At 43.4% G+C, this 576,716-nt stretch overlaps 2 protein-coding genes and 1 non-coding gene across 6 annotated transcripts; all 3 read left to right on the top strand.

Moving 5' to 3' along the window:
- The first annotated feature begins 21,878 nt into the window (after nucleotides 1-21,878).
- On the top strand, nucleotides 21,879-55,682 carry TSNAX (translin associated factor X). 3 transcript variants are annotated; one of them, XR_009005611.1, is made up of 7 exons: nucleotides 21,879-22,037; nucleotides 22,474-22,578; nucleotides 25,214-25,328; nucleotides 30,323-30,453; nucleotides 49,223-49,350; nucleotides 52,081-52,245; nucleotides 53,162-53,288. XR_009005611.1 is itself a non-coding variant. In XM_007173770.2 (6 exons), exons 1-6 carry the CDS (start codon nucleotides 22,022-22,024, stop codon nucleotides 53,537-53,539), a joined length of 873 nt encoding a protein of 290 aa, XP_007173832.1. In that variant the 5' UTR covers nucleotides 21,879-22,021; the 3' UTR covers nucleotides 53,540-55,682. The 3 variants fall into 3 exon arrangements, 2 of the variants coding, with proteins under 2 accessions (XP_007173832.1, XP_007173833.1); XM_007173770.2 differs by lacking the exon at nucleotides 52,081-52,245 and having other exon boundaries at nucleotides 53,162-55,682; XM_007173771.3 differs by lacking the exons at nucleotides 21,879-22,037; nucleotides 52,081-52,245 and adding an exon at nucleotides 22,116-22,262 and having other exon boundaries at nucleotides 53,162-55,682.
- Nucleotides 55,683-116,251: 60,569 nt separating this feature from the next.
- On the top strand, nucleotides 116,252-480,166 carry DISC1 (DISC1 scaffold protein). 2 transcript variants are annotated; one of them, XM_057530626.1, is made up of 14 exons: nucleotides 116,252-116,381; nucleotides 169,271-170,253; nucleotides 179,952-180,021; nucleotides 223,247-223,394; nucleotides 236,894-237,023; nucleotides 245,438-245,664; nucleotides 264,960-265,014; nucleotides 269,931-270,033; nucleotides 283,700-283,888; nucleotides 404,231-404,291; nucleotides 446,869-447,145; nucleotides 465,130-465,247; nucleotides 475,027-475,191; nucleotides 477,806-480,166. In XM_057530626.1, exons 1-13 carry the CDS (start codon nucleotides 116,324-116,326, stop codon nucleotides 475,164-475,166), a joined length of 2,559 nt encoding a protein of 852 aa, XP_057386609.1. In that variant the 5' UTR covers nucleotides 116,252-116,323; the 3' UTR covers nucleotides 475,167-475,191; nucleotides 477,806-480,166. The 2 variants fall into 2 exon arrangements, with proteins under 2 accessions (XP_057386609.1, XP_057386608.1); XM_057530625.1 differs by lacking the exons at nucleotides 404,231-404,291; nucleotides 446,869-447,145; nucleotides 465,130-465,247; nucleotides 475,027-475,191; nucleotides 477,806-480,166 and adding an exon at nucleotides 285,229-285,340.
- LOC114236687 (small nucleolar RNA SNORA25) lies at nucleotides 420,728-420,854 on the top strand. The gene has a single exon (XR_003622557.1). It is a non-coding gene; the product is annotated as a small nucleolar RNA SNORA25 (small nucleolar RNA).
- Nucleotides 480,167-576,716: the final 96,550 nt, after the last annotated feature.

Consider the following 576,716-nt stretch of genomic DNA (forward strand, 5'->3'; position numbering starts at 1 on the left):
AAAGGGGAAATAATCGGGCATTTATTCTGCCTTTCCTATACACACTCTGCTACTGAGTAACTAAACAGTAGATGACAGAAAGTTATTTTTTAGAGAAGTATTTCAGATAATAAGCAAAGAGGAAATAATTGAATTGGATATAATTCATTTGCAATAAATTAATGGATCTTACCATTGATTATCAATGGCTGCTAACATTACACACAAAAAAACAATCAAACGTCATGTGCCTCTTGATGGAAGAACACAAAACAATCTTTGAAAAAATCTTGCCAAAAAATTAAGCCTGACTCTCAGAAATTACCAACACAGAGTATATGAGGAAAGAGGAACGCGTTGAACCACGCCACAGACGTGTAATCAGCAAAATCCAGACTATAGAAAACTCCACTGCACGAATAATCCAGTTTTTCAACAAATAAATGATCCCACGCTGTGTTCTGTGGTTAAAAATAAATCAATAAAGATTTGCAAATAAATAAAAATTCTTGGGGCTTCCCTGGTGGCGCAGTTGTTGAGAGTCTGCCTGCCAATGCAGGGGACACGGGTTCGAGCCCTGGTCTGGGAAGATCCCACATGCCGCGGAGCGACTGGGCCCGTGAGCCACAACTACTGAGCCTGCGCGTCTGGAGCCTGTGCTCCGCAACAAGAGAGGCCGCGATAGTGAGAGGACCGCGCACTGCGATGAAGAGTGGCCCCCGCTTGCCGCAACTAGAGAAAGCCCTTGCACAGAAACGAAGAGCCAACACAGCCAAAAATAAATATATAAATTAATTACTTAAAAAGAAATATGTACTTAAAAAAAAATTAAAAAAAAAAACTTCTTATAGCTCTTAAAATACAACCAATAGAGATGTTTCTGCTTGACTAGTTTTATTTACTGTATGTAATTTGAAGGCAATTTTAAGTAACAAGAAATAAGCAATACATATGAAAAATAGCTCTTCACAGTTTGAGAGCGTGTTTTCCCTGCCTCCTTTTCCTAAAAGCCTGTTATCAGCATAAATCAGTGGCTCACAGAGGGACTGGTAAAGAAACATGCTTGTTATTCTATTTCTCTATTATCTGTTCCAAAAGACCAAAACAAAATAAAAGGACTCTAAAAATATTTGTTGATAAACATAACAAAGAGCCACAATTAGATTGACTGACAACCAGACTGAAGGAGTGCAAGCCAGAACACAATGGAATGATATTTTTAAACAGCCGAAAGAAAATAACTACCAACTTAGAAAATATCCTTCAACTAATAAAGAGAAAAGAGAAAATATTTTTAGACCAAGAAAAATTGAGAGAATTGACCATGAATAGACCTGCGCTGAAGGACATACTAAATGGTGTTACTCAGGCAGATGAAACTATACTCCCAGGTGGAAGACCAGAGATGCAAGAAGCAATAAAGAACAATGAAAATGGTAAACACTGGAGTTAATCCAATCAGTATTCATTACCTAAACTAATAATAATAATACCTTGTGGAATTTAAAATAATAGAAAAATTTACAACACGACAACAATGCACATAAATCAAAAGGAGGAAAATGGTATTTCTGTTGTTCAGGAGGTGGGTAAAAGTACCGAATAACATTAGGTTTTAAGTCTAGGATGCATGTTGCAAACTTTAGGACACCACTAATAAAGTAGCTAAAAGAGGATATAATACAAGGCTGAGAAATGGAAGAACGGCTGAGGGAAAGGGACTGTAAAACACTAAGTCAATCCAAAAGAATGCAAGCAAGGAGGGAAGGAGGGACACAGGGGAGATGAAACAAATAAAAAGCAAATAGAGAGGTGGTAGATTTAAACTGAATGCACCAGTGATTACATTAAATGTAATTAGACGAGCTGGTTCAATTAAAATACAAGGATATGGAAAAGGACACTACGCTAACTCTAACCCAAAGAAAGCTGATTGCTTCTATATTAATATACGTACAAAAAGTTGATTTTTAAAGCAAAAACTCTTAAGATAAAGAGGTTCACTTCTTAAAGAAAAATAGCAAATGTTAAACCAAGATTTCAACTTAACAGGAATACACACACACACACACACACACAATTTGCATGTAAAACATATAATTTGTGAAGAACTAATAATTAGGTGGAATATAATGGTATAGCACTATATATACATTGTTTTACTGCTCACTGGGTGGTCAGGCTATGCCACAGGATGGAATGTTATGTTATTAGAAGTGCGGTCAAGGTTAAAAGGGGGATAAGTGCCAACCAAGGAAGAAACCAGTGCATGATTCAAGGTCGCTGAGAACAGAAGACAGAAACACCAGGCTCAAGTAGTCCAGTGTTTACTTATAGCAAGAAGAAAGAGTGATAAAATGTGCACAAGATCCAGCCTCTTGCGATGCACTGGTCCCCCATGACCAGCGGTCCAACCAGGGGACCACATCATCTCACTTCAAGCTGCAGTGGAAGGACCCCAACTCCTCCCACTCAGGGTCTAAATACAGAAAGCCGGGGGCGTGCCTGATGGCCACTGACACACAAGCTTAAGCAGAACAAAGGAGTACATATACATCAAACCCAGAACAGGAAGAGGTATTCTCTCACAAGGCCAAGAGCCCAGCACAGGCGGCTGTGTTGGCTTTTTATGTCCTAGTAAGGAAGTGTTCCAGGACCACGGCCCATTCTTATGCAGCTGAGCAGGGGCTGGCAGACTGTGTGTACATGACTGCCTTTCCCGACACACACACACACACACACACACACACACACACACGCACACATATAAATTGACAGAATTATAAGGAGAAATAGGCAAATCCACAATATTAGATTTTCATACACTTTTATCAGTAACTGATAGAATAAGCAGATTTTTTAAAAAATCAGTAAGGATATGGTCTATTTTGAACAACACAATGAACAAACTTGACCTAATTTATGTGTATATACCATTGCACTTAGCAATTATAGAACACAGTTTCTTTTCAAAAACGCAAAATGAAGTAAAAATTTGAATAATCCTGCAATTATTAAAGAAATTCGATACAAAATTTAAAACCTTCGCACACACACATACAAACACACAACTCATGGACTATTTCAGTGTAAATTCCAATATTTAAGGAATAAATGATGCCAATATTACATGAATTCTTTCAGAGAAATAGAACAGGAAAAGAAGAACCACTCCCTAAGTTTGTTTTATGAACCCAGCATCATCTTGATACCAAAATCCAACAAGGAAATCATAAGGAAAAAAGTTAAAGGACAATCTTTCTCATAAAGATAGATGCAAAAAATCCTAAACAAAATAATAGCAAAGCAAATTCAGCTTTGTCTAAAAAGATAATGGATTCCAATAAATTTGTATTTATTTTTGTAGTGAAAGCTTGATTTAACATTTACTGTACTGAATATTAAGACTTCATAGATAGTTATGATAATTTAGACAGTGTAGTATGTGGATACATGATTTATGACAAAGGTGACACTACAGAGCAGTAGGGACAACGAATTTTTAACAAATTGTACTTAATTGGATATCTAAATTGGAAGAAAATGAAATTTGGCTCTTACACTATACTCAGTAATCAATTCTAAGTGGATTGTAGCTTTCAGTATGAAAGGCAAAATAATAAAGCTTCTAGTAGTTGATATAGGAAAATATCATCATTACTTTGGGATAGGGAAACACTTCTTAAAGGTGAAACAAAAATCCTAGCCTTAAAAAAATTGATTTTAAAAGTAAAGACTTCTATTCTTCAAAAGACACAATCGAGAGAGTGAAAATTCAGTCCAAAGAGTTGAAGAAAGTACTTCAGTATATATAACTGGCAAAGAACTTGTGTGCAGAATATACCAAAAAAAAAAAAAAAAAAATTCTACAGAGTAATAAAAAAAAATAGAAAATCCAATTTTAAAATGGGCAACAGGCCCTTCATGTGAGAAGATACCCAAATGACCACTGAACATATGAAGACTTATTTCATCATTAGTGACTAGAAAATGCAGATTTAAATCACAATGGAATATCATTACACACTTTGCAGAATGATAAAAATGTAAATAACAATACCAAGGGGTCTGTAAGGATGTGAAGCAACTGGAACTCTCATGCACTGCTGGTAGGTATATGAATTGACCCAAGAATCTGTTAAACATTTTGGCATTTTCTTTGGAGGTTGAACCTATGCATACTTTATTACTCAGCACTTTTACACTTGGTACATTCATGCACCAAGAGGTTGAGATAAGAATGTTCATAGCAGCATTACTTGTAGTAACCAAAGATTGAAAAGGACTCAAATTTCCATGAACAGTAGAATGGATAAGCAAATTTTCAGCAATGAAAATGAACAAGCTACAGCTACATTCATCAATGTGGCTGAATTTCACAACTATAATGTTGAACAAAAGAAGCCATACATAAAAGAATAAATATTCTTTTTTTTTAAATTAATTTATTTATTTTTGGCTGCGTTGGGTCTTCGTTGCTGTGCGCGGGCTTTCTCTAGTTGCGGCGAGCGGGAGCTAGTCTTCATTATGGTGTGCAGGCTTCTCATTGCGGTGGCTTCTCTTGTTGCAGAGCATGGGCTCTAGGCGCTCAGGCTTCAGTAGTTGTGGCATGTGGGCTCAGTAGTTGTGGCTCTCAGGCTCTAGAGCACAGGCTCAGTAGTTGTGGCTCACGGGCTTAGTTGCTCTGCGGCATGTGGGATCTTCCCGGACCAGGGCTCGAACCCATGTACCCTGCATTGGCAGGCAGATTCTCAACCACTGCGCCACCAGGGAAGTCCCAGATTTGGAAATTTAAAAGTACATTTAAAATAAATAACTAACAGGCCTAAGAAGAAATCACACTGGAAATTTAAACTGCATCAACAGAAAGAAATGAAAAATTACACATGAAATTTTGGGGGTTGCAACTAAAGTGATGCTTAGTAGGATACTTGTGTCATTGAATTCAAACGTAAAAGAAGTACGACTGAATTTTTGTGAGCTAAGCAGGTGGTTTCTTTGAAGAAACAGGGTCACTTGCTAAAAGAGGTTTGATCTTCAGGCCCTGCACTGTCACTTTCCTGCTGTGAGTCACAACAGCTTCTTAGAGCATCCGAGCTAACTCAGTTCTTTGAGGAGCATTAGACCTGCTGAGGCAAAAGGCCCAACTACCAGAACTGTGTGTATTGTAGTCTGGACTAGCTAGAGAACCTCTTTGCTCTGAGCATAAATCAAACCTGGCAGCTTTCTCAGTCACTTGGCAAATGTACTGGAGCAGGAAAAAAGGAAATTATAAATGCCCCCTCCAGAATAAAAAGAGGCCCAGCAAATATTGTACCACCTTCCCTGTGGTTATTAGTGAAAGATAGAATATCTTTCTGCGACATGAGTGAAAATACCTTGACACATTCTAACCTACTAAAGGCATAACTTTTGTAATGTGACGGGATCTTGTATTTTCATGGATTTTTTATTTTCGAATGCTGTAAATTTGAGTCATGCAGGACATCTCGGGTGCCTGCTATTTTCAGCTCTCTGGATCCTATTGGCATGCCATCATCAATGTAGTGAATTCATGTGCAGCCCTGAAGAATAATAAGGCAGTCAGTCAGTCACATGTGGCAAAGAACAAGAGCTAATATCTTGAGCCAGGATAGTAGATGTGTACTGCTATCCCTATCAAATGCAAGCAAATGCTTCTACTGTTTTTTTTTTTTTCGTTTTAAGTTATTTACAACCATTAAAAACAATCAGGGACTTCCCTGGTGGTCCAGTGGCTAAGACTCCACGCTCCCAATGCAGGGGGCACGGGTTCAACCCCTGCTCGGGGATCTAGATCCCACATGCTGCAACTAAGAGTTGGCACGCCACAACTAAAGGTCTTGCATGCTGCAACTAAAAGATCCCACACGTGGCAACGAAGATCCCACGTGCTGCAACTAAGACCTGGCGCAGCCAAATAAATAAATACATATTTTTTAAAAACCCCAAACAAACATACCATCCTTCATGATTCCCACTTCTACATTCCCTTTAAATTGGCTCATTGCAGTACCTACCTGGTACCCTAGAACTTCACTCTCAGAGGGTACACAGTCCCAGATGGCCACAAGTAATAACATTTTGCCATTTTGTACTATGAGCTGCTACCTTCCCATCATGGAATGTAAAATATGATTCTCTTTCGCTTCATCTTATCCTTACAACCAATACTGTACTCCCCACAGTCCCCTGCAATCCAGGCTGTGGTTATGATTTTTGAATCAGTTAAAGTTCTTATGTGGCAAGCAATACAAACTGACTCTAATTAAAAAAATATGAAAGAATTTATCTGAGATTCTGGAGAACAGCCAGCATCAAAATAAAAGATGAACAATGGGTCCTTGGGGAGGGTAGGAATCAGGGCAGTTTCAGGGATCGTATTCTTGGGAAACTGTGGACCTGCAAATGACTCAGCTAAAATCACCTTTCCTCCCAGGGTGTGTCTGTTTGAAAGTCAAATTCTGGGAGAGAGAATAGATTTATTTAGGATTATATGGCATAGAGAAGAACAAATGCCTAAAGGAGGTGATATTGGGCAGGGCAAAAACAACACATTATATGATACGATAATATAATAACATAATAATACATTCAAATCCAAGCCCATTTTTGGAAATATGAAAAACGTAGAAAATGGCAGCATGGGAACCTACCATGTTTCAGTAACCAGAGATATTCACTGTTATCATTTTTCTAACTATTATTTTCCTTAATAGAGTAGGAAAAACTCTACGGATAATTTGAAATAATTCAAGGTATACGACACATTAAAATTGCCAATAAACCTGCAGATACAAACAATCTTACATTTTGGTGGTATTCATGCTTTCATTAAAAATTTTAAAGTTAAAAGGTTATTTTTGATTACAAACCTAATACATGCTGGTTACATTGCAGAAATTATGCAAGGTGAAGCAAATGTTTCTTATAATTCTGACTCCCTGAGATAATCACTGTTAAATGTTTGAGATTTATCCCCCTCATTTCTACATGTGCATATATGTTATTAATTTAGTGAAAATTGAATTCTTTTGTTCTTTCACTAAATCTTGTTAAATATTTCATTAAATGCCACTTAACTCGGTATCTTGGCAAGTATTTCCATGTTAGTACGTTTACTCTGACCTGATTCTTTTCAACAGCCCTATATTATTCTATTGAATGGATATGCCATAATTTATTGAACTAATCCCATTGATAGACATTTAAGTCATTTCAGATTTTTTACTATTACCAACAGTGCTTCCCTGAAAAATCCTTGACCTATGCTGACTTAGGTCTCTGAGTCAGTCTTTCTATAGAAGTACACATATTTAATAGATTGACCTCATAGTTTATGTAAATTTATATCTTGCTTTATTAGTTAGCATATCACAGACTTTTAAAATAGTATCAAAATGTGAGTTAAATGTAATCTTTATATAATATTCCATTTTATACAGGTGTCATAATTTAATTAATGTAATGGTTCCTACATTTGAGGGTTTTAAGTTGTTTCCAAGTTTGGTTAATAAAAATAATTCTGCATTGAACATTTTTGTTTCTAAAGCTTTAGTTGCATTTCTGAATAATTTTAGGGGATATTCCTTGAAGTGAAATCCTTGGCACAAATAATAGGAACATTATTTAAGGCTCTTGATGTATACTGACAAATTATTTTTCAAAAAGGTTGTGGAATTTACATTTACATCAGCAATATGAGTGCCTTTATTGCTGGACCCTTACCATTGATTATATTGTTAATAACTTTTTCTGTGCATAGTTACATTGTATCATTTATTCACTTAATATAAAAAACTTGCCGAGGCATTTCAAGCTCTTCATAAGTTTCTTTTCATGGTATAAGTGAAACATGATTTGGTTCATGCCCTTGTTGTTGGATACTTAGCCAATTTCTTGACTTACTCTTTTTTTTTTAATTGGAGTATGATTGCTTTACAATGTCATGTTAGTTTCTACTGTACCATGAAGTGAATCAGCTATTTGTATACATATATCTCCTCCCTCTTGGACCTCCCTCCCCCCCCACCCGCAACCCACCCATCACAGAGCACCAAGCTGAGCTCCCTGTGCTTTAAAGCAGGTTCCCCCTAACTAAATGATGGAGCTCTGAACATCTGAAAACATTTAAAAATGTTATTTAGGTCCTGTTGGCATGATGATTATCTCAATGCATAGACCAGAGCCAGGTCCTACGTGAGACAGTGAGATGAGCAAGATCTCTGCAGACTGGATTCTTGCACAGACACAACCCTGAGGTAAGAAAGTGAGTGTTCTGGTGTCCCTGTGAAGCGAAAGTAAATAGATCAATGGCTATGATTTCAGATGCTGGGGGAGGCTTTGATTTGCGTTAGAAAAGAGACCATATTTGAAATAGCAGCAGCAGTTTGAGTCACCACCTGATTACACTTATGATAATCCACTCTACCCAAGACTCATTTTGCACTGGCAAAAGAGGGAAGTGAAACAGGATTGTGCTAAGAATAATCAAGTCTCTGATGGTGATACAAGTCTCTGATTTCCCTAGAAATGCGGTATTGCACTGGCTTTGCCTTTTGGCAGGAAAAGCTTCAAAGACTTCCATTTGGCCCTTCCTACAGTTCTAGTATATATTTCACAGATCACAAGGTCAATGTGAAAATTCTGCCAGTGTTGAGTACTTGTGTTCCAACTATCCATTTGTTTATTCAAGAAACAACTATGGAATGGACTAGGAGCCCCCTTGAACCCACCATGAGGCTGACTCAGATAAAAACTCTTTAATCACCTAGTCCCAATAAAGCCCCACACTTACCAGTAGACCATAGTCTTCTGGATCCCAGCTAGTCTTTGCCATAATTATCCTGGTACGTGAACACAAGTCCCTTAAGGGAAGAGTAGGGGGATAATTTACAGAATGTGCTGGTGATGTTATTGCTGGAGTCTTCTTCAAGAGTATCTTACCTCCCCTTTCCTTCAAGAGACTCTAAGTCAATAAACTTACTCAGGATGGGAATTAGGTGAGGGGCAGTGCTATTCGATCATGGATACTTAAGTGAAGCCCCTATTTGCTAGGAAATTAGTGGGCAGTTTGGTCCTAGGGTCTATGTGATCTACAGCCAGTCTGATTATTGTTCCTACCGTGCTGTCTATTTTAGTAATCATGCCCACTTTGATTTTTAAGTGTTTCTTCTGGCCACTGCCTAGGATTCCATTAACCCTGTTGAAATTAAAAAGCCCATTTCAATGGCAGAATTACCTACCTGCATCCCCAGATTACAGAAAACAGTTACTAGAGCGCTTTGAAAAGTCTGATGTATCCCTCACCATTGTACTTCTGAAGCTGTAATGAAGAGAGTGTATTCAGAGTGCTCTTACTGGACATAAGTGAAGGATGAGTGAGTAGATACATTTGGTAAATCCATTCTGGCATTCCTATCTCCCCTCCTCTGTTTTATAAAAAGGGATTTCTTGTAACTTTATTGCATTTAGCACTGGCCACCATTGAGTTCAGGTTTTAGACAACTGTAAGCAAACTATTAGAATCACTCCCATCTGCTTGAGCACCTGTCAATAAATGCATTTCAATCTGAAAGTATTCCTTTTTCCCTAGTCTAAGACTCACTGAATTCATTGTCATTGACATTCTTCAGGTTTTTGCCATATAAATGAACCAAAGTCTTTTGTCGTGTGAGGCTTCTCTATTACGGTTTGACTTTGTAACTGGCTTCCGGGTGCCTGCTGGGATCTGACCCTATTTGTAGACACAGAGGCAAATGAGAAGTGATAGAAAGGAAGAATGAGGCAACTTGGCCACCACTGACAAGGTGACTGTCTGAGGCAAGGTCGTTATAAGATCTCCAAGCAAAGCAGGAGCATCTCCCTCAGATGTGTGGGGTGGGAGACTCCACTTCTGCTTGGAAGGAATGCTCAGTGGAGGGCGGAGTAGCCTAAGTCACCCCAGTACTCCCCTATTTTCCTGTTTCAGTTATGGGGTCTTCCATTCTGTCTCAGTTAATGCCCTAATATTGCATGAGGTCTGCTAATGCTGTAAATGCAACTGAACTTTGCAATTTTGCAATCCACAGGATCGTTTTATTTTTTTAATGTATTTTTTATGTTTCTGGTGTACAGCAGTGATTCAGTTATATATTTTATATATATATATATATATATATATATACACGTATTTGTATATATCTATATCTATCTAACATCTATCTATATACTGTGCTATACAGTAGGACCCTGTTGCTTATCACAGGATCAAATTTTGATTCTGATTTTATGCAACCTGGGTTCTGAGGCTAATAACCTAAAAGTTCTCATAGCACAAAGACAGCTCCCGGTTCTCTACTCTTAGCCAAGAATTTGATCTTAAGCCTGTCATTATCTTTCTTTTATGTTCTTCAGCATTTAAAGAAGGGGCTTGTTGCCCAAAGCCTTCCTTTAACAGACACTTCATAGGTTATCATTTAAGTAACTCTTTTGCCTCTGCATGCCTTAGTCTACCTGGGAAATACTCACTGAATCCTCAGTGGTTTCAGATCCAGGTAGCCCAATAGCTATTTCCCTGAGGATCTGTGACCTACAACTATTCATCAGAACAATGTCTGTATCAATCAGAGTTTTTATTTGCGACTGTACAATTCATTCTAACTAGTTTATCAGAAAAGGAAGTTGTTAAGGGATTCTGGACTGGTCTCCAGAATTGAAGGAGTAGTTTGTATAAGAGGAAGATAGTTTTTACTCAGGCACAACCCTTGAAATCTGCGTGATTTCATGCTTAGAGATTACCCTGAAAATGCAGCTGTTAGCTCCTTCCCCTCCCCCCAAACATTGCAAAACACATTTATTAAGTAAAGTCTATTCTTCATTAACAATTTTCTGAAAGTGTAAAATACTCCTACCTGATTTGGGCTTTATTAACATTAACTTTTTTCTGTGAAACTTATCAATGAGATTCTTAACTCTCTTTGCCTATCTACCTGCAGATACTATTTTTTTGTCTTCTATTCTTTTTTTTTTTTTTTGCTTTCTTTTCTGCAGTGAAAGCGTGGAGTCCTAACCACTGGACCGCCAGGGAATTCCCTGTCTTCTGTTCTATCCAAAGTTTGTGATTTCTATTCTTAGGCACCTAGAGAGATGCAATTTCTCAGGAAATTCTTATTTTGAATTTAGTTTTTGTGCCACTTGATAGGACCAGGAATAAAAAATATCTCACGTGACACTGTGGGCCACTGTTCCCTGAGTCCAGGATCCTCTTAGTTCATTTCCACCATAGTTCATGGTCAATACCTTCTCCATACTTGTGGAGAAACAATAAATGTAACAACCAGCATTACACCGTAGATGCAATAGCATGGGTAAAGGAAAGGAAAGAAAAATTTTTATATAAGATACAGCAAGCCAAGAGATAGAGGTAGAGCCTACAGTTCTTGCTTCAGCTGGTCTTGCCATTTTCCTCCCCTGCCACCGATTCCATATTTTGGCTTTCTTTGACTAACACTGTAGTTGGCTAAAGTTCTCTGCCAGATGGGGCAACCTACACCTTTATTTCTGTGGGGCTTAAATCCTTAAATCCTTAGTGGTCCTGCCTGTAAATTTAGTCTGCTGATAATTTTGACCCTTGCACACAGTATACAACAAAGGACCTCTGGGGATCTCCTGTGTTCCAGCTGTACTTTCCCAGCATCTATTGTGAAACAGCAGCCCTATTTCCTTTTGATAGTCAAGGTCAGTTAGTAGAACTGTGCCCCTCCCCCATCGCCCTGCACCCGTTCGCTTAGTGCTGGGTTTCTCAACCTCTGTACCATTGACATCTTGGACTGGATAATTCTTTGTTGTGAGGAGTTGTGTTCTGTGCATTGTAAAATATTTAGCAGTATCCCTGGCTTCTACCCACTAGATGCCAGTAGCAACTCTACTCCCACCCCCCAACTGTGACCACCAGAAAGGTCTCCATACATTGCCAAATGCTCCCTGGGAGGAAAATCATCTTTTTGTTGAGAACCATTGGTTCAGTGGCTTGAAGAGCCCCCAAGGGACAGGTGAGAGTCTCAGCCTTAGCGATGCCAAGAGTCTCCCTTCGTGAGTGCTCTTCTCTCGTTACTATCACTGCTTGACCAGCAAAACCTATGCTTGGAATGTGGAAGATCCTCCAAATAGCAGCCACACCGCAAGTGTTGGAGGGCAATTTACCACTGGAGTGTGAAGGGGTAATGCATGCAAGGGACGCTGGGCAGAACAAAGGAATACAAGTTCATTGCATCCATTTTACATTAAGCAATGTACTTGTTATAGTAAATTTGAAATATACGGAGAGAAGGGGAAAAAACCTCCATACACCAACATTTGAAGACAAATACTATTAATACTTTAAAAAATAACATGTTCTCCCTTATTATAAATATATGTATATTTGCCATAAACAGTTTGGAAGATGAAAATGAAACTTCCCGTAATCATATCATTCAGAAAAAAATCCCACATTTAACACTGAGATATACTTGCTTCAGTCTTTTTTTTTCTTTTTTAATTTTTAAAATTTATTTATTTTTGGTTGCATTGGGTCTTCGTTGTTGTGCGCGGGCTTTCTCTAGTTGCAGCGAGTCGGGGCTACTCTTGGTTGTGGTGTGCGGGCTTCTCATTGCGGTGGCTTCTCTTGTTGCGGAGCACAGGCTCTCGGCGCACGGGCTTCAGTACTTGTGGCTCGTGGGTTCAGTAGTTGTGGCTCGTGGGCTCTAGAGTGCAGGCTCAGTAGTTGTGGCACACAGGCTTAATTGCTCCGCAGCATGTGGGATCTTCCCACACCAGGGCTCAAACCCGTGTCCCCTGCATTGACAGACGGATTCCTAACCCCTGCGCCACCAGGGAAGTCCCTGTATTTTCTTTTATATTACAAAGTCATACTTGGTTAATGTAATGAACATCCAAGCATTAGAGGAATTTATACTTTAGAAAGTGAAAATTCTCCATATTTCTGACTCCAGATATAACCGCTGTTAACATCTGGTGTATTCTTTCTCATATTTTTTCCTATATATAACCCAAATTACATTTTTTTAAATTATGAAATAAGATCTCACTCTAAGTAGTGTTTTGCAACTTGCCTTTTTCTCCTGATGATATATCTTGAATATCTGTTAATGTAAATACGTAAGTCTATCTCATTCTTTTTAAAAGTCGATATACTATTCCATTGTATGAGTGCATCCAAATTTAGTTAACTAACGAACTGGTGGACAATAAAATAATTTCCAATTAAAAAAATTTTTTTTATTGAAGTATAGTTGATGTATTGATATAATATATAAGTTATAGATGTACAACAACACAGTGATTCACAATTTTTAAAGGTTATACTCCATTTATAGTTATTATAAAATATTGGCTATATTCGCTGTGTTGTACAATATATCCTTGTAGCTTATTTTATACATAATACATGTAGTTTGTACTGCTTAATCTCCTGCCCCTATATTACCCCTCTCCCCTTCTCTTCCAATTTTTAAATATAAACAGTGAGGCCAGGAGCATCTTGCATGTATGTATATGTATGTATACATGCATGCACACAAACACATATATTTGCACAGATCCTGGTGCTTCTTAACTAGTCTTTATAAACATACAAACATATATTACATCAGTTGTCTATTTTCCAGGGTTGTGTTTGCAGTGAGTAAACTTGAGAGATGACATAACATCTCTAAGAAAAACGCAAGCTTGCTTACTGCTTGCTATAAAAGCAGTGGGGTCTCCAGTTCAGTGTTCCTCAGCTGTGATAAAAATCTGCTATGTGCCCAGAATCCATCTGGGCTCCTCTGTGTTTCTCCTATGTAACTTGGGGAGCAAGGGAAACCAATGTGACACGATACGTTGCTTGTTGTAATTCGGTTCTTTATCTCTGACCCACGAGACTTACCTTCGCTGCCAGCATCCATGAAATAGTAAAAGGCTAACATTAGCTTGTAAGTAAGGTAAAATTTCAGGCCCTGACAAAAATAGTATATTGTAACTGTGTGAGAAAAACACTAAAGTATTTTTGTCAACTGTGTTTATAATGGTTACATAATTACCCTTCAGATGGATGCATCATAATTTATACAACTTAACCTTGCCTATTCTTATACAGAAAATTGTTTCCAAATTTTGCTAATCTCTAGTATGTTGAATTCATATCTAAGTCTTTGTCTACATTTCTGAATAGCTGCCTAGGATAAATTTCAAAAAGTAGAATTGCTAGGTCAACTGGTATAAACATTTTTGTCTTTTTTTTTTAATTGAGGTATAGTTGATTTACAATATTATATTAGTTTCAGGTGTACAACATAGTGATTCAATATTTTTATGGATAATACTCCATTTAAAGTTATTACAAAATAATGGTGGGCTTCCCTGGTGGTGCAGTGGTTAAGAATCCACCTGCCAATGCAGGGGACATGGGTTCGAGCCCTGGTCTAGGAAGATCCCACATGCCGTGGAGCAACTAAGCCCGTGCACCACAACTACTGAAGCCCACGTGCCTAGAGCCCATGCTCCACAACAAGAGAAGCCACCGCAATGAGAAGCCCACGCACCGCAACGAAGAGTAGCCCCCACTTACAAGCCCACGTGCAGCAATGAAGACCCATCACAGCCAAGAATAAATAAATAAAATAAATAAAAATTTTTAAATGTTAAAAAAACACACAAACGGGCCCTAATCAAACTTAAAACAAACAAAAAACAAAATAATAGCTATATTTCCCTGTGCTGTACAATATGTCCTTGTAGCTTATTTATTTTATACATAGTAGTTTGTACCTCTTAATCCCCTTCCCCTATTTGCCCCTCCCTCCAACTCTCTCTCCACTGGTAACCACTAGTTTTTTTTTTTTTTTTAATTGAGGTATAGTTAATTTACAATGTTGTGTTAGCTTCAAGTGTACAGCAAAGTGATTCAGTTAAATATTTTGTTCTTTATATCTGTGAGTCTGTTTCTGTTTTGTTATATTCATTTCTTTTTTAGATTCCACCTATGTGACAACATACAGTATTTGTCTTTCTCTGCTTGACTTATTTCACTGTCTGACTTATTTCACATCATGCCCTCCAAGTCCATCCATGTTGTTGCAAATGGCAAAATTCATTCTTTTTATGGCTGAGTAATATTCCATTATATCATATCTTCTTTATCCATTCATCTGTATTCTGTGTTGATGGACATTTGGGTTGCTTCCATATCTTGGCTATTGTAGATAATGCTGCTATGAACATTGGGGTGCATGTATCTTTTTGAATTAGTGTTTTCATTTTCTTTGGACATATACCCAGGAATTAGATTGCTGGGTATATGTCATATGGTCATTAAATTTTCAGTTTTTTGAGGACCCTCCATACTGTTTTCCATATTGGCTGCACCAATTTACATTTCCATCAACAGTGTATAAGGGCTTCTTTTCTCCATATCATTTTTAAAAGTCTTAGTACAAATTGCCAACGTGCTTTCTAGAAGACTTCCTCCAAAATATATTCCCATTAACTTTATTGTCTCCAACTCAATACATACATGTGAGCAACATACATTAACGTTTTTCTGTGTATTTTTTAATACCTAGTTGTGATCAAACTAAATTCAACTTTTTTCCACTTAACTAATCATACACTTCTCTGTGTTACAATATCTTAATGCCATTTCCAAATACCCACTTTAGTCATTCATTTATTGTTAGACACTCATTTTTTCCCTCTGTTGTAATGTAGCTATAAACATCTTAAACATCTTAAAAGTGTATCTTTGTGCATAATACTACCCTTGATATTGCACAAGATAACTACACAGACTTAGTATTCAGGCTTTGTTGGCTCAAAATAATATCTATCTACTAGTTAGATAACCAATTTAATACATAAAAAATAGAGATCCCACTCATAGTACTTACAAAAACTGTTAAGTTCACAGCATAAAGCTAGTAAAAACTATAATGAACCTAGGAATAAATCTAATGAAAGTTAAGCGAAACTCTATTTATGAAGGACTTAAAAAAAGGAATAAATCAGGAGAGATTCCCACAGTTTACAGAGCTAATAGAAAACTCATTGCCATAAATTCTCCCCCAATTACTCTATATATTCAGTGCATTTTAATGAATAGATTGACAGGGTTTTTCATAGACCTTGGAAAGCCAATTCCAAAATACGTAGGAACCAAACGACCTAGCAGTTCTGCTCCTAGGTATATACTGAAGAGAACTGAAAGTTTATGTTCACACACAGACTTGTAGGCAGATGTTCATAGCAGTATTACTCAGAATAGCCAAAAAGTGGAAACCACCCAAATGTCTATTAACTGATGAATGGATAAACAAAACATATATCTTTACAAGGGAATGTTATTCAGCCATGAAAAGGAATGGAGTACTGATATATGCTATGAGGTAGATGAATTAGTAAACATTATGCTGTGTGAAAGAAGCTAGACATAAAAGGCCACATATTATATGATTCCATTTGTATGAAATATCCAGAATAGGCAAGTCTGCAGAGACAGAAAATAGATTAGTGGTTGACAGGGGCTGAGGAGGGAGGATGGGATATGACTGCAAATGGGGTTGGGTTTCTTTTTGGGGTAGAGAAAATGTTTTGGAATTAAATAGATGATGGACAACCTTGTGAATATACTAAAAATCACTGAATTTCACACTTTAAAAGGGTGAATTTTATAGTATATGAATTACATCTCGATTTTAAAAACTGTTAAAACTGATATGAAAGAGTAAAGGCCACTTGCAAAAACTGTGAAGAATATTGTAGGGAGAGGAGGCTAGGGGAACTTGGCCTTCCTGAGATCCAGCCATAATACAAAGCTATAGGCTTCCCTGGTGGCACAGTGGTTAAGAATCCGCCTGTCAATGCAGGGGACACGGGTTCGAGCCCTGGTCCGGGAAGATCCCACATGCCACGGAGCAACTAATCCTGTGTGCTCACAACTACTGAACCTGCACTCTAGAGCCTGCGAGCCACAACTACTAAGTCCATGTGCCACAACTACTGAAGCCCATGCACCTAGAGCCGGTGCTCCGCAAAGAGAAGCCACCGCCATGAGAAGCCCGCACACCGCAAAGAAGAGTAGCCACCACTCACCGCAACCAGAGAAAAGCCTGTGCGCAGCAACGAAGACCCAACACAGCCAAAAAAAACAACAACAACAACAACAAAGCTATAGTGATTAAGAGAATGTGCTATAGGTATATAAACAAATAGACCAGTGGAACAAAACAAGAAACCTAGAGACAGACCCAGGCATATATGGAATCTTGATATGTGACCACTGTGGTGTTCTAAATCAGTGGAGAAGTGATAAAAGAGTCAATACGTGGTTGTGAGATAATCATTTATCAATATATACATTGATTCCAGGTAGATTAAAAACCTAAATGGGAAATGCAAGTTTTATACTTTTACAAGAGAGTATATGGCGATATTTTTATAACCTAATGTAGGAAAGGCTTTATTGAACAAGGCATCAAATACACAAATCCGAAGGAAAAAGTTGATAAATTTGACTCTACTAAAAATTTAGGGGACTCCCCTGGTGCTCCAGCAGGTAAGACTCTGCGCTCCCAATGCAGGGGGCCTCGGTTCGATCCCTGGTCAGAGAACTAGATCCCGCATGCATGCTGCAACTAACAAGTCCGCGTGCCACAACTAGGAGTCCTCGTGCCGCAACTAAGAGCTTGCGTGCCGCAACTAAGACCGAGAGCAGCCTAAATAAATAAATAAATAAATAAAAATAAAAAAAAAAAAGATGAAAAAGAAGCTACATGAGCTTAAGAATCTTTAAAAAAAATATTTAAAAGTTCCTTTCAACCAGGTACTATAACAAAAATAAAAGGTGATCTACAGATGGGGGTAAAGTATTTGCATATCATTTGCTCAATCATTCAACAAATATTGAACATGCATCATGTGCCAGATGCTATATGACAGCAAGTTTGTATGGTGACGGGAATGATGCAGAAGGAAACAAACAAATAAAAAATGTATGTAGGAGAGAACGGGGAGAATTACTGGCACACAGGGCAGGGCACATTCCCCAGATATTTGCGTGGCCCACTTGTTCCTCCTTCAGATCTGTGGTCACATGTCTGCTTCCCAGCAAGGCCTTTTCTGACCATCCTCTCTCAATTGCAACTCTTACCCTCACCGCAGGAAACCTCACCCTTCATCTCTTTTTCTTTCCTTCACTTTATTTTTCTTTACAGCAATGATCACTTTCTAAATGCCAAATACTTTACTTATTTATTTTGTTCTTCATCTGTCTCCTCTCACTAGGAAATAAACTTCATAAGATTAGGGATCGCCAATACTTAGAACAGCACCTACAACATGGTAGGTACTCAATAAATATTCGTTGAATAAATAAGAAAATAGTTGTGTCCTTAATGGCACAAATCAAATTGCCAGGCATAAACTGTTCACAGAAATATTTGTTGAAGATTATGTAATCTGTAAAGGAAAAATACTTTATATATATTTTATTACAGATTATTAAAAATTAAGGTATTTTGCTTAATGCTTTTCCCTAATAACATTGAAGTATGTCTATATATCTACATGTATATATTTACTGGATTTGAAAAGATTGTTTCCCATCACACTTTAACATTTTTTAACAGCTTTATTCACCTATTTACAGTTCATCCAATTCAATAGTTTTTACCATGTTCACAGATATGTGCAACCATCATCAGTCAATTTTAGAACATTTTCATCACCTCAAAAAGAAATGTAATACCTTTAGCTATCACCCTTCTATCCCCTGTGCCCCATTGCTCTCAGCCCTAAGCAATGAATCTTTCTGTCTCTATGGATTTGTCTAGTCTAAACATTACAAATAAATGGAATCATATATGTGGTCTTTTGTGAGTGACATCTCTCACTTAGTATAATGTATCCATATTGTAGTATGGATAGTATTTCTTTTCTTTTTGTTGCCAAGTAATATTCCGTTGCATGGAGATACCATATTTTGTTTACCCAACCATCTGCTGATGGACATTTGGGTTGTTTCTACCTTTTCGTTATTGTGAATGGTGCTGCTATGAACATCTGTGTACAAGGTATACATCTAGAAGTAGAATTATTGGGTCGTATGGCAATTCCATGTTTAACTTTTTGAGACTGCCAAACCATCTTCTACAGTGACTGCACCATTTTACATTCCTACCAGCAATATATGAGCGTTCCAATTTCTCCGTATCCCCACTAACACTTGTTATTTTTGATTATGGCCATCCTAGTGGGATGTGAAGTCGTATCTCATTGTGGTTTTGCCCATCCCTTTTTACTTCCTCAAATACCAGCTTCCTTCTCCAGTAAAGATCTGGAACATCAATTTTCTCCTACTACGTCCCAGCATTGCTTAAAAAATAAATCTGTGAAATGGTATGTGTACGCTTCACAATACCACTTCAGACCCCAGGTATCTTTTAAATATTATGGTTATCATTTTAGAAATGGTCACTCAAGGTTCTGGCAATTTCTCATGATTCCCTGTACCCGCCCAGCTCCCTGACACCCCGCCCCCAGTTTATCTAATAAGTACATAATTAAGTAAATGCTGAAGCAGAAAATCTCTTGAGGGCCTATATTTCTTCTCCTACTTGATTATATGCTTTTTAAAAGAACCAGAACCAGTTTCGGTATGTGATTTTTTTTCCTGTAAAGGTGACAAATGTGAGGATATTTATAGACTGAATAAAAACAGGTGCTGTTGGAAGGCGTAGAGCTTTAGTCAAGAGTCAAATGTGGGCAATCAGAATGCAACATGAGGAAGAAAAAACACCATCCCAGAAGCGGAATCTTACTGAAAACCTTTACCTTCCTCTCCCCACCTCAGGGTGGTAGCTTTCCCTTACAAACAAAAGAAAATATGTTCCACCAAATACCAAAACTTACGTGTATGCATTTGAAGCAATACCACAAGGAGAGAGGGTGGAGATGCATTCTGAAGGTTGCCACACAGGCTGAAAGGCATTTCTTGACAAAGGAGTAGCTACCGTTGGGACACCTGGGTAACTGCATATGCAAATGAGTGCTGGCAAGGTATTCGTGGGTCTCACCTCCATTAAGTGTTGATACTTTGCGGAGTCATTACAGGTTATGAAACTTAGTGTTCTAGACCTTATACTTATGGGAAAGCAGTAAAAAGCAGTTCAAGAAACACAGCTGTAGCTGAAGTTGAACAGGAGTGGTGGTTACTGAAGGAAAATAATGACGGATCCACGTTTTGGAAAGTTGAGGTCTTGAGAGCTGCTATACCAGTAGAGTGAGGGAAAATACCCTTTTCCCAGACTACAGTTAGAGTAAGCATTAACTCTAAGAATGTTCATAACTTACTGGCTTCCTTGGGTGTAGAAGGAGTCATATTACAATGATTACAATTATATGAAAGCTGTCTTTTTTTTTTTTTTTTTTCTCCCCATGGTCAAATCACCTCTAATCAAAGAGTAGAAGACCACTGGTGGATAAGGGGTGAGCAGGGTCAGACCTGCCACAAACTCAGAATTTTATGCCCAACGTCAGCAAAACAAGAATTCAGCCCGGGTCCTCAGGAGCCTGTTTTATCCACAAGGAATCCGGCTAATCAATACATGTATTCAAAGAGCTGCATAGATATAATGGGTGGTGCTTCGCAAGCTTCTTGCTCCAGAGTTGGAAAAGACCCTAAGGATAACCTAGAGCAAACTACCTTCCTACGACACAGGCCTGTCAGGGGCTTGAAATCACTGCCATATTCTAGCCAAGTTGTTTCATTTACTGTGCCTTTGTTCCTAAATTTACAAGGAGGAAAGATTGCGTGTATAAGTGCCTACAATATGAAGGCTATTTAGGGAAAACGCAATAAGATATAGTATTTGTGTTTTCCCAACCAGCCCTAGGCCACCCAACTAACGAAGCCTCTGCCTGAGTTTTTATCTCGAGGATGCTGGCGCGCCACTTAGCTGCCCATCTTGAGCATGTGCTTTTTGGAGAGCGACGGTGGGAGAAGGGTATCATAGCTAGTATTTAACTGAGCCTTTACTATACCAAAGACTCTTCTATGCGCCTTAGTGGTAACTCATTTGGTGGTCCAATAATCCTACGAGGCGGGTCCTCCTTTGCCTCTATTTTACAGATGAAGAAATTGAGCTAGGGGTGAATTACTTTCTCAGGGTCACACAAGCACTCAGCGGCGGAGACCACCGTGAAGGCAGGCAGTCTGGCTACGGCGAGGCGGGAGAGGAGCCCAGCGGAGGACGCAGGAGGAGGGAGGGAAAGTGGGACAGGGAGGAGCGGGGTGGGGGGGGGACACAGGGGAGAAAGTACCAGCAACGCCTTCCACTGACTGATTTGCACATTTCCATCACCTAAGCTGCTGGCGTCACCGCCAGGAATGGCAAACTAAAGACTCCTAACTCTGTAAGGTTCCGCCTTGATCCCAAGAAGACCATCCCACAGGACACGCGGGGCTTGTCGCTTCCTCACCTGCCGGCCCCCGGCGCCGCAGGGCCGGCTCCAGCGGTGAACTACAACCCCCACTATGCACCGCGCGGGAGGCGGGGGCCACGCTGAGGGAACGCGAGGGTGTTCCAAAGGTGCCTTGAGAAAAAAAAAAAAAATCACGTACATCTTTCGTCGCTTTCCCGCCTTCACACTGCTCTCACCCTCAGGGGGATGCATCGTCTTTTTTAATGGACGGCTCATGTAGAGAAGCGTGTAAAGTCGCTTCTGCCTTCAGGCACAGCAGAGGGCAGGCGCGACAACGGCGCGAGGGCGCGAGGTCCCCCGGGCCACGCGCGGGGCGGAGCCAGCGGAGGCGGGGCTGGGACGCGACCGGAAGTGTACGAGAGAAAAGGGAGACGCTTGAGTGGCTGCGGGCGTGTGCTTCCGGCCGGGGCGTCGACGTCGGCCGGCTGCGCAGGGTACCGCTTTGGGTTCTTCGGCTGCCGCTGTACGCATCGTGCACGCCCCGAGGCGCTGAGTGTCGTGTCTTCTCGCCGTAGGCCGTGACGACATGAGCAGCAAAGAAGGTGGCGTCCTCGACGGCTTTGGGCGTTATTTATTTATTTCATCCAGCCTTCTGGTCGCGTTTTCCACTTCCCACCCCTTAAAGATGCCCTCTCCCCGCGCAAGCTCCGGGAGGGGCGGCGGCCCTGGTGATTTCCAGGCCACATTGGCCCTGTTTGCGCCTTTTTTTAATCCTCGAGCCGTTTTTATCTTAGTTCGGTAATTGCCCCACCTTGTGCTAGATCAAGGTACTCGTTGGGGGAAGCCTGGATGAGCGTAAGGTTTGGGGGGGGGAGAAGGCAGGGTTGCTTTTCTGTCGTCTGTTGAGGAAGCCTCTGTGGCGAGGGCCTTGGGGATGCCTGGTTTTAAAGGAAGGAAGGGGTTTGCCTGTGTCATGTTTTGTCAGCTCCTTGGCGATGGAAGAGCCTTGTCCAACCTTTTTCTCCTTCTCTACGTAAGGATCAGGAGGGTTCAGGAAAAGGAAGCATGACAATTTCCCACATAACCAGAGAAGAGAAGGGAAGGATGTTAATTCCTCTTCACCTGTGATGTTGGCCTTCAAATGTAAGTTCTCTTGTCATGTAAGCTGGCGAGGGGAAGAGAACTAAAGACTTTGTAAGAAGGATCAGTTAGCCATGTTATGCACGTGAAAACAGCCTCTGAGAATTTTCCCGGGGGTTTTGCCATAGTGCTGGGTCTACCCTCAGAGTTGAGATTACAGACGTCTTGACTCTTTTTCCCATTACAGTTTCACAGGTAAACGTTAGTTAATTAACATAAGACGAGCCACGTAACTAAAAATTACTGTGGACCTGATAAATATATATACTCACCCCCCCGCCCCCCAGGGGGGTGTGTGTGTGTGTGTATCAGGTATATATGTGTATTTCCATTAGGTGTATGTTTCCAGTGTATATGTATGTGTATATGTATCAGCTATGTGTGTGTATATATGTATATGTATATCAGCTGTATATATACGTATATTTAATTTTTCAATTTTTAACGTGTATTGGTTTTGTTTTCCCAGCTAGACTTTTGAAGACAGGGCCTGTATTTTTGTTTTGACTGTAGCACTTTGCAGAGAGTGGGAGTCTATGTACATGTAAATCATACATGTACACGTATTCACAGCTCCCCTTTTCTCAGTATATTAACTTGGGCAAGCTGTTCCTCATTGCAAAACCCAACATAAAACAAAATTCACCTAACTCTTCTGCCCAGCATCCTATTTTTTTTTTTTTCTGGCCATGCCGCATGGCATGCGGGATCTTATTTCCCTGACCAGGGATTGAACCCATGCCCCCTGCGTGGAAGCGTGGAGTCCTAACCACTGGACCGCCAGGGAATTACTCCAGCACCCTGTTCTTTATAGTTTCTGTAGTTCAGGAATCCGAGAGGGGGCTTAGTTAGCTGTTGGTTCTAACTTGCAGCCATCTGAAGGCTTGAATTGGGTTGAAGGATCCACAGCTATCGGCAAGTTAGGCCTTCTGCCAACAGCCAGCTCTGGGTTCCTCTCCACGTGGACCCCTCCATAGTACTGCTTGAGTGTCCTCGTGTTGTGGCATCTGGCTTCCCCTAGACTGAGGGAGAGAAAGAGACCACAATTCTCTTATGTGCTAATCTTGGACATCATAACACTGTCACTTTTGCTACAGTTTTTTTGTTACAAATGAGGTGGTTTTAAAACTCTGCCTCATATTTAAGAGGAAGGGAATTAGGTTCCTCTGTTTGAAGGGAGGAGTGATTTGTGGACATATTTTAGAACTGCCACAGCACACACAGTGATCTTCAGGGGTGTAAGACAACTAGTTGTAATTGAGTAGAGAGCATATTGATAGAGCTGTATACCCAGTGGAAAAACTATCGATACACTGGGGCAAGTATTGGGTTGGCCAGAAAGTTCGTTCGGTTTTAAGTAGCTATAAAAGGCATTTTTCATTTTCACCAAGAACTTTATCGAGCAACGTATTCATTAACCGAACGAACGTTTTGGCCAAGCCAATATTCCCCACCGGTATGTTCTCACTCACCCCGTACTGAGCTGCTTGTTTCCAAGCATATCTTGCTGTCCTATGTTTCTGCCTGCCTTTGTGCGCATAGTTCTTTAAGCTTGGAATTGCTTCGCACTTGGTGCCCCCATTGCCCACCTGGTGTACCGTAGTTTTCTTCAAGACCCAGCTCACGTAGCTTCTTCCCTTTGGAGCCTTTCGGATTTTCCTCCCAAGCAAACTTGGTGACAAACATTGCATTCGTTGAACATCCATCCATTCAGTCAGGGGATATTTATTGAGCATCTATGTTCTGGCATGTGTTGATAGTGAACAAGAAAAATGTAGTTCCTGCTTTACTGAACCTTTTCTATATATTTATTACAGCATGATTACATTTAATTCTTTGTTTACATCTCTGTCTCATACTGGACTGAGCTCATTGAGGGTAGAAATTGCCTTAACTTCGTATTTATAATATCTGATTCACAGTGGTCATTAATGTAGTCAAAATAAATAGTGAATACACTATTTGATTGTCTTGAAATATTAGGTAAAATCCTAGCCTAATTATTATCTCAATAATAAAAGACCAGATGTATTTAGGTCTTTGTCAACTACTAATTTGGTTAATAGTTAAGTCCGGTTCTGAATAAACTTCTGTATTCAAAATTCCTCTGTGGATTGCTCCCTATAGGACAGGCAACTTGCTAGGTCTTTGGAGTGACAGTGCTTCTAAAATAAAGGGGTTGTTAAGATAAGTAAGTGGTTTATGGGTATTGCAACAACTAGGGCTTGAGAATTCAGAAAGTTGATGTTATATTAAGGGTTATAAACTTAATTTTAAAATTCCAGTTTATTTTTTGTAGATATTTTTATTGTGTAGGGTAAGGTAATTAAAAATAACTTTACATAACCTAGCGAGGTAGTTGAAAGTAGTTTTTGTAGGTAGTTATATGTGATAATTTTGTGGTAACAATCTCATGTTTATTAGAACAGATATTTGTTACAAAATGTATGTCTCATTGTGAGGCTCTGAGTGGTAAAATCCAGCTAAGGCATACCTCTAGTTAAAGAATATCTCGGTTAGTAGCAGAGTCTTTGATTTCCAAGTACTTTAAGAGTAAATAAGGTGGTTTCTCCAGTATTGTTTGATAGGCTTCAAGTGTAGAATAAGCATGCTTATGTTCATAATAATGTGTTCTTAGCATTTCAGCAGGAACTTGATGCAAGACATGACAAATACGAGAGACTTGTGAAACTTAGTCGGGATATAACTGTTGAAAGTAAAAGGACAATTTTTCTCCTCCACAGGATCACAAGGTGAGTAAATATCTTTAAAATTTGTCACAGTTGGACACAGTTTTATACGTATTTTATATGTATCGCATTTAATATATATCGTAAGTCAGTGGGCAGTAACTAGCTGGCCTTTTTTGACCACTGGGCTCAGAGGATGTTAGTAGCAGCTAGATTTTAAGAATGAACGTGTTAATAAAAATAGGGACCAATTCTTACTTTCAGAACAGCTAGGGATTTATGTTCTGTTAAGGTCGTTCACCAAGGTAGAGCTACTGTTTGTGAAAATATTAAATTTTTAATGGTTTACTAGCACCTATTACATTAAAGCTTTCCTTGGATGATGTGTGCAGAAATTTTAATATTAGATAAATGTTATATTCTGCTTAACTTACCTTCCCATTCATTTTTCAGTTCATTGCAGTTTGGCTTTCTGCCTCACAGAATTGAAATTGAAATTGCCCTTGTTACTTTCATATTGCTGAATCTAGTACACACTCTTCTGCTTTTTTCTTTTTTTTTTTTTTTTTTTAATTTTATTTATTTATTTTTGGCTGTGTTGGGTCTTCGTTTTTTTTTGTGCGAGGGCTTTCTCTAGTTGCGGCGAGTGGGGGCCATTCTTCATCGCGGTGCGCAGGCCTCTCACTATCGCGGCCTCTCTTGTTGCGGAGCACAGGCTCCAGACGCGCAGGCTCAGTAGTTGTGGCTCACGGGCCCAGTTGCTCCGTGGCATGTAGGATCTTCCCAGACTAGGGTTCGAACCCATGTCCCCTGCATTGGCAGGCAGATTCTCAACCACTGCGCCACCAGGGAAGCCCCACTTCTGCTTTTTTCTGACTTACGTATTTGCAGCATGTGATAGTGTTGACTGCTTAATTCTTTGAAAGTTCCTCTACCTTCAGCTCTGTGACGTTCATTCTCTAGGACTTTAATATTTTTCTTGGTAGGCTCTGTATATTTAATAGATTTCTTTGTTGCAAGTAAAAGAAGCCAGCTTAAACTAGCCTAAATTAAGAGGAAGGGAGTGAATTAGAAAGAAGATTCAGGAATATTTTATGAATGCAGTTGGGTATCTCCATCTCTCATCTTTGTTTGCTTCATATTTCATTTGACTAGCTTTCTTTGCTTCTCTGTTCTACATGGGGGTAGAAATCACCCACCCTGCAACTCCCAAAGAGAGATTCTTGTTACATTACCAATTCCAAATGCCTTTAGAAGGATAGCAATGATTGGCTTCCCACCATGTGTCTTTTAAGTATTTAAGAAAGACCAAATATAATTTATGAGCTTTTTATTATTAAAATATTATTGAAGTATTCTATTCACTTACAACTTTTAAGGTAATTCTGAAATGCTTTAATTTTTATTCCACTAAGTGGAAGCAAATTTGCCATATATAGGTTTATTGGAATGTGGCACTGTTAACATTTTCTTTTTCATACTTGACTCTAAAATTAGTTTTTGCTTGTTTTTTGAACCAGTTTTCACATAGCTTGTGCACACTTGAACTTGTATTATGGAAAGAAGCAACACTGATCTGGTTAGTTATGAACACTCTTTTTCAATAGAAATTGCAGTTTTAAAACAATTGCTGTAAATATTCAGCAGTTTAAAGAAATAGTAGAGCTGTGACAAGAGAACTTAATATTTTAGAACAAGCCTTGTTATTGTGTACAGTCATCTTGTAAATATTTGTCCACCAAAAAATAATAAATATGCATTATGGTAAACTTAGAAAATAGTAATCTTTAGAAAAATACAAAATGACAGAAAAGTAAAGATACTGAGTGAAAGAAGTCAGTCAGTGACAATACACTAGGATAGCCACTATCAATGAGCAGATTTCATATTTTATACTTTTTTATCATAATTGTGTCCATATTATACGTATATTTTGATTAGTAAACTGAGAAAATAGTAAACTTCAGAAAAATTATAAACTACAGAAAGTAAAAATACTTTATGAAAGAAATCAGCCAGAGTACGTAAAGATAACTACTGTTAATGAGCAGATTTCATATTTTAACTGTACTTTATTTTCTTTAATAGATGTAGGTAGCTATCTCTGCTAGTGAACTTTGGTAGTTTGGTCTTCTAAGGAATTTTTCCATTTCATCTCATAATGTTCTTTTATTATCCTTTAATTTCTGTAGAATCTGTTGTAATGTTCTCTCTCTCATTCCTGAAGTTGGTAATTTGTATCCTCTCTTTTTCCTGATCTGTCTGGCTAGAGGTTGATCAATTCTATTGATCTTAAAGGACTACTGTTGATTTCATTGATATTCTGTATGTTTTGGTTTTCTGACACATTGATTTCTGTTATTTCCTTCTTTCTGCTTACTTTGCATTCATTTGCTCCTTTTCTAAAGAGTTTCTTAAGACGGAAGCTGAGATCAAAGAAGAAACTAAGATCATTTCTTCTTTTCTAATATAGGCATTTAGTGCTATAAATTTCCCTTTTATGGCTCTAAGTACACTTTAGCTGCATTCCACGAATTCTGGTATGTTGTTTTTTCATTTTCATTCAGTTCAAAATACTTTCTAATTTTCATTTTGATTACATCTTTGACCCATTGGTTGTTTAGATGTTATTTTGTTGCCAAATATTTAGGAATTTGCCAAGCATACTTTTTACGATTTGAATTCTTTTAAATTTACTGAAGCTTGGTTTTGGCTCAGAATATGGTCTATCTGGACCTTGTACACTTGAAAAGTATACATATTCTGCTATTGTTGGGTGTAGTGTCCTATAAATGTCAATTAAGTTGGTTGATGATGTTCAATCACCTGTGTCATTACTGATTTTCTGTATACTTGTATCAATTATTGAGAGAGGTTCAAATCTCTTGATGGTAATTGTGGATTTGTCTATTTCTTTTTTCCCTACTATCAGTTTTTGCTTGATGTACTTAAGCTCTTTTATTTGATGTGTTAATGTTTAGGATTGTTCTGTTCACTTGATGAATTGACCCTTTATTTTTATGATAGTATCCCTGGAAATATTCTTTGTTTTGAATTCTACTTTGTTAATACAGCTACTCTAGTTTTCTTTTGATTAGTGTTAACAGGGTATATCTTTATTTGTCCTTTTATTTTTAATCTATTTGTGTCTATATTTAAAGAGGATTTCTTGTCTTTCTTGCTTTTTTATCCATTTATCCATTTTATCCAGTCTCTGCCTTTTATGGAGGTGTTTAGACTTTACATTTAATGTGATTATTGATATGGTTGGAATTAAATTTATGATCCATTTTCCATTTTTTTGCCTTATTTTGGGTTGAATATTGTTTTTTTCTTTAATTGGGATATCATTGCTTTACAATGTTGTGAAGACTGAGTATTTTTTATAATTCCATTTTATCTTATTTGTTGGTTTAGTAGCTGTACCTTTTTGTTTTGTTTTTATGGTGGTGGTTTTATGGTTTATAATATATGACTTGTCACAGTCTGCTGTCCTTACTTTGCACAATACTGTGTTAATTGAAACTTGTGCATCTCAGAATCATGTCTGTCCTTTGCATGGTTCTGTGGTAACAGTTACTTTGCAAATTGAGGTCACTATGTTGATATGCACAGTTTTCAGTTAATATGATACTGTACAAGGTAAGGACAGCTTGCATATCACTTTACCTATAGTATATGAACCCTGTAATAGTATACTTCCTTTTCCATTTCACCTCTACAAGCTTGGCCTTTATGCTACTTTGAAATATATGCTACTTCTATATTATTTATAATCCCCATAATACATTATTATGTTTACTTAAACAATATGATTTTTTAAAAATTAAAAAATTATATTTTTATATATATTTCCCATTTCTGGTGTCCTTTATTCCTTTATGTATAGATCCAGATTTTCATCTGGTATCATTTTCCTTTTGCCTAGAGAACTTCCTTTAATACTTTTTGTAGTGTCAGTCTGCCAGTGATGAACCAACAATTTCTGGTTTTGTGTGAGCTCTGGATATTGTTTTGCGTGCTCACTTAGGATGGTTCATTTTTCAGCCTTGGGTAGTTTCCTCACAAGTCTGCACTGATCAGAGTTCAGCTGAAGACTTGAGTGGGTCCCCTGTGTAGATCTCTGAAAGCTCTGTGTGTAGTTTTCTCCTTTGTTACTCTGCCTTGCAAGTTTTAGCTATCTTTACCAACCTGAACTCCCACTTCCTCCCCCTCTACTCAGGGAGACTCCCAGGGTCCACCTAAGTTTCTCATCCCTGCACTGCAGGCAGTCAGATGGGACGGTCATAGGGCACGTGTCCTTTTTTTCACCCTTCTCTCAGGGACCACTGTCCCATGCTGCCTGTCGCCCAATGTCTGAAAACCATTTTTCTTATATGTATGTATTTCTCTTTAGTTGTTAGTTGTTTAGTTTTATGGTGGGATGATAAATCCTGTCCATGTTACTCCATCCTGACTAAAAGTAGACATCTCCAGATGTCATATTTTTATGAACATAATTTTTCTTGTAGTTATGGTCATATTATAAATACAACTTTTTTTTTTTTTTTTTTAATTTATTTATTTATTTATGGCTGTGTTGGGTCTTCGGTTCGTGCGAGGGCTTTCTCCAGTTGCGGCAAGCGGGGGCCACTCTTCATCGCGGTGCGCGGGCCTTTCTCTATCGCGGCCCCTCCCGTTGCGGGGCACAGGCTCCAGACGTGCAGGCTCAGCAATTGTGGCCCACGGGCCCAGCCGCTCCGTGGCATGTGGGATCTTCCCAGACCAGGGCTCGAACCCGTGTCCCCTGCATTAGCAGGCAGATTCTCAACCACTGCGCCACCAGGGAAGCCCTATAAATACAACTTTTTATACTTCCCTTTTCACTTAATATTATAGTGTTTTTCCATGTTTTTAACCTATTTTTAGTAAACTGTAGTTGTAGTTTTGAGTTAGAAGTTTCCAGATACATAGGATATTTATTTAGCCCTATGTTAATTGATATGTAGATTATTTCAGTTTTTCACTATCAAAACATCTGACTGATGTTTTAAAAGTCCCCAATATCTTGATTATAGTGCTCCTGATATGGAAGAAATACTGACTGAATCAGAAATTAAATTGGATGGTGTCAGACAAAAGATATTGCAGGTAGCCCAAGAGCTCTCAGGAGAAGACATGCATCAGTTCCACAGAGCCATTACTACAGGTGAGTCTAGGTTCATGGTAGTGGTAACATTTTTTAAAAAAATAGTTTGTTACATGATTTATGTGCATTGCCTGAATTTTAATTGATACTTGGTGAAATATCACTGGCTTTAAAAAATTGGAACTTCTGAATAGTAATGTAAAGGTAATCTAAAAATGCTTAATGGGCTTTATTTTTCTGTGTAGTGACAGTCATTGATAGATCTTAATAAAGTAATTGAGGACACAGACTTAATAGATGAACTTTATTCTTGAGTGAGTAGGGTGTATTCAGACAGGGCGTAACTCATTTCCCACTATGGATATATCTCACTTGTGGCTCTAAGTTTCAGTCATAGTAAGTTTATGAAAGAGAATGTATCACTTAGCCAGGTGGACCAGAACATCGCGTAGTGTGATTCCATACTGGGAAGTTAGGATAGTACTGGGTTTTATATATTCATTTAAAAGTTTCATGGAGTACTGGATCTTGGTGATTATCACCATTTGCAAATTAGTTGGCACAAATGTTCAAGGTACTTGATCTGATCCTCTTCATCCTTTTCTTATTGTGAGTTCACTGTGAGGAGAGATAACTGTATAATTCAGACATACCCTGAAATTTGCAGAAAGACAAAATCAAAGGTTGATGCATATTTATAGAAGTAAATGGCAGTTCTGTATTCCTTTCTATCAAATAGCTGATTCCACTGAGCTCAGGTAAGTTCAGTAGTAGGAAATGAGTTCATTTGGCACCTGGTCAATATATGTTCAGTTTTAGTCTGGTTATCATTTCCGCACTTGTTTTTCAGAAATGTCAACCTGTGGTTGTTGAAACGTCTTGATATTAGTAAGAGAAGGTGCCTGCGTGTATCAGTTAAAGCTGGAGGCGTGTTATTATAAACTAAAGTGATAACACATTTCCATGAGGAGTCATTATAGTATATTCTGAAAGGGGGTACATTCCCATCCTCATCATTTATTATTTACTATCGGATTTATTTGATATTCAAAATAATAGCACATATAATAAAAAAGATTTCATGAATTCAGCTTATGTTGCCACATGCAAGCACAGCCTTGCACGTGACAGATTTGGCAGGGTTGGGAGAGAAGATCAGAGGTAATGGGAGAAAGAAGGGTGAAGTGAAAGCTAAAACAAACCTCTAGAAGAAAACATACGAGAGTATCTTCGTGACCTTGTGGTAGGAAAGATTTTTTTTTTAATGACACAAAAAAGCATTAACTGCTAAAGGAAAATCGGATCAACTGAATTTCATTAAAATTAAGACACTCTTTTTATCAAAAGACATCATTAAGGAAGCAAAAAGGCAAATCGAAGTCTGAGAGAAGACATTTAAATACATACATTGGATAGAGAAGTCATATGCAGAGTATATGGGCAATTCCTACAGATCAACAAGAAGAGAAACAATTTTAAAATGGACCAGAAGGGCTTCCCTGGTGGCGCAGTGGTTAAGAATCCGCCTGCCAATGCAGTGGACACGGGTTCGAGCCCTGGTCTGGGAAGATCCCACATGCCGCGGAGCATCTAAGCCTGTGTGCCACAACTACTGAGTCTCCGCTCTGGAGCCTGCGAGCCGCAACTACTGAGCCCACATGCCACAACTACTGAAGCCCGCGCGCCTAGAGCCTGTGCTCCGCAACGAGAGAAGCCACCGCAATGAGAAGACTGCGCACTGCAACAAAGAGCAGCCCCCGCTCGCCTCAACTAGAGAAAACCCCGCACGCAGCAACGAAGACCCAACACAGCCAAAAATAAATAAATTATAAAAAAAAAAAAAAGGACCAAAAAAGTTGAATAGGGGCCTCAAAAATATGAATATTCAGATGACTGTGCATATTCACTAAACGGTGCTCAGCATCATTATTCACTAGAGTAATGTAAAGTGAAACCACAGTGAGATACCATTCACTCGCCAGCATGACTAAATCATAAATAACTGCCCGTACCATTTTAAAAAACTTTGGCAGTATCTAGCTGGGAACGTGTCTACTGTATGATTACTTCTGGGTATATATCCAAGAGGAGTGAGGCTTATGTCACCAAAAGACAGGTGCAAGAAACCTCATAACAGCTGTAATCATAATATCCTAAAAGTAAAAGATGACCCAGATGTCTATCAACAGGAAAATGGGTACATTGTGGCGTAGTTGTGCAATGTAGTACTACATAGCAGTAAAAAATGATAACCATATGTGACAGCAAATATGAATTTCACATTCTGTTGGGCAAAATAAGCAGACACAAAAGAGTATCTAACTGTATAATTCCATTTATGTGAAGTTCAAAAAGCACAGTTAATCTAGGGACACTGTAGATTTGCTTTATTTGGCCCAGTAATTTATTTTGTAGGTCCTTCATGGATCAATGAGTAAAGTATAAGGAAAGGCTTTAAATAAGAGCAAGGACCATATGGATAATGACACGGAAAGAAACCTAGGAAGTCATACTTGGCTTTTAGAACAAAACAGAAATGGAGAAAAAAAGGCAAAGGGGACATTTCATTGAATCAGTAGAGTGTTTCTTAAATCAGGAAGGAAGCACTACATTCTTGGAAAAAGTTTAGATAGGACGTTAGTAAAATGGGAGCAGTCTTTCTTCAGATATTCCCAGTTCACTATCATTGAGGATTATTGTAAGCACCATATTCTGATTAAGGCCTTTGTTTATGATTTGTAAGTTTTCTTTGAGATTACCTACCCATGAATTAAAAATTTAAGGATTCTGTGTGTCTCACTTTTCTGTAGGAAGTCTTTAAAGTGAGGTTCTTTAAATTGAAACAATAAAGATTTTTTTTCTTAAAGTTAAGGAATAAAGCAGTCAAATAAAGAGGTGTCTGGGACTTAAAAATTTGCTGACAGATATTTTATTTGATAAAATAAGGTTATTTATAATTAGAGTAGCATGAACAATGTGATGCTTATGAATAGCTTGCTGCTTGTAATTGTTAAATGCTTGTTTTGGTGTTACTCCAAATAGTTGTTCTTTTGACTTGAAGATAAAACAATTCTGGCATTGAACTAAAGGAGTTCTGTGCTTTTCCTCATTAAGAATAGTGCTAATGGCACGCAGAGCATGTCCCTAAGGGATACTTGTGTGAGCTCAAACATTGAGTGTCCTACTAATAATTGAACAACAACAAAAAGTTAGGTCTGTTTTCTACACATTTCTTATCAGAGTGGGTTACAGATTGTCCCAAGGGATGGTTAAACAAATGACAAATAATTACTTACTTGAAATAAGTCACTTAAAACTTTTTCTCATGCCCTGTCGTGTTTTCAGTTTTTTTTTTATTTGTTGAAAAATTAACGGTTGGGGGAAATGTCCTCCATCTCAAAGACAAAAATATTTCTTCTTTATTTTGGTTTAGTTTATATCACTGTGATAATACTAAAAATTGTCATTTAATTTTGAGACATTCTGGTGCACAAAACTCAGTTCATACCTTAACTAATATTTTAATTCTCTCATCCGAGAATGTGAATGATGGGTTAAGTGAGTGTTTTAGGCCAGTTACAGATACTTTTTTTAAGCCATTGTTCTTTATATATTAAATATTTATATTTATATAACCTTTGCAGTATCCCTAAGTCATAAATATTATTTTTACCACTTCATAAGTGGGGAAATTGAGACTCACAGGAGTTAAGCAACTTGTCCAAGGTCATAAGCTAGTAAGTGGTACCATTGCTTTCTTATTAGATGGATTTAATTTACCTGTAGACTTCAGAACCTAATCCCGAGTAAAGGCTTTATCTTGCTTAAATTTCTCTTTGCTTAAATATGAAGGTTTTTCTTAAAAACCCAGCACACATTATAGCTCTTGTGTTGCTGTTTTCTTTTTCCATAGCACTTAAGGCGTTCTGACTTACTCTGTAATCTCCATATTTATTATGTTTCTTTATTATTTCTTTCTCCTCTACTAGAACGTGGACTCGACAAGTCTACAAAAGTTTTTTACTATTAACTGATGTATCCCAGACACTTAATAGCTGTTTGATAAATGTTGACAGAATGAAGAGCAAAAGTATTTTAAAAGGGCTTTTTTTGTCGTTCAATCAAATCTTTTATTTGATGATTTGCTTTTGCGAATTTTTGTTTGACTATTTTTTGTTCCTTCCAAAAGGAAACATGTTTCCAGGGGCTGTTACTTAGACATAAGAGCAGAAATAGGATCAATGTTAATATTTAGGGGCGTTCTAAAGCTCATTATATCAGTACAGAGAAATTTGATATCATTTCAGCATATTAGCAAAATTGAGAAGGCTCACTGAAAAAATGAACTAGGACATGAAGATCTGTAAGCCTTTGGAATAAATAATGGAAGAATTTAGTGAAGGGAGAGATATAGCTAAACACTGAATTTTTCTGTTTGTAAGCGAGATTAAGTCGTCAGCAGAAATGTTAGTTCAGGTAAAGCTAAGTACTGAAATAAATGAATAAACCTGTGACATTTTGGTGGCTTAACAAAATAGAAATCGTTTCTTTCTCATTTAAAGTCCTGGCTTTGTGATAGTGGCTTGAGTGTGCTCTTCGCACTTAGTCATTCAGAGACCCAGCATCTTGGGGCTCTGCTACTATCAGTACGTGGTTTCCAAGATCAGCCAGGACATCAACGTACACCTGGCAGGTTGTGGAAAAGAGGAGTGCAGGGTCATGCCTGAGGTTTCTATGGGCCAGCCCTCCAAGTGGCATCGACCACTTGTGTCCACATTTTATTGGCCAGTCACATGTCCACACCTGATTTCAAGGGAGAATGGGGAATATGGTCTCTGTGCCAAAGACAATGAAATAGGTTTGACGAATAGTTAGTTTTTCTCTGCCCAGTACGGTAGTTTGGGGTCCGTTTGGTTTAGTGGGAAATCCAGGCATATGCATATTGATGGATTTCAGTTTTTTTCTGAATGTATTTTAATTTGGTTTGAAAGCATTCGTTTGCCTAATTTGAAAATAATTTTAAAACTGAAAGAGTGGTTGGAGCACATCTTGTTCCACCACCTCATTTTGTAAATGAGCTTAGGGATGGTATTGGAATTGGAATCTGACTTGTTTTACCTGCTGTGATGATAAAGTTTCTGCTAGACCATCTCTTCTCTGCTAGCTAGTATTTGGTACTTCATACTGTAATTGTTTTCTACAAAGCCAGAGGCTTTTACTTGAAGATCTCAGATCCTATATCTGGTTAAAGACTCTCACTTCCTTTTGTGAGATTTTTAAATAAATTTTTAATAATTAATAAATAAATAATAAAATAAACTATTTATTAAAATTATTATTAATTAAAATAAATAATAAATAATAAATTTTTATTAATTTATTTAATAAAATATTTTAAAATAAAGTATTTTAATTACATAGGTAATTAAAATAGATATAGCTTAAATTTGCATTTAAACGAGATGATTTAGTAAACGTTTCTTATGACTGTTTTAATCACAATTTATTAAGTGTTTATATCGTACTACAAACTTCTGTGGTGAATCCTGTGACCGTGAGAAAATCTCTCACAGGCGTTCTGTGGGTCACAAAGACTCAGTCTGTGAACATTCTTTTTGGATAAATGTTGGGTATGCAGTACTTAGACTGTCCAAGTGTATGAAGGTCTTTCAACCCAGTTTCTCTTTTCATCTCTGAACATTCTTACTGCTTTTCTGAAATCTTGTTTCAGAAAGTTACTCTTGAGCTGAGGTCTGTCAGTTGATGAGGATGGTGGGGCTTTGTAGGGATCATGGACAAGAGAGCTTCCTACTCAGTTTGGACATATGCACCAAGTCAAAGAGGTCCTTATTCCAGCAGTAGTGTCCCTTAAAATAATTTACTATTACTTCTTAGTATCATAGTGCATGTTGAGTTAAGGTAACATTTTGGAAGAATAATGGCCTCTTTTAACTGTGAGCTAATACATTGGAAAGAAGACATAAAAGATCCAAAACACCATTGTTTTCTTTAAAAAAGTTTTAAGTATTATCTAACAAAAATTAATACCCATCATTCTTATTTTAATAATTCCCACCTCAGTTTAATTCAGTAGTTACAGAGGACCCTTGTGCCAGACACTGACATATTATTTTATATAAATCCTACAATGTAGGTAGATGTTTGTACTTTACAAATGAGGAGATTGAAGTGCAGTAACTTAATAAACTTACTGGTTTGGCCAGCTGGTTGAATGCAGATGTTATTTGTTAAGGGAAGAAATGGAAGACAGAATGGGTTTTGGGTGTGATTGATGTGGCATCCAAGCAGCTTCCTAATAGGCAGTTGAATATAGTGGTTTCGAGAACTCAGGGTACAGTTATAGCCTTGAAGGCTTCAGCTTGTAAGCTATAGTTGAATTTATAGACATGGATAAAATGGTCCAAAGAGAGTGTAGAGTGAGAAGAAAGCCGAAGACTGGGTCCTCCGGACCTAAACCAAAGGAAATAGAATGGAATCTTTGATGGAATAGGATCCCTGAGGAATCAAGAGAGGGTGGGTTCTGTAGCGTAGGGAAATTGACAAGCCTTGTATGAGATGAAGGCCACCTCTTTTGAGATGGGCGTTTCAGGAGGGGTGTAGAGGCTGGCAGGGGAGGACATTCTTGCTCAGAAACCTCTCTCTTCCAGTCACGTGCTGAGAACGGGCAGGAGGTGGAACAGTGGTTTGGAATTGATGGGGGCCTGGAGATACAGGAATGACTCCAAGGGAATGGGGGTGGGAACTTAACCAGCAACATTTAATAGTTATTACGAATCATTTTGGAAAGTTTACCGGATCGATAAATGTGATAGGAATGAATGAGGTGGGAAGTTAGATTCATTCCTGGCTGGGATTTTGCTAGTTAGTTGTAGCGTGATAACATTGGGAGAAGTCGGGCAAGATACTCAGCTTGATACACTATTATGATCATTTTGGTTGTTAAAACAAAGCATACTTTTGTGTAATATAAACATACTTTTGTGTCTGTTGATAAGTAGTATGTTATTAACTGTGATTAGTCAAATTAATTAATAATACAGATTTCAGCATATCTGATTTATCTCAAAAGCCAAACATACACTGTGATTCCAAGATGCTATATTAGTTTGCTAGAGCTGCCACAGACTGGGTGGCTTAAGCAACAGAAGTTTATTTTCTCACAGTTCTGGAGGTTTGAGGTCCAAGATCACGGTGTCAGCAGGGTTGGTTTTTTCTGAGACCTCTCTCTTTGGCTTAAAGGTGGCCGCCCTCAGTGTCCTCACATGGTCTTTCCTCTGTGCATCCCTGGTGTCTGGGGTGTCCTAATCTCTTCTTATCCAGACACCAGTCAGGTTGGATTAAGGCCCACCCTAATGTTCTTTTAACTTAATCACCTTTAGAGGCCCTATCTCCAAATATAGTCACATTCTGAGGCACTAGGGGTTAGGACTTCGGGCTTCAACGTATGGCTTTTAGGAGGGCATAGTTCAGCCCATGACAGGTACTTCTTGGTTTGTGCACTGCAGCTAGGGGCCAGGCTGCAGATAATACATTATTTTGGGTGGGGAGACTGGGGAGTTGCTTGAAGTCAAGTCCAGGAGTGGAGTGGGGTGGGTTTGTGCGGTGCAGCTGAGCCGTGCCCCCAGATAAGTGCCCTGTGGGGAGAAGCAAACAGTATTTGGGAGGTCTCCTGGGACCAGGGCTGTAAACAAGTCTTCACGCGAGCGCGTTCCCTCAGGTTGCAGTTAACAGGCTTTGAGGTGGGTTCAGGGAGCTCTGCTTTGTTTGAGACACCCCCCTTGGAGGAGGGGGTAGCGACTGTCTCTGCACGTAGGGAAAGGGGTCTGGGGAGGGCACTCTGCCCTGGGTCTTGCTGAACGACCAAAGGACAGCACACACGCCCAACAAGTGACATCACGAACCTCCTTTTCTCTTGTCTTTCTACGCTCTTTATCCCCCCGTGGTTAGAGGAGAGAGGCTGATGAGAACAGAACAGAGGTTTGTTGAACGGTGGGGAGAGTTGGAAGCTGAAGTGGAGGCAGGCCTGTGAATCCCCACGTGGCAGGATCCTCAGTCACCTAGTGACCGTCGTTTTAATGGAAGAAATCATGGGAAGTTTGATGATGTTCCCAGTATCAAATCATGGCTCAGTCAGGGGCATCGTTTAGCTGGGGAAAGACAAATCAAACGAAAGATACTTCCAGCAACATCTAAAAATCAAGAAATGATGTGAGAATTATCAGAATGATTTGATGGATAATTTATGCTGTATCTTAAATCACTTGGGAAGCAGGTTTCATAATAAATGTAGTTTGATATCATAAGGGAATAGAAGAATATATTTAAAATGCTAGATTTATGTTGATTTATGTAATAATTTATATTCCTGTTAAAATATTTTGAATATCACTCCAAGGGACAGGGAAGTTGACAGCGCTGACCAGAGAGTGTGACCCTCTTCCCAAGATCCCAGAGGCAGCTCTGGGGGAGTTAGAAGATCCCCAGATGGCTATTAAGTTTTCTACTCATTCAGGTTTGCTTTTAACAGATAAAATTTACTCAGTGAGGTGAAGCAGAAGAGACTTCGCTGCCGTACAGACCTGGGCTTCTGTGTTTGCTGTGATGTTCCTTAGATCTGTAACCTTGGAACATGCAGCCTCTTTCAGTTTCAGCTTTCTCAGCCTGTAATGCGGGAGCAGGAACAGCTGCCTCGTGGACTGCTTTGAAAATTCAATGGAATCTGTTCGTGGAAAGCATTTCGTAGTCTGGGACGTAACTGTTAACAAAAGTTTGTTCTCTTCCCTCTGGAATTTAGCAGAATGAATCTGTAAGAGTATGCTAAATTCAAAAATTTGTTTTCATGTTATATAAAAACTCAGGAATACTGATTTGCCCAACATACACTCTTCGGTGCTAAAGTAAAAGCCTTGCTCAGACAAAGTCCAAATTAGACAAAATCCAAAGTAGTGGAATTGCATTTGTTTTACTATTGGTAGTGTAATTGCACACATTTATTTTCTATGTACAAGTTATGTGTTTGAGGGTACATTTTTTAGCAGAGTTGGCTGTGAGTCAAACCTAGACATGATTATACTTTTACATTTCAGTGATGTGGTAAAGCTCACTTTTGCAAAAATTCAGGTGGTGTTCTTACAGATAGTTATAAATGCAGTTTTAAAAATTGAAATATAATTTACATGTCATAAAATTAACCCTTTTAAATTGTGGTTGCTAATATAACCACAAGGTTGTACGGCTGTCATCACTGGATAATTCCAGAATATTTTCATCACCCCAACCAGAAACCCCTTACCAATTAGCAGTCACTCCCCAGCTCCCTTCCCCCACCCCAAGGCAACTACTGAGCTGCTTTCTGTCTCCATGGATTTGCCTGTTCTAGACATCTCATAGAAACAGGAGCATGCAATGTGTGGCCTATTGTGACTGGATTCTTTCACTTTGCATCATGTTTCAAGGTTAATCTGTGTCATAGCATCTATCAGCACTTTATTCCTTTTTATGGCTGAATAATATTTTATTGTACATATGTACCATTTTGTTTTTGCATTCATCAGTTGATGGACATTTGGGTTGTTTCTACTTGGCTAAAAATAACACTGCTGTGAACGTTCGTACAAGTCTGTGTGTGGACATACGCTTTCAGTTCTCTTGGGTATATACCTAGGAGTGGAATTGCTGGCTCAAATGTCAGATAGTATTCTAAAACACTAGAAGCCTGGGAAGAAAGTTGAGACTTGTAGATCGAGTTTATGATGAAACCTCTGTATGGTTTTCTATGGAGTTTTGGATGGGCTATATATTACTTAAATATTATAAGAATAAGTAAAAATAATCAGAAGCCTTTAATTGGGTTTCCTTGTATATGTTTTAATAGGAGAAGGAGGAGAAAAATAACAAATTACATAAAACCAACCTACAAACTTCTCTCTTACTGGCAGCTGATTTTGTAAATAATTATAATTGGATTTCATCCAAGCAGAAGCAGAAGCAGAAGGGGAAGCCATTGTTTGATGGAATATGGCAGTAGATTGAAAATTTTCACCTTGGGGATTATTCACTGAAAATAGCGGATGTCCTTTTCATCAAGTTGAAACATAACTTGTTTAAACATCCTTTTACCTAGATGTGACCAAAAATGCTCTCAGTGTTTGGGGCCAGACGTCGTTGAACTTCCTCTATGGGATATACTGAAACCTAATTGCTGTGGAGTAGAACTGGCACCCCGTGTCTGGGGTGACTTAATCACACACATCCCAAGGGCAACTTAAATAATGACTTTAGATATACTTGAAAACGTAATCTTTGACAGCCACCCACCTTAGTAGAGATCGATACAAACAGATGGAATTTTGAGGGCTCTTTTCCGCATCTTCTTTTTGTCCCCTATAAAAAATAAATCAGATAACCAACCGTGAGACCTCTGATTCTGAGCTTCATCAGTTTGAACTCTCATCTTGTAAAAATATGCCTTTCTTAGTGGACTTAAATCCAAAGTACTATAAATAAAGGACAATTAGATAGTTCTGAACATTTGAATACCAAATTTTAGAATATTTTTGGCAAAGCACTTAGAGTTTCATAAAGCTAATGAGGAGGAACAGGGAGAGATGATTATAAGCAATTTGCTAAGCATTTGAATCTCTTCTGTATATGAAGTGCTGTCTTTGGGAATGGAGGAAGGAGCAAAGTTGTAACAAAAGGATGATTCTTGCCTTCACAGTTCCAGGGTGCAACATGGGTGATCATACAGCTTTTATAATACAAAGGTTACTGAAACATTTAATTGAAGTATAAGCTTTATGTAGTGGGTTTGAAGAAATGAGTGCTGCCTTGATTGGAGTGTATCAAAACGTTTAAACATTTTTTACAGGTAGAAAAAGATTTGAGAGAGGGCAACATAGGCACAGACTAGCACAGAATCATGAAAGAATACAGTATCAGAGACTAGAGAATAAGGTGAACGAAGCATGGAGAAAAGCCGACCTAGGGATTTAGTGGGGAAAAAAGTAAGAAAAAGTGAATATGTTTTATATAGAGTTGAATGTAAAGAAGCAGGTAAGGTGGGAAGGGCTTGAGCTTTTGAATTATAGAAATGTTTTTTCACCACTCCTTATGTGACCTGGGTGAATTTCTGAATTTCTTAGAGCCCCAATTTGTTCATCCATAAAGGAAGGATAGTATAACCTTGGCTACATAAGGTTATAATGAGCTTTAAAAAGATGGATGTAGGGGCTTCCCTGGTGGCGCAGTCATTGAGAATCTGCCTGCCAATGCAGGGAACACAGGTTCGAGCCCTGGTCTGGGAAGATCCCACATGCTGCGGAGCAACTAGGCCTGTGAGCCACAACTACTGAGCCTGCGCATCTGGAGCCTGTGCTCCGCAACAAGAGAGGCCGCGACAGTGAAAGGCCTGCGCACTGTGATGAAGAGTGGCCCCCACTTGCCACAACTAGAGAAAGCCCTCGCACAGAAACGAAGACCCAGCACAGCCATAAATAGATAGGTAGATAGCTAGATGGATGGATGGATGTGAAGTCCCAGATATATTGTCTTACATATAATTGACACTCAAGACTTAGTCAGGTACTACCAATATTTTATTTATATATTTTAAAATATCTTGCTGGAGGCTGCTGAGTATACACCCAAAAGAATTGAAAGCAGGGACTCGAGCAGATATTTGCACACCCATGTTCATAGCAGCATTAGTCACCATACCCAAAAAGTAGAAGCAACCCAAGTGTCCATCAGCGGATGAATGGATAAACCCAATGTGGTCTATTCATGAAGTGGAGTATTATTTAGCCTTATAAAGGAAGGGAATTCTGACACATGCTGCAACATGGATAAATGCTCAGTGAAATAAGCCAGTCACAAAGGGACAAATACCATATGATTCCATTTATATGAGGTACCCAGAGGAGTTGAATCCATAGAGACAAAGTAGAATGCTGGCTGTTAGAGGCTGAGGGGGAGGGAATGAGAAGTTATTTAATGGGAATAGAGATTCAGTTCTTTTGTTTTTTTTTTTTTTGTTTGTGTCTTTTGGGGCCACACCACGCGGCTTGTGGGATCTTAGTTCCCTGACCAGGGATCGAACCCGCGCCCTCAGCAGTGAAAGCACGGAGTCCTAACCACTGGACTGCCAGGGAATTCCCGAGATTCAGTTTTGTAAGATAAAAAGAGTTCTGGAGATAGATGGTGGTTTTGGTTGCACAACAGTGTTAATGAACCTAATGCGACACATCTATACACTTAAAAAATAACTAAAATGGTAAATTTTATGTTCTTTACCCTATTTGGTGAGTTTAATATTTTTTCATGTGCATTTATTCATGAGACTGCAGACCTTTTAGCAACATCATTCAGGAGTGCTTTGTTGCAGAAGCAAATGGCATTCCTGTTTGCCATATAATTTAGTTTCACTAAGATGGATTTTTTTTGACATTTCAATAGGAAGAATAGTTCATACCAATCTAAATCTGAAAAGTACCACAGAGATCGTGGTGTCTAGTACTTTTGTTTTATAGTTGACGCACAGTCCTGGAAGTTGGTTGTACTTAGTTGATTTTATTAACTACAAATCATTTTTTAAAATATATTCATTAAAATAATTTTCCATGTTTTGAATTGGCTCATGTGGATAAAACGATTCTACAACTAATGAATTCAGCCAGATACCTTTTTCCATTCACAAAGAAGTGATGTTTCACCAGTATGTTCTCCTGCAGTTAGCACCTTTGTTAAATAAAGTTCATTCAGAATCAGGAATAGTATTAAAAATACTGTCTTGCTTTTTCACTGCTTGTTTTCTTTTCTTTTTAAAAATTCTTTCTCCTCTTCCATTGCTGAACTTTGAAACTTGAAATTATTTCTTTTTAATTGTGCAGGGCCATTTCAACTCTGTGGTCCCTGCCCTAAGCTGAGCTCCATTTCTCCCCTTGCACATCAAACACTCCTTAAAGGACTCTGTTAAGCAAAGGTACATCTACTCTGGGATACTTTTCTTAAGCATTGTGGGATAGGTCCTGGATTTTAAGTCTTTCCGTGAATGGAATCAAATTCTTAGACATAATTTTTCCCCAGTGATCTCTGTAAGCAGAAAAGCACAGTATAACGGTATTCCCACTAGAATAGTTTAAACCAGCTTGCTTAGAGAGCTGAGGTGATAAGAATCCTTTTGATGTTGTTTTAAGTCGCAACTTTTTCCTGTTTCCTACTGTCTGTATTTATAATCATAGTGTATATGTTGTGTTTTAATTTTTACTTATTTCTTTATTGTATTTTGGTTTTTTTCCAAAATGGTCATTTTCCTATTTATTAAATGTCCCTATGAAACATAATTTAAAATTACTAAATAGTTTTTCAAAAATGGATCTGCCTTATTTAATTATGTTTTTGTGCCTGTTACCTTAGGCACAAGGGATAAGCAGTGAGCAAGGTAGTCATCATATTGCCCTCCTAGCAAGGGATAGAATGGATGGTAGATAAGGAATTCTACATTAATTTTTTAATACTTTTTAATATTTTATTTTATTTATTTCGGCCACACTGGGTCTTAGTTTCGGCATGCGGGCTCTTAGTTTCGACTTGTGGGATCTAGTTCCCTGAACCTGGGCCCCCTGCATTGGGAGCGCAGAGTCTTAACCACTGGACCATCAGGGAAGTCCTGGAGTTTTACATTATTTAAATGCAACTTTGACCTAAATGTCCATCGACAGATGAATGGGTAAAGAAGATGTGGCACATGTATACAATGGAATATTACTCGGCCATAAAAAGAAATGAAATTGAGTTATTTGTAGTAAGTCAGAAAAACAAATACCATATGCTAACGTATATATATGGAATCTAAAAAAAAAACTGGTACTGATGAACCTAGGGGCAGGGCAGGAGTAAAGATGTAGACATAGAGAATGGACTTGAGGACACGGGGAGAGGGAAGGGTAAGCTGGGACGAAGTGAGAGAGTGGCATGGACATATATACACTACCAAATGTAAAATAGATAGCTAGTGGGAAGCAGCTGCATAGCACAGGGAGATCAGCTCGGTGCTTTGTGACCACCTAGAGGTGTGGGATAGGGAGGGTGGGAGGGAGACGCAAGAGGGAGGGGATATGGGGATATATGTATGCATATGGCTGATTCACTTTGTTGTACAGCAGAAATTAACACAGTATTGTGAAGCAATTATACTCCAATAAAGATGTATTTAAAATAAATAAATAAATACAACTTTGATTAGTGCCACAAAGTAAAGGCACATGGTACTAGGAAAACATATAATGGCTTGACTTAGAATGGGGTGGTGTCAGACAGTTTCTTCAAAGGTGCTGTTTGATGGAACGTGAAAGGATTAGTAGTAATTAATCAGGTGAAAGAGGGAGGAGGGCATGGAGGGAAGGCTGAGGGCCAGCAAACAGAACCCCTTGAAATCAGAGAAGGCGCAGTGTGGGTGTGGAATGAAAAAGGGAGAGCACAGAGAGTCAAGGAGAGGAGACAGGTGTGTGCGTTGTATGCGCACTTAAGTTACCTGAGCACCCTGCCTCACCAGACATGCCGTTCCACTGTTTGACGGCAGGATTCTCCAGAGAAGCAGAACCAACAGGAGTCATGGGGGGTGGGGGAGGGAGTGGGGTAGGTAGGCAGTAGTTTACTTTGAGGAACTGGCTCACGTGATCTGGGGGCTAGCAGGTATGAAGTCTGTGGAGCAGGCCAGCGGGCTGGAATTTCTCGGAAGAGTTGGTGTTGCGTCTTGAGTCTGAAGTCTGCAGACTGGAGCCTCAGGCAGGGCGTCTCTGTGGCAGTTTTCCCAACCAGTTGCTTGGCTGGGACGCCTCATTCTTTGTTCTTAAGGCCTTCAGCGGATGGGATGAGTGTCCCCCCCCACCCCACCCCACCCCGTTATGGAGCGTCCTCTGCTTTGCTCAGAGTCTGTTGATTTAAGTGTTAATCACATCTAGAAAATACTTCCACAGCCACATTCAGACAGGTGTTTGACAGAACAGCTGGGCACCATGGCTAGCCAAATGGACCATCACACATAGTGTTACCGTGAGAGAGAATAGATGAGAGAGACGGGTTCAGTTTAAGTGATACCCTCACTTCTGACTGATGTCTTCTGCCTTGAACTGCACACTGGAATTTGCACCTTGTCTGTCAAATCAGCTTGAGATTATAGGTATATAGATATGGCCATCCTCCATCTATGGGTACACTGGCTTATACCCATTAATCTTGATAATTAATGTTCACTAGATGAAATCATCGAGCCTCACCATGAAGCCCCGGGAAAGCTTGTGTGCACCACCTTCAACTGATAGAATCTTAGTTTTTATGCTCTCTCCCCCCATCAATTACCACATGTATGACAAGAACCTTGATACTTGTATTTGATTCCAGCGTTTAAAACACTACTATTTTTGCTCAACATGGCCATGAATTGTAAGCCAACTGTACGAATTTGGGGGCAGGATTATGCCTAGAAATATTGAAGAAGTAGTGTTTTATATTAACTGTAGGAAAGTTCATATTATAGAGTACATACAAGCCTTGTACTGTTGTTAATTTAAAGGATATTTATATGGGTTTACATACCCATCTTTGAAATGTATAACTATGTGAGTTATAACTTGACCATAGCGTGAGTTGAGGCTGATGATGGTTGGTGGAGGGTGAAATTAAGCAGGTGTTTATAAACCATGTTAATGGTTTTGCTCTGTATTCTGAGAGCCATGGAAAGCTATTTAGGCTTTAAGTGGGGGAGTGATGTGGTCATAGTTATTAAAGAGGCAAACAGTCTGTGGTGTGAGAATGGGTAAGAAGAGGGGAAAAAATGGATGGAAGGAAGGGCAGGAGGCTCCTAGAATTGGCAAAACAAAGAGGACTAGGCTTGGAAGGAAGATTGTGAATGCGTCGTTGGACATGTTGATTTTGAGGTCCCTCTGATGGGCTTGTCAAATACGCATTTGGATACATGTGACTCGAAGCCAGAGATGTCAAGTTGAGGGATTGAAGCCAAGTATAGGTAAATTTGAGAGCCTAGGATTAATTGAGGCAGAGACTAAGAAGACATGGCCAGAGAGTTAGAAAAAAGAACTAGGAGATGATGCCATCGAAGGAACCAAAGGGAAACTTGTTTAAAGAAGGGAAAAAGTGGTCAAAATGCTGAACGCTGCTACGGTTAAGACTGAAAAAATGTCCATTAGACTCATTAACTATGATAACTTTAAGTGAAAGCTGTTTTGGTGTAGAGATGCGCTCAAGCTAGAAGGAGGTAGGCTGAGAAGTGTGAGATGAGCTTACTGAAATTTAACTGAAGGTGGGGAAGAGAGAGTTGGGGCAGGAGTTGTGAGGAAGGTAGGGCCAGTGGATGGAAGGGGTCTGAGAGTGTCGATGGTGATAGCATCCAGTGGAGGACATCAGGTGGAAAGCCTCGCACGTGGAAGGGAGAATCCACGTTAAGGTTCCTGCTGGGATTGCATCTTGATTCTGAGGCTAGGCTTGGTGGCTGGCCTCAGAAGACGGAGCGCCTCGCCCATGGTGATAGGGGTGAAGGAGATGCAGTACCATTATTTATTGTCCTAAGTCCCTGTTGTATTCATCAGTGTCCTGCCTGGTAATTTGAACAGGGAAAGTTTAATATAACGAATTAACTGTGTAGGGGACTGCCTTGTACGAGGAAACATGAACTCTGAAGAGTGCAGGAGTATCAGACAGAGGAGGCATCCCCCACCCCGGGGCAGAGGCAGAGCACCCAAGGGAGGAACACATCTCGAGGAGTCGCCCCTCCCTCCCCCCTGAAGTCGTGGGCCATTGGATGGCTGAGATGTCGTGCGGATGGCATCCCTGGGAGGCTGTCCGTGGGGAGGTGCCGGGCCGTGAGGCTCCTTGCCCAGGGAGGTGGTTCCCTGGGAGATGCTGTCTGGGTCACAGAGGGAACCTGCCCCCAGAGAGAGGCCTCGTGCTGCTGCCCACCTGGAGCTGCCGCTTCCGCACGCTTAGAAGGCTGCCGGAGACGGGCACACCGGAACCCGGAGAGAGCTTTCCCTGCTTTGCGGCCCTTCCAGGGCCCTCTACCAGCAAAGCTCAGTAACGTGCCAGCTGGCAGAAGAGAGCGTGTTAGGGTCCACCTCCATTATCTGCACTAATGGAGCTGAGGGACAGTAAGTCGGCGAGTGGCACTTCTATCGTTGATCTTTCAAGTGTTTTCAGTTTTTGCTGTTGTAGTGATTGTGACGATGAGTATCCTTGTCCATAAATCTTTCTGCATATCTTCGTCTTTAGCTCTCATTCGTAAGCGCCGATCACGTTAGAGCATATTTAGAGATGTGACGAGTGGTTCTTAAGTGTTGCTGTGTGCTTTTGTATGCCTGAAGTGCTTCTGGAAGGAAATGAGAAATGTAGATTGTCGTTAGGGAAGGGAACTGGGTTTTATGAACCTATTCATAAAACTAAAATTTTACAAAAATTTAATTGTAAACGTTAAGAGACGTTATCTGTTTTGTTAAACTCAACTTTATTGTTTCATTTCTCAGCATGTTATGGTTTATTAAACAAAGTGTCCTATCATCTCTTACTCTGTCAGCAGGAGACACCTATTTTCTAACCTTACTTTAGCATCATTTGCTGCTCAGAATGAGTCGGGATATTTTCATTTAGTTGTTTCCTATTATTGCTATAAAAACCAGGTCATGCATTTCCTTTTGTGTCTTTGACCCTAGTGTGGCATTTGTGACAGTACCACAGTGGTCAGCCTTCTCAACACTGTTGCTGCCAGGCCTGATTTTGAGTGTCAGCTGCTGGGAGGCTCTGTGAGTGCAGGACTCTGTCAGGAGAAGCGTTAGAGAGAGAACTTGAACTTGAATACCGATGACCCTACCAAGTTCTGAGTCTTCTTTCCGAATTTGTTCCCCTCTTCCTGTTTTCACAATAACGCCTTTAAAAAGAAGACTGAGTTTCTTAACCTGACAATAATGATAATCATTTTAAGAAATACTTTTTCCCTGTAAGTATCACCTTATAGATTAAGACATAATAAAGTAATGCTGAAAATTGTGACGATAGAATTTGGTTGTTTTAAAACACTTGAAAAAGTATTTATAGTACTATTTTCGACCTTTACCAAGATGTATTTTTAATTCAGTGAGGACTCTGTAGAATTTACATCTGGTACATCTGGTATTACTCATTAGCTTTTTTTTTTTTTTAAACGTAAACTACTGAAGCAGAAAGGATTGATTTTGAAGTATGAGGAAAGCAGTATTCTGAATTTTGACACTTTAGTCTGCATTATTTACTGTTTTTTTTACCTATTAAAATTTTAGGAAAGAGCCAAATGATCTTTAATTTTATGTCTCATTTGATTGAATCATTGTCTGTTTTGCTGCTGAAGAGATCAAAAGATAATCTGTATAGTTTCTGTTAAAAGCCTGTCAGAATTTTTGTAATAGTCCTTTCTTAAATTCTTTAAAAAATATTTCTCTGAAAATCTTTGCCATTTCTCTGTCGGAAAGAGTAGATTTTTAAGACAAATGGGCTCCTGAAGCACGAAGAAGAAATTGAACACCTTTGTACTTGAGCTGTCTCAAGTTCAGCCACAGGGATGTTTGCACGTTCAATGTTGTCCCCACCATCTATCCCCAGGCGGTCCCTCGTGTTCTAAGACCCAAATCTAGGTCTAATATTCATAGTAGGTACCCGTTAAGCTTCTGTTGAGCTAGGTGATGATTAGTTTGAAGTTCTTTATTATGACGTTCTTATTAATTCAGTGGTTGTTCCTTAGTAATTTTCTCGGTTGGTTTTTCAGGACTGCAGGAATATGTGGAGGCTGTCTCTTTTCAACACTTCATCAAAACACGATCACTTATCAGTATGGATGAAATTAATAAACAATTGATTTTTTCAACAGAAGACAATGGGAAGGAAAATAAGACTGTAAGAATTTAAAATCATATTTCACATTTATTACATAATTTACATAACAGTATAATGATTGTAGGCCACTTATTGGCTTATGATGCTAAGAATATTGAGATGGGAAGGTTCTTTCTAAAGTGTGATTTCATAGATTCCCAACTAGGGAAATGGTCCTTTTAAATATTTTAGTTAGTGGCTCAAACAACCGTGGGTGTGTTGGGGGGAGACATTACTCTTTACGTAAAGCATTATTGAGTAATTACATAAGTCCACTTTTGGTTTTACTGTGTATTTTACTATGTGCCCTTTATAAGCACTATCTCATTTAATCCTTTTTTTAACCTTACGCGGTAAGAATTATTACCCTCATTTTTCAAAAAAGGCCTTTAGGGAGCTTAAGTAACTTACCAAAACCTAGTCAACTAGTAAGCGTGACAGCTGACTCTGAAACCAGGTGTCTTGAATCCAGAGCCATGTGTGTCCTTGTCCACTCTGCCGGTGTTTGTCACCATGTGCCCCAGGGACCCCTGTGCCAGGCATCTACCTCAAAGGAGTGTTTTAAAGGATTTGATTTAAAGGTTTTAAATTCGGTAGTATGCAGCACATGCCACATAAGTGCTCAGTAGTTAGTTGTCATTATCAGTGTCAGTATCAAGTTGTTATTATATAATGAGAGATGTTAATTACTGAGTTCATAATGCTTTTATCTGAAATATTACATAGCTTCTCTAAATTAAGAAAAGAGAAACTTTGGTAGTTCAGCTTTTAAATAAATACCGTTTTTTCCCCCTGGGTTTTGAAATACAGTATTCAGGCCATGAAGTAAAATTCTGAATATTTGGTAACCTCCTGAGATATCAGTACACATAACGATACAATTAAACAGTCTTTTTCCTTTCTTTATTTTTCATCAGTTTTTCTTTTAATTATTTTTAAAAAATCACTCAAAGAGTTAGGATAGGTAGGCAGAAAGTGGAAGAAGCTATAAAATCATCTTTTCTTGAATGTTAATAAAACGTTAATTTTGAAAAGTGAGACTTAATTTGGCATGACAGATATAAATTACTTCAAGGAAACCATGTATTTTCTCAATTTTAAAAATCATGTGAAGTTTATTAAGGAGGAAATTCATCTTGAGAAGTAAAATTCCTTCATATTTTTTATTCATTTAGTAAAGATTGAATTACAGAAAGAAGTAAGGTAAGCCTGTTTGACCCTGCTTCTTAAATATATCAGGCAAATTACCATGCCTTCCTTTCAAAGTTCTCTCTAATTCAGAATGGAAATATAAAGGCAAAAAGGTAAAGAGAAACTGAGAGTTAAAACACTATTCTGAGGATTTAGGTAGTAAATTATTGTAAGATTAGGGTGTCATAATATTCATATACATACAGTTCTCAAAATGTTAAGACCACATTCATAAATAATTTTTCCTTTTAGTGCTAAAGATTCTTCTTGGTGCTGAAAATTCTGGGAATTCAGTAGGGGAAGGTATTTTGCTCTGACATTACTATTTAGAGTAGTGTCAAACCATTTAATTCTTTTTAACTTTTTATTATGAACAATTTCAAATACACAAAAACGTGGAGAGAATAGTAGCACATGGACATCCATATACCCACTACCTGGATTCAGTAATTAACATTTTGCCATATTTGCTTCATCTAAATGTTTTTTGCTAAACTACTTTAAGTTATGGATGTCACGATATTTTACCCCTAAATACTTCAGGTCCATCTTGAAAAACTGCTTTTTAAGTAATTTCCTTTTCCTAGTTTCTAATATGTATTATCGGTAAAGCAGAATTTATTTCCTTGACAATTAGTTGAAATTTGTTCGTTTTTTAACACACTTTTTTCTTCAAAATCAACTTCTTAGTTTATAATCAGGGAACTCCTTCTGTCTGATGAGAGAAACAAAGAATATTAATGTTTTCTTAAGCAAAAGTTACTTTTATAAATGACTTCTGAAAATGCCGGCTGCCTCCCCACCTCCTCTACCCTCACCACCCACAGTCTGTCCTTTCCAAAAAGATGCCAGTTCTGTTAACAGTTACTGGAAACAACACATAGCAGGTCAGGATAATTGGGAAGCTGACTTTGGATACTTACCCAGTTCTACCATTAACTAGTTATATTACCTACAGTGTTTCTTGGACCTCATTCTTATACTCTACATTGAGACGGTTGGAGCAGATGGTCTCTGAAGAGTCCAACAGTGTTAGGATTCATGTACTGGATACAAAGCAACCAGAGTCATCTTAATAAAACCTAAATTTGACTCTGTCATTTCCTTGCTTAATTCTCAACGACTCTGTTACCTATAGGTAAAGTTCTAATTTCTTAATGTGACTTTGTCCCCTCGCTCTATCTTTCTAGACTCATCCTGTACTACTTCTTACTTTAAATTTTACTCCAAAGAAATACCTCACTAGTTCCTCAGATATACAGCTCGATTCTCACCTGCACGCCTTTGCAGTTCCCTCTGCCTAAAATGTCCTCCAATATAATTGCACCCCACCTAGCTAAGTCTCATACAGACTTTTAATAACAATTTAGACATTGCCTCTTTTAGACAGAATGCAATAGAGAGAGAAATGGGTGTGGAGAGAGGAGACTGACATGGTGATGGTGATAGCAGCTAACATTTATTGAGTATTTACTTTGTGTTGGGCATTATGCCAAGAACTTGGTAAATGGTATCCTTAAAATAAACCTCTGAGGTAGGTACTGTTATCCCATTTTACAGATGAGGAAACTGAGGTTTAGAGAGATGAAATAACTTGCCCAAGGGCATACACCTTATGAAGCAAGGTCCTGGAAGAGGTGGGAGGAGATGGGTCAAGGTCATTTGGAAGAGTTAACCTCAAACAAGAGGAGGGACCACTCATCATCTGAGACTGGAGGATAGAAGGTAAAGATGGATGTGGACATAAATAAGCTTTTTTGTTTTTTTTTTAGGGATAAGGTAATTGAGAGAGCTTGTGCCAGGTGGTCTGGCAGATAACCAGGCCAGTGAAAGTAGGCAAGATTGTTTACTGAGAGTGAAGAGGTTTGGGATTGAGTAAGGGCTGAGGAGGAGAGTGGTGAAGGTTTGGAGTAGTGTTTGAAGAGACTGGAGACAACCATCTAAGAAATAAGCAGAAGGACTGGTGAGTAATTTGTAGTGGTACAAACGCTATACAGTTGTGAGTGTGACTATTTTTAAGCCCAGTGGTACTCAGCCACTTGAATAAAGCACTATCAAGAGCAGATTTTTAATACTGATTTAGGGTTGTGTTTTTGCTGGGCAGGTGCAGTAGAAAAATAGGAGCCTAAAGGAACTGAGGCGGGTGTAGCGAGAGAGTAATAAGTCCTGATGGTTAGTGCCGAGTGGGGATAGAAGAGAGGCCAGAAAGGGACTAAGTGATTGAGGAAAACATGACTGGATCCTAAACCTGGAGGGCTTTATGATTTGTCATTTAAATAAGTAAGTCGTTGTCATGCAGTAAAGTCAGTAGGCCTTGTTTAAGAATGTTTTGATTTTATCTCTTATGTCAAGTGAAGTTGGAAATGGTTGATTTTATAATGATACAATATTAGATGTCAAAATTATCTTGAAATCATAAGTTCAACTCCCTACTGAGGGCATGAATTCGTCTTGTAACGTCTCGAATGGTCATTTAACAAAACGGATCATTTTATTTAGAGAGGATTAGTATGATTGACCTGCTGTTGATTTTGTTCCTTATATGTGATACATGCATAGTCACTCTTTTTCACAGTGTAATTTCTTTGTGTGTGTGTGTTCTTTTGTTTGGTGTTTTTTTTTTTTTTTTTTTTTTTACCAGCCCTCTTCTGATGCACAGGATAAGCAATGCGGTACCTGGAGACTGAAAATCACGCCTGTTGATTACCTTCTGGGAGTGGCTGATTTAACTGGAGAGTTGATGCGAATGTGTATTAACAGTGTCGGGAATGGGGACATTGACACCCCCTTTGAAGTGAGCCAGTTTTTACGTCAGGTTTATGATGGGTTTTCATTCATTGGCAATACTGGACCTTATGAGGTTTCTAAGAAGCTGTATACCTTGAAACAAAGTCTGGCCAAAGTGGAGAATGCTTGTTATGCCTTGAAAGTCAGAGGTTCAGAAATTCCAAAACATATGCTGGCAGATGTCTTTTCAGTTAAAACAGAAATGATTGATCAAGAAGAGGGCATTTCTTAGAGTAACATTACTCAGTTTTCTTTCTCTTAAGAACTCCTAAGAGAGACCAATTTGTAAGACTGTTATTTAGTATATCATTTGACTTTATTGTGGCTTTAGAAATGGTTTTAGTTGTACTTGTTTTAAATTGTATACAGGCTGTACATAAAATTACCGAAACGAATCATTTCTTATATCTTACTCGTGAAAATTTGCATACAGATGTTTGCTTATATGCCTGTTTGACTTCTTGCTGGCTAAACCTCATCATTTATCTTTGTAAATGTGAACATGCTTCAGAGTGCACTTTCTGCCGTACCTGTTTTAATTTAGTGTGTGTGAATTTTGGAGTGGTAATATTTAGTGGAAGACATTTATAGTTTAAGTTGGTGATTTTTTAAAAATACATATTTAGACATCTGGACTTGAGCTTCCTGTTTAAATTTCTTGATAATATTGTGCCAAGCCTCCAAAATAGGCTTAATCCGTAGACCAAGAATTTAAAATCACATTACCAGTATACTTTATGAGGTATTATAATGAGAATTCATGTTATATTCTGGCTAATTTTAGGTCATTTTGAATCCATATGAAACAGCCTTCCAGAAAAATTGACAGGTACCCAGATGTTAGTTTCTACATTTAATTTTTGTCCTTTATCACAGAAAGTCTGATAGAGAATTGGCACTAACATTGTAATATTTTCACTGATGTTTGAGTTGAATTGTATACTTGCACATACAACTGAAAAAGTAGTGATTATTTAGCAGTTTTTGTTGTTGTTGTCATTATATTTCATTAGGCATGTTTGGAGGCTTTCCTGTTCTAACGTCTATCAGAAATTACATCTGAATAATTATAATGAAGTTTTGAAAATTCTGAAATATTAAGTTAATCCAAATCTTTATAGTTGTCCAGTTGTGTTAATGCATAGTATGAAAAGTTGCCAAAGAAGATTTATCACGTACAATTCAGCAATAAGGCAGTTGTCAACACAGTTGGGAATAGCAAGTAGTATAGCAAGTAGTAGAAGTAGTCTCACTAGTAATATTTAGAATTGGAATTTGCCTACTGAAATTAGTTATTTTAGGAATATTAGGAATTAGTTATATTAGGAATTTGCCTACTGAAGATAGTTGTACCATTCACTGTGGCGTGAAACTGACTTGAGCATGGCACTGTTGGCTGACAACTAGACATTTCCATTTGGTTTTGTGAGTTTTGAGAATCTAGATACTGGATTTTATTTTTGGAAAGATTAGCAGCTCTGTTTGCAAGGGCTTATTCTTGGAAAGGGTAATTTTCCAAAAATGATCACCTAAAGGAAAATAAAATATATACATGCCTAATAGATTAGGTTTGTTTGTTTGTTTTGGTGGCAGTAAGTTTTTTCGGTTTCCCTACTCAAAGATATACAGCTGAAATATAGTTTTATTACATATTTTTGTTTCCTCTGCCACTTGAAGTTAAATTTATAATGTTAAAAGTAAAGTAATAATGGATTGATGAATGTCTTACAGATGTTTAAAACTGAACTCTTTGAATAAAATATTAAAATATAAAAGTTAAGCTTATTTTTTGGTCAATTGAGAAATACTTAATCAAACTGTTACAGACTTTTTAGCCTAAACAGGAAACTTGATACAGACTCGCTTAATGTGTAGATTTATGATTTCTTAAAATGGGTCCAGAAGTAGGGAGAGTTTCAGGAAAGACATCTTTTCAGATCTCATTGACCTAGACTGGGTAACTTTCCAATCCCTCAAAACCAGCTAGTGGAAAGGAGGATGAGATCACCTCGATAGATCAAGGTGCCCTTTATCTGAGAGAAGAGTGAACACAAGAAACCGAATTAAGGTGTTGCCATCTTAGGGGAAGGGGAAATGGCCTTTAGGTCCACAGTCAGCAGTATCTGCTACAGGTGGATTGGTTCTGGGCCTATTGATACATTTCTACATTGCATGTTATACTAATACAGTGGGTGTTAGACCAGGATGGTAGAGGATCTCTTAAATATATCTTGAATGTCTCAGGTTTAAAATGGTTGCTCTGATATCATCACCTGTGGTGATGTTTTTCATCTTTATTAAAAAGAAACTGGTTCTAGGTAACATGGCAAGTTCCTGAGAAATTCTAAAATAAAATTGGGTTATTTCCTTCATAAGTAATTGCTGCATATATGAAATCAGTGTTTTTTCCACCATACACATTGCAGAGCCCTAGGGCTTTTTGAAGGTGCTCAAAGAAAGGTGTTATTTAAATGAGGGATTGGTGGAATGGATTTAAAAACTTAATCCAAACTCTTTGCTGTCTGCAAAAGACTCACTTTAGATTCAGAGACACAAATAGATTAAAAGAATGGGAAAAGACATTCCATGCAAACAGTGACCAAGAGAGCTAAACAAATAGACATCAAGACCTCTTTTTCTTTTGGCTGGAGACAAAGAACATGTAATGGTAAAAGGCTCAATCCATTGAGAAATGCATAGCAATTACAAATATATGTATATTGATATATAAAACAACAGAGCCCCAAAATACATGAAGCAAAATCTGAGATAACTGAAGGGAGAAATAGACAATTCAGTAGTAATAGTTGGATAATTTAATACCCGACATCCTATAATGGATGGAAGAACAAGACAGATCAGCAAGGAAATAGAGGACTTGAACAACACTATCAACCAATTAGACCTAGCACCCATGTACAGAAAACTCATCCCAACAAGAGAAGATATATTTTTCTCAAGTGTGTGTGGAACATTATCCACACGATGTCAGGCCACAGAACAAGTCTCAATGCAATTAAAAAGATTGAAGTTATACAAAGTATGTTCTCTGACCACAATGGAATGAAGCTAGAAATTAATACTAGAAGTAATTTGGGAAGATAAATGAAGCAACATACCCCTAAATAAACAGTGGGTCAAAGATGAAATCACAGGGAAATTAGAAAATATTTTGAGAAGAATGAAAAAGACACAGTATACAACTTATGGTGTTCAGCCAAAGCAGTGCTCAGAGGGAACTTTATAGCTTTAAATCCCTGCATTTAAAAAGAATGGTATCAAATCAATAACCTAAACTTCTGTCTTAAGAAGCTAGAAAAAGAATAGCAAACCAAACCACAAAGCAAGCAGAAGAAAGGAAATAAAGATTAGAGCAGACATAAATGAAACAGAGAATAGAAAAATAATAGAGACTATCAGACAGTGGAGAATATCAGTTGGTTCTTTGAAAAGGTGAACAAGATTAACAAAACCTTTGGCTAAACTGATCAAGGAAAAGATGACTCAAATTACTGAGATCCGGAGTTAAAGAGGATACATTACCACTAACCTTACAGAAACAAAGTTTATAAGGGAACACTATGAACAATTGTATTCTAAAATTACATAACCTAGGTAAATGGACAAATTCCTAGGAACTCACAAAACTGACTCAGGAAGACACTGAAAATCTAAATAGAACTATAGCAAAGAGAGAAAGTTACTAATAAAACTCCCAGTGAAGAAAAGCCCAGGACCAAATGGCTTCACTGTTAAATTCTACCAAACATAAATATTAACACCAGTCCTCAAGTTCTTTCCAAAAAAGTAGGGAACAGTTTCTCATTTTATGAGACCAGTATCATTGTCATACCAAAGCCAGACAGAACTACAGACCAGTGTCCTTCATGAATATAGATGCAAAAATCCTCAACAATATACTAGGAAACCAAATTCAGTCACAAATAAAAAATGATTGTACACCATGACCAACACCATGGAATTTCATCTCAGGAATGCAAGGTTGGTTCAACATGAAAATCAAATGTAATACACCATATTAATAGCATGAAGAGGAAAAAACCATGGTTTATCTCAATAGAAACAGAAAAGTCATTTGACAAAATCCAACACCCTTTCGGGACCTAAACACTCAAACTCAGAGTAGAAGCGAAATTTCTCATCCTGGTAAAGGGCATTCGAAAAGCACACAACATTGTACTTAATGGTGAAAGAACAGAACGCTTTCCCTCTAAGATCAGGAACAAGACAAGGATGTCCAACATTGTACTGGAGGTTCCAGCTAAGGCAATTAAGCAAGAAAAAGAAACAGAGGGCCTCCAGATTGGAAAGAAAGATATAAAACTGTCTCTATTTGGAGATAACATGATCTTATATGTAGAAAACCTCTATAAAGAACCCTCAAAACCCCCCAAACTATTAGTACTAATTAATGAATTAAGCAAGGTTGCAGGATACAAGATCAATACATAAAAATCAGTTGTGTTTCTCTACACTAGCAATTAAAAATCAAAATCAAGGCAATAATTGCATTTACAATAGCATTACAAAGAATGAAATACACAGAAATAAACTTACCCTAAGAAGTGCAAATTGTACACTGAAAGCTATAAAATGTTGCAGAAGAAAAAGGCATCCTGTGTTCATGGAGTCATAGATTTAATATTGTTAAGAGAGCAATACTCTGCAAATTGATCTGTAGGCTCAGTGCAATCCTTATCAAAATTGCAACTTCACTTTGTAGAAATGAAGACTGATCCTAAAATTCATTTGAAAATTCAAAGGGCACAGAATAGACAACACAATCTTTGAAACGAAGAACAAGGTTGAAGGACTCACATTTTTTTATTTTAAATCTTATGACAAAGATACAGTAATCAAGATAGTGTACTGCCATAAGAATAGATATGTAGATCAATGCAATAAAATTCAAATTCTAGAAAGAAACCCATAGGTCTATGGTGAGTTGACTTTTTTTAAGTTAAAGATTTTATTTTTCTAGAGCAGTTTTAACTTCACAGTAAAATTAAGAGGAAGGTACAGATACTTTCCTTACATCCCCTGCTCCACACGCACATCTTCTATTATTAACATTCCCCACCAGAGTGGTGCATTTGTTACAATGGATGAAACTACATTGACATGTCATAATTGCCCAAAGTCCATAGTTTACATTACAGTTCACTTTTGGTGCTGTACATTCTGTGGGTTTGGACAGGTCAATTGATTTTTGACAAAGGTGCCAAGACCATTCAATGGGGAAAGAATAGTCTTGAACAAATGGTGCTGGGACAGCTGAGTGTCCACATGAAAAGAATGAAGTTAGACCCTTTAGATCATATACAAAAATTAATTTAGAATGGAGCGAAGACAAATATGAGCTAAAACTATAAAATCCTTAGAAACAGATGTACATTTTCTTGACCATAGATTAGGCAGTGATTTCTTAGGTATGACATCAAAAGCACATGCATCCAAAGAAAAAAATAAAATTGAAACTTCCATCAAAATTAAACACTTTCGTTTATCAAAGGACACTATCAAGAAAGTGAAAAGGCAACCCACTGAATAGGAGAAAATATTTGCAGATCATAATCTGATAATGATACAATGATAATAGATATATGTATCTAAGATATAAAAGGAACTCTTCTTATAACTTAACAGTAAAGAGACAACCCAATTTAACAGTAGGCAAAGGATTTGAATAGACAGTTTTGTAAAAATGACATGCAAATGAACAATAAGCACACGAAAAGATGTTAAACATCATTAGCCATTAGGGAAATGCAAATCAAAATCACGAAGTACCACTCTACACCCACTATATATATAAATTTTATATCTATATCTTTTATATAATAAAAGAGAGAAAGAAGGGAAGGAAGGAAGAAGAGGGAGGGAGGGAGAGAAAAAGAAAAACAGAAGGAGAGGGAGACTCGTGCATGAATGTTTCCAACAACATTATTTATAATAGCCAAAAAGTGGAAACAACGCAAATGTCCATCAGCGGATGAATGGATAAACAAGGTGTGTTATACCCCTGCAATGAAATATTATTCGGCCATAAAAAATTAAATGCTGGTACTTGCATCATGGATGAGCCTAGAAAACTATGCTAAGTGAAAGAAACTAGATACAGAAGGCCGCATATTGTATTATGTATTGATATGAAATATTGGTGGCATTGGGGTGCTTGAGGGGTTTGGAGTGACAATGTGGGGTTTCTTGATGAGGTGATGGAAATGTTCTGGAATTAGTGGGACTGTGCAACCTTGTGAATATACTAAAACCCACTGAATTTTGCACTTTAAGATGGTGAACTTCATGTTATGTGAATTGTATCTCTATAATAATACTTTAATGTTTTTTAAAAAGTGGATTTATTGTTTCCTTGAAATTTTGCTTGAAATTGCCTGGTATTTTGCTTATGGGAAGACTTTTTTAAATTATTCAGTTTCTTGAACTGTGTAGGGCTATACAAGTTTTTCATCATTTCTTAATGGCAAATTTTGATAAATTACATTTTTCACAGGATTAGTCCATTTTGTCTTCATTTTCAATTTGTTTTGATACAGAGTGTTGTTAATATTATTTTATTATATTTATATCCTGGCTATATATGTATTCATAGTATATATTTGTGTTGTCTATATAGATGTTTTTAGTCATTTTTGCCAGATGTGTCTCCATTATGTTAGTTTTTTTTTTTTTCCTCACTCGGTTTTTTTAAATTATTTTTTTAAATTATTATTTATTTATTTATTTTTGGCTGCGTCAGGTCTTCGTTGCTGCGCGCGGGCTTTCTCCAGTTTCGGCGAGCAGGGGCTACTCTTCTTTGCGGTGCGCGGGCTTCTCACTGCAGTGGCTTCTTTTGCTGAAGAGCACGGGCTCTAGGCATGTGGGTTTCAGTAGTTGTGGCACAGGGGCTTAGTTGCTCCACGGCATGTGGGACCTTCCTGCACCAGGGCTCGAACCCGTGTTCCCTACATTGGCAGGCGGATTCTTAAGCACTGCACCACCAGGGAAGCCCTAGTTTTTTTTTTTTTAAAGCTTTCTCTAATTTTTTTTTACATTTATTTATTTATTTTATGGCTGTGCTGGGTCTTTGTTTCTGTGCGAGGGCTTTCTCTAGTTGCGGCAAGTGGGGGCCACTCTTCATCGCGGTGCATGGGCCTCTCACTATCGCGTCCTCTCTTGTTGCGGAGCAGAGGCTCCAGACGCGCAGTCTCAGTAATTGTGGCTCATGGGCCTAGTTGCTCCGTGGCATGTGGGATCTTCCCAGACCAGGGCTCGAACCCGCGTCCCCTGCATCGGCAGGCAGATTCTCAACCACTGCGCCACCAGGGAAGCCCCCTATGTTAGTATTTTTAAAGAATTAATTCTTGCTTTATTGGCTTTGGCTTCTGCTAGTCTGTTTTTTATCTCATTGATTTATACTCTGATTTATTATTTCGTTATATACTTTTTGGGGGTTTATGTTCTAATATTTTTATAATACATTATATTTTTTACATTTTTGCTTATTTTTAGACTTTTTCCACTGGGTCTTGAACTTTGGTTTTATAATTAATTTCAATAAATGTGGAGTACTTTTATTAGTAAGATATTGTGCTGACTAGTCTACTTTCTATATAATCCTGTACTGATCCACCTTGATTTCTTACTTTTAGGGGACTAAGGGATCCCGCCCCCTCCTCGCAAATCTGGGAATTAGTAGGTACTTGATTAGCTTCTATTAGCTGACTTTTACTCTTTTCCTCCCCAATTTAGCTGTTAATTCTATGGTTTCTATTGGTGTCACCTTTCTATCTTTTGACAGTTTCAAAGAAATCTATTCAAAAAATACCATTGAATTCTTGTGGAAGTTCTGCAGTTTATTATTTAAAAAAAATTTTTTTTAAGGTATTTTTATTTATTTATTATTATTATTATTTTTGGCTGCATTGGGTCTTTGTTGCTGTGCACGGGCTTTCTCTAGTTGTGGTGAGCGGGGGCTACTCTTCGTTGCAGTGTGCAGGCTGCTCATCGCGGTGGCTTCTCTTGTTGCGGAGCATGGGCTCTAGGCACTTGGGCTTCAGTAGTTGTGGTGCATGGGCTCAGTAGTTGTGGCTCACGGGCTCTAGAGCGCAGGCTCAGTAGTTGTGGCACATGGCTTAGTTGCTTCGCAGCATGTAGGATCTTCCCGGGCCAGGGGTTGAATCCGTGTCCCCTGCGTTGGCAGGTGGATTCTTAACCACTGCGCCACCAGGGAAGTCCCCCTGCAGTTTATTTTTGAAGAAATACTTTGAGTCTGTCTTTCTTTGAGTGCACAGTTTGTTGCATCCAGAATTGCGAATGTGGTAACTTGCAGCCTAGAGCAGTATAGCATTGCAGCCAAATCAATCATCTGTCTGTCTTCCAGATGATCTTGCCAAAGGAGCCCCTGTCAGTTCCTGCTTCAGAGTGGCTCTCCAAACAATAGATCAGGTCCTGATTTCCATCAGGGTTGGTGAGGTCTTCAGTATCCCTGTTCAGCACACTCTCATTTTGGGCTGTGTCGATCCCCGGAGGGGTTATGGGCAGGACCAGTGTCCTCGGACCCTCTATACTTAGAGCCACCCAGAAGTCTAGAAAGTACCTCATGGTCAACAATTTTTTCAGGTTGATGGGTGTCACATTTGCAACTCATAATTTTTTTTTTAAGTTGAGACTTGAAAGTTTTTAGATGATTTATACATTAAATTATAACCCACAGGTTAATGATAGGACTTCTTACCTTTTGTCTAAAAGTGCATTTATGTAAATTCAGCTGATTCTTAGAGCTCTGAGGTAGGCAGGGAATGGTAATATCCCGTTCCACTGCCCCCTTTATATGTAAATAATGTAACTGAGACCTAGAGAGGTTAAGTAACACGCTCAAGGTTACCTACCACACTAGACAAAGATTTGGGATTAGAAACCACTTCTAATGAAACTTAGATGACAGCCTTTCTGCAATGACACACCACTTTTTGTGGTTCTTAATATTATATGTGACTTTGAACAGGTTTACCTTAAGCCTTATTCTTTCTGCACCTTAGTTTTATCATCTGTTAAATAATATGTGCCTCACTTTTCTCAGGTGTTTTTATGATTGAACCGTATAATCTGTGTGAAAAAGCATTTCAGGGCACGAAGAACCCAGGAATATAACTTACTGAATAGACTCTACCTGCAAAATTTTGCATGTAATTTAAGGAGATGCATGGACCTTCAGAAATCCATCTATGGATGCTCTAAAACTAAGTCCCTGGGACCCAGATTAAGAGACCTGGTTATTGGAGGAGTCCAAAAATGTCTTTCACATTGTACACTTGCATAAGCATGCAGTTTCCATGGTGATACTCTGAAAGGGGCAGATACTCAATTTTGTTATAGTTGTGTGAGTGAAATGCTGATATTATGTTAGAGAATTTCTCTAGTGAGAAATGCCCACGACTTTCATGTCATTCTCAAATGGGTCTTTGACCTTAAAAAACCGAGAATCACCGGTCTAGATGATTTCTTAAGGTCCCATGCACCATCAAAGACTTTATAAGGGACTTCCCAGGTGGTCCAGAGGTTAAGACTCTGCGCTCCCAATGCAGGGGGCCTGGGTTCGATCCCTGGTCAGGGAATTAGATCCTACATGCATGCTGCAGCTAAGACCTGGCACAGCCAAATAAATAACTAAATAAATATTTTAAAGATAATGATAAAAAAAAGTCTTTATAAATCCAAGGATCCTAACTAGGTGAAGCAATTTCTAGGATTTATGAAGTAGTGGGCTTTTCTTCGGTTCCTTTGTTTTTTAAACAATGAATGAAGTTCTGTTGAGTGCATGTTCCACCGTTGTCCCTTCCCTTGTCCGCTAATGAAAGTTCTCATTTTGTAGAAGCACACTGATATTTTAATTCAGAGACTACCTACTGCGATTGTTCCTTATGCATCTATAATTGGTGTGTTTCAAGAGAGAAGGTTTTTGCCTTGTGGAATAAACTGTACATAGTTAATTTTCAGTCATACCGTTTTCAAATTTTAGGGTAAAAGTGGTTCTTTCTCTTTTTTTAACCTTTATTCAGTATTTTTCCAGCTTAATTGTGATATACTTGACACATGACATTGTGTAAGTTTAAGATGTAGAATGTGTTGATTTGATACATTTATAAATTACAAAATTATTACCAGCCATCATACTATTAGCTGCTGCCTCCCTTGATCCCCATCCCATCACATAGTTACCATTTCTTTTCTTTCTTTCCTTTTTTTTTGTTACTTCCGTCACTGTATATAGAGACAAGCCATTTCTTTTTGGTGGTGAGAACATTTAAGATCTACTCTTTCAGCAACATTCAAGTATATGGTACAGTATTATTAGTTGTAATCACCATGCTATGGATTAGATCCCCACACTTGATAATTTTATCCCTGGGAGGGTGTACTCTTTGAACAGTATCTCCCCGTTTCCTCTACTTCGCAACCCCTGGCAACCACTACTCTATTCTCTGTTCCTCTGAGTTTGTCCTTTTCAGATTCCACCTATAAGTGACATCATACAGTGTTTGTCTTTGTCTGCCTTATTTCACTTAGTACAATGCCGTCAAGTTCCTTCCAGATTGTTGCAAATGACAGGATTTCCTTCTTTCTCACTGCTGAATAATATTCCATTGTATACAGTCAGCCCTTTGTATCCTCAGGTTCTGCATCTGTGGATTCAACCAACTGCAGATCAAAAATATCAGGGAAAAAAATTGCAGAGAGTTCCAAAAACCAAACTTGAATTTGCTGTATACTGGCAACTATTTACATTATATCTATAACTATTTACATAACATTTACATTGTATTAGGTATTATAAGTAATTGAGAGGTGATTTTAAGTATGTGGGAAGAGATGTATGGGATATGTGCAAATACTGCATTTTTTATATAAGGGACTTGAGTATCCATGGATTTTGGTATCTGCAGGGGTGGTCCTGGAACCAACTGTCCTTGGGTACTGAGGATGACTATATATACCACATCTTTATCCGCTTATCCATTGATGGACACTTAGGTTGTTTCCATACCTTGGCTATTGTGAATAATGCTGGCGTAAACATGGGAGTACAGACATCTTTTTGATATCCTGTTCTTATTTCCTTTGGATGTATACTCAGAAGTGGGATTGCTGGATCATACGATAGTTCTGTGTTTAATTTTTTGAGGAAACTCCATACCGTTTTCTATAGTGGCTGCACCGTATTACATTCCCACCAACACTGCACTAGGGTTCCCTTCCTCCACACCCTTGCCAACACTTGTTATCCTGTCTTTTTGATAATAGCATTTCTAACAGGAGTGAGGTAGTATCTCATCGTGGTTTTGATTTGCATTTCCCCGAAGAGTAGCGATATTGAGCATCCTTTCAAGTACCTGTTGCCATTTGTTTGTCTTCTTTGGAAAACTGTCCAATTCCTCAGCTCATTTTTTAATCAGGTTGTTAGTTTTCTTGCTACTCCTTATATATTTTGAATATTGACCCCTTTTCAGTTATATGACTTGCAGATATTTTCTCCCATTCAGTAGATTGCCTTTTCATTTTGTTGATTGTTTCTTTTGCTAAGCAGAAGCTTCTTAGTTTGCTGTAGTCCCGCTTATTTGTTTTTGCTTTTGTCGCTGTGCTTTTGCCATCAAAATGTTTATTTTTTACTGGTCTACCTTTTGGGGGAAAAATCCTATTTGTAACCCATCTCAATGATCTTTTGAATAGTATAAGCAAATACATATGCCAAATCCCAAGTCTTGCTTTAAGAAACATGACAGAACAGCATCTAGGAAATACAAGAACACAGGACTCAAAGTCCAGAACTTTTTTCCATGTCATAATGTAAATAAAAGCCTCCAAAACTCTTTCTCTACCTAACAGAACCCACACGTACACATGCGAGCCTGCGTGCACACACACACCCACAGTAGTTTTTCTGGATACCTCTTAGCACTTCCCTGCGTGGAGGGAGAATGGATAGAAGGCTTTGGCAACGTCGAAGAGGCAGAATCCTAATGGTACTGATCCTTTAGCAATCATGATTTGAGCCACGCACCAGGTAAATCATCTCAATTAACTGAGGTTTTGACCGAAGGCACAGGGAACATAGAATAAATAGTAAAAGAAGAAAATTATAAATATCAACTGTCACCTTGGGAGCAGTTGCAGAAACAAGGACTTTAGTGACAATGCATATTTTCTCATTGCTTTGTAATGTATATATTTTGTATCTTAATCAGTTGTGCCTTTTTTCTTCCTCCCCTTTTCCTCTGTTATTTCATATAGGGCATGTTTTTGTTGAGTAAACTTTTAATCTAGTCTTCAAGTTACAGGATGGCAAAGGCAAGTTGTATTGAACCAGAAGAGGAATGAAGATCAGAGGTGGGTAGTGACTGATAGGGCTTCATCTCTCCCCTCTTAGGAAGAAAGTGAACAGCCTTGGTTGTGGGAGGGATCGATGCATCGTATTAGGCGGAAGCATGAAGTCGCCTGGAGGTCTAAACCTAGCTGGAAAGCTGTGAGTGCCGCCTAGCCAGAGGAGTAGACCGTGCCGGGCACTGCCTGCTGATACTTGGTACTAGACCTGCCTTCTAAACTCTCACTCTGCATTGTAGGAACTGGAAGCCTAGAAACCACACTTCCTTGATTCCCTTGCTAAGAGGGTTTATTTGCAGTCTCCCAGTGAGAGGCACATGTAATATTTGAAAAACAGAAGAGAAACAAAAGCCTTGATTGCTCCTTCAGCATCTGAGGCAGGGCCAGGCTTGCTCAGAGAGCATACGTGAGGTTTTGCAGGAGCTTCCACACTCTACTGATACCTGCTTCAGGGCTGCCGGCAGCTGAGATCATCAGCCGTGGTTTCCTGCAATTCCTGTGACTTCTGGATTTCCTGAATTCACTGGCAGCTTTCCCTGACCTTCCTTTCACCCAACCCTTCCAAGGTTTTGGAAGCACCTGTGTTAAATCCTTTCCTGTATGCTTTCTGTTACCTCGAGTGCTTTCTGTTTTCCTGACTGAATGCTGACTTCAGGGAACAAGTGGTTCTTAAGCCTGAGAAGAGGTGCCCGATCTCTTTCGTGAAAGAAATGCAAGTTAAAACTACAAGTTGACCCTTTTCACTTACCAGATGGGTTAAGAGTTGAAGACTGGTAACACTATGTTGATGTGAGGGAAACGGGGACTCACGCTGCTGTGAAAAGTAGAAATTGATATTGATCTATGAAATTGACATTGATCTCTACGAGGGGTGTTTTGGTAGCATCTATCAGGTTTATTCATACATTTGTGAAATTACATGTTCGAAATATACTCATTATAGCAGTGTTTTGAATATTAAAAAGTCTGAAATGTGAGTGTCCTTCCAAGAAGGACAAATTAAATCAACTATGGTGCAGCCATAAAATTAGGTGCTGTAAAGCCATTAAAAAGAATGAGACAGGGCTTCCCTGGTGGCGCAGTGGTTGAGAATCTGCCTGCTAATGCAGGGCACACGGGTTCGAGCCCTGGTCTGGGAAGATCCCACATGCCGCGGAGCGGCTGGGCCCGTGGGCCACGATTGCTGAGCCTGCGCGTCTGGAGCCTGTGCTCCGCAACGGGAGAGGCCGCGATGGTGAGAGGCCCGCGCACCGCGATGAGGAGTGGCCCCCGCTTGCCACAACTGGAGAAAGCCCTCGCACAGAAATGAAGACCCAACACAGCCATAAATAAATAAATAAAAATAATTTAAAAAAAAAAAAAAAAAAAAAAAAGGAATGAGACAGCTCTGCATGTCCTGTTATGGAAAGATATCCATGTTATTTTAACTGAAAATAGCAAAATGTAGATATGCCACTACTGTGGAAAAGGTTAAAATAATATGTCCGTATGCTTTGTTAATGCGCAGACTATTTCTAGAAAAATACACACAAAATGACAAGAGTGCTTCCTGGTGCCCTCCTTCCGCTCGTGAATCAGTGAGCAAGGGTACAAAATAGGTGGCACATTTGTAGGCTTTCTGTGCTGTAAAGCAGGGGTCCTCAACCCCCGGGCCGTGGACCGGTACCACGGCCTGTTAGGAACTGGGCCCCACGGCAGGAGGCGGGCAGCAGGTGAGCGAGCCAGCGAAGCTTCATCCGGCGCTCCCCATCGCTCCCCATCTCTTGCATTACCGCCTGATCCATCCCCCCGACCGCCCCCGTCTGTGGAAAAATCGTCTCCCACGAAACCAGTCCCTGGTACCAAAAAGGTTGGGGACCGCTGATAAAGAGCTCGAAACCAAGGATAATATTGGTATTATTACTGGGGTTTTTTGTTTGTTTTTTACAAGGTCTGTTTCGTCTACTTTTTGGCTCTTTTTTTCTCCAGATATCTGTACTCTATTTCCCTCATCACTTTTAAGTTTGTGCTAATAGGCTACCTTCCAAATGAGGCCTGCCTTGATTTAATTTAAATCTCCATTTGCCACTTATTCCCAACACACTTTCAGAGAGTGGCATCTATAGAGAATATACTATGAATGGTCTCCCTGACGCTATGGAAAGTACCACTCCCTGCTTACATTAGTAACATGGAACGAACTCAAGTATTATGCTTGCTAGTTGTCTCCCATAACTAATGCGTAAGCTCTCCAGGGGGAGGAATGTCTGTATTCCCTGGTGTATCCCGACACATTGACCAACCCATGGCACATAATGGGTGCGGAGTGAATACTTGTGGAACGAGTAGACAGGTGGATGGTTTTCAGTTCTTTGATGTTACACATAACATGGTAGTGAGTGCCTGTGATGATTAACTTCACGTGTCAAGCTGACCGGCCCACGGAATGCCCTGGCATTTGATCAAACATTATTCTGGGTATGTCTGGTGAGGGTGTTTTTCGATGAAATTCACATTTGAATTGGTAGACTGGGTAGAGCAAATGGCCCTCCCTAATGTGGGTGGACCTCATCCAATCGACTGAGGATGTGAATAGAACAAAAAAGACTGAGTTGGGGGGAATTTCTCCTGCCTGACTGCTTAAGACATTGGTCTTGTCTGGCCTTTGGACTCAGACCAAAACATCAGCTTTGATTGGTTATTGAGCCTGCTGGATTTTGAATTAGAACTTACACCATTGTAAGTTGGTGTAATTGGCTCTCCTGGGCCTTTCAGCTTGCCAACTGCAGTTCTGGGACGTGTCAGTCTCCATAACTGCATGAGCCAATTCCTTATCTCTCTGTCTCTCTCTGTCTCTCTCTGTGTGTATATATATATATATATATATATATATATATATATATATATATATATACACACACACATACATATTATGTGTATGTGTGTGTATCTGTATCTTTCTATAGATAGCTAGTTGTAGATACACATGCGTGCGCACACGCACACTCACACACGTACGTATACCCTATTGGCTCTGTTTCTCTGTAAAACCCTGACTAATACAATATTCTTAGCTTATCTCCTTGTGAGCATGTGTAAGAATTTATCTAGGTAGATTATATGGGAGTGAAATTGTCTGGTCTTAGAATATAGACTTGTTAAATTTTACTAGCTATTGCCAAAGTGCTGTACCAATCTATATTTCCTTCTGCAACTGTATAAGAGTTTGTGTTTCCACATCATTTTGCCAAACCTAATGACCAACCTAATGGTTTTTAAATGGTGTCTTTTAAAATGATTTTGTCCCTTACTGCTACTAGTTTTACCTATATGAAATTGCATTTTTTGTGTGAGCCAAAAACTATTGAATATTGACAGTTTAATGTGGTCTAATCTAACAGTGACTATCTCTACAATTAAAACTCTTTGCCATTCATATTTCTTCTTTCATAAATTACTTATTCATATAATTTTGACATTTTTCTGTTAGATCATTTCCCGCAAACCCCTCGTGGCCTCTCCCCTAATTTTGTAGTTCTTCTTTATATAAATACCTTCTCCTGATGTGTAGTTGGGAGTGCATTTTCTTTTCTCATGAAGAAATGTGTTATTTTAATGCCATCAAATTTACCAGTCTTGTATGCTTTGTGTTTTTATTGTCTTATTTAAGAATGTCAGCCATACCCTGGGGTCATAAATAGCCTATATTTTTGTCAATAAGGTTTTAGAAATTTGAAAGTTTTGCTTTTTTCCATTAGGTTTGGAATCAATCTGGAAATTTTTTTGGTATTCCAGAATATGGTGTGTAGTATGAAGAAGGTGTCTTATTTTTCAACGTGGATTGAAAACTTTTTCAATCATCAGTTTCTCATAAGAAATATGGGTTTCTTTCTAGGCTCTCTGTTTTCTATCCCACTGGTCTATTTGCCTACCCTTGTACCAATAACATGCTTGTTAATTACTATGAGTTTACAATGAGTTTTGATAAATGAGAGGGCAACTACTCCCATCTCATTTTTCTTCAAAATTTTCTTAATCTTGTATTATTTTTTCTTTCTGTATTTGATAGAATTCTGCATTGTGTTTTAAAGTGAATCTGCTAGTCACTTTATTTTTGCTTGAAATACACCTTTTCATAAGGAGAAAAATATCTTTAGCTCTATTACATTGGTATGGTTGAGTTAATCAGAGCGAGCTATGTGGATTCATAGTGAATTATCATCAAAGTTGGCAGGGGGGCTTCCCTGGTGGCACAGTGGTTGAGAATCTGCCTGCCAATGCAGGGGACACGGGTTCGAGCCCTGGCCTGGGAAGATCCCACATGCCGCGGAGCAGCTGGGCCCGTGAGCCACAACTACTGAGCCTGCGCATCTGGAGCCTGTGCTCCGCAACAAGAGAGGCCACGATTGTGAGAGACCCGCGCACCGCGATGAGGAGTGGCCCCCGCTTGCCGCAACTAGAGAAAGCCCTCACACAGAAACGAAGACCCAACACAGCCAAAAATAAATAAATAAAATTAAAATCAAGAAAAACAAAGACAGCTGCAATTCAACATGCAATGTTAATTCAAACGTGGCAAAGTTCCCAGTCATTTAAAATTAAGGAAAAATAAGATCCAAAAAAAAAAAAAACTCGTTCCCTAGGATTAAAATACATTATAAAAAAAAAAAAAAGTTGGCAGGGAAAAATCAACTGCTCATGACAAAAAAAAGGTTATGAGAATAAGTGATCCATTTTCTACAGCAAACATGGCAACTTTCCTATAACTAGCATATTCCAGTAGCAGAGTTACAAATCAACAGTCCCTGGAACAATTTAAATAAAAATTAATATTACAGGAAAACATGATGACTTTATGATGTCAAGGTACAGAGTAAGTATAGATTTAACTTTTATAATCACAGGCCTGTATTAGCCTTTTCTTTATCTACCTAACAAGATGTCAGGGTTTGGGAACAGACTTCCCAGCTCTCCCCTCCCCCTTCTCCAAGTTCATTATTAGCAATTGCTAAGTATTCCTGGCAGCCTCTGAGTCAAATGAGCCTTGCTATCCAGGGGTAAAACAATGTATTTAGGACTTACACATGTTTCTTTCCTTTATTTTCCTTGTCTTGTGCAGGATAGAACCTCCATGATAGAAGCATAATGCATAAGGATCTTATTTCTGATTAAGTGGGACACTTCTAAAATTTTACGTTTACAGTGATGTTTGTGTAGGTTTTTGATACACTTTTTTTATATATAAATTTATTTATTTTTGGCTGCGTTGTGTCTTCGTTGCTGCACGCGGGCTTTCTCTAGTTGCGGTCAGCGGGAGCTACTCTGTTGCAGTGAGCGGGCTTCTCATTGCGGTGGCTTCTCTTGTTGCAGAGCACGGACTCTAGGTGCGTGGTTCTCAGTGGTTGTGGCACACGGGCTCAGTAGTTGTAGCTCAAGGGCTCTAGAGCGCAGGCTTAGTAGTTGTGGCGCACGGGCTTAGTTGCTCTGCAGCATGTGGGATCTTCCCGGAACAGGGCTCAAACCCTTGTCTCGTGCACTGGTAGGCGGATTCTTAACCACTGCGCCACCAGGGAAGTCCCTGATACACTCTTTAAAGAAGTTCTCTTCTCTTTCTAGTTTGCCAAGACCTTTTTCTTTTTAAAATCATGATTGTGCCAATTCAATCAAATCTTTTTCTTGCATCTGCTAAGAAGATCTTATAGTTTCTGTACTTTAATCTGTTATATGGTAGATTATGTTAATGGATTTCCTAATGTTAAACTATTTGTGTATTCCTGCAGTAATGCAAGGACGTTTTCCTTTCTTTTTAAAAATACACACTTCTGATTTGGTTTTGCTAATATCTTATTTAGGATTTTTGAATCCATGTTTACAAATGAGATTGACCTGTAATTTTTCCTTCTTGTGCCATCCTTCTCTGGTTTTGTTAGCAAGTTTATTCTAGACCTGGTCTGTAGCATGGGAAGCTTTTCTATGATTATTTATAATAATTTGGGGGGTGGGGTTGTGCCTCTGAGTCTTCTTTGTCTGGCATTAATTTAACTATAGCACCTTATTGTGTTTGCTGTTAGATTTGGATTTTTTTCCTCTTCTTACTTTATGTTTCATATCTACCAAGTCTTCTCTTGTAGTTGTTCATTATGTTGTTCCTTCTTTCCTGTCTTCTTCTTTTTTAAAAAAATATTTATTTATTTATTTTTGGCTGTGTTGGGTCTTCGTTGCTGCACGCAGGCTTTCTCTAGTTGCAGTGAGCAGGTGCTACTCTTCGTTGAGGTGTGCAGGCTTCTCATTGCGGTGGCTTCTCTTGTTGTGGAGCACGGGCTCTAGTCGTGCAGGCTTCAGTAGTTGTGGCACGCGGGTTCAGTAGTTGTGGCTCGCGGGCTCTAGAGCACAGGCTCAGTAGTTGAGTTGTGGCGCACGGGCTTAGTTGCTCCGTGGCATGTGGGATCTTCCCGGACCAGGGCTCAAACCCATGTTCCCTGCATTGACAGGCAGATTCTTAACCACTGCACCACCAGGGAAGCCTTTTCCTGTCTTCTTCAAGTCTAAGGTTAATTAGTGTTTCTACCCTCCTTCGGAATGATACAAGCCCCTAGGATGCTGTAACCCTAGCAGTCCCTCATTTTATATGTTGTTACTGTTGTCCAGTCTTTTAGTTGCGCTTTGTTCCCTCCCATCCCCTAGATGTTGTTGTTTAGTTACAGTTGGTGCTCATTTAGGTTTACACACAGGTGACCAGATTCTTTGTTTATCATTGCTTCTTGCTCCCATTTCTTTCTTCTAGGGTTGATTAGTTTCCTACTAAGTTCTGTAGATGTTAAATTGTTTCAGTCTCTTTGTCTTTAAACCTTTTGATTTTGTTCTTACTCTGGAATAACAGTTTACCTGAGGAGAGAATTTTAATTTGATAGTAATTTTCTGGAAGCACTTTGAAAATAATATTCCATTATCTTCTGGCCTCTACTGTGCTACTTATATTTTTCCTTTGTAGAAATTCTTTTCTTCCCCCCCAGTTATTTTTAAGATTTTTTTTCTTGGCATCCTGCAATGTCATTAAAATGGGTTTAGAAATGTATTTATTTGTTTATTTTTTGATGTGGACCATTTTTTAAAGTCTTTATTGAATTTGTTACAATATTGTTTCTGTTTTATGTTTTGGTTTTTCGGCCTGTGGGATCTTAGCTCCCTGACCAGGGATCAAACCCACACCCTCTGCATTGGAAGGCAAAGTCTTAACCACTGGACCTCCAGGGAAGTCCCTCTTTTTGTTTATACTTCTTTGGACTCATTGGGACTCCATGGATACCTGGATTCGTGCCTTTCATCAATTCAGGAAACCTCTGAGCCTGTTCTCTTAAAATACTGCTTTTACCCCATCATCTATATTCTTTCCTTTCCCTTTGTGTATGTATCTTGGACCTTTTTATTTTATCCACTATATCTCTTAGCCTCTTTTTCACATTTTCTATTATCATTTTGGACTCTTTCTGGTTAATTTTCTCAATGCTGTCTTGCAGATCTCCCGTAATCTCTTCATTGGAACTTAATTTACTATTTAATCCATCTTTTAAACTTGTTAGGAGGAGAGAATCTATATTTTTTTGTTTCAATAACTATTTTTAATTTCTGTAAGTTTTATCTATTTTTCAAATCTTCCTGTTCTTTTTTTGTAGTGTCTTATTCTTTCCCCATAGTTTGTATTCCTTTCTTTTTAAAATCTCTCTAATAATTTTAAACATGCTTATTTCATAATCCCCTTCAGACTGTTCTTGAGGGGCTAATCCTGCTGCATGAATGGGGGTCATTTGTTCAGGTATATTATGTATTTTTAAAATTTGTGGTGGACCACTTAACCTAAAGTTTCATCTCCTGTCCTTGTGTGTTGTTAAAATCCAAGCTCCTGGTGTTTAGTAACTACTGCTGGGTCCCATCTCTGTGGTGCCTTCAACCATGAGCATGGTCAATTCATGTGCATCTCAGTCTGGGTTTCAGATTTCTCTCTATTTCTGAGGGACTTGTTTTCTTTTTCTATCTTCCTTGTATGTGTTATTTCTCTGGGTTGGTAGTACGTGGCATTCTACTTTAGGTCAGTCTTCCATGTTGTCAGATCTGGTAGTCAAATTTTAGAAAGAAAAAGAATTTTTTTTTTTTTTTTTTAAACTGGGAAATTTGAGTCTCAGATTTTTTTTTTTAAATTTTATTTATTTATTTATTTATTTATTTATTTATTTATTTTTGGCTGTGCTGGGTCTTTGGTTCGTGCGAGGGCTTTCTCCAGTTGCGGCAAGTGGGGGCCACTCTTCATCGCGGTGCGGGGACCGCTCTTCATCGCGGTGCGCGGGCCTTTCACTATCGCGGCCCCTCCCGTCGCGGGGCACAGGCTCCAGAAGCGCAGGCTCAGCAGCCGTGGCTCACGGGCCCAGCCGCTCCGCGGCATGTGGGATCCTCCCAGACCAGGGCTCGAACCCGTGTCTCCTGCATTAGCAGGCAGATTCTCAACCACTGAGCCACCAGGGAAGCCCAGAAAAAGAATTTTTTACGTAAGTTCTATATGTACATTATAGAAAAATCTAGAGGCAAAAAAATTATTCTACTTGAAGAGATAATTACTATTAGCATTATATTAACTCTATATCTTTCTAACCTTGTTTCTCTGTGCATATGTGTGTGTGTGTGCAGGTGTATATACACTAATATAGTTAAGTTAAAGAGGAATTATCCTCACTGTACTATTTTATAACATGATTTTTTTTTACTAAAGATAATGTCAAAACATTTACATATTCATCAATATATTCCCACCAGGTGCTTTTTAAAGGCTACAAATTATTCCATCATGATGCTATAATGTAATTTTTTTTTTTTTATTGATTAATTGATTGATTGATTGATTGCTATGTTGGGTCTTCGTTTCTGTGCTAGGGCTTTCTCTAGTTGTGGCAAGTGGGGGCCACTCTTCATCGCGGTGCGCGGGCCTCTCACCATCGCGGCCCCTCTTGTTGCGGAGCACAGGCTCCAGACGCGCAGGCTCAGTAATTGTGGCTCACGGGCCCAGCCGCTCTGCGGCATGTGGGATCTTCCCAGACCAGGGCTCGAACCCGTGTCCCCTGCATTAGCAGGCAGACTCTCAACCACTGCGCCACCAGGGAAGCCCCTATAATGTAATTTATTCAACCAACTGTGTTGTTGAACATTTTAAAAATGTTTGTGGTTATAAACACGACTGACACAAATGACCTTAGAAGTGTATCTTTGTCTGCATCTATGTTTATTTATTTAGGATAAGTTGCTGAAAGCAGAATAGCTGGGTAATATGAATGTTTTTGTTATTTACTGACAAATTGAATTGTTTTCTTCTGGAACAATTATCAGCCAGACTCCCTTTCTAAATTCTTGTTTTCCAGATATCAGAGATCTAAATGACATGAACATATATTTGTATGTATCTCTTCCCAGAGCTATAGGCGTAACACTAGCATTTTCTCCCAAGGTTACTAGGAGGTGGTGTCTGGCATGTCTTTCCTACCTAACTCCACCCTGCCATAGTTAATAGGAATTCCACGTGTCACACGTGCTCTGAAGCATCAGTACGTGCGCTGAAGGAGAAAGGGTTCTCTATGATTACTTTTCAACGTGACGAAAAGTGTACATGCCTCACATTTATGTGCTCCATTTACTAGCATGCAGCCCCATCCTGCCTCAATGAACTTAATGAGAGTAACAGCTGCTGTTTTTTTAATCTTCATTAGAGCCCTGTCAGGTAACAGCACCGTTCTGGGGTTACTAGAACTGAAGCATAGAACAGCGATGAGATGGACTGAAATTTAGGGGAGAATATTCCTCAGGTCTTCCAATTACAATCCAGCTATACTTTTCTCTAAAGCCATTTATATAACGGAATGCTATATCGGAAACCTCCCAACTGCAAGTGGCTTATTATTCAAGTATTTTTTTGGTTAAATTGTAGGTTATGTAAAATCTTGCCATTTTTCTTGCTTAAAAACATTGAAAAGAGACATGATATGATTCTAAGAAGTTATCATTAATTTTGTTAAGTTTCATAATAGCATTATGTCGTAGAAGTATAGGCACATATATTTTAGACAGCATATCAAAGCACACGAAGTCTGGGATTTGCCTTAAAATTCAATGGCTTGGGAGGGAGGGAAGGAGAGAGGAATGGGTAGATAACTGAAGCAAATATGGCAAAACTTGACTGGGGCCCATTACAGTATATTCTCACTTTGTGAACATTTGACATTTTTCATAATGTAGTAAAAAGGTGGCTTCTTTAACCTAGGGCAAGAGAGAGGAGAGGAGAGAGATTGAGAGAGATCAATTGAGAATCCTGTTGAATCTCTGAGGTCAAAAGTCAAGGGAAACCTGTCTGACACAGGGAGAAACCCGACTGAAGCCAGCTTTGTCACGAATTAGCCTCCTGCTGCCATCTAAGGGCACAGACAGGTATGGCTGTGTCTGTGTCACTACATAGCCCACTTCCCTCCCTGCCCCCATACACATACATAATTCCCACTGCTCTAAACCTGTGCTGTAAGAATTCAATTAGTTTACTTTCTTTGGTTAGGATTTAATAGTGGAAGGAATATTAAAGACCATGTAGTCTACCCTTTCCCTGGATTAAATGAAGAAATCAAGTAAAACACATATATTCTCCTGCGCGAGCATCTTTTAAAATCTCGTCTCATTTACCCTCACCACAGTTTTGAAAGATAAACAATGGAGATGTTGCTCTGTTTTTAAATTTTATTTATTTATTTATGGCTGTGTTGGGTCTTCGTTTCTGTGCGAGGGCTTTCTCTAGTTGTGGCAAGCGGGGGCCACTCTTCATTGCGGTGCGCGGGCCTCTCACAATCGCGGCCTCTCTTGTTGCGGAGCACAGGCTCCAGACGCGCAGGCTCAGTAATCGTGGCTCACGGGCCCAGTTGCTCCGTGGCATGTGGGATCTTCCCAGACCAGGGCTCGAACCCGTGTCCCCTGCATTGGCAGGCAGATTCTCAACCACTGTGCCACCAGGGAAGCCCTGTTGCTCTGTTTTTAGACATGACAGTGAGGCCTTGTGTGTGTGTATGGCAGGCGCGGGATGGGTGGGGGATGAGTGGCTTTGCCACTTAGAAAAGTCTAGATTGAAATGACCTATTTCCCTGAATCTAGGCCTTTGGACATCCATCCCAGAACTGCTCCTGTTGTGCTTTAGGACTAACGAGCGCTTAAAACAGAAGTAAAAAAGTTATTAATATTGCTGATACGTGAGTAGGGAAACTTCTGATGCCATCTCATTTTAAAAATTTAAGGCCTAAATTTTTATTCCGATATCATAAATTCCATTCAGTGGCTATAAAACTGAGAATGTTAAAGTTCAAAATTCAGTAGTGAAATGGTCAAAGCCGGGTTCAGCAATTATGTTATGCTCTGGATAAAAGAAATGAGATTTTATTTATAAGACAGTCATAGCGTGGTGCCTTATATACAGAATTACAGAAATAATGTCATAATTCAAAATACATTTTCCCAAACCTACAATACTCATCTCTGACATCTCTAATACTACCTCTGCCTGTTCCCCTGACCCCCTGAAGGTTCTAAAGCTCATGTCAGTTTCCCAAGTGCTTTTAGTGTTTTTCTGTCTTCTGTTTTTCCTAATGCTCTTTCCTTTTCTTTGAATGTCTTCTCTTTAAGGCTGAGCTTGGATTCTACCTCCTCTGTTTTCTATGAAATCTTCCTTAGTAGCCTGACGCAAGAACTCTCCCTGTTTCCTAGGGCCACTCTAACGAAGTAACATGAACCGAGAGGCTCCAGTGATGGAAATTTGCCGCACAGTTCTGAGCGCAGGATGGGCTCTTTCTGAGGCCATGAGGAGGGTTCTGCTGCAGGCCTCTCCCCTCGTTTCTTGCGGTTTGCTGGCCATCTTTGTTGTTCTCTGTCTGTGGAGGCGTCACCCCGAGTCTCTGCCTTCACCTTCACATGGCACTCTCCCTGTGTGCGTGTCTGTCTCCAAATTCCCCCTTTGTTAAGGACACCAGGCGCATTGGATTAGGCCACCCTAGTCCAGTACGACCTCATCTTAAATAACAACACCTGCAACAGCCCCATTTCTAAATATGGTCACATTCCGAGGTGAGAGGGGTAAGAACTTCAACACATGGATTTTGCTGGAGACCATGAGTCAACCCATAAAATTCCTTCTTCTGAATTTTTTCCCCTACTTCACTTATATTTTGTTCATGGAACGTATCACATTCTATGTGGCTGTGTTGCCTCTCCTTCTAAACTGCAAGTTCTCTGAAGTCTGGTTCATCTTCATATAACCTGAAGCGCCAAGCAGAGAGGACAGATAAATGTTTGTCGGGGGCCTTACATATTTTTCGCTGTGGCTATCATCTCTGGTACCCAGGTTAGGCTATACCTCCAAATGGCAAGAGGCAGGATTTTATTAAAATGGAGGCAGTACAGACTTTTTCTCTGTACCTGTCTGCATGCAGTTACGTTTGTGTACCCTTGTTGAAGGCAGGGCAAAGTGATTGGGGTTTGAAAGTCAGGCAGACGACCCAGGCTATGATGGTCCACTTCATGGCATCAGCCAGGAATGAGGAAGGGAAGAGAGAGACACAGAGAGACAGAGAGAGAGAGAAGGAAACAAGTATGCCTTTCAGAGGTCCTGCAGGGTATGAAGGGAGGGAGTGAGCATGAAAACAAAACCAGTTACCAGTAACCAGGATACATGGTAAAGGGGCGAAATATCTGTGCCAGGGTCTATGCCAGCCCAAGGGTCTCGGCACCACAAGCACAGGTGCCAGAAGCAAGAAGCGAATTTGATGATGAGCCAGGCCGTTGCCTTTTTCCAGAAAGCCTGCATCACTGTGAAGGAAGTCCAGCCAGTCTGGGCCCCTCAGAGGGAGGAGGGGAAGCACGTGGCTGGAGCAGGGAAGGTGGGCTCATCTTGCCCCCCGCCAGCCTCAGCAGCCGGTGCCTGGCTCACAGAGGGGTGGCCTTCATTTGCTGTTCATTCAAAGTACTGAACTAGACAACTAGAAAAAAAGAATTAAGTCATGGTCCCTTCACTCAAGAGGCTTACAGATTTACGGGGAATAAAACACAGTCAAGAAAAAGTAGACAACCATCCAGTGGTTGCCTGCTAAGTACTAGGAAGTTCCAAAGTTAGTGGGAAAGGGGGCCTCTCTGGTGAGGGAGAGTCTGTCTCAAAGTGTGGTCCTTGGACGGTGGCATCAGTGTCACCGGGAGCTTGTTAGAAATGCAGATTTTCAGGCTGCACTCCAGACTTCCTAAATCGGGGTCTCTGGAGATGGGACCAAGGAATCTGCATTTAACCAGTGGGGGGGGGGATGGATTCTTAAGCATATTGAAGTTTAGGAGGCACTGCACTTAGGAGTGGTGGGGAGGATGGGAATCGAACCAGGAGGCAGGAAGGGAAAGGGGGAGATGCAGATAAAGAGTGAGTGATGTAGGAGAGTGATGCAGGGGTCTGATGGCGAACTTACAACTTTCAAAGCCTTTGGTTAGGAACTAGGAGTCTGCAGGAGTGGAGAACAGGGTGAGGAGGAGAGCAGCACGCATCTCTGGAATGCCAGAACTTGGCTTTATCATTTCGATTAGCATTTCCCAGAACCCTGTTCCTCAGAGATTCTCCATGAAGAAATGATTCCAAGAGCAGATACGTTTGGGAAACACTGGATTCTATTCATGCCTCTTGGAGATTTAAAAAAAGGGCTTCCCTGGTGGCGCAGTGGTTAAGAATCTGCCGGCCAATGCAGGGGACATGGGTTCGAGCCCTGGTCCGGGAAGATCCCACATGCCACGGAGCAACGAAGCCCGTGCACCACAACTACTGAGCCTGCGCTCTGGAGCCCACGAGCCACAACTACTGAGCCCATGCGCCACAACTACAGAAGTCTGCGTGCCTAGAGCCCGTGCTCCACAACAAGAGAAGCCACCGCAATGAGAAGCCCGCGCACCGCAACGAAGAGTAGCCCCTGCTCATCGCAACTAGAGAAAGCCCGTGTGTAGCAACGAAGATCCAATGCAGCCAAAAATAAAATTAAAAAAAAAAAGATATCTATTTAACAAGTTTTGATCCTTTGCTCACTCAGCATGTGGTCTGCAGACCAGAAGCCTCAGCACCACCGGCGAGCTTGGTAGAAAATGCAGAATCTCAGGCTCCACTCCAGAATCAGAATCTTCATTTCACAAGGTCCCAAGGTGACTGATACACCGATTCAAGTTTGAAAAGTGCTGCTTTAACCCGTGGAACCTCTTTTCATGGAATAAAACCCAGTTGTTCTGTGGAATTCACTTTGGAAGTGCCGCTTTAGGCAACGAGAAGCCAATGATTTTGAGCAGGAAAGCACCAGGGTGAGGGCAGCCTTGTCCTACACAAAGCATGCTCTCAGAACCCCCTGGAGGAGTCTTCCCCTGTCTCCTCTTCATGCTCGCTCCTGGTGAGAGCTTCCTGTCTTCCTCCTCCACTGCAGGAGATCTCGTTTAGGAACAAAGCTCAACAGAGACTCTTCTGGGTAGAGCCACGGTGGCGACCTGTAAACCACTGATCATGAGCTGCTTGGTCTCACGAAACTCAAACGCATTTCACTGACCTGCCAGCCCAGCCATCCAAGCGTTCAAAGCATCTTTGGATCCCTGTCATTTAATGGTCTATATTTCTGTGCAGCTTTTAGATAAGATCTACCACAGTAGCCTTGTTTTCAAACATGGTTGTTTCATTACACTTTTATTTTTTATTGTATCTATTTATTTTTTTAAGTGTTTTATTTTGTTTAGATTTTTTTTCTTGATGTGGACCATTTTGTAAAGTCTTTATTGAATTTGTTACCATATTGCTTCTGTTTTATGTTTTGCTTTTTCGGCCCCAAGGCATGTGGGATCTTAGCTCCCCGACCAGGGATCAGACCCACACACCCTGCATTGGAAGGCGAAGTCTTAACCACTGGACCGCCAGGGAAGTCCCTACACTTTTATTTTTTTAAATAACTTTAAAAATTATTGTCCTAAAATGTCATCCTGAATTATTCGCTAGTTGTGTGTGCTTAGTCTTTCTGAAAGCAAGAAATCGTGCTAGCCCCACTTTGAATCCCCCAACGAGAAGTTAGGGGTTTACTGAGTAACAGCAAACGGCGGGGAGGCATAGGATTTCCTGGAGCCGTATGAGGTGGAGATCTGGTGGTGGCACTCAGAAGAAGCCTGATTGTTCATCACATTCCAAAGGTATGAGCGAAGCAAAACCTCATTTTAAATGGGGTTAGCTGAGAAAGTACCTCGTCATAAAAATACATTTGGTTTTTAGGGTGTCATATTGTTAGAATCAGATAACTTACACTGAGTAAACGAATGCATTTTACTGGTAACAAATGTCATCACATTTCCCAGTTTTAACACCGGTGGATACAGAACTTGCATTCTCTAGTCATTCCAGGTGGATCTCTGAGTTTTCTATTCAAACTTTTAATACAGTTTTTGAGTTTCGTGTGGCTTGAATTTTTCATCTTTCTGTAAAATACGCACCTTAATTACATGTGTATCTTTTCTTCAGATACCAGATTTGATATAAGTGTTGTAACATAGGCGTGTAGATAGTCGCCTGGATGAAACTGGCTTCTTTATGGAGAATATAATTCTGCATGAGGACTTAATGGGTCCAAACCTGTGTCATGCCTGTGTGCATACCCAATTAAACCCTGGAAATAAAAACTGTTTTGGTGAAATAAATAAATAAATAAATAAATAAGTAAGTAAGTTAGCTGAGAAGGTGACAGTGGAAAGATATTGCGAGGACGGAAATTGTGGGCACATAGGACGGAAATTGTGGGCACGTAGGACGGAAATTGTGGGCACGTAGGACGGAAATAGTGGGCACGTAGGACGGAAATTGTGGGCACGTAGGAGAGACTCGGGGAGGGGGCACATCCAGGGCTAGGGACACTGCAGGTGGGACTCAAACAAACGAGCTAGGGTCAGGGCAAGAGACCCGAGAACACAGGGGGTTGTCGGAGGAGCGCTGGCAAAGCCATGCGGAGTCAACCTGAAGTCAGGAAGTGGAAGACCTCAGGACGTCCCCGCCGACATCTGCCAGCTACGCCTGCCTTTGTGTGAAAAGGAGGCCGGAACGGGGAGCAAGCTAAAGAATGGGGACCAGTTTCCTCTCTTTGTGCCCCAGTTCCCCCTCCTTTGTATACACCCTCCATCCTGAATAAACTCTGGTTCTCAGAGCTAAAATGCACAGCGTTCATCCTGTGGAGAAACAAACACCGCCCAGAAGGGCAGAGCGTTAAGGATACCCGGAGTCAAGAGGTGAGAATCCCCAGGAATCGAGTCTCTAGAAAAGAACCTATTGGCCTAATGAGGCCAGCACGGAATTAAAGAAAGTTGTGGGTTCTTTCTCTCCCTCTCTCCTCCTCTCTCTCTCTTTGCTTCTTTCTCTCTCCCTTTCCTTCCTCCCTCCCTTCTTTCTTCTCCATCCTTCCTTCCCTCCCTCCCTTTCTTCCTCTTCTCTCCTTTTCGTTCATCATGAGGCAGAACGTTGAGAGAAGAGCGACTCAGTGACACGGTTTTAGACACTGCAGCCGAGGCGGCCAGAGTCGGGCGGGAGCGGTCCCCTCCTCGGGCGTCCTGGGACGTGAGGCTGTGACTGCAGGGATTTCCTGGGCGCGTCTGCCATCTAGCGCCTCGCAGGAGGGGTCACCACGCCTGTTTACCCTGGCTTCCTTGGTAAATGTATGCATATTGACTCAGCGTGAGAACATTCTAAAATCAGCCGGATGGAGCCGAGCACCGCAGATTCACGGCAAATTCTGTAACGATCGATGAAAGAGGATCTGGGAGGATACAGTCAAGTGGACCCCAAAGCGTGTGCCCACCAGCTCTTCTCGTTTCCCGGCCCGGCCTTCGCCTCCCTAGGGGTGCCCCTTGGGGAATGGGCTTAGGTAAGAAATTCCAGTACGAGAAGGCAAATCACCGCAAGAAAGGAGAAAGGGGAACCAACGGGAGCCGAGGACCGCACCAGCCCCGCGGCGCTCGCACCCGGCTCCCCTCCTCCCGCCGCGGCTCGGCGCTCGCAGGCCGCCCTTCCGCGCACGCGCACTGTCAGCTCGCCGCGGAGGGGTGAGACCCGCGACCCCAGGCGGCCGCGGGATGCTCGGGGCGCGGCCGCGGGGCCGCCCGCACGTGCGCGCTGCCCCAGCGCCCTGGCTGCAGCGGGAATCCTCCTCCACATCTGGCAGCTCTGTGACCGGAGGTCAAGCAGAAAATAACCTGTTTAGATTACAGATCCATTCAGTTATTTTTAAATACAGAAAAGTTAAAAAGAAGAAAACAAAAATGTCTCATAATCCTTGCGAACAGCTTTTCTGGACTTTAAGGAAAGACAGACACGGGCTTAAAACACGCAAAACAGCATAGAAAGGTTCAAAATGAAAAGTAAATAGCCCTCCTTCCCAGCAATCCCTCTTTCCAAAGGTAACCAATATTATGTTCCCCCCAAATATATACATATATTTATATATGTATGTATTCTCACCTTTCTAATAGTTATACAATATGGATTTTTACTGTTCATTCTTCTGCTCTCCCCCCCCCGCCCCCCTTCACAGTTCTTAAGGATATTTCCACATTTGAACATCTAAATCTAGCAATTTTTAAAGATGCATAGAGTTCCATTTGTAAAGTACCATATTTTATCTAATATAAAGAAATTTTTAAATGCTAAGTTTTTGTTCAAGTGTTTGTCACTCAACTCACAAATTTAGAATACAACTAATCTACAGATCTAAGTATTCACAGCTAGACGAGTTTTAGGCTTGGTTCTTGGTGCTCTGGAAGCAATTCATTTACAAAAGTGCCACCAAAACATCTTCATGACGTCATTTAACTTAATGCTACCAAACATGGACCTCTTAAACCTTGGAAACAAAACTAAAATCTTCCTAGGAGTGGAAATGCTAAGTCCTAAACTATAGAACTACACTTTAAAAAGGTATTGGTAGGTTTTGTTCAATTGCCCTTTTAAAAAGTTGCACAAATTTACACCCTCACCAAAATGTGAATGAGGTTGAACACCTTTGTATATGTAAAATGACAGTCAATATTTCTTTTTCTGTGAATTGCTTATTCATATCCTTTGCATTTTTCTTACTGATTCAGCTGGGCTTTATAAATGAAAGAAATTATCCTTTTGTCTATCATTGTGTTCTGCAAATGTTTTCCCAATTTGCCTTCTGTGTTTTAACTTTGTGTTTAGTTGCTGGTTTTGTTTTGTTTTGGTTTTTGCAACAGAGAACTTTTAACAAATTTTACAGATTTTAACAAATTTGGCAGAGTGCTTTTATGCTTGTGGGTTGTCCATCTAATTTTTTTTTTTTTTGTGTGTCCATCTAATTTTGAAACGCCTTTCCCACTACAATCAATCCATCAATTAATTACATCCAGTCAATGAACTACTTACTACTACTTACAATCAATCAGTCCATCAATTCACCCATGCCTTTTATTTAAAACACACACACACACACACACACACACACACACACACACACCTTTTACTGTTAGGAAAGTCATATGTTCAATGAAGAAAGTTTGTAAAATACATATAAGCCAAAAGAAAAGAATCCTAATTGCCAGAGATAGTCACTATGAACATTTTGCCATAGAAAGTTCCAGTCTTTAATTCTATGCAATAATTAATTAAGGTTGTGTTTTGATTATGTCAGGAGCTATAATTGTTAAATATTTGAATTATATTTTAAAGCAGCTTTATTGAGGTATAATCGTTACGCCAGGGCTTCCCTGGTGGCGCAGTGGTTGAGAATCTGCCTGCCAATGCAGAGAATACGGGTTCGAGCCCTGGTCTGGGAAGATCCCACATGCCGTGGAGCAACTGGGCCCGTGAGCCACAACTACTGAGCCTGCGCGTCTGGAGCCCGTGCTCCGCAACAAGAGAGGCCGCGAGAGTGTGAGGCCCGCGCACCGCGATGAAGAATGGCCCCCACTTGCCGCAACTAGAGAAAGCCCTCACACAGAAACAAAGACCCAACACAGCCATAAAAATAAATAAATAAATAAACCCAAAGTTAAAAAAAAAAAAAAATCGTTACGCCATAAAAATCACTCATTTAAAGTAAATGATTTTCAGTAAAATGACAGAGTTGTGCAATCATCACCACAATCCAATTTTAGAACATTTTCATCACTGCAGAAAGAAGCCCTTTCTTTCTATTTGTGTCCAGCTGCAGTCACTTCCCACTTTCACCGACCAGCCTTAGGCAACTGCTAATCAACTTCCTGTCTCCATGGATTTGCTTTTTCTGGACATTTCATATACATGGAATCACACAATATGTGGGCTTTTGTGTTTGGCGTCTTTCACTTAGTATAATGTTTTTGAGGCTCAGCTATATCATAAGTTGTATCAATACTTCATTGACTTTATTACTGAATAGTAAGTAGTTCATTGGCTGGATATCACACATTTTGTCCATTTGTCAGTTGATGGACATTTGAGTTTCTTCCGCTTTTCAGCTATTCTGAATTATGCTGCTATGAACATTTGTCCACAAGTTTTTGTGTGGACATGTTTTCATTTCTCCTGGGTGTACAACTAAGAGTGCAATCGCTGGATTGTGTGTAAACCCTATGGTAGCATTTGGATTCTATTTCTTGAGGAGCTTTACCGGGACCAATCTGTACTGAAAACCTCCACTAGAAAAAGGAGTCATGAGCTTTGGAGGCCTTTTCACTCAGGCTCCTTTTTCCTGAGTGACAAGACCTGTCTGGAATAATGTCTAAAGTTACAGGACTTCGCTTAGGGCTTAAGGTTACCTTCAAGTCTTACTGTAGCAGAATGTTAAGATGAATTTCTTCCTGTCTGAGTTTTGACTGAGGTACCAATGCAATGGGCATCAAACACCAAAATGAATGTGAGACTGAATCCTACATGGGCAAAATTTAGAAAAGTTCAAGGGTATAAAAGGGGAACCAGAACAGATATTTACACACCTATGTTCATAGCAGCATTACTCACCATAGCTGAAAAGTGGAAGCAACCCAAGTGTCCATGGATGGATGAATGGATAAACAAAAGGTGGTCTATCCATACAATGGAATATTATTCAACCTTAAAAAGGAAGGAAATTCTGACACATGCTACAACATGGATGAACCTGAAGGACATTACGCTGAGCGAAATAATCCAGACACAAAAGGACTAATAATCCAGACACAAAAGGACTATATGATACTACTTATAAGAGGTACCCGGAGTAGTCAGATTCATAGACACAGAAAACAGAATGGTAGGTGCCAGGGGCTGAGGACCAGGGGGATGAAGAGTTATTGTGAAAGGGTACAGAGTTTCAGTTTGGGAAGACGAAAAAATTTTGGAGATGGGTGATGGTGATGGCTGCACAACAATGTGATTGTACTTAATACAATTGAACTGTACACCTAAAAATGGTAAAACGTATGTTATGTATATTACAATAACCAAAAAAGGAAAAGGGGGGATCAGAGTGTGTCCAGAGGAGGGGGCTTCATGCCATGCCCTGTCTCCAAATCTGCTCCCACCACCCCACCCAAGGTTAGGGACAGGAGTTTCATGGGGCCACTCTGAGAGCTCCACGTGTGTTTACTGAAGTTGGGGCCCATTTGGAACGGGGTCTGGCACTTCCTAGGAAATGTAGAGGGTGAGAGGCAGGTTCACTACCAGTGGCGGAGTCGGGTCTGTGCTGAGGCTTTGGGACCTTCAAGGCCAAGGATCCCTGAGTATGTCCTGCTGACCGGAGTGGGCCACACAGGGAGAGCGCTGTCAGGAGTCGTTTATAAGTCCTGCCCAGGAGAAGCTCCCGGAAAAAGTCTGCAACTGCGTGAAACTGTGTGGAGTGGACAGGGCAGCAGCTTGGGGGAACAGAGTGCATGATTCAAAGCGTGAGAATTAGGTGAGAGGCCTCAGTAATTAAAACAAAAGCTCGTGAAATTGCTTCTTGGAAGAAAGAGTTTGCTTTCACTATGTGTCAGGCCCAGAGGAAAGGAAGCCACCCACCGGAGTAAAATCCACTCCCCTGCAGGGCGGAGCTCCAGCTGCAGCTGGTGAATGAGGGGAGGAGGAAGAGGTCATCACACCTTCCTCCCCAAATCGGAGGCCTGGCTCAGTTCAGCAAGGGAGAAAGGGAGGACTCTGAACGGGGGCTGAAGGGTTTGTCCATCTCTCGCCCTGGACACACGCAGATTACTAAACTAACCTTGGCTTTGTGAGGTAACAGTGTAGAGCCATCCGTGATTGAAGAGTGAACAGAGGGGTCATGGGCTCCGGCCATGTCTCCATGCAGAGATGGGGGAAGCTACTTCCATAAATGTATTTTGAAGGCACCATGGGAGACAAAATAAATAAGTAAAATAAAGGTGTGTATTGTATATATGGACCACATCTTCTTTATCCATTCATCTGTCGATGGACACTTAGGTTGCTTCCATGTCCTGGCTATTGTAAATAGTGCTGCAGTGAACACTGGGGTACATGTGTCCTTTTGAATTATGGTTTTCTCAGGGTATATACCCCGTAGTGGGATTGCTGGGTCATATAGTAGTGCTGTTTTTAGTTTTTTAAGGAACCTCCATACTGTTCTCCATAGTGGCTGTATCAGTTTATATTCCCACCAACAGTGCAAGAGGGTTCCCTTTTCTCCACACCCCCTCCAGCATTTATTGTTTGTAGATTTTCTGATGATGGCCATTCTAACGGTGTGAGGTGATACCTCATTGTAGTTTTGATTTGCATTTCTCAGCCATAAAAAGGAACGAAACTGGGTCATTTGTAGAGATGTAGCTGGACCTTGAGTCTGTCATACAGAATGAAGTAAGTCAGAAAGAGAAAAACAAATATCGTATATTAACACATATATGTGAAATCTAGAAAAATGGTACAGATGAACCTACTTCCAGGGCAGGAATAGAGACGCAGACGTAGAGAATGGACGTGTGGACACAGGGCAGAAAGGGGAGGGTGGGACAAATTGGGAGATTAGGATTGACATACATACACTACCATGTGTAAAATAGATAGCCAGTGGGAACTAAAGCACAGGAAGCTCAGCTTGGTGCTCTGTGAGGACCTAGATGGGTGGGATGGGGGGTGGGAGGGAGGTCCCAGAGGGAGGGGATATATGTATACATATAGCTGATTCACGTCATTGTCTAGCAGAAACTAACACAACATTGTAAAGCAATTATAGTCCAATAAAAAAAAAAGGTGTGTATTAACTTTGCTACAAATCCTGGTTGTATGCCCAGTCTTTTTTCCCTCCAAATATATCTTTTTTTTTTTTAGTTATGTATTTTAGTTTATTAAATGATTTAAAGCACAGTAAAAAGAAAATCATTTTCAAACCTGCTGTGCTTGACCCCAAAACCAATTATGTTTTTGTCTATGGTATATAGATTTTAAAGGCTTTATTTAGAGTCAGTGACAAATGTGCCATCTATATGTGATAAGATATAAAATGTTTACCTTAAATAGGAAGATGCTGTAATGTCCCCTTCTCCTTCAACATGATCATATTACAAATTCCCATCTCTCTTTTTTTTTGATCAATTTTTTTTAACATCTTTATTGGAGTATAATTGCTTTACAATGGTGTATTAGTTTCTGCTTTATAACAAAGTGAATCAGCTATACATATACATATACCCCCATATCTCTTCCCTCTTGCATCTCCCTCCCTCCCTCCCACCCTCCCTATCCCACCCCTCTAGGTGGTCACAGAGCACCGAGCTGATCTCCCTGTGCTATGCTGCTGCTTCCCACTAGCTCTTTTACATTTGGTAGTATATATAAGTCCATGCCACTCTCTCACTTCATCTCAGCTTACCCTTCCCCTCCCCGTGTCCTCAGGTCCATTCTCTATGTCTGCATCTTTATTCCTGTCCTGCCCCTAGGTTCTTCAGAACGATTTTTTTTTTTTTTTAGATTCCATATATATGTGTTAGCATACGGTATTTGTTTTTCTCTTTCTGACTTACTTCACTCTGTATGACAGACTCTAGGTCCATCCACCTCACTACAAAAACTCAATATTGTTTCTTTTTATGGCTGAGTAATATTCCATTGTGCCACATATTCTTTATCCATTCATCTGTCAGTGGACACTTAGGTTGCTTCCATGTCCTGGCTATTGTAAATAGTGCTGCAATGAACATTGTGGTACATGTCTCTTTTTGAATTATGGTTTTCTCAGGGTATATGCCCTGTAGTGGGATTGCTGGGTAGTATGGTAGTTCTGTTTTTAGTTTTTTAAGGAACCTCCATACTGTTCTCCATAGTGACTGTATCAATTTACATTCCCACCAACAGTGCAAGAGGGTTCCCTTTTCTCCACACCCTCTCCAGCATTTATTGTTTGTAGATTTTCTGATGATGGCCATTCTGACTGGTGTGAGATGATACCTCATTGTAGTTTTGATTTGCATTTCTCTAATGATTAGTGATGTTGAGCATCCTTTCATGTGTTTGTTGGCAATCTGAATATCTTCTTTGGAGAAATGTCTATTTAGGTCTTCTGCCCATTTTTGGATTGGGTTGTTTGTTTTTCGGATATTGAGCTGCATGAGCTGCTTGTAAATTTTCCTCCAAATATATCTTCATATCTATTTTCTACACAAGAGCACTCATTCCAAAGCCTCTATGAAGACTTGCATTATAGTCGTGCATGTGCTTTCACTTGTGTATGGGAAGTAATCTGGAGTGAAAGTCAGAAATCGTCTGTCTCACAGACTCAGTCTTCTCGTTGGGGGGCTAAAAAGGAATAATAATACGTTGTTTGCCATGTCACAAGCCTATAATAAAGATTAAATAATATAAACAGGAGAGGGCTGTTTTGGAGGGAGGTAGAGGGAATAAAGTCCATGTGTATACTTTTAAAAATTGTTAAATTACATTTCTTAATGGTTGAGCCGCCTTTCCTTTCTTTATTTGCTTTGTACATAATATAGTCCTGAAAAAATGGATCACTTGATATTTTGGCACAAATGTAGCCTTTCTTAGTCAAGGTTCAAATAGCAAAAACCATTTGGACGCATTTTAATCAAGAAAGGGAAGTGTAGAAGGCTGGGGAAGGACAGCTGGGTTCCCGGCGCTGAGACCTGGGGAGCAGGAGGCCATCAGGGGCTCCCAGACCTTGCCGGCTTCATCTTTTAGTGCCAGCCACACACAGAGAATCACAATTCCAGATTCCCAAGGAAAGAACTGGGGTCAGGGAGGGAGGTTCCTTAACACAGGCAGGGCCGCCAGGAGCTCGGCTGTGGGCTGGTGGGGACGCGCCAGAGAAAGGTCATCACTGGGACTTCCCCGGTGGTCCAGTGGTTAAGACCTCGCCTTCCAATGCAGGGGGTGCGGGTTCGATCCCTGGTCAGGGAGCTAAGATCCCGCATGCTTGTCGGCCAAAAAACCAAAATATAAAACAGAAGCCATATTGTAACAAATTCAATGAAGACTTTTTAAAAAAATAAAGCTTTCAGCATAAATGCACCAAAATATTAAAAAAAAAAAAAAAAGTTCATCGTGTTCTAGGTCCACTCTAAAGGAACATCGCCAATTGGCTGCTTGGAAATGAGGCTCCCGTGAAGGCTTCCTGCTTATCCACCAAAACCCCACCAACCCCTACACGTGGGCTTTGTGAATAAACTTCCATAATAGCAAAAGCAAGAAGGTATTACAATTTCTCGATCTTTCCTGAATTCAGGACAATAGGCCAGAAATGTAGTATTCGGGTGAGCTATAATCTGAGTCCTTGCTCAAGGATGAATTGCCTGTGAGCACTCTGCAGCATTGTGAGAAACTCCAGGAGGAAATTATAGAATCTCTCCCCTGAAGACCGAGAGGAGAATGGATGCCAGCTGAGCAGACTCATTTTAATTTTTGCAGACCTTGTACATTTTGGAACTTTAGATACATTCCCATGAGAAGACATAAAACTGGACCAAAAAAAATTTTTTTAAACCTCTCTGTTTTAGATGACTCCATGATATGTAAGTCACATTCTGTGGGGGGAAGACTCAGAAGCCCACCCAGTTTTTTGTTTTTTTTTAAATTTTTGGCTGAGTTGTGTCTTCGTTGTGGTGCACGGGCTTCTCACTGCAGTGGCTTCTCTTGTTGCGGAGCACGGGCTCTAGGCGCACGGGCTTCAGTAGCTGTGGCTCGTGGGCTCTAGAGCACAGGCCCTGTAGTTGTGGCACATGGGCTTCAGTAATTGTGGCACTCGGGCTCAGTAGTTGTGGCTCGCGGGCTCTAGAGCACAGGCTCAGTAGTTCTGGCGCACAGGCCTAGTTGCTCCGCGGCATGTGGGATCTTCCTGGACCAGGGCTCGAACCCGTGTCCCCTGCATTGGCAGGCGGCTTCCTTAACCACTGTGCCACTAGGGAAGCCCCCTGTTAGGTGCTTTCGCTCCCTCCTGCAGCCACAGGGGCCCCAATAAAGCCTCGCCTGAATTTCTTGTCTGGCCTCTAGTTAATTTCTATCGACTGGGGGAGGCCAGGAACCCTGGTCATTATCAATTCCTTCTAAACAGTGAAATTTGCCACTTCTCCTACCTTCTGCACATTGTGAGATTCTGTAGGGTCAGAAGCCTGTGTTGGGGAACTAGCCAGGAAATAGATCTCTCTGTTGGGCTTTGTCAGCCTCTGCTGCACTTTGGTCTTTGTGGAGGTCCTGGGATTGCAGATCTGGAGCTAGTCCTGGGAAGCTCAGTTTCCTTGCCAAAATACATGCAAATAACAACTAGAAGTGGACCACTTTTCCTCTTTTTTTTTCCTGAAGTATGAATGTGAGTGTAACTCATCCTCCCATACAAACATCGGCATAAGTAACTTATTTTCACCTTGGGAGAGCACGCTCTAGCCTATGACAGCCATGAGAACCTGGACCCTCCCGTGGGTAAGCCAGCCCCTCATCTTGCCCAGGAAGGACATTTGTATATTTATAAACATTTTATTACAGGTTGAAAATTTTAAGTAAACACTGTGGTAGCAGAGTTGAGAGCAAATTTATATTACTATGGTTTCAAAATAAATAAAATATACTTTAATTAGTAAAGGAAAATGTAATAATTCTGTTAAAATAAGTTTTACTGCTATAGCAATGATAAAACACAAAGACAACAAATAAAAGATAACCGTAGTGTGACGGTATATCACATTTGTACCTGACATGAGATTGGGGTTGAGAGATTGAATTCTTAGTAATTGTTAGGAAAACACAGTGCTTTGGTCAACTTCTGGGTCTTACTATTGGCATACTGTTATGGAGAAACATTATCTTGCTTATTTTGCTTCGCCTTTTAGTGAGCTTAATTATATTCATGCCTAAAAACTTTGTAAGCCTACAATGCATGATTTATCATTTTTCATGTCTTCAAAATTACTTTCACTATAGATAATAATCTAAACAATTAATATGTAATAATTAACTATGAATCATTGGATATTTAAGTATGTATTTCCACGTTTTCCTTTTCCTTTTGTAATATTTTGCCTCTACTGAAATATTTTCTTGCAATAAATTTTGGGGAGTAAGATTCTTGGGTTAAAGAGTTGTCCGTATTTCTTTATTTTTCTTCTTTAAACATTTTTTTCTCTTTTACTAGCTTGCCTGTTTTTGTTCCCAATATTTTTTTAGAATCATGAAATATTTGGGTTATACAGAAAAGTATACAGAATGTTCTCATTTCATTTATCTTTGAGACCTTTACCCCTGTTTGTTTAGGCACTGTGTTAGCTTAAGGAACATCTAAGGAATGGAAAATTACTCCTTCAGTGCTTTAGGAATGTGGTTTTGAGATCAAGTCAAAGCAATAGGTCTTTACTGAGCATTTACTATGTACAGTGAACACAGACCAAAGTGCAAAAGAGATTCTGGAAACTTTGACTTGAATTAACTCACTAGTCCAGAGGCTGTTGTTTGGAAGTGTCCTTCCTCCTGGGCCAGGGGTGGGCCTGCACTGAGAGCTAGTCTCTTACGAGCGGCACCTTCACTCTGGTAGGATGCGGGCGGGGGGCATGCAGGCCATCATCTGTACAGAGCCATACCAACATCTGGACACGCTGCACGTGATAGAGCGTGCCCGTCTCATCCTTTCACGTTGAAAGATCTGCCTTCAAAGCCTTGTCCGGCTCTCAGGGCAGGTGAGATGTAGGTTCTCTCATCTCCATTTGTGCAGAGTCTGAAATGGCCCCGGGGCAGCCTAAAGCGAGGGGTCTGGAGGAGGGGAAGTTGGATATATCAGGAGAGGACGCTGGAAAAGTTCTTTCTCACATGCGCTTCTTCTTAAAGGAGCCATCGTGACGGCAGTACGTCGTATGGCATTTTTCGGTCGACTTCCACCACCTAGTGGTCATTTCTGAGAAGCTCTTTTCCCCTGTATTTTAAAAAGTTTTGATGTATGCCAAGACATTCGTATCTCTCCATCCATGTTTTCTTTAATAATGTTAAGAGCAAAATAACACAGTACCACAAAGGGAAGTAACCATCACAGACACTAACACTCAGAGGTGCTCTGAGAGGGTTCTTGGGGCAGGCACACTTGTGTTTTAGTCTGTCCTTTCTATACTACAATATTTGGATTTTTATTGTCGTGTGTGTATGATACTTTTATAATATGTGATTTAAGGTTTTAAATTGAAGAAACTTTTGGTCAAAATATAAATGGGAGAGCTCGACAAAAAGAAAACAAACAGCCCAATTTATAAATGGGCCAAAGACCTTAACAGCTGCCTCACCGAAGATGGCAAACAAGCATACAAAAGGTGCTCCACATAATATGGGGAAAATGCAAATTAAAATGAGATACTACTATGTACCTATTAGAATGGTGAAAATTTAAAACTGTGACGACACCAAAGGCTGGAGAGAATGTGGAGCAAAAGGAACTCTCGTTCATTGCTGTGGCAATGCAAAATGGTGCAGGCACTTTGGAAGACAGTTCAGTGGTTTCGTATAAAACTAAATATAGTCTCACCATATGATCCAGCACTTGCATTTGTTCCTTGATTAAATACCAAGGAGTTGAAAACTATGTTCACATAAAAACCTGCTCATGGATGTATATAGCAGTCTTATTAATTACTTTTATTTATTTATTTATTTTAATTTATCTATTTTATTTATTTTATTTTTCGCTGTGTTGGGTCTTCGATGCTGCACGCGGGCTTTCTCTAGTTGCGGCAAGCGGGGGCTACTCTTCGTTGCGGTGCACGGGCTTCTCATTGCGGTGGCTTCTCTTGTCGCGGAGCACGGGCTCTAGGAGCGAGGGCTTCAGTAGTTGTGGCACACGGCCTCAGTAGTTGTGTGGCTCGCAGGCTTAGTTGCTCTGCGGCATGTGGGATCTTCCCGGACCAGGGATCGAACCCGTGTCCTCTGCATTGGCAGGCAGATTCTTAACCACTGCACCACCAGGGAAGTCGCATTAATTACTTTTAATTACCAAAAAATTGGAAGCAACCAAGATGTCCTTCAGTAGGGGAATGGATTAAGAAACTGGTACATCCAGAGAATGGAATATTATTCATTATTATCATTATCATTATTCAATATTATCATTAGTATGATAAAAAGGCAAGAGTCATGAAAAGACGTGGCGGAACCTAAAATGAGTATTACTAAATGAGAGAAGTTAATCTGAAAATGCTATTCATACATACTGTGTAACATAGATTCCAACTCTATGACATTCTGGAAAAGGCAAAACTATGGAGACAGTAAAAAGATCAGTTGTTGCCAGTGGAGATGCATAGGAAGCGCACAGAGGATTTTTAGGACGGTGAAACTGTTCTGTATGTTACTGGGATGATGGATACATTTGTCCAAACCCATAGCATGTACAACACCAAGAGTGAACCCTAACGTAAACTATGCCCTCTGGGTGATTATGATGTATCAGTGTAGGTTCACTGATTGTAAGAAATGTAACACTCTGGTGGGGGGATGTTGTTACTGAGGGAAGCTGTGCATGCGTTTGGGGAGGGGTATATGGGAACTGCTGTGAACCTAAAATTGCCCTGAAAAAAATACAGTTTAAAAATATATATAAATACGGGACATTTTGAGGAAGAATAAAGTTTGATAATTAGGGCAAAAGGAGTATTAAATATGAATGTGGAAAAAGGTTAAAGAGAAAAACATTTAAACTGATTATTTTTCAGATAACCTTTGTATAACATGAAAAATAAACATTACTTAAAAATTCAATTCACTTCCCGCACCTTAACAAATCAAATTGTTTACATTTTCAGCTCTTTTCATTAGTTAATCCATAGGCAAATGTAGTTTTAATCTAATTAATACAAGAGTCAATCTGGGGCTTCCCTGGTGGCACAGTGGTTAAGAATCCGCCTGCCAATGCAGGGGACACGGGTTCGAGCCCTGGTCTGGGAAGATCCCACATGCCGCGGAGCAACTAAGCCTGTGAGCCACAACTACTGAGCCTGCGCTGTAGAGCCCGCAAGCCACAACTACTGAGCCCACGTGCCACACCTACTGAGCTCACGTGCCACAACTACTGAAGCCCGCATGCCTAGAGCCTGTGCTCCGCAACAAGAGAAGCCACCCCAATGAGAAACCCGTGCACCGCAACGAAGAGTAGCCCCCGCTCGCTGCAACTAGAGAAAGCCCGCATGCAGCAACGAAAACCCAACGCAGCCAAAAATAAATAAATAAAATAAATAAATAAATTTAAAAAAAGAATCTGGATTTTCCGATGTGGGGTCAGAGTCGCACAGCTCATCATCAGAGAAACATCACCATTTATAAACAGAACATGAGTGAAATCAGTAGAATTTTCTTTGCTTGAAATACCTGTTGCTAAAACAGCACATTGCTTTTGTAAAATGAATATTGTGTTTCTGAAACTCAGAGGAAGCCTGGAGGAAACCTCCTGGTTCAACAGAGGGTCTTTCTGTTGCGTAGGTTCTGGTGTCTCACCGGCTGGGTTCTCGTCTTGGCTCTGACTCCATCTTTGTGATCTAGGACAAGAAATAGGCTCCTTAGCCCTGATTTCCTGGTGGATGAGTTTGCTAGGGCTGCCATAACAAGTACCACAGACTGAGCGGCTTAAACAACAGATATTTATTTCCTCACAGGGTGCAGGTTTGGAAGTCCAAGACCAAGGTGTCGGCAGGGCTGCTTTCTTCTGAGGCTTCTTCTCCTTGCCTTGTAGATGACTGCCTTCTCCTTGTGTCTCTTCACATCACCTTCTTTCTGTGTGCATCCGTGTCCAAATCTCCTCTTATAGGGACACCAGTCATGTTGGATTAGGGCCCACCCGAATGACCTCATTTTACCTTAATTACCTCTTAAAGGTCCCTTCTCCAAATACAGTCACATTCTGGGGTTAGAACTTCAATGTACAAATTTTGGTTGGGGGACACAACTCAGCCTATGACACCTGGTTCGGGAGCATAGCTGGTTATTCCCGCCCTGCAGAGTCGTGTGGCTGTGAGGTCACGTTCAGAAAGCTCCCGGTGCAATGCCGGGCACACCCCAGGCACAACACACAGTAGACGTTCAGTGAGCAAGCTGTTGCTTCTACTTCTTAAGTCTGGATATGGAATGTCAGATTTTCTTAAAGTGAGAGGCACCTATGACAGAATCTGGGGTTTTTGATATTGGATCAGAATGCCTTTCATTCAGTTAGGCTCTTGCATGATCATACTGCTTACAGATTGCGCACATAACCCCCCTTTAATGCGATACCCTCTCATAGCCTCTTTCCTGATATCCGTCCTGCTTCACCTTTCACACCGAAACACCGCATGCACTAAACCCACCACTCTGGGGAATGCTCCCTGACTGATCTTTCTGGTTCCAATTCCTCTGGTCACTCCAGTTCCCCTGAGGCAGTAAGCCAGCATGTGTTCTGGAGTCCCATGGTGTCCATCTCCATTGCTTACACCCTGTGTGTGGGCATGGCATTCAGCAGCCTCTTTAAAGCCTCAGTTCCCACATTTGTAAAATGGGGGTAGTAGTTCATATCAATACTGTACATAATCTGCAGGGGTGTTGTGAGAACCAAATAAAATGGCCAAGATAAATCCCTTAGCATAATGGCAAGAAACCATTTAGGTAAGCTCTTCATTTCTTTTCTTATTTTTTAAACATGAAGAAGAAACAAAGATTCTTTTTTTTCTTAAATTACTTATTTTTGGCTGTGTTGGGTCTTCGTTTCTGTGCGAGGGCTTTCTCTAGTTGCGGCGAGCGGGGGTCACTCTTCATCGCGGTGCGCGGGCCTCTCACTATCGCGGCCTCTCTTGTTGCAGAGCACAGGCTCCAGACGCGCAGGCTCAGTAGTTGTGGCTCACGGGCCCAGTTGCTCCGCGGCATGTGGGATCTTCCCAGACCAGGGCTTGAACCCGTGTCCCCTGCATTGGCAGGCGGATTCTCAACCACTGGGCCACCAGGGAAGCCCCAGCTCTTCATTTCTGTCAGCTTTTCTTATTCTTTTTTTTCCCTTTTTTAAATATTTATTTATTTATTTTATTTTGGCTGTGCAGGGTCTGAGTTGCGGCATGTGGACTCTTAGTTGCGGCATGCATGTGGGATCTAGTTCCCCGACCAGGGATTGAACCCAGGCCCCCTGCATTGGGAGCACGGAGTCTTAGCCACTGGACCACCAGGGAAGTCCCTCTTATTCTTTCTGTTTGCCTCCCTATACCCGTTGCTCTCCAGGTGTCTAGTTATAAGAGGAGCATCTTCTCAGTTGGCCCATCCAGACTATTGCAGTTAATGGGCTCCCCTGTGGTATTGACGGGAAAGGACAGCTGGGTGACTAATGTCACCTGCCTGCTCCAGCCCCCATCCAGTGTGGGAGGAACGTAGCCAGCACGCCTTTCCCTGTCTCCTGGGCTTGCTGGTCTTTCTCACCTCGTCTCCCCTCTCCTATGCCTCACCCCAGCAATCCCGTCATCTTTCTGTTCCTCTCTTTAATGGCTCTTTGTTTTATCCCTTTCCTCTCTGTCTTTTTTTTTTAATTTAAATTATTTATTTATCTATTTATTTTTGGCTGAGTTGGGTCTTCATTGCTGTGTGCAGGCTTTCTCTAGTTGTGGCGAGCGGGGGCTACTCTTCGTTGCCGTGAGCAGGCTTCTCATTGTGGTGGCTTCTCTTGTTGTGGAGCATGGGCTCTAGGCGCGCGGCTTCAGTAGTTGTGGTGCGTGGGCTTCAGTAGTTGTGGCTCGTGGGCTCTAGAGCGCAGGCTCAGTAGTTGTGGTGCGTGGGCTTAGTTGCTCCCCGGCATGTGGGATCTTCCCGGACCAGGGTCGAACCCATGTCCCCTGCATTGGCAGGCGGATTCTTAACCACTGTGCCACCAGGGAAGGCCCTGTCCATGTCTCTTTCTTGCTATAAACAGTCAGGTCTGAATCATACTGTGCATCTTTAAGTGTTGCTTGGAAAGAACAATTGCTAAGGACTGTGGCTTCTCAAGCCCCAGGACATAAGAAGGTTACCAGCTGGGCACGGGGAGGCAGCTCCTTCTGCCACGCTGCTCAGATGACGGGGTCCCCGGGAGCAGCAGATTCCTGCCATCTGTCAAGGCGTCTGGCTCCTGCTCAAGGGGGCGGCTCAGATTCCAAGCTGACAGCACACCTCTGACGCAGGCACGAACCTCAGGCTCTCAGGCATCCTGAGGATGATGAAACAGGACATTCTCCTCCCGGTGTGGCCCCGACACTCACGCGTCTTCCATCACCACTGGACCAGCGGGATGTGGGTATCCCACCTCTGCTCACGCCACGTGCCACCACTGCCAAATGGCCGCTATTGTCAAAGGCTTTTCTCAGACTGGCGGTCTTGTTGGTCTTCTTGCCTCCCTCTTTGGCCCTCGTTTCCTCCTCTCCATTTCCCCCACGTTAGGATTAAAAACGACACACTGGTTTAACTTTATTTAGATGCGTACAGCGCTTGACAGCTCTCGAGCCAAGTCTATAGACTTATTCTTCGTCGGACCTCACTGAAGTAACCCTCACGGCCCTAGAGTTTCAAATGCAGAGAATTAGAAGAGGTGGAAGGAATGATTGCACGTGGTCCCTGAACCACATGGCTGCAGGCCTACTTACCCACTGCCTCATTGCATGCCCTGTTTGTTTTGCGTGGGCCAATCTTGTCTATTCAGCAGCCTGTTAACAAATTTTTCATTGATGGACTTCATTTTTTTAAAGAGCAGTTTCAGGTTTGCAGAAAAATTGAGTTGAAAGTATAGAGTTCTTCTATACTTCTCCCCGACCCCCGCCCTCACACAACACTTCCCCCTATTATTAAACATCTTGCATTTGTTACAATTGGTGAGCCAGTATTCCTACATTATTATTACCCCAAATCCATAGTTTATATTAAGGTTCACTCTTTTTTTAAAAAAATATTTATTTATTTATTTTGGCTGCGCCGGGTCTTAGTTGCGGCACGCAGGATCTTTCTCTTTCTCTTTCTTTCTTTTTTTTTAGTTGTGGCATGTGAACTCTTAGTTACGGCATGCGTGTGGGATCTAGTTCCCCGACCAGGGATCGAACCCAGGCCCCCCCCTGCATTGGGAGCTCGGAGTCTTACCCACTGGACCACCAGGGAAGTCCCAGGGTTCACTCTTTGTACTGTACATCTTACGCATTTTGCCGAATGCATGATGACATGTATCCACCATGACAGTGTCATACAGAGTAGTTTCACTGCCCTAAAGTTCCCCTGTGCTCCACCTATTCAACCCTATCCCCCTTCCCCCATCCCCAGGCTGCCTGTGAATTTGTCTGTCCTCTACAGGGCCCAGCACTGGGCTGTGTACCCAGGAGGTGCTAATCACACCCACATTGGCTGGTTAGTGGCAACGGTAAACCATGGATTGAGTGTCTGTGTGGCTATTAGTACACACTGTTGTGTGCACAGGCATTGCTTCTGGGACCACAGTCTCTAGCGAATCATGGCATAGTCTCGGCTTTTTATGAGCAGGAAGGTGGGAAGCCACTGGATTAGGACAAAATCTTCTTGATGGAGAAAGTGCTTTAGTCAGCATCTTCCGGGAAGGGCTGTGGCCTGAGCACGGTGTGTTGCTTTGCTGTTTAAAGGGCCCATGGGAAAAACCAGTCAGAGGAGCTCCTGGCATTGGCCCTGGGCCAGAGGAGTAGCTGGACAGTCAACGAGCCGCCCGTTTTTCAGCAAGGGCTCCGGCATGTGCCCAGGGCCCTCGGGTGGCTCCTGGCAGATGTGACAGGAGTGAAGCAGAGCCTCTTTCGAAAGCAGCAGTGAAATTCAGCAACAGTCCCCCCAGTACCACTAGCTCATTCCGTGTCATTTCCTGGAACGGCAGGTAAAGACAATAGACGATTTTGATTTTGGGGGATGACTTCCTCTGAAGAGTGAATGGATGGAGATGTCTTGCTAATAAGATGGTCAAGTCTCCTTAAGATACATCATGTGAACTTCTACTGGACCATCTTATTTCTCAGTTGGGGTAGTGAAATGAATAACAGCAGAATAGGCGGAGGGAAGGTAGAAACTAGCAATGATCGACCCCTATTACGCACCACCTGCTTCAAATAAGTTATTTCATTAGAGTCAGTTCTTGTAAATATGCATGAATGGGAGGAGTCATTCACACAGATCATTTCCAAAATGTCTACTTGGTCGTAGCAGTCACATTTAGTTGCTTTCATAGGAGGTAGGCAGCTGCAGATTTATCAATTCCACGTGAACTAGGATGGTCATAAAGTTGCTGTCGATCTCTAAGCAAACCCCAGTGGGTGGGAGGGGGTGGCTGGCCGAGGAGCAGGGAAAATCCTCGGTGAAACTGGAAACTATTCCCAAGTGATCACCACCAGCTCTGTAGTCCTCCTCCTCCTCCTCCTGGAAACCTTGTCTACACTGCAGGCGCCCAGGACTATCACACTGTGACACGGCCTGTGTCTGTCCCTCTTCTCATCACCGCCCCAGGGAAATGCTTGCAGAGACTCCTCACCACTGTGGTCCTTGGGCAGGTACAATTCTCAATCAAATCATATATTGAAGGGTTAAGAGCCTAGACACCAAATAGGTCCTAAGAGAGTAAAACAGGAAGTTGCTTAATATTGCCTCAAGGTTCTATTAATTTCACACGGGATGTTATCAGACCTCTACATTCCCCTACGTACTACATATACATACTATACACACTTTGGTTCAGACTTCACACTTCTGGGTTTCTAGAAGGCCAGGTGAACATTAATGACTAATTGGTCTTGGAGAAATACAGAAAGCTAGTTGGAGTCAAAGCAAGAGAAGCAGAGGTGGCTTTTTTCTCTTTTCTGCTCTGGGGGAAGGGAAATGGGACTCATATCCTCAGAGGTTTCATGCCAGAGACTTTGAGATGCCAACCTATTGAGAAGAGAGCATTGGGTAACAAAAGTCCTCAAAATCCCACCAAGATGATCAAAGCAACAGTTTCTTAGCCATCCTCCCCTGGCCCTGTGCAGGGTAGCTGAGCCTCAGACACCTGAAGAACAGTCTGGAACCCAGGTGACACCTCATGCTCTGTGTTCCACATCAGTGGGCTCCAAGCTCTAACGGTTTATCCATGAATAAGAAAAATACATCTCCTCAATGGATTCATATTTCTTTAAAAATCAGTTATATACATTATTTTTAAATTATAAAACCCCTAAAAACAGAAATTAAAAAAAATGAGATACATGGTATTTAAAAAATAATTTTAAAAACTTATATAATAGATTGAGATTTGGCTTCATATAAGAAAAAAGTAAACTGATAGTAGCACAAACAAGATAACAGTTTTTCCTCTGTCACATAAAGGAAATCTGAAGGAAGGCAGTCCAGGGGTGGTATGGCAATTCCACAAAGTTGTCAAGGAACCAGACTAATTCCACTTCTCTGCTTTGCCATTCCTAGGCTGTGGCTCTCGCTTGCATGGTCCAAAATGGCTTCTAGAGCTCCAGCCATCACATCCATAATTCAGGATGCAGGGTGGATGAAAGGAAGAAGGGTCTTCCCTTTCCTTTCAAGAAAATCTGCTTGAAGTCCCATAAAACACTGCGAGACCAGACTGGAAGCTGTTTTAACCTTCTCATTCCAACCCAGAGCAAGGAGTCCTCCGAGGGAGGCTCTACCTGCGAAACTTCCTCCCCCAGTGCTGCCAGGAGACTGTTCTGGTGTGCTTTTGCTATGGCCAAGACTAAGCCTTCATTCCCGGAGGAATGCCTTGCTAAATACTAGAACACGTTTAGTTAGAATTTGGGGGACTCCGCACTATTGAAGGAGGTGAGTATTGTTGGTGACAGTCTGAAGGTGGCTCCCAGTTCCAGAATCATCATCTGAGACATCATATCGCCATCCAGGTTATAGGCTTTGGTGTGCTAGGTTATCCTGTGGCAACAAATGACGCCCAAATCCAAAGAGCTTAATTCAATGTAAGTTATTTTCCTTGTTCATGCTACCTGTTCTATGGGGTCTACAGGGGGGACTCTTATAATGGAGTCACCTCGGGACCGAGGCTAACAGAAGCTTCACCTCAAGACAGGCTCCCATTATCCAGGGTGCTACCCCAGACAAGAGGCTGAGTCAGCCACTGGTTTTGACTGCTTCCACCTCTGCTCAACGTTCCATTGACCAAACAAGTCACTTGGCCACACTGGCTTCCAAGGGGCTGGGAAGCGACTCCCACTGGGTGCCCGGAAGGCAGTAGCTCAGCACCATTTGGGGAATGCCACCACGAGTACTAGTAGCTTAATTCTACCCCCAGCCATGTGCCAGTTTTGTCCTCCGAAAGCCCAAACCTGAAGTTCAAAACTTTATGAACAGGTTTGTACCTGACAAATAGGCAAACAGTTGCATCACATGAAGCCTAATTATTGATATATTCATGGACTTATTGTTGTAAATTGTGCATCACACATAAAAGAGAGGCTCTCTGGGCTCCTGAGCTCAGACATTAGTCTCATTACTTGGCCCCTAAGACACCACTTGGAGGCTGGTCCTACCTACCATGGAAGTTTCACTGGGTCAAGGCGAAATGAGACCAAAAAAAAAACAGGATAAAGTAATGAATTTTTCCAAGAGCAAAAATTCATTCCATTTAAGGGAGTGCCCTGTATTCTGATACCATGTCTTTATTTATTTTTTTTGAGGCTAAAAAGGCTTTTCTTTATGAAATAATGGCGAGGGAAGTTGGCGAAAGTTTTTTGAAAAATAAACTTCCTGGGCTTCCCTGGTGGCGCAGTGGTTGAGAATCTGCCTGCCAATGCAGGGGACACGGGTTCGAGCCCTGGTCTGGGAAGATCCCACATGCCGCGGAGCAACTGGGCCCGTGAGCCACAACTACTGAGCCTGAGCGTCTGGAGCCTCTGCTCCGCAACAAGAGAGGCCGCGATAGTGAGAGGCCCGCGCACCGCGATGAAGAGTGGCCCCCGCTTGCCGCAACTGGAGAAAGCCCTCACACAAAAACGAAGACCCAACACAGCCAAAAATAAACATAATAAATAAATAATAAATAAAAATTTTTAAAAAAAATAAATAAACTTCCTTAACATAAAATGTTAGTAATATTATATATCTGACCATCTTATTTTTTCTTAAATTTTTACCCATCATTTGCAAACTCTGAGCGTCTGATAGTCACTCATCTGGTTTCCCTCTTGTTTGCAAAGAAGGAAACGAGGAAATAAAACGATTTGCCTCCCCAAAACACACATTTAATTGGAGAAAAGAATTCTCAATCGATGCTTGGATTCAAATTTCAGATTAGCTAAATGATGTGAGCCTTTCTTTCCCAGGAACAGCCTTATAGAGATGTGACCATTGACACTGTTTGCCAGAGAAGTTTAAAGAACACATTTACTGAACTCATCGTGAAACACATGCTGGCAAAGGGTTATATAGGAAAGCATTTCGGGAGTGGCTAAACTTTGGTCACTTTATGAATGAGGTTGTCTTGTCACTTTGGACCGTTGTCCACTTTGGAAGTGCTGAGTGGCGTCCTGAGATTTGCTGAGCTGCATTCTCTACGAATGTGCCTCGTTGATGGGGGGGTTACAAGCTCCTGAAGGCTTTGGTGTGTATCCGTTTTGAGGGGTGGTTGCCTTTCTCCCATTAGGAAAAGGTGAGCCAGGAATGGATTCTGACCAGACAACATGGAAATCAGCCATGAGAGAATTAGACCAGTTTTGCCACGGAGACGGTCGGCAAAGTTCTCCTGATCACTGGGAGGGGAGATTAAAAGTGGGAAAAAAGAAGCCTTGGGGTTGCTGAGCTTTTCAGTGACAATAAGGTTGCCACGTATTACTGTGCTGGCTAATGTTGTCCCTTGTGTGTGAGAGCTCTGAGAGTAACAGTGCCATCTGTCCGGGGTCACACGAGACAGTCAACCTGAAAGAGACGGGGGCAGGTTGGGTAGCTGTTGAGTGGACGTAGCAGGTGATGAGGCTGAGCCATTAGACTACTGATCTGATGAGAGGCAGTGAGGTCCGGGGCGCAGGTGCCTCTTTCCCGGAGGAAGTTGGAATCGGTGTAGATACTGAATTTCTAATGGAGAACACCGTCTATTTATTTAAGGCAGAAAGCAGCAAGGGGAAGACCACGCCTCGATGAAGAATTTACTTGTGAACGAATCTCTGAGTGGAGAGATTCTTGTCAGTGGTGTTAGCTCTTCCTACATTGAAACGAAGACCCAACACAGCCATAAATAAATAAATAAATTAATTAATTAATTTAAAAAAATTAGGCAGCCTTCCCGAATGGCTTTAGCCATTTGACATGCAAGCCCATTCTGAATGCCAACTCTCTGGCGGGCACTGATCACTGGCAGATGACGATGTGCTACAGCTGGGGGTGTCTCAGGACGGCATGTCTAGAACGAGCGCCCACACTTCCCATGTATTATCTCACTATGAGCGCTTTCAGACAACGTGCCTTGCAAAAGGAAGGTTATTTATATTATATATTTAACCTAAAACTATGATAACATCCTTTGGCATGGCCTTTATCTGATGGTATTTGAAACTGAACCAACTTCCTGCTTCCAGGCATTAACAAATGAGGGGCTTCATGTTGTCTAATGTTATTTCCTGAGCTGAAGACAGATTTCTTTTCTCCAATTCATTCAAGTTTTTTTTTTTTTAAGAAAAGATCTCCTTTAGACAATTAAATTTCCCAGAATTGTTTAAGCATTGTTTTTGTTCTCAATGAGAATATTTCCTATTTAACTCCAGCTATGTCACCTGATGGGAATTCTTGTGACTGTCCGTCACTGCCATGCTCAGATAATTCGCAGCAGAAGGGAGAAATAAATCCACTAGCCTGTCCAGTGTCAGAATCCCAATTTAGAACATTCAGTCTAATAAGTTTCTGGCCAGAGGATGCAAGGATGAACAAGGATGGCATTTGCCCTCTAAGAGCTTACAATCTAGAAGGGGAGGTGCAAAGGGACATTAATTACATAGGAGACTGTCATGTCCTGACTTCTCTCCTCTGACCCACTTCTGGGAATGAAACCAAGGGAAGGGTGGGGTGAGGGCACATTATGTATGAAAATGCAACAGTATGAAGACTTACTACCTAAGTATGTCTCAGTATATGAAAGGAGAGAGGTCGTTTGTTCTGAGGCCTCAGGAAATGTCATTTTTGTCTAGTGAGAGACAGTACATCATCGTGGTTAGGAATGTGGACTCTCCAGGGAGGTTGCCTGGTTCAAATCCCTCCGCGGCCACTCACTATGTTTGTGATTTGGGGCAAGTTCTAAACTCTCTGTGCCTCAGTTATCCAGTCTGAAAATGGGTGTGATAATTGGGCTGTTGCAAAGGTGACTTAAGGTTAACAAGTTTAAATTGTGTCGAACAGTGTCTGGCTGGTACTAAGTGCCCAATAAACATTAGCTATTATTAGTAAACTTCTAAGAGACTCCCGTATTCATTTTTGTTTGTTTGTTTGTTTATTTATTTATGGCTGTGTTGGGTCTTCATTTCTGTGCGAGGGCTTTCTCTAATTGCGGCAAGTGGGGGCCACTCTTCATCGCGGTGCGCGGGCCTCTCGCTATCGCGGCCTCTCTTGTTGCGGAGCACAGGCTCCAGACGCGCAGGCTCAGTAATTGTGGCTCACGGGCCTATTTGCTCCGCGGCATGTGGAATCTTCCCAGACCAGGGCTCGAACCCGTGTCCCCTGCATTGGCAGGCAGATTCTTAACCACTGCGCCACCAGGGAAGCCCGAGACTCCCGTATTCTTAAACACAATTTTTGAATTTCACTGCTTTGGCAAAAGAACCGTACATTTTTTTTCCTCTGAGGCCCTAGCTTTTTGCTGTACATTTACACCTGCAGTATTTAATGTTCGTTGTCTACGTTAGTGCAATCTGTAGGTATGTGTAATTTCAATATAGCAGAAATACTGCTGATTCTCGTAGCGGAGCCAGGACTCTTGGGCTACAGCCTCAGATTGCATTGGCATCGATGATGCTACTTCATCTCTGCTCTGCTGAAGAGTCTGGTAGTATGTACGAGGAAGAACTTTCCAAAAATTTAAACTAAAAAATATTCCTAGACCAATTATCCAGTCATCCTTTGCTCTCAGTTATTCTTCCTTGTAAGACACCCTTTACATATCTCAGTATCCAGAACTGACATCCATGGCAAACACTGCTAGGTAATGGCCATGATGGACACAACATTAAAAGCAAAGGGAAACTAAAGGTGTCACTTGTTTGCTCATAAGCAGCAGGATCCTTGACGCCTGAGCCGCACCACAACATTTGAAGTAGACACGTTTTGGGTTGGCTGTCCAGCTCACAGTGGTCCCCACCCTATCCCTTCCCCTGTGTTCAGAGGTGCTTTCCAGGGACTGTGCTTGTGTGTGGGCCCACTTCCTTGGCTACGCTTGACGGCAGTGACGGGGCTCCTGACCTATTCAGGATCTCAGTCGTAGAGGTTCAGCACTGGCTCCACGAGGGTCAGGCTTTCCACGTGGCCGGCTTGCAGGATCTTAGTTCCCCGACCCGTGATGGAATGCTGGGCCCCCTGCAGTGGAAGCGCGGAGCCCTAACCGCTGGACGGCCAGGGAAGTCCCCCAACTTTCTTTTTTTACTAAAGTTAGAGTATATTGGTTTTGGTTAGTTGTAATCAAAGCGCCCTAACTAATTCAGCACTGTGTGGGAATGAGAACACTAAAGGAAGATTTCTGCAATATCTGTGCCAGAGATTTCAAATCAGTGCGTTTGTAAGTGAGGGTTTACTTGGAGAAGCAGAACGTCCACGAGTGCTGTGGAACAAGGAACATATTGTAGGAAGCAGAGCTCACACAGCTGTGGGAGAAAGGGTAAAGCTGTGGCGTGGGTGAAGGAGCTGGAGTGTGCAGGAGACCGGGAAGCTGTGCATGTCCGGCTGTGAGAACAGGGCTGTGAAGGGGCTGATACAGAAGTCTATGGAAGGTCGATGCCGCTCTGTGTCCGTGAGTGCACAGACAAGTATCCGGTGGCGAGCCTGGGGATTCTGTTGGCTGGCAGGGTTAGTAGTTGGGAAGGATACCCAGGCATCAGACGGGGAAGAGAAAGCACAAGCCAGAACTGGCCAGCACCTCTGCATCTGTCTCTGCTGCCACTGACCTACAATGACCTTTCAAGCCAGATGTCTGCTGCTTCACTGCCTCTTCCCAGATATCACACTTTTGGCCAGGATAACGGGCCAGGGAAAGCCATCTGCAGAACAGAGTTCCCAGAATAATCGAGTTGACGACAGAACACTCCTGTACACAAGTCTTTGAGAGACTAGGAATATACAATCCTGCACAGTAGGTAAGATACAAGACGAGAACAAAATATTAAAATTTCCTAAGTGATTATAGTGAACAAACGTATTTGGGAACCACAGCTTTATGCTACCACCATCCGCTCAGCCCGGTCAACTGAGTTAAAAACTGGAGTCATCTTAGATGCCTTCCTCTCAGCTACCCTCAGCATCCAGTTACCAAGTTTTACATAATTCTGCTTCGTGAACGTGGTCTCTCTTCTCTATGCTCATTGCAAATGTTCACGATCTCCTGCCTGGACTGTTGTTTCTTTCCTAACTGGTCTTTCTGCATCTTCCACAGACCCATCTATACTACCATTACATCAGTGGTCTTAACCCTGACTGCACTTAAATTTTTTTCTCTCATTTATTTATTTATCTATCTATCTATTTATTTATTTATTTTTGGGCTGCGTTGGGTCTTCGTTGCTGCTCATGGGCTTTCTCTAGTTGCGGCGAGCGGGGGCTACTCTTCGTTGTGGTACGCGGGGTTCTCATTGTGGTGGCTTCTCTTGTTGCGGAGCACGGGCTCTAGGCACGTGGGCTTCAGTAGTTGTGGCACATGGGCTCAGTAGTTGTGGCTCGTGGGCTCTAGAGCGCAGGCTCAGTAGTTGTGGCGCACGGGCTTAGTTGCTCTGTGGCATGTGGGATCTTCCCGGACCAGGGCTCGAACCCGTGTGCCCTGCATTGGCAGGCGGATTTTTTTTTTTTTTTAACATCTTTATTGGAGTATAATTGCTTAACAATGGTGTGTTAGTTTCTGCTTTATAACAAAGTGAATCAGTTATACATATACATATGTTCTCATATCTCTTCCCTCTTGCGTCTCAGACCCTCCCTCCCACCCGCCCTATCCCACCCCTCTAGGTGGTCACAAAGCACCGAGCTGATCTCCCTGTGCTATGTGGCTGCTTCCCACTAGCTAGCTGTTTTACATTTGGTAGTGTGTATATGTCCATGACACTCTCTCACTTCGTCCCAGCTTACCCTTCCCCCTCCCCATATCCTCAAGTCCATTCTCTAGTAGGTCTGTATCTTTATTCCCGTCTTACCCCTAGGTTCTTTATGACTTTTTTTTTTCTTAGGTTCCATATATATGTGTTAGCATACGGTATTTGTTTTTCTCTTTCTGACTTACTTCACTCTGTATGACAGACTCTAACTCCATCCACCTCACTACAAATAACTCAGTTTCGTTTCTTTTTATGGCTGAGGAATATTCCATTGTATATATGTGCCACATCTTCTTTATCCACTCATCTGTCGATGGACACTTAGGTTGCTTCCACGTCCTGGCTATTGTAAATAGAGCTGCAATGAACATTTTGGTACATGACTCTTTTTGAATTATGGTTTTCTCCGGGTATATGCCCAGTAGTGGGATTGCTGGGTCGTATGGTAGTTCTGTTTTTAGTTTTTTAAGGAACCTCCATACTGTTCTCCATAGTGGCTGTATCAATTTACATTCCCACCAATAGTGCAGGAGTGTTCCCTTTTCTCCACACCCTCTCCAGCATTTATTGTTTCTAGATTTTTTGATGATGGCCATTCTGACCAGTGTGAGATGATATCTCATTGTAGTTTTGATTTGCATTTCTCTAATGATTAATGATGTTGAGCATTCTTTCATGTGTTTGTTGGCAATCTGTATATCTTCTTTGGAGAAATGCCTATTTAGGTCTTCTGGCAGGCGGATTCTTAACCACTGCGCCACCAGGGAAGTCCCTGACTGGACTTTAGCATCATCTCGGGGACTTTAAAAATAACCCAGTGTTTACTCCCCACCCCAGACCATACATCAGACCCTCTCACAACCACCTGATGTGGTACATTCTGTCATTAATTCTGTTTTGCAGATGAGCAAATTGAAGATTAGCAAAGTTAAATAACTTACCAAGGTTTAAGACTAAGAAGTAGTGGGGCTTAGATATGCACGCATTTATCTGAGGGCAGAGCCTGTGCTCCTAACCACGTGTAGAATGCCTTCCAAACTGTGCTGCTGGGCTGATTAGAGGGATGGTAGGGCCAGCAGGTGAGGTGAGGTGGGGAGCCCAGTTGGAAGTGTAGGGTTGAGGGGGAGTTGATGAGAACAGCTCTGAACTTGGTGGTTTGAATGGCTTCTTAGACAACCAAGCAGTGACATTCAGGCAGCAGTTGAAAATACAATTAGGGGTGGCGGGGATGGAGAGCAGGAGATGGACACAAAGGACAGTTCTGGGGTAGAATGGACAGGATTCAGTGAGCACCAAGGAGGAGGTGGGGGGATCTGTGGCATTGTCTCCCGGGTTTCCAGTCTGAGAGGAGGGCTCAAGGGGAGAGCAAAGCTACCTTCAGAAAAAAGTTAATGCTGGGAAAGCAGCAGTTTGGGGAACGGGCAGGAGAGGGCAGTGAGAAACCTTTTGGAGGTTCTACATTTGGGAGACCAGCAGAGCCACTAGGTTGGATATACGAATCGAGTTTGGGAGAGAGGTTGCTGTGAAAGATGCCAGTCGAGGTCGTATCAGAGTAGTTGAAACCTTGGAGATGTATACGATAGTCAGGTGGAGGGTGAGGGATGCTCAAGAAAAAAGGAAGGTCAAGGATGCGATGCTGGGGAAGATTCAAAGAAGGGATGGGGAGAAAGGAGAAACCAAAGAGGGAGACCCAAAGCGGGAAGCAGACAAGGGAGGACCACAGGGATGGATGGATGGATGGCTAGACAGATAACAGACAGAAGACGGAGATCTATTGTAAGCAATTGGCACATGCACTTGTCAGGGCTGGCAATTCTGAAATCTGTAGGGCAGGTGCAAGGGCTGGAAACTCAGGATTTGAGGCTTCCATCCTGAGGGAGAATTTTTTTCTTCTTCAGGAAATCTCAGTCTTTACTCTTAGGGGCTTCAGCTGATTGGATGAGACACACCCACATCATGAAGGGTCATCTCCTTTACCTCAAGTCAGCTGATTGTAGATATAACCACATCTACAAAAGTACCTCCACAGAAACACCTGAATTAGAGTTTGATTAAATGGCCGGGTTGATTTAATAGCCTGGCCCAGCTGACACATAAGACCTACATCATCATGCAACTCTTGTTGACCTGGCATCCGTACACATCTCCTTAAGCCATTCATGGTCTCCAAATAAGGACAGTAGCAAAGTACTTCCACTTAACATGACACAACTGCCCTGAGTATAACCCTAAACTCACTAACCTTCTCTCCAGAAGAAGACGCATAATCCTTGCGTGATGTTCAGTCTTCCCCTTCATGTCCTCGGACTTAAATACTGTGTTGTAAATTTAATTATTATTAGTACATCTTATGTTATGTAAGTGGATACGGAAGAGAAGAAAACAAAGATAAAATATAAAATAATACATCACGTATCTTTGTCTTCTCCCTTTCTTATCCATGTATAAACAGAGTCCTAACAAAATAAGGAAGAGATTCTCATGTCAATTACAGTTTTCAGCTATGTAACTGGTCACCTGGTTGGAGATGGTATTTGTAACTGCCTCCTTCAACTAATCCTTCCCTTTGCCTTCAGGAAGCACCTCAGCTGGTCCTGGTTATTTACCTGCTGGGGTGACCCAAACCTTCATTGTGGAAAGGACTGGACCATTAGTAGTCCTCCCTGAACTAGGTTGTTATAGTTTTCCAGGGACTTTAGTCAGAGGGCATGGAAATACTAAGAGGTGCCCTGAGGGATCTCCTATATTCCAGACATACGCTTCCTTGCCTGCACTGTGGCATGGCAGTCCAATGTCCCCTTGATAGTGAGGATCAATCACTCCAGTCAACACCATAAGTCCCTTCTTTGCCTGTTGATTCAGAGACACAAGGCACCCAAAGCTGCCAGGTGGCAATCTTAACTTCCAGTTAAATGGCATGATTGTTGTTTTTCTTGGTGAAACCATTCCGCCCTTTGGAACTAACACCTCTAGGCCAGCTGAACATAAGGTTGTGGGAATAGAAGGCAGAACTTTTGCTAGTGGATCACTAAGGCTTATAGCGAGAGATGCCACTCCCATTTCCATCCCTTGATTCTTCGGACCCATGAATCCGGCCATGGGAGAAATAGCACCATATATTGGACACTGATTCAGAGCATCCAGAGAGAGCTTCCTGGAGAACCTTGCTCAGATCTGCAAGGTACTGCTACCTAGTGGTGCTGTAACTGAGTCTTCAAAAGGCCCCTCCATTGTTCTATCAAGCCAGCTGCGTCAGGATGATAGGGAACACGGTTAGACTAGTGAATTCTGTGAGTGTGGGTCCATTGCCACACTTCATTTGCTGTGAAGTGACTTCCTTGATCAGAAGCAATGCTGTGTGAATAAGGCATTTTATGAGTCCATGGATGGTAGTTTCAGCAGAAGCGTTGTGTTCAGGAAAAGGAAATCTGTATTCAGTGTAATTATCAACTCCAGTAAGAACAAAATGCTGCCCCTCTCATGATGGAAGTGGTCTAACGTAATCAACCTGCCACCAAGTAGCAAACGGGCTGATCACCCTGGGGAAGGCTGCCATATTGTTGGTCCTGCTGCTGGCAGCTTGGACCCTCAGCGGTGGCCGTGGTCAGGTTGGCCTTGGTGAGTGGAAGTCTGTATTGCTGAGCTCAGGGATAACTTCCAGCCCTGCCACCATGACCACTTTGCTCATCAGCCTATTGGACAATGTCAGGTGTAGCTGGAGAAGGAGGTTGACTGGTACCCACAGAACGGCGTCATCCTATCCACTTGAGGATTACGATCCTCCTCTGTTGAGACCATAGCATCTATCTGTGACACAGTATCTTCGAGTTTTTTGCCCATTCAGAGAGGTCTATCTGTATACCTCTTCCCCAGATCTCCTTGTCACCAAGTTTCCAATCATGTTCCTTTCAAATCCCTGACCATCCAGCCAAACCATTGGCCACAGTCCCTGAATTGGCATATACTTGTTCTTCTGGCCATTTCTCCTTTCAAGCAAACTGAACAGCAAGGTTCACTGCTCAAAGGTCTGCCCACTGGGTGGATTTTCCTTCACCACTGTCCTTCGGGGATATCCCAGAAGGGGCTGTAGTACAGCTGCTGTCTACTTTTGGGTGGTACCTGAATATTATGCAGGACCATCTGTAAAGTAGGCCCAAGTTTTCTCTTCCTCAGTCAACTGATCCTAGGGAACTGGCCATGAGGCCGCAGGTGCAGGCTGCGAGAGAGAAGGTAGTGTAGCAGGTGTGGGGACCTTGGGCATTTGGGCACCTTCCTCATGTAACTTACTTGTGCCTTCCAGGTCTGCTTGAGCCGCATCTCATATGTACCACTTGCATTTGATGATGGAGTGCTGCTGTGCATGCCCAGATTCATGCCTGTGGGTCAGACGGCACCCATGAAGTGCAGCTCAGCTTGCACGGCGATGTGGTGGCCCATGGTTAAATGTTCAGTTAGTACTGAGGCCCAGCAGTAAGTGAAAGGCTGTTTCTCAGAATGAGAGTACTTATCCACAGAGGATGGCAGGGCTTTGCCCTGTCATCTTCAGGGTCTGTGATGTGACGCCCCTATAGGGGTCTGACCCAGCCTCCACCAGCAGCTACCACCACTGACCACTGGATCTGCTGGACCACATGGCTCAGATGGCAGAGGGCAGCTCACAGGGCAGCCCGGACGTGGTGCAGAGTCTTCTTTTGTTCTGGGCTCCACTCAAAACTGGCAGCTTTTCAGGTCCCTTGGTAAAGGGACTTGAGTAGTACCCCTAAATAAGGAATATGTTGCTTCCCAAACCCAAAGAGGACCATTAGGTGTTGTGTCTCTTTTCCGGTCATAGGAAGGGCCAAATACAACAACTTATCCTTCACCTATCCCACCGGACCTCTAGAAATCCCACTGAGATGGAAGGCTCTAGAATTTTTGTCAGATTTATCTTCCACGCTCTGGCATACAAATGTCTCACCGGTAAGCCTAGAATAGCGAGTCTTTCCCACTCACTAGGACCAATTGGCGTAACATCATCAATGGAATGGACCAGTGTGAAGTCTTCCGGAAGAGAAAGGCGATAGGGTGCCTGCTTGACCAAATGATGATGTAGGGCTGGAGAACTGATCTATCCCTGAGGTAGGGCAGTCTTTGCTGCACCGCTGGTTTTGCCAGCTGAAAGAAAGCTGCACTGGTGGTCTTCACAAACAGGTATGGAGAAAAAACGTTTCCCAGACCAATAGCTGCATACCAGATACTAGCAGATGTATGAATTTGCTTAAACAGTGATGTTACAGCTGGTATAGCAGCTGCAAGGGGAATCAGCATGTGCTTAAATTTATGATAATCCACTGTCATTCTCCAAGACCCATCTGTCTTCTGCATAGGCCACATGGGCATGCTGAATGGAGAGGTGCTGGGAATCACCACCCCTGCATCTTTCAGGTCCTCGATGGAGGCACTAATCTCGGCAATCTTTCCACGAATGCAGTCTTGCCTTTGGTTAACTCTTTTCGAAGGCAGAGGCGGTTTGTAGTGGCTTCCACTTGGCCTTTCCTACCAAAACAGCCCTCACTCCACAGGTCCCAGAGCCATGGTGGGGATCTTGCCAATTGCTGAGTATCGTTCTAATGATGCATTCCAAAACTGGAGAAATAACCCCAGGATGAGTGCAGAGACCCACTAGGAGATGGACCTGAGCTAAAACTCCATTGATTACCTGACCTCCATAAGCCCCTACTTGGGCTAGCGGACTGCAGTAATGTTGTGGGTCTCCTGGACTCAGGGTCAGTTCAGAGCCAGTGTCCAGTAATTCCTGAGAAGTCTGATTATTTCCTCTCCCCCAGCACACAGTCACCCGAGTAAAAGGCCCTATGTCCCTTTGGGGAAGGCTGAAGAAAGATTAATAGTATATATTTTTTGGCAGCGTTGCAAGGTCTTTCCTGGAAGAGACAGACATCTCTTTCGTTCAAGGAGTTTTGGGTCTGCAAACTGACGCAAGTCTGGGCATTGATGGAGTCTCTCTGTTTTGGTAATTAAAGTTCGGCTTTTGTTCCCTTGACCTAGAACTTTTCTGCTCATATAGATCAAGTAAGAGTTTAGTAGCATCCTCATCGAAGAACCCCATGATTCACCGGCCAATGCCATAGGTTTGTGGCTGTCAGACTATTCCAGTTGCTGCTTTGACTCTGCTGTCCATTACAGAAACCATGCCCACCCTGCCTTTGGTGATTCATTGTCACCATGCGGCCCCAGCTACTCTGGGGTCCAATTATCCTCATTGCATTTAAGGACCCACACTGCAGTGGCATAGTTCCCACTATAATTTCTGACCTACAGAGAAGAGTTGACCAACGATGCTGGGTCACAAAGTTATTTCTCAGAGTCACGGCAAACGGTGTGTCCTCTGGACCCTCTCGGAGTGAGTAAGCAGGTCATATGTGATAAATCCACTCTAATACTTCAACCTCCCTAAGCCTTTAGATAATTCCTTTCCAGTATACCAGGGCAGTTCTGGCATTTCCACTTCATTTAGTGTAGGTCACCTCTTGCCCCATGTTTCTGTCAACTAGCTAAACAAACAGAGCTTTTTTCTAATCTCTCAAACCACAGCACTGAGTCCAGCTCTCTGCTTCGTGGTCTACACCGTTAAATTCAGCTTGATCCAGCTTTTTTGTTCCTTCCACCATCTTCCCACATGCTTCACATCCACGCTCATATTCATTCCGTCCCACAACTCTCCGACTCCTAAGCACATCCAGGTGTTTTCACTGACACAGTTCTTATCTCGTGAAGGACCTTGACCCTCCTGTAGTTCTAGCAAGATCCTTTCCCTTCCTCCAGAGAGCCTTTCCGATCCTTCTTCACGACACTCCCTCTTACCCCCAACTTCTGCAATGTTTTGTGCCAAACCTCTGGCTCGTGGCATATTCCACTGCATGCTGTTATTTAGTTTCATACGCACATATTTCTCTTGCCCGCTGGAGGGGAGCCCCTTAAGGGCAAGAACCGTGTCTGACAGGTGCGGCGTCAGGGATGCTCTAGCAGCCCCCTTGAAGGAACCGAAGAGGCGGGGAGTCGAGCTGGGCACGGATTGCAGCTGTGTCCTGGGATGGTTGCCCGAAGTGGAGAGGGGCATCTGGGACCAGTCCAGTGCTGCCAGAAGATTCAAATAGTTGGATCCTCATTTCCTGTTGAACTGCTCGCCCCCCTCTTTCCCAGTGTGGTCTGTCGTCTCCCCTCGTTCTCCTCCCCTCCCCCGCCCCGGCCCTCTCCTCCCCTCCATCTCTTCCATCAACCCTTTGGTCACTTCCCTAATTATTGTCTGCGAGGCACCCTCGTAGACCCGCCCGGTCCCCCGCCCCAGGAAGGCCTCCCAGTTTCTCCTTCTCGGAGCACCCGTTCTCCCCACCGCACTTCCCCTCTCGTTTTCGTCCAGCAGACGGGCAAGAGCGAAAAGCAAGCTTCCCGAGGTCCGGGAAGCAGGCTGTGGGCCCGCCGGCCCCGCCCGCCCCAGCCGCTCGCGTGTGCTTGTGTGCGTGTGTGTGTGTGTGCGTGTGTGCGTGCTTGTGTGCGTCTGTGCGCGCGTATGTGTGCGTGTGTGTGTGTGCGTGCTTGTATGCGTCTGTGTGCGCGTATGTGTGCGTGTGTGTGTGTGTGCGCGCGCGCGCGCGTGCCGAGGCCGAGGCTGGGGAGGAAACGGCCCGCGCGGCCTGGGAGGAGGAAGGAGCCTCCCCTTCCTCGCCAACCCCCTCCCCACTTCCCGTCCGGCGCGGCCGCTCGCTTCCCGCGCCGCGGGCCTCGGGGCGCACGGAGCCCGCCGGCCGCCGCGGAGCTGGAGACGGAGGAGGCGGAGCGGGAGGAGCCGGCGGGGCGCATGCTGGGCGGGGGTCCCCAGGGCGCCCCGGCCGGTGGCGGCGGGGGCCACCGCGCAGGTAGGGGTGCTGTCACGGCGGCCCGGCGGGTCGGGGCGGGGGTCCGGCGGGGAGGGTGCGCTCTTCTGTCTGGAAATCGTGCATGTCCGGGCTGCGCCGCTGTTAACATCTTGGGTTTATGCGTCCTTGCGAGGTGAGGGAAACTGAGGCAGGGCGCGTGGCGCGCCGCGCTGGGGTCGTTGTCGCGCCGGGTCCTCCCCGAAGACCGTGCTGAGATCCCGGGAGCCGCAGTTTTGGCAGCAGCGCCGGTCGGACCCGCCCGGGCGGGTCCCGGTGGCCGAGGAAGGCGGCCGGAGCGCGCTCGGGTTTGGATGCGCCCGGGGACTGCGCCGTCCGAGCCTCGGGTCGCCGTGCGCCCTCACCCGCGGGCCAGGGGACGCCCGGGCGCCCGGTCCCGAGAGCGCGTCCCGACCCCGGGCCGAGTCTCGGCTTCCACCCCATCGGGGACCTGGAGGGAGGAGGTTGGGGTGGGTTGAGGGACGTGGTGCAGGCACCGCCCGCCCCAAGTGGCCGCTCGGCGAGCAGTTTCACCTCCCGTTTACCTCGGCCGTAGTGACGCCCACGCCCGGCTCGGAGCGACCCCTCCGCTTCCACCGCCCCGAGAACGGGTCACGCTGTCAACGCTCAGGGTTGACACTTAGGCCATTAAGTGCACAGCTGCTTGTCAGGAACGGCAGGACGTCTCCTACCATCTCACTTTTAAAATACATGCAAAGGAATTTGAGACTTTGGGAAGAGAATGAGGTCTGGAGTCCGGGAGTGTGTGTCCTTGCTGCTCCAGAAGAGGGCCGGGCAACTCCGACGAGCCCTTTAACATCTCGGAGCCTCGGTTTCTTCGAATGTAGAAGAGAGCACTGCGAACCCATTCCCCCCTCCACTCCCACCCCCCCAATCCGGTCCCATAGACTTGCTGTGTGTGAAAGCACTTTGCGAAATGTATGGTCAGATGGGCAAATGCGATCTGGACAGTACCGGAGTCTTAAGAGCTGGGGTATGAGGCAGTCAGCCTGCATCTCAATCCTGGACTTAGTTGTGCCTCAGTTGCCCCATTTATGAGATGGGGGCAATGGCAGTGCTACCTCATAGGGTCCCTATGGGTTTAAATGTGGCCGTGGATGTGAACCCCCAGCCCAGAGCTGAGATACACAGTAAGCTCTAAATAATAACCTCAGTTGCTCTTTTCACTAAGCAAAACCTAATTAATTTGGAGTGGTGTAGAAAAACCAGTTTGATTTGATTAAAGTATGAATAGCAGAGTTTTTTTTTTTAAGTTGGCTATTTAATTAATGAATGAATTAATTAATTTTTGGCTGTGTTGGGTCTTCGTTTCTGTGCGAGGGCTTCCTCCAGTTGCGGCGAGCGGGGGCCACTCTCTATCGCGGCCTCTCCCGTTGCGGAGCACAGGCTCCAGACGCGCAGGCTCAGTAGTTGTGGCTCGCGGGCTCTAGAGCACAGGTTCAGTAGTTGTGGCTCACGGGCCCAGTTGCTCCGCGGCACGTGGGATCCTCCCAGACCAGGGCTCGAACCCGTGTCCCCTGCATTGGCAGGCAGACTCTCAACCACTGCGCCACCAGGGAAGCCCCAGAGTTTCTTTTAAAGGAAGTTTAATCTTACTAAGTTCAGGCATGGCACATGAAGTCTTTTGAGGGTCAGTTGAGACCTGGCACTGAGCAAAGAGAGGCCTGGAGCTGCTTTCTAAGCTCTGTGATCTTGAGCCTCAGTTTCGTCATCTGTTTACAAAAATGATAAAATGGGGACAGTAGCTTTTTGGACTGATAGAGCTGCCTGAGACTCAAATGAGGTAAAAGATCTGAGAGCTCCTTGAAGCCTGCGAGTCACTGCACGAATATAAGATGTCACTGCTACCAAGAGGAATAAGAACATCTGCAATTTTTTTTTACCGCTTACGGTGTCCCAGGCAGTCTATCAGGAATTGCTCTGATGAAATCCGCCCCAGACTGTTGTAAGGTAGATACTTATAATCCTTCTCCCTGTACAAAGCTGAGATTCAGGGTCACCCTGCTTCTTTCCAAAGGTCATGTGTCTGTGGAGGGTACAGCTAGGATTAGAACCCCGGTGTGGGTGCCTCTCACAGCTGTGTTCTCAACCACTGGCCAAACTGAGGTTATGCAGACGAGCTGTAGTTCAGAGCAGACCTGTGTTAGAACAATTGATAATAATATACCCTACATATTTATAGACTCCAAAATATGAGTGAATTGTTAGCCCTGGCAGAAGAGACTTTGAAATAATCTTAATTGTTTTCATCCCTATGTAAAAAAAAAATCCCATTTTAAGCTGTCTTCTTGCAAAAATACGCAGTGAAAATTTGCAGAGAATAAACGTACTAAAACCTTCAAAGAACGTATCACAAGAACTCATCAGAGATCCCCTTAAAAAATAGAGTATTGAATCAACACTTTGAGAAAAAGGAAAAAGAAAGAACTCATCAGAGATCTCAAGACTAAATAGAGCCTGCCTGAATGTTTTATTTTAACACATAAATTTGCCAGGACCCTTAGGATGGCACAAGAAGGGTAAACTGGGATTGAGGCTTTTGGTGTCATGGTTACCTGGGAGGGCTGGGACCCAGGACATTTCTGCAAGGACCTCACTGTTCACCTGAGATGCCCTCAGAAATGGACCATTAGGCAAAGTCTGTGCACCTGAGGGAGGGCGAATGCCAGGTTTCTGTGCTGCAGAAACAATCCCTAATTCAATTGTTTCTCTTATTCTTTTTTTTTCTCGTTTATTCTTTTTTCTTTTTCCAAAAGTAGTGGGTGCTCGTTACAGGAAGCACAGAAAACTACAAACAAGAAAAAGAACACTGAAAACCACCATAATCCCAGCAATGCAGAGCAATAGTTTGGTGTCTGTTTTCTTATAAGCCATTTCTGTGCCATGTTCATCAATTTATATCTACTTCCAAAAAACCGCATGCAAACTATTATTGTTTCATTAGATGACAAAAAGAACAGTAGCTCATTGCTCAAACATTAAGACATTAGAAAAAAAGAAAGCCCACATTTATTATGTTCATTAAAGCTTTTCCTTTAAAAAAAATTCTTAAAATTGTGATCGAAGAAGGATTAGCGATTAAATTGTTAACGTTTGAATTTTATTGTGATTTTGGTCAAAGTTTGATGAAAGATCTTCAGAGTGAAGAGAGGATACAGGGGTGACCTTTAAATAATAAGATCTAAAGACCAGCACAGAACAGAGTTTCTGAGTATAAAATTTTTAGATTAGGATCATTAGACCAGAATTAGAATACTTTTTTAGACAATGATGTTACTAATTCAGTTTATATGCCGGGTTCTCATGCAAAGCCAGCAGAGAGCACTGCTTCCAGAGATGCCCTGGGCACCCACCCTGGGGCTGGGGCGGGTCCCCTCTGCCACAGGTGTACCACTTTTCCAGCCAGCACCGTTTAGTAATGTAAGCCTTTTAGCCCTTGGGAATCTTCTCTTGTTGTTCTCGATTTTAATGACTGTGGTGAAAATTCCTTAGCAAGTGTCTTTTGTGCAACAATCATGCAGTTTAAAAAATACTTGCCACAGATGCTTTGACCATTCTGAATCCATTTTCTTTTGAAATCAGAGTTTACCAGCTGCTTCTTTGAGCACAAGACTTCACCATCAGCTTCCCAGTTTTTCATACCAAGTGGTAGCGGGAGAGGAGAACTGTGGCTGACCAGTGAGTAACATGGTATTTCTCTTTGGCTTTGGAAGGCAGTCAGGGGCCCACATGGTGTGCTCAGCTGCTGACATGACCATCGGTTTTCTGTCTGCTTCCTTTTTTTTTTTTTTTTCTAAAGACTTAACTTTTTTTTTTTTAATTTATTTATTTTAATTTATTTATGGCTGTGTTGGGTCTTCGTTTCTGTGCGAGGGCTTCCTCTAGTTGTGGCGAGCAGGGGCCACTCTTCATCGCGGTGTGCGGGCCTCTCACCATCGTGGCCTCTCTTGTTGCGGAGCACAGGCTCCAGACGCGCAGGCTCAGCAATTGTGGCTCACGGGCCCAGTCACTCCGCGGCATGTGGGATCTTCCCAGACCAGGGCTCGAACCCGTGTCCCCCGCATTAGCAGGCAGATTCTCAACCACTGCGCCACCAGGGAAGCCCCTGTCTGCTTCCTTTTATCCGGCCCTCCTTCCTTTTGGCCACTTGCCTCCTGTCATGGCTCAGAAATGCATGGTAGAGCTAGGCTTCCTGAGATCACTAGGGTCGCCTCTTGGTCTTCGGGTGTTATAAACAGAATCACAGAATTTATTGCTGGAAGAAGCTTCAAATGATCAGGTGGTCAGATCTGTTGAGTTCTGGCCGGCGAGGCACGGACAAGTGCATTTACCAAGTGCAGCTGCTGAGAAATATATATTTGGACCTTATAATGGTAACCATAGGTGTAGGGGGCCTGATCTCAAATGAGGTAATTGAAATAAATAGCCCTAGATTCTCATTTTCAGTCAACTTCAGGTTAATTTCCCAACCATGTTGCCTTGCGTTCATCCTGAAAATACATGGATATAATTCTACCTGTTCAACCCCTGCATTTGCCTGCCATGGTAGGACTTTTACCCTTTATCTGCAGATGGCTTTGAACTCTCAGAGACATGCAGTTAAGACAGGAAGCTCCTGGAGGTGTGGCACGGCTGTCTGCGGGGATAAGTCACATCAGAGTCCTGATGGTTGTGAGTGACAGTAGACATCAGGGATCTGACCTGCTCAGTTTATAGGTGTGGAAAATGGGTGAGAGCAGCAGAGGGTATTAGGATCTGGGTCCTCTTCTCTCTCCTTGGAGCTGTTTCCATAAGCATGCTTCGCTCCGTAGTTCTGCATAATTCCCCTCTACTTAAGAAATATTAAATGAATTGAAACCAACTCCTTATTTATTTATTTATTTTTGAGCTATCATGACTCTTAAACACTTAAAATTCTGAACGGTTACTTTTTTCACATTGTCACTGATCTGTAAGAATCCATGTGTTCATTAACTCATTAGTCATTCATGCAACATTTAGAGGGCCTTCTTTTTTTTTTAATTAATTAATTAATTAATTTTTGGCTGTGTTGGGTCTTCGTTTCTGTGCGAGGGCTTTCTCCAGTTGCGGCGAGTGGGGGCCACTCTTCATCGCGGTGCGCGGGCCTCTCATTATCACGGCCTCTCTTGTTGCGGAGCACAGGCTCCAGACGCGCAGGCTCAGTAATTGTGGCTCACGGGCCCAGTTGCTCCACGGCATGTGGGATCTTCCCAGACCAGGGCTCGAACCCGTGTCCCCTGCATTAGCAGGCAGATTCTCAACCCCTGCGCCACCAGGGAAGCCCTTAGAGGGCCTTCTTGGCCCAGAATTAGAAACAGAGCCACACATGAGTAGGGCATCACTTTTCAAGTTAGAGGAAAAACTTGCTAAAATGTTGTCCATGCATAGAATAACCCATCTGGAGAAGTGGCCAGCTTTTTGCCACTGGAAGCATTTAAGTTAGTGTTGGCTGATTCTGTGGTGACCGTATGGGGGGGTGGTCTGCACGTGGGACAGAGGCTGCAGTGGACTATGTGTGGGAACCCGTCCCTCTCTCGAATTTTGTGACTCTTGTCCTGGAGGATTGGGATTGTCCAGGACTCGGGCGACTGTGTAAATTTCCTATTCTCTGCCCTGTGGGGTTTCACGTTTTGCCTCCTCCCCCCGCCCCCGCCGACCCAGATGGTTCCATTTCAAGAGGCTCAGCCCGCTCCCTGCACTCAGCTGCCTGAATGATGTCGGTATTTTAACTCCCCAGGGTTACCTGTATCTAGGATTGATATTAATGATTAACGTGATCATGATCACCCAGGCAAACACATCGACCAGGAATAGAAATGTGCATTTGACAGGTGGCCCTGTGTGGCGACTAATTGCCTTCACAGGTTGAAAGGCGAACTATCTAAATTTAAAGAGTGAATTGTGTCCTGAATGTAGAACCTGACTTTAAATTTGGTTTTGTGACATGCAACCTAACTTTTCTTTTTCATACCTGTCGTCTCTTAATTTGCAAGTCGATTGATAAGATGATTTGGCATAATTATTAGGCTTTATTTTTGACACAGGAGAATGTATGTGTTTTGCATTTATAAATGAAAGCATATCTCATTTTACTAAAATACTGATAGGCAAAGGAGGACAATTTCACAGCGGTCGAATAAGAAAAAGAGTAGAGAGATAAATGGCGCTCTGTTTCTAATACACTGGAAACATAGACTTGTGAAAGCTGTTTTGTGATTACAGATCCTCTGCTGAAAAAAAGTTTGTGTATCTCAGTACAATTCTTTTTTTTAATTAGGGTGTAATTGACACTAACATTATATTAGTTTCAGGTGCAGGACATAAATGATTCCGTATTTGTATACATTGTGCAATGATCATCACAATAAGTCTAGTTAACATTCTTCACCTTAGAAAGTTACAAAGTTGTTTTTTTTTTTTTTCTGGTGATGAGAACTTGTAAGTTCTCAACTCCGTACAATTTATTAATATTTCCTTGATGCTTTCATTATAGCCAGGAGCCGGGCATAGTGAAATGTGAGACAGCTGACCTTGGGTATAGATAATCTGCATTCAATTCAAATAGTAGATCTGGGGCCTCCAGTTCGCTTGACTCTTATCAATGCTTTTGTTTTCCTCTGTCTGGTTATAGAATTTCCTCGTAGAAGAGACACTAATTTATCCATTTATTCATTCCGTTGTATTTATCCGTTCAGGAACATTTATTTGGCACCTACTGTATGCACGGCACTGTGGTGTACCCAGCAGGGTGTTTAAAGATGTATCAGATCGTCCACGAGGACCATTCAGTCGAAAGGGGAGATCTAACGAAGCCTGGTACTCTTTCCGGGTGATTTAAGGCAACCCTCAGATTTTCGCAGCCACTAATAGGACGCTTCTTCCAAAGGCATCTCAGTGCTTCCTGTGTCTTCCCAGTCCTGACACTTGATAGTGTCAGTATTTCTCTGCTCAGTACCTCCTGCCAGACGGGCCTGCATGCTGCTGCCAGGATAATCTTCCTAAAGCAGAGATCTGATTAGGTCACTTGTTCCCCCCATGCAAAGACTCATTATTGTCCTGCAAGCAAATTCTCAGCATTCCTTTCCAGGCCTTCCGTAAACAGGCCACTAAGTCCCTAAAATGGATACTCTGGCCCTTTGACTGCACACTTTATTCTGTCCACCAAGAACATGATGGAATCTGTCCTCTTTGCCCCCAGTCTCTACACATCTTGCCAGTAATACTTTCCAGCCTTCTCTGGTCCTCTGGGATCATCTACTCTTTTCCACTTCTTCTGTTACAGTTGTGTATTTAACCTGCCTTCCCAACTCCAGTGTAAACCCCTTCAGCTCAAGGAAGCTCTCTGGTTTATCGCCTTTCCCCTCATGTATGTAGTACATTCCTGGTTTATTCCACTCTGACTGAGTTGAATTAAACGATTTATTATATTTTAGATTGAGCAATCCCGTGTGTGGATTAACCCCATCTTGTTAATTTTTATGTCTTTCGAAACCAACCAAGAGTTCCAGAAGTTCATCTCAGTTTAAAAGTTTATTGAAATGCACAAATCACATTGCCGGATACCGCGGTGGCTCTTTAGATTTTAAAAAAATGTGTAGACTGTTATCCATACCCTTGAGAAGCCATGGTCCAGGGGAAAAAAGAGAATTAATTTTTTGAAGTTTCTGGATGCTGTTTCATCAGAATGATTGGCAATTGGGATACACCAACATTATCAAGAAGTAAGCAGCACCTAGTAGGTACCCAGTGAATACTTGGATAGATAGGTAGGTGAGTGGAGGAAGAAAGAAGGAATCCTTTAATTTAGAATGTATCGATTGCAATGTTTACTGCTGGGTATAACAGTTTTGAAGATAATTTACGCAAGTATTGATTTCCACACTTGTATGTAAAATGTGCTGCTCTTCATCTAGGAAGAGAGAGATCAGTCCATCTATAGACACTCTGTGTTAATTTCCTGGCCGCGGTGTTACCATTTAGTCAATTTCACCCACATTCCCAGCGGCTGGGAGGCTCACAGCTGGTGGGGGCGGAAGGAAGGGGAGTGTCTCATGCTGATCCCACACTCATGACCTCATCCTCTCCCCAGCTGCCTAATTGGCTTTGGGGATTGTAGGAAGAGTTCTGAACTATTTCCCAACAGGGCAGCTTTTGTGTGTCCTCCTCTACTTGACTCAAATAGTCATTTGAACGGAAAAATGGACAAATTCTGTCATATTAATCCAACTGTTATATTTTCTTGACTTTAGGATTTGGGATTATCTAAGTACATTCATTCCAATAAATACTGGAATGTTTTTGAAACTTTTTTGGAAAGCGTAAAGTGATATATAAGGAAAGGTATTGATATTAGTCCTGTTTTTCCCAGTTTGCTGAGGTGGAGTAGGGCTCAGTGAAAATAAAAATGAGATATCCTAAAGGGGTTATTTACCTTAGGCTGATCTTGGGGTACATTTATATTGACTCTGCTTTTAAAATTGTATTCTGCTTTTTAAGGAGCATAAGACCCTTTTAAAAAAACAATATCCTATCCAAATTAGGAGACTGCCTTTCCCAATACAATGAATAATTATTCATCATTACAGAGCCAGGAAGAGGTGAGTCAACCAGAAATTGAGTGGAGAGAAACACACTCTTTTGGATATGCCTTTGCATTAGTCTGGGCTGAATTTCTTGTCTTATTTATCTTATTATCATCTGCGTTAGACCCGTAGTAGGAATAGAGACTTACCGAATTGCATGGGTTTAAACTAACATTGTAATTGGGCCACCATCGCGCGGGGGAATTGCTTCCCAACCGGTGGTGGTTCCTGAAATGTGTCATGGGAGCCTCTGGCAGCAGCTGGGTTAGGAAAGGCAGGGTAGGGCACGTGTCTTAAAGTTGCTTTTACATGCAAACACGCTCTTGAACACACTGCATGTTCAAGATCAATACAAGTGGTGAAAATTTCTAAAGGCTCTGCCATTCACACATTGCATAAGAGAAAAATGTCAGCTGCCCATATCAAAGCACGCCCTGATGATTTTAGTTTGGAGTGGCTTTAGAGGACCCAGGAAGCATGTGGGGACTGCAGCACCCCAAGCTGACCTTTGGCACTGCCCCTGCCCTTCCAGAGCCTATCCCCCAGTATGTTCATCACGTATCAAGATGTACTGTGAATTTCTGAAACATCGACCAATGCATCTTTTAATGGAAGTGCAGAGGTACCTGGCAGATTTCTTTTAAATTGTGATCAATGACTCATCATTAATGTGGGTAAGTGATGGTTAACTGTGACTGGCCGAGTGGCCAGATGGATAGGACTGAGAGTCAGGACCCTGGGCAAGTCCTTTAGTCTCTCTGAATCTGAGTGTCCTTCCTTGTCAGCCCTCAGTGTAGAATTGTGGTAAAGGTCTAATCCGATCATTTATATGAGCGCATCATAATCTGTACTGTTTACGTGTAAAGCATTGTCTTGATGGTAAACTCGCTGATATCGCCTCTAACATCAGTCCTGCCTGGGATCTCAGTTTGCCTTATAGCTTGTCCCTCACACCCTAATCCAGGTCCCTGATCCCTTATCTGAATCGCATGAGTGTTTCTGCAGCAAAATAGATGCTCGTGCCCTTAACTCAGTGGGATGGATAGACTCTCCATCGCTTTACATCTGTGCACACGAGGGCTTGCAGACTCCTGCAGGATGCGTGAGGGGAAGCTCACGGTTCTCAACAGGGACTTCTGGAGTTTGGAATTCTCGATGATGCATCACGAGCTTGTACTTAATCGTTGTTGTACTCGTTTTGCTTCTTCTCCCCTTCCCCTCATTTTCTCCTGCTGCATTTCCAATTCTTAGCCTCAGTGGCTGTTGTATCATCTCTGCTCTTCCCGAGATGGGCCCCCGACATGCTGCCTTTGTTGTGAGACACAAGCCCTGCCTGCATAAGGGGCGAACCCAGGGACGGAGGCGGCGTTGCAGGGGAGGGGGAGCAGGACCCCACGGAAGGTGTACTGCTCAGTCGGGCTTCAGCACGCTGCCGGCGCAGGAGTGCAGACTGGCTCTTCTACAAGGCAGCGCTGGCAGGCGGTCTGCTCTGCGGGGTCGGGGGGGCTCCCGTGCTCAGCTTCCAAGACGGTGTGCCCACCAGGCCTGGCTGGTGATTGGTCCTTGGTCTGACACCTGGATTCCAGAGCCCCTGCTTGTTTTGGAGGGAGCCGTAGACAACTGCTGTCACTGATAAGCTGGAAGGAAGAGGGGTTGGAACTGTCAAGGTGCCCCCTTAAATGTCCACCCCCGCCGACAGCCAGGGTGGGCGATGCCTTTGGCTCCTATGTTGCTGTCTTGGGCTGTGAGCGCTCGAGGGCTGCTGGTCATGAGGAGGCTTCACGTGGCTGATCGATAGCAAACGATCACGGAGAGTGAAGGTGGTGTAACAGAGCACTCGGGGGTTGGCTCTGGGAAGGGAATTCTGGAATTCTGGTTCTAGAGCCGGTCGATCTTTGCTTTTTCAAGGTGTAATTTAATTTTGGGTTTGTCTTTATAAAATATTCATCCGCATGAAATGTACATTCTCTGTTCTCTCTGTGAGATGCTCCACTGGTTGGATTTTGGTTTCTTGGACTCCCCTCTGATAGGTCGCCTCTCCTGTTGCAGAAAATTCCCCGCTCTTGCTGTATCATCTCACACCCAAAGAGGGCATTCTAACCTTAGAAGAGGCTCAGCTCAGCAGCGCGCCTGCCATGCCTTTCTCTCTAAGCATAGAGTTTGGCCTCTCCCTTGGCTTCTCAGGTGTTTTGGCTGCAGGGAAGAAATCGTCGCAGTCCGTGCTTATTTCATAAGACCGTTATGGAAGTGAACCCAACCTGAGTGCAGGCAGGGACAAAGGGGGACCCGGCTGCTTGCTCTGCCACCAGACCTCACCAGCTCCCTGTACATTTCTGGAGCTGTCACTTGTGAGCTGTTGTCACTGAGGGAGAGCTACTGTGAGGCTGGGGACTTGGCAGGCTGGTTGGCTAATCCTCTGGGTGTTCTTTCAGCATTGTCTGCGGGGACTATAGGAGTCAAAGGCCCTTCAGTGCAAAGATAATGCCAGCTTGTTCCCTGAAACCCCAAAGGAGCCAGAGTCAAAGGGGCTTTTTGTTTCACCAGGAGAAAAACCCACAGGAAGTCCCAGATTCCGCCGCTATTCCTCTGCGGTCTCGTTGCCCCATCAGAGCTGACTGCGCTTTGGCCTCCTTTGCGGAAAGCAGTAACTTGAACAGAAGATTAATAAATGAAAGGATGCCATTCTCCATGGCCGGGGTGGTGCGCACATGCTGGGTACACGGGCATGCAGGCTGGGCTCTTCCCCCAGGCCTGGGGCCCAGGTTCCCCCCCTGCAGAGAGGGCTTGACGGGTGAACCGAAGGTAGGCATGGCCACTTCATGCTGTTCTCGTAACAGGGAAGAGCCAAATCTGACTCCACGTTGGATCTGTTTTTTTTTTTCTTTAACCTTTGCTTTCCGCTGCTTTGGTTCACTAAAAGGGTCCTGTCTATACATAATGGTCCGCCTCGGGGAACCCTGCCCCTCTGCCTGAAGGTTAAACCAAAGTGCCTTTGTTCAGGGCAACATCCGGCCCCTGTGCACCTGTGGATGGCTGCAAGAAAGAAGCAATTAACACACCCCCTCCCTGAGGCTGGCCATTCCAGGGGATATTGGCAAAACTTAAGGCCTTTTTACTTTACTTCCTCGTCTCCTCTCCCTCTCTGTGCTATAAAAGAAACTGGCATCCAGACCCCGATAAGATGGTTTATCGGAGACACTAGTCTGCCGTCTTCTCGGTCTGCCGGCTTTCCGAATAAGGTCGTATTCCCTGCCTCAGCACCTCGTCTCCCGATTTATTGGCCTGTCGTGCGGTGAACAGAGCGAGCTTGGACTCGGTAACATTGTGAGAATCAACTGTGGTCATGTGAGTAAAGATCTGAGCCCGGCCTCTGCCCCATCGTAGGCCCTCAACGGGGCTAACGTTAGGTTTCAAATTTCTACCAGCAGTTCTGTCACTTACCAGGTATATGACCAGGAACAAGTCATTTAATTTCTTTTTGGCTGTAAACTGGGCAATGATAGTGCTTATTTCATAGAACCGTTGTGAGGATTATATGAGACACACGCAAAGGGCTTAGAAAATACTAGCTTATTGGAATAGGTGGGCTGCGGCCTAGAGCTGTGTGGGCCATGTCCCGCCAGGAGTACACGTGTGGGCCCGGGGGTGAGTGGGGCTGACCCCCGGCCTGGGCCCTGGTGCTGAGGAAGGCGTGCGTTCTTCCAATTCATCAGCTCAGAGGGGCCACCTTTTTCTAATTTATCCTCCCAGAGGGAACATCTTTTTATAGTTCATCACCCCAGAGTGGGTGCCTTTTAAAAAATTTGCACAGTGGCACCGTATGTGGTAGCTGCAGCCCCGTGGACAAAAGAAAGATGCTATTATTAGTGTAGCAGACAGACCCTTCTGGAGGGAGGGCGTGCATCGCATGCTTTACCTGGCTCCAGCTTGGTCATTTCACTTTTATTTCAATGATATGATTACCATAGTCAGAGGAGCAATTTTGCTCTTTCCTCAATTCTAAATTTTCTCTAGAATTTTCCTTGAAGCCACGGGCTATAATTTCCTGCCTTCCAAGGCCCCCTCGTCACCACTGCCTTGCACCTGTCCTCTGGAATGCACTTTTTTTTTTTAACATCTTTATTGGAGTATACCTGCTTTACAGTGGTGTGTTAGTTTCTGCTTTATAACAAAGTGAATCAGCTATACATATACATATATCCCCATATCTCCTCCCTCTTGTGTCTCCTTCCCACCCTCCCTATCCCACCGCTCTAGGTGGAAACAAAGCACCGAGCTGATCTCCCTGTGCTATGCGGCTGCTTCCCACTAGCTATCTATTTTACATTTGGTAGTGTATATATGTCCATGCCACTCTCTCACTTTGTCCCAGCTTACCCTTCCCCCTCCCCGTGTCCTCAAGCCCATTCTCTACATCTGCTGTCTTTGGAATGCACATCTGTTAACACAGGTTGGAAAAGAATGGGTGAGAGTGTCAGCTGGGTGCTGGTTATTGACTCTTGGCCTCTCACCCATCCTTCGGTGCTTTGCACTTTACTGCTGGGGCTGGGAGTCAGACACATCGTTGGCTCCATTGCCAGCTCCCTTCCTGTTAAATTCTGCTAACGGGAGGCGGTGGTGGGAGACCAGAGGCAAGAGGGAGAGAAAGCTTCCTGGTTCGGGTTTTACAGTGGGGCAGTTGCAGGCAAGGATGGGTGCTTTGGGCTCCAGCAGCCCTGACGGGTAAGCCCTTTCCCCAGGCTCCGGAACCAATGGGCACGGGCTCTGCAGCAGTCCAGCAGATCGAGCAGACTCAGGGATGCAGCCCAGGGCATCAGTGTCTGACCTGTAGCTATTATCCCTTCTATCTCTCCTTCTTCTTTGTGCCCTTCCAGTTCTTTCCATACCTTCGTGACCAAACTCCCTGTATTAAACGTCCTCTGTTTGGCATACCTGGAGTGGTCTCAGTTTTCCTGCACTTTGTGCGTGGTGTCTGTGGATCTGTTGGGTGCTTAGGGCTGGGTCCACTCCCCAGGATCTCTTCCTTCCTGTTTCCGTCTTCACACGTGTCAGCATTACTGCCACAGCCTTTACGATAGGTTTTCAGCCTCTAGCCTCTTCCTAATCATGGTGTCATTATAGTCAGATTTATCTTCCTAAAACTCTTAGTTTACCCAGCTCACACCTCTGCTCAAAACCCTGCCTTTACAGCCATTTGGTAAGGGTCTAGTCACCTGTGACCTAAACACCATTGGTGAGCATCGTAACCGTGGACACCGGTCTCCACAATCTTAACAACAGATTGTATACAGGTCCGTATACTCAGAGGGTCGTTCTTTCGCCCAGGCTGGGGGGCAGGCAGTTGGCTCAGTGGCAGACACACCCATAGTCGTGTGAGTGTGAGAAAGGTTGCAGAGTCTGCTGGTGGTTCCTGCTGCGTCTCCTTCCCTCCCCTCACTGCTTCCTGTTCAAGTCAGACCGGGGCCTTCAGGACAGGGCCTTAGGTTGGCCCCTCCTCCTCTCCTGGAGGACGGCGGTCAGTGTACAAGGTCGGCCCGATGTCCCGGGATTAGGGAGGTAGAGTCCAGGAAGTTTACACCGTGTCACTTCTTATAAACTGATGGAAATAGATGTGCGGTGAAAAGTGCAGATGAGCTGTGAGCCTAGATGACATTGGCATTGTCTTGGGACCCCCCATAAATGTTCTGACTTCTTTGAAGTAATGTTTTTAGGAAATTCCAGAGCAAAGGGGATGGGAAGAATCTCTTAATGGAAATGAAAGGGACATTATAAGGTCAACTGGAGGAAAAATATTATGGTTAATGTTCAAACGTAGCTTTATTGTTTTTATATAGAAGACAAAACATAGGCATTATAAAAAATCAATGCAAGCCTGAAAAATACACGGTAGAAGAAGTGATCACTGAAGCCTCACCTTCCTCACTGGGAATTCTTTTGTGAGCATCCTTCTGGAGGGTTTTCAGGCCTGTGTTATACACACATGCAGTTCTACAGAGGTGGGATTATGTCCCCTTGTTTTCTAATCTATTTTTTCCCATTTATTCGTACAGCACAGAAACGTTTTCATGTCAGTACATATTGCTTTACTTTATTATTTCTAATGGCTACACAATATCCCATGTTTGCCCCGTAGATTACTCACCCAGCCACATTAAACTGGAATGTTTACGGTTGTCCCCCCCTTAGAACACGCTAGCTTTTATTAAGTTCCTGTGTTTACGGTGCTGCTAGGGGTCTAAGAGGTATTCTGAGATATCAGTGCTTAGAACATCAGAAGCGTGGTTCTCTGCTGGGTGAAGTTCACTTCTCCCTCCGTTTACTGCTGGTTACCCTAAGGCACCGCTCGGAGGGAGGGGATGCTCTGCCTTACACTGCCGTCCAGGGACTCAGGCTGACAAAGGCCCTGCCACCTTTAGCATGTGGCTTCCAAGGGTGCCCTGGCCTTTGCCACCCAGCCAGCGGGCAGTGGAAAAGAGAGAGCAGAAGACTTCCTAGGGGGTGTTCAAGGATCAGAGCTGGAAGTGGCTGACCCCGCTTCTGCCCACATCCCATTGGCCAGGGTTGAGTCACATGGCCACAGGAAGCTGCAAGGGAGGCTGGGAAATTCTCTTAGCTGGGTATGACCTCCCCCCGCCCGCCCCCCCCCCCCCCCCCCCAGCAAAGAGACACCATGTGGCCCTTGCAGTCATTGCAGATGGCTTTTCTCCTTTCTGTCTAAATGAGGATCCCGGTTTAACGATCCTCACTAAATGAGTTTCTGTGACTTATGAACTAAAAAGGAAAAAGTTATTTACCTCCTCCCTAGCCCCTCCCAGTTTTCAGTGGTGGAGCAGAGACAGCATGACACGAGACTAAAAACTCCCCTTTGAACAGGGTGTAAAATAGGAGATTCACCATAGTCACGTGCATCTCCAGGTTCAAAGCAATCCTGGAAGCCAGTGGGTAGGCAAGGTGAAGGCCCCCTGCCAGGGAGTGGGAGAACTTTCTCCACTGGGCCGTGATTCTGCTCTCTGAGAGGGAGTCTTTTGTTAATTGTCTCCATGGCCCCTGGCTCTGTGCTGCCAGGTTCATCCTGTCCTTCAGTCTCCATGGCAACATTTGAAGCGTTGCTGGGGAGTCTGCCATCTTTACGGGGGCGAGGGCGTGCACAGCTTTTGCTGCCCTCTGTTTAGTGGCCTGAACTTTTCAAAGGCTTGTATAGACTCTTTTTTAAAAGTCCAGGCTCATGATGTCTTAGGCCGTACATTTCTGTCAGCAACTTAGTAGGATTCTCTTCTGTTTTCTTCCATTAAGTTCTTTATACCAGTGGCTAATCCCAAAGTTTTTTCGTAGACATTATTGTCAGGCTTGATTTATTATATGACTGTATCACCCCATGCCCTTCCTTCTCAACTAAATGGTGGTTACCTTGAGGCCCTCAGATTCAGATGGGAAGGCATCACTCTTGATCAGTTCTTTGCCACGGGGCTGAGGCTTTGGGTCTTTGTCACTTATAAGCTTTTTTAATCTTATCTCTTACTGTTTGAGACAGTCAGGTTTTCCAACCCTTCAAGCACACAAATTGATGGATTCTATCCTCTTTCATTTACGCCTGCAAACCAGCAAATTCTTGACTGATCATTTCTTTTTCTTTAAAATTACTTTAATATCATCTTTGCTATTGCTTTTATTTTATTACTAATTCTCTACTTTCCCAGTTTCCCCCACTGGAGCCGCCAGCTTGGTAGACACGAGGTCTGCTTTCTTAGTTCCTGCAGGTGATGATGTTACCAAACATTTTGCCATTGCATAACTTGGATCTCCGTTTTTCCAGTCTCTGATACCAGTTTCCTTGCTGTCCACTGCTTGGTTGTTAAGCCAGTACCGCTTATCTTATTGGTGCCTACTTTAAGGCACCAATTTTTGTACTAGTTAACCCCTGCTGTTGTAATATAAAAACTAAATTCTCAGTAGCATAGCACTTTCAAAGTTTGTTTCTTGCTGATATAAATTACATTTTGGGGCAAGGCTGTCGGTGATGGGGTTTGGGAGGGGAGGGCACTCAGGGAGTCAGGTGGACCAGTGCACGTCCATTTCAACCTATGGCCTCCAAAGTCTCCTTAGAGCATCGACATCTAATCGATAGAGGAAGAAGGGCTGTGAGATGACTACCAAGGAGGTGTATATTAGCTAGGCCTGGAAGTGGTGGCCATGATTTCTGTCCACAATTTCATTGACTGGAACTCAGTTACGTGGCTACACATAATTTCAAGGGAAGCTGGGAAATGTGTTCAACTGTGTGTCTCAGAGAAAAGGGAAATGGGCTGGTGAGTAGCTATCAGTTTCTGTCTGGATGCCTGTGTAGCAGAGGCTGTTTTAAAGACATTATATATATGAACTTCTTTAATTCTGGGAGATAGAAACTGTTGATATCCTCATTTTACAGATGGGAAATTGAGGCACTGAGAGGTTAAATAGCTCCCCAAAGGTCACACAGCTAACCAGTGGTGGAGACAGGATTTGAATCCAGACTACCTTGTCTGGCTCTATTCACTACTCTATACTGATAACATAGAATATTGTTAAAACTTAAAAGTTAAATGTAAAAAACGATACAGGTAAAGATCACAGATTTAAAGGTTAAAAAGTGAGAATTAGACGTGATAAATTTAAAAATTGCATAAAATAAAGAGAAATAACTATAATTGAGAAGCAAAGAATACAAGCTTAAAAGAATGATACACAGCCTTCAATGTAAATGAGGGTAAAATGTGATAAATGAAACACAATGGATAAGGATGAAAGAAAGTGGAAATTAGGGGAAAAAAATACTTATAAAGTAACTGGAAACTGAAAAAAAGCCCAAAGGTGAAGTGAGAAAATAGTGAAATAATACAAAAGAATAAAAATATTAAATAAGAGAAAGTAAGAGTTAAATAAGTGAAACTCAAAATATTAAGAAAGGCAGATTCAGGACTCATTTAGTGAGACACAATACAGCTAAGGTTCAAAACAATGAAAATAGAAGTTTCCTGTAGGCAAAATAAGAAGAAAGTTAAACTAAAAATGATAAATGAAACTAAAATGATAGAAAAATTACACACTCTTTAGAAGGCAATGGGATTTTAAAAAGAAATTCACAGAAACAGGTAAGATAAGTAGCAATGTAAATCCTGCTCTCAGAGTGCTCCAATCTGAATCAACACCTGTGATTAGGGGTCCCCAGTAGACATTCTCAGGGCTGGGAGCTGAGGGGTAGAGGGGGACCTGGGGTCTCCCCTCCTTTACAGACCCCACAGTGCCTGAGTGGAGTGATGTCAGCAAAATGGGGGGCATAGGAAGCGCCAGGCCCTTGTTCCTCCATGGGAAATTTAAAAAAAAACAAACAACAAATAACAGTTAGAGACCAGCTCAAACAACTTTACAGGAGCTCTGGAAAATAGAGGGCTACAGCAACTAAGTGAATGTCCAAAGAACAAAGAGCCACATTCAAAGTGGTAGGTTCTACAGAATTTAAATGATAAATGCATAAGGAATAATGATAAATCTATTTGAATGAGCACACAATGTATAAAGATGTAATTTGTGACATCAGTAATGCAAAGAGGGGGATGGAGCTGTGTGGAAGTAGAGTTTTTGTTCCCTATAGAAGTTAAGTCGGTATCAATTCAAATTAGATTATTATAACTTTAGATTTTATACGTAATCCTCATGGTAGCCACTAAGAAAATATCTATAAAATACATATAAAAGGAAATGAGAAGGGAATCAAAATGTGGCACTAGACACAAAGGAAGGCAATAAAGGAGGAGATGAAGGACAAAAAAGCTATCAGACATGCAGAAAACAAATAGCAAAACTGCAGAAGTAGTTCCTTCCTGATCAGTCATTACCTTAAATGTAAATAGGTTAAACTCCTCAGTCAAAAGGCATAGATTGGCAGAATGCATAAAAAAACATGATCCAATTACATGCTGTCTATAAGAGACTTACTTTAGGTCTAAGGACACACAGAGAGTGAAATTGAAAAGGTGGAGAAAGAAATCCCCTGCAAATAGTAACCAAAAGAGAGCTGGGGTATCAATACTAGTAATATCAGACAGAATAGACTTTAAGTAAAAAACTGTTACAAGAAACAAAGAAGGACATTATATATTGATCAAAGGGTCAATTCACCAAGAAGATATGATAATTATAAGCATATATGTACCAACTATCAGAGCTCCAAAAGGTATGATGCCAACATTGACAGAACTGAAGGGAGGAGTAGCTCTAGGGTACCATGCCTGTGCAGTGCAGCAGGGAGGCCAGCCTCCCTCACGTTCCCCACACCCCTCGATGTGGGCACCTGTGTCTCTAGGAGCTCCCTGCTGCCTGCTGGCGTTTGAGTCCCTGTGCTGCCCCTGAATTCTGACTTTGGCTACCCTGTCCCTCCTACTTGATGATCAGCATCCCCACCTTGGTTGTGTCACCTCCCACCCTGCTGCCTGAAAGGCCTCTCTTTCCTCCAAACTCCATCCCCTCTAGGGAGGTTTTTATGAGCCCAAATTAATGACTTACATCACTCACCCCTAGCCTGGGGCACAGATTGTCTGTACCTCTCATTTACCAAATCATGTTTGCGTTTATTTGACACGTGTATTTTTCTTTTTTAAATTTAATTTAATTTAATTTTTGTGTGTGTGTGTGTGTGTGTGTTTTTCCAGCATCGTGATTTAATTAAGGGAGCATATTCATTGTAGAGAATATACTGATGATTGTAAATGTGACTCCTCATTACAGCCTTAAAATTTTTGAAACACCAAAGCACAGAGATGTCAATTATATATCCAAACTACAGGTACAAAACAAGTACATGTATTTTCCATGCTCCAAAATTGAGTACACACTGTACTGTCATAGGGAAGGGGTTTACCAATGAAGACCTGACAATAAAGTACTCAAGATTGATATACCAAAATAAAATATAAAATAGAGTTTATAAAAACAAGTTTGACAATAGCAGAGTTGACCCGTTTCATCTCTGAGCAAAAATGCATTTCATTATACATACCCTCTCCTAAAGTGAATAAAACGGTCACTTGAGAATGCTCTATCTATTTTCTCTATACTACAACATTTTCCATGTCTTTTGAAAAAAAAATAGTGTGCGGGAACTGTGGGATAAGCATGCATGTGGATGGAACAGCACGATTGCACTGGTTCTTACAGCTCACTTCTAGATAAGGAGAAAGTGTTATTCATTAGTATGGCCCGGTCTTAGCCAATATTCAGTTTGGAAAGACACTGGGGTAAGATCAGAATGATCTGAAATTCCAAGTTCTAGAATTGATGATTTTATATGCCATTGTATTAGTCAGGTTTCTTTTTTTGTTTTTAAATTTTTATTGGAGTATAGTTCATCTACAGTGTTGTGTTAGTTTCTACTGTACAGTAAAGTGAATTGGCCACACATACACATATATCCACTCTTCTTTACATTCCCCTCCCATACAGGTCATTATAGAGTATTGAGAAGAGCTCCCCGAGCTACACAGCAGGTCCCTATCAGTTATCTACCCGTACATATAGTAGTATGTATATATCAATCCCAGTCTCCCAACCATGTATTTCTATTTTGTCTATTTGTTTGATAGATCTTGAGTTCCTTGGGGGCGAATGCTTCTTTGTCACTGGCACTCAGCACTGTAACCTGAATGTAGAATCTTATTTTTCTGTTGAATCAATAGATGTTTTTTAAAAATTAGGCCTAGGCACTTGCCTGGTGGTCCAGTGGCTAAGACTTCGCCTTCCAATGCAGCGAGTGTGGGTTCAATCCCTGGTCGGGGAGCTAAGATCCCACGTGCCTCGCGGCCAAAAAAACCAAACATAAAAAACAGAGGCAATATTGTAACAAATTCTATAAAGACTTTAAAAATGGCCCACATAAAAAAAAAATCTTAAAAAAAAAATTAGGCCCAAACACTGATCTTAATCCTAAGGATTAGCTAATGGGAGCATCACAGATTTGAAGTTGGACAGACAGAGTTAAGCTACTTATTTTTGTGAGCCTCAGTTTCCTTATTTTTGGATCTGGAGGTCCATTTTTTGTGCCTCTGCTATGTATCAGGCCATATGCTAATGCTCTCGCTTAAGTGTCCTAACAACCTAAGGAGTGGGGTACCATTCTCATCCCCATTTTTCTGATGAGAGGCCCAGAGACATTAAGTAACTTGCCAAAGTTACCCAACTCATAAATGGAAGAGCTAGAATTTGAACCCAGGTCCCCCAACTCCTTTGCTTCTTTTTATTGTAAGGATCCACAAATACCTACCGTTCAATCCTTCAACTTCTTCAGCTTGTCTGTGATCTAAGTTCAAGCCTTCTGTTAGTTCTCCCCCTCCCCCAGTGGTAGCTCTGGTGGGCAGAACGATGCCCCTTCAAAGATGTGTTCATCCGAATCCCTGGACCCTGGGAATATGTTGCCTTACATGGCAAATGAGACTTTGTAGATGTGATTACGTAAAGACTCGAGATGAGGAGACCATCATGGATTATCCTGGTGCACCCGATGTGCTCACAGGGTCATTAGAGGGGGAGGGGGAAGGCAGGAGTCAAAGGGACAGATTAGAAGATGCTCTGCTGCTGGGTTTTTTTTAGAGATTTTAAAAAAGTTTTATTTATTTCATTTATTTATTTTTGACTGCGTTGGGTCTTTGTTGCTGCACGTGGGCTTTCTCTAATTGCAGCGAGCAGGGGCTACTCTTCGTGGTGGTGCGCGGGCTTCTCATTGCAGTGGCTTGTCTTGTTGCGGAGCATGGGCTCTAGGCACGCGGGCTTCAGTAGTTGTGGCGCCCAGGCTCAGTAGTTGTGGCTTGTGGTCTCTAGAGTGCAGGCTCAGTAGCTATGGTGCATGGGCTTAGTTGCTCCGCGGCATGTGGGATCTTCCCAGACCAGGGCTCGAACCCGTGTCCCCTGCATTGGCAGGTGGATTCTTAACCACTGCGCCACCAGAGAAGCCCCTCTGCTGCTGGTTTTGAAGATGGAGGATGGAGCCCCAAACCAAGGAATTCAGGCAGCTTCTCAAAGCTGGAAAAGTCAAGAAAACAGATTTTCCCTTAGAGCCTCCACAAGGAAAGTAAGTACCCTGTTGGCACCCCGATTTTAGCCCAGTGATAACCATTTTGGATTTCTGACCTCCAGAACTGTGAGATAATAATTTGTGTTCCTTTAAACTATTAAGTTTGCAGTGATTTGTTATGGCAGCAATAGGAAGCTAATACAGTGGTGTTTTTGCTTTCCTTGCCCTCTTTTCCTTCACATCTTTCCCTCCCTCTGTCCACCTTTCAAGTGGTGTTCCAGAGCTCTACTTCACTAGCTGGGTCATCACTTCCTGTGGGTGTGGAAAAGTTCTCACTTCTGCTTAAGGCCACGCCATGCTGATTACCTTCCTGGCTGTTTTCTCTTTTAAGGTGGTGTCAAGAAAGGAAAAGAATGGTCCAAAGGTGGTCTTAGCAGATCAGGGAGCAGTAGGTCTTCTACCTCCTTAACTGTGAATGCTAAGTCTCTCCAGTGCAAGCCAAGATCATGCTTAATATTGGTGCCTACATCACATCACACTGGCCACTCAGGTTGAGTTTATTAACTGCAACCCCTAAGCTTTTCATATCATATTAAAGCAAGAGGCCTTATGAATTGTTCTTGTATCTTGTAGAATGTCTGCCATCTTGAGTCATGTAGCTTTGGGCTCAAAGAGGGAAAAAATGTACTGATTTAATCTCTCCAGGGAAAGATTTAAAGACCAGGCTAATAAGGAGAGACAAATTGAATGCTGAGCGAAAGATGGCAAATTCTAGAGCTAATCTAATTAAAGGGCTATGAGAACTTTTCATTGGTGCATAAATAAAATATGACAATCAGTGTCAGCTCAGAAACCCTCAGCAAATATCTAATCTCATTATTTTTTTCAGCATTACATAGAAAGGTTATTTTTAAACAAATACTGGTATGATACAAAAGAAGCTGAGGGAAGCAAGGAGACACAGAGTAGGTGCTTGCCCATCCTCTATGCCACCCCCTCCTGCCGTCCCAACCCCACTCTTCAGAGGGCATGGGATCTCCCAACCATTTCAATCCGTGACACATCTGTGATGCTGCCAGGTTGAAGAGTAGGGTAAAATGCTCTCAGGGAAAAGAAAAGGCTTTCATCCTCCCAGTCATTAGGGGCTCTGAGGATGACTTTAAACCTGAGAATCTGGAGAGGAGAGTTCAGGGCTCGCTTCAGAGAAGGAGGGTGCCGAGATTATTGAGAATTCTCTATAGTTCTCTCCTTTAAAAGTCAAAACGGCTGAGCCCTGAACCCTCTGGGCTTCCTAGAATTTTGTATTTCAATGTTTATGCATTCCCAGGAAAACGTTTCAAACAATGCAGCTAAGATGCTATACCTCCGAAGCGGGTAAACCAGTTGGCTCCCTGGCTGTGATCCCCTTGCACACTTGGTAGAGGGAAGGCAGGGCAGGAACGCGTGTCCTAAAGGAAGTCCTTGCAGAACAACTAGGAGTTAGTGCCCCTAAAAGAAGGAGGAAAGCAGTTGGTGAAATGATCTCCATTAACTTTTAAGTTACCCAAGAGGACCACGGAGGTCTGGTTTGGATAAATCTGGGGCAGTCCAAAGGCTGCCAAGGGATATAGGAAGAAAATTTTAATTTGCACACTTGAGCTTTGTAGTCTGTCTGATCCGTTTGGAGGTTACCTCTCTTTAAGTGGCAGAAGCAGGGCTTCAGTGCGTTCTCACCTTCAGTGACCTTTCCTCAGCTCTCCATCCCTGATCACTATGGGCAGGTTATCTTGCTCGTATGATCTGTGTTGTGTTAACACACACAGAGTGATTGCCATTTTAACGTCCCCTGGATGTGCTTCTTCCTCGCTGAGTTAAATTGCTTTCTATTTCGGTAAATCCAATTCAGATTTCTAACTGACCATAGGTTAAAGTTTTAACTTAAAATTCCTTTTCTTTTAAAAATTAACGATTCAAATTGCAAGGTTGGTGAGGCAGCTCAGATCCTGAGACTCTTGCTGTTGGAAGGGGCCTTAGCTGTCATCTGTCCTGAGGGATGCTTTGTCGAATTCTTCTGGGGACAGAATAGTCACTACTTCAAATAGATTACGCGTAATGAGGTAAATGAAAATGCTTTGTAAACTGTAGAACATTCAACAGATGTTAACTCTTTTTTTAATCGAAGTATAGTTGATCAACAAATATTAACTATTATTAGCGTTTGTAAAGACGCCTTTTCCATCATTGCCAGCTTTACTTATTATAACATGCACTTTCATGTTGAACTCCTATTTGGCTTTTTGTGAATATAAGGTAAAATAACTATATAAATTATTTAGTAACATTTTCCCCCTCACACACTCATGCCTATACAGGGATGTGTCCCCAGGGGTACAAGAGATGATTTTTAGAGTCCCAGGGTGTGACATGGAATGCCATTGGCTCACCTTCTTATATTTTCTTGCTGCCAAGGAGAAAGTCTCAATTTGCTGCTAGTGTGCCCTTAACCTTCTTTAAAACTAATTTCCCTTTGTAATAAAGAAGGAGCCGAGCAGGTTCCCTGCAAAATGCTAGTTTGTTTTCATTGTCTTTATTTGTATGGCTGTCTTCTAAATACGGCAAGTGGTTGTCATATCCCATTTATGGTAGTAATAGTGTGAAGTATTCTTTAAAGATATATTTATTTGAGCAAAAAGAATGAGCCAATTTAAGCGAACGTATAAAGAAAATATTGATACAGATGGTGTTCTGCTGTAATAAGCACCGTGAAGTTGGTTGGACATGTGGCTCTCCGTTGGCCTTGAGAGATGGGCCGCTGATGAGAGTGCGCTGTCCTTCATAACAGAAAAAACACAATTTACTCTGTTTCACATGGCAGTCTTTTAAATATCTGAAGACAGTACTCATGTTCCCCTTGGGCCTTTCTTTCATTCTGCCTCACCCTTCCCATTCTCCCCATGTGCTGTTGTGTTTGTTGCCCCTGCCCTAGGTGTGTGTGAGTCTGTCAGTTTCTCTCTTGGGGAATCTCCCTTTTCATCGTGTGTATAGTGGCAAGTCCTTGTTCTGATATCAGGGAGCAGTTCCTCCAATCAGATGAGAAAGGGAAATTAGGGACCAATAGGGATGACATGGAAAGAAGAATCACAGCAGGGAGGTTGCCTGGGGCTTGTCAAGAGGAACAGTTGGGTACAGATTCAGGAGTGATATTTATGTCCTCAAATGGCTTTATATAGATGCACAAAATAGAGGCTGTAAGCAAAATGAAATTGAAATATTCACATCAGGCAGAGAATGTGGAAACTCTTTGAGATTCAGGTTAGAAAGTCTGTGAGAATGTCTTTGTGGCTTGCCTCTATGAGCTTTATTAAAGATTTGTCATCGCTAAGATTGTTTGGTTGATTAAATGAGGGACTGCATGGAAAATGCTTTGGTTAGTCGGGGTGTGCTATACAAATGTCAAAAATGATAGTTCTTTCATAAGTTGTATTATTACTTTATATTGTCCCCATTATAACATTTACATTCTATTCTATATCAATACTTTTCATAGTTGTCTAGCCTTAGTGCTTTATTTAAAAGGATCTGGTGCTCCCTGGTAGTCCTTTCATAAAAGGATCTTACCATTTCTGGGTCCTGTACCTTGGTTTATCTCTTGGCTGTTTGAATTTTACCATCCAGAGGTTTTTATCAAGAAGATCCATGGCTGTTACACTGTCCAGCATCCATGCATATTGAATAATGACTTTTTGTTCTCTTTATAATGTTTGGCAACTTGGCTGGGTATAAAATTCTTGAGTGTCCCCACCCCAACCCCCAAACTGTATCGACAGTGTCCCTTGGCATTGAATGTTACCTTGGAAGCCAGCTTGAATTTTGCCCTTTATATACGTGACTTGAGTTTTCTCTGAGATTTACATAGGATTCATACTTTTTCTTTGCAGGTAAGTGATTTTACCAGGTATCCTGGTGTTGGTCATAATATTTCCATATTTTTTCCTGGATACTGTGTATACCTTTTATCTATAGATTTAGAATTTTTTAATTCCATAGATGTTTTCTTCTATTATATCTTTGGTTCCCTATGTCTTTTTTCTTCTTTTCTTCATCTTCTCTTTAATTACTTTTTTCTTTACCTTTTCTCTTGCATTTTGTCATTTTCTTTTTTTTTTCTTTTTTTCTTTTTTTAAAATTTATTTATTTATTTATTTTTGGCTGTGTTGGGTCTTCGTTTCTGTGCGAGGGCTTTCTCCAGTTCTGGCAAGCGGGGGCCACTCCTCATCGCGGCGCGCGGGCCCCTCACTGCCACGGCCTCTCCCATTGCGGAGCACAGGTTCCAGACGCACAGGCTCAGTAGTTGTGGCTCACGGGCCCAGCCGCTCCGCGGCATGTGGGATCCTCCCAGACCAGGGCTCGAACCCATGTGCCTGGCATTGGCAGGCAGATTCTCAACCACTGCGCCACCAGGGAAGCCCCTGTCATTTTCTTAAGCCGACATTGCGAGTTAGTGACTCTATTTTCAGCTGAAACTATACTTCTTGCTGCTTCTGAGATTGTTCTTGGAGAGACAGCAGTGAACGGTCTTGAAGGCAGGATCTTATTTTCCTGCCCAGGAATTGAACCTGATTAGCCTGGATGAAAACCAGGCATCCTAGCTGGTAGTCCATCAGGGGATAAAGGTTAGAAGCAAAGTTACCCTGGCTCTTGCCCCATGTGAAAGCAAGAATGTTTCAAGGAGACAAAAACTGTAAAAACAGGTATAAAGTTTATTATTAGAGACACAGCACAACATGTGGGAGAACACACAGAGAAACAGTTTGTTTATTTAAGACAGAAGCAAGGCAGAAATACACACCTGGAGAGAAAGGGTGTGGGCATCCTCTCTAATGAGGAGAAGTGCAGTAAAGAGGTGGTTAAATCATTTATATAGGGCCGTTCTTCTGGGTCTTTGTTCTCCTTTGGCCAATTATCTCATTTCTTTCCCCACACCTGACCTGCCCTAGGACCCTCCCCAGTATGCGTGCGCATCTTTTTGCCAAGATGGATTCCAGTGCAGAGGCCTGTGGGAGGTTTGACATCGCCTATTATGGGGTGGCACTCCCTCCTTTTTGACCCCTCAGGACCCTTCCTGTGCATGTGCATTTGGGGAGGTTTCCCTGACCTCAGGACTGGTAGATGCGGTCGTCTTATCTCTTTGCTCCGGCAGAGCTCAGCTCCTGCCATTCACGTGGTCCTGGGAGTGTCCAGGGAAAACAGAGCTTCACTTTACTCTGCTCCACAAGCACCACCTGCTCAGCCCAGGGGCCCGTCTACCTCCTACCTCAAGATGGCTTCGTTTTATAACTGAACTGAACAGACCACCCAGGCAGCCATTCACTGGCCTATGGTAAATCCTAGGTATTGTTTTCTAAAAATTGTAATGTTCCTGTTTCTCAAATTAACAGCGGGCCACAAGCTGCAGTCTTCCCATCTCATGGCTGCCCTCTTCATTCTTCTGAGTGAAACACCTTGGAAAAACCCTTCTTTCCTTCTCAAGAACTGGAGAGGAATGTATTGATTTGGGTGTCTGCTATTAATTTCATCCACATTTCACGGTGTTAGGGGAATACTCCTCACAGTTTTGAGAAGCAGCATGGCTCTGGAGTGCGCTGCCTGTGTTTTCATTCCTGCTTTGCCAGCTACCAGCCGTGTGAGTTTGGGCAAGTTACTTAACCTCTCGATTTCCCAGGTTTCCTCATCTGTAGAAAGAGGCTAGTAATAGGGCTGTTAGGAGAATGAAATGAATCAATATTTGTAAAGTGATGGTAACAATGCCTGGCACAAATAATAAATAGGCACCTTATAAGGGCATCTTAAAAGGATATGGCATGTAATCATGCGTTTTCAGTAAAGTTTTCTCCCCAACATCTTATTCTTTGTTTATTTCAGTGGGCTTCACAGAAGTGCAATTAACTTGTCTTTGTTCCCTTCTCTTGCCCCTGAGGTTGCTGGATTTCTTTGCTCATAACGTGTTTTATTAGGCATTCATTTAGAATTGTATCTATTATAGGATATATATCTGGCTGACCAATCTATGGCTCTTAGATTCTACTTTTTTCCTTCTTGGAACCAGAACACTTGTCCTTGGTAGGCCCAGGATTTCTCAAAGCCCATGAGTACATTTCTGTGGTCATGCCCGTGAGTTCCTTTAGTGCTGGATCATAATTTATCTGACCTCATTTGGGGACATGAACTCACTTGAAGGGGTAGGTGTTCTCTTTCTATCTTTTCGCCTCTCTTGAGCTTCACTTCCTCCTGAATTATGCTACCACTGTCCTTTCCACTCTGAAGATCATTTTCTTTAATAGAGATGAGGCTGAAGCTTGGAGCTGTGTAATCCTACCCTGTCTTCTCTCTTATCTGTTACCCTTGTCCCCTAACTAGTGGGCCGGTCCCTGTCAGATTGACTTTCTTGTCCTGGTTTGTGTGTTGGCTGATTGGTTGGTTTATTTGAAGCACACCTTTTTTGCTGTTCTTAGCATATTTACAGAAGGTGTAATTCCTTCTGGCTTTTAGGCTTTTGACATTTTTCTTATTGCTTCGTGATCCCTTTGTACTTATTCCAAGTTATTTCCCGTCTGTTTATTTTTGCCCTTTGAAAATGAGCCTGTGCTCCACAACAAGAGAAGCCACCGCAATGAGAAGCCTGTGCACCACAACGAAGAGTAGCCCCCGCTCGCTGCAACTAGAGAAAGCCCACGTGCAGCCAAAAATAAATAAATAAAAAATAAATAAATTTATAACAAAATAAAATGGGGTGATAATAATCCTGACCTTATTAGGTTTTGGTGAGGATTAAATGACATGAAATATGTGAAGAATTTAGCATGTGTCTGGCACTTAGCAGATGCTCAGTGAATGTTGAATCAGATGATGTTGAATTCATCAAGCTGGTTTTTGATGTTATTTTCATGTGTCTTGCATTCTGAGTTGCTTTCTAGACCACATCTGTTGTGTGTACCATAAAGCCTGATAATTTGGGTGGGGAGAAGGTGGTAGTGGGGATGGAATATCGCGGGCAGTAACCAGGCTGTTACGATAATAATGTTTGATCCATAAGCTATTGGTATAAGACTGGGCTATCAATCTTAGAAAATAGCATTGGGAAAACTTTTCATTTCTAAATGAAATGAAACACTTTCTAAAGTGTTTCAAAACACTTTACAGTTTACATGTGTTTTCTCATGTCCTATCTTATTTAAACAAAAAGAAAAACTGAAGTGTAGGGAAAAACGGGTTTTCTTTATGTCCCATCATCAGGCTGGGTCTGACCCAGGTATGCAGTTTCAGATCTGAGATGTCGTCAGAACTGCTCTTTGTGGCTTATTGGAGCACTTGTGGGGTGTGTAGAGCACCCAGAACTATGCTAAACACTGAAGGATGTTAGGAGAAAAATAGCTTTGTATCTTTGCAGCTGTGTATATATGCTTCTGCTTAAGAACATCTTTAAATGGACTTACAGCCAATGTAATGACAAAACCTGATGACAGGAAACATGCCAAAAATAACCTTGAAACTCACCTCCTACACGGAGTGAGGATTTGTGTGGTGTCCCCGACGTCCCTTTGTTTCCACCCCACCTCCACCCCCATCCAGACTCACCCCTGATTTCAACCCCATCTGGCCCTTTCCCAGGATTAGTTGTATAATTGAAAATGTGCCCACAAACATAATCTCTGGATTGGTGGATTTCAAACAAAGCCGATTAGAGAGTTCCAATTATAAGTGTATGGAAAGAACATCTCTCTTTAAAATATGTTATTGATAATGAAAAGCTGAGGACCTTGATACCCTGCACGCAGCTTGTGTGGACTCTGCGTAGATTCACACGCGTCTCTGTGTATCCTGCCCGTGGGTCACTGGGCTCCTCCTGGCCCCAGAGTGTGGCACTGTCTTGGTGTGTTTTGCAAAAAATGACACATCTGTTTTCCCTTTGGCTGATTGCTGGGCCCTGGGGTTCCTCTCCCTGCCTGTGCCCACAACCCCACCCTAGCACACTTCTCGGAGTGGCCTTGCTCTGGGGCCTCTCTGGTCGTTAATGTTAATTCTCAGAGACAGGAATCTAGGTAAGAAGGAAGATTTCATGTGAAAGCAGTTGTAGGTTGATTTTTGACCCCAAGAAAATAGTTCATTTTATAATTATATATTTATATATAATTTTATAAACTTTTCCTTCGTACACACGTTTACTGTCAAAGTTTCCTCAGCTAGTGGGTCTCTCGAGGTGGCTGAGGGTTCCTAGAAGGACCTGTGGGGCATTGCCTGCATCCTGAGAGCTGCTACCGTGATGGAGAATGGTAGAGGCCCGCGTGCACCGTTGCTGTGCCTTCTTCAGAGGCTCTCTGGTGGAGGGCTTGTCCTTGTCTTGTCTTCCATCCTTCCATCCTTAAGGGTCCTTCCTTGTTCCGTTGCCCCCCCGTGTGACATCTTTTCCCCATGAGCTGAATTTCCCTGGTCCTGGTGTTAACTGAACCAAAGTTGGGTTTACTCACTGGCACGCAGTAAAGCCAATCTCCTGACACCGGGTTGGGGTGAAGGAAAGTGTAGAGTTTATTGTAAGGATGGGTAGCTGGTGCTCTAAAACCCTGAACTCCCGGAGGGTTTCTGCAGAGCATTTTTAAAGGCAAGGTGAGGGGGGGGGCCATCCCAGGATATGTGATCAGCTCGTGCACAGTTCTCTGATTGGTTGATGGTGATCAATCCTTAGGCGCCAGAAGGTCTGGGGGCTATGTGCTCATCGTCATCATCAGGTAGTTAATTTCTTCCATTTGCTGGTGGTTTTAGCGTCTAAAAAACTCAGGAAATATGCATGAGGTACTGTTATCTGGGTACTTCAGAGAGGAGCTACGGCAGAGGATATGGGGGAGGGGTTTGTCCTGGGAGGGCTTCACAGGGTCCTGCTCAGTTACACTTGTAGTTGTGAGTGTACGGCAGGTATATTATAGTCCTCTCCCTTTTCCTCCCGTTGTTTAGTTGAATTATTTTTCTTTGTCATAGCATATAACAGTTACATGAGTCTCATCCCTTTGGAAACATTTTTCAATCTTAACGCTCTTACCCATCATGTTGAAGAGGATAGGGCAAAGGAAAGAGCCCTGCGTCAGGGAGCTGGGACCCTCTCTCTAGTGAGCCATCCATCCGTTGGCCTGGAACTGTTAATCACCAGCTATGAACCCACTTGCCTCTTCTACCTGTCCTGTCTCCAGACTCTACTTGTAAACCGGAAAATCCAGAGAGGCCTTTTCAGATCTTCTGGGTAAAATCCAGATATTTACGTCTACCACCTTTCCCCTGATTTACCATACCTGACATATAGTAGAGTTCTCAATAGATGCTACTGTCTTTTTCTTTTTTTTAAACATTAAAAAAATTGAGGTATAATTGACGTACAATATTATGTAAGTTTCAGGTGTACAACATAGTGATTCATAATTTTCAACGGTTATACTCCATTTAAAGTTATTATAAGGATTGGCTGTATTCCCTGTGCTGTATATATCCTTGTAGCTTATTTATTTCATACATAGTATTTTGTACCTCTTAAACTCCTACCCCTGTCTTGCCCCTCCTTCCTCCCTCTTCCACTAGTGACCACTAGTTTGTTCTCTGTGAGTCTGTTTCTGTTTTGTTATATTCACTAGTTTGTTTTATTTTTTTAGATTCCATGTATAAATTATACATAGTATTTGTCTTTCTCTGACTTATTCCACTTAGCATAATACCTCCCAAGTTCATCCATGTTGTTGTAAGTGGCAAAATTTCATTCTTTTTTATGGCTGAATAGGATTCCACTGTATATAGGTACCACATCGTCTTTATCCATTAGTCTGTTGATGGATACTTAGATTGCTTCCACATCTTGGAAATTGTAAATAATGCTGCTATGAACACTGGGGTGCCTGTATCTTTTCAAATTAAAGTTTTTGTTTTTTTCAGATCGATACCCAGTACGGGAATTGCTGGGTCATATGGTAGTTCTATTTTTAGTTTTTTGAGAAGGCTCTTTACTGTTTTCCATAGTGGCCGAACCAATTTACATTCCCACCAACAGTGTTTGAGGGCCTCCTTTTCTCCACATCCTCACCAACATTTGTTATTTGTGTTCTTTTTGATGATAACCATTCTAATGGATGTAAGGTGACATCTCATTGTGGTTTTAATTAGCATTTCTCTGATGATTAACAGTGTTGAGCATCTTTTCATGTGCCTGTTGACCATCTGTATGTCTTCTTTGGAAAAAATGTCTATTCAGGTCTTATGCCTGTTTTTTAATTGGATTGTTTATTTTTTTGATGTTGAGCTGCATGAGCTGTTTATATATTTTGGATATTAACTCCTTATCAGTCACATCATTTGCAAATATCTTCTCCCATTCAGTATGTTGTCTTTTCATATCGTTGTTGGTTTCCTTTGCTGTGCAAAAGCTTTTAAGTTTAATTAGGTCCCATTTGTTTATTTTTGCTTTTATTTCCTTGCTTTAGGGGACAGATACAAAAAAATATTGCTATGATTTTTGTCAAAGAGTGTTCTGCCTATATTTTCTTCTAGGAGTTTTATGGTTTCGGGTCTTAAATTTAGGTCTTTAATCCATTTTGTGTTTATTTTTGTATATGGTGTTAGAGAATGTTCTCATTTTATTCTTTTACATGTAGCTGTCCAGTTTTCTCAGAACAATATCCATTGTATATCCTTGCCTCTTTTGTGTTGACCATAGATATTTGAGTTTATATCTGGGCTCTCTATTCTGTTCCATTGATCTATGGGTCTGGTTTTAGGCCAGTACCATACTGTTTTGATTACTGTAGCTTTGTAGTATAGTTTGAAGTCAGGGAGCCTGATTCCTCCAGCTCTATTCTTCTTTCTCAAGGTTGTTTTAGCTATTTGGTCTTCTGTGTCTCCACACAAATTTTAAAATTATTTGTTCTAATTCTGTGAAAAATGCCCTTAGTATTTTGCTAGGGATTGCAATGAATCTGTAGATTGCCTTGGTAGTATGGTCATTTTAACAATATTAATTCTTCCAATCCATGAACACGATATATCTTTCCATCTGTTTGTGTCATCTTCAATTTCTTTCATCAATGTCCTATAGTTTTCCAAGTACAGGTCTTTTACCTCCTTAGGTAGGTTTGTCCCCAGGTATTTTATTCTTTTTGATGTTATTGTAAATGGGACTGATTCCTTAATTTCTCTTTCTGATAGTTCATTGTTAGTATACAGAAATACAACAGATTTCTTTCTTATTTTTTTTCAGAAGAGTTGTTTTTTAATCAGTCTTTTTTATTGCTTTTTATTTATTTATTTTAACATCTTTATTGGAGTATAATTGCTTTACAATGTTGTGTTAGTTTCTGCTGTATAACAAAGTGAATCAGCTATATGTATACATATATCCCCATATCCCCTCCCTCTTGCCTCTCCCTCCCACCCTCCCTATCCCACCCCTCTAGGAGGTCACAAAGCACTGAGCTGATCTCCCTGTGCTATGCAGCTGCTTCCCACTAGCTATCTATTTTACATTTGGTAGTGTATATATGTCAGTGCTACTCTCTCACTTCGTCCCAGCTTACCCTTCCCCCTCCCCATGTCCTCAAGTCCATTCTCTATGTCTGCCTCTTTATTCTTGTCCTGCCCCTAGGTTCATTAGAACCTTTTTTTTTTTTTTTTTTGTAGATTCCATATATATGTGTTAGCATATGGTATTTGTTTTTCTCTTCCTGACTTACTTCACTCTGTATGACAGACTCTGGTTCCATCCATCTCATTACAAATAGCTCAATTTCGTTTCTTTTTATGGCTGAGTAATATTCCATTGTATATATGTGCCACATCTTCTTTATCCATTCATCTGTCGATGGACAGTTAGGTTGCTTCCATGCCCTGGGTATTGTAAACAGTGCTAAAATGAATATTGTGGTACATGTGTCTTTTTGAATTATGGTTTTCTCAGGGTATATGCCCCCTAGTGGGATTGCTGGGTCATATGGTAGTTCTATTTTTAGTTTTTTAAGGAACCTCCATAATGTTCTCCATAGTGGCTGTATCAATTTACATTCTCACCAACAGTGCAAGAGGGTTCCCTTTTCTCCACACCTTCTCCAGCATTTATTGTTTGTAGATTTTTTGATGATGGCCTTTCTGACCAGTGTGAGGTGAAACCTAATTGGAGTTTTGATTTGCATTTCTCTAATGATTAGTGATGTTGAGCATCCTTTCATGTGTTTGTTGGCAACCTGTATATCTTCTTTGGAGAAATGTCTATTTAGGTTTTCTGCCCATTTTTAGATTGGGTTATTTGTTTTTTAATATTGAGCTGCATGAGCTGCTTGTATATATTGGAGATTAATCCTTTGTCCGTTGCTTTGTTAGCAAATATTTTCTCCCAATCTGAGGGTTGTCTTTTTGTCTTGTTTATGGTTTCCTTTGCTGTGCAAAAGGTTTTAAGTTTCATTAGGTCACATTTGTTTATTTTTGTTTTTATTTCCATTTCTCTAGGAGGTGGGTCAAAAGGGATATTGCTGTGATTTATGTCATAGAGTGTTCTGCCTATGTTTTCCTCTAAGAGTTTGATAGTGTCTAGCCTTACATTTAGGTCTTTAATCCATTTTGAGTTTAATTTTGTGTATGGTGTTAGGAAGTGTTCTAATTTCATTCTTTTACATGTATCTGCCCAGTTTTCCCAGCACCACTTATCGAAGGGCTGTCTTTTCTCCATTGTATATTCTTGCCTCCTTTATCAAAGATAAGGTGACCATATGTGCTTGTGTTTATCTCTGGGCTTTCTATCCTGTTCCATTGATCTATATTTCTGTTTTTGTGCCAGTACCATACTGTCTTGATTACTGTAGCTTTGTAGTATAGTCTGAAGTCAGGGAGCCCAATTCCTCCAGCTCCATTTTTCTTTCTCAAGATTGCTTTGGCTATTCAGGGTCTTTTGTGTTTCCATACAAATTGTGAAAGTTTTTGTTCTAGTTCTGTAAAAATTGCCATTGGTAGTTTGATAGGGATTGCATTGAATCTGTAGATTGCTTTGGGTACTATAGTCATTTTCACAATGTTGATTCTTCCAATCCAAGAGCATGGTATATCTCTCCGTCTGTTTGTATCGTCTTTAATTTCTTTCATCAGTGTTTTATAGTTTTCTGCATACAGGTCTTTTGTCTCCTTAGGTAGGTTTATTCCTAGGTATTTTATTCTTTTTGTTGCAGTCGTAAATGGGAGTGTTTCCTTAATTTCTCTTTCAGACTTTTCATCATTAGTGTATAGGAATGCAAGAGATTTCTGTGCATTAATTTTGTATCCTGCTGCTTTACCAAATTCATTGATTAGCTCTAGTAGTTTTCTGGTAGCATCTTTAGGATTCTCTATGTATAGTATCATGTCATCTGCAAACAGTGACAGTTTTGCTTCTTCTTTTCCAGTTTGTATTCCTTTTATTTATTTTTCTTCTCTGATTGCCATGGCTAAAACTTCCAAAACTATGTTGAATAATAGTGTGAAAGTGGGCAGCCTTGTCTTGTTCCTGATCTTAGAGGAAATGCATTCAGTTTTTCACCATTGAGAATGATGTTGGCTGTGGGTTTGTCATATATGGCCTTTATTATGTTGAGGTAGGTTCCCTCTATGCCTGCTTTCTGGAGAGTTTTTATCATAAATGAGTGTTGAATTTTGTTGAAAGATTTTTCTGCATCTATTGAGATTATCCTATGCTTTTTACCCTTCAATTTGTTAATATGGTTTATCACATTGATTGCTTTGCATATATTGAAGAATCCTTGCATTCCTGGGATATGTTTAGTAGCATATTGTTTAGCCTCCATGTGTTTGTGTTTTTTGCAGGTTTTTTTTTTCTTGTAGTTGATTTCTAGTCTCATAACATTGTGGTTGGAAAAGATGCTTGATGTGATTTCAGTTTTCTTATATTTACCAAGGCTTGTTTTGTGACCAGCATATGATCTACCCTGGGGAATATTCCATGTGCACTTGAAAAGAATGTGTATTCTGCTGCTTTTGGATGGAATGTTTTCTATATATTTAAGTCCATCTGGTCTAATGTATATATGTATATATATATTTTTAAATTTATTTATTTTATTTATTTATTTATTTATGGCTGCGTTGGGTCTTCGTTGCCGCGCAGGCTTTCTCTAGTTGCGGCGAGTGGGGGCTACTCTTCATTGCGGTGCATGGGCTTCTCATTGCGGCGACTTCTCTTGTTGCGGAGCACTGGCTCTAGGAACGCGGGCTTCAGTAGTTGTGGCACGTGGGCTCAGTAGTTGTGGCATACGGGCTCAGTAGTTGTGGCTCACGGGCTCTAGAGCGCAGGCTCAGTAGTTGTGGCGCACGGGCTTAGTTGCTCCGTGGCATGTGGGATCTTCCCAGACCAGGGCTCGAACCCGTATCCCCTGCATTGGCAGGCGGATTCTTAACCACTGCGCCACCAGGGAAGCCCTAATGTATATTTTAAGGCTGGTGTTTCCTTATTGATTTTCTGTCTGGGTGATCTGACCATTCATGTAAGTGGGGTGTTAAAGTCTCCTACTACTACTGTGTTACTGTTGATTTCTCCCTGTATGTCCATTAATATTTGCTTCATGTATTTAGATGCTCCTATGTACATGTATATTTACAATTGTTATATCTTCTTCTTGGATTGATCCCTTGATCATTATGTAATGTCCTTCTTTGTCTCTTGTAACAGTCTTTTTTCTAAAGTCTATTTTGTCTGACATAAGTATTGCTACCCTGGCTTTCTTTTGATTTCCATTTGCATGAAATTTTCATTCCATTTCCATTCCTTCACTGTGTGTCTGTGTGTGTCTTTAGATCTGAAGTGAGTGTCTTGTAGGTAGCATACTTCAAGTCTTGTTTTTGTATCCATTCAGCAACTCTATGTCTTTTGATTGCAGCATTTAGTCCATTTACATTTAAGGTAATTATTGATATGTATGGGGTTGTTTTTGTAGATATTTTTTGCTCCTTTCGTCTTCTTTTGTTCTCTTATGATTTGATAGCTATCTTTAGTGTTATGTTTGTATTCCTCTTGCTTTTTTGTGTATGTATTTATTATAGATTTTTGGTTTGTAGTTACCATGATTTTTATATTATACATATATATAATTATACATATATAATTGTTTTAAGTTCCTGATCTCTTAACTTCAAATGCTTTTATTTACAACGTTGCATTTGTACTCTCCTCCCATCATGGTTACTTTTTTTTTTTTAAAACATCTTTATTGGAGTATAATTGCTTTATAATAGTGTGTTAGTTTCTGCTAAGGTTACTGTTTTTAATATCATGTTTTACATTGAATAGTTTTTTGTATCCCTTAACTGCTTATTGTGGATATGGATGATTTTACTACTTTTGTCTTTTAACCTTCCTACTAGCTTTGTGCGTGGATGATTTCATACCTTTACTGTATGTTTGCCTTTACTGATGAGCTTTTTCCTTTTGTAATGTTCATGTTTCTAGTTGTGACCTTTTCTTTTTAACTTAGAGAAGTTCCTTTAACATTTCTTGTAAAGCTGGTTTGGTGGTGCTGAAGTCTTTTAGCGTTTGTTTGTCTGTAAAGCTTTTGATCTCTCCATCAGATCTGAATGAGAGCCTTGCTGGGTAGAGTATTTTTGGTTGTAGATTTTCCCCTTTCATCACTTTAAATATATCATGCCACTTCCTTCTGGTCTGTAGAGTTTCTAATGAAAAATCAGCTGATAGCTTTATGGGAGTTCCCTTGTATATTATTTGTTGCTTTTCCCTTGCTGCTTTTAATATTCTCTCTTTATGTTTAATTTTTGCCATTTAAAGTACAGTGTGTCTTGGTGTGTTTCTCTTTGGGGTTCATCCTGAATGGAAGTCTCTGTGCTTCCTGGACTTGGGTGACTTTTTCTTTTCCCAGGTTAGGGAAGTTTTCAGTTATTATGTCTTCACATATTTTCTCAGGTCCTTTCTCTCTCTCTGCTCCTTCTGGGACTTCTATAATGTGAATGTTAGTGTGCTTGATGTTGTCCCAGAGTTCTCGTAAACTGTCCTCATTTCTTTTCATTCTTTTTTCTTTTTTTCTGTTCAGCCTCAGTAATTCCCACTACTCTGTCTTCCAGCTCACTGATCCGTTCTTCTGTATCTTTTAGTATACTGTTGATTCCTTCTAGTGTATTTTTCATTTCGGTTATTGTATTCTTCATTTCTGTTTGGTTGTTCTTTATACTTTCTGACTCTGTTAAAAACTTCTAACTTCTCACTCTGTGAATCTGTTCCTCTCCCAAGTTCTTTGATCATCTTTATGATCATTACTCTGAACTCTTGGGTAGATTGCCTATCTCCACTTCACTTCATGCTTCTTCTGGGCATTTATCTTTTATGGAACATGTTCCTCTGTTGCCTTATTTTCCCTAACTTGCTGTTTTTATTTTTGCATTATCTGGTAGGTTGGTTATATTTCCCAACCTTGGAGAAGTGGCCTGCTCTAGGAGATATCCCATGTGTCCCAGCAGCACACTCCCCTCTTGTCACCCAAGCTGTATGCTCTAGGGATTCCCTGTATGAGGGCTGCTTGGGTCCTTCTGTTGTGGGGAGCTATGTGGGTGGTCTGGCAGGCTTGGTTGGCCCCCAGTCTGGTTGGTTGCCAGGCCCTGCCTTGTGTGGAGGTGGCAGGCCACTGGTTGGCAGGGGCCAGTCATGGGGTGGCTGACTGCCAAACCCTGGGGCCCCAGGGCCAGTGCTGGCTCACTGATGGGCAGAGTCAGGGTCCTGGAGACTCCGGGGCTGTTGTCCCTTCATTGGTGGGTGAAGCCAGGTCCTGGGGTTGGTGCTGGTCTGCTGGTAGGCAGAGCTAGTCTTGAGTCTGATTGCAGGGCCCAGGGGGCCCTGAGGGGGTGTTGGATTGCTGGTGTTTGGGGGCCAGTTACTGCACAGTTGGGTGCAGGGTCTGGGGTGTCATGCTAGCGGGCAGGGCCAGGGCCCAGCCTGTTCCAGTGTAGGATCTGGCCTGCTGGTGGGCGGGCTGTTTCCGCAGGCTCTGGGACTGGGGTTTTCTTGCGTCTGGTGTCTGCCCCTGGTGGGTAAGGCTGCTCTGGAGGCTAGAGCAGGCTCCCTGGGGCTGGTGGGTGCCAGGTCACTGGTGGGTGGGGCTGGGTCCTGGGCCTTCTGGTGGACAGGGCCACGTCCAGAGGGGTCTGTGGGCTCAGGGAGTCTTCAGGCAGCCTGTCTGCTGGTAAGCAGGGCTGTGTCCCCACCCAGTTAGTTGCTTGACCTGAGGCACCCCAGCACTGGCGCCTACAGGCTGTTGGGCCAGGGCAGGGCTGGGTCCTGGGGCTAATAGCTGGAGGGAGGATTCCACAGTGGCCCTTGCCAGCCCAGTGTCCACGTGGTAGAATGAGCTCCCCCAAACACCTGCCACCGGTGTCTAAGTCCCCAGGGTGAGCTGCAGTTGCCTCCTGCCTCTCCAGGAGGCTCTCCGAGATCAGCAGGCAGGTCTGACCCAGGCTCCCCTCAATTCACGGCTTCTGCCCTGGGACTCAGAGCATGCGAGATTTTGTGTGAACCCTTTAAGAGTGGAGTCTCTATTCCCTCAGCCCTCTGGGACTCCGGAAAGTATGCCCTGCTGGCCTTTCAAAGCCAAATGCTCTGGGGGCTCATCTTCCTGGTGCAGGACCCTTGGGCTTGGGAGCCTGACGTGGGGCTCAGACCCCTCAGTCCTTTGGGAGAACCTCTGCAGTTGTAATTATTCTCCAGCTTGTGTGTTGCCCACCCGGGGGGACCTGACTATATCATGAGTCCGCCCTTCTGTAGCTGTCTTGTTGTGGTGCCTTGTTTATGTCTTTAGTTGTGGAAGAGCTTTTCTGGTAGGTTCTGGTCTTTTTCATCGATGGCTGTCCTGTAAGTAGCTGTGATTTTGGTGTGCCCGTGAGAGAAGGTGAGCTCAGGGTCCTTCTACCTCGCCATCTTGGCTGATCTCTCTCTACTGTCTTTTTTTTAAAAGAAATGTATTTATTTTATTTACTTATTTTTGGCTGCATTGGGTCTTGGTTGCTGCACGCAGGCTTTCTCTAGTTGCGGTGAGTGGGGGCTACTCTTTGTTGTGGTGTGTGGGCTTCTCATTGCAGTGGCTTCTTTTGTTGCAGAGCACGGGCTCTAGGCGCACGGCTTCAGTAGTTGTGACACAGGGGCTCAGTAGTTGTGGCTCGTGGGCTCTAGAGCGCAGGCTTAGTAGTTGTGGCGCGTGGGCTTAGTTGCTCCGTGGCATGTGGGATCTTTCTGGACCAGGGCTCGAACCCATGTCCCCTGCATTGACAGGCGGATTCTTAACCACTGAGCCACCAGGGAAGTCCTGGACATGATTTACTGTTAATAAACCCGTGTAGGCTCTCTCCATTAGTAAGCGCTCACAAACAACCCTGTTACTGATCTTCGGCAGCTCATCTGGTGTCTGTGTCCTGCTCATTGATGTGCAATCGCTGGGCTTCAATTTGCAGGAATGATCTGTTTCCCTTTTTAGAACCCGGCAGGATGCTTGTGTGTTTCCAGTCTGTCGACCTTCTCCTGTTCTCCCAGATTTCTCAAAGAACACCTCAGCCATTGCCTGATCTCATTTTCACGTTCCTTTAGTATAATAAGTGAACTAAAGCCAATTTATTACCCAGGATTGCCTCATTTGTTTCAGAATAGGCTGTGTACAGAGGAAGCTCTATTCCCTTAGCAAGAGTTAACTCAAGTTTTAAAACCCATTCTAGAGAAAAACAGAGTCATCTAGTTTGTTTTTCTTATTAAACACGTTTTTAAAAAAAGGAATTGGCCTTTTGATATTGCTGGAAGTTGAGAAAAATAGCCTAAAGACCAAAAAGGTAAATAAAGAGAGAGAGGGAGACAAAACACTTGATTCTGAGTGGTTAGAAAAATGTGTGAAATGTCATTCTTTCCCTTAACCATTCCCTTAAGGAAAATGAGAACATTTTTAAAGCAATGGCTGGTTGAGGCATGTATGTGGCTAGGATTTCTGTAGCTCTAGGAGAAAATATAGATCAACTAAAATCTTCAGGAGTTTCTTCTGTTTGTCAGAAATTGCTTACAGTTTGATATTTTTCTGATAGTTTGCAAATCTCCATGGACTTCTGTGCTTTTATGGTCACCCATTTATTTTCTCTTTCCTAATAGGGTAGACCCTATTAGGAAGATAGGAAGAGGAAAAAAAAAAAACCTAACACAGAACTAACTCTGAAGCAGACTGTTGGATAACATTGAATAACACTATCCAGGAAAATTGTAAGATGTTATTAGAATACAGTGATGACTTAGGTGCCCAGAAGAACTTGGGGAAAGAAGCTAATTTTCTGAGCCCATATCACCGCTTATCGTAAGCTCTGATGGGCTTTTGAAAATACCCGTTAGTGATTTTACCGTATCCTTAGAACAGTCCTTCAAGGGATGGGGGTTATGCCCATTTTATGTACAAGTAAACTGAGGCACAGGAGGGCTAAGTAACTGTCTTTGGATCCCTCAGATGGGCGCCAACAGAATCCAGCTCTTGTTTGTGGTGCCAGGCCCTCTCTCTGAGTCTTAAGCTGGTGATCTCATACCTGACAGATGAGATTAGTCATCTCTGGAGGTAGCGCAGGGCTTGTCTGTAGACACTGTGCCCTCAAGGTGACTTGACTACAGTCTCAGGAAGGCAGGACTGGAATGCAAAACTGACATCTCACACACTGTGTGGGTCTAATCTGAAGAAAGATGCTAGGGCTCCCCATTTGCAAGGAGGAGATTTTTAACACTCCCCAGGGGAGAAAGCCGAGCTCGGAGAAGGTTTACTTTGACAAGCCAAGGAGCTCCGAGGGGCAGAGGTAGGTTCAGACTCTCTTGAGAAGGTCATTCTGCTTCCTTCAAGTCCTGTCACCCCTGGGATGCTGAGCCTTAGTTTCTTTTCTAGAGATGGTTGCTTGTAGGGCCGGGTCCCTGCGGGTGGCTTGAATTCCCACGTGCGCCCGCCGGGACATTGCATCCCTCGACGCACACGCACCTCCCTGGGAAGCCTGGACTGCAGGACTGATTTCCCCCTGGTGACCTACCTCAGTGCTGGACTGGGCCCAGCTGTGATATCTGAGTGTGTCGTCATCATACTGTGAATGCCAGCCCTCAGGGGGGCGGCCAGCACCTCCAGGTCTTTGCCTTCTCTGGCAGATGGTCCTGATCTGAGAGTTTATGTGATACCCTCCTGATCGTAGTGGCTGGTGAAGACACTAGCATCTCATTTTCATAAAAAAAAAAAATCACTCAATATGCCACTTTGAGAACAAAAGCTTTCAAAAGGAATTTACTGAGGATGTTTAGTTGCTTTCCACAGTGTGGAAACGTATTGATATAACCAAAGTGCACTTCAGATATTTAAGCATCAAAGCATCCGTGGAGAACTGTTCTTAACAGTGAAATGTATTTCTTTGTTCAAGATGATTCCAGAGTGAAGAGGCACTATAAAGGCAAGAAGAGACAAGATTTCGGTATAATTAGTTTGCGCTGTATGAATGGAGATGGGTACTTGAAAACAGTTTGCTGTCTTAAACATCCCAAGTATTCCCCACTGTCATCTTCCAGAAAGTAGGACTGTTTCAACAAACCCCTTCTTTGTAGGTGGTGCAAAGGTTAACTCCAGTCTACCCTATGCCGAGTTTTCATCAACTCAGAACACTAATGGTGTTTGAATCAATCGGGAAGATTTGAGCTTTCTGGATGGAGAGATGGCCTCTTAAAACTTGGAAGCTATATGTAGTATCTCAATCTGAAGTGAGACCGGAAAAGTTTTATGAAGGAAGAATCCTCAAGTGTAGACAGAAGACAATCATGTTCTGTTATAAAATGTTTCCTTACATCTGAGACCAGTTAAGTGACAGGTCACCCTCAGTACCCACCCCCATGCTTATAGCTGCTTAGAGCATCTTTATAATAAACATAGGAATTGTTTAATGCCAGTTTCTGTCTTATTTCTTCACACCAGTGCACCAAGATCCGATATTGGAATGTAGAAAAACCCCCCCGCCCAAATTTCCTCTTGTTTTCTAGTAGGATCATAGAGCAGACATTTGCAATACGATAATTGTATCATTTTTAAGGTCAGGCATTTAAAGTGGCACAAACCTTTGATGTGGGCTTAAATTCTGAGTATTATAAAAATTTAGTGCCAAGTAGGGACTTCCTTGAAAGACAGTCTGGTCCCTAGGGTACTACTTATGTGTGAAGTACTGACAACTTAAGATCATTTTTTAATAAACACATCTCAAACTTGGCATGCAAAGTGGGGCATTTAGAAAGCTTTGAAAATAAGCCCATGCATAAAATATACGGCATTAAAAAGGTAACTGTGAACCTTACGGATGACGAGCCTGAGCAAAGCTCTCGTTTGTTAGGATGGATGTGAGAGCTTGCAGCTCTTTGCTGCAAAAATAAGAGCAGAAACTTAAGTTGTTTTGAAATAACAGCTACAGAGACGTCTCCTTCTGGTTCATCCATATTTTATTAGGGCAGCAGTTAAAAAAATCATTAGAGACACCCATCTGTAGCTAACAGCACTCTTGAGGGGGTTCAGATTTTGAGTAGCACTTTACATGGAAAGAAAAAGACAATCGTTTATGAGAATTAATAGCACCGCGTAGAGAGGCTGCTCAGTGATTTCAGAGCAAGCCCTTTCACGGGGTTTATGAGTCTCTAACTGCTAAATTCCTCAACTACCTGTTTCAAGTGGAGGAAGGAGATCCAGGGGTAAACAGGAAAGAAAACAACTCAGGAGATTGGATCGGAGAGTTGGGCAGGTATTGGCCAACAACAGAGCACGGGTTGAGTGTCCAGAGACACCACGCTGGATGCCGTGTGTGTGTGTGTGTGTGTGTGCGTATGTGCTTTTTAAATAAACTTTTTATTTTGGAATACTTATAGATTTATAGAAAAGTTGCAAAGATAATACAGAGTTCCCTTCATCCAGCTTCCCCATACTAAAAGCTTTATATATATGATTTTATATATATATAAAATCATGGTAGGGTCATGGTAAGGTCATTCAAACTAAAAAATTAACATTGGTACAATGACCTAAACTACAGATTTTATTTGAGTTTCACCCACCAATCTCCTTTTGTTGTTCCTATATCCAATCCAGGATCCCACACTGCATGTTGCATGTGTGGGTTGTGACCCTTAAACACCAAAGTGGGCTGAATGTTGAGCCACGTTTGGGCCTTGAGTCAGGAGACTGCAGGCTGGGGAAGTGAGACAGTGCCCGGAGTCGCCGGCCTCCCGCCTCTTCCTCATGGGCGGTCACGTCGTGGGACCCAGGGCTCCCATTGTCTGATCGAAAGCGGAAACCCTGTTTGGGGAGAAGATTTAGAACAGACATATGGGGACAAGTTTTACATACAGAGCAGACTTTGTCCACGTGTAGCAGTCGGCAGCTATAGCCACATTTCGAGAAACAAAAGAGGAAGATTCTGCAGAGAGACGCGGTCTGCAGTGCTGTGAATGTTAAGTTTATGATGGGCTTGAACTCCAAGTGTGCTAGGAGGTTCCACAGGACTCCCCCCTAAAGCAGAGGCTCCCAGCCCTGCTGCCCGTGGATTCTGCAGGAGAGTGTCCCCAGGACCCAGGTCTGCGTCCCCCTCCCCACCTGTGTGACGTCATCCGCCTGGGTGTGGCCTGGACTGTGGAATGTTCAAAAGATGACATTTAAAAGTGACTCTAATGTGGAGCCTTGTTTGGGAACAACGGATCCAAAGTTTCAGTGTTTCAGCTGCAGAGCTAAAGCCGAGGACGGCGGTGACCGTGAGCGGGGCTGGACACAGGGGCTGCATGTCCCTCACCCAACACCTCCTGGAATCACCAGTGGCTTCCTTGGGTCCCTTCTGGTTCTTTCTTTCCCGAGCCCTCCTCTTCTTCCAGAATTCCTCCCTAGATGGCATCGTCCACTCTCCTGCCTATTCTGCTCGCACACGGCGAGCTTCCAACCCTCTTCTCTCCAGCGCAGGGCCCTGCCTCGTCCCGCCTCCACCTGGAAGCCCTCCGGGCCTGCACACAGCCTTCTGGTCCCTCTTCCCCAGTGGCCTCGCCCTGCCTGCTCCCAGCCGTCCTGACCTCCTTCTTCACACTGTCACACCTCCGTTCCCGAGTACTTGCTGTTCGTTCCACCCGCCATGGCCTCCCCCTCCTTTTTGGCTTCTGTAACCTCATCCTTTCAGTTCACCTCCAGGGGCACCTCCTCCCTGAGCCTTCCCCCACCTCCCGTGTGGGGTTGCTCACAGGCTGGTCTGTGTCTGCTTCTGGGTATTCCTGCTTTCGTGCAGGGACCGCAGCTTTGAAAAACTGGCATAGAATATCTCACAGTTATAAAATTTATATATATGTGTCTGCTGTATAATTATACATAGGCTTGCATATACCGTTGGAGAATGGTAACCCGGTCAGCACCTGTGTAACCACCACCCAGCCTGAGAAGTGGAATATTACCCTTGAAATCCCTCCCGCATCCTGCCCCCCTCCCCCGACCAGCTTATGCTGTTGTTTATCATACTTTTGCTTTTCTTCATACTTTTAGCACATCGTTGTGTCCTGTGTTCCAAGCAGAAGAGTTTGTTCAGTTTCACTGACTCAGGGCTGACACTGTAGCCCATTAAATCACAATTCAGCCCTTCCAACAGCGAGACTGTTATAAGTGATGTCAGCAGCCCTGGAGTCAAAGCTCCTGGTCTTTGGGTGACCAGGAGGCTGATGGGAGAACAGACAGAGCTTTGCTCTTACAGGGGCCCCGAGCCTGCACACCTGTTGGCGTGTGTACCTGCAGTGCACGTGGCTTGGAAGATGACGGTGATGCTTGATCAGGGTAAAGGGGCTCTGCTCGCCCAGGGCAGCTGATGAGTTATCATGTCTGGGGAACAGCCTGCCTTTCAAGGGGATGGAGAGTGTCAGCTTGTGAATGCAAGATGTCAGCAAGCCTGATGCATGATTCTGTGGCAATTACCGGCTGGTCTGGGGGGCAGATTTGGAAGGGAGGGGGCGGGGAGGACTCCTCCCTTGTGTGACATTCCCTGTCTCTGTCTATATATCTATATTCCTATAAATATTTGTGTATGTTTGCACACGCTTGCATGTGTCTTTTTTTATGACACTCAGGCATGTGTGCACCCATGACCACACACACACACACACACACGTCCTACCTGCCCCTAGATGGTGCTGTTGAAAACATACTTCCTGTTGGACTCTAGTTTTAGCTCCGACTGAGGCTTAGGTTCTCGAGGATGGGGCGGGCTTGTGTTGGGTATGGGGGTGTTTTATATGGACATGAGTGTAATAGTGGAAGATGACAAAGAAAAAGAAAGACATTGCAGACCTAAGGGATGTTTTCAAAAATGTAGGCATCTGGGTAACTAGTTAGGATGCTTCTGGAAGGGGTTCTCTGTAGAAAGATTGATATTATCACTTATTTGGCCCTGAAGTATTTCTGTGTCTAAATGTTTGTCGGGGGAGGGTGCTGGAGGGTAGCCGGTGTGCCTTTAATGCTCAGAAGACAGTAGGCTCCTTGCTTGTTGTCACGTAAGAGACCTGGGATGGATGTGGTGTGTGGAGCAGAGAAGGACACAGATGTCAGGAGGGCACCTCTCCTCTGTGTGTGCTGCAGGCTTGTTTTTGCCCTCGGTTTGGTGCCTCCTGACTGCTCTCCTTGTGTCCTTTCTTGCTCCCGTCTGGTCGGTTCTCCACAGAGGGATCTCTTAAAACATGCACATGGGATCCTGTCTCTCTCCAAAGGCCTCCCATCGCTCTTGGGGCAAAGACCCAGTCCCAGTGCAGCCCACAGGCACTGCAGTGTCTGGCTCCGTCCTGTCCCCTGCCCGTCACCAGTGTCCCCCACCGGTCCCTCCAGCCCCGTTCCTGCCTCTCTCAGACTGTTCCCAGCAGCCTCCCCCGGGACCTCCCTATACCTCCTGCTCACTTGTCGGGTCTCAGCCAAATGCCACTCCAAGACCCCGCTTGACAGAGCCAGGGGCCCTGTCCCCTGTGGCTGGCCACCACCGATCTGTCTGTCATCCTCCCCATCCGTGTTCATCCGTGTGGTTGCGTGATGGCCACCTGCCCCCTGCCCCGCCCCCAGGAAGGCCAACCCCAGGAGGGCAGGGCCCCTGTGATCACTTACTGTGTTCCCTCTAGGACAGGGTTTGGGTCCTCTGAGAGGCAGATGCCGAGAGGGGGCGAGACGTGGGAGAGGTTTTTTGTTTCCATCTAATTAATTAATTAATTAATTAATTAATTAATTGTTTTTGGCCATGCTTCCCCGCGGCATGTGGGATCTTAGTTCCCTGACCTGGGATCGAACCCGTGCCCCCTGCAGTGAAAGCGCAGAGTCTCAACCACTGGACCGCCAGGGAAGTCCCAGAGACAATGGAGAGGTGGAGGGAGATGCTCCTGAAGGATAAGGGAGGTGGCAGGAGACCCTGCCGAGCAGCCCGGGATGGAAGGAAGGAGGTCTCACAAGCAAGAAGGTTCTGGTCAGGCTGACGGGGAGCTCTCGGGCCCAAGTTGGTTGTCAGAGTCATCCTGAGCCCCCCGGCATGGTCCGCGTTCACCCCATCCTCCCCTTCAACCCCGGGAGGTGAGTTTTGGGGTGGCACATACATTGGGGAACACTCTGGGGCTCAGGGAGTCCTCTGCTTTGCTGAAGGTCAGAGAAATGTCAGGTTAACCGGCTGAGCCAACAAGGTGACCCACTCATTTAACTTCAGATTGAATTCTCCTTCCTCTGTGGTTGAGTAGCCATTCCATCCGCGACAACTTTTGGGCACGACTTACATCCCCTGCTGGATCGTAAGCAGTCTGGGGGCGGGGCGGTGTCCTGCCCTTGTCTGCATCCCCGCCCAGCATCCCGTGTTCAACGAGGACCGGTTGTGTTGACGTGGATCGCACCGTTAAAAGGGAAACGTGGTGAAGCTTGATTTATTTCGCACCTGCACTCGTCTTGCTCGCGAGATGCATATTACAGTGACCTGAAGGCACTTCCGAATCCCCAGGTGCTCTCTGAGCTATCTGAGAAAGAGGAACTTGTGCTCAGTTGCTCAGCCGCTCAGTCAAGTGTTTGTGCTTAGTGTATCTGATTGGGTTCTGGTTCTTGGAAAACAAGTTAATCCACAGGGATGTGTGGTTTCTTTATGACTCAGAACCTTTGGTTCATCCGAACGTTTTATAAAAGTGTATGCCCCGACCGTGACAAACAGGATTAAAATTCTTTCCATGCAAACAATAAATTCATTCATGTTTCCACTGTACATTTATACCCAGGTCACATTTTGTAAAGTGTTCGTGTGTTTGCTTTTCTCTAACTATTTTATGCGTCCCCAGCAGCGGCCTCTGAGTGCCTGTGTTTACCCTTCCCAAGGCAGATGTGCTTTCCCCACGGGGCCTTAGAGTCACTGAGGGACTTGCCCAAGCCCACATGAGCATTTTGTGTAGATTTTAACTTTGGGGCTTGGTTTTAAGATCTTCTGAGTAAATTCATGAGTATCATTTTTTTTTTAATTGCATATTTGAGATTTCCTATTCAAAAATGAGTATGATCTGGCCGGCGTATATTGATGCCTTCTCTGTATACTAGGATTTTCGGGGGGAATTTTAAGGACTTCAGGAAGCTTATAAGTAGCATAAGTTGGGGACAATTTATATACAGCAAAGAAGATAACTGACAGTGCTGGGTGTTAATAAATTGGGGAGAGGAGTGGTGTGGCCTCGTGGTGAAAGGCCTGGGAGCTGGGTGATCTGGACGAAGTAGTTGATGGGGAAGGGGCTAGAGGATGGGAGGGATTTGGAGGGATGAAGGGAGAGCATTAGAGGCAGGGCAGACAGGATTCTTGCTGACCTGGCTGGTAACATTGGCTTTCTCCAGTTTTTCCCATAAGTTATGTAAGTAGATGCTCCTGGGTACCTTATCCAGACTGTATGTGGAAGCTCTTTGACATCTGGGTTTAGTCGAAGCCCCTGTCTTTCACTTCCCTTCAATCTCAGAGCTCACTGGGCTGGATGGGGGTGGAGTGGGGATCCCACATAAACAGGAGCCTGCAGGTCTGCACGATGGGGAGGAAGTAAGACACCTGCGCTCCCCTCCCTAGAACCTGTTATGGAGCGTGGGCTGCACGGGATGGAGAAGGCTGCCTGAAGCTTTGTCTCCACCCCAGCCTTTCTGGGGCCAGATGGGCAGAATGGAGCCATCCCTGGGTTTTACAAAGAACAAAGGGCACGGCTGGTTTCTGGGCCTTCCCTGGTCTTGCCATGATTGACTTCCTGTACCCTCGAACCTCTGTTCCCAGAGCTGACTGCAGCAAGGTGTCAGGAAGGAATCTTCCTCTCAAGCTCTGAATGTATCATAACCCTTTCTCAAATGCCGGGTGTGAAGGCAGGGCTTGGATTTCAGGTCAGATTGCAGGCAGGATATATAAGTAATAATTGGTTTCTGGCCAGAGGGACATCATAAACTTCCTCAAAAAATAAAAAATTTTAAAAAAAGTGGAAAGGGGGACTTTGGTGATGGGGAACTGGGGTTTTCCCTAGAGATTTCAGAGCAGCTGTGTGCCCCATCTGGGTTTCTTCTAATCGTTCTAGCTCATTCCAGAGGTGCCCTCCGGATCCGACTCTGTCAGCTCCTCCGCCCTCTCTGGAGGGTGAGGATTGATAGTGTGTGACAGTCTTTGTTTCTGGGGCCACCTTCTGGAAGGCTCACACCCGGAGTGGGGCATGTCTGGCACACAGCTGGGTGCAGAGGCTGGGCCACCCCCGTTCCCGACCGCTGCCTCTCACTGTGGCCTGACAGCATCTTACCAGAAACTCCTTCCACCCCCAGGAACACGGGCTCCCCTCGGGGAATTGCTTGGCACGGCAGCTGGACCTGGCCTGGGGAGACTTCGGACCCTTAGTTGAGTGGCTTTACGAAGGGCTACTCAGGCCCAAGGGCCCAGAGGCATTTGAAAAGTAATGAAATTTCAAGCAAATTATTTTCCACTTAACATTGCTTTTTTTTTTAAGTATTTATTTATTTATTTATTTATTTTTGGCTGTGTTGGGTCTTCGTTTCTGTGCGAGGGCTTTCTCTAGTTGCGGTGAGCGGGGGCCACCCTTCATCGCGGTGTGCAGGCCTCTCACTATCGCGGCCTCTCTTGTCGTGGAGCACAGCCTCCAGACGCGCAGGCTCAGTAATTGTGGCTCACGGGCCCATTTGCTCCGCGGCATGTGGGATCTTCCCAGACCAGGGCTCGAACCCGTGTCCCCTGCATTGGCAGGCAGACTCCCAACCACTGCGCCACCAGGGAAGCCCTTAACATTGCTTTTTAACTTCAGAAACGTTATTTGGGTGATTGGACTTGTATAAAAATAGTTAAAAGTCTCTTTAAGCCAAAAGACAATATAGATGTCACAGGACTTCGTTCTCAAGATATGAAATTGCTGGATTGTTTCCCTTGGGTAACTGAAGCCAGAATTCAGTGTTCTCTCTACTTCCTTTTGGATTCCTTGTTCTTTAAAAACTGTTTAGCCGGTTTTACAGGCAGAGGAGTGTTAGTTCTTCTAGGCCTCCCTTCGCCCTGTCCTGAGCCCCTGTAGCTCTGTGCTGACTTGCCCCATTGGTGCAGGCGCGAGCGCCCTGAGGGAAAGGACGGGTCTCCTTGGGACCAGAGAGCATGGTGACGCCATTTGGTCTATTTAATTTTTTTTTTTATTGTGGTAAAATATAAAATAGAATTACCCTCTTAACCATTTGTAAGTGTCCAGTTCAGTGGCATTAAGCACATTCACACTGTTGTGCAGCTGTCACCACCATCCATCTCCAGAACCTTCTCATATCCCCGAACTGAAGCTCTGTCCCCACTGAACACTAACTCCCCCTGCCCCTCCAGCCCCCTGCCAACCATCTTTCTACTTTCTGTCTCTATGAATTTGACTCCTCTGGGGACCTCAGATAAGTGGAATCAAACTATATTTGTTGTTTTGTGACTGACTTATTTCACTTAGCATCTTGTCCTCAGGATTGAGGTTCACCCATGTTGTAGCCGGTGTCAGAATTTCCTTCCTTTATAAGGCTGAGTAATTTCCCACTGTATGGATAGACCATGCTTTCTCCATCCATTCATTGAGGGATACTTGGGTTGCTTCCATATTTGTCTATAGTGAATAATGCCAGTGATAAACACGGGTGTACATATATCTCTTTGAGACGTGATTTCAGTTCTTTTGGGTATATACCAAGAAGTGGAATTGCCGGACCGTGTAGTAATTCTATTTTTAATTTCTTGAGGAATTTTCATACCCTTTTCAGCTATACCATTTTATATTCCCACCTATAGGGCACACTGGTTTCAATTTTTCCACATCCTTATCAACACTTGTTATTTTCTGTGTGTGTGTGTGTGTGTTTAGTAGTAGCTAGTAGCCATCCTAGTGAGTGGTCCAATTTGGCCTATTAATGATCCCTCTGTACATTTTCTATACATTTTCCATACGTCCTTTTCTACTGATTCCAACTTTGCATGGAAGAAAAGAAAAATAGATGAAGAAAAAAGAAAATTCTTTCTTCTGACTTCTTGTCATTTCAAGTTGTCATCGTAAGGGATATACTTTGAGGCAAAGGGTGCAGAAAGAGCGTGTGTTTGGGGCTCAGATGGGCCCCAGTCTGTCCGTCCGTCCATGCATCCAGCCAATGCATCCATCTCTCCATCCATCCATCTATCCATCCATCCATCCATCCATCCATCCATCCATCCATCTATTCTACCTTCCCTCCATATATCCATGCATCCATTCATTCATTCACCATTTATCGAGCAACTTAAATGCAGGGCCTGATCATAACACAGTGGTACCCTAGATGCTCAGTGCTGTCTGTTTACCATGACAAGCATGCTGGGAGCATCTGTGTTCTGGGAGGTGGGGAGAGATGCGTGGACCCGGCGGGGAGCTGTACTCTGCTTCTTGCCACAGGCTGTGTATATGTACAGCTGTGCTTCATGCTGTCTGCTCCCGCTTTTACCCTTCCCATCCAGTCTCATTTGAGGTGCGGCAGGGCCCCAAAGTGAGAGCACTGTGTGGGCTGAGTCCGGAGACTTTGGCCCTGGTCACTCGGCCACTTGCAGCTGTTTAATTTCTCTGAGCCTCAGTTTCCTTAATTATAAAAGGAAAGTTATAATTCCTGGTCTGGTTGATTCACATGACTTTGGTAGGGAGCAAAGGAAATTAATGTGGATGAAGACACATCATGAATAACGGGGTGCTTTAAAATGTTAAAATAGTAACTAACACTTTAATCACACTTATTATGAGTGCCAGGCACTGTTCTGAGCTGCCTGCCTGTAGCAACTCATTTAGTTTAATGCTCACAACCATCCTAGGAGAGAGGTACTGTGGATATTTCCATTTTACTGATAAGCAAACTGAGGCACAGAGAGGCCAAGTAACTTGTGGAAGGTCACACAGCCAGCAACGGCACAACCAGGTCTGAACCAGGCAGTGAGGTGCCAGAGCCTACGCTCTCCAACTGCTGTAGCGTCATGCCCCTGAGAGGTATCAGCGATTGTCATTGTTTCTACCCCTCTCGCATAGCTGGGAAGGGAACACAGCCCCTGGTTTGGAGAACACAGCAAGCAGGGCCTCCTGTAATCCCCTGTGAGATGAATAGACGGGCATAGATTGTGTCTCTGCCAGCTTTCCACGGTCCGCAGGCGTGCAGGGACATGGGTAACTCAGATAATGAAACCACACGTACGTGTTAAGCGTAGCCAGATGAGGTGGCTGGATCTCATCTGGGGGAGTGCGCCGGCGTTCGGCTTCAGATCGTTTGCCTTCCAGAGCACTCCAGGATGAAAGTGCTGATGCTGCTAAAAGACCACCAGGCAGGATGCTGGGGGCTGAGAAGGAGCTGCCGAGGCCGTGCCTCCAATGTGCTCGCCGCCGTGTTGGCATAACCCACAGCAGTGCCAGCTGTTCCGCTCAGCAGCGGAGCTGGGATGCTGTGCTGTGTCTACGCGTCCCAGGCGGACGCTTCCCGAGGATAATCAGGGTTTTCATACCAGGTTGGCCTGGGGACCACTGAACCAGCATCTCTGACAGACGCCCCGAGGGATGACCTCTGAACCCGGGGATGTTCTCCAAACGCAGTTCCAGCTGAGCCAGGGAGACGTGCGTGTTTACGGTGCTGTTTTCTCTTTCTTCCCAGGCAGCGAAGATTGCTTACCACCGGCAGCGTCTTTTCGGAGGAGGCGGCTGGCACGGAGGCCGGGCTACATGAGAAGCGCGGCTGGGCCCCGGATCGGGTTCCTCTCCCCGCCAGTGGGCGCCCTGTTCCGGGCCCAGGGAGGGGCGCGCGGTGAGGAGTCCCACCACGCTGAGTCCAGGGCCGGGCCTTGTGGACTTGACCCTGGAGGCCAGTGGCGAGGTCCCTCGGTTGGGAGCCCCGTTCACAGGAGCACAGCAGCCTCGGCTCTGGCCTCCGTGGGCCACCGAGGCCTGACCCTGGTGACCGTGAGAGGAAGCCCAGGGCGCTTTGGGACTCAGCCCAGAGCTGACACCACCCTGCCCAAGAGGCTCCCCAGGCCCTGTGGCCCCGGGGACGCCGGGCGTCCGGGGGAGCTGCCATCCATGGACAGTCATGAGGCCCCAAGCCCTCACCGGGAAGCAGCCTGGACCAAAGGCCGTCTGTCCCCGGAGGAGGTGAGGGGCACCAGCGGCGGCGTCGGAAGTGGCCCCGAGGCCCCCTCCACCCCTGCCGGCTCCCAGGACGTCTTCGCCTCCAGCTTTAGTTTCATCCGCCTCTCCCTGGGTTCTGCTGGGGAGCGGGGCGAGGCAGAAGGCTGCCCGCCGTCCAGAGAGGCCGAGGCCCCACGTCAGAGCCCCGAGGAGACGGAGGCCAAGGCCGCCAGCTCGGACGGACCCCGCGGGCACCCTCGGACCCTCTCCTCCCCCTTCGCTCTCAAGGCTCCTCAGGGCCTGGCAGACGCCGCCCAGACCTCGGGGGGCGGCCCCAGGCTGGAGTGCGAGACGCTTCCTTTGTTGGACACGGACGCCACCTCCTCCTGCGCCCCGGATCCCTCGTGGTTTGAGGGCGGCAGCTTGGGGGATGCTCACCGTTGGGACCCTCTGCTTGGCAGATGCAAGCTGGCACTGTCGCACTGCCTGCAGGGCCAGCAGCGGCGGCTGGAGGTGGGTGTCTCCGCAGCCTGTGGGCTGGTGATGGTCACGGCTCAGATTAGTTCTGGACGGAGGGCAGGAAACAGCACTTCTGGGGTTGCCCAGCTCCCCGCCGGCAGCTCCTTTGGCAGCTGGCTGCAAAGAGATGTTGCCTCACTGCTGTCTCTTCTCTTTCAGCTTGAACTCGAATCTGTTCTCATTTTCTCTGTCCCTTAGATGCTCAGGTTTGTTGTCTGTTGGGCCGTAGGTCCTCTGCAGTTTCTGGCCTGGGCGATGCAGGATTAGCTCAGCTGAGCTTTGCTTTGAAACGGGGTTGGGGCCAGGGAGCCGGGGAGATGGAGCTGGCTGGCGTGTGGACAGGGTTGGGGGATATAGACACAGTGTTGCTCTGAACTGGCGGCAATCCAGAGCTGCTTCTGCATCTACAGCGCTCATCTTGTACTGCAGCCGTGGGAACTCCTGACATAGAGTCGGGAGACTTTGTTTCTGGTCGCTAAACCTCTCAGCCCCTCAGTTTCCTTATTTAGAGACGATAACACCACATGGGATTGTTCTGTGGTTCAAGTGGGAATGTAAGTGCTTTGGAAATTGGGACAGGCTGTATAGATGTCAGTCCTGGCATCATGATGTTGCTGTCCACCCAGTTACCTGAGGGGTGGGTACACCTGGGAGTAGGCAGGGGTGTTCTACGCCGAAAAGTTCCCAGAGAATCCCGGGCAGAGACGCTTTGTGGTGACCCATTGGCTCGTCCTGTTGAAAGACTGTTTTCCTTCTGGGGTGTGTGCATGAGTATGTGTGTGCATGTATATGTGTGCATGTGTATGTGTGTGTGTACGTGTGTGCATATGTGTGGGCATGTGTATGTGTGTGCATGAGTATGTGTGTGCATATGTGTGAGCATGAGTATGTGTGTGCATGAGTATGTGTGTGCATATGTGTGGGCATGAGTATGTTTGTGCATATGTGTGTGCATGAGTATGTGTGTGCATGAGTATGTGTGTGCATATGTGTGAGCATGAGTATGTGTGTGCATATGTGTGGGCATGTGTATGTGTGCATGAGTATGTGTGTGCATATGTGTGTGCATGAGTATGTGCATATGTGTGAGCATGAGTATGTGTGTGCATATGTGTGGGCATGTGTATGTGTGTGCATGAGTGTGTGTGCATATGTGTGTGCATGAGTATGTGTGTGCATATGTGTGGGCATGTGTATGTGTGCATGAGTATGTGTGTGCATATGTGTGGGCATGAGTATGTGTGGGCATGTGTGTGGGCATGAGTATGTGTGTGCATATGTGTGGGCATGAGTATGTGTGTGCATGTGTATGTGTGGGCATGAGTATGTGTGTGCATATGTGTGGGCATGTGTATGTGTGTGTATGAGTATGTGTGTGCATATGTGTGGGCATGAGTATGTGTGTGCATATGTGTGGGCATGTGTATGTGTGGGCATGAGTATGTGTGTGCATATGTGTGTGCATGAGTATGTGTGTGCATATGTGTGGGCATGAGTATGTGTGTGCATATGTGTGTGCATGAGTATGTGTGTGCATATGTGTGGGCATGTGTATGTGTGTGCATGAGTATGTGTGTGCATATGTGTGGGCATGTGTATGTGTGTGCATGAGTATGTGGGCATATGTGTGGGCATGAGTATGTGTGCATGTGTGTGGGCATGTGTATGTGTGGGCATGTGTATGTGTGGGCATGAGTGTGTGGGCATATGTGTGGGCATGAGTATGTGTGCATGTGTGTGGGCATGTGTATGTGTGGGCATGAGTATGTGTGTGCATATGTGTGGGCATGAGTATGTGTGTGCATATGTGTGGGCATGTGTGTGCATATATGTGGGCACGTGTATGTGTGTGGGCATGTGTGTGTGCATATGGGTGGGCACGTGTATGTATGCATGCACATGTGTGTGGCACATGTACACGTAAGCAGGGAAGTAGAGCCCATCTCATCAGGAGTTGGGAGGAGTACCTGAAGGTGTGAGGCTCACGTTCATTCCCAGCAGCTGGTCTCAGTTACCCTCGACCCCTTACCTGTGGCCTGATGTTCCTGGCCCCATCCCTGTTTGTCACCCAGGGAGACAGTGCAGCCGGGCCAGCGTGCGGGTCTCTGTTCCCAGGTGATGCGTGGAATCTTCGAGCCAGACGTGTTCCGAACTGACGCCACTGTCTTCCCCACCTAATCTGCTCTAACGGGCCTCGCCATTGATCTGTAATTGTCGATTCGAGTTAATACAATCCATCCAGCTCCTGAGAGGAGCTGCAGCCTCTTTGACACCTCCCTCCACCTTGCTGCCCACCTCTGCTCCGTCTCCAAGCTCCGTCGGTCCTGCAGCTAACCCGCTCTCACGGTCATGGCCACGGCCACGGCCCCTGCCTGGTTCAAATTCTTGTTACCTTTCACGTGGGTCCTGCAACAGGTTCCTGGTGTAGTTGCCTTCCTCCAGCGTCTCTCTTCTCCAGTTCATCCTCCGCATGGCCAGCAGCGTTATCTTCGGGAACACTGCTGGGATGGCGTCATTCCTTGGCTTAAGGCCTTGGGTGGTTTGTTGCTTCTCTCGGGACGGTCTCCAAATTCCTCATCCTGATAATCGAGACCTTTCCCGACCTGCTCCAGCTGCCCGACTGTCCAGATGCCTTACTCCTGCCGGCTCAGCCATCGAGGGCTGAATCCTGTTCCTGTGCCTCTGGCCTCCGCCCGGAATGACCTTCCTGCACTGTGCCACCTGCCCAGCTCTCCTTATCCCTTTTGGTGTGACTTCAAAGCCACTTCCATGTGAGACCTCTCTTACCCCCCGAGACCAAATGATTCCCTCCATTCTCTTCCGTTCCCACAGCCCTTTGCACGTGCCCCATTACGGCACTCATCAATGTTAATAATCCTTTCTTTGGGGTCCAAGTTCCTCACTTGACCATGAGCTCCTTAGCTACAGGTCACTTTGCTTAGACATTTTTGGATACCTGATGCCTCGCATACTGCCTGGTGCTTGATTAACTTCCAGTTTTAGTGAAATAATTTATCTCGCTAAGATGGGACACAGGTATCTAATGGACAGATTTCTTGGCATAAGGAGAGATGCTGAGAGTTGCACATACAAGGGTTCAGACACTCAGTGGAGGTTTGCACCATTGTGCTTTTCAGACTCTAAATGCCAATTTCCAGCACTTTATTTCTGAGAGCTTTAAACAAAAATCTCGGCAACATATCTGCATTTCTCCATTTCAAAAATCCAAGTTTTGATCCAAGTCAAGCAAAAGTAGAATGCGGTTATAAAGACTAGCTTCCCTACCTCCCAAATAACCAAACAAACAGAAACTTGCTTGGCAGTGGGTCCGCTGCAGTCAGTTCACAAGATCTGGCCTCCTGGGTTTTGGTGGCACCAATAGTTTTTCCCTTCCTTTTTTTTTTTTTTTTTTTTTAATGATTTTTTTAAATTTTATTTTTCCCTTCCTTTTAACTCTTCTTACCCACATGTAGATCGTGTCCTCCTGTGAACCTAGGAGTTTTGGTAAATTGGCGTCTGTGAAACCCTGAGTAGATGTGCTCTCTGGGGGCCCAGCTATGCCACGGGTTCACCATGCCAGTCTCTGCACCACTGGGACATTGGGGGGCCCGGGAGCTGGAATTCCAGGGTCTGTGGCTGGGGAGAACCACCTTGACTCACCTTTTGGATTTCATGATTTTTAGTTTTTTTAATACATTTTTTATTTTATTTATTTATTTTTGGCTGTGTTGGGTCTTTGTTTCTGTGCGAGGGCTTCCTCTAGTTGTGGCAAGCGGGGGCCTCTTCATCGTGGTGCGCGGGCCTCTCAGTATCGCGGCCTCTCTTGTTGCGGAGCAGGGGCTCCAGACGCGCAGGCTCAGTAATTGTGGCTCACGGGCCCAGTTGCTCTGCGGCATGTGGGATCTTCCCAGACCAGGGCTCGAACCCGTGTCCCCTGCATTGGCAGGCAGACTCTCAACCACTGCGCCACCAGGGAAGCCCCATGATTTTTAGTTTTAAAAAGAAATAAAACCTACCCTAGATATAGCTCTTCTTTTCTCCTTGATTGCCCACATGCAACTTTTTAAAATGAATAATTGGTCGTAACCCACTGGAGAGTTATTCTGTGGGGTCTTGGTTGCTGCTGGGTCACCCGTGGGCTTGCACTCCTGGCAGGCTGGTGGGACTGCCTGGGTGGTAGCCTGGCGCTTTCCTTTCCTTGCTGTGTGACCTGAGGTCATTTGCTTCACTGTTCTGTGCCTCAAGACGCTCTTGTAGAAGGTGGAGGTGACCACAGCCCCCTACCTCATTAGATCGTCGTGAGGATTAAAGTGCCCGTCCATGCGCAGGGCTTCAGACCGGTTCTGGTACCTAGCAAGAACCCAGAATATTACTCATTATTATCATTAGAGAAATAGCTCAGATTAGGAGAATTTGAGTCAAAAAGAATTGAGTCGTCTCCCCACAGTTCAAATTAAACTCGTACCTTGTCTCGAATGGTAGGATCTGGACACAGTTTATCTGTTGTTTAAGTATCTTTGTTTATGGTAATCCAGCACCTGGACAGAGAGAAACATGATGCTCTTTCCAGCGATTTGAATGTCTCATGTGTGGAAGAGGGATGACCTTTATTCAGGGTGGGGGGAGTGACAGAAGGGACTCGGGCCAGGGTGTAGGACTTAACAGGAAGGCAGATTTTGCTTCAGGTGGCGGAAGAGGTTCCTGACCGTGGAGTTGTGTGTGATGAGGGAGACCTTGCTTTTTCCATCATGTTTGTGCGGAGACCCCAGATTGCTCATTTGGGCTACAGGACTGGGGAGAGGGGTTGGGCTCTTCCAAAAGATCCCTTGAAAGGTTGGGATTCTAGTGTTCCGGCACCTTTCAGATATTGTATTCTACTTCCTTCACCCCCTTTCCCCTCTGCTTAAGTAAAAATGCAAATCTCAGGAATTTGAGGTTTAGCTCCTTTTAAATACAGTCCATCCTCCGTATTCGCGGATTCTGTATTTGGGAATTCACTTACTTGCTCACATTTATTGAAGACCAAAGTCAGTGCTCACAGTGCTTTTTTGCTGGTCGTTTGTGGACATGCACAGGCTAAAAATTTGAGCCACCCGACATGCAGTTTCTAGTTGAGGTCTTGTTTCAGCTCAGACTGTAAACTAGTGTCCTTTTGGTGGCCTATTTTTTTTTTTTCACATCTCTATTGGAGTACAATTGCATTACAGTGGTATGTTAGTTTCTGCTGTACAACAAAGTGAATCAGCTATATGTGTACATATATCCCCATGTCCCCTCCCTCCTGAGCCCCCCTCCCACCCTCCCTATCCCATCCCTCTAGGTGGTCACAAAGCACTGAGCTGATCTCCCTGTGCTATGCGGCTGCTTCCCACTAGCTATCTATTTTACATTTGGTAGTGTATATATGTCCATGCCACTCTCTCACTTTGTCCCAGCTTACCCTTCCCCCTCCCCGTGTACTCAAGTCCATTCTCTACGTCTGTGTCTTTATTCCTGCCCTGCCACTAGGTTCATCGGTACCGCTTTTTTAGATTCCGTATATATGTATTAGCATACCATATTTGTTTTTTCTCTTTCTGACTTACTTCACTCTGTATGACAGACTCTAGGTCCATCCACCTCACTACAAATAACTCAATTTCGTTCCTTTTTATGACTAATATTCCATTGTATATGTGTATCACATCTTCTTTATCCAGTCATCTGTTGATGGACATTTAGGTTGCTTCCATGTCCTGGCTATTGTAAATAGAGCAATGAACATTTTGGTACATGACTCTTTTTGAATTATGGTTTTCTCAGGGTATATGCCCAGTAATGGGATTGCTGGATCGTATGGTAGTTCTATTTTTGGTTTTTTAAGGAACCTCCATACTGTTCTCCATAGTGGCTGTATCAGTTTACATTCCCACCAACAGTGCAGGAGGGTTCCCTTTTCTCTGGTGGCCAATTTTTTTCTTTTTTTCAAATTTGGTAAAAAGTTTGTTTAAAAAATTTATTTGTTTTTATTGGAGTCTAATTGATTTACAATGTCGTGTTAGTTTCAGGTGAGCAGCAAAGTCATTCAGTTTTTTTCTAATTTTTATTTTTAGTGCCATGCTTTTCACATTTTTTGTTTTCTTTTCGTTGGTGATGTCACTGTTTAAACTGGCCCCTGAGCACAGGGCTGGCAGTGCTGTCTGGTCCTCCTGAGCGCAAGAAGGCTGCGATGTGCCTAGTGGTGAAAATGCATGTGTTAGATGAGCCTCGTTCAGGTGTGAGTCATGCTGTTGGCCGTGAGCTCAATATTAATGAGGTGGAAATAAATATCAAATACGGCATCTTTAAACCGAACCACACATAAAACAAGGTTATGTGTTGATCAGTTGGCAAAATATTGTGACCTAACTCGGTATTTCCCCTGGAAGCAGTGGTGCAGCATTTGCTAACTGAGCATTCCCAGCGATTCTATAGAACATAACGACCACGCGTGAGAATCGACTACATTTTACACTGTTTAGGAATAGCCACCCAGGGACATTGCCAGGAGTTGGGTGGGGCTGAGAAAATCGCGATGAAAGGAAATGCTAACTGGGGTGCAGAGGAGGGAAGTGGGGAGGGCCCTGCGTGCTGGGTCCCACCTGAGGTTGTGGAGCTGGAAGAAATGGAGAGAAAGTGCCTGCCTCACCTGGGCTGTGTCGCTGGATAAGACATGCGCATCGGTGGCTGTGCTTCCAGCCAAGGTGGACATTCACACGTGTCCCAGGGCATCAATTCAGGGTCCTACAGGGAGAGCTGGGTGAGGGGGTAAGGTGAGGTGAGCACTGGTTGTAAATTTTTCTTTGACCTTCTTTCCTGTATTTCTTCTGCGTCAGCTCTAGGGTTGAATAACCCCATCATTTGCATGTGGTGGTGGTGATGCTATAACTTTACATGGCAATTGAACCTGTCCTCCATCCCTAATATATGAGACTAAGTTACTGGCAAAATCGGTACCTGTCACATGGACCAACTCAAGGATAAACATATTTATTTACTCATTCTTTCATTCCTTCGGAAAGCGTTTGCCTACTACTAATCGTACAACACCTTGTGCCTGGCTTTGGAGGCTGTATTAGTTGGAATGGGTTAGTAACAGGCAGCAATGCAATATGAGAGGCTTCACGTAACACAGCTGTGTTTCTTGCCTACACGTCATGTTCCGCAGGGTGGCTGGGGGCTCTGCTTCACCCCTGAGCGCACGGGCCCCCTCAGTCCTTGAGACAAGGAGGAGAAGGCTGAGGGGTCCACGGGAGCAGTTCAGTGCTGCAGTGCATGAGCCACCTGTGTCCCTTCCATTCACAACCCGTTAAGCAGAACAGGGAGGGGAGGAAGTGTAATCCTTCCAAGAGCCCAGATCGGTGGAGAACCAAATAAGGGTGACCGCTGCCATTTTCTACATGGATGCAAAGTAGTTTTTGCCCTCCAGATGTTCAAGGTCAGATGGAGTACACAGACACAACTGAAAGGTCCCGTATGCTGCAACTAAAGGGCCCACACGCGGCCACGAAGATCCCGCGTGCCACAACCAAGACCCGGCTCAGCCAAGTAAATAAATAAATGTTAAAAAAACCCGCAACACAACACAACAATAGCTGTCACCTGGTGTGATAAGTCCTAAGACAACTTCTTGTAACTCCATCCTTCAGTGGCTCAGATCAAAACCCAGGCATCATCCTGCTCTTCCTCACCCCGCATGTGGGGTCTCTTAGCGAATCCTGCTGGGTCTGTCTCCCACCAGCTGTCTTCTGAGCACATCCACAACTGGATCACTTCTCATCACTTCACCGCTCCCGCTAGAATCCAAGCTACCGTCCCCTCCTTCCTGGGTTATAACCAGGGCCTCCTCCCTGGCCACCTGACTTCTGCCCTTGCCCTTGGCAGTCAGGAGGAAACCGTTCAAACATATAGCCGATCATGAACTCTTTCGCTCAAAGCCCCCCGGCAGCTCCCATGCCCCTCAGAGTGAAATCAGAACTTTTATTTATTTATTTATTTATCTACTTATTTATTTATTTAGGCTGCGTTGGGTCTTCGTTGCTGCACACGGGCTTTCTCTAGTTGCAGCGAGCGGGTGCTACTCTTGGTTGTGGTGCGCGGGCTTCTCATTGCGGTGGCTTCTCTTGTTGCAGAGCACGGCCTCCAGGTGCGTGGGCTTCAGTAGTTGTGGCACGTGGACTCAGTAGTTGTGGCTCGTGGGCTCTAGAGCGCAGGCTCAGTAGTTGTGGCGCACGGGCTTAGTTGCTCAGTGGCATGTGGGATCTTCCTGGACCAGGGCTCGAACCCGTGTCCCCTGCATTGGTAGGTGGATTCTTAACCACTGCGCCACCAGGGAAGCCCTGAAATCAGAACTTTTAAATGTTTAAACTTCATGTTGCTTCATCCCACATTCCTCATTACCCCTCTGACCTCATCTCCTACAATTTCCCCTTTAACCAAGCCTCTCCAGGCCCGGTGGCCTCCTGCTCTACTTTGCTGAGCCCAGAGCACTGCTGCCCAGAGCCTTTGTACCAGCTCTTCTCTCTCTTGGAACGTGTTTCTCCCGGAGAGCCTCACGGGTCACTCCCTAACCACGTATACATCTTTGCTCAGATGTCACCTTCTCAGTGAGATTTTACTGAAAATCGCAACCCCACCGTCTGCCAGCTTTCCTGACCCCCGTGACGTGGTTCTACTTTTTCCTTCTTTCATAGCGCTAATCCATTTCTAAGGCTCCATAAAACTTACTTATTATGTTTATTTTTTGTCTTCCTACACGGAATTGTAAGGCTAGAGGGCTAAGAATTTTGTGCTGTTATCTGCAACCCCTCAAACAGTGCCTGACACTTAGAGTAAATATTTGTTAAATGGCTCGGGTCTTGTGAATAAGTACAAGTACAGGTGATGATGGCCAGAGAGAGGAAGGATGTTTAACATGGACGGGAGGGGGTGACACCTGAGCCAAGTGTGGAAGGAGAGGTAGGTGTGAGCTGGCAAAGGATGGGAGGAAGCAGGTTTTCAGGGAGCAAGGTTAAATCCACTCATCCATAGGCTAAGAATCTCCCTGCAGAAAATCCCGGGGCCTCCTGTTGAGAAGAGAAATAATTACAAATGAACATGTTGGTAATTCTCAGACAAGTGATGGGATCGTTGAGTGCACATGCGTGTTAAAGTAAGACAGTGCCCTTTTCTGTAATGGAAGGTGTGTGAACCGTAGGGCGTCTTTGGTAAAGTCCTTCTTTTCATTCTTGCCTAGCCCTCAGGACAGCCTGTCGAGTTGAAGTTCATGATTTTCTTCTCTTGGTTTCTCTTCTAACGTTGGTATGTTTACTTCCATAATTTTAATGTGGTTTTTTGAACAGGAACCATTTGGTCAGGTCAGGAAATTTGTATTCCTTTTTATTATGCATTTTTCACACAAGTAAGGGTACAGCGTGATGTTTTTGTTTAAAATAACATTCTAACTCTTCTTGTGGATTTTATGCTCAAATTACACTTTTTCTCTGTATAACTTTTTTTGGAGAAACAAATGCATCTGGCATCGAAAAAACGTACATTTGTGGTTCTTTTTTTAAAGGAGAATAAAGTGGTTCAGCTTCAAAATAGTTTCTAAGTGTTCTTAGCTTTAGCAAAATAAGTTTGCGTGAATACGATTGTAATTTGGTTTTCATTTTTTCCCCTTCAAACCAACATAGGTAAAATCCTTAAGCTTAAAGCTTCAGAAACTTCAAGAAAAAGCGGTTGAGGAAGATGATTATGATAAGGGTGAGTTTTACTTTGCTTATTGATTCTTTCTTCCTCTTTGCCATAATGTCCAATTTCTCTTTCCCTCCTTACTTACCCCTATCCTCCACACCCCAGATGAATCGTGTAATCTGTTCCTTTGATCACCTCCACTCAGTAATAGTTGACTATTTTACAGCACTGTTATTTTGTGGATTTCAAAGCACTTGATGAGCAATAATCCTTTGGGTCATAAGTATAACTTCATTGATTGTCCAGAAACACTCTGAATACTGGCACAATATAAGTTATATTAACTCATCATCTATCTGCCTAAGGTGTGATATATCTAAACGTTATTCACGCATCAGAAAATGTTAGTTGAACACCTACTGTGTGCTCAGCACTGTGGAAGGAATAGGAGAGTAAGGTGGACACAGTATCTGACTTTGGGATGCCTGTGAGTGTGAACCTTCATGGAGCTTTCTGACTTCATGCTCTCGGGAACCAGGTGTGGGAGATGGGATGAGCTCAAGATATGATGCCAGGCTGTGCCCGCGGGCACGAATGTATCCAAATTCCCACGTAGGTGGCCTGAAGTAGCCAAGCTGGAAAGGAGAAGTCATGACATGAAGACGGAAGAGTTGGTCAGAAGCCCGAAAAAACAGAATGAGGCACCCAAACAGGAGTTGGGTCATAGCAGATGAGGGCAGTCATGGCAGCCGAGTGGACGCAGGGTAGACTATGTGAAAGGGAAGGTCGCAGGTATGGTTGTCTTGGGAAGGATCTTAGGGACGCAGGTGCCGACTGCAATATCTCACACCCATTTCTGCTGGGTCAGGGGAAAAGAGAGGGCCTAAAAGGACTTCCAGCTTCCCCCAGCCACTCATGAACTTGAGGTAGACTGCTGGTGATAACCCAGTTTCGCACACCGACGTTTGGTCTGGAAATAATGTAGATGTAAGGATCCCCAGGAAGCTGGGTAGCCTTGAGGCTTGGTCTTCAACCTCACAGGCCCATATTCTGGTTTCCCCGGGGATTCGTCACAGACCATGAGGAAATGGGGTGCTACAGGAATGGGGTGAGCGACTTCCACAAGGAGGGTGCAAATCCTCTTCTAGGAGACATCCAGAGTTGATGCTGTCTGAAGTCCTCCTACACCATTGGGGTGGGGCTTAGAGAGTGATGGGGGGTGGGAGGAAGGAGAGGAATTTGGGGATGGAGGTGGAACTCTGTAAACTCTGCCACTTCTCTTTGACAGGCTGTTTCGATGTCAGAATGAGGCCAGGAGGAGGATGAGGGGTGTGGGAGAGGAAGCAGGTCCGAGGCTTGAGGAAGTAGCCCGTTCCCCCCACCCAGCTGTAGACCAGGAGCAGATAAGGTATTCCTGGACCAGGGTGCCCCTGAGGGCTTCTGTCTCCGGAAGACAATTACACCTATGTTTTGCGGCTCCCAGCTGCGGCACACGTTTATTTTCTCTTCCACGGGCTGAGTCTTGGTTCCTTTAACAACACAGCTCTCTCTGTAACACACAAAGCTTCGGACACAGGTGGAAAACCATGCCCTCTTTTTCTGATCAAGAAAAACTCGGACATTCTGGATGTGGTTCTCTCGACGGGCTTCATTAAATGAAGGCCTCACTTCTTTAGTCTTTTCTCCAAAGGTCTCTGAAACACCTCAGGGGACAAGGTTGAACGGGACACACCTCCCAGGGAAGCGAAAAGAATAAAGGCACCTTTATCCAGTGTTTCTGCCTATTTCGTTTCCTTGTTTGTATGTCACTGTGTACTGAAGGAAAAGTTTTGGGGTAGGCCCGGCATTCTGTGCTTTCCCAAGCCTTCCAGGTGACTGGGGTGCATGTTGACATTTGGGCAAACACTGGTGTAGGACTTTCCTCCATGGAGAATCAGGCCTGTGGTACAGTGGCCAGCTGAGTCCGGCAGGTGGGGTTCAGTCCATGGGCCGTGTCCCTCCTGGTGGAGGCAGCAATGTATCTAGGCCCTGAGGGGTGCGTAGGATACGCCGGAAGGGCATTTTACAGAAGGACCAAGAGCTGGAAGAGCCACCACTGCTATAAGCCACCATCCCAAAGTCTGCTTGCCTTGAAAGGAGATTTGAAACTGGATATTGTCTGAAACGGATCGCTGCAGGGCCCAGTGCAAGGACATGGACTAGCACATAGTAGGTGATCAATAAATTCTCGTAAACTGATTGCTACGGCATTAGGGAAGTTTGGACAGCTTTGAGGTGGAGAGCTTGTTGTCGTGAGATTTGTTGAGACAGGATCTGAATACAATTTCCTGTCTCCTAGTTTATGCAGGGTGACTAATAAACATTTTCAGAGTTGCTGAGAATTTCTTGCCACTCAGCATTTAGTCTTTGTGTGGGCTCCCTTCTTTTTCTGTTAGGAGCAGCTGTGCAGCTGTGCTCTGTCTCTGGGGAAGGCGTCTGCCGGTGTCCACGAGGTTAGCCAGAAGCATCTAGAGGGTGACCTTACCCCCTTGGTTTTTTTTTTTGCTTTTCTCTCTTTCTTTCTAGATTCACTCATAAAAATGACTTTGTGTTCCAGAGCAAGGAGCCATAAGCCCAGGGTAGAAAGTTCCATGTTTTATCTCATTAAAGGGCTGGCAGAGTTACCCGCTGATGCCTCGTGGGGAAACCTTCTCAGGCCTCTAATTATTACATCTCTCCCTCACTAGGGAAGGAAGATGAATATTTCCTTATATTCTTGCATAAAGCTGGGAGGGCTTGGGAGAAAAAGAATGTTGCTATTTGGTATGTGCTTAGGGTCTTTCTCCTAGAGACTGAAAATGCGCATCGGTTTCAGCGCATTACTGCTTATCCGATGTCCGCTGTGGGGTAAGGATGAGACCTCAGAGTCCCACAGTGGGAGACACTGCCGTCCAGAGATGGGGGAGGAGTGACCAGGGTCTGTGATGTGCTGGGAGGGAGAAAAGGAAGAATGTGGACCACGATTTTCTTTCTTTCTTTCCCTCCCTCCCTCCCTCCCTTCCTTTCTTTCACCTTTAAAAAATTTTTTTTAATCTTTTTTTTTTAAACTTTTTATTTTATGTTGGAGTATAGCCGAGTAACAATGTTGTGATCGTCTCAGGTGCACAGCAAAGTGACTCAGCCGTACACAAACATGTATCTCGTCTCCCCCACATTGCCCTCCCATCCAGGCTGCCCCGTAACATTGAGCAGAGTTCCCTGTGCTGTACAGTAGGTCCTTGTTGGGTATCCATTTTATTGAATAAATGTAGCAGTGTGTACATGTCAATCCCAAACTCCCTAACTATCCCTTCCCTCCACCCTTCCCCGCTGGTAACCATAAGTTCATTCTCTAAGTCAGTGATGGACCACGAATTTCAATATGGTTACTCTCCTAGTTGTTCCTGCCTGGATCTGTGGCCTCTCATACCCCCTGGCCTCCCGTGTCCCCCAGTGACCATGTCCGCTTCCCAAGCGCACGAGACGAGGTCGTACGGAGGTGAGTGCAGCACTTAAGTGACTCGTATCACTGTGCCGCGTCGCAGAGCTGGCCTTGCTGCTTGTCTAGACTTTCCTTCTTGGAGTGAAGAATGGCCAGCCCTGACTTCCTTTCTCTCTCCTTGTCTCAACCAATAGTCATTGTGACAAAATTCTAGCACGATAAAAATGTGAGGCATGGAGAGAAAAATGATCACAGCAGAGGCCAAGCATGAAACTGTGCTAGAAAGTGGCTGGTTCTTGTCTAAGTTGCCATCGTTTTCTTTTTTTTTTCTGAATTCTTTCTGTAGCAAGATTTCTCTATCCACAGTGGCTCTTTGGTGAGGGTGCAGATTATCCAAGCCAACACCCCTTTCTTTCACGGGGACCCCACTCTGAATGTCCTCCCGTAGCTTCCTGAAGTTGAATGCCTTCTCGTTTCAGAACTCAGACGTGACTGAGCACAGCGAGAACCCATGGATTCCTTTTCACCGCATTTCATCCGAGCCTAGGAAGCAGAAAACAAGCTTGAGTAGAATCTGGTCATTTTTATGCCCGCAGGACAGCAGAGTCAGTGGGAGGTGGGTACCATGCTGGGGTCCCCAGAATAGAAATGTGACTCTCGGCAGCCTGTACCGTTTTGTGTTCTGACTTGAAAAGAGCTGCCCTGAACCGCAATGTGAACGTGGGTGCAGCGTCTGTCCGCAGCCTCCTGCCCACACCGTTCCCTCCTCTCTCCACCTCCCAGGGTCTGGAAACAGCATCCTTCTGGCACGTTATCCACAGGGCTCACCCTCCGTTGCTCTGAGGGGTGCTAGCAGTGTCTCCCCTTGTCCTGGGATGGTGAGGCTTCCATTCAACACACACACAAACAGAAGCTCAAATCTCAAGTAGGTGTTACTCAACTGATTGCACCCTTATCACTCGTGAAAAATGCCAGCGCAAGAACCATCCAAGTCACCATCAGCTGAGATCTTGGCCAGTTCCCGGGAGGAGGTGTCACCACCCTCTTTGTCAGGTGAGGCCATGGGAGCCGCTCAGAGAGGACCAGCGTGTGCCCCAGCCATCCTTCTGCTTTGCCTCCGGCCTTGCTGGGTCTAAAGCATCTTGCATCCCAATGTGGAAAACAGCTTTGTAGGAGCTGTGGGGTTAAAACCTAGCTAGGAAGGTTTTGGATTCTGGAAACTCTTATTTATATGACCACTGGGGAAGGGATGGATGAGGGCTCCACGCTGGGGATGCGTCAGGAAAACGGTCCATGAATTTTTCTAAAACCACTAGGTTATTAGGAGATGAGCGCTTGTATTAATTCAGTGTTGATCTTTAGCGTCATTCTCACGAGAATGAAAGCTTGTGTGTCTGCCTCCTATTTTAGGTAAAACTTTAAAAATTGGGAGACAGGCGAAACGTAAAAACAAACGCTGCAGAATGAGAATATGTACAATATGCCGTTTACGTCCCTTGGTTACATTGTCTTAGGGTCTTTTCCTCTTTATAGGTGAATTTCTGATTCTGTGAGCTAAGGGCAGAGATCTCAGCCAATGGTGGCTTTTAGCATCACTGTTTGTGGGTGCAGGTTTGTGTGCTGGCATTTTTCATGCGTGCTAAGGGTGCAGTCAGTCATGTAACACCTACTTGGGATTGGAGCTTTGTGCACAGACCCAGAGGGTTTATCTACATATGATATCTATCCCTTTCGTTTGTAGCAGAGTAAAGCATGATTTCAGCGTGATGCCGTTTCTTCCCCGTGTTCCAGCTGTGTGCACACCCAGCTCTTTCTGTGTTGGTGTTAAGTGTGGGATGTTAGACCCCCTGGTGCTCTGGGGGCAGAAGCACAGGGGAGCGGATGTCCCTCTTCATGACCACATCGCAGGTCCCTAGGTGGCCTCTGCTTTGCTTCCCCAGTTGTGAGGAAATTGGTCTGCCCTGCGAGGATCACGTGGGGGTGTGGTCACAGTCACTATTCATGATGAAACCTGACAGCTCCAAGGTTAGATGTGCTGCTGAATACAAAACACCAAGACAAAAAAAAGTCTCTTTTCCCACCTCCTCTGTCTAATTAATTGGAACTTGGACACACTTTCCTGTGGGCTGAACTGCAGCACTTTTTAAATTAATTAATTAATTAATTAATTTTTGGCTGTGTTGGGTCTCCGTTTCTGTGCGAGGGCTTTCTCTAGTTGCGGCGAGCGGGGGCCACTCTTCATCGCGGTGCACGGGCCTCTCACTGTCGCGGCCTCTCTTGTTGCGGAACACAGACTCCAGACACGCAGGCTCAGTAGTCGTGGCTCACGGGCCCAGTTGCTCCCTGGCATGTGGGCTCTTCCCAGACCAGGGCTCGAACCCATGTCCCCTGCATTGGCAGGTGGATTCTCAACCACTGCGCCACCAGGGAAGCCCTGTGGGCATCTTTTTAAACCACCACAGACTGCCCGCTATTCTCGGATGCTTTGACATTCTTTCCATGTGCAAAATATACTCATTCCCTCTCAAGACCCCTCAGAGTTCTCATATATGAAGGCATCAGGCTCAGGCTCAATGAGTACAGGTCTAACTCAGGAACAGGTGCAGGTGAGGCTCCTCAGGTGTGATTCCTTGAGCATGGCTTCTTGAGTTCAGTTTCTCTGGATGATCTGAACACCTGTGCACCAATAAGATAGGCTGTCAGCCCCCATGATCCCAACCTACGATGGTGGGACCGGCAAAGGATAACTGCTAAAGATACTTGTTCACAAAGGGGCAGGTGGGAGGCACCCAGCAGCCACTGGTGCATAGCAATTCTGAAATCCACCTGTGGTCAGTTCCTTGATTAGGGTTTAGGCCTACTGCCTGGAAATGATTTTCTAGGCTCTGACCTCCGGTCTCTTGGTTCTACACACTGAGTCATGCTTCCTTTTCCATAAAAGTAGCTTGCTTCCCACTCATACAGGTTTGGGGGTCCAAATGCCTTTTTTTCATTTTGTACTTTCTCTGTTCTTTTCCAACTTGGCATAATTCTTTAAAAAATTTTTTTTAAAAATTTATTTATTTTTGGGTGCTTTTGGGTCTTTGTTGCTGCGTGTGGCCTTTTCCTAGTTGCAGTGAGCCGGGGCTACTCTTTTTTGTGGTGCGCAGCCTTCTCATTGATGTGGGTTCTCTTGTTGCAGAGCCTGGGGCTCTAGGTGCGCGGGCTTCAGTAGTTGTGGCACGTGGGCTCAGTAGTTGTGGCTCGCGGGCTCTAGAATGCAGGCTCAGTAGTTGTGGCGCGTGGGCTTAGTTGCTCTGCGGCATGTGGGATCTTCCTGGACCAGGGCTGGAACCCGTGTCCCCTGCCTTGGCAGGCGGATTCTTGACCACTGCGCCACCAGGGAAGTCCCCGTTTTGGGTTTTATATGAATCCATTTATAATCTCCATCAGACAAAAGCTGTACCCACAAATATCTTCAAGATAAGCCTCTTTTTTCAGGCTTCCTTTAAGGCTTGGAGGGGCAGAGGGTAATGCTCCTCAGAGTCTTAATTGGCTGTTCGACTATTCGAAAGGGTCTGTGATGTGCTACCTTAAATCTTTCTGTGATCTTAAAAAGGGTTTTACAGTTTATGTCCTTGGCCTCATCTTTTGACCATATTTTCCTGACAGCACTCTGGATTTGATCTTTGCCTGGAAGCTGTTTCTTAATCTTAGCGTCATTTGTCATCCAGAAAGGCTGGGAATAAGAAATAATTTGAATTTCAAGCCCTGTAGGTTCTGGCTCCTTTATGGTAACAGTTATTTCTTTGGCTTATTTCTCTCTTCTTACGTTATACTATGGGGAGTGAGAAGCAGCCAGGTGGTCCCTTGGAAGTTGGTTTCAAAATAAATCTAGAACTTAAAAGTTTTCAAACAAAAAAGCCGCTAAACAAGGCACTTTCCGGTTTCCGATAACATTTTCCTTCCTTTCCTTTCCTTCCTCATCAGTAGCCTCCACAAGATCCTTCATGCTTCTCCTAACCGTCTCTTCAAGGCCCTTCCAACTTGCTCGCGGCTCCCCAGCCCCAAACCTATTGCCACGTGTTTGGTTCTTTGTTACAGCGGCACCAATGTAGCACCAAAATCCTTTTCCTCTTATCTGTTGCTGTGTAACAAACTGCCCCCAAGCTTAGTGGCTTATCAAAACGACAGCATATATTGTGCTCAAAAAATCTGTAGTTTGGGGAACTCTCAGTCCAGATAGCCCTTCTTTGCTCCATTTGGCATTAAGTGGGACCTGTGATCGTGTGAAGCCTCGATTTCAAGTCTGGCAGTTGGTGCTGGCTGTGAACTGGGGCTCAGCAGGGGCTGCAGCTCATGGGGCTGCTTGGCTTCCTCACAACGTGAAGGTGAATGTAGGGAGGGACAGAGAGAGAGAAAGAGAGGCAGCCGAAGGAAGCTCTGTCATCTTTTTTTAATTTTTTTTTTATTTTTTATTTTTTTAATGTAGTCCAAATTCATATTAGCTTTTGTTATTTATTTATTTATTTATTTATTTATGGCTGTGTTGGGTCTTCGTTTCTGTGCGAGGGCTTTCTCTAGTTGCGGTGAGCGGGGGCCACTCCTCATCGCGGTGCGCGGGCCTCTCACTATCGCGGCCTCTCTTGTTGCGGAGCACAGGCTCCAGACGCGCAGGCTCAGTAGTTGTGGTGCACCGGCTTAGTTGCTCCGCGGCATGTGGGATCCTCCCAGACCAGGGCTCGAACCCGTGTCCCCTGCATTGGCAGGCAGATTCTCAACCACTGCGCCACCAGGGAAGCCCGCTCTGTCATCTTAAAAAAGTTTTTTTTTTTTTAATTGAAGTATCAATGTAGTTGATTTATAATGTTGTGTTACTTTCAGGTGTACAGCAAAGTGATTCAGTTATACGTATATATGTACATATATATGTGTGTGTGTATATATATGTTCTTTTTCAGATTCTTGTCCTTTATAGGTTACTACAAGATATTGGATACAGTTCCCTGTGCTATACAGTAGGTTCTTGTTGTTTATCTATTTTATATATAACAGTGAGTATCTGTTAATCCCAAACTCCTAATTTATCCCTACCCACTCCTTTCCCCTTTGGTAACCATATGATTGTTTTCTATGTCTGTGAGTCTGTTTCTGTTTTGTGAATCAGTTCATTTACAATGAGGTATCACCTCACACCGGTTAAAAAGTCTACGAATAATAAATGCTGGAGAGCGTGTGGAGAAAAGGGAACCCCCCTACACTGTTGGTGGGAATGTAAATTGGTGTAGCCGCTATGGAAAACAGTATGGAGTTTCCTTAAAAAACTAAAAATAGAGTTACCATATGATCCAGCAATCCCCCTCCTGGGCATGTACCCAGAAATTCAAAAAGATACATGCACCCCCATGTTCATAGCAGCACTAGTTACAATAGCCAACATATAGAGGAAACCTAAGTGTCCATCAGCAGAGGAATGGATAAAGAAGATGTAGTGTGTGTGCGTGTGTACACACACACACACACACACACACACACACACACACACACACACAGACAATGGAATATTACTCAGCCATGAAAAGGGATGAAATAATGCCATTTGCAGCAACATGGATGGACCTAGAGATTCTATCATCTGTTATGACCTCATCTAAAAAATTATGTGGTGTCAGTTCTGCTGCATCCTATTCATTTGAAGCAAGTGACCAAAGTTAGCTCACCTTCAAAGGGAGAGGAAGTAGACCACTTTTCATTGGAGGTATGTTTTAAAATGATCACACCACTTCATTCCACGTGGCAATTCAAGGCTTTTGTGCTAACAGGACCATGACTAGAGGAGGATGGGAACCTCCCTCCTTGGCTCCAGTACAAAAACTTTCAGGGAGAGCTTGGGTTAGGTGCCAACTTCTTTTGGACCACTTACTGCAGCTAAAGTGGTGAGGTACCACCGTTAGCCAAGCGTGTTTACCTGTCTGTGTCTATGATGAGGTGGGGCTCATCTGTTACGAGAAGATGAGGGTGCCGAGCAGATAAAAATAGTATCCAGGATGCTTAGTGCTGAATGAAACACACACACATGAAGGTAACTAAGAATGATTGCAGGGCTTCCCTGGTGGCGCAGTGGTTAAGAATCCACCTGCCAATGCAGGGGAAACAGGTTCAAGCCATGGTCCCGGAAGATCCCACATGCCACAGAGCAGCTAAGCCCGTGTGCCACAACTACTGAGCCCTTGCGCCACAACTACTGAAGCCCGCGCACCTAGAGCCCAGGCTCTGCAACAAGAGGAACCACCGGAATGAGAAGCCTGCGCGCCGCAACGAAGAGTAGCCCCTGCTCGCCGCAACTAGAGAAAGCCCGCGCGCAGCCACGAAGACCCAACGCAGCCATAAATAAATAAATAAAATAAATAAGTAATTAATTAAATAGAATGATTGAGAGCAACGTGAATTTCAAAATGAGGGCTGTTAGCAACATGCAAGACGATTGCGATGAAAACACTTGCCAGAGTTCATTCATTTAGTCAGGAAACATTGATTGGATGCCCGCCTTTTCCCAGCACTGCTGGATGGTGGGGAGTGAGTTGGATTACACACAGTCCCTCCGCAAACCTGCTCTCACAGGTTGCCTCTTATTAGAGATTTTCCAGAGACTTTTGTCCTAATCCTCCCAGGGAAGCAAGGTAACCTTTGATTTGTCTCTGACTGTGTCAGCATCTAGGAGGGCTTTGTGTGTTCTACTCAGAACCAGTTCAGTCCATCAGCAGGTTACTTTATATATATATGTATAATGTGGGGCTGATTGGCTCACATCCTGTCACTGAATTGATAGATGGGTGAATTCAATTGGCAGGATCAACTCTTCTATTTCTACAGGAAGTGACAATTAGAAACAATTTACTCTTTTTTTTTTAACATCTTTATTGGAGTATAATTGCTTTACGATGTTGTGTTAGTTTCTACTGTACAGAAATAATTTATTCTTACTCAACCTGGGAGAGTCAGTAGTTAAAAACACCTTCGAGAGCTGTGAAAAATTTATCGAGTGTTTATTTACATATTTAGTTTCAATTCTGTATATTTTTAGTTGAGGTGTAATTTACTTACAGTGAGCTGTGAAGTGTTTACTAACCAGCTCAGCAGGCAGGATGGAGAGTCCCGGAAGTGGGCGAGGAGACCCAGGGTCAGTGTGGAGGTGCCCTTTCGTCCTGTCATCTGTCCTTGGGCACCAGCTTGCTCCTGGATAAACTAGGAATAGTGCAGGGATTACCCTGTGCTGCTGTGTGGGTGGAAGGTTAACAATGATAATGGTTAATGTGGGTACGTTGGGTGCCTGGTACACAGGTATTGATGGATTGCTCGTTCTCTTTTCTTTCTTTGCCCACCCTTCACCCTCATCCCGCGTACCTGGGTACCACATGTTGGAAAATGCTGTGTAGAGTGTGGTTGCTTCTGAATAACCTCTCTGCCAGCAGTTAACATGAGTAGCATGCAGAAAATAAGGTAGAATGATTTGGCTTCTTACTTTCTGTTTGGCAATAAGCAGCTTATTTGCCTATAGCCTGATTTCTTTCAAGCTGCCAAAAAAAATTCGGAAATGAGGTAAGGCAATATAATAAAACTTGCAAATTTTAATGAGGGATTAGAGCCTGACTACTCTTCACGTCTTCCTGTGGCAAACTGCTTTTCTTCTCTGCAGTCTGAATTTCGTGATCCTGAGTCTCTCGTTCTCTGCCTCATTCTCTGTTGCATGACACTGGATGACACTGAGAAAACGAAATTGAAAGTCTGCTGGGGCTTTGAAAGAATCGCTTTTCCTGGTTTTGAGTGTGGATGGAAAAAAATGGAAAAGGAAGAAAATGAGACAGACATGGAGGGCTAAAGATAAGGGTAAAGAAGAAGAGATTGACGAAAGATGGGTTCTCTGTTCTGGTCCTTTTTCTGTGGGTCGCTGCTGTTTTGTGACCTGTACCCTCATGGGCAGAGAGGGTGAAGGTGCAGGTCGCAGACAATGATTTAATCCATTTAACACGGTCATTTATAAACACGGTGTCCGTTTCCTCTGCATAACGGCAATGATATGGTGCCCCTCCTCCTTCATGGCTTCTTGCACGGGGTGATGCATCATTGGACAGATACTGTGTTTTGTTTTGTTTTTTTTTAAATAAACTGCCCAGGCACTTAATTAAATCTTGCATTCTCTCTAATAAAAAATTGACAGCAAATATACTACTAATGCATGGTGGGTGACAGAGACACACCAGAAGAAAACACGTGGGTATTCCCTCCGGGTTTCACAAGCTCTGCAGCCCACCTTCTGCCGCTCTCTCTGTCCGTTGTTCCTGCTCCCAAATCCATGAGGACTGAAAGCATGGTATGAATGCATCAGCTGCTCCGGAGGCCGTGTCTTAGGGAGATTAATTGTGACCCACTTAAAAAAAAGTTATCTAGGGAAATTTGAATAAGTTTTCTATAAGACATGGAAACAAAAACCTTTATGGGGCTTCCCTGGTGGCGCAGTGGTTGAGAATCTGCCTGCCAATGCAGGGGACATGGGTTCGAGCCCTGGTCTGGGAAGATCCCACATGCCGCGGAGCAACTGGGCCCGTGAGCCACAACTACTGAGCCTGCGCGTCTGGAGCCTGTGCTCCCAACAAGAGAGGCCGCGATAGTGAGAGGCCTGCGCACCGCGATGAAGAGTGGCCCCCGCTTGCCGCAACTAGAGAAAGCCCTCACACAGAAACGAAGACCCAACACAGCCATAAATAAATAAATAAATAAATAAATAAATAAATAAATAAATTTAAAAAAGAAAAAAAAAAAGAACCTTTATGGTATATAAATAGTTGAAGGTTTACCAAGGTCTTCCGTTGCAAGGAGTCAGACACTGCAGAAGGAAAGGACATCTCTTGGCTTGTGGGTGGAAAGGTATAGGAGGAGTGGTTCACCTCTGCTTTGGTGCTGGCTGCTGGGCGTCACAACCCAGAGTCTTGACACGGCTTTGAACCGTGTTCCCCCGCTGCCTCTGCCTCACTGAGCCTCACATTAATGTGTGCCCAGTGGCCAAAGGGTCATTGGCCATTGGGTCATTGGCCATTGGGTCCTTGCCCTTTGCGTCTTGTTTGTCAAGGAGGAAAGGCAGACCAAGTGGGTCAAGGTGGCAAGGCACGTATTCGGAGCAGGGACTGAGTGGGGTCATGAAATAAAGCAGCGAAGAGAGAGACGACCTCAGCCATCAGTCTCCAAACCCACAAACTGAACACCTTTCCGTTGTGTGTTCTATCAACACATTCATCAGACAGTTCTGTCACCTCCTGACTTCATTTGCCTCGTCATCCTAGCCTGAGAATGGTTTTCATTGTACATCTGTTTTCTGACGGTCAAATGTCTCTAAATAATAAGAAACTGGACCTGAATTTGTGGCATCACTTTCCCCTCCAATACGATAGTATAAAATGTCCAACCTAAGATCCAAAGACTACATTTTCCCTGCCACCCCTCCCTGTCTAAAGTCCTGACCTCTGTTAGGTCTCAGCCCAGCTCCTCTTGCTGGATTTCCTCCTGCAGTGAATGGCAGCTCAAGCGAGAAAAACTGGGAGCCGTGCCGGAGTCTCACGTTTCCTTGGACATTGAGCCACTCCATCTCTTGGGTTTCATCTCCTGAAGGTCTCTTCCTTCTGTCCTTAGATCCATCAGTTTTTGCCTGGACTCACACACTAGTCTCTCCAGGGTCCCTGCTTCCCTCCCCACCCTTCTCCAATTTGGCTTTCACTGCAGCCAGCCGTCCTTCTCCAATGCCTAGAGGACCACTTTCCCTTTCACCTCTGTCCATGACTAACGTTCTCAAGATGAATGTTAAACTCAGCCTAGGGTAACACCTTCTCGCCCTGGCCACTGCCTGGCCTACTGATTTCATTTCTCGCCACTCCTTTTCCACCCAGCGTAACTCCCGTACGGGAGGTGGGTGCCTTTTCCCGTATGGTTTTACACCTCTGTCAGCACCTGCTACTCCCTTCTCCATCTTAGATCCTACTAGGCCATCAAGACTTGGTTTCAGGGTCCCTTCTTTTGGGTGCTCTGCACATTTCCCTAGCCTCGTATACATTAAATTTATTTATTTTAATTTATTTGTCTGCGCCGGGGCTTAGTTGCGGCATGTGGGATCTTCGCTGCGGCATGCAGGATCTTTAGTTGCGGCACGTGGGATCTAGTTCCCTGACCAGGGATCGAACCCGGGCCCCCTGCATTGGGATCACAGAGTCTTACCCACTGGACCACAAGGGAAGTCCCATATTATGTTTTAATATAGCCATTGGCTGTGCCCTTGGCTGAACTGTAAGCTGCCTGCAGGGAGAGACAGAGACCCTTTCTCATTTTAGCCTTTATCCCCAGCACCTAGCATCGTGCCTGGTCAAAGTAGACTCTCAAGAAATGGTTGTTGGATGAACAAATGAACGTTTAAGATACATCTTATCTATGAATGATGATGAGCCCTGTTACCATGTTATTAATAGTTGATAATTCTAACAATTGAATCATAAAGTATTAGTGCCTTTCAGGTCAACCTCGTTAAAAACCTGACAATTTGTAGCTGTATGAGCTTGGACAAATTACCTAATCCTTCCAAGCTGCAGTTTTCCCATCTGTAAAATGGGATAACAGAGTTGTTTTGAGAACTAAATGAGATGGTGTACGCTAAATATTTGGGTTATATATAATGCTGAATGAATGTCAGTTACTACAATTATAATCAGCATTAAAATATTTACATAGTATGAGTCTATATAGTGTTTTAAACTTGCTGTCTTTGTGTTTTCCTGTTCAAATTTGTTTGCAAACAAGTTGTTGTCGTAGTAGCAGCTGGAATACCTTGGAGTGCCCAGTTTAATGCCTTCCGAGAGCAGAGAGAGACCAGAAGGCCCATAGCAGAGGGACTCTTGAATATTTCGCAGTAGACAAACTAAGTTATTTTCCGTCACGGCAGTGTATTGGGTGGGATGACCTTTATCAGCTGATGACAGTGATGTAGCAGAAGGGACAGTTTTCCACTTGACCTTTATACAATGTGCCAGCCTGTCTCCTAACACAAACTGTGTTACAATTGACAGGCTTGAGAGAATGCTAACCTGACAGAAGCTTATTGTTTGCAAGGAGATCGTCGCCCGTTAGCTGTGGGATGTGGTGACTAGCATGTCCCTGGGGGTGGCTTAGCATGCCTGCTGCCTGAGTCACTGCCAGAGCATCTCGTGTAATTAGCTCCTCTGGGAGTTTGTTTTTCAGTGAGGTTTGTTCATAATGAATCTTCATTGCCATGGACTTGATCCCTCTGTATTCTTGTGACTTTCTGTCTTTGTTAGCTCTCTTCCTCTCTTTGCCAAAATGTCACAGGATGTTTTCTCCTCACTGTTTCTGTAGCTTCATTTTTGCCTTTCCCTACACTTTATACTTCCCTTTAGTTTTCTACCATCGAGTGATCCCCCAGGAGGGCTGGCAGTGAACTTTGCACGTTTGCTCCATCCCCAGACAGCGGTGGGGCAGGAGTGGCTCTGGGAAGTGGGAAGACATGTGCTGAGGTTCAGCCTAGTGGGTTTGGTGGAGGGAGATGCTGCTGAGAACCAGTCCACTTAGGTTGTCGTCCTAGTTCTGGTACCAGCTGCATGGATGACCGCAGGTGATCAACTTCATCACTTCAGGAAGCCCGTGGAAGGATGACATTTTGTTTGGAGTGGAGGGCAACGGGTGGTCCCAATCATGAAAATTAAAAATGGAAAATGAGTGTGTCACTCTGGAACTTCTTCCAGAGCCAGAGCTGTTTGATGTGAGAAATCATGTCTTAATCTGCTAAATGGGTACAATTGCATCTGCCCTGTCCCCCTCTCTGAACCCATGTGGGAAACAAAGGCAATAATGGATTCAGAAAGTGCGTTGATTGAAAGAACTTTGCCAAAATGTCGGCTGGGCCTGTCTCTGGGGAGCCATGGATAGTGGTCTCTACAAATTAAAAAAAAAAAAAGAAAACAGAAAGAGAAAAAAGTTTTTAAGAGGGAAAAGAAAATATTAAAAACATGCTTTGGAAAGTTAGAAATCTGATAAAGCCCTCAGTACCACAGCTGGGGACTTTGCCTCATGTTTCAAGTAAGTGAATCTTGCTGAGATTAATATTTTATGCATTATCTGTGGAATCAGAAATTCACTCACATCTTTGAAATAAGAGTCTCTATCAAAACAGTGGATGAAGATGTAAACCTTTTGTTGTTCTTAAAGACCTCATACAGTGAAATGCTCACTTACATCATATGAAGTTGGGGCAGCAACAAACGCTTGGCACCTTGGGGCTGGCAGCTCCTTAACACTTCTGAATCTATGTATTTTCTTCAGAATGCCGGAAGGCTCTGATTTTCAAGCTGTGTTGTGAGGGGTCGCAGGGATGCCTTGGGGGACCGTCCAGAGCACCAGAGTGCCTTGGCTTTATCTGTTCTTAGGACTCCTCTAAGGTTTCATCTCAAAAAGTGTTCCACTGCTAAAAAAGCAAAGCAAAACCAAACCAAACGAGAAACCAAGAAGTAAACAAAAATAGTTGAAAAGCACCATGATAAGGACTTCAAGATGATGCCTCAGAAACTCTGAAACTTGGATGAGAGGAAGGAAGAGAACCTTCTACATCCAGACTTCTTTTTCATATGTAATGGAAGCTTGACCTCTGAGTGTCCAAAGACACAGTATGCTGGAAGGGCTTAGCCTGGAAGGACAATGGAACTTGAGTCTAACCCAGTGCTGAGCAGTAAGGACAGGATTGGCAAGCGTGGTTTGCTATGAAACAAATCCTTCTAGTTGCCCACATAGCACGGGTGCGTCCGATGAGCTCATACAAGTGCGGCTTTCCAGCATAAACAGCAGGCGCTCCCAACGCTGTTCGTCCCGGTCAATGATGTTATTCTGTGTCCATACCACTTAGAGGGATGTATTTTCTTTTTGGCAGTGGAACCAATTGCTTTGGATCCACCAGGCAAGCCTCGACATCCTAAACCAAACTCCTATTAATGAAACTTCCGAAATTTAAATGAGACAAAACAAACGGATATACACAGAGCCAACCATTACTTCTGTAGACAAAAGAAAAAGGAGTTGGATGGAAGGATATGCTCATTCCAGATCAGGGAGGCATCCTGCCCCTCTTGTCTCTCTCTCTGTCTCTCTCTCTGTCTTTCTTTCAGGATAGCAGTTGTTTGGATGCTGGCCATGGGCCTGAGAAAAGTCAACCGGGCATTTCTTCCCACCCTAAGACTTTCCCCACTAATGTCCCCTATTATGATGTGAAAACCCACTATTGTTCAACATCTGTTTGGATAATTGGATTTTTGTTTTGAATTTTTTTCATCTTTATTGGAGTATAATTGCTTTACAATGGTGTGTTAGTTTCTGCTGTACAACAAAGTGAATGAGCTATATGCATACATATATCCCCATGTCCCCTCCCTCTTGAGCCTCCCTCCCACCCTCCCTATCCCACTCCTCTAGGTCGTCACAAAGCATCGAGCTGATCTCCCTGTGCTATGCAACGGCTTCCCACTAGCCATCCATTTTACATTTGGTAGTGTGTCTATGTCAATGCCACTCTCTCACTTCGTCCCAGCTTCCCCTTCCCCCCGTGTCCTCAAGTCCGTCCTCTACGTCTGTGTCTTTATTCCTGCCCTGCCACTAGGTTCATCAGTACCACTTTTTTAGATTCCATATATATGTGTTAGCAAACAGTATTTGTTTTTCTCTTTCTGACTTACTTCATTCTGTATGACAGACTCTAGGTCCACCCACCTCATTACAAATAACTCAATTTTGTTCCTTTTTATAGCTAATATTCCATTGTATATATGTGCCACATCTTCTTTATCCATTCATCTGTCGATGGACATTTAGGTTGCTTCCATGTCCTGGCTATTGTACGTAGTGCTGCAATGAACAGGACAATTAGATTTTTTTTTTTTTTAAATTTTTTTTTTTCAAACATCTTTATTGAAGTATAATTGCCTTACAATAGTGTGTTAGCATCTGCTTTATAACAAAGTGAATCTGTTATACATATACAATATGTTCCCATTTCTCTTCCCTCTTGCATCTCCCTCCCTCCCACCCTCCCCATCCCACCCCTCTAGGTGGTCAGAAAGCACCGAGCTGATCTCCCTGTGCTATGCGGCTGCTTCCCACTAGCTATCTATTTTACATTTGGTAGTGTATATATGCCCATGACACTCTCTTACCCTGTCACATCTCACCCCACCCCCTCCCCATATCCTCAAGTCCATTCTCTAGTAGGTCTGTGTCTTTATTCCCGTCTTGCCACTAGGTTCTTCATGGCCTTTTTTTTTTTTTTTTCCCTTAGATTCCATATATATGTGTTAGCATACTGTATTTGTTTTTCTCTTTCTGACTTACTTCACTCTGTATGACAGACTCTAACTCCATCCACCTCATTACAAATACCTCCATTTCATTTCTTTTTATGGCTGAGTAATATTCCATTGTATATATGTGCCACATCTTCTTTATCCATTCATCTGTCGATGGACATTTAGGTTGCTTCCATGTCCTGGCTATTGTAAATAGAGCTGCAATGAACATTTTGGTACATGACACTTTTTGACCTATGGTTTTCTCAGGGTATATGCCCAGTAGTGGAATTGCTGGGTCATATGGTAGTTCTATTTGTAGTTTTTTAAGGAACCTCCATACTGTTCTCCATAGTGGCTGTATCAATTTACATTCCCACCAACAGTGCAAGAGTGTTCCCTTTCCTCCACACCCTCTCCAGCATTTATTGTTTCTAGATTTTTTGATGATGGCCATTCTGACCGGTGTGAGATGATATCTCATTGTAGTTTTGATTTGCATTTCTCTAATGATTAATGATGTTGAGCATTCTTTCATGTGTCTGTAGGCCATCTGTATATCTTCTTTGGAGAAATGTCTATTTAGATCTTCTGCCCATTTTTGGATTGGGTTGTTTGTTTTTTTGTTATTGAGCTGCATGAGCTGCTTGTAAATCTTGGAGATTAATCCTTTGTCAGTTGCTTCATTTGCAAATATTTTCTCCCATTCTGAGGGTTGTCTTTTGGTCTTGTTTATGGTTTCCTTTGCTGTGCAAAAGCTTTTCAGTTTCATTAGGTCCCATTTGTTTATTTGTGTTCTTATTTCCATTTCTCTGGGAGCTGGGTCAGAAAGAATCTTGCTGTGATGTATGTCATAGAGTGTTCTGCCTATGTTTTCCTCTAAGAGTTTGATAGTGTCTGCCCTTACACTTAGGTCTTTAATCCATTTTGAGTTTATTTTTGTGCATGGTGTCAGGGAATGTTCTAATTTCATACTTTTACATGTTCCTGTCCAATTTTCCCAGCACCACTTATTGAAGAGGCTGTCTTTTCTCCACTGTATATGCTTGCCTCCTTTATCAAAGATAAGTTGACCATATGTGTGTGGGTTTATCTCTGGGCTTTCTATCCTGTTCCATTGATCTATATTTCTGTTTTTGTGCCAATACCAAACTGTCTTGATTACTGAAGCTTTGTAATATAGTCTGAAGTCAGGGAGCCTGATTCCCCCAGCTCCATTTTTCGTTCTCAAGATTGCTTTGGCTATTCGGGGTCTTTTGTGTTTCCATACAAATTGTGAAATGTTTTGTTCTAGTTCTGTGAAAAATGCCAGTGGTAGTTTGATAGGGATTGCATTGAATCTGTAGATTGCTTTGGGTAGTAGAGACATTTTCACAATGTTGATTCTTCCAATCCAGGAACATGGTCTATCTCTCCATCTATTTGTATCATCTTTAATTTCTTTCATCAGTGTCTTATAATTTTCTGCATACAGGTCTTTTGTCTCCTTAGGTAGGTTTATTCCTAGATATTTTATTCTTTTTGTTGCAATGGTAAATGGGAGTGTTTTCTTAATTTCACTTTCAGATTTTTCGTCATTAGTGTATAGAAATGCAAGAGATTTCTGTGCATTAATTTTGTATCCTGCTACTTTACCAAATTCATTGATTAGCTCTAGGAGTTTTCTGGTAGCATCTTTAGGATTCTCTATGTATAGTATCATGTCATCTGCAAATAGTGACAGCTTTACTTCTTCTTTTCCGATTTGGATTCCTTTTATTTCTTTGTCTTCTCTGATTGCTGTGGCTAACACTTCCAAAACTATGTTGAATAATAGTGGTGAGAGTGGGCAACCTTGTCTTGTTCCTGATCTTAGTGGAAATGGTTTCAGTTTTTCACCATTGAGGACAATGTTGGCTGTGGGTTTGTCATATATGGCCTTTATTATGTTGAGGAAAGTTCCCTCTATGCCTACTTTCTGCAGGGCTTTTATCATAAATGGGTGTTGAATTTTGTCGAAAGCTTTCTCTGCATCTATTGAGATGATCATATGGTTTTTCTCCTTCAATTTGTTAATATGGTGTATCACATTGATTGATTTGCGTATATTGAAGAATCCTTGCATTCCTGGGATAAACCCCACTTGATCATGGTGTATGATCCTTTTAATGTGCTGTTGGATTCTGTTTGCTAGTATTTTGTTGAGGATTTTTGCATCTATGTTCATCAGTGATATTGGCCTGTAGTTTTCTTTCTTTGTGACATCTTTGTCTGGTTTTGGTATCAGGGTGATGGTGGCCTCGTAGAATGAGTTTGGGAGTGTTCCTCCCTCTGCAATATTTTGGAAGAGTTTGAGAAGGATAGGTGTTAGCTCTTCTCTAAATGTTTGATAGAATTCGCCTGTGAAGCCATCTGGTCCTGGGCTTTTGTTTGTTGGAAGGTTTTTAATCACAGTTTCAATTTCAGTGCTTGTGATTGGTCTGTTCATATTTTCTATTTCTTCCTGGTTCAGTCTCGGCAGTTTGTGCATTTCTAAGAATCTGTCCATTTCTTCCAGGTTGTCCATTTTATTGGCATAGAGTTGCTTGTAGTAATCTCTCATGATCTTTTGTATTTCTGCAGTGTCAGTGGTTACTTCTCCTTTTTCATTTCTAATTCTATTGATCTGAGTCTTCTCCCTTTTTCTCTTGATGAGTCTGGCTAATGGTTTATCAATTTTGTTTATCTTCTCAAAGAACCAGCTTTTAGTTTCATTGATTTTTGCTATTGTTTCCTTCATTTCTTTTTCATTTATTTCTGACCTGATCTTTATAATTTCTTTCCTTCTGCTGGCTTTGGGGTTTTTTTGTTCTTCTTTCTCTAATTGCTTTAGGTGCAAGGTTAGGTTGTTTATTCGAGATGTTTCCTGTTTCTTGAGGTAGGCTTGTATTGCTATAAACTTCCCTCTTAGCACTGCTTTTGCTGTGTCCCATAGGTTTTGGGTCGTCGTGTCTCCATTGTCATTTGTTTCTAGGTATTTTTTGATTTCCCCTTTGATTTCTTCAGTAATCACTTCGTTATTAAGTAATGTATTGTGTAGCCTCCATGTGTTTGTATTTTTTTACAGATCTTTTCCTGTAATTGATATCTAGTCTCATAGCGTTGTGGTCGGAAAAGATACTTGATACGATTTCAATTTTCTTAAATTTACCAAGGCTTGATTTGTGACCCAAGATATGATCTATCCTGGAGAATGTTCCATGAGCACTTGAGAAAAATGTGTATTCTGTTGTTTTTGGGTGGAATGTCCTATAAATATCAATTAAGTCCATATTGTTTAATGTATCATTTAAAGCTTGTGTTTCCTTATTTATTTTCATTTTGGATGATCTGTCCATTGGTGAAAGTGGGGTGTTAAAGTCCCCTACTATGATTGTGTTGCTGTCAATTTCCCCTTTCATGGCTGTTAGTATTTGCCTTATGTATTGAGGTGCTCCTATGTTGGGTGCATAAATATTTACAATTGTTATACCTTCCTCTTGGATCGATCCCTTGATCATTATATAGTGTCCTTCTTTGTCTCTTGTAATAGTCTTTATTTTAAAGTCTATTTTGTCTGATATGAGAATTGCTACTCCAGCTTTCTTTTGATTTCCATTTGCATGGAATATCTTTTTCCATCCCCTCACTTTCAGTCTGTATGTGTCCCTAGGTCTGAAGTGGGTCTCTTGTAGACAGCATATGTATGGGTCTTGTTTTTGTATCCATTCAGCCAGCCTGTGTCTTTTGGTGGGAGCATTTAATCCATTTACATTCAAGGTAATTATCGATATGTATGTTCCTATTCCCATTTTCTTAAATGTATTGGGTTTGTTATTGTAGGTGTTTTCCTTCTCTTGTGTTTCTTGCCTAGAGAATTTCCTTTAGCATTTGTTGTAAAGCTGGTTTGGTGGTGCTGAACTCTCTCAGCTTTTGCTTGTCTGTAAAGGTTTTAATTTCTCCATCGAATCTGAATGAGATCCTTGCTGGGTAGAGTAATCTTGGTTGTAGGTTTTTCTCCTTCATGACTTTAAGTATATCCTGCCACTCCCTTCTGGCTTGCAGAGTTTCTGCTGAGAGATCAGATGTTAACCTTATGGGGATTCCCTTGTGTGTTATTTGTTTTTTTTCCCTTGCTGCCTTTAATATGTTTTCCTTATATTTAATTTTTGACAGTTTGATTAATATGTGTCTTGGCGTGTTCCTCCTTGGGTTTATCCTGTATGGGACTCTCTGTGCTTCCAGGACTTGATTAACTATTTCCTTTCCCATATTAGGGAAGTTTTCAACTATAATCTCTTCAAAAATTTTCTCAGTCCCTTTCTTTTTCTCTTCTTCTTCTGGTACCCCTATAATTCGAATGTTGGCACGTTTAATGTTGTCCCAGAGGTCCCTGAGACTGTCCTCAGTTCTTTTCATTCTTTTTTCTTTATCCTGCTCTGTAGTAGTTATTTCCACCATTTTATCTTCCAGGTCACTTATCCTTTCTTCTGCCTCAGTTATTCTACTATTGATCCCATCTAGAGTATTTTTAATTTCATTTATTGTGTTTTTCATCATTGCTTGGTTCCTCTTTAGTTCTTCTACATCCTTGTTAAATGTTTCTTGCATTTTGTCTATTCTATTTCCAAGATTTTGGATCATCCTTACCATCATTATTCTGAATTCTTTTTCAGGTAGACTACCTATTTCCTCTTCATTTGTTAAGTCCAGTGTGTTTTGAGCCTGCTCCTTCATCTGCTGTGTGTTTTTCTGTCGTCTCATTTTGCCTATCTTACTGTGTTTGGGGTCTCCTTTTCACAGGCTGCAGGTTCGTAGTTCCCGTTGTTTTGGGTATCTGTCCCCAGCGGCTAAGGTTGGTTCAGTGGGTTGTGTAGGCTTCCTGGTGGAGGGAACTAGTGCCTGAGTTCTGGTGGATGAGGCTAGATCTTGTCTTTCTGGTGGGCACGTCCACGTCTGGTGGTGTATTTTGTGGTGTCTGTGGCCTTATTATGATTTTAGGCAGCCTCTCTGCCAATGGATGGGGTTGTGTTCCTGTCTAGCTAGTTGTTTGGCATAGGATGTCCAGCACTGTAGCTTGCTGGTCGTTGAGTGAAGCTGGGTCTTGATGTTGAGATGGAGATCTCTGGGAGATTTTTGCCGTTTGGTATTACGTGGAGCTGGGAGGTCTCTTGTGGACCAGTGTTCTGAAGTTGGCTCTCCCACCTCAGAGGCACGGCCCTGATGCCTGGCTGGAGCACCAAGAGCCTTTCATCCACACGGCTCAGAGTAAAAGGGAGAAAAAATAGAAAGAAAGAAAGAAAGAGGCTATAATATAGTGAAGTAAAATAAAGCTATTGTAAAGCAAAGCTATACAGACAAAATCTCACCCAGAAGCATATACATATACACTCACTAAAAAAAGGAAAAGGGGAAAAATTAATATCTCCTGCTCCCAGAGTCCACCTCCTGAATTTGGGATGATTCGTTGTCTATTCAGGTATTCCACAGATGCAGGTACATCAAGTTGTCTGTGGAGCTTTAATCCGCTGCTCCCGAGGCTGCTGGGAGAGATTTCCCCTTCTCTTCCCTGTTCGCACAGCTCCTGGGGTTCAGCTTTGGATTTGGACCCGCCTCTGCGTGTAGGTCGCCTGAGGGCGTCTGTTCCCCGCCCAGACAGGACGGGGTTAAAGGAGCAGCTGCTTCGGGGGCTCTGGCTCACCCAGGCCGCGGGGAGGGAGGGGTACGGAGGAGGCGGGGCGAGCCTGCGGCGTCAGAGGCGTCGTGACGTTGCACCAGCCTGAGGCGCGCAGTGCGTTCTCCCGGGGATGTTGTCCCCGGATCCTGGGACCCTGGCAGTGGCGGGCTGCACAGGCTCCCGGGAGGGTTGGTGTGGAGAGTGACCTGTGCTCGCACACAGGCTTTTTGGAGGCGGCAGCAGCAGCCCCAGCGTCTCACGCCTGTCTCTGGGGTCCGCGCTGATCGCCGTGGCTTGCGCCCTTCTCTGGAGTTCGTTTAGGCGGCGCTCTGAATCCCCTCTCCTTGCGCGCAGCGAAACAAAGAGGCAAGAAAAAGTCTCTTGCCTCTTCGGCAGCTGCAGACCTTTTCCCGGTCTCCCTCCCGGCTAGCTGTGGTGCGCCAACCCCTTCAGGCTGTGTTCACGCCGCCAGCCCCAGTCCTCTCCCTGCGATCCGACCGCAGCCCGAGCCTCAGCTCCCAGCCCCGCCCGCCCCGGCGGGGGAGCAGACAAGCCTCTCGGGCTGGTGAGCGCCGCTCGGCGCCGAGCCTCTGTGCGGGAGTCTCTCCGATTTTCCCTCTGCGCCCCTGTTGCTGTGGGATCCGCGCTGATAGCCGCGGCTCGCGCCCTTCTCTGGAGTTCGTTTAGGCGGCGCTCTGAATCCCCTCTCCTTGCCCGCCGCGAAACAAAGAGGCAAGAAAAAGACTCTTGCCTCTTCGGCAGCCGCAGACTTTTTCCCGGACTCCCTCCGGGCTAGCTGTGGTGCGCTAACCCCTTCAGGCTGTGTTCACGCCCTGAACTGTTTCAATAGGCCCTTAAGTGTTGTCTCATTCCCTGCTTTGTCTCATTTCTTCTCCATGTTGACTTCAACGTTACTTGCTTAAGAGTCTCTGCTCAGGCCACCATTTTATTCAGCTCCTCAGATTCCACGCCGGGTCGCTTATTTCTGCGCTTCATCCGAGATTTCGTGAATAGAGGTCACAAAGATGAGCCCTAAGTCTGAATTTTTAAACAAGCTTCTACCACCATTTTGCTGCACCTCAAGTTCTGGAAAACACTGCTTGGAACCCCACTCCTCAGGACCCTTCTTTCCTCAAAGCCACAATTAGATTTTTATAGGGAAAAAGTCCCACCCAAAAGTGAAAAGAAAAATATGCAGCGATTAACGTGAATTATGGGAATTTAGCTTTCGGGGCCTCCAGGACCATAACTGAGCACTCCTTCTCCCCCTGGTGGCAACATGTACTAATTGTAGGCAGAGCACCTGAGCAGGAAGTCACTTGCCCTGCAGACTCAGGTCTGTAAGGTGATGACAGTCACCCCTCTCCTCCAGAAATGTTGCTATGAGGTCACATGCACTGGCTATGGACTTACTCTTTTCATGGAACTTGTTTCTGGTCCAGTTGAAGTGGGAGTCCTTCCTTCTCACACTTCCATCAACGGTTAGATTTCTTATAACACGATGACCACATCAGACTTCTCTGACAGTCAGCCCAGAGCAGACATTTTAAAATATGGGTCCCATTCTGGTTTATAACTTATAGTTTATAGTCTGCTCTGGAGACTTTTGTCTCATCGATCGGCTTATTACTCAGTGTTATCCTCAAACTCAGCCTTCCAGCCTCTGCCCCCTCCTCCCCTGCACATCAGCCTCTGCAGCCTCCAGGACCCACTGGGATGAGGAGAGCCCAGAACAGAGGTTCATCCTCTCCCTCCCTCCCTCCTCACTCTTTTGGGGGTTGTGGAAGGGCTTCATACACTCACCCGAGGAACCTCAAGCGCTTGGTGGCAAGCTTGCTGCTGTCTGGACAATTAATTGCCCAGGTCAGTGAATTTCGTGGTTTTTGGCAGTGACCCACAGGAAGAAATACACCCTGACCGTATACATGCACAGACGAAAACACAGCCCTGTCGACACGGCATTTGTTCTATTCTAGTTCAGGAAAAGTGAATGTTGGTCTCCATCCTTTAAATTGATATTACCACCCACTAACGGGCTGGGCCAGCATTTTGAAAAGTACAGTTCTGTTCCTCAGATGACTGAATACTCAGCTGGCACACGCCCTGCATGGGGCTGGGGCAGTGCTGTTCCTCTGGGCTGTCTCTGGGGACACCAGGGGCCCCTGCTTGCTTGCCTGGGTCTTCGGGAAGCCTGGAAATCCCTGGCTCTTCAGGAAACAGCAGGGCTCCAGGAGAGACTTTTGCCTTTTTCCCCACTCTGCTTTCTCCCCGAGGACTTCTTAACCATGTTTGAAGGTAGCACCAGAGTGGCCTGTGGGTTCTGAACTCGGCAAACATTTAGCCCCAAATGAGATGCAGTTTACCCTTCTTTCAGACATCCCCCAACTTCAAGGTGGTTTTCCTGAGGTCCTTGACCTCGGGGAGAGAAACAGTGTACAGTAACCCCTGCCCTGCAGGCCTATGCAGTGCTATGGGCTCTGTTTCCACCCTGTCGTCCAAAACAGCCTTTTCTCCTTGCTTCTTCTCTTTGGCTTCTGTGTGTAGACACAGGGCAGACTTGTCCTGGAACTCCTTCTCAGAGGTCTATGGGCGGATAGCTGGCTCCAGAGTCTGGCCTTATGGATGAGGCACCTCGTTACCTTCTGTTCTGAACTGCGGCCCACGTCCACTGTAATCCCGACATTCCTCTGAACAATTCCACCTCTCCCTAGGAAGGAAAGGTTCACGATGGTTATTTTGTCATCTCGAGTCTCCCTCTGTCCGGTGAGGCTAGTCATCCAGGTGACCCTGAGGACCAAGTGCCCAGCACAGCTTTGATATTACGAACGACATGCCACCGCCATTTGACCAGATACGTGGTTTTGTCTACAGGATTGGGTTCCCGTCCGCTCCTGTTCTTTATTTTCCCCTTCACCATGGACGGGTTTTCCATTGCCTATGGGGTCCCTGTCTATTTCTAGAAGCAGTGAGCTGGGTCCCTAATGGCCTGCTTTGGCTCCAGGCCCTCCACCCGAGTTGTTGCCAGTCTTGGTCCCGAATGACAGGGGTGTGGAAGTGGACGTGGGGCTCAGCCCGGGTCCCCAGCAACCACGAGGAAGTCCCCAGTGATCAGGAGCCTGGAGAGGCCATGGTCAAGGGAGATTGAATTATCTCTTGGTTACTCAGTGCAGTAATTCTCGTATTTTCCATCCATCTTGGAATAACGGCGATATTTTCCCCACGTGCTGGGAAAGTCAAGTTGGCCCTGCCTGAGCTGGTTCCCAGCCCCTGTGTCCACACACCGAGGAGGTGGCCCCGGCCCGCTGGGCCCAGGGCCTTGGAGGGGGTGAGGCCGGTCCTGTGAGCGCTGGGAAGACGGCACACTGGAGTGAGTCGCAGCTCCTGGGATGGAATGCTGCAGCCTGGCCTTGCCAGGGTGTCACAGACAGGACAGGACAGCCACGCGGGGGGCAGGTGGGCAGGAGCAAGTCTACGCCCCTGGCCTCGCAGCCTCTCCCTCTAGCGGAGCCTGAGGGGGGCCTGTGACAGTCACCAGGGCGGTTGTTCTGCCGAGGTCCGGCCTCAGCACCGCAGAGAAGAAGGTAGGGGCTGAGAGACAGTAGCGTCCTAACTGGCATGTCCCCAATGACACCTTGCCTTCCCTGTGTTAGGAGCCAGTGGAGAGATAACAGAAAGGGCAAACACAGATGGAGATCTAAATAGCGGCTCTGGAACTGCGAAGGCCAACATTCTAGAATGTGGTTGGATGGATGGCAACAGTGGGCTTCCTGCTACCAGACCCCAGAATGAGAACTACGCACTGGGCCACAGGCGGTGAGAAGCTGCGGTCTCCTCTTTGTTAGGGGTCTACCCTGGTCTGCACCTAAGTTCTTGCAGGAGCAGAGCAGAATGAGTGCTTTCCAGGGTCGTCTGGCCTCCAACAAGGGGGGAGGTTGGAAGGGTCTGAGCTTTGCCTGCTCAGTCCTGCTCTCTCAGACTCACCAACCAGGAAACCTGCTCCATCTCCCTGGGCAGGTGGGGTTGGTGGCAGGTAGGGAAAGCCCTCCCCGTCGATGCCTAAGGAGTAGGGGAGATGCATTTCCTCCCCGTGACGTCAAAGACAATATCCCTGAAGCAGTCGACTTCTCAGGGACCAGTTCTTACGGGTGGATAGTATCACCCCGGAATGCATTTAGGCAAAATCAATTCTGAGGTGGCCAGCACCATGTGGTCCCAAGTCGTGTGGCTTTGCTGCTCTGTCCTACTTCAGGAGGTGGTTTTAGAGTCCAAGAGAAGAGACATGGATGCACTGCACGATCCTTCTGGAAATACACACGTTCCTCCTTAGGCTTTGATAGGGAAGGGTCAACTGTGAGATTTTACCCTCCCTGCAGGAATCTGGTGTGCAGCAATTCAGGATCGCTAATTCAGAGAGGACTTGCGTGCTTAATAGAATCTGCCTAGGAGTAGAGTTGACGTATTAATGCAGTCAGTACTTGGTCGTGAGTAATATCATTTTTTCTTAAAAAAACAGTGCATCAGTGCCTGATACCACTTGTTTGCTGGGGGCTGCAAGATAATAAAATTCATGAACATGTAGCAAAAGATTAGCAGTGGAAAACTCAGAAAGTCTTTGTCATGCCTAGTCCTACAGTTGTGTTTTTTTTTTTTTTTTCTTTCTCTCTCTCTACTTCCTGGACCCCAGTGCCCCTCGCTGTAATTTTATCTGGCATACCTATGGATATTTCTGTGAATGCCTAGTCTATCAGTATGTCATGATGTTTCTCCAAGGGCTTCCTGACTTCTGGATGGCTCAGAAGCATTGGTACCCTAGAAGCTAAAGCTTGTGCTGCCTACGTGTGTGAACGGAGGGTGGGCAGGGAGCCAGGAAGCTGATGTACAGTTTACGTTACGCTAAAGGATACACACAGCGAGACCTGGCATAAACTCCTCCATAGCTGACAGCCCTCCAGGTTCTGGGCCACACGGAATGTATGCTGCATTTTAAAGCGATGTCATTTGAGTTGAAGTAAATCTGAATCAACAAGTTGGGCCATCACAGCAGTTCTTTGAATCATTTTTACTTTTTGTAACAACTCTGCCACTTGTATTTTTCAAAACCATTCACAGGTGTTCTTTCCTTGCCATTTCACAGTAAGCCGGTGGCACAAGTTAATTAATGTGATTCTTCAGATATCCTCAGATGAGGAACTGAGTCTTAGAGAAATTAAATAATCCCAAGATTACAAAGTTGGGCCCAGTGGATCTGGGACTAAAATCTGGGGCTTCTGATCCTTAAGCAAAGAAATCATTAAACATTTTTGATTTTCTTCTCATACTAGAGGATCTTACACACAGAGAGAGGAATCACACCACTCCCCTTTAAACTTTTACCTGATCATTTTATACATCCTTAGATATTATCTTTAGGGTAACATACAGTCTGTGACGTTTATCTTTAAGATTCTAGTTTTCAGGAATTTAAAGCCAAGGTTTGTTCTGAGAGTGTGCACATAGCCTTCCCCACTCACTCCATAAATATTGACTAAGTCCGTAAATATTGACTGTGTTAGGTGGCGGGAGACAGCCATCAACAAAGCGACATCATCTTCCGCCTTCAGGAGCTTGGTCCTCCTGCTCTGGGTCCGCACCTGCCGGGAGCCCCCTTCTGGGTCCAGGAGTTGGACTTCTTCATCAAGTAAGGGTCACTGATCCGCCGACCACTCTTATTTTTGTAGCTCAGGGGTTTGGAAGCTCTGCCCTTGGAGTTATACTTAAGTACTGAAGGGCCTAACGGCCGGGCACCGTGACTGCCTGCCACATGGGACCATGTGGGGAATTTAGTTTGTTCCACAAAGGATTCAAGGTCTTTCTTGTATCTGCTTTCTTGTTACTATTGCCTTCCTGCTCTGGGAGAATGTTCCTACCAACTCCAGTTTTATTTCTAAGATCTGCAAGGTGCCTAAGGACTCCAGGAAGATGCTTCTAAAACTAGAGGGCCTTTTATATCCTATAGCTTTCCCTTACTCTTTATAGAGGCATTGCTTGAAACCAGTACGTTTGCAGGTTCACAGCACGCTGAAATGGTCGCTCTTTGTTGGTAATTCTGATCGCTGGCTGCTGTGTTGTGATTCCTCTCCATGAACATCGCCTTTGAATTGAAGGTCACGGTTTTATTTGTTGCAATATGCCATTTTACCTCGATCCCTTTATGCCGCTCAGAGAATTTAAGCTGTTCACATTGCCATGTCATTAGCCAGAGATCAATTTAGTAGAATCCTCTTGGCACTATCACACTGGTGTGTTCCATTTGTCCACTGTCGAAAGGGACAGACACGTCAATGTGATTTGCATTATATTTTTAAAATAATGACAGCAGTTGTTCAACGGTGCACTCCTAATATCCCGAATTCCATTAGAGCTGAATATGTTCAAAGATGTTCTACAAAAGAACAATTAAGTCTGAAAAGATTACAGGTTGCAGCGATTACTATTAAAAGGGCGAGGGAGCCTGTGGTTTTTGAGTGGTGACGAGCAGATGTGTCCAGCTAATTTTGTCTGAAAACACCAGCAGAGCAAATTACTCATGAGAAATCTGTTCATAGGAACTAATTGAATGCCGTGTCCAGTTTGATAGTGAAAATGGAACGTAACCCAAACCAATGGAGAGAGAGAATGAACAGGCATTTGAACTCTTTTCCTTTGTATGATTTCTAAAAATAGCCTCGGTGCCAGTAGAAGGTTCGGAGGACTGAGAGGCATGTCAACCATTAAATGGTCCCAAACCCTTTAACAGAGGTGGAGAAAGATAAAGGAGCCCATGAAGGAGAGGCTCGAAAATGGCCACTTGGATTTGCAATAGTGTCATTCTATAGGAGGCCCAAGAATCAATGGCCGAATCCTTAAGTTGCACTGTTGCTTTCCAGAAGTGTCCCACAGCCTTGTTGGTGTGGTCAGTCTGCTATAAAGCATTGCTCTTTTCATCCCAATAAACTTCAATATTCAGTACACAGAGGTGTTCCATTTATCAGCCGTGCACCTAGACTGCTGAGTGAGTTAGTAATTGCCGAAGTGATTGAACCATTTTGGTAATGACTGATCATATATCTAAATTCAATTAAAATGAAGAACATGGCATAAAAATTGTTTCACGTAGGAGGATCTGCCATTACATTTAAAAAAAACTTAATTAATTTATTTATGGCTGTGTTGGGTCTTAGTTTCTGTGCGAGGGCTTTCTCTAGTTGCAGCGAGTGGGGACCACTCTTCATCGCGGTGCGCGGGCCTCTCACTATCGCGGCCTCTCTTGTCGTGGAGCACAGGCTCCAGACGCGCAGGCTCAGTAGTTGTGGCTCACGGGCCTAGTTGCTCCGTGGCATGTGGGATCTTCCCAGACCAGGGCTCGAACCCGTGTTCCCTGCATTGGCAGGCAGATTCTCAACCACTGCGCCACCAGGGAAACCCCTGCCATTACATTTTAAACAAGGGTTTCTCTTTCACAGTTTACACATTTTTAAATGGCTGAAAAAAAAAATCACACCCAGCTGTGTTTACTTCATAATTCATGCTAGTTGACTCCAGGTAGGAACCCTGCTTGCTGTTGCCTGAATGAACCAGCTGATAATTGCCGTTTATTTCTAAAAATGGAATTTTTAAATCTATCAAAATTCATTTTTATTAGTTAATTAATTAATTAATTGAAGTATAGTTGGTTTACAGTGTTGTGTTAGTTTCAAGTGCACAGCAAAGTGATTCAGTTATATGTGTGTGTGTGTATATATATATATATATATATATATATATATATATATATACATACACATATATATAAAATATTCTTTTCCAGATTCTTTTCCCTTATAGGTTATTACAAAATACTGAGTATAGTTCCCTGTGATATACCATAGGTCCTTGTTAAGGAACACATTTTAAATGTAAAAACATAAAAAGGTTTAAAGTAATACCATGAAAAGAGATACATCATCCTAATGCTAATCCAAACAAAGCTACACTGGTTTCTTTTAGGCAGCATATAACTGAATCTTGGTTTTCTACCCAATCTGACTATCTCTACCTTTTAACTGGGGTGTTTAGATGATTTTATATAAAAGTGGAATTTTAAGCAATACATGATCATCGTAAAAACATCTGGAAAATTCAGAAATATAAATTAAAAGATCACCGTTATTTGAGATAGCCACTGTTAATATTTTGGGGTGTGTGTTTTTTAAAATTAATTAATTATTTTATTTTTGGCTGCGTTGGGTCTCCATTGCCGCGCGCGGGCTTTCTCTAGTTGTGGTGCATGGGCTTCTCATTGCTGTGGCTTCTCTTGTTGCAGAGCACGGGCTTTAGGTGCGCGGGCTTCAGTAGTTGCGGCATGTGGGCTCAGTAGTTGTGGCTCGCGGGCTCTAGAGCACAGGCTCAGTAGTTGTGGCGCACGGGCTTAGCTGCTCCGCGGCACGTGGGATCTTCCCGGACCAGGGCTCGAACCTGTGTCCCCTGCATTGGCAGGTGGATTCTTAACCACTGCACCACCAGGGAAGCCCTGGGGTGTGTTCTTTTGAACTCTTTTCATTGTGCTGCTAAGTGGCTTTTCCTCTCTTGTCCTTTCTTTTGGGTTCTCTGCTTTGCAGCTATTTGGAAATGAATGTGCTTTCAACTCCTGTCTCCCAGTAAACAGCTGGAGAGGTGGATGGGTCTCTCTTCCTAATATATTCAGTAGCGTGAGGCAGTGGCGGCAGGGCTGGTGGTGATGGTGGGAGTGGAAGTGGTGGTAACAGTGATGTCAGAAGTGGTTGGACCGCTGGGGGGCCCCTTCCGTGGCTCTTAGAAATACACGGACAACTGAGCTGCCAGTGGAAATTCAGCCTCCGCAGATTCTGAACGATGAACACAGAGCACACAGATGCATTGATCCAGTTTTCCACCGCATCTGTGAAAACATACTTTAGAGACGATTTTTATAGTTCCGAAAATCTGAGGCTTTTATAAAAAAGTGACCAAAATTCAGTTGGTCAGTTACTTCCCTAGGACATTTGGTGATGGACATTTGGTGAAAGAAACATTTTCTTATGAATTTAGTTTTAAGAGTTGAGGCAAAGAGTATTTTGGAGGGACCCATAACCATGCCTTCCTTTGACAAGCTCATGATCCTGAGGAATTCTGTATGTTTTCTGATGTGTCTGAATACTGCTACTTGAAGCAAGCCAATTGACAGCATTTGTGTGCACACCCTTCACACACTCACACACACTCACACACAGTACTTGTTAGTCTTATGACACACCTAAGACCTGGGGAAGAACCTGGAAGTTTCATTAGTTTTGTTATTTTGATCACTCACAATTCATTTTGCCTGGTAGAGTCTTACTGAGGAAGAACAGATGCTTCAAACCCAATATTCTATGGAAATACTTCAGAGTGAATCAACACATACGTACTAAGAACAAGGTGACAGGCTAAGTGCTGAGTGGGCAAGTATCATGGTTAAATTATTGCTTGTCTCCTGAAATTTTTGTATCTCTCCCAAATGTTTGTTTTTCCTTTTATACCACAACCAAAGTGATTTCTTAGTCTTCTTTCCACACATCGGTGAGCTTAAAATATAACATTTCTGGCAATCCTCTTTGGGATACACTGAAAAGCTCTGTGACCCAGGCAGACCAAGCTTACCCTAAGCAGTTTAGCATTAAGAATTTGAGGAAATCAAATCTCCATTTTTAATGCAGAAATCAAAGAGAAGTATAAGTAACCAGTAGGCTTTAAAAAAATAGAATACTTTTCTAAATACTGAACAGCTCAAGATTTTACAACTGATTTGATAAGCAGTGAAATTGAGAAAAAAATCACCTACAATCGCACAATTGATTGCCAAAACTCTTAGTTCCTCCCGGGTTTTTAAAAAACCATATTTATATCTTACAATACAGATCCTATGTGCATATAATTTTGTATCCTGTTTTTCTCTTGTAATATTAAAATATTCCCTCACAGTTTTTCTAATTGTTTTTTGACTTGCTACATACCATTCCATATGAGTGGCTATACCATAGTTTATTTAACCATTCCCCTAGAATTGGATCTGAGGCTGTTTTCACTATTGCCAGTTTGTTTGTTTGTTTGTTTTGGCTTCTGACTGCTTTCTGTGAGAAAGGTGGGTCAGGTGAAAGAATAGTTGATAGTTTGCATTTGCATAACGCATCCGGGTGTGTATTTCAGGTTATGGTCTACACTGTAGGATGTGATCGTCCCTGTAGAACACAGTGTGAAGCACACAGGTTTTGGAGTCAGAGAGACCTTTGGCTTTATTTCTGAATCCACACAGCGGTGTGACTAACCCAGAAAAATCTCTTAAACTTTCCATGAGCCTCAGTGTTTCAATCTGCAAAGTAGGAACAACCGTGTTTCCCTCACGAGGTCATTGTGAGGATAACGTGATTGATAGGTAGCAAGGTAGAATGGTTGTTATTTTTCTGTGTCTACAGTGCTCTTCATACAAATGTAGACATTCATTTATTTACTCAGCCTTTACCCTGTACCTATTGTGTGCCTAGCGCTGAACTGGATATTGGCAGAGATGACTAAGGCTCGGCCCTGCCCAGTGGATGCCAGTCTCCAGGGAGCCAGACAAATGAATAGACAGACAGCATCCCGGTGTGATGGGGAAACTATAGGAGCAGGCATGGCTTCAGGGGTGGCTCCTGGGAAGTATAAGAGAAAAACCCCAGGGTTTGGCACCAGAAGAGTCAAGGTTCAGATTCTGACTTTTGCTGCTTACTCATTCTGAGGCCTTGGGCACATTACTTAAATTCTCTGCATTTTAGGTTCTGCACTTGTATTCCTGCTCTACAAGTTTCTGTGAAGCTCAGAAATACTGTATATATGGTGCCGGACATGTAATAGATGCTCAAAAATGATTAATATGCCTGAAGGCTTTAGTGCCCCAATAGTGGCTGATTTTTATGATAATGAGTCCAACAAATTCCACAACACTGAAATGTCAGAGGCTGGCTTGGGTTAGTCTGAAATACATTTTATCACAGTCTTTTTTTTCCTATTAAATTTATTTATTTTATCTTTGGCTGTGTTAGGTCTCCGTTGCTGTGTGTGGGCTTTTCTCCAGTTGTGTCAACTGGGGGCTACTCTTCGTTGCAGCGCGAGGGCTTCTCATTGCGGTGGCTTTTCTTGTTGCGAAGCACAGGCTCTAGGTGCGCGGGCTTAGTTGCTCCGCGGCGTGTGGGATCTTCCCAGACCAGGGATAGAACCCGTGTCCCCTGCATTGGCAGGCGGATTCTCAACCACTACGCCACCAGGGAAGCCCTTTTATCACAGTCTTGTTCTTTGTAAACTGGTCATCTCACACGATGTGTAACGGTCATGTGGAATTGTTACAATATTCTGCTCTCAATGAATAGCATTTCTTATGTACAAACCAAGGGAAAATGACTTAGGAAGACATTGATTGCTTCTTAACTTTAAAGGGCCTCCTTAGAATGTAGAATGGCTGCACAGCCAAGAAAATGGTTTACTCCATGTATTCTGTCATCCCACAGACAGAACAAAGCAGTAGGAATTGAATCTGTTTAGCAGGATGTCTTTATGTGTGAAGATTTCTTGCTGCTCTGTAAATACCTATTTGCTTATTTATTCATAGATGTAGAAAGTGCTTTTCTTTCATTCTGTTTCTATGTTGTCGCCCAAGTAACAGGCACTTAGGACTGAGGTGCCGGTGAATAACAGATGAGCACTGCCCCTAAATTAAACATTAATAAGTATGCTGTAGCAGCATCAAAAAATGCATTTGCTTGATCCAAAATGGAATGAGAGGTTGGTTAGCGTTTTCTTTGCTGAGGTCCTACAAATAAAGTGTGTTAGAATCATAAAGTAAATGTACAGTATCATTAAGAACATATTATTCAGTGCATCATTTTGCTTAGTGCTTGGTAATGTCTTTCATGGTTAACTTTGTTTTTACTATTCAACGTTGTTTACAAATGTGACCCAAATTCTGAATTGTTGGTGTTCTATCAGTCAGATGGTTAGTCAACCACATTTATTCAGCACCTGCGGTGTTCAGCATTCTCTACAATTCTGGCTTTCGATCTCGAGCTACAAACTGAAATCAGATGAACAGTGTCTGCAGAAATCTTGCAGACGTTTACAAGAAAGAAAAGCCAGAGACAGTGAAGTTATGTTTCCTCAAACCACTGGCCAAATAGAGAGCATGATGGGAGAGATTTTCTTAGAGAAACCGCAGGATTCACACAAGTGACGTGAAGTCACAAATAACAGCATTTAGTTGTGCTGTAGTTAGCTATTTATAATTTTTAAAAAGAATTTATTTTGAAATAATTTTCCACTTACAGAAGAGTTGAAAGTACAGTACAAAGAACTCGCATATCTCCCTCACTCTGGTTCTGCAGCTGGATGCACGTATCCCTAGTCTTTCTGACTGCTGGAAAGTGAGCTTCGGATGTGATTCCCCATCAGCTCTACATACCCCATGATGTATTTCCCCAAACGAAGACACTCACACCCCCCCTCCCCTGCAACCCTCCCAGCTGAGGAATCAGCACTGACCCACCGCTGCCATCCGGCCCTCAGACCCCATTCACACGTCACCGGCGATCCCAAAGTTGTGCTTTTCTCCCTCCTGGATCAGGAAGACACATTGCATGTGGTTGTCATGTTCCTTTAGTCTCCTCCTATTTAGAACCATTCTTCAGTACTCAGTCCTTATGTCCTTGAAAGTTTCGAGGCGTGCAGATCTCACATTTTGTTGGCCGACCTTCAACCTGGGTCCACTGATGTTTCCTCGTGACTGGATTCAGGTCGTGCAGCCCTGACAGGGACGTGGTGGAAATGATACTGTGTACTTCTTGGTGCATCTTATCAGGTGTCACACTTGGTAGACCTGTCCCACTGCTGCTGATGTTAACCTTGACCATCTGGTTATGCTTGTGGCTTCCAGGCTTCTCAGCACGAGGTTACCATTTGCCCTCTGGAAACTGATTAGATGCTAAGATTACACTGCTACCCTGCACCTCACCAAAACTCCATTCCTTTTTAGCAGTTGGCGATCTGTTGGCATGGATGCATTGGGTTCCTATTCTATTTGATGGGTTGTACTTCATTAATAGCATTGTTTATTTCATTCTTGAATTATCCCAGATTTGGCCTATGGGAGCCCCTTCAAAGTGGCTCTTCTGTTCACGTGACATGTCCCCATCAGTCTTTAGCTTGTCCTCACTTTTTTGTACAACAAGGTATTCCAGACTCATCTTGAACTGGCCCTGCCTCAGGCTTAGAATCAGCCATTCCTCCAAGGGACTCCGATTCCTTTCATGGTGTTTAGAAATCAGGATCCCTGTGGTCACTGCTGCTGGGTTATCATTGCGTCTAGGCTTTCTCAGTGGATAAAGATAGAAAATATATGTAAACACATGCACATACATCTATAACTATTTCCATATCTGTCTGTGAGTATCTGTATTAGAAACTAGCAGTTCATAGCAGTTCTTCTAATTCAAATACAACACTCCTAAGTTCTTCCTGCCCTCATCCCTTTCCATAATTGCAGGTATATCCTCCAGGACTCAAAAACCTGGCTCTCTTTATCGTCCATGTATTTGCTTACTTGTTCCATCAATTTATTTATGTCTCGGTGTGACCTGTCTCCCACCCGCCTGGCTCTCCCCTCTACCCTCTGCCTCTTGCCCTCAGCGTGCTCCATCCTCAGGCACTGGTGGGCACATTACCACGTCGGCCACCACAGGCCTCTTTGTGGCTTGCTGGGGCCCTTGCCTCCGGCATCCTAGGTGCCGGCGGGCATACCTGTGTGCTCCTTCACATCCCCCCCTCTACCAATGGGGCAGCTCGCTCCCAACACCTCGGCACAGGAAGACAAGACAAGGCCTGTTTGTAATTTTGAGCCTTGTTCCAGGTTACTGAGTCCAGGACTATGTCTTGTTCATCTTTGCAACCCTATAGCCTAACAATGTTGAGTTACCAGAATATTTGTTAATTGAATGAACACATGAAATAACAAATAAGCATAGCATTTAGAAAGTGAAAAATACTACAGTATTTTCAAACACTCCTCCCTCTTCAGAAGAACCATTTTCCCACACTATCTATATTGATGGATAAAAGGGGCCACTCTAGTTGAAGCTTCCCCCTTCCCCTTTGAAGCATACAATGGACTGAACGTTTGTGTCCTCCAAACTCATATGTTGAAACCCCAATCCCAAAGTGATTAGGAGGTTGGGCCCTTGGGGTGATCAGGTCATGAGGATGGAGCCCTCATGAATGGGATTAGTGCCCTTGTAAGAAGAGGCCAGCTTGCTGTCTTTCTGCCATGTGAGGGCACAGTGAGAAGTCTGCCATCTGCAACCCAGGAAAGGGCCCTCGCCAGAACCTGACGTGGCCACCCTGATCTCAGACTTCTAGCCTCAGAACTGTGAGAAATCAGTGTTTGTGGCTGAGCTGCCCAGTCTGTGATGCTCTGTTATAGTAGCCAAAGCTCAGACATCGCCAGTACATCTCTTTGCTGTTTAACAACAATCATGATTTCATTAAACCCCTTGTGAAGATGTTATTCCCATTTAACGGATGAAGCTCTGAGACTTAAATGGGGGAAGTGATCTGTCAGATACTACCTACTCCATTGGTGTCGAAGCCAATGATAGAATTCAGGTGCCCTGATTTTTTTTTGTGCACTAAAACTGTCTTTATTGAGGTAAAACATGTAATAAGGTGCATAAATCTTTACTGTACAGTGTAAATCTCCATGAATTTTTTTTAAACATCTTTATTGAAGTATAATTGCTTTACAATGGTGTGTTAGTTTCTGCTTTATATCCATGAATTTTTATGTATGTATGCACTATGTGACCACCGCCCAGATCAGGATGTAGCATATTTCCAACACCCAGTGAGACTCCCTCATTTCCATTTCCCAGACAATACCTTTACCTCCCATGCCCATGATAAACATTATTCTGACCTCACCATAGTTTGGTTTTCTGCCTGTTGTTGAACTTTATGTAAATGGAATCGTGCAGCGTGTGTATGAGAGTCATCCAAATTGTTGTATGTAGCAGTAGTCCAACCATTTTTTATTGCTATGTAGTTTTCCATCGTATAACAATACTGTAGTTTATTTTTCTGTGGTCCTTTTAATAAGACATCTGAGTTATTTTGAGTTTCAAGCTGTTGTAAATAAAGTTTTGACTGTGATCACTTGTCTTGTTCGGTGGATGTCTTTTGGATATATTCCTAGGAGTGGAATTACAGGATCACGGGATATATTTAGTGTATATTAGTAGATACTGCCAAACTGTTTTCCAAAATGGTTATACCAGCTTGATGCCCTGATTCTTAGCATTGTGATTCCATGTTCTTTCCAACCTCGTTTCGCCACTGCATCACTCTGGGGCAGAAGAGAGCCAGGCTGGGCAAGCATGCTTGTGGTCCTGAAAGCCAGGCATAGATGTTGAGTTTTGGTCCTGAACGCCGGGCACAGACGTTGGGCTTCGGTCCTGGAGGCCAGGCAATTCCTCTGGGATTCTGAGAACCTCGGGATAACGTGTGATAGTCTCTGCATTCCTGTGTCCATTCGCTTGCTCGTGAGCTGCTCACACCCGCGTGTCTGGAGGTGGTGCCCTGTGGATGATGTGCAGAGATGATGGGGGGCTCAGGGTGTGAGGTCCCAGGTGGGAAGTAACTCAGCCACAGAAGTGGGCTGGACTGGACGCAGAGCAAATGGAGAAGGTGTGAGTGTGGGGGAACTACAGGGAGGATCACCAGGACCTGGAAACATAGGAAGAAGCCAAGTCAGAGAATGCACAGCTGCAGGCCCAGATGATGGGCCCAGGTGGCACCTTTGGAAGGAGCAGTGAAATATTGCGAGGTAGGCAGTGGATTTTTGATTTGATGAGTATTATGTTTTTTTATTCATCCAGCTGCTAATGAAAAGAATGGAAAGTGACTTGTGAAAATACACAAAACAATAGACACTATAAGTGTCTATTAGGGCATCTACACTTGAGTTTAGTTGGACATGTTTTTGTGCACAGCCCCTCCGAGCCAGGTGGTGTCCCTGGTGCAGGTCACAAGATGTGACAAGCACAGTGACAGTTCTTCACTCATGGACACAGGAGGCCTTGAACTAGTGGAGACAAGGTGAGGTACCTCGTGCTAGGAGTCTAGGTGTCTTGGGGAGCCTGCCTGGAGGGTGGGGTGGGACCCGGAAGGTGCCCTGTGGAGGGATGCTGAGACCCTGAGGGTGAGTAGGACTTGCCTGGGCTGGTGGGGGAAGGATGTTTTGGTGGGAGGGAACAGCAGATCTCCCCACCCGCCCCCAGCTTATGGTGACTTCATCCTTCTGGCTGCTCAGGGCAAACACACTGGAGTCACTCTTGACTTTGTCTTCTCTCGTCCCCTGTGTCCCATCTGTGGAAGGACATCCGGAATCTGCGCATCACCCCACTTTCACCTCTAAGTGGGCCACTATCAGGTCTGGTTAGGGAACTGCAAGAACCTTGTGACCGGGCTCCAGGCTTCTGCCCTTTGGTCTCTTCCCAACAGAGCATCCGGGTTTCCTGCTAAATGTGAGTGGATCGCGTCACCACACTGCTCAAACCCTCCAGTGGCTCCCGACTCCCCCAGAGTAAATGCCAAGGTCCTTACAGTGGCCTATGGGCCTGATGATGAAGCCCACCACATAGCCTCTCTCTTCTCATCTCCTGGTACTCCCTCTCTCCTCTGTTCGTCGCCTCAGGGCCTTTGCCCTGGCTGGGAGCTCCCTCTTTCTGGAGTATCTAATTAGTGAATAAGTGTGTAATTTTCCCCCACTGGTCTAAAATGAATTTATTATTAGAAGGAAAAGTGATGATGATATTCAAGATAATTCAGACGATGGGTCATCAGGCTCAAAATCAAATGAACCATGCCAAGAAAGAAAATAACATTTGTCATCTTACTGTTAAACATCAACTATCACCTTAAGTGACTGCTGGCATTTTTTTCCCTCTTTTTTAAAAAAATTCAAGTATAGTTGCTGTTCAATATTGTATAAGTTATAGGTGTACAATACAATGATTCACAATTTTTAAAGGGTATGTTCCATTTATAAATATAGCCAATATTTATATGAAATATTTCATATAAATATTGGCCATATTCCAGTAGGGGTGGAATTTGGGGGAACCAGTAGAATGTACCCCAGTACCAACCCAAGATGATGCTGGCATGTGAAGTGGAGCCCCCAGTAGTGATAGCCATTTGGGAGGATGGAGTGGGTGATAAGTTAGAAATTAGAGACGACGATAAGCTGTAAAGTCGGTGATAACCATCCTAGTGCACTTTTTCTTTTTTTAAAAATTTTACTTTATATTATGGTTGATTTACAATGTTGTGTTAGTTTCAGGTGTACAGCAAAGTGATTCAGTTATATGTATTTACATATCTATTCTTTTTCAGATTCTTTTCCCATATAGGTTATTACAGAATATTGAGTAGAGTTCCCTGTGCTCTACAGTAGGTCCTTGTTGATTGTCTATTTTATACATAGTTTTGTGTATACGTTAATCTCAAACTCCTAATTTATCCCTCTCTACCACGTTTCCACTTTGGTAACCGTAAGTTTGTTCCTGAAGTCCCTGAGTCTGCTTCTGTCTTGTAAATAAGTTCATTTGTGTCATTTTTTTAAAGATTCCACATGTAAGTGATGTCATAGGGTATTTGTCTTTCTGTTTCTGACTTACTTCACTTAGTATGATAATCTCTAGGCCCATCCATGTTGCTGCAAATGGCATTATTTCATTCTTTTTTATGGCTGAGTAATGTTCCATTGTATATATGTACCACATCTTCTTTTATCCATTCTTCTGTCAATGGACATTTAGGTTGCTTCCATGTCTTGGCTATTGTAAATAGTGCTGCAGTGAACACTGAGGTGCATGTATCTTTTCGAATTATGGTTTTCTCTGGAAATATGCCCAGGAGTGGGATTTCTGGGTCGTATGGTAGTTCTATTTTTAGTTTTTTAAGGAACCTCCATACTGTTCTCCATAGTGACTGTATCAATTTACATTCCCACCAGCAGTGTAGCAGGGTTCCCTTTTCTCCTCCACACCCTCTCCAGCATTTATTGTTTGTAGACTTTTCGATGATGGCCATTCTGACTGGTGTGGAGTGATCTAGTGCACTTTTTAAAATCATAAAATAGAAATAACTTACGATATCCACACTTCTGCAGATGAATGACAGCACAGGACATACCTAATCGCAGTTGTTTCCTGGGATAATTCATATTTTCCTTTGCCATTCATTGTGAATGTGATTTTTAGCAGTCAATTTCCCATTTCCAGTGTTTGCTTTTGCTGGATCAGCTTGTGTTCTCTGCGGACTTTTCACCTGGCAGTGGGAGGGTGCGGTTTACAATGTGGTGGCCGGCAGAGGGAGGCCAGCCTGGGTTTCTGACTTTCTTGTGGACACTTGAAGGCCAGGACTTGCTGGCACTACTAATAATAGCCAATCCTTTTGGACATGTGCTAGGTGCCAGGCATGGTGCTAAATGCTTTGTGTGGATTATCTCATTTAATCCTCAGAAGATCTTATGACGTGCAGACTATTATTAGGCCTGTTTCTGCAGATTAGGAAATTGAAGCTTAGAGAGGTTAAGTCACTTGAAGGTCAGACAGCTAGAAATGTCAGAGTTGAGGTGCAAAGTCAGTTTTCTCCTAATCCCTATGTAATAGTATCTTAATACATCTTTACCACTGCATCAGGACTGTATCAGTATGTTATTTTAAAGCATATAAGGTAAGAAATGCTCGCTTTTCACTGAAATTTTGATTTTATACAGCAAGAAATAAGGAAATAACTGAATAATAAAGTCAATAAATTAATAAAAGTGTAAAAATTAATTAAAATAAAATAGAATATTTTAAAAGTATGAAGCTTGGTGTTAGAGAACGGGTCAGGTACCTTTCGGCGTTATCCTAGAAGACCTGTCAGGCCAGACGTCACCGTGTGTTGTAAGTGTGGCGTCTGAAGTAGCTCCGCTGTCTCTTTGAAGAAGGTGACGCAGACTGAGAGCCCCAGCAGTAGCTGTCACTTGGTCCTGAACAGGAAGTAGACGACCCTTTCTGGTGTTGCTAGAATGAATCTTTGGCAAATTCTCTGAGCAAGTTTCTGGCCACTGGTCACAAGGCATACGGCAAATTGACGGGGAGGTCTTGCAGTTGACGTCCCCAGAGACTCAGGATTGCTGCACATGACACCTGGGCCTGCTTCCCCTCCACCCAAGCTGAAGCAGGTCTCTGGTCAGCTGTAGCATGACAGTTTGAACATCACTTCTGTGACTTCAGTAATTGTGACTGGTTCTCTGTTGATGGACAGTTTCTAAGGAAACATTCTCAAAAATCAACATTTGGGCACTGATATTTTTCAACTGGTTATGCAGACTCATAAAAATTAGCAGGTTTTCTCCCAAATAGCCATCACGGTTTGAAAAATAATTAGTATGATGTGTCCTCCTATGGGATGGTCATAATGATGATCATCATATAAATACATAGACTGTAGCCTCTGATAGTTAGAAGAATGAAAGCGAAGGGGGCTGTGTTTTCAATAAAAAGACAGAAGATTCTTAAAAGCATGAACCAAGAGATGAAAGTGCTGACCTAGAAACAGGTGACCTTTGTATTATGTCACTGAGGTGACCGTGGGCTGGGGGTGGAGCCCAGGGACACTGGCTTGTCTATTTTGAGTTTTATGGTTCTCTATTCCCCTCTCATCATTTCTGTTTTCCAGCTGAGATGATCCAACAAAGATTAGAAGCCCTGGAGAAAGAGAGAAGCAGCCTGCACTTTCAGCTCCCTTCACAGCAGCCGGCCCTCAGTGGCCTCCTGGGCCACCTGAGGGCACAGGCCCAGGCCACCCTGCACCGGGCAGCCCAGAGGTACGTACTCTCCCCTGGGGGCCCTCTTCCCTCTCCCCGCTCCTGAGTGGCAAAGAGCCCGGGAGACCCTTTGCTGCGTTTTCCCGGGAAGCACCCTTCTGCTGGTTGGACAGGTGAGGGCTCCTTCCAGAGGCAGGGACCCGGGTGGGTCACACGCCCTAGGAAACCCTTCTGCTAAGTGCCAGCAGGGCCCGTCGACAAGCACAGGCACGGCTGGGTGCTAGTAAGCTCCCCCGGGAGGCACACCCCTTGAGAAGGTGGAGGTGGATTTCCTCTTGCCGAGGGCAGCTGGGTCTTCTGTCATCCCGTAAGATCCACAGATGGTCCCCTCTGACTGAAGGATGAAGACACGTCCTCCTCCTGACTCTCCTCCAGAGTATCTTCTGCTCTTTCGGCTACCCAAGGGTCTCCCAGGACCCGGGCTAGATGGAGGGCAGAAGCTATTTCTAATTCGGTGGCCCTCAATCCTGGCTGCACGTTTGAATCACCTGGAGGGTTTTTAAATGTCCAGCTTCTTCCCCAGACCAGCTAAGTCAGGCTGTCTGGGGCCAGGGTCCCAGGTGCTGGCCTGTTGGAAAAGTCTGTGAACCATTGTTCTCATCTGTCTGCTGGTGACCTCTCTCCTTGGGTAAAGGCTTGCGGGGGAAGGGGTAGTGATGAATGCGATTAGCCTAATCAGAGCGCAGGTCTGCTTCTACTTGGGTGTAAACACGGCCACAGCAATTACACTTTACTTCCAACTTCCAATTGGCTCTGACAATCACAGGCCTGTCCGGCCTCGTCCTCATTTGACATTCAGTTGATCTCGGCAGCTCCCTAGAACCCGTCTTGACAGTGAGGCTGGTTGTTTTCTCACGTGCCTGTCCTGCAGTTTTGCGGGAAGCACGTAGCAGAGTGCCTGGTACCTGATAGGTGCTTCCTTATAAATGTTGGTTGAGGGAACTTTTACATGATTCTCTTAAGGAAGAGGTGAATCTCACCTCCCATTTCTATTCTTTTTTCATCTGACATTGAAGTATCACCTTGTTTCCTGTCTCCTTCCCACACAGGCCCTTCCCAACTTGACGTTCTACTTAATTCTTTCTTTTGATCTTTGGGGGTGTTTCTGGTCCTCCACCCCAGTCTCGGGCCGTTTTTAGCATCTGCCAGTGTATTGTGTTTCTGTTAATTTAACAAACCCTTCCGTAACACTCTTACTTGCGTAAGAGTTACTAAGTGCTTATTTATTTATTTATTTGTTTGTTTGTTTATATTTGGCTGTGTTGGGTCTTCATTTCTGTGCTAGGGCTTTCTCTAGTTGTGGCAAGCGGGGGCCACTCTTCATCGCGGTGCGCAGGCCTCTCACTATAGCGGCCTCTCTTGTTGTGGAGCACAGGCTCCAGGCGCGCAGGCTCAGTAGTTGTGACACACGGGCCTAGTTGCTCCACAGCATGTGGGATCTTCCCAGACCAGGGCTCGAACCCGTGTCCCCTGCATTGGCAGGCAGACTCTCAACCACTGCGCCACCAGGGAAGCCCACTAAGTGCTTTAAGAAGTAACTCATTTTTTAAAAATTTTCATTGTGATAAAATATACATAACATAAAATTTACTATTTCAACCATTTGTAAGTGTACAGTTCAGCGGCATTAAGTACATTCACACTGTTGTGCGACCATCACCACCAGCCATCTCCAGAACTTTGTCATCTTCCAAAACTGAAACTCTGTCCCCATTAAACACTAACTCCCTACTCTCCTGCATTGTCGGTGGGAATATAAATTGGTGCAGCCACTATGGAAAACAGTATGGAGGTTCCTTAAAAAACTGAAAATAGAGCAATGGTATGATCGTGTGATCCCACTCCTGGGCAAGTATCCAGAGAAAACTCTAATTTGAAAAGATACATGCCCCTCTATGTTCATAGAAGCACTAGTTACAATAGCCAAGACATGGAAGCAACCTAAGTGTCCATTGACAGATGAATAGATAAAGAAGATGTGGTACATATATACAATGGAATACTACTCAGCCATAAAAAAGAATGAAATAATGACATTTGCAGCAACATGGTTGGATGTGGAGATTATCATACTAAGTGAAGTAAGTCAGACAAAGGCAGAGAAAGACAAATACCATATGATAACACTTATATGTGGAATCTAAAATATCATACAATTGATCTTATTTCCAAAACAGAAACAGACTCAGACATAGAAAACAAACTTATGGTTACCAAAGGGGGAAAAGGGGGGAGAGGGATAAATTAGGAGTTTGGGATTAGCCGATACACACTACTATATATAGAATAGCTAAACAGCAAGGTCCTACTGTATAGCACAGGGAACTGTATTCAGTATCTTGTAATAAGCTATGATGGAAAGAATATGAGGAAGAGTATATATATATATATATATATATATATATATTTATATGTATCTGAATCCCTTTGCTGTATACTAGAAACTAACACAGCATTGTAAATCAACTATACTTCAATTAAAAAAAACCCCATTAACTCCTTTGTCCCCCCTTCCCAGCCCCTGGCAACCACCATTTCTACTTTCTGTCTCTATGAATTTGACTAGTCTGGGTACCTCACATAAGTGGGATCATATGGTATTTGTCCTTTTGTGACTGGCTTATTTCACTGAGCCAAGGTTCGTCTATGTTGTGACGTGTCAGGATTTCCTTCCTTTTGAAGGCTGAATCATGTTCCATTGTATTATGTACCACATTTTGCTTATCTATTCTTCTTCTGATGAATAAGAAGTAATTCCTTGAATCCTCGAGACAATTCCAGGGGGTTGTAGATTTTGTATATTGATATATGTATCTATATGGAGATTACACCATCATCATCTACATCCCTGTCTGTATTTAGAGATGAGGAAACGAGGCCCAGGAAGGCTTCAGGGACTTGTGCCGGCCCCCAGCGGGTGGGTACTGAGCTTGGGCACAAACCTCGCATCTGGCTTGAGTCCCAGTTTGGAACTAGCTTCCCGCGCTACCTCACCTGCTCTCCAATGATCATCTCTTCAGCTACACATGATGTGGCTGGAGAGCGATGCTTTGTGATGGTCTCGGCTGAGTGTCTCATAGAACACGGTGAACTAAGATAAAGGCAATGTCCCGCTTTCTCACTCAGGTTACAGCCCCTGCCCTTTCTCATATTTGACTGTGACCCATAAAGATAGCATGTTCACGTCGCTCAACTGAATATGTTCTCCACAGAAGTATATTATTAATCATTTATGAAGCCCATATAAACCCGTGGCGTACCTTGTTCACCCTGTTTCCTTTCCTCACAGGAGTTACCTAGATGCTGTGTTTTTAGTTCCCGTTCAGTCTTTGAGCCCACCGGGCTCTGATTTCTATCTCGGCCGCTACCAAGGTTGGTAATGATTTTCTAGTTGCTCAATTTAAAAGACATCTTAAAATTCTTCTTCTGTGCGTCGTCACGGCACCGTCTAGAACTTTTGATCAATCGGATTCATCCCTGAAACTCTCTCACCTTGGCCTTCTCAAACCACTCTTTCCTGCTCTTGCTGCGCTGCTGGCCATTCCTTTCCATCTCTGAAGAGCTCCTGTTTCTCTCCCCGACCCCTTCATATTGATGCTCTTCTGTCTTCTGTTCTACTCCATCCTCTCCTCCCACTTTACATACTCTCTCTGGGGGATCTCAGATACTCCTGTGCTTCAGGTACCACTAATGTACTGATTTTCCTCAAATTTCTTTTACTTTTTTTTCTTTTTTTAAAAAATTATTTTGGCCACGCCGTGCAGCATGTGGGATCTAGTTCCCCGACCAGGGATTGAACCTGGTCCCCCTGCATTGGCAGCGCAGAGTCTTAACCACTGGACCGCCAGGGAAGTTCCTAATGTCCCTCAAATTTCTATCCCTACCCCTGGTCTCTCTCTAAAATTCCAGCCCACAATTCGGCTTTCTTTTGAACAAATCCCTGAGCTTTACTAAGTGTACTACCTTTTTACCTTAAAAATTGACTGTTGTTTTATTCTTGCCTTTACTAAATTGACTATCTTTTAAAACTATCTAGTTATTAAATTTACTCTTGTTCTCCCCAGTCAGTCCCTTCTCCTGTATCCCCAATCTCAGTGACTTAATCTACCCAGTGACCCAAGTAAGAACTCTGGTTCAGCCTCGGCTCCTCCCCTTAGGCCTTACTCCCCAGTTTAACTGGGGACCAAGTCCCGTGGATTCCGGTGTCTTGTACTGCATTCCCGCTCCCCTTGCTTGTCCTCCTGTCAGTGCTTCAGTTCTGACTTAATAATTGGAACCTGGATTCTTGCATTGGTCTCCTTGCCAGTGTTCCTGACCCCAATATTACTCCCTCTCATTCATCTTCCGTGATGCCTCAGGTGGAAACGTCATGTCATGCATGGTGGCCCTCATTGTTCTTGGGATAAGATCCGTGCTGCTTAGCATGACATTCAAAGCTTTTCCAGTGCAGCTCTTGCCTAGCTTTCCAGCAGCCCGAATTTCACTAGGCGTCACCAGCCCCCTGCAGTTGACACACGCTGAAGTGGTAGAAGTTGTCACCCAGCTGTTGCTAGGTGTTGCTTCACAACTCAGCTCAGCTCCCATCCTTGTGAAGCCTTGCCCGTGTCGGTCACAGCATCTCCCCCTTGAATTACTGGAGCACCTTGAATGACCTCACCCCTGCCTTGGCTCTTAAATTAATCTGTTTCCTTGAATATCTGTCTACTCTGACAGACTGTGAGCTCCTTGAGGACAAGACAAGAATATATATATATATTCTTCCTCATATTCTTTCCATCATAGCTTATTATAAGATACTGAATACAGTTCCCTGTGCTATACAGTAGGACCTTGCTGTTTAGCTATTCTACAAGACTGTATTGTATTTATCTTTTTATTCCTCGACACTAGAGCAGTGGCTGACCTATGATAAGTATTCTGTAAATATTCACTGAATGAATGAATGTGATACATATGTGTATCTACACGTAGGTTCACCAAGATGCATGTGTAGAGAGAGGGAGAGAGGAAGAACCTTCACTCTAACGTGGTTCAGTTGCCCTGGAGAAAACACTCCTTCAGCCTTGCTTCTGACGCACCCAGCAAGGAGGAGGTTCACAGTATCTTTTTAAAAAATAATTAATTCATTCATTAATTAATTCATTTATTTATTTTTGGCTGCCTTGCGTCTTTGTTGCCGCATGCGGGCTTTCCCTAGTTGCGGCGAGCAGGAGCTATTCTTCGTTGCGGTGCGCGGGCTTCTCATTGCGGTGGCTTCTCTTGTTGCGGAGCACGGGCTCTAGAGTGTGCGGGCTTCAGTAGTTGTGGCGCATGGGCTCAGTAGCTGTGGCTCGCGGGCTCTAGAGCGCAGGCTCAGTAGTTGTGACACGTGGGCTTAGCTGCTCCGCAGCATGTGGGATCTTCCCGGACCAGGGCTCGAACCCATGTCCCCTGCATTGGCAGGCGGATTCTTAACCACTGCGCCACCAGGGAAGTCCCCACAGTATCTTGAAGAACCCCCGATTGGAGCTCCAGGAAACCTGGATTTGGTCCTGTCTCTTGCACTAACCAGCTCTATGTGACCTGACGTAGTTTCCTACCTTCTCCACACTTCACTCCCCTCATGAGAAAAGGAGGGGGTTGAATTAGATCTCTCTTTTCCACACTTCAGTTGTTTAAGCATTATCTTGGCTTTTCTCGTGCCAAAGCCATCTGTCCTATTATTAACACAATTAGAGAACAATGACTCAAAATCAGTTCTTCTCTTACGCTTTGCTACTGCGTGTTAACATAATTACATAGTCATTAATAATTTAAAAAATTGCCTCTCAGTGTGCCGACCGCCCATCCAGCCTGTGACGTTTGTCATCAGCAGGATTATCTGGACTCGCAGGTTCCCCCCGAGCCAGGGGCTTTGACTGCAGTTCTCACAGTGGCCACCAGGGGGACGGGGTGTCTGGCCTGAGCTCAGGCAGCCGGAGCCTGGATGGGAAAGTTTCTCCCAGGCCAGGGGCTCTCCGAGTCCAGGGAGAAACAGAATGCTTTCCAATGATGGTGCTTTTCCTGTAGAAATAAAAGAGTTGCATTGGCATGGCAAATTTTCAATACTGATTAATAACAACACAAATAAGTACCTCTTCGCCTTGTTGGGATCAAGGGTTTCCTAGAGGATCGAATGAAAGCTATAGATTTCTTCCATCACAGAACCACGTATGTACAAACATACGGACAACTGCATACAAACACTTGCATGCAGATCTTCTGAGCTTATTCATTCCCTGTCTAGGGGACCTTTGGCTCTCAAGTTAAGAAAATTTGGTTTAGAATAAGATCTGAGGAAATGTAAACACCCAAGTACAATCAGGTACTTCATTTTTAATTTTCACTGTCATTTTGTTCATAATAATCCCTGTTTAATTCATCGTTCTAAAAAGCACTGTTTAATTCTCTGTGTGTCACCCTGAATCATACTCGATTTGTCCAGGTCCTTCCAGCAGCCCAGGGAGCATTAGCTGTCACCTCAGGGGTTAACTGAGCTCCTCTAAAGCAGATTACTGGTACTCAAATGGTTTGGTATCCGTCTCTCTCTGTCTTTGGTACCGCACTGCTCTGTAATATAACTGGGTCACTGGGGTGTCTCTCCTCAGTGGGGTACAAAGGCATCGTGGTTTGTCTGTTCTCTGGTCTGCTGTGCTCTGTTGAACACATTTTCCCCATTTCTCTATGGTATCTTGGGCAGAAAATACAGATGTCTGGGGCATTTTCAGTTACTGGCGCTCGTCCAGTCAGTCTAGTTTGAAACATCATTCGTACGTCCGATTCAAATCTTTCCCTGTCCAGTGTTTGTAATCCTCTCCTCGTGGGCCATCACTGCCCCCCGGCCAACAGAGGTGCTGATACCCCCGTGAATACGTGCTGACACATCCCCTCTCTTGTGGGACTCAGGTGCGGGGTCCCCAGAGGCCACTGCAGCACCTCCCTGATCCTGACGTGAACACAATCTCTCCACCCCATGGGGGCAACCACCGTTTTTCACCTGTCACCCAGCCTCTTTCTCTGGATCTCCTTGGCCAGTGGGGCGCCCTTGTTGGGAGGATTCCTTCTCTTGTGTTCACTTGGTTCACAGGAAGCTCACGTATCTTTGCCACACTGAACGGTGGGTGTGCGGGTCGGCCGGTTCCAGGCCCTCTGCCCTGTTGTGGCTCTCCCGTTCCTTCATCCCTGCTCGGCGGGCAGCGGTGTATCACAGAGTCGGTGTGTGGCTCTCCCGTTCCTTCATCCCTGCTCGACGGGCAGCGGTGCATCACAGAGTCGGTGTGTGGGCTCTCCCGTTCCTTCATCCCTGCTCGACGGGCAGCGGTGCATCACAGAGTCGGTGTGTGGGCTCTCCCGTTCCTTCATCCCTGCTCGACGGGCAGCGGTGCATCACAGAGTCGGTGTGTGGGCGGGGATTGCCGCAGAGACCTGATGCCCCGAGTCCCAACCCCTTGGCCTCCCTCTGATTCCCTCTCCAGCTGTGGACGCTTTTGTGCCCACTGACAGCTTTACACCCGGCAGGCTTCTCTGCCACGGGGCTTTCCCTGCATCCTGTGAGGAAGGGGAGTGAGAGATGCCCCTGAGGGCAGGTTAATGCTCCAGCCTCCCCACGTCTGGGGGGACAGCTTCGAGGACTGTTCCACGCATTTTCTCCCAGGACGTTTCCCAGTTGGTTGGCGCCCCAGTGGCCTTTGTGGTGATCAGCTCAGTAACACACCGTTCATTGACTTTTCCTCCTTCTTACCGCCCACTCTAGTTTCTTGGGAATCACTTCGCCAAAAACCAGCCCGAGATCAGCTCCTTGTCTCAGATTTTGCTCCAAAGAGAACCAGACGCAGATAGAGGTTCATATGGGAGAACCAGACGTCAGCCTTCCTTGCAGGACATCCCCTGGCTGGAAGAGGGGGTCTAGTGGACTTGCTTTCCCTTCATTTGGTTTGGGTGGGAGAGGTTATTCCCTGTTTGCCCCCATGCGGGGCTGGGGGCTTGGGCAGGGAAGCGTCTCTCATGAAAACTCCATTTCCTGCACGGTCAACAGGGTGGTGAGTGAGGGTGCTGGTGGTTTGCAGCTTGTGCAGTCCTGGGTGGACCCCTCGCTCGCTGCTCCCGATTCAGGGTGGAGGACATTTAGTCCTGTGTCCTTCAGCGTTTGCTTCTGATTCTGGAAAAACTGGAAAATTCCACCTCAACATCCTAGCACAGCAATGATCGGGAAACTACTTTTGCTGTATCTTTCACCCAGTCCAAAGAAAGTTATTTTTTCCTTTCTCCTAAGAGAGAGGTTTGGTCTACTGTGCACGTATGACTGATAATTTTCTCATTAATACTTTGCTTTTCTCTGACTGCACATCCTATGTGTTTTCCCACTGGACCTTCACCACCCTGTACATGAAAACGGGTCATATTTACATCTTCAGTTGTGTGTGTGCACGTGTGTGTGTGTATGCAAAGTGTCCTTTATCGAAGACCTTTTCCCGATAACTTAAAACACAAGTAAACAAAGTACAACAGAGTTGAAAAACAAAGATATACGATGGTTTTCCAATGTGGCTTATCAAGGCAGGGCTCTGGTTTGCCTGTCCAGATACTTCCTGCTCACCTACTTCCTTTCTGATTGGAACAGATGAATGTTGTGTAGGTCATGATGCCTCTGGACTGAGTCATTTTTCCTCTGACCAGCTCTTCCTCTCTTCCCTTTGAAACATGTGATTCTTTATTTCCATTTAATTGTCGTGTCGGGAACATCACACCACAGAATTCAGCGATGATCAGCTCTAAGTTCACAGGCTGGAATGGAGATACACGGCAAAAGAAAATAACTGCTACAGACACATTTTACCGGAGATGTAAAATGAGGTGGCATAAAGATGATCACTGTTACCAACATGGCAGGAGACGTTTCTGAACCCCTAATCACAGCTCGAGCCAAATGGGGACTAGCACGGCCTGTGTCTCTCCCAGGAGACCCACCTCTGATCCCTTGTCATCACCTTGAGAAGTAAGGAAGGAAAAGAGGAGAAAAACCAGTTGAAGGGAGTCACAGAAGACTCATCGGAATTTGTTTTAAAATCAGTGGATTATAGATAAAACTTCCAAATAAAGGTCTCCTGTGTCATCCTCTTTGCTCAAATTCAGCTGAAGTCTGTCTGAAGCCTGTTGTATTGGGCATGGTTATTATAAACCCAAGTAAATGTCCACGTGCCCCTCCTGCAAGCCTGTCATCTCTATATGTGGGATAAGATCGTAGAAACCAATGCTGTCCACTTTTCTAAGGTGTATGACTTTTACTCCACTCTCCTTACTTTTAGACCCAAATCAGATATATAAGGAAGAACTGTAAAGTTACCTACATTGTCCCTGGCAAATCTACAATGTTCGATTGTGTCATCAGAGTGGCCTCAGTCATTTATGACATGGTTTGTTGGCTAGGAAAGCTATTTCCAGATTTAACGCACACTTCATTGATTGCGTAACTGGCCCAAACCACTTCCTTATCACCATCTTCCCAACGAGGGAGAGATGGAAACACATTCGTCAGATGACATAAATTTGATAGAATAGTCCTCGATATAGAGCAGCAGTTGGCAAAGGTATTCAGAAGGTCCTACTCAAGTCTTGTTGCCGGAAGTGGTCATCTGAGCTGAGGTTTTCCTCACTGTGAAAATGAGAGCATCCGTTTTGCTTCTTTCCTCAGTTAAAACTCTACAATTCCAGCAGTGGTACCACATAGCAATTTTTCTGGCATCATGATGACCGTCATTCCTGTCTGGAAAGGGACCCTCTGTGTTATACGTACAACTGTATAAACCACAGCAATCGCCAAGAGCCGTTCTGGCACGGGATGTCCCAGCTGGTGCGATGTCTGGGCTCCCCTCTGCCCTGTCTCACTCTAGACGTTGCCGAAGGCGGTCCTCCAAGCAAAGACAGCGCACTGGAGGGCCCGGGGCCCAGCGAGCCAGCTGGAGAGACGGTGGCCGGGTGGGTTCATCACAGGTGCACACTCTCAGGAAACGCCTCCCCCTAGGTGGGATTCATTCTTTTCTCAATATTACTGAACTCTGTACTCACAAAAGTCACGTGGTCCATGTTATCCCTGGGATGCAATATGCTGTCCTGTGCAATTTGGATCTATATTGTTTTCAGTGGTGTAGGATCTTATTTTACAAATGGGTTTTATCCTTCCTTAAGTGATTGGTGGAAAAGACAAAAGTAGAAAGGACAGGATTCTTCCAGCACTGGGCAGATGGGGGCCTGCATGAAACCCGGGGCTGAGAGTGTGGTCCTAGACACCCCGAGTCCCCGTGGGCACCGAGTGCTGTGCTAACATTCCAACCCACGTGTTTTTAATCCTTGCCCCTGAGGGATTTGCTCGTTTTCCATACTGATTAGTTTATAGCAAGGCTAATTTGCACTGACATTTGGGATTACACATTGGGGTTTATTAAAATAAAGGGAACAGCATTGTAGGAGGCAGAGGGAGCGTGGCTCTGAGGGCTGATGGGCTGAGATAGAAACCGGTCCCCAGCTTCATTCCTGAGCTGCCTTTTGTCCTGGGGCCACCACTCAGCCATCTGTGTATGGCTTTCTCTACCCAGAGTCAAAGTCTGAGAGACACAGAGAGGAGTTTCGGTGAATCACAGGGGCTTTTCTTATGGATTAAGTAATGAATGTGATTAACGATAATAAGGAGAATTCCCAGCTACCCACCTGTAGTTCCCCTGCAGCTCATTTTCAATTCTGTGTTGATTCCCTTCACTAACTCCCATCCCGACCCAGATGGTATATATTTAGGAAATTCAGGAAACTCTGAATATTTGCATAAGCAGAGCAAATTGGGAAATAAATTAGTGTGAAGAAATGATCTAATGCAATCGAAAGCTGAATATAAACAGCTTCTGGATTTTTCTAGGCCATGGACTCCTGAAGTCACTTGGTAAATATTTGCTAAACCCTGCTCAGTGCTGGGCCCTGGGGACAGGCTGGGTGGACAGGCTGAGACTCGGGGGCCCAGGGTGAGGTGGGGGGGAAGCGGCCAGCTCCCCGAGGACAGAGTCCCCGTATGGCCCCAGGCTGAGGGTGGGACCTGCACAGGGTAGGCACTCAGTGGCCATCAGTTGAATACATTTGATCCCCGTCATCAGCCATATAGAGCCATATAGGGAAGGCATCACCATCACCATCATCCTCATTTTAAAAACGAGGGAGGTGAGGTTCAGAGAGGTTTGGTAAGTCCAAGGACACATAGCTAGAAAAAGGTGGCGTTAGGGCTCAAACCGTGGTTGTCTACCTCCCTGAAGCTGTCACTCTCAGCTGACTGTGTTGAATCATGGGCAAGGGGACTTAGCCAGCAGGTGTGGGTGGCATGTGGCTAGAAGCCAGGAAGAAACAGGAGTTTATAATCTTGCTGAAGCCTGACTGGTGTACGGTGTCCAGGGAAGGGCTGGAAAGTGGCGACCAGCCTGATGGCCCTTTGATGGACTCCTCACCTCTGCTTCTTGCTCTCTGTGTGACCCAGTGTTATGGAGTCAGACTTGGGTCTGCTTGCCCACACCCAGGAAAGCCAGTCTACTGACACCTGGTGGTGGTGAAGGGAAGTGCAGTGTTTATTGCAGGCACCAAGCAAGGAGTCCAGGCAGCTAGTGCTCAAAAGGCCCAAACTCCCTGATGGTTTTTAGGGAAAAGTTTATAAAGACGGGGTGAGGGAGGGGGGTTGTGGGGTGTGTGATCAGCTCGTGGACCTTCTTCTGATTGGTTGGTGGTGAGGTAACTGGGAGTCAACATCATCAACCTTCTGGTTCCAACCGGTCTGGGGTCTGCATGCTTGTGAGCAGCATACAGTTAACTTCTTCTACCTGGTGAGGGTTTCAGTATCTGCCAAACAGCTCAAAGGACATGGCTCAGAATGTTATCTATAGCCCTTGAGGAGGAACAAAAGGTTTTTGACTTCTTTGTTTAATGGCTAAACCATTATTATTTTGTCTTGCTTGAAAGTTTCCTTTCTTTCTGCATTTTCTTTTCTCCAGTTAAATTTATTCTTTGACTAAAGTTTTTCTACAGACAAAAGGCAGGCGGGGGACCTGGAGGGGGAGTCTTGCTCTGGGAAGGCCCCATAGGGTCCTGCTTGGTTACACCAGAGCAAGTTGCTCAGATCTCCCTGATGCTCTCTTTCTTCGTTGGCAACACTGATAACACCCGGCGTACAGTAAATTCTCAATTATACCGGATTATTTTGTTATTACCAGTTAAATTTTTTTATTACTACTACTACTCTTGTGATTTGCCTTTATGCACACAAAACAGCGAGTAACAAGTCTTAAAACAAGCTTCTAAATTGCGTGGTATGTTATATTAAGTAAGCAGCTTTTGAGATTATTGAGTCTGAATCTGTGTCTGGCCCAGAAATGCAAGCCAGGCTCCCTTTTCTGTGGCCACTGTTTTCTAATTTAGAAAAGCTGAGGTGACACGTTTTCTATCATTGTTTCTAAGAATATTAGGGCTGTTTCACTGTGGTGCTTGGTAGGCCCCCTTGTTAACGTAAGGGCCACGTTAAGATGTAGGAAGTGGGAGCATGGCTTCTACCTTTCCACTCCTGCAGTGAGTAAGTCTGAGCCCTGGGGGGAGCGTTTGTCCGTGGCCTTAGTTTATCCATTGCCTCTGCTCTGCGCAGGGGACAAGTCTTGTTTACTGCTGTAACTGCTTATAAATTGATTTGTCATCCTTTGATGAGAAACACCTGCAAGGCTCCTGCAACGGCAACTCACCAACATAAGGCGGCAGCCTGGGCCACATCTTCACCAGCGTTGCTTCAACCAAATATGCCAACTCTTGCAAGCATGGGAGAAAGAGCCAAACAGATTTTTAGTGGTTTTTGACAGTCTTTTAGCAAACCTTTTCTGAGAATCTCTGACCCAAGCATCAGTCAACCCTCTTTGTCATCTCCACAGCCAAGATCAGCCCTGGAATTTTGCTCTGGATGGTCCAGGCAGAGCTGTCCAATGATGTATAATGCAAACCACATACATGATTTTAAATGCTCTAGTAGCCACATTTTTAAAAAGTAAGAAAAAAACAAATAAAATTAATTTTTAAAGTATACTTAATTAACCCAGTATATCAAAAACATTGTCATCCCAACAGGTAATGAACATAAATATCATTAATGAGCTATTTTGCACTCTTTGTTTCATACTAAGTCTTTAAAATCTGGTGTGTATTTTACACTTTCAGCGCAGATAGCCACAGGCATAGCTATGGTGCTGGACGGTGCCCAGTCCAATTAAGCAAGGTGGCTCTGGGAAACAGCCAAAGCCCCGACAGATTGTCATTAAAACAAAAACTTACATTAGGGACCTCATCCCTATGACCCTCCTAAGGATGAGAGCCGCTGGGGGCCACTTTGTGGACCTTCTTTCCATTAACATTCTTGTAGATCTGAGGATTTCAGCTCATCCATATCTGTACCAATATGTATGTTTTGTTTTAAGAGCTGGCAGTGACGACACCCAAGCCCAGCTCAGAATGGAGCCGAAGATGTTGGAACCCACCGCTCAGGACAACCTGCTTGTGTCCATCACCAGGCGAGACTGGCTTCTCCAAGAAAAGCAGCAGTTACAGGTAAGTGGGTGAAGAATCTTCTAGAAATAAGACAGCATTTTTCTTATCCATTTGAGCCAAAGGCAGCAAAGTGGGTCTTTGCTTGAGTGCAGCAATTAGAGCGTTGGCTGTCCACCTGGAAGCACAAGGCAGAGGGTGGTGACTAGGGGGCCTGCTGGGAGTCTCATTACAAATGAGGGGTTGAAAGCTTGGCGGTGTGTGTGCCTGTGTTTGCTATTCCTCATTACCTGTTGAATATGGTTTCCTTGTCTGCCAGGCCAGTTTGTCACCTCTTCTCATTTTGCCCTGTAGAAGATTCTTTCAGAAGGCAGAAAAAAAATCTGAGCTGTGGCAATGCTTCATGGAAATTGCTGTCAGGTGGGGCTGTGAGTAGCACCTGTCAGGAGGCAGAGCTGTAAGTGCAGACTGGGCAAGGTGGGTGGGACTGGGAATGACTGGGGCATCATGGGAGCTCCAGGTTGGCCCAGAGCAGTGGATGCAAGTTGGCCGAGAATCATCAGGGGCTAGAAACCTTGGTGCAGCCCTGAGTTCCAGCCAGGAGGCAACCAGGAGCTCTGGAAGTTGACAGTGTCTCCCAGAGACAAGGAGCCCTGAAGCTCTGTCCACACCTGCCTGAGCCTGGAGGCTTTGAGGCAGGAAAGGGGAGCATTGACTTCTGGAAAGAACAGAGGGCTTTAACACTGAGTCCAAGAGCTGGCTTAGCCTCCAAACAGCTGAATGACCTTAGACAAGTTAATGGGGCTCAGACATGTTACTGGAAACCCTCCCGCTGCCCCCGCCTCATGCAGAGTGTTCTTATTATCTGAGTTTGCCATCCAAGTCCATACAATAGCAAGGGGGCAAAGGGAAGCAAACATTGTCGCTATTTGAAAATATTCTCCAATAAACTGGCACTTTTTTTTTTAATTGAAGAGACTGTCTTTTCTCCATTGTATATCCTTGCCCCCTTTGTCACAGATTAGTTGACAGTAGGTGCGTGGGTTTATCTCTGGGCTTTCTATCCTGTTCCATTGATCTATATTTCTGTTTTTGTGCCGGTACCATATTGTCTTGATTACCGTAGCTTTGTAGTATAGTCTGAAGTCAGGGACTCTGATTCCTCCAACTCCGTTTTTTTCCCTCAAGATTGCTTTGGCTATTCAGGGTCTCTTGTGTTTCCATACAAACTTTAAGATTTTTTGTTCTAGTTCTGTGAAAAATGCCATTGGTAGTTTGATAGGGATTGGATTGAATCTGTAGATTGCTTTGGGTAGTATAGTCATTTTCACAATATTGGTTCTTCCAATCCAAGAACATGGTATATCTCTCCATCTGTTTGTGTCATCTTTGATTTCTTCCATCAGTGTCTTATAGTTTTCTGTGTACAGGTCTTTTACCTCCTTAGGTAGGTTTATTCCTAGGTATTTTATTCTTTTTGTTGCAATGGTGAATGGGATTGTTTCCTTAATTTCTCTTTCTGATCTTTCATTGTTAGTGTATAGGAATGCAAGAGATTTCTGTGTATTAATTTTGTATCCTGCAACTTTACCAAATTCATTGATGAGCTCTAGTCATTTTCTGGTGGCATCTTTAGGATTCTCTATGTATAGTATCATGTCATCTGCAAACAGTGACAGTTTTACTTCTTCTTTTCCAATTTGTATTCCTTTTATTTCTTTTTCCTCTCTGATTGCCATGGCTAGGACTTCCAAAACTATGTTGAATAACAGTGGCGAGAGTGGACATCCTTGTCTTGTTCCTGATCTTAGAGGAAATGCTTTCAGTTTTTCAGTATTGAGAACGATGTTGGCTGTGGGTTTGTCATATACGGCCTTTATTATGTTGAGGTAAGTTCCCTCTATGCCCAGTTCTGGAGAGTTTTTGTCGTAAATAGGTGTTGAATTTTGTCAAAAGCTTTTTCTGCATCGATTGAGATGATTATATGGTTTTTATCCCTCAATTTGTTAACCTGGTGTATCACACTTACTGATTTGCGTATATCAAAGAATCCTTGCATCCCTGGGATAAATCCCACTTGATCATGGTGTATGATCCTTTTAATGTGTTGTTGGATTCTGTTTGCTAGTATTTTGTTGAGGATTTTTGCATCTATATTGATCAGTGATATTGGTCTGTAATTTTCTTTTTTTTGTGGTATCTTTGTCTGGCTTTGGTATCGCATGATGGTGGCCTTGTAGAATTCGTTTGGGACTGTTCCTTCCTCTGCAATTTTTTGGAAGAGTTTGAGAAGGATGGGTGTTGGCTCTTCTCTAAATGTTTGATAGAATTCACCTGTGAAGCCATCTGGTCCTGGACTTTGCTTTGTTGGTAGATTTTTTTTTTAACATCTTTATTGGAGTATAATTGCTTTACAATGGTGTGTTCGTTTCTGCTTTATAACAAAGTGAATCAGCTATACATATACATATATCCCCACATCTCCTCCCTCTTGCATCTCCCTCCCACCCTCCCTATCCCACCCCTCTAGGTGGTCACAAAGCACCTAGCTCATCTCCCTGTGCTATGTGGCTGCTTCCCACTAGCTATCTGTTTTACATTTAGTAGTGTCTGTATGTCCATGCCACTCTCTCACTTTGTCCCAGCTTACCCTTCGCCCTCCCCGAGTCCTCAAGTCCATTCTCTACGACTGTGTCTTTGTTCCTGTCCTGCCCCTAGGTTCTTCAGAACCATTTTATTTTTTATTCCATATATATGTGTTAGCATACGGTATTTGTTTTTCTCTTTCTGACTTACTTCACTCTGTATGACAGTCTCTGGTCTATCCACCTCACTACAAATAACTCAATTTCGTTTCTTTTTATGTCTGAGTAATATTCCATTGTATATATGTGCCACATCTTCTTTATCCATTCATCTGTCGATGGACACTTAGGTTGCTTCCATGTCCTGGCTATTGTAAATAGAGCTGTAATGAACATTGTGGTACATGACTCTTTTTGAGTTATGGTTTTCTCAGGGTATATGCCCAGTAGTGGGATTGCTGGGTCACATGGTAGTTCTGTTTTTAGTTTTTTAAGGAACCTCCATGCTGTTCTCCGTAGTGACTATCAATTTACATTCTCACCAACAGTGCAAGAGGGTTCCCTTTTCTCCACACCCTCTCCAGCATTTATTGTTGGTAGATATTTTGATGATGGCCATTCTGACTGGTGTGAGGTGATAACCTCATTGTAGTTTTGATTTGCATTTCTCTAATGATTAGTGATGTTGAGCATTCTTTCATGTGTTTGTTGGCGATCTGTGTATCTTCTTTGGAGAAATGTCTATTTAGGTCTCCTGCCCATTTTTGGGTTGGGTTGTTTGTTCTTTTGATATTGAGCTGCATGAGCTGCTTGTAAATTTTGGAGATTAATCCTTTGTCTGTTGCTTCATTTGCAAATATTTTCTCCCATTTTGAGGGTTGTCTTCGTCTTGTTTATGGTTTCCTTTGCTGTGCAAAAGCTTTTAAGTTTCATTAGGTCCCATTTGTTTATTTTTGTTTTTATTTCCATTTCTCTAGGAGGTGGGTCAAAAAAGGGTCTTGCTGTGATTTATGTCATAGAGTGTTCTGCCTATGTTTTTTGGGAAGATTTTTAATCACAGTTTCAATTACATTACTTGTGATTGGTCTGTTCATATTTTCTATTTCTTCCTGGTTCAGTCTTGGAAGGTTATTCCTTTCTAAGAATTTGTCCATTTTTCCAGGTTGTTCATTTTATTGGCAAAGAGTTGCTTGTAGTAGTCTCTTATGATGCTTTGTATTTCTGTGGTGTCTGTTGTAACTTTTCCTTTTTCGTTTCTGATTCTATTGATTTGAGTCCTCTCCCTCCTTTTCTTGATGAGTCTGGCGAGAGGTTTATCAATTTTGTTTATCTTCCCCAAAAAACAGCTTTTAGTTTTATTGATCTTTGCTATTGTTTTCTTTGTTTCTATTTCATTTATTTCTGCTCTGATCTTTCTTTCCTTCTACTAACTTTGGGTTTTGTTTGTTCTTCTTTCTCTAGTTCCTTTAGGTGTAAGGTTAGATTGAGACTTTTCTTGTTTCTTGAGGTAGGATTGTATTGCTCTAAACTTCCCTCTTAGAACTGCTTGTGTTGCACCCCATAGGTTTTGGATCAAGATGTTCTCGTCATTTGTCTCTAGGTATTTTTTGATTTCCTCTTTGATTTCTTCAGTGATCTCTTGGTTATTTAGTAACGTATTGTTTAGCCTCCATGTGTTTGTGTTTTTTATGGGGTTTTTTTCCCCTGTAATTGGTTCCTAATCTCATAGCATTGTGGTCGGAAAAGATGCTTGATATGATTTCAGTTTTCTTAAATTTACCAAGGCTTGATTTGTGACCCAAGATGTGATCTAACCTGGAGAATGTTCCGTGTACACTTGAGAAGAAAGTGTAATCTGCTGTTTTCAGATGGAATGTCTTATAAATATCAATTAAATCTATCTGGTCTATTGTGTCATTTAAAGCTTGTGTTTCCTTATTAATTTTCTGTCTCGATGATCCGTCCATTGGTGTAAGTGAGGTGTTAAAGTCCCCCACTATTATTGTGTTACTGTTGATTTCCTGTTTTTATAGCTGTTAGCATTTGCCTTATGTATTGAGGTGCTCCTATGTTGGTTGCATATATATTTAGAATTGTTATATCTTCTTCTTGGATTGATCCCTCGATCATTATGTAGTGTCCTTCCTTGTCTCTTGTAACATTCTTTATTTTAAAGTCTATTTTATCTGATATGAGTATTGCTACTCCAGCTTTCTTTTGATTTCCATTTGCATGGAATATCTTTTTCCATCCCCTCACTTTCAGTCTGTATGTGTCCCTAGGTCTGAAGTGGGTCTCTTGCAGACAGCATATATATGGGTCTTGTTTTTGTACCCATTCAGCGAGCCTGTGTCTTTTGGTTGGAGCATTTAATCCATTCACATTTAAGGTAATTATTGATATGTATGTTCCTATTATCATTTTCTTAATTGTTTTGGGTTTGTTTTTGTAGGTTCTTTTCTTCTCTTGTGTTTTGCACTTAGAGAAGTTCCTTTATCATTTGCTGTAGAGCTGGTTTGGTGGTGCTGAATTCTCTTAGCTTTTGCTTGTCTGTAAAGCTTTTGATTTCTCTGTAGAATCTGAATGAGATCCTTGCCGGGTAGAGTAATCTTGGTTGTAGGTTCTTCCCTTTCATCACTTTAAATATATCGTGCCACTCCCTTCTGGCTTGTAGAGTTTCTGCTGAGAAATCAGCTGCTAACCTTATGGGAGTTCCCTTGTATGTAATTTGTCCTGTTTCCCTTGTTGCTTTTAATAATTTTTCTTTGTCTTTAATTTTTGTCAATTTGAATATTATGTGTCTTGCTGTGTTTCTCCTTGAGTTTATCCTGCCTGGGCCTCTCTGTGCTTCCTGGACTTGGGTGGCTATTTCCTTTCCCATGTTAGGGAAGTTTTTGAGTATAATCTCTTCAGATATTTTCTTGGGTCCTTTTTCTCTCTCTTCTCCTTCTGGGACCCCTGTAATGCGAATGTTGATGCATTTCATGTTGTCCCAGAGGTCTCTTAGGCTGTCTTCATTTCGTTTCATTGTTTTTTCTTTATTCTGTTCCGCAGCAGTGAATTCCACCATTCTGTCTTCCAGGTCACTTATCCGTTCTTCTACCTCAATTATTCTCCTATTGATTCCTTCTAGTGTATTTTTCATTTCAGTTATTGTATTGTTTATCTCTGTTTGTTTGTTCTTTAATTCTTCTAGGTGTTTGTTTTTTCATTCTTCTAGGTCTTTGTTAAACATTTCTTGCATCTTCTTGATCTTTGCCTCCATTCTTTTTCCGAGGTCCTGGATCATGTTCACTATCATTATTCTGAATTCTTTTTCTGGAAGGTTGCCTATCTCCACTTCATTTAGTTGTTTTTCTGGGGTTTTATCTTGTTCCTTCATCTGATACGTAGTCCTCTGCCTTTTCATTCTGTCTATCTTTCTGTGAATGTGGTTTTCATTACATAGGCTGCAGGATTGTAGTTCTTCTTGCTTCTGTGGTCTGCCCTCTGGTGGATGAGAAACTGGCACTTTCATATTCAGTGGGCATCATTGCAAGGTTTGGGTAGCTGAAAATGTGAAGTCTGGTTTTTGGTTCTGAACAATTTTCACCAGTTGAAGGTCTCCCCTATTCCTGATGACGTACAGAACATACTTAGTGTTTGGAGGGAGCATTCATGGCAGGACTCTGGGGGAAGGTGGATATTCATTTATTCAGCAGGAATTTTTGAGTGCCTACGACATGCCAGGTACTGTTTGCCATGTTCAGGGTTCCTGTGGAGTTTATGTCCTAGTGGGGGTGGGAGTGGGGAGATAGACAAGAAATGGCAAGCGTAATAAAGGCCTAAATTCTATGCCTAGAATGTTGTAGGGTGGTAAGAGCTATAGTGCATGGACCAGAGTGTTGGGGTAGGGGAGTCTACTCACTGAGAAGGGAGATTGAAGCGAACGCTTGATGTAAGAGGGGGGGCCTTGCAGAAATCTCCAGTAAGAGCGTTCCCCATGGAGGGAACAGTCACTCGAAGGCTGCAGTGGGAGTGTGCCCCATGCACTCAGAGGGCAGCCAGGAGGCCAGGATTGCAGAGAACAGCAGAGGAGAAGGTCAGTGATGAGAGGGCCTTTGCAGGGCCTTGTGAGGTCTTGGGCTCTTCTCTGACTGGAATGGGAGCCATGGGGGGTTTTTAAGCAGTGAAGTTATGTAATTGACCACAATTTAAAGAGTCACTTTGACATCTGTGTGAGAATAGGGTGGAGGGCCACTGTGGAAAACAGGATGGTGGTTCTTTAAAAAATTAAAAGTAAAATTACCATGTGATTCAGCAATTTCTCTTCTGGGTATAAACCCCAAAAGAACTGAAAGCAGAGCCTCAAAGACATCTCCATAGCAGCATTATTCACAACAGTCAAAAGGTGGAAGCAACCCAAGGGTCCATCGACAGATGAATAGATAAACAAAATGTGGTGTATGCATACAATGCAGTATCATTCAGCCTTTAAAAGGAAGAAAATTCTGAAACGTGCTGCAGCATGGATTAAACTGGAGGACATTATACTAAGTGAAATGAGCTAGCCTCAGAAAGACAAATATTGTATGATTCCACGTATACGAGGTCCCCAGAAGAGTTAGATTCTAGAGACAGAAAGTAGAATGATGACCACCAAGCCTGGGGGCAGGGGGAATGGCGGGGTCACTGTTTAATGGGGACAGAGTTTCAGTTTTGCAGGATGCAGGGAGCTCTGGAGACGGATGGTGGTGATGGCTGCACAATGATATGAATATACTTAATTCTACTGAATTACACTTAAAAATGGTTAAGATGGTACATTTTATGTTACCTGTGTTTTACCACAGTTAAAAAAACCCAAAACAAACAAACAGAAAAGAAAAGAATAGGGGATGGGAATTCAAAGGTTGGAAGTAGGGAGGTGAGATGGGAGACAGTGTCAGTAATACCATAATCTTGGACCAGTGGGATACACGCTGTTGTTTTCTTAGGGTGTCTTGGGTGGGTCTTCGGTACCTCCTGCTGTGTGTCCTTCCTCCCCTACTGGAAGAGGCGTCAGTGGGTAGAGCTGTGGGTGATCTGTACCTTGAGGCTGAGAGGACGTGGGTGAGAGATGGGGGGACAGCCAGGGTTAGAGCTATGCTCTCATCAGCTGGAAACCAGTGCATGGAACATGGGAGCATGTTAATTAAAAGCGTCTCGTTTTAGATTCAGAATCCTATGGTCAGTGAGATGATTAGCTGCCATAACACTGTATGCACAGAGGGCATTCAGTTACCTGCTGCTTGTTTTATCCATTGACCTCAAGATTGGACAATACTCGATTCTTTGGATTTTGGTTTGTTGTATTAGTGGAAGTTAAATCTATTTACTATTTTTATGAACCTAGACAGCAGAGTGCTATCTGCGGTATCTCATTGTTCTCGCAATCCTGTAGACTTAAGAGGATATGATTTCTAATCTTTCTCTACATGGTAAATTTGCATGTTTGGGGACAGACCAGCCAAGCCTCGTTTGCTTTTCTTTTTTGGTCTGTGGGTCGTGTTACCTGCTTACTGGTGTCTCAGGTCCATGAAGTTTGCTGCCCTGTGTTCTAGCTCTGTCACCTGAAATGAAGTAAGTCGTTTATATATTTGCTGGCTTCTTCCAAGTTAAATTCTTGGCTCACCACCCGGAGTTATTTCATGCTTGGGAGGGAATGTTTCTTCTTATGCCAACTAATCAGAAATACAAAGCTGGCATGATTTTTCCAGTTCAGCAAACCTCCAAAAATCTGCCTGCTTCAGAAGGGCAACTTCACGGCTCTCATGCATATGGCAGACTCTCATGGAAAGGACTCATTCTCAGCAGCGCATGCTGCCATGAGCAGGGTGAATTTACAAAATCTGCTCTCTCTATTCTCTACAGAAAGAAATCGAAGCCCTCCAAGCCAGGATGTCTGTGCTGGACGCAAAAGATCAACAGCTGAGAAGGGAAATAGAAGAGCAGGAGTGGGTCCTCCCGTGGCAGGGCTGCGACCTTGTGGGAGGGCTGTCCCTGGGCGAGCTGCAGGAGCTCAGCAAGACCTTGCAGGACACTCTGGCCTTGGCCGAGCAGATTCCCGTCCGTGCAGAGCCACCGGAAACCATCAGGAGGTACTGGTGATTTCCTAACTGATTTTGGATCGCTCATCTCGTTGATCTGTTTATGGGATTGATTTTGTCTGCTGTCCCGCATATATAAATTCTTTTCCAAGCAGTGCTTTGTTTTTTCAAGGGAAGCACTGTTGATATTTTGAGTGGCAAAATTCTTCATGGTGTGGGGCAGTCCTGCACATCGCAGGATATTTTATACACTGGCTACCCAACCCACTAAATACCACTATTCCTCTCCATTCTGATATGGACCTTTCCCATTTCCAAACGCCCCAGGGGTGCCTTCCTGCCCTTTTGAGATCTACTGGAGCTCAAGTAGTTGGAGATTTGGATGCCAGCCTTTGCTGAGGATGGTCAGCTGGGGACAGGAGAGGCTGGGGATCTGGTAGAGAGGAGACTCAATCAATGGCCTGAAAGAATGAGTTATTATTCACGGTACTAACATTTACTGAGTCTTACTACGTGCCAGGCACTGTGCTAAGCTTTACTCTATGAGTTGCTTCTATTATTATACCCATTTCACAGAGGAGGACAAGAGAGTTTAAGAAGGTCAAATAATTTGCCCAAAGTCCCAATTAATAAGAGGCAAAACTGATACTTAAATTCCTGTTCATTACGTCAAAGCCTAGTTTCTTATCCACTTGCTATAGAGGGAGAACCTTCCTTGTGTTCTGCATCGTGGGAGACCCAAGAGATACACATGGACCTCTAGCCTTTGGGGAGGTCGTAACCTTATTATGGCGAAAGACAGAACCCACCCTTACTCATGTTAGACAGAAAGTGAGCCGTGCCTGGATGAACACGCAGATGTGGTGAGACCTGCAGGTGCGGCGGGTGTAGAGCAGTGAGGGGGATGGAAGTTCTGCCTGGTTATCATGCTGCAGAAAATACTTAAGAAAACGTCACCCCCTGTAGCGGTTGAGAATATGGACTCTACCATCTGATTACCTCACTCAACCGCTCATTAGCTGGAATCACTTATTATTGGGGGAGGGATGGGCTATTCTGAGGATGCACTGAGTTAATACATATAAAGCTCCTATAACGGTGCCTGGGTGGCAGCAAGTGCTTTACCATGCTTACTGCTTGTCGTTTTTATCACGGGGATTTCAGTCTTCTGAAGCCTTCTAACTGCCTTCCAAATGTGTTTTAGACTATTTAGCGAGTAGCTGTCCCCTCTCACACATGTACCACCCCCCATCCAGCCCATCGGAGCTGGATGCTTGTGCAGGGAGCTGCTCACGGTGTCCTCCCCTCCCCTCCCAGCCCTGATATTTCCCTGCAGAACTCTAACCCCGGGCTCATGCCCGTAGAGAAGGGGAAGAGATGTGCGTTGTTGCCAGATTTCAGCCAAAAGAAACTCCCCATCAAGTCTGCCCGCGCTCTTTCTCCTTCACTTTCGCCTGTGTCCTTACGGTATAGCCTTGGCCTCTAGGGATCTTTCCTACTCCTGCTTCCCTTGTCCCTCCTATGGAAGTCATGCTACACACACAGATGCACACACATAAACACATGCACACACATACACACACATGCACACACACATACACATGCACACATATACATGCACACACATACACACATGCACACACATACACATATACAAATGCACACATATACACACATATACACACATACACACATGCACACACATATACACATACAAATGCACACACATACATATACAAATGCACACACACATATACACACATGCACACACATACACAGATGCACACATACGCACACACATACACACATGCACACACATACACACATATACAAATGCACACACATACATGCACACACATGATATTACACATTATGTATCATATGTAATTATACATGTGATGTATGCATTATATCAGACAGATGTATATATGGAATATGTGTAATATATAAGATGAAATATACACGTACCTTTATTTTTATGTTTATAAAAGCACACATTTATGCCTGAAGCTTAAAGCGAGCCTGTTTTGGTCCCGCCATCCAGACGTGTCCTACTTGTTTCTCCTTTCGCTTTGAGCAGCGCAGAGGTTGGCCTCACTCCTCTCGCCGCTCGCACAAGCACTCTGAGGGGACGAGCGTGCCTAGCTTGGCGCCCACTGCAGTACGTCACAGAGCCTCTGTGTTTTGAGCTGAACTCCCGGGCAGCATTCCTGCAGGTGTGCCCTGTCCCCATACAGAGACACACAGGTGGCAGAGCGCCTGCTTTCTCACTTGCTAACTCACGGCATGCAGAGCAGCCCAGTGTGGTGGGCAGGCTGTTCTTATTCTCATTTAACAGTTCAGGCAATAAGAACTCAGAAAATTTCCTGGGGATGCAGCTAGTAAGAGACGTAACTTAGATAGTTTCCACTTAGAGATCTCTTAGTCTAAAACAAAGAGCTCCAGAGTGTGGTAGCTGATGGAGCTGTGCCCCTGAACTCAGATCTTACCATTTCTAGTCTGTTATTCTGCCCATGTGCTCCAGCCTGCCTTTTCATCAGGAGGAGATGCAGACGAAATAAAGGTGTGACTTTTGCCGAGTCATCCAGTGCTCTAATCAACTGAACAGACTCTTGAAAGACCTTTCAAGGTTTGTGGCAATCTGATTCTATGACGCTGTTAGGGAAATCCGATGTAAGGATGGCTCTTGAACGTGCTGCAGTGCCGTCTGGGGGCTCCTCGGGGAGGACCCATCATCCCCGAATCCACCTGTGCCCACGGAGGTTGCAGAGTTCAGGTCAGGAGCCGGCTCTCACTTTTTGTGCTGATCTGCCTGCAGGAACACCTGGGCATCTCAGTGACCTGAACCCACGAGGGCTCAGTGTAGGAGGGAGTCTTAGGAATAGAAGGACTAAGGGTTGCGTGGCAAGGGTGGGAGGGAAAATCCCAGAGTGATTAAAGACAGAAAGCAACACGGGCAATTCAATGGCTAGTTCATAGTGTGACCTTCCACTTGTGCTGAGGATCTTCGCTGTGAGAGCACCGCCGGCACTCAGTGGGGTTTCATGTTGCTGGAGAGGGACCACCCTGAGGCATCCTCGTCATCTGGGGGACCCTGACCCTTGGCATCTCCTTTATTTACTTGGTGGTGCAGGGGGCACCTCCCAGGTGCAGGTTTTGTCTGGTCAGCTTCCTCTCTTCCACCTGGGGGAGTGAGGCATCGTGCTGTTCCCCGTCACAGATATCAAATGGAAAAACCATCATTGTTATGTGTGCTTTCCATAAGAAGGAAGGCACGCTTTTGCCAAGCGGACAGGCTGTGGTACTCACCCCTAGAAATGGAGCATTTGAAAGAAGCCAATGTGGTTTTATTGGCCAACAGATCAGAGATTGCTTGGCCTAGTATCTTAACTAATTAATTATATCATAGTTTTTGCTATGAGGGATTGGTTATCTTTTAGAATGATATCCCATAGGTGCCCCAGCTAGAAGAATGCATCTTATCTGCATCAATAGCCGTCTTTGTTTGTTGTGAGAATACAGTGGACCCCTGAATAATGTGGGGATTAATCCCCGTGTAATTCAAAGCTGGCGCTCTGGATCCGTGCTTCCTTTGCGTACCGGGATTCATCCAACCACTGACCGTGTAGTATTTACTATTGAAAAATATCTGCATATAAGTGGATTCTTGCAGTTCAGACCTGTGTTGTTCAAGGGTCCACTGTAGTTTCTTCTCAGGCCAGATGAAGAGATCCAGACAAATTGTGAAGTAGGAAAATCTTGGTCTTATGAAGAGAGGTTACAGAAACCTGGAGAAACAGACCATTCGACATCCTATCATTATCAACATCTATGAAGACTTTTCACAGAGGCCAGCTAGAAACTCATGGTGCTGTCTGGGGAAGAGCTGATTCTGACTGCTTCCACAGTGTTCAAGTTCAACGGGGAGGCTACGCTGCTTTCCCTGGATAAGCCACCCATTGCGCTTGAGAAGGAGCTTCCTAAGGGCACTTGGCGTCTGTGAGTGACTCACTGGTGGAGACTGCTTGTGTGGGCACCTTCCTTTCGGACTGTAGCTTGTGGGGAATCCTTGGGCCGCTGCTGTTCAAGAAGGACGGGAAGTAGAAGGGCACTTGCTGGGGACCAGAGAACCGACGGCTTTTTATTTGGATATTTTAATAGAAATCAAAGCAGCAGTTTGAATTTTCTGACATCTGTGTTTTGGATCAAATGTCTTAGCAGGATGGAATGAAAGAGCTGCCTTCCCAGACATCAGAGCTACCTTTTGATAGAGCCAGAGAGAATGGTTGTCTTCCAATGAACAAGAGGAGAACTTTCTTAAGTACCTGGGTATCAGGAACTCTGCAATATGGAAGCTTACAGGGCCAGGGACATGTGAAAGACAGAAGCCACTCAAAAGATGTACGTTGTACGTTAGTTGGACTTTCCTTCATCCCTGGGATTCCAATCCCTCAGCTTTGGAACAAACTCCTTGTTTCCTCCTGCAAGTCTTCCTCTGATGGGAGGGGTCCAGAAGGACGGGTTTCTCTAGTGAGCCCGATCCTCCCCTACAGAAACCCATCCTTCCCCCTCTCTGGAGTGGGATTGGGGTGTGTGGTGGGGAGGGGAAGGATGGGGACACAGGGAGGAAGGAAGTGACCGTTTCTGGGGTTTTCCTGGATGGCGTGCCTGCATTCGGGGTGTGAGTGTCCGTCTGTTTATTTCTTTTTTTAAAAAAATTAATTAATTAATTAATTAATTTATGGCTGTGTTGGGTCTTCGTTTCTGTGCAAGGGCTTTCTCCAGTTGCAGTGAGCGGGGGCCACTCTTCATCGCGGTGCGCGGGCCTCTCACTATCGCGGCCTCTCTTGTTGCGGAGCACAGGCTCCAGACGCGCAGGCTCAGTAGTTGTGGCGCACGGGCTTAGCTGCTCCGCGGCATGTGGGATCTTCCCAGACCAGGGCTCGAACCCGTGTCCCCTGCATTGGCAGGCAGATTCTCAACCACTGCGCCACCAGGGAAGCCCCCGTCTGTTTATTTCTATAAGTGGAGGAGGGTTGTGATGTGCAGCTCATCTGCCTCGAGAGCCATCAGCTCTGCCCCTCTTGTTGGTCTGAGTGCCTTGAACATCAGTGGGGACAGGGCCAGCTGTGACCCTGGCTGACCGTAAAGCCAGGTAGGAGTAATCAGAGTAGCAACGACAGAGCTGAGTGAGGGCTGCAGACGATACTTTCCAACATTCTTTAGAGACGCTCGGCTGGTTTGTATTAGTCTGTGGTTGAGTTCATTCCTCAGCTCCTGGAATTTTTCATGCTTTGCCTGAAATGTGTTGTGGCAGCTCATGGATGAATTGTCTCTCGTTGTACATTTGGAAGAAACATGTCACATCTTTTTACAAGCCATTGGCACTAACTGCAAAACAAACTGAAGCCCTGGTTACGGCCAGTCTGGCCGGACCTCGGTGGGCGCATCTGAGCTGGGGGAGGGTGGTGGTGGAGAGCCGGGCCTGCTCCCTGGGCCCCGTTGCTTAACCGCTCAGGGCCCCCGGGCGAGGCTGGCCGAGTCTTGGAGGTGCTCTGGCCTCCCCACGACACCTGCCTTCAGCCCACGATCAGCAGCCAGGCTGATGTCACGGCTCTTTTCCAGTGAGATTTAAAATAATGAAATTCAGCAGTTCACAAGTGACTGGAAAAAAAATCAATAGTCCCACTTTCCCCTCAGATACGTATCTTATTAGAGTGAAAAGACACAGTGAAACAGCAAGGCCTGAATCGGAAAACAGACTCCGGGACCCGGGAGGAGCGAGGCAGATCCTCAGTGGGCGTGTGCAGGGGGACAGCTGTGTGTGTCCCAGCGGTGCGCCCGGGGGATGGTGCCAAACTGGGACCGTTTAGAGACTTCCGAAGAAATGCCCGTGGTCTCCAAGCTGCTTCTCCACTTGCTGTGACTGTGTTCTTCAGTCTCTACTTCCGGTCTTTGCTTTTTTTCCTTCTCTGCCTTTGTCCTTCACCTGGTTGGTTTGTCAAGAACAATGGCTTGATGAGACCGAGAGCGTGAGGGCTCATCTGGAGGAGAAGGACCACTTTGTGTTGCTGAAAGTGCTAGATGAGATTCTGACTTTTCTTTATTTTTAAAGCAGATACCTTGCTTTTCCCAGGAATTCCTGAGGCAGACAGATCTTTGCCCAGAGAGTCAATGCAGTGAGTTTGGAGTGTGTAAGGAGCGTGAGACTGACGTTTCTTGCAGGAAGGCTTCCTTGATTAGACGGCATCCTCAGTGTTCGGGACAACTCTCATATTTATCATGTCGTCTTTCTTATTTTGATTGGTAATAATAATAATACATTAATTTAAATGTCACCATTGTTTACAAAATGCTCATTTTTGCTCACAACTCTGTAAGGTATATTGGGCAATATATTGGTTTTTGCAATATATGTTTTTTAACATCTTTATTGGAGTATAATTGCTTTACAATGGTGTGTTAGTTTCTGCTATATAAAAAAGTGAATCAGCTATACGTATACTTATATCCTCATATCCCCTCCCTCTTGCTTCTCCCTCCCACCCTCCCTATTCCACCCCTCTAGGTGGTCACAAAGCACCGAGCTGATCTCCTGTGCTATGCGGCTGCTTCCCACTAGCTATCTGTTTTACATTAGGTAGTGTATATATGTCCATGCCACTCTCTTACTTCCTCCCAGCTTACCCTTCCCCCTCCCTGTGTCCTCAAGTCCATTCTCTATGTCTGCGTCTTTATTCCTCTCCTGCCCCTAGTTTCTTCAGAACATTTTTTTTTTTAGATTGCATATATATGTGTTAGCATACAGTATTTGTTTTTCTCTCTCTGACTTACTTCACTCTGTATGACAGATTCTAGGCCCGTCCACCTCACTACAAATTACTCAATTTTGTTTCTTTTTATGGCTGAGTAATATTCCATTGTATATATGTGCCACATCTTCTTTATCCATTCATCTGTCGATGGACACTTAGGTTGCTTCCATGTCCCGGCTATTGTAAATAGTGCTGCAATGAACATTGTGGTACATGACTCTTTTTGAATTATGGTTTTTTCAGGGTATATGCCCAGTAGTGGGATTGCTGGGTCATATGGTAGTTCTATTTTTAGTTTTTTAAGGAACCTCCATACTGTTCTCCGTAGTGACTATCAATTTACATTCTCACCAACAGTGCAGAGTGTCCCCTTTTCTCCACACCCTCTCCAGCATTTATTGTTGGTAGATTTTTTGATGATGGCCATTCTGACTGGTGTGAGGTGACACCTAATTGGAGTTTTGATTTGCATTTCTCTAATGATTAGTGATGTTGAGCATCCTTACATGTGTTTGTTGGCAATCTGTATATCTTCTTTGGAGAAATGTCTATTTAGGTCTTCTGCCCATTTTGGATTGGGTTGTTTGTTTTTTTGATATTGAGCTGCATGAGCTGCTTGTATATTTTGGACATTAATCCTTTGTCTGTTGCTTCATTTGCAAATATTTTCTCCCATTCTGAGGGTTGTCTTTTCGTTCTGTTTATGGTTTCCTTTGCTGTGCAAAAGCTTTTAAGTTTCATTAGGTCCCATTTGTTTATTTTTGTTTTTATTTCCATTTCTCTAGGAGGTGGGTCAAAAGGATCATGCTGTGACTTATGTCATAGAGTGTTCTGCCTATGTTTTCCTCTAAGAGTTTTATAGTGTCTGGCCTTACATTTAGGTCTTTAAACCATTTTGAGTTTATTTTTGTGTATGGTGTTAGGGAGTGTTCTAATTTCATTCTTTTACATGTAGCTGTCCAGTTTTCCCAGCACTACTTATTGAGGAGGCTGTCTTTTCTCCATTGTATACTCTTGCCTCCTTTATCAAAGATAACGTGACCATATGTGAATGGGTTTATCTCTGGGCTTTCTATCCTGTTCCATTGATCTATGTTTCTGTTTTTGTGCCAGTACCATACTGTCTTGATTACTGTAGCTTTGTAGTATAGTCTGAAGTCAGGGAGCCTGATTACTCCAGCTCTGTTTTTCTTTCTCAAGATTGCTTTGGCTATTCAGGGTCTTTGGTGTTTCCATACAAATTGTGCAATTTTTTGTTCTAGTTCTGTGAAAAATGCCATTGGTAGTTTGATAGGGATTGCATTGAATCTGTAGATTGCTTTGGGTAGTATAGTCATTTTCACAATGTTGATTCTTCCAATCCAAGAGCATGATATATCTCTCCATCTGTTTGTATCATCTTTAATTTGTTTCATCAGTATCTTATAGTTTTCTGCATACAGGTCTTTTGTCTCCTCAGGTAGGTTTATTCCTAGGTATTTTATTCTTTTTTTTGCAATGATAAAGGGGAGTGTTTCCTTATTTTCTCTTTCAGATTTTTCATCATTAGTGTATAGGAATGCAACAGATTTCTGTGCATTAATTTTGTATCCTTTTGCAATATATTTTGTGGAGGAGGCAGCCGAGGGTCCAAATTCACACAGCAGTAGTGTCCTGACGTCTTTGACCACTTTTGGAAATGAGGCAGGGAGAGAAAAGGTTAACATGGATGGCCTGGGAGAGAGCGGGGCTTGGAGACAAGTGCCCATGCAAGCAATGGAAAGGCAATGGAAAGGTGTGCAGCTGGGCAGAGCATGGGTCATGGGTCCAAGCAAAAGAGAACACTGCCATTCCAGGCCAGTAAGTTCTCTCTATGCCTCACGGATCACCTGGTGGCCCCTGAAAGGGATCAGAGCAAACGGGTCTCTAAACACAGGCAACCCCGGGAGACCACCAGGCAACTGGCTTGGGTCAAGGAGGTGGGTGGCAGTTCCAAAGACAGGAGAGCAGAAGAGGAACTGCCAGCGCCAGAGGAACAGGAAGTCTTGCTTATAAATGAAGGTGTGAACTAGGTGATGCTGGAGGTCCCTTCCGCATTTATCAATAGAACACTTTGCACTTTCAGATTTTTTGAAATAGGTTAAAATAAACTGCTTTTTAAAAACCCAGTAATTCTGTTCCTCCTAGCCCCCAAGTAAGTTCCCCTGCAACCTTCCCTGGGCAGCCCATGACCATCCCCCTGTGGTGCTCAGGTTCTTTCTTTTCTAATGAGTCATTGCTAATGACGAGCAGGCACTAGACACGATAGAGCTGAAATCGCCCTGCAGCCGCTGTTCAGAATTGGGTACTCACCATTGTGTCCTCCCATTTTCTTTGGAAAGTCATTGTCACAGGCAATGGGAAATATTAATTGAGGCACAACTTGGAAAAGATGGAAAGGGTTGGAAAAGAAGGAAGAGACTTGAAACTACCACCTATCTGGGCGGGTCCAGATGCCACTCACCCCGAAAAACAGGACCCTGACTTTTGTTTTTTGTTGGGTGTATTTGAGGAATTCAAAGCAAGAGTCTCATCTTAGTTACAGATTTAAAAAAAAACCTTTATTTTGTGCTGGAGTAAATTTGTTAAGATTTAAAACAAACATAGAACAAAGGAGGGTGAAAAATGGCTATATATTTTTAAATATTGCATTTTAATATTTTACGAATTCCCTGTGCTTTATTTTCTTCAAGGAATTTACAACATTTATCATTATTATTATTTAAGTAGTTCATTTGGGAAGCTTGTAATATGTAGACTCATGCACTCCTCTTTTATAACTTAGGTATCTGATAAATTATTTTCAACTGGGGCCTCATGGATTCCCAAAGATTGAAATGACTGTAGCTGGTTCTCCTAGCGCTGTGACTCTGGGTTAGCTCTTGGCCTACGTGAAGGCATGCGGCCTATTTTAAGAGCTTTTCTTCTGGTCGATTTCAATTTTTATTTTTCATTATTGTCAACTTGAGAACTGTCCTGCGCTTAATTTCTGTGTAGTCTGGGTGTCTTCTACAATCCTCTCTTCACTTTCACTAAATTTTCTTATTCCTGACCTATCCCAAGAGTGTTTTCCTGTCTGCAGGTCATATGTTTTTTGTCCCTGCTTTAACTTTTCAGATGGTAAAGGAATACACCAAACCAAACTGTTTTTCAGACCTTGAGCTGAAGGTTTTAAGCTCTTCCAGCAGAAGTAATTCAGTTTTTCTCAGAGAGACCCTTTCCCAGTGACTATAGTGAATACCCCCGGGTTGGGAACGCCTGCTCATTGCTGGCTGGGACTTCAGTCAGTCATTAGCACATCTTTTCGAAGCTGTTAAAGGGCTGATTGATCTGCCCTGTGCTGCTGGGGAGGACCCAAACCAAAACCTCTAGGTTTCCTTTAGATCCGTGCAGGGGGGGCCCTGTGCCTTATATGTGAGGGTCGTTTTTGTAACTGTGCTCATCCTGGCCGCCACTATCATAACTACTTTGTACATCCTTTTGGGCAAATTTCCTCAGCTTCCTCTTTGAGCGGTAGTGATATTGGTGTTTGATTCCTTATTCAGTTACTTATTTAGTCAACTGGATGTTTCTTCTTGCTGTTTATGCATTTTGTTTATCAGCAGTCTATTTTGGCAGACTTTATCCAATAAAATGTGTAAATCTTTTTCTTTTAAAATAAATTTATTTATTTATTTATTTATTTTTTTGGCTGTGTTGGGTCTTCGTTTCTGTGCGAGGGCTTTCTCCAGTTGCGGCGAGCGGGGGCCACTCTTCATCACGGTGCGCGGGCCTCTCACTGTCGCGGCCTTTCCCGTTGCGGAGCACAGGCTCCAGACGCGCAGGCTCAGTAGTTGTGGCTCACGGGCTTAGTTGCTCCGCGGCATGTGGGATCTTCCCAGACCAGGGCTCGAACCCGTGTCCCCTGCATTGGCAGCCGGATTCTTAACCACTGTACCACCAGGGAAGCCCTAAAATGTGTAAATCTTTAACTTACCCACTGAAACTAAAATAGGAAATGAAATTTATAGTATTGCCCAGTTTCAGGAATCCGACTGATGTTTTGCTTTGTAAGCAGATTTTGAAAGAGCCTGAGAGAAACGTTAAGGTTTAACCTGTGTCTGCAGCTTTATGTGAATATGCTTGTCCTTAGCAGGTAATTAAAGATGACTCAGAAAATCACAATGGACACAGAGCAGAAAGTAAAACCTTTTGGGTAAACTTCAGAATTATGGAAAGTATACATGTTTAGAAATGTAGAAGAAGCAACATACATTAAAAAAAAATTAGGATTTAATGGAAATGCAAGCATTTCTTTTTAAAACCCTGGGAAAGATGGGATATTAGTTATTAAGTAGTCAGAATTAGGGGGGGCAGTGATTGAAATGGAAATCTGATGTTACCTTTGGATCCCTTAACAGAATAAACCCAGAGGCAGGATCGTATTCCCCCTGGATCAAATTGTGGTGTTTGAAGGATTGAACTCAACAGGAGTTGTGTGGAGAAAAGCTCTAGAGGGCCAAGAATTGAAATCTTTTTTTTTTTGAAATCTTCTCGAATGTTTAAATACATTTGGGTTATGACAATAGTTGAAAATCTGGCGCCATTTTGGTTCCCAGTCTTCAGGAAATAAGAGGCCAGTATTTTATTTTCTGATTGTGTGTAAAAAGTTATCTTTAAACAACTTGGGAGGAAGGAGTGGAAAGGAGAGCCGTGATGATCTAGACATAAGGCTGTTCTCTATTTTTGACTCCTGTTATTTTTTATTTATTGGACAGCTAAAAGCTATTTCAGACAACTGTCTGTAAGTCAAAATGTTTTTGGCCTATGCATTATAGTTTCAGTTTGGAATAAAATTGTTTGAGAGGAGGTGAGAAAGAGCTGGTTGAATTAACACTTGGAATATTTGGATAAGCCAAACACCAGATTCATCAGTTCAGAATAAAGCTGTGATTCTTGATGGAACTGGACTTAGATGCAAGCTGTGACTCTGTAAAGTCGGGCAGAGTTTCTCAGTGGAGATGGGAATTGACAAGAGATGGCCTGGGACCAGGGTGCGTGTGTGTGTGTGTGCGCGCACGCGCGCACACGTGCCTGTGTGCACTATTTTATTCCTCTCAGCTAATTTGGGAAATTCTGCAAATTCAGGAAATTCAGTATTCGGGCTCTTTCCTATGCTGTATCTTCACGTCACACCTTGACCCCAGGAAGTCTTTTTTAAGAAACTGGAAATCCTTGCGTTTAATCTCTCTCTCTCAGCTATCCCTTCTAGGAGTGCTTATATGAGCTACATAGATGTATTGTATTAAAAAGAGTTTATGACCTAATCACATGTGACATCTCAGTGTCGGTTTGCTGAGTCAGTTGGAGAATTTGGACTTTACCACAAAGACTCAAAAGCAGCGCAGTGAAGTATCCTCGTTAAAGTTGAGACCCAGGATCCCTGAAATTCGGAGAAATATTCTGTAAGGATATGAGTCACTAATGTGATCCAGATTCAGAGGAAGAATCAAAAGGCTAAAAGTCCCAAGTATTTCTCTGGCCAATTTTGCTTTGGTTCTTTCATTTAATCTCCCCAGCTTGGGCCAGAGAGGAAGACATCCAATATATTAGTTAAAAATTCATGGGCTGATTTTTGTCAGATTACTCAGAAATATTTATTAGTCTAATATAGGTATGGCTATTTGTAGAAATGATTTATTAAAAAATGTTTCTATACTTCATTCCGCCCAAGGTCCCCAAAACATGAGCTAGCTGTTTGACGAGCATGAATCGGTCTGTCCTGTGTGTGGCTTCCGTCCCCCCTACTGAACTGCACAGAGATTCCGTGCTGTACCCAAGGTGACAAAGACGGCCCACAGGGGTGCCAGGCCTTGGTACAAATCTCTCTCCACTGCATGCAGCCTTTCCCGAGAGTAAATGTCTCAGACGGCCAGCTTGATAGCATTTACAGCCACAGAGAATGGCTTGCCTCTGATGACTACATGTGTCCCATCGTGCCTTTATGAGACCATCTGAAGCTTGGAGGAGTTCTTGGCATTTCTGTTGTCTGTGCCCCATCTATGTCCCACTGGTGACACGTGACATTATCAGCTGTGAGGAGAGAAGGGTCGAAGGAAGGAAAAAGCCAAACAGATAAAATCCTGCGTTTCCTAGAGCTGTTTTTGCTGTCATTTTCTTAACCACTTGCCCCTGACAGAAGGTTAGAGGCCTGAGCAATAATTGGCAATGTTGTTAATGTCAAGGATTCCTGTATATGTGTATGTATTTTAATTTGAGACCCAAGTAGCGTGTATGCCAGGGCAGCTGTCATTTTGCCCTTTATGTTGTTTCTAGTTTGCTTCAGTAACAGTCTCTCTTTCTTAAACTTATTTTTACTAAACAAGGCACAGGGGATGGAACTGGGGATGGGGACAGGGGACAGGGAGAAGACTGGAAATGAAACTGACATTCCTCCTCCTGTAGCTTTTTGCTAAAATGGGACTTCAGCACACGGCCAGGTATACACAGGCAGGAAGACGGATGGGCAACGGCCAGCAGACAGCAGACTTTCTGCACAATTCTGTTCTGAGGGCTGAAACAATCATGTCTTGCTTGGTAAAAATGACAGTAAGAATGGCCTATATTTCTGCCTCTGTCACTAATGTTGTCTGGCATTTTACATGACCTGTGTGTTTTTTAGATTCTCCAGATGTCTACAAATACCATAACGTTAGCAAAAGAATCTTGAATGATAGAACAGTCAAGGAATATTGGATGGTAGGACTGGGAACGTTCTCAGAAATAACCTGCTCCAATTTCCTCGCTTTGCAGGTGAGAAGTTCTGTAGAAAGTGAGCGGGGTGGTAGTGGAATTCTCTGTGTGCCGTTAATATTCTTTTGCATCAAAGGCTGGGCAAGAGTAGCAAGAGTTTGTCCTCCAGAGGCTTGTCTTCGGGGTGGGTATGTGGTTGGCATCCTGGCTGTGGGTTTAATGCTGATGACCGAGGCTGGTGCTGAGGGCAGTGGAGGCTGGCTTCCCAGGGGTGGGAACAAGCGTAACAAATGGAGGAAGAGCACATGGGCGGTTTCTCTAGGACGTGAACACAGAGGAGTCCTCCAGGCCCCCTGACATTGCGGCCCAGAGCAGTGGAACTCCTGACTTGTCTTCCCATCCTGGGGTCTGTCCTGCACCGTGATGGGACCCCTGGCCTGCATGTCCAAGAACTGTCCACCCCTTCCAGGTAGCCAGTGCTTGACCACTGCAGTGTGGTTCGCCCTTGGGAGCAAGGCCTTGAGAAGAGGCCCTGGCAGGAAACAGGCTCACAGCTCTTTGGGAAGGCACTTCTGGTCTTGGCTGCTTGGACCAGCTCTGGGTGGGTATGTACCTTTGACCCTGGGGATGCTTCACTCCAGGATTAAGGAGGACCAGGCAGAGGCCTCTGTCGCCTGGATCTATGAGAGGTGTTGAAAGTATTACTGCGAGAGAGTACGGATTCCAGTTTCCTATACGCCTTTGAGTTATGCTTCCCTAAGTGACAGCATCTGGAGAAACAGGGAGTAAAGAGTTAGTCGCTCTTAGACTAGGATATGGGATTCTGTAACCAAATAGATACCCAATGCAGCTATAGGCTTTTGAGGAAGATTAGCAAGGTGCTGTAAGCACAGTCACTCTGAATTTTGTAGAGTAACCCTCTGGTCTTGGCAGTTTATCAGCAGTGGGGGCTCACTTAGCATTGGCTGGAGGTGGGTTCCAGGCTGAGACCTCCGGGTGTCCTCTGCACAGCCATGGACCTTACTTCCAGCCTCTGGCTCTCCACGTGTCTCCCTTCCCCTGCCAGTCTGTATTAATTTGTTAGCGCTGCATTAACAAAGTACTGCAGATGGGTGGCTTAAACACAGACGTTTATTGTGTGGGGGAGGGCTTTGAGTGAAGGATCTGTCCCAAGTCTCTCCTTGGCTTGTAGATGACCATCTTCTCCCTGTGTCTTTTCACACTGTCTTTCCTCCACGTGTGTTTCTGAATCCAAATTTCTCCGCCAGTCATATGGGTGCGGGACCCACCCTAGCAACCTCGTCTTAACTAGTTACATTTGCAGTGACCCTGTGTCCAAGTAAGGTGACATTCTGAGATATGGGGGGTTAGGACTTTAACATAGGACTTTAACACAATTCAACCAGTACACAGTCTATGAAAAGAAACCATCCAAAACAGATAAGTCAAAGAGGGCAGGACTTCTAGGAGATGGGATTTAGATGCACTTAAGTAGACAGCCTGGGCTCCCTGAGGGGTTAGAGTAGAGTAAGTACTGGAAGGTAGGAGAGAGTTGGTCTGGTGTGTGTCTAGGTGGGGGGCGGCAGAGCATTCAGGCAGAGGGGTCTGCGCCAGCCAAGGTGGGTTCAAGGCGCGTCAGGAGGCCTCCGCGGCCGGGCAGAGCGAGCAAAGGAGGTTGTCGTAGGAGACAAGGTCAGAGAGGTGATGGGAGATGGGCCGTGTTGGTCCTCGTTGGATGTGGCTTTACCTGGATGCATTAGAGAAGGGATTTGCACCGCGGTGCTTGAGAAGTCTCTCTCTGGCTACAGGCTTAAGAATAAACTGTAGAGGGGTGAGGGCAAAAGCAGGGGACCAGTTCAGAGGCCACTGCAGCATTTCAGAGGAGGGTGTCCATGGCTTGGGCCAGCGTGGTAGCAGCAGAGGTGGTCCTCTGGTTGGACTGTTCTTCCTCAGAACTGTTTCTCACCCTGAGTCACTGAACCCAAATTGTCTGGCTGATATTCTTCCCTATAAATGTCTCGTTCTGGCCCTTGACCAAGTCCTGGCTTGTACTATTTAGATTAGTTACTGTGACTGAATTCAATTCCACTTCCCTTCTAATTATTGCTGGAAAGCATTCTGTCCCTCCCCATATCGAATGTTTTATTATTGATATTTTTGACATCCATGGTAGTGTTTTTCTTGTGATATTGCAGGAGGATTCATGGGAACCCCTTTGCACACCTAACCTGAAGCTAAGGCTTTTGTGAGCTTCTGTACTAACCCAATGGCCCCATAATCATTTGAGTTTTTTTAAAAACTCAAAGACATTCTCACATACAACTTCCCTATAGCCACCTGTGTAGTCTTTAGCGCCTACACTACAAGACAAGAATATTTACACTCTATGGTTGGAGGGGCTCTCAGTCTCCCACTTGGGTGGGTTGAAAATGAAACCCATCTATTAGTCTGAAGCAAACAGAGGAGCCGTCTTGTCTCCTGTCGTCCGGCAGCTGCCACACAGTGTAGACTTTTTTCCTCTGGACCCTGTAGCACCAGTATGTAGAATCTTAATAACACATGTGATTAACCGTACTATTAAAAATGGAAAATCCCACATGTATTAGTTTGCTCGGGTTGCCGTGACGAAGTACCACAGACTGTAGGGCTTAAATACAGTTCTGGAGGCTGGAAGTCCAAGATCAAAGTGTGGGCAGCGTTAGTTCCTTCCGAGGCCATGAGGGAAGGATCGGCTCCAGGCGTCTCTCTTTGGCTCGTAAATGACCGTCTTCTCCACGTGTCTCTATGTGTGAGGCTGGGAAAGCCTATTTATAAGATACTATTATTATTATCATTTTAAATTCATTAATTTTTTATTGCAGTATAGCTGATTTACAATGTTGTGTTAGTTTCAAGTGTACAGCAAAGTAATTCAGTTATACATATATATCAGTACATTCTGTTTCAAACTCTTTTCCCATGTAGGTTATTACAAGATATTGAGTAGAGTTCCCTGTGCTATACAGTAGGTTCTTGTTGTTTATCTATTTTATATACAGTCGTGTTTATATGTTAATCCCAAATTGCTAATTTATCCCTCTCCCCCAACTTTCCCCTTTGGTAACCGTAAGTTTGTTTTCTAAGTCTGTGAGTCTGTTGCTGGTTTGTAAATAAGTTCATTTGTATCTCTTTTTTTTAGATTCCACATTAAAAAAAAGATGCTATTAAATATAGGATCGATTTTGTGGAAAACCATTTCTTGAAAAGGTATTAGTTGAATGAACTCCCGTGAGCCTGGCAAAGGTTGTGCATTTCTGCCCAAGTTTGGAGACCTGACAGCACGAGCATAGAGTGGTGCTGCTACTAGAATCAATAGGGGCGCATGTCGGGTATCCTTTGCCCATCTCTCCCCAGCAGTTCCAGCCTTTTGGTCAGTTCCCCGCTCTAGATGTTAGCCTGCCCTTCAGACCTACCTTCCTTGAAAAGACCCAATCTCCATGCAGCCAGTGTCTAGAATTCTCCAGGCGGGATCCCACTGTTCCCATCAAGCACACTGATTTTCATCACATTACGACTCCTGGATTCAGAAAAATCTGCTGCCATGTGCCCTGCTGTTTGTCATCTGGGCTGACCTCAGCTCCCCTGGGACACCCTCCTCTGCTGAATGTAGGTCTAAAGTGGAGATGACTTTGCTTAGAATGTACCTGCACCAGTTTCAGGGCATTTGCAAATGAAAGGAGCTTGCTTGTGCTCAGAAATCACAGACTGATGGAGGTGATAACATTCAAACCAGTTCTTAAGAGTTGAAGAAATCGACAGCAATCAGCAAATTGGCAGCTTAGCTCTGATACTTTGCAGCCCCTGCATAGGAGCTTTTCCTGACACCCCCCAAGACCCCAGAAAACCTGACCTTCCCCTTTTGCAGCTCACAGGTTAACTAAGTGACCACTTCCCTTCTAGTACCTGTAACTTTTTTTTTGAAGGGGGGCTCCCATCTAGCAGCATTGAGGAGTTGAGGGCAAGAACCTTTCTTCATGCTCCAAGTTTCTAACTTACAAGGTGCCCTATAGATAAGGGGAGAGTTAATGCATTAGTGAAGGAATGAATGAATGCAGAGCTCTAGATCAGATGCTCTCACTGCTTTTCCTTTCCTTGCTGACTTCTGTCACTCTGGGCAGCCCTTAGACCTCACAAATTTTGCTGAAGGTGCCTGCCTGGTTTGTCGCACTCAGTGTTTCTTCCTCTGAATCCCTTCTCACATTGTTGCTCAGAACAACACTGCCATTAATTTTGTCTTAATTATTGACACATGAACTAGTCTTTGTGTGTGCCTGGGAAAGCCTATTTATAAGATACTATCATTATTTTTTTTAATTAATTTACTTTTAAAATTGAAGTATAGTTGATTTACAACGTTGTGTTCGTTTCAGGTGTACAGCATTTAGCTGATCAAAATGCCATTACTTTCCCAGAACAAACCCCCATTTCTTTCCTATTGCTCTCCTGCTCAGAAATGGTATGATTTCCCATTGGCTGTGGGCTAAAGCTCAGAACTCCTTAGCCTGGCATTCAATACTGACTATGGATAGTCCTTTATATTCCTTTAAAAATTATTTCAGTTGTAGATATCCCAAACACTTTGAAAAATACGACAGATACTCATTTACCTGCCATGGCGATTCAACAAATACTAGCATTTTCCCCACTTATTTTCCTAAATAAATAAATAAACAAACATCACAGATGCAGGTAGACCTCCTGTTCCTGTCCCCGCCCCCATCAGAAATAATCACTCCCCTTTTTACCTTTATCTCTCACAATTCACCCTTGTGAACCACTGGCCCATTGGATTCATCTTCCTGAAATTTCACTCTCCCTCCTTTACCTTTGAGGCTCAGTTCACTTTCCACCTCTTCCAGGGAGCTTTCCCATCAATCCCCTAGTTTTCTAAATTGCTACACAAGTCATTGTCCTATTGCTTACTTGGGGACAATATGCCGCCTGTGACAGTTCTAATGTAGCAGTTTGATTCTAGTATTGGGTTTCTATTCCCCTTATCGTAACTTTTCCATCTAGCTTATATTATAGATGATTGCATATACTTCTTCTCCTTTAGATAACAACGTTGGGAATAAAAAGTCTGAGTGTTAGTTTCATTCATTCGTTTGCTCATTCATTCATTTTGCAGATATTGACTGAGTGCCCATCTATAAGCTCCAGGAATTATTTTAAGCACTGAGGATACAGGAGCGGAGCGGGCACAAGAGGATGTGGGCAGTTGCTGCAATTGTGGAGCTTTTATTCCAAAGGGGGAAGAGAGAAATTACATGAGTAAATAGATATGTCAAGATGCATAGTGCTAAGGAGAAAAAAGAAGCAGGGAAAAGCTCGGAACATATTGGTTGAATTGCACAGTAAACCCAAATAGATAATACTGGATTACCTGCCTGTGAAACAGTACCCTGTGTAGACCATCCTTCTTGGAAGGTAGTTGTAGGAATGTAATTTAATCCTTTGCTGCCAGGAGCACATCTGGGTTGTTCAATCTGTCAGTAGAAGTGCACTATAGAAACGATAACAGATTTTAATACCAGCCTAAGTAGAGCATAATTAGGCAGGGAAAAATCTGCTTCTTAGTAACATATTAATTATAGTCAAATGGAACCAATTTGGCATTGTCTTTGCTACTGTTCTTCTTCAGCCGTTGGGCTGATGCAAGGTTCACTGTTTCGCAGTGTTCCTACGTGTGTTGGGGCTGAACTGTTACCAAGAAGACCAATGTCCTCTTTCTAATTCTTCTAGCCTCCAGGAAAGGATAAAACCCCTCAACTTGTCACTTAAAGAGATCACTGCTAAGGTAAGTACCTTTCTATGCCCACTTTCTAAAGAAGTCTCTGAAGTTTTCTTTTGACTTAATTTCATGTCACAGAACGCCTGGGCTCTGGACAAAATACAGACTTGGCAAAGCCATTCTACAGGCCAAGCGATGGGGCAGCCAAAGAGCCAGGGCCGAGGGCTGCTCCCATGGTGGAGGGCCTGACTGTGGTCCCTAGGGACTGACTGCTTTGGCCTTTGCTTCAGAAGGAGCTGCAGTGTTGGGGAAGGGAAAATGATTGCTGCTGTGCTGTAGAATGCCTTTGCTTGAAAGGGCTTCCAGGATGGGAGTGAACTGAGAAGTTAATTACATTTCCTTCGGGAAGGGCAGGGTTCAGGTTTTTCACAAACAGACGGGAAGTGGTATAGTAGGTGATTCTCTTTTGTTTTTCAAAGTTAAATTGACTTCAAAGTCATTTTGCCTATTTCATCTGCTATCTGTACTTCATTTCAGACCTTGGTTTGTGCAGTGATAGAGGCCTCCATCGTTATTCCCTGGGAGCACGTAGTCAATTCACTTAAATAGTCTGTGTCTGGTTAGGTAGGATAACCACAGTTTGCAAACCAAAACCCTTCCTTGTAGAGATACTTACACCTCACCGACTTATTGGCAAACTGTGAAGTAGGATCAATTACCCTGTGACTTAGTAGTAGAGGTGAGGCTGAGAAGTAGGTCTTAATCATTAATGATTTGTGTTAGGTTTGGGAACCAGGGTGGTTATAAGACAGTTGAAATGTGAAAAGAACAGGTTTCTGAGCAGAGAGCAAAGCAGACAAGAATCTGCTGGCCTGGAAGGAAGCTTTTCTTGTTCTCGGTTCCCTGGGGAAGAGAGCAGGAAGACCTGCTGGGGTCTTGGAAACCCTAGCTGAGCCGAGATGGGGGATGTGTTGTTGGCAAAAATGTCCACAGTGGCTCTGGTCCTTTTCCCAGTGTTTGTGTCTAATTCGTTTCTGAAAAAAACATTAAATGATTTTGCTGAAAATCACACAGCAGCAGTTTGATGGGCAGTTCTGCCCCGCATGAAAGGAGAGCTTCCTGTGAGGACTGTCTTGCCGGTTAGTTAGACGGCGTTGGGCCCTGGAACCGTGGAATTCTTGAAGCCCACCTTGCCTTCCTGGAGAACCAGAGCACCGCCCAGGAGTGCTTACCCAGAGAGGAAGGGCAGGACGAGACTCAAGGCCGTGCGGGGACCTGAATCTGCAGGCAGAACTCGGGAAAGGGCTTTATCTCAGGCTCCCAGGCTGAGCGCGGCTGAGACCTCGTCCCCTGCCCAGCTGCAGGTCAAGGACGACTGGCTTGGTTCACCAGTTTTGTTTAAACTTTTTCTTTTTTTAATTTATTTTATTTTTGGCTCCGTTGGGTCTTTGTTGCTGCGTGCGGGCTTTCTCTAGTTGCGGCGAGCGGGGCTACTCTTCGTTGTGGTGCGCGGGCTTCTCATTGCAGTGGCTTCTCTTGTTGCGGAGAATGGGCTCTAGGCGCGTGGGCTTCAGTAGTTGTGGCACACGGGCTCAGTAGTTGTGGCTTGCGGGCTCAGTAGTTGTGGCTCGCGGGCTCTAGAGCGCAGGCTCAGTAGTTGTGGCACACGGGCTTAGTTGCTCCGCGGCATGTAGGATCTTCCCGGACCAGGGCTCGAACCCATGTCCCCTGCGTTGGCAGGCGGATTCTTAACTACTGCGCCACCAGGGAAGCCCCACCAGTTTTATTATATGAGGCAGGAGGGGATGCTGGAGAGCAGACCTGAATTTCTGCCTTATAAGTGACGGTGATGTCGCCCACTGGCATTCGTGCCCTATCTGCCACTGTGACCTTCAGGTGGAGCCAGTGGGGAGGTGAGGCGAGACCAAAGCTTCCTGGATGAGGGAGGTGGTGGAAGTATCCTCCTGAATTTCCTACTGTAAATTATGCCATTATCAGGTGTGTCCTAATTTCTATGCAGGATTAATATGTGGAAGGACTCTTGGGTTTGGGTTTATTGAGCATCAGACCCTACTGTGTGTGTAACACAAATGAGTCTATATCCCAGCCGTGAGGATGCAGGTGTGCATAATATGTAACACAATGGTGTTTATCTGTGTGTGCTTTCTATGACATTTTGTATTGTGTACACGCACACGTACACATATGCACACGACCTTGGGATTTGTTGATCGTCTCCAGCTACTGTGATTTGCTCAGATGCCAAAAGTGGTTTGTTTTGTTTGCATCCTTTCTCTAATACATTTACAGAAACTTACAATTCCCTTGCTTTTCCATAAAATTAAGGAATTCATGCCTAAGAATTTAAAGTGTAAACGTAAAAGCTCCATTTGATAATGAGTTCCTCAGGGTCCAATTTAATTTGGAAATAAAAAGGAGATGCAGATTTTCTGGGACATGTGTGCACGTGCGCACGTGTGTATATAGGTGGGTGTGTACACGTGCACATACATGAATGTGTGTGTGTATGGGGGGGCCATATGTTAGTCTACAGAGAATTAAAACAAAACTGCCCAGTCACACCCAACAACTTTCTCTCCCCTCTGGACTGGTGACCTTGAGGTAAAAGTCGCAGTTTGGCCCAGTTTTCTTTCTTCAGTGAATTACACACAGTAATCTGATATTCTTTCAAATCCTTCCTCAAAGAGAGCTGGCATCTGCCTTCCACTCATTACATTTTTTCAACTCTTACGGGTTCCCCAAACCAAAGGTAATTAGGGGATAAATGAGATGGAAGAAAGCATTGGAAATAAATGGGGTATCCGGAGGTTGGTAGATATTAGATTACAGCCAGCAGTGCCTGAAAGAATGTACATTGCAATTTAATAAGAAGATTTAGAGGTGGTTTCATATTAATAGTGACAGCTTGCTCAACAAAAGAGAAACGGACCCAATTATGATTAAGAGAGACTGTGAGCTAAAATCAGAAATACTGGATGTACTTGGATGAGGCACAACAATTGTGGCTGGTGTTACGGAGTTGACAGAAATGTCCTGGGACTTCTGGTGACAGGCTTACACCAATGGGAGGGGTCGTGCCCATCACTGGCCTTGAGCCCGTGAGACTTAGTGCCGGGGCGGGTGTCCGGAGCACCTTCCTTAAACTCCCGGTCCTGACATCCTGACAAACCTCAGGACTGTTGAGAGGGTGTCTCCAAATGAATGACTTTGGATGGTGGTTGCTCAGCTCTCCTGGTACGAACTTTGGGGTAGAGGCTTCCACGCGGTCTCCTTGACCCAGAAAGTAAGTTTTATAAAGAGATGTGGGAAATTACAGCCGCTTAATGGAAAAGAACATGTTGAAGGCCATGGGGGAAATGGTATAACATTTTAGGCAGGATGGGTGAGGTCTGCGTTGATTCTGGAAACAGTCTCCATTTCAGTCTGAGGTACACAAAGCATTTCAAGTTTATGGTATCTAGCAAGATCTGGAAACTTCTGGGGAGATTACATTTTACATTTTCTCTGGGCTCTGTGAACCCAACTGGGTTAATTTTAGTGTCGGAATGGAATTTTAGGTTGTTAGCAAGAAAAGAGGGATGATTCTAGGTAACATCCTTTGTGGGCCCCCCCCCCAAAATGTCTCCACTGTTATTCAACTGTGCTCTGTGCTTTTGTTGCACTGGAGGTTTTTTTAGGTAGCCCATTAACCTGAGTATAGATAGCAATTGAATATGAGGTTTCTGCTTTAAATAAAAGAAAAAAATTGTGATAGTTTAGCTTCGAACAAATACAAAATGACCTAAGACATCTGGAAAAAGAAACTGAGATTTAAGATTTTTGCTATTTTTTTTTAAAAAACAAGAAACATGTAGGAAGTTAAATGATAAAACCTGCAAACCTCCTTGAGATCTACTTGTCTCTTTGTTCAAATCTGGCGTCCCAGCAAGTATCTGCCCTCGAGTATTATCAGACAGTGTCGACTAGGAACGCTCTGCCCTTGATTGTAACATCTGTGTACCATTATTTCCTGCCTACTACGTGCTAGACACAGGACAAAATCCCTGCTCCCATAGCACGTATGCTACCCAGAAAGGCAATAAAAAAAAACAAAGGAAGAAAGACAGTGTGTCAGCTGGAGAGAGCGCTATGGATAAACATCCAGCAGGGAACAGGTGGAAGGGGAGGGAGGGCCGAGGGGTTGTGTTTTTTTGTGGGTAACCGGCAAGGCCCTTCTTCCCAGGGCAGAGCCCTGAGGGTTGTGAGTGAACTGAGGTACCAGGGACAAGCTGAGCCGCTCAGAAGGAAGGAGTAAGAATGCAGAAGCCCTGGGAGGGAGCAGGCAGAGGGCTCGAGTTATTTTAGTTTGTGGTTGTGTTCTGTTGTGTGAGTGCATCTCAGTTTTGTGTTCAGGTGTGTGAGAGCTGTAGGATCTATGCTGGGAATATGCCAGTGCCTGCTTTATTTAGCCCTTCCTCCCTCCCTTCCCTTCTTCCATTCTTCCTTCCTTCCTTTCTGCATTGCTTGCTTTTTAAGAACTCTCCTGCAGTTACTCTTTTTTTTTTTTTTTTAATAAATTTATTTATTTATTTATTTTTGGCGGCGTTGGGTCTTTGTTGCTGTGCGCGGGCTTTCTCTAGTTGCGGCGAGCAGAGGCTACTCTTCGTTGCGGTGAGCGGGCTTCTCATTGCGGTGGCTTCCCTTGTTGCGGAGCACGGGCTCTAGGAGCACGGGCTTCAGTAGTTGTGGCTCATGGGCTTCGTTGCTCCGTGGCATGTGGGATCTTCCCAGACCAGGGCTCGAACCCATGTCCCCTGCATTGGCAGGCGGATTCTTAACCACTGCGCCACCAGGGAGGTCCCCAGTTACTCTTTATCACCCCCTTTATTACTTATAAACCCAGGAATCTGTCTGGTGCTCTGTTGCCCTCTGACTTTTACCTAAACACATGATGACTCATGGCTGTCTCTCTCCCTCTCTAGGTGTGTATGAACGAAAGACTCTGCAGTGCCCTGAGGAAGAAAGTTAACGATATTGAAACCCAACTGCCGGCGTTGCTTGAAGCCAAAGTGCTTGCCATCTCAGGTACCTGGGGACAGAGGGACCATGGAGGCAGTTGGAGTGAGTGATGGCAACCGCCGCATCCGTATCTTGTCTTGGATTAACATTCTACCTGTAACTGACGTCATACTCAACAGCTCAAAGCCTTTCTGGGGAGTTTCACTAAAACCCATGGGACAGATGGGCAGCGTGCTTTTCCCTATCAGGGATGGATAAGACTCTTAAAAATACACATGCACACATCATATAAAATAGTTATTCGTGTAGGTGCCGTAGTCTGGACTTGCAGTTCCTGTTTCTTTAAGAGTTTAGAGACTAGATACTCTGGATGCCATACATCTATACATTCTAGCCGATGTTTCTACAGCTTCATGTGTATCTGGAGAAGCTCAATGAGGGTTATCGGGTGTGATCAGCCCCTTCCTGTGCGGAAGGAGTGATAACGAGATAAACTGAGGTACTCAGAGTAACAGTCTAGTCATAGATTATAGATTTTTGGAGGGTACTCAGCGGATTATTATCCTTCCTTAAGCCGGTGGTTACTAAGGGATATCTTTTCCCATTAATCGGTAGGCTGAAGACACAAGCTTCTGAAAATAGGATCTTACTCCATCACCTGAACAGTGGTTTTGAACATTCCTCTGCATTTGTTATTTTATTTTATTTTCACATCAGCTCTATCGAGTAGGAGGGAGAGATCCTGCAGTGCTGAGGAACAGAGGGGGGAGATTGAGGCCCTGGGGTGTGTCCTCTGCTGAAGTTCACTCCATCAGCTAAGTGGTGGTAGATTGGAGGCTAGAGTCCAGGTGTGATAGATGGATTTTTAGCCCAGTTATGTAATGACAGCCTCCAAGGATTCTGAGTTGTATAGGTTGAATGAATCCAGAGCTCATCAGCTTCAGAAGAATCATAAAAATTAAATGAGAAGGTATAATAATTACATGTATGGGTTTTAAATGGCAATTTAAGAAGGAATACAATAATCGGCAGCTTCTGCTTTTCAGATCGTTAAACGACTAATGTTGGCAGCTAACGAGCAGTTTGGTGCCCGGCGCAGTCACGCGTGTTATTTACAACCTGCAGAACACGCGCATGTGCATGTGGAACTTGGCTCTTAACAGCTTCACATGCCATGTACTTGGAATTACAGCCCCACTTGCTAAGAGGGAAAAAGAAGACTGAACACAGTTTTGATTCTGAGTTAGGGTTTTTGCCTTTCTTAATCAATGTATCTTTCCTGGGAATACAGGTGGATGTGTCTGTATTAAGCCCAAGGGAGGGGATGCATCATTCAAGCTGAAGGGGAACACGCTCTCAAATGTGAATAATTTCCTGTTAGGATCTCAGGGAAAATTCTTAACATGGTATCTTGCATACGGGGCCTGGGTTTTCTGTGTAGTTCTTAGATCAGCTGGGAAATTGGTGAGGCCTAATCAGATGAGGGAGTTAACTGGGGTGGGAACTTACCTCCCGACGCCCCTATTTCCTGGTCACTCTTGAGCCCCTTGGGGAACAGGACTTTTCAGTCAATGAGCTGCCCTATGGGTTGGGCTGGTGGCAGGCTGGTCATCCTTAACTTCTGCACATAATGCGATTTCTGTTTCCTTTTGAGCTGTGCTCCACAGCAGGGAAGGCCCGAGGAGGGAAAAGGTGCTTCCCTTAGGGTGCTGATCGGCCTGTTTTGGTACCTTCAGAATGGCAAACCCTCACTCCACTAGACAAAAGCCACAACCACAAACCTCTCCAAGTGAGGCCTATTTTGGGTTCTCTGTGTAGATGCTGGGACAATGCTGTTGAGATTCTCAGAAGCCCTATTGAATGGAGAGGATCTTATGGGATACCCTTAGGTTCTTAGAGGGCCTTTCGTCTGTCTGAAAGTTTCTAGATCTCCCATCCTGGATTTGATCTATGGACTGAGGTCTTTTCTTCATTTGAGAATCATCTGCTCTCTGCAGAGACGGGGAATAAGAAACAGTTTTATTTTAAAACTTTATTTTTCTTTTAAATATAAAGTCCTGGCTCCTTTATATTTAAATGTATGTGCTTTAACTTGTCTCTCTTTTCTTGCACTTGATCACAGGCAGCGACCAGAAGGCAGTGGGCACTTCTGTATCCTGCCTGGAAATCTCTTTGGCTGTATGGTTAACTTCACTAGGAGAATTCTTTTCTATATTGCCTTGCTGATAATGTTACCAGACTTTCTGCCACTATATTACAGGGGTCCCTTTTCCTCTGGCTTCCAATAATACTTTTCTTACTTTCCTTTCAGCCTTCACTGAGGCCTGCCACCTGGTCCCAAAGTCAGCGCCTCAGGTTTTATAAATTTATTTATTTATTTATTTATTTATTTAGGGTTTGTAGCAGCAGCATTCTGCTTTCAGATGCCAACATCTGTCCTCGTTAGTGATTGCTGCGTAATGAACTACTTCAGGACTTAGTGGCTTAAGACATCACCAATCACTTATTTTGCTCGTGAACCTGCTATTTGGGCAGGGGGCGGGAGGGTCAGCTAGGGCGGGGCAGCTGGGGCTGGAGAGTCCCCTTCCAGGACTCCTGTGACTAGCAGGTTGGTCTGTCTGTCTGTCTGTCGGTTCTTCCACGTTGGTTCTACCACGTCTGTCGGTAACCTCACTATTGCCAGCTTGGCTTCATCACAACAGGGCTGCTGGGTTCTAACAGTGAGTGTCCCAAGAGATAAGACATGGAAGTTTCTTATTTCTTAAGGCCTGGACTCAGAAACTGGCATGCGTCTCTATTAATAGGTGATAAATTACCCCAAAACTTTGTAGCTTGAACAACAACCATCTATTATATCCCGCGGTTTCTGAGGGTTTGGAATCCAGAAGCAGTTTAGCTGGCTGATCCTAGCTCAGGATCTCTCACGAGGTTGCTGTTCCAGATACGGGGTGGGGCTGAAGTTATCCGAAGGCTTGATGGGGCCTGAAAGATCTGCTTCCAAGCTCACTCGCTTGGCTGTCGGCAGACGGTCTTGGTTCGTTGCCACATGGGCCGCGCCGTAGGATGCTCATGACACGGTCACTGATTTCCCCCAGAGCAGGTGATCTGAGAGTGAAAGCAAACAGGACAGGAGACACAGTGCCTGTTGGACCTCAGTTTCCAAACTCGCACAGTCATCTCTGCTTTAGTGACTAGAAGGGAATTGCTAAGTCCAGCCCACCCTCAAGGGGAGGGGAGACAGATGCCACCCCGAGGGAGGAGCATTAAAGAATCTGATGGGCACATTTTAAAACCATCACAGCTGCCCTTTGATTTTATTGCTGGAGCAGTCCTGGGGCCCTGGTTCGAGAGAAAGGGACACAGGGGACAATGTCAGTGGGAGGGGTGCAGGGAGTTTGGGGGCCATGTTTTACAGTGTACCACAGTGACTTTGTAGGAGCCTGTGCACTAAAGATGTGGACAGGTTTTCAGCCCCAGGTAATGGCATCAAGCACCTGAGTGCCAGGCCTGGCTCTAGGTACTGAGGGTGCCGCACTGGACAGGACAAGATCCCTTCCTTTATAATAATTATGCAGTAGAGTGCAGTGAGATATGCCTGGACTGGATGTGGAAAAACATGGCTGTGTTTTAAGGGGGAAGAGCAGTTGAGATTGATGCCGGTGTAGGGTCAGTACTGTGGTAGGACTAAACTAGTCATCATTGGTTAGGACCTGGCTGTCCAGGGCTCTGTACAGCAGGCTAAGGGTAAACGTATCTAGGAGCAGTGATAATTTATTTTCAAGCCAGGCAAGGACATGATCAAAGCCAGACTTTATGAAGACCGGTCTGCAATGGGGTACATGGTGGGATAGAGATGGGAATGTCTGGGGCTGGAACTCACTGACTTAACTAAGATGCTATCAGTGAAAAAGGGAGAAAAGAAGGCTAGTGTATGAAATCTTCTACAGATCCTTAGAAGAGCTATGGTGGCATTAATAATATAGCCGGTTGAATGTGGTATAATATACATTAAGAAAACCTAGAAAGCCCATCATTTCTTTTTAAGTGTAGGTCATATAAGAACACAGACAACGGTAGTACATCAAACGCAACAATCCTCTAGATTTTATTTCACGATATACAGTGAATTCTCCATGGAACTATCAGTCCGCTAATTCGCCACCGCTCCTGTGGCTTTCAAAAACTCCAAGCAACCTAGATTTCTCCCTGGTCTTCATTCACCTACACAACTCTTGACTAAACTGTATCTTATTCGTCTCTTTTCTTTCCCTTCTCTGTTTCTGCCTTAACTCGTGTGATGTTTGGCAGAGAACAGCTTGGTTGAAAGCACACACCCGTCTTTCATCACTGTGAACAGCTAGGTCCTGTTGCCATTGTCCATCCTAGAGAAGGTCATCCCCCCACGTCTGTGCATAGTGGCTTAGAATGGGGAGCTGACCGGGGCTGACAGATCTCTTGGTTCTTGAGAGCAGAGGTCACACTGCGTAGCAGATAGAAGCTTTGGCTTTGGAAGCCGAAAGGTCTGTGTTCAAGCCCAGCTTGATCAGCACTTGGCTGGGTGACCTTGGGCAAATTATTTCATCTTTTAAAATCTTGCTTCTTCATCTATAAAAGGAGGGTAACAGTCACACTCTTACCTTAGCATGCTGTAAGAATTAAATGAGGTGGTGAATTAGACTAATACGGCGCACCAGTACACTGGTACCTGGATAATAAGTGTGTGAGAGCTCCGTGTGCAGAGGCAATCGATGCTTAACCAGCGTCCGAGTGGGAGGAGGTTTCGTCGGGAGGTGACCGGCTCATGCACCTGCAGCGAAAGGGCTTGTGGTGGCATCTACATCCCTTATTACAAAGCGGCTCGGGCCCCGAGTGCCTGCACAGTCTCCTGCCTGCTGAACTAGGCGGGGCCGCTCACTGATGGCAAGCCTTCGTTTGTCCCTTTGGTTTTCAGCACTGAGTTCAGAAGCCCAGAGCCCTGCTGGTCCCCTCCCCAGGCCAGGAAATTAACCTTAGCCCTGGAGGACTGGTCAATGTCATGGCTGGATCCCGCCCAGGAAGCTGAGCCGAGCTCCTGGGCTCAGAGCATTTCCCTGAGGCCCGGAGCAGGTCTGGTCTGATGGGCACAGGCCCCGTGCCCCCGGGCCTCACTGAGGCTTTTCTGGGTGGAGCTCGAGAGGCCTCTCTCCGCAAGAGGCAGCCTCAGGCCCACCTTGCCGACTGGCGGCCTGGACAGCACGTGAGAGCAAAGATCTTGGAAGGGTGCTCCACCAAAGGGAACCTGCCCAGACCAGGGCTCCGTGAGTCGGTGCTGCCCTCACTGCCCGCTTCACGTGAAACTCGCCTGTGTTACGTGAAACTCGCCTGTTTTGGCCTCTCCCTAGGCTGGGCAGAGGCTGCTGCGGGGAGATCGAGGGGTTGGTCTCGGTGCCCCGAGGGTGGGATGGGTGTGCCTGCCTCAGGCTCTGTGGTCAGGATGTCAATGGCAGCAGTAGGGGCCTGTCTCCTTTTCTAGAACCGCGCCGGGCCTTGCCCAGCCTTTGACCTCTGGTGATGAGCGCCTGTCTTGAGCTTAGCTCCGTTCCCCCTCTGCCTGCTGTGCCTTCCTTTCACAGCTGTGGCTTCCTGACCCTCCTCCTGTTCCCAGAAACAGAAGATGTTTCAGTGGCGGGAACCCACGTCCGTGTCTCCGCGACAGGCATCCTTCCCGGCTGTCCCTGGCCTTCCGTCTTGGGCTCTGGGTCCTGTAACTGGGTTCTGCTTCCATCATGCTCTGTAACCTGACTCGTGTCCCATGGTCATCTTGCACAGGGCTGGCTGTGCTCTGACTGTTTCCCCGCCCCCAGGATCAAGGCCCAGCTCTCTGATGCCCGGGCTCTGAAGCTTGCTCATATTGACATCCTGCGTGAGTTTCCGGCTCCATCCTTTCCCTGCTTGAAGCAGCCCCCCTTATTGATCTGGTCCACCTGTTGAGTCACCTTGCTGGTTTTTTTCCTGGGCTTTGCCTAATGTCTGGCACTCAGGAGACAGTCGATGAGAGTAATTGTTTGAAATAATTGAACCCTCATTTGTTGATTTCTGATCCCCAGAATCTGTTGTTTCCATACCTCATTTGGATCTCCCCTCAGTTTGTGGTGTATTTTCTTTCTCATCTGCCTCCGACTGTTTCCAAGGAACAAACAGTTCAAATAATCATTTATTCTTTAATAGCATATGAAGATATCTCTGGTACTCCAAGCCATTTGTTTTTTAAAGATGGTTCTATCTGCTTTGACTTTTCCTTTATAGAGAATAAAAATTATCTATACTTAAAATGCATTAGTTAGAGACAAATGTGTCTAAATGGCAGTCTGAAATCTTCTTTCTCTCTTTTTTTTTTTTGGCTGCGCCCTGCAGCTTGCAGGATCTTAGTTCCCCGACCAGGGATGGAACCCGTGCCCCCTGTAATGGAAGCATGGAGTCCTAACCACTGGACCACTAGGAAATTCCCTGAATTCTTCTTTCTTAGTTTATGATTTGGAGGGAAATAGGAACATTCTTAGAAATAACACTAGATTTTCTAGATAAGTGCAAAATGTTTCCTTCTCTCTAAAAAAGTTCATGGTTTAGATCAATGGCTGGGGGAGCTGATAGGCTCGGTAAAGATTTTTCAAAGATGATGTTTATCCTGGGTGGAAATAAAGACACACCAAGTGAGAAGAAGGAAAGGGTATTGTTCAGAGCTTACCATAGCAAGGCAGGCAACCACCATCACTTGTGTTTCAGCAGAGACTCTAAAGCAGGCAGAGGAGAGGGAAAGCTTCATGGTGGAAAAAAGGAAGGTTCCATGTGTGATTGGAGGCTGTTGGCCTGGAGAAGCTGGGGGTGGGTTAACTAGAGCATCCAATGTGATTGGTAAGGGGAGCATATTTGACTTACTCTGGTTGGTCCTAAGCCTGGAAGCAGGGACAAAAATTAGGGAAGCTGTTATTAATCAAGTCCTGGCCAGTTGGGGCGAATTGTTACAGAAGTTATTGTTCAAGCTTCCTGGGTTGTGACTAGAGATGGCATCTGACTTCCTACACGCTGGCCTCCTAGGCTGGTCACTGTACATAGGGGTGGGTTTCCCGGGCAGGCTGCTGCAGGCTGGGCTTCTGTTCTATTTATGATCTGGCCATCGTCTGTTTGTATATTTTGTCTCTCGCCAGGCACCGCATTTTCTCAAGCTATTTGAAGCAGTCTGTGTTTTATGTAAAATCCCGTGTTCCAGCGTTCTCTTCCCCTTGTCTTCTCTGTCAAATGTGACCATTTCTAAAATGTTTGATGTGCAAAACCAGTCACGGGGCTCTGCTCACACAAAATGCTTTTCAGTATCTCAGGAAATCATGGTAACTGGAAGAAAGAAACAAAACGAGTGGAAAATGGCAAATTCCAGCCAAAGGAGCTTCCGTGCAGAGGGGGGTTGGGGAGCAGTTGTTTGGTGCTTGTTTGTGGCCTTGACATCGCTGAGCGTAAGGCTTGGAAGGCAGAGGGTGTGGTCTTGCCCAACCAGCGGGTGTGGACTTGAGCTTGGAATTCCTGGAAAGATCTGGTGTCATGCCAGAGAGGAGATGCAGGACTCTATTATTTTGGGGTTTGATTATGTTCCACACTGGCTTTATCTCTTTTTCCCTAGAAAAGAAGTATAGCTCAAATTTGGGTAGGTAGAAGAGGATAACTTTAGGAGAATCGTCACAAATGGAAATGTCTGTGGCCCAGCGAGTACCGTGCGTGTGCGCGTCCCCCGGTGAAGGTCATGGTGAGGCCTGTGGACTGACTGGGTGAAACAGCCCACTTGAGCACAGGATTTAACCTCAGCCGTCTTGGTGCTCCCTCCCTTTATGGATGATTTGTGGCCATGTTTTGACCAAGTCCCTTACTGAGCTGTATTTGATGGAATAAGCACCTAACATGAGGTTGGAAGAACCAAGTTCAAGTTCAGTAATCTTACGTGTGATCTTAGAACTCCAAAACATTGTGACCTTATGAAGGTCACTCTCTGGGTCTCAGTTTCTTCAACTGGAAACCAAGGACAATCATTACAAGACCCCCTTCCTGGATTGTTGGGAAGACTAAATGAGAATTCATACAACAAGAGCCCTGTATTCTATAAAATGAGACTCAAATAATGACTTCAAAAAATAACCCCCAGATACCATGAAGTAGAGGAGGGGAACTATTTAAATTCAGAGACACTGAGGATGTAGTTAGAAACAACAGGTTGAGTAAAATCAGTTTCAGCTTTGGCATGCACCCAGAGGGTTTTAATTATGTTACTTGTAGAATAAAATATTTTGACAGGTGCTTTAAAAAACCTACATGAGGGCCCACATGCGGTTCGCTTGCTGCAGAGCAGGCAGGCATATGTGCAGCTCGATGCAAAGGCGAATATGCATCCGTACACAGATTTCCCCCTTGGCTTTAGGGAAGGCCCATCGGGGTGATGGAGATTGGGGTCCCCGGGTCACTGATGGGACTTCCTTCAGGGATCAGCATTTCTTTTTCTCAGTTTTCATCACGGAGCTCTGGTCAGTTTCAGCAATCGGGGAGGGCTGCATCAAGCAAGATTCACCTCATGGACTTGGATCTGAGGCCAAAATGCTTATGAAATATTAACCGAGGACAGTGTAGCATTTTATCATGGCATGGGTTTTGATGTTAACTGTCTCTTTGGGAATTCACACTCATTCTGTGTGTGTAAAACTTCCACATCCCGCTGCGTTCTCCCAAGCCACACCCCTTCGGATCAAGGATCCTAATTAGTGATCTGCCTCATGTTTTATTAAGGCCCTGGCCTCTAGAGCCGGTGATGAGTTGCGGGAGGGCCTGAGGATGTATTTCCAGGAAACCTTCCGTGCTGGCACTCACTCCGTCTCTGTAGTGTCTTCCTGTTTGCTTTGGGAGGTCTCTTCTCTCTGAATTGTTCTCAGGAGGAAGTTGCACACTTGGCTTCTTCTGCCTGGTGTGTCTAGGACACCGTTGGTGCTCACCCCGCCACTTTGCTAACTTTCTGGCTTGACAATATGGCCCAGCAGAAAGGTGGGAGCTCCCTCAGCCCAGGCTGAGAAGGGAACCTGAAGGCACCGTGAGTGCTCATGCCCAGAGGCCATCACACTTCTGGGGCTGGGGGCTCCTCCCGCAGTCTCCCCAGGACGTGGCAGGTCCCTTGACTTCTCCGTGGCCCTTCATAGGGGTTTCCACTCGCAACAGCCCTCACCGGTCATTGTTCACGTAGAAATCACGGATCCAGAAACGTTTTCGTTGTGTTTCCATTTACAGCTCAAAGCTTGTGGCATCCAGTCTGCCCTCCTTATCAGGACTTTGTTTCTCCTAAATGGGTCCAAACCCATCGGCTTGGCATTTGCGGCCCTCTGTCAATGTCTTGGCCAGTCTTTGGTCACGTGCCTCTCTTCTGCTAGCGCCACCCCCCGCAAGACAATGCCCTTTGCTTAACAAGGTTCCCATTTCGCCTTTTGGGAACCTTACGTTCTTTGCTGGTGAACCTGCCTCTGTCTCCCCTTCTGGAATGATCACTCTTCTCTGAGCCCTCCTAGAGCATATTTGCCTATTTTTTTTTTTTTACTGTACATCTTATCCCCTTTATTCAATGTAACTTCCTGGAGAGTGGGGCCAGTGCATTGTCCCTTTCCGTACGTGCCCACATAGTGATAGACAATAAATAGTCTCAAAAGGTATTTATGCAATCATGGAATCGGAAACTATGGATTTCAGTAACAGAAGTGGCATGGGCTGGGTGTGCAGAATGCCCTTAAAGCAGGAAAAAATTGTGTAACCTTTCCCACATTGATATCATATTGAAATCTGCCTATTGAATAATAAGAATAAAGAAATAAACAGCACAGTTTAATACCTAAGAGGAGGGATTTTTGAGCTATGTTTGAGTTGGAAAGTTGCCCTGCATTTTATTGCTATGGAAGCTTCAGCAATATATGTAGTTCTCTAGATTTCAGTTTTCTCCGCTGTAAAGTAGAGATAACAACGTGTATTTTAGTGACCATAAAATGAGCCATTATTTTATATACTACTAAGAAGGAAAAATTGCTGTCAATTAAACAATGATACAGTGCTTTCTGTGGCTTAGAGTTTTTATTTTATACTTATTGAAATAGCTCTTTTAGATGTAGTTAAGCTTTTGAAAAATCACATATCACTCTTTAAAAAGGAAAATGAATGGATTAAGGTTTCCCTAAAATGTTTCATACTTAGTCTGTCCTAAAACACAGTTCAACTCAAGTCAAGGCTCCTGTTTCTCCACACAGTAACATCCTCTGCATCAGTGAGGCAACTGGTGATGCAACTTTTTTTCTTTCTCTCCAAGAATGAACTACTGTTTTCTGTAGGATTTTCTGCCAAGCTGCTAACACCATTCTTCAAGGTTTAAATGCTGGTGCTTTCCTAATCTTACAAATCCATCTCAACAGAAGGTTTTCAGGGAACAGGACTCAAAGGGTCCTTAAATGTTTTGTACATTGAAACAGCAGGGGGATACAGATGCTCAGTCAGGCCACCAAGAATAACAATCACGTAATAACAACTTCATCCAGACTACCTCCTAGATAATAGTAATTGTAAGACACATCCCTGTTTCAGAGATGTTAAAATGTAAAAAAAAAAAGTGCATCTTAGAAAAGATAACATAGAGTATATTATCACCAAGGATTGTGGTGCGATTTGAAGGAGAGAAAGTTAGTAGCTGTTATCATGATTATGGTTATAATAAACTCTTAGGAAATATAATGGAGCCCTCTAATAACAATAACTGTTGTTTATGGAGTGCTTATTAATGGGATATGTTTATTAATTATGCTGTAATTTTCATAAATATTCCCTAATATATTTTTCCTTTTTTATTGAGGTATGGTTTACATTCAGTGAAATGCACAGATGTTAAGTGTACAGTTCTATGAATTTTGACACTTGTGTTATCAGCATTCCTATCAAGATATTTTCATCACCCCAGAAACATCACCCTTGTGCCTGTTCCCAGCCATCAACCCCCCCTTCCCCAGATGGCCTCTGTTCTGATGTCTTCTACCATGGATTAGTTTTGCCTGTTCTAGAAGTTAATATCAACGGAATCCTGTAGTATGCATTCTTTTGTGTCTTTTTTTTGAGATACTTCCATGTCACTGCGTGTATGTAGAGTTTGTGCCTTTTTCTTGCTGGGTAGTTCCGATGTACCACTGTTTCTACCTTCTCCTCTAGATGGACATTTAGGTTGTTTCCAGTTTGGGACAATGAGTAAAGCAACTGTGAACATTTGAGTCAAGTATTTTTTGATTGCATGTTTCATTTTATTAGGCAACTGTTGACCGAAACTGCCTGTCTCGGCCAGGCATGGTAATAACCGCTTCATGAGTTGTCTCACAGCAGGAGTGCCCGATAAGGGACTGCCGTTGAAAACTAACCAGGAGAATTCGGGAGGGGCCAAAAGGAGGGAGGAGACGCCAGCCCATATGTCCTGCCAACCTCCCAGAACCCTTTGAGCTGGTATCCATCTTGGCTGAGAGATGGCGTGTGTCACGAGGAAGGACCCCGAGTCAGACCAAATGTGGGCCAATCAAGATGATGGACCAGAGGCAACCCGGAAACTAACCCCATCACCATAAAGCCCGAGGCTGCGAGCCACGTGGCAGAGCAGTTCTCCTGGGTTCCCTTAGGCTGCTGCTCTCCGCCCAGGCGCCCCTTCCCAATAAAGTCTCTTGCTTTGTCAGCACGTGTTTCTTCTCGGACAATTCATTTCCGAGTGTCAGACAAGAGCCCACTCTCGGGCCCTGGAAGGGGTCCCCCTTCCTGCAACAATTTCTCTTGGGTAAATACCTAGTAGTGGAATTGTTGAATCAAAGGATAGGTGTATGTTAACTTTATGAGAAATTGACAGAACCTGTCTCAAAGTGCTTGTACATTTCATGCTCCCGTCACACGTCACTTGGGAGAGTTCTGGTAGCTCCTCGTCTTTGTCAACCAGGCAGTTTCAGTCCGGTTAATCTGAGCCACTTGAATGGTTTTGTAGTGGAATCTCTATGGCTTTAATGTGCATTTTTCTGGCAACTAATGATCATCAACATTTTTCATACGCTTTTCGGCCCCGGTTATATATCTTTGTAATGTGCCTGTGGTGTCATTTGCCTACTTTTCAATAGGGTTATTTGTGTTTTAACTATTGAGTCGCAGGACTCAAGTCCTTCATCGGATGTATGCATTGTAAATATTTTCTCCCAGTCTGTGGCTTGCCTATTCATTTTCTTAATGGTATTTTTTTGAGCAGTAGACATTTTTAATTTTGATGAAGCCCATTTATTCATTTTTTCTCTTATAATTAGTATATTCTGTGTCTTATCTAAAGTTTTTCTGACTCCAAAGTTAGAAAGATATTCTTCTATATGTTCTTCTGGAAGCTTTATAGTTTTCACTTCTACGTTTAGGTCTGTGATCCATCTCTAATTAAATTCTGTGTATGATTTGAGGTGTGTATCAAGGTTAATGTTTCCCCCATATAGGTAGCTAGTTGTTCCAGTACCATCTGTTGAAAATATTTTGTTTTCCTCATTGACTTGCTTGGGCACTTTGGTTGAAAATTACTTAACTGTGTGAGGGTGGGTCTACTTCTGAACAGTCTGTTCTCTTCCATTGATCTGTTTGTCTGTCTGAACACCAGTGCCATTCTGTCTGCATTTACTGTAGCTTCAGTGTTAGTTTGAAATCAAGTAACAAATGTTCTCTAACTCTGTTCTACCTTTTAAGGATTGTTTTGCTTTAGCTAGGCCTTTGCATTTTCTTTTACCATTTTAGAATAAGCTTTTCAATTTCTACAGAAGACCCACATGAGGTTTTGATTAGAATTGTATTGAATCAATAGGTCAATTTGAGGAAAATGAAAACCTTAACAGTATTCAGTTTTCCAATGTATATATATACAGTATATCTTTCTAATTATTTAAATCTTCTTTAGTTTCTGTCAGAAGTTTTAAAATGGTTTTCTGTGTAGAGGTTTTGCACATATTTCTTTAAATTTACCCCTAAGTATTTTGAGTTTTAAAATATCTTATACATGATATTAAAAAAAATTCATCTTCCAATTATTTGCTGCTGATATTTAGAAATACAATTGATTTCTGTATATTGACCTTGATTCTTGCAACCCTGCTAAATTCAATGCTCAGAGCTTTATAGAATTTCACATTTATTCTTGTAGCCACCTGTAATGCACAGTCATATTTTCTAAGAAGTTTGCCCTGAAATCCCATATGCTGATTTCTTTGCTCAAGGTCATGCAGTTTGTGTAACCAGGATTTGAATTTGGGATTTGAATTTAGGTCTACTTTGACTCCAAGGCCCGGTCCCTTTCCACCCTACTGTAATATTTCACCTCTTTGACATTTGGATGTTTGTATGGAGTGATGCCATGTGGCTTCCCTGGGTTTCACTGGGATATTTTTGTGTCATCATGTTTCAGAAGGACATGAATTAGCCAATGCAACCCCTAAAACAGAATATAATGAGAATAAGTTGATAAAGGGACTTTCAGCTTAAGGAGGACAGTCAGTGTGTTTCCAGATTCCTCCACAGAAGACTGTTAATGCAGCTGGATGTAGCTGCAAAGTTCATCCCCCTTTCCCCACACTGTTAGTGTATGCTAGCTGCACCTTCCATAGGTAGGGATGCGGCAACGCTTGTTTTCCCTCCTTTTCTGCAGGAAACCACTTCTGTACAGCCAAGGAGCTCACGGAGGAGATTAGATCATTAACGTCAGAGAGGGAAGGGCTGGAGGGACTTCTCCACAGACTGTTGGTGCTGAGTTCCAGGAACGTCCAGAAATTGGGAAGTGTTAAAGAAGATTACAGCAGCCTCAGGAGAGAACTGGATCAGGGGAAAACTGCCTATGGTGAGTGGTCACACGGTTGTCTGGTGTATGTGTGGTATTTGTTGTACTGCTTCATGTGGACGTCACCGTGAAGGGTGTCCTGGAATCACACAGCGCTTTTCCTGGAGGATATTTTTGGCAGGAGCCTCGGCAAATGCGGCAGAATTTCTTGTCAGCTTTTGTTTGGCTATCGCGTGTGATGCCTTTTCATTTTCTGTCTTTCCCCCCTCCTCTACCCTGGACTTGCTAATGGCCTTGTGATTGTTGAGAGCAATCTTCCCCTTGGCACAGTTCTCGAGAATTTGCTCTGTTTGACAATTATCTCCCTTTTGTTCCTTGGCTCGGCCTTCTGGTTTGCACAATCGCAGATGAAAGCAGGCTGGCTCTGGGAAAACTGAGAAAAGACCATTAAGCGCCTCTTCTCTGTGTGGGCTTTTCTGAGAGCTGCTTTCCCCAGGAAGAAAGATGTCGAAGATGCCAGTGCTGCCTTGGCCAAAGTATCTGTTTGTTGGAGGAGTTAAAGTATTCGTGTGGTCTTTTCCTGTCCAGTTGTTAACTGTAAATGAGGTCACCTTGAGGCTTCACTCTGAGGAATACTTGCAGAAGATTCTGGTTCAGTCCAAATTGATAAAGCCAAACCTATTTCTTAAAAACAAAAACAAAAACACACACACAGTGAAGAATTTCTGATGATTCAATTTCTAATATACAGAATGAAATCATAGGAAGAAAATTTAGATTTAAAATATATTAGATGCTGGAACCTGTTTCTTCGTCAGTAAAATGAGAAGAGTATTATCCATCTCATAGGCTGGTTAAGTGGTACAAATTAAGTGAGGTAATTTATTAAGATCCTAAGATGGTGTGTGTGTGTGTGTGTGTGTGTGCACGCACCCTTGCACATCCGCTGGGAACTAGAGGTTGTTGGAAGGCAAAGTTCATACATAGTAAATCATTGTCCCTAAATAAATATTTACTAGGAAAATGAAAGGCATATATACAAATAAAGGACTGTATTTACAAAGTATGCTTGTTTAAAAAGAAATCAGAAAAGAATGGAGATATTAGTTAGCCAGATTTGAAATAGGGCTATTTGAAAATATTCCACAAATTGAAGTAAATGAAGATTAGTATTTAAAACCAAATAAATAAATATGAAATCAGCTAGCGGAAATAGGTGTGTCATTTCACTAGGAATAAATTTAGTTTTAAAGACTTACTAAATTTTGTAGAGGGAGGTTTCTTCACAGTTATTTGAATGACAGATGGGATGGTCAAGCATTATTGTGTCTTCTTAGCTGTGGACACCCTCAAGTTGGTTCAGCAACTCAGAACGCCTTATCTTTTTTTCACTTTTGTAGGTCAAAGCTTTGTTTTTGCCACATACGTAACTAGAGACTGTGCGTTTGAGCCTTAAAATATAACTATAGTCCTGAGAAATGACAACACGTTCCTCCAAGATGTGATGGTGCAGTTTATTAATTATTATAGGACTAACCTTGTCTATTTTAAATGAATTTTTGCTATAAATTTTTAAAATAATAAAAAATGAAAACTATGAAATGTCTCATGTTGTCATCCCAAGTCTTTTGGTGCAAAATGGGAAATTTATATCTAAGAATAAAGAGGTGAACCAGTTTGGATGAATTTAGTTCAGCAATATTTTCTTTTTTTAAAAAATTTTATTGAAGTATAGTTGACTTACAATGTTGTGTTAATTTTTGCTGTACAGCAAAGTGACTCAGTTATACTTATATATGTATATATACATTCTTGTTCATATTCTTTTCCATTATGGTTTGTCACAGGATATTTAATATAGTTCCCTGTGCTATACAGTAGGACCTTTTTTATCCATCCTATATATAATAAGATGCAGCAATGTTTTCATTTGAGCAGTTGAGTTCTTGAAAGCCCTTAATATCTCTTTTTTTTAAAAAAAGAGCTGTAAAGTATTTTTTGAATCTCATCATTGTCACTTCACTAAGTATTTCCAAAATGATGAATAAAACATAAACAAATGGAACGAGAGATTGTTACCATGGATGATTCTAAATTGCAGATGGCCCATTACTGTTGTGAAAGCGTTCTTTATGTTTTATACTTGGATTTTGCTGGATCAGCTACCCTCTTCCCTCAGCTTTAGGCCGAAGCTAATTCTTAAGCAATCTGAGGTGACTTGGCTTTGGGTGAACCAAATTAATAATCTTGGGTTGGAGATAGTATGAGAGGCAAAGAAAGAAAGAGAGAAAGAATTCCTTAGTGAAATGAAGCTTTTACCCATTGATAGTAGTAAAACTAGACCAAAGACCATATTCTCTCATTTGCTGCATTTTGAAAGTTAAAAATCTGGAGGGAGCTCTGTGCTCAAGTTTAAACATAGAGCAAATAGAGATGTAGTACGCTTCTGCATGTATTACCATGAGCTGACTCTTTTTAATCTTAGATAAAACGTTTTAAAATAAGACTATTCAAAAAATGAGCACTGTTCAGTGTTCTTAAAAACAGATTTTGATTTCCAGCAGTGATTGCAGAATGCAGCATTTGGGAGTAAAAGGCAATTCAGGGATGTACATGTCACTCCATGACGGTCAGGGACCCAGGCTCTGTGACGTTGGCTCCAAGTTGGCTGACCCAGCCATGTGTGTGTACAAGGGCTCTGTTTCTATAGCGGGAGGGGAGATTTGCAGTCTTAGGGCGCAGTCTGTCTCATTCAGAGGATTCTTAATGATGGGAAGAATATGTGTAATGACTCATCACAGATGAACTTGCTCACTTACCATGTCATTACATCCTGTGTCTCTGGCCTGACTGTAAGTCCATCGAGGTGAAAACACTGTCTTTAGGTTTCATTTGTGTCGTTGGCAGTACCCAGCATGATGTCATTAAGAATAGTAAATAGACCACAAATATTTGTTCATTTACTGGGGCCAGATGTTAAAATGAAACATTAGTCCTTTCTTCCCTTATTTTGAATCACAGACCCAGACCTTGGATCTTCTTTTAAAAAAAAAAGTTGAAAATTCATTTTCCAATTTAATGAGAGCAATGATAAGTTTGATTGTCTTTCATGGAAGATGCTTGAGTTGGATATTCAGATTGGGGTGGCAGCAGACAGGACAATATGATGAGAAGGACTGAAATACGCAATGGACTAAAGGGAGACAGAAATCATCACTGAATCTATCGACTTTTGTCTCAGTGTCACACAGTCTCTGTGAAGAGGGGAGGAAAGGGGGGTGCTGATACCCCTGTCAGCAGTTCTTAAGACTTCACGTTTGAAGTCTGAGCAGTTTTAGGTGCAGTGAAATAGAATGAAAAGCTAAATCTTTCAACCCCTGAATACCTGTGGAAATTAACTATAGACCCTTACTTATTGTGGATTTCAATGTTTTCTTTTTTTAAGGGATAGTGGGATGAAAAAAAAATCAGTAAATTTTTTACCGTTTGCTACATCTGCTTTTCGGAAAAAAAAGACAACCCTGAGATTTACATAACTGTTTTTCCATCCCTTGTGAATAAGTCGGTAATCTGTATTGTACTTTATTAATATTGTTGATTTTGTACTATAACTCAGATATAAATAAAGGATGCAGACGTCAAGGGGAGAGATTTAATCACAGAATAATCAGGGCTGGAATTTTAAATAGGGCCTCATTAGCATGTTAATGAATTTTCCCACTTTATGCGAGCTGCCCAAGTAGAAAAGATACTGCAGATGTAGCTCAAAAATCTGGCGGGGTCTGTGGCCCAGTGAGCTGTCAGGAATCTGTGTAGGGTCTGTGAAATGCGTAAAGAGATTCTCAGTGTGGGTGTCAAATGCTGTTTTTTTCTGGGAGTGATGGCCGGCTGTGTCCAGCTTAAACTCATTTATTTGCCTTTCAGTGAGTAAGGAGGAAGTAGAAGGCAGATAAGGGGCAGTTTTTTTTTTTTTTAAGTCTTTATTGAATTTGTTCCAGTACTGCTTCTGTTTTATGTTTTGGTTTTTTGGCCAAGAGGCATGTGGGATCTTAGCTCCCGGACCAGGGATCGAACCTGGACCCCCTGCGTTGGAAGGTGAAGTCCCAACCACTGGACCGCCAGGGAAGTCCCAAGGGACAGTTTTTAAGGATGATAAAGTTGAAGTGGCGTCAACTTTTCAGTTATGGTTTGGGGCTACCACCTACCTTTTGCTTTAGGTTAGAAAGGCCACGCCCATACAATCCTGCCTTTATTTTTGGACTACCTCCTGATAGCTAATCAAAGGAAGTATGATGCCCTTTAGTGAGATATTAGTTTTTTTTAACTCTTAAGTCCACTAGTGAAACATCTTTCATAAGTCACTTTAAGGAAAAGCTTTTGGTTTAGAGATTGTGTGTCTTACAGGTTCTGCACATACAGGCAGTCACTCCCTTTCCACATTTATTAGCTATATTTAGATAAAATTTTCAAGAAAAATTAGAACAGGGGAATAAAATCTGTCTTTTCTTTGGGGGGGTGGGGAAGAAATGGAGGACTGGAATATATATAAGTATATATCAAAGATGGAAACAAAATTAACAAATAAAATGGAAAAGTTGAGACAGAAGAAAATGCTAATGATGAGTGTTAATTATTTAGGTTGAGAATATGATGTGATCATGAACTTCCTAGAAGCCAGAGCAAAAAAAGATAGGTGAAGCAACATCCATTTTCCTCAAAAGCAGCTTAAAGCACGAAGTTTTCAGGAATGTGGAGTGGTGTTAAATTCTTAAAGATGATTTTTTTGAGAGTGTAATGGAAAGTCCTCATGAATAGATTTATAGCAAATGCAAAAGCACACATGGCTGTTACCAGCCACCTCTGAGAAAAAAAAATTAGCGGATGAAAGCAGGAGTTCATGGGTAGACTGTGAAACTGTACACAGATTTCATATCTGTGATTTTGTACATTTTTTCCACACAAAGATCCAGTTACTCAGCAGATTTTTGAAGGAGTCTTTCTAAGTTCCTCCAAATGTTAAGAAACCTTATGTTAACCTATAATGCCATGGAAGTGAATTAGGAAGGGCTTGGGCTAATTGAGTTTAAATATGGAATCTTCCAGTGACCTGACATCACCGGTCCTAGGTCCTTAGAACCTAATGGGTTGGTTAGAGATCCCATTCTGTAGACACACCAAACGTCTCTTCTTCCCCTGAGCTTTGACTAAAATTTGCTTGGTGGGCAACTTGGCTCTCTTTGGGCCAGAACCGTGATAGAGTTTTTGGTAAATGAGACCCGAGCTATTTGTTTGGGAACCAGATGACTTTTGCAGGTTCTGTACGTGAAGGAACTTAGATTGTTATATGGGAAATATCTTAATTGTGTCTGCCTCTCTGACTGGAAATTTTTGTTTGTTTCGATTGAATATATGTATAATATGAACCTTTTGAAGGGAAACTTCTTTTTAAAATTTCAAAATCTTTTTTTCTCAGGTTTTTCTGTGAGCTGAGCCTTCACATCTCTAATCATTTATCTTTGATTCATCTTATTAATTATGTTCTCAGGATCCCAGTTAAATATGCATTTGCATTTTTTGTTTCTCTCCATGGTTTTCTTCTTTCCAGTTTATTCTTGCCTCTCTGTGAGTATGGTTATTTCTCTTCAGCCACTTTTGCCTGTGAATTTCGTAATTAACTTCCTTCCTCTTTTATTAAACAATTGTGATAATTCCTTTGGGAGGCATCCCCACAACAGTGCAAAAAGCCTGTATTAGTTCATAGGAGGCCTCAATTTAGTTTCTGTTCTGTTGGTTCCCATCACCTGCGTCACACCTGGCATGTGTAGCATCACGGTGTGAGGTTTGATGGATGAAATTCTTTCTGCTTCCCAGGTGCTTGATGTATGACACAGGAGAACCAGATCTCTAAGTTTCATTGCCATCCATGCATTCATCATTTTAATTTTTTTTATTGAAGTATAGTTGGTTTACAATGTTGTGTTAATTTCTGCTGTACAGCAAGTGATTCAGTTATACATATACGTACATTCTTTTTTTATGTTCTTTTCCATTATGGTTTATCATAAGATATTGAATATAATTCCCTGAGCTATACAGTAGGACCTTGTTGTCTATCCATTCTATATATAAAAGCTTACATCTGCGAATTCCAACCTCCCACTGCATCCCTTCCCCAACACCCTCACCCTTGTCAACCACAAGTCTGTTCTCTACGTCTGTGAGTCTGTTTCTGTTTCGTAAATAGGTTCATTGGTGTCATATTTTAGATTCCACGTATAAGCGATACCATATGGTATTTGTCTTTCTCTTGCTGACTTACTTCACTCCGTATGGTAATCTCTAGGTCCATCCATGTTGCTGCAAATGGCATTATTTCATTCTTTTTTATGGCTGAGTAGTATTCCATTGTATACATGTACCACATCTTCTTTATCCATTCCTCTGTTGCGTGCATCCATCATTTTAATTAGCATCTATTGAGCACTTACAATATGCCAGGCACCGTGCTCACCTTTGTGTTCCAGAATGAATCAGACAGTCCCTGCCAGAGATGAAGTCACCAGTTACTCTCGTCCCTACCGGTCTTGAATTCCCATGATTCTATCCAACATCGTTCCCTTTTTTTCTTGCTTTCAACTATTTCTGATTTCCTTCTCCTATTTTTATCCATGCAGTTATGTTTTAGAAATCCTTACTGACGCTACTTCCTTTTCTACCTGTCTCTCCATTTGCTTTTTATACTCCTGTAACAATACTCCCTTAACAGAGCCCCTAGGTGGGAATACAATGACAATGTCAACGGTATTTCATACCCAACTGCAACAGGCAGTTTTTCGACATGCTGATTTGTTTGGAGCAGGAACTTGATTCTGTGTTATAAGGTGGGTACATGTGAATCTTAAGTATTTGACAGGTGTTCTGCTTTGTGGGTCATTCTCGGCAACCAGCGCCTGTCCTAGTCTCTTGCTACATTTCATCGTTTGGACTCGGGGCTTTTGAAGACCTTGGTGTGTGCACACCTATGCACACTCGTACACTCTCTCCTGAAGATTAAGCTAGGCATAGTGGTAAGTGGGATGCCGAGATTCCTGGAGGAGTGCCCTTGGCCGTGGTGGGTGAGGGGGGTGTTTGTGGTGTGGGCCTGTATCCTGTATTGTAGAATGTTTCACATCCATCAGCATTGTCTTTTGTGCACCTGTACCTCCCACACCTGTGTTTTTTTTCTTCAGGGAGATCAGCTCTGTGCTTTGTGACCACCTAGAGGTGTGGGATAGGGAGGGCGGGAGGGAGGGAGATGCAAGAGGGAAGAGATATGGGAACATGTGTATATGTATAACTGATTCACTTTGTTATAAAGCAGAAACTAACACACCATTGTAAAGCAATTATACTCCAATGAAGATGTTAAAAAAAATTTCAGCTTTATTGTATAATTGACAAACAAAATTGTAAGATATTTAAAGTATACATCTTAGTGATTGAAGTTTTGTATTTTTGGATCTTGTATAAGAAACCTTTCCCCATCCTAAGTCACAAAGATATTCTCCTGCTTCTTCTTCCATTAGCCTCATTGTTTTATTTTTCCATTTATATCTTTCCACACCTGTGTTTAAACGTCCCTGGGTGGGAGTGGTACTACTCTCAGTTACCTGAACAACTTCAGCATTATGTTATGATCTGAAAATAGTGTGTTATTGTTATGATTATTAGAACTTAATTGGAATTAGTGGAACTTAATTCTCTTATTCATATTATCCTCATATAGATCCTTATGGGTTTAAAAGTGAGTGCTTTGGGGATTTCTTCTTCCTTTGATCTTTATTGTATATATTTAGCGTATATTTGTTAGATCCCTTGACCATGTGCACAGATTAGCTCTAGCTTTTATGGATTTGATATGTTCTTTGAAAGAAAGGAATGATCCCCTGTGTGTTGTCACTTTCTCTTCAGTAACAAGTGTTGGTTTCTCTCCTTTTTACGCTAAGGCTGCACATGCATTTAGTCTGATCATCTGGACACTTTGTGTGGCCAGCCCAGCACCGTCTCTGTTTCACAGATGAAGACGCTGAGGTTTAGGGAGAATGGGCGCCTTGTCCGAAGTCACACAGACATGAGGGGTCGGGGCCAGGATTTGAATCCCTTTTTCCTGCGATTTCACCTTTTATGTGGCTTTATGTTCTTTATGAACCTGATTCCCAAACATGAGGTTTTTTCCACCCTCCCTCACCCTCACCACCCCCTACCTCAGTACTACACTCAGAGTCATGACTATGAAACAAAAGTCTACTAACATGATCTCTTGATGATGTTGAGTGTCCTGAAAAGAGAGGCTGTTTTCATTTTTGAAATTTCTGAGTACACGCTCTATATTTCATGCCTGAAATGATGATCTGCTGCCTGCAATTTTCCTACACCTGATGGATCATTTAAATTGATAGGAGGTTCTATAGGTTATCCCCCATATGATACTCACATATTTTGTATTAAAACCCAAGTTCTTTATTTTGGAAGGATGACTAACAGGGACTTAGCATACTACCACAAATGAGAAAAAAGTTGAACTATAGCAGTTTAATTGGATACATATTTGGTAACTTCAAATCACTTTTTGATATTTTTTTCAAAGAACTATGGATAGTTCAGCTTCCTGTTCAAAAATGCTTAAATGTCAGTGTTTTCCTTTGTATTCCTATAAGTTCAGGCATTAATAGTATATTGATACCCCTGTCAGAGTTTCTGGGGGAGAACCACGATAAGCCCTGTTTGCCTGTAAGAATTTACTAATATGCCATCCTATTAATTACAAGGAATTAACTTGCAAAATGTGATGGCCATTGTTCTGAGCTTCTCTTGAGTGAGTTTTTGAACTTTAAATAAACAACATTTATTATATTGTATAATTCAGGGTTTTGCAAGATTAAGACTGATTCTTTTTTTGTTTTTCTGAGTCCAATTTTGTGAGGTTTTGCAGAATTCAGTTTTATTGGTGCTATGACCTATTTTATACTGTCACAGTCTTTTCAATGCTTAATTTTATAAGAAATGTCTTGTTTTCCTCTTTGGCTTTGCCATGAGTTATGGCCTCCTGCCATTTTTGCTATGTACTTCCTCTTCTTTGAAGCTGCCATATGTTTTGCAACCCAAGAGAGACAATTATTTTTGAGAGATCATTTGTTGCTAATTTGTTTTTTCAGGTTTTCCTAGCTCTTGTAAAGGAGAGAGAGTATGCTCATAAGTGTTTTCTGCCCTCATCATTTTGTTGCACCAAATTTTGCTGCCCAGGTCCCACCATAATTCTAGGGAGGGCCATCCTGCCTCATCCACTTTCCTTCCCAATTTTTATGTAATTGGGGAGGGTTGGATCCCTGTCGGGATGGACAATTCTAAGCCAATACACTGCAATTTAATATTTATAGCATGGCAGGAGCAATCAAGAATTGCTTAAAGAGCTACTGACTTGACATCAAAAATGTGTAAACCAGATCTGCTGATAGCTTACATGCTCACATAGTTATAGGAGGTAATTTTATTTGTCTTTTGACATTAAACTATCCAAAGTTTGTATAACTCATTAACAACTGATTGCATACTTTGCTTTTAGATTTAATGATAACCAGACTTCTTTTCTTTTCATTTGCCAAATGATGTTAAACTTTTGGTTGTTTTACCCTGTTTTGAGCAGCTCTCTTTTCATCTGTGTTACTAAAGCTGCTTTACACTTTATGTATTTCTAAATATTATATTGCCTTTCCCAAGAAAGAGTCTAATGCAAATATATTATGACTTCAGGGTATAATTAATGAAAGGAAGCCTGGTCCAGCTGGGACAAGGTGACTGAGTCCCAGAGTCTTGAGTCTCTCTTTTTTTTTTTTTTTTTAATAAATTAATTTATTTATTTTTGGCTGCATTGGGTCTTCGTTGCGGTGCACGGGCTTCTCACTGTGGTGGCTTCTCTTGTTGCGGAGCACGGGCTCTAGGTGCGCGGGCTTCAGTAGTTGTAGCACGCGGGCTCAGTAGATGTGGCTCTTGGGCTCTAAAGCACAGGCTCAGTAGTTGTGGCGCACGGGTTTAGTTGCTCCATGGCATGTGGGATCTTCCCGGACCAGGGCTCGAACCCGTGTCCCCTGCATTGGCAGGCGGATTCTTAACCACCGGGCCACCAGGGAAGTCCTTGAGCCTCTTTTTAACTTTGTATCTGATCCATCATTTGACTTTGGTCCATATGTCCCAACTGTATCAGCAAGACAGATAAATTAGAATTTGGCGAATGTCTGTTTGCCCTTCACCCAACCCTGTATTTTTTTCAGAGATTGAGAAACAGCAGGGGCTGAATACCAAACTCCAGGTCTGCCCTGAGAAGGTCACCCAACACTGAAATTCCCTAGTGTCTGGAATCCTGAGAATGCAGCAACCTTCAGAGGTGATGTAATTTTCCTGATGGATTACACAAGAATCCTCTGATGTTGAAGCTTATGAAATTCCTGGAGTTGCTCTAGCGGGTTTTTTAAAATTTATTTCACAAAATATCATAAGAATAAAACACATTTGAAAAATCGAACAAAAAATGTCCATCATCCAACTTTTGTAACAGAGCCCCTGGGTGCATTTTTGCTGTCTCCTCCAGTGCCTGGACCACATGCAGACCTTTTTCACACTTGTACTCAGAGTATGGGCACAACTGTACCTTCTTAGCCTTATGTGACAATAATGAAAGCATTACATCATTCAATCCTTATTGCCGTACGTTCAGAAAAATGTATCCTCCTATTCTACTGATGCTGAAAGTGAGGCTCAGTGAGCTGGGAGGGTTGTGGATGGGAGTGAAGAGCTGGAACACGACTCAGACCTGTCTGGTTCCAGAGCTGGACTCCTCATCACGTATTTCCATTTCCTTGTTGTAACATAGCGTTGCAGTTTAGTATTTAAGATCTTCATAACATTCTAAGAATCAATATACCATGACCTACTTAACTCTCTCCTTATTTTGATTTGTTTAATGATCAGTTTATGAATTCCTTTCTGAAGGTAAAGTGAGAATGGGATTTCTGGGCCAAAAAGCACAATCATTTTATGACTTGATACATCCTGCAAAGACTTTCAAAAAGATTATACCGGTTTAATTGATACTCCCAATCCATCCTTTCCAACACTAAACGCTATTTCTTAAAAAAATTATGTAGTATCATAACAATAATGAAATGGTGTTTAATTCACGATTTATTTTGGCATATATTTGACTAATAATGAGGTTGAACTTGCTTTTTTGGTGCCTTTATGATTTTTTCCATTGGGTATTGTCCATATCCCTTGTCCTTTTTTGGAGGGAGGGGTGGGGGGAACTTGATGGTTTCCTAATCTTTACCTAATATGGTTATTATTATTTTTTCCTGTTTGTATGTTGTGTGTAGATGTGTGAAATTAACCCATTATCATGATTAATAAAGGACCAAGGGGAGAAATCCTTATAAACAATGATAACATGTTGAGGTAACATAGTGAATTCTGAAACTTCTTAAGGCTTAGGGTGCAAAGCATTTAACAAACAACATAGGTTTTCCCGAGTAAAGGCATTGTTTCCACTCGGTGCCTTAATATTTACTGGGCCTGGCCTTTAAAACAACTGTGATGTAGAGGGAACAGCTGCAGTTGGGCCCATAATAAACCAATCTCACTTTTTACAAGAAATCTGTGGAAGGGAGCGTTTTACATTTTCACGACCATTGAAATAAAGAAGCTGAGAGACACGTGCAGTGTCATGTCCATTGCCTTGCTTTTTCTGTACGGTGCATCTTACATAGAGTACTTCACTGTATTTGGCCTTTTTTTTTTTAACTTTTGGGTTTTATTTATTTATTTATTTATTTATGGCTGTGTTGGGTCTTCGTTTCTGTGCGAGGGCTTTCTCTAGTTGCGGCAAGTGGGGGCCACTCTTCATCGCGGTGTGCGGGCCTCTCATTATCGCGGCCTCTCTCGTTGCGGAGCACAGGCTCCAGACGCGCAGGCTCAGTAGTTGTGGCTCACGGGCTTAGTTGCTCTGCGGCATGTGGGATCTTCCCAGACCAGGGCTCGAACCCGTGTGCCCTGCATTGGCAGGCAGATTCTCAACCACTGCGCCACCAGGGAAGCCCTGTATTTGGCCTTTTAAAAAAATTTCCCATTTACATAAATAGATCCATTAGAAAAACCGCTCCTGCCGATAGGAATTTTTTCCTTCCCAAGCATGCTGTTATCTCACGGACTAAAGGAGCGTGTCTACTGATGGTGTGTAGGGCCGCTGAGGCTGCAGTTTGTGGGAGAGTCACAGGACTTGGCGATGGAGGCTGGCCTGGCGTGAAGAGGGCCAGACGGATGGGGTGACCTTTTAAACTGTCACTGGCTTTTCATGGAGAGCAGTTGGGTCTGCGGCATGTCTCTCCCCTTCTCTCCACAGGCAATAAGCAGTGCTGGGTGTTAAGTCAAAGATCACTTTCCATGGACGATGTGTCATCACTGTAAATGACTATGATTGGGGTTTAGGAAGGCACCGCCTTGCCTACTGCCGCTGTTGGGTATCAGATTCTCCCACCGCCCCGATCACATGTTCCTATGCCTTTTGGCTGTGGGTTTCTTTCCTCTACCTTTGGAATATCCCGCCCCCTCATCCACCCAAGTGCCCACTCCCTACATCCCTTCTGGGCGTTACTCTGACTGCTCCCTCTGACCCGCCAAACTTCCCTCGGTCTCCGCGTGCTCTGGATGCAGTGTGTGAAGTGCTCCCTCATCTCTCCAGGAGCAGCGCCCCTGAGATCTCTGTGAAGACTCTCTAGCAGCAGAGCTCACCGACTTGCCTCTCCGTATACTCTTTTTTTCTTTTTAATTTATTTTTGGCTGCGTTGGGTCTTCATTGCTGTGCGCGGGCTTTCTCTAGCTGTGGCGAGCGGGGGCTACTCTTCGTGGCGGTGCGCGGGCTTCTCATTGCGGTGGCTTCTCTCGTTGCGGAGCACGGGCTCCAGGCACGCGGGCTTCAGTAGTTATGGCTCGTGGGCTCAGTAGTTGTGGCTCGCGGGCTCTAGAGCAGAGGCTCAATAGTTGTGGCACATGGGCTTAGTTGTTCCGTGGCATGTGGGATCTTCCTGGACCAGGGCTCGAACCCGTGTCCCCTGCATTGGCAGCTGGATTCTTAACCACTGCGCCACCAGGGAGGCCCCTCTCTGTATACTCTGTGTCCTCCTTGAACCTGTATTTCTAGTCCAAGACATTTTGTTCTTGCCTTGCCTGGAGCTTGGCTTGATACTGTTAAGGGGATCATTAGCCCCACCCTCTCCAATGTTCCATGATTATTCATTCCATTTTGCCATGTTTAATGGAATATTTAACAGCATCTGTGAATAAGCCTGAAGACAATAAATAAACGCTGTCTTTGGTATTGAAGGGGTTTTATACAATATAAAATTTAGGGCACATTTTCCTCAGGAGCCCTGACATTAAGATTCATCATGAGCCCCAAAGAAGAAGCTATTATATTTTAGCATAGTGGAGTTTACCATACGTTTCAAAGTCACTTGCAATGGTGCTTCTCATCATGACAATTAGAAAGGTCATCTTGTCTTGCCAGGCTGTGTTAGATACATCAAAAAGCTCATGGCTGTCAGTGTGAAATGCACCAGGGCGCTGGTGTGCACATACATACGGGGAAGACACGATGCTTCTTATTCCAAAGTAGAGCTGTTTACATCTAACTACGAACACGAAACATGCCTATCGTTTGGCCTTAGATACTATGTGGCCACAGAGATGGAAACTTCTAAAGTAAATCCTCCTCTGAGTTCTTTGGGACTAAATTATAGGGGGTTATTTTTCCTTTCTTGAAGCATGATGGTGATGGGGTCTCTAAAAACCTTGTGTAGAGAAGTTGGACTTCAAGACACTGGTTTGTTATCTTTCTTTCTGCCTTACTTTAAAAAATGGATGATCTGCATTTAAGTACGGGAACAATATTGTATTTAATTCTCCACGTATGAACTTTGATGGCAGGGTTGAGGTGAGGAGGTGGCCCTGAGTCAGGGTGATGGGGCTTTTATGGATCTTGTGGAGGGACAGACCTACCGTAGAACTAAAGCAGGTAATTCTTGGGAACCTGGTAATGCAGTTGGAGGAGTGGGTCACGGGAGCTTAGGCTGGAGGAAATGCTTCTTTATGGAGCTTGGGAACAGCAAATTAGGTTTGCCACGGTGGGAATGTTAATAAATTTCTGTGGACAAACAGCCCTTCATTCTCCTTCTTTCTGTTCCCTAAGCTGCTTTGCTCTGAATTGTGAGAGGCTAAACTTGTGTATTCAAGCCTTTAGAATTTACAAACATTTATCAATAGATAGCAAAGGTGGATAGAAAGCCTTGGATTCATTAGTTTGTGCATATGTCTCCATAGTTTTCAAATTCCTTACGTGGGAGAACAGTGGAGAAGATTCTGTGGCCCCTGAAACATCTGATTATTGCCATTTGATACCATTAATGCCTCAGTTTAAAAAATTAACCTGTTCGTTCAACTTTATTCGTGGAATCCAGACAGTGTGGAGAGCTGCCTCTTCCAGACCTTTCTTGGGTGTGAGCTGTGCTCCAGTGGCGGAATCACCATCTTTCTGGAATGGTTTGCAGTCAGATTTTCCAGAGGCAAAGAGTTAGTCTACATCCCTCAAGGTGCTCTCTGGGCTAATGAATTGCTTTTTAATTAGTTGACTCTCAAAAATGATCCTTCTAAATTGAGAGTGATAGAAAGAGAGGAATAAAACATTGTAATAGCCCTGCTACACATAAATGGGAGAGAAAAAACCCCCACACTGCTTATGTAAACAAGAGGGAAAACCATTATAGCATGAATGTGAGAAAGGGCTCCTTCCTTCTTTCTCCCACGCTTTTTTGCCCTTTGGCCTAAAGCTGTTAACCTTGGGTGAATGTCTCTGTTGCCCTCTTGTATTATATCCCAAATTCTGTCTGATGCGGACAGGGATGGAGCTCTGAGTCTATCTCAAGAGTTATATGTAAGGTTGTGTAATGTCCTTTCTCTGACTGTAAGTTTTTACTCAGTATGTAATGGTCTTAGATGGATGTATTTTGAAGGACTGTCTGCTTATGTTTAAAATTTCCGTGCAACAGTGTTTCTTGCAGGACCTGCCTGGTCCCTCATTCGGCTTGACAGCTACAGCGGGGGTTGAGGACCTCGTAGGTGCCAGGCGCCGGGGAAGGAAGGGTGAAAAGATCTGATTCCTGCCTCGAGACGCTTGTGACCATTGGTGGCGGAGGCAAACAGGACACTGAGTGGAGAGGGATGAAATAAAGAAACAGAGGCTGACGAGAGAGCTGAGATGAGGACCGGTACGTGTGCCTTGCAAGAGCCAGAGAGAGTTTCCCAGAGAAGGTAAAGCATGGGCCTCTCAGCAAGAGGAGAGCACAGACTCAGGGGTCAGGGGAGCACGTTGTGTTTGGGGCTCGATGGGGTCGAATCCCAGCCCTGCCACGTAGCAGCTGTGCATCTTTGGACAAGTTTCCCAATCTCTCTGAGTATCAGTGCTTTCCTCTGTAGTACAGAGATAAGATTCCTGCTAATATGGGCCTTACAGGGCAGTGAGAGGTGGAAATGAAATCATACATGTGACAGATGTGGCTTAGTGCCCTGGCACATAGTAAGGACTCAATCAATCTTACTTAATATTATTATTGATCTGGCTGGTTGAAGGGTCCAAGAATGAGAACGACAGGAGATGAGGCTGAAGAAGTGGGGAAGAGCCAGACCATGAGATGCCTTTTTGCCATGCTGGAAATTTCTAGATTTTTCCAAGGTGGTGGTTAGCCATTAAAGAAACTTGATTTCTGTGACCTCAACTGCTTCTGAACATTGTTATCTTATAAAGTAGATGATTAGGTACAGTCACATGTAAATGTTTCCATCTTAAATAACTGACATTACACACCTATTATGGCTAAAGTGAAAAGTACCGACAATGCCAAGTGCTGACGATAACGTGCGGCGACTCGATGTCTCATACGTTGCTCGTGGGATGTAAAAGGGTAGAGCCATTCTGGAAAATGGCTTTGCAGCTTCTTATAAAGTTAAACATTGCACTTGCCAGGTGACCCAACAATTCAATTTCTAGATATTTATTTATCCTATAGGAATAAGTAGTTATGTCCATGCAAAACCGTGTAACAGATGTTTATAGCAGCATGATTTACAGTTGCCTGTAATTGGAAACCAGCAAGATGTCCTTCAGTGGATGAATGGAATAACAGACTATGGTCCATCCACACAGTAGAATACTACTCAGCAACTGAAAGGAGCAGCTATTAATGTGACAACACTTGGATGCATCTAAAATGCATTATGCCAAATCAGAGAAGCTGACTCAAAAGCGTTTATCCTGCACGACTCTATTTATATGACACTCTGGACAACCCAGACCTCCAGGGACAAGGTCAAGGGGTTGAGGAAGGTCTGACTGAAAAGAGGCAAAACAAGGGAATCTTTGGGGATGTTGGGATTGCCCTGTACCTGTTTATAGTGATGGTTACAGGAATCCATCCATGGGCTAAAACCCATAGAACAGTACACACACACACAAAGAAGTAAATCTTACTGTACATAAATAACAAATCTTTAAAAACTCTACAATTAATAGCTCCTTAACTGCATGCATTACCTATTTTATCTCATTTAATCTTCCAACAGGTTGATGCTGTTATCTTTATTATCATATTATCTACTACTGTTATTGTTATTGACTAAGCTGAGGCTTTGTGAGGTTTGGCCCAAGGTCACATCCCTTCCAGAAGGCGGAGCCTGGCACTAGCCAGGTCTGTGTCCCTCTTTAGGCCTGAGGGTTTGCATGCCGGCCCTCAGGGAGGTGGAGAGGAGCAGTAGCCACTTTTCTTGGCCTCACGGCCAGGCTGCACACTAGTTATCCAGCTGACGGTCAGTGTCTGTTGCTCTGTATACCCTGCTGGTTCAAATTTTACAAGTGGGATAAGTTTGAAATGGCTTTTGTAAGTGCTTAGTCTCAGAGAGGGAATTGGCTATTCCCTATTTCATCCCTAACTTCTTAACTTATACTGTTGGCTAAGTTCAATTTGGCTTCTTTTCAAGGAAATACTACTTCCCTAGAGGGTGTTTACGGTGACACCGTGAAAATCTCGTGCAATTGTTGTTCAGTTCACAGCTTTCACTTGGGCCCCTTAAATGTCATTCAGGTTGTAACCCAGGCAGCTCCATGGCTGAGTAGAGCTGGTAATTCATCAACATAGTCAACCTTAGAGCAGAGGGTGGGAGATACCTCCTTAGAGAAAAAAAGAGCAAAATAGTAAACAAAGAGGAACAGTAAAAAAAAAAAGTTGAAAAAGTTGAAATCTTTTTGCAGATTTCATAGTTATTTGTTTAAACATCTATTTTCCCAACCTCTGTGACAGCTATTTGAGGTCATTAGTTTCCCCCCACACAACCCCCAGGTCTGTGCTCTGCATATAGACTAGGGGCTTAGTAAAGCCTGGATGAGCTAGATGGATGCTGAATTTGAGAACTGAATGGAATTTGTGATGTGAGGTATTTCAAAGTATTATTCACCCAACAGTCCTATATTCAGAATCATTCATGTCCCAACTCCTGTGTAGGTACTTTTAGAGATTTTTAGGAATAATTCCTTATAAAATCCTGTGAAGCATGTATTCTCTTTCCTGAGGCCAGCATGGTGAGCTGACTTTCTGAGTATGAGCACCGGCAGAGCAGAGGCTGTATGGTCAGATATATGCAAATTCAGATCCTGGTTGTGTTATGAAGTGGGACCCGAGATGGGGTAGCTGTTTAATTTCTGTGAGCCGCAGTTTCTGCCTCATTTACTCATGTAACCAGCAGGGGATCCCTGAAACATATACAATTTGGAGGTAGGTCTTATTTAAGAAAAACTACGTAAAATTATGAATCAAAATTAGTTACAGGGCTTGGAGGGGACCCATGAAGGTGAGGGGCCCTGGGGTGTATGTATCATTAGATTTATGGAAAATCTGCCCTTGTTTTCAATTAATTTTTGTAGCAGTCACTCTGTGTCCAGGCCTCAGAGATGGGAGAACTCTGGGAGATACAGCAGAAAAGAGACAATTGCAGTACAGCCTGAGAAGTGCTGTGATGGGGAAGCAAGGGTGCCAGGGAAAGATTTCTGGAATAAATGAAACCTAAGCTGTGACTTAGGACATGGAAAAGTTGAAACAGAAAAGTATGGGAAGCACGTTTGGGGCAGGAGAAAGCAGGACTTGGAGGTGAGAAGAAGACAGAGTTTTGGGTGAAGTAGAAAAGAAAACCTTTGTTGCTTTGCCAAAGGCAAAGCGGGGGCACAGTGGGCTCATGCTTCTCAAAACTGTGTGTCCCAACCCAGGAGGATTTGGTGAGGAGTTTTATAGCAATGGTTCAGGGATGGGTTTGCTGATAAGGATTAGGGTGTGTGCAGGGGCTGCACTCCTTTAATCTGGCCTCAGGTGGTCTCCTGAAGAGCTTCTCTGGTTCCTGTTGAGTTTGCAGTTCTTGTGTGAGGCTGGAAGTCCAATGTCAAGGTGTCTGCAGAGCTGGTTCCTCCTGAGGCCTCCTTGGCTTGCAGACGGCCATCTCCTCCCTGCGTCTTCGCATTGTCCTGTGTGTGTGTGTGTGCCAAATTTCCTCTTCTTATAAGGACACCAGTCATATTGGAATAGGGCCCATCCCAGTGACCTCATTTTACCCTAATTACCTCTCTAAAGAGCCTATGTCTAACTACAGTCACATTTTGAGGCACAAGCGTTGGGACTTCAACATATGAATTTGGGGGGAGCACAGTTCAGGCCATACCGGGTCACTCAGTGCTACATTTCTTTTTTTTTAATAAATTTATTTACTTTATTTATTTATTTTTGGCTGCATTGGGTCTTCGTTGCTGCACGCGGGCTTTCTCCAGTTGCGGCGAGCAAGGGCTACTCTTTGTTGTGGTGCACGGGCTTCTCACTGCGGTGGCTTCTCTTGTTGCGGAGCACGGGCTCTAGGTGCATGGGCTTCAGTAGTTGCGGCACGTGGACTCAGTAGTTGTGGCTCGCGGGCTCTAGAGCGCAGGCTCAGTAGTTGTGGCACTCGGGCTCAGCAGTTGTGGCTCGTGGGCTCTAGAGCACAGGCTCAGTAGTTGTGGCGCACGGGCTTAGTTGCTCCGTGGCATGTGGGATCTTCCCGGACCGGGGCTCGAACCCGTGTCCCCTGCATTGGCAGGCGGATTCTTAACCACTGCGCCACTGGGGAAGTCCCAATGCTACATTTTATAGTAAGGGAACTTAAAATCAGGTCATTGCCTGACACTCTCTGGGGCCTCTGCTCACATGCAGGGAATAATGCAGCCCCGTCCCTTGGCTGGGCAGGCTCCCGGGGCTGGGCCTCCCTCGCTGTCAGACCCCCCTCTCTCCCACACGCCCCGAGCCCTCCTTCCATCTTACTCATCTAGCTGCACGAGGCTGGGCGCCTTCAGAGTCTGTCCCCGCATTCTGGATGCTTCCCCGCAGTTGTACACGGTGCTGTCTTTTTGCCCTTCCAGCCTCAAGTTGAGTCCTGCCCCCCACCGAGCCCCCTGACCATCCCACTGGAGCCCCTCTGCACCACCCTTCTCCACAGAGCACTTTGCACTGGCTTACAGGGCTTCCTCTCCCCCGTCACCAGTGCATTTCCAGCACCACCGAAGTGGTCCCCAGGGGATAGTGCCACTCAAATATTTGCCGAATGAATGAATAAAGTTAGATACGTCAGAAGAAGACAGAGTTCCCAAAGTCCAAGACTCTTTTTTTCAAATGGGACCCATTGCAGGGAGGCAACTTGGCCAAGGTCCCACGCTGGGGAGAGGTGGCAGCAGGCTGTTCTGACTGGGGCGCTTGGCCTTTCTGTGACCAGGACTATTTTAACAAGCAGATGACATTTTTGTCCACAGTGTGACCTGGAGACATGCACAGATGCCCTGTTTCTCCCCTGTCCCTTGCATATCACGCGTGACATCTTGGAGCAAGTTTTGGGCAACATCGACCTCCAGCCACGACCTCCATCACTATATTCTGTGATTCAAGGATTATGCTGGTCTCATCCCCTTCAGTGTGTTGCACGCAGCAGGCCTACCGTAAATGTTTGCAGAGTGAAACAGTGACTAAATGAGCAAATATTTAATGATAAGAGCTGACAGTCTTTTGAAGTTTCCTAAGGCAGCACTTCTCAAACTTTAATGTGTCTCTGAATCACCTGGTGAGCTTGTTAAAATGCCGACTCTTTTTTTTAATTGAAACTTTTTATTAATTGAAGTATAGTTGATTTACAATGTTGTGTTAGTTTCTGGTGTTCAGCAAAGTGATTCAGTCATACACACACACACACACACACACACACACACACACACACACACATATATATTCTTTCTCATTATAGGTTATTACAGGATATTGAATATAGTTCCCTGTGCTATACAGGAGGTCCTTGTTGTTTATCTATATTATATATAGTAGTGTGTATCTGTTAATCCCAAACTCCTAATTTATCCCTCCCCCACCCCCATTTCCTCTTTGGTAACCATAAGTTTATTTTCTAAGTCTGTGACTCTGTTTCTGTTTTGTAGATAAGTTCATTCGTGTCCTATTTTAGATTGCACATATGTGTGATATCATATGGTATTTGTCTTTCTATGTCTGACTGACTTCACTCAGTGTGATCATCTCTAGGTCCATCCATGTTGCTGCAAATGGCCAGATTTCATTCTTTTTTATGCCTGAGCGGTTAAAAGGCCAATTCTGATTCAGGAGGGCGTGGGGGCCTGAAAGTCTGCGTTTCTACCAGCCTCCAGGCTCTGCTGCTTCTGGTCTCTGGGCCTTCCTCTGCCCAGCTGGGCTCTGGTATATGTGCTGGGATGTCTGCCTGCAGGGTCAGGGGCAGTTTTGTGAGCTGACTTGTTGTTGGAAGGCCTGGGTTCTTATCCTCGTTTGTCCAAGAATGAGATATGCGACCTTCAACAGGTTACTTAACCTCTCTTGACCGAGGTATCAACAGATACTACTTGTTGCGCAGATACTGCTTGCGGGGCTCTTGATACATGTTACTTATCACAACAGTCCTGCAAGGTTTCCAGAATTATCCTGATTTTACGGAAGAGGAAACTGAGGCTCAGAGAGGTTAAACGACACACCCACGGTGCCCAAGGTGCCCAGGTCAGCAACCTGCAGGGCTATGAGGATGAGTGTCTGTGTGTGTGTGTGTGTGTGTATCTCATATCACTTTGCTTGTCAAATAATCATTTGGGTTCTATGCAGATATGTACCTTTAAGTTAAAGACAAAGATTGTAGGTAACTATGAGCTTGCAAAGGAGTCCAGATGCTTTTTTGATCTCCAGTATGATCTTTATCTTTTAACCACCGTAGCCCTTTGATCTTGTCCTCGGGTACTAATTTCGTGCTCTCGTGGGCACATGCACAGTTTTCTTCCGTAGGTTGGAGATTCTTAAGAGCAGGGACTGTGTCTTGCTTCCCACTTTATTCCCTCCAGTTCTCAATCATTATTTTTTTGGTGTGGTTTGAGCTGAATAGGATTTGGGAAGCACGGGGCCGGCTCTAGCCCTAAAAGACCTCTCCCAGCACTCACTATGGTATAAAAAAGGTCACCAAACCTGGGGATGCTTGAGGTTTCTCCGTCTTGATTAATTTTGACTTACGGTGTTTTCAGTGGAGGAGGAAATGCCCGCGGGAGGGCCAGGCCCAGCATGGAGAGGGCTTGGATGGCTTGCTAATAGCAGGAGTCAGCTAGGACCGGGTTGGCACATGCCCTGTGCTCCAGGCGGGGCACAGAGGGTGGCAGGGGTGGGGGGCAGGATCCAGGTACATCACCATCAGGTGTGTCTGTTCTGTCCCCGCTGGCATCATCGATGGCTAAAATCAGGGGACAGACGGAGGCATAAGGTATGATCCTAAGACAGACAGCCCTTAGGGAGGGAGGGATGACGGCAGAGTTGGCCATCAAGCAGATCTGGTGTCTTTTGAAAGACTTGCCTGTCTGTGAAATAAATGATGTCTCCAACAGGCTCAGGCTTGAGTTGTTTAAAATTCCAGCAAACCAGAAATGTCCCTCATATGTCTCTGGGATGATGAAAATCTTCCAGAGTTGTACAGAGCACAAAATAGGACCTCTCCTTTGACCCTGATGGGGTCTATTCTGAAATAAGTGTGTGGATACTGACAGGTTGAAAAAAAAACCAACGCTAGAGATATTAGTACTAGATGAATGCAAAGTACATCGTCACTCTATTAAGAAATGCACTAAAAAAAGGAAAAAAAGTTTTCTGTCTTTTATGAAGTTGCACAAGAGTAATATATCAGAATTGTTTGAAATATGGTAAAGTAGGGAAACTTGTATTAAAAGGGAGCATGTTTGGTTTATTTTTTATCTTGAATTGTCCTGATAATCTTTTCCTTTTGGGAAGGTTTGAGGCTCTGGCTTTTTGCTCTGTTTCAGCGAGTCATTGGTAGCAGTGGGAACTACAAATAGCTCATTGTTTTCATTTTAGATTTCCCTAGGCTGTCACTGTCACCTAGTCATCTCAGACACCCTTACAGGGAGACCGGCATCAGCAGTATGTGAAGGTCAGAGCAAGGGCAACAGTGTGCCCAGGAGCACGTGTCGGGTGAGGTCTGCGTCTGGTGAGGCCCCTGACTTTCCAAGGGGCCCTGCATTCCGTAGGGTGAGACTTGCTTCTTCTGCGCCTTCCATACATTTCAACACATGCACTTAGTAGTCGTTACTGTAAGTGTCCTTACACGTCGATGGTATTTTGGATTACAAGAACCTCTGAGTATATTTTTGAGCTGTATTCGTCTGTGACAACTCTCAGTGCCTAAGAACCCACTGGTATCTACCTTTAGACCTGGAAGTCTTCTGCGTGGATAATTCACTTCTTTTCTTCAACTCTGTGCTTTTGAGAAACTGGGAGCACAGAGATGACACCCCTGGGAGACTGGGCCTCCTCTCACAGGAGGCGGAGCTGGGAAGAAAAATCGGCTGTGAGACCTGGTGTAAAATAGAGACGGCCCTGAACAGCAGGTAACTGAATAGAGCCCCTTCCAGGCCAGACCAGGCTGAGGAGACCTTCATCAAGTTCAAAGTGGGTGGAAACGTGACCATTTCATGCCTCCAGTGGAACTGCAAACCTGAAAGCATAGGAGGGTCTCCCCCAGCACGGTTATGCCCATCTTATAGGATTTAAAGGACATGGGGACGAGGGAGATGATGGAAGAACAGAGCAATAAAGGCAGGTGGAGTAGGAAAGCAGGCTGGGGGCAGGAGGGGGAACACGTGCACCTTCAGACCATCGTTTGAGGAAAGCGGAGTCCCCTAGTCTTCTGAGCCCCTATTTTACAGAAGGCTTAGAATATAAAATCGGGACGTTGTATTGGAAGAGGAAGGAGCAAAGTGTCAACCTGGGAGAAGACTGAATAAGGGCAACTTTGGAGGAAAAGGTGAAGGGATCACCAGGCCAACATGTTCTCCTTTATGGAAACGGGTGCTTAGCAGGAGATCTCTCCTCTAAGGTGTGTGCCTGCCCGGAACATTCTGTGGGTGCCGTAGTAGCAGGACGGTGAGGAGGATGATTGCTAATCCTATTTTACAGTAGTGAAAACTGAGGCTTAGAAAGATTCAGTGACTGGCTCAAGATCAGACAGCTAGTGAGTGGGTGGAACCTCCAAAACAGGACTGACCTAAAAATTCAAAATTTTTTTTACCTTTCTTCTGCAATGGACTAGGGCTGTCTCATGTCACAATATCTGAAGGTTGCATTTGGAACTGATGATTTCTTCAATTATTCTGAATCTTTATGTCTGAGCTTTATTTATCTCAGGTTTTGGATTTGGAAGGTTCTAGAAAGCTATGGATTGGTGTCCCTCTTCTTTACAGAAGTAAAGGAAAGTAGGAGAACTATGCACAGGGATGAATACAGCAAGGGTTCCAAGGATAGAAACACACATGTGGCTGTTCTGTGCGTCTTCCTTATACACATCAGCTTTAACCAAAAAAAGACAGTCAGTATCACGACCTAGTTTTTCTAGTATTTTGTAAGCATTCAAATGCTGACATTGGGGAAACGATATGCTCCTGATCGTGTTTAAATCAGGGGTCAGTTTGGCAAGAGGGGCTGCTGCTTCTACGTCCTCAGCTTCCGGGTTTAATAGTCATATTTGTTTTTCAGTTTAGGCTTCCTCTCTGCCTAATCCGGCATTGGTATCACGGGCTGCGTTAGCCCGTCAGCTTGATCACAGTGAGGACGGCCACCAATTCCGTCCCCCTGTGGGATGAGTCAGCAGAGAAGATTATCTGGGAGAAGGCACTTCTCTGACTCTCAATGATACTGAATAGAAAGACGTGGGAGCCTTTTTTTCCCCCAGCATGAAGGGGAAATAGAATTGTAACTAAGTTTCAGTTTCAAATAGAATTGTAACTAAGTTCCAGTTTCTCTGCGGGGCGAATCCCAATTTAAAGGACAAGGGATTATGCCAGATAGTTTTGGATTTGGGCTCAGTATTTGACTTTATAGTAACTCTCCAAGATTAGATGGCAGTTTGCTGGAGAATGGCCTCTGGATTTGATTTTTAAGCAGAACCAAATGAATTCCACTCTTTTCTGCTTTTAGGAGTGATGCCGTTTATGTATGCACGGAAGCTGTGCTAGACAACGTTGCTGATATTTGCCTTTAGTATTCTTTCTGGAGGTGTGTAGACTTCTTTAATCAAATGCTGCTGTCCTTGGAAAAAGGACTGGAGAGAGAAATGTTTGTCAGAGACAAAATAATCAAACCCTAGTCTTGAAATGCTTCGGAACTGACAGGGCGGAGAGGGAACAGGTACGGCCTCTTTTCTCAAAGGTGGCTGAATGGTGAGGGATGGTCACAGAGCTGGTGGGTGGAACGTGGGCTGCAGATGGGCTCCAGGCTGCATCCAGGGCCAAGATACAGCCCGGGGCTGGCTCTGTGTCTTCCTTGCGGGCATCTCTGAGTTTGTGGTTGACCTTGAAGCTTGAGGAGCCTAGTGGCCCTGATGGGTCTCCTTTAACCTCCTTTACAGCTAAATTGACAGCTAAATAGACCTGCTGCCCTCAAAGGATTGGGATGAATGTAGCAACATTGCAGATAAACAGCAGGCCTAGGGCGGCAGGGCCTGGCCCAAAGGCACAGGACGTCATGGGAGGTCATTACCCGGGGGCTGAAACCAACCCACAAACTAACAAATGAACACACAAAATGAGACCACCTTTTGCATGGGCTTTGTTGCTTGGGTTTTCATCCTGATTAACCTCTCACTGGTTGTTTGATTGTGTTACAGCCATCGTGAGGGATAACTGAGGTAACGTATATGATAATATAAAATATAATAGATGTGACGGTACAGAATGTGTAAAACTTTTAGTAAAATGCCTAAGTTGTAAAATGTGTGTACAACTCCTAGCAGATACACCTACTAATATCTATATTACATATACTACTCCTGTATGTAGCGTACATGTAATATGTAAATTACATATGCATATTACATATGCTACTACGTTTAATTCTCTTATGTAACATATAGAGGAATCTGTATAAAACCTCTAATCAAATACCTGGCTGCAATTATGAATTCTCATGTGCCCTTCCTGCCCCTTAGCTTTTCATCCTTTTGTAAATATGTCTTGTATTTGTTATGTACTGAAAATGTTCAGCTTTGCATCCGAGACTGCAAAGCTGTTCCTATAATTCCATGTGCTGCCTAGTATATTACCAGGTACTTGGTGGGACGTGATATAAGAATCTAAGGAAACTTTCTAGATAAGGAAAGAGGCTTATTGGGTAGGTTTTTAAAATGGAGGCACTTGTGGTTTTCAATGTCAATGCAGTTTCCTCCACAAATTATTAAATTTGCAAATGACACTTCCGAAAATTTACACCTTATTCTAGGCTTCTGCATTAATTTTATACTATAAAGAATCAGATAAGAATGTCTTATGTTTAAATAATACCTTTCTATATAAATGGTCTAGTCACCTCACCCACAGTGATGAAAATTCCCCATATGATACAAGCAATTAAACTTGATTTTCATCCAAACAGTCTTCCCTCCAAAACTTGAAATTCCACTTTTTTTTTGCCTTCTCTTCATAAGGCAGTCACTCTTCTGGTATTTATAATGTACAACTCCAATCACACATACTACAGGGCAGGGACTGGGGAGAGGAATAAAATTGGGACATTACTTATATCCTTAAACCAAAACTCTGGCCTGCTCTCTGTTTCCTAAGTATGATTTGTTTTGCTAACTGTGAGATTATTTTATGGATGCTTATTTCCAAAGGGAAGGGCCCCTCCTCCTTCTTTTTCTTCAGTTGACCCATTTCACTATCCACAACAGTGAGCCTCCAGTTTGGAACTTGATTCAAAGCCTGAAAAGCCCGGACACCTCTGTCTGCACAGGACATATTCACACGCATAGTCTAAAAGAGCTTGTCATCACGAGGTCCGTTTGATGAAATATGCAAATCAAACAGCCACCCTACTGTTTAAATTCAAATCCTAAAATTGCCCTGAGAATGTGAGGGCTGGGAAACTTAGGCTGTAACTCTCCTTGTGATTCAGGGCCTTGTACTCACAGCTTTGTTTTTGGCTTGGTGCTCGTCCTGATGGCTTCGGAGAACATAAATTCCTCCTAATGTCTGTCAAGCTGTGGGAGCTGAACAGTTCATTAGCTGCTAGAGTTATTGGGTGGAAGATGGGCCGCCCGATTTGGATGGTGACCTTTATGAGCTCTTAGCTGGATTGTATATTTATGTGTCACAGTGTATTGAAATTTACTGTATCCTGTGACCTGTGGGATGGTAAAGGGCAGAAACCCAGGGTGATGAAGAGGAAGACAGTGACAAGTCTGAGATTCTAGGACTGTAAACATCCCCTTCCCCTACGCTGTGCTTCTCTCTGCTTCTCGGGCTTACCAGAGAAATGCAAATCAAAACTACAATGAGATATCATCTCACACCGGTCAGAATGGCCATCATCAAAAAATCTAGAAACAGTAAATGCTGGAGAGGGTGTGGAGAAAAGGGAACCCTCTTGCACTGTTGGTGGGAATGTAAATTGATATAGCCACTATGGAGAACAGTATGGAGGTTCCTTAAAAAACTAAAAATAGAACTACCATATGACCCAGCAATCCCACTACTGGGCATATACCCTGAGGACACCATAATTCAAAAAGAGTCATGTACCAAAATGTTCATTGCAGCTCTATTTACAATAGCCAGGACGTGGAAGCAACCTAAGTGTCCATCGACAGATGAATGGATAAAGAAGATGTGGCACATATATACAATGGAATATTACTCAGCCATAAAAAGAAATGAAATGGAGGTATTTGTAGTGAGGTGGATGGAGTTAGAGTCTGTCATACAGAGTGAAGTAAGTCAGAAAGAGAAAAACAAATACAGTATGCTAACACATATATACGGAATCTAAGGGAAAAAAACAAAAAGGTCATGAAGAACCTAGTGGCAAGACGGGAATAAAGACACAGACCTACTAGAGAATGGACTTGAGGATATGGGGAGGGGGAAGGGTAAGATGTGACAAAGTGAGAGAGTAGCATGGACTTATATACACTACCAAACGTAAAATAGTTAGCTAGTGGGAAGCAGCCGCATAGCACAGGGAGATCAGCTCGGTGCTTTGTGACCACCTAGAGGGGTGGGATAGGGAGGGTGGGAGGGAGACGCAAGAGGGAGGGGATATGGGGATATATGTATATGTATAGCTGATTCACTTTGTTATAAAGCAGAAACTAACCATTGTAAAGCAATTATACTCCAATAAAGATGTTTAAAAAAAATGCAGTTGATAATGCAAAAGCTCTTTCAAAATCAAAGTTGTTCAGACAATTAATTGTTTCACAAATGAATTTGCTTATATGCTCTTTTAGCTACTGCAGGCCCGTGCGTTGCTTTCCTCCCCGGCTTCTGCTCGGGTGAATTGTGCTATGCTCAGAAGCATGACTTCTGGTTGAAGCCTGCGCCCCACGCAGGCTGTGGGTCCTCATGTAGCCGGGGCGCAGGGAGCCAATCGAGCATGGATAGCATAGCTGATGGAGCACGGGGAAGCTTTGATCTATTTAACCGATTAAAAAAATTTATATTCAACTTAACGTGGGTTACTGTCACTGAACCCACTTGCGGGAAAGGGGAACACGAGGTGTCAGTTCCCCTGGTGTGTGGGAAAGCCATCGGCCTGGGAATCATGGTCTCTCATCAGCTGATGGTACCCAGGGCCTCGGTTTCCTGGCGGCAAAAGTAAGGGTTTGTACTAGATACTCTGCAAGGGCCTTGCAGTATTTTTTTTTGTGTGTGAGGCTGTGAATTTAAAACCAACACAGGCAAACAGTAACCTAGCACTGTTGGCTAGAATCTTGAAGTTAGCTGCAGTCGGTTTACTTTCTTCTGGCCCCAGTGCAGCTGTGGTTTCCCAGAGTCAGAACTGCGTGTGCCACTCGGACATCGCTGACACAGGGCTGCGGGGAGGGGAGGTCGCTTCCCACGTCCAACGTCACTTGCTTTCTGTGGCTGTATTTTCCGGGCACCTTCTAAACCTGTCTGGAGAGACACCGCCTGCCCTGCACCTGCTGCCACCTGGCCCTGAAGTCACACGCGTCCCACGTTGAGAAGAGGGAGGAGATTCTTGCTCAGCTGTCCGCCCAGGTCTCATCCCAGGGGGAGTTCATCCCCGGGCCTGCGGTGCTCAGGGCGGTCTTAGGTTGAGCCCGCAGGACATCAAAATAAGCAACCATCTATGCTAATTCAGTTGTTTCAACAAAAAAGTAAAACCGATTTTACTGACTCAATCAGTGATTCAGTTGCCCATGAAATAGAGCCTAGCTGACTTTACGGCCGTGTTTTCAGAAGCAGTAGGTCGGTGTCCCTTTGTAGCAGGTTTTCCTCTCTGGCGGCACTCAGAATGGCAGGGGCGGGGGTGGGTGGCATTTATGTCCGATCTCCAGGTGACTCTATGTCCACTCAGTTTATAATTAACTTATAACTGATCACCAGACTTTAGATGGGTAATACTGGCTGACTTCCTGTGGACTCTTTGAAAGAGGGCAGAGCCCTTTTTTTGTATGGAAGCCTCGTGCTGTGCTGGCCTCTGGCTGGGACAGTCCTGTCTGCGCCCTGCCTTCCTGCCTGTCTCTGTTACTGTACCCCCCACTCACCATGCTAGATGACTTTTGTTGTTGTTCAACTGCAGGTTATAATTTGGAGTTGATTCCTGTAGTTTCCCTTTTCTGTTGACTTTCAAAAAGGTGTCATGAGGTCCAAGTTTCCCCCTCGTGTTCTCTTTCTCCAGGGCGCCGTAGGGTCCCCTCGGTCTCGTGCTTCTGGCCTCGTTGGTATTTTGATATCTCTGCTTGGCTGTTCAGATGTCCTCATGCTGGGTGTCTGGGAAAGTGGAAATGTCAGAGAATGGGCCCTGGATGTAAGTCATTGATGAGTTGCCTGTGACCTTGATAAATGGTATTGCTCGGTCGGTGGTTTCCAGGAAAAGCCTTCAAAATGCAAAAGATGCCACCTGTTTGGAAGCATGTCCTTATTATAACCCTTGAGTCCTGACTCAGCATCCAGTAGCCCCGGGGAATGGGGCCTGAGCTCGCTGTCTCCTCTATGGGAGCTGAGTCTCGTTCCCTGGGACATTTTGGAAACCAGCGTACTTCTGAGAATCCAGCTTAAAAACAAGCTTCTGTTTCCTCTACAGCTTTTCTCCTCCAAGATTTTTGCAAAGTGCCCTATGTCTACCTGACACGTTTTCGCCCCTTTCTTCATCCGTTATCCAAGTCTGTCTACCCTGCTGTATGTCTTTTCTGTTTGTCTCCATTTTATGCCGACTTCAAAATTTTTTGTTGCATCAAAATCTCTTTGGCTCCTTTTGAGCGCACATTTCTATGCAGCTCTCACGTTTCTCTCCTTTTGCATTTTGAGTGAGTTCTTTTCTTCTTAAGGAAACAAGATGCTCCATCAGAAGATGGGGTGCTCTGAGCACCGGGAAGTCAGGAAGCCGGGGCTCTCCCGCCCGTTCTGAGTTAGTCAAAGACTGAGGAGCCAGAGGGGGCCCGGCCGAGCTCCTTATTGGGGGGGGTCCTCCCTCCCTCTGCCCATCTGCTGCCTCAACAGTACATAGCACATGCGGGGTTACACGGCAAAGCGACTGCCTGCTTTCATGGCCTGTAAAGGGCTTGGGGAGGACCGAGGCTAAATCTAGCGCTTCAACCCGCCTTTGGGTGGAGGTCTTACATCTAAACCACAGACATCTGGAAATCAAGGGCAAAATGTAGTGGTGTCTTTAAGAAATTGTCAAAAACGATGATAGGAAAGATCCTTAAAGAACCTCAAAATGTAAGTGCTTACGTTAAGATAGGTAGTGGTGTCTCTTATTTTCAGACTATTTCCTATTTACAAGCTAACTTAATTTTAAATAGTTTAAGGCTTATGATAAATGAATCTATAAAGCTACTAAGACTTTAAGGAATCTGGGCTCTGATTGATTTTTCTAGGTTATGAAAACTTGAGTACTCTAAGCTAAAGACACATTCAACATAATAATATATCAGTAATGTCTCTGTGGGGTGTGTGTGTGTATGTGAGAGGGAGAGAGAGAGAGAGGTAGGGCCATCTTTGGAATCTCTTCAGAGTCAAGCGGATGTGAAAGGTCCGCATTCTCAGGAAAAAAATTGAAGAAAACAAGGGCCGACTTTCTTCCCGCCCTTGGTCCAAGTCACGAGGAGTTTGCCCACTGAAGACAGTCTACTTCAGACTTACCACTACCAGGCATTCTATATTCCTCTCATTCCTCATTTTTGCTATCTTTATGTGCCTTAGTAAACTTACAAGGACCTATAAAAACTGAAATTTGGCTTGAATGAGACTCATTTCTCTACCTCTCATTGCTCCCAAGGAATTCAAGTCCATTCCTTGACTCTGGGCAGATCTTTGCAGTTGTAGCCGGTTTCCCACCTTGTGCCACAGACGGGGGGCTCCCCTGTACCAGGCGAGGAGCCAGGGCGTCTGCAGCATTCGGAGGAGTCTGGCAGAATTCCAGATGGCATCCTCGGACCAAGCATCTGAAAATGGTTCTGGCCTCATCAGCCGTTTTTAAACAGCATTTTGGTCTTTGAACGAGATTAGTAAGAACCATCTTTTTCCTGTTTTCTGTATCCGAGGAAAGTCTTCACCTCTGTTTCCCTTTGCTCTTGCCCATGTGGGCACATGTGAGCCCTGAGATGCAGCAGCAGGAACAGGGCTTTTCTCCGGGCTCCCTGGTGAAGCCCCGTATGAATGGAGATCCTTCGGGGGGAGACCGGTTATGTGTCCAGCAGAGATCCCATGATACAGGATGAGATTTCCTTCAGGTGGTGTGTTCCTTCCATTTTTGGGTCCTTTTGAGAATCTTTCCTGTTTTTGTTTCCACAAGTTTTTTTTCGGTTGTTGTTGCTTTGGAAGCATCTTTCTCAGAAAGGACATACCTATTGAATTTTGCTCAGAACCTAAGTGTTATTTACTTCTTTGTATTTTTTTTTCTTGATTTCACTACAATAGCCTCTGTATCTTGTGTAACTTTTGCCTGTCTTATAACTTGTTTTTACATTTTGGTGGATCTTTTAAAAAAATTTTTTTTATTGATTTACAATGTTATACTAGCTTCAGGTGTACAGCAAAGTGATCCAATTATACATATATCTATTCTTTTCAGATTCTTTTCCGTTATAGATTATTACAAGATATTGAGTAGAGTTCCCCGTGCTATACAGTACGTCCTTGTTGGTTAACTATTTTATATTATATAGTAGTGTGTATCTGTTAATCCCAAATTCCTAATTTATCCCTCCCCCTCCACCCTTGGTAGCTCTTTAATGACTATGCATCTTGATGATGTCACTCAAAATCAAGTTCAGGTCACAGGATGTACAAAAGATTTCAGTAACTCGTGCTATCTCTCCATTTCCATCTCCTAGGACACTCTCGTGTTACTTGCATTATTAATAAGACGAATACTGTTCTATTATCTTTTGATTGATCACATTTATGTGCTACACTATGTTCATTCTCTCTGAATACCATGTTCTTTAAGAATCAAATTGAGATATATCATCTCACAATAGGTTCCTTTTCCCTGAACTTTTTGTTCACTCATCTGTAGGCTTTGGAAACTTCACAGCTATTTACAATATTGACTAGAACCAGTGGTGTGCTGATAAATGCTGAATAACAAGCTCTCCAGAAAAAAAAAAAAAAGGCATTGAGCTGCAAGGTCTGCCCATTTCCGTGGTGTAGATGGCTAATTTCCAGCTACCAATGGTTTAATGGGTATCTCTGAAAATTCTTGAAAATTTACCCATCAGCCCTCTGCTGGGGGTATGAGCTGACTGCAAACACCACAGCTGCCAGCAGCTGTATTGCTTTAAAGATTATGAAAAGCTTTAATGATTTCATTTCTGGCTTACAAAGTAGCCCTTTGTGTGAATGGTGGAGCTCCTGACGAATCTCAAGGACTGGGAATAGCCCTGGCGACTGTTATTGGGCAGAGTAGGGGTGGAATTCTCTTGTCACTCATGGCAGCTGGGTCCCTTTGGGAGGATTCCCTGAATGGGAACTCTAAAGAGATGGACTCAAGAAACAACTGGTTAACAATAAAATGCACCTACTTTGATCATGTTAAGAAAAAAAAAGAAATGACTGGTTAGTTTTCTATTGTTTTAGTACAGCGGTCCCCAACCTTTCTGGCACTAGGGACCGGTTTCGTGGGAGACAATTTTTCCGCGGACCGGGGCGGGGCAGGGGACTTGTTTTGGCATGATTCAAGCGCATTACATTTATTGTGCACTTTATTTCTATTATTATTACATTGTAATATATAATGGAATAATTATACAACTCACCATAATGCTGACAGGAGGCGGAGCTCAGGCAGTAATGCAAGCGATGGGGAGCGGCCGTAAATACAGATGAAGCTGCGATCACTCACCCGCCGCTCACCTCCTGCTGTGCGACCTGCCGGTTCCTAACAGGCCGCGGACCGGTACTGGTCCGTGGCCCGGGGGTTGGGAACCCCTGTTTTAGTCGATCATTCATGTTGAGTTATTTGAGGATATCCTTCAGTATCCTGCTTATAAAAAGGCTTGGAGAATTTTTTCTCTCTGATCTCTGGGTGTCATTTTTATCTTCAAATAAAGTGTTTGGGGTATGATTGCTTTGTAATATTTCATTACTTAAGAGCAGTATTTAGGCAACCCTTGTTTAATGTTATAGAAGCAGAACCAGAAGAACTTCTTTGTTCCTCTTTTCTTATAGAGGATTTAATAAATGTCTCTAAGCCATTTCAAGTGATCTGGGAAACTTTTGGCCATCTTTGTTGCATTTGGAAAAACATTTTGTTTAGCAATATTTTCACATTATGAGTGTGGTCATCTCGAAATGACTTGCAGTGCAGAAGGATGATGGTAGCAACTGCCATTTGCTGGAGGCCTCCTGTGTGCCTGGCACAGCTGGGAGGACTGGAAAGATTTTACTTAGTTTGTTTGTAACCTTGAAGGTAAATGCTAATGTTTTCAGTTTGCTGTGTAGGTAAAACCTGCCCATATTCACATAGCAAATAAGTGACAGAACTGGTATGTGAACCAGTTTTGCCTGACTCCAAAAGGCTTGCTAGGGTTTTCATATGATCAATGGTCACCCCATTTTGCTAAGGGGTAATAAACAACAAACATGCCTTCATCAGCTTCTGGATCAGCCCCAAGGGCAGCACATACAAAGTTCATAACAATGCCCCCTCGGGGCCTGCAGCCTTCATTGCCAGAAAAATATTGGATTAATAAGAATCCAGTTATGATTGACATCGTTTATAAAACGTTCTTTTAATGAGAGTATAGTTTCATGTCAAATTCAGATAAATTTGAACGATTACTTTTAATAAGACAGTGTGGTTTCTTTCAGATCCTTTGTGTAGATTAAAGTCATAAAACTGTCAAGAGACAGATCACAACTTCTTTCCAACACCAGAATCTTTAGACTAGGTCATTTGTTTCTTTGTCCTGAACTTTTAAGAAAGTAGGGCAATGAGTCCCTTGTCTCTACTCTCTGTAAGAAGAAAAGGAAGCTCTGCCAATGTCTAGTTTATTCCCAGTTCCCCGGGGCATGATGGGGAGGGATAGAACCAGCTAGATCAGAAGTCCACGAGAGGAAACTCAGAATAAAGAGGGTATTGAGTTCTTCCCTTACTTGGGGAAATCTCTGCCCCTAAAGAGAAAAATGCCCCTTGCAAGTCTCGCACAGGGGAATTCTGTTTTAGTGCCTCTTCAGATGAAATGACTGTAATGGCTGACACCATAGATACTTTTTAATGAAGATCTTTTTCATACATCCTTTTGCAGAGTACAGCCAGATAGCAATATATAAGCATCTGAGCTTAAACATAGTTTTAGCCGTGCAAGATTAACAGTATAAAACATGCGAGACTCATCCTACGTATACAGTGATATTCCTAAGTTTTCATTACTCTCATTTCTGAGGGGAAATTTTCAGGTGAAAGCAGGAAGAAAGTTTAGAAGTTTTCATCCCCTGCCCCATGTCATGCTCGCATGTATCTTGTCTGGATTTCAAGAAAGGCTTGGTCTTCCATTTATATGACTCATCAGAGTTTCTCTATTTTCTGCCTATTGGGATTGTCATCAGAAAATCTGGGGAAGGGATATGACATCATTTTTTTCAGGCCTGCACTGCATGCATGCGTGTTTAAAAAGAACGGGTCGTAAGAAGAATGTCTTACACAAAATTCTTGTCCCTTGTTCTTCCAAGTTTCTTTTTGTTCGGACATGTTCAGTTTTTCATTCTGCATTGGCAGATTATTCCACAAAGGGAAGAGAGAATTTTAAAAATTTGGCAGATAATATTGTAACCTTAGTACAATTGAATGTTTCTTGGAAGTGTTTCAGTTCTGCAGCTGGGGATAGTACCTTACGCCATGACCAGTTTTCGGCTCAGATCACAGAATGATGATTGACAGCCTTTAGAGATCCCCTAGTGAGTTTGCTGTATAAAGGCGCAAGCTGAGGCCCCAAGCAGTCATGCCCCTGGCCAGGGTCCTACAGCTCGTGAACGGTTGAGCTGTGATGAGAACCCACCTTCCCAGTTCTGTGCTGGAGCTGTTTTCATACAAGCATGCTGACTTGGTGAGTCTGGTAAATTGCCATGTGCTGATATTTCATATTTGAAGTCCACATGTCTGTGTCTGCTTTGGAAGGGAGTTTTCTGGTACCATTCATTCATGGCCACTCTTCACGTGTGCCCAAGACCACCAAATACATTGGCCAGTAATTGTGTTTACACCTGTTTGTTGATAGGTCAGTATTCGGTGCTGTCAGGAAATCAAAGGAGGTTAAGAAATCCCGGAGGTTGATTCAAGAGGTTCACGTAACGTGTTGCCTCATTAAGTCTTGGTTGCATTACGAGTCTTAATCCACGATAAAATACTCTTTAGCCCAATAAAATAAACATTAGGTTGAGATTTAAAAGCGTAAGAACTAATTAATCTGCAGATTAGCATATATTTCCTTGGCGATATAGGCCAGATCCACAAAACAATAAAGCCCCATTCCCCTGCCCCAGCCTCTGGTAACCTCTGTTCTACTTCCTGTCTCTACGAATTGGCCTAGTTTAGGGACCCCACCCTATAGCCGGGATCCTACCACATTTGTCCTTTTGTGGTACAGTATCTTCTTTGAAAGCACAATGAACAGAACCTTTCCGTGGGAGAAGTCAGCTCCGTAGACAACGTGGCCACTGGAATCAGTTCATCTCAGAAGATGTGGAGGGTTGGGAGTGTAGTCTGCAAGCACATTTATTTACAAGTCTGAGATGTTACTTGTTTGTGTGTGGTCATCTTAGGCTTCCTGAAAGTGTGTGAGGGAAGTCCTTCTAGGTCGCCTGTGGTTCACAGCGTCCTGTTCTCAGTCTTGGGTTATAGGTGTCATCGCCCTGACACTATCCTAATAAAAAACGGACAGGGTGAGAGAGTGGCATGGACATATATACACTACCAAACGTAAAATAGATAGCTAGTGGGAAGCAGCCGCATAGCACAGGGAGATCAGCTCCGTGCTTTGTGACCACCTAGAGGGGTGGGATAGGGAGGGTGGGAGGGAGGGAGATGCAAGAGGGAGGGGATATGGGAACATATGTATATGTATAACTGATTCACTTTGTTATAAAGCAGAAACTAACACACCATTGTAAAGCAGTTATACTCCAATAAAGATGTTAAAAAAAACGGACAGGGACGACCATTACTCCAGTGCCCAGACCTCTGATTATGAGGCTCGGCACTCATACATCCCTCGCCGCATCCCTCGCGGCCTGCGGTCCTGCCCCAGCTGTCCATACCCCATGCACCCAGAGCATAAGAGTGGAGGACTTGGAGCTTGTCCAGCCAGAAGAATTGAATTCTCGTGTCAGCTGTGCTGTGGAATAGCTGGGTGACTGTCACTTTGCTCCTTCGAACTGGACATTTCTCACCTGTAATACGAGGAGGTTGGACTTCTCCGAAGTCACTTCAAGCACAAACGTAACAATTCTCTGATTTATTCAAACAACCACAATTACAATAATGACCAGCGTTTTAACATGTGTTACAAGCTTCAGGCACTTTCGAAGTCCTTTGCCTTTACTGTTACAGCTACCTTAGGAAATAGGTACTGTACACAGAGAACGACTGCGTTGCCCAAGGGCAGCCTGCAAGCCAGGGAACTGTGCCTGGAACGCAGTGTCTGACTCCAGAGCCCAGGTTTCAACGACAGTAGCACTAAATTGAAAAAGCATTGAAAAGAAATCACATCACATCTTATTGTGATGTCACAATAAGAAGCAAAAAGCAAAAAGCGCATCTTCTACTCTCTAGCCGTTGTGCTTTGTATGGATTCTTCTAACCCTGATGAAAGGGTGTACTAAATCTGTAATTAAAGTAATAATAGTGTTTCATAGACAGGGAGGGGAATTAAGGAATAGCATCCTTGTGGCTCTCTGGACACTAGGGGGCTCCCTGGCAAAGCTTACTGTCCGTGCATCCTCTAACTCAGGAGGGCACAAGTTCCTGGGACCAACTTCCAAAGAAGTACATGGCATTTCTAGGACTCCACATATCAACATGGGTCAACCAGTCATGATTCCTGTAAAAGTCAGAATAAAACTAACAGATAAATCAACACAATCACACTCTTCCTTGATAACATCACAGCCTTCTGCCCTGGCTCTGTGTGTTTTCCTACAGCCCACCTTGCTGCAGAGCTCCAGATGGCTGTCATTTTAGCAGCAGAGAGACTTAAGCATGATAATGAGGGATATTTTATTTAAATCCACTCTTTATCTTTCATTACTTATTCACGTGTACGTTTCGCGATCACACTGCCGTTCCATGTGATGGGAAATGAGACAGATTTGAAGAAAGTAATTGTTTAATATTCAACGGATATACCTATTTTGCTTCAGACAAGAATAGGCAGCATGAAAGAGCTGGGGCTGGCTCGTGGAAGGTTCCCTGTGCCTGGATCCTAGAGCCATTTGGAACTGTGTTTAGAAATAATAGTAGAGGGAATCGCAAGGTACCTGGGAGAAAGAGCAGTGCCTGTTAAGCCACGGGAGAGTCCAGTGAGGTATAGAGTTGCTTTTCATTAGTTGGGATGCCGATAAACCCTCCTGAGTGTGCAGGACAAGAGGAGTTCATTGTCCTGCCACCTCTCCTGCTGTGTCTGTACGTAAAACAGGTCTTCCCATACAGTTACATTTGCTTAGGAAAAGATGTTAAGTCCTTGTAAATGATTCTAGACGGAAGCACTGCAAAGCCTGGTTAGGAGGCCATCACAGCTCTGTGTTTGGTTTAATACAAGGACCGTCTTTTTAATCCACTGAGCCTTGAATCATTCATTTGGTTCAGATCATCTCTAGAAAGTGAGCAGGACACTTGAAACCCCACTCCTGGGAAGGGAGAGAAAAGTCTACGCCCGCCACCGTTAGCATTCCTCTGCTAATACCCCATTTGTTTTGCAAGGAATGTGTCTTGGTGCTGAGTGAAGGTGAAAGCTCCTGCTCAGCTGACACAGCAAAACCCCAAACCCAAACAAAAAACACACATAAAAAACAAACCTCAGAGCACACTCATCTCTGGAGGAATAAAAATAAATAGTTATTTCTGCTTTTGAACAAGCCACGTGCATGTGGCTGGAATTCATACCTGGCCCCAAACCCTTCTCGCTTCCCTGTGTGGATCTGCCTTCTGTTTCTTTCTCTTTTCTGTCTCATTTTTACCTGTTTCCTCCCTCTCCTTTTCCACTCCTTCCTTTATTCCTCTTCTCCCCTTCCATCCCTTTTCTCCTCCTTTTATTTCTTTTTCATCTCTCTCTTTACCCCTTCTCCTGGCTGTGGTTGCCTGGTGGGCAGGATCCGGTCCAAGGCCTGCACTGGCTCCTGGGCCGGGTTTAGGCCCTTCCAGCCGTGCATCCTCAAAGCAGCCATTAGCATAAACAAACTTTAATTTTGTTGTTCTCTTTGCAAGAGAGGTGAAGAAGATAATAACATGAAATCCAATCCAGGGCCTTTAGAAAGGGTCGGTGGTTGTGTGTGTTTTGGAACTAGTGATGGAAAGTGCTGTCACGGAGCTGGTAATAATTAGGACGAGAACTGGGGTAGGTAGGGCCTCCCCCCCCCCCCCCCCCGCCCCCGCTTCCGTGAGTGGAAAGAGGAAGGGATACTGTTGGACCTGTAATGGGAGGTTCTTCAGCTTAGTAGAGAGAGCGCTGACCTTGACGAGACGCAGTCTAGGGGGAAAATACTCAGAAACATCAGGCTGCTGGAGGGGGGGAGGGGGGAGCGGGGATGACAGGCAGTGAAATAAGCAGATGGTTGGCCCTGGGAGGAGTCTCTCTAGTTTTCACAGCCACGCTTCACTCAGAAGCAACAACAGTGATCGCTGGCCCTGGCAAGGATTATGTAACCCGCGGCCTGGAAGTTTCCAGGGTTACAGGCACCTCGTGAAGACCTTGAGATGAAACGGTTCGGGCCTGGGTTCCTGGGAGGGGGTCTCGCCTTACTCAGTGGTCACCAGTGTTTTCTGGATGAAAGCTCTCACTGTCCCTGGTCCCTGGAGGACAGCTTGCACCTGAGGAGCCGAACCCAAGGCTGAACTTCAAGAAGGAAGACGTTAGGAGAGGAACCACCTCTAGGGGGTGCTCCTGGAGTCCACGAGGGCTGGGTGTACGGGGCCCGAGGTCCTGAGAGCTCGGGCACAGGTGGGTCTCTGAGGGGATGGGAAGCCAGAGGGGAGTGAGGCAGGCACCGAGGTGAGGTGTGAACGCCTGGTACCACTGGGAGGGCTCTTGCTGTGCGAGCATCCTTCCCAGGGCGGGACAGAGGTGGCAAAGACATCCACTCCTTGCACTCGGGGCAGGACTGGCCCTCATCCTCCCGGGGGCCGGAGCCAGCCTGGTGAGTGCGTGGGGCTCCTTTGGGCATCCCGTGTGATGCTCAGAATAAAACATGGACAGACTGTTACGATTTTAATGTCCTTTCTTAGACCAGAGAGGCCGAAGGTTCTAATTATTGATGCCCGTCTTCCCTCCTTTCCCCTGAGCGCATCAGATGATCTCCGGGGGCGGGGGGGATGGAGCGGTGCTGTGTCTCACCCGCGTGTGCCCAGCAGGTGGCCAGCCTGCGCAGGCCTCGGGGGACTTGCCCTCAGGGCCTGCGCTCTCTGCTATGTCGCCCTGAGCCTGTGCCACGAAGGCCACTGGACCAGGGGGCGTGGCTGGCTGTAGCTCCTTCTGTTCCTGCCTGGGCCCGGCTTGATGAGGAGTGGCCATTGGCCGCAGCCTATACAGGCCACAAGAACCTGTCCATGAAGACAAGCAAGAATGATGGACATGGGGAATATACGTATACGTATGGCTGAGTCACTTTGCTGTACAGCAGAAACGAACACAACATTGTAAAGCAACTATACTCCAATAAAAATTAATTTAAAAAAAGAATGGTGGGGCTTCCCTGGTGGCGCAGTGGTTGAGAATCTGCCTGCCAATGCAGGGGACACGGGTTCGAGCCCTGGTCTGGGAAGATCCCACATGCCACGGAACAACTAAGCCCGTGAGCCACAATTACTGAGCCTGCGCGTTCGGAGCCTGTGCTCTGCAACAAGAGAGGCTGCGATAGTGAGAGGCCCGCGCACCGCAATGAAGAGTGGCCCCCGCTTGCCACAACTAGAGAAAGCACAGAAATGAAGACCCAACACAGCCATAAATTAATTAATTAATTAAAAAAAAAAAAGACTACTCCCTCAATGGGGTCTTTCTTAAAAAAAAAAAAAAAAGAATGGTGGACATACTCTCACTATGGCTAGCATACTAATTTATTACAACTCTGCTTTTAGAGATTAGCAATTAACCTGTTTTTTCCCTTCTTGTGCCATTGTCCTGCCTTCCTAAACTGAGATATGCCTGGTGGTCTTTGTGAGCGGTGAAATGGCTTATTTTAAACATTGATTCGGATATTTTAAAGAATAAATGTTTTTCTTAAAGTGATCTTATTTATGGAATATCGTGACTTTAATTTTGCTCTAGGAATCCAGTTTCTGAGAATGAACCCACATCTCGCATTTCGTGATGCACATCCAGTGTTTTTCTTCCTGCTGCTGTTGAGGTTGGGCTGAGGCCGGGTGGGCGCAGACCAGGCTTGCCGAGACCTTCCGGGGCCTTCGGCGCAGACCTCCCCCACTGATGCAGCAGCCCAGGGCCCTGCCATCTTCCCGTTCTTGCTGGGTTGGTGCCTGGAGTCTGGAGTGACAGGTTTCCCCTGGATTGGGCTCTAGACGCTGTGCCACCTTTAGTTGGCATTGTCTCCTCAGAGTTTTGGTGGGTTCTGAGGGCAGGGGTAAGAGAAGAATAGAAAGTTCTGGGCCTTTGCGGGGAGAGGAGACCCCGCTGGGCAGAGGGAAGGGTGTGGGAGCAGTTGCCGGATGGGCACAAACCCCCGCGTTCCCCTTGGTGCATTTGGTCAGGGCGCCGCTGGTGGTGACTCAGCCTCTTGCCCACGGGTGTGAGGCAGCTCTCTGACCAGGACCACGTCATTGGTGGAGGAGAAGAGCTGCGTTCAGACCATCTGTGGCTGGTGGTACCTTCCCGTTGGTGGGCTCTACCACGATGGGCCGACTCTCTTTTCGTCGCCACCTCTTTGCCTGGTGAACTGCCCCATTGCCGTCTTAAAACCGAAACTGCGGCCTTTGCAGGGCACACCTGTCTGCTGGGGGAGGTTAATTCCAGCAGCCTCTGGCTCTGCTGGCAGGTTTGGACTTGCTTTCGGGTGTCCTCCGTGTCTTTCTCGTGTCCAGTGTAATCCCTCACCTCCAGCCCTTGTTTTGATTCCTGACTGCTAACGGTTTCTTCCGCTGGACTGGCTTTTGCTTTGGGTCGTAGGGCTGTGTGTATTGTAGGAGCCACGCGATCAAGGTCGTATCTTACACGTTTTTCTTCCTTTTAATGATGAGGTTTGCTTTTAGGTCACCCAGACGGAGCATTCTGAGTCCAGGTTGAATGTCTGCACACCAAGGTTCGTACACCAGTGTGACACCAAGATGCCTCATCGACACGTCCCCAGGGCCACCCCCTTCTCCTTCTGCCTGTCTCTCCACAGGTGCCCCGATTTCCTGGTTGCATTTCTGAGTCCTTTGTTCTTGGGGTTGAACACTAACTCGGTAACTGATGAAAATGTTTGTGTGTCGTGTCCTGCCTGAAGCGCGGAGCACGTGACGTCAGCTTTCTGCAGGCGCGTTGGAAGGGAATATTACTTTGATCTGGAAAAACAGCCTGTAATAGTCTTCAGACTCAGTGTCAGTCTGGGAGAGCGTGCCCTACAAGATCGGTCCATCACAGGTGGCCCGCAGCTACTGCAGGTTCCTTCTGGCCTGGCCCCGAGGCAGTGAGATGGGCCTGGCCATTTCCTCTGTTTTTGGGGTAGGATTGGAAATAGTCTTATTTCTGGGGTCATGTGCTTGGCGAACTAAGATGCCTAACTCTGCACTGACTGACAGCCTCTCACCATGGTGGAATGATTTTCCATCCATTTCCCCTGTTTCGGGGGCCCAACCGTGTGCCCCCCGGGAGTGGGCAAGCCCTCTGCTGAGGCTGTGTCTCCTGAACCAGGAAAGCCACACCCGTGGTGCTGGGCGGTCACTGTCAAGGGGGAGGGAGAGGAGTAAACTCAGCCTGGCTCGCGGCTGCCTCGGCCTGGCACTGCCGTCGGGTCCCTAATCTGACGGGGGCAGGGGGCTGATTCTTAATCTGCCTGCCTGGAACCCCATGTGCTTCTCCAGGATCGACCCCCCACCCCAGCCTCTGCTGTAGTACTCGCTCAGACCTATGTGACCTCTGACCCCGGTACCCTGAGCCACGTCGGTGCTGCGCTGCCAGCCCTGCCCTTGTAAGAACAAACGTCCAGGTCGATGCTGGCATTGAACGATAGAGTACGTTCGGGGTGTGTGTGGTGTGTGTGTTGTGTGTCGTGAGTGTGTGGGGTGTGGAGTCGGGGCAGTGAGATCATCTGGGAATTGCTCCCAGAGCCTCGTGGTGGCACAGGGTGGCTGCCATTGCTCCTGGCGTCTCCCTCCTCTCCACGCCTGACATGACCCGCAAGGGGAGCCCCTGTCTGTGGGCATTGGGTTCACTTTCAGAGGTTCGAGATGCCCCATCTCACCACCGCAGGCGAGCCCAGGCGTCCTCCGGTCTTTCTGCGGTTGTGCGGCGCCCAGGCCCTCGCCCGTGTGGCGGGCAGTTCTGCGGGTGGTGCGTGGGGAGCCTTCTCCACAGCCCTGCTCTGCAGCACGCAGGCAGCCTGATTGATGCAGTCTATGCAGGCGTAATTGTCCGGGCAGATCAATCCCCATGTCTCAAAAGTGAGAATTTTGCCTTGGTATTTGATCATCTACTCTGTTCAATTATATGGGCATTTTACATTGGCTTTCTTTCATTCTTTTAAAAAATTCCTCATCTTAGTAATGAAAAACAATATATGTGTCATACTGGTTCTTGTTGTAAGCTTAATTTCTCTCCATTCACTTGAAAACCCTTTCTTATTACTCCCAGCCCCTTTGATTGATTTATCTATTGGAAAAGCTCCTCCAATCCGACTCTGGTCTCCTGGTCCCTCCGTGTCTAGGTCCCTAACAGACCCACGGTCTGACGTGTTGGCTGAAGACAGAGCAACAGAGATTCTTTATCTTGAAAGTGCCTGCAGAATAGGTTGGAGAATGTCTTTCTAGGACTGGAGTTGTAGCTATTTCCTAGACTTATGTTTATGTTCCATTCCTTTACCCACTGCTGTTTGAAATTCGGCTGTTGTTTGCCTACTGTTCACCTTTGTGTCCCTCTTTCCATCTGTTCTTAAAAAAAAGAAAAACAACAAACCAAGTGAGTTTTATTTTAAACCAGTCCAGGTAACAGGAACACAATCTTGACCATGCTTTGGAAACCAGTAGAGGAATATTGCCGTTAAATTACTCACCTACTTAACTCATTTTCCGTATACAATCTATTATTGGGGTTACTGCATATTTCAAGATAAGTGCATGTTTCTGAGACAGGTTCCTTTACCCCAGAGAAGCAATTGTCTAAGAAATTGGTTTTGACATATGCTTTCAGTTTTAATACTTCCTTTTACATTCTAAAATAATCTCCTGTTGCATGTAATTTCCCTCCACCACGTATAAAGATGTATTCCAGGCATGCTCTCGTGAACTTCAGTTTATTTCTCACAGAGACGGCTGTGGAAGATCACAAGAGGGGCCCTGACACCCTTCCCGTGCAGCTGTGGAAGGGACTCCACACCTGAGCCCAGCCCCACAAGGGTCCTCTCTTAGCCCAGACCCTGACAAGATCCGCATACATCACCATTTTAAGGAGCCCGGAGGAGGAAAACCTCATGATCTAATACGGAGTCACCACGAAAGATTTGGGCATCCTTCTTCATCAGGACCTGATGAGAGATGAGGAAGAGAGAGGGGGCAGAATGATCAACAGGGGTTCTTGGTTATTCTAAAGCGGAGAACAGGTTAGGGATTTCTACTAGGACGACACATCAGAAGCAAAGCTGAAGTCAGCCTGGTGAGCAGTCCCAGGGCTGTGTCTGAGCACCTTTGGCCAAGCGCCCACCCTGCATCCCTGCCCAGCGCCCCATAGTGGCGGGACTTATACAACAACCCATTAATGATGTAAAAACTGGAGTGAAGGCAGTACTCCTAGAATGTAACAGAGCCATCAGGTAAGGAACTGAATAGAAAGGGTTTAAGATTATAAGCACGGGTTTTACTAACGATAAAGCATCTTCGGAAACCCATTAAGGAACATTGACATAATAAATTTCAAGCTGTTAAGGAAAAATCTGCCTCACAATCAGATCTTTCCAGTAGAGCAGGGGTCCCCAGCCGCTGGGCCACGGACCGGTGCACTTCCGCGGCCTGTTAGGAACCGGGCCGCATAGCGGGAGGTGAGCGGCCGGCGAGCGAGTGAAGCTTCATCTGCCGTTCCCCATCGCTCCCCATCGCTGGCGTTACCGCCTGAACCCTCCCCCCCCCCACCCCCGTTCATGGAGAAACTGTCTTCCACGAAACCAGTCCCTGGTACCATAAAGGTTGGGGACCACTGCTATAGAGGTCCTCTCTATACGGAAGACGGACTCCCAGAACAGACAGAAGAGGGGTTCTGGGGGAAATGTAATTGAAGTGCCCAAATTCCAGTTTCATAACTAGAGGCAGGGAGGGAGGGCGTCCTGAATAATCTTAAACACTGGTGCTCGAATGTAGGGCCTGGTCAAAGACTTCAGAGCTAACTCACTTCCATTACTTTTGTCTTTCCCACTCGAAAACTTTTTTTTTTCGTTCATAAGCCCTCCAGTTCCAGAAAATAAAACACAAGGCACCCTTTTAGTAACCATTATTCAGAATATCATAGTTTTAACTGAGATACTAATGAAGGCACTAAAGCTGTTTCCATCAGAATCTAAGGTGCAGACTTTAGAAGCCCACAGGGTCCATTCAAAGCATCCTCTGGGGCTTCCCTGGTGGTGCAGTGGTGGAGAATCTGCCTGCCAATGCAGGGGACACGGGTTCGAGCCCTGGTCTGGGAAGATCCCACATGCCACAGAGCGACTAGGCCTGTGAGCCACAATTACTGAGCCTGCGCGTCTGGAGCCTGTGCTCCGCAACAAGAGAGGCCGCGATAGTGAGAGGCCCGCGCACCGCGATGAAGAGTGGCCCCCGCTTGCCACAACTAGAGAAAGCCCTCATGCAGAAACGAAGACCCAACATAGCCATAAATAAATAAACAAGTAAACAAAGCATCCTCTGGACGTGACCGTAGGAGACCGGCTCTCTCTGACCCCAGACTGACCTCAAACTTGGGGTTTCTCCCTCAGTATATTTCTCTATCAGTGTATCATATATACACTGATAGAGAAATCAATCTGCCCTGCCTGGTGGCAAAGTGAATTTTCATTAAGCCTTTGACAGACACTTACAGCTGTAGTATTTGGAGGAGATGACCCGGGACGCTGTTAGAGGCAAGGAGAACCATCTCCGCAGCTGAGTCTGTGGGGAAACCAGCCTCCAGCCAGCTGTGGGCCTTGAGGCCCCCTGTCGTTGGGTGTCGGCTGCCTTGGGACTCCCCGTACTGGAGTCTGGGTGTGCTGGCTGAGTGTCGCTTGCCATGGGGACACCAGCTGTTCTACCAAGGCTGCAGTTTTGACACTGTCATCAGAATCGACCACTCGAGGGGTCTTGGGCAGTTCGCTTTCTGGGTTTTGACCTCATGTTTCCTCTTTTGTAAATGAGCAGGATGGCTGAGGTGATCCGTTAACTCCCCTCTAGCTCGTCTGGCTCTGTTGTTATCTAAACATACTGATGTGATGTCACTAAATTGTTCTCGCTCTAAATGGCAAAGGGAAAGACCCCACAGTCACCCCTCTTTGCAGTAGCAAGTGCTGCTCGGCTCTGCTCGCCTTCCTTCCACCTTTCTCCTAAGGGCCAACGTGGAGAATTTACAGAGCTCACGGGTCCCCAGTAAATAGAACCAAAGGGGAAAAGATAATAGAGCAAACTGTACCAGAAGACATATGAATGGTTAGGTCACGTTGGGACCATTTTGTAGCCCCTTAACTACGTTTCCCAAGCATGCTTCTGGACTGGTTCCTTGTTGGAAATGATGTGGAATGCAGGTGAAAAAGGTCTGAGAGCCCTGGCACATAGTGGCGTGCCCTGAGGACCTTCTCCCATCTCATCTTTCTTTTAGTATCTTAAGTTTCTAACTCTGTGTAGCAACAGTGGCAGCACCTGTCCTAGCAGTCATGAAAGGCAGTCACGTCTTTTGCAGAAACGGTCTGGGTGTTCCTGACCCACAGCAGCTGCATTCTGGGTTTTAAAGCTTTGGGTCTGAACATCCCCCCTGATTTCAGTGTTCCAGAATCCAGAATTCTGTGCAGTCAATGAGCATCTAGAGGGCTTGCGGTTTTCTGGAGCTATAGCAGAGGCACTCAGGGAGCTGTGGTGAGTCAGGGCTCTGTGGTGCTTGTCTGCCTGATGCTGCCTCAGGGATGGGTGTGTGGACCTCTCTTGTTCCCCCCCCCCACCCCACCTCCCTTTGTTCCCCCCATTGCTAATGGTGAAGTGGGGAGCCTTCGGGGATTGTGGGGTGTGTACAGCATGCACACAGCTTAGGAGAGACGGTTCTATCTGGATGGAGAACAGTCCCAATGGGAGCCATAGAACAGGTGCTGATTTTATACCCAGCTAAAGGGCCACTCTGGAGGGAGAGTAGACTGGAGGTTCCATGATCAAAGGGCCAAGTCAGCAGTCACAGGGAAATCTCCCCCACAAGTGATGGACTGAAAATGAGAAGGGAGACATTTAGTATAATATGAGGATGCCCTTCTCCATCAAGAGGTCTATAAGGTGTTATGACACCCACAGTTCTGGCTATGGCTAAAAAGAGTCTGTCTGCAGAGCCCAAACCTGTACAGCTAGAAGGATTAATTGGATGCTCCCATATGTCATTTTTATTTATAATATTCCTGATCTGATCTAGACAATGGACAAGTTATGCTATGACTCTGAACACTAAAGGGATAAGATCATGTTCTACTTAGTTACTCATCATGAATTTAGTAGCTAAATTCAGTGTACATTGGGACTAAAACTTATCTCCATTACTGTTTTTGTTTTGTTTTTTAAGTTTTGGCTGCATTGGGTCTTCGTTGCTGCACACGGGCTTTCTCTACTTGCGGTGAGCGGGGGCTACTCTTCATTGCGGTGCGCGGGCTTCTCGTCGCAGTGGCTTCTCTTGTTGTGGAGCACGGGCTCTAGGCACGTGGGCTTCAGTAGTTGTGGCACACGGACTCAGTAGTTGTAGCTCACAGTCTTGAGCGTGTGCTCCGTAGTTGTGGCGCATGGGCTTAGTTGCTCTGCGGCATGTGGGATCTTCCCGGACCAGGGCTCGAACCCGTGTCTTCTGCACTGGCAGGCGGATTCTTAACCACTGTGCCACCAGGAAAGTCCCATCCATTACTGTTTAAAGAAAAGTCAAGTCATAGGCATCCAAAGTTTTGTATTTTTTTTTTTTTTTTGGTAACACAGGGACACAATTTAGTGATTCTAATATTTTTTTTGTAGTTTTTTTGTTTTTACAAGGTAGGTGTCATAAACATTCAAATAATCCATCTTTTAAAAAGTACATTTACAACATCAAAAGAATTAAGATGAAATATAAATACAAAGTTTTGTTATTTTTGTAGCTCATTTACTGGCAGAGGGAAAGTAAGAAGTATTTCTGTGTTCTCTCTGGGTAAAGGTCTGGATGCTGACTCGAGGCTGCCGTGCCCTCGTCCTGTCTCAGGTTCTTAGGAGCTGGGTTACTCCACACGTACTGGAGCGCTCCGAGTTCATGGTTCCTCGTCTGGGTGGGGTTCAGTGGAGGTCGGGTGTCAGTATTATGTTAGGTACCCTCCACGAGGCTGTGTGATGCGGCTATCCACAGTCCCTGGTGAAACATAGATGTTCAGATCCATTTTTTTCCTCCTCCACATAACTTTGCATGTCTGCGTTTACATTTAAACAAAACACAATTGGAGAATAGGCATGAATGACTGATCTGCGTGGATCAGCTTATTTCTACTGAACAGATGAAAATCAAAAGTGACTTAATAGCTAACTTCAAAGCTGTAAAGAGTGTACGGAAAATGGAAATTCCATGCTAAGTATCTCAATTCATATTCACTGAGGGCAAGATGAGGATAAATGAACTCAAATTGCAGCAGAAAGGAATTAGATCTTAAGAAGGAAGCTTCATAACTTTAGAGGGTGGTCTTTTGAGATGTCTGATGCAAAGAAACGGTGCCGCTGTCTTAGGATGGCTCACTCTTTCAGCCCATAAATTCTTCTGGAGTGAATATATACTACGAGGCAGGTGCTGGGCTTGGTGCTACAGATCCAGTGATGAACAGACAGATACGCACCCTGACTACATGTCTTTGAAGTCTAGTGGGGAAGACAGATATTAGGCAAAGACACAAACAGGTAGTTATAAACTGTGAAAAAGTGCCGTGAAGGACAGTCTGAGAGTGTAAAATGGGCACGCAGTCTGGGGCCAGGGGTTAGAGGAAGGTCTCTCCAAGGTTGAGTTGAGATCTGAACGATGAATAGAAAGTAACAGGCGAAGGGAGCAGAATGTGTAGCCCAGGCCAGCTGAGGGGGCAGCCTTTGCGAGGACCCCAGGCCAAGGGAGCTGTGGCTTCAGGGCACGGAGAGAACAGCGAGGCCAGTGCAGCTGGAGCCCAGAGGATGGGAGAGGAGAGCGAGGAGCCCTGGGTTCAAATATAGCCAAGGACCCAACCAGGAAGGTTCTTTCTTAAAGCAAGTTTTAAGGACTTGGATCCTTATATAAAGAGCAATGGAAAGTCATCAATGTTGTTTGTTTTGTCTTTTTTTTTTAACTGAAGTATAACAAGCTGTCTTAGTCTATTCGGCCTCCTATGAAGAATGGCACAGACTGGGTTTCTTATAAGCAACATCAGTTCATTTCTCACAGTTCTTGAGGCTGAAGGGCCAAGCTCAGGGGGCCAGCATGGTAGAGTTTCGGTGAGGACCCGCTTCCGGGTTGCAGACTTGAACCTTCTCCTCGTGTCCTCACCTGGTGGGGAAAAGACAGCAGCGAGCGCTCCCTCGACTCTTACAGGGGCACTAATTCCTCCTGTGATGCAGGGACCTCGTCTAATGCTGATCACCCCGCAAAGGCCCCGCCTCCTAATACCGTCACATTCAGGGGTAGAGTTTCAACATATGAACGTGGGAGGGACACAGACATGTAGTCCACAGTCACGCCTACAGAAAAGTGCCTGTACAGGTCAGCTTATGAACTTTCGCAGTGCACACATCATGTGACCAGCACCCAGGCCAATAAACAGAACATTATTAACACCCCAGAACCTACCTGGTTACTAGCATGCTCCCAAGGTAACCCTTTCCTAGCTCGTAATGCCATAGACTGATTTTGACCATTTCTGAACTTTACGTAAATGGAGGCATACCCTGTATTCTTGGTTCAGCTTCTCTCACTCAACGGTATGAGACACATCCATTTGCTGCTTGTAACAATAGATTACTATGTGAATATAACAGAATTTATCAGTTCTACTGTTGATGGACATTTGGGTCATTTCCTGGGTTTGGCTATTTGGAATAGTGCTTCCGTGAACGACTTGGTGATTCAATTTCACTTTTCTATTGGTTGTTTCTCTAACACTGGAATTTCTGGAATTTAAGGTGTACAACTCTTCCTTGACTTACGATGGTGTTACTTCCCTATAAGCCCATTTTAAGTTGAAACTATTGTCAACTGAAAACCCATTGAAAACACCTGACCTCCCCAGCACCACGGCTCAGCCCAGCCCACCTTACCCGTGCTCAGAGCACTTCCATTTAGCCTGCAGTTGGGCAAAGTCATCTGACACAAACCTATCTTATAATAAAGTATTGAATGTCTATGTAATTGATTAAATACCGTACTGAAAGTGGAAAGCAATGGTTATCTGGGTCTAGCGTGGTTGTAAGTGTATCACTTGTTCACCTTTGTGATCTCAGATCTGACTGGGAGCTGCTGTTTGCTGCCCAGCCTCACGAGAGAGGATCTTAGCGCACATCACGAGCCTGGGAAAAGGGCACAATTCAAAAATCAAAGTAAGGTTTCTACTGAACGCACATCGCTTTTGCACCGTTGTAAAGCTGAAAAATCCAACCATCCTAAGTTCTGGGGCCGTCTGAACATGTGTTAAACTGTAATGCATCCTGACGAGCAGTTTTCTAAGGTGGCTGTTCTGATTTGCTCCCCTATCAGCCATGTGTGAAAGTTTTCATAGATTTTTCTGCAAACAGTGCTGTGATCAGATCTGTGCTTTTCCAAGACCACGTGGGCCTCTAGGAGGAGAGTGGATTGTAGAGGGTGGTGTGCCTGGAGGGACCTAGGTGGGCTGTCCCGGTGGGTCAGGGAGGGCGGGTGGGGATGGGGTGGGTGAAGCCAGCTGGGGTGGAGAGAAGTGCACAGACGCAGGAGAGACTGGTGGGGACCATGCTGATGGTCCCAGGGGACGGTCTGGGTCGGGGAGCAGGAGAGGTGACAAGACGACCTCGTCACCTCTTACTGCCGTGCGTGACTGGTTAGATGGTGGTGTTTGTCTGAATTCTGGTGATGGACCGGGTGTGGGGAGGTGTGGATCCTGATTCTAGTTTTGGACACATTGATTTGAGGGTCTTCAGAGACGTTCAAGTGGCAATCAAGAAGGCAGTTAGAGGGGCCTGACTCAGGGGAGGGCTAGTGGACATGAGAATCACAGGAGCACCGGTGAGTAGAGGTCACCAGGGTTGGGGGAGGGAGAGCAGGGCCAATCCAGTCCCATAATTGCTTAGTTTCAGAGCAGTTTTTCTAATGAAACTTTTGAACACATTTTAAAGGAAAATTTTCTCTCCGTTTTATTTCAGGTTGAAGATCATTAGGCCATTGTTTATGTGGTGGGGTCAGCGATGCCGTGTTGTGGGCAGGGAAATGGGAGATGTGTTTGTATTTGCTGCAGGACATCACGGGGCCAGGGCAGAGCGTCTCTGTATTAATTTCCCGGGGCTGCCTTAACAAAGTACCACACACCGGGGACGTCAACAACGGTTTATGTCCTCACAGTTCTAGAGGCTGGAAGTCCAAGATCAAGGTGTTGGCAGGGCTGGTTCCTTCTGAAGCCTCTCTCGTTGGCTTGTTGATGACCATCTTCTCCCTGTGTCCTCACATGGTCCTCCCTCTGTGTGTGTCTGTGTCCTAATCTCCTCTTATAAGGACACCAGTCAGATTGGATCAGGGCCTGGCCTGATGACTTGATTACCTCTTTCAAGACCCTGTCTCCTAGTAACATCACATTCTGAGGTCCTGGGGGTTAAGGACTCCAACGTTTCTTTCCCAGGGGGACATAGTTTATCCTGTGATACCCTCTCAGCCAGGGTCCTGCTTCCAGGCCAGAGCTTACCTGTCCTTCACCCCCCGCATTCAGAGAATTCTACCTGGTACCCACTTTGTGTCTCCCTGGCAACCAAGCTAGTCAGTTAAAATTTCTGGAGTCAGTGAAAATTTTCTTACATACGAGACCTCCAAACAACCAGAAATGTTGAAGCAAAACCATAATAATCACGATCACAGGCCTTTCGTGTGTACCAGGCTCTTTAACTTGTATCTTTGCAAATTCACACGTAGCCCTCCCGGCAGCCCCGTGAAGGGGGTATCATCTCCCACCTCATTGAATTGATGAGCAACCTGGGACTCGGATCACATGCTTGGTCACTAGAGATGCGGCGTCTGCACCCAGGCCCACTGGCCGGCCCCTCTCTGTCCTGCTGCAGGCTCAGGCCACGAGGGTACACACGGAGACCTGGCTCCTCTCTTAGGTTTCACAAACACGACTTAGCCAGACAGAGCAAATATTGGCACAGTGATTTTTAGTAGTTACCTTTTGGGTGAATGTACTGTTCTCCCCAACTCAGGCTGATTTCTTTGCAGGGCTCTTAGGGCTCCTACAGCTGGGGAAAGAGAGAATCTTTAAGTACTTCCCAGAGCCATGAGAAAACCAGATAAAGAAGCATCTTTCAGGGTGGCACATGGTCCCCGTCATCTCAAACGGAGTGATCTCCAGAATTCCCCACATCCCGTCTCATCCATTCATGAAAAAGAGAGAAATGGACCTGACTGGAATTCGATTTGGGAATCTTTGGGAGAAAAAGTGTTTGAGCTTTCTGTTCCATACCTCAGAACAGTTTACTTCCTACTCTTCTCATCTGTCTGGCTCACTTTCTCCTTACACAAAGCCTTCAGGCATCGCTTGAATAAACAAAGCGTATTAAATAGGAAGTGTCGTGTTTATCTTGTCCTGTCTCACGGTGGTACCCGTGCATTGTCGTTTGTACATCATCCATTGTCTGTACAATGCGGTGGTTTTACATTCCTGGTGAGAAAGCCCCAATCACTGTCACTCATCGGATTTGCATCATGGAACTGAATGGCTGATGTGTATTTGAACGTGTCCTTGATAACATTAGGCCCGTGAATTAGCTTGGAAAAGAGATTCCTTATCCAAGTGTGAATGTGGAATGGCCTAAAATGTATGAGTAGCCCATGATGTATTCATCACTGTGCTTAATGATGGGCCCGCAGAGGTGCTTACAGCATGCAGGGTGCGCGGCTGAGTACCTACTTGTTTGTATCAGAGACGCAGGAGAAGAGGGAATGGGGTGAGAGAGAGAAAGGGGGCGAGGGAGAGAGAGACAGAGACAGAGCACAAGAGCAGACGTGAGACAGCTCCCGCTCCCAGAGGCCCGTAGCGTGGCGCTGAAGACATGTGGGAAACTGAGCAGTCAGAACGCAGAGCAACAGATTCTATACGACAGGTACCTGCAGGCGGATGTGGGCAGAAAGAGACACACAAGTGCAGGACGACAAACGTCGTTGTTGAGATTAAGCATAGGAACCAAGAAATGTTCCCAAGAGAAAACGATGCTTACTCTGAATCCTGAATAACATTCCTTTCGTCTTTCAACTGTATTCATTAGATGCCAGCTCATTTGTACCACCCATTGTTCTAGGTACAGGAAATAGAGCAATGAACAGCAAAGCCATGCCCGTCCTGCCCTCGGGGAGCTCGCGTCCTTGTAGATACAGGGTAGCCAGGAAGCCAGGTGGGAAGGGTGGGCCTGGGGCTAGGAACAGCACAGGCTTCAGAGTGAGGTTGGCACAATCCAGGGGATTTGGGGCTGGTCAGAGGGAGGCAGGCAGGGCCACTGCCAGGCCCCCAGGGAGGCGTCTGTATGCCAAGCCAGGGAGCAGGAACTGTCTTCCAAAGGCCACCAGGAGCCCTGCTGGTTTCTGCGGGGGTCCCGCCTTTGGACTTGGAGCGCTTGGCGGCAGCGTGCAGGGTAGAAGGAGCAGGGCTTGGGCAGAGGCCTGACCCTAGGAGGGGAAGGCACGTGTGGACACACGCGACGGACACCGGGGCAGGAGGGCAGCCGGCTCTTATGAGCAATTCCATGGTGGTGGGGCGCAGGGAAGGGTAGGAGTGAGGATTCCAGGGTGACCCCAGAGTCCTAGCTTTCCACTAAGTGACGGTGCGATCCACTGAGGGGTGGGACAGGTGAAAAGGGTCAGGTCTCGGGAATTGTGACCAGTGCAGATTTGGCCATCTCGCTCGTGAATTCTGAAATTCTGCAGGCTTCACCTGAGAGCGTATCAGAAGTACAAGGTCTTCTTACTAGTGTTTGTGGAAACTTGGTCCCAAAACGTAGTCTTCAAAGACATCAATGCCCTCGGCACATGAGGGACTATTCACACCTCCACTGTGGGGAAAGGAAACCAAGGCTGACGTTGGTTAAAAAGCAGAGCTTGGGGAGCCAGAGCCAGAGTGAGTGACTCCAGACTAGTGGTCTTCCACTAAGAGCCCCCCCGGGTTTGTTAACAGGGTTTGCCTGAGCCCCAGGAGGGAAAGGTAGGTGATATCAGCTGCTGCCCTTCTGCAGCTTCGCAGTGCCCACGGCAGAGCGTCAGCCAGGTGGATGGCAGGCAACTCCTAGTGTCCTAACGTGAGGTTCTCAGGATCCCGTGTCTAGGGATCTAGGGAGGGCAGCAGCAGAGGGGCACGTCTGGATTCCTTATCGGAGTTCGGCAGGTGAGAAATGCTCTCTCCGCATCTGCCATCCCAGTGCCCGCCCATGCCTAGTGGGTAAGTTCTCTGGGCTGTGACGGGCCTGCTTGTGAAAATACCCTCCCCGCGGGTGAGGACCTTTTCTGGAGCGTTTTGTGTCTGACACGTATGTTGTAGGTATGTGATATCATATGTTATGCTAATATAACATATATGGTAACAGGAAACTTGGGATGCGAATCTGGGATGTGTCTTTGTGTGATCCGGTTTTTCAGAAGGAATCAGTGCAAGATGGGAGAAAGAATGAATTTAAGACAGGGGTATGTGACCTGAAGGGGGTGTAAAGGGAGGTGCCCCTGTCCTCCATCCTCCTCTCTCCGCCAGAATCTCCCACCTTCTGTGGTCCCCCTGGCTCAGGGCAGACCTGCTTCAGAAGTTGTTATTTATAGTTTGTGGCGCTTGTCTTCATGAAACAGAGAGAATTACAGACTCTTCAGTTGATGTCTAGTTAGCAAACCAACACTTTGACACCAGCTGGCTGTAACCGGCATTTTTAATAAAACTTACCTCTGTCTTAAAATAAAAATGCTGCCTCAGACATTTTTGGACTGCAACATATGAAAAACTGACAGGTGGGATCTTTCATGCAAAACTTCTGCTGGGGCTAAAGGAAAACATTTGATAAGGTTGTTTGCCCAGGGGGGAGGGAGTAATTGGATTTTCTTTCTTGCCCGCTGGCGTCTAGCTGCTGTTATTAAGACAGGACCACAGAAGTTTTAAAAGCTGAATCATAGTTTATATTTTTAGCACTTTTGAACTATTGAGATAAGATGGAGGGAAGGAGTGCAGTGGGGGAGTAATTTCCCCACTCCTGTGATAATTATTGTCTGTCTGAAAGTGTGCAGCTGGCTAGTCAAGCCTGGTTTAGCCTGTCCACAGCAACCCAGCGGGGAAGCGAAGCCTCAGCTGAAGACCACGGGCTGAAGTCTAGGTGCCCCTCTTTCAAAACCTTAAAACAGTGCCTTCTCATGCTCCTGCAGCCGGCCTGGGATTGTGTGTGTGGACGGTGTCACCATTTTCCAGATCTTTCCAGATAACATAAGTTTATGTGTCAATCCTGTGGATATGCATTCTATGAATGAACGAGGTTCTGAGGAATTTTCTCCCTAATCCTGTCTGTGGTGGCAGTAGAAGAGGAGGGGGGGGAAGCAGGAGGAGGGGGGAGGGGGAGGAAGGGGAGGGAAGAGGAGGGGGAGGAGGGGGAGGGGGAGGAGGAGGAGGGGGAGGATGGAAGGGGAAGGGGGAAGGAGGAGGAGGAGGGGAGGAGGAAGAGGAGGGGGAGGAGGAGGAGGAGGGAAGGAGAGGAGGGTGGAAGAGGAGGACGGGGAGGGGGAGGAGGAAGGGGGGAGGGGGAGGAGAAAGGGGATGGGGAGGAGGGGGAGGGGGAGGAGGAAGGGGAGGGAGGGGGAGGAGGACGGGAAGGGGAGGGGGGAGGAGGGGGAGGGGGAGGAGTGGGGGAAGAGCAAGGGAAAGAGCTGTGGGGAGCTTGCACCTAAAATCAAAGAACTGAGATTATGAAGTCAAATTATTCTCCCTCAGCTGTCATACTCCTTATAGCAATGAGAAATAACCTCATGGTGATTTTACTTATGAAACAATATTGGCAAGGCTCCTTCTTTGTGGTTTGCTTATGGTATGTCTTCAAAACCCTTGGGTAGTTTCTGTGGTTTAAAAGTTCCAAGTGAGGTTGGTTATTGAGGAAAGAATTTTCATGAAGGAAAGGTGTGTCTGAGTTTTTAAGGAAAGAACACAAACTTGAGGACAACCAAAATGTCCTTGTCTTCCCCTTCCTTCCCCTGGGGGCTGAACGCTGTAGCTGGGTCAGTCCAGTTGGCATGTGTATTTCCAGATATGTGTCTATGGAATACAAGTAATACGGATTTCTCAAGTTTTCTGGCAATTTATTCCCCTTAGCTAAATTTTGCACAATGATTTAAAATACCCAGTGCTTAGCTCCAAAAGCCAGTAAACCGGGATGAAGACATTGGGTGTGATTTGGAAACAAGTAAGACAGAACAGATCCGTCTGCTTTCTAATATAATTTTATTTTAAATGCAAGTTATTACTCCACTTTCCCCAATATCAGACAGCTGGTTCCTTCTTGAAACAACTCGTGAAGACAGATGGACCAACCATTTCTTCAGAGTGTTGGCTGCTTCTGTGGCCGCCATTTTCCCAACCCGCTCACTGCCCCAACTTCTTCCCATGCCAACCTCGGTTCTCCTGGCAGCAAGCAGTTGTCTAGAGATGACTTTTTATTTTCCATTTGATGTTCGGAAGATGAACATAAGATGCCAGACTGGATTATTGTATTCATTGGCAGATGGATTTGCTCCATTTCTGTAAGAGTTCACTCCCTTTGCGGAATATCTGAGCCCCGGTGCTTCCTTTAGATGGATGTGTAATCCTTCTCCCCATGGCTTTTCTCTCAAACTTGTATGTTGCGAGTTATGCCATTAGATCTACGGGACCAGGTAGTTATTACCTGGCCATTAGTCCAGTTTTTCTGTGTTCTACTACAAGTACCTATTTCCGTTCTTTAAAACATGGAATTATTTGTAAGTAATCACTCTAGAAACAAACCTAGCATTTAAATTAATTACGGATATCAAATCGATGTGCGGAAGTAAGGAAAATAGAGCAGGGGTTGACAACTACTATCTGTTTCTTTCAAATTTTAGGACCCTTTACATTATTTCTTCACATCGATTTGCTATCCAGAATCCTTGCTTTATAGTTGGAGTATTTCTTTTACGAACAAGTAAACAAAATACTGTACAGTTATAAACGTGAATGGACTACAGCTACACGTATCAACATGGATAAATTCTATATACGTAATCTCAGTGAGAAAAGCAAGTTCCAGAAAAATACGTGCAGTACAATAACAATTATTTTGTTCAAAAATACACAAAACAACATTTTATATGTTTAGGGATACATACTTTTGAAGGTAGAGCATAAATCCATGTGTGGGAATGATAAACACCTAAAAACCGTCGCCTCTGGGGCAGGCAGTGGGGCACAGAGCAGCCTGGGGGGTCTTCACTGGTTTCAGTAAAGTCTTCTTTTATAAACTGGCCTGTTGGCCCATGGTGCTTATTTTATAGTCTTCATCGCTTGTGTATTTTCAGTATCCCATAACACATATAAAGAAAAGGAGAAAAGCTGGGCAATGGGTGAGGTATGAGAAGGAACAGGGTGGATTTAAGAGTCAAGAAGAGCAAGTGCAGGTACCTGGAAGGCACGTCAGCCCCAGGCTCCCAGGCAGGCAGAGGGTGGGGAGGGGCAGGTTCCTGGTGGAGGAAGGAGACCAGAGATGCCAGCGCGTCCCTCTGTCGTGGGGAGGTGACGATCCACACAGAGGCAGCCTTGCCTTGGTCTAGGAGGCCTGGAGAAGTGTGTCTTCCTCAGGGTCCCAACCTCTGAGCTGCCGTGTGCCCTGGCCCTGGGCTGCCGTCGCAGGGACCTCCCCGTCCCCTCCCCTCCCGTCCCCTCCCTCCCCTCCCCTTCCTCCCCCTCCCCTCCCCTTCCTCCCCTTCCCCTCACCCCTCCCTCCCCTCCCCTTCCCCCCCTCCCCTCCTCCCCTCCCCTCCCCTCACCCCTCCCTCCCCTCCCCTCCTCCCCTCCCCTCCCCTCCCCCTCCTCCCCTCCCCTCCCCTCCTCCCCTCCCCTCCCCTCACCCCTCCCTTCCTTCCCCTTCCCCTCCCCTCCCCTCTTCTTTTTCTTCTTTTTGGTTCTTTCTAGTTTATCATTTGGTAGAAAGACAGGCTCTTTAACATTTGTATAAACATCTCACATGCTTCTCCTAGCTTATGAAAAGTCAAAACCAGTTTTCTTTGAGGCGGGGCCCTTGAATCTGACATTCAAGTCACCATGATAGACATAGGAGCTGCTGTTCCTAACTTTCTGGAAGGTGCCCAACAGAGGCATGCTAAGGCCTGTTTAAAACCTCTAGCATCTAGAAAGGTCCATCTTTCCTTCTAATGCATCTGTATGGTAATAAAGGGGAATCCCAGAGATCTGCTCCTAATGGTGTGTTCGAGAAGTTTAGTGTCACGATTCCCAACTCCAGCCTTAAATCTTTCTCTGGAGGCTCAGAGGAATGACCGCCCCGTCCCTCTTCTCTCCAGCTGCTTCCTCAAGCACAGAAGCATGTCTTTGTGGGATGCAGGCACTGACTGGGTGATGAGCTTTGGATTAGAAAACAGAATTCCGGTTGGGACCACCTTGCTGCAGCCCTGCAGCCCTGTGTGGGATCCTCTGGGGAGGCTGAAGGTGAGGAGTGTCTCCACCCTGTCTCAGGGCCCCGGGGCCATGATCCTGGTGGCTCGACCACTCTCCCTGCAGCAAGGGGCACCGTCAGATGGCAGACTTTATGGCCTTCAGCTCAGCAGGTGGAGGCCTCCAGGCTCCAGCCGGAAAGCACCTGAGTTGCTGGCAGGGGCTCCGAGTTCTGGGTCTACCTCTCCCAGACGCAGTGTCCTCATCTGCGAGGTGGGATGGCCTGGAGACACGGCAGGACAAGCCATCCTTGTGTGGAATGCGAGACTGAGGCCTGAGGCCTGAGGCCTGGGCGGCACTGAGAGCATTTAGGTATGCAGAGAAGCATATGCAGTGGAGGGGAAGAAAGAGAGATGGGAAACCGAAGGCGGAGAACAAAACATTTTGTATGTAGGGCATCATTTTCTAATCATCGTCAGTGTGGTAAAACCTCAAAACTCAATGCTTATTAAAGAGGGCCAGGCATTGTGTTTGGCGAGTGAATGGTGAGTCTTCCTTTTCGATACGGAGCGTTTCACCCGGTTTCTGGGATCTGCAGGAGCGCCCGACCCTGGGAGGTGAAGGTAGCTGAGCCAGCAGAGGAGGGCACAGCACTACGCCTAAAACACGGGCTTCCTGCTGCCCTGCATAGAGTTCCTCTCGCCAGACGCACACGCGCTTCCTTCGGTGCAGTTTTTCCTCTTTTCCATGTAGACAATAGATTTTTCTTTTTCTTTTTTTTTTAAATTGAAGTACAGTTGATTTACAATGTTGTGTTCGTTTCTGGTGTACAGCAAAGTGATTCAGTTATATGTGTGTCTCTGTGTGTGTGTGTGTATAATCTTTTTCAGATTCTTTTCCGTGCTGGTTTATTACAAGATATTGAATATAGTTCCCTGTGCTGTATCTATTTTATTTTCTATGTAGTGGTTTCTATCTGCTAATCCCAAACTCCTAATCTACCCCTCCCCTCTTTCCCCTTTGGTAACCATGAGTTTGTTTTCTATGTTTATGAATCTATTTCTGTTTTGTAAATTTGTATCATATTTTAGATTCCACATATAAGTGATAGCATATGGTATTTGTCTTTCTCTGTCTGACTTACTTCACTTCATGTGATAATCTCTAGTTGCATCCATGTTGCTGTAAATGGCATTATTTCGTTCTTTTTCATGGCTGAGTAGTATTCCATTGTATATATGTACCACATCTTCCTTATCCATTCATCTGTCTATGGACATTTAGGTTGCTTCCATGACCTGGCTATCATAAATTGTGCTTCTATGAACATTGGGGTGCATGTATCTTTTTGAATTATAGTTTTGTCCTCAAATATGCCCAGGAATGGGATTGCAGGATCACACGGCAACTCTACTTTTAGTTTTTTAAGGAACCTCCATACTGTTATCCATAGTGGCTGAATCAATTTACATTCCCACCAACAGTGTGGGAGGGTTCCCTTTTCTCCACACCCTCTCCAGCATTTATTGTTTGTAGACTTTTTAATGATGGCCGTTCTGACTGGTGTGAGGTGATAACCTCATTGGCTTCGATTATGAGAAATAACAGCTGCTCCCTTTGAGAATTACCTTTCCAAAAGCTTTTTAGAAGAACAATGTTGCTTATCACGTGCAGTCAGTAATTCAGGTTGTGCTGAAAAGACTGAAATCGATTAACACTAAAGGGAGCTGTGGTTTGTTCCACATTTGTTGTTCTAGTACTTTTTGGGTTTTGGAACTGTTGTTATGAGAAATTGTTTCTCCTAGCCTCCAGAATTTGCTTAGGGAGTGTTTTTCTCTTTGATTTGATAAAAATTTGATTTCCTCTCATGGATTTTTCAAGGTGTGTCACAAGTTGTATAGTTGCTCTTCAATTGTACAGGGCTTTAATATAAACTGTGCATATTTTAACTCTGTACATGGGCGTGATCTGTGTCTTTGATGGCTCTGATCTTGTGTAAGCAAAAAACATAGTGACTGCTGAGATAGAGGGAAGGCAATTTCTTTTTCAGTAAGGCCCTATGAAATTATGTGCTGCTCATACGCAAAATATGGAATTGTCTATACAGCATTCATCAAGCACATATTTACCTTCACAAAGCAAAAATGAAAGTCAGAGAGAGAAGGCACATCTGCTATATTTTTTCATTTTAAAAATAATATCACAGAGTACTTGGAATTCCTTTAAAATGATGCTCTATGTAATTCCACTTACATAAGATACCTAGAGTTGTCAAATTCATACAGACAGAAAGCAGAAGGGTGGTTGTCAGGGGATGGGGGAGGGGGAATGGGGAGTTAGTGTTTAACGGGCACAGAGTTTCAGTTTGGGAAGATGAAAAAATGTTCTGGGGATGGTTAGTGGTGATGGTTGCCCAACAGTGTGAGTATACTTAGTGCTACTGAATCATACACTTAAAAGCGGATATGATGGTACATTTTATGTCATGTATATTTTACCACAATAAAAAAATTTAAAAAGACACTATATCCTGATAATTTCAGACACATCTCCCATTTACTGGTAATCCCCCCTGAGAATGTATTCTCTCTCCATACTGAATGCATTTTTGATTCTTTTCCTTTGGGTGCCCTGTTCAGCGTTTTAGATTATTTTAGTAGCTAAAGCCATGCTCTCATTTCCCCCACCATGACAAAGAGTGGGAATCGGGGCATTCGTCTCTCACCATCTGTTTGACATACACACAGAAGTCTTACGGGATTGGAAGGTTGGGGTCACTCACATGGAGTTATCTTACCCGCTGCTTCCTTGCCCACTGGCCCGGGGGAAACCTGCCCTCCACTGTGTTAAAAGTGTAGTGTATTAAATAGAAAATTTGAGGTGAAGTTAGAGCAACAGATCAGTAGACAACTGCCATCGAAAAGGTAGTTTGTCACTCACAGATCCCAAGAGGAGGATCCCATACCATGGGAGGGCCACGTGGGGAAGCTCCAGGGTCGGTCAGGAGGCAGAGGGAGGGGGGAACGTGGGTGAGAGCCTTTACCGTGGTTTCCATGAGAAGGAACAAGCGAGGCAGGGTCAGCAGGTTCAGGGCTGGCTGCTTTGGGTCATTTCAGGGCTCTGGGTGTAGGGGCTTCTCTAGGTGTCTGGCTCCTGGCCCTGGGTGACTAGGGTGGGGGGAGAGTGAGCACCCCATAGAGGAGGTGGTGGCAGGTGTGGACTTACTTGGCTGCTCAGAGGGGACCTGACCAGCCTCTAGCCAGGACCTCAACACTGGGTCAAGAGAATGTTATGTCTACCAGGCCGTCTCTTCCCAGCAGAGAGGCAGCACCTCTGGGTGTTACAGCACCACAAATCCACGTGGACTTGAGCGTCCGTGTTTGAGAAGCGGCTGTAAACTACGGCCTCCCCTTTGTCAAGGCAGACTCCAGCCTCAGCTCAACAGAGACATGTTGCCCTGAGTCGACTGACCCAGGTGGGTTGTTTGGCCCAATGCCACAAAGGTTTCAGGCTAGGGGTTCCACTTACATCACAAGAGGGGGTCCCTCACCTCGGAGCCTCTTCTGGGCTTAGTTGCCCTACACAGAAAAAAAAAACCTGACGCTTGAGAGCATATTTACACACCTGGGAATGACCACCCAAAGGTGGAGAGGGTGAATGCCTCGGATGGAGGAGGTGGGTGTCAGAAACAAGAAGTGGGTCCCACAGAAGTGATGCCTCGTCCCCCATAATGATGCCTCAATAGGATTGATTCCATCAGCACAAAACAAGGAGTTCTTGGTCCATTTATTCATTTGGGAATGTTTGCACGAGCAGGAGGTAAGTTTAGAATGAAAACTTGAACCCAGATTGAAAAGGGCTTGGGTCATGTGTATGTGTGTGTGTCTAGTAAAAGGCAACAGTCTTGAAAGCTTTAAATGCTAGAAACTCTGATAAATGGAATCAGAGAGTATACATTCTTTTCTGCCTGTCATCTTTTATTCAGTGTAATATTTTTGAAAAACATTTCATCCATGTTTTGGTGGGTATCAATAGTTTATTCCTTTTTAAATGCTGAGTTGAATTCCATTATATGAATGTAATTTGTTTATTCATTTTCCTCTTAATGGACATTGGGGTTGTTTCTGGTTTTTGTCGAATATGCCTAAAGCTCCTGTGGACATTCTTGTATACTTCTTTCTTGTTTTCATTTGCTTGAGTAAATATCTAAAAGTGTAATTACTGGGTCATAGTGCAGGCACACATTTAATTTTATGAGAAACTTCCAAAATTGTGCCATTTTATACTTCTATAAACAATGTTGGACAGTTATAATTGTTCTATATCATTACCGACATTAGGTGTTATTTGTCCTTTTCATTTTAGCCATTTTAGTGGCTATGTACTGATGTGTGTGTGTGTGTGTGTGTGTGTGTGTGTGTGTGTGTGTGTGAAGTGCCTATTCAGATCTTTTGCCCAGAGTTTTGTTGGGTTTTCTGTGAATTATTAACTTGGAAGGGAGCTATTTATATATTTTGGTATCAAGTCTTTTGTCATGTATATTTATTACAACTATTTTCTCCTACTCTGGGGACTTTCCTGTCTATTTCCTTTTTTTTTTTTTTTTTAAAGAGTTTTTTGATGTGGACCATTTTTAAAGTCTTTATTGAATTTGTTTCACTATTGCTTCTGTTTTATGTTTTGGTTTTTTTTTTTTTTTGGCCGCAAGGCATGTGGGATCTTAGCTCCCTGACCAGGGATCGAACCCTCACCCCCTGAATTGGAAGGCGAAGTCTTAACCACTGGACTGCCAGGGAAGTCTATCCTGTCTATTTCTTAATGGTATCTTTTGATGACTAAAAATTTCTAATTTTCATGAAGTCTATTTTATGTTTTCTACCTCTATTATGTTAATGTGACTAATTACATTGATTGGTTTTCACATGGTAAATAATGGGTTTCCTGTACAAACCCTACTTGGTCATGAAATATTATGCTTTTTACATATCGTTGGATTTGATTTGCTACTATTTGATTAAGGATTCTTATGCTTATGTTTATGAGGGTGATTCGTCTGTATTTCAGATCAGTGTTATGCTGCCCTTATAAAATTGAGAAGTATTCCCTTCTGAAAGTTTGTATAAAATTAGTGTCTTTTTTTCCCCTTAAATGTTTGATAATATCTAACAATAAAACTACTTGACTTTGGAATTATTTAAATAAGGTTTCAGATTACAAATGCAGTTTCTTTAAATAGATATAAGGTTTTCAGATTATCTATTTCTTGTCCTTTTTTTTTTGGTAATTTGTACTCTTGAGAAACTTCTGTTTCATCTAATTATATTTACAGTATATATGGTATAACATTGTTTGAAAACAGATTGCCTAATTTCCAAACATTTGGAGACTTCCCAGGTATCTTTTTGTTATTGCTTTCTAATTAAATTATGTTGTGTTCAAAAAAACATTCTTGGTAGGATTTTAATCTTTTTTGAAATTTTTGAGACTTGTTTTACGGGTCAACATATAATTTATCTTGGGTGATGTTCTACGTGCACATGAAAAGAATGTAAATTCTGCAATTATTGGGTGTATGTTCTATAATGTCGATTAAGTTATGTTGATTGATAGTGTCCAAACGTTCTTTGTTCTTACTGACTTAATGTCTACTTGACCTATCAACTATTGGGAAGAGTATGTTGGAATCTCCACCTATAATTCTGTCTGTTCTCCTTTTAATTCTATCAAATAATGTATTTCAACCCTGTATTATTTAAGCATTTTATGCTTCAAGTATTTTTTTTTTTTCAAACATCTTTATTGAAGTATAATTGCCTTACAATAGTGTGTTAGCATCTGCTTTATAACAAAGTGAATCTGTTATACATATACAATATGTTCCCATTTCTCTTCCCTCTTGCATCTCCCTCCCTCCCACCCTCCCCATCCCACCCCTCTAGGTGGTCACAAAGCAACGAGCTGATCTCCCTGTGCTATGCGGCTGCTTCCCACTAGTTATCTATTTTACATTTGGTAGTGTATATATGTCCATGACACTCTCTTACCCTGTCACATCTCACCCCACCCCCTCCCCATATCCTCAAGTCCATTCTCTAGTAGGTCTGTGTCTTTATTCCCGTCTTGCCACTAGGTTCTTCATGGCCTTTTTTTTTTTTTTTCCCTTGGATTCCATATATATGTGTTAGCATACTGTATTTGTTTTTCTCTTTCTGACTTACTTCACTCTGTATGACAGACTCTAACTCCATCCACCTCATTACAAATACCTCCATTTCATTTCTTTTGATGGCTGAGTAATATTCCATTGTATATATGTGCCACATCTTATTTATCCATTCATCTGTCGATGGACATTTAGGTTGCTTCCATGTCCTGGCTATTGTAAATAGAGCTGCAATGAACATTTTGGTACATGACTCTTTTTGACCTATGGTTTTCTCAGGGTATATGCCCAGTAGTGGGATTGCTGGGTCGTATGGTAGTTCTGTTTTTAGTTTTTTAAGGAACCTCCATACTGTTCTCCATAGTGGCTGTATCAATTTACATTCCCACCAACAGTGCAAGAGTGTTCCCTTTCCTCCACACCCTCTCCAGCATTTATTGTTTCTAGATTTTTTGATGATGGCCATTCTGACCGGTGTGAGATGATATCTCATTGTAGTTTTGATTTGCATTTCTCTAATGATTAATGATGTTGAGCATTCTTTCATGTGTCTGTAGGCCATCTGTATATCTTCTTTGGAGAAATGTCTATTTAGATCTTCTGCCCATTTTTGGATTGGGTTGTTTGTTTTTTTGTTATTGAGCTGCATGAGCTGCTTGTAAATCTTGGAGATTAATCCTTTGTCAGTTGCTTCATTTGCAAATATTTTCTCCCATTCTGAGGGTTGTCTTTTGGTCTTGTTTATGGTTTCCTTTGCTGTGCAAAAGCTTTTCAGTTTCATTAGGTCCCATTTGTTTATTTGTGTTCTTATTTCCATTTCTCTGGGAGCTGGGTCAGAAAGAATCTTGCTGTGATGTATGTCATAGAGTGTTCTGCCTATGTTTTCCTCTAAGAGTTTGATAGTGTCTGCCCTTACACTTAGGTCTTTAATCCATTTTGAGTTTATTTTTGTGCATGGTGTCAGGGAGTGTTCTAATTTCATACTTTTACATGTTGCAGATGACATGATACTATACATAGAGAATCCTAAAGATGCTACCAGAAAACTCCTAGAGCTAATCAATGAATTTGGTAAAGTAGCAGGATACAAAATTAATGCACAGAAATCTCTTGCATTTCTATACACTAATGACGAAAAATCTGAAAGTGAAATTAAGAAAACACTCCCATTTACCATTGCAACAAAAAGAATAAAATATCTAGGAATAAACCTACCTAAGGAGACAAAAGACCTGTATGCAGAAAATTATAAGACACTGATGAAAGAAATTAAAGATGATACAAATAGATGGAGAGATATACCATGTTCCTGGATTGGAAGAATCAACATTGTGAAAATGTCTCTACTACCCAAAGCAATCTACAGATTCAATGCAATCCCTATCAAACTACCACTGGCATTTTTCACAGAACTAGAACAAAACATTTCACAATTTGTATGGAAACACAAAAGACCCCGAATAGCCAAAGCAATCTTGAGAACGAAAAATGGAGCTGGGGGAATCAGGCTCCCTGACTTCAGACTATATTACAAAGCTTCAGTAATCAAGACAGTTTGGTACTGGCACAAAAACAGAAATATAGATCAATGGAACAGGATAGAAAGCCCAGAGATAAACCCACACACATATGGTCAACTTATCTTTGATAAAGGAGGCAAGCATATACAGTGGAGAAAAGACAGCCTCTTCAATAAGTGGTGCTGGGAAAATTGGACAGGAATATGCTTCAAGTATTTTGATGCTCTATTAAAAGCATACACATTTAGGAATTTTAAGTATTCTTGACAAAGTGCCCACTTTATCATTATGAAATGTTCTCCTTTATCTATGTCAATACTCCTTTTTCCTGAAGTCTACTTTGTCTGGTATGAATATAGTTATTTCAACTTTCTGATGATTAGCATGAACATGATGTATCTTTTTCCATTCATTTACTTTTTTTTTTTACTTCAAATATAGACTTTACTGTAAAGTTTACATATGGGCTTTGATTGAGGGTTTTACATAAAAATGCACACATAGGTAATGTGTTCTCACTATAGCACCCTCTCTCCATCTTGTGGACTCTTTGCTTTACCATCCATCTCTCTTCTACTCCTTTAGTTGTTTGACAGAAGTAAAGCTGCAACATCTTCCACCCTCCCACTTTCTTCTTTTTTTTTCATTGGAGTAGAATTCCTTTACAGTGTTGTGTTAGTTTCTACTGTACAGCAAAGTGAATCAGCTATACGTATACATATATCACCTCCTTTTTGGATTTCCTTCCCATGTAGGTCACCAGAGAGCATTGAGTAGAGTTTCCTGTGCTATACAGTAGGTTCTCATTAGTTATCTATTTTATACTCCTTCATTTACTTTTTTTTAAAATAAATTTTTATTTATTTTATTTATTTATTTTTGGCTGTGTTAGGTCTTCATTGCTGCACGTGGGCTTTCTCTAGTTGTAGTAAGCGGGGGCTACTCTTAGTTGCAGTGTGCGGGCTTCTCATTGCGGTGGCTTCTCTCGTTGCAGAGCATGGGCTCTAGGCGTGCGGGCTTCAGTAGTTGTGGCACGAGGGCTCAGTAGTTGTGGCTCACAGGCTCTAGAGCACAGGCTCAGAAGTTGTGGCGCACGGGCTCTAGAGCGCAGGCTCAGTAGTTGTGGCGCACGGGCTTAGTTGCTCCACGGCATGTGGGATCTTCCCAGACCAGGGTTCGAACCCGTGTCCCCTGCCTTGGCAGGTGGATTCTTAACCACTGTGCCATCAGGGAAGCCCCATTCATTTACTTTTAACCTATCTGTGTCTTTATATTTAAAGTGGGTTTCTTGGAAACATACTATAGTTTGATATTGCTTTTTTGTCCAGACTCACAAGTTTCTCCTTTAACTGCTATCTTTAATCCATTTATATTTAATGCGATTACTATGTTTGAGTGTAAGTCTACTGCTTTTCTATAGTTTTCTATTTTTCCTATGTGTATTTTTTCTTTTTTCTTCTTTTTCTGCCTTCATTTACAACTGAGTATTTTTCACTATTATACCTTATCACTTCTCTTGGATTATTACTATCCCACTTTGTTTTATTTTCTTCAGTGGTTGCCCTACGGTTTATGTTATGCACCTTCAATTTATCGCAATCTGTATTCAGGCAATGTTATACCATATATACTATAAATATAATTAATTTAAATAAAGTAATACATATTTTTATAAAATATAGTAAGAATTTTACAACTGTATACTTATATTTTCCCCTCTTCTTCTTTGTTGTCATTCTTTTACTTCTATATATATTATAAACACAAATCAATAAGACTTTCAAAATTACATTATTGTTCCTTTTCCTGGGATAAACTCTTCTTTTTTTTTTAATTTTATTTATTTATTTATTTATTTATGGCTGTGTTGGGTCTTCGTTTCTGTGCGAGGGCTTTCTCTAGTTGCGGCAAGTGGGGGCCACTCTTCATCGCGGTGCACAGGCCTCTCACTATCGCGTCCTCTCTTGTTGCAGAGCACAGGCTCCAGACGTGCAGGCTCAGTAATTGTGGCTCATGGGCCTAATTGCTCTGCGGCATGTGGGATCTTCCCAGACCAGGGCTCGAACCCGTGTCCCCTGCATGGCAGGCAGATTCTCAACCAGTGTGCCACCAGGGAAGCCCAACTCTGTTATTTTTAATACTGTGCTGGATTTTTACTAATTTAAAGTATTTTTGCATTCATATTAATAAATTAAATTAAGTATAATTTTGTTTTTTTACACTACCTTTTTCCAGTGGTGGTATCGAGGTTATACCAGTCTCGTGAAATGACTGGGAGAGCGTCCATCATTTTATATTCCCTGACCACCATCCTCCTCCACCTGGGCTGCTGCAGCAGCCTGGGATCTGGTCTTTACCTGTTCACTCTTGTCTTGCCACACACTTCTGCCCCCAAGACTGTTCCCCACAATGCAGTGATTCTTCTAACACTATTTACAATAGCCAGGACATGAAAGCAACCTAAATGTCCATCGACAGATGAATGGATAAATAAGATGTGGTACATATATACAATGGAATATTACTCAGCCATAAAAAGGAACAAAACTGGGTCATTTGTAGAGATGTGGATGGACCTAGAGACTCATACAGAGTGAAGTAAGTCAGACAGAGGAAAACAAATATCGTATATTAATGCATATATGTGGAATCTAGAAAAATGGTACAGATGAACCTATTTGCAAAGCAGAAATAGACACAGATGTAGAGAACAAACATATGGACACCAAAGGCAGAAAGGGGGGGGGGTGGGATGAATTGGGAGATTGGGATTATATATATACGCTACTATGTATAAGATAGATAACTGATGAGAACCTGCTGTATAGCACAGGGAACTCTTCTCAGTGCTCCATGATGACCTAAATGGGAAGGAAATCCCAGAAAGAGGGGATATAAGTATACATATAGCTGATTCACTTTGCTGTACAGCAGAAACTAACACAACATTGTAAAGCAACTCTACCCCAATTAAAAATAAATAAATAAAATATACATCCCTTGACTTGAACAGTTCAGAGCTCATCTTAGTAACTCAGTAACTATTTGTTTTCTGGGGTTTCTCTACCACCGTATCAGCTGCAATGATGTCACTTGACCAGAAGACCAGTATTGGGTCACAACAGCTTTTCTATCCATATTCCCACTTTATGTGGAGTTTCACTTGTACCAATGGTGGTATTAACAGCTACTGCCCCACCATCATTTTCCATGCACTTACTTGTGTGGTGTGATCTGGAGTCTGAATAGATGGGGAACATTTAGTGAATGGTCATGGGTATGGCATTGCAAATGCAGTGACCTGACATTCTCTGTATTTTCCCTGAATTTGGGGTCCAGGGTAGACTTTTACAGCAGGACATAGTGTTTAAATAATTGGTGTAAAAATCTTTCCAAAAAATTTTGCCTCTTCGTAGAGGTGGAGACAACCCTCTAAGGTATAGTTTCTACTTAGAGCTATTCCTTCCAGAGATGCAGGCAAGGTGCCATTTCTGAAACTTTTCCAAAAGAAATATGTCAAGTGCAACATTTTTTCCATTTTAGCTTATGCTTTTCACTGTTCTCCCCTCATCAATAAATGGTGGGATTTCCTTTACCTTCCTGACGCCCTTGTAGAAAGTGGGCTAATGCACTGAAAGATAATCATTCCAGTTTTATTGAGGAGAACGTTGAGGCTACCAGAAGTTGTGTAAGTGGCCCTGGGACACACGTGACCATGCAGCAGAGCAGGGACGCAAAATACACCCTACGGTCAGACTTGGTTTTGATCTCAGGGCTGTGGTTTCTTCACTTCTTTGAGCACCAGTGTCCTCATAGGATTGACGTGAGGAATTAAAGAAGGTGGTACGTAAAGTATACATCCAATAAAGTTCCCACCACTGGGGACTGAAGCACTGTCTATAATTCAGTTTAACAATTTAGTAGAAGATTTTTTTGAGCGCTTACTGGTACCAGACCTTTTGTCAGGTTCCGTGGGCAAAAAAAAAAAGGTGATTGAGAAATGGTCCCCCACCCTTCCGGCATCACCGATTGGCATGGGATGAGAATCAGACACGAGCAGGCATGTGAAGTCGCAGGGCCACGTCTATATCAGCAGAACAGTGGGAGCTGGGAGCAGGAAGGGGCAGGTGATTCATTTTGCCTGGCAGGGTTTTGCAAGACTTCAGAGAGGAAGTGGCACTGGAGGTAAATCTTGACGGAAGAGTGAAATTTCATCGGATAGAGGATGTGGGTAGGGCACTTGGAACAGAGGGAGGGCGGATTGCAGACAGACCTTGGTGAACTGCCTTGGGCGTGCGGCTGCGGAATCCTAGGCGGTCTTGGATTAATAGTCAACCTTGCTGTCGTTTCTTTGTCACTGTGTCTTTTCTTTGAAATGAATGGAGATTTTTCCGCTTTTATCCTTGTTTTTCTCCTCTCTGGGTTACAGTGGCAGGTTGCTTTATTTTCCCTTGATAAACTGACTGGTCCGGGTAGCATTTCAGTTTTCATTTCTGGAACAAGGCCAAAATATTTCTTTCACACACAGTGCTGACTAAATTGTCCATTCCTTTCCTTTTCCTTTTTCTGCAACGATCTTCAGCCTGTTTGTACCATCTGCAAAACTTCTTTGCAGTGAGTGACATTTTGCAGTCATTGATTGTCGAGTCTACCGCCTTGGGCTGCTATCAGTGCTGGAAAGCAAGGTTACGAGGCTGATTTTGAGCTGGTCTGCCCGCGCTGCTGTAGCAACCAAGCCCCTTGGTGCATTGTAACACCCTGTTTATTTCACACCCGATCACTGGCATATTGAGCAACAGACAGCGCTTCCTCTGTCAGTTTTTCCTTTAAGGTTAGCAGCCAGGGGTGTCTTTATTTTTTGTGTTTTCTTAAAATCGGAGAAAATCTAGTTTCAAGTGGTAGATCACCAAAGTAGGATTTTAGAGGCTCATTCCTAGGGCAAGGGGGAGAAGGCACTCGATTAGATATATGCAAGCAAATACTTATTGAATCTAATTACGAGAGCATTTCTACTTCATGAGACCTAGGAGATTTGGTTGTGGCCATCAAGGAACTTAGAATCATGGAGAATTATATTAAGTATTAGATATTAATATTAGATAAAATAGCAAGATGTAATCAAGGGAATTAAAGCAATATAAAATGTACACAGGAATGTGAGCAGAGAAAGGGCTAAAGCTAAATATACTTGATTTGGTTCCATCATGACTTTGACCTCCAGCAAATGTTAAATAATGGTAATGACAAGATTTCATACAATCACACATCATTATCCAACTGTGTACTTGTCTATGTACTTAGTATCTTAAAAAAGTAACATACTGACTCTAGAAAGAAAGAATTACATATTCTTCTTTTTCCATGTTTTCGTGTTGAGGGGAACTGCAGGCCGCTCAAGTGGACAGACATCCAGAAGATAAGGGGCGCTCGCCAGGAGGGGCTGAGATCTGTGCTGGGCAGGGGAGTGGAGGGAAGGATATTTTGGCTGAACAAAGGTTTCCTTTAACTGAATTGCAAGGGAGGCAAAGAGGAGAAAAACCTTGACTTTTATTCCTTCACTGTGGAAAGTTCTAGAGTCAATAGAAGACCGTAAAACACAATGTAATTTGGGAATTGATGTTGAAAGTCAACGAGTAGAGTTGAAAATAGTTGCTGCCTATTTCCATCAATAAATTTCCATCAGTAACTAACTAGACCAGACGGGAGAACCAGGCAACAAATAATAGCAGAAAATTCCCATAACACAGTGAGGTTTTCCCCAGTCAGTCAGCCACAAACCGATTGTCTGTCCTGAGGGTTTTCAGATTAGTTTCTAAGGAGTCAGGAAAAGGATAGAATTCTACCTTACGCTCCCTACCTAAATCTCTTGGGCAGTGGTTCTCAATCTATAGTGTGCATCAAATTCACCTGGTGGGCATGTTTAAAACACAGTTTCTGATTCCACAGGTAGGGCCTGAGAATGTGCATTTCTAAGACATTCTCGGGAGATACTGATGCTGCTAGCCCAGGGACCACACTTTGAGAACCACTCCTTTGGGGCCAGTGGGGCCCATGACCAAGTCCTTGTGTTGGCCCCTGGGCTCTTATCAACCCTGAGATCACTTTGGGAAAAATCAAACTACAGAAGAGGATCTTGGTCTACCACTGAATCCAGTCCTTTCCTTTTGTTATTTAAAGTGGCTCTAAGTTTCATTTACTTAAAATGCTGCATCTGGTTTTGAATGGTCTGATTCATTTGTGGATGAAATTACTCCTACGGCAATAAGTATTTATTTAGAGTGTTCTCCTTTCCCTAGCAAAGCCTGAGGTTTGATTTCTTTATACATACATTTTGATCATCATCGTCATTCATGCTGAAATGAGAGAGCAAAGATCTCAGTCACCCCAGTGCATTTTTAGTATCCAAGCACAAGCACTTGATTATTATTTTCTGTTGAGGTTGTCATATGTTCCAGTCATTGCCAATAAAAGAGAAAAGCACTTTTTGCACATATAGTACCAAATAGGTTTGTCTACAGTGACCAAAAATAGAGAGTTTTCATTCCATGTTATTTTACACATCCTACTTATCCCCTGCTTCCCCAAATAGACATATAAGACTAGATTTATTGGATTTTCGTGACTTATACAGAAGTACATACGTCATTTTAGTGTATCTAGGATAAAGATTTTCTTCCCAGAGTAAAAGCTTCTGAAACTATGCAAATGAAGTTATGTTATTTATTATAGCATTAACTTAAGATACATTCTTCTGAATAGTTCAGCCTGGGTTTGGGATTTAACTTTCTTTTGCCCCCATGTGTATACAAATAAATACGCTGTTTCTTGAGGAATGGGATATTTACATAGTTTTAACTTACCTTCCCTCTGCATATTTATTAAATACAATGATGAAAAGAGTATTTTTACAGTGAGAAGTCCAGCAGATCCCATCTTAATCAAGTGATCAAAGTTAACATGAGTAACTCCCAGATTGAAGTCCTGTGCCACTTGATAGGAAGCAATGAGAACACGACATCAATCTGGGATGTTCTGGAACCCTCCTACACTGTTGGTGGGAATGTAAGTTGGTACAGCCACTATGGAAAACAGTATGGAGGTTCCTCAAAAAACTAAAAACAGAGCTACCATATGATCCAGCAATCCCACTCATGGGCATATATGCAGAGAAAACTCTAATTTGAAAAGACACATGCACCCCAATGTTCATTGCAGCACTATTTACAATAGCCAAGACATAGAAGCAACCTAAATGTCCATTGACAGATGAATGGATAAAGAAGATGTGGTACATATATACAATGGAATGCTACTCAGCCATATAAAAGAATGAAATAATGCCATTTGCAGCATCATGGATGGACCTAGAGATTACCATACTAAGTGAAATAAGTCAGAGAAAAACAAATACCATATGATATCACTTATATGTGGAATCTAACATATGATACAGATGAACTTCTTTACAAAACAGAGACAGACTCACAGGCATAGAGAACAGACTTACGGTTACCAAAGGGGAAAGAGGGTAGGGGAGGGATAAATTAGGAGTTTGGGATTAGCAGATACAAACTACTATATATAAAATAGGTAAACAACAAGGACCTACCATATAGCACAAGGGAACTATATTTAATATCTTGCAATAAACTATATAAAATCTGAAAAAGAAGTTATATATAATCATATGTTTAACTGAATCACTTTGATGTACACCTGAAACTAACACAACATTGTGAATCAACTATACATCAATTAAAAAAAAAATCTGGGATATTCCTATCCAAAATGCAAACCTGAATCTGATCATGAGGAAATACCAAACAAACTCAAATGGGAGGATATTCTACAAAATTACTGACCTGTAATCTTCAAAAGTGCCAAAGTCATGAAGGTTAAGGGAAGGCTAGAGGGCCATTCCATACTGAAGGGTGCTGAAGAGACAGGAGAACCGCATGCTGTGTGGATTCTGAAGGGCATGGGGAATCCTTTTGTTATAAAAATATTATTGGGACATTTGAAACAATTTCAGTGAAACCTGAGAATTTGATGATAGTCATCTGTTAGTATTAATTTCCCGATTTTGGTGGTTTCTTGTGCTTATGTAGGTTATGTGCTTGTTTGTAGGAAATAACGCACTGAAGTGTTCAGGAACGAAGGGGCGTAGGGTCAACTCTCAAAAGGTTCAGGAAAAAAAAAAGTTTCTCATATCGTATTTGCAACTTTTCTGAAACTTGTGATTGTTTACAATAAATTCACTGAGGGCATGCATTTTAATCCACGAATCAGTGGAGACAGAGGTACAATACCTGATCGTTTGGCCTATTCTCGAGGTTGGCAGTCTACAACCACAAAATCCTCTCCCATGTGTTTAGAGATCATAAAAGTATTCCTGGTGCTACCTGCAAGTGGGAGGTAGGGTGAGTCCAAGGTGAATACAGGCCCTTCTTCGGGATAGCACAGGGGTGTGTGAAAATGAGAACAAAACAAAACAAAATAAGCGCTGACTGGTCCGCCCGATGGCCAGGCTGAGCTCTGCACGGAGCTGGCTTGCCTCGCCATGCTTTGTAATTGATGATGTAGGTTCTCCAAGGCCGCTCAGGTTACACGGTGCCTTGCCTGTGCTTTTGGGCAGATATCGTGGTCATGTTTCTTAACTGTATCTGAAGGCAAAACATGAGCGGCATATGTCCTGGAGAAGAAACACAAAGAGAAGGAAGTACAAAAAGACAAAAAATTAGTGGATTCTATTTTGTTCCCTTCCAGTCAATCTCATGCGTGAATAACGGCATTCAAACATTTTGTCGGGATGTAGTTTTGTAAGCTGAAGAGTCGCGTCTGTCTTTTACTTCTGTGCTTTGTCCCTCCCCCAGGGGGATACCCGTAATCCCATTTTGGCCAGCAAGCTTGCCCTCGTGGCTGGTGGGGCACCAGTTTTATCTCTTGTTAAGGCTGTCATTTTATGGCGAATGCTTAGTAATGCTTCACTCTGGGGTAGAAAAGAAATTGGCCTTTTCAGCCACGAAAGTCTTCAAATGATGGGACTCGCAGTCAGCTTGTCTCGGAAGCTTCAGTCAGAGGCCTCTTCTAGAAAGGCTGCATTTCCTTTGTTTCCTCTGTGCTTGCAGCAGGGCAGGGCTGGGACTGGGGGGTGGCGGGGTGGACACGGAGGCCCCAGGACATAGAATTCAACTCTTAGGGTTGTGCAAGGGCAGGGTGGGCGCCTTCTTAAATGTGTTGTAGGCACCTCACGGCCTCGTCCTGGTCCTGGTCCTGGTCCTGCAGCCTGGCCCACGACCATCTGGGTTCACCTCTCTTTTGTGTGTCAAGAAGCAGCTAGGAGATGCCAATGCTCGAATTTTTCCCACCATGCTCCCCGATATCATAACCTCTTTTGACAAATAGCATTTCCAGGGTACAGTAGGTGACAGTTTCATCACATTTTTGCCATCACACGAGATACCAAGTTTCCAGCCACATACCCAAAGCTCTGTTTTCTCTACTTGGCCAAGGTCTCATTTTGGTTCTGTTTCTTGTAGCATCCTACTTCCAGGTAGGAAATTCTGTATCAGTGAGGAATTTTATACAGCTGTCAGTGACAGAAGCCTGCACACAATGCCTCAAATGAATTTATGAATTTGCTTTTCTCTTGCAATGAGAAACCTGGAGGTAGGATGCCCAGGGCTGGCGTGGTGACTTCCTGAGACCCAGGATCCTTCTGTCTTTCCACTGAACCATCCTTAGCATTGCTTGTCTCCTTGTGATCACAATGTGGCTGCCCCTTCTCCAGCATTGCATCTGCATTCCAGTCAGAGAGAAGACAATGGGCAAAAGGTGCATGCCAGAGGAGTCTACCTCTGTAGTAAGTAGGTTTCTCACAAGCGCAGCCAGGAGCTCATGCTTCTGTCCCCTTGGTCACTGTTGTGTCTTCCAGCAACCCTGTCTGCAAGGGAAGCTGAAATCTCATTGTTACTGTTTTTTAAATTTTGTTCTCTTTTACTTTTATTTTATTTACTTTTAGCTAAGCACATTGCCATCCCCAACAAGACTTTGCTTATTATGGGGACAATAGCTATTGGGCAGGTAGTCTTGTCACAGCTCTGCTTGGCTTCTTTTGCAAACATGTCACTTCACATGACAGGGAAACAGCCATCTAGGTGGCCTTTGGCAGGCTCCAACTTGCACCACTGCCTCGGCATCCCCACTACAGAAAGGAACGTTTTTGCTTTCACTTCCTGTATGTCAGCCTCAGGGAGGACTCTGGGTCCTTGGGGGTGGCACGTCCATCCCTGTGGTCACAGGTACACGAGCCACGCTTGTCATCTCTGCCTTACGCAGGGGGAGGGGCGGTTTCCCTGAGGATGGGACAATGACAGATGAAAACAAGTGACAATATTGCTGCCCTAAATTGAGAAAGATCTGATCAGTTCATATATATTGACAAAGACAAAAGAAGAGGACTGCAGGTGGAAAGGAAACCATATTTGAAGCAGGAACGTGAGTAGGGTGTACATTGTTCTATAAGGATCGGGAGCCTTGCTTGACTACAGAAGACCAGGAACCAAGGATGAAATAGGGAAGGGCCGAGGGGCTGGGAGCTGAGAAGCATTTCCGTTCCCTCCAGTGAGGTTGTTTAGGCTCTTCTGCCTACAGAGGTGACATGATCCATTGACAAAACACCGCTCCAGCTTACTCCTCTGTCCCACTTGGGGTTTTTTGTTTCTTTTTTTTTTTTTAATATCTTTTTTTTTTTAACATCTTTATTGGAGTATAATTGCTTTACAATGGTTAGTTTCTGCTGTATAACAAAGTGAATCAGCTATACATATACATATATCCCCATATCTCCTCCCTCTTCGTTCTCCCTCCCACCCTCCCTATCCCACCCCTCTACGTGGTCACAAAGCACTGAGCTGATCTCCTTGTGCTATGCAGCTGCTTCCCACTAGCTATCTGTTTTACATTTGGTAGTGTATATATGTCCATGCCACTCTCTCACTTCGTCCCAGCTTACGCTTCCCCCTCCCCGTGTCCTCAAGTCCATTCTCTACATCTGCGTATTTATTCCTGTCCTGCCCCTAGGTTCATCAGTACCATTTTTTTAGATTCCATATATGTGCGTGAGCATATGGTGTTTGTTTTTCTCTTTCTTTTTTAAAATTTATTTATTTTATTTATTTATTTTTGTCTGTGTTGGGTCTTCGTTGCTGCACGTGGGCTTTTCTCTAATTGTGGCGAGCGGGGGCTACTCTTCGTTGCGGTGTGCGGGCTTCTCATTGCGGTGGCTTCTCTTGTTGCGGAGCATGGGCTGTAGGCACGCGGGCTTCAGTAGTTGTGGCACGTGGGCTCAGTAGTTGTGGCTCACGATCTCTACAGCGCAGGCTCAGTAGTTGTGGTGCACGGGCTTAGTTGCTCTGCGGCATGTGGGATCTTCCCGGACCAGGGCTCGAACCCATGTCCCCTGCATTGGCAGGCGGATTCTCAACCACTGTGCCACCAGGGAAGCCCATGTTGTTCTCTTTCTGACTTACTTCACTCTGTATGACAGACTCTAGGTCCATCCACCTCCCTGCTCATTTTTGACATACATTAGTTAGCATTAGGTTCAGCTGAGACAGAAAATCTCAAATGATCGTTACTTAATAGTTGCTTAAAATAGACATGATTTTTTCTCTCACATAAAAGCCCAGGTGGGCAGCCCAGGGCTGGCACGATGCCTTATGGTTTCAGGGACCCGAGCTGCTGCTACCTTGCTTCTTTACATGTGGCTTCAACCTCCTGGCCTGTGGAAACTTGATCCAGGCAGCAGGATGGAGGCAAGGACGAAGTGTAAGGTACTGTGTGTGCTGTCCCTTAAGGAGGGGTCCCAGAAGCTGCCCAGTGACACTTCCACTTAAGGCCCTTTGTCCAGGTCTGTCACCTGACCACATCTAGCTTCAAGGAGGCTGGGAAATGTATTCTGAGGGGCCCAGCTGCAAGCTCTATTCTGCGGGTGGACAGGAGATTGGACATTGGGAGGCACAGCCTCTTGTTAACCTCTCTGTCTGAAGGTCAATGTAGGCATCCCCCAGCTGTGGTTCCCAGGGGACCTGGGTGGCATGAATCTGTACTTGTTCCTCCCAGCAGCCCATAGGCATTTCCTACAAGGGTGGATCGTACCTCTGAAAACAGCCTGTGGAGTGTCAGCAGCAGCTTTTACAGGATTATAAAGAATAGCTCTTCTCCACAGAACAACTTAGAATCCTGGCAGCATAGGAAGTTTCACATCCCACTCCTGGGCATATATCCGGACAAAACCATAATTTGAAAAGATACCTGTACCCCTATGTTCATAGCAGCAATATTCACAATAGCCAAGACATGGAAACAACCTAAATGTCCAGATGAATAGATAAAGAAGATGTGGTACCTATATATAATGGAATATTACTCAGCCATAAAAAAGAATGAAATAATGCCATTTGCAGCAACGTGGATGGACCTAGGGATTATCATACTAAGTGAAGTCAGTCAGATAGGGAGTGACAAATACCATATGATATCACTTATATGTGGAATCTAAAATATGACACAAATGAACATATCTACAAAACAGAAACAGACTCACAGACATAGAGAACAGACTTGTGGTTGCCAAGGGTGAGGGGGCATGGGGGAGGGAAGGATTGGGAGTTTGGGGTTAGCAGATGCAAACTATTATATATTGGATGGATAAACAACAAGGTCCTACTGTATAGCACAGGGAACTATATTTTGTGATAAACCATAATGGAAAAGAATATGAAAAAGAATGTGTATATGTATGTGTATATATATATATATATGTGAATCATTTTGCTGTACAGCAGAAATTAACACATTGTAAATCATCTATACTTCAATAAAATAACAAAAGGAGTTTCACCAATTTTTAGCTGAGATAGAAAAGAGTAGTAGAAAGTTTTCACATGGAAGTCACCTAACTGAATTCTCCAAGGAGGCACCATAGCATCAAACTGCGTAGGTTGAAATTTTTTAGAAGGATTCAGAGTTCTTGGATCTCAAATCTCTGCCATTTCTCCCGCGTAGGATTTGCACAGCACAGCGTTGCCTCCTGTGACCCACAGAGGCACATTTCGTTTGACCTGAGACCTCTTATTTGATGCTACATCTTTCTTTTCCTTGGATATTTCTTTTTGGTCTAGAAAAGCTGCTAGAGCTGTATTTAATCCACTGCTCTTGTTAATGATGCAGATACTGTAGACAAAGAGTTTATTCTCCTTGAGAAGGTGAATTCAGTTTGGCTCTAGTGGCCGAGCATTGTCGGATGAGTTGATAACCAGGGGTTGCCTAGCAGGCGAGAACTTGGACCGGTAGGTGGGCTTCTGTGCACCTGCTCTCCACAAGGGTCATAAACCCCACTGACATCTTCTCAGGATTTGCTTTTTTATATGGATTCCATTGTGCCAGAAATGCCTCTTCTCAGTGACTAGCTGGGTCATCGACACCCTCTTTTGGTGTGTGACATAGAAATGGAAATGGAAAAGCTGGAGGGAATCATCATAATGTTAAAACGCAAATACTTCATCATTTAATCATTAAGAACAAAGATTAAGAAAACTCCAAGAGTTGGAAATATCAGGGTTCACACGATCCTTTCACGTAATGAAGGCTACCTCTCTCGAATATGCTCGATGAAGGATCATTCCATCTTTTTCCTGCGGCTTTATTTTTTTATTTTTTTATTTTTTTAAAAAACTGGCAGCTGGGATTTTTTTTTTTTTTTAAAGGATTTTCTTATTTATTTATTTATTTATTTTATTTTTTTATTTTTGGCTGTGTTGGGTCTTCGGTTCGTGCGAGGGCTTTCTCCAGTTGCGGCAAGCGGGGGCCACTCTTCATCGCGGTGCGGGGACCGCTCTTCATCGCGGTGCGCGGGCCTTTCTCTATCGCGGCCCCTCCCGTCACGGGGCACAGGCTCCAGACGCGCAGGCTCAGTAGTTGTGGCTCACGGGCCCAGCTGCTCCGTGGCACGTGGGATCTTCCCAGACCAGGGCTCGAACCCGTGTCCCCTGCATTAGCAGGCAGATTCTCAACCACTGTGCCACCAGGGAAGCCCTCCTGCGGCTTTATTGGACAGAGCTAATTGTTTGAAAGGCTTCTGTTCTACTGAGGAGAAATCAAATTTGACGAGGAATGTATTTCATTTTCACTGAACGAATATATCTCACTTTCCGTAAAGAAAATACAGGTGTGTGTTACTGCCTGATGCGTCGGGTAATATGAATCACAGTGATCTCTTGCATTTGCGGAGTGTGTTAGGGCTTCCAAGATGCTTTATGTAATACTGTGGGCTCCAAACAGGATAATGTGCAGTTAAGAATCACATAGGCAGGCATTTTTATAATGAGGAAAATTCAGGTTAAGAGCTGTGTTTGCTTTCCTGAGGTTACGCAGGAACGAGCATGTCTCCTCCTCCTCCTCCTGTGTCTTTCTCCTCTGGATGCTGGAGGCCAGGGGAAGCCAGGATGGGTCAGGAGTAGGGGTGGGAGAGGGTGGGGTGGGGCTTGGGGAGCACAGTGGCTGACTTCAGAGAGACGAGCCATTTGGGAGGGACAATTTTCCTCTGCCTTTCTAGGTTCTTCTGGCTGGCTTAATAATTAAATTGACTAGAGACAGATTAACACGAGAAAAAACAAATTTACTGACATACAGGGGCTCCATGAGAATATGAGGACAGTCAGGCAATTGAGGCTATGCTATTCTGAGCTAAGGGGCCAGGGGGATGTCGTGGAAGACAGTTCACAGGAAGACGGAAAAGCACATGTTTGTTGAACAGATGTTTGCTGGGCCGAAAGAAACAATGGGACACAGGGAGGAACTTTAACAAACAGGCTTTGCTAGCTTCCTCCCTGTCTCCCCACCTAGTTCATACTATACTGATCGATGTGAGTGCTCCCTTCCTGGGACAGGTCCGCTATCCAAATTCTTTTAGTCAGTGAGGGGGAGGTTAAAATTTCTGCCTTAGTCTTTTGGGCCTTGATTGTTTTCAGTTCCAAGTAATCCGCATACCAGAGTGGCACATTTTGGGGTGGCCAATTTTGCTCCCCCTACAGAGCCTACCCTTCACCCTTCCTGCATGGTTATAAAAAAAGAGGGTATTTGCTTTCCAGACACAGACTTTAACCTCTTCTTGATAGATTAGGGTTAATATTATGAATACTAATTATTAGTTAAGTAGTATTCTTTGACTGTTCATATGATCACACTTTATTTCTAAGACCGTTTTCATGCTGAACATGACGATCAGGAGGGGCAAAGTGATGATCTTCATTTCATGATTGAAGGAAGCTGAGATTCCAAGAAGCTAAATTGCTTGTGCTTGTAACAGCAAAACTTAGAACTGGAACCGGAACATCTGACTCCAAGTTCATGACTTTGTCTGCAGGGTGGTATCCTCAGGGTCTGCGGAGCAGTGTGTGGCCGGGGCCCCTTCACATAAGGCCGCGGGGCTGCTGTGTTTCAAGTTGTGGTCACCTTCGTCGTTTTCCATTTTCTTCCCTTTCCCCCCATCCAGGCTACGACCTATATTTGTACGAGCGATGTTCCTGTCTATTTCAGCTCTTTCCTATTTCATGTGTTTGTTTTCATCTAATGGCACCTCAGAAATGAGAGAACCAAGACCATTTAGAACTCTAAGTGTTCATTGAATTGACTAGAGACAGATCCTGAACTGAGCGGCTGTCGATCCACAAGCTTCACAAACCCTGTGACCTCCCTGTAGGCCCCTGGGTGACTGTTCAGATTTGATGCCTCGTCCTGGGTTGTGTTCCAGGTGCAGAGCTTGTGACGGTTGCATTCCAATCAAGTCAGGTCATAGCCCTCACCCTGCCTCTGCACTCTTCGTGTGTTACACGTGGGACTGTAGGTAACTGGTACAGAGCTGGTGTTATTCGGGGATAGAACATTTGTAAAATCTCAGGATGGCTTTAGAGTTTGCATTTCACCTGCAGTTATCCTGTAGGACCCCCGTTTAGGAGAAATAGATCTCTCTTGCTCTGAGGGGTCCTTGAAATTTTTTAATGGCTCTTTGAATGCTGACAGGGGCTGTGAGACCCTAGGCCAGCAGGAAGGAAGGGACAGTTGGGGAAGGAAAGAAAGAGATGGGAGCAGGCAGAGGAAACAGGCAAAGTTCCACACCTGTGAGGTAGTGTGCACTTGTACACTTGCACCTGCCTCTGAAACCTCAGTAGCAGCTGTCCCATTGTGACCTAATTTTGGCTATAGATTTCCTTTCTTATTTATATGTTTTCTGCATTCCCTTCTCCATAGAGTTTTTTCCTGGTATAACATTCTCTAAAGCCCCACAGTTTAAAAAAAAACTGATTTTTCAGCCTTTAGCACTTAACTTGTCCAATGTCTATTTTCTTTCAGACTTTACCCTTCTGGTTGTACTAAAAAGTCTTTGTTGATGAATGAATCTTGATGGTTTTGAAGAAGCAGGAAATACTATTTTCTCTCCTCACTGATTGATTTTCTTGATGGATCATCTGTGTAATTTATACACAGCTCAGTGACACTAATCTTGTTTTGTTGTTGTTAAGACAGCTTTGACAATAAGCCGCTCCTTTGTCTTGGATTCTTAATTCAGCATTAATAAAACATCCATTTCTGTTATCACCCATAACAGTGAGAAATGTGTTTCAGACTTCACTGTGCTGTTCTCAAGTTCTTGGTGGATTTTCTTTTCTTTTTATGCTTAAAAGGTTTAGCGAGTGAATGGAAGGTCACATGGGGACAGCTAAACTTCTCCCTGGCTTGCCACTGGGGTGTTTTTGTCACAGTGGCCGAAGTGCATGTCTACTGCATGGAACTTTGCTGTGGGGATTAGCTAATTCATCCTTAGCTAATTTCCTATTTTTTGTTTTTATGGCTGAAGTGCCTTACCAGGCATATTGCTGCTGAGACTGGATATAAAGACCTTTTCTGATTAGTTCTTAATTTTGATGGGAATGAGTCAAAATGAGTCCTGTTAGGACACCTGTTTTTGGCTATGAGTAATAGCTATTGCGGTCTCTCTCACAAACAGAATTTTGCGTATAAAAATAACGTGAGAAGTGTTTAAAAACAATTTTTAGGTGTCCTTTGATACAACTAGGATTTGTGTACTTTTATTTTCCTGTGGGAACCTATTGTTTGTGATCAGTGGCTGAAGTTTAGATTTCCAGGTCCCAGGCAACATCTTATGAGGGTTTCCCTGCGTCCCTCCAGAGCAGGGATTCTCAGCCTTGGTACTGTCGACGTTTTGGACCATATAACTCTTGTTAGAGAGGCTGTCCAGTGAGTGCATTGAAGGATAGGTAGCAGCGTCTCTGGCCTCTGCCTGTTAGATGCCAACAGTGCCCCTTCCCCAGTCGTGACAATCAAAAATGTCTCCACACTTTGCCAAATGTCCCTTGGGCTTAGGGCTGCCGGAATTAGCAAATAAAAACACAGGACACCCGGTTAAATTTGGATTTCAGATAAACTGTAAACATTTTTTTATTGCAGTTAAATATACACAGCATAAAAATGACCATTTAAACCATTTTTAAGTATAAAGTTCAGTGGCATTAAGTACATTCCTTTGTTGTGCAGCCTTCACCACCATCCATCTCCAGAACTCTTTTCATTGTCCCAAACTGAAATTCTATCCCCACTAAATACTAACTCCCTCTCCCCTCCTCTTACAGCCCCTCCCCCCACCAGCCCCTGGCAACCACCTTTCTACTTTCTGTCTCTATGGATTTGACTAGTCTAGGTACCTCATGTAAGTGGAATCGTGTGGTATTTGTCCTTTTGCATTTGGCTTATTTCCCTTAGCATAATGTCCTCGAGCTTCATTCATATGTAGCATGCATCAGAATTTCCTTTCTTTTTAAGCCTGAATAATATTCCAATGTATGACTGTACCACAGTTTATTTATCCATTCATCTGTTGATGGACATTTGGGTTGCTTCCACATTCCAGCTCGTGTGAATAGTCTGCTATGAACATTAGTGCTTATGAATGATTTCTTAGTAAAATATGTCCCACGCAATTTCAGAATATACTTCTATGTTAAAAATATGCATTGTTTATCTGATACTCAAATTAACTGGGCATCTGGGCATCATCAAGCTGTTGTATTTGATTTCATCCGGTCAATAATCCTACTGAGTGGAGAACCATGGCCCTAGGCACTGCCCTCCTTCCTCGGGCCCTGGCTCGGGGCTGCAAGGACAGCTGTCATCCCTGGGATTGTCATATATGACTTGCAGGTAAAATCTGGGAGATTCCAAGACCCCCAGCACAGCGAAGCTCACGCAGAACAATGTGGGCACCATTAACATCTCCTTTCCTTAAACTTCGTGAGTCAACAGCCATTTGCTCTCAATTTGGGAAAAGTGATGGAGGTATTGACCTACTGTTTTTGCTCTGTTTTGCACCCACAGTGGTTCTGGTAAATGAATGTGTATTAAGGTGACTGTAGAGAAACAGTATCATGATCAGATTCTTCAAAAAGTCAACTTAAAGAAACAAGGTGGGATCCGCATTGGCTACTTGTCTCCATTTCGAATTGTTTCTCTTTTCCCATTTTGTTTTTTCTACCACCCAGAGAAGCCACTTAATAGATTATTTCTACCTGGTTGAGGACAGTCACGTGTGGCCGTCTAGAACATTGCCTCCGAGGCACAGGGGCTTGGGTGAATCCTGGCTCCGCACCGCCAGCCTCGGTTTCCTCATCAGGATAAAAAAATGACATGAATGCCTTCCTCAGTGGGGTCCCCAGGAGGGTAAAGGAGGTCATTCGGATACAGCTCGGGCTGTGGGAATAGCCGGTACATGTAGGTGCTCAACTCGACTGAGCTTTGAGCTGGGGTGAGGTTTTGGTGGCAGAAAGGTAGCAGTAATTGCTAACATTTATTAAGTGCTTACTGTGTACCAGCCTAAAGTCTCTGCATGCATTGTTGCTTTTGATCCTGACATTGAGCCCCTGACGTTTGGACCATCATAATTCCCTTTCACAGATAGAGAACTGGGGCACGGAGAAGTTTACTTTACCAAAAAGTGAGTGGCGGAGCTGGGGTTGGCCTTGGGGCATCCTGACTCCAGGCTGAATAGTCATCCTAACCACTCAGCTACGCTGCTGTCTGGAAGGAACACAGGGAACGGAAATGACGCACGTGGGGAGCACTGAGGCGGGAGGTCCCTCCCTTCGGGCTCCAGGAGAGATGCCTTTGCAGCCCCTCAAGCCCCGCCCCAGGAAGGATGCTCCTTCTAGGACACCTTTTGTGTTTCCAACCTACTCAGAAACTCTCGCCCTCCTCCTCCCCCGCTGCCCCGACCTGGCAAAATATCATGGAAGTCAGGATTCAAACCGCCGACCCCCAGCTTGAGAAAACGCGATACTGATTTTTCACAAAAACCAGAATGGTTTTAATTTTCCTACACTGACTCAAATAGGAAGTCAGGCAGTTACCACTTAGCTCTCCTGCAGGTGGAAAACCATGGCCTTGGGCTCCCGGAGCTCTGCACACTTGCTCTCCTAAGGACCCTGCTTCCCAGCCCACCCACGCACCAGGTGTTCCAAGGTGTCGACAGTTCAAACTTTTGATGGGAAATGTGGCCTCTCTTTCTTCTGCGATGTTTTGGGGCCTGGGAAGGAACCTTCCCTCACTGACTGCTGCGGGCAGACCTCACCTCACCTGGGGTGGTTTTCTTCACTGGAAAACTTCACGCCCACGTGCACACTTTCAGACGCACCTGTGGGGTGCACGTACAGGCTACTTCTTAGGGTTTCTGCCCAAGAAAGCATGGCTGCTGGGTGTGGATCTGGTCCACGTGTGTTACATCATGCAGGAAGGGTGTCGGCAGGTAGCTCTGTGGCTTTCGAGATCCTCCTATGACGACTTTACACAGGGCGTCAGATGGTGAGAAGCAGAGCCTCCTGAGACCTAGAAACAAGAATTCTGCTCTGAACAGCTTCATGTTCTGGCTGGAGCACTGTTTTCACAAGAGGAGGCCTGGCACGGGGCTTAGGGGTGTGTGTTTGGTTTCTGAAGTCATAAAACCGAGCACTCATTTGGGTTCATTGGACGAGTCCTGCTGTGTCCCTTTATTTGTTCTTTCCTGTATTACGGGCTTAAAGGTGGCTTGTTTCAATGTCTCTTTATTTTCCCTAAAAGCTCAGTAACGATTTAATGACAGAATTTAAGGAGCTTGTTATATAAATACATGTAAAGGGAAAAAGATGAACGTTTTCCCCCGGTGAGTAAGGGCGACCGTCAGTCCAAGGAAAGCATCAGAAGAAAGGGCCAAGGAAAGGTCTGCCCCCCTCACTGTCCCTCTGTCCCTGGGGGGGGACAGCCCACGCCTGTGCCCCCGAAGCCTTCAGGCTGAGCACGCACAGCTGCACCTACAAGGGAGGCCGTGAGTCTCTTCACGTGTTGGAACCGGGAAGGAAGGAGCATTCTTGTCAAAGGAGACCACATCTGAGCCCCAGAGTTACCTACGGGGCAAAACTATTCTCTTGGAAAATCTAATGAAACACTTTCAATGTGATGTTCCCCAGAGAGTGTGTGGGGCAGGTGTGAATACATCTGCGTGGGTGACATGAGAATAACTGGCCACATGAATGATGCAGAAGAGGAAGAGGGGCGACACTGGGAACCCTAATACTCCTTAAAGAGACGCATGGTATTCCCCCGCCAATCAGAAGAAGGAAGCAACTGCTTTGTTGAGACAATGGAAGGATGCTTGCAACTTTTTTTTTTTTTTTTTTTAATGATTCTCTTGCTGCCTGGTGTCCGTCAGCTCAGTATTTGTCTGTCTTATGGACAAGGTAAAGTTGGGATGGCTTTATATATGGCAAGATAATTCTGGTGGCAGCTTGAGGTTCATCTTGACGGTGCTACGGAGGGACTTGAGAACTTGTCTGGAAACTTTGCCTGTTCCCCTGCATTCTTCCTACAGGAGACTGCTCTGGCCTCTGTTCTTTATCTAAAAGTTGGTGATAATAGGATTAGCAACTCCATGGTGAAGTTGTGCACCCAGGAAAATATTTAGAAACACCAGAGCCGTCTGAGGCGGGCAAGGCTTCCGTCATAGTCGAGAATTCCCTGGTACTGCGTTGTTCAGGCTGCAGCTGATTGGCTGCTGTCGGGGATCATAGCAGAAAATGTTCACAGTCATGGAGGAGGGGACAAGATGACCTCAGCGATTTCCTCCACCAGTGAGATAACACGTACAAAGTCCCCTTTACTATACCTGTAATGGGGTGAATTGTGTCCCCTTGCAAAAAAGATATGTCCAAGTTCTAACCTCTGGTACCTGTGAATGTGAATTTACTTGGAAATAGGGTCTTTGAAGAGATAATTAATTTCAGCTTCTTGAGATGGAATTATCCTGGAGTTAGGGTGCGCCCAGAATCCAACGACTGGTCCTCTTTCAAGAGGAAGGAGAGGGAGGTTTGGGGCACAGAGACCACAGAGGGGAAAGCCATGTGGAGGTGAAGCCGTCTGCAACCAAGGATGCCGAGCGTTGCTGACCACCACCAGGGACTGGGAGAGAGACCTGGGACTGATTCTCCCCAGAGGCTCTGGAAGGAACCAACCCCATCACACCATGATCTTGGACCTCTGGTTGGTGGAACTGTGAGACAATAAATTTGTTATTTTCAGCCACCCAGTTTGTGGTACGTTGTTACAGCAGCTTCAGGAAATGAATTCAATACCTGACTCGTAATAAGCACCCCATGAACGCTAGCTATGAAGACTGCCGCTACGGTGACTGCTAGCCCCAGGAAGACGGGGTGTTCTTGCAGAGAATTAGTTATTCCACTTCCAAAAACCTTCCGGACCCCAGAATGTTGTTGTCAGCTAACCTACTGAAAGTAAAAGCTCTTTGACTTTTATTTCTTCTTTGTGGATAGACTTCAGAGAACACGGTGCTTATTTAGGAATAATCAATAGAATTATTATTGGTATTAATCAATAGAATGTTACTACAATCCAAACCCATATCAAAGGTAGGTTTATATAAAAAGCACTAGTGTGTGATCTCCGTGAAGTACAGAATATAAAGTTGAGGGTAGTAAAAGTCCTAATGCCGGATCCAGTGTTACAACGTCAGTTATGGCGGGGAGAGGGCTCTTCCTGGATGACCGTCTTACCTACACATTCCAACAGCTGTCTGTCCTCCTGGCCCAGGACAGCTGGATCTGGGGATTTAGCTGTTGTGACTTTTATAAACTTGGTGATCGGTCTCAGGCTCTCATGTCTGTACCTGACCCAGTTTCAGAGGCTGCCTTTGAGTCGAGAGATCAGGCTGAAGGAGAGCTGGGGGAGGGCAGGCAATAACACTTTTCCACACAGTAGGAGGAAAGCCAAGGGGAACAAAGAGAGAGGAAGCTCCTTGGATTGAAAGACAAGGGCAGAGATTTATCTTCCACCAAATCTAAGGACTGAGAGCCTGGATGGAGAGCGGGTTCAAATGTGAATTCAACTCTCATGCTCCCTTCCTGACCTCCTTTAAGAAAAGCTGGCTTTGAAAAATGAGTCTTTCCCAAGGGGTATGATACATTGTCTTTATCACTTCATGTACGTTTCTCAGAAATCCATTGGTTTCCTGGAATTTTTACTTAGAATTCCAGATAGCCCAACGATAGTGTTTGAAGTACCATGGTTTTCACCCGCACGGTGGATGGCATATGTGTTTGCTGCAGTGTGTTTCTGTAGCCTAATCATAAAGCCTTTGGCAACTGTGATAGCACCAGGGATTGTCCTTCCAGCTCGACACTGTCTGACTGCAAAGAGAATCCCCTTTTCTCTGAGCCAAAGGATGGGAAGCCTCAGCATTCTCATTCCCTGTCTGGATTTCCACCCTACTGCAGCTGGGTCCCAGGATCTCCACTGATAGCCCATTATTGGCCTGTAATTCCAAGACCAATGCTACTCCAGAGCATGAGGCATATATGCACACTTCAAGATTAGGAACGTTGAGACATGATCATCAGGTTATTGATCTATTTTTTTAACTTATTTATTGTTATTGAAGTAGAGTTGATTTACAATGTTGCACTGGTTTCAGGTGTACCACACGGCGATTCCATATTTGTATAGATTATACTCCACCTAAAGTTATTAAAGAATGATGCCTGTGTTTCTCTGTGCTGTATCCTTGTTGCTTATCTATTTTATACAAAGTAGTTTGTATCTCTTAATCCCCTCCCCCTATCTTGTCCCTCCCCACTGGTAACCAGTGGAGAGTTTGTTCTCCACATCTGAGTCTGTTTTGTTATATACATTTGTTTGTTTTGTTTTTTAGGTTTCACATATAAGTGATAACACAGAGTATTTGTCTTTGTCTGTCTGACTTCTTTCACTCAGCGTAAAACTCTCTAGGTCCATCCAAGTCGTTGCATTCTTTGTTATGGCTGAGCAGTATTCCATTTTATCTATATGTATGGACTCTCTATATAGAATATGTATATATATATGCATAACTCATCTTCTTTACCGTTTCTCTATTGATGGACACTTAGGTTGCTTCCATATCCTGGCTGTTGTAAATAATGCTGCTGTGAACATCGGAGTGGCATGTGGAGGTGCCCTCCGCTTGCTTTCTGCCTGGGTGTCCCCGGTGGGAAGGCCGTGCCCTCCTGTGCTTGCACCGTGCGAGCCGTCCACGGAGCTCCGCTATTGTTCTCGCCATCCTTCCTCTCCTGCTCGCCTCCCCAACTCCTGACAAAATATGGAAATCCTGTCCCCAAGTAGTCGTGATCACAATACACCATCACACAGCCAAAAGAATGTATTTTTAACCCGGAGACTTCGAAAATGGCTTAAATCATTCCTGCTGTCGTCTGTTCGTCTGCTGCCGGCTTGTTATTTTTCCCAGGAGTAATAAGCCTCGCAGCCACGCTGCCCAGAGCATATGGCCGGCTCCGGGCACAGACGGGACGGCTCGTCCAAGTGCAAGTCATCAGCCTACTCGGAACAGCCAAGGGAAGGTGCTCAGGACCGCCAAGCTCAGGACCCGCCAGCAGATGCTTTTTGCAGACTGTTTGCAGTGGATCTGGGTCAGGAAGCCCAGTGTGGCTCAGGAGTTCAGGGGGGCAGAAGAGGGGCTTTTGGTGGCTTTAAAAATCAGGTGGGAAGAAAGAAACAAATGCAGGGGAAGCCTGGTTTTCTCTGGAGACTGTGAGAGGAAGGTGCTTTGAAAGAGGGCATTCCAGATTTTCTTTTTCCTTGAGGGACAACTAGTCCCGACTTTCCCCAGGTCTTGTATTTCAGGGGCATTTGATGGGGGCGTGGCAGGCGCAGTGGCCGCTCAAACCTGACTGCGATGTGGGTCTCAGCGGCAGAGGGGTCCGTGGAGGCAGCCACAGGCTGGGGACCTCCAGCCTGGGGTGAGAGGTCACCCAAGACCTCTGGGACCCGTTACAAGGCAGGGGATTTGAGATCAAGCAGGCACTCACTATCAACATCAGTGGCAAAGAAAAGAAAAAAAGTTAAATGGGGAAATTCAGAGAGCAAATTGAGAAAATGTTCCCATTAACATTTTCCTTTGGGTTTTGAACTGGAAGGACCTCAGAGAGCAGATATTTGAACCCTTGCAACTTACGAATCAGGCACATGAGGTCACACAAGTTTAGTGGCAGCTTCAGAGGCTCAAGTTCACAGGGAGCCCATGGCCACGTGTGGATCTTGCAGCTGCTGGTGCAGTGTTCTTTTCACCCAGCATCCCTCTGAGTGATTTGCATGTTAAACAGGTTGAGTCTTCACCGTAATGGTGTGAGGTTACTGCTGTTCTCTTGATCCACTTTTACACAGTGAGCCTGAGGCATAACGGGGTTCAGTCTGTCGACCAGAGTCCCATGGCTGGGAAGTCACAGCAGCATTCCAGCTGGGTGGTGGGCCCTGGGAGCTGTGCCCTGGTCACTACCCCACGTGGTCTGCTCAGCCTTTTGGTGACGGATCTGAGATCCTAACCACCACTTATAACATCCCATCCTGGGGAAACATGTGTTCTGGGTCCTAAGAGAGAAAGGACCCATCAGCACAGATGGGCACCAGGGGACCCGGGACCTCAGGGCTGTTGCTTGCTGCAGCTGTTGGGCAGAAAGAAAGCAGAATGATGTCGTAGGAAGCGCTGATGGCTTGGGGACTGAGTGGAGATTGCCAGCCTGATGCAAGTCTAGTTTCAGGAGCCCACAGGTGAGCAGAGGTCTGGATGGAGGCCCAGAAACCACTCAGATTTACTGTCACTTCCCCACATGCTGCTTGAGTAGCCAGCACCGCACTTCCTGTATCTCACCCGACAAACTCAAGGTGGGGCAAGTTGCTTCCCTTTGGGTCCTTCTGCTTTTGGTCTACTTCTGAATATCGATTCCCAAACTAGACTGTGCTTCAGAGACCCACTTTGGCTGAGTCCTGGGGTCATGTTCTATCCTGGGAAGAATCCCAGGAGATTGAGTTCACTCTCGGTTGCCCAGAGTGGAGCCAAACCACCCCTGCCCTCTTTAAGGTGGTCCTGATTTCCTGGTGGTCCCTTGCATGAAAGAAGCTAGAAGCAGCCTGGACTCAAGATGTTCAAAGCCCCTGTTAGGAATCACGCTAATCTCAGACAGAGGAGTGTTCAACTCTGCACAGCTCCTTCTGTTATTATGCATTTGTAGGCATGTAGATCTACAGAAGATGCCTTAGGGACTTGCTTATGACGTAGTGACCAGAAGAGAGTTAACTTACAAACCTTTGACCAGACTCAGCAGTTCCCAACAGGGTCCATAAATATTTGTTGATTCATTGAGTGAGTGAATGAACCAAAGTAGGCTGAGAAGTGTTTCCAGAGCGATAGGAAGTCTGCACTGTTCTGACACACAGTTAATCTACTTGCTGTATAGCTCAGTTTCAGCATTGACCTGTGTATTGCTGCTGCCTGTGGGGAGCCAGACTATTTGTACCATGTGGTTATAGCTCGGCACTGACACCTAGTGGCAGTGTCATTAATTGCAAGCAAAGTGCCTATTAAATCAGTGGCAGTGTCAAAGCATGGTATTCCTGAGAATGGTGCCCTTAGAGTTACGAAGAGCGGTAGCCCTACCTAGGAAGATGTAACCTTGCAAAATAATCTACCAAAATGACCATGAGTCTCTTGTCTTCTCTTAGGGGTGCATAATTAGGACCATCTGATTAAATGGTCTGAATTAAATTTCTTCTGACAGTAGCCTAACACATAGGAATAATTTTTCTCAGTTTACATGTTAGGAAGTGAATGTAAGGTTTGGTAACATGCCTGAGCCCATGGCAGGGGCTGGGTTTGGATCACATTTTGTCTGTGCTCTTCCTCTGAGCCTCAGTGGCACCACCCAACTCCAGGGGCACCATCCACATTAGAGGTCATGTGCACAGTACTTCTGGAGTTGTGCAAATTGCAGCTGTCCTCTTTCTGCCTCACCCCTCTGCCCCTTCAGGAGCTGATTTCTTAAGTCTGTTCAGTATTCTAGGTTCAGTGAGTGACTGAGGCTATGAAATAATCCTAAAATTCATAATAATATGTCTTATACTAGATGTATTTAATATTTATCTAGTATTAATATACTATAATTTAAAAACTTCTATTTTTCTTGCAACCTGTGAAAAATCATATCATGCCTCTGATTCTCAACCCTGGAGAGCTCCAATCAAGTTGTGAAGCTCCTTTACAAATTAAGCCCAATTTATACTCATGTTAGAAAAACCCAGTGTAATGATATGTGAAATGGAGGCTATCTAATGTCCCTGGGCCACCTGCTGATGGCCACTGTCATGATGACGACAGTGAAATTGATGATAATGACAATAGCAGGAGATGAAAAAAGTTAACAGTTACTGAGTACCCATTATTTCCTTGACTCCTTACAGCCACTTTATGAGGGAAGTACAAGTATTGACCTGATTTTCAGAGGAAATGACGTGCTTGCCCAAGTTGACTGAGCTGATAAGTGTCAGAGCTAACCCAGGTTAGCCTGAGTGCAAGACCTTACTCTTAACAACTTATACTATACAGTCTCTCAATTATAAGAAGAGCTTCAGACTCTTGCTTTTTTTTTTTTTTTTTAAATTTAGGGAAGACTCTTATTTATTTATTTATTTATTTTTCTTTTATATTTATTTTTGGCTGTGTTGGGTCTTCGTTTCTGCGCGAGGGCTTCCTCTAGTTGCGGCAAGTGGGGGCCACTCTTCATCGCAGTGCGCAGGCCTCTCACTATCGCAGCCTCTCTTGTTGCGGAGCACAGGCTCCAGACGCGCAGGCTCAGTAGTTGTGGCTCACGGGCCTAGTTGCTCTGCGGCATGTGAGATCTTCCCAGACTAGTGTTCGAACCCGTGTCCCCTGCATTAGCAGACAGATTCTCAACCACTGCGCCACCAGGGAAGCCCCAGACTCTTGCTTTGAAAGCAAAAACAAGTAAGTACTATAATAATGAGCCTAAAAATGACCCTGCACAAAATAAATTATCCAGCCATCTATTGCCATCTCTAAAGCAATTCTGGGTAAAGCATCTGTCCTTTTGATTATGAAACATCAGCTATGTCTTCTTAAAGCATTTATTCTTATCCCTAGTTTTGTGATATTTCATGGTATCTGAATTTGTGAATTTCTGGAAAAAAATACGCCAAGCTCATTTTAACCTGGCTTCTTTCAAAATGAAATATATTTCATTAAGCATATCTATGGGTGTTGTAGACCGAATGTTTGTGTCCCCCCCCAAATTCATATGTTAAACCTTTTTTTTTGAATTTTATTTTATTTTATTTTTTATACAGCAGGTTCTTATTAGTTATCCATTTTATACATATTAGTGTATATATGTCAATCCCAATCTCCCAATTCATCCCACCACCACCACCACCACCACCCCCGCCGCTTTCCCCCTTTGGTGTCCATACACCAAGATGTGTTCTCTACATCTGTGTCTCTGTTTCTTCCCTGCAAACTCGTTCATCTGTACCATTGTTCAGGTTCCACATATATACGTTAATATACGATATTTGTTTTTCTCTTTCTGACTTACTTCACTCTGTATGACAGTCTCTAGATTCATCCATGTCTCTACAAATGACCCAATTTCGTTCCTTTTTATGGATGAGTAATATTCCATTGTATATATGTACCACATCTTCTTTATCCATTCATCTGTCAATGGGCATTTAGGTGGCTTCCATGACCTGGCTATTGTAAATAGTGCTGCAATAAACATTGGGGTACATGTGTCTTTTTGAATTATGGTTTTCTCTGGGTATATGCCCAGTAGTGGGATTGCTGGGTCATGTGGTAATTTTATTTTTAGTTTTTTAAGGAACCTCCATATTGTTATCCATAGTGGCTGTATCAATTTACATTCCCACCAATAGTGCAAGAGGGTTCCCTTTTCTCCACACCCTCTCCAGCATTTGTTGTTTGTAGATTTCCTGATGATGCCCATTCTAACTGGTGTGAGGTGATACCTCACTGTAGTTTTGATTTGCATTTCTCTAATAATTAGTGATGATGTGCTTCTCGGCCATCTGTATGTCTTCTTTGGAGAAATGTCTACTTAGGTCTTTTGCCCATTTTTGGATTGGGTTTTTTAAAATATTGAGCTGCATGAGCTGTTTATATATTTTGGAGATTAGTCCTTTGTCTGTTGATTCGTTTCCAAATATTTTCTCCCATTTTGAGGGTTGTCTTTTCGTTTTGTTTGTAGTTTCCTTTGCTGTGCAAAAGCTTTTAAGTTTCATTAGGTCCCATTTGTTTATTTTTGTTTTTATTTCCATTACTCTAGGAGGTGGATCAAAAAAGATCTTGCTGTGATTTATGTCAAAGAGTGTTCTTCCTATGTTTTCCTCTAAGAGTTTTATAGTGCCCGGTCTTACATTTAGGTCTCTAATCCATTTTGAGTTTATTTTTGTGTATGGTGTTAGGGAGTGTTCTAATTTCATTCTTGTACATGTAGCTGTCCAGTTTTCCCAGCACCACTTATTGAAGAGACTGTCTTTTCTCCATTGTATAGCCTTGCCTCCTTTGTCATAGATTAGTTGACCATAGGTGCGTGGGTTTATCTCTGGGCTTTCTATTCTGTTCCATTGATCTATATTTCTGTTTTTGTGCCAGTAACATGTTGTCTTGATTACTGTAGCTTTGTAGTATAGTCTGAAGTCAGGGAGTCTGATTCCTCCAGCTCTGTTTTTTTTCCCTCAAGACTGCTTTGGCTATTCGGGATCTTTTGTGTCTCCATACAAATTTTAAGATTTTTGGTTCTAGTTCTGTAAAAAATGCCATTGGGGGCTTCCCTGGTGGCGCAGTGGTTGAGAACCTGCCTGCTAATGCAGGAGACGCAGGTTCGGGCCCTGGCCTGGGAAGATCCCACGTGCCGCGGAGCGGCTGGGCCCGTGAGCCACAGTTGCTGAGCCTGCGCGTCTGGAGCCTGTGCTCCGCAGCGGGAGAGGCCGCGATGGTGAGAGGCCTGCGCAGCGCGATGAAGAGTGGCCCCCACTTGCCACAACTAGAGAAAGCCCTCGCACAGAAACGAAGACCCAACACAGCCAAAAATAAATAAATAAATAAATTAATTAATTAAAAAAAAAAAAGTAACTGAAGTGAAAAACCAATTGAGGACACAAAACAAGGCAAAAATATTAAAAAAAAATGCCATTGGTAATTTGATAGGGATTGCATTGAATCTGTAGATTGCTTTCGGTAGTAGAGTCATTTTCACAATATTGATTCTTCCAATCCAAGAACATGGTATATCTCTCCATCTGTTTGTATCATCTTTAATTTCTTTCAGCAGTGTCTTACAGTTTTCTGCATACAGGTCTTTTTGTCTCCCTAAGTAGGTTTATTCCTAGGTATTTTATTCTTTTTGTTGCAATGGTAAATGGGAGTGTTTCTGTAATTTTTCTTTCAGATTTTTCATCATTAGTGTATAGGAATGCAAGATTTTCTGTGCATTAATTTTGTATCCTGCAACTTTACCAAATTCATTGATTAGCTCTAGTAGTTTTCTGGTGGCATCTTTAGTATTCTCTCTATGTATAGTATCATGTCATCTGTATAGTATCATTATATTCTCTCTATGTATAGTATCATGTCACCTGCAAACAGTGACAGTTTTAATTCTTCTTTTTCAATTTGGATTCCTTTTCTTCTCTGACTGCCGTGGCTAGGACTTCCGAAACTATGTTGAATAATAGTGGTGAGAGTGGACATCCTTGTCTTGTTCCTGATCTTAGAGAAAATGCTTTCAGTTTTTCACCTTTGAGAATGATGTTTGCTGTGGGTTTGTTGTATATGGCCTTTATTATGTTGAGGAATGTTCCCTCTGTGCCCACTTTCTGGAGAGTTTTTATCATAAATGGGTGTTGAATTTTGTCAAAAGCTTTTTCTGCATCTATTGAGATGATCATTTGGTTTTTCTTCTTCAATTTGTTAATATGGTGTATCACATTGATTGGTTTGCGTATATTGAAGAATCCTTGCATCCCTGGGATAAATCCCACTTGGTCATGGTGTATGATCCTTTTAATGTGTTGTTGGATTCTGTTTGCTAGTATTTTGTTGGGGATTTTTGCATCTATGTTCAGCAGTGATACTGGTCTCTAATTTTCTTTTTTTGTAGTATCTTTGTCTGGTTTTGGTATCAGGGTGATGGTGGCCTCATAGAATGAGTTTGGGAGTGTTCCTTCCTCTGCAATTTTTTGGAAGAGTTGGAGAGTCTTCTCTAAATGTTTGTGAAGCCATCTGGTCCTGGACTTTTGTTTGTTGGAAGATTTTTAATCACAGTTTCAATTTCATTACTTGTAATTGGTCTGTTCATATTTTCTATTTCTTCCTGGTTCAGCCTTGGAAGGTTATACCTTTCTAAGAATTTGTCCATTTCTTCCAGGTTGTCCATTTTATTGACATAGAGCTGCTTGCAGTAGTCTCTTAGGATGCTTTGTATTTCTGCAGTGTCTGTTGTAACTTAGCCTTTTTCATTACTAATTTTATTGATTTGAGTCCTCTCCCTCTTTTTCTTGATGAGTCTGGCTAATGGTTTATCAATTTTATTTATCTTCTCAAAGAACCAGCTTTTAGTTTTATTGATCTTTGCTATTTTCTTTGTTTCTATTTCATTTATTTCTTCTCTGATCTTTATGATTTCTTTTCTTCTACTAACTTTGGGTTTTGTTTGTTCTTCTTTCTCTAGTTCCTTTAGATGTAAGGTTAGATTGTTTATTTGAGATTTTTCTTGTTTCTTGAGGTAGGCTTGTATTGCTTTAAACTTCCCTCTTAGAACTGCTTTTGCTGCAACCCATAGGTTTTGGATTGTCGTGTTTTCATTGTCATTTGTCTCTAGGTATTTTTCGATTTCCTCTTCGATTTCTTCAGTGACCTCTCTGTTATTTAGTAACGTATTGTTTAGCTTCCATGTGTTTGTGTTTTTTATGTTTTTTTTCCTTGTAATTGATGTCTAATCTCAGAACATTGTGATCTGAAAAGATGCTTGATATGATTTCAATTTTCTTAAATTTACTGAGGCTTGATTTGTGACCCAAGATGTGATCTATCCTGGAGAATGTTCCGTGTGCACTTGAGAAGAAAGTGTAATCTGCTGTTTTTGGATGGAATGTCTTATAAATATAAATTAAATGTATCTACTCTGTTGTGTCATTTAAAGCTTGTGTTTCCTTAGTAATTTTCTGTTTGGATGATCTGTCCATTGGTGTAAGTGAGGTGTTAAAGTCCCCCACTATTATTGTGTTACTGTTGATTTCCTCTTTTATAGCTGTTCGCAGTTGCCTTATGTATTGAGGTGCTCCTATGTTGGGAGCATATATGTTAATAATTGTTATATCTTCTTCTTGGATTGATCCCTTCATCATTATGTAGTGTCCTTCCTTGTCTCTTGTAACATTCTTTATTTTAAAGTCTATTTTATCTGATACGAGTATTGCTACCCAGCTTTCTTTTGATTTCCATTTGTATGGAATATCTTTTCCCATCCCCTCACTTTCAGTCTGTATGTGTCCCTAGGTCTGAAGTGGGTCTCTTGTAGACAGCATATATATGGGTCTTGTTTTTGTATCCATTCAGGGAGCCTGTGTCTTTTGGTTGGAGCATTTAATCCATTCACGTTTAAGGTAATTATTGATATGTATGTTCCTATTATCATTTTCTTAATTGTTTTGGGTTTGTTTTTGTAGGTCCTTTTCTTCTCTTGTGTTTCCCACTTAGAGAAGTTCCTTTAGCATTTGTTGTAGAGCTGGTTTGGTGGTGCTGAATTCTCTTAGCTTTTGCTTGTCTGTAAAGCTTTTGATTTCTCCATCGAATCTGAATGAGATCCTTGCTTGGTACAGTAATCTTGGTTGTAGGTTCTTCTCTTTCATCACTTTAAATACATCATGCCACTCCCTTCTGGCTTGTAGAGTGTGTGTTGAGAAATCAGCTGTTAACCTTATGGGAGTTCCCTTGTATGTTATTTGTCGTTTTTCCCTTGCTGCTTTCAATAATTTTTCTTTGTTTTTAATTTTTGTCAATTTGATTACTATGTGTCTCGGCGTGTTTCTCCTTGGTTTATCCTGTATGAGACTCTCTGCGCTTCCTGGACTTGGGTGGCTATTTCCTTTCCCATGTTAGGGAAGTTTTCAACTATAATCTCTTCAAATATTTTCTCGGGTCCTTTCTCTCTCTATTCTCCTTCTGGGACCCCTATAATGCGAATATTGTTACATTTAATGTTGTCCCAGAGGTCTCTTAGGCTGTCTTAATTTCTTTTTATTCTTTTTTCTTTATTCTGTTCCACAGCAGTGAATTCCACCATTCTGTCTTCCAGGTCACTTATCCGTCCTTCTGCCTCAGTTATTCTGCTATTGATTCCTTCTAGTGTAGTTTTCATTTCAGTTATTGTATTGTTCATCTCTGTTTGTTTGTTCTTTAATTCTTCTAGGTCTTCATTAAACATTTCTTGCATCTTCTTGATCTTTCCCTCCATTCTTTTTCCAAGGTCCTGGATCATCTTCACTATCATAATTCTGAATTCTTTTTCTGGAAGGTTGCCTATCTCCACTTCATTTAGTTGTTTTTCTGGGGTTTTATCTTGTTCCTTCATCTGGTACATAGTCCTCTGCCTTCTCATCTTGTCTGTCTTTCTGTGAATGTGGTTTTTGTTCCACAGGCTGCAGGATTGTAGTTCTTCTTGCTTCTGCTCTCTGCCCTCTGGTGGATGAGACTATCTAAGAGGCTTTAGCAGGTTTCCATATGTTGAATCTTAATGCCCAATGTGATGGTATGTGGAGGGGGCATCTTCGGGATGTGATTAAGTCATGAGGGTGAATCCCTCGAGAACAAGATTTGTGCCCTCCTAGAAGAGAACCCAGAGAAGTCGCTTGCCCCTCCTAACATGTGAGGACACAGTGAAATGACCAGAAAAGTATCACACTAATCAGACAGCAAACCTGGCATTATCTTGATCTTGGACTTCCCAGCCTCCAGACCATGAGAAATATATTTTTGTTGTCTATAAGCTACCCAGTCTATGTTATTTTTGTTATTGCAGCCTGAATGGACCAAGACAGTGGGGAAGGCTTGGTGTCCTAAATTCAGTGGGGATATACTTACAAACCAAAAATTTGGGACAAAATCAAGCAGTTCCTTCACTGGCCAGAGTCCTCTCCTTGGCTGGGCCTCCCACCCTCCCCAAATCTGCATGCGTGTGGGTCACCAAGAACCTTCCCTGGCACATGGAAGAGCCACTCTTCACTCCTTCTACAGGCTTTCCTTCTTGGAGCCTCCAAAATTCTAGTTGTGAAAATGAGACTCGAAGAGGAGGCAGAAGACAGGAAGGCAATGTTAACTTATGTTTACAACCTTCAGCACAGCTGAGACTTACCCCATTATGTCTTTGGAAGGAAGGATAGAGGAAGGAGACAGCAAAGGGAGTGGGAGAGGGAGACGAAGGAGGAGCAAAGGTGGAGAAACCCTGTGTAGCAGTGGTTGTAAGTGCCACCGAATCTCAGGTAGGCACACCCTCTGGTCTAGGGACACCACTTCCATCCCCGTCTTCTTCTTCTTCTTTTGGTTTTATGGGAGTAGTTTTCAGCCTCAACGTAGATCCACCGCCTGACAGCCATGCTCAGGGAAACAGTACCAGCGGTCAAGGACGGGGACTCTTAGAGTATATGTGCTGGGTGTGCATGGACACCACGCTGTACAGATAAATGAAAGAAAAAGGGAATGATTTTTTTTAAGCCACAAAAATCCCAATAGAAATATTAAACTTAAAAGGTGAAATCTTTTTTGTGTTAGTTTTTCTTAAATATACAGTCCTTTGAAGTTGAAAGATGTGTATTTTATATATTGCCACTTAATTGGATAAAAAACAGTTAAATCAATTATTCTTAGGTGTCTTATGTGAATGATTTGATGAAATGATAGAAAATGTGTAGTTCCTTATTTTTTAAATTTCTGAAACATTTAATTGAAGTATATTTGATTTACAATATTGTGTTAATTTCTGTTATACAGCAAAGCGACTCCGTTAGACATATATATATTCTTATTTTGATTGGATGGGAAATGGTTAAATTTCATAATCGAAGCTTGAGTTCCATTTCCGAGGAGGTGATCTGAAGCTTCCAGGCAGTGAAGGGGGTGTCCAGGCTCCCCCCCCACTGGAGGACAGAGCTTACTCTGGACATGTAACTTCCACTGGAGTTGATTTAGAGAGAGGTTTGGTGGACCGAGGAAAGGGTTTATCTCTGAGCCTCCTGCTCTTGTTTGCACAGCCTGCAGGGATTAACTCCTGATTGGGTCTGAGCCAGAGAGATAAATGACACAGGCCTTGTGTGCTCACATTCAGAGAGAGCTCTTGCCAAAATGGGACAAGGCAGGATTGTGGTAAAGAGAGTTCAGGACATCTTAATACAGCAGGATGATCCCATCTGTTGTCTGGGCTTTATGGGGAGCACTGAGCCGAGCCTCCAGGGACTGGAGCACATTCCCCACAGTATAATATGCAAGTGACAGAAGACTAGGGAAGTCAAGCCACTTGGGAACAATGGTGGGTGGGTCCTTCCTTTTTTTTAAAATACAGATTTTCTTTTTCAACAATCTTATGAATACAAGGGGAATAAATCCACAAAAGGGTGGGGAGAAAGTGCTACATTTTATTAAAGTGGTTCTCAAAATTCAGATCCTGAATTTTCCAAAGCAGGAAGAGTTTAGACTGAAGGGCGGGAACATCTCCCGAATTGCACATGTTGTCCTTCACACTATTGCTCAACGACAGAGAGCTGACTTCAGGGAACACACCTGCGTAAAGCCTTTTACCAGAAAAGCCAGGACAACACCTTTCAACTACTTTGCATCCCTGTCTAATCCTGGTGTTAACTGGTCAGCCTTACAAAGCCAGGTCAGTTGGTAGAGGGACATTCACCTTGTGCAGGGGTTGGGTTCTAAAGGTAACACTTTAGGCAAAAATTAAGCACATTTAGGGAGTTCCCTGGCAGTCCAGTGGTTAGGACTTGGTGCTTTCACTGCCGTGACTCGGGTTCAATCCTTGGTCAGAGAACTAAGATCCCGCGAGACACGTGGGAAAAAAAAATTAAGCGCATTTAAAATTGCCCTTGAAAATCTCTTAAGCTGCCCATGAAATAAAATAGATAATGTTATAAAGTTATATGTGTGTGTGTGTGTGTGTGTATATACTGTCTGATTTGAGTATATATAAATGTGCAATGCACAACATTTAATGGAAAATGCGTGCAAAATATGATTTTCCCGTATTTTTGGTGCATGACTGAAAACTCACGTAGTTGAATGTACGGAACTTACCCGCAGCACCTTGTGCCCAGCTCAGCCACCCTCTGCTATCTCCCACACAGACCAGCTGTTTTCATCCTGCCTGTGCTCGCCCAGCATCCAGCCCCTCCTGGCCCCAGTTCGTAGTTCTGCAGCCCCTCAGGGCAGACACTTGGGCACTGTTGACACTCTCCAGCCAAGCAGGGATAGAGGTGGGCATGTCACAGAGGACAAAGCAGTACGCTCTGTCCAGGAGTCAGCGATGCGCTTCTGGGCACCAGGCGGCCACGTGCAATTATACGGGGTAGATCTTGTCCCTCTGCAGGCCCTCCACCCACACCATGGAAAGCAGTGACAACATTGTAGTCTTTGTTTTAAGTGAGTTTTTAAAGGTTTTTATTGGTGGAAGGTAGATGACAAAAAGAATCACATAATGGTATAGGTGTGAAACTGGCAGGGCTGGGTTTACGAAAAGGTGGACAAACCTGTCTCAAAATATTCAACCGTCAAAATAGCAACTGTCACACCAGAGGCCGAGGCCACTTTCCTTAATGTCCCTGGATCCCAACACCTGTAATTAACAACAAACCCAGGGCTTCCCTGGTGGCACAGTGGTTAAGAATCCACCTGCCAATGCAGGGGACACGGGTTCGAGCCCTGGTCCTGGAAGATCCCACAACTAAGCCCGTGCGCCACAACTACTGAACCTGCGCTCTAGAGCCTGCGAGCCACAACTACTGAGCCCACGTGCCACAACTACTGACGCCCGCGCACCTAGAGCCCGTGCTCCGCAGCAAGAGACGCCACTGCAATGAGAAGCCCGCGTGCCGCAACAAAGAGTAGCCCCTCGCTCGCCACAACTAGAGAAAGCCCGTGCGCAGCAACAAAGACCCAACGCAGCCAAAAATAAATAAATTTATTTTTTTAAAAAAAGAATAAACCCAACAAGGAACTATATTCAATACCTTGTAATAAGCTATAACAGAAAAGAATCAGAACAAAAAGAATATAGGTAGATACATGTATATGTATAACCAAATCACTGTGCTGTACACCTGAAACTAACACAATATATGAGAGCAACTATACTTCAATAAATTTAAAAAGAAAAGAATAAGTCCATAGGAGTTTCACCCATGTTATTTCCTGATATTTTAAAAAATAAGTTTATTTTATTTATTTCTTTTTGGCTGCATTGGGTCTTTGTTGCTGCGTGCGGGCTTTCTCTAGTTGTGGCGAGCGGGGGCTGCTCTTCATTGTGGTGCGCGGGCTTCACTAGTGGTGGCTCGCGGGCTCTAGAGCTCAGGCTCAGTAGTTGTGGCATGCGGGCTTTGTTGCTCCATGGCATGTGGGATCTTCCCGGACCAGGGCTCGAACCCATGTCCCCTGCATTGGCCGGTGGATTCTTAACCACTGCGCCACCAGGGAAACCCTATTTCCTGATATTTAAACAAAACAGATCTACTTTCATAACCCTTAAAACTAACTCCCTGTTAAAACCTTAATGGGATCCTGAGATGGTAACAGGGCCTTTCTGGTATTGTCTGTAAAATCAAAAACATGGCTGAGACGTCCTATCTTTTCTTTTTCATTTTGGTCAAAGGGGTCACCATCCAACTCACATATTTATAACATGGCCCCGTGATAAGGAGAAACTGCTCACTTATCTCTGGGTCCGATGACAGAAAGAGTATCAGAAAAAAGACACTGCAATCCCTCAACCACACGGTGACGCAGGAGGAAAATTACACTTTAATCTGTGGTGGAACAGGTTCTGTCTTCCGTTAAACCTGCAGTCCCGCTTTATTACAGAGTTGAGCCAGTTGTGTATGGCTCACTGGGAAAGTGCGTTGTATGATCTTGTCAGAAGAAATGGTTTCACTGGGATCATTTGAAGCCAATGATTTTATACCTACCTCTTCCTTAATATCTAGGACATTAACTTATTAACCATCCTAGAGTCAAAGCAAATGCATTTTAAATACCTAAAACAAATGCCAGGAAGCTATGGGGATTGGAGAATAGATTTTCCATCGGCATTTAGTGTTTCCTGTATCAGGGGGGGATCAATCTCTGCAGATTTAGTAGGAAGGGGCTCCGTCCTTTCCTACTTCTCGCGCGGAGATTTCATTTTGTTCCCCAGAAGGGAGAGTGAGCATGTGGGATGCAAGTCAGGCTGATTGTTTCAAAACCAGGCTCATGTCTGTTGGGTGAGGTCCTGGCACCCAGCCTGTGTGACACCATCGAAGCCCTGTCTCCTCCACGCAGCTCTGCTGGCCAGTGCTGGGTGGGGCTTGGTGGGCAGGGCTTGGTGGGAAGCCATGTGTAAGAGGGGTTTCTGAGAGAGAGAGAGAGAGAGAGAGAGAGAGTGTGTGTGTGTGTGTGTGTGTGTGTGTATGTGTGAAGGCAGTTGTAGATCCCCAGTAATCCTTTCATTGTAAAGCCAGGTGATCCTTTCCAGCATTCTTGGCAGTGTCTAGTCCTGGTGACACTTAGGAACACTTTCATCCTTCATTTGCTTCCGTAGACCCTGCCCTTCCGGGTGTCCTGCTGCTTCTCCGGCCACTCCATCTTTGTCATATTTGCCAGCTCCCCCTTCTCTGCCCATCGTTTTAAGGTTTTGTTCCTTTTGGGATTCTGTCCCCAGCTACCTTTTCTTGTCATGCTACGTGGCTGGCATACTAGGTAGAATAATGGCCCCAAAGATATCCACGCCCTGGTCCCCAGAATCTATGAATATGTGATGTTACAGAGGGCTTTGCAGACATGATTGAGGTTAAGGATCTTGAGGAAGGGAGAGTGTCCTGGATTATAAAGAGGGGCCCAATCTAATCATAAGCGCCTTTGAAAGCAGAGGACTTTCTCGGCTAGAAGCAGAGGAGACATGAGGCGGAAGGGGAGGTGGAGAAACCTGAGGCAGGAAATGACCTGACACGGGATTGCTGGCTTTGAGGCTGGAAGGAGGGGGCCGTGAGCTGGGGGACGTGGGCAGCCTCTAGAAGCTGAGACCCACTCCTGGCTGGATCTCTATCCTCCGCCTCGTGAATTCCTGCCCCTCACGACCACCTTCTATTGGGCAACTCCACTTGGATATCTTAAAGACAAGTCCAGCTCTCCATGTTGGAAAGTGAACTTAATTTTTTGTCCTCCCAAATCTTTTTTTTCTGGTGTTGTCCATTGCCAGTTGACCAAGCCAGAGCCCTGGCGTCAGGCTGGTCCTTTTCTCTCGTTTTACTTTTCGTGTAGTCTCACCTCTGCCGGGTCTTTGTTGTACTGTCACCGTCTCAAGGAGGTCTCCCCTGACCACCCTATTTACAATGGCAGCCCTCGCCTGATGCACGTGTGGTCCCTTTTCCCTTATCAGCAGCTGCCATATCATACTTACTTCTTTGCTTCTCTCCCCACTTGGAATGTAAGCTCCATGTCTGTTTTATTTTATTCATTCTATTTAAGCAACAACCCAATAGTTCCCAGATAGCAGGCACTGCCTTAAGCATTTTTACAAATACCCACTTATTTCATGCTCCTTTTTCACTGTGGTGTTTCTAGCTTTGATGGTAGTGCCTAGCACCGAGTGCCTGCTTGGTGTGCAGCAGCTGAGTGAATGAATGAATGAATGGATTCAACCTGACACTAAATCCTGTCAATTCTATTTTCTTAATATTTTTGATATCAGCCCACCTTTATCCATCCCACAAGCACTTCCTGGTTCCAGGCCTCTTGCATCTCAGCAGCACTATTCCATTGGTCCTCTTACATCTGATCCCACCCACCTACAATCCACTCTGTACATTGCAGGGAATGTAATGGATTAGGATCCCGGGCCCACGATGCTTCTTGGTAGACGCTTGAACGGCCCTTCTTGACGTGCTTTCTCCATCTTCATTTCTCACCCTCCCCTCCTTCCTTACACTTCAATCTTCAGTGGCCCCAACATCCAGTTTCCCAACTATGCCCTTTCTCTGCTTACTTCCAAGCCTTGGCATCTGGCTCCTTGCCCAGCTCACTCCTTGCTACCTGCCCTGCTCCCTGCCCATCCCTCCTATTTCTACTTGGCTACCCCCCTCCCCGTGACACCTCCGTGGTCTCCATCCGTCTCCACCACGTGAAGTGCCTGCCTTTCGCTCACCAGCTAGTCTGTCCTGGCCTCTCCCCATGTGCTGTAAAGACCCCTTTACCTGTGCGATCCTCTTGCTAGTTCACGGGTACTTGAGGCACTGGGCTGGAGAGCGGGGTCTCCTTCAGCACCTAGCACACCAGCTGGCACCTAGCAGGGGCTCGGTAGGTACCCGCGATCCTGTGAATTGGCTTCTTGAGGCTGGGTGAGCCCAGGCCAGGCGCCCTCGCCAGCCAAAGGGCCACTTGCTCAGCCGGGATTGATGTGCAGGCGCAATTATATGTGTAAATGCATTTTCACTGTTCTGCCTTAGGACCCAGTTTTTGAAAATTAGATTTTGAAAGTCCCATCCTCCTCACTCGCGTCGTTTGCTTCTAGACAGTTAGCGCATAATTTAAAATGAAAGGCATAGAAAATTGGACTCATTTAGTTTACTCTGTTTGAAACCCATGTTGGGCTATTTTTAAATTCTCATGGATCTTGTGCTCTTCAGGGTGTGCGTGAGAGGGAGGCGGGGGGCCTCAGAAGCTGTTAGAGGTGTTATTGCACTTTGTTTTAGTACCTTCAGTTTTCACACTTAGCATTGCCCCAAGTACAAAGACTGAAAATCAGAGTCGGCCTCAACATTTGCTGCATTACGTTCTCAACTGTGACAAGGGGCCGTGGCCGACTTGCACCCTGAGTCCTGGAAGGAGTTTTGACCTTCTGTCTTCTGCTTCCCAGTCGACACGCTCCCGTTTCCACTGTGCCCACTACAGACAGCGGGTGGGAGCAGATGAACATGAGAGCATTAGCAGGGGGCCTGAGGCCCCAGTTTACAAACACTGCTCTCTTAGGCATCCTTGTGAACAGGTTGGTGGTTGGGGGCTCTTCCTCACCCACCGTCCTGAATCCCTGCTCTCGGGTTAGGAGTTGGTACCAAACCTTCCTATTTCACATAGATTTCTACCTGCAGCCGCTCTGCACACCTGGGGTGTGAGTTAGAGAGTCCTTGCAGCCGGGAGGTGCTGTGTGTTGGCACTGAAGTCCAGTGTGTAAGGCACCAGTGTCTCCTAACGCCCGGCACACAGCTGGCTTTCCGGCTTTCCCCAGGGATGCCAAACGCCCAGAGCCTGTGCTCATAACCAGGATGTTTCCCCACGTGCCCTTCTCGGCTTTACAGAGCAAGAGTGGGGCTCAGCAGCAAGGCCAGGAACATGAAATCAGACACACTTTGTAATAGAGTGAATACATAATCTAACTAACAAACACATGGCGGACTTCCCTGGTGGCGCAGTGGTTAAGAATCCGCCTGCCAATACAGGGGACACGGGTTCGAGCCCTCGTCTGGGAAGATCCCACATGCCACAGAGCGAGTAAGCCCATGTGCCACAGCTGCTGAGCCTGAGCTCTAGAGCCCATGTGCTGCAACTACTGAGCCCACAAGCCACAACTTCTGAAGCCTGGGTGCCTAGAGCCCATGCTCTGCAACAAGAGAAGTCACCTCAATGAGAAGCCTGCGCACCGCAACGAAGAGTAGCTCCTGCTCTCAGCAACTAGAGAAAGCCCGCGCGCAACAACGAAGACGCAACACAGCCAAAAAAACCAAAAACCAAAAACAAACACATAGCGGGAACCCACTGTGGGGTGCTGTCTTCCTGAACTTGAATTCTAATGGGAGGGACAGAAAAATGAAAACCGAAAACAACATGTGAATGAACCCATAAATAAAATAATTACAAGAGAGGAGCTCTAAGGCCTACAGAGGCAACAATCTGGGATCAGAAGGAAAGTAACCGAGTGGCAAATAGCCAGTGGCTGTAGGAGGGGGAGCGCCCTCTAAGGCAGTGACATTTAGGCTGAGGCTTAAAGGAAAAGAAAACCACCCCTGCAGGGAGTGCAGGCGAGGAGCATGCCAGGCGAGGATGAGGAAAGAGCCCGGTGTGTTGGCGAGGCCAGACGTGGGTGGAGGGGGTGAGTGGACAAGATGCGGATAGGGCGCTATCCGGAGGGTTTGCAGGCTCTGCGGAGGGTTTGTGTTTTGTTCCAAGGGCAAAGGGAAGCCCACGCAGCGTGTTAAGCCGCATTTTGTGGGCTCTGTCTCCGGTGAGAAGGGCCCGTGTGAAGAGAGGGAGTTGGGGCCCAGTGTAGTGGCCTGGAGGAGGGAGAACTCGTGGTCTCCATCCGAGTTCTGCATTCGGCCTCCTCTGCCTTCCAGCTGTACTGCGTGGAAATGGAAAATGCGGCAGCCAGATGTGCCAAACCTTGGTTCAGGGCACCATGTTGGGGCCGCAGAGGCACAGCCAGGGTGGGCATTCCCAGCCCCCAGCTCACTACCCCTGTGCTGAGCCCCCTACACTGCCTCCGTGTCAGACGCTGCCCCCAGGAAGCAGCTGCCGGCTGGGCGTCGCATAACACACACGCTTGCCCAGGCTCTGGGAGATCAAGGATTACGTTCCCTGTCGGCTGTCTTGATAAGGCTGAAATCCAGCTCTTTCACAATGTTGTGTTTGTAGCTGATAAGGCCTGTCTCCTTCTTTCCCCTTGTCCGTTATAGAATTAACTGCAAATGTTGGTGAGAGCAGGTCCACCGCTAATACGTGCGGGGCTGGGGCAGAGACACAGCACGAGGTGCAGATGCTGCAGATCTGGGTATTTAACGTTGTGAATCAGTCTAGTGAATGGCTAAATACAGCGTGTTCTATTGTCTTAACTTGAGGTTTAAAATGTAGGTTTTATTATTATTCGGGTATGGTGAGGCCAACAGATCAGGAGACCACTGCTACTGAGAAGACAGTTTGTTACTCAACAGCTCCCAAGAGATGGGGATACACCATGTCACGGGAGGGCCACAGGGGGAAGCACCAGGGTCTGCTGGGAGGCAGAGGGAGGGGGAAACGTGGACAGTAGCCTTTACTGTGGTTTCCCTGAGAAGGAATGGGCAGGGTCAGTCAGACTGGCTGGTTTGAATCATTTCAGGGCTCTGGGGCTTAGGGGCTGTTCCTAGCTGTCTGGTACCTGGCCCTGGGTGATGAGGGCAGGGGGAGAGTGGCCTGGAGAGTGACAGAAGAGATAGTTGGGCATGTGCACTCTGGGATGTCTGGTTTGCATGTAAGAGGCTTGCTCTCAGGTGAGTTGTTTTCTCTCTCTAGGAACTGGCCAGCCCTGGGCGGGGCAGTCCCTCCAGGGTCAGCAAGGCTCAGGTGTCAAAGCGCCCTAAAATGCAGGAAATAAAAAATATGATTAATACACTTGACAAATATAACTCTAATGGCTAGGAGACCAGGTGGGAGTTTAGAATTCTCGGATCCCTTAGATCCCGTGCTGGAAAGCAGAGGGGACGGAGAGTTGGCCACAGCCCCCAGCCTCCCCGTCTTTGCCCACCTCTGTCATCTGCCCCCATGAGCTCCTCGCATACAAGCGTGTGGACGGTCCAGCTTGCGTGTCCTAGCTCTGGCCACTCCTCTGTGGTGAGGCTCGCCTGCATCACCCTGACCCCCCTCCTGGAAGGAGAGGTGGCCTCCTCCAGACGCTAGGCACGTTGTGGGAACATGCAAGTGACGCTCTTGCATGCGCCGTAATACAATCTTGGATTCACGAGTTTGGAAGGATGAGTTGCTTCAGGCAGAAGCAAGAGACTCCATACAGGCTGTTTTCCTGTAAGATTTTATATCGCCTGGTCCTTCCTCACCTGGCATGTGTTTGTCCTGACGAAGCAGGTATGCAAAGATTCATATTTTTTCTCTGTTAATTTTTTAAACCTATTTGTTCTGTCGCCTATGCATCGTCTGAGTGTGGAAGGAGAGGACAGGCACGTGGGTTTGGCGTTGGGCCTCTGACAAAACTTGGCCTGTAAGCAAGAGGTGCCCAGCCACGTGTGGCCCCGTTGTGCGGCCATGTGGGAGTGATGCACGGTCCTGGACATGGGCACCCTTTGCACGTGTGTTGGGGGTGGAATCTCAGAGCCAACTGAAAACCCACTTCTTCTGCAAAAGGCTTAAGAAAATAAGGCAATAAAAAAACTGTAGGTAGAGTCTTTCCAAAGCACAGGTAGAAGACTTACCAGGATAATCGTTACATTTCACTGCATCTTAGAGTTTGAATTCGCAGGCACCTGGTGTTCTTGGGGTGTCTTATTGATACGCCTGAGTCCACCAGCCCTCACGGGGAGAGGCTGGGAGACTGTGAGCTGGACCCTGGGGCTGAGTTACCTGTGCTCATGCCTGGGGGGGTGAGTGACATGCACTGATTAGATGGGTACACTCCGTGCCCAGAGCCTCACGTGGAACCAGATTCCAAGTTTTCCACCTCAGGTGTAGTGCTGGCCCCTGTCTGGCCCTTATCTAGGAAAAAAAAAAAAGCCAGTTTACTTTTGGACTTTGTCCCAGCCTGTAAGAGGTTGGGAACGTCCGTGAAGTCCACGCGTAAATGGATTTCATCCGGATTTGCTCTGTTTGGGTGCCCAGCAGATCAACACCTGGAGCAGAGGTGGGCAGGATGCCGATGGTCTGTGATGCTGGTGGTCTTGTGAATGGCTTAGTGCCAAAGATGGGCGTTTGGGAATCTTCCCTCTTTATTTCATCCCCATCACATGCCCCCCCTCTCCTCTTCCACATGCGTTGCTTTGTTTGCACTAGAGACTGAAGTATAGCCCTGTATTCACATCCTTCTCAGCTCCAGGGAGCCCAAGCGGCCCCCTCTCTCCTTCTCAGGCTGGGTTGCATTCGTGTGTCGCCCAGTCTCCAGTAATTCACTGTTTGATGACCTCAGTTACTCGGTGTCCTGAGAATCTGTTCTGATTTCTGTCTCATCAGGCTGTCGATTCCTTGAGAACATACACGTGTCTTCCTCACTGAGGCTTCCGTCGAGGCCAGCACAGCACTGGCCCCTGGGACCTGGTGCCTGAGGCGCTGGGCACCTTCTCTGGGCCCGTGATTGTGCTGGGCGCTAAGGGTTCAAAGGACATAGCGTCCACGATTCCGGCGGAGAGGATAGCCATGCCCGAAATGAGCCTGAAGGCTGTAGGAAGGTGGGAAACGTGTGTAGGAGCCCAGAAAGGGAGAGAACACATGGGAAGCAGGGAGCATCTCGGTGGGCAGGAAGGCAGAAACATGTGAGGAGGATATTCCAGGCAGAGGGAACAGCAGGAGGGTCTGTATTGGCGCAGGTCACCCTCCTGGAGGTGGAGGTGGCCTCAGGAGCTGTCAGGACTCCCCCCACTTCGTCCCTCCTCTGCTGACCTCTGAGTGTCACCTTCATCCTCCCGCTGCGACCGAAACCTGGCTGCAGTGGCTGCAGCCCTCATTCCGGGCCCTGGAAAGGGAAGGGCCTCTTGACTCAGTGCAGCGTTGGAAACTCCGGGGCAGGGAGCTTGACTGTTCCCATCCGTGTCCCCTCAGTGGAGGACAGGCTGCTGAGAAGCAGGTGAGGGCTGGGACCTGCTAGCAGGGGGCCGGGTTGAGGGTGATCAGCCCCCAGAGGGAAGGGTGTCGGGCAGGGAGCCCCTGTGCCGGAGGAGGGGGACGTGGGTGTGATTCACGTGAGCAGAGAGGTTGATGTTGAAATCTTCCCCTCTCCCTCCCACCCTGCCAAAATCTGCTGGGCGCAAGTTATGTCCCAAGACGGTGCAGCAGGGCATCTTCAACATGGGATACACCGTGTCCTCGGGGATCTGATCAGAGTAACACGGGCCAGTCCTTGCCCTGGAGCAAAATCTGAGTTTCCCCACCCATGTTCCGGGATCTCTCTTCCAAAGGCAGTAGCTCAGACAGACCGTCAGACTAGGATGGTTTTGTGTCAAATAGAGAGATTCCAGTTTCAAGCCTTTAATGGATGGAAAGCCTCTGCTTTAGAGGGAAAAGTAAATTCTTTCCTTCTGTGAAATGTGGATTTCCTTCAGTGAAATTCATAAGTTATGTTTCCTAACAGTTGGGCAGCAGTATTGCGCATTTTTGAAAAATCATAGACTCTGGAATAAAACCGAATGAACCTTTATTTTTTATTTACTCCTGGAATGAACTTCCTTCAGCCTGACTCCTTATCCTCAAAAGGGATTTAGGGAGTTACCATGAGAATTAGAGATAATTCTCATAATAACGTACACAAGTGAAAGCATCACACCGGCAGCTAGTGTGAGCCCACTCTCCTTAGCTTTAGAAGATCAAGGTCGGGGGGGGAGGGATAAATTGGGAGTTTGGGATTGGCGTATACACACAACTCTATATAAAATAGATAATCAACAAGGACCTACCATACAGCACAGGGAACTCTACTCAGTATTCTGTAATAACCTAAATGGGAAAAGAATCTGAGAAAGTATAACTGAAATCACTTTGCTGTGCACCTGAAACTAACACAACATCGTAAATCAACCATACCCCAATATAAAATAAAAATTAAAAAAATCAAAGATCAAGTGTGGATTTGGGCTTAAAATGTTTTTAATACTAGTTGTTTAAGAAAATAGTGTTCCACTTTAAAAATAAAGTCCCCAATTCTATTCCTTGTCTGCCTTTTGAAAAGAACGAAGAGAAGTAAATCATGTGGGCATGTGTGGGGTGTGCGTGTCTTTGAGGGAAGGGAGGGGAAAAAAATCACAGAACGTGAGTGTATAGTCTCAAATGGACACTCCCAGGCAAAACTAGTAAATAGACATTTTAAGCAACTTACAAAATAGTGTAAATGTGTCTCCAGGTCACAGCTCTTTCAAGGATACCTGCTAGGAAGCAAGAAAGCAAACCGAAGGCCTGCTGTCAGCAGGGAAAGCTGGGGAATCAGTGCGAGCGCGTGGCTGGTGAGGGTGTGTGAATGAGGGGGGCTGCGGAGGGAGGCTGCATGGAACTGACAGTGTTAGCATTTTTCCGACTAGCTTTCCATGCCGTGTGCCCTTGGTTTTCTTTCTGTCATTGAATAGTGCTGATTTATAGGCTGTGTGCTTCAAGGGCACGGGGAGATTGCATGTAGGGGCAGGTTTGAACAGGGAAAGTGAGAATTACTGTATCAGATGATACCCAATTAACTGGCGACAAGCGCAGCAGGTCGAATTGGAAGCAGGGCTGTATCTGTTACGTAGAGCAAGCGCTCACCATCTAGTTAATGTTTTTAAACCTCGGGGAGCTTCCCTCCTCACTCTCCTCCCTTTCCTCCTGCCCACGATCTCGTCCCATCTAAGCAGGCGTGGTTTCTACTGACATGAGTGTCCGGGCGAAGTCCCTGAGATGCACTCTGGGTTCAAGGGCGACAGGGCAGGGCTTCTCGCCGGGCAGCTGCAGCCAGACACCGTGACACAGCACAAAACGGTGGAAGCAGTAGCATAAACATCAACACAGCTGGGAATCATTGCTTTTCCTTTCTTCACGGACAACTAAATCATGTTTGGATGCTCCACTTCTGAAAAGGCTTTCCCACTCTCTGCCTTTGAAGTTACCGTAACGGGACAGCCTCACTCACCTTGCCCAAAGGAGAAAATCTGGACGGATTGTTCATCTCTACTTCCACTTCCGAGAGTGGCCGTGACAGTGGTGATGGAGGCTTAGAGCCCGTGCTTTGGGACATTTGGACCTGCCCATCTCCTGTAGCCACCTTATCTTCCCTTGGTGTGGGATCGTGCGCTACACCGAGTAATCTACGTGTAAGCTTAGGGAAAAATGATTCAGAAATTATTCGGAAGGTGAAATGATACGGCATTAAATGCCTGATATTCTAAAACGCAAATCTTATTTTATGTGCAACTGCTGTTTTGGATTATGCACGCCTCTTCCGGCTTCAGCCAGCATGGAAAATCCTTTAAGATCTCTGCTCAGTCACTTCCTCTGGGACTCATGTTTTATCCCCTCAAGCTGGGCTGAATCTCCTTCCGCGATGCTTCCAGAGTGACCGCTGCTTTACGTTTCTATCATTGGACCAAACTCATTGCTTTTATTAGCTATCTATTTGTGTGACTGTCACCAAACCTGGTTTTCTCCAGGCTAAGGGCGGCATCACATTCATGTCTGAAGCCGCAGTGCCTAACGCAGAACCTGGCACGTGGTGGGCATTTCAGAAACATTAGATAGATGTAAGAATGAGAGTCAGATACAACCCCAAAGAGAGGCCTGCTATTTGTTAGTGTTTATTAATTCTGTAGGGCCCATATCTGATAACTCTTCTTCTCTCTGCAAATCTCTTACCAACATCAGAGAGAATTAACACCACCACACCGAATGATGTCCCGCCGATGAGAAGTGAGTCCATTGCTAATCTCGTGATGGTGTGTTCGTTTGGTTCCAACCCTAGCGGATATGCAGTGACAAGTCTAAAGCCTAGGAAGGATTATATCCTGTTTAATTCAGGATCTCTCTCTTGAGAGTTCTATGTAAATGACCACTACACATAGTGATGGCAGAAAAATGCTGTAAACAACTCTATAGAGGCAAACAAAAATCTTGTAAAACCACATGAATTTGACATCTTATTATTGGGAGGAGTGACCCAACCTGAATATAAGCCTGGGAAAATTAGTAATCATTTTCTCATTGCAAACTACTTTGAAGTCACCTTGGCCTATACAATATATATAGATACACACACACGTATACGTATATGTACACACGTATATATGTGATATATGATATAAATATATTACACAATGGGGGGCTTCCCTGGTGGCGCAGTGGTTGGGAATCTGCCTGCCAATGCAGGGGACACGGGCTCGAGCCCTGGTCTGGGAAGATCCCACATGCTGCGGAGCAACTGGGCCCGTGAGCCACAATTACTGAGCCTGCGCGTCTGGAGCCTGTGCTCCGCAACAATAGAGGCCGCGATGGTGAGAGGCCCGCGCACCGCGATGAAGAGTGGCCCCCGCTTGCCGCAACTGGAGAAGGCCCTCGCACAGAAACGAAGACCAAACACAGCCAAAAATAAATAAATAAATAAATTAAATTAAATATGTATGTTATCTCTAAAAAAAAAATAAATAAATGGATAGCAACATTAAATGTTTAAAAAAATATATATATATTACACAATGGTAATGTATTTTATGCTGATATGTTAGCAGATATATGATATAAATATATTACACAATGGTAATGTATTTTATGCTGATATGTTAGCAGTATTCTTCCCCACAGCTTACATGCTATTAGGTTTCCATTTGTTGGTGGCTGTTTTGTAATTGCCAGTGCTGTTTGTAACTCTGACTTTTTACAGCAGTTTTTGGCCTCTCCTGAATTTATGGTCTTTGAACACCTGCTTCATTTTGCTGGTGGCTGAAATTTCACATGCATTTATTCAGTGTGCATTTCCTCGCTCCTATTATTTAAAATTGGGATTGTGTTCTATAACGGTGGGCTCTGGGTCTGTCCCTCACTAGCGGTGTGAGCCAATGATCCTCACTACCCCTTTGTTTTTCTAACTGCAAAATGGGGATGATAATAACTTCTTCATCGGTACTATTATTGTGTGGCATTTAGGGCAGATGTTTTGAACAGTACCTGACACGTAGGAAGTGCGCAATAAAATGTTAACTAGATTGATGTCATTAACTTGATATCAAGTACTGCTGCATATTGGGTTTCCAATGTGACAGTCAAGATCACTTTGGTACCAGCAAAGGTTCAGGCTGGTATTTCCATCTTCAGTGTAAAATTTGAGTTGTGTAGCACCTCCTATAACAGATTCTGCCAGATTTCAAGGTCCTACAATCTTGTTCCATCCCACCTACGAAGACAATCCAACTGCAAGTCCATTTTTTCCATGTTGTTGCCCTACCTGGCTCTTTGTTAGTGCTACTTTACTCCTTCATCTCCTTGTGTGGTTTAATTACCCAGGTAAACAGAAGTCCTTCCATTAACTCAAGCGGAAGAATAATACTTCAGATGTTCAAAAGTTTCTCAGAATTCTAAAATTTCTCCTTTGTCTTTCACATCCTCCTTCTGGAAGATTTCACTAATGGGTGTTCATTTTGTCTTAATCTACCTTTGAAATCTGCTGACTGATTTTCATAAAACGAGGTCAGACCTCACTTGGTACTGAGGTTATTTTAGAAAAACATCAATAAAATGGCTAACGTTAGACAAAATTTGTGATTGATGCTAAACTGATGAGGTCCCTTCGGCTTCCATTTTCAAATTTGAGATCATATTGTACCGATCTCATGATGCTGCCTTATTAATTGAGGGTGGTGGGGCTGAAGTTCTCCGGAACCACTGCTTCATTCAGTCTGAAGGCAAGGCTGCCGGGGTGTTACTCATTCCCTGTACTATTATCATGACAAATACTGCTGTCCTTTTATTATGCAAACAAAGGATCTAATGCAATGAAACCTAGTTAGACCTGCTTCTACTTAACATTCTCCTACCTTCCTAGTTTATCCTGAAAAGGATATTGCTGGGTAGCTTGGTAATTTTTTTTTTTCATTAGACTCATAGGGATATTTTTGGATTATCACTTATGATGAAGACTTATGGAAAATGTTGCTATGCACTCCCAGGAGAAATCAATGTTAGCATCTGGCCCTACGGCGCTCTCTGGGCTCCTTGAGTCCGTATCTCTATTATAATTAAATAGTGCCTAGCGTAGTGTCTTGCATGAAAGGACCCAGGTTCCATTCCTGTAACGTTGATTTGTGTCTGTGCCATGCACTCCCATAAATGTTTTCGCAGATTTGCTGCGTCTAATGATCAGTCAGTTCTTGTTCAATTGGATTTATAAAACTATATAAACTCCATTCTGATATTTTGGCCCGATTCTGGATATCAGATTCTCTTAGCATGTGGGGTGGAAGGGAAGTGTTCCTGCCTCTTCCGCATCAGGATGCCTGGTGACCCCTGGTCTTCTTTTACCTTTAGTACTCAGCTTCCCTCGGTACCATCCTTGGTTCTTGGAATCTTGCCTCACCACCACTACCATTCTCTGGGTCCCTGCTCTCAGATTCTGGAGAAAGGAGGGAAGAGGAGGGATGGTGATAAGGGAAGAAAGGATGAGCTCTGTTCTCAGTCAGTGTCTCTGTGGGTATATCTCTTAGGAAGTTGCATACCTCTTAGGAAGTTAAAAACCTAAACTCCCCGTCTATGGTCTGGGCCTCTCTGGAAGGTTGTGAGTCAACCCAGGAATATGTGAGCAAGGCCGGCCTGGGAGACGAGTCAGGATCCAGCGAAGGCAGTCAACACCGCATCCTCTGCAGATGGCAGCCTCCGGGCCAGTGGGCAAGATGTTCCTGTGTGGGTCTAGCAGGTCACTAACTGGGGCATCAAGTGGTTAGATGACTCAAGTATTTAGTGTCCGATTTCTTAACAAAATCATTCATAGGATGTACCTCTGGATTATTTTAAACATGAGAATATGGCTGTCTTGTCCTCAAGGGAGGTGCTATGAATTTTTGTCCCTTTTATGAAATGTGCTATCACAATATAATCATAGTTATATGGGATCACCAAGGGCTTCTTAAGTTACTCTCACTCCCTGCGTGATGACATCTCGTCACCTCGCTTCAGTCGCCAGGGTCTTCCGAGTGTCGATCTGCAGTCCAGACCTTCTCTAGACTCATATATCCAACTCTATATTTGCCAGTCCTGCTGGATGTCTAATAAACCTAAATTTATCGTATCCAAAATTGGACTCTTTTTAAAAGTTTTTCGATTGCTTTTATTTTCTCCAGCTTTACTGAGGTATAATTGACAAATAGCGTTGTGAGATAAAGTGTACAACATGATCGTGATATTTGATATACATGGTGAAAGAGTTTCCCCTCATCAGGTTAATTAACACATCCATCACTTCATGTATTTATCTTGTTTTTTTTGGGGGGGGGGAGTGGACATTAGAGTTCTACTTTCTTAGCAAATTTCAATCCAAAATTGAACTCCTGCTCGTCTCCCCAAGCGGGTTTCACTGCTATCTTCCCTTCTCGGTTGATGGCAACTCTGTTTTTATTTCAGTGGCTCAGGGCAAAAACCTTGTAGTCATTCTTGACGTGGCTCTTTTTCACACATGCAAATCCAATCCGTCAGGAACTCCTGTTGTTTCTATTTTTTAAAGTATACCTAAAGTCTGCCTCTTATCGCCGCCTCCTGCTGACGCCCTGGTCTCAGTCCCCATCACCTCACCTCCTCCTACAGTCTGGTCTCAACACAGCAACCACGAGCCAATTTCTTGCCATTCTTTTTTTTTTTTAAAAAGTATAACAGTGATGTATACTTCTCTGGGGAGGGAGTTGTGTGTTCTTTAAAAAAATTAATTAACTAATTAATTAATTAATTAATGGCTGTGTTGGGTCTTCATTTCTGTGCAAGGGTTTCTCTAGTTGCAGCGAGCGGGGGCCACTCTTCATCGCGGTGCGCGGGCCTCTCACTATCGCGGCCTCTTTTGTTGCGGAGCACAGGCTCCAGACGCGCAGGCTCAGCAATTGTGGCTCACGGGCCCAGTTGCTCCGCGGCATGTGGGATCTTCCCAGACCAGGGCTCGAACCCGTGTCCCCTGCATTGGCAGGCAGATTCTCAACCACTGCGCCACCAGGGAAGCCCTCTTGCCATTCTTATGCAGTGCTTTCCCATTTCACTCAGAACACCCCAAATCCCGAGCTGGCTTTCCAGTTACTACAGCTGTAGAACTACTTATCCCCCCAACTTAATGACTCACAACCATTTATTATGTGCACAAATTCTGTGAGTCAGGGGTTTCGACAGGGAGCAGCAGGGATGGCTTGTCTCCCTTCCATGGCGTCCGGGTCCCTCAGACTGAAAGGCCCAAATCATCTGAAAGCTCCCTCACTCACACGTCTGCTCACACACACACACACACACACACTCTGCGTATCTGAGCACGCCCCTAGCACTGGGTCTTACCTTGCACCTTCTTCAGGATTTTATATGTGAAGAAATTTTTATATAGATTTTTTTTCCTTTTTTTTTCCCAAAACACTTTATACTTTTTAAAAAGCAATTCCTGGTGGCGTGTGCTTCCGACACTGGCTCCCCCCTGCCCCCAGCCGCGTGCTGGGGCTTCTGGGTCCACAGTCCCGCCCGGGGTCTAGCGGAGGCCCAGCAGTAGCCATGGCAGGGTTGACTCTGCTGGGAGAGGCCGGGAGCCAGCCGCCCTCTTCCTACCCTACCTCCCAGTAACTACTGCCTGCCCGGGGGCACCCACTCCCTGGGACTCTGGACGGAGGGACAGATGGACGGAGGGAGCTGTCTCCAGGACCCCACCTCCTTCTCTGGGGGGATGCAGGGCATGGATCTGCAGGTGCTGCCCCGTGCAGCTGGCGTTTATCTCCTGCTCCGTGAGCCTTCTTAACTGAATAAAATGTCGCGGCCAAAAAAAAGAAAAAAAATGTGGGCTGTAGGCTGAGCCCTTTGCCCCGGCGGCCGAGAGCCGCAGCAGCTCCGCACGGCCTCTCGTGGGGCTTGGGCTTCCTCACAGCATGGCGGCTGGGTTCCCAGGAGGAAGAGCCAGGCAGGAGCTGGACCCTAGCCTCAGAAGTTAAACAGCATCCTTCCTGCCACACGCAGCTGGGGGAAGAGTCCTAGCCTGTTCAGATTCAAGGGGAGGCAAGCACAGAGGGGATCAGAGCTTGCCCCAAAGGTACCAAATCTCTTTTACATTAGCAAAGTGCCTCTTTGACCCATTGGGCCCTAAGAGTCATCTATTCCTTCAGTATTTGGTGGTTATGAGGCACTGAGTTTACCTCCAGTAGAAGCTGATCTCACAGCTTTGGGAGCTGAGCAGTTGATGTCAGCTCACTGGCTGGATCGGGCTCCCGTTTGTTTTTCAGCGAAAGGGTCTGTAGTCCTCAGCTACCATGGGTGAGGTTCTCTGGTTAAACCGCAGGATGGGTTGTTCTTCCCTCTCTCACTCTTTCCCAAACTCTACAACCAAGTCTTTGGCTACCAGGTAGGAAAGGTGAGGGACACAGAGCACAACGGGATCCACGCCAGACACCGGATACGCTGCCTTTGAAAGCACGTAGTGAAAGGCATCAGACCCTGATCCCCGGCTCCGACTTCGGCAGTGCCTGGAGGCCTCCGACCCCTTCCAACGCATCTCTCCAGGCAAGCCGTCCAATGGATTCGAGTGTTTTCCAAACATAGGATGTTATCATTACTAGCGGCTCAACTGCTGCGATCCTTTGGGTTTTGGCTTTTAGTTGAGCAGTTCTGGGTTTTGTTCACTCTCTGACTCCAGTTGCATCAATTTTGGATTTTTGTTTTGCAGAAACCAGTGTGAAGGCGAATACTATGAAGTACATGGAAATGCTTGAGGATAAACTGCACAGGTAAAGATGGTAACTTCTTTGTTACAGACTCCATGGCATGTCTGGATTCTTTATTATAACAGAATTTGGTGAAAGCAAAGAAAAAGGCTAGGCAATTTCTGCAATAAATTAACAAAGAAAAACACACAAAAAGGAGTCCTTTGAATCCTGTAACAGAAGAAGCAGGTGTCATACAAACATCTCCCAGAGCTTTTCTCTTTTTATAAAAAGTAAGTAGATTAATAAGATGTTGAAAAGTGTCCGGGGAGATCACAGGATTGTTTTCATGTTTCCTAAGAAGAAGAAGAATCTTCCTTGGTATGTTAAATTCAGAATTCATGCCTTGGTCTGTCTTTCTCTTCTTTTAAAGGTCTGAAGTGGATGTTATGGATTTTGACCCAGCTTCTCTATGTTTTAGAACAATATAAAAATGCACATCCTAGATTCTGTTTTGAATCCTGAATCAAAACAAGTGTGAAAAATTCCTGTGCCTTTTTTTTTAAAACCCAATTAGGAATTCAGATTTGAGAAACATTAGGGATGTTGCATCGTGTCAAGATGTTTCTGGTTTTTGTGGATGTGTACTCATGAAAATAAATCCCAGCCACCAGGATCTGTTCCTAATTAAGGAAACAAGTAGGAAAATGTAATACGTGCTTTCCTCTCTGGGACTCATTTAGTTCTATGGAAAATGTTTTGCTACTATTTTGGAGATTGTTAAATAACTCTTTAAACAGGTTATATGCCTTAAACCTTCGTCTGCCAGGATAATGCCATCGGCTAAAATACTGCTTCTCCCTTAAGAGATGTTAAGGGGGACTGCCTAGCTGAGCTCTGCTCTACAGGGCAAGTGAGGTGCTGCAGGGTTGATTCTAATGCTTGGAAAGCAAGTTCTTCCAACCACTGACTGGTATTGCCCTGACCCCTGTGCCCTAGATGTGGGGAGGAACCTCAACGAAGGTGGTCTGTAGCAGGTATGGGGTGAGAGGGCTTGCAGGTAAGAGGCCTCCTCTAAGGAAATGTCTCTCCTCCTTAGAAAGTAGGGCACTCAGCTGGGTCAGGTGCACTGCCCTGAGTCTGATGTCCTCCTCTACCGTGTGTTCTGCTGGGACAGGTTTCTGCACATCCCTCTTGATCTTAACTCTGCTTACTGTTTCTTAGCTGTAAGCATCCCACACGCCCTGCGTTCTGTTAGGTGAGTGGGTGGCAGGTTGGAGCTGTAAGACGTGGGTATAGGTAGAGCAGTGCCCCTTTAAATAGCAGCTTTGTCACTTATCAGCTACCTAACCTCAGGTAAGCGTTCACCTTCAATTTCTTTATCTGTAGAACAGAAGGGTGGGTACCCACCTTCCAGGCGTGTGCCTTTTATTATCCACTGTGTATGAAGCACTCTCACAGTCAGCTGTCAGCAAACCTCCGTTCCCTTCGCCTCCTGCCACTTCTGATCTGTGCTGCCCTGATCGTCAGACCTGGCTGAACAGTCATGCCCAGAACTCATCCTTTTCCCTCCAAGCCAGGCCCCTGTGCTGTGTATGTAGGCCCCTCGCCTACCTGTTGAGGCCCTCCCACCTGGTGCCTGTGTGGTACCGGGACTCACGTTCACTGCCCTTTCCCTCATCTCCCCCCTTGGAGTCAGTCTGTAGTCCTGCCACTTAGGCCCCTGTAAGCATCCTCCAAGCCCACCTGTGTTCGCCACGCTAGGGTGGGTCTGTCTTCTCTCACCGAATGACTGTGAGGGCTGCTTTGTACATTTTTCTGTGTCCAGGGTTGCCCTTTCCGCTCCTTCCTCCAGGTGATCTCCAGTGAGCATCTTAAAATGCAAATCTGGTCGTTGTGCGTCCCCCGTCATCCGAAGGATAAAGCCTGAATGTCCCACTGCAGCTCATGCGTTCTTCCACGTGGCCGCTGTGGGTCCTTCGGAATCAACCATCACCACCCGTCACCGCCCTACTCCAGTCCTACTGATTCTCGTATGTTTCTCAACGCCACTGTGGTTTTTTTCTAGACAGAAACTCATTTAGAAAGGAAAATGGTCAAGGGATTATCGTTCAGGGAAATATTAGGTTGAACCATGTGAAATTACTGATATCAGACCATTTCGACCTAGAAAAATGGCACTCTCTTACGGTGCAACCCAATATTTAGCGATCTGGAGTAATCTTCAGTAGGTCCGATGCTACGGCCTGAGACCGGCCAGTGTCCTTCCCCACGGCGCGCTGGCCCGTGCATGCATATGCGGGCTTTCACCTCTCTCTTGGCATGTGCTCCTGGGGGCCTCTCCCAGCCCCGCCCCGACCAGCCCTCCGTGTGTCTAAGCCTCGTGCATCCTTCAAGTTTTAGACGTCTCCTCTTTGAAGCCTTCCATGACTCCCCAGGACTGAGTCATGTGCTTGCACTGAATTATTCGTCTTGCTTTCAAAGTGCTTCACGTCAGGTGTGGAAGATTATGTCTGTCTTGTTCAGGATGTATCCTCAGTGATTTGATAGGTCTGAACAGTGTAGGTGAACAAACAATATTTGCTGAATGAGTGATTGAATAGATGACTGAATGAACGCAGCCAATCTGTAGACAGCCCGGTCTCATTTCCATCACCTCTCCAGCCACTTGGATGCATGACTCACGTACGCTCGTTACTCGGGATCCGTCAACAGTCTCCGGGGACCAGGATGGTGGCTGGCCCGTCCTCCAGCCTACTTCCTGAGGGCTCTTTCCATGGCTGTTTCCAGCGGTGAGGAGGTCTGGCTCAGATTTGTTTGAACTGCTGTGGTGGAAACACCCAAATAGAGAGGAGATAAGGCAGCAGGTTCTGTAACCCCTGGGCCGTGGGCAGAGGGGCAGACAGAGGCTGGGAACTGCTGCGCCCTGAGGTGCGTACAGGGGGGTTATTGCTGCCACGCAGCGGGAGGCCAGCCTGGAGGCGGCGGAAGTGTGGTGAGTGTCGGGCTCTCCTTCCTGGGGCAGAACCGCCCTGATCATCAGACCTGGCTGAACAGTCATGCCCAGAACTCATCCTTTTCCCTCCAAGCCAGGCCCCTGTGCTGTGTATGTAGGCCCCTCGCCTACCTGTTGAGGCCCTCCCACCTGGTGCCTGTGTGGTACCGGGACTCACGTTCACTGCCCTTTCCCTCATCTCCCCCCTTGGAGTCAGTCTGTAGTCCTGCCACTTAGGCCCCTGTAAGCATCCTCCAAGCCCACCTGTGTTCGCCACGCTAGGGTGGGTCTGTCTTCTCTCACCGAATGACTGTGAGGGCTGCTTTGTACATTTTTCTGTGTCCAGGGTTGCCCTTTCCGCTCCTTCCTCCAGGTGATCTCCAGTGAGCATCTTAAAATGCAAATCTGGTCGTTGTGCGTCCCCCGTCATCCGAAGGATAAAGCCTGAATGTCCCACTGCAGCTCATGCGTTCTTCCACGTGGCCGCTGTGGGTCCTTCGGAATCAACCATCACCACCCGTCACCGCCCTACTCCAGTCCTACTGATTCTCGTATGTTTCTCAACGCCACTGTGGTTTTTTTCTAGACAGAAACTCATTTAGAAAGGAAAATGGTCAAGGGATTATCGTTCAGGGAAATATTAGGTTGAACCATGTGAAATTACTGATATCAGACCATTTCGACCTAGAAAAATGGCACTCTCTTACGGTGCAACCCAATATTTAGCGATCTGGAGTAATCTTCAGTAGGTCCGATGCTACGGCCTGAGACCGGCCAGTGTCCTTCCCCACGGCGCGCTGGCCCGTGCATGCATATGCGGGCTTTCACCTCTCTCTTGGCATGTGCTCCTGGGGGCCTCTCCCAGCCCCGCCCCGACCAGCCCTCCGTGTGTCTAAGCCTCGTGCATCCTTCAAGTTTTAGACGTCTCCTCTTTGAAGCCTTCCATGACTCCCCAGGACTGAGTCATGTGCTTGCACTGAATTATTCGTCTTGCTTTCAAAGTGCTTCACGTCAGGTGTGGAAGATTATGTCTGTCTTGTTCAGGATGTATCCTCAGTGATTTGATAGGTCTGAACAGTGTAGGTGAACAAACAATATTTGCTGAATGAGTGATTGAATAGATGACTGAATGAACGCAGCCAATCTGTAGACAGCCCGGTCTCATTTCCATCACCTCTCCAGCCACTTGGATGCATGACTCACGTACGCTCGTTACTCGGGATCTGTCAACAGTCTCCGGGGACCAGGATGGTGGCTGGCCCGTCCTCCAGCCTACTTCCTGAGGGCTCTTTCCATGGCTGTTTCCAGCGGTGAGGAGGTCTGGCTCAGATTTGTTTGAACTGCTGTGGTGGAAACACCCAAATAGAGAGGAGATAAGGCAGCAGGTTCTGTAACCCCTGGGCCGTGGGCAGAGGGGCAGACAGAGGCTGGGAACTGCTGCGCCCTGAGGTGCGTACAGGGGGGTTATTGCTGCCACGCAGCGGGAGGCCAGCCTGGAGGCGGCGGAAGTGTGGTGAGTGTCGGGCTCTCCTTCCTGGGACAGAACCGCCCTCCCCAGCAGGCCTGAGGCGTGATGGTGGCATGATCCGCCTCAGTCATGTTTCTTTTCAAGAGGATCAACATCTTAAAACACAAAACCAGTTTTTAGCCCTTGGTGGTTGACATCATGGTGCTCAATCAATATTGCAAGATGTTGAAGAAAGCAAGGTGATAGATGCCGATGAAAATCTTTTGTCATTTATTTACACTGCCTGGAGCATCTCTGGGCCTTACGGGGGTTTAGAAGGAGAGTTGCTGAGAACTGAATAAAATGCTTATTTCCCCTTAGAAAGTTGTTGAGGACACACTCGATCATCAGTGCCACAGGGAGATTTGGATCTGGCCAGTCATGATTTTGGAGACAAATCTAAATGACAACAATATCTTTGTTGAGACCTGGAGACTCAAGTACTGAGACAAACTGGGGTGGGTTCAGTGTCTCCCTCTCTATCAAGAAAGTCAAATGAATTAGAAATTAGGAAGTGACTGATGCTGTCAGCAGTTCAGAAGGATCTCCTTCACAGTACGGAACAAAAAAGTGGGCAGATATTAAATAGGGGCTTCTAGTATGTCGTAAACAAAGATTTGCCTTTTAATAATCTGAGTTATATAAAAAAGGAAATTACCCTCTAAGTTTGAATGTTTGTAAAAACGTTAAAAAGGTTTTTTTAAAACCTGATTTTTAAAACCATGATTTTATTTGCTATCAAACAATGTTAAGGCTGCCAAATATTTGACGTACTTAAAAGTATCTCAATTATGTTATTTTGTATACTCAGGATATCTATTCAGTCAAGTATAATTGTAAATAGATCAATAGTAAAATCGTTATTTGTAAATTACACCCATAAACTCTTTATTTCTTATACAGGAGAACAAATATAGACATATATACACATATGCGTGCATATATACACATCCACATATATAAACACACAAACTTGCAATTGAAAAATAAACATTTCACAGTTATTCTATTTATTTTGAAAGTTCCCCTTTTTAAAATTAATTTTTATTAGAGTATAGTTGCTTTACCATGTTGTGTTAGTTTCTACTGTACACTAAAGTGAATCAGCTATACGTATACATATATCCCCTCTTTTTCAGATTTCCTTCCCATTTAGGTCACCACAGAGCATTAAGTAGAGTTTCCTGTGCTGTAACAGTATGTTTCATTAGTTGGCTATTTTATACATGCTATCAATAGTGTATATGTGTCAATCCCAATTGAAAATTCCCCTTCAGTAACGAGGCATTGAATGGAAGTTCATGGATGAGAAGGAGGTGACATTCTCCTTTACATTCAGCCTTATGATCAGGGAGTGACTTAGAGGCTGGGGAGGAGCTGGCTTATTATCTCTCTATCAGTGAGGGGCAGAGAAGCAACAGACCTCTGGCAAATACACCTTGTTCTCAAGAGGAAAATGAACTGATGGAAAAAATAATCCAAGTTATAAGTTAGATGCATGTACGTTGCTGCTCCTCATTTCTACAAAGGAGATAGGATTTGTGGATTTTTTTCCCACCTATTTCAGGGATGTCCCACCTTCCCTTTATCTACAGCCAGAGAGCCAGGAGGGTGGCTGCAGTCAGTTACAGGGTCGTGATCACTCCACAGACCCACTCCCTCGCTGCTTTCCTTTCCATTCCCACTGCTGCTACCTCTGACTTGAGTCAGTAAAGCATCTTACAGCCTCCCTCCTGGGCTCACACCGTTTCAGTGCACTCTTCCCCCGCAGCCAGGACGACTTCGTTACCGTCCTGCTTACAATCCTTCTAGGCTCCTTTGCATCCAGCATAAACCCCACAGTCCTCATCAGGCCCCCAGGCTCCCCATGAAGGGGGTCCAGCCTACTGCCACCTCGTCCCTGTGATCCCCACCCTCTCTGGGTGCCTGGCGCTCCAGACTAGCCTGTGCTTTCAGTTCCTTAATTCACGCCCCCAGCAGCTCCTTTGGGGAGCCCTCCCCTTCCCAGCTCCTGGGTGCACGCTCACCTCCCGGCTCAGCCCAGTATCTTCTCTACAAAGCCCCTCTGCCCTCCTCCTGCTTCCTTCTTGGTTCTCACAGTAAGAGCCACTTACAACAATCTGTTGCACTGACTTCTGTCCGCTTCTGTTGGGCTGCCAGCTCCTTGAGAATGCTCACTTCCTTTGTGTTCCACGTGGCTGGCATGCTGTCTGGCACAATTTCAATAAGATTATATTTAATGCAAAGAATGAATGTATAAATAGCCATTGTATCTTGAAACGTTATTTTCAACTGTTCAATTCAAAAAGTCAAGGCAGCCTAAGAAGATGTAATGCTCCAGAAATCCATTTGTCTTGACATCAAATCTTAGTGGGATATAATAGAAAAGGGGGGGAAAAATGTACTCTTAAAGAGCTTTCTTTACTTTCTTTACTCCCGAGGTTTATTGTTTCTGGAGGTAGTACTTAAGCATGATAGTTTGGCCTTGCTCATTTTTCCTTGCAGCTGAACCTTGCTTGAATTTCTGTTTTTTCAATTATTATTATTTTTTGGTTCTATTTGTTCATTTGTTTTATTTTTTAGATTCCACATAAAAGTGAAAACATAGGGTATTTGTCTTCCTCTGTCTGACTTATATCACTAAGCATAATACCCCCCAGGTCTATACATTTTGCAAATGGCAGAATTTCATTCTTTTTTATGGCTGAGTAATATTCCATTGTATATAGAAGATGTGGTATTTATTTTCTCAAGTATTCGTATTCTCTGGTAGCCATTTTTCTCAAAGAGGCAAAAGGAATATTCAAAAGTCTTGTAGATGGGTTACGTTTTTACTGATCCTATGTTATATCTTGTATCTAACCATTGTACAGGAGAAATTTATTACTGTCTAATGGCCAGCTCACATCTCTGGCTCATGGGCACCAAGCCCTCCACCCTAAGGCTCCATTTAAACTCACAGAGTCTCTTGTATGCATGACTGATGGGAAAATTTCTCTCTTTTTTTCCTAGCATTTTTTCTAAGGTTAAACATAAAAACTGCCACAAACTATAGGCACCGTTTAGTGTATTATCGGTGAATTTTGTTTCTTTGCGCTGTTCTGTATTTCTCAAGCGAGTTTTTTTTTTTTTTTTGGAATGTGCATCATACTTTCATAATCAGAAAAGAAAACAGAAAAGTCATTGAAGTCTGTTTTGACTGTAGAAATAGAGACTTTCTCAGAGGTCTTCTTAGCTTTAGAGGGAACTATTAAAAACTCATTGGTCTTACCTGAAATTTACTTAGAGACATGTATTTTTCTAAAGGTGATTTGGATCTTTTTTTTTTTTTTTTTAATTCATGTTTAGTTTCTCATTATCTTGCAGTTTCAATAGGGACAGCCTGCCAGGAAATGGTAGCTCAGGGAACTCACTGCTCAGTGGCCAGCGGGGTGTGAGGAGGGAGGGAGAGCCGTGGTGACTCCTGCCTGGGCATCATCACCTTGGCAGCTGGTCTGTCTGGACGGCTTTGCCTTCAGCCCAGAAGCCAGCGAGGCCTGAGAGGCACACAGCTTCCTGGAGTTGAGAGTACCTGTTGGGCAATGCTGTCCTGACCTTCTCTCTGAGTCGGCACAGTGTACCACGTGAACGACATCAAGAGACTAGGGCACCGTTTCTCTGCCCAGAGGACATGCCGTCTAGAGTGGGAGAAGTGCTGCCCACAGTGTGCCTCAGAGGTCAAGGTCGGTCCCCTCACCTGAGGCTCCTGGAGCCGGTCAGTCACGGCTAAAAGCAAGTGTTGATGACCAACTGCCCACCATCTCAGGAAGATGGGAATTAGGGCTGAAGATGGGGTCCCTGGAACCCTTGTTTCCAAGGCAGCTGCCTACGAGACGGTCCACTAGGATGTGGGAAGAACATTTTAGAATTTCTGTTTTGCTTTTTCATTTCGCTCATCTATAAGGTTTGTCCTTGAACCTGTTTTATATGTGTATAGTAGTACATGCATACAATTTGTGAAACAAAAATCAGAGTGCGAGGTTGTAGTTTTCTCACTGATGACATTAACACTTGCTTATTTTCCGATTACTGAATCAGATGTCACTTTCAACGTATGACCAGCCTATGCAGCGGCCGTCTTTGTCTTCACGTCCACAAAGGAAAAAAAGGAGTTAATTCTATACCAGAAGGGTTGGCACTCAGATACACAAAGAAGATGAAAGAGGCAGAGACATGAAGAGGGAACGGGCAGAGTTACAAAAGGCACGGGGGAGAGGGAATTTACAGTGTGGAGCTATTGGTAACTTCAGGCCAGAATTCACGAGCCTTGTTCAGGTGTGTGGCCCTTAAAAGCGTAATAGCTGAAAGCCCGGGGAGGCTGCTTCTCCCAGGAGTACATTCCAAACTTGACCGAGCTGTGCTTCCCTGCAGGCTGAAGGCCGCTCACCAGCTTCCCAACAGGAGTTTAACAACGACTAGAATTCTTTGGAATCCCATATAGAATGTTCTTTATTCCGAATTATGCAAGGCGATTTCGACGTTTTGGTGCACCTGGAACAATCCATTTTCAAGCCACATTGACCTTATTTCGAAAGCTGCTGGGGGAAGTGACTGTAAGAAATGGCAGCCAGGAGATAAGTGACCAGGCGCGGGCGGACACCTGCTTCTGTTTTTCACACTTTTATTGTATTGTTTTGCCGCTGACCCAGGCGTCCCTTCTCCCCTCTTAGGAGGCACGAGTCAGACACGTTAGTACCTCCCCAGACCCCACTGCTTCTCTGGGAGCCCAGGGCCTTGCTCACCCCGTCTTCACAGCCTCAGACCCGTTTTTTCTTCCTCTGCATCTCAGAAAGGCAGATTCTCAGCTTCTTTCTTTTCCCTCCTCTGTTTGGCGTGACCCTCCTGCGTTCACCTCTATTCTCAGCTGGGAGCTATTTGTATTTGTGCCATCTCTCTCTGTCTCTCTGTGTCTCTGTGTCTCTCTATCTCTCTGTGTCTCTCTGTCTGTCTCTGTCACTCTATCTTTCTCTCTGTCTCTCTATCTCTGTCTCTCTCTGTCTCTCTGTCTCTCTCTGTCTCTGTCTCTCTCATTAGCAGAAGGAGATGTTTAGGATGCAGAGGCTGGAAGTACATCACCCCTTTTCATCCCCTCCCGATAAGCCGTCTCTCTACTGGGTTGACTCCTGTCTGTCCTTTCAGACTCTGTTGAGGAGGTGTAGCCCACAGGGACTTCTCTGTCCTCTGGCTCCTGTCCTGTCTCCCGTCTACTTCTCGCCTGCCCTTTGATCGCACTGTCTTGGGACATGAATTTTCCTTTTATGTCCCTGTTCTGCCTTCTCACCTCAGTTGCCCACTCAGGGCTCAGTCCTCCCACCCAGGAGATACCGTGACTTCATCCATTGCTGGTCTTTTGTAGCAAGCCCACATTTCCTTCTAAAACTGGATAAATTGATCCTACACATCATATACACGAAAGCCTTTGTGACAATATTCGTTGTTATATTTGCCCACTTTTGAATATTGAAGCAATTTGGCTATACTGTCTAATTTTCCAGGGGAAACAAGGATCTAAAATACCATACTATTTTGAAATTCAAACTGATAAGAAATCTTAAAGCAGTTAATTCTGCAAAGGTCTACATAATCATTAATTTAACATGTAACCATTGATGGTTCACATTTAATTTTTAATCTTATTTCATCTTATAACAGAAAATCCTTCAGTATACTTAAAATAATAACGGTTAAACATATAAAAATACATACTTACAGAAAAATGATACATAAAATACAAGAAGATGGCATGAATTTAAAAAGTAGGAAAAAAAAGAAGGAAAAACAAGGGTAGGGAAAATATTGGTAACATGTGTATGGGGATTAGAGTCACCACCACAGTCGTTTACTATTCTAGACATTAAGTATGACTGATATGTGTATAAAACTAAGTAATGTTTGAAAAAGTTTACGTGAATGGTAGAATTTATAATAAACTTTGGAGGTCTGCATTTGCGCTGCAGTTCACTACAATACTTTCCCTTCTCTAAGAACTCTAGTAATGAATTTTTACTCAGAAATAACTTTTTCCTCTGAAATGTTCAGTTAATGATGAGTATAGTTTCCAGAATACTTCAGTCCATTTAGAGAAGCCTACGTGTAGTTTTTCAGAAAGAGAGAGTCGAGCTCTTGCCTCTAGAACCCCTGCAACTGCCCCAACTAGGCAAGTCTTTCCTTCAGGGCAAGAAAAGAAGCTGTCGCCTGCTGAATCCCACCCGGCCTTTATGTCCGGTCCACAAAGAGGGCATGGAGTCCACTCTTCCTTTCTAAAGTTGCTGAGCATCAGGGCCCAGACAGGGCAATTAAGATGAAGGGTCTCCCTCCTCCTAAGTTTTTACGGTTAAAAAAAAACCCCCTCAAACAAACAATCTCTTTCCTGATGAATGTGGAGAAACTGAGACATTTAGATAAAGTGCAGGCTCTGGAATCAGATTGTCTGGATTCACGTGTGGCCAATTGAAATAGACCAATAACAGAGCAAAGATAAAGAATGTTTCCCGTACGCGAAAAGAACTTCATAAATGCTAGCTGTTATTACCGTAGTAGCAGCTATGGCATCATGAAAATCATGAAATCAAAATATCTACATTTCAAAAAAAATCCTTATTTTATAAAACCAGAAGAGAATCTCTTATCCTCCTGGTGAAAGTATGGGGAGAGAAGAGATGTTTGCTTGGAGCTTATAGCCTCCACTGAAGGGCTGCGGAACCTGGTTGATTATTTAAACTCTTAGCTTTTTCCTCTGCCTGCCCTTTGGCCAGCTGTTAGCACCTCCTGCAGAGGCTGGAAAGGGAGAGAGGTGAGGAAATTGAGTTCTTGTTAACGGCTGTGGGTTAGAGCCTCCCACTGTTTCTATGACCCAAGGGCTAGGATCCTTCCAACACTCTTCTGCCTTTAGAAGCAACCTGGCTGGTTTGGGGAGTGTTTGAGACCAAGAAAGTTCTGGGCTCCAGGCTCCAGAGCTCAGGTGCTGGGAGGAATTTATCATCTCTTCTGCGATTCACGGAGCTTCAAAGCCCTTCACCTTGACCGTCAGTGGAGCTCAGAGAGAGAGAGCATTTTGGGGAGAAAGTAACTCCAATATATTTGCTTCTCTCCCTCTGATATTTTCCTTTGAGAGAGTAAAAATGTTGCTCTAGAGAAGAGGGTGGCAGAAGGAAAGAAGAGGAAGGATTAGTCAGAAGCCCTTTGGATTTGTCCGGTGAGGGGCTTCAGAGAGGGGAGAGGTCTTCTTTCAGGCGTGTGATGGGAAGAATTCAGGTAGCATGAGCCACGTGGTTGGCAGAGGAGAAGACAGATTTTTTTAGAAAAAATTTAAATTTAAAGTATTTATTTATTTATTTTAAAATTGAAACATAGTTGATTTACAATGTGTTAGTTTCAGGTGTATAGCAAATTGATTCAGTTATATATATATATATATATATATATATATATATATATATATGGCTATATATATTAATATATATATATTCATTTTCAGATTCTTTTCCGTTATAGATTATTACAATATATTGACTATAGTTCCCTGTGCTATACAGTAGGTCCTTGTTGGTTATCTATTTCATATATAGTAGTGTGTATCTGTTAATCCCAAATTCCTGATTTATCCCTCCCCCCCTTTCCCCTTTGGTAACTATATGTTTGTTTTCTATGTCTGTTAGTCTATTTCTGTTTTGTAAATAAGTTCATTTGTATCCTCTTTTTTTAGATTCCACATATAAGTGATATCATATGATATTTTTCTTTGTCTGACTTACTTCACTTAATATGATAATCTCTAGGTCCCTCCACATTGCTGCAAATAGCATGATTTCATTCTTTTTTATGGCTGAGTAGGATTCCATCGCATATCCGTACCACATCTTCTTTATCCATTCATCTGTCGATGGACATTTAGGTTGCTTCCATGTCTTGGCTATTGTAAATAGTGCTGCTATGAACATAGGGGTGCAGGTACCTTTTTGAATTATAATTTTGTCCAGATATATGCCCAGGAGTGGGATTGCTGGGTCATATGCTAACTCTATTTTGCTGGGTCATATGGTAACTCTAGTAAGGAACCTCCATACTGTTCTCCATAGTGACTGTACCAATTTACATTCCCACCAACAGTGTAGGAGGGTTCCCTTTTCTCCACACCCTCTCCAGCATTTACTATTTGTAGACTTTCTGACCAGTGTGAAGTGACACCTCATTGCAGTTTTGATTTGCATTTCTCCAATAATTAGTGATATTGAGCATCATCTCTTTATGTGCCTGTTGGCCATCTGTATGTGAGAAGACAGATTTTTGACTGCAGCATCAGAACTAAAAGAGTGGACCAAAGGTCTTGGTCATCTGGCATCATTTTCTGTCGCTGATATTTCAACCCTTCATTGGACGTGGGGCTGTTCTGAAAAGATGGCCTGAAAAATAAAAAAGATGGCCGTGATTTTGTCTAATAGCAAATAAGAGATTGACTATTAAAACAGAAGGCTCTGCTAACAGACGCTCCTGTGGTTTGTCCAGTTCATCCCAAAGTGTGTGTTTTAAAGCAATGATATCATCGTTCTGCCCACTGAGATCAATTAAGAAATCAGCCAATATTTAAGGAGGCCTGAGGCTTGGCAAGATGCCCAGTGATTCCTCTTTCTTTACTCCATTTGGTTTAGGTGGTGGAAAGCCATTCCACTGCAATTACTATGTAAACCTGAACTTGGGGAGGCCGTCGAGTGGACGTTCTGTCCACTGTGCTCTGGGGGCCCATGTGCCCTTGTCCCCCAGATATGCCAGTGTGCTTCACGGTGTACCTGTTTCAAGGGGCCTGTCACATTCTTAAAAAGGCGATTATGACTAATCAATACGGAATGTCCAAACTAAGATGATTTTTACAAGCTCAAGAGAAACCATATAGCTTGAGTGTTTTTGATGCATTGTGGCAGGGAGTTGAGAAATCTTAAAGAAAAATTAATTGCTGTATCAGTGGAAACCCCAGTAGGTAGATATCCAATTTGTCATTAATTAAAATGAGAAGACTTTTAACAATTCAAGGAAGCATTGTCAAGATTGTGTGATAGTTTAATTTGCTAACATGGGATGAACCTGTTAGCTTCACACGCATGATTAATAGAAGTAGAGCTCCTCCTGGAATTTCTCCGATACTCACTTTCAGCGTGCACTCACTTTTAAGACTCTGCTGAGTGCTCTAAGCTCACGTAAAGTGAGATGACAGGTCTGCAGCAGCCTTGGCAAATGTAGGTTAGACGAAATATTACACACAACATTGTCTGTGACTCATTTTTGCTCCTTTTCTCCTCCTTACCCCCCGACCCCGCATCCCTCCCTCCCAGCCACCCTGAGTCATACAACAGCTGTGTGAACATGAGCTGCAAAGCAGCAGGCAATGAACTGCAGACGCTCTCTGTGCTGTGCTGTGTTCCCTTCTATCTGGGAGCTCACCCCAGGGTGGGTTCTAAATCCCTGATCACAAACACCTCAGGGAGGAAAGCAGTTTTTTCCTTCTGTGGGTGCTAATGTAAAGATGCCATTTCTTGAGCTGGAAGAATTTTCTGTGATTGCATTATATGCTAAACCTCAAAAGATAACTTTGTAGTTCTCATTCATCACCCAGCAGGGCCTTTTAGGGGTGCTTCTTTTTTGTTTTTTAAATTTTATTTAGTATAGGTGATTTACAATGTTGTGTTAATTTCTGCTGTACAGCAAAGTGACTCAGTTATACATATATATGTATATATTCTTTTTTCATATTCTTTTCCATTATGGTTTATCACAGGATATTGAATATAGTTCCCTGTGCTCTACAGTAGGACCTAGTTGTTTATCCAACTTATATATAATAGTTTGCATCTGCTAATCCCAAGCTCCCCATCTGTCCCTCCCCCAGCCTCTCCTCCCCCTTGGCAACCACAGGTCTGTTCTCAATGTCTGTGAGTCTGTTTCTGTTTCGTAGATACGTTCATTTGTGTCATATTTTAGATCCCACATATAACTGATATCATATGATATTTGTCTTTGTCTTTCTGATTTACTTCGCTTAGTAGGATAATCTCTAGGTCCATCCATGTTGCTGCCAATGGCATTATTTCATTCTTTTTAATGGCTGAGTAATATTCCATTGTGTATGTATACCACATCTTCTTTATCCATTCATCTGTCGATGGACATTTAGGTTGCTTCCATGTCTTGGCTATTGTAAATAGTGCTGCAGTGAATATTGGGGTGCATGTGTCTTTTCTCACAGATACATTTTAGAGGATTGTGATAATTAGGATTGAGACTGACTGGAGACGTTTTTCAAATGTTTGTAGGAATGACATGCAATGATGATATATATCAATAGCTGACCCTTATTAAGAGATATTGTATGCAGGTAATCCACGAAACACTTTAAATGGATTATTTCACTGAAGCCTCCCAACCACCCAATGAGCTTCAGGCTCTGTTATTATCTGAATATATAAGGGGGCTGAGGCTGGCAGAGATCAAGCACCTTCCCTCAGGTCCCCCAGGGACTACTCTGTGGGTTTGTAATCTGTCTGTCTCAAACTCCCTCACCGCCTGGGTGTGGGACAGAGGTATGAAACTTGAAAACTGTGTCTTAAGAATGAACTTTTTGATTTAAATTCCCTTAGTCAGATGTTATTTAAAAAAATACAAATTATTGTGGAAATTTTCAAACACGTGCAAAACTAGAGAACTTAAACGAACCCCCATGTGCACATCTCACCAATTCAACAATTTTCAGTACATGGCTGAACTGATTTCAGCTGTACTCCCCTCCACTTCCCCACTGTACTAGTTTCCTATCACTGCTGAAACAGGTAGCTGTGAACAACTTGAAACAACACAAATCTACTGTCTTACAGTTCTGGAGTCCAGAAGTCTGATGTGGGTCTCACTGGGCTACAGTCAGGGTGTTGGGAGGGCTGGTTCCTTCTGGAGGCTCCAGGGCAGGATCTGCTTCATTACCTTCTTCAGCAGCTAGTGGCCAGCTGTAATCCTTGGCTCGTGGCCTCTTTCTCCATCTTCAGAGCACATCACTCCAGTCTCTGCTTCTGCATCACCTTCTCCTCTGATTCTGACCCTTCTCCCTCCCTCTCACAAGGACCATTGGATGACGTCATTGGGCTGACCAGAAAATCCAGGGTAATCTCCCCATCCCCAAATCCTTAACTTAATTATATCTGTAAAGTCCCCTTTGCCTTATAAGGTAACATTCACAGGTCCTGAAGATTAGGACATGGACATCTTTGGGGAGCCGTTATTCAGCCTACCACATCCACCCTGCCCCCCCCACAGGAATATTTTGAAGTGAATCTCATTTTATTTAACCCATAAATATGTCAACACATATCTTCAAAAAGATAAAGACTTAAAAAAATAATAACCGTAATACCATTATCACACCAAAAAACATTAACAAGACTTTCTTAATATCATCAGATATCCAGTTTTCCCAAATTGTCTCATAGTTTTATGTTGACAGGTGGCTTATTCACATCAAGAAATGTGTCAGGGCTCTTTAACCTACAGGTTCCTACTCCTTTTACTTCACTTTCTTGTTGTTGAATTAACTAATATTTTTGTCCTACAGAGTTTGGCTACTTGTATCCTTGTGGTCATCAACATGTTTCTTTTTCCCATGTATTTTGTATAAACTGGTAGTTAGATCTATAGATTTGATTACACTGAGGTTTGATTTTATTGTCACAGTGCTTCATTGATAGAGTTGTTACTTTCTATGTAAGGAAGACAATATTATCTGTTCTTTCTCTCCTGTGGTGTTGAGATTGGTTGTTGGGTTCAAGACTGGGAGCCCTGCCCTCTTTGCATCAGATTTTCCATCAGCTTTTTATACCTAAATTGGTGATTATTGACTAGACTTATTATTTCGTTAGTGGATTGTGAAATAGTAATATTCTAATTCAATCACAGTCATCATTTTTTTACATAAAATTCTTCTATAAGAAAAGAAATTTCTTCAGGTTATTTCAAAGAGGGTCTGTGGGTTTGTGAAACCGGAAGCTCTTAATGCTATGACCAAAGATTAAATTTCTCCATAGGATGTCATAGGCACTCAGTAGTGCTGTTTTCCTGAAGAGATGAAAGATACAGACACTCAGTTTCACTCATAATAATCCATGATTGGTGATGTGAGAAAGTAAGTAAATGTCTCAAAGTTTAAAAACAAAATTTCCTTCAACATCTATTTAATTGTCCTGAGTTATGATTTACAAAAGAAAGAAATGTTTGATTCTTTCTCTTTATGCACCTGTTTCAGAATAATAATTGGTTTTCTAGAATCCTCTAAAGGTGAACAAAAAGAGTGTGTGTGTGTGCATGTAGCATTAGGAAGTCATGGATTTTTAACATATTTGTTATGTTTCAATTCTTTGCAGAAAGTGTTCTTTTTCAAATTTTCCCATCTTTGGCGGAGATCCCTTTCAAATTGGCCCCTGAATCTTTTAACATCAACCTAAATGCTTCCTTGTTTTCTGATGGAACAAGATGTTTCAGGCTCATCTTGCACATTTCATGGCCCAGATCTAGAATCAGCATTTTCTGCAAGGAGCTCTTATTATTTTTAGTAGGAAATGATACTTAGAGACCACAGACTGGGCCCTGGGGGTGCTCACAGCTACTGGATTATCATTATTTTTGTACTTTTCAGTAGACAGAGCTAGGATTTTTTTTCAGACAAATTATATCACAGATTCACACTGTTATTTCCAGTTCAAATTTAGGGTTACATAGTTTTACTTCTTTGATTTTATACTGGTATTTCTTTTCTCTTATGCTGAAAAATTTTATTCCTTATATCATTGAAAGAATTCTATACCTATCTATATATTTATCTATCTCTATTATGAAGTATATTTGATTACATGTATGTAGTATATCCGACTATATATACGTGTGTATATATATATTATATTATATTTGGTATATCCATTTTATGTCTGGTTTCAGAATAATAATACTAACATTTTTATTAATAATATGATAACTGAAAACAACCTAAGACTTCTTTGCAGTTCTTTTTGTTCTTAGGATATATCCCACCAGGCATGCACAGTTAAATTACAGAGGTTTAAAGTCACTTTAATTAATTCCCCTTGGTGTAGTTCAACCATCAACTCAATGCATAGTTAGCTCAATGCACAGTAGGCTAACCTCTATTATTTTGCCTTTTATTTTAGTGGTTGCTTCTTTTAGATATATATAACACAAACTTTATGGTTCAAAGTTAAGTGTACAAAACAAGGTGCAATCAGAAAAGTATAGCTGTCTTTCCCTCTCTTCAGCCTTTTCCTGACTTTCTCCTACGGGAAACCATTTTAATTCAATTTTGCTTTATCCTTCCACTGCTTTTTAATGACATAGCCATATATATTTATATCCTCTCTTAGACGAAAGGTGCAGTACTACACACGCTGTTCTACACCTGCCAAGGTGACTTGTGAATGTAAAACTTCCTGAGAATAGGAAATAGAACCCACATATTGTAGTGTAAGCCCAGCAGTCCATTTAATCAGAAAGGGGTCAAGTCCTAAAGAGCTGGGAGCCAGAATCCTCTTTAGATTTCAACTTTGCAGAGCTCTGTTTGTGACCCATTCTGTGCTGACATTTTTATTTTCTTCCTCATACTTAGCTTATACCACCCCCAAGATCTCCCAAGACTCACAACAGTTATAATTAATTGCATATACTGATTCTGGAAATACCGTTTTCTTTTCAACCAGGTGGTTTGTCAAAAATATTTTTCTATGTTACTACATGACAATTATAACCACGGTTTTAATAGTAATTAACATTCAATAAGTACACATATTACAATTTGCTTAAACATATTTCATTGAAGGGCATTTTGTTGTTTTCCACCTTTTTTTGTTACATGGCAAATTTAAAAATTAATTTCTCTTTGCTCAAGAGCCTTGAATTATTGAACCGATGGGACTGACACCATTTACCTAATAGGCACCTGTGTTCTTTCCTCGGGTCCTTGTTTCCAGGGGTGGAAGTGTGCGGAAAGATGTAGCTCTTCCCAAAGAAAGTCTTTTTTCTTAACACTCTCAAAAGAAGGAAAATACAAAACATACCCAGGATGAAAATAGACAGGAGGAGGACCTTTAAACAGAACAAAAACCTTTGTGAAAAATTCTCATTTTTTTTTTCCAAAGAAAATTTTTTATACGCGTTACATGCAAAGTGTGTCATATTTGATTTAATATATGAATAATGAGAAAGACTGTGATTTGGGTCAGATGAGTCTCTTAGAGCCTGCTAGGGGAACAGGGTCTTATACTACCCCAAGGCAGGTTCTCCAGGTCCGAGAACTCACATCGATCCTCAACCAGGAGGCTTTCACTTGTTCATCATTCATCGTTCCCCACTACTTGTTCAATACCTTACCTGAAGCCTCAGAGAACTAAGGAGTTTACGCATTTCTTTTGATAAGATGAGGAAAAGACAACATAGGTTTATATTAAAAAGTTTCAGATGTTTTCTGGAGTATAGGAGGTGAGAGAAGGAGATTTATCAAGTGATCCCATGGTTGCCAATGTAGGGCGGAGAGTTTGAGCTGCCCCCTTCCGGAATCTCAGTGGGGAGAGCCCCTGTGAGTGGGCTCTGGGACAGGGGTGGCCTGGCTCATTCATGGGGCCAGGGGGAACCAGTGTGAACAGGCAGAAGGGTTGTTGTGCCTTGATGGGCAGTGCAGCTTGTCACGCAGCACAGAGCCAGCATGGGGGGGCCTTAGAAGGGAGACAAATACGTTTAGGCTGGATCAAACAAGTAACGACTGGTCTGTAAAGAAGAGGGGAAGGGCTCAATGAAAAGCAGTGTTTTAGAAAAACTGGTTGTCAACGCTATTCAGAATAGATTGAAAAAGAGAAGGAACTTGGAATTAGAGAGGCCAGTAAGGAGGCGATTGAGCTAATAAAGTCCTGAGTTCACAGAGACAGGACTGATGTATGGAGAATGATGAAACTACAGGAGAAGAGAGAGTAGAAGCAAGGACAAATTTAAAGAAAATAATCTATGAGTGTGGGAAGTAACAGGCAGTGGTGCTTCCAGGATTTGAGGCAGCAGTGACTGGGAGAATGGGTATTAGAAGCAATTCATTAGATCAGGAGCATTACGGCTGGGAACCAGATTCCTCCTTTTTTTTTCTTCTTTTTTTTTTAAACCTTTCTTATTCTTCCTTCTCATCTTTTTCATACAACTCTCTATCAAGTGCTTTCATATCTGACAACTGTTCCCTGGGGCTCTAGTAGTAAACAATACAAGGACAGTCTTTGCTATCACAGAACTTGCATTTAATTAGGGAAGGAGGCGGAAGAAAGAATAAGATAATTCATGCAGTGATAAGTGCTGTGAAGAAAGTGAAACAGGCCCATGTGCTGGATGGTGACTGAGGTTTGTAGGGCCTGGGTTGGAAAACTGCAGGTTGCAAACTCTGGAAAGTGACCTAAAGGAACCAGCCATGTGAAGGGTTGGTGGCATTTCAGGACATTCTGGAAAATGAAAAAAATATCTTAAAAGACAAGAACCGACTTGGAGAGCATGAAACAAAAAGAAGGCTGAGGGTACCGGCTGGTTCCCAATAAGGGCAAGGAGATGAGGGCAGAGAGTGTTTCAGTCAAGGTCTAATCAGGAGACAGAACCCAAACAAGGAACTTGAACACGGAGACCATAATACAAAGAATTATTCCTTACAACAAAGGGTTGGAGTAATGGAGGACCAACCAGGAAGAGGTAAAGAGAACTTAGCCACCACCCACAGGGCTAAGATCGGGAACCCCCTGCCCCCAGGCTAAGATGCAGACCTCCTTAAAGATTCTGTCTGGAGTGCCGAGTTCTGCATCAGTGCACCTGCCGGCAGGTGTCTACCTGGAACTTTCTGGGACCCACCTTCCAGGGTTCCAAAGAAGACTGTTCATGGGGAGTTGTCTCACCAGAGGCAGTCTGCTAACGAAGGGCTTGAAGGAGTTTGCAGGGAAACTGTTGGCTCCTTGGAGCCGCTGACGTCCAGGTGCTGGAGCAGCTGTGCATGCTGGAGAGGCTTGTGCAGGAGAAGCCGTCCACACAGCAGGAGCCAGACGCTGGGGAAGCTGTGTGTGAAGCATCCTGGTTCAGCAGAAGCCACGGAAGCCGAGCACTAGGGAAACCAGCCCCACTGCAAGAGCTGGGAATTGGGAAACCACAGGCGCTCCGGGAGCTGGGCACTGCAGCAGCTGTGTGTGCTCTGGGGGCAGGGTCTAGGGAAGCCATCCCCTTAGGAGCCTGCTGAGAGCACACTGGAGCAAGGAAGGAAACCGCCTCCTCTTAGAAAGTCTCCCCACCTCCCTCTACCGACAAAGGAGAATTTTTTAAAGGGCCCAGCTAAACGTTTGCAGAGCAGGCAGTGAGGCATAGATTTGGAGCTGAGAGGCAGTGAATTCATAACTGGCACATAGAGCCCTGATCCCGGAGGGCCTTGTAATACAGGTGATGACAGTAGAAGTATCGGTAGTTGTACCCACCACATCCAGGCATTGTTCTTAGCGCTTTCTGTATTTTAACTCATTTTATCTTCACAATCCAGTGAGGCAGATGCTGTCATTATCCCCGCTTTACAGACGAGGTGACTGAGGCATAGGGAGGTTAAGGCACTTGCCCACAGTCACATGCTTGTGAGGGGCGGAGCCAGGATTCAAACCTGAGCAGCCTGACACCGAGTCTGCCTGACAGACTCAAGTCATTACTGATCTTTGAACAAACAGATAAATCTGTCCGGAGAGATAAGTACTTGAAAGAACTTTGCAGTCAACCCTTTTGTGATTAAACCAGCCGCCTCTATTTTATATATTTTATAAATGCCGACATTTTAATTACTTTTAAAGTAAGTTACACATGTACCAGGGAACATAGAACAGAATATGCGGGGGGAAGGTGAAGAAATTGGGTGATGTGATTAAAATACTAGAAGATAGCATTTTGAGTGTGGTTTGATGGATTGGGGGCTCCTTTAGCATAACAGAAACAGAGAAGAGGGGGAAAGTTCAAAATTATTGTTATGGGTATGAAGAAATGTCACTCAGAAGATCTTGACAATGTTTCTCTCGTCACTGTTGGGTGGGGAGGGGACAGAACCGTGGTCCCCGTGGATGGGCTTGTGGGATGGGAATGTGTAGCATTCACAGTGCACCCAACACCGGGCTGGGTGGGCAGGGAAGGGAGACCTGCCCTGGGGGAGCTTGCTGTCTCGTGGCTGAGACACGGCTGCTTCTTGAGGTCTAAGGCAAGGTGACAGTGCCAGCTGGTTCTGCACGTGGAGGGGGTCAAGGGAAGGTGGCAAGGTAGCACGTGAGCTGGATGAAGAGCTGGCCAGGACAGCTGGTGACAGCAAGACGTTGTCGGTTCAGGGCCAGCGTCTGGCCAGGACCCGGACGGATGGGGGTTTGGGAAGAAGGATGTTGCACCGCCAAGAAGATGGTTCTGGGTCAGATGATCTAATCCAGGTCTCCTCTATCCTTTCTAGTTTAGTGACCTTGGGAAATTATTTAATCTCACTGTTTTCTTGTTTATAAAAAGAAATATAATAGTAATGTTCCTCACAGAGCTACTGCACAGATTAAATGAGATACGTGAAGCCTGTTTTCACCAGTGATGGTACATGCTCAGTAAATGTTTGTTGCCATTATTATTATTTGCAATAATAATATTATTTATAACATAATAATTATAATTATTATTGCTATTATTATTGAAAAAGGCTGAATATTAGAGTCCGGGAAAGAATAATAAGGATTAGATAAAAAAGTGTTTCATAACACATATGTGCATGTGTGTGTATGTATATAGAATTTTTAAATAGTTTTCAGTTGAAACCTTTGTTTTTGTGACAGGCAGCCTAGGGAAATGCTCAGTTTTGCACATAATAATGAATGCCCATTTTGTCTGTTACCATTTACAACAACTACGATTATTCTTGTCATCTCAAGAGAAAGGTTCCTAGATTTGCACAAAAAAATGAGCAAGGTCTACCACAAAAAAATTACCTAAGAGTAAGAGTGGCTTTATGGGTCTTATGCAGTGTATTTGAGAGCAGTCAGATGAGTCTGTGTATTATGTTTGGTTTCAGTATAGCATAGGAAATGTATTTTGTGTTTTGTTTGGTTTCCGTATAGAATAGGAAATCGCGTTTCCCAGGCGGAGAAGGGAGACTAAATATTTCTCATAAAATGAGTGAAAATCTTGTGCCATCAGGTCATGGGTTTTGTCATCGGGATGGCATTCAGTCTCAGCTCCTGCAACTAGCTAGCTGGGTAACTCTGAGCAAACAGCAGAATCTCGAGTCCCTGTGCTGACATGTAAAGTTGAGGGCATCGTCGTAGTAATACTCACCTCACGGTGAAATCGTACAACAGGATGAAATAATGCGTGAAAAGTGCCTAGAGCCCCACCAGGCACAGAGAGGGTGACACACACCCTCTGATACACACCAGAGGAGACCTCTGGGTCTCCTCCTCACCCAGCATCCCTGTTCCCAGCCTTCCCCCCTGGGCATCTCCAGTTCTAATGGCCCACTTTGGATGAAGCTGCCATGTTTATATGGACCTTGAGCCAGATAGTAATTGGAAATTTGATGGATAGGTAAGTGGTATAGGGGAACGGGGTTTCAGGGTGTCATATAAAGTCAGAGAAATCTCACACTCTCCTCCCTACCTGCACCCCTCACTCTCCATTCTATTCTTTCATGACAAATGGACTTCCTGCCGCAGTAGTGTTCTCACCAGGGGCTGAAGGAATCGACAGCATTATTTCTTTAGAATGAGCCATAACATCCCTTTGTTCAGAGGGATTGTAAATCCAGCATCCTCCGGATTAGATAATGTATGTTCGATATCAGTAGGAAAGAGACGGAGAAGTAAATATTTGCTACAAAATGTTTTTCTGTCGTCTTGAAAATTAGTTAATTTCCTGCACCTGACAAGTCAGTTCTCTGCCACACCCTCCTCCCCTTTAGAGGCAAAGAGAAAACAATCCCCTACAGCAAGGAGCCTGTCACTTGGAAATCCAGGGGAGATAATGTGACCAAAGTGCAGTGGCAGTGAATACTGATAAGGATGTGACAGGCCATGCTTCAAGTTTGGGGTCACATTCCAATGACTGGCTGAGAGATGAAAAGAAAACAAAAAATTAATCCCCCTCTTGGAATCTCATGCAGATTCACTTAGTGGTTGCTTGCAGCTCAGCAGTCTGTCTCTTTCTTTCCACATTAATAATCGTAATCACATATCCATTATAGGTTTTCAGCAACAGTGTAATTGCTTTCCCTTCCTTATTTCCTGGGACGGGAGGTCTGATGGTGAGAAAGGGCAGTTGTGTAATCGTTCTTTCCATGTAAACTCGGAGAAGTCAGTTGTGCCCTGAGGATATTGATGTCAGCTGCTTTGCTCTCTGGTGGAGGGAAGGAAGGAAATATTTTCATTGTGCTATTTTTAGACTTCAATTTGGATTTCAGTCTTTATGATACTTTGTGTACTGGGGATAGAGCTGCTGATGCACAATTTGGCTGTCAGATCCTGGGCTTTCTACTTTCCCCGGCAGACTTGCTGTCTCAGGACCGGATCTCAGTACTGCTCAGCCCTCAGTGCCCTGCTTGGTGGCCGAAAGTCCAGCCAGGCCGAGAGGGCTAAGACTCGCTCTCTATGGCCAGTGTTTGCCAGTGGAACTTGCTGCCCACCGGGCTTCGTCGGTTTGCCCGGGAGGGTTCAATCTGATCTTTCATAGGCATAGATATTCAGCACCACGCACGCTCTCTATAAACAAAATGAGGTCACTTGACCATCCTTGCTTTTCTTGCCAGCTTCCCAGAGGTGGTCGGTGAAAGCCAGAATGAGGGGAAACTCTCTCTTTGCTGGATTTCCTTCTGAACTAATGAGAAGGGCCCAGACACCTGGGACTCCAGGTTCTCTTTTTTCAGCAGTGATGGAAGGCAGTCTCCTAGGTCTTCCATATTTATGATGAACTGGTCCTAAACTCCAGAGGCGTTTAGGAAGTGCCAGTAATACCTGTCTGTGCTTGTCTTGTGTCGGGTGTTTCTTGCCACATGTGCTAACATCCAGATCAGTTGGTGTCACACTGAATCCTGTGGGTGCCGGCGGCGTGTCCATCCGGAGGCTTCAGGTTTCAGCACGTAGGGCTCCCCAGTCAGGTGCCTGCTTCTCAAGGTGTGGACTGTCAACCGGCAACATCAGAGTCATCCAGATTTGGTTGAAGGGCGGAGTCTAAGGCCCATCCCGGTGTGCGAACCACAACTTCATTTTAACAAGATCTCCAAGTGATTCATATGCACATTAATCCCTTTTTTTCTTTTTTAAAATCACAAGGCTTTTTTAGAATCTCATGAAATCTGTGGACCCTATTTCCATGCAAATGCACCCACACTCAAGATTTTGCAGGGAATTTCAGTGAGTGCAGTTCCCTGAACTTCAGTAAGACCCCTCTCTGGGGATCTGGGGGCGTGCCTGGTGGAACCCTGAGGCCATGGGCCCCCCGCCTTGCTGACCCGTGTTGCTGCTTGGTCGTCCTATGGACTAGCCTTCACTCTGATGCCTGATCTTGTACATTTAAGGAGCAGGTAGGCACTTGTCATCTCCCCAGCCCCTTCACCCCTGCAGCTCTCGTTTACCAGCCCTTGCTGTCATGCTTCTCGTGGGACCACTCTGCTCTCTGGCTTTCTCCTTCCTTAGTTTAGGGCCGGGATGCCAGGGGGTTTAGAATAACCTGCGGTGGGAGCAGCTGAAAGGTATCAGTACCAAGGCCCCTGCGCATGCGCATGGGCTCCTGAGCGGAGAGCACGGCTTCTTAGGTCTTCCTCCTCTTTCTGCTGGCGGCGTCCATTCTGCAGACCCCGCTGGGAGCTCTGGGCTTTGATTTCTTCCAGCCTTGATGGCGGCCTGAAGAAAGCACAAGGCAGACTGCAGCTCACCCTGGGAGAAATGTTTTCACTCACTGACTTATCAAGGGCACGCTCTGACCTTGAAGGCGTCCTCGCTTTGGGAGGGAGCAAATGTACGTGGATGATTACAATCTAGGATACACGTCAAAACAGAGGTATGGGCACAATGCTGCGGGACCACGAATGGAGGATGAACACGGTGTATACCAGCCGCTGCCAGTATTGTCGTCCCGTCCCCTCCGTGCCTCACCTCCCGGGTGCCTGGTGCTGTCGGACCGCGCAGGTGTCTCCGTCTGCCCTCTCCTCACCCGTGTGGCCTGTCATTTGTGACGAAGTCTCGTTTGAGCTCCTTTTGCTGGAGGTAGACACTGATCACGCCTTTTGTTTTGGGGACTGCGGCTCAGCCTGTGGCCACCCTGACGAGGGTGCAGCTGGCTGGCTGGGCTCCCTTTTCAAAGTTAGATACAAAGCCTCCGTCCCTGGCAAGTGTGCTGTTCGCTGTCTCAGGAGCCGTGATCGTTGTCTGTTTGGAGCTCACGTTACACCTCCTGTGGTTTGTGGACAGAGAAGACCGACGCCAGGGAAAGCCCACCGAAGGCGTTCACAATGACAGGATGAGCTGACAGCTTCGCGGCTCTAGCCCCCCTGTGTCCCCACGGTTCTCACGCTGAGCCGACATCATCACCAGGCTGGGCCTCGCGGCATCACGGCATCACTCGTTCCCAAGGAGCTTTTACTGTTCTTGATGGAACACAGTCTGGGGACGTTTCTCTGTTTTCTTTTCTGTACGGCCAGAGGCACGTGTCTGCAGAGCTGCGTGGACGCCCCAGCTCCTTGACTCTCTGGCTGCACGTTTGTCCCATAAAACGTTCAGGTGGGAGCTCTTTGGCAGGTCCCTCTGCCATCCCACCTCTGAGCTGTCTTTGGGAAGGCGCCTCTTCTGAGAGGCGGGAAGAATAATAGCTTTCACCTACAGGGTGGGGTCTGGCTCCTTTTCTTTTCAAGTTGAGCTACTGGAAGTGCCCAGGAGATAAGCTGGGATGCGATTTACCAGGCACTCTCTCTTCCCGTCTTGCTCCTGTTTCTCTTTAAAATTCCTTGTCTGCCCTCGGTGTGGGCATGTGTTTACACTTATCCTGTGGCTCTCAGGACTCAGTGTAGCTCTCTTACTTCTGAAGAGCTCTGATTTAGAAGCCCTTTCCACAACTGCCACTGATCAGACATGTCCCCACAAACCATGACAGGGACTCTGCAAAGGGGGACGTTTAGTACCAAAGGTAAGGCTGCAAATTTTGGCAAAAAGGCCAAAGGAAAAGAAGTGGACAAATTCAAAAATAATTTAAATTTCCTTCTTGTTATAAAAGTAAAGTATGCATGTGGTTTATTTGAAAGGAAAAAAGAAAGAAAGAAAGGAAGGAAGGAAGGGAGGAAGGAGAAAGAAGAAAGGAAGAAAGAAAGAAAGAAGGAAAGAAGGAAAGGAAGGAAGGAAGGAAGAAAGAAAGAATACAGCAGAAAGTGGTAAAATATAAAGAAAATCCTCTGTCCCTCCCCCAACTATGAGGAAACAGTTTCAAGTATATCCTTCCAGAAATACTTCACTCATGCATAGGCATATATGGATGTATATGCCTGCCCTTTTGTTATTTTTAAAAACTCAAATGAGATCTTAACAGAATACTGTTTGTTCTGTGCTTTACCTATTTTCGTTTAATTCTTTTTGGAAGCCTTTCCATTTTAAGAGGCTTAGCTTAGCCTCCTATTGTGAATGGTTGCACGGTGTGTAACAATAACTTTGCTTGATTTGTTTTCTCCCTTTGGTTGTTTCCAGTTTTTTCTTGTGATGCAATTACTGTACTTTTTCACACAGCTCTTTTTTCTTGTCTGAATATACCTGTAGGGTACATGCTTCAAAGTGGAATAGCTAGCTCAAAGACCATGTGCTCTTTTAATCTTAACAAGCATTGCCAAATGACTTTCCTAAAAAAGGGTAATGATTGATTTGCACATCTTTACCTTGAATGTGGCTGATTATGTTTTTATATATTTTTTGGCCATTTGTATTTCTTCTTCTGCTTATTCTGCCTATTTTCTCTTGGGATGTTTGTTTTTCTTCTTATTGATTTTCCTTGAAAGTTAAGGAATTTGACTCTTGGACTATGCTGTATATTAGAAATATTTTTACCTAATAGGTCATTTGTATATTGATTTTCATTTATGGCATTTTTTACTGTGTAGAAGTTGAAATTTATATGTATCCAGATTTGTCACTTTTTTTCCTGTTTGACTTCCAGGTTTTTGTGTCTTCCCCACTTTAAAATTGTAGTCAAATGATTTAAAATTTCCATTTAGTCATTGAACAGCTTAGAAAACAATGCAACACTGGCACAGTTGAGTGGCATATTGAGATTTTACTCTGACTTTAATTTTTAATGTAGTCAGTCTACTGGGATCACTTATCAGGAAAGCTTTTCCCCTATTAACCTTTATTAGGATGGGTATTTTTTAACTTAATTGTTTTATCTGCTTCAAATTGGAGGAGTCCTTTAAGTGTAACTTCCCTGAAAGTTCATTCAGTTAATTAAATACTTACTGAGTTCTATCATGGTTAATACCTTGCTAGACCATATGATTCATAGGATTAAAGAAATGAGTATGACCTATTCTCAAACCTCATTAAGTACCTACAGTAGAAGGTATACATACATAAAACCCAGACATCAAGGAGGAATATAATAACTGTCTTAAAAGTACTATAAAATGCCATAGGAGTTCAGAGAATGGAGACTATATATGGTGTGGGGATCAGGGAAGAGTTCTTTACTAAAGTGACATTTGAGATGGGCCTTGATGAATTGGTTGGCTTTTTAATGGGTGGGGATTTTGGAAAAGAAAAGTCAGGGAAGTAGTCGTCTGAAGTTAGAAACTTCTCCGTTTGTCCTGGGAAGGGCAAGTGGTCCACTTGGGTGTCATCTAGGAACACACAGGAGAGCTGTGGGGAGGCATCAGAGCAGAGCTGAGGTCGACTGGTGAAAGGCCTTGAGGGACTTGGCTTTCCATCTGGCAAGCAGTGAAAGCCACTAACGTTTTTAGAGCAATAATAGACGGGATAGATTGGAAGAGTGAAATGTCTGAAGGCTGAAAGCCTCATCATTAACTGCAGGGGTGAAGAAATGAATTGCTTAATTTGGGGTAGAGTCAACAAGGAGAAGAATAGACCTGAACAATGTTCTCCATTTATGATCTACAGTTCGATGGAGGGAAAGAAAAATGTTGAAAATGACCATGATTTCTGGCCTTCACTCAATTCACTCTTTTTTTTTAAAAAAATTGAAGTATAGTTGATTTGCAGTGTTGTATTAATCAATTTACTTTTTTTTAACTTTTTATTTTATAATGGAGTATAGTTGATTAACAATGTTGTGATAGTTTCAGGTGCACAGCAGAGTGGTTCAGTTATACATATACTTGTATCTATTCTTTTCCAAATTCTTTTCCCATTTAAGTTGTTACATAACATTGAGCAGAGTTCCCTGTGCTATACAGTAGGTCCTTGTTGCTTATCCATTTTGAATATAGCAGTGTGTACATGTCAGCTGAGATTGACATGTACGCAGTCAACTTACTCTCAGCACGTGTTGAGTCCTAGTACCTGTCAATGGGCTGGGCGCTGGGAACAGAGCAGTCAGCACAGTAGACAGGACTGCTGCTCTCAAAGGATTGAATTCTAATGGTGCAAGAGCAACACATAAGGCAGGAATAAGAGACCATGAATATAAATAGAGAGATTAAGAGGAGGAGCTGGGTTGATGGAGATACCTGATGACTTTGACTTCATGTTCTAAAACTGAGCGTTCAGTTGTTCCAGATAATTATCTACCTAGTTGTTTCTGATTGTATTCTCTTTCCTTCTTTATCTGGGTGTTTACAACTGGGTGATGTAAGGGGGAAAAAAGGTAACTTGTTGCTTAGAGTTTTAAAGAGGCTGCAAAGTTGGAAAAGCCTTCTAAAATTCGTGGCTGATTGGCTTATCCACAAAGGAAAGGGAACTGAGCAGACTCATGGTCAGAATGTATCTTTGGCTTTTGAGGATGCCTTAATTTTCTCACCTGTAAAGTGGAGGTCTGTCCCAGCACAATCATCTTACTTTGCTTACAATTTTGTAGGTCATAACTCGGGAAGGGCATGGCTGGGCAGTTCTCACTAGGGGTTGTGGTCATGAAACTGAGGTTGCAGTCATGTCAGCTCAGCTGGACAGGAAGATGCCTCACGCACATGACTGGCAGCTGAGAGTGACGTCAGCTGCGATCGTAGCCGGTGCCGTTGACCAAGCAACTGCATGTGGTCTCCTTGGCATGGATCTCAGGACAGATGGAATTCTTGACTGGCAGCTGGCTTCCCTCAGGGCAGGTGTCCCAGAAGAGTTGGTGGAAGCTGCATGACCTTTCCTAGAATCAGTTGGTTACAAGAAAGTCACAGCCCAGAATCAAGGGCAGCCCAGAATCAAGAGGAGAGGACTAAGACTCCACCTCTCAATTGTAGGAATGTCAAAGAATTTGAATTGTGATTTTAAGCTGCCACAATGTTGCAATACTATCTACTTCATAAGGTTATTTGGAGGATTAACAACTTTAAGAACAGCTCCTGACCAATCACTGTTAATTAACAGTAGTGATGATGATGGTAGTGATGGGGATGATGGGGATGGTGAGGATGATGGGGATGATGGGGATGATGGGGATGGTGAGGATGATGGGGATGGTGGGGATGGTGAGGGTGATGGGGATGATGGGGATGGTGGGGATGATGGGGATGGTGGGGATGGTGGGGATGGTGGGGATGATGAGGGTGATGAGGGTGATGGGGATGATGGGGATGGTGGGGATGATGAGGGTGATGGGGATGGTGGGGATGATGGGGATGTTGAGGATGATGGGGATGGTGGGGAAGGTGGGGATGATGAGGGTGATGGGGATGATGGGGATGGTGGGGATGATGGGGATGATGGGGATGGTGGGGATGGTGGGGATGATGGGGGTGATGGGGATGGTGGGGGTGATGGGGATGATGGGGATGATGAGGGTGATGGGGATGATGGGGATGGTGGGGATGGTGGGGATGATGAGTGTGATGGGGATGATGGGGATGATGGGGATGGTGGGGATGGTGGGGATGATGGGGGTGATGAGGATGGTGGGGGTGATGGGGGTGATGGGGATGATGGGGATGATGAAGGTGGTGAGGATGATGGGGATGTTGAGGATTATGGGGATGATGAGGATGATGGGGATGAGTGACTGCACTACGCTTCTGCAAAATATATTTTATTATCGTTGGAACGTTTACTCTTGGATGGAATTAATTGCTGGTCTCACCCAATCTATATTTCTTACATAATAATAGAATAATAAATAAATATGGACCACAGTGGTCACACCTTGGCCACCATACATGCACATTTAAGACTGATTTTCATTTTATTAGTGCCTACTAGTATTCAAGATTTGAGAACTTATATACTTTTTCTACTACTGTTGCTCTTTTATATATTATATATATCATTTTGTATCTTCCTTTTTATACTCCATCCACTGAGATAGACATGAGATATTATTTTACAAATATAGAAACTCAAATGGAGAGAAAGTACTTCTCAAAGGTCACCAACTTTGTAGCAGAGGCTAAACTCCCATCAAAGTCATCTGATTTTGGCTGAATCAGCTCTGTTCAGCCACAACTAATAGGCACACCAGCTCTAAATGGCTTAAACAAAAATAGGAATGGACACCTGCATTGGTTGCTTCAGCAACTAAGACTTGTCATCAAAAACCCAGATTCTTTCCTTTTCAGCCAATTCCATTCACAATGCATCAGCTTTGCTTGGAGGCTGCTTCCATTAGGGTCACAAGATAGATACAGTGGTTTCTTTGTTCATTGCTGTTTTGGGAGAGAAAGTAAAAACTATTCCCCGCCCACCAGCACCCCAACATGGGCCACAGAACATGGTCTGATTGAGCTAAGTTCAGCTATCTGGGATTGCCAACCCCTGGACCATAAAGGCTTGTCCAGTAGAATATCATAGGTCAACTATTTTCCTCTAATCACAGTCTAGCTGAGGAGCTAGGGTGGGGTTACCATCCAATAAGTCCCAAGGAGGGAGAGTTGGTTACCTGAATACTCCCCGAGTTCTGTTAGGAAGGGTAAAAAGAAGAAGGGGCATTGGCTCAGAAAACAACAGTGCCCACTACAGTATCCTAGACAAACACTTTTTCATACACTACATTTCCTCTTGTCATATTATCAGATGGCATTCTGGGAAGCGGGCTAAAATATCCAAAAGTCTTTGTTCAGGGGAGAATTGTGTTAATCTTCTTTCTTGGAAAATAAAAGACAAAGGAATAAAATTTAAATATTTCTAAGAAAAACAAATTTTAAAAATTGGAGATTAAATCTTTGTTGCCCAAGGAATGGAAAGATTTTAGACACATGAGAACTAGTAGTGTTTAAGCAGTTTGCAGTTGAAAGCTTAGTACCATTGGGCATTCACATATCAGTTTGATAGTTTCCTCCATCGTAGTTATAGAAAAAGACCTGGTTATTTTCAAAGTTTCTAAAGAATGAGGTAAAATGCTAATACTCTTTTTTTTTTAATTAATTAATTAATTAATTTGGCTGCATTGGGTCTTCGTTGCTGTGCATGGGCTTTCTCTAGTTACAGCAAGCGGGGGCTACTCTTCATTGCGGTGCGCGGGCTTCTTATTGCAGTGGCTTCTCTTGTTGTGGAGCATGGGCTCTAGGCGCACAGGCTTCAGTAGTTGTGGCTCGCGGGCTCTAGAGCGCAGGCACAGTAGTTGTGGCATATGGGCTTAGTAGCTCCACGCCATGTGGGATCTTCCCGGACCAGGTCTCGAACCCGTGTCCCCTGCATTGGCAGGCGGATTCTTAACCACTGCACCACCAGGGAAGTCCCAAAATGATAATACTCTTTTTTTTTTTTTTTTTTTTAATATTTTATTTATTTATTTATTTATTTATTTATTTATGGCTGTGTTGGGTCTTCGTTTCTGTGTGAGGGCTTTCTCCAGTTGCGGGAAGTGGGGGCCATTCTTCATCGCGGTGCGCGGGCCTCTCACTATCGCGGCCTCTCTTGTTGCAGAGCACAGGCTCCAGACGCGCAGGCTCAGTAATTGTGGCTCACGGGCCCAGTCGCTCCGTGGCATGTGGGATCTTCCCAGACCAGGGCGCGAACCCGTGTCCCCTGCATTGGCAGGCAGATTCTCAACCACTGCGCCACCAGGGAAGCCCGATAATACTCTTTAAGTGAAAATATTAATAAGTCAGGAAAGAGAGTTTGGTAAGAAGAACTGAAATTGTAGGTGTCTGTGTTAGAATTCAGTATTTCCATTTCTAAAATGGATAGAAGCTTGCCCACAAATTTCCTGCCTACCCCCCTCTATTAACATCATTCTCTGTAAATAACACACTCATGCCTCAGTTTCATGAGGATTCAAGCCACAATCAGATGATCTCTCTTGGACCTCATTTAACTTTTTACTGGGAGGAATAACAGAAATGATGAATCTCAATTCTCTATTCAAGAACTTTCTCCCAAACACTGAAATTGTATCTTCAAATTGCCTCATTATTAGTTATGAAAACATCACCAAAGATCTCACATAGCTCAAATAGCTGTAAGTCATTCATTTAAGGGATTATTACTAAAGACCTAATTCTTCTTCTGAACAGGAATAGCAAAACATTGCAAGACTCTGAAATTAGCCACCACTCTCTTTATTACAAATGGATTCAGTAAGAAGATATTTTAAAAATCTAAAGCTTCATGACATTATTACATGAGCTATAATGAAGCACTGCAATTTTATATCTACAGTGATTTACTCACCATTCAGTATGTGTCTCTAAAATTGGTTTCCAAACTTTGACATACGCATTCTAATAGATATTTCAGGATAAATATCTTTCACTTTCACTCAAAGACCACACATACTATATCTCATCAAAAAGAAAATGGACACAAAGTTACAGTATTCAAATCACTATAATGTAGAAAATTATTTACAAAATGAGCAAACTCTTTTCCCTTAGGAAATTTATGAGAGGTCGGCTGCTGGCTGTTTCCCTTCAATCCAGCCCTGCACACACCATGAGAAATCAGAGAGATGCTGATGGATCTGACAAGTTAATAATAAAAAATATCTGAGAACCCCCTGGGCAACTGAAAATGATTTGGTCTCCATGTGGGGAAGAAACAGATGATAAAGTGGAGGAGAGGTTTTCGGGCATGCCCCTTTCTTTCTCCCACATTGCTTGGGAAGGCCAGTGCCCACTGCGTTGCTTCTGGAAAGACACAAGCACCTGCTAGCCAGTGAATCAGGGGAAGTAGGACTAGAAGACCAGCCTCAAAGGAGCCACCATGGGAGAGCTTGGATCTTGAGCATTCCTCCAGACCTCCCAGTTCCATGAGGGGTAGATAATTACAACTGAGGGAATCTATGTATTTCTTCAAGCACAGACGTACAGATTATTCCATCAGAGGTTCTTTTCCCTGAGACGATGTCCCACCCTCCCACCACATAAACCTACTAGGTTGGGCACAAGTTAGGGCCTTGGCATTATCCCCTTCTCCAAAGACCCATCAGCAGCCAAAGTGGTTAATATGCCTAAGGAAGCATGAACTCATATGGAAAATACACAAGACTTCTTAGGGGAGCAACTGCTATAAAGGAACTACAACAATGGAAGGACTCTTACCTGATGAAGTGTAATTAGACACAAGATGTTCAATAGATGTATCGTGTATTTCCCAAAGATAAGGGAAGATATTGGAGATAGGAAGTAAAACAGCAAGTTACAAAGAAACCCAAATGGAAATTCAGAGAAGGCAGAATGTAAAAACTGAAAAAAGTCTCAGTAAATGGGTTGAACAGCCAGGTGGATTCTGTTGAAGAACCAACTAGTGAGCCAGACGACCATTCAAAAACTCTGAGGGCCTGAGAAACAGAGAGAAGGAAAAAAAACAAAAGTTAAGCAATGTACAGAATAGGATTATTTGATCAAAGTTCATATGAAAAAAAATGCCAGAAGAAAAGAAAACAATTAATAGAGGCAAGAGAGGAAATATTTGAGGGACTAATGACTGAAAGTTGCCCAGAAAAAAGGAAAAGCTATAAGACCTTTTACCGATAGGCTTAATAACTCTAACAGAATAGAAAAGAGTGGGGTGGTCAATAGGTTGTAATTAAAATTTATATATAACAAAGATAAAAGAAATTTCTAAGGGCAGATCATCTAGAAAGGGATAAGAATTAGATCTCAGACTTTTCAATAACAACATAGAAGGCAAGAAGGCAGAATATTAAGCCAAACCATTATTTAGAGTTTGAGTGTGAAATAAAGATGTTCTCAGACCTGTAAGTTCTTAAAAGATTTACAGGGCTTCCCTGGTGGTACAGTGGTTAAGAATCCGCTTGCCAGTGCAGGGAACATGGGTTCAAGCCCTGGTCGGGGAAGATCCCACATGCCGTGGAGCAGCTAAGCCCGTGTGCCACAACTACTGAGCCCACGCACCTAGAGACTGTGCTCCACAAGAAGAGAAGCCACCGCAACGAGATGCCTGCGCACCGCAACGAAGAGTAGCCCCCGCTCGCTGCAACTAGAGGAAGCCCGTGCACAGCAACGAAGACCCAACCTGGCCAGAAATAAATAAATAAATAGGCCATCTCTCAAACCACTAAAAAAAAAAAAGTTTTAAATGAAAAGTAAGTTCAGGAGGGCAGTGTGAGTTATGTGAGAGAGTATATGAAAGAAACTTTAGTAAATTTTACTGTTGAGGAGATAGAGAGCTTACAAATAAAACAAAAATGTATCTTAGTAAAAATCTAGAACTAAAATATGGCCTCGAGATACACACAAATGTATCACCTTGCAGATGGGATGGGGATAGAATGAGGGGGTGGTGAACGTTTGCTAAAGTGCAGCCCAGGTAGCCTCATTCCGCCCCTGATCTACTGCAAGTCCCTCAGACGACAAATGAAAACTTAATTTCACGCAAAAACCTGCACACAAATGTTCATAGCAACTTTATTTATAATATTCCCAAGCTGGGAACATCACAGATGTCCTTCAGTGGGTGAATGGTTGAATAAACTGTGGTCCAGACAGAGCATGGCACACTACTCAGCAACAGAAATGAATAAACTCTTGGTATGTGAATCTCCAGGGAACTGTGTTGAATGAAAAAAGCCAATTCCAAAAGGTGCATTATTTATGATTCTATTTATATAATATTTTGAAATGGCAAAATTTTAGAAATGGGGAACAGATGTAGTGGTTTCCAGACACTAGGGATGGGGGTCAGGGTGGGAAGTAGTGATGTGGTTATAACACAGCATATAGGGATGCTTGTGGTGGTGGAGTTGTTCTGTACCTTGAATGTGGTGGTGGATACATGAGCTTACACAAGGGATAAAATTATACAGAACTATAGACATACACATGCACACACACACAAGAGAGGACATCTGAATAAGATCAGTGGATTGCACCAATGCCAATTCCCTGGTTGTGATATTGTACTATATTTTTGCAAGATGTTACCATTGTGGGAAACTGACTAAAGGATACATGGATCTCTCTGTATTCTTTCTCACAATTTTATGTGAATTAATAGAAAGAAAAAGGAAGGTAGGAAAAAAGAAACAAAGACATATAACTTTTAAAAATTAGAAATCTTAGTTGTAATATATCACAAAAACAGCAACAATTAAACAGTAATTACAACACCTGGGTTAAAGCCAGTAATCCCAAAGATTAAATTCCAGAATGGATTTTTATAAAATTCAGCCAAATGTTTTGTATTGCATTCATTTCTGAAAAAAAAAAAGTAAAAATAAAGTTGAACATAGAGTGTGGTAAAAATATAAGCCAGGAAAAGTGGAACTAAAAGAATATTGGGGGTTTCCCTGGTGGCGCAGTGGTTGAGAATCTGCCTGCCAATGCAGGGGACACGGGTTCGAGCCCTGGTCTGGGAGGATCCCACATGCCACGGAGCAACTAGGCCCGTGAGCCACAAATACTGAGCCTGTGCGTCTGGAGCCTGTGCTCCGCAACAAGAGAGGCCGCGATAGTGAGAGGCCCGCGCAACGCGATGAAGAGTGGCCCCCGCCTGCCGCAACTAGAGAAAGCCCTCACACAGAAACGAAAACCCAACACAGCCAAAAATAAATAAATAAATAAAATAAAAATTTTTTTTAAAAAAGAATATTGGGGTAACAATTATAATATCAGACAAACTAGCACTATATGTAAAATTTTGGGGACAATAATGTTGCCAATTCTGGAATTCAATTACAGAAAAATATGAAAATGAATAAGTTTGATGGTAGGTATACAAGTGTTTGTTAAGTTTTCCATATTTTTCTGTATATTTAAAATATTTTAATAATTTTAAAACTAAAAAAAATTTTGTAATAAAAGAAAAAAATATTGGAGATGATTAAAGTATTACTCAGATGAAAATTTAGAGCTTTAAATACATTAACTAAAAATTAAGTAGTAAGAGAGGAAAATCAAAGAAAGAAAACTAACAAGCATTTAACAGCAGAAGCTAATAAAAAGATAATAAATCTAAAGAATGACAAAAAAGTAAATATAAAGATAAGATCAGAAATCAAGGAAATAGAGAACAAAAATCAGTAACAAAGATTAACAAAGCAAAAGGTTGTTCTTTGAAAAGATTAATAAGCTAGCAAGCCTCTGATAAGACTGAACAAGATAAATCAGAGAAGAGGTAAATAAATATTTAAATAAAGTACAGAATGAAAAGGAGAAATGTCTATGGAGACAAGTGATTTTAGAAATAATTTTTAGGGCTTCCCTGGTGGTGCAGTGGTTAAGAATCTGCCTGCCAGTGCAGGGGACACGGGTTCAAGCCCTGGTCCGGGAAGATCCCGCATGGCGCGTAGCAGCTAAGCCCGTGCACCACAACTACTGAGCCTGTGCTCTAGAGCCCACGAGCCACAACTATTGAGCCCACGTGCCACAACTACTGAAGCCCGTGCACCTAGAGCCCGTGCTCTGCAACAAGAGAAGCCACCGCAATGAGAAGCCCATGCACTGCAACAAAGAGTAGCCCCCGCTCACCGCAACTAGAGAAAGCCCGCGTGCAGCAACGAAGACCCAACACAGCCAAAAAGTAATTAATTAATTAATTAAAAAAAATAATTTTTAAATTTCTGAACAAACATTACAGTACATATGAAACCCGTGAGAAAATGGATCGATTTCTCTAAAAGATATAAATTGTTAAACTGGATACAAGAAGAAACAGAAGGTCAGTAGACTATAAAAATTAAAGATATTGAACTGGCAATAAAATGCTTTCTTCAACAAAAGCCTTAGGAAAAGGATGGGGAACCCAAGGCAGGAATAAACTGGCAATGGATAGGTAAAGACAATTCACAGGAGGAAATCTGAGTGGCTGTGAAGCGATTGTAGTGGAGAAACACAACTTCAAACAAGATGCCATTTGTCATGTATCAGATTGGCTACAATTAGGAAACTGGACAATAGAGTCCAGTTTTTCTAATAAGGATGGTCTCTTCTCATGTGTACCAGACCCCATTCCTGCTCTCTTGCTCCAGAACATGGCTCAGATATCTGTGTTCTCTTTCTCTCTTTTTATTACTTTAGGATTATTTTTTGCTGTTACTGTTGTTGGGTTTTTTTCTTTGTTTGTTTTTGGCTGCGCCGCGCAGCATGTGGGATCTTAGTTCCCCGACCAGGGATTGAACCTGTACCCCCTGCAGTGGAAGTGTGGATCCCTAACCACTGGACCTCCAGGGAATTCCCCTCTTTTTTAAATTTTAGACTGGCATATAACACAATCAGAAAGTGCACACGTTGTGAATATAATGCTTGATGAATTTTCACAAAATGAACCTACTCACCACCATAGAAAAATAAAGCACTTCTAGTTACACCAGCAGCCCTCCTTATGCCTCTTCCGTCATTACCCCTCTTCTTCCCAGAGAAGCCACTATCCTGATGTCTAACACCATGAATTAGTTTTGCATATTTAAAAACATAAAATAAATGGAATCATGGTGCCTCCTCTTTGCCTTTTTGTCTAACCTTATGTTTTTGAGATTCATCCATATTGTTGCAGATGGTACTAATTTGTTCATCTTCTTTGCAAAAATTCCAATGAATGGGACATTCCACAATTTATCCACTCTTCTATTTATGGCCATTTGTTTTCCCTCCCAGGTTTTGGCTGTTACAAATAATGTTGTCCAATCATACATATATAGAGTTGATCTTCATTATTGGTGGATTTTGTGTTCGTGAGTTTGTCTACTTACTAAAATTTATTCGTAACTCCCAAATCAGTACCTGCAGAGCTTTCCCTGTCATTCATGGACGTGCCCAGAGTGGCCAAAAATTTGAGTCACCTGATGTGCACGATCCCAGCTGAGGTCGAACAAGGCAGTGCTCTGTTTCCTCGTTAGAGTTTTCATACTCCAGACAAGTGCCCTTTTTGCTCTCTAGTTAATGCCATGTTTTTCACATCTTTGTGCTTTTTTCTTGGTGATTTTGCTGTTCAAATGGCCCCCTCCCCAGCACAGTGCTGAAGTGCTCTCTGGTGTTCCTGAGGGCAGGAAGGCTGTGATGTGTCGTACGGAGAACATATGTGTTTCGTAAGCTTTGTTCAGGCCTGAGTTACAGTGCTCTGACCATGAGTCCAGTGTTAGTGAATCAACAGTATATATTAAATAAGGTGTTTTTAAACAGGAACACACATAAAACAAGGTTATATATTGATCAGTTAATGATAATGTTGTAACCAAAGGCTCACGGGAAGCTAACCCTCCATTTCCCCTGAGAGCAGTGGTTCAGTATCCGCTCATTCAGTGCTCATGGTGACTACGGAACATGACGACTGCGAACAATGAGAATATGTGCGTTTCATGAGTATAAACCTAGGAGTCGTGGTGCTGGGTCATGTGATCGACATATTTTCAACATTAGTACATCTGTCAAAGAGATTTCAAAGACACTGTGTTCATGTACAGTCCCATCAGCAGTATAGGAGAGGACTAATCATTCTTTACCTTCTCTGACACTTGGTATTGTCAGGCTTTTAGATTTTAGCCATCTTGATGATGTGCAATACATCACACTGTAGTTTAATGTGCATTCTCCTGATGGTTGATGGCATGGTGCATCTTTTCATAAGGTATTTATTGGCCATTTAGATGCCTTCTTTTGTGAAGTGTCTGTTCAAGTCTTTGCCCTTTAAAAAAATTGGGTTGTCTGTCTCTTTCTTATTGTTTTGTAGGATTCCTGTTTATATTCCAGAAGCAGTCCTTCATTGGTTACATGTATTACAAATAACTTCTCCCTCTTTGTGGCTTACCATTTCATTCTCTCAGTGGTTTTTTTTGATGAATGTAAGTTCTTTATATTAATAGTCAAATTTATCATTTGTTTTCTTTATAGTTAGTACTTTTTATATCCTGTTTGAGAGATCTTTGTTTACTATAAAGTCATAAAGATATTATCCTACACAGGCATACCTCAGAGATATTGCAGGTTTGGTTCCAGACCATGGCAATAAAGCAAATATTGCAATAGGCAAGTCACACGAATATTTTGGTTTCTCAGTGTTTACACTATACTGTAGTCTATTAAGTGTGCAAGAGCATTATGTCTAAAAAACAATGTATATACATAACTTCATTAAAAAATACTGTATTGCTAAAAATGCTAACCATCATCTGAGACTTCAGCGAGTTTGCTGAAACTCTTTGCTGGTGGAGGGTTTGAAATATTGCAAGAATTACTAAAATGTGACACAGAGACATGGAATAAGAAAATGCTATTAAAATAATGGTGCTGATAGACTTATTTGATGCAGGGTTGCCACAAACCTTCAATTTGCAAAGAAAAAAAATCACTATTTGTGAAGTGCAATAAAATGAAGCAAGGTATGCCTGAATTATTTTCTAGAAGTTTTATTCCTTTATTTTTCACATTTTGATCAACAATCCACCTGAAATTGATGTTTGCATGGTATGAGCCAGTAATCATGAATTTGGTTTTTTTTCCTATAGTGATATCCAGCTGACGTAGTGCATATGTTTAGAAGACTGTCCTTTCCCCACTACACTTTATCACTAATGCTTTCATGACATATTTCCATCCTTTTGTCTGCAACCTGTTTGTATCCTTATATTTATGTATGTCTCTTGTAAGCAACATGTAATTAGATTTTGAATTTTTTATTCTAGTCTAAAATCTTTGACTTTTAAATACAGTATCTATTTATATTTAATGTAATTCCTAATATATTAGGGAATAAATAGTTCTATTTTGCCATTTTCCCTATCTGTATCACATTCATTCCTGTCTTCTTTATTGCTTTCACTAAACCAATATTTAAGTATTTTTTAATTTAAAAACATTTCTCCCAAGCTTGTTAGTTATACATTCTTTTAATTTTTCTGTTTTATGACTACCATAAGGGGTTCAATATGAATCCATGACTTTTTAAAATTTAATACAAATGAGCACTTTACTACTTTCTGGACAACACAAGGAACTGAAACTATTTTAATTCCTTTCACTCCCTCCTTCTCTTTGTGCTGGCTAGCATGTATTTTAATTCTTCATATATTTTAGATCACAAAAGAAATTATTATTACTGTTTTTTATATCAACAGCCACTTAAATTTACCCACACATTTACTCTTCCCATTGTTTTTCATTCCTTATGCATGTCCTTGCTTCCAGCTGGGATCATTTCCTTTGTTATGGATATGGATTCTTTCAGTTTTATTTATTTGAAGATATCTTTCTTTTACTTTTATTTTTGAAGGAAATTAAAAATAATTGTGTGATTTATAGATTGTTAGGTTTTTTTCCATGATTTTTAAGATGTTGCTTTATTACCTCCTGGCATCCACCATTTCTGTCACCGATATACTTCCTTGAAGTGAATGTCTTTTTTTCCACTAGCTGTTTTTAAGAGTTTTGATCTGTCTTTGTTGTCCAGAAGTTTCACTAAGATGAACGTAGGTGTGTTTTTTAGTTTGATTTTCCCTGCTTTGAGATTGTAGTGCTACCCGAATGTGTAGTTTGATGTCTCTTGTCAATTATTTGAAAATTCTCAACACTAGCTCTTTTAATATTGCTTCTGTCTCATTCTTTCTCTTTTACTTCTGGATTCATCATTTACAGGTACAGGCTTTAAAATAATGATGATTCATATGTTGAGGAAGATAGAGGACATGATGGATAATTTCAGCAGAGAACTGAAATATATTTAAAAAATCAAATAGAAATTATAGAACTGAAAAATAAAGTAACTAAAATTTAGAACACAGAGATAAATTGAATAGCAGATTAGACACAGTAGAAGGAAGGATTATTAAATGGAAGATAGGTGTATAGAAAATATCTAGCCTGAAGCTGAATGAATGGATGAAAAATACATACTTTCATTTAAAATTTCAGGGGTTTTTTTTGGCTTTCCATGAAAGTCAAAATGTTTTGTGAGCGTTGAGTCTACATTCCTCATAGCTTTAGTTGCCCTGAGCGGAGGAAGGGCTCCCTGTGCAGGGATATGTCCTTTCTACTAGCAAGAGTTCACTTCTCTCTATTGCTTTCTGCCACTGAGGCTGAATATCAGTTGTTATGGTTTATATTACCCCTGCACTGCTTCACTCATTTGTGTTACCTGGGTGAGTGTGGTTTAGTAAGGGAAAATGGTGGGGGAGGGACAATCTAGGCAGATGAAATAGCACATGAAAAAGTACTTACCCTGGGGGAGTTGGGCAGGTCTGGGGACTCAAATTAAGGCAGCAGGACTAGAGCACAGACATGAGTGGGGGTGTTGTATTGGGCCACTGAGTCTGGAAAAATATTTAGGATCTTGGATAGCCTTACAGACCAAGTAGCTAAGAAGGACTATACTTATTTCACTGTTATTTGATGGTAAACAGATTTGGCCCTTCTGAATCTTCTGGTTGAAATAATCCATCACTATGTAAACTTAACTTGTTAACTCTAACTTTTAGCCAGGTAGACAAGCTATTGGTTTGGTATGACGAAACATCACTGAATTAATTTTTATGCCTTTGTTTCTTCTCTGCCTTAGCTGCAAGTGTCCACTGCTTGGAAAAGTGTGGGAAGCTGACTTGGAAGCTTGTCGGTTGCTTATCCAGAGCCTGCAGCTCCAGGAAGCCAGGGACAGCCTGTTGGCAGAAGATGAGAGACAGACGGATGACTTAGGGGGAGGTGCTTGTACAACAGCTCTGGCCATCCCCCCAAGGCCCCACTCTGAAGATGAGAGGAAGACCCCTTTGCAAGCATTTGAAGAGTGGAAGGTGCACCTGACCCCTTCTCCTCACTGTGCTGGCAGTGAACAGAAAGAGGTCTGTCCATCCTCATAGCCTCAATAAGGGCCTTACTCTGAGGGATGATTTGGGACCACACTTCAAGTGAGAGCAGTAAATACTGGGCGGGCTTCCCACTGAACCACCCAAACTGTTTAAAGATTTAACAACTCCTGAATATGATTACAAAATGATGTAGAATTTTTATAGAAGTTGTTTAAAATATAGGAGAATGGAAAAAATTAGTTCTATTTTTATTCTAATTTCATGGCTATAGTTAGAATATACAATCTAACATATAACTACTATATATATAGCCCACACTATATATGGCATATATAACATATAGCTACTGTATGTAGTACATATTAGATATGTCATATATGATATTTAATTTTGTATTTAGAATCTATATCTTACAATATTGGTTCATTAGAATCAAACACATATATGTATATATTCCAGTAACTGTTTTTGCCAAAGCAAGATCATAATGAATGTTAGAATTTGCTCTTTTCATTTAAAACAACCTAATACTTGGCCTTGATATATGCATTAAAAATTAAAGTGTAGATTTATTCAACATTTTACCCCAAGGATGACCTAGATCAACAGAGAAGAGTTCCCCACCCCTCCCCTCCGTGGTTCATCTCTCCTCTCTGCCCTCCCCTCTCACACTTTCCCCTCTAACCCTAATAAGATTCTTTCAACGAAAGGGCTCCAGGAATTTTTTTCCAGTTTCAGTGCTATGACAGGAGGCTTTAGAGCGCTTTTCTGGCCAGATTCCCAGCTGTTCTGAATATTAAAAGAAAGTAAAACCTTGGTGAAACTGGAGGAACGTGTCATTTCACGTTCACATCTCATGTTTGCCATTAGTAGTGCCCCCTCCCTGGGTCTCTGCCATGACTCACCAGGGAACGCACCCCATTTGCGTGCCCCCCCAGCGTCCTGTCTTCAGGACCATGGTCTTTACAGAGCACACGCTCGCTGACAACGTGTGCTTACAGTCACCGTCTTCTGGACCACTGGGAAAATTGATACTTGATCATATATTTGAATTGAACAACCTGATGAGAAAGCAGGCTGTTGTCACTCTCTGGAATCCTGCTGGCCTCATAAAGTTAGGCTGTGCACTGAGCTGTCAATGATCTCAACTCCTTTGTTAGCTGAGGTCCTGCAGGTGGAATCCTCCACAAAGCCTGGTTGCCCGAGCTCGTGCTTACAGCTGGTGAAAACTTGTGGCCGGTTGCAGTTGGCCAGCTTCAGAGAATATTCTGGTGCGAGGGACACACTGCCTGAGTGTGGGGAAGGGAACCCTGGGTGGAAGAAACTGCAGGCCCTGGGGCTGAGTCTTTGAAGGTAGGACTGGCTCTCCAAAGGGGGCTCCCGGGAGCTCAGTGCCAGGACAGGAGCCAAGCCAGGTACATGGTGGGGTTTGCTGGGACAATGAACACCCCTGGAGGTCATGCCTGCTTCAGCAGATCTGACCTTGTAGGGGGAGTCTCCTCCCTCCCTCCCTCCCTCCCTCTCTCCCTCCCTCCCTCCTCCTCCTTCTTCCTTCCTTCTTTACTTCCTTCTTCCCTCCCTCCCTCCTTCCTTCTTTCCTTCCTTCCTTCCTGCCTTCTTTCCTTCCCTCCCTCCTTCCCTCCCTCCTTCTTCCTTCCTTCCTTCTTTCTTTCCCTCCCTCCTTCCCTCCCTCCCTCCCTCCCTCCCTCCTTCTTCCTTCTTTCCTTCCTTCCTTCCTGCCTTCTTTCCTTCCCTCCCTCCTTCCCTCCCTCCTTCTTCCTTCCTTCCTTCCTTCTTTCTTTCCCTCCCTCCTTCCCTCCCTCCCTCCCTCCTCCTCCTTCTTCCTTCCTTCCTTCTTTACTTCCTTCTTCCCTCCCTCCCTCCTTCTTCCTTCTTTCCTTCCTTCCTTCCTTCCTGCCTTATTTCTTTCCCTCCCTCCTTCCCTCCCTCCCTCCTCCTTCCTTCCTTCCTTCATTCTTTCCTTCCTTGTTTCTTTCCCTCCCTCCCTCCCTCCCTTCCTTCCTTCCCTCCTTCCCTCCTCACTGTGCCCATGTGTCCCTCCAGGCTCTCTGGGGGATGACTCTCCTAAGTATAGGAGGATTATTCTTCCTCTATAACATTGTAAGCACCTGCCAATCCGGCTATAGGAAAACAGCTTGTTTGCTTACAAGTAGGAAAATCAGAGTCGAGGATGAGTGGAGTAGAGCTTTATCACAGAATGATTCCCCAAGTTTCTGTGGGGAGGAGGCGCGGGCTGTGACTGAGAGAACCGAAGAGCACAGTGGCCGCCTCTTTAAGCTCCAGGACTGAGCCCCCAGCTCCGCCCCCCGGCTCCGCCCCCCAGCTCCGCTCCCCCGGCTCCGCCCCCCCCCCCCCCCCCCCCCCCCCGCGGAAGCACGGAGGTTGTTCTGTAGTTTTTCGTTGCTCTCTCGGGGGTGGGAGAGAGACGAGGGGCCTTGAAAGCTCCTGCTAGCTCAGTGCCATCTCCCATCCTGTGTCTTTCCCGTCCCATGTGCTGTTCCTGCATTGCTTTTCTGGGTTTATACTCACAGAGGGAGGCGGGCATCTTTTGAACTCGTTGAGTGGCAGGAATGTTAAGATGGTAGGTATTTTCTGGAAAGGGCAAAATTGTGGAAACAGAAAACAGATCAGTTGTTGCCAGGAATTGGGACTGGGGGAAGGGACCGATCGCAAAGGGCAACATGAAGGAACTGGGGTGGGGGGCAGTATGTGACAGCACTATTCCGTATCTTGATTGTGGTAATGGCTGCATAACTGTGTGCGTATGTCTAAATCTATAACTTTACACCCAGAACTCTACTGCATGTAATGTTACAAAAGTGACTATAATTTAAAAAAATAACATCTCCCTACTTAAAAGTGACGCTACAGATGTTTGAATTGGTCGCACTTGGCTTAGGGCTATCGGAAGACAGTACAGCAGAATGAGCAGAGCTGAGGCTGCCGGGCTGTATACAAGCTGCATTCCCTTATCTGCTAAAAAAAAAACAAACAAAACAAAAAATGAGGATAATGAAAACCATCTCATGAGGTTGCTGTGAAGATTTAAATAAAATAGCATCTAAAGTGATATTAACGCATGTATGTAGAATCTAGAAAAATGGTACAGATGAGCCTATTTGCAGGGCAGGAATAGAGACGTAGACGTTGAGAACGGACATGTGGACACAGCGGGGGAAGGGGAGGGTGGGACGAATTGGGAGATTAGGTTTGACATAAATACACTACCATGTGTAAAACAGATAGCTAGTGGGAACCTGCTGTATAGCTCGGGGAGCTCAGCTCGGTGCTCTGTGATGACCTAGATGGCGGGCGTGGGGTGGGAGGGAGGGAGGTCCAAGAGGGAGGGGATATATGTATATGTACAGCTGATTCACTTCATTGTAAAGCAGGAATTAACACAACATTGTAAAGCAACTATATCCCAATTTGAAAAAAAAAGTGAGTGGTACATACATAGTAGAGGCTTAAATAATGTTTTGTGTGTGTGTGTGTGTTTATCACTCTTTCCGGCAGTCACAAGAATCTCTAAGACCTTTTAAAAATAATATACCTTGCTTCCTTTATTAAGAAGCAGAACCGAGCAATGAATCAGTGGGAGCTATTCAAGAAAAGAAAGGCTTAATAAAGGAAAAGTCTTGTTTGTATTTGCATGGAGGATCTTAGGCTACTGAAGGCACAGACTATAACCAAGGGTCTCATTCGGAAGGTGTTTTTGTTTTCCTGCCTCGGTTTCTAGGGAGTCATTGAAGGCTGGGTCCTTGTGTGTTTATCCTGTGGCCACAGTGTCTGTTTGCTTTGCAGCTGTCAGTTGGTTTGGCTGTGGAACTCCCTGCTGGGTCTGGCCACCCCGCGCAGGTTTCTCTACTGAAGCATGATGCCCTGAAGGCAGTCAATTTCTTTTTAACCCAAATCTTCCATGAAAAATTGCTGACTTCTTATGAAGGTCCACAGAGAGATGGATTTTCAAAGCCTTGCCTGTGCTTATCTGCCCCACGTGGGTGCGTGCATTTTGGTTGCACTGGTTATAACCAGTGCTTTGTCATTAATTAAAGATTTTGCTGTGTTTAGGGTCCCACTGGGCTTCTCAGCACCATTTTCCCCATTTTACAGCTGGGCCCATTAAGGCATCGTAATTTGCTGTGAGCTTTGTTACCGAGGCGCTTGCGCTTCCTCGATGGTGAGAGCCCTCTTCTTTTCCAGTTTCATTACAGCTCTCCTGCAAGCCTTTTCTGGGACTCTGGAAACAATCAGGTGCCGTTGGCTCCGCTTTATAGACATTACAGAAATTGCATGGGGGCCAGAGAGGAGCTGGGGAAATCAGTGAGCTAGCTTCCTCTGCTCTGAAGTTGCTCTTTTGTACTCGCTGTACTGGCCATTATACCTGCGTAATTGTCTCTTTCCTGTCTGCAGCCTGAGCTGCTGGGGTGCTTTCTGTTTTTACTACAAAGTGGGCTCCCCTCCCGCAGAGTTCCCCTGGACAACGTCACGCTCCCAGCCTCCAGCTGCTTCCTTTCCCAGCCAGTAGCTGCCACCAAAGAGGCTCAAAGAGGCCAAAAATGGTCCAGCAGCTTTGAGCCATCTCATGCAGGATTTGAGTAGCCAGGGTTAAGATGTCTGCGGTGAAAGGAATTAGCAATAAGACACAGTGTAGCTTTATTTTTTTTAATTTTTATTTTTTTATGGAAGTCTAGTTGATTTCCAGTTTTATTTATTATACGGGTCTCCAGGAATGATTGTTGATGTCTCCCAATTCCTTTTTGCTCCATTTCACAAGAAAAGAAAGCTGGAAAAACAGATCTGTGGTGAAGACGTGTGTCCTCACCATCTTTTTTTTTTTTTTTTAACATCTTTATTGGAGTATAATTGCTTTACAATGGTGTGTTAGTTTCTGCTTTATAACAAAGTGAATCAGTTATACATATACATATGTTCCCATATCTCTTCCCTCTTGCGTCTCCCTCCCTCCCACACTCCCTTATCCCACCCCTCTAGGTGGTCACAAAGCACCGAGCTGATCTCCCTGTGCTATGTGGTTGCTTCCCACTAGCTATCTATTGTACGTTTGGTAGTGTATATATGTCCATGGTCCTCACCATCTTAAACTGGTTTCTAATTCTAGAAACCTCTGAAGTGGTCAAAGGGATGCTTCTTTGGTCCTGACAGATGCAGACCTGATTCTCTCTCTTCCCTATCACTTCCCGGCTCCCTTGAGCTCTCAGAGAGGCAGCAACCTCACCAGCGAAGCGGGGTTGAAAGATCAGGTCCTGAACTACACGTCTTGATAGTTCTTACACCTTGGAACTTATGAGACAACCCCCGGGGGTGGGTGGGACTGCTCACTCACTCATCATCTGCTTTTACTCTTTTTTGTCTAAGACCTTTGGGGAGAAAGCAAAAAGCTTGGGTGTGAAGAGAAATTCCACCTTCTCTACAATTTAGTATTTCGTGTTGCAAACCCATCCTCCTTAGCCCAAGAGTAGAGCACTAGAAGCAATCAGGCTGCCATCAGGGTTGGTAATTGGTTGATTAATTAAAAAGCCAGAGAATCATAAAAAATGATACATGTGCATTTTAAACTTTTTTTTTTTTTTTTTTAAGTTTGCTATAAGACCAAGGCTTTTTGTTTTTATAGGTCTTCCTGACTGGCTTTTCCCATGGCCATTCTTGCAGAACCCTCACCAATAATGCATCATCTACAACTACCAGTTTGCATTTCTTTAAAGAGGACTGGAAATTTCGAGAGCACTTGCAAAACAGTCCTATTTCCCCCTCTCTCTCCCTCTCTTAAATATTATTGAGTTTTCCCAAGGTTTTCAACTTGGTTTATATAGAGACAAGAACTCCCCTTCTTTTCCCACTAACATTTCATTGCTTTACATAGTATTTATGTTAATTATGGAATTAATTCAAGTGCAACTGGCATCAATAGGTTTAGAAACAACTCCACCGATAGGATCGGAAGTTGGCAGGCTCACAGGCTATGTCCTGGCCCTGGCCTTGGCCCCTGCCTTTGAGGGAGGGAGCAGAGCCCAGGACACCTGGCAGGTGGGAAGAGGAGGCTTCTGGGCCTTCAGTTAACTGGTTCATGCCGGTTCTCTCAGTTAATTAATGTTAGCTTGCCAGCCTCCTGCCCAAGGAGACTAAATGGACGCCTCGGATCCTCTGCTTTCCCTGCTTTTGGAAAATTACAGAACCACTTTCTTTGCTCCAGGGCCTAACTGTGGCACTTCTTCCACTAATTAAAAATAGTTCTGTGCTTCTGAGGAAAACAACCTCGGGGCCCTCGGAGCCTCCTTCACCTTGGAAATTCCTTGTCACTCATTGATGAACACTGAGGGGTGGATAGAGGCTGGTCACCGGCTGGCTGCTGAGGACTGAGTTATGGCAGTTACAGCACAGGCGGCTGCTCTAACGAATATGCAGTGTTTTCCTTTGAGTAGCTGAGAGATTTTTAATCCAGGCTTTCACATTTCTGGAAAGTGAACTCTGTTAAAAGCAGTCATTCTAGTCATCTCATAGCTGCATAGTTCACAAAAAACATTTAGAAATTCAAAAAAATGTTTAATCTAAGATGAACACAGATGAAAGTCGGTATTTGATTCTGTCCTCCTTGTAGTTCAGCATTTCTGAGCAACAGGCAGTTGGCAGGGCACACCCCCTGAAATGCAACCCCCCCAAAGGTGTTCTGTCTTCATTTTCTCATACAAAAAGGTCTTAGGGTTTGATGTCACTATTCCCAGAATCCGAACCCTTGTGTTCAATAGAGACTGTTGAGGTACTTGCTGATGCTATGAATCTCATTTACAAATAGATTTTTCCTCCGAAGATTCTAATAGAGTTGGGCCTTACACAACATTGGTGTCAAACGGAAGCAGACCAAATTCTCTCACATGATCATGGAATAGGAAATACAGCTTTCTGAAGCTCGCCCTTCATGTGAACTAGAAACCACAGGTCAACGCGCATACGTGAATTATCAGGCCATTTCTTCGTTCATCCATATCCTTGGTTCTGTTAATGCTTCTATTTAGAACTTTTCTTTGTAATAAGCGTGCAGATACTTGAAGACAATTCATTGCTCATTCTGATCTAAAGACCTCTAAATATTTCAGATGCTTTCCTTGCCACTGATGACATCTGGGTGCTTTTAAAAAAAAATACCCACTTACTGAGGGTGTAACCGTATCATTTGAATAGTTGGATGAATACTTGTATTATATGGAGTAGTAATGATGTACCTTTAGTGTCTTAATGTGTGCCTCTCTGCTTATTGGCTTTACATAATGACTGCAGAACTCAGCATTTATGTGAAAACACGAATACTTACAAAAGCTATTTCAAATAGATGTGAAAGATATTCTTTGTGGTATTGGACAGGAGTTTGAGGTAAATATTCTTTATGTGGGCAATTTAAAAAAGGGAAAACCATAGAACATTTCTGGAATGTATTTGCCAAGCAAATATTTTGGAAAACAGCCCAGAGAAACATGTTTAAGGCTGTGATTTTAATACGGAACTAAGGAAATGCTTTAATGCATCAGCTAAGCTCATGGATGGTGGTAATCACATCTGGTTTACCTCAAACTATAGGAGAGAGAATGAAACTTAACAACAGAACAAACATCATGTGGCTCAAGTCGCATCTTTGGTGTGTAAGGATGTATGTGCGCATGCAGGGATTTTAATTGATTTTTAAACTTAAGTATTTCTGTGGCTCAGCAATCTGTAAATGCAGACTGCTCTGTCACCTGTCCTTTCTTTATGATGTAGCCTGTGAATTTCATTGCAGGAATTAGACATTTTTATGGATAGGCAACTATTGCTGATTCCTTATTACATGACCAAGGAAAATAGGGATCTGAGTAGGGTAGTTGGACACAGAGTGGGATGTCCAAGGCGGGGACCTTCCCTTACACCACAGGTCCTGGCAAGCATGGGAACTATTGACAAGTTCTTTTTTTCTTTCTCTTTTAATTGAAGAATAGGTGATTTACAATGTTTCAGGTGTACAGCACAGTGATTCAGTTATATATATATATATATTTTTTCAGATTCTTTCCCATTATAGCTTATTATAAGATATTGAGTAGAGTTCCCTGTGCTATACAGTATGTCCTTGTTGCTTATCTATTTTATATACAGTAGTGGATATATGTTAATCCCAAACTCTTAATTTATCCCTCCTCCCCTCCTTCCCCTTTGATAACTATAAGTTTTTTCTCTATGTCTGTGAGTCTGTTTCTGCTTTGTAAATAAGTTCATTTGTATCACTTTTTTAGATTCCACATATAAGTGATATCACATGGTATTTGTCTTTCTCTATCTGACTTTACTTAGTATGACAGTCTCTAGGTCCATCCATGTTGCTGCAAATGGCATTATTTCATTCTTTTTCATGGCTGAGTAATATTCCATTGTATGTATGTACCACATCTTGTTTATCCATTCGTCTGTATTGACGGGTTCCTTAAGCACAGCACCCAGCAAAATGCATTTCCCACATGATATATAGACCTGAAAGGTACTTGTTGATTTCCTCAGATTAATTTTTAAATCATAGCAAGACTTCTTACTTCAGTTATCAGGCTTTTCTTGTTCTACTACTTGATGTCATCCCAGACATCATACTGCCTCTCCCTTTAGAACTACTTTTGACAGCATTTTAAAACATCAGCTATTTCAGCGTTCTTGATCCAGTGACTTAACCCAAGGTGGAACCAGTTTGCTCAAATGTGTGGCAGGTCACCGCTGACGAATAGCATTTCTGAAAGTGTTGCTTTGTTAGGTGTGGCAGCCTTTCATAAGTAAAGTTGGCAGCTACAGCAGTACCTGCCTAACTAGCAATTTAACCCAGTTTCTATTCCAAATACATTTTCTATTTGGGAAAAAAAAAAAAAATATATATATATATATATAATTTCCTTATCACTCTGGGTGTAGCTAGGTGAGATGTTTTCACCAGATACTCGTTCTTATCAAAACAATTATTATTATAATATAATATATTCCCTACCCTTGGTAGGGAGCTTCAATACATTCTCCAGTTTTAAAACTTTCAATGTTGATATTTTCCGAATTTCATAGGCAAGGGAATAGTCTTGTTTGTGGGTAACTCACTAAGTAAAAAAGTCCTTGCTGAGCCCGGCCGCAGAGTCTGTGACTGTGGTTTTCACCAGTGTGTGCAGGCGACTGCTCAGGGTAGCAACTGAATGCATTTTTGGATCTGAGTATAGACTTTTCTAGATAAATGTTTTTAGAAAGTCATTTTAATGAGAAAATCCTGCCCAACAAAGGAAATCCTATTTTCTCTTTTAAATCGCACTTCCCGAGTTTGGTGAGCAGGACAGAAATCTGACATCAGGTCTAATTCAACACAGCTGAAAATTTCTGCCCAAACACTCAAAAGTCTACGGGTTTTGATCATGAGGTGAGTTAAGCAAATTCTCTTTGAAATATTGCCTGACCGAGTTAGGGCTACCAAATCAGACATGCGTGGAGGGACAGTACGGAAGATTTAGGGCTCTTCCTGAGGCCGATAAAAGACGTGTTTGTGTGGAAGGGCTGCGGCAGGCGCATGGGACCTGACGGCTGCCCTAGAGGCAAGGAATTATCCCAGGCAAGGCTACTCTTGGCTGCATCCAGAGAAAGGAACTGTTCAGAGAGGTCTTACTGTCTCTGCCTGGCTCTTCAGAGAGGCGGCCTTGGCTAAGGCAGGCTGAGAAACAGCATTGCTTCCTCGAGACCTGGCGAAAAAGAAGTCTCCATTCCTTGCTTTGACAAATGTGTCCTGAGCGTCCTTTGAGAACTAGACAGGTGGCACTGGAGCTCCAGGGATGGCAGGACCTCATTCTGCTACCGCGTAGCTGGGGAGACAGGCAGGTATATACGTGTGGAAGAAGTTCTGTTCGTGGTGCTGGAGGAACACTCCTAGCCCGGAGTTGAGGTGATAGGAGATTCAGGGATCCAGAAGCCTGCCTGGAGGAAGCCCTGCCTGCAGGGCTTCGAAGAGAGAGGGAGCATTTGCTAGGCAGAGGAGGGAAGAAAGGCTCCTTAAGAGGCCCCTTTTCCTGGTACTGCTTCTTTCATTCTGGCCCACGTGGAAAATAGTTACTCCTAGGGCTAAATGATGGAATGGATGTATAGAAAGAAAAAAATAATAATTTGAATGGCTGAAAAGACTGCCTGATGGGACAGATTACTGGAGGGTTTTCAAAGCCACTTTGAAATGCCGAACAACCTGTACTTTATCCATTCAGGGTTGCAAATCCTACAAAACTCCATTTCAGCTAGGAATACCAATGACTTTGTAGTGGGTGATATTTTAATTTTCGAGTATCAGTCATGTAGGGATGTAGGGGTTTTTTTCTTGCCACATTTAATTTAATAATAAAGTGGAAGCCAACATTACCAATTTCACGCTGAGAAGAGCCCCCGTGCATGAAGAGCTACTGGATGTGGTTCAGGGAATGTTCACTGGGAATCTAGCAAGGCAATGCGAGTGACGAGCAGTGAAGGCTGTCATATTCTTATTCAGAGAGAAGAAAATCACGGTCCTTCCCAAGTGACTCGCCTGCTGTCTTCTGCTTCCAGCCTTGTGTTTCATGGACATGGGGACCAAAAGTCCCTCCCTCATCACTGCATCCCACGTTGTCCTGGTTACCATAATCGCCACTTCTAGGTGATGTGTATCCAAGTCGTGGAGGGACCACCTAACTGGGTGAGGGTGAGCCTTCCAGGAATCAGAGCAGACGTTGCAGAGTCCTGAGGGAGGAAGGGAGGGGAAGAGACATCTTCAGGCGCCGTTTGCTTCTCTGATTTCTTTCTGTCATCACTTTGTAGCTCCCTCATTCCCACCCTGGGCCAGCCCAACACAAATCCCTTTCTGTGTTTCCCCCCCTAAGTCAGATCCAGAGGAAAGAGCTGGCTAGATGTGGGGAGACCTGCATCTTGGACCCCAAGCCACCACTTTCTCCTTGTGTGACCTTCAGCAAGTCACAGGGCTTTTGGAGACGCCTTCGATGTGTGTGTAAGGAGGAACTGAACTAGATGGGGCTGAGGTCCCTAGCCCCCCGCCAGCTCCAGTTCTCTCTGCTTCTAGGTATGAAGGTGCTCAGGGAAGGGCTCGTGACATTCTTAGCAGCCCTGACTGAGGCGGCCCTTTGTAAACGCTGGCATTTGATGTCCTGGGAAACAGGTGGGAGCGAAAATGAGGGGCTCCACTTTCTTGCAGTTACATCCCAAGCTGGGGCCTCCAGAGCAGTGCACCTGACTTACAGTTCACTATTTTGGCTTAAAGAGAAATGCCGCCGTTTCTGAAGATCTATTGAAGGACAAGTTTTTGTTTTTTTTTAAATAAATTTATTTATTTTATTTATTTATTTTTGGCTGTGTTGGGTCTTCGTTGCTGCGCACGGGCTTTTCTCTAGTTGCGGCGAGCAGGGTCCACTCTTCGTTGTGGTGCGAGGGCTTCTCATTGCGGTGGCTTCTCTTGTTGCAGAGCATGGGCTTTAGGCACGTGGGCTTCAGTAGTTGTGGCAGGTGGTCTCAGTAGTTGTGGCTCGCGGGCTCTAGAGCGCAGGCTCAGTAGTTGTGGCACACGGGGTTAGTTGCTCCGCGGCATGTGGGATCTTCCTGGACCAGGGCTCGAACGCGTGTCCCCTGCATTGGCAGGCGGATTCTTAACCACTGTGCCACCAGGGAAGCCCAGGACAAGTTTTTTGAAAAGAAGTTTCCTCTCTGTTAAACAAGCAAACAAAAGCCCTTCAATAGCTCCTATTTCCCTTTTTATTTTTAACATTCCACTCTGGCTTAGACAAATAATATGGATAAAATTAGAGACTGGGGTAGAATTGAAAGTAAAGCTCCCTGCTTTCCTGCCAGGGGGGTCTCTGCAGAGTGAGCCGAAAACCCACTGGCTTAAAAGGACACACTTGAGAAAAGTGTTCTCACAGCAAGAGAGAAACCAGTGGTAACAGGCTTTATGCCTCCTGAAGAGACCTGCCATCCCGGGTGACTGTAGCACACACTCATGTTCCCAGGAGGATGCAGTCATTTAAAGAGGGCGACGATTTTGTCCTTCATCCCAGGCAGTGAGTGTGCCCCCAAGGGGGGATGTGAGATCCTGAGACAGGAATTCACTCGTGTCTTACACTTCTGCCTCTTGTGATGGAGCATTTTGCTGTGCTGTGTCCACTAAAGAGTCATTTTCCCCAAAGCTAGAAGGAAGCAAGGTCCCATTGGTTACATCGTAAGCAAATATGGCGTTCAGGATCTGCGCCTGCACATTCGACCAGGAGCCAGGGATCTGGGAACCAGTGACCAACAGCGGTGGCCACTCATTGAAATCTCTTTCTTGCACTTCTCAGCCTCATAGCCACAGTTCTCAGCCGGCTCCCCACCCTGAGACAAGTCTGAGCCTTAGCACTTTAGTGAACTTCAAGATCCGGTCGGTCTAGGGACTGGTGAGGGAGTACTTCCTGCTAGCGTTTTGCAAAGGTCCCGTCCATCCAGGCAGGCTCCTGTGTGGGGTATACCCATGTATCCTGCTGTTTTAGCTACTATGGCTGCATAACAAATCACCCCCAACTTAGTGACTTACAAAAACATTATAGGCAAGAATCCGTGGGGAGGGCTGTCTGCCCCATAATGTCTGGGTGTTTGCTGTATAACTTGAAGGTGGAGCCTGGGATTGTCTGAAGGCTCGGTTCCTCCCGTATGTGGCTGTTGGCTGGGTCCTTAGTTGGGGCTCTCAACCAGATGCCTACCAGGTGGCTTGGGCTTCCTCACAACATGGAGACTGGGTTCCAGGGCAAGTGATCTGAGAGACGTATCACCTATTATGATCTAGCTTTGGAAGTCAGGCATGTCACCTCTACCGTGTTCTTTTCATCGGAGGATCCTTAAAGGCCCCACCAGGTTCAAGGGGGAGAAGTAATAAACTGTCTCTTGACAGCAGAGAGGAAAGGTTCTGAAGGCCATACCGCTGTGACCGCACACACACTCCGCCATGCCTGGGCACAGCATGGAAACGACAAGGAAGTTCTGCCCGGCCCCTCCAGGCTAGGGTTCACAGGCAGGACCTCTACAGCTTTGTCCACCTGATGCTCGCGACTCTGGTCCAGTCCTGCCCTCGGTGGACAGATGGGATTTCTCTGGATGGAGCAGAATTTTTCATCAGATTGATAAAATATGTAAATCTGCCCTCTCATCAGCTGTCACTTCTCAGTTTAGGTCTTAAACTAATTTCATTCCCAAGATTCCCCTGTGAGAGCATTATGGTAAAGCCATAAACCACTCAAATAATACTCACCCAGGTCACACCCAGTATCCTTTCAGTACAGGATCAGGATCTGTCAGTAGTGGTTTGTGCAGGAACTTGGTGGAGATTCTGTAACTTGGAGGAGCAGCCCTACGAGAGAATGCCAATCAGATCTTCTGTTACTGGTCAGAGAATCTTGATCTCGCTGAGTTTGTTTCCTTATGCCTCTTTGCGCTTTTTAGTCTTTTTTATTTTTTTATTGACGTATAGTTGATTTACAGTGTTGTGTTAGTTTCAGGTATACAGCAAAATAATTCAGTTTTATATATATATATAAAACATTTTCCATTATAGGTTATTATAAGATATTGAACATAGTTCCCTGTGCTATACAGTAGGTCCTTGTTGGTTATCTGTTTTATGTAGAGTAGTTTGTATCTGTTAATTGCATACTCCTAATTTATGCCCCCCTTCTCCTTTAGTAACCATAGGTTTGTTTTCTATGTCTTGTGCTTTTTAATCTTTAAAATTGTTTTTTAAAAATATTCAGTTGCATTTCTTCCATACTTTTCCATTAGGGCTTGAATTAGTGTTCTTAGTAACTTTTTTCTTTATTATTTTTCAGAGATGTGGAAAATACAACAAAGTATAGAAAAGAAAAGAAAAATGTGCTATAATGCTGCCCCTTCAAATAATTGTTAATATTTTAGTGCTTTGCCTATTTGAGTATTTCCTCATCATTATTCTTGTATTAAAATGGTTTTAATGGCTAAATACAAATTGAATATACCAGGACTTATTTTAACCATCCCCTTTATTGTTGGGCATTTATGTTATTTCCTCTTTCCTGTACTCAATGCAATTACTTTTGCATTACTAAAATAATAATAAATTATTATTTAACATATATGATAGACGTTTTCTATATTTATTTAAAATGATTAATAAAAATTATTTAAATTTAAATATATAAATTTTCTTTTTGATAGGTTCCAGAAAGGGGAATATTGGATCATAGAATATAAACAGTTTAAAGTTTTGCTACATGGTCTTAAATTACTTTCCCAAATTCATACAATCACTATCAATTTGTACATAATTTTAAAAGGAAAATAGGCAGGGATTATGTGTTTGGGGGAAGATGTAAAGACATATTTTAAATGGATTTAATTCAGCTTTGATTTCTATTTGTTTTAGCCTTAAGGTAAGGATTGAATCATTTGATTCCATCGAAAAGTGTTTTACATTCCTTGGTTCCACGTTCTGATTCTATGCTTTTTTGTCTCTTTTAAGTGTATTCTCAGTCATATATATTTTCCCACTAACACTGTATGTTTTTCCTTCGTGTATGACTTGTGGTTTCACTGCTGTCAATCATTTTTCTCCAGATGTTCTTTTTCTTCATGTCTCATTTAGTTCATGCGTGACTATGGTGTTACTCATTGCCCATTGTCTTAACTTCCATGTAATTTGTCTACTCCATAATTCTGCATCTTTGAATGATAATGTTACTACTTTTAGGATCAGTAAAATATATATGTATATGTGATTTTTATGTATTTGCTGTTTTCTCATCATCACTGCTATGGTCAATTCTGAACAAATCCTCACGTGTGCTTCACATGCCTTCTTGTGTAATTGTGTCCATTTATCTGCAAAATCGTATGTTGTTGTCACTAGAATTCTTTTGTACATACATTTATTTGTAGCTTATTAGAGTTCTTCAATATTTACGGTAGTTATGGGTAGTTCCAATCAACACTGTTTTCTTCTGATGTAGTTGACCATTTGGGATATAAACTTTAGGGCATTCTGGAGTTGATATAGTGAATGTTAAATCGCATATCTGGATTAAATGGTTATTCTTGGGCTCCAATTATAATATTATATAACTCGTGGCCTCTAAGGACTTTTTAAATATCACCACACCTGGGGATTTTGTTGTTTTTGCTGGGCATTAATTGTAGTTTTTGTAGTAACTCTGCAGTTTAATCTGAATATCTATCTTAATTGTTTTTCCTATGCAAAATTCTTTTTAGTATGCCTTCTAAGACTTTCACCATTAGATGGGAAAATATTAGTTTTACATTTGGTTACTTTTAAATTCTGAGCTCACATTTTGCTGATTATTTATTTCTTATATTTTTATTGAGATATAACTGTTGATTTGATACATTTATATATTGCAATTGATGACCACTGTAGCTTTAGCTAACACCTCTGTCACGACACATACTTATCATTTCTTTTTTGTGGTGAGAACATTAGGTTTGACATAAATACACTACCATGTGGAAAATAGGTAGCTAGTAGGAACCTGCTGTATAGCACAGGGAACTCAGCTTGGTGCTCTGTGATGACCTAGTTGGGTGGGATGGCGGGGGGAAGGAGGTCCAAGAGGGAGGGGATGTGTGTATGCGTATGGCTGATTCACTTCACTGTGTGGCAGAAACTAACACAACACTGTAAAGCAATTATACTCCAATAAAAAAAAAATCTAGTCTCTTAGCATTTTTTAAGTATGTAATTCAGTATTGTTGACTATAATCTCTATGCTGTGCATTAGATCTCCAGAATTTATTCATCTTCTAACTGCAAGTTCATACTCTTAACATCCTTTCTCCAACTCCCCTACCCCCAGCCCCTGGCGACCACCACTCTACTCTCTGTTTCTACAAGTTTAGTTTTTTTAGATTCCACATATAAGTGGCATCATACAATATTTGTCTTTCTCTGTCTGACTTATCTCACCAAGCATAGTGCTGCTTTTTTCCTTTGCCCTTATTCTAAGATCCTCTCTTTTCTTTCCTTATTTTCTTGACATTGTTTATTCTTTTCTTTTAAAAATCCATGGCTCTCTAGATGCCAGGCATTACCCTGAGGCCCTTCCCACAGGGAGTTTACAATCACTTGTGAGAAACTAACGCATGCCAGAATCTGCGCTACAGGTGGAAGCACTGTTTGGGGCCTTGAAGGAACCGCTGGGGTTCAGACACGGATGGAGGAGGGGACACAGGCAGGGAGACTCATGTGACGGAAGGCAGTGGGGTCAGTTCCAGGTGGCACAGGTTTGGTGGTACATAAGAGAGCAGAGAGCACGGAATGAAGTATGGGCCTAGCGCCAGGTTGTGGGAGGGCAGGGTTCCGACTCTGCTCTGCAGTGGCTTTTCTAAATTGAAATATAGTTAATTTACAATGTTGTGTTAGTTTCAGGAGTACAGCAAAGTGATTCAGATATATATATATATATATATTCTTTTTCAGATTATTTTCCATGATAGGTTATTATAAGACATTGAATATAGTTCCCTGTGCTATACAGTAGGTTCTTGTTGTGTATCTATTTTATACATAGTAGTGTGTATATGTTAATCCCACACTCCTAATTTATCACCCCCTCCCTTTCCCCTTTGGTAACCTTAAGTTTGTTTTCTATGTCTGTGAGTCTGTTTCTGTTTTGTAAATGAGTTCATTTGTATCATATTTTAGATTCCACATGTAAGTGATGTCATATGGTATTTGTCTTTATCTGACTTACTTCACTTAGTGTGATCATCTCTAGGTCCATCCATGTTGCTGCAAACGGCATTATTTCATTCTTTTTTATGGCTGAGTAATATTCCATTGTATATATGTACCACATCTTCTTTATCCATTCCTCTGTGGATGGACATTTAGGTTGCTTCCATGTCTTGGCTATCGTGAATAGTGCTGCAGTGAACATTGGGGTGCGTGTTTCTTTTCGAATTAGAGTTTTCTCCGGATATATGTCCAGGAGTGGGATTGCTGGATCATACAGTAACTCTATGTTTAGTTTTTAAAGGAACCTCTCTGCTGTTCTCCATGTGGTGGTTTTGGATAGGAAAGTGACATAATGAGGGCTCTCTGCTGGTTCATGTGTGGAATACAAGTATGAAGGGGAAACATTGGAGAAGGAGGGAGCTCCCAGACTTGGCTATTCATTCATGGAACAAATGAACGCCATGTGCCTACCATGTGTCGGACACTGTGCCAGGAGCTCTGGACCCAGCAGCAAGCAAGACATCATTGTCCGGGCTCTTACGGGGAAGGTCTCCTTAATATTCTAGCTTTCAGGGGCTGTGGCCAGCATGCGAACACCGTTCAGTGCCCTATTAGATTCCTATACCCCTAGAGGAGCATCTCTTTGTTCTCACAGGTCAGCTCAGTTGCTCTTGTGACTTGCCCGGTCCCTCTTTGGTTAGCATTCGTATTTTAGTGTGAGTTTGCCCATGGATGCAGCTTGAAGACCCAGGCTTCCCCTTTGATAAATCAACTTTAGGGGTTGATGTACTGGAAACATGTCTTTGAAATGACCGGATGAGGGAGGTCAACCGCGGTACTGGAAATAGGTCTTTGAAATGACCGGATGAGGGAGGTCAACCGCGGTACTGGAAATAGGTCTTTGAAATGACCGGATGAGGGAGGTCAACCGCGGTACTGGAAACAGGTCTTTGAAATGACCGGATGAGGGAGGTTAACCGCGGAGCTATGTAGACACAGCTTATCATTCGGTAATAACCTGAAATTGCCATTCTCAAGAATGACCTCCAGGGAAGACAAAGGTTCTGGCATGATTCTAATGGGGTGCAGGAGATGGTGGAGCGCTGTAAGGGGAGTCTTCCCTTTGTGGACCATTGGATAAATCACAGATGTGTTCACAGCCCTGAAAAAAATCTATAGTTTATGAGTGATCTTTTTCTTTTTCTCTGGCCAGGAATCTTACGTCCTTTCGGCAGAACTTGGAGAAAAATGTGAAGCCATCGGCAAGAAGTTATTATACTTAGAAGATCAACTTCACACTGCGATCCATAGTCACGACGAAGATCTCATTCATATCCTTTTTCTCCTGCAGATTAAGCACCTGTTAGGTTATTTTGTAAAAGAAAGTCTTAAAAAATTATACCGTTTCCCCATGCCTCAGCAGATGGAAACAAATAGACGCTCCTGGTATTTAGAGTTCAACACACCTCAGATCCCTGAGATTATTCAGTATGCGATGTTTCTCTCTAGTTTTTGGTAAGTCAGCATTTTTGATTATTAAACCTGACTGCTAAAAATTAGCAGTGAAGTTCAGACGTGCACACAAGGAGGCCAAAGAAAAATGTAGTTTCAGGGGCTGTGAAGCTGGGTTTGTGGGGCTCAGATGGTTGTGGGTCTGACTGCCTCAGTTTTCCAGGGGTGTTCTGAATACGGAGAAACCCAAATCCATCTTTGGTTTTCTTTTCCGTACAATTCTGCCATATAATGGGCAGGAGAGTGTCACAACTAACAGGACTTTGGATCACTCCTTTGTACAAGAATCAGTGCATTTCCTGTCACATCTGCAAATAACCTTTATCAAAACCAGTTGCCAGTGAGCAAGATGGCGAAGAACCTACTAGCTTAGGCGTGCATCCCGGTGAAACACTGAATCACATGTAGATATGTGCGTGCGTTCGGTTTGTCCCTGGTTAGTTCTTTCGAGGGCAGATGGGTGGGTGCAAGACGGATGAAGGCATATACAGCCCCATTCTGTATTTTGTTTGGTTACTTAATCATAAGCTGACACTTCTGTAGATGAAAGTACTTCTCTATTCATTCATCCCTTCTGTTCAGTAGTGTGACTTTTATTAGATGTATTTGTGAGAAATGTAGCTATTTCGGACTTTGCTTCTCATTGCTGTCTTACTTTTCAGAATTCTAGTTCTTACCATGCTTTATCGGGAGTCTGTGTGTGTGTGTGAATGTATGTGTATGTTTAAGGAGCTTTGAATGGTCAAGGATTAATCTTAATCACAAGTATTCAGATCCACGGTTTAATGACAGATTCAGTGTTGCGTTTCCTTCCTCCTTACAAACTTAAATCTTTTGCCTTGCTTGTTAAACTTAGCAGGAGATTTTTTTCAACTTAATCAGTGATTATTTTCACATGGCTCAAGGTGGATTTTTAAAAGCAGACATTCTGTTTTTCGTAACTCCCTGCCCCTTACAAACTAGTGTTTAAGCTCTTATTAAAAAGTTGGCCAAAGAAACAGTAGAAGCATTTTTGTTCTGCACTTTTGTTTATTCCACGTTCATGGATCACGCAGAATTGAGCAGTTGTAAGGTGGCACGGCCTCCAGCAGATGGGCAAGTAACCAGCTGTCAGTACCTGGGAGCAAAGCCCTGCAGAGGGCCAGTGCATACAGAGGGGTTCCTGGCTGCAGTCTAGCAGATGGGCTTGTTCCCCAGTGGGAAATCCCTCCAGCTTGTGGTGGGCTCAGGTAGCAGTTCTGAGAGCTGCAATCAGGGTCTGTGTTAGTCTCTTGTTTAGAAGTTTTCCAGAAGGTTAGTTTGATTCTAGGGAATGGGGTTTTCTCCTGCACAGGTTTGGGTGGTGGGGAAGAGGCTGAGAAGAGACAGAGCTGTGTATAAATAAGATGCTTTTAGCACAGGGAGATCAGCTCAGTGCTCTGTGACCACTTAGAGGGGTGGGATAGGGAGGGTGGGAGGGAGGGAGATGCAAGAGGGAAGAGATATGGGAACATATGTATATGTATAACTGATTCACTTTGTTATACAGCAGAAACTAACACACCATTGTAAAGCAATTATACTCCATTAAAGATGTTAAAAAAAAAAAAAAAAAAGATGCTTTTAGTTTTCCCACAGCCATTCCAAGCCAGATTCAGGAGTGGTGGGAATCACAGAGCATGGATAAAGCCTCTTGAAGCATCTGTAAAGTCAGATAATAACATGTACCTCTAAGGTTTTCATTTGGGCTAAATGAGGTTATATGCAGAAAAGATGTTTAATATAGTTCTTATACATGGTAAAGTGCTTGGTTTTAGGTAGAAAACCATTCTCAGTGTCTGGGTCACAAGCTCAAACATCCCGTTTATAGATGAGGTTTCAGGGTAGGTTGATTGAATCATGTTGTAATAAATCCTTGAAAGAATTGATTGGTAACTATACCGTGACTTATATGAAAAGTCATTTAATTCTAATAAAACTGCCGTAGACAGATAGGGATTATTCTTCCTAGTTGATAGTTGAGAAAACTGAGGCTTAGAAATTACGTGGCTGGTCCAAGGTCATTTCTGATGAGGGACAGAAACATCCAGCCACCAGCCCCATGGTCCTTCATGGCCAATCAGCAGGCAGCTATGCCTATAAGTAGCTGGACAGGCCTGTTCTGTGGAACATACAGTGACTATAAAAATGTTAAGCTATAATAAAAGTTGTTTAGTGAAGTTATGTTTATTGAGAATTTTGCTGATCCTTGCTGAGATAAGTGAGGACATAGAGGGGACATGTCAAACGAGGGTTGGGAAGCCCTGGTTTAGGTACTGAAATCACTCCCCCTACAAAAAAATCTCTACACCACAGTATGGATTTCGACCCAGACTTTCCTCTGAAACCATGGCTTCGTTCTGTGTCACTGATTGATAGTAAATACACAGAAGGTATCTTTGAATTCTAACGAAGCAGCACTTAGTTTCAAGTGGAACTCAGTGCCCTAAGATAGAAAGACATATTTACAAGGCTCTGCGGAGGCTTCTTACACAAACCAAAGCCCTTGTTTCAAATGAGAACTTATCTAGAGATTCCAAGAGGCTGCTGAAATCCTCTGGCCAAACTCCGACTGGTTTGTGTTTCCATTCTTGATCAAAGAGACAAAGCTGAGTGCAGTTGAAAGAAACAGCTTGCCGTCAGCAACAGGAAAGAATTTCCCAGCAAGTGTAATATTTTTGTTTGATTCCATTAAGGACTCTGCCAGAGCCTCCTGTTCAAAAGCTGCGGAGTGAACATGATTCATGTGTGTCTACATCAGTGTCCGTGTCCAGAAGATTCAAGCCTTGGCCACTCCAGATGTTCATTCTCCGTGTGGAAGGCACGGAGCTTTGCACAAACTGTTTCGTGTGAGAAGGACCCTGGTAGTGTGGCATCAGCAGAGGGTGGGCCAGTCACCAGCAGTGGGGTTGAGTTTCCCAACAGATCCTCTGGGTATCCTGACTTAACATCAAGGCCATGGGCTGCTGGCTGGGAGTCTCTCGCTTTTATGAAGAAGACACTGGATTGCCAGATCGGAGGAGGGAGAGAAGACAGGCCGTGTCTCTTCATCATCCTGACAGGCTCACTGAATTACATGTAGCCAAATAACACCACCAGCCCGTCAGCCACCGCGGGGCGAGCATCTGAGCAGAGTCTGCACTATTAATTGGAAGAGCTGGCGTCTCAGAGGTGACTCACGCCTGGTGTCTGAGGCGAGGATGGGAGGTGTGACTTCACTGCCACTCAAGCCGGGATCTTCAGGAGCATTAGTCTGACTCTCTAGTATAATTTCACAGTCATCTGGGATCCTAATGAGCAGTTGTGTGTTGAAAAACATTTTGAGTGGATGGAGTGGTTCCTCCCTGTTTATAATGCTTTAACTGAAAACCATCTAGGTTAGGTGGATTTTTCAGCAGGGAGTTTTTCCTTTCCCTTTCAGCTTCTACAACACACTTTCAAAAGGAAAGAAGGACACGTAGGATCAGGACACTGGGCATCTTTCGGAGCCCCCAGGGCAGTTCTGCTCACCTCTGAGTCATAGATAAGACAGGGACAGACTTACTCTGTTTGTGGTTCTATTTGCATTCATGTCCAGGAAACTCTCCTGGAATTCCGTTCTTTCTGTGTATTGGGAACACGTGGTGCCCAATCGATTAGTTGTGGTGGTGCTTGATGGCATGCAAATGCTCTAAATACATCCAGGCACTTGCACCAACGCCGCATCCCCTTAGGAACCCTCGCTTGGTTCAGCTTTCAAAGGTGCAGCTGTAACAGACAAAGGGAATGGGAGTTTGAGGCGCTTTTGCTCTGCCTCCTTGGAAATGCTTTCTGCTTCTAGGGCTAAAGAGCTGCAAGAGGGATTGTGACCATCACGGAGCTCCACAGTTTCACAGATGAGAAAACTGAGACCCTAAGAGGCTGCTGTTTGAACACTGTGTACACTGGGCTGATACACATATGGTGGCCAGTGCACTTCCCTTTGGCTCCCACCAAAGGGAGTGGGGCGAGAAGAGGAAGACTTGGAGCCTCACAGTGGGGGAGAGAGGAGGGAGCCTAGGAGAAGGTGTGGGCACCGGGCTTCTGCTGCTGGCTTAGCCCTAGGTGGGCACCACAGGGAGGGCCCCTGTGCAAGCATCGCATCCACTGAAGCAGGTCGCGTGTAGGCGGGGCTTTCCTCTTCGCTCTTCAACAACTGTGTCCCTCACCTTTGGCTTTGGGAATGAAAGAAAATTCCCAGGACTGTGGCCGTAGGAGCTGCAGAGGAATCACTGCTGATATGAAGAAATAATTGAGCAAATGGGTAGCTGTTTCAAAGGACGTACTGTTGTTTCTTTTGGAAGCAAACTAGTTCAGGGCAGATGAACTGAAGACCTACTTTTGACCCAGCTACTAAAATGATCGCTTGGCATCTCAGCTGGCGGTAAAACACTCAACTGTTTTTATATTTGAACAAAAGACCCCTTTGAGAGAATTTGAGGATCTTTGCACATGGCTGCCCTAAAAGACAGTATTGTCTAACCACTGCAAGACATCTGTGAAACATGCCTTGCTGTCTTATGCCTTGCTCATTGCAAACACGGTCTGCACAAGTTTACTCTCAAGAAGTATGATCTTATTTACAAAGCAGAAATAGAGACACAGACGTAGAGAACAAACGTATGGCTACCAAGGTGGGAAAGGGACGAGGGGTGGGATGAACTGGGAGATTGGGATTGACATATATACACCATTGATACTATGTATCAAATAGGTAACTAATAAGAACCTACTGTATAGCACAGGGAACTCAATGCTCTGCGGTGACCTAAATGGGAAGGAAATCCAAAAAAGAGGGGATATATGTATGTCTGAGTCACTTTGCTGTACAGCAGAAATTAACACAACATTGTAAAGCAACTATACTCCAATAAAAATTAATTTTAAAAAAAGGAGAAAAAAAAAAAGAAGTAATGCTCTTGCCTAATATGGGTGTAGTCTATCCCAAGGTGGTCTTGGGTTCAAAGGCGTTTTTAAAGATGTTCGCATGTCAATCCTTGTGCCACCGTTGTAATTAGTGTGCAAATTTTCTTAGGTGCCACAGGTGTTTGGTGGCATATCTGTTACACATACTTAACTAGAGAGGTTTCTACGGCACAGGCGTTCGAAGAATCATTTAACTCTTTTGAGACCTATTCTCGCACTTAGATGCAGTGTGCACCTCTTATACACATAAATTCCAGTACCGGAGTTTTACTTTATTTCCTCAGCACTTTGACAAAAAACAATGAGCTTATTGGAGGAGCAATCAGAAAATCCAACTCTAGTAGTCTTAAGATTTTGGTTAGATGTATCCAATGGGATAGTTTATCTTTCTATAAATCAGTGAGAAAACGTTGCAAAAATGTTTGTAAAGATATCTTTTTCAGTATAACCTCCAAGTGCACATCTGCAGCCTGGACCTCAGACTCACGTCTGCTTCCTCCTCAACATCTCCACTTGGCTGACAAATAGCCTTTTCCAACTTCACGTGTCCAAACTCCAGTTCCTCCCCACTCACACCAACCCCCCCAAAACCCTGACTCATTCCCAGTCTTCTCCTTCTTGATCAATTGCAAGTCTATTTTTCCAGTTCGTTGCTTAGATAAAAAATCTGGGAGTCATTCTTGCTGCCTTTTCCTTCCTTCACATCTCACCTGTATTCCGTCACATATGCCGTTGGCTCCATCTTCAAAACATCCAGAATCTGACCATCTCTCACCACCCCCACTGCCACCGCCTGGGACCAAGCCATAAACTTTTATAGCCTGAATTATTGCAAAATCCTCCTCTTATCTCCAGGCTTCTGCCCTCGCATCCTTTAATCTACTAACGATTAAAGCAGCCAGGGAGATCACGTCTTTCCCCGGCTCCAAACCCTGCCATAGCTCCATCTCACGATCTACGCGCATGTGCTTGTGTGTTTATTTTCTTCTCACTCAGTGGCACAGAAGCCCCATGATGGCAGTGACTTTGTTCACTCTCCTACGCCCCATGTCTAGAACATTTCTTAGCCCATAGTAGGAGCTGTGAAATGTTTGAGTATTTGATCGAATGAAGGAAAGAGTGAGGATTTCTATCTACATGATTATTTTCCCAACTGCTAGATGGGAAAATGTTTCTGGTGTTTTTTCTTTTTTTTTTTTTTAAAGCTTTTTTAAATTGCTGAATCAGAATAATAGATTAAATTAAGCCTATCCTAATATTTAAGAGTTGTGAAAAAAAGATTTTTAAGGATACTTCTCTTAAGATATTTCTAAATTATTTTCACTAAATGCTTAATCTGCTTTTTTATTTTTAAAATTTTAATTAATTTATCTTTTTATGAAGTATAGTTTATTTACAATGTGTTAGTTGCAGGTGTACAGCAAAGTGATTCATATATATAGTCAGATATATATTCGTATATATATATTCAGATATATATATATTCGGATATATATATATATATATTCTTTTTCAGATTCTTTTCCCATATAGGTTATTACAAGATATTGAGTATAGTTCCCTGTGCTATACAGTAGGTCCTTGCTGATAATCTATTTTATATATAGTAGTGTGTATATGTTACTCCCAAATTCCTAATTTATCTCTCCCCTCCCCTTTCCCCTTTGGTAACCATAAGTTTGTTTTCTATGTCTGTGAGTCTGTTTCTGGTTTGTAAATAAGTTCATCTGTATCATTTTTTTTAGATTCAACATGTAAGTGATATCATATGATATTTGTGTTTCTCTGTCTGACTTACTTCTCTTAGTATGATAATCTCTAGGTCCATCCACATTGCTGCAAATGGCATTACTTCGTTCTTTTTTATGGCTGAGTAATATTCCATTGTGTATAGGTACCACATCTTCTTTATCCATTCCTCTGTGGATGGACATTTAGGTTGCTTCCATGTCTTGGCTATTGTGAAAGGTGCTGCTATGAACATTGGGATGCATGTATCTTTTTGAACAAACACACTGATTGAACTATGAAAGGATGCATGTCCATTGTGAATATTACAGAATTATGAAAAAAAAAAAAAGCTCCATCTCCCTCCCAGTACCAATGTCGAGGAGAAGTCCATCCCTGTGTCCTCCTAAGGTGCTTTTCCAGCTAGAAATGGCTTATCTCTATTGTCCTTTTTTTTTTTTTTTTTGTAAAATTAGGATCATTCCATACACATTGTTCTACAACTTGCTTTTCCCCCCTCACTCCACATTTTATCCTGGACTCTCTTTCATATAAGCACATTCAAAATGTTTTGGAACTCACATGGAGTATGGAATCATACAAGCAGGTTGGTTAGAGGGAAGTATTTCGTAAATAAAACATGATTTCAATCATTTTGATGATGATTACCCCATAGGTTCTAAAGGAGGTTTCCAGGATTTCTGAGATCTGGCCCTACTTAGACAGAACAACCTCTGCTGTTTTAGTAAATAAACCTTAAATCTCATCTCACAGAAGGCACTATACTCTCACAAGAAAAAATATTTCTTTTAACCCTAGCCCTGTGAAGACGGTATGGGAATCTGCATTTTACGAGTGAGATGATGAAAGCATTCGATGGTTTGCCAGGTTCCAGAGCTGGTGGTCTCATCCTCAAATCCCCCTGCTTCTCACTCCTCCCTGTGTCCCTGGAGATTGTTGTCTGAGGGGCTGATGTGTTATATAACCTAGTCTTTTTCTTTTGTGGCTTCTCTCTCACTCTCTTTTTAAAAACCTTTTCAGTGTGTTCGGCCAGTGCTAGAAGTTTTACGAGTTCTTTAAGAAGCAGTTCAGTCTGGTTCAGTTTCTCTCTCGAAAAACCTTGGTCGTCATTCAACATATTACAAAGCGGGACCTGTAGTCCCAGGCTGCAGATCAAAGGTAATGAAGTCTCGGGAGTTTGTCAAGATTCATAAACTGCTTAAGTTCTATGCTTATTCTTTATAAATGTAGCGTAACTTTGTGATTAATTTGCAGCTTGGTGTTCGGTCTGGGACCACTTATGCTCTTGCTTGTATAAAGTCATATGTGTTTTCACTAAAGATTAACAGAGCTGTTCAGAGAAATGCAGGAAAATGAAGTCTTTTAAAAAAGAAAAAAGAAAAAACAAGTATTGGGTACTTTCTTCTCTTGCCCCACCTCTTGCCCATCTCCTCAACCCCATCCTCATTCCCCTCAAGTTCAAGTGCAAGGAGTGAATCATCATAGTAGGTGTATGTGAATTACATAAATGATGAAGTCTGGTGAGGATTCAAGAGGATGAAAAGCCGCCAGAGGCTTGTCAAGGTGGCTCAGCATTTTTGCTTTAGGTGAGGTTCATTTGCATAATTCCTAGGATCCTCTGGAGTTCCTTATTTAAAAAAGAAAAAAGAAAGCTTTCCATAGTCGTAACCTAAAGGTATCTCTTTCTCTTGACATTGCATTGACATTGTACTTAAATAAAACCACATTGTAGTAGGTGTGGACAGTCTGTGAGTGGGAAGATTTCTGCAAACTACTTTTCCCAAAGCTTTCTGTTTTCTCCACATCTGATCTAGTAATATTTAAGTGGTCTGACCTCTTGTGACGATTTAACAGCATTTAAGTGGTGTCAACATATTTCTGTGTTTCCTCTTAGTTTCTGTTGGATGAAGTTAAATTAGTTTGCTTATTAAGTTAAAAGAATTCAATCCATCACTCATCCTATATTTATCTTAGGATTGTTCTGACTACAGGTACAAAAGGGAAAGAACAGAGGCGCCTGACAATGGATAGACAGGAAAATCACTGTTGGTTAAAGGTTCCCCAGCTTAAACCCCTAGAAGAGAGCTCATCTTTTAAGAGAATGATGGGCATATTATTTATTCCATATAATTATTCACTGAGTTCTCTATGATTGTTCTATTTACATGAGAAACAACTTTACAGGTTATGAAACTAAAAACCCAACCATTTAAAGAAAAACCAACCAACCAACCAACCCAGAAAAGGCAAGCTCCCTGCACTCCATCAAATCTCCAAGGCCCCGAATGGCTATTTTACAAGCACCTGGGAGTATAATAACACGTGACAGCAGATTAGAACCTAACAGGGTTTAGGAGTCACTGTTTCCTGCGAAAACAGGTTCAAAGTGATTTGCACAAGGTGACAAGGCTGGCGGATGACCAGTAGGGACCGTTAACTCATCGCTCGGAGTCTGGTTGTATGGTGGCCCCCAATCCTGGAGCTCTGATTCCCAGCCTTCTGCCGTCTCCACGGTCAGAGCATTTGGATGTGACAGTTGCCCTTCCCCAGCCTGGGGCTGAGCAGGAATACAGTCACGCTGACCATATTCTGTGGGGCATCCCGTTTGCCATCTGTCTCAGTCTAAGAGCTGACTCTTCCTTTTCCTTTTGGAAACCTTACTTGAGATAGTGAATGACCTCAGGCCTCGTAGAAATTGCAATTGCTCTTAAAAGAAGCGTAGCATTGGTGTTAATATTTAATGCCTACACTTTGGAGGAACTTGAAACTGCAATTAGAGGGGGAGTTCCCATCTGCTTCCAGCAGGCACGTGGCTCTTACCAGCTCCCTGAGAGGCTGCAGAGGGCCGCCTGTCACCTTCGCCTGTGTTCCTTAACAACGTGTGCACAGAGTCTCAAGAGGGAGCTCCAGATGGTGAAGGAAACTCTGCAGGCCATGATCCTGCAGCTCCAACCAGCAAAGGAGGCGGGAGAGAGGGAGGCCGCAGCTTCCTGTGGGACAGCTGGTGTCCGGGAAGCACCGGCCTGAGGCGTCACAGGATGGGGGAAGGAGGGTGAGTGACTGCGTCATCACCGTGGGTGCTGCGGGGCCTCTCTCACCTCCTCTGCATAACCAATGTGCCTGAAACAATTACGGAGACGGACGTCGCCCAGCAGAAGAGTGGTCCGCTCTCCCGAGGCTGAGATCAGGGGGTCTGCAGATTGGAATAGGCAGGGGGAGTGAACTGCCGATTTCCTTGTAAATGTCAGTCCGAGGCACCTTTACTGTGTCATTAACAGGAGCATCTTGCACAGGACTTGAAAAATCTTTCCATTTCAGCCCCCATTCGACAGAAGTTGGGGTGATTTCTGCTAGAAAGATGTCTCTTTTCCTGTACCATCTTGCTTTCTGATGCAATTAAAATATCTCCTGATTTAAGAACTTACAAAAAAGAAACCATACATGTCTCTCTTATCATACCCATTACACCTTCCTACAGGCACATGATATAAGGGAGCTAATTAACCCCAGAATTTGGAATTAACAGCTTTTCACCTTAATTTCCCCTGTGATTCTCTATAATCTCGGAAGAATTAAGATGAAAAATTCCAAAAGATATATATTTTTTAAAGAGACAGACTATCTCGTGTAGCCCTCTGGTTGTCCTGTTCTGGCACTGCCTGTCTCTCCAGGATGTGTCCCTGATGTTTCATCAGGACATTCTGAAATTCACCCACAATGAGAGCAGGAAGGGAGTGAGGGGCATGAATTGGTCAGGAGACATGTTTAAATGTTTAATCCTCTCCTATTTTCCCTTGAACCTGTTTCACTTAGTGTCAGGCAGGACATGGATGTAGAAACCTTCAATGCAGAAGAGTATTCAGTGAGGCAGTGCAGTACTCAGTTCATCAGTGCTGTACTCAGTGAGGCAGTGCTGAACTCAGTTCATCAGTGCTGTACTCAGTGAATCAGTACTGTACTCAGTTCATCAGTGCAGTACTCAGTTCATCAGTGCTGTACTCAGTGAGGCAGTGCTGAACTCAGTTCATCAGTGCTGTACTCAGTGAGGCAGTGCCATACTCAGTTTATCAGTGCTGTACTCAGGCAGTGCAGTACTCAGTTCATCAGTGCTGTACTCAGTGAATCAGTACTGTACTCAGTTCATCAGTGCAGTACTCAGTTTATCAGTGCCATACTCAGTTCATCAGTGCAGTACTCAGTTCATCAGTGCTGAACTTAGTTCATCAGTGCTGTACTCAGTGAATCAGTACTGTACTCAGTTCATCAGTGCTGTACTCAGTGAGGCATTGCTGTACTCAGTGAATCAGTACTGTACTCAGTGAGGCAGTGCTATACTCAGTGAATCAGTACTGTACTCAGTGAGGCAGTGCTGTACTCAGTGAATCAGTGCTGTACTCAGTGAGGCAGTGCTGTACTCAGTGAATCAGTACTGTACTCATTGAGGCAGTGCTGAACTCAGTTCATCAGTGCTGTACTCAGTGAATCAGTACTGTACTCAGTTCAACAGTGCTGTACTCAGTGAGGCAGTGCTGTACTCAGTGAATCAGTACTGTACTCAGTTCAGCAGTGCTGTACTCAGTGAATCAGTACTGTACTCAGTTCAGCAGTGCTGTACTCAGTGAATCAGTACTGTACTCATTGAGGCAGTGCTGAACTCAGTTCATCAGTGCTGTACTCAGTGAATCAGTGTAGTACTCAGTTAATCAGTGCTGTACTCAGTGAATCAGTACTGTACTCAGTTCAACAGTGCTGTACTCAGTGAGGCAGTGCTGTACTCAGTGAGGCAGTGCTGTACTCAGTGAATCAGTACTGTACTCAGTTCAGCAGTGCTGTACTCAGTGAATCAGTACTGTACTCAGTTCAGCAGTGCTGTACTCAGTGAATCAGTACTGTACTCATTGAGGCAGTGCTGAACTCAGTTCATCAGTGCTGTACTCAGTGAATCAGTGTAGTACTCAGTTAATCAGTGCTGTACTCAGTGAATCAGTACTGTACTCAGTGAGGCAGTGCTGTACTCAGTGAGGCAGTGCTGTACTCAGTGAGGCAGCGCTATACTCAGTTCATCAGTGCTGTACTCAGTGAATCAGTGTAGTACTCAGTTAATCAGTGCTGTACTCAGTGAGGCAGTGCTGTACTCAGTTCATCAGTGCTGTTCTCAGCAACGTGGGGCACTGCCGGCCCCTCCCTGCTGAGGCAGCTGTAAAACAGGCTGAGCTCACCAGGCAGCGCCCCTCAAGGTGCCCTGAGGAAGGCAGCCTTGAGAGATGCCCCACAGTCGCACGGCTCTCCCTTGGCGTGAGTCCCTTTGGGAAGTGTGCCATGCCGCCACCCGCTTGGAGACCACGGCGCAGTGAGCATATCAGCCTGTGGTAATGCTTGGAATGAGGAAACCCTCTTGTTTCTGTCTAGCCCCGAACTCCCCACGTTTAATGGAGCATAGGGTTTTTTAAAATTTAAATTCTATTAATATTCCATCAGTCTAGTGCTGTGCAGCACTGCATTCTCCAGGAGCGTCGTGGTCCAAACGCTGAGTTACATCACTTATGTATGCGTTAGAGACGAAACTCAAAACTTTTGCAGTGTTGAGTTGATAATGACTTGCCGCAGTTTGTAAGTGTAATTGACTGACTGGTCTTTTTGTGCTTCTGTCTCCTGGATACTCACAGGAGTAGTGATGCCCTCTGCCTTCATCAGGATCCATGGACACTAGACAATCTTTGTCATTTCCTGAAGTCATGCTGCCATTTCCGGAAGGCAGCTGGTGCTTTGCTCACCCTTCCGTGCTGTGCTGTGCTTCCGTCAGGAGATGGCCCTGCTTAAGCCAGCAAGTGGCCACAGTCCAGAGAACAAAGCAAAAGCACAACATTGTGAATTTTCTGATTGTTATTTCCTACAATTTTCTGTCGAGCATTTAAAAATAGATACTATACATATTTTAATAATAAGTATAATTAGTTTGTTCCAGGAATGCTTGGTTTTGCAATGATGGAGCAAATTCCTGAATGATTTATCATGTCTAGAAAACAATTACGTACTAGTCATATGGCACATGGAATTCTTGAATCCTTGAATTAATTCCAGTGAAGCAAAACTTGGAAAGAGTCAGGGTTGTCTCTAATGAATCCCTACTTTGAGAAGTGTCATTTTAAAAAGCCCCACAAGGCATCTTAACAGTCACTAACCCAAGTGTGTTGTATTACTCAGACACCATCATGAATAATTCTGTGAGGTTATGATGTATTTGAAAATTCTGGAAGCTAATGACTGTCTGAGTGTGCCCCAAATAAGGGTTCTCCAGTGGCCCCAGTGGGCAGCATGTCCATCTCCTTGTTGAGATGCCGGATCAAGACAGGTGAATGATGCTACAGCTCATCTGCGGTCTGTGCTGGTGTCAGAGGCAACCAGGAAGCCTGTACAAGGCCAGGGTGGTTCCTCTGGCCACATGACCTTCTCAGGACAAGCCCCTCTTCTTCCACTTTGACCCCAAAAGACCCAGGAGTGTGTATCCCAAATCATTATATAGGGCAGTTTCTATCAGGGCAACATAAGAAGAGATCAGGGCTTGAACTTAAAAGCCACAAAACAATAGCAATAAAAATCCAAGCTTTTATGGAGACAGTCAAGACCACAGGCACAAGTGCAGGTGGGAAATGATGCCTTTGGGTCTGATTTCACTGTGGCATCACGCGAGAGAATCAACGATAGATTACATGGTCCTCCACGCTGAGATGCTAGCATCCAAATGCCACCCATTTATCTTCCGCCAGCCCGAGCGTGTTCTCAGTCAGTGACGCTCCCGGTTCCTTCCAACTTCCTGAAATTTCAACATCAAAATGATCTTCCTCAAATCAGGTGAGCATGTATATCAGTGGTCCCCAACCTTTTTGGCACCAGGGACCGGTTTCGTGGAAGACGATTTTTCCACAGCCTGGAGGTGGGGGGGATGGTTCAGGTGGTGATGCGAGGGATGGGGAGCGATGGGGAGCGGCGGATGAAGCTTCACTCGCTCACCCTCCGCTCCCCTCCTGCTGCGCGGCCCGGTTCCTAACAGACCGTGGACCAGCCCCGGTCCACTGCCCAGGGGTCGGGGACCTCTGATGGATATTGTATTGGAAACTTTTCTTCCTGTGCAGTAAGGCTGGTTTCCCCACCCCAGGAGCACGGAAGGGCTCACACGTGTGCGCTGGGACTGTCCCAAGACCTTTGTAATCATTATCATCTGACTTCTTATTCCGACCTTATGGGGTAGGTGTTTGCACATGATGAACTTGAGCCTTAGGAGACCAATGAACTTTCCCCACAGCACAGAGCTGCTGAGCGGGGGACCAGCAGCAGCCCTTAGAGATAGGTAGACTGCCCTTAACTGTGCTCTTCTTAAAGTGCCTTTAATGTCTTTCTGGGACCGTGAGCCATGGAGCTTATTTGTTCCCTTAAGAGCTCATGGTCACCATGGGAGTCCTGACTGGAGAATCAGAGAAACCGAGCCTGGGGGAACCCTGGCTTCCCACACCCCCAGGTGAGCCCCGCTGCTCTGTGGCCATGAAGTCTAGGCTCAGACCACCTTCAACAGACCTACCACCCACCACTGTCCTAACCAACCCTTCATTCCCCATCCACCTCAAAAGCCATGCCAGGAACAACCACTTACTGCCTGACGGCAGGCAGATTTTCTTGAAAACCCCCATCTAATTGGTATTTTTCAGAAAACATTCAAGAAAGCAACATTGCACTCATTGTTTAATGCCTTCTTGAGAGATGATTTCGGTGCTCTTATTTTGAATACCCTCACCTTACCTAATCTTTGAATTTTGTCATGTAATTTATTACTTCATGAAACTTACTTTTGGTATGTGAAACTAAAGCTGTTATCCAAGCCATCGTGCACCTTTAACATTTTTTTTATCTTCTGGAGTGTGGATGACAGAAAAATGTATCAGCTTTCCTCATCTCATCTTTCTGTTACAGGATGATTCATTGTATAGTTACTTACATCACACCAAATGTTTCTAATAAATCAATGCTTTGAAGTTGTGTATGTGTTTACTTTCAGATATTAACCAGTCAGAAAATGATGGAATTTTCTATTCCAGACCCTTTGAGGAAATTGAAAATAACATTACCACTAAGTGGGGAACAGGACAGGGTGCCCACTAACACCAGTGGAAATATTTTACTGGAGATACTGGCTAATTCAGTTAGGCAAGAAAAATAAATGAGAGTTACAATCTGGAAAGGAGGAGATACAACATTAATAATGACAGATGATGTCTCTGTAAGCCAGACAACCTAAGAGAATTAACAAAAACACAAACACAAAATTTATTTACACAAATAACTCAATCAACTTACCAAAATCAATAGGCTTTACATATCCAAACAATAATCAGAAGATAAAGTATAAGAAAAGACCCGAATTTCAGTAGCAACAAAAAAGAAAAAACCACTAGGAACAAATTTAAATAAGAAACGTCTAAGTCTTAGATGAAGGAAATTTTAAGATGAAGAACACAAGAGAAGAATAAAGAGGAAGACGTGAAACTTTTGGGTAGGAAGTCATCATAAATTGTCAAATCTCTGTAAATTAATTCATAAATATTACCTGATCCTGAGTCACGAATGTCTAGCTATTCCCAGTATCCATTCTCTGCTTCATCCTTTCTAGCAATTCTTCATCCAGGTACTTGAACTACAGATGTACTTACACACTTGGAGAATTGCCATGTGCATTTATACTGTTAAAGCAGTTAAGGAGGCCATTAGCCCGAGGGGGCTCTAAAGCCCTGGAGCCTACAGCAGCAAACCCACAGCTAAGCCTGTAAATGCCTCAAGGTTATGAAATTGAAACCTGAGGATGACCGATCATAAACAGACAATTAGGCTTTGAACTGTAGCCAATCAATACTCCCCTTTCTTTGCTTCCACCTTTTCTCTGTAAAAGCTTTTCCTGCTCCTGTCAGTGGTGCCTCCCAACCACTTCCGGTTTGGCACTGCCTGATTCAGACGGATTTTTGCTCAAAAAAACTCTTAAAACGTATAACGTGCCTCAGTATATTTTTTAACAGCACCATTGTTGGTAAGAGCAAAAATGGGAAACAACCTAAATTTTCATCAATGGTAAACTTTTTAAATAAATCATGGTACAGTCACACTATGGAATGCTTTGGAGTTGCTAAAAGATCTTTCTACACATGTCTGCTTGCATTTGCAGAAATATCACTGCAAAGGGGCCCATGTGACTTAGGGAAGGGGGATGGAAGGAGACTTACTTTTCCTGTATCCTGTTCTTCTTTTAAAAATCTGTACCAAGTGCTTATGTTTACTTACTCAAAAAATAAAGTAAGTTCTTTAAGAAAAAAACTGTGAAGAAGAACTACAATTCTGCAGCCTGTGGAACAAAAAACACAGTCACATAAAGACAGACAAAATGAAAAGGCAGAGGACTATGTACCAGATGAAGGAATAAGATAAAACCCCAGAAAAACAACGAAATGAAGTGGAGATAGGCAACCTTCCAGAAAAAGAATTCAGAATACTGATAGTGAAGATGATCCAGGACCTCGGAAAAAGAATGGAGGCAAAGATCGAGAAAATGCAAGAAATGTTTAGTAAAGTCCTAGAAGAATTAAAGAAAAAACACCTAGAAGAATTAAAGAACAAACAAACAGATATGAACAATACAATAACTGAAATGAAAAATACACTAGAAGGAAACAATAGCAGAATAACTGAGTCAGAAGAACGAATAAGTGACCTGGAAGACAGAATGTTGGAATTCACTGCCGTGGAACAGAATAAAGAAAAAAGAATGAAAAGAAATGAAGACAGCCTAAGAGACCTCTGGGATAACCTTAAACGCAACAACATTCACATTATAGGGGTCCCAGAAGGAGAAGAGAGAGAGAAAGGACCCGAGAAAATATTTGAAGAGATGATAGTCAAAAACTTCCCTAACATGGGAAAGGAAATAGCCACTCAAGTCCAGGAAGTGCAGAGAGTCCCAGGCAGGATAAACCAAAGGGGAAACACACTGAGACACATAGTAATCAAACTGACAAAAATTAAAGACAAAGAAAAATCATTGAAAGCAACAAGGGAAAAAGGATAAATAACATACAAGGGAACTCCCATAAGGTTAACAGCTGATTTCTCAACACACACTCTACAAGCCAGAAGGGAGTGGCATGATGTATTTAAAGTGATGAAAGAGAAGAACCTACAACCAAGATTACTGTACCAAGCAAGGATCTCATTCAGATTCGATGGAGAAATCAAAAGCTTTACAGACAAGCAAAAGCTAAGAGAATTCAGCACCACCAAACCAGCTCTACAACAAATGCTAAAGGAACTTCTCTAAGTGGGAAACACAAGAGAAGAAAAGGACCTACAAAAACAAACCCAAAACAATTAAGAAAATGATAATAGGAACATACATATCAATAATTACCTTAAACGTGAATGGATTAAATGTTCCAACCAAAAGACACAGGCTTGCTGAATGGATACAAAAACAAGACCCATATATATGCTGTCTACAAGAGACCCACTTCAGTCCTAGGGACACATACAGACTGAAAGTGAGGGGATGGAAAAAGATATTCCATGCAAATGGAAATCAAAAGAAAGGTGGAGTAGCTATACTCATATCAGGTAAAATAGACTTTAAAATAAAGAATGTTACAAGAGACAAGGAAGGACACTACATAATGATCAAGGGATCAATCCAAGAAGAAGCTATAACAATTATAAATATATATGCACCCAACATAAGAGCATCTCAATACATAATGCAAATGCTAACAGCTATAAAAGAGGGAATTGACAGTAACACAATAATAGTGGGCGACTTTAACACCTCACTTACATCAATGGACAGATCATCCAGACAGAAAATTAATAAGGAAACACAAGCTTTAAATGACACAACAGAGTAGATACATTTAATTGATATTTATAAGACATTCCATCCAAAAACAGCAGATTACACTTTCTTCTCAAGTGCACATGGAACATTCTCCAGGATAGATCACATCTTGGGTCACAAATCAAGCCTTGGTAAATTTAAGAAAATTGAAATCATATCAAGCATCTTTTCTGAGCACAACGTTATGAGATTAGAAATAAATTACAGGGAAAAAAACATAAAAAACACAAACACATGGAGGCTAAATAATACGTTACTAAATAACCAAGAGATCACTGAGGAAATCAAAAAATACCTAGAGACAAATGACAACAAAAACACTATGATCCAAAACCTATGGGATGCAGCAAAAGCAGTTCTCAGAGGGAAGTTTAGAGCAATACAATCCTACCTCAAGAAACAAGAAAAATTTCAAATAAACAATCTAACCTACACCTAAAGGAACTAGAGAAAGAGGAACAAACAAAACCCAAAGTTAGTAGAAGGAAAGATATCATAAAGATCAGAGCAGAAATAAATGAAATAGAAACAAAGAAAACAATAGCAAAGATCAATAAAACTAAAAGTTGGTTCTTTGAGAAGATAAACAAAATTGATAAACCTTTAGCCAGGCTCATCAAGAAAAAGAGGGAGAGGACTCAAATCAATAAAATTAGAAATGAAAAAGGAGAAGTTACAGCAGACACTGCAGAAATACAAAGCATTCTAAGAGACTACTACAAGCAACTCTTTGCCAATAAAATGGACAACCTGGAAGAAATGGACAAATTCTTAGAAAGGTATAACCTTCCAAGGCTGAACCAGGAAGAAATAGAAAATATGAACAGACCAATCACAAGTAATGAAATTGAAGCTGTGATTAAAAATCTTCCAAGAAACAAAAGTCCAGGACCAGATGGCTTCACAGGTGAATTCTATCAAACATTTAGAGAAGAGCTAACACCCATCCTTCTCAATCTCTTCCAAAAAACTGCAGAGGAAGGAACACTACCGAACTCATTCTACGAGGCCACTATCATCCTGATATCAAAACCAGACAGAGATAGTACAAAAAAAGGAAATTACAGAACAATATCACTGATGAATATAGATGCAAAAATCCTCAACAAACTACTAGCAAACAGAATCCAACAACACATTAAAAGGATCATACACCATGATCAAGTGGGATTTATCCCAGAGATGCAAAAATTCTTCAATATATGCAAATCAATCAATGTGATACACCATATTAACAAATTAAAGAATAAAAACCATATGATCATCTCAATAGATGCAGAAAAATCTTTTGACAAAATTCAACACCCATTTATGATAAAAACTCTCCAGAAAGTGGGAATAAAGGGAACCTACCTCAACATAATAAAGGCCATATATGACAAACCCACAGCAAACATCATTCTCAATGGTGAAAAACTGAAAGCATTTCCTCTAAGATCAGGAACAAGACAAGGATGTCCACTCTCACCACTATTATTCAACATAGTTTTAGAAGTTTTAGCCATGGCAATCAGAGAAGAAAAAGAAATAAAAGGAATACAATTTGGAAAAGGAGAAGTAAAACTGTCACTGTTTGCATATGACATGATACTATACATAGAGAATCCTAAAGATGCCACCAGAAAACAACTAGAGCTAATCAATGAATTTGGTAAAGTTGTAGGATACAAAATTAATGCACAGAAATCTCTTGCATTCCTATACACTAACAACAAAAGAAAAGATCAGAAAGAGAAATTAAGGAAACAATCCCATTCATCACTGCAACAAAAAGAATAAAATACCTAGGAATAAACCTACCTCAGGAGGTAAAAGACCTGTACTCAGAAAAGTATAAGACACTGAAGAAAGAAATCAAAGATGACACAAACAGATGGAGAGATACATCATATTCTTGGATTGGAACAATCAATATTGTGAAAATGACTATGCTACCCAAAGCAATCTACAGATTCAATGCAATCCCTATCAAATTACCAGTGGCATTTTTTACAGAATTAGAACAAAAAATCTTAAAGTTTGTATGGAGACACAAAGGACCTCGAATAGCCAAAGCAGTCTTGAGGGAAAAAAACCTAGCTGGAGGAATCAGACTCCCTGACTTCAGATTATACTACAAAGCTACAGTAATCAAGACAATATGGTACTGGCACAAAAACAGAAATATAGATAAATGGAACAGAATAGAAAACACCAAAGATAAACCCACACACCTATGACAAAGGAGGCAAGGATTCACAATGGAGAAAAGACAGTCTCTTCAATAAGTGGTGCTGGGAAAACTGGACAGCTACATGTAAAAGAATCAAATTAGAACACTCCCTAACACCATACACAAAAATAAACTCAAAATGGATTAAATACATAAATGTAAGACTGGACAGTATAAAACTCTTAGAGGAAAACATAGGAAGAACACATTTTGACATAAATCACAGCAAGATCATTTTTGACCCACCACCTAGAGTAATGGAAATAAAAACAAAAATAAACAAATGGGACCTAATGAAACTTAAAAGCTTTTGCACAGCAAAGGAAACTATAAACAAAATGAAAAGATAACCCTCAGAATAGGAGAAAATATTTGCAAACAAATCAACGGACAAAGGATTAATCTCCAAAATATATAAACAGCTCATGCAGCTCAATATTAAAAAAACAAATAACCCAATCAAAAAACGGGCAGAAGACCTAAATAGACATCTCTCCAAAGAAGACATACAGATGGTCAAGAGGCACATTAAAAGCTGCTCAACATCACTGATTATTAGAGAAATGCAAATCAAAACTAAAATGAGGTATCACCTCACACCAGTTAGATGGGCATCAGCAGAAAATCTACAAAGAACAAATGCTGGAGAGGGTGTGGAGAAAACAGAGCCCTCTTGCACTGTTGGTGGGAATGTAAATTGATACAGCCACTATGGAGAACAGTATGGAGGTTCCTTAGAAAATTAAAAATAGAACTACCATATGGCCTAGCAATCCCACTACTGGGCATATACCCAGAGAAAACCATAATTCAAAAAGACACATGCACCCCAATGTTCACTGCAGCACTATTTACAATAGCCGGGACATGGAAGCAACCTAAATGCCCATCGACAGATGAATGGATAAAGAAGATGTGGCACATATATACAATGGAATATTACTCAGCCATAAAAAGGAACGAAACTGGGTCATTTGTAGAGATGTGTATGGATCTAGAGACTGTCATACAGAGTGAGGTAAGTCAGAAAGAGAAAAATAAATACCATATATTAACACATATATGTGGAACCTAGAAAAATGGTACAGATGAACTGGTTTGCAAGGCAGAAATAGAGACACCAATGTAGAGAACAAACATATGGACAGCAATGGGGGGGAAGTGCATGGGGCGGGGGGTGGTGGTGGGATGAATTGGGAGATTGGGATTGACATATATACACTTATATGTATAAAATAGATAACTAATAAGAACCTGCTGTATAAAAAATAAATAAAAAAAAGAGTGGGTGGGAAATGGGACTACTATTTCACAACTGTTAATCCAGTAAAGAGATAAATACATCAGTAACAGTGATCACCAAATTCTTATTTGCTTAAGAAAGGATAAAACTTAAAAAAAAAAAAAAAAAGCACGTGATCATGGAGACTGAGAGTGGGCCCTTGGGTAGGGCAGGGCACACCGGGCCAGGTCCCCCCCCGCCATGCTGCTGCAGGATTCACTGCCTGGTCAGCACCCACTATGTGCCCAGCACCACCCTGGGGAGAGTGCCACGTATTGGTGATAAAAAGACAACTGTGACATATTATGATCAAATAATCTAAAGGAAGTAATTAATATTATAAATATTACCATTTTAAAGACAAGGAATGAATTTTGTTTTGACACTTGAACAATGATGTCCAGTGGTAAAGTACCAAAAATTCAGTCCCTTCTATAATCTCAGATCTGGTCCTGGCTTAGGGAGTTGGGCAAAGCCTCATTCCTTCAAACACAAGACCAAAGAGAGCCGCGGGTTGGTTGTGAGGGCAGAGTGAGGGCTGGGGGAATGGAATTACATCTGTCCCCCATCGTTCATTAGGAGCTACTTGTGCAGTCAGTGTTTTATTCAAATAGGTATGCTTTTAAATATACCTAGCACACACACTTTCACACTAGAGAAAGGAGGTTATGACAGACACTAGAGTGAAGGACAGTCTAGAAAATATATTTACCTCTCCTCATTATTACAGTAACACAAAAGAACTTCTTGATTTTACCTTTCCCTTCTCAAGAGTTGGAAAAGCATCTACTAGAAACTAAGCTCAGTTTCATCAGAGGAATTTGATCTCTTCCCATTGTCTATTCATTTGCTCCAGAAACATTTATTGAACTCTTTTTTATAAAAATTGTTCTTCCTATGATGAATGAATTTATGACTACAGAGGTTAAAAGCTTAGTGAAAATCATCCAGCCAGTAACGAAAATGTTGTGTGTTGTTTCTCAGGACTCTTCATTTTAAATCTACATGATAAATTTAATTAGATTATGCCCACACACAGAAACACACACACACAGACACCCAATAGCAGTTCGTTAGTATTAAGCAACAGTTACTCATTATTTTATGTTTCCTATATTATTTTATTTGTAGGAACAGCATTTAAAAGAAATTGTTTAGAAAGTTTCATGTATAAACCAATATCTTCATTTGTCTTCATTTGTCTTTGTCTACACAAAAACATATTTTCACCAAACTATAGCCGGTCTGTTTTTTATTCTGCTTTTTATGTTTAAGATAATAGTATTTTCCATTTTGCTATATAATCATTATAATCATTGTATTTGTTGCTGCATGATATTCTATCAAACTGATCTGCTATAACTTAGATATTCCTATGTCATTGGGCATTAAATCTCTCCAGTATTTTGCTGTTATAGATAAAGCTGCAATGACATCTTCATGCATATAGCTTTTTCTTTCCTTTGAATTATGTCCCTAGGAGAAATTCCCAGGAGTGAGAATACTGGAATAAAAGGTAAGAAAAAGTGCCACATTTAAAATGAAACTTGCATTAGTGAACAAATTGAAGATAACAGCCAGCCCTGCAAACAGCCCCTCCTCTGCTGGGGGCATTCCCAACCAGGTTTCATTGATTTCATGGTGTTTCCTCTTGTCGTGAATATATCCACAATCGCCACATCAGGCGAATCACAGTTGGGCAATTTCTACCATGAAAATGAGCAGCATCGACTCTGCAGCTGCATTTCACTGATCTCAGATGTTGCTCTCGTTGGTCTATGCCCACGCTCTTCTGTCTCCAGATAAAATGTGTAGAGTCCTGCAAAAACCCAGGATTTAAAGACCAAAGGTCTGAACTGAAGTCCTTTCCTACTTGCCAGTTGTCTTCTTGATCCTTTGTTTGAACATCTGCAAAATGAAGTTGATAATAGTAAATCCTGCCATTCAGGGTTGTGGGAAAAAAAACGCAAAGAAGTCGATATATATGAAGGACTTTAAAAATAAAGCAACATACACAGGCATTTTAAAATGAGGAAAATTTCTAGTGTAGGGAGTGAACAGAATCAGTCTAAGGGGGAAGGCAACCCAATCAAGATTACTGTGTCCCCCGCAAAAGGAATAACTCCTGAGATGTACGTGGCCATTCAGGTGTCTCTTGTTGTTAGTATAAAAAGGAGTGTTTCACTTTGGTGGCTTTGTGTGCCCCTTCCTGCTCCAACTCCCGAGGTGGTCTCAGACACTCAGGAGAACATGAAAGGTTGAAATAGAAAGCGCTTTGGAGAACTTCTATTTAATCTACTCGGCCCAGCCGAGCTGAGGGGTAAATACTCATCAACACCCAAGGGTCTTTCTAAAGCATCCTCCCCAGTGCAGATTTGTACACGAACCTGACCTTGGCTTTGGATGACCAGAGCCAGAGCACTCTCCCTGCCTGACCCCCACCCATTTCACATCCTTAGCCCCAGAGCAATGTGGGAATGCAGATTCCAGGCGCCTGTGAGATACCCCAGCTCTTGGTCTCCTTCCAAAGATGCATTTCAATACCTGTCCCCTTGATTTGCCATGCTTTTTATCTCCACCCCACTTCAACCACATATTTTCCTAACTTTTACTAATACTTCCCCCCTTGGGGCTTTGATGATTTAGATGTCTTTTTCTTACCTACTTTATTTGCATTTCCTCTTTAGAGGGGAAAGAAAAAGTGGCAGTTCCTGATGACTTGAGAGCTCCAGGGTGAACTCAGTGATTCGAAAGCACCCTCCTCATTCACTAACCTTGAAGGGCCTCTGGCTGGGGCTCTGGCATTTATCTCGCCTTCAGAGGGCGCTCCTGCTCTCAGCAGGACAAGAACATCTGTAACAGCCACACAGCTGGAGACGCTGGGAATGGAGACTCTGCTTCTCCAGGAGCCTCTGTAAATACAAACCCTGCGCCAAGTCTTTCTTCACCGGGATGGAAGTGTCTGATGCTTTGTGTCTGCCCAGAGTTCCTTTCTTTACAAGTACAATGAGCAAGTCCTCCTTGACAGGAACATGAGGGGACCCGGAGAGACCTTGATAATACACGCTGTGGGCAAAGACGCTGCTGGAAGCTGTTTTAAAAAAATGAAAATGCCCAGTAGTGGGATTGCTGGGTCGTATGGCTAGTGGGAAGCAGCCGCATAGCACAGGGAGATCAGCTCGTGCTTTGGGACCACCTAGAGGGTGGGATAGGGAGGGTGGGAGGGAGACGCAAGAGGGAGGAGATATGGGGATGCATGTATACGTATAGCTGATTCACTTTGTTATACAGCAGAAACGAACACACCATTGTAAAGCAATTATACTCCAATAAAGATGTTAAAAAAAAAATGGTCCTGATGAACCTAGGGGCAGGACAGGAATAAAGTCGCAGATGTAGAGAATGGACTTGACACGGGGAGGGGGAAGGGTAAGCTGGGACGATGTGAGAGAGTGGCATTGACATATATACACTACCAAATGTAAAATAGATAGCTAGTGGGAAGCAGCTGCATAGCACAGGGAGATCAGCTCGGTGCTTTGTGACCACCTAGAGGGGTGGAATAGGGAGGGTGGGAGGGAGATGCAAGAGGGAGGGGATATGGGGATATATGTATACGTATAGCTGATTCACTTTGTTATACAGCAGAAAGTAACACAACATCATAAAGCAATCATACTCCAATAAAGATGTTAAAAAAAAAGAGTAGACCCTGCTCCCTGCAACTAGAGAAAGCCCATGCATAGCAACGAAGACCCAATGCAGACAAAAATAATAATAATAAAAAAAGATCTTTATATAGGGAATAAAGATCTATAATGTGGGAAAAAATGAAGATGACAGTAAAACAATGCACTCTTACAAAAGATGGGAGAAAATAACAAAATAGTCATGAGGCCAGAGGGAGGAAAATGATGTGTCGTAGCCTACGGGGAAAAAAAAAAAGAAAATGTAAAAGACTTTTGTGCAATGGCAGGTCCCACACAAAGCACAGAAAACAATCTCTGATTCATTACTTTTCCACACAAGGAAAATCGGACACGCAGAAAGCACGGGCCAAGCAGGATCTTGCTAAGTGGGGTTTTGACTTTTAAGGGCAAGTGTAGAAAAGCATCTCTTCCAGGCTTGAGGAGCTGGCAGTCACCAGGGAGATACTTAACCTTGAGCGGTTTGAAGTAAGTAAAGGCGTCTGGATATTTTGTGCTGGGAAGATCCCGAGTCCTTTCCCATCGTGAGACAGATACACCACGGTTATGTCTCGGCTGTGAGGAAGATTCTTGGCTACAAAGTCACAGTGAAAGGGTTTCTTTGGTTCCATGTTTCTGTCCCATGAGCAAGCAGTACTTGAGGGGCAGCGTGGTGTATGGGCATCAGATCTGGTCCTTGCCCTGGGAGTCTGTGCTCTGTCAGGAGCCCAGGGTGGAATTTCAAAGGCAGGCAGGGCACAAGCCAGTGGAAGACTGACCCAAAGCACGTGTCCTCGGGGGCGACACCAGTGCAGCCACTGGGGGAATTGAGAGTGACTCAGGTGGGGAGGTTAGGGACCAACATTGAATCATTTCCTTGCTCTCCCCACCCCAGCCTGCCCCCTTCTCCCTTCCTCTCTCTCATTAAACCTCTTTCTCGTTAAATCATCTGTTCATTTGTGGTAGTTACAGCAAATCTGAACTCATAAGCGCTAAGAAGATTGCAATAATCTCTCTCAAATCGCCTAGTTCTTATTTTTCCCTTTGTTATGCTATCAAGAGACTATGGACACCAAGGGGGGAAAGCGGCGGTTGAGATTGACATGTATACACTGATGTGTATAAAATGGATAACTAAGAAGAAAAAAAGAAATAAAAAAGAGACTATGACTCACTCTGCTGTACTGTTATTACTCAGTCATAAAGAGATGCCTCTCTCCGGTAGAGGAAGTGAAGGATTTTCTTGAACTACTGAAAGACTTCCCCAATTAGGAAGAAAACATTTATAAAGGCACACAGAATGAAAGCTTTTATTCCCCAGATATTTCCGGGGGCAGACACGTGATTCCCACATGTCAGCCAAATGGTGTTGTTGTATCAGACTTGTACTTTGGTTTTGAACCATGATGGAAAGTTGAATAGAACTGTCAAAATGGGCATATTTCCTATGCTCAAAGAAATGGTTACACGTATGGATGGAAGGGCTAAAAAATTCATTTATGCCCACACAACTACCAGAGAACTGTGAAACTTGACCATGGAAGCATCGGGGATAAAGATTCAGTCCTAGGAGTTATTTCTGCATCACTGTGCTCTCACAGCACACATTCACTCTGGAGCCCCCGTGACGTGGCTTCTGTTCCCCCCACTTCATTAAAACTCTTCTTGCACGTGACCTGCCAAATCCCACAGCATTTTCTCTGCCCTCATTCTACTCTACATTTTGGTAGCAATGTCCAGTGTTGAAACAAACCTCTTCCTTCTTGAACCTCCCTCCTCTAGGGGGTTCCAGGATACTACATCACCCGAGGTCTCATCCTGCATCAGTGTTCCTGCAGGATTGCTCTTTCTTGTGCTTAAAAGGTGGATACCCCAAAGCTCTATCCTCAGATCTCCTTTCTTACTGGGCAGTTTCATCTGCTTCAACAATTTTAACATCATCTTCATAGTGATTATTCCCAAAGGTATAATTGACAATATTTTTTGAGTGCCCACCATATGTTAGGTACTGGGTACCAAGTTCAAAGTTGTGTATGGTTCAAGACCCTCCAATCATTCTTGGATTTTGTCCTCTTTTCTGAGCTTTAGATTCTGCTGGACATTCCCATCACTACATGACAGGCATCTCCAATTCAACGTGTCTAAAGCCAACCTCATTTTGTTTTTCCTTCAAAAAATCTGCCTACCCTTCAGCTGTCCTTGACTGCGGTTCCTGACGCGTCCATCTTCCGGGAAAAACTGACAGGAACCCTCACAATTACTGTACGCTCCTTCCCCTTCCTCTCCCATATCCAAGCAGGCAAGTCTTAATGCTTTTGTCATTACAAGTCTTTATATCTCTCACGTTCCCTCTATTTACTGTCTAGTCCAGATTCTCATCATACTTCCTTGAACTATTGCTATAGGTTTTAATTTGTTTCTCTGTCTCTCATTTTTCATAATTTAAATTCTTGGTCAAAGTTATCTTCCTACACCAATGGTCAGATCAAGCTCAGAGTCTTTTAATGATTTCCTGTTGCCCAAAGAGCAAAGTTTTTATTCAAGGACGATCATTGTCTGTAACCAAACTATCCTCCCAAACCCATCTTGAGCAACCTCCCCCCAATTGCTCTGGGTTACTCACCGTTCCTCAGCTTCTCATCTACCTCCACGTGGGCCTTTGCTCATGGCTGTGCTCTTAGCCTTGAATCCTGGTCTTCACGTATCTCGTGCTCATTTGTTCAGAGTGTGAGGGAAGAAAAGCAATCAAATACAAGCCCTGGGTTTGGGGTCTGAGCAAGTGGGTAAATGGCAGTATCATTTACGGAGGCAGAGAGGGCCTTGAGGAAGAGAGGATGTGTTGTGGTGTGTGTGTGTGTGTGTGTGTGTGTGTGTGTGTGTGTGTGTTGGGGGAAGGGTGCAGGGAAGGGGAAAGGGTATCAGTAGTTTTGCCGTGTTGAGGTGAAGTGTTTATTCGACTTGCCAGAAGGGATGTTGAATAGGCAGTATGTGTTTAATTTGGATGGGAGAGTCATGTCACATAGATGGTAGTTAAAGCCAGAGAACCCTGTAAGAACAAGTAGGGATAGAGGAATATTTAAGAGAGAGAGAGAAGTCCAAGAGCAGAAAAGGAGACAAAGTCACGGGGGATTATAAGAATTAACAAAACACTGGGGAGGAGTTTTGGTGTGAAGAACAGCAGAGATGTGGTGCTGTAGACAGCAGGGAACTTCCAAGAGATTTGCATAAATAATCTTAATCCTAACAACAACCCCGCAAGGTAGTTGCTATTATCCCTCTTCTATGGATAAGGAAACTTAAGGATCACTACCTATAAGGAGGCTGTATATTGGATTCCATCAGTCCAGATATCCAAAAAGAGCCATGTTACCATGTTGCTTCCATTTTCATGTTATTTTATGATTAAAAGAGGGTCTTTAGCTAATGCACACACCAATCTGTTTCTCTTCTTACTGCATATTATACAGTATTTAGGTAGACGCAGATCTAATGCATCAACAGCTTGTGATGTACGTGACCAGTTTATCTTAGGCAACCCTTGAAACAGTAGGAGCTGATGAACAACCACTGTTAATTGGTAAATTGTTTAATTGGTACTCGGCAGCAGAGGCCATTTTCAATAAATTACAACTTAAAGTTTATATTTAGGGTCCTCCTTCTTCTTTCTACATCATTTTCTCTCCTTTCAGGAACTTCAGTTCCTCAGCCCAGGTACTCGGTCCTTTGCTACAACGGGACTTCTCTGGTGTTCCAGATTTATAGATATATGACAGACTAATCTGCCCTTCATGAGGCCAACTCTGCCCCCGCTCCTTTCCTTGTTGTCCGGGAAGCCTGGACACCCACATCAAACGTGAAGAAGGTAAATCCCTTCCCAAGGTGCAAGTGATGGTTGGATTTTTGTCTGGTATTACTGAGTCTCAGGACAACAGTCATGGAAAATATAAGAAGATGCTGGTCAATTCAATTCTTCCCTATTCCTGGGGTTTGAGAAGGAGGAGAAAAAGTAGAAATGGTGGTGGTAGGAGATATCTTTTTCTTCCTCTGATTCACAGCCCTTATGTTCCCTAACATAGAAGAGAGATCTGAGCAGAATACTCCAAAGCAAGATTAAAAATTAATGAAGTATTTAACAGCCAATAGATCAAAATTTATCCATGCAAGTAACTATTGTTTAAAAGGTAAGCTTTCCAGGAGATGATAGTCTTACTTTAGTGAGTCTAATTCCTCTTCTGGAATTGTCTTCAGATGCAACTTCTACACCATTTGTGAATACCAATCTCACCTAGATAGTCACACCTCTTTTTTGACTTAAGGGCATATTACCCATTTTGATCACCTTCCTAATAGTAATAACACCTATGGCATATTTGGGGCAACATCTTAAGCATTTTAAATACAGTCTCTTAGAAAAAAACTGAACCTTGCTAAGTGTTCTAAGCAGTTTGGGATTTAAGGTAAGGAATCAGTCATTAGGAGAACTAGAGGAGAACAAGTTATGGAAGGTCACCACTAACGTTTGTTTATGGTTATGGTTTTGGTTATGGTACACTACAAGAAACCTCCGCCAATGTCCTAGTCGACCTACGGCGCAAAGGTGAGTGAATGCAGAGGGAACGTCTGGAGGCCACTGCAGAACCCCACCACGCCCGGGTACACATATCTGTGCACGATCGCCCTTGGCCAGAGAAGTGATGTGTATTCGGCCTCCATGTCCTGATTCCACATGGGACTATCTCATTCCACTCAGGTGGTCAGAGGCAAGATAGCCTGGGAATCTTTCCTGGGACAGAGTGAAGAGATGAGAAGGGAGTGAGAATGGATGCTGGTTACCAAAAACATCCAGCACGATTATTGCTCCCATTTGTAGATGGTTACCCTGAGTAAACTAAAGGGCAGGGCTATGATTTGAATATAGGCTTACCCCAATCTAAGCTCATGCTGTTAACCATTACAATGTCCTTGGCTGTGATTGACTTTAGGTTCTTTACAATGAGTAAATATGCCTCCAAAAATGAAGATCTGACACCCTTAAAGATTTCCAAAAATGACTCTCAAGCCAATTCCAAAAGAGAAGTTTCAAAGATGTTTTGCATTATAACAGTAGCACAAGAAAAAATACAAAGCTTCCCAAAGAGTCAACACCATTTTGGTGGTTGTATAAATTATGAAACTTGCAAAGACTCTTAAAGTTTCTGCTCAAACATGGCATCTGTCACCTCTACTTACTTTCCATTGATCAAAGCACATTGCAGGGCCAAGTCCAATATCACAGTCCAAGTGGGGTGGGATGGAGATTCCTCTCACTGGAGGCATGCAAGTCCCATAGCTGTGGGCAATGCAGCACAGGGGGAAGTAAATATTGGGAAAGAGAGAATAATCTACCATAACAGCTTATGAAAAAGGAACAAGAGGGGAAGGAAACAAACTAGCCAAAGAACCAACATAATAACAACAAAATTGAAAAGTAACATGCATTTTTCAAGAGCCATACGAGGAAATAGAAATATATTGGTCCATGTATGAGACTCATGACAAGATTAAAAGGAAAGACTTCTCTTAACTAAAAAGGAAAGAAATAATTTTGTGACTGAAAATCCAGGTGTTTCCAAAGACCTCCTGGCATATCATATAATTTGGACCTAATCTGTGTCAAAAACAACTGTGTTGGGCTTCCCTGGTGGCGCAGTGGTTGGGAGTCTGCCTGCTGGTGCAGGGGACGCGGGTTCGAGCCCTGGTCTGGGGGGATCCCGCGTGCCGCGGAGCGGCTGGGCCCGTGGGCCACGACTGCTGAGCCTGCGCGTCTGGAGCCTGTGCCCCGCAGCGGGAGGGGCCGCGATGGTGGAAGGCCCGCGCATCGCGATGAAGAGCGGTCCCCGCACCGCGATGAAGAGTGGCCCCCGCTTGCCGTAACCAGAGAAAGCCCTCGCACGAACCGAGGACCCAACACAGCCAAAAATAAATAAATAAATAAATAAAGTAGCTATAAAATTAAAAAAAAAAAAAAAAACCAACTGTGTTGCTACCATACACACTGAAAAAGAGAAGAATATAGTTTAAAATTACTCAGATTAACAGAATATGTCCAAGTCTGAAAAACCCTATAATTTATATCCTAAGTTGCTCAGGGGCTGGCTGAAGTTGACAGCCACTAGAAGTAATCTTTAGAAAATTATGAAGGACTATCACATAAAGAGAGAAAAATATTGTGCATTATCATTGAATTAATTTTTCCTTTTATTTATTTTAGTATTATGGATAAATTCACATAGCAAAACCTTACTTAATGTTTGTTGCCAGAAAACATATAATGATGGAATAGTTCCAAGAATATGTAGTAGTGCATTACGACCAAGTGGGATTTATTCCAGGAACACAAGGATAATTAAATATCTTTAAATGTTTTAATGTAATTCAAAATATTACTAAATCTGAGGGGAAATCATATGACCTTCTCCACAGATGCTAAAAAGCAATTTGAAAAAATTACATCCATTTATGAATAAAAACCGTGAAAAAATATATATTTCCTAAACATAAAAAGTATACAAGTATCTCAATATCTATCTCAGCCCCCAGACTAGCATCTTATTTGATGAGGAAACACTGGCATTCCTGCTAAAGTCAGGAGCAGTAAAGTCACTACTATTTTGCATTGTTTTTGAAATATTAGCCAACAATTTAACATACATACATCTGATAGTCTCTACACAGAGAAATAGAAGAGAATAGAACTGAAAAGAGTAGGAGACCAATTAGAAGATGACAACAAAGATTTCATCTAAAATAATGATGAGGTATATAAAATACTTAGGTATATCTTAAAATGTGAAGAAAACTTGGAAACACTCCTGAAAGACATGAAGGTAGAATTGAACAAATGGAAAAGCATCCCATGTTCTTGGATAGAAAGACTCAACATCACCGGAGTTCTGGGAGTGGAGATGTGGGTGGACACATTTTCCTTTACTGCCCTTCACCAGGTCCTGTGACTTCACGCGTGCAAGTCTGCGCATGTGTAAGTGTAGGGTTAGGCATAACGAATGGGACTGATAGCCAAAAGTGATCCTGGATGCTAAATGACATTTTTATAGGGTTGCCCCCAGTATTGAAATGTGCCCTCTCTCTTCTTGGAAGGAGATCCACTGGCCTCTATCTTAAGTGATGTAACCTACATCCTTCTTTTGGAAAAATCCCACTACCTTCTCACAGGATTAGAATCCTACTGTCTTCTACCATCAGGGCAATAACAGACTCTACTCCCAAATTCTGAACTAGTCAGTGAAGCTACTCCCTGGGAAGTGAGTAGAGACGGCAAGGCTTTTGAGAAAACACTTGGGTTTTGTCACCTCAAGTCCAGCACTGCCTCCCGATGAGGTCTGTCATCTGCTGTGAGGTAGACACACACCACATTCGTCCTGGGACCCTCCAGGGGCCACCTGCTGGACGAAACGTACAGGCTTGCATCTCAGAGTCCACGATTTAAATCCACAGAAAGGAAGAGACACGATTTCTTCAATGCAACATAATCTCCAAAAGTTGCCTTGCCCACACCGGAGATAATGTTCCTCAGAGGAATGTAGTTCTACCTTGTTCAGCCTCCTGCACTCAGACTCTGCCGAAGCTCTCTTGGTGCACAAGCAACAGGATCCAACGTGATGCCTTTTCTAACAACAGAGACATCTACCTTCAGTGGTTAACGCTGGGGCCACACAAAGATAGGGCTAAACTTTGCAATGACCTTGGGCTGGATTAATGCTTGAATAACCAGCATAAAGATACAGAATCCCTTATTCCTGGTAAGGGAGATATCTGTATATATCTATATCCATATATCTCTATATATCTTTATCCCCTTTAGCCTGAGTCAGGACTTTTTGATCCTCTAGTTACACATCACAAAAGAAATAGAAGTAGATTCACCAAAATGTTTATACTGGTTATTGCTGGGTGGCAGGAAAAAGAACATTTTTTCTTTTCTTTTTTTGTTGATATTTTTCACAGTAGATTCTGCTTCTCTTGCAATTAAACCTAAGTTTTAAAAGGGTAAAATGAGGACTAATTAAGCTACAGAAGTGAGAAATGCCTCACTGTGTGTAAGAATAGCTCCTGTGTAATCACAATCAAGGAATGTGCACGGACCAGTAAATTAAACCACATTCAACCGTAAAGTCCTAAGGATAAAAAAGATTAGCTGCAATACCAGCCTTATCTTTTAGGTTTTTCAGTTTAACAACCATTTATTGAGCTCTTATGATGTGCTAAGTGCTAGAGATCTAAAAATTATTAAAAATATAACCTTGGGGCCCAGGGAATTGTGGCTTGATGGTCTATACTCTTTTCTCTAGGTGGCCTCGTGTGAAAAGAAACACATCTCCACACCATGAGACATTCCCTTCCTACTTTATTATATTCTGTAGTTATGAATTAACAATGTACAAGATGGTCAAGGCAGCAGGGGGCGTTGGCGGGTCTAGACTTCTGTGGACCCGGGCACTCCAACTTTGAAAGCTCCACCCCACATCATTAAATAATTACACCCCACCCTGGGTGGTATTTCATGTTTGAAAGACTTTCTCCCTAGGGGCAAGGACTTTGTCTTTCTCATTCACGGTTGGATCTCCAGCACCTCAAACAGCATGAAGACGATCAATCAATACTTGAAGAATAAAAGGATGACTGTAAGTAGGGCCCTGAGTTTACGGTTGGCTGTGTTTTATCCAGTACCATAAGCTTGCGCAGAAACCTGTGAACTGGAAATTCTAATTAGAATTCTAATTCTAATTCTAACTCAAATCATTTTCAAATATGGTATATTTTTATGAGTAGTGACTTAAATACGTAATGGGTGGACATATGAATAATGAACATATGAATAATCCTTTGCTAATTCTGATATGATTGGGAGTGCTTTGTGTGTGACCTGGAGGCAATTTTTTCTCATGTTTCAGGTGTTTTAATAAAGTACCAGTTTTGCGTGTGTGTACTCCCTCTGAAGAGTCTAAGGATACAGTGTGGGATGTGGAGAGGCAAGGAAGGTAGGCTTCATGGAGGGTAAGGAAGGGAAGCAACTTCTTGTTGCTATTATGGTCCAGCCAGTCTGAGCTGCCCAGCCCTGAAAGGCTGGGTCCCGCTCCCGGGTGAGGATTGACACTGGTTTTGTTCAGGGCCCTGCACGAAACTTTTGTTCACGGCCCAGCTCAATGCAGAAAGGAGGTCCCCTTCCAGCTCCAGGATCCCTGTGGGTGGCTTCCCTTCTCCATATGTTCCCCTGAAATTGTGCTGCCGATGACTTGCCTTGAGGTTCCCTGCAAAAGCATCTCTGAAGTGCAGTGCCGGGGGCGCTGGATGTGCTGTTTCCAGATGACACCAAATTAGCCTCTTGAGATCGGCCTGGCAGGGGACATGCTTAGAAGGAGAGAAAACAAAGGAGGCCCTGGGGGTTTTAAACAGTCAAGGGCCTTGGATGGGACGTAAGGAAGAAAGCTGGCCGATGGGGCTGGAGACAGGCAGAGGAGCAGATAGATCTTGGCCAACAGAGGTCACCCATCCTGGACAGTCATAAGGAAGCCAGTCTCGTCACCAGACGACACGACACTACTAGTATCATTTAAATACGATGATCACACCTGATTCTGACTGCCCATCATATGAAAACCCTGCTCTGAGAGCATATTCAAGAGCCAGAAAGAGATGTCTTATTTTTCTTATATATAACTAGTGCTGATTTTGTGCTTACTTTGGGTCATGCGTTTATCACATTTAATTCACAAAGTCACCTGAAGACGTAGATGTTATTAACTCCTCTATCATGGATAGAGGTTTAGAGAAGTTTAAAAAAATTTAAAAACTTATCCAAGACCACACATCTAGTAGGTGGCAGATCTGACCTGTATAGCAAGGATGGTGGAACCAAAGCCGGGGCTAAACTAGCTCCATCTCATTGAAAATCCACCCTATTTTCCAGGCACGATGCCCTTTTGGATCTGAGCCCTGCCGTATTGCCGGAGAGCCACTGATCCCTTCGCAGTCGTGCTCTCCGTCCTTAGGTTTATCCTGGTCTGACAACGATCTGTGCTCAACACTCTACTGAGTCACCTGACTAGCGCTCGGGTGATTACTATTTCCTTTGTTCTTCTGGGATGGCAACTACGTAGCTGACTTAGGTCAGCCCCCTCGGAAGCAGATCCTGAGAGCGGATTTGAGTACAAGTGGTTTACTGGGGAGCTGATTCCAGGAAGCCCCTGTAGGGTGTGTGGAAGTGAGACAGACAAGGAAGGAAGTCAGTCAAGGATACACTCTGGGCAGGTTATTGAGCCGGCTGGCCAGTTCTGGGAGAGCATCAAGCACACTTCTGAATAGTCCCCTCCAAGGGGTGCGGAAGTTAAGGATACTTATCCTCCAGCTCTCGTCTGTCAGAGGAATTTAATCCACGGGCTCCAGGTGCAAGGAAGTGCCTGGGCAGAGACTGCAGGTGCTTGCAGCAGGACACGATGCGGTGCGCACTGGAATGGTGAGCTCCATGGGGCTTGGGGGTAGGGGTGCGGTGCGGGGCACCATCAGTGTCTGCACCAGTTGCCCTCTCCAGACCACGGCAGAGTCACTCAACCATCACAGCCCTCCTTTCTGCTAAACCCAGGCAAGGAGTCAGCATCCGTCTCAAAATCAGTTCTCCAAGCAGTGACTCCCCATCAATTAGAGTTGGTACCCAACATGGAACCCATCTCATGTCCCTTCTACCCACCAGTCTATGTAACCTCTAAAGACTTCATGTAATGAAAAAGGTGGGTCAGATGACCTCTAATGTCACCTACGGTAATGCTTTTCTATGACTACATCACCATATACATCCATGAACTTGACTGGTTGAATTAGCTTTCTTGGAAGTTTTTCTATAAACACTGGAGCCAACTAAACACTCAACGTCCTTTTTTTTTTTACTGAAGTATAGTTGATTTACAGTGTTGTGTTAATTTCTGCTCAAGGTCTTTGTCATAGAGATTGCTATCATTGGTGTCTTATGTCATGTACCAGTGAGGTTGACATTCTGAACCTGAGTTAAGAACTTCACATTGATTCCTTTTAAATTTTATGATGTTAGTTTTAGGGTCCATCATTCCAGCTTAAAAAAAAAAAAACAACTTTTTCACAGTGCAATTCTGTCATCCAAGAAATGAGCCCTCTCCCCAAGCTTTTGGCAGCTGCAAATTTGGTAATCAGGTTGGTTTTTGGTTTTACAACAATTGTTAGAAATATTTAGCAGGGTAGGGCTGAAGATAGAGCCCTTGGCTAGAGACCTCCCTTCCTGTGGCATGTGATTCATTATAAATGGGAGAGAAAGGCCTACAGTCTGCAGTCACTGGGGGTGTCCAGGGTAGGGACGCTTGGGGTTACCGTGCAGGCTGGACTCCCAGCTATTTGAACCAATCTAATGGAGAGGGCGCAAAGCAAGGACCCTGGGCGCTTTCCCCATCAGAATGACTCATTGCCCTTGGTCAGGTGCATCTGGTTCTTTTACCTTATACATTTCCTCGGCCAAAATGGAAGTGACAGCCCCTCTCCAGGGATGCTAGTAAAGACCTCAGACCTCTGGCTAGGAGCTGGTGTGCAACCCGGATTCAGGTACCACCTCATGATTGCTACTGCAGTTTCTAAAGCATCTTCTTCCTCCCTCTCCGGCTCAGCATGCCCTTCTGTGTTTCTCCTTCAGCATTTTCCTGTGGCTAGCATCTGCTCGGTTCTATTCTGACTCTCCCTCCTGAGAGCTAGCCAGCTGTCCACACCAGGCGAATCTTTGGGAGGACACCGGGCCTGAAAGTGTTTGCATGTGTGTATCTGTGAGTGTGTCTAGGCATGTTCGTGGAAGGGGATGAGGTGAAGAGGAGGGTGTAAGTGGGCTCCAGCTGACCTGGTTTGCATGAAGCATGTTTGTGCACAATTGGTACATTTCCAACCAGTGCCATTCACATCATTTCTTGCGGGAGGCTGGAGAGGGCCCTGCTGCCGGCATCGCCTGGGCACTTGTTCCATGCAGCCCTCTTTGTGCCTCTTCTGATGTCAGCAGCTTCCTCCAGATGGCCCTGCTCCCCCTGCACCCTCTGAAATGCTGTCTTGTCCCTAGCAGCCCTTCCCAGAGAGCGGGAAGGTATAGGTTGCAATGAATTGGTGGAAAATGCATCATGAGGAGGGCAGAGTCCTCAGGTCTGATGGCCATTTCAAGAGAGACTTGACTCCTTTTGCCAGTGGTTGTGACCTAGACCTAGGCCTGTGTCCCCCAGTCCATTCTCACAGACTTTTGATGTTCATCAAGATGCATCATTTATGAAAGAACCCAGAAGAAAGTGCTCTGAAAATGTTAAAGCTTTGTAAAACATATAAAATAATCGTGGTGTGATTTGTGAAGCTTTTACAGACCCCTATTCATATTTCATGTACATTTACACACACACACACACACACTCACGCACACATACCCAGTCACATTTTCCTCATCTGTTGAGCCGGCCCTGAAGGACACAATCTAATTACCTGTTATCATGAATAAATAATGCTAGCAGAGCAACAAGGAAGGATTGGAAAACACAAAATGTTTGTGTTTATGATACTCAGAACCTCTTTCCTTTGTTGCTACAGCTCCACTCCATTTACCTGTCCAAGGACCAGAGCATTAGGTGATGGATATGAGGTCAACCCTCTCCATGCCCTAGAATAGACACACCCTGGCTGGCTGACCTTCCCATAGTGAGACAAGGATATTAGCTATGATCATGTCCTCATCCATAAAGAAAGAGGCTGCTAGGTATCACTATTTCGTTCTCTCTGGGTAACGCAACCTGTGATCTAAGTCCATTTATGTGCAATCCTTCCAAATTCTTTCAACTCTTCCAGAGCTACTTGACATGGTAGGGGGACTGTCCTTTTCCTGCCCAGTACGTGGGCTGGCGGTGTGCAGTGTCACAAGCAGTTATTTTATATATGAAGACAATAAGAGGCACTCTGCCCACGACAGCGCTTGCAGCCCGGCCAGGAAAGCACCCACCAGCTGTTTCCAGCCCCTGTCTGTTCTCTCTTCCACCAGGCACTACCCCGACTTGTGCACTGTGTTTACGTACGGAGAGCTCTTTAGCATCTCTTAACTCATTTGGTCTTCACAGCAACCTTGTAAGGTCTGGAAGGCAAGGGCTTTATGAGTCCCATTTTAGCGGTAATAATATTGGTGTTCCCTGGCATCTCAAACATATACGACCAGCTCCTACACCGCCTTTTATGGCAGGGTGAGTTACGGAAAAATTAATAGTAGGGCTGTCATTTTTTTTTAACATCTTTATTGGAGTATAATTGCTTTACAATGGTGTGTCAGTTTCCGCTTTATAACAAAGTGAATCAGTTATACATATACCTATGTCCCCATATCTCCTCCCTCTTGCATCTCCCTCCCTCCCATCCTCCCTATCCCACCCCTCCAGGTGGTCACAAAGCACCGAGCTGATCTCCCTGTGCCACGCGGCTGCTTCCCACTAGCTATCTATTTTACGTTTGGTAGTGTATATATGTCCATGCCACTCTCTCACTTTGTCCCAGCTTACCCTTCCCCCTCCCCGTGTCCTCAAGTCCATTCTCTAGTAGGTCTGCATCTTTATTCCCATCTTGCCCCTAGGTTCTTCTGACAATTTTCTTTTCTTTCTTTCTTTTTTTTTTTTAGATTCCATATATATGTGTTAGCATACGGTATTTGTTTTTCCTCTTTCTGACTTACTTCACTCTGTATGACAGACTCTAGGACCATCCACCTCACTACAAATAACTCAGTTTCGTTCCTTTTTAGGGCTGTCATTTTTGATCTTTTGACTTACCAGCAAAAAAGAGAGAACATTGAATTGCTCACTGCACCCTCATAGGAGGGATCGCTGGGCCACTGGGATCTGGGTTCTGGCCAATCCACCCCTTGGGCAAGGGGACAGCTATAACGCACATAAAAAGTTTACTTTGTTGCCAACCTTAGAATATTGAGGAGATTTTCCCAGAAATTTCCCATAGATTTCTGGCTTCTCTTGGAAACACTCCCAAGCTGGAGATCTTCCAGGTGAGTGGACGGTCGCTGTAGATAGCAGGAGACAGCAAAGGTCCCCATGGGAGGGTCTGATGGCAGGGAGAGGGGACTAACAGGCATCTCCCTTCCAGCCCCATGTTGCCCAGAAGCCAGAGTCCTGGGGTGCAGTCTCCAAAGACTGAAACCCAGAAGGCCTTCTCCAATGTCGTGGGCTGCATTAGCCATGAGGCTTTTATAAAACCCCAAGAAGGTGAAAGAAGGGAGGGTCCCTGAAAATGGCCGAGATTGAATCTTTTACCAAAGTTGACAAATTGAAGGCTTAGAACCAGATATAATCTGATTTCGAAATGAAAAAAATTAAATGATGTGCTGACACAGGGCTCTTGGGACTTTGTGATAGCCAAGCTTTTCCATGGAGAGACTTTTCCCTGTAGAAATCTCTTTTCCCCAGAGAGATCCCTCTGGGGTCTCTACCAACAAAGAGAAAGTCTCTTCACTCCTAACACAGTCTTCCTACTGGAGAATACAACACCCCCTGAGGATTTATTTTTCTATTCAATAGTTTAAAATTCAATTTAAATATTCTTCTTATTAAAGTAATAGGTGTTCATTGTAGATAATTTAGAAAATTCAGAAAAAAAACTCCATTCCTGAATTCCTATTATTCAGGGATATTGTTAATGTTTTGGTACACAGACTTATAAAGAAGCGATGGAGAAAAAAGAATGAAATAATGCCATTTGCAGCAACATGGATGGACCTAGAGATTATCATACTAGGTAAATCAGGCAAAGAAAGACAAATATCATATATTACTTATATGTGGGATCTAAAAAAATGATACAAAGGACCTTATTTACAAAATAGAATTAAAGTCACAGACATTAAAAACAAACTTATGGTTACCAAAGGGGAAAGGGGGCAGAGGGATAAATTAGAAGTTTGAGATTAACACACACACATTACTATATATAAAATAGATAAACAACAAGGACCTGCTGTATAGCACAGGAAACTATATTCATATCTTGCAATAACCTATAATGGGAAAGAATTTGAAAAAGAATATATATATATATATATACATATATATATATATAAAACTAAATCACTTTGCTGTAGACCTGAAACTAACACAGCATTGTAAATCAACTATACTTCAATTAAAAATAAAAAAGATGGTACCCTACAGGTACAATCTTACTATTATTTACAAACTAGCAAGTATAGTCCAAAAAAAGAAGCTATGGAGAAACTAAATAGTTTCTCTTTCTCTCTCTGTCATACACACACACACACATAAACATATTCACAAAATTTTATTCATATGTACATATATCTATGTACAACTATATAGACATGGTTTGCTAAAACCCAAATCTTCCCAACTTTTCAATTAGAGCTAAAAGCCTCCTTCCTCCAGGGAACCTTAAACTCAGTTTACCAGCCCATTCTTTGCCCTACCTCTTCATCTCAAGATATTCCTTCCTACTGGTTATTTCTTTTTTAACCTGGGCGTGATGTTTTGGCTTCCCATGCCTCTCCTATTTGTATGTACTCCAAATGAAGATGGAAATGTTTCAGGAGCAGCTTGTAATTACAAAGGGACTTCAAATATTGCACAGTCAACTTCTCACCAATCTCCCCCTCTGTCCCAGGTCACATCGGCAGAAAATGGGACCCCTCCAGGTGTGGTGTTCCAATGATAAGAGGATTAATTGAATTGATACAAAGAACATTTAGATGGGCCCGAAGTATCAAATCTTCAGCCTTAGCAAGATAGTTATTGGAATTAAGCGAGTCAACAGCACGATCAGTTGGGAAGGAAAGAAATAAAAGTGATCATGTTAGATGCTAAATAAGTACCAATGGCTGGATCTCAAGTGTGTGGTATAAATAGGGATTTCAAAATACTTTTTAGCTCTCTGGGAATGAAACATTTATTGACCATATATAGCAGGCACAAAAAGTCACTTCCAATTCTAAATAACTTGAAAATTCAAAGTTACATTTTTATAAAGTTATTATTCTAACTGTATCTAGAGGTTTACAATTCTCAAATTCCAAATTATTCTCCTCTCCCCCGCCCCTCATTTTATTACCCCCATCAACAAAAGTATTCCTTCTTTAGTGATTCTTTTTTCCAACCAGGTGATTCATTTATATTTCAGGGAAACAGAAATAATGGACAACGCTAGGACTTTGGAACTTTAAACATTTGACAAAATTTTCATTCAAATGTAAACATAAATAGAACCTGAGCAAATGGCATCTAATAATAATCCACTAAACTCATTTAAATATTCTGGGTGAAACAAGTCACTGATTTGCCTATGACCTTTTAGAAAAGTTGTCGTTTTTTTAAAAATACTGTACCTATTATTAATCTGAATTTGCATTGACTGTGTTTTAGTGTATTTATAAATGGTGAACTCAGTTTCTGAAATTAAACTTTTTATTTGCAATTTTCTAAAAAAAAAAAAAAAAAACCAGCTCGTTGGTTAAATCTTCAACTCTAAACAGACAGACTGAGTCAATCTCAGCAAACCTGGACACTTGATTTATGACAAAGATGCACCTGCAATGTAAGGGGAAAGGACAGTCTTTTCAATAAATGTGTATATGTGTGTGTGTGTGTCAGGGGGAATGTTAAATGAATATCTGCATTAAAAAAAACCAAACAAATCCAACTTCACACCACACACAAAATTAAATTCCAGGTGGACTGTACATCTAAATGTGGAAGGTAAAACAGTACATTTCTGGAAGACAACATAGGAGAATAGCCTCATGACCCTGAAAAACAAAGATTTTTTTAAAAGGACACACATACAAAAACAGCATGAAAGACTGATAACTTGGGCCTCATTAAAATTTAGAACATTTGTTGATCAAAAGATATGAATAAGAGAGTGAAAAGGGAAATCTACTGAAAGAAGATATTTACAATATAAGTAACTGACAAAGGACTCAATCCAGAATATTTTTTAAAACTCCTAAAAATCATTAAGAAAAAGAGAGACAGCCTATTAAAAAATGGGCCAAAATTTCAATGGATATTTCATAAAAGATGATACCAAGTACCTCAACATCATTATTAATTGAGGAAATAGAAAATAAAAACACAAGGTATTACAACACCCCTGATTCCCTCCCCACCCCCCATCCTTGAACAGCTAAAAAAGGTGACAGAAATACCAAGTACACAATATGTAACAATGGAGACTCTGATCTCCTGTTTGGTGAATATACCTAAGAAGATCGTATATATTCCTATAAACCAGCAATTCTACCTTAGCTGTATACCAGCAGAAATGAACGCATACCTGCACCAAAAAGCATGTATGACAATGTTTATAGCAGCATTATTTTAATACATCAAAATTGCAAATAGTAGAATGAATACTTTACAGCCATGGAAATGAATGAATTACTGCTATAGCCAATAACGTGGAGGAATTTCACAAACATAATGTTGACTGAAATAAGTCATTCACAAAATAACATATACCATATGATTCCATATATGTAAAGTTCAAAAATAGTCAAACCTAGTCTACGGTATTAGAAGTTGGAATATAGGTTACCTTTAAGTAGAGGGTAATGACTGCACACATGACTTGTGCACCTCTCTGTTTAAATATTACACTTCAATTAAAATTAAAATCTTATTTAAAAATAATCTTTTACCTGGCAAAACCTGCCTCTTGTTCTCATCTTTGAATTTATGAGCAATCAGCAGAAGCTCACCATAATCTAACAAGTCGAGAATGCTACATCTTTCCTTGAAGTTTTTTTTTCAATTACTTCTGCGCCTAGAATGTTAACCCCAGGTATTTTATTTATACTTGATACTATTTTCTTCTAGGTTTCTATACTTTTAAATATTTATATCAAACCTTTATATGGTGTAGTATATGGTATAGTATGGTGTAGTGAGAATCTACTAATACATTTTCCCCCAGATTACTTACTTGTTATCCCAGTGCAATTTACTAATAGTCTCCTTCCTTTTAACAATTCTATAGACAAAGGAGGTGTATATTTCGATTTTCTTGCTCCAATACATTTTAATTATAGCTACACTGTAATATATTTAACTCGCTGTCATTTTGTCAGTTTAAAAAATTTTCTCCCAGAATTGTCTCTATATTCTTTCATATTGATTGTTCTGATAAAATTCAGAATTACCTGCTTGTGATGCAAGAAGAAAATTCTACTGATATTATATAACCATGTAATTCATTTGGAGACAGTTGTTACTATTATGTCTCCTGCCCTTAAATGGTTTCCACATTTGCTGACATCAGTCACCACTCCCTTGTTATAATAGAAAAGAAATCAGGAGATCTAAATTTAAGCCCTTGTTCTGCCACTAAATGCTTCGAGACAGTCACTTCACCATAGAAATATTGTATTTCTCCTTCTGTGAATTGATTTCTCATATCTTTTAATCATTTTTTCTTTGAGTTTGCTTTCACTGTTTAATTTGGATACATCATTATTTTGTTGTTTGCTTTTAGTGTAGAGAGCGTTGCATTTCCTTTTGTGTAGTTTTATTATTTGACTGGGGTTCAATTACACATGATGACATATATGTAATGGTTAATGATTTCTGACAAACCACACCCTCTCCTGTATCACACAGCCCGTCAAGATACAAAACACTTACATCGTACCAGAAAGATCCTTCATGACACTTCCTAGCAATGTCTGGTCCCCATTCCCCCAGAAGCAACCTCTGTCCCACTTATTTCACTGTAGATGAGCTTTGCCTTTCCTAGAACACTACATATATAGAATCACTCTACCTGCTCTTCCTTTTTCATGGATTCTGTACTTGTGAATTTGTCTACTGTACAAAATTTATTTGTAACCCCCAGATACTGCAGTTCTTGTGGTGATTTTGTGGTCATTCATCGACATGGGCAGAGCAGCCAAAAATGTGAGTTGAGCTAACGTGCATGTTCACAGCTGGGACAGAACAAAGCAATGCTCACCTTCTTGCTTCAGCTGTCATACTGCAAGTGTCCGACATGTAATTTTTCCCTTTGTGCTTTGCATTTGTGATTTTGTTGTTTAAAATAGCCCCCAAGCAGAGTGCTGAAGTGCTGTCTGGTGTTTCTCAGTGCGAGAAGGCTGTGATTTGCCCTATGGAGAAAGTATGTGTGTTGGATGAGCTCGTTTCATGGATTTCAGTGCTGTTGGCCACGAGTTCAATGCGAACAGATCAACCCTATATATTAACTAAGATGTCTTTAAACAGAAACACACGTAAAACAAGGTTATGTATTGATAGATGGATGAAAATGTTGGAACCAGAGGCTCTCAGGGACCTAACCCTTTATTCTCCCTGGGAGTAACAGTTCAGTATTTGCTAATTCAGTGTTCATAGTGGCTTTATAGAACAGAACTACCACAAGTAACAAGAACTGACTATGGTATGAATACATATAAATTACGAAAATTATAGGTATGAAACATATGAATACATGTTTTCATTTATCTTAGGTAGATATCTAGAAGTGGAATTGATGAATCATAAGGTAAGTATACACAACTTTAGGGAAATTGCAGAACAGTTTCCATAGTGGTCAAAGTGCTTCACTTTTCCACCAACAAATTATGAAACTTCTAGATGTTGCATGTCTCGGCCAACATTTAGTGGTTGTTTAGTAGATCTAAGGGGTGTCCGGTGACATTTTACGGTGGTTTTAATTTGCATTTTCCTGTTGAAAGATGATGTTGAGCACTTTTTTCGTATTTATAGTAGCCATTGGTATATCTGTCTCTGTGAATTGATTTTTAAAGGCTTTTGAAAAAAATTTTAAGTTGAGTGTTTGTCTTTTTATGATTGAGTCACAGGAGTAATTAATATATTCCGGATACAAGTCCTTTGTCAGATAAATGTATTGTGAACATTATCTCTTGATCTATGGCTTGCCTATTCATTTTTTAGTAAATGTTACTGATAAACGTTCATGAGTAAAATAATTTAATTTGATAAACTCATTTTCAGTAGTTTCTTCTTTCTGAAACTTAAGAAATCTTTTCTTATCCTCATGTTGTGAAGATATTCTAATATGTATTTTCTAAAGCTTTATAGTTTTAGCTTTTATGTTTAAGTCAGTGATCCATTATAAATTAACATCTATATGGAGTGTGGTATGAGTTGAGATTTTTTTCTTTCATAGAAATGACGCTTAGAGGGAAGCTTATCCAATGCCTCAGCTCACACCTGTTTCTCCTTGACTGTGTGCAGGTGACACTTCTAACCCCCGCCCCCAGCGGGCCCCGTCTCTGCCCTTTCACAGCCAATGCCCTTTCCAAGTGGCCTTGACCTACCCTCCCCGTGCAGCCCAGCTTCCCCGCCATGTTTCTCTGAAGCTGCTCTCACCAAGTTCATGATCACTCCTCCGGGCTTATCCTGCTTACCTCTTCCCAACGTCCTCACACCCGATCATTTCTCCTTCTCAACTCTCTCCTGCCTTGCCCACAGGATACGCTATTCTCTTGATTTTCTTCCTCCTACTCTGGCCTCTGCTTAGAATCACATGGGGTCTTCTATTCTTCTTCCATCTTTTATATGTTTCCCTTACTATTCTGATCAACTCCCCCCGCCCCCATCAATTCTTTTCTCACTCCTCAGCCTCTGTTTGGACAACTTCATCAATTCCTTAGGTTTCAGCTATGAAAAATAAGCTGCAGGTACCCTCATCTTCGACTCTAGTCCAAATTTCTCCCTTAACTTCAGGTCAGAAAATACAATTCGGACTTGACATCTCCTTGGATTTGTCAATCCAACCCCGATACACATGCGCACACATGCGCAGAGCAAGCCTATTCTTCCCTCTGTCTTCCCGGTCGTAATAAATGGCCTGACAGCCACACTGATGCTTTATCAAGACCCCAGTGCCACCCCTGGTTCCTTTTTCCCCTCACTTCCCAAACCTGGTCCAACAGCTGCTCATAAATGCTCATCTCAAAGCCAGCCTCTTCTCTCCACCTCCTAGTGGCCATACTGGTCCAAACCAATCATAACCCCCTGGTCTTTTACCTCCTGACGGCTCTCTTTGTTTTATATATATATATATATATACATACACACACACACATATATGTGTATATCTATATCTATGTCTCTTTTTCAGATTCTTTTCCCATATAGGTTATTACAAAATATTGAGCATAGTTCCCTGTGCTATACAGTAGGTCCTTGTTGATTGTCTATTTTATATACAGTAATGTGTGTGTGTTAATCCCAAATTCCTAATTTACCCCTCCCCCCACCACCTTTCCCCTTTGGTAACCATAAGTCTGTTCTCTAAGTCTGTGATTCTGTTTCTGTTTTGTAAATAAGTTCATTTGTATCATATTTTAGATTCCACATATAAGCGATATCATATGGTATTTGTCTTTCTGACTGAGTTCACTTAGTATGATCATCTCTAGGCCCATCCATTTCCTGCAAATGGCATTATTTCATTTTTTTTTATGGCTGAGTAATCTTCCATTGCATATATGTGCCACATCTTCTTTATCCATTCGTCTGTCGGTGGACATTAAGGTTGCTTCCCTGTCCTGGCTATTGTAAATAGTGCTGCAATGAACATTGGGGTGCACGTACCTTTTCAAATTAGGGTTATCTCCAGATATATGCCCAGGAGTGGGATCGCTGGATCATATGGTAGCTCTGTTTTTAGCTTTTTAAGGAACCTCCATACTGTTCTCTATAGTGGCTACACCAATTTACATTCCCACCAACGGTGCAGGAGGGTTCCCTTTACTCCAGAACTTTTAATGTCTTTTCGCCTTTTCAACCAGGAAGCTCTTTTTAGTTCCTAACTCAAATTCTTCAGCTTCAGCTGACCCATCTTTAGGCAAGCTCTGGTGAGCATGCCCAGCCCCAAGGGGAATCCTGTAGGAAGGTAAATACTGTGCCAAAGCAGTAGGGCCACAGTGACACTGGGTGACCAGAGCTGCTTCATTTCTTCCTGAACCCAAATGCTGGACAAGGGGCGGTCAGCAGGTTGTGGCTTCTGAGAAGGCCTATCCTGCTTTGCTTAGCTGGGCCCCAAAGACTCTCAGTGTCACCAACTCTCCCACCCAAGCAAGCCCTGCAGTGCCCACACTGACTCAGGGTCAGCATGCCAGACCACATGGGACACGTTCTGAGAGCAAAGGAATGGAAGGTATGGGGCTTCCTGCCACCTGCCTGGTGTGGGCACGCCTTTCCCTCTGTCCCCAGGACAAGTAGCTCCATGGCTGTTTCCTAAGAGAGACCACTTTCATATCTCTGGATCTCTGACATCTACATGCTGTTGTTAAGGATCTGATCCTCCCTGTTTTTTCCCATAAAAAACAATAATAGAAGAGAATGGATGTGTGTGTGTATGTGAGTGTGTGGGGGGGAAGTGGGGTACATCAGTCCATCTGCACGGATTTAATTTCCATACCGCCTTTCATGTTGTGTATAAAAATAATCGGCAAATTCATATACGTTTGCAAGACTTTCTTCTCAGTAGATAAGAAAATGCTTGTAATGTTTCTTGGAAAAACAGAAACTTTTTCACCTGGCAAATAATAGAGGTTCAATAGATGTGACTGAGCGAGTGAACATTATAAAAGAAAAATAGAAGCAATTCCTTCCTCCTGTTTTCCTGCAGTGAGGACTATGCCTCACCCCCGAGACCTGTATGTCTGGGGTTCAGAGTGAGAGTTTGCCAGGGTGAGTCTGGACCCACTGCCGTTCTTGGAAATATGTATAAACTCTGCAGAGTCTCATGTGACTCTCTTAAGGAATGTCTATTTACCTGAATTTTACAGAAAATTCAGGGAAATTTTGATTGTTAAGGATCTTGGTCTAGTTCTCTTTTAGCAGCATTTTTCAAACTGTAGTATGGAGACTTGAGGGTGTGTCTAGGTAAATCAAATTAGCAGGTTGGATACAGTTACATCCTTCTGGGGGTTCCATTTTGCTTAAAGAATGAGGGGATGGTTTTAATTTTGTGCAAACACAAAACATAGCAAAGGTGTGGCAAGTGCCTTTTCAGGCCACCGCCAGAGGAGGTTTATGGTATAAAAGTTGAGGAGAAGCCTTAAAGAGAACCTCCAGGTTTTTGGTGTTTAAGACAGGTTGTGGGGAGGACTTCCCTGGTGGCGCAGTGGTTAAGAATCTGCCTGCCAATGCAGGGGACACGGGTTTGAGCCCTGGTCCAGGAAGATCCCACATGCCGCGGAGCAACTAAGCCCACGTGCCACAACTCCTGAGCCTGAGCTCTAGAGTCCGCAAGCCACAACTACTGAGCCCGCGAGCCACAACCACTGAGCCTGCACGCCACAACTACTGAAGCCCGTGTGCCTAGAGCCCGTGCTCCACAACAAGAGAAGCCACCACAATGAGAAGCCCGTGCACTGCAACAAAGAGTAGCCCCAGCTTGCCGCAACTAGAGAAAAGCCCGCACGCAGCAATGAAGACCCAATGCAGCCAAAAATAAATAAATAAAATAAATTAAAAAAAAAAAAAGAACTATGTTTAAAAAAAAAAAAAGAGAGAGGTTGGGGGGTTGGTGGTGTGAGGTTAGGGTTAGGGTTTAAATGATGGACAATATAGTTTGAGGTTTTTATCTTTGAAGTCTGAGATTTGCAGATTTTGTGGCTTGAATTGTAGACTCATTCTAAGTACATTTAGGAAAGTAAGCACTATTTAAGAAGGAGAAACATATAAGAATTACCTGTAGGATCTCACGGTATACACTGCTTCATGAGTAGATCTAGAAAGATCAAATAGCGTACAGTGCCCTCTTCCATTTTCCCTATCCAGCCCCAAATGTGTGTCAGGAGGTGGAATCACAGAAGGGTGGGCATTCATGTTTTGTATCCATAAACCAGCATCCCCCTGCCCCCCCATCATGTGACCTCCCCAGAGGTAAGTACCAGGAAGCCGCCTCTATCTGGTTCCTGAGCTTCCATTTTTGCCATCTGCAAAATGGTGCCCATTCTTCCTAGGGGTGACATTGTATGATTGTAAATTTCCATTAATCAACAAAGTCAGTTGGAGTTTTACATTTCCCCACTCCAGGGTAGAAGCTTCATGCTGAAGACAAAATTTAAAAGACCATTTTGATGTCTTATTCCTTCCACTATTTTTCAAAAATAACAATTGCCAGAAATGTACTGGTTTCCAGCTGTTTTCTTTCAGTCTGGTTCACAGGCCACACTGCATTAAAAATTCAAATTCCATAAAGAGGGCTTCACAGCATTGTCCTGTCTCGTATTTTAACAGGATAAAATATGAAATTTGATCTGGGAGCAATATTACAATTTTGATATCAGCAACTCTGCACATGTGGTTTTACCTCCTACATCTTCCCTTTCCTCAGAGGAAGTTTTCTTAAAGATTTTTCAGCAGGCAGATTTATTACTTGTCATGATTCGGGGATTATCTGTTGGACAGTCTTGCTATTTTTTCTGATACCAGCAACTAGAAAGAGCAGATCATTTAGCTTTAAGGGATGTAAACTGCAATGTAATCACTTCCATCCTGTGAACACGACCCGCAATAACACACGTGTAATTCCTGTCACTAATTGAAAGACTCTCTTTTCATGGAGCTAATATAGAAGTATCAGATGTTGACTGTCTTTTGAGGCTATTTTTCACCAGATGCTTTGTGGATGCGAGGGGATTAGTGGAATTCTCTAGTCCAATAAACTGTTATCTCCAAAGAATATTTTTGATGGGGCATCACAGCGACATGTGTCATGTTTTAATTTTAATACAAAGGGCATTCTGTAAAGTGAATTTTGTCACATGGAGACAGATCAAGACCCTAACGCCAGAGACAGTTTGACACCTTTACCATAATTTTTCAATTATCTGCTTCTCCTTCCCTCTTTCTCCTCTCCTCTCACCATTCTTTCCTTTTATTCTATTTCTCCTCTCTAATTCTCTTTCCCTCCATTCTTGCATTTAATCCTATTTCCAATTCCCTTCATATTTTCCATTCCCTTCTTTTGTTTTCATCCTCTATACAAACCTTAGACTTCCGGTAAGAATCTAGCATTGCTTCATCTCAGAGCAAGTAGATTGGAAATAATGGAATAGTGTCATTTTAATAATCAACTTTATTTCTATTGTAGGACATTGCATTACAGGGGTTCTACACTAGTTGTTATGTCTAGAAAGGAAATAATTCTAGCAAAATACTAGTTATAACTATAAGGATAACAAAAGCAAAGCTTTGTTAAGCCCATAATATTTACAAGTTTAAGAAAAATACCTATCCATTAAATGTCTATTAGGAGATCAAAATTTTAAAAAACCCTATACGAACCAGAGATGAGCTAATTATCTTGTATTCTTATTTTCATTAAAGCAAAGTTCTCAAAGGTCTTACAGCAATTTATAGCTGAGTTATAATTATTATTGAAAAAAGATATAAGTGAAACTATGCAAAATCCTTTACAATTTAGTGTTTTAACTATGTAGTATTCCCTTAAAGTAGTACACATTTTTGGATTTTTACTGTGTTAGTTTGCTGCTTTGCCATTTAATCCCTCAAAGTAATGACTAGTAAGATCTTGATCAGAGAAATCAAATGGTTAAAGGTGAACTCAGTAGAAAAGAATAAAAGAAGTAGTGTCACTTTGTCCAAAGAGAAAGCATTTGAAATATCTTAATGACGGGTTTCAATTCAACAAATATTTACTGAGAATCTACCATGAGTTCAGTCTTATAACTTATAAGACTTATAGGTAACTTATGCAGTCTATAGAAGGCAGATATTTAGGTTGTTTTTCTATTAGAAACAACGCTGCAATAAGCAGTTTTGTGCATGTCTCCTTGCATATATGTGCAAACATTTACTTTAGTCATTAACAGAAATGGAACTGTAGGGTTATTTTGTTATGAATATGTTTGTGTGTATGTATTATGTGTTACATATATAATTTTTGTTTTCTTCCTTCTCTTATTTCCTTATCATGTAACACAAGAAAAATTCACTTTATATCATAGTATTCAAGTTAAGGAATTTCTAGGAGAAAAGTAAACATCACTCAAGGACTTTACCTCCTCTCCTGGGGAAGGAAGTTAGTGTGTTTCCAGTTGTACTAGGATAGTTGTATCACATGAGGGGGAGTTATGACCTTGTTATTTTGTTTATCTGAAGCACAAGTCAATTGCAGTTCTTGGATTTCTCTTCTCCATAATCACATGAACCAGTTGCTTATAGTAAGTCTCTGTCTCTCTCCATATATATCTTATTGGTTCTGTTTCTCTGGAGAACCCAGAAAATGCACTAGATATTGCCAAATTACTCTCCAAAGTAGGATTATACAAATTTTCAAGTCTATCTGTACTAGAATTCTTATTTTTCTACATCCTCACTGGCATTTAGGCCTCCGTCTCTGTGAAATATTTGTTTTACCCTTTTAAAAAAAATAAGTTTGTTTATATCTTATTATACATACACATACCTACATGTCTCTTAAGCTAATTTCATACATGTCTCAAATTCTTTACTTCCGTACTTTATATATCTTGACTTCTATCTATCTTGTTATATATGTGTGTATATACCTGTATATGTATGTGTATGTACTTAAATAATAATCCTTTGCCAGTTGGATGACTTGCAGTATCTTTTTACAGACTTCGGCTTACCTTTTCCCTTTAATTATGAAGCTTTTGAACGTCAATAAATTTAAGCTCCTTAAAGTAATCAAATATCTTCTAAAATTTTGATTTAAGAAATATTTCCCTACTCAGAAGTGACAAAAACGTTCCCCTATGTTTTCCTCAAAAGTTTAAAGTTGTATGATTCATAGTTGGTCTTCAATATATTTAGAATTGCATGTTGTGAGATAGGAAATCTAAATTTATTTTAGTCCACATGGATAATCAATTGTCACAGCACCTTTCCTGAAAAACTCATTCTTTACCTATAGATTATAATGTTACTTTTATCTTACATCATGTTTCAACATATGTTTAGATCAGTTTCTGGGTCCCCTACTGTGTAACACTGGAGTATCTGTATCTCACTATGTTACTGGACTCTCATTAGGTTATGTATGTGGACGTTGTACCTGGAAATAAAAACAGTATCTTTCTTTTGCTTTCCAGTGATTGCTTCCTATTTCTTTTCTTTTAATTGTATCCATCAGAACTCCAAGGACAATGTTTGTTAGAAGTGGTGAGAAAGCGGTCTTTGTCTTCTTGGCCTCTAAAGCCCAACAGTCCGCATGATGTTTATACAGGTTTCCGAGAGAAATAATTTATCATAGTAAGACAGGTCTCTTCCACTTTTAGCTTGCAAAGAAATTTTATGATGAATGAATTTTGAATTTTATCTCATATTCTTGAGATAATGATATTGTTTGTCTCCTTTAATCCACTAGAGTAGGGATTCTGTCTTGTTCACCATCCAGCGCTTATTAACGGTGCTGGCACGTGGTAGCTACTCAATAAATGTTGGTTGGATAAATGAATTAAAAACCGTGAAAACCTACACTCTCATGATTGACAATGGAGAGAGAATGTCCGTGTGGGGAGGGGCAGGTGGATTTTGCCCCTCTTTCTAGCCTAAGATGCACTTTCCCCTTCTGACCTCTCATTCATTACCCCTTTCACCATCCTGATGGCCTTAGGGAGGACAGGACCCCAACTTTAACATGTTCCCAAGTAGCTGAACCGAGAGGAGAAGAAAGCTGCCCTTTGTGTTAGCACTTAGCGCCAGGGTGAGATACATACGACCCTTAATTCCCTGCAGTACAGCTACCAGTAGAGTTTAAACCTTACCTGGTGCCTGTGGAAGGGAACTGTAGCATAAGGAGTGACTTGCAGTGACAGCCCCCAACTCTCCCTCCTCCTTGGGTCCTCTTGTGACAGAAGACTTTCCCCTGGAACCTTAGTCTGGGCTTCTGAATGGCACTTGCTTTGTGAAATAGTTTGCACAGGTTTTTTTTTTTTGGTTTGCTTTTTTTTTTTCTGCTTATTTTGCCACATTCTTTTTTTTTAATATAAATTTATTTATTTATTTATTTATTTTTGGCTGTGTTGGGTCTTCGTTTCTGTGCGAGGGCTTTCTCTAGTTGCGGCAAGCGGGGGCCACTCTTCATCGCGGTGCGCGGGCCTCTCACTATTGCGGCCTCTCTTGTTGCGGAGCACAGGCTCCAGACGCGCAGGCTCAGCAGTGTGGCTCACGGGCCTAGTTGCGCCGCGGCATGTGGGATCCTCCCAGACCAGGGCTCGAACCCGTGTCCCCCGCACTGGCAGGCAGACTCTCAACCACTGCGCCACCAGGGAAGCCCCAGTTTGCACAGTTTTACGTGCACATCTCCTCCTTTCCAGTGTCAACATCCAGTGTCAACAATGTTCAAAAGGAGCTTCTTTCGCTACTATTCACGATTTGCTGAAAATTATGCCATGTTTCGGTCATATCTTTCTTATACAGTTGGTTATCATCGTTTTCCTGTAGTTTTTGATGCCAAGCTGATTCTGTCCAATCTCTTTTAGCAAATGTCAACTTGATTCTCATTTCTTTGTAAGTGCAGATCTATTTTTTTCTCCTCTCTCTTTCTCAAGGTTTTTATGATCTTATCTTTATTCTTTGTGTCCTGGGATTTCACAATGATGTTTCTAGATGTGGGTCTTTTTTGCTTATATGACTTTCATTTGGGAAATATGTGTCTCTCTTCTGCTTAGGGACTTTTCTTGTGTTATTTTCCTGATAATGTATCTGTTTTCTTTGTTATCTCCTTCTGGAACTGTTATTAGTAGTGGAATGTTGGACCATCTCCAAATCTCTTAATCTTTTCTCTTATTTGTCTTATCTCTTGATATTTGGGTCTGCATTCTGGGAGATTACTTTAACTTTATCTTCCAAAGTTTGTACTGAATTTCTCTTATTTTAGCAATCAGTTTTTGTTAAATGTTAAGACCTCTTTCTAATTCTCTGTTTCCCTTTTCCCCCCTCATTTTGTGGATGCAGTAACTTATTGAATCTCTAGGAATGACATGTATTTTGAAGTTATTTTTTGTTCTCTACATTAGCTCATTTCTTCCAAAGTCAGGTTTTTGTTGTTATTGTTTGTTTATTTGGTTCTTTTGGTCCTCTTATTATCCAGGCTTTCCTTGGCTACCTTGCGATCCTAAGTCATCTGGTATTTCTGTCCTTCTCAAGACTTCAGGGTTAGGGTTAGTAAGAGACATGATGACTAGGGGCTCTGTGAATGTGGCAGCCCGGTCAACGTGCCACAAGCTCGGAGACCGAATGCCTGAATGCCCATGGCTACTCCCTCGGCAGGGCCTTGGAGAGGGGACCGCAGTCAGTCCTTCCTTCCTTTCCTTCCATCTTAGACTGAGTCCTTCCTGGATGCAGACTCAAGGGAAGAATTTGTGATGATGCAACACTTTATAAAGAAAGTACTCCCAGGGGGAACCTGCAGGGGAGGGGGGGAGCAGGGTAGGGAGAGGAGGAAGAGGCCAAGCACAGGTGGTTTTCAGGTGAAGCCCCAAGCTCTGCATGAGCCCTTGGGGAGCCCCACTGGGAAGATGACACCTGAGTTTGTCCCTCATCAAGGTGCTTCCCACACCGTCACCATGGATGGAGTGCCCTGGGGAAGGGAGGGGAGACATGTAACTCCCAGGCACTTCCAGCCCTCTGAAGGGCAAGGCTTCCCCCGTGCCTGACAGGACTCTCCGAAGTTACAGGAAGAAGTTGGGGTTTGGGGGCACACAGCTGTGAAAAGGATCCGAGGGCATCTGGCAGAGTGTCCCTGCCCAGCCCCCGTGGTGCAGCAATCCACCGTGTTTGTGGATGTTGTGATGGCCTCTTCTCAAGCTCCCTGAGTGTCCGTTCACTCGTGGCTAAGTCAGGCATGAGGATGATATTATAAGGATTCGTTTAATTTACTTGTGTGTCATAGTGAGACAAGAGAATTATCTGAACATTCGGCTTTAGCGTCCCCTTTGGGGGAGAGCATGTTTGAGAGCACTCGCTGAGGAGTCCAAGTGGGAGGGGAGGGATTAGACCCTGAGGACAGCTGGGGCTCTGGACCACTAGAGGACCCTGCGTGGGAAAGGGGAATTACTGGATATTTTTCTACTATAGAGGAACAGAATAGCAAGGATGTTTATAGCAGCTTTTATTCATAATCGCTGGAATCTGGAAGCAACCAAGATGTCCGTTAGCAGGTGAATGGGTAAATAAATTGTGGTACATCCAGACAATGGGATTTTATTCAGTGCTAAAAAGACATGAGCTATCAAGCCATGAAAAGTCATGGAGGAAGCCTAAATGCATATTGCTAAGTGAAAGCAGCCTATCTGAAAAGGCTGCATACTGTTATGATAGCAACTTTATACTATTCTGGAAAAGGCAAGACAGTGGAGACTGTCTTGAGATCAGTGGTTTCCAGGGGTTAGAGGGGAAGGAGGAATGAATAAGCAGAGCACAGAGGATTTCTAGGGCAGTGAAACTATTCTGTTGGAGACTATAATGTTAGATACACGTCATTATACATTTGCCCAAACCCATAGGATGTACAACCCCAAGAGTGACCCCTAAGATAAACTATGCACTTTGGGTGATAATAACGCTGATGCCTCAGTGAAGACTCATCAATTGTAAAAGATGTACCTCTGCAGTGGGTGGGTGTTGATCCAAGGGGAGGTTCTGCGTGTGTCAGGGCAGAACGTATGTGGGAAATCTCAGTACTTGCTGCTCAACTGTGCTGTGAACATAAAACTGCTTAAAAAAAAAAAAACACTCCCTCCATTTAAAATAAATAAATAAACAAACAAACTGAATGGAAGAGAGAAGGGGGGATGGGAAGAGAGAAGCTTGCAAGACAGGTAGAGATGGAGACTGCATGAGAAGGGGGGAAGCTGCCAGTGATGGGTGGTCCATGGCGCAGAGAACTATTTCCCTAGAAGGGTTATTGCTGGGCTGTCAACCTCTCTCCCTCCCAAACCTCAGTGGCTCTACCCGCACCTGGGTGTGTTGGAGAGAAGCCTTGCGTGTGGAAATGGCGCAGGAGCTTAGGTTCCAAGTCTGAGTTGAAAAGATGCCTAGTGGACGTGAGGGAGGAGATAGGCCCCAGGCTGAGCAGCTGTAACTGGTCTCCTGCTGATACTTCGAGATAAGATACCAGCAGGAGTACTGGGCCCCGATCAGGTGAAAGTGAGATGACTGGCCAGAGACAACCTGGAACACTGCCCCCATATGAGCAGCTTAAGCCCCCTCTATTGCTCGCAACTTACTCCAAGTTCTCCCGTGTACTCTTCCACACCTACTTGGCTTCTCATAAACACTGTGTCTATTGCACAATCTTGGTCTCTTTGCTAAATTCTTTCTTCAAAGAAGACAAGGACCGAGGTCCTTCTTCCAGCCATTCCACCTCCAGAATCAGAGGCAGTGTGCTGGGAAGCAGAGTCCAGCATGGCCATGAGATCAAAAGCCATGGGGGTTCGTGCAGAATGTTTGGTGAGGGCTTGGGAGCTTCAAGCCAGCACCGTCCAGCTGCTCAAGGGTCCCCCCGTTGACTTTTATGATGAAGACCCGAGAACACATTGTAAACCTGAAGGGGCATCAAGAAACAAACTATGGATTAGGAGCTTGGCAATGTGGCAGTGATCTCGAGAGCTCAGTGCCCTCCATCCCTCTTCTACATCCCGGAGGAGTGACTGCAAGGGAACCGACCCCCCCCCCCTCGTCGATCCCGCCAAACTTCAAGAGAACAAGGTCACGAAGGGTCCCTAACAGAGGTGTCTGCTGCCTTCCTTGAGGTAGCTGCTCAGGCCACCTGGCAGCATTCTCGGTGGTGTTGGCCTTTCCAGAATCTGTACCACCACACCTGGAAAAGAACAAAATATCTCCCTTTTGTAATCCAATCTCTTTTCTTCAAAAGCTTCAAGTTCCCTGTTTCATATTTGGTCTTTAATATATCTAGAATTGCATGGTGTGAGATAGGAAATCTAAATTTATTTTAGTCCACATGGATAATCAATTGACACAGCACCTTTCCTGAAAATTTTGTTCCTCGCCTATAAATTACAACACTGCCATCATCCTAAGTCATGGGTTGCTGTGTGTTTAAGTCAGTGTCTGGGTTCCCTACTGTGTGATATCGGATTGTACGTTGGGCTGTGCCTCCTTCTATCTCCCTTTATAAAGCTCCCTGTTGGATGCCTGATCAGTGAGAAAGGGTAACCCAGAAGCAGGCAGAAAGGATTTTGGAAAGAGCGCTGGAAGTGCAGAGACGAAGTTTCCTCCACGTACAAGCCCTGTGACCTGGAGCAAGTTAGGCAGCGTCCTACACTTCCTTGTGGACTCGAGAATGGACAAAGAATACCTACTTTGTGGAACATGAAACGATCAAAACACACTGCTTAAGAATGGACTAACACGGTAGTAAATATTCCGGAAATGCGGAGACACCACCTCTTCTACACAGTATTGTTCAGGCAGGGGAGAGTCCCAGAGTGGACTTCAGCCTCTTGCCTGGGACCCGGGAATGAAGCTTTCACTGTAGGAGAGAATTGGTCCCCTGGTCTTCTGTTCAGACTGTAGCTATAAAGCCAAGCGCATTGTAAAGAGGACAGTGACATTTGTGTTTATGTCCTCAAATTCTGATTTCTCTCATTTACCACTTCCTTCGTTGGATATGTTGCAATGGCATACCCACAATTATTCCAAACAGAGCTGGGACTAAAGTAGGGCCCAAAGGGAAGCGCAGCTGTCGGGGTACAGAGCCGCCGAGTGGAGATGGGTTAGTGGCAGACGTTTGATCTGTATATGAAAGAAGAGGCCAATTGCATTTTCAATGAGCTGGTAAACTCACAGAGCTCTTTTCAAAGTTACCAGGACATAACGAGCGCATTTCCATGGTAAGTCTAGGATATTGGGATAAAGGACTTTCTTCTTAAGTATTTATTAGGTACTTATGTATATGTAGAATAGACCTAGAAAGGTAGACCTAAAACAGTAGGGAGACTGTCTACCATCGTGGAACTTACAAACCAGTAAGGAAGATGAGATCAAATGCATGACACGATTTTGAAATAATGTGGTACAGCGTCTAAGTGCTAATTAGCTTTGGTGGCATTTGCCAGAATTATTCACCATGAGCTCCGTTAAGAATCACTTTGCTGTACACCTGAAACTAACACAACATTGTAAATCAACTATAGTCCAATATAAAATAAAAATTAAAAAAAAAAAGACTGTCTTTTATCACCAGCTCTAAATGATGTCTTCATCTCAGCTGGTATTTGTTATGTGCCAAGCATCCTACACGTTTTTTTGAGGCAATCAAAAGAAGCACAAGACACGCTTCCTGCAATCGAGAAAGTAATCATGCCTTTGGGACTTTGACATTTACTCTTATGAAATAGGTAAACAAATGGTTCAAGATGGAGCATTCAATTTGGAGAAAGACAGTAAGTAAAGACAGGAGGTCTAGAAAGGCGTGGTTTTATCGCTGCTGCAACGGTGTGTGAGTTCAGTAAAGGGCATTTTATGTCAAGTGGTGGCAACTGTTATCACTTTACTTGATTTCAGTTAGCTCTTTAAATATTAATAAAAGGAAAGCCAACATTTACCACGGCGTCTTTGATGGGTTCTTGACTGCTGTTGGCTAGTTTGACAGATGTGGGTAGGTGAGGTGACTTTTCCCCGAGGTTAAATATCCCGGCAGAAATGGGTTGGCATAAACTTCTTTCTCTTGTGCGTAAAATACTGGAAATTATATATTAAAGGAATGGAGAGTTGTCTTCAACATAAGCTATATGAGGAGGAGAGCAGTCTTCTGGGACGTGGCTGCAATCGGTTGTCCAATGTGTAACTGGGAGGCCCTCCTATCTGGTGGTTGAAGCAGGGGGAGAGTGGCTTCTCTGAATCATTGCTTGTCCAAGACAGCGATGCTCGAGAAAATCACCCGTGGGTCTGTGTTTTCTTTTCAAGGGTTCTTTTGTTTTCTAGACCTGAGATTACAATGAAGTCGCCACTGGAAATATTTCAGTATCATTCTCACATCTCTAACACATGTTAAGAGATTTCTGGGAGTTAGAGTCACTCTGTTCCCTTTTGATGCTTTGGTAGACTCCAAATTCCAACAGAGCCCTTCGTCCAAAGCTATGATGGTTCACTGCTTTCAGAAGAAAACGTTTTCAATCAGCAGGTCCCCTGGAATGTGGCTCTTCTTTCAACCAGTCTATAGTTTGTATCAACAATCTTTCTTTAAAAAAAATGTTACAAATGAACTTACATACAAAGCAGAAACAGACTCACAGACTTTGAAAACTAATTTATAGTTACCAAAGGGGGAGAGGGGGAGATAAATTAGGAGTTTGGGATTAACATATACACACTACTATATATAACATAGATAAACAAGAAGGACCTGCTGTACAGCACATGGAACTCTACTCACTATTCTGTAATAACCTATATGGGAAAGAATCTGAAAAAGAATGGATATCTGTATATGTATAACTGAGTCACTTTGCTGTACACCTGAAACTAACACAACATTGTAAAGCCACCATACTCCGATATGAAATTAAAAAACTAAGTAAAAAAAAACATTTTTTTCCTTGGAGGAAGCAGATAACATCAACATTAATTGGGATCCCAGACTTTTTAAGTTGAAAGCTCATCACCCTTACGTTTGCTGACCCCAGCAAACCTTGCCCAACAACAAAGAGGAAAACCGAGCCTCAAAGAGATGGATGGACTTGCCCAGAGTCACACAGATGGTGGCAGATACCAGGAGAAAGTCTGAGAAAGACTGACCTTTAGATGTCCCGGGCATCAAAAAGTTTGAGTGTCACTTCCCAGCACTCTACACCCCAGAACACAGATAAATGTCAATGCAATGCACAACCATAAAATGAGTACCAAGAAGTGCAATGCGATTTTATGTTTTTTCCCTGGTGTTAACTTTCTTTTATCTTCTGAGATTTCAGCTGTCAGACTCTTAACATCCTTTGAGTGATCTAGCTCTGCAGATGCATTTAGCCAACCCAGGGACTGCTGAAGTCAATTCAAATCCAGTTCTTTTGTCTTTTGGTCCTATTGCAATCCACCACCTCCCGCCCTCCACGACTGGCATACCCTTCATTATTTTTTTTAAGGCATACCTCATTTTATTTTGCTTAGCTTTATTGCAGTTTGCAAATGTTGTGTTTTATACAAATTGAAGTTTTGTGGCAACCCAGCGTCAAGCAAATCTATCAGCACCGTTTTCCAACTGCATTTGCTCACTTTGTGTCTCTGTGTCTAACACAACATTGTAAAGCAACTATACTCCAATAAAAATTAATTTAAAAATGTTTCAAAAAAGAAAATATTTTATAGCTAAAAATTGTCAAAACAATCACAATAGTAACATCCAAGGTCATTGATCACAGATTACCATAGTAAATGTAATAATAATAATACCCTTCAGTATTTATGGTCGAGGTTCTTTGTAACCCATTGTGAAGTTTCCTGCAAAGATGGCTGGGTTGCCTTTCCTTCCTCCATCACGATAATGCAAAGCAGGCTTCCTCCAGGCAGTCCCCCAGGCTTCAGATGACTCTCCTTTTGTACAATGTTGTGGACCTCTGTCACTGAACTTCCTAATTAGCAGAAAGAGCGTTAGAACTCCATTTTTATTGGAAAAAATTTTTCTTTATGCTTGTTCCCTCTCTCTCCTCCTGAAATATAACTTTGTGGAGGATGGAAGAGAGACGAGTATCATGGGGGCATCAGAAACCCTGAGGAACCTGCTTCTTGACAGTATTATTATATCTCTGCCAGTCGAAATAAAAACAATGAACACAAAAGGGGTAAACACAAGTTTTTAAATGGCTCGAAATTTCGAGCACCATTTTTCTTTCCTTCTGTTGAAGTACACCGGCCACAGGGACAGTTTGGCCTGGGGCAGGTGCTGAATACTAAGTCTCTCTGGGGCTGCAAGAACAGTTAGGCCACAATCAGGGAGAGAAAAGATAATCCACCTAAACCCTCTGTGATCTTAAACAACCACAGAAAAAGCAGGCGAGAAGAAGCTTGAAGTCCAGACATCTGAGAGGATGTCGCCCTTTGAAGATCCTTTCAAGTACAAAGCACAGGGACTCAAATAATTCTGACACAGGCAGGGAAATAAATATCTACAAACACACACGTCGGGCAGAGCTGGGCACGTGAGGTGCCCAGCAGAGTGAGTTTTCCGAGGCTTAAGCTTTTCTATTCCTCACCTCCAACCTCAAGGCATTGAACCATGAAAACCCAAATAAATAAACTCACTCTAGCTTTGTGTGTGACTTCCAGAGCACACTTTTGTCACTAGGTAACAGAGGAAAGCACTGTGTTGGCACAACAAAAGCGGTCTAAGGAACGATGTGCTGACTGTTGACGGGGGCCCGGGGAAGGGTTCTGGCCCCTTCTCCGCCCTTCACCTGGAGGGCAGGTAGGGCGATGGAACCATGAGCCTCCACCAAGAGCTAAGTGCTGCAGCATTTGTCAAGCAACTCGCAGTAGCAGTAGGTAAAACGGTCACACACTAGGCTCAAATCCTGGCCCTGTCACCACCTGGATGATCTTGGGCAAGCTCAGTTTCCTCACATGTAAGATGGGGATAATCAGGGTGCCGACCTCACAGGGTTAGGATGAGGACTGAAGGGATCTGACGGCGCATGAGGGCCACAGGACACACAATAGGCACCCAGATGCTCTCTGCTTAAAATGTTGGCTGCAAAGACATGCCTTCTTCCCTCCAAATCAAACTGCATTGAGTCAATCAATGTCAACGTGTTGACTGAACAACCTACTGATCTGGTCAAGTCACTAAAAACAATCAGTCGAGCTTGTGTCTTGACATTTAGTAGATGAAATTTGTCCTTTTCCCTTCCCTATTTCAAGTGATGATGTCATCTAGCTACAGTTTTCAAATCCATGATTTTGGTTAAGATCAGATGGAGTAACTCATCTGAAAACACGTTCTGGGTGGCAAGGGAGGTTGGACAAGCAGAGCGTATAGTCCTGTGTACCAGATGCCATGGAGAACATGCTCTGAGGAAATGGTCCAGCTGAGCAAGTGTGCTTGCTAAGACCCCCCCAGTACACATCATCCAAGGCCAGAGGATCATGGCCTCAGAGGTCCAGCTGCTAATAACGCATGTTTCCTTCTAAATATAGCTTCGAGTTCTTGGTTTCTGCTCCAGACAGCCAGTCTGAACTACTTTTAGGCACATATCTACGTAGAGGCAAAACTGTGGGAAAAACTCTGAAGGGAATTTGTGAGGTTTACAAAGCCTTTGCAGGTTGGAGGTCCAACTGATAGAGGAGAGGCTGGGCTCTAGGCTGGTCACCAGCTGACTAATTTAGGGTAAAATTGCTCTAAAAGGAGGGCAAGATACAAAAAGTTTGAATCCTTACTTATAAAGAGTCTTGCCCACCTGATAGAGCTTTGGGGTGAGAATGAATTATATGACTATAAATTATTTTCCAGCTATAGGATTCCATGAGTATTTATGCAAATTATTAATGCAATGGGCTGAGTATGAAAGGTCATACGTATGTTGGATTGGAATCTGTTTGGTCATTTGTAGCTCTATGGCTTTAAGCAAGGGGATTATTCCACGAAACCTTAGTCTCCACATCTATTAAATAAAATAAGGGTACTTACCACCAGGAGTTATTGTCAAGTTGTTATATGTTGAAATTAGTTAAGTCTATCTCAGACTGCGATCTAATACAATTATAGTCAAAATGATAAATATAGGTATAAATGCTTTAAAAAATCATGATACCTTGTGACTTCCCTGGTGGTGCAGTGGTTAAGAATCTGTCTGCCAATGCAGGGGACACAGGTTCGATCCCTGGTCCGGAAAGATCCCACGTGCCGCAGAGCAACTAAACCCGTGCGCCACAACTACTCAGCCCGTGTGCCTAGAGCCCGTGCTCTGCAATGAAGAGTAGCCCCCGCTTGCCGCAACTAGAGAAAGCCCACGTACAGCAACAAAGACCCAACACAGCCAAAAATAAATAAATAAAATAAATAAATTTATTAAAAAGAATCATGATATCTTAATATGATTTAGGAGACCTGTTAAATATATTAGGTACACCAGAGAATAGAATAGTGCATTCATTAAGGGTGAGGATGGGGTTTATCTATATTGATCGACAAAAAAATGTTTATAATATACTAACTGAAATAAAAGCAAAATAATGCATTTGGATGTGACCTCTACGAAGCATTTGATTCTTGACCACTAGGTTCTCGACCCTTACATACAAGGGCAATACCATTGCAATAGCTTCCATCTTCATTCTCCCACCTCCAACTTCTCTTGACATAGCAGGCTATTGGAAGTTTAAGTATGATCACATTACTGCACAGCTTAAAAATCAGATCGGGGCTCCCATGAGTGGCCTTAGCTCCTTCTCTGCCTCGTGCCTGCCCTTTCCCCTCCCCCAATCCCTCACTCCTCCACTGAGTTCTATGCCTTTGCCTGGAATGTCATCCTTCTTTGTCAACCTATGGATTTGTACCCATCTTTCCAATCTCAGCTGGCAAATTTCCTCCATGAAGTCTTCTCAGATTGATCTTCTCTCTACACCCATTCCCAACCTTCCAGCTCCCTCACCTCACTCCAAAAGAGTTAAGGATTCATTTCTCTGAATCCATATACACCGCTCTCTATAACACCCACCCCAGTGTCCTTCACTTACTGGTTTACAAATGTCCTTCATTCATTCAACTAGGAATTTCTTGAAATTAGAGAACCTATTGCACTTACATTTTTTTTTGCATTCCCAGCATTTAGTAAATGCTCAATAAATGTTTCTTTAACGAATGAATGAATGAATGGATGCATGAATGAATTTTAATTGACTTCCAGAGCTAAAAGACATTTTTAAGGCCATCTATTTTATCCCTACAGCCAATCACATTTGTAAAAAAGGAGAATTACAAACTCTGATAGGTTGAGACTTTCAAAAGATGACCACTTATCAATTTATCTAGCAGGTATTTATTGAGTCCCTACAATGTGGTGACACCATTTTAGTTGCTTAGGATATAGTGGTGAACACAACAAACAACAAAAGTCTCTGCTCTCATAGAGCTGACATTTTATCGAGGGAGACAGACTACGTGAATCAATGTCACTTACATGGTAAGTTAGTGGTGAGCACTGCAGGGAAAGGGGAGTAGGGTAAGGGCAGTCAGGAGAGCTACAAGCTGGGGCCGGTCCAAGTTTATAGAAGGTGGCCAGGTAGGTCTCCTGACAAAGTGATATTTGAACAAGGGTGTGAAGGAGGTATGGAAGTGACTCATGCAGATACGGTGGGAGGTGATCCAGGGAGAGGGACCAGCCAGTGCTGAGTCTTGCTGTAGGACAGGCCTGGGGAATAGCCAGGAATCCCAGGGTCCCTGGCAGAGTAAGTAGAGAGAGGGTAGTGAGAGGTGCAGTCAAAGATCAGAGAGGTAGGGAGGGTGGGGAAGGAAGGTAAGGGGTGGGGGAGGAAGGGGAGGGCAGGAGGTGGATTAGGCTGGACCTCTTAGACCATTTTAAGGATATTTGCTTTTCCTCTGAGTGAAGTTGGGAGCCTTTGGAGTGCTCTAGGCAGAGACATGGCATGGTTTGAATTAAGTGTTATGCTGGCTGCTATGTTACGTATAGACAGCAGGAGGTCAGGGAACAAAGCAGGAAGCCTGGTTAGGAGGCTATGGTCAGTAATCCAGGCCAGAGATGGTGCATCTCAGATCAGTCAGTAGCAGTGGAGGTGGTGAGAAGGAGTTAGTGCGTGTATGTGTGTGTGTGTGTGTGTGTGTGTGTGTGTGTGTGTGTGTGTGTGTGTGTGTGTTAGAGCCAACAGGATTTCCATCCAACTGAGTGTGGAGCAAGAAGGAAAGAACACTTAGAGACTGTGTATTTGATGTAGTAGACATGGTGTTTAGTACTTTATGTGAATTCTCTCAATCCTTTAAACACTTGAAGAGCTAGGACAAACCAGGGTCTCTTCATTCCATGCCATCATGCATTCTATTATATTTCAATGTTTCTTTGAGCACCTTTTGTTTTAATTTGCAGGCTTGGGGACCACAGATCTCAATAAACAAGTTCAGCTTGGAGTACAGGGTTGTAAGTGATGTTAGATAAACTTCCTTGTGCATAAAATAGGGTTAGAAACTAATAGGTACCATTGGTTTAGTGTTAACGCATGCCTCTTTTAAGCCCTCAAGCAAAAATGTGGGGTGCACTTTGTTTTCCCTCATTTCACAGATGAGAAGACTGAGGATAGTCAGGATTAAACAATCTGCCCTAAATCACATGGGTAGCAAGTGACAAACTGGAGGTCTGGACCAAGGTCTGTCTGATTCTCTGCCCTTGGCTTCCGTGCCTTTTCTATGAGCCCAAGGATATTTCTGAGCCCTGGGGTGGAATGGAGGACTGAAGATGGTAAATGAGATAGTGTATATGAAAGTCTATAGAATCAAGGAGAAAAGGCCTTGAAAGTAGGAGTTCTAAGAAAATTAAAGTTATTACTTAACTCTTAGGTTACTGTGTTGCCATTGTCCAAAGAGGGAAGAAGATGGCTGATTTGATGGTCATGCGTACAGAGGCATTGATTTCTCTCAAGTCAATTAAAATTATTTTTCTTCCCAACTTCTTATTGAGTTGATCATACAAGCAATTGACCAACCCAAGGGTCTTAGCAATTCCAGCCCTCAGTTCTTCCCTACTTCTCTTTGTCTACCCTGTGTCAAGCCCTTGGAATTTCCTTCAGCCTTTTTCTTTTTTCTTCACTGTTTGACTTGAGTAACCTCAACACCTTTATGAACTCTTTTCCCGACTCCCAGAGCACCTTTCACGTGAGCATGGAGTGCTACAGAATGCATGTAAATAACACACTGGAATCTGAAGGCATTTTTCTATCCACCCAAAGTCTCTAAAGAAAAAGAAATTCCCTTCTGCCATATACATCAGGTCTAGCAGCATGAAATGCAACTAAAAAGGAAAGAACTTGGCCCCAGGACTGAATAAGCCCCAAAACCATCAACTTAGCTTGAGCAGTGGAATCGGACCCACAGCTGTGATCTCTTCCCTTGGGTGTCAAGGCCACCCCCTCTCCCCTCCAAAGGCGAGAATGCCAATACGCTTTACCACCACCAACCAGGCGCCCTCTTACAACTGCACCTCCAACCAGGTGGTCAGTGTGGTCACCCATCTGCAGTGAGCGTTGACTCTGGTCTCCCACAATCACCAGGGGAGTCCAGTGTTGACACGAGACCCCAGAGGGGTGGAGCAGGGGGAGGGGCATGGGAAGTGGACCTCTGGGAACCCCGCCCAGACACTGCCATGACCTTTCACCTCCTGGCCAGCTGAGCAATTTGTAACCGCAGCCCCCAGCTGTGAATCACGCCCATCTGCTCTGGAGTGCTGTGGATACAAAGCCAGAAACCTGGCAGGGGGGTGAAAAAGGAAAGATACTGTCATCAACTGCACACCACGCTGTGTCTGTGTTTATAAAAGGGGGTGAAATAAGCAACAGTACCCAGGGTGACCTAATGATTTGAGCTGTAGGGCTTTCGAAGGGGATGAAATTCTGCCCCACGCCTTTTGTTGACCCAGTGCAAGAAATTTGTCCAAGGAGAAACACTTCGGATAAGTTCAGCTGGCAATCGTGAGGTGAAGATGATCAAATAAGTAAACTCAACTGTCCTGCTAGGTCAGGCCAGATTGAGTGATAATTACGGAGGCAAAGGAATCGGCGGGGGCTTAAGGCCTGACTTGCTTGTTGTCACATTCCTGGGGGGACGTTTAGCCAAGTAGACTATCCAGAGATAGTAAGGATCATCAGACTCTGAATGGTGATTAGAAAAGGTGGACTTCACTTCCAAGGGGAACATGATAAAAGGCGGACCCTCGTCCTGTCTTAACTTTGATTTAAATTCACACAATTAAAACTCAAACTCCTGGGCTTCCCTGGTGGCGCAGTGGTTAAGAATCCGCCTGCCAATGCAGGGGACACGGGTTCGAGCCCTGGTCCGGGAAGATCCCACATGCCGCAGAGCATCTAAGCCCGTGCACCACAACTACTGAAGCCCACATGCCTAGAGCCCGTGCTCCGCAACAAGAGAAGCCACCGCAATGAGAAACCCGCACACCACAACAAAGAGTAGCCCCCGCTCACCGCAACTAGAGAAAGCCCGCAAGCAGCAACAAAGACCCAACACAGCCAAAAATAAATAAATAAATTTATTAAAAAAAAACAAAAAACAAACCTCAAACTCCTTCTTCCAGGCAGACTGGAGGGAAAGAACTCTAAAAAATATTTTAAAAAAAATTTTTAATAGTAGTTTGTTTACAATATTGTGTTAGTTTCAGGTGTACAGCAAAGCGATTCTGTTATGTATATATATTTTATATACATGTACATCTAACTTAAATCAGACAGAAAAAGGCAAATATCATATGATATCACTTATATCTAAAAAATAGTACAAATGATCTCATTTACACAACAGAAACAGACTCTCAGACATAGAAGACAAACTTATGGTTACCGAAGGGGAAAGCTGGGGGAGGGATAAATTAGGAGGTTGGGATTAACAGATACAAACCACTATATATAAAATAGATAAACAACAAGGACCTACTGTATAGCACAGGGAACTATATTCAGTATCTTGTAATAACCTATAATGGAAAAGAATCAGAAAGGACCTTTAATTGTTAACAAAATAAGGAGGCTGACTGAGGCTGCCGTATGCAAACACTTGAGTCTGAAGACTGATGATCATGAAAGATGCTTCTGAATTTTTCCTGAGCATTTTTTTTTTTCAGGTTGAATTTGTTTCTCGTTACCTTAAGAAAGAAATCTTGAAACCGTGCATGCTGTTAATCTCAGGCATCCTCAGTTGCTAATTTAACTTACCAAGTCAGAGACTTTTTATTGCAGTAAAATCTTTGGACTCTATATTAATCCAAATTGTCAATATAAAACTGGTTAAATAGTAATGAGCCAGGAAGCTGTGATGGCTGTGACATCCCAGGCGGGTATCACCCTCTCTGCCAAATATTTGGATTAACAACCAGCCATCAGCTGCAGTGTGATGTAATTATGCTGGAAGAGCTTTGTACAGATGGCTGAGATATTTCTGTTTACAGTGTAATTCTCCCCCCTACCCCAAATTATGTATATGAGGCTAAGCATATTGAAAGAATAGCCTATTCATTTTTTCTTTCCTCTCCAGGACTCCCCACTCCTTCAACCTCCTCTTTGCTTTGAGTTTCTGTTACTAGAACATGGGAAGATGAAAAGTCCCGAAAGTTGACTTTCAACCAGCCAGTAAACCCTATAAGCCAACCCATATAAAGCAAGAGGGCACCAGCTGTGACAAGATAATCTCAGAAACAGATCCTGCTCAAGTTCAAATTCAATACAGACGGTGATTTTAAAAATAAAGTGGGCTGGGAAGTAGAATGATCTTAGTTGACCCAACTCCAAAGCGATAGGCATGATCTGGCCCAAATTTCAAAAATAGAGAACTATCCAAGAATAATAATAGTATCTTGCTGGGAAAGACTTTTTATCTTAGCTTAGTCAGAAAAAATAGAACGTAAAGCTTTTCCCAGTCTCTCCAGCACCACGTTGGGAGCCCTGGGTGTTTACTAGTCTACTCCTAAACCATGAGTGGGTATGATTGGCCGTGGTTAACTTGCCAAGGAGGGAATGCAGGTAGGTCGAGATACAGATGCGGCAGAGGGTAGGTGAAAATCGATGGGTGAGGACCATGTGGATAGGATCCTTGCCAGAACTACTTATAGCCTCCTGAACAGCCCTGCTCTATTTTCGCACTATGCCCTTCCATTCCCTCTGAGGACCATTGTTTCCTTGTCCATCCATGAAGTCTGATTTATCCCACAAAACTCAGTTCGGTGAGGGCCTTCTCTGGGAATCCCTCTTTTTTTCCTGGTTGAATCAACAGCCTCAGACTGTCTCCCAGAGTGGAATTGACTCCCTGTCTTGGACACTCGCCTATGAGTTTTTTGGGTGCAGGGACCTTTTCCTTATGTCTGTGTCCCACGTGATGTCAAAGGCACACAGTGAATGTTTACTGAATTGGATTGGATTAGAATGGAGTTGAATGGAATTGAGGATTAGATCCCCCTTTTCAGTGGCTTCCATAAAAGAAATGCTAGTGTGATATGTTGATGATAAAATTGTTCTTTGCCTGGCCTGAGTTAGGCCAGGGAGCGAGATTCCTTCAGGCTCTACCTGAAACCTCAAACTCAAGTGAACTTCTCTCTCCTTTCGACCAACATGAGGCCATAGATCCCAAACTGGCAGGTTCAAAAGTGACTGCAAATAAAGCCCGTGGACATTTCAAATCCAAACCCTTGATAAATGTGAGGCTCAATCAATAGTATATGTTAAAGACTTTGTTTTTCCCTTTATACACACCTTGTCAGGATCTTGGTGAGGAATCTTAGAGATATTTTTAAAGTTCTACCCAGTTGCACAGAGTACCCTTTTAGTTCCTAACAATCTTTCGTTAAATCAAATTGAAATTGGCCAAGGAGAAAATCTCACATGATTGTGTGCGTGTCTTCTCCGGGGGTAAGAGAAACATCACGGTGTGAAAGGCTCTATAACATGGTGATAGTTAAGCAGTCAGACTATGGAATCACACCAACCTGGGTTTAGATCCTGGATCTGCCACATAAAAGTAAATCCTGGATCTGCCACATAAAAGTAAAGTACTTAACCATTCTATTTCTTTCTTTGTAAGATGGAATTATGTAGAATAAATCATTTAGCCCAGGGCCTAGCACATAGTAAGAGTTTAATACATGGTCATTATCGTTATTATTATCTACCAGTAGATATTCTAACCCAAGGTGATGAGATCAGGCAATTTGCTAAGCACTTTTATTCATCACCGTCTTCTGAGTAATCTCTTTTGACTCTTGATGTAATACTTGCAGTCCATAAATAACACAGTTTGGACTTAGCATCTTGGCTACCAAGTCAATTCTTTTTTCCAGCATCTTGAATTTGATTATGACATTTAATAGGGAAACTATTAGAGGAGATTAGTTTTATAAAGAGATTAAAAAGTTATCCTTTAAAAAGATCTAATGCATGCCTTTCTTGGTAACAGTGTTAATTCAGCTCTCAATACACACAGCAGAGTAGGTTCAGGATGAGATGGCAAGATGCCAAAGATTTGAGTATCCATTTGAGTATGTCAAGGTCTCCCCTTATAGGTCATTCTACTTTGTGTCATACCAGTTACAATAAAGTTCATACCTCTCTCTGTTGATAATACGTAACAAACATGTATGTTAATACCATAGAGTCTAGAGATGACATACAAGAAGATGGAGACAATAGCTGAATTCACAAAAGACTTCAGCAGAAATGAAAAGGCACGTGGTTAGTGCATTTGCTTAGTTTTGGATAATTATTCTGAGTTACAGATTATGCTTATTCTGTGCCTGACCCAAACCTACTGGATTATGAAATAAACAAAGGACATGATGGGATAGCTCCTGTCTAAATAACATTGTGAAACCACTGTAAGTATCAGCAAAACCCATTACATATGGGAATGCTTGATTAATGGCAAGATTTGGCTAATGTTAGGGTTAACTGGTTAATCAAAATTATTAACTAGGGTTTCAAATAACATCAGGAAAAATACATTCCCCAAATAACCAAATAATGTCCTCACTGGCTCATTTTCAATTCTTTGGAGTATATACATAGGAGTGGAAGAGTGGAATCCTATGATAACTCTATGTTTAACTTTTTGAGGAACCACAAAACAGTTGACATTAGCCAGCTTAATGTGAAATTATTGATTTATTTTTATAGACTGTTTTCCACAGTAGCTGCACTATTTTACATTCCCATCAGCAATATATTAGGGTTCCATTTCTCCACGTCCTTGCCAACACTTTTTTTTTTCTCTCTCTCTCTCTCTCTACCTCTCTCTCTTTAGATTTATTATAACCATCCTAGTTGGTGTGAAGTGGTACCTCACTGGGGTTTTGAGTTGCATATCCAACTAAGGATGTTGAGCATCTTTTGTGTGCACTTATTTTCCATTTGTATATCTTCTTTGGAGAAATCCATTGCCCATTTTTCAATTAGGTTGTCTTTTTGCTGTTGAGTTGTAGGAGTTCTTTAGACATTCTGGATATTAAACACACGAGATATGTGATTTGCAAGTATTTTGTCCTCTTCTGTAAGTTGTCTTTTCACTTTCTTGGTGTTACAGAAGATTTTTATTTTGATGAAGTCCAGTGTATCTAGTTTTTCTTTCATAGCTTGTGCTTTGGGTGTCATACTTAAGAATCCATTGCCAAATCCAAGATCATGAATACTTAACCTTATGTTTCATCCTAAGAGTTTTATGGTTTTAGCTCTTATGTTTAGGTCATTGACCCATTTTGAGTTAAAATTTGTATATGGCCAGAGGCAGAAGTTCAAATTCACTCTCTTATATGTGAATAAGAAGTTGTCCAAGCATCATTTGTTAAAGAGACTATTCTTTCCCCATTGAATGGCTTTGCCACACTGGTTGAAAATCAAATGGTCATAGATGCATGGATTATTTCTGGACTCTCAATTCTATTTAATTGGTCTATATTTCTATCCTTACGCTATTGCCACACTCTTTTGATTACTGTAGATTTGCAGTAAGTTTGGGAACCAGCAAATGTAAATTCTTCAGTTTTGTCTTTCTTTTTGAAGATTGTTTTGATTATTCCAAGTCTCTTGCATTTCCATATGAAATCGAAGATCATTTTTCCATTTCTGTGAAAAATGTAGTTGTAATTTTGATAGGATTGCATTGACTGTATAGATTGCTTTAGGTAATAATGGCTTTTTAAGAATATTAAATTTTCTGTGAACACAGGATGTCTTTCCATTTATTTATGTTCTCTTAAGTTTCAACAATATTTTGTAGTTTTTAGTATATATATTTCAACTCTTTGGTTTAAATTATTCCTAGTATTTATTCTTTTTGATGTTATTATAAATAGAATTTTTCCTTAATTTCCCTCAGATTATTTATTGCAGTTATACAGAAATGCAGTTGATTATTGTGTTGATGTTTTGCCCTGAAACTTTGTTGAATTCATTTATTAGTCCCAGTCACTTTTTTGTGGATTCTTTGAGAATGTCTGTATAAAGGATCATGTCGTTTGTAAATAGAGGTAGTTGTATTTTTTTATTTCCAATTTGGATGCCCTTTATTTATTTTTTCTTACCTAATTACTCTGGCTAGAGCTTCCAGTACAAAGTTGAATTGAAGTGGTGAAAGCAGACATACGTGTCTTATTCCTGATCTTAGGGAGAAACCATTGAGCATGATGTTGGCTGTAGGTTTGTCATAAATGTCATTTATCATGTAGAGAAAGTTTCCTTCTATTCTCATTTATCTAAGTGTTTTTATGATGAAAGGGTGTTAGATTTATCAAATGCTTTTTTCTGTATCAGTTGAGAGGATCATGTGCTTTTTCTCCCCTTCATTCTATTAATATGATATATAACATTGATTGGTTTTCTTATGTTGAACTGCCCTTGCATTTCTGGAATAAATGCCATTTGGTCATGGTGAATCATCCTTTTAGTATACTGTTGTATCTGCTTTGTTAGTATTCTGTTGAAGATTTTTGCTTCTTTATTCACAATGGATAATGGTCTGTGATTTTTGTTGTGATTTGTTTATCTGGCTTTGGTATCAGGTTAATGCTGGCCTCATAGAATGAGCCAGGAAATGTTCCCTCATCTTCTACTTTTTGGAAGAGTTTGAGAAGGATTGGTGTTAATTCTTCTTTGAATATTTGGTAAAATTTACCAGTGAAGCCATCTGGTCCTGAACTTATCTTTGCTGGGAGGTTTTTTTCGTTTTTCGGTTTTTGTTTTGTTTTTTTACTGATTCAATATCTTTATTTGTTATTGACCTGATAATTTTTTTCTTGAGTCAGTTTTGATACATTGTGTGTTTCTAAAAATTTGTCCACTTCATCTAATTTATTAGGATATAACTACCCATAGCATTCATTTAAATCCTTTTTATTTCTGTAAGTTCAGTAGTAATATCCCCACTTTCATTTCTGATTTTAGTTATTTGCATCTTTTCTCTTTTTATTTGTCAGTCTAGCGAAATCAATTTTGTAGATCTTTTCAAAGATGAACTTTCAGTTTCATTGATTTGCTCTATTGATTTTCTATTCTCATTTTAATCCTTATTATTTTCTTCCTTCTTCTCACCTTATGTTTAGTTTGTTCTTCTTTTCCTAGTTCCTTAAGTTATAAATTTAGTTTCTTGAGTTGACATCTTCTACCTTTTTTAATGTGTTTACCTGCTTTAAATTTCTCTCTGAGCACTACCTTTACTACATCTCATAAGTTTTGGTACACTGTTTTCCTTTTCATTTGTTTCTAAGTATTTCCTAATTTTCCTTGTGATTTCTTCTACTACTTACTGGTTGTTTAAAAATGTGTTATTTAATTTATATGTATTTATAAATTTTCTAGCTTACTTTCTGTTGATTTCTAGCTTCATTTTATTGTGGTCAGAGAAGATACTTTGCATAATTTCAGTTATATTAATTTCTTGAGAATTGTTTTGTGCATAATAAATGTTCTATCCTGGAGAATTTTCCATTTCTACTTTAGAAGAATGTGTCCTCTGCTGTTGTTGGATATAGTGTTCTATATGTATCTGTTAGCTGTAGTTGGCTTAGAGTGTTTTAAAAGTGCCTTTTTTCCTTATTATCTTCTGTCTAGATGCTGTACCCATTATTGAAATTGTATACTGAAGTCTCCAGCAATTATTGTAAAACTTTGTATTCCTCCCTTCAATCTTGTCAGTATTTGCTTCATATGTTTTAGGATTCTACTGGTGCATACATGTTTATAAATGTTAAAATATTTTTATGAATTAAGTCTTTTATCAATATATAATGTCCTTTTTTGTCTTTTGTGACAGGTTTTGATTAAAGTCTATTTTATCTGATATCTGAATAGCTACCTCACATCACTTTTGGTTACTATTTTCATGGAATTTATTTTCCCACCTTCTCAATTTCAACTTATTTGTGTCCTTGGATCTAAAATGAGTCTCTTGTAGACAGAACATATAGTTGGATCATGATTTAAAAAAAAAAATCCATTCTTTCAATTTCTGACTTTTGATTGAGGAGTTTAATCCATTTACATGTTAGGTAATTACTAATAAGACAAATTATTTGTGTCATTTTGATATTTGTTTTCTGTATGTCTTATAGTTTGTATGTCCCTCATTTTTTCCATTATTGTCCCTTTTGTGTTTAGCTGATTTTTTGCAGTATACCATTTTGATTCCTTTCTCATTTCCTTTTGTGTATTTTTTTTAAAAGTTGTACCTAGTGTTCACCATGGATTACATTTCACATCCTAAATTTATGGCAATCTAGTTTAAATTGATACTAAGAGCTTCAATATCAAACAAAAACTATTCCCATGCACCTCCATCTCCCCTTATGTTGTTGCCACAGATTACATCTTTATATATAGCATGCCAAACAACATAGATTTATAATTGTCTTCATGCAATTGTCTTTTAAATCATTTAGGATATCAGAAGTAGCGTTGCAAAAAAAAAAATGTAATAATACTGGTTTTTATGTTTACCTATGCAGTAACCTCTACATAGATACTTATTTCTTTATATGGGTTTGAGATACTGTCTGGTGTCCTTCTGTTTCAACCTGAAGGAACCCTTTTAGCATTTCTTGTAGGACATCTACTGGCAACAAACTCCTTCAGGTTTTTTTTATCTGCATATGCCTTAATTTCTCCTTCATTTTTTGAAACATAGTTTTGCTGCATGTAAAATTCTTAATTGGCAGATTTTTTTTTTCCTTTCATTACTTTAAGTAACTCATTCCACTGCCTTCTGGTGTCCTGGACTACTGATGAGAAATCACTTGTCAGTCTGATTGATGATCCCTGTACACGATGAATCACTTCTCTCTTGCTTCAAAATTCTCTCTTGAGTTTAGATTCAATTCTGATTATCATGTATCTTGGTGAAGTTCTCATTAAGTTTTTTTAATTTAGAATTTCTTGTGTTTCTTGTATCTGTAGGTAAATCCATGTGTTTCATCAAATCGGGCAACATTTCAATCATTTTTTTTCTCAAGTGTTCTTTCTGCCCCTTTCTTTCTTTTTCTCTTTCTGGGACTCCCATAATGCATAGTTGATTCACTTGATGGTGTCTCACAGGTCTTATGTTCTGCTCTCTTTTCTTCACTCTTTATTCTTTCTGCCACTGCACTGGATAATTTTGATTGCCCCATCTTCAAGTTTGCTGAGTCTTTCTTCTGCCTGCTTTAATTTGCTCTTGAAATCTGTGATGGTTAATTTCATATCTCAACTTGACTGGGCCAAGATATGCCCAGATATTGAGTCAGACATTATTTCTGGATGTATCTGTGGGAGTGTGTCTGGAAGAGATTAGCATTTGAATTGGTGAACTGAATAAAGCAGATGATTCTCCTCAATGTGGATGGGCATCAACCAATCTATTAAAAGCCTGAGTAGAACAAGAAGGAGAAAAAGGTAGAATTTGCTCTCTATCTTACTGTTGAGCTGAGACATCAATCTTCTCCTGCCCATTGTGCTCCTAATTCTTAGTCCTTCAGACTGGAATCTACGCCATCAACTCTTTAGCTCTCAGGATTTCAAACTATATCACCAATTTTTCTAAGTCTCCAGCTTGTATACAGCAGGTTGTGGGACTTCTCAGTTTTCCTGGTCTCCTTTACTTCTCAGTCCATGATTTCCTATAGCTCTTTGAAAATAATCAAGACACTTGACTTAAAGTCTTTGTGTACTAAGTCCAATGACTGAGCTTCCTCTTCCTCAGGGATTGTTTTTGTCCATATTTTTTTCTAAATGAACCAGACTTTCCTGTTTCTTTGTATGCTTTGTAATTTTTTGTTGAAAACCTGAACATTTGAATATTATAATATTTTAACCCTTAAAATCAGATTCTTTCTCTTCTCCAAGACTTGCTCTTTTTGATTATTGCAGGCTACAGACATTTGTTTCTTTAGTGACTCATGCAAGCTGTTTTTACCAAGACTATATTCTATGTTGTGTGTGGTCCCTGAAATTTCTGTTCCTTTAGCTTGAGTTCAGCTAAGGTTTTGACAACAATTTTCTTGAATACTAAGAGCTAAAAATAAAAAACAACTAAACAAAACAAAAACAAAAACAAAACCCTCAAGCCCACCTCTCCTGGTCTTGTAGATGGCTCTGTGCTGATCCACTTCTTCAACACTTAGCCAGGCTCTTACAGCTCTGCCTCAGCCTTCATTTCCTGGCTCCACTGAGCCTAAAAATAAACTGAAGTTGAAAGTTTAGGATCGTCTCAAGTCTTTTCTGAACATGTGTCCTTCCTTGGGCATGCATATGGCTTTCTAGATTTCTCAGTGTACATAGGTGTTTTTGAATGGCCTATATCCTAAAAGAAACTCTATCTCCAGCTTTTCTCTCCAAAATTTAGGTGTTCTATTTTTTTGTCTCAACTATAATCTTTTGCAGCTACAAGTTTTTCATTCACTTTACAATATTTTTGAGCAATGCCTGCTGCTTTTCAGCCCTGAGTGAGTTCCAAAACAGAGACAGGCAAAAAGGACATGTACAGCTTGTATCAGTTCTTCAGGTAGCCTCCAGACATAGTAGAAGAGACAAACACTATGATTTTAAAAAAAAAAAGTCTGCTCTGCTATCTCCAGAACCAGAAACTAGGTTCCCACACTGAGAATGCATGCTGCCATTCTCAAGACCTCTATTGAACTGGTGGAGCAAGGGCAAATAAAAATACCACAAAGCTTTCCTACCATTTTTAACTTGCCTTTTCTTGAGTCAGCATTTACTTGATTTTATAAATCTTTGACTGTCTTCCAGAGTTCTGTCAATGTTGGTTCTGGCAGTTCAGCTTGTTTTTTAATGTTTCTGTGGAGGGATGCAAGCTCGGAGCTAATTACTCTCCATGTTGCTGATGTCAGGGATGAAAGCTTGGAGCTCCCTACTCTCCCATTTTGCTGATATCACTGTAATTTTTTCTTGATAAATTTTTTTCTCTGCTCTATGTGTTGACACTGATAGGCTGAGATTGCCAAGTATAATATTTTGCATTGTCTATGGTAACTTACCTATGTGATTGCTTAAATGTTTGAAAAAAATTCCACTAAATTAAAAACAAACTAAAGGAGTCAAGTGTGAAGCAATTTGCTTATTTACAATTTCAACTTCACTCTACAAAAAAATAAATAAATAAATTAGCAATCACAAATAAAGTCATGAGAATAAAAGAATTTAAACAAGAACACAGTGGCTAGTGATAGTGATAGTGGCTTGGATGTGGAAAACTATGAAAAACTCAAGCAATGATGAATAGGTTTGAGTTTGGGCTCTCTCTGGCTTGTCCTCTCCTGGCAAATGAATGGGATGGACCTCACCATTTGTTTCCAAACTGAGTTCCAAGGAGGTTGGAAGAAGTTCACAGAGAAAAATGGGGGAATTGGAGGGATTTCCCGGCTCCCTATGCCAATCTGAGATGCTCCACTTACATTTTAGTTATTTGAGTTCCATGTAAGATTTTATCTGACAATATGATTCTTCAACATTAAAAGTTCAAAACCACTGAATTAGTTAATCTCTAGGAGTTTTTCAGATAAAAAACCTTTTCCATACTCTATCAAGTGCATAGACTAATTTAGGAGAGGATTAGAAATTCAAATACATAGATTCTAGGCTGGCTCTTCTGTTTATAGCCCTGGAATTTTAATTTTCTTCACTTACATAAAGGAGGTAATAATAATTCTCTATGTACTTCCTGGAGCTATAGAACAAATAATAAAAGAAAGGAGATGTAAAGTACCTTGAGAAGTTAAAAGTATTAAGCAAAGGTAAGATGTTGCCAACTGTTGTTAAAACCCTTGACTATCCCAACCACAATAAGTCTGAGATCTTGAAAGTCTGGGCAGAGTCTTATAAAAAACAACAAGAAATAAGTTCTCATTTTCCAAGAATGAATCTATATAATGTACCATATCAACCTGGTTCTAGTACATAATGGCCCAGCAACCTTCCTTTGCCATGTCAGCCCACCTGGCTTACCCATTCAGGCTGTTTGATAGCATGTCCATAAGTAAGGGAAGAAAGAAAGAAGGAAAAGCAAATAAGAAGCCTTGATGTGGAAGTGTTTAATGCTGTCTTTGACTGCTGGGACTCTGACATCTTGGGCACACCTGGCTCATGGTTGATCTTGACTCTCATTCCATCTCCATCTTGACTAATCATGTCCCAAACTTTCTGATCTTGCTTTAGACCTTATAGCCAGACTACTGACATCACTCATCAGCTGAGTGTACCCATGAGATCCCCCAAACCAGCTACTCTCTTCCACCCTCACCTGTTTGAGCTTTCTCTGATCTTGGCAGTAGTCAAGCTAATTGTATTTGTAATCATAAATATAGAGTAGACAATTCATTCTGATTTCCCTGGAAGTTTCACAGTTTTAAAACTGGAAGTCTTGTGTCCTGGGGACCTCTTCAGTTCCAGGCAAGCCAGGAAAGTTGGTCACCCTGCTTGTCAAGATATTAAAAGAAAAATATTAAAAAGAGAGATAGAGATCTATAGATCAAAGACTTCTGACCCTGCTTATGAAGTTCCTGCTTTTTAATAAAAGCTTTCTGGCTGGATCTAATTGATGTAGACATATCAATTGGAGTCTGAGTCACTCCAAATATTATACTTATTTTCTTGAGTGGCCAAGAGCTAAAATAACCAATACTATTGCCTTGGGGATGCCCTTTCTCTGTCATGGTGTATTATAACTGCAGCATTTTTCAACACACATTTGAGCCTGCTGTGCAAAGTATACATGTTAGAATGCTTAGTGGATTTCCTATATAATACATGTAAGGACTTTAAGAATTTCAAATCAATTCGTTTTTTCTCGGGCTTTCTTTTTTTCTAAGATCCTCATTGATCATTTAATGAAAAAACTACAAATTAAGCTTAAAATTGTGTCAATTATGGTGTGCTAAGAAAATTTAAGAAAAACCTTAAAAACTTTTTTTTAAAGATCAATTTATTTATTTACTTATTTTTAATAAATTTATTTATTTATTTATTTTTGGCTGCATTGGGTCTCCGTTGCTGCGCGTGGGCTTTCTCTAGTTGTGGTGAGCGGGGGCTACTCTTCGTTGTGGTGTGAGGACTTCTCATTGCGGTGGCTTCTCTTGTTCTGGAGCACGGGCTCTAGGCGCGTGGGCTTCAGTGGTTGTGGCATGTGGGCTCAGTAGTTGTGGCTCGCGGGCTCTAGAGCTCAGGCTCAGTAGTTGTGGCTCACAGGCTTAGTTCCTCCGCGGCATGTGGGATCTTCCCAGAAGAGGGATCGAACCCGTGTCCCCTGCATTGGCAGGTGATTCTTAGCCACTGTACTACCAGGGAAGTCCCTAAAAACTGTTTTTAAAATGTATATATTTTAATTCAAATAAATTAAAAAATTTTCAACTATAAAGAGGAACATCCAACTTAAGAGTGAGAAGAACTATGTAAAAAAAGCAGTTAAAATTTTGAAATGTTTACCATGTATATTTACCATGTATATGGTGAATACATGTAAAAAAAGTAAGCCATGCATATTTATTATTTTCTAATATCCTTATCTTCTTGTTACAGTTAGAGGTGAGTGAGTGATCAGCAGTTAAGAGTCCCATTAAGTGTTTTGTTTGTTTGTTTGTTTGTTTTTCTGATTGGAAAGAGAGTATCTTAGGGATTAATATAATTTAAAAAAAAAAAAAGCTAAAGATACTTTTCCTTCAAATTAGCCTTAACCATGAGGATAAGAATAAACTAGAATGTCTCAAAGGGCAATTCAGGGGCAAGGATGAGGCATGAAAGAAGCCATGCAAGTTTGAGAGCTTGTGAAGACGCAGTGTCTCAAACCCCAGGGGACAGCAGGGCTACAGCTATGGAATGAGGCGTTGACAGAAGCTCCAGAAGTAAATCTCTGAAGAGCTGTGCAGAGCTATAAGACCTAGGTCCTGCAAGTGCTCAATGTGACGGAGAATGGAAAAGTAAGGATTTTTCCTTAAAGCAGAGAGAATGGAAAGACAAGCATTAATGACATGGTTGTGGGTAAGAGTTAGAGGCAACAGCATGGGCACCAAGTGTTTATTCACTTTCAAATGTATGGGTATGCATCTTGACATAAGTTTACTTAATAAAAGGTAGCAGTAATGGCTTGTTCATGTTTCCTGTCATTATTTAGTAGAACTTTGGAGTTTGACAAACTCATTTGCATTTCTCCGTTACTTTTCCAAGTATTTTGGAGGCCTAGCATTGACCTTGCAGTAATTTCATAGAGAAAGAAATGACCAGCACCACTCCTTTGGAGAGAAATTTAACAGTACCTACATAAATTTTTTTTTCTTTTCGGCCACACTCTGCAGCTTGCGGGATCTTAGTTCCCTGACGAGGGATCGAACCCATGCCCCTTGCACTGGAAGCGTGGAGTCTTAACCACTGGACTTCCAGGGAAGTCCCTGTAAATTTTAAATGTGCATAATTTCAGACCCAGCAAGCTCTTGTTTTATGACTCTACCAAGAGAAGCCTGGCATGTCTGCCTGAGAGACACAGAGAAGAATTTTCATTGCAGAATCAGTTGGGGATTGTCTGAATAAATGTGGCAATTCATATGATGGAATACAATATAATCATTAAAAAACTACTGAAAGAGATGATATAGACAGGTAAGTCTTTAAAAACTCAACAAGCTGCAGAATACTGCTTACAGCATGAAACCATTTATGCAAAAGTTTAAAGCACAATGCTTTTCTTGCTCAGGAACTCATGTATATGCAACGTAAAGTTATAAAAAGCGGGTAGAAAAACATATATCAAATTGATAACAGTAGTTAGTTTTAGGAAGAAGGGAGGTGACAGGCCTGGAATAGAAGACAAAGGAATCTGTAGTTTTACTTGTAAATGTTTCATTTCATCTATTTTAAAAAAAAGACAAAACAAACATTATAAATAATGATTGCTAGTCTGGGAAGGAGACACACATACGTTTATTTCAGGATTTTCACTACTTTTCTAAAAATTTTTAAAGTTTTCAAAATTAAAAAACGTTAGAAAGAAGAAAAGGTGAAGGACGGAGGAAAGAAGATAACCTCTATAGAGCTGGTTTTGTAAATCTGAAGGTCAAATGAAGGAGGCCATGGCAAACATCACAGGGGTGACCAACTTTACTTAGAAACACTGAAATCAACAGTAATGGACCAAACAACAAATTCACATAAATAAATTTAAAAATAAAAATAACAAGCCTTTTTATTAATAACACTAAAAGCCTTTTAGAATATTTTGCTTGGAAGCCCAGGGCCATTTTGCTTGGAAGCCCAGGGCCATCAAGAACAGGTTGGGTCCCAAAAATAAAACAGGGCTTCTGCAGCAGAGACCACACCCCCCTCACTAACCAGCTCCGGGCCCCCCCGGGAGCTGGGCCCCGATGACTGGACCTGGTTTCCTTGCCCCAGCGCTGGCCCTCTGGAAGTCCAGATTTTAAACCTGAGGTAAAATGACACTAGACTCAGCTCTTGTGGAAACACCACAGTGGTCCTCAGGGACACACTTGGGTGGATATGTGTTCTAAAATAGAGTTTATTGATAAAAAATTTGAGGTATGGCGAGGCCAACAGATCAAGAGATGAGTGCCATTGAAAAGAGAGCTCCCAAGAGGAGGGGACACCATGCTACGCAGAGCCACAGGGGGAAGCACCAGGGTCTGTCAGGAGGCAGAGGGAGGGGGAAATGTGGGCTAGGACCTTTACTGTGCTTTCCATGAGAAGGAACTGGTGAGGCAGGGTCAGCAGGTCAGGATTGGCCAGTTTGAATCATTTCGGTGGACGCTGGGTGTAAGGGCTGTCCTTGGTTGTCTGGTACTGGCCCTGGGGTGACTAGGGTGGGGGGAATAGTGGCCCAGAGTGTGAGAGGCCCCCCATGGAGGAGGTGGTCAGGGTATGGACTGTGGGGTGGTGCACTCCCAAGCCAGTTGTTTACCTTCTCCAGGAACTGACTAACCCTGGGACGGGCAGTCCCGACAGGGTCAGTAAGGCCCCAGGTGTCAAATCATCAGAATATAAAACATGGTGGGACTTCCCTGGTGGTCCAGTGGTTAAGGCTTTGCCTTCCAATGCAGGGGGTGTGGGTTCGATCCCTGGTCGGGGATCTAAGATCCCACATGCCTCGTGGCCAAAAAAACCAAAACATATAAGAGAAGCAATATTGTAACAAATTCAATAAAGACTTTTAAAATGGTCCCCATCAAAAAAAAAATCTTAAAAAAAAAATTAAAAATGGCTAATACAATATTTTTCCAAGATGCAAATAAATCCTGAAAGGACAGCCTAAGGAAAAACAAGCACCATCAAGAAGGTCTCTGTTACCTGGCTTGGCGTCTGTGGATCCACGTGGATCCACGTTCTGGGACCTGGGGTCCCATCGCCCGCAGTGTCCGTCACCCCAGGAGGGCCTGCAGGCTGCAGTCCTGCAGCGGGAGGTGACCTCTCGGGAGCTGAAATGCCCACCACGGCCAAGTCTTCATTCCTCCTGTTCAGCCAAACCTGAGTCCCAGTGGCTGGCAAGCGTCTGTGAGGATGCGGAGGTCCAGCGCTGGGCTATGTTGCCAGCATGGAACGAAGTCACTTTCCATTATCTTGGGAGAAAGGGGAGGATGGGGAGGCCGGCCGATGGCTTGCTGTGCCCGCAACCTACGTTAGTCACACTGTCCCTCCAAAGACCCTCTTCATAATTACTGTCCCAGGCGGGCCGTGCTGTAAACTCAGGCCCACCTCTCTCCCTCTCACTGGGCTCTTGCCTCCCAAACCTGCTATTTTCAGCTATTGCCATTGAGAGCAGAGCATAATCATTGTGCTTGGATGGCGGGCTGCACAGAAGTGCCACCATGTTTATTTCTCCTCATGCCAGCCTGAAGTGGAGAGGCCTTTTGTCTGGTTCTCATGTCCCTCCATCTCCTGGTGAGTATAAATCCTAAGCAAAGTCTAGTGATGAAAAGAGGGAGGCAAAACCCACGCCCAAGCATAAGCAGGACACAGGACGCAGGAGGGTCTGAGAAAACAAACACTTCTTCCTACTTGCTGAGATGTAGCTGAAGTCCTCCCATTGGAAGAACGGGAGAGTGTAAAGTTAAAACTATGACAGTGAAGCGTCCATAAAGTGAGACAAGAGCTTTCACACGCATTGTTTGATCTGCAGTGGACACGGCTGACCACACACAGCCCTTCTGCCCAAGCTTTCATTAGGATATTACATGTTTCTTTGTGGATTATGATTTCCCAAAATTGTTGCTAGAGAGACAAAAGAAGACCTGCCTGTTTAATTTCATTTAATTCCATTAATCAAATTGCATTAATTTCTTTAAATTAATTTCATTAATTTCTCTTTCATTAAATTTCATTTAATTTCTTCTTCCTTTGTGTCTTACATAATGCCGTGATCTGTCTGTGATGTACTAAAGAAATAACCTACAAGTCAACTTTTCCTAATTGCCTTTAACTGTTTACTTGGGAAAACGTTAGTGGCTCTAAAATGGAGCAAAGAGAGATGGGTACAGAAGTTGCCAGCGCCTTTCCTATTTCTCTTTCGTGTCATTGCTGTGGAGACAAGCCGGTTGCCCTCCAAAGTCAGCTGGGTGGACAGTCTACGGAGTGGGTTGCCCTTCAAGTTCTGTTTACGGCACCCGGCTTGCAGGAGCAATTCCACAGAATCCTGGGCCCTGCTGCCTGCATCCCGTCCTGCTCCCTCGCCTGACTCTGTTCAGTGATGCAAGGGCCACTGTCTTGACTACTTTGCAAGATCTTCCCCAGTATCCAAGTCACAGAGGGAGTATGTGCACCTGCACAGACCTGGCTGAGGGGGGTGGGGGGTGGGGGTCTGCTGACACCTTTTTATTTGTGGCATTTGGCCTATTCACAGCCAGCAGTTTTGTCTGCTTTTTGCTTAACACAAGTTTGGCAACCTCAGAATGCTTGTGGACCTTGAAAACCATTTTCTTCATATTTCCTAGATGTTTTTTCTGTCGATGTTCTAAATAAAAACTTTTAGGACTTCCCTGGTGGTGCAGCGGTTAAGAATCCGCCTGCCAATGCAGGGGACACGGGTTCGAGCCCTGGTCCGGGAAGATCCCACATGCCGCGGAGCAACTAAGCCCGTGCACCACAACTACTGAGCCTGCACTCTAGAGCCCGCGAGCCACAACTACTGAGCCTGCATGCCGCAACTACTGAGCCTGCGCGCCTAGAGCCCGTGTTCCTCAACAAGAGAAGCCACCGCAATGAGAAGCCCACGCACCGCAACAAAGAGTAGCCCCCGCTCGCCGCAACTAGAGAAAGCCCGCATGCAGCAACAAAGACCCAACGTAGCCAAAAATAAATAAATAAAATAAATAAATTAAAAAAAAATCATCTTTCTAAAAAAAAAAACACAAAAAACTTCTAATTTCACCCAGGAAGTTCTTAATTTCTTTTAAACTATGCCCTTAAAAAAAGTTATAGTTTGTTCATTTCCGTGGAAGAATGGCCATCATCTCTTCTAAGAAAGCTTTATAGTAAGAGATTAAAATAATAACTAGGAAAAATTTTTTTTTAAAGAACAGGAAACCATCTGTGAGGAAATGCGGTGTAATTGTATACGTGTTTGGCACTAGATACGTTTCTGAAAAGAAAGTTGCATGTGAACTACAAGTAATGTGCTGGGAGGCTCTTTTCTCTAAACATCCTTTATAGATTGGTTTTAATAAAACAGTGTAACTCCTTCGAAGTGCTCTGTTTTGGCAAAAGGTGTATGCAGGGAAGCCGGTGGCTTTCAACATGGAGATTCTTACCCAGTGTCAGAATAAATAACTTTGTGGTTTGTAACATGACTTGTTACGCTTTTCATCCTTTTCTTCAGCAAATGGTTATCTGGTGTACGCTCTACGCCAGGTGCAGCTCAAAGCCTCAATTGTTCGCTCAGCCTAATGTACCGTCTCTATTTCTGGGTGCCTTTAAAAAGACTTACAAGGCAATACCTGTAGAAAAGCTTGAGATTTAAGGACAACAATAATAATGTCAATAGTACCCTATTTCTATTCAGTTATTGCTAAAAATAATTTTCTTTGCTTTATTTGAAAATCAGATTTATTGCTTTCCATCAAGCAGCAGCTGGAGTGCATATGCAATTTGTTTTCCATCTCATTTTTGCCATTGATTAGTCTGACCATGAGGTGGAGTTGGGAGTTTGGGGGCAGTAAGTAGGAAGGAATCAAGATTTTGTGTTCTATAATGAGTTGGGAGGGAGACTTTTATTTTTAAAAAATCAATACAAGTTATTCAGATAAAAATCCTATTGGAATTCTGACAAAATGAGTTCCCAAAATCTAACCTGACAAACTCATGGGGTAGGCTAAGCCCACAGCATCTCTCTGAATACAGGCAATGGGCTCGAAATTCAATTGCAGATACTTTGACTACAGTTCTTAAATTTCTCTGCCAAGTTTCATGGAAAATAAGAAAGAAATGTACAAAAATACAATACCAGAAGAATCGTGCCATTCAGTGATCTCTTCTGAGTGTCAGCAATTCCCCTGATGCATTCCTCTGACTGGGTGACAGGGGCTGTGCCCGCCACGGGGGCCCTGGGTGAAGGCAGAGTCCCCTGGTTCAGTGAGAAGGGTGGTGATGGCATCTCCCCTCTAAAGGAATTTTCCAAAGACGCTTGTATAGAAAAAGGGCAAAGCATAGCTACCCCCTCATCTATGAGGGGAGTCAGGGGGCCGTAGACCTACGATTACATTATATATGTTTTCTTAAATTTCTCCATTTGAAATTAGACTATTGAAGTATCAGAAAATTTGCAATGGAGTGGGTATTAAAATACCTTAAACAAGTGTCCATGGATGGATGAATGGATACACAAAATGTGGCATAGCCATACAGTGGAATATTACTCAGCCTTCAAAAGGAAGTAAACTCTGACACCTGCTCCAACATGGATGAACCTTGAGGACATGATGCTAAGTGAAATCAGCCAGTCGCAAAAGAACAAATACTGTATGATTCCACTCATATGACGTACCTAGAGGAATTAAATTCATAGAGACAGCCAGTAGAGTGGTCGTTGCTAGGGGCTGTGGGAAGGGGGAATGGGGAGTTATTATTGAATAGGTATGGTTTGAGTTTTACAAGATGAAAAGAGTTCTGTGGATGGATGGTGGTGATGGTAGCTCAACAATATGAATGTACTTAATGCCACTGAACAGTACATATAAAAACGATTAAGACGGTAAATTTTATGTTTATTTAACCACAATTTAAAAAACTTTGAAGTACATTAAACATAATTTTCAGTGCTGACAGGGATGATGATTGGTGGGACTATTAAGGTGAAATTTTCTCCCAATGCATTTGGGTGATGTTTAGTCAATTTACAATTCACATATTAATGATCCCATGGTTAGAAATTTACCAATTTGCTAAGTGTGTGGATGTTTCCTGCAGCACATTGTCATAGTAAAAACCTGCAGCAACTCGAATTTCCATTAATACAAGGCAATTAAATAAATTATAGTGCTTCTATTAAAGAAATGTTGTGCAACCATTATAAGGGCAATTGTGTCAGTGTGGAAAGAAATGCAAAGTTAAATGGCAAAGTAGAGAATGCAGATCAGTGAACATAGTGTGATCCCATTAAAAACAGAAAAACAAAATAAATATAATAAATATATAAATATATGTGTAGGTATGTGTATGTATGTGTATGCTTGGAAAATCTCTCAAAGCATGTCTAACGAAATGGTGATAGTGGTTACCTCATCTGTCTTAAACATGGCATAATAAACTCATATGTAAAAAGGGAAATAAGACAAACTCAAACAGTGGTTAACTCTGAAAAATGTGAGTGAGGAAAGGCTTGTTGGTTGGGGGACTTTTACTTTTCATTTTCCATGTTTTTGTCTTGCTTAAAATTTTTTATACCAAGTATGAAGAGCAAATAAAAATAATTGAAACATTCAAAAACCAAAATAAATTTACACATCCTTTTTTTATTTTCTGAAACATATTTACATAATAAAAATGAAAGCAAAAAGTAATACAAGCAAATGTGAGGACAAGTAACTGCCAGAAAACAACCCCTGAGGAAGTGAGTCCTTCCAGGCACCCAGGGAACAGACTCAAAGACCTCAGTGATTTCCTGTCGCTAGTGTCTGTGATTCCGACAGGATTCTGGGAAACACAAGAGTGTCTGAACGACAAACAACTGAATACTGGCTCTTGTTTGCCATTGTCATGGAATTTGCCGACTCTGGCTCTTGGCCTTACAGAGGGCTTTGTGAAGTCTGAGCATGAAAAGTGACATTTACAACTCCCCCTGGAATTTCCATGCACCCAGGACCCTGCCAGGCCACAGAACTGTGGAAGCCATTTTGCAAACAGTTGCCAAGTAACTCATGCTATTAAAAATAGCTCTCACTCCCTAAAAAATGAATTGCTTATTTTAAGAAGACAAGAGTGGCTTGAATCTGTCCTGCTTGCATTTTTCATCTCCTGGGCATAGTGCCAGGGGGTCCAAGAAAGCCCTGCTTGTCAGATGGGAATACCATGTGTGCCCGGGTTGCCAAGGCCGGGAGAGAGCCTGGCATTTCTGGGCAGGAGTAACTGGGGGAAAGCCTGAGTCACCCCGTCCAGAATCCATCTCCTATGGGGTAAGGACTGTGGGGTGTGAACTTTAGCTCGGCTTCCCTGCACAGAAGTTTGCTCCTCAGATCAGGAGTCCTAAAACTATGGTGTGTGCGTCGGGGTGTAGACAAGATGGCTCGCTGGAATGCAGAAGGAAGATACTAGAAGGTCAACTGACATTTGCTTTTTGGTCTAATGAAAATAAGAAAAAATTTAAGCTTTACTGATATTTAATATGTAGATTGACACCGGCATCTTGATGAAGCCTGTACCAGGCAATTGCCCTTCCCTGGAAATTCCACATGGCCTTGGGGTTGATGGCAGCAATGTCCCATGTTTGTTTATCTTCTCTATGTTGTGATCTACTGCAGTTAACCTATTTTGGGCTTAAATCGTGTCAAATATAAACAAAGCTGGACGCGAAAGTGGTAAGGACAGATTTTAATCAGTAATATACTATTGTAATAGGAAACGGAATTCAACTTTGATTTGTACAGATGTGACTGGGCATTCTAAAGGGAAAATGAGGGAACAGCTGTAGTCAGGGAAGGGAAAGTTACAAAAGATCGGAAGGAGAGGGTAGGTCCATATGAAATCTGGGTTTGCTAATTGGCACCTAGCAAGTTAAGCTCCTACTCTCCCACAGAGCTGGAAGACAGGAGCCTTATCTTCAGGTTTGGGCTGGAACAAACAGTAGATTCTTTTGCAGCCTTGAGCTTTCTCAGACAAGCCCTTTAAGGGGAGCAAGGGTCATCCTATGGATGTGGTCCGAGCTGTTAGAAAGTGTGTTAGTGTTTCCTCAAGTCTCTATGGGTCTGCTTGAGAATCGAGCTCAGGAGAGCCTGGCTAGCATTTAGGGAAGGAGGGAAGTTTTGTCAATAGTCCTACAGATGTTATCTTAGCAAAGGGAGCCATTGTAATATTTTGTGATAATATGAGGGAATGACCACGAAAATAATTTGTACCTCTTAGAGGTTCATAAGGAATCTCAGGGCAAATAAATTGGAGTTGTAACGTTTAAAGATGAATTAGACGTTTTTCATTGACAAAAAGACAAACGTTCCAAATTTGGAGACTACTTGGTGATGGCAGCGTTGTGAGTAGGATATTTCTGAAGGCCAGACAGAACGTGCATAACCAGGAAGGGCACAAAACCACACACAACACAGAGGCGACAAGTTGACAGTGAGAAGGGGAAGGCTTCTCAGGAGCGTCTCATGGTGTGGAGAGGGCCGTTGGCAAATATTTCCAATGATAGTGTTATTTATTTTCCCCAAAATTATGTTTCTTTACCCCCAAAACCTCATTATCTGTGTTGACACCAGACCCAGTTCAATGCCTCAACACTTCCTCTTGGCCCAGCTCTGTGGAGGGCCCTGGCAGCTACCTGCCCTCTTTCCCAACCTGCCTGCTGTCCCCCCTACCCCAGGGGCCAAGTGCCAGGCTTCAGACAGCCTCACCCAGCACCTGGGAGCCCCCGCAGAGCCCAAGTCCAGCCCAATGGCTCTCCCCAAACCTACGGCCTCCATAGTCTCTGCCTGCACCTGGGGAACAAAACCCAGAAGGCAAGGAAGTTAAAATGGTTCATTTTATCTTTTCCCGTTCTGTTATAGTTTCTATTTTTGAGCAAGTGTACATAATGTAATATATTTGTGATAATACATAGGAAGCCCATGGTCAGACATTTTTCACTAATAGGGCTTCACAATCAGAAGAGTCAGGAGCCCATTGTTTTAGACTGTGTGCTTTGAAATACACTCACCCCTGGGTGAGGGCAGGGAAAGGGAGGAACGGCCCACCTGTCATACACCTGTGGGTGGAAGAGCAGCTTCCTGGGGCCTACGAGGGAAGGATGGGGTCATCTTGTTTAGATGGATCCAACTTGTAATATTACCCAGAGTATTATCTGAGGGGATCTTCCCTTTAGATGCGATGCCATAGTAACACAGAGCATGCTCGGTGCCTTAGTAACTATTCTTCTGGAGTAACAATAATCTCCTAAGTATTCACTCACAACTTGGCCATCATTTGCTCTGTCCGTCTTTTTGTTCTGGCATTCTTTTCATCCTCCTTAGGGCCAAGTTAAGTCTCCGTAGGTTCTACACACAGAAAATAAGGTGCCGCCCACCCTATCCCCCAAGGTGTAATTAAAATACAGTGTAAGAACGCAGTTCTGACTACTTGAAGACTTTGAGGGTTTTTTTTTTCCAATATCCTATATCAAATTTTATTCCAAAAATATTGACTCACTTTTTTTGGTGTCTCTGATTTGGTACAAACCTTGCTTAGTCTGTCTGTGGTGAATCTAACACAGGGTCTCCTCGGGGAGCCCCTGCTGGCCTTCCTGCTGTGGCCCACTTCCTGCTACCCTATGCTGGGCTCTATCCCTGTCTTACTCTCTCTCATTTGTCTTCCTACACTGACTCTTGGCCAGCTTCGATCCATTCTCCGCACTGCCATCAGAGATCTTGTTAAATGCGGTTTTGAACATGTGTCTCCGCTTACGAAAACCACTCTGTGCTATCCATTGCTCCACGGACCCACCTTTAAAAAAGAGCCAAGGATCTGAATAAACATCTCTCCAAAGATGATATACAACAAGTGCATGAAAAGACGTTTAACATCATTAGCTATCAGGGAAATGCAAATAAAACCACAGTGAAGTAGCAGTTCACATCCAGTAGGACAGCTATCATCAAAAAGACCATAACAAGTGTTAGCACAGATGTGGAAACATTGGAAACCTTGCACATTGCTGGTGGAAATGTAAAGTGATGCAGCCACTTTGAAAAACAGTTCAGCAGTTCTTAAAAATGTTAAGCATTCAAGGACCATATGACCCAGCAAATCTGCTCCTAGGTATATTCCTAAGAGAAATGAAAATTATACATCTACACAAAAACTTACACACAAATGTTCACAGCAATATTATTCACAATAGCTGAAAAGTGGAAACACCCTGAATGTCCACCAGTGGATGAATGGATAAACAAAAAGTGTTTATCCACACTATGGAATATTATTCAGCCATGAAAAGGAATAACACACGGATACAGGCTACAACATGGATGAACCTTGAAAACCCTATACTAAATGAATGAGATCAATCACAGAAACCACATATTGTATGATTCCATTTATATGAAATGTCCAGAATAAACAAATCTACAGAGACAGAAAGCAGCTGTCGTGGTTGTGTAGGATTGGGAGAGGAGGTTGGGAGAAATGGGGGGTAACTGTTAATGGGTTACAAGATTTCTTTTCAGGGTGATGATAATGTTCTAAAATTGATTGCAAGAACCTCCCTGGTGGCGCAGTGGTTAAGAATCCGCCTGCCAACGCAGGGGACACGGGTTCGAGCCCTGGTCTGGGAAGATCCCACATACTGCAGAGCAACTAGGCCCTTGAGCCACAACTACTGAGCCTGCGCGTCTGGAGCCTGTGCTCCACAACAAGAGAAACCACCGCAATGAGAAGCCCGTGCAGCGCAACGAAGAGTAGCCCCTGCTCGCTGCAGCTAGAGAAAGCCCGCATGCAGCAGTGAAGACCCAATGCAGCCAAAAAATAAAATTGATTGTTGGTTGCACAACTTTTTGAATAAACTACAAACCATTAAATTGTACACTCTTAAAAATTAAAAAAAACCTCTTAGGACAGTGACAATACTTTGTATGATACTATAATGATGGGCACATGTCCTACATGTGTCAAAAGTCATAGAATGTTCAAGCCCAAGAGTGAGCCCCAACGTAAACGCTGGACTCTGGGTGATGATTATGTATCGCTGTGGGTTCATCCTTTGTAACAAATGGACCCCTCTGGTGGGAGATGTCAATAGTGGGAGAGTCTGAGAGTGTATGTCGTGGAGGGTATATGAAACTCTGTACTTTCTGCTCAAATTTGCTGTGAACCTAAAACTGCCCTAAAAAATCAATCTATTAAGACAATGACAACAACTCTGGATGTCTTCCCACTGCATTGGGGATAAACACATCATCATTGTCATTGCCAAGGAGGGCAAGGCTCTGGGCCTTGGACACGCTATTTCCTTTGCCTGGAATGCTCTCTTCCCTCCTCCCACTTCCACCTTTAATTCCCACTCAGCTCAACACGCACCCACCCAAGAAAGCTTTCTCTGACTCCCCAGACCCGGTCAGTTTAAGTCCTCTTGTCAAAAGCTTATTATTATTATTAATGTTCATCTTCCACCAAAGGTATAAGTCCATCAAGGCAGGATAATTTCCACCTATTCACGGCTGTGTCCCTAGAATGTAATGCAGAGGCATTCGGTACTTATTTGAGGAATGCCTGAACGAAGCTGCTTAATATTTACAAAGAGTGACTACATTCATTGCCTATTTAAACCACTCAAACTTGGAAGATGGGCATATTTACATCAGTTGATAAATAAAGAAAGCTGAGACTCAGACAAATCAGATGATGCTTTAAAAAACAGTAGAGTTAGGATTAGAATGTGTATATTTTAATTCAAGTCCAATATTCCCTCCACCGTTCCACGGTGCCAATCTCCAACACTTAAAATTTATCAGTCACTTAAATATATTATACATATTTGTTCTAATTGAAGCTTTTGTGAGTGTTGGGGATTTTCCTACTCCTATTATTATCCAAGACACTATGATTTCAGCAAAGTGTCTGTTTCATCTATGCAAGCTTCAGCCACTTTATTCCTAGTTGCATGTGTATAAACACCCAGAATTGTGTACACAGTATACATATGCGTGAGTCAATGCATGTGGTGTATCAACTATATGGTTTATAATATACTAAAATATCTTAAACTTCCTGTGTATAGCCTACAGATTAACAGTTGGCTTGCAGACCTTGTTAAGTATACTCAGTGTGGTAGAGGGTTCCTTTTTACAAGGTAAAAAATGATAGTGTAAGTATGTTTAGACATACTGGAGAAAGAGGAGGGTCTACAGCACTGGCCCCATCAGGAAAGTTCAAGGAAAGGCCAGGGAGGCAAGAGCTCCCCAGAGGTACCCACCCCGCCCTGGAGGCTGCAGTAACTGAAAACTATCCAAAGAGAAAAACAAGACTGTTGGACTCTTAAATTCAAAAAGAGGCTAGTTTTCAAAGAAGAGGAACTTCTACTGATGATCAGACATTTGTTCCAATAGGGACAATGCAAACCAGGGCAGATGTAAAACAAAACAAATTTAAAAAGTCAATGTATAGGCAAATATTCCAAAAGAAGTGAGCTTTGAGGGTCAACAAATATTAAATCATTTAAAAATCTGTTTGAGAACCTATTTTGAGTTGAGTGCTATACGAGATATCGTGGGCAAAGTATGTCATGAAAGTCTCTTCCCTCAGGGATAGGATAAAAATGTTACCATTTCACTAATTTTGCATTTTATTACAAGTGCTTGAACTCAGAAAACATTTTCTCATGCTGCAAAAAAAAGTGCTTATTCTTCATAATGTAAATCTAAGCTATGGCAGATTTCTAAATATCCCTTACTCTGGATATTACCAACTCTTCGGACCATAGCAGCCAAGTTGCAAAACATAAAAATGAACAACTGATAGCTCATCAAAATAGCTGCATTGATTTCAAACAAAAAAGTATTGTCTTTTCTCACATAAATATCCCCTAGGGTACCCATGGGGTATGTAAGAATCTTCCCCTACCTGGTATTCTGGAAGGGCTGGTACCTAATCTACAGACCTTATTCAAATTTCACCAGTTTTCCTATGAGATTTTTCTAATTCAGGATCCAGTTCAGGATCACATGTTGCCTTTAGTCATCATGTTTCCTGTCTTCTTTTGTCCTTTATGATCTTGACACTTTTCAAGAATATTGGCCAATTAATTTGGATAATGTTCCTCAATTTGGGTTTTCCTGCTGTGTCCTCATGGTTAGATTCAGATTATGAACCTTGGGCACGGAAGTCTTGTGTGCTTCTCAGTGCCTCACACGAAGGATCACACAGTCTCAACTTGCCTGTCCCATTCCTGGTGACGGTAACTCTGATCTCTTGGCTAAGCTGTGTGTCTGCCAGTTTCCTTCACTGTAAATTGATTACTTTTCTCTTTGTAGGTAATAAGTGTCTTGTGGGGGGGTTACCTTGAGACTATGTAAGTGTCCTGTTTCTCATCATACTTTTGCCCCATAATTTTAGCTTCCATTGATGATCCTTGTTTGGGATAATTACATCTGTGGTATTTGCCAAATGGTGATTTTCCATTTCTTCGTATCTCCTACTGAGCAAAGAGCTCCCCCTTCTCCATTGATTTCTTTTTTTCAATTACATATTTCTATCAGTATGGAATTGTGGATATGTTCCTAGTTCCATTCACTGAGAGGGGCTAGAAGCAATGGCATCTGATACCAATAAACTCACCTGGTGTCTAAAACTTCTATCCCATTCTGATTCCAGGTCAGGGCCAAGCAAAGTACCAGAGAAGCCTGGAACGTCTTCCTTCCTGGAAAGTAAGAAAGATCTCTCTAAGCCTGGTTCCCTGAAGGGCTCTCTGAGGAACTCTAGAGGAAAAGTAATATCTTTTAATAAACCATTTTATGCTAAAACTAGTTAGAATAGGTATTCTTCTGCAACTAAGAGCCCCATTACACTCAAACTGATCTACATAGTGATTCTGTGAAGAAGATTCTATTATCATTGATGCTATTTTACAGATGAAGAAATGGAAGCAAAGAGTGGCTCAAGAACCCCAAGCTAGTAAGCAGGAAGGCAGGATTTGAATTTAGGTAGTTTAATTCCAAAGCCCATACTATTGTCCTTTATATTATGTTACCCGCATGAATCTAGCAGACCAGGAGAAGATGATGAAAGGGAAGAAGAGGGGGATAGGAGGAGAAACAGATGAAAAAACAGATGCTTGGAGAGTTTAAATAATTTATCCATAGCCAAACCTGTAAGTGATAGATACTAGGTTCAAACACAAATGTATGGATTCAAACCCTATATACTTTTCACAACACCACGTTTAAATTATTAGTTGTACTCATCTGAAATTAAGAGCTTATTGAAGGTAAGGCTATGCTATAGACCAGTTGCTGCTGTCATAGCAGCAACCTCATTTTCTTTTGATCGTAAAGATCCATCAGCCTATCCTTTATTGCTTTTCATTCCACGGCATGAGAAAGGTCTAGGGATTCTCAAGCCCCAGACAAGCAGAACCAACATTATGACCCTAGAGTATGAGTCTTACTCTAATCCAGGAGCGCCTACAGTCTTGGGGGGTAGGAAGTGAATATTTTGCAAGTGGGTCATTCATTGTAATAGTGCCAAAAGACATCCCCGCTTCCATCTCTTGGTTTCCGGACTCTTGAATTCTGACTGTGAAAGAAATAGCAACAAAGAGCATATACTACATCATGTAGGACCCCACCCCAACTTCATGAGGTGTGTCTGAGGTAGTGTAATTCCCGAGTCCTTAATACATTGATTTTCATGTTCTCTACGGCTTCCTGGGTGAAGGGATACATGCTAGAGCAGAGAACCCTACCTGTATCAATCATACCTTTTTATTTTCTGTATGCTGGTGCTTGGATATCTGAGGCCTTGCTGACCCTAAAGGTATCCTCCGGGAATAGCCAGTCCCTGGAGATAGTAAGAGACTGGCTTGTGAGTATACCTTTCATATGCAAACCAACCAATCCAGAGCCACACTCCCACCCTCTCTGCTATCTGGCTTTTATACTCCAGGCCACTATCTCCCTGTCCTAATCACCACAGAACCAAGGTCTGTCCCTGACAACTAGGGACAGCCCCTATGCCTCAGAGCCCTGAAATGACTTAGACCAGCCTGTTTACCCCCCTTTCTTATCCCCCCGCAGAAGCCGCAGTAAAGGCTCTCAACCATGTTTCCTCTCTCCCTTTGCTCCTTGACTGACCCCGGTGCTTCTTCCTGTGCCCCCCCACCGTGTGGTACACCCCCTCCTCCTTGGAGCTGTGAGAAATAAGCTGTCTTTTCAATGGCAATTGTCTCCTGATCTATTGGCCTCACCATACCTATATTTTAAAACACCTCCCATAGCAGCCCATTGCCTTAATTTGCTCACTGTAAAGTCAGTTCCTTGAACAGAAGCAATATTGTGTAAGATACTGTCATGGTGAATGTTAACTGCAGGGATTGTTTTCCTTGCAGAAGCATGGCAGACAGACAGCATGAATTTAAATCTAGAATGTTTGTCCTTTTCATGAGAACGAATCGCTTCTCCCTCAATGATAGGAGAGGCTAAAAATAAAGACCTGCCTCTGGGTCAGCTAGGTTCCCATGAGGTATGGTGTTGTATTGGGGGGGCTCAATTTTGTTGCAGCTGGAAAGTAGCTAGCAAAGCCTTGGTGAAGCTAAGTTTAGTTTTAGAGCCCGTGTAGTCCCCTGCCCCTGCCAATGTGGCTCTTTTGTTTGTGAACCCACGGAGCTAGCACGAGAGTGGCTGGGAAAAGAGACTCACAGCCACCCATCTCATCCACCTGATTGTCGAGGGATCCTCTGCACGGGACAACTTTTGTAATCCATCAGCCCTGCAAAATCAGATTCAGAACCCGCTTTTCAACTATGTCTTCCCTGTAGCTAAAACAGGTAAGGGGTTCTTCTAGGACCATCAAGGAAACATCTTGGTCGTCAAAGAAATCCACGTTAGTTATCTATTGCTGCGTGACGAACTATCCAAAACGTAGTGGTGCAAAGCAACACACATTTATTATCATTACCTCACCTGTTTTCCATGGGTCATGAATCCAAGTGTGGCTGAGCTGGGGGGCCTCTGGCTCAAAGTCTTTCATGAGGTTCCAGTCAAGCTCTGGGCTGGGGCTCTGGTTTCATCTGCAGACTCGCTTGGAGATGGGGGAGGGGTTTTCTTCTCAAAGTCTTTCATGCAGTTCCAGTCAAGCTCTGGGCTGGGGCTCTGGTTTCATCTGCAGACTCGCTTGGAGATGGGGGAAGTCTTTCATGAAGTTCCAGTCAAGCTCTGGGCTGGAGCTCTGGTTTCATCTGCAGACTCGCTTGGAGATGGGGGAGGGGTTTTCTTCCAAGCTTACTCACGTGGTTGTTGGCAGACCTTGGTCCCTAAACCTACGGGCCTCTCCACAGGGTTGCCTCGTGCCATGTCAGCTGGCTTCCTTTAGGTGAACCGTCCAAGGCAGAGAAGAGATTGCTCCCAGAATGCAAGCCACAGTCTTGTTATAACCTATTCTTGGAAGTGACGCTCCTTCACTTTTCCATATTCCATTCATTAGAAATGAGTCAACAGACTCAGCCCACACTCAGGGGAGGATCACACAAGGTATGAATCCTAAGAGACGGGGCTCAGTGGGGTCCCCCTGGAGGCAGCCTACCCAACTACGCCTTGAGTTGAGAGTTTAAAACCTTGAGTTTGTTATTTTCTTTCATTCAGCTTTCCAGGAGTCAGAAGTAGCCAATTTATCTCACAGTTTTGATATTCTTAATGTCCTCCATATTGTTCCAGAGTAGGAGCCTGGCCTTCATGGCTCTTCATCTTTGATGAACGCAGACTATAATTTAAGCAAATGTTTCACTGCTGCATCCCACGGACCATCACTGCTCCACCTTCTAATATCAACTGGATCCTTAGGTAACCAATGCTAGACCCTCGTTTCTCAAGGCTCTATTACCTACAACCACTTCTGATACTAATTGTCGCACTAGTTTGGGTTTTTAACTGAAGACAACAGAGTAAACTTTACCTACCGGAAATTAAAGTTATCTACTAGCTTTGAGAATTTCTGAGAGTGCCAGAGAACCAGGCTTGGCTGGGGAACATGCCCAGTGTGGAACAGGACTGTTCTAGTAGTAAACAACTACCATTAGCTCCTCCCACTCAGCAAAACTGACAGGGCAGGCTGCACACCAGAACTTCTGCCAGGCCAGCCTGGAGAGGTCTGCTTTCTCCAGCGGACAATGCACTTTCCTTGCTCTCCCAGACTTAGCAGGTGCATCTGCTAATTAGAACCCAGGTCACACGTAGCACCCTACCTGCAAGGAATCTGGCAAATACAGAGTTTATCTCCCAACCTCTATCATACAGAGCAAAGTTGGAAGGGATTGAGTATACATATTTTCAATATTTGCAGCAATATGCTCAGTACCTAGAAGGGTAGCTAGCATGTAGCAAGTCCTCTAGAAGTTCTAAGATGTTTTTTCCTTTTTTCGTCTTTTTCTTTCTTTTTTACTAAAAATTTTTTTTCTTTTTTCTAAGATTTTTTAATGTATTTTTTTTCCTACTTGGCTGACCCGACCTGTTTCACTGCGACTCACTTCCTCATATCACCAAGGACACTAAGACAAAAGTTGCATTTTTCTGAAAAAGCCAAAAACTATATAAAAAGGCAGACAGAAAGGAAGGCAGGAAAGCTGCATTTAGAGAGTGACGGTTAGGGGCTATGCATCATGCTGGGTGTTTCACATATGCTGTCTCTTTTAGGACAGGGCAGATGACATCCCCAATACTTCACTGGCCTTTTTTGGCTAGACTCAGCTATGAAAGTGCTTAAAGATATATCTCACCAAAGGAACCAGGAGAGCAATGAGAGAGCGTTGGAGAGGAGCTACGGCCGACAGGTAGCCCCTTGTCCAGCTCCTCTCCTGCAGGGTTAATTTTTTGTGCTCCCACCTAGCTGTCATTTCGAGATACCCAAGGTCACTGTGAATAATAAAATATTTAGGTCCACTCAGCCTCAGAACGGTGTCCTGTACATGAGCTCACAGGGTGTTCAGCTGCTTGGCTCTGGTTAAGTAAAGATTGCACCGAAGCCTGAATTCAATTTCTGATGGCTCAATGTGAACGCAGAGGGAACAGGAAATAAGTTCCTACCACGTAAGCCTCCAGCAGCTGGGGCTTGGTGACCTCAGGAGTTGGGATGCAGTTATTGGCTGGACCTCACATAGACCACAGCTCTCCAAGTTGTGTTTCAGGAACGGGTGCGGGTGTGCTGAGGTATTGATCTCTGAGCCCTCGGGGCTGCCAGGTGGACCCTGGGGCAGCTGGAGCCCCAGAATCAGCTGCCCCAGCCGGGAGTATCCTCATCAGCTTCATAGAGCGCAGTCTGCATGGCACGTGACACGAAAGAAGCCGGGAAGCACTCCCCCAGGGACCTGCTGATTTCCTCCCCTGATGAACCCTCTCCTTGAAGTCTGCAAGGCCAGACTTAGTTCTCCACTCTTGGATGGTGTCAAAGATCTTGTAGCTTTGTGTGGAGAAGTGAGCCTGGGAGAGGCAAGTAAGTGAGAAGCACTGCATATAGCACCATATTGAAGGAGTTCATTTGGCTAAAGATTCATTAACCCAGAGAAAACATAGTTTTTATGATTGCCAAGACCTTTCAATGACATATGCTTCAGTGGAGAAAATCTATTCTCCAAATATTTTTCCCTAAAATGAGCCATCATGCTGCTCTGCCACTGTTACCTATGAGACCACAGACAAGGTCATTAACGGATGGGGCTTCTGTTTCCCTGTCTGTAATAAATATTGGACGATATGCCTTCAATGGTTAATTCTAGATCTAAAATTCCATGAATCCACGTGAAAGCTTAAAGATACGTCTGTGGGCTAAAATTGGGTAGAAGAATGGCATTTAAAATGGCACTAGGGCCTCTAATTGAATTCATTGTATTGAATTGGGACAAATGAGATCCCAGGAGAAAATAGTGGCTTTCTGCTTGCCCCTAGTGAAGTCATCATTACAAAAAGCATTAACACCTTCCTGCAATTTCCTTCTTGAACAATTGCAAGAAATGAAGGGTTCATTTTCATCAGTCAGCACTATGTTTATCACATTACTCATTTTGTATTTAACATCTAAATTAACCGAATGCATTATCACAGGTAAATGCATTTGTTTTACGAGGTGTATGACACACGGTGCCATTAGCATTATAAAGCACAAAAAGCAAGGATGTTCGTGGCATTTTCTTGAGCTTGGGTGGTAGAGACGGTGAGATGGGATTTCAGTGCGCAGGCTTGTCTCCAGCAAGACCACCTGCCCAAACTGGGAACCTTCCTTACCGTGAGGCTCGAGACTGACTTTGGTAAGATTGGCAAGGGCAGTGTATGTATGTCAATGCAGAGCACAGGGAGATCAGCTCGGTGCTTTGTGACCACCTAGAGGTCTGGGATAGGGAGGGTGGGAGGGAGACGCAAGAGGGAGGGGATATGGGGATATACGTATGCATATAGCTGATTCACTTTGTTATACAGCAGAAACTAACAAACCATTGCAAAGCAATTATACTCCAGTAGAGATGTTAAAAAAAAAGATTGGCAAGGGCTTCTGAACTTGTGGGAGAATGCACCAACAGGCGTAAGCCAGACCCTCTCCTCTCCTCGGCTAACGTGAGGATACCCTGCCTGAGAGCATGGGCTTTGCTTCCAGACACTAGGACTTGGGGGAGCTCCAGGTCAGCAGGGTGGATCCTCAGAATTCTTAAGTCCCTGCTCACCATTCCAAGGACGGTGGACTTCCATGCCCTTTCCAAAAGCCACTATGCACTGAATTTGAGATTATGGGGGGCTTCATTTCTTTTCCCAACAACCATTTGCCTGGCATCAATTATATGCTGCAAAGATGAATAAGAGGAGTTCCCTCCACTGGAGAACATCATGGTCAAGTCAAATAGGAAAGTAACACCAGGGCAGGGTAAGGGGATGCTAAAAATGTAAATGAAGGTCAAAATGTAACAATGCCTCAAGATCAAGCTCAGTCATTAGGAGTCAGTGAGCATTTTTCGCAACGGAGTGAAGTTTTAAAGGCAGGTAACCAGAAATGCCAGGTTTATAGGTCACCAGCTTCCATCTATGGCAAGATTCTCTCTTTTTCTGTTCCTGGAGCAGACAGAAGGCTGGTCGGGGGTGGGGAAGCGTGGCCCTGTAATTTATTGCAAAGGCATAAAATCATAACAATGACACAGAAGGCTGTAGGACAGAGTAGCTGCTTCTGCTTCTGGGTTTGTCTGTTTGTTAGTGTAGATCCGAGGTGATGGATTAGGCAGCTTGTCTGGTTTACATCCAGCTTTGAAGGTGTGCACAGCTCAGGCAGCTGCACATTCCAAAGGTCAATTTGAGTAAATCTGGAAAATAAACATCTGTGCGAGAAATCATAAACCAAGCTGTATCCCTTCAGGATCGGGCTTGGGGTGGTCTGTGGGAAATCTCCTGGGTCCATCTTTTGAGGTCATTTGGGGTGCCCCTCCCCTAACCTCACACAAATTCATCAATCCCCTGCGATGGAAGGGGCCAGAAAGGCTGCCTGGATGCTCACGTGACTGATACGGTGAGTCCCTGGGTGATGGAGTGGAACGAGGAAAAGAGAAGAGATACAGGGACCATCAAAGGACCCTGCTTCCCATCAGATGCAAAGGCGACAGCGTTTTCCTTCTGGTTCCCAGGGCCTTTGCTATTGTTGCTGTTGCTGTTTTTCTGATTCAGCTATTTTGCAAGTGTCACTTCTAAGATTTAGTCTTTTGAACATAAAAACTCTGGTGATGTGCAGTAGAGAGAGACAGCCATCTGTAGCAGGAAGAGAAGGCATTCGTGGTGCACTGTATCCCTTGTGCATGGGGCAGGATGGAAGGGCCAGGTGTGGCATTACCTGAGTTGTCCCCTGATGGATACAATCTGTGGTCAGGACTATTCTCCCGACAGTGAGACGATATTCCTTGCTCAGAATAGTGTTTCATCAGAACCGAAATATTTCTGCGTAACATTTCGTTCTTGTCTAAGCATGCTTATGTCTAGAGTCATCAACCTGGAGCCCGGTTCTGAGAACCAGAAAGAAAAGTCTTTTTTTTAAAAAATAAATTTATTTTATTTATTTATTTTTATTTTTGGCTGCGTTGGGTCTTTGTTGCTGCACGTGGGCTTTCTCTAGTTGCGGCGAGCAGGGGCTACTCTTCGTTGCGGTGCGCGGCTTCTCATTGCGGTGGCTTCTCTTGTTGCGGAGCACGAGCCCTAGGCGCACAGGCTTCAGTAGTTGTGGCACACGGGCTCAGTAGTTGTGGCGCATGGGCTTAGTTGCTCTGTGACGTGTGGGATCTTCCCGGACCAGGGCTCGAACCCATGTCCCCTGCATTGGCCGGCCGATTTTTAACCACTGCACCACCAGGGAAGTCCCGAAAAGGCATTTTATAGATAAGAAAACTGAGTTCCTGACTTTTCCCAGGGGGGCTATCCAGTTAGTAATCTGTGAAGTCAGGGCTAGAATCCCTACTGCCATCTTCACACAACTCAAGGACCCACGGAGTCTTACCGTCCTTATGCAGGAAGCAAGCGATTGCAAAAGCATCTCACCTTGAATTTGGCATTGAGTTTTTGCAACGACTTAACGTTTTCTCGTCTGTGGTCCTCTCGAAGGGCAAAGGAGAGCCGTGGGCTGCTAAAGGGTAAGACAAGGAGCACTGAGAGACCAAGGAAGAAAGAAGAAACACTAAGGAACGTGGCACCAGACTGGCTTCCTCTGAGTTCCGGGGCTTTGGTGCAACCGCTGTGGAAAACAGTATGGCTCTTCCTCAGAAAGTTAAGCATAGCGTTACCAATAACGCAGCAATTCCACTTCTGCATATATTCTCAAAAGAATTGAAAGCAGGGACTCAAACTTACGTGTCACGTCTGTGTCCACAGCAGCATTATTCACAATAGCCAAGAGTTGAAAACAACCCAAGTGTCCATCGACAGATGAATGGATACACATAACGCGGTATAGACGCACAGTGAACTATTATTCAGCTTTAAAAAGGAATGAAATTCTGACACATGAATGAAACTTGAAGACACTGTGCTAAGTTAAATAAGCCAGACTCAAAAGGACAAATACTGTATGATTCCACTTATATGAGGTACCTACAGTAGACAGATTCATAGAGACAAAGTAGAAGGATGGGTGCCAGGGACAGGGGAGGGGGAAGTGGGGAGTTAGGGTTTATTGGGGGACAGAGTTTCTCACTGGAAGATAAAAAAGTTCTGGGGATGGATGGTGGTGATGCTTGCACAAAAATATGAATGTACTTAAGACCACTGAACCTTATACTTAAAAATGGTTAAACTGTAGATTTCATGTTATATGTGTTTTGCCACAGTAAAAAAAAAAAGTCAAAATATTGCTGGGCCATGAACTAGGAACAAATCAGTGTAGTTCTGGGGAGAATAAGTTGTTCCAGGCATAGGAATCTTCGGATGGTTGCTGTCAGACACTGATGGATAATAGTTGTACCCACCCTGTGAGATTGTGGTGATGCATAAAGGGTGACGCATGTGAGGCAACAGCACACTGGCTGGTACGTTGTCAGTGTTTGATAACATTAGCTCCTATTAGTGTTCTGGGGTTTGTATTATTATTATTATTTTATTTATTTATTTATTTATTTTTGGCTGTGTTGGGTCTTCGTTGCTGCACGCGGGCTTTCTCTAGTTGTGGTGAGCGGGGGCTACTCTTTGCTGCAGTGCACGGGCTTGTCACTGCGGTGGCTTCTCTTGTTGCAGAGCACGGGCTCTAGGCGTGCGGGCTTCAGTAGTTGCGGCGCGTGGGCTCAGTAGTTGTGGCTTGCGGGCTCTAGAGAGCTGCCTCAGTAGCTGTGGCACACGGGATTAGTGGCTCTGCGGCATGTGGGATCTTCCCGGACCAGGGCTCGAACGCGTGTCCCCTGAATTGGCAGGCGGACTCTTAACCACTGCCTAACCAGGGAAATCCCTGGGGTTTGTATTATTACTATTATTATTTTTACTCAGAAAGTGAACTGCCTTTGATCGTTCATACTTAGATTCCTATTTAAAAATAAATTGTCCTTTTAAATGAAAAGAATACATGGTTGTCTGGAGAAAATTATGAAAATATAGATAGGCAAAAAGAATAAAGTCAAAATCACCCACAGCCCCATCAACCTACCACAGTCATCATATTTTGGTATAAACTCTGAAGTCTTTCTAAAGTATGTATTTAGAAAATACAAATATATAGTATGCATTGTTTACAATTTGTCTTTTTCACTTCATTCATTCATTCACAATTATTTACTGAGCAATTTCTATGTCTCAGGTTTTCTAAGCAGAAAGAAGAGCATGTACAAAGGTCCTGGGGCAGGCACTTACATTGTGTATATCTTTTCATATTTCTATGTATTTAGAAACTTTTCTGCTTGATCCATGAGTGTCAACATTTTATTCCCCTGCATGGGTATAGCATCATTTATTTAATAATCTCTTATTTGGGGACATCCAAGTTGTTCTCAGATTTTTCTTGGCACAAACAATATAGCAATGAAATGCTTGTTTACAAATCCTTGGTCACATCCGTTTTTCACTACTGTTTTACTTAGTGCCTATCAGAGTGTCTGGCAGATGGTCAGAGGTCCCTAAGTGTTTGCTGAATAAATAAATAAAAGCTATGATTTCGACCTTAGAGTAACCCTAGAAGCGAAATTGCAAATTCAAATAAAAGTTAACTTCTAGAGTACCCTGAAGCTTAGATGTTCTAAAATCTTTACAAATATCAATTCACTTAATCTTCCCCGCAACCCTTTGAATTAGATACTATTAGAATACCTACTGTATGGGTGAGAAAACAGAGGCACAAAGTAATTGAGTAACTTGCTCAAGGTCACACAGCTGGTATGTGGCAGGACATGTGGCTTTGGGTCTCATGTTCTTAACTACTCCACAGTGGATCAGAGGGTATAACAGGTGGTAAGGCTTGTGGTGTATTTCCAGATTGTCCCTGCCAGGACTGCCAGGTGACACAACTCTCCAGGCAGACAATGTTTCCATTCACATAGAGTCCACCTGGCAGCCAGGAGGGTCTGCTCCAGGCGGTCATTCAGGGACCCAGGCTCCTTCTATCCTGGATTTATGTCTCCAGGGCCTTAGATTCCCATACTGGATTCTTTACATGTTCTTGCTTCTTTGGGAAAAGAGAGTCAGGAGGCCAAGCTAGGGCTGGAAACTGTATTCATCTTTTCAACCCCATCCCCTTGCTTAAAATCAGACAGGTCGTCATGTTTGTTGCCAGTGGAGATAGAGAAATGTACATCAGCAGTGAACCCAGGAAACAGGAAGAATCTTGTAAGGAACTTAGTCATCTAGGCCATGGTCTACCTTTCTGATCACCAATTGTTTATTTTCCCTTTCCTTCTTCTTTTCCACATGGAACAAACTTAACCTCCCCATGGAGAACAACCCATCCCCGAATTTTGGGATCTCTGGGTAATGAGCCCTCCTCTCTCTCAGGACCCTAGGCAGCTCCTAATGACCCAGCAACCTATAAATTCAAAAGACAACTTGTCTACCCCTCTTTATACCCAATACAAGATTGTGGACCAGGGACAGGATAACACAGTAAAACTCCCATTTAGAGGAGGGAAGAACAGAAAACACAGAGCAGCCACTTGTCCATAGCAATTTTGAAATCCTGCCAGGCAGGCATAATAAAGCCTCCCTACCCTGGGGATAGAGAGATTCCTCAATTAGATGTGATTCTGTTCATTGGAAGGAATTTATTCATCAAGTTTTCTTCATCGAAACATGTAAAATGGGATTAAGGAGTTTGCCTTACCTGGGGCTATTTTAAAATAGAGTGTATTAATAGAAAATTTGAAATATAGTAAGGCTAACAGATCAGAAGATGACTGCCATTGAAAAGGTTGTTACTTACAGCTTCCAAGAGGAGAGGGCAACCTGTGCTACATTGGGGCCACACAGGAAAGCACCAGGGTCAGCAGGAGGCACAGGGAACAGGAGAAACGTGGGCAAGAGCCTTTACTGTGATTTCTGGGGGAAGGAACAAGTGAGGCAGGGTCAGCAGGTTAGGATTGGCTGGTTTGAATCATTTCACGGCTCTGGGGCTTAGGGGCTTCCCTCGTTGTCTGGTACCTGGCCCTGGGGCTAATGGCCTAGAGAGTTAAAACCTGACTGAAGAGGTTGTTGGGATGGGGGTTCTGGATTGGTCAGTTTGCATTTGAAATCCTTGGGACTTCAGCACTGTTTACTATCTCTAGGAACTGACAAATCCTGGGAGGGGCAATCCTTCCAGAGTCAGCTAGTCTGCATGTGTCAAAGCATCAGAATACAGCAAATCACAGATGTGGTTAATATAGGAGACTTCCCATCTATCAATATTATAATCCACTTCCTGCTCAAGACCTAAGTGATTTAGTGTCAACAAATGAAAGACTTTTATGGTCTGTTCTTCTGGTTTTCATGGCAGGATGGTTCCCCCAAATATTCAGTAGCTTCTTGTCTTTTTCAGTCAGTGCCCTGCGCTGGCAACCTCACCGAGGGACTTTCCCAGAAGTATCCTCAATTCAGCCTTTGCTCGGTTCATCCTCACCAAGCTTCCCCCTCTCAAGTTCAGGGTGATTACCTGGATGTAATTTTTTAAAACAGCCCTGGGTAATTGGATCATTGCCACCAGCCAATTCTCTGTTTGACTGAGAAGGTTGACTAGACTTTCCAGTCTTATGTCTTATTATTTGGGGTCCAGAAGCAATTGACCTTTCTACCTTTAGGGTCTTTTATTTGTGGACTTTCTCATTCCTTTGATCTCTGCTGGAAAACCAGTCAATTATTGCTACAGGTCATCTCTTTCTTGTAACACCTTACTAAGGCATCCAGTGACAGATGTAGCAGGTCACCTTAACTCCTCTCACTACTCTGCCCAGAGCTGTGACTCGTTAGACCTGAGGTTGCCCTTCCAAGACATGATAGGCAACAGATTTACTAAATAGTCGCCATATTTACACGACTTGCTAACCATCCAGCCTACTCCATCAATTGCCTTCTCCACCTGTCACTCAATCACTAAGCCATTGTCGCATATTAAAGTTTTTTATTATAGCAGCTGACTTTAAGGCATCATTTTTAAAAAATCTCTGACAGCAGTGCTCATTAGCTGATATTACAATGGACCTCTATCCTCAGTGGTTTAACACAAAAGAATTTTATTCCTCGTCCATGAAGAACAAAATGGCAGCTGGTTGATGAGCTGGAGCTTGCTCTACTCAGGCTTTTTCTAACTGGTGGCTTCCTAGGGCCTTGGGGTCCTCTCCTGAGTCCTCTGCCTCTGGTCAGCAGACAGGGGAAGGCAGCAAAGAGGGTCCCCTGCCTGGCATCTATGCAGGCCTGGAAGTCGTGGGCCTCACTGCCGCTCACATTCCTTTGGCCAAAATTTTGTTGTATGGCCTCACCTCTCTTCAAGGTAGGCTGGGAAATGTAGTCCAGCTGTAAGCCCAGAAGAAAGAAAAATGGGTTTGGCAAACAGTCGGACAGTCCTCATGTCAGGGTACCAGTAGAATCCACGTGAACTCAACCGAGGGGCCCTGACATCCAGCAAGAAATCTGCAACCCATAGAGAGCGGGTTCACGCTTCCTTCAAATCTTCACTGACACTGAATACCATTTAAAGTAAAATCTTTGCTGGGCTAAAGTGGTATTTCAAATGTCTTAATGTTCATGTTCTTTGACTTCTTTATGAGGTTGAACATGTTTTCATCAGTTTACTGGTCAATTTTATGTCTCAATTTATGAGTTGACTTCTGTTCTTCATTTCTTTTTTTTTCATTAGAAATTCTTCTTTTATTAATTTATTTATAAGCAGGATTTGTATATTAAAGATGTTAAACTTTGCCTCCAGAAATAACTCAAAAGTTTTTTTTTCCAGTTTGCCATTTTTTTCACTTAAATATTTAATGCTTTTGGAATTTATTTTGGCATAGGATATAAAGTAGGGAATCTAATTTTTTATCTAAATGCTTGGCTTTTTCTCTCCCAAATCTTAACATCACTTAGTGAATAATCCATCTTTCCCTCAAAAGACTAGTTGTTGTGTGTGTCCTTCATCAAGGAGAACAGAGTGACATTAAGAGGCTGGTTGAGTGAGCCACTGATGCTGAAATACCACTCTGAAAATAGTCCTCAAAAGCTCTGGTTGGCCTCGTCATTTGGATTTCAAAAAATAAGATATTACTGTACAGCATCTGCAATTCTAATAAAAAGCAATGCCCGTGCCAAGATAACCAGCCTAGAATGGCTTAAAGGGGGGGTCCAGAAGACACCCACCACCTGTGGTCTCGGTTCTGATCTGTGCTCCTGGGTCATTTCTCAAGCCTGAAGTCATCTGCTCAGAGTCTCCCAGCTACTGAACGACGGCCCTTGTTTGCCCTTGAACCACAAGTTTTTGTTTGCTGCTGAGTGCCAATTTCCTCATCAGAACCTTGGCTCCCCTTGACAATAATTCTAGTTTTCCCCTATTTGTGAGTCTTCCTGATTTAGCGTGTCCCCAAGATGCTCCCGCTGTGGCTAGATGGCTCTCTTACTTAGCTCTCCTGATCGCACACAAGGAACTCAGTGACATTGGCCACCACTGATTTCTCCATTTCCCCGACTGTTAGAACTTCCACGTCACTGGCACATAAAATGGTAGAGCTGTAAAGGGTCTTGGAGACCCAATAGGGAGCTATCCCCTCATTTGCCAAATGAGGAAACTGAGATGACTTTGTCCAGAGTCACACAGCAGCTTAATGGTAGGGCCAGGATTCAGACCTGGGACTCTGGCCCCTTAATTCAGTTTTCTTTCTGAGTCTCTGTCATATTCCATATCCTGAGTTGTCTTTCTGGTACAAAAACCTAGCTGATCCAGCAGGAGATGCTATGTTAACATCTGAGTGCCACTGTTATGACCCAGTGCCCCTACTTCATTAGAATCACCCATATTATAAAGGAGGCAACACGCATTAGAGTATAATCAATACATGTACCTAAAAAAGGAAGCTGCGATGGTGGTGTTAGGATTCTCCACTGTTATTACATCTTAGCCCTTTCAGATCGAGGAGAGACAGTTGGGAAGAAAGGACCAAATTCAATGCCTATGAAATATAGATGAGGTGATTTATAAATTAATTACATGCCATCCATTTTGAATACCATTAACACTTTAACTCTGTTCTACAAATAAAGGCACCAACTCAGCAATTTATGAACAAAAATCTGATTAGCTTTTCTACCCTCATATTCAGAACATTACAGTAGAAGCCCTCGGGGAATCTTTCTGGATGCGTGAGTGATAAGGTGAAATATGTCCCTTCCTGCTCTGGAGATTATGGAATCCCAGGCTTGTTCCTCGTGTTGGTTTCAGAGGGTCAGTTGGAGCCGGCCATTGCTGATCCTTCTCTGTCCTGCACAGATAAAGGTGCAGAGCAAGTCGACACCCTTCTACACCATTCCGAGTAGCTACTCATCTCTTCCCTGGCTGAGCCTCTGTCTCTCCTACTCGCCTTGTAACTCTGAGCTTCTTAGCTGATAAATATTGTGATGATATTTTCCAAATCTTGAATCAGGGTATACAGTACAAGAGCTTCCTGGGTTTTATACCATTGGCATAAGAAGCGGGCTGAGATGACCAATATAGGGGCATGTGTAGACGGACGAGAAAGAGCTAGAAGACATTCGGGGAGATGGCTGACCATCGAGGAGGACCTTTTGGGGTATTCAGTGAGAAATAACATGCAGAGAAGTTACTTAATTTAGTGGGAAGAGATTATCTTTCAACAGCCTGGAGACCCTCTGCCCGTGATGTTAATATTAAGTCAAAAAAGAAATAAAATGAAATGTCTAAGAAAGGAACCAGCCATTTCTCTCCCTTCCTCTGCTGACCGCTTCAGTGTCACATAGTATCTGCTGTGAATTAAACATCATAATTCTATGTTAAGCATGTTCCTAAAACATATTCTTATATGGCAGTTACAGCCAGCCCAGAAATCACAAATGTAATCGTTTCACATTTTTAAGACTGGAAGCTTTTGGACTTGTTCATTAAAACAGCAGTAGAATAAAGTTAACATTCAGTGACCTACAAAACCAGTAAGCCCAGATAATAAATAACAGGGCTAAAAGACTCTGAAAGCCCCTGTTCAGGAAGCTGGGCAGGAAATTGCAGTCAAATCTATAAGGTTACGGTCTCCCTTTTCCCAACCAAGCTGAACCAGCAACATTTCCATCTGAAATGGTCCGCTCAGGTCTCCCTGGTCCCAGACAAAATCAGAAGCAAAATAAGAAAAACAGTTTGCAGGAAAGGAAATGCTACAACAAAAAGAGTTTGCTGAGTCTTTCTTGGGAATAGGAGGTCCTATTTTTTTTTAATAATTACCCACCATGGGGAGCAATATTGATATGTTTGCATGGCTGGGCCCCCAGGGGGCATCTTTCCTATGGAGGTTGCAGGGACAACTACACTGGCCTTTAGTAGGATCTGGATTGTTCATGGCTGCAGATTAGGGGCAGAAATCTAAAAAAATGCAAGACCTAGGCAAGAAATTTACCACTGGTTTAAGTATATGTCCCTAATACATATTGCATATGCCCACATATGCACACATATGTATACAGTTATGGTATATAAGTGCATGTTCAAGTAGAATGTACTATAAATAGCAGCCTAAAGATTCTAAATTTAGAGGTGATGAATCATTTTATAAAGGACTTATTTTTAAATAGGTATCCTTACAGGCTTTCTTTAAATAGCAGGATCCCTTCCCTTAGTGCATTTAAAAATGGTACACATTTATATCTACATACGACTTTTCAAGACTACATCTGTTACATATAATAACTTTCATCAGTACATAGCTCTAGGGTGTGTATAGATTTTACGTGCACACCTCATTATGTTTTAGCACAATTAATTCCATAAGTTACAGCCAAATAAATGTATTATCTAACATAATACTTTTTGGTGGTGATATGTAGGGATTCACACAAATGAGATTATTTCATTGCCGCTTCTTTCTCTGAAAGATCAGTAGTGAGATAATTGAGATACTAGGTAGGACTTAATAGACCTTCCTCTCTGTGTCCCCAGCACACCTATGTGTGGCCCCTGACCAAGGCGACACATCCCTGGCCCTGGGTCCATCACAAGTAACACCTGTCATCAGAGTAGGATCAACCCTACTCAGGTGCACCTGTCTCGAAAATGAGTTAAAAGACGACTAACAGCCTCGCCGTCCCTAACCCTCTCTGTTACCTCACCACAGAGCCTGAATCACCACCATGAGTTATTTCTCTGGATGAACACTTTATCAATTAAAGGGCCTTGAAAACACTGGCACATTGACCCTCTCAGTATTTAGCGTAATTTAGTTTGTCACCCCATAGCAAGTGAGGCCCTAAGAGGATAAGGCTGGGGAAAGGCCCAGCCTGCAGTGCCAGGGAGCGGTGTGAAGAGAGCCCTGAGGATGTCAGTGGTGTGGGAACCTGCATGGGGCACGGCGGGGAGAAATAATGTGCCCGCGCGTGGGGGAGAGGGAGGGAGGGGGCCACGAGGAGGTGACAAAAAGCTCTGTACAGCCCTGCCTTCCAGGACCTGGGGGTGGCCGTCACAATGGTAGGGCAGTCGAGGGGGGGGGGGTGGTCCTCTCTTGGATTTTCTGTGCACGGGCCCTTCTGGTATATTCTCCTAGTGCTGGGTCCTGTGAACTGGGCCGATAAAGAGACACTGAAAATATTGATACAAATAGACCCAGTTGGCAGCTTTTTCTTCACCAGTTTGGCCTCTGGGCTGGGGAAGAGGGGCCTGAAACCACTTTTTTAAACACAACTTGATTC

This window comes from Balaenoptera acutorostrata, chromosome 16 (assembly GCF_949987535.1).
Source record: "Balaenoptera acutorostrata chromosome 16, mBalAcu1.1, whole genome shotgun sequence".
Classification (NCBI taxonomy): Eukaryota; Metazoa; Chordata; class Mammalia; order Artiodactyla; family Balaenopteridae; genus Balaenoptera; species Balaenoptera acutorostrata.

What these genes read in the sequence shown, in the direction of transcription:
- TSNAX (XM_007173770.2), top strand. An exon ending in CTCCTCCACAGGATCACAAG is followed by an intron (nt 25,329 to 30,322) that starts GTGAGTAAATAT and finishes TCTTGATTATAG; the next exon opens with TGCTCCTGATATGGAAGAAA. An exon ending in ATGGGAAGGAAAATAAGACT is followed by an intron (nt 49,351 to 53,161) that starts GTAAGAATTTAA and finishes TTTTTTTACCAG; the next exon opens with CCCTCTTCTGATGCACAGGA.
- DISC1 (XM_057530626.1), top strand. Translation starts at nt 116,324, where the DNA reads ATGCTGGGCGGGGGTCCCCAGGGCGCCCCGGCCGGTGGCGGCGGGGGC. An exon ending in CTGCACCGGGCAGCCCAGAG is followed by an intron (nt 223,395 to 236,893) that starts GTACGTACTCTC and finishes TTTTGTTTTAAG; the next exon opens with AGCTGGCAGTGACGACACCC. An exon ending in CTGGCAGTGAACAGAAAGAG is followed by an intron (nt 447,146 to 465,129) that starts GTCTGTCCATCC and finishes TTCTCTGGCCAG; the next exon opens with GAATCTTACGTCCTTTCGGC.